Genomic DNA, 560,839 nt, shown 5'->3' with positions numbered 1-560,839 from the left:
CTTCACCTCTGTGTCTTCTATTGATATGGCCCCTGTCCTCACAGTATCTGAGCCCTTCCCAAACATTACTGGGTTTGTTCTCACACCATCCTCATTTTACAGAAAGGGAGCCGAGGCCACAAATAGATTAGGAGATTTACCCAAGGTCACACAGAGAGTCTGTGGCAGCTCAGAATTGAACCTCGGTGTCCCAAGGCATAAGCACAAGACCATCCTTCCTCCCGAGCCTTGGCTTCTCCATCTGTAAAATGGAGATGATATTTCCTTGCCTCACAGGAGAGTCCTTAAGATAAACCTATTAGTGTCTGCAAAGTGCTTTGAGATCCTCAGATGAAAGGTGTGAGAGAAAGGTAGAGTGTTAATATATTTATTAATGGGTTAGGAGTTTACTCAGTCAAGTGAGCCTATGGATTCTAATACTCCTCAGAAAATACATCCCCTTTGAAATTCTATGTGTTTTTCAGCAAAGAGAAAGAGGTGGGTGTGCATGCCTGTATGAAAAAAGAAAGACTTTTATTAAATTACAGGGATGTTGTTTCTCTGAATTAGTATAAATACCTCACTCCCTTACAAGGGGAGGACCTGGTTGGCACAATCCTTTTGGGAATGGCTTCATGGCAATGCCAATGCCAGGCCCTGCCAATGGATGTAGACACAAAAGCAATCTGTCCTTGGGTTCCAGGTTCATGCAGACAATTTAAAAATACTCTTTCTTGGAAAAGGACTGGAGAATAGTATTGCAAACATCCCCTGCAATTCAGCAATCAAGAGTAGTGTGGCATGGCCTGGAGCAGGAGCCCTGTCATGCACACACAGGTGTGTCTGTGTCGGGGATTCTTTGCATGTGGCATTCTGCAAATCAGGTCTATTTCGTTGCATGATCAGAAAGCTACAGCAAGAGGAGAAATGCAGAGGTGATTGAAAATATTGAAAGGGAAAGGTAGATGTGTAAAATAGTCTCTGAACTGTAATGCTGTTGGACAGCTGTCAGGTTCAGACCAGCAATTGCATTAGCAAAGCCCTCCAACTAATTTCTATAGCTGTCTACACAGGGGGATCACTGAGAAAATATTTAAGTCATTTAGTGGGTCTGAAATATGCTTTAGCTTTATAACAGCACTCCACCTGGAGCCTGAATGGCCCGCTCTGCCTGGACTGTTAGTCCCTGAGCTGCCATCGGCCCGTTCCTCATCACTCAGAGGTAATGAAAGAGGGAAGTGAGCTGTGCAGAACATGGAGTTACAGGGCTGCCATTATGGACTGCCGGAGCAGCAGGGGGATGCTATGATAAAAGACTTCAAAATAGGCCAAGGCCATTGCAACTTCCCAGTGCAAACAGCTCTCCTGCCATCTGCTATACACAGTGCATTTCAAGTCTGTTTTATCCCTAAAAGGCAGAGGGGAAAGATACACTTCCCAGGGGGCTATGCAGAGCCATCCTGCAGTGCAACTAAGGGCCTGCTGCTACTGAAGTCAATAGCAAAGCTTTCATTGACTTCAGTGGGAGCTGGACAGGGCCCCAAGTCCTGTAAATTCAGGGAGCCAGGCTCTCTTTGCCACCCACTTCCCCGACAAAGAACATCTGGCTGGATTCTGGGCACTGTTCCTGCTTCAAGGCAGCTCAGTGCTCTCAACATCCCCAGACACCTATAGTGCCCTTTAGCTATTCCTAAAAGCTTTTCTTAGTCTGCCCTCAGCTTCTCCCATGCAGCTCCACTGACTACAAGGGGGCAGAAGAGCTGCAACTGAGGGCAGGTGTGGATCTTGGTAACTGGCCCTGATCCTGTGAGGCGCTGCGCACTCTGAACTCCCGCTGAAACCAATGGGAGCCGAGGGCACTCAGCACCTTGCAGGGTCAGGCCCATTATCAGAACCTGAAGTGGGTCAGGCCCATTATCAGAACCTGAAGTGAGTAGTGCAAGGAGGAAAGCACTAGAAACCAGTTGGCAGTCTGACACGTCAGATTACAGATGGCAAAGCGACCCACCTGCGTCTGCCCCCATCTCACTGCTGCCTTGGCATTTCCTGGCCAGCTGATGGATTCCATAAGCACTCTATTGATTTCTACATTTGGCATGAATGAGATTTAATTGAAGAGCAGAGATTTCTAACCCCAGTGACAGCCTCTAAACAGGGAACATATTATCTGAAGCAGCCAAGGTTTTCATATGTTCCAAGCACCACCTCTTTCTGAGAACATACATGCGACAAATGGGGATTCATTCCACAGACAGACAGGCTCCGTTCACACCCATATGAACCCCTCTTCCTCACACACACACACACACACTCAGGATAATATTCACTGCTTGCGTAAGCAGCTTTCAGTGGAGTTGCACCCACTTCAGTGCTGAATTTGACCCAATACTTTTACTACTGGTTGTCAAGTAAAAACCTCCTACTTCATGAAGTACCTAGAAGCCAAATTAATGCCTGACACAAGAATAATTCAGTTAAAAGAATAAAGTTACTGAGAACTGAAGCATGCAAATTTTATATGCTTAGTGAAGCCCTGAGTGCCTGATAGAGGAATAAACCGGTTTCAGATCTATAAAGAAAAGATCCCTATCGTGCATCAGATACTGACATCAAGTGGCTGCAGAATAACCATTCATTACTCTATATAGGTACGAGGCGGGAGGGTCCCAGAGCTTGGGCTCCAGCTGAACCCCGAATGTCTACACCACAATTTTATAGCCCTGCAGCCCAAGTCCCGTGAGCCCAACTCATCCCACATGGACCAGCCATGGGGGTTTAATTGCAGTATAGGCATACTGTGTGGTCTTGGGCTAGTCATTTAATCTGCCTGTGTCTTTATTTCTCCACCTGTCAAACCACAATCGTAAGTCTTACCTACTTCCCAGGGCTGGTTAATGTTCGTACAAGTGACTGGAAAGCGGACTGTGCCATTTGCATAAGTGCTCAGTGTTGTTGTGATGGAACACTGAATTGTGATGTCATGAAAATATATAGAAAAATGCCAGTTGGTTACTTCTTAGCAAATCAAAGCTGAAAGAATACAATCTCCAGTCCCATTACTGAATAGAAGCCTAGGAGCTAGAGACAGAGAAATCCTATGACCGCCCCTCGCCCCAGTCCACAGCTTTGAGGATCAGGGCAGCAATGTTGCCTACAGTGCATCTTGTACAGGTTAGCTGTAAATTTTAGTTGATTAGGTTAGTTCACTTACAGTGATCTGGGAATTACTATTATTTATTTGTTTGTTTGTTATTTATTATTTGTATTGCAGTAGCACTTAGGAGCCCCAGTTCTGGGCCAGGGCCCCATTGTGCTGGCTGTTGGACAAACTCATCCATATAAGTACTGCATGTGATGTTAATTTTAGGGCAATTCTGCGTTCTCGGAACTACCACCAAAGTCAAGTTAGGGGTGCAAGGAACGCAGGATGGGTTCTTTACTGGGAATTATGCAGATGCTTTGAGAGAATATACCACAAACTGACGACTTGAACCCTGAGGCTGAGATTTTCAAAGCTGCCCAAGGAATCAGGATGCTCATTTCCCATTCAGATGAATGGGACCGGGTATCCAAATCTTCTAGGTATCTTTGAACATCTCAGCCTTGTAGTACAGAGGGACCGCTTCCATTCTTTGTTGTGCAGTAGCATTACAGAGCATTTGCTGCTCGCCAGGTGATTTCTATCTTAAGTGCTAAGATACAAATCTTCTGTCACAGGTATATTAACAAACAAACAAACCTAACTAGCTCTTATGGGGGGAAAAAAGTAGGTGAAAGAAGCAACTGTAGTAACATTAGCCAAACGCTACATTAGAGCACAAGCTTTCATGTTCCTCATGTAAGTCTTTGCCCTTCTATAGTGGATTTCAAATAACCCCCTTGGAAGGCAGGTGTATTAGCCCCATTTTACAGATGGGGAAACAGAAGCACAGAGAAGTTCACAGTCAGAATGTTCTGCAGGGCTCAGCACCCCCACAACTGGGGACACATTTTCAGAAGAGCTTAGCATATTGGGTGCTGCTCTCTTTGGAAAAACCTGGCCATAAATGTCCCAGTGGGGGCTGCTGGGGGCTCTACACTCTAAAAATCTGGTTTTTATTCAGGTGCCTAGAGGGGAGCAGATCTCTTTTGAAAACCTGGATGCAAACATGGGTGCTAAGCATGTGACACCCTAGTCCCATGTGGTTTGCCCAAGGACACCCCCACTTCAGAGGCAGGGCTAGAATAGAACCCAGATCCTTTTCCTCATGGACTTGTATTCTATCAGATAACTGTATTTGTACTAAGAACAGGAGGACTTGTGGCACCTTAGAGACTAACCAATTTATTTGAGCATGAGCTTTCGTGAGCTACAGCTCACTTCATCGGATGCATCCTGTGGAAAGTACAGAAGACGTTTTTATACACACAAACCATGAAAAAATGCGTGATTTTCTCTCCCCCCACCACACTCTCCTGCTGGTAATAGCTTATGTAAAGTGATGTAAGGAGAGTGATCACTTTAGATAAGCTATTACCAGCAGGAGAGTGGGGTGGGGGGAGAGAAAACCTTTTGTAGTGATAATCACCCATTTTTTCATGGTTTGTGTGTATAAAAACGTCTTCTGTACTTTCCACAGCATGCATCCGATGAAGTGAGCTGTAGCTCACGAAAGCTTATGCTCAAATAAATTGGTTAGTCTCTAAGGTGCCACAAGTCCTCCTTTTCTTTTTGCAAATACAGACTAACACGGCTGTTACTCTGAAACTTGTATTTGTACTGTATTAGGCAACACTTCCTGCCTATCAAATGCTCTTATTTTCAGCTGACAAATCGCCTGGATGCTGAGATTCCTCTGCAGTGGCAGCTGGTCAGGGAGTTTACACAGGAAGGCCAATGGTTTCTCTGAGCAGGGAATAAGAATGGATGGAGGGGTTTTTTCCTGGGTTAGAGAGGAGACAATTCTGATCCCATAAACCACTGCATGTGCTTTAGACTAGCACACATGTAGACTGCAAATTAACCGCTTTTGTCAAATAGCACTGTCCTCCTGGAACTGAGACTCTGAATCATTTAATTGGAAGAAAACACCCAATTTGATATGAAAATGGTTAACGTGGCTGGTACAGGTTTTCAGAGCCAATAACCTGCATCCACACCAAACAGAGAGAAATCATAGAATCGTAGAGTTAGAAGGGACAGAAAGGGTTGGGTCATCTAGTCTAATCCCCTGACAAGATGCAGGATTTGTTGTGTCTAAACCCTCCAAGACAGATGCTATCCAGACTCCTTTTGAAAACCTCCAGTGAAGGAGCTTCCACCATCTCCTGAGGCATCTGTTCCACTGTCCTATTGTTTTTACAGTTAGGAAGCTTTTCCTGAGATTTAATCTAAATCTGCTATGCCAGGGGTGGGCAAACTTTTTGGCCTGAGGACCACATCTGGGTACAGAAGTTGTATGGCGGGCCATGAATGCTCATGAAATTACCGAGGTGGGAGGAGGGGGACTTATGGGGTGTAGCATGGGGGGCAGGGCTCTACGGGGGCAGTACTCGTAGGGGCCCTCCCAGCAATGACACCAAGGCAGCCGTACCAGGCACCACCATGGGTGGAGGCACCCTAGCTGGGACAGGTGCAGCCCCTGGGCGGTTGAGAGTCTCGAGGGAGGGGGTCATAGGAGGCCGGGAGGGTCCGGGTGGCAGTGACTGGCTGATGAGGAATGAGGCGAATCTCTCAGAGGAGCGGTGCCTCAGGAATTGGTCGATGAAGGAGCTTGCGGGTCCTAATTGGACTTGATTAGGAGTTGTATCCTGCGATGTTGCTGGCCTTGATCATGGGATGGAGGTTGGCGCAAGGAGGCTGGCGCTTTGGGGATTGGGCACACTGCTGTGTAGGGGCGAGGTTCTGATCCCGGAAATAGCGCGGTGACGTATGGGTCAGCAGTGCCGGCCGTGCCTGCACAGTGTGGCTCTGCGTGTGGGAAGATGGTGCTCATCAAGGAATTGTGCATTGGGGGCCGGGGAGTGCTGGGCGGGTGGAGGGGAGCAAGCCCCCGACCTCACTCCCCAGCTAGAGAGCCGGAGTGGGGTAAGTCCCCGACCCCACTCCCTGGCAGGAGTGCTGGGAGGGCAGAGCGGGGCAAACCTCCGACCCTGCTCCCCGGCAGCAGCTCGAGGGCTGAATTAAAAGGTCTGACGGGCCAGACGTAGCTCACAGGCCGTAAATTGCCCACTCCTGTGCTATGCTGTAGTTTGAACCCACTGCCTCTTGTCCTGCCCTCTGTGGCAAGAGAGAACAACGTTTCTCCATCTTTCTTACAGCAGCCTTTCAAGTATTTGAAGACTGCTATCATGTCCCCCTTAATCTCTTTTCAAAACTAAACATACACAGTTCCTTCGGCCTTTGCTCATATGGTTTGTATTCCATCCCTCTGATCATCTTTGTCACTCGCCTCTGGATCCTTTCCAGTTTCTCTGCATCCTTTCTATACATTGGTGACCAAAATTGGACACAGTCCTCCAGCTGAGGCCTAGCCTAATCAAAGAGTGGTTGCTGCAGGTTGGAGTCTAGTGAATCCGGGGTTGGCATCCAACTGCTAAAATATGTGGGGGAAACTGACCCTGTGCATGTTATTAAAAAAGTGAGATATGGAGCTAATTAGAGACTCCCTTCCAACCATGTAAATATTAAAGGACAGTGGAGTCCCTTGTGTATCAGTAAGGGCTGGTAATTCTACCACTATAATCATTGTTCAGTGCTTGTTCTGTATCAGCGTCTTGGCTCTTGTGTGATTATTTGTCCCCTGGTCTCTAAATGTAAAAGAGCAAGTGGTTTATTACATTCTCCAGCTTGCTAAGAACATTTCTCTCATGTTACCTAGCAGCAGACAGAGAGGGGCCATAAACCAGAACTTTTTATCTGAAACACGCTGAATATGTGGGCTTTGGATTAAATTGGCCCCCGGATCTGGCCCTCGGATTGAAAAATTAAAACCCATACCATCCCCATTTCTTCCTGTCTCTAGGATTTAATCAGGTTGGGGGCTTATAAACAAATACTGGAGCATAATGATCTGAAACATTAGGCTAGGGCCCAATCCTTCAGTCATTATCAATGCTAACTTCAAAGAAGGATCTGCTTGATTACACTCTGCAAGCCAGATTCTGGGGAAGAGTGTCTCCTGCAACTGATAGCCACTCAGTTCAGGAGACTGGGGGGCATCAGGGACTGGTGGTGGTGTATGCCAGCCCTGCGGAGAGTTAACGCAGCTAAGGAGCTACTCTAACTTATACACCAGCTGAAGATCAGCTCCGCCAGTTCCTCCCACCAGTGCAATTCTCATCTGGCCAATTATGGCCAGAATCCAGCTCCTTTGTGCTGCCTGAATGGCACAAAATGACCTAGTCCAAACTGAGAATCTGGCTCAATGCCTTCACATATACACCCACAGCTCCCCATGAAGTTGGTGAGTGGGGGCTGTGGAGTTTGGACCATGACTGTAGCATTTTGTAAGGGGGTGGGTGGTCTGCAGGAAATAATTGACTCCTTTCTAGCACTAAATAATCATCAGTTGGGCTTTCTGTTTTATGAAACTGTCTGATTTCATTTCTCTCATGTGACTCAGCGCCTGAATGTCAGTGGTGGACAGGTCCATGCTCCCTCCCACTCCCCTGCAGACTTCCGTCATTAAAACACTCAAGAAAGCTGAAGATTGCTTCAGTCCTTGCTAAATACCGCATAAAGTTGACAAGCAATTATACCTGCTGAAGAAAATCCCACTGTGAGAGCAAAGAAAGGGCTCTGAGATGGAACTAAAGCAATTCCTTTCACACACATCTCTCTGCTTTGGAGAGAAAGGACCCCCACAGCCCTCAAAGGGAGAGCGGGTGTGCTTCAGTGCCTTGGAGAGAACATTATTCAGAAGATTTAACAACAGCTCCTTCCCCTGCAGGTCATGTTCTTATGCCACTTGCTTCTGCTGTAAAGGTCATGGCACAGGGAACAAAAAGCCATGGTGACTTAATCCTGACATTTACCGCTTCCCCTAGGAAAGGACATGCAGCTGGTAGGTCCTGCTTGGGCTCAAGGATGCAATGAAGGGACCAGCTAGTGATGGGAAAGACTGATCCATTTAAGAACCTTGGCTGTGGCTTAGGCTCCTGGCCCTCTTGCTGGAGGCTGTGAAGAATTTAAGTCTTTCACTGCAGTAAAGGAGCTGCCTGCAGAATAGGAATTAAGCAATTCAGAAATTACCCATGGTCCCAGTGCAAGCCATGTTAGAGTGGGAAGCGAGTTCACTATATTCCATCTGCTTTCAAGTACAGTCACAGACCTACTTGCAGCTTCTGAAGGAGCTGAGCTCAAAGCAAACAGATTGCTTGGGAGGTTTCTCACCTTTGCACCCCAAACCAGGGGAGACTAAACTTAGAAATGGGCTCCAATACCAGATCCACCTTCTGAATAGATGACTCAGCCAGTGGAAGTGACCTCAAATAATGTGATAGTACCACAGATCCTCACTTCCATTGTTTAATTACTTCTTCCTGCAGCCTGCATGGCAAGGGGACACAAAATTGGCTTGTACTCTCAACTGCACAGTAAAGGCTCACTGCTAAACAGGGCATTGCTAACAGAGTTGTTTCCAAAGAAAGATCTGCAACAGCAAGAGGTGTGGTTCAAGCAGGGGAGAGAGGAATTCCTGAGCTCAGTGAGCCCCTAGCACTGACTCTCTTTGTGACCTTGGGCACCTCATTTAATGTCTGCCTCAGTTTGTCCATAGGTGCAACGGGAATGAAATACCTACGTACTGTCCAAGGGACAGTAAGGGACTGATTAGTTTATTTCTGTTTAACTGTGTTGGGGCCTATTCCCTTCTCCAGGTGGATGGGAGCCTATAAACAGTTTGAGCCTGCCTTCCCTTAGAGAGGCTAGTACTGCACAGTGTGTGTGAACTTTTCTATTCACACATGCACACACCGCTTTTGTGACTCTTATAGGAAGGCTATGAATTCCCAAGAGCAGACATCCCTATTCCAAGAACCCCTGTTACAGAAAGCAAGAGTAAGCTTTTAGAAATGAACCCCTGTGTGTTCTGGCTAGACTGCAATTCTCGTTTTGTACATTTGTCACCCAGTATCTAAAGAGTCCAACATACCACATCTGATCTTTGGTCAAAAAGTGCCTGGTGTCGCCCTTGCGAGGAAGCTAGCGGAGGGAGACTTAGGGTCAGATTTTCAAAAGCAGCTTAGGAACGCAGGTTCCATTGACTTACAGTGAGACTTGTGCGTCTAAGTCACTTGGGAGCTGTCAGAAACCCCACTAAGACTTTAGCAGCCAGGGCTCAAGGAAAGTTAGCCAGCATTCAGGAAGGGTGACACTGCAGAAAACTGCTGATGCCTCACAGTGAATGGGTTGAGATGGGGTGGATACTAACCAAAGCTGAAGACAAAGGATCGGGCTCTGAGGGGGAAATCCTTCAGGAACTTGTGCTGAAGTAGGCAAAAGACATCTGACTTATGAGGAGAGGCTGAGGGAACTGGGATTGTTTAGTCTGCAGAAGAGAAGAATGAGGGGGGATTTGATAGCTGCTTTCAACTACCTGAAACGGGGTTCCAAAGAGGATGGATCTAGACTGTTCTCAGTGGTAGCAGATGACAGAACAAGGAGTAATGGTCTCAAGTTGCAGTGGGGGCGGTTTAGGTTGGATATTAGGAAAAACTTTTTCACTAGGACGGTGGTGAAACACTGGAATGCGTTACCTAGGGAGGTGGTGGAATCTCCTTCCTTAGAAGTTTTTAAGGTCAGGCTTGACAAAGCCCTGGCTGGGATGATTTAGTTGGGGATTGGTCCTGCTTTGAGCAGGGGGTTGGACTAGATGACCTCCTGAGGTCCCTTCCAACCTTGATATTCTATGATTCTATGATCTCCCCTCTTAGGGCCGAGAGAAGACAGAAGAGTGTCTGGGAGACCTGTAGCTGAGGCCAGGCCAGAAATGGATACCTGATTGAGCTCTCAGCTTACCTGGCTGGACAGCAGGCACAGGGCTTTGGGTGGGTCTGGTACCTTTCTTAAGCAACTGGGCAGGGGACCGAGAAAAATCAGTTTGATGGAGCAGAACTACCCTCACTGTATCCAAGACTAGTCTAGGCCAGACTCTTAAAGCAAGATGCTGGCTAGCAAGGATGGTCTCTTGTATTGGCTTCACTGTATCACTTATAAATAGGACATTAGGTACGGTTAAAGTATTAGAGATCCATAAGCTATTAAGTGCAGATTAAGTACAGTATACGTATTGTATAATATAGAGAGATGACATTAAATATAGAGCAGATATGAGGTAGGCATAGTCAATCAGGTATAGGTCAGGTACTATATTAGGTATGCTGGACATAGGGTATTGAATATAGATCCAATAGTGATGATATATAGGGTATTAGGTATAGATCAGATATTGGTCAGGCATAGAAGTACCTATAGGTACAAATCCATAGATAGATATGAGCTAGTAGGCATAGTCTGGGTACCACTCTAGCACTGGGTATGGATTGGCAGGGTACTCTACATACTATTCATGGTGTAGTTTTTAGTCAATCTCCCCAGCTAACAGATGTGCTGGGTGATTATTGGTTGACACCAGCAAGGGCTGTGATATCAACCCCTGTGCAACAGCAACCTAACAGGCAGGTAGGGAGCTTCCCATCCTACAGGTCTCCTGCTCCTGACTCCAGGAGCCACTGGTGATAAGATGAGAGGCCAGAGACAAGTCAGTCCAAAGCCATAAATGTTTTCTCTCTCTTTAAAGAAAAAAAGTTGCTTAATAATCAGCAGAGCATTTAATGAGAGGAAAAAAGGAGTTCTCAGCATTAAGAGCATATTCATGGTAATCTTCAATGCTTGTGCCTCCTTGCTGCATGGGGAATGCTATGCCCTGCTCTTTCCAAAAGGGCCCAGAGTATGCAGGTATGAGGCATGGCTGTGTCACACAGCACCTGGGGTATGCAGGGTAAGGGTCCACCTTGTGAAAGCTCCCTGCTGGAAGGAAACAAAAGAGTGATCATGGTTTGTTTCACAGCAGCCATTGCCCATGAGAAACTGGCATGATTTTATTTTAACTAAACAAATGGGGCCATGAGTACCCCTGGCACAAAAAGGAGAACATCTTTTCATGTGCATGCATGTCGCTAACTCAAACTCTGCCAAACAGATGCTCTTCCAGTTTTGAGAGAGGAATTTGCTCCAGTGGGGTTATGGCCTATGAGTTGGAATTAAGTTAAACAGCTAAATCACAAACCCTGGAACATATGGTCTATTATTGACTAAAAGGCTGATGCAGCCGTTCCTAGTGCATCAGGAATTAATGTGCCTGGGGAGGGCTGGGTGACTGTTGCATAGAATGTTCCCCAGATATCCTGCCTGCATGTTGAAATGAGTTCAGAGGAACATTACCCCCTCTGCCTCTGGGGTCACTTTCTGGTAACAGTTTGAGTTTTACCGACATAAGCATTCACAGAAAGCAAAATTCAGAGCTGCACGCACAGTATCAGGGAATTCAACATTTAGATTTGTTCACCTAAGCATTCATGCTGAAAATGCTCATACAGAACCAGTCAGAGAACAGAAACTGGATCTCATCTATCTAATCGCAACACAACTGGAATTCCAAAGAAAGTGTGATCGACCCAGAGAGTAAGAAAGTTCACGGAATAAATCCAAACAGCAAATAGATTTGAGGAAATCACAATCTCATCCTGGATCTTCCAGGACCTTCGCTGCAAATTATTCACTCAGCTCTGTCCGCGGAGAACTTACTTCCCTTGCTTCACATTTCTGGAAATGCTGAGTCTCACATCAATTTTCTACCGGATGAAGAAAAGGAGTACTTGTGGCACCTTAGAGACTAACCAATTTATTTGAGCATGAGCTTTCGTTAGTCTCTAAGGTGCCACAAGTACTCCTTTTCTTTTTGCGAATACAGACTAACACGGCTGTTACTCTGAAACCTACTGGATGAACTACATTGATTTCAATGAAGTGCGTCCTGATTTATAGTGGGGTAAAGGGAGAGCAGACTTAGGCCCATTGCGTTTGATTTTAATGCATCTCCCTTTACCATCCTTCAGTCTCTTGGGGTTTCTATTGTACAGATGGATGTAGTGAAGTATCCTTAATCCCCCTCCCCACCTGCTCTCTCTCCTGGTCTGTATTGTGACTCCTGCTTTATAGGCTCCCGTCTCTGTGGAAACGTTCAGGCTGCAACCTTGCAGTGCACTTCACTATCACGTCAGCGCCTCGCAGCCTTATTTAACCTACTCATGTTGAAGGTGTTTGCTCTCCTTCTCTGTCTCTGCTGGCTCTTCCCACCTCCCCCACATTTTATGTCATCAGAAAATTTAGGCATTTTTGATATTATCCTTTCCTCAAGGTCATTAATATCCCTGCTAAATAAAGGGGATTCAGATGCCAGTACTGGTGCCACCCACATAGTCCGTCTCCCCATCCTGAATGCTCTTTTACCCATACACTCTGTTTCCCGTTACTAAGACGGTAATTCACTTGTTTCAATAACCTTCCCTATCCCAGGCGGTATAAATCACCCCATGCTGTGGTATCCTCTCTCAACGACATCGGGAAAGCACAACATGCAGGGATTTAGCTGTCTGGCTGTACTTTAGAAGGGGGTAGACACCTAGCTCAAAGCACTGTTACTATGCTGCAATCAGAGCCTGTTTTGTTTGCTGCATCCCCACCCCACCTCTCAGCTCAGTCAGAGCCTCAATACATTCTAGCAAATTCATCCGGCATGACTCACGGACCTTCCCTATGTGAACCTCTGCAAACTGCCCCTTACTAAAATAAGACGCTACTCTGATTTGCAGTTGGGTTTTTAAAGGGGGGTTAAATAATAGTGGAAAGTGCTGGACTGACAACCGTCCTCGCTTTGTGCCTCGGCAGCTAGAGCAACCGTGCTGCCTCAGCTGAGTCCAGAAGGGACTGGGCTAGGGGTGAGAAAGGAGCACTGGCCCAGTGGCCCATCCTGTCCTTGGCCTCTCTAATGAGGCTGCCAGCCAGGGGCTCATTTACTGACCGTAATGAAAGGGAATTTTTTTGGCTGCTGGGATCACAAATGCGTTTCATGTGGACCACGGAACAGATGGCAACAATTTCTGATCGATGCCAACCTGATCAAATTAAGGATCTTCCCTCTCCAAACTCTTTGAGCCACCGATCATTAGTTACTGCTCCATTTCAAGCCACTGCCCAGCCTTTTGTGAGATTCCAACAATCTGGCCCAGGGACTTTCTTATTGCCCTTTTTGCTTCTGAAGGACTGTGGGCTGGAACCGATCTGAGCCTGATGCCTTGTCTAGACCCCCCGCTGCCTTTCTAATTGCCTCGTTACTGATTCCTGGAGCTTTTGAAGCATGATCACACCTGCTGGCAATGGAAGCTCCAAGGTCTTGACAGAGAATGTTGTTTGGAAGGGAGCATAGGGTCACTGCTCAGCACATTCTTTCCTGTTAGTTCTAAGCCAGGAGGGTTGGTTGGAAGTTCAGCAAGTCCTCACTTTGAAGAGCTCTGATCAGTCGGCCTGTCAGCAGTCCGCTCACTAGCCTCACAAATGTGGTCATTTAAAATAAATAAATCAAAGGAGACCTAACTTCTTCCTTCTTTGGCCTTGTGGCACCGCCAGGGAGCTTGTAAAGTATCAGCATTTCAAAGCAGCAGGGAAATAAAAATAAAATAAACACCCCCCTCTTCACTGCACATGGGTTAAATCCTCAAAGGCGTTAACTAGGGCACCAGCATGTCCATACTTCCAACTACAGGCCACCCTCTGCAACGTGCTGTTTGCCTTTCACTCTCACTGCAGTCAGGGCAAGATCTAAAGGAGAAAGCAGGGGTGTGTGTGACAGACTAGCTAGATGAAGAATACGTGATGGCGTTCAGTGGTGTAAAAGCTTTATCAGCATGAGTTTGGGATGCAAGGGTTAAATATTTTATATGCAGGTTTAATGCCACTCTAAATCATCCAAGGGGCCTGGAGAACTTAATGGCCACCAAAACATGGTGTGTCTATGTCTCAAAGTTCCACACACCTGGAGCCAGTACATAGGTGAAGGGCATCTGCAGCCCCCAAACTCCCCTAGCTAAGGGGCAGTGGCTGACCTGGATTAAATCCTGTTTCCTCTTATTGCAGGAAACCATGTCTGATGCCCAATATCTCTTGTATTGGCTTCACTGTATCACTTATAAATAGGGCATTAGGTACAGTTAAAGTATTAGAGATCCATAAGCTATTAAGTACAGATTATATACTGTACATAGCACTAAATATACGTATTGTATAATATATAGAGATGACATTAAATATAGAGCAGATATATTCGACTGCTCATCCTCTCTACCTCCTTCCCTGTCTCCTGCCTGCATCAGTGACTTTGCCATAGTAAAGCTTGTGTTTTGTCTCCTTGCAGACAGCCCGTCCGCTCCAGTCAATGTCACAGTCAAACATCTGAAGGCCAACTCGGCTGTTGTGACCTGGGATGTTCTGGAGGATGAAGTTGTTATTGGATTTGCAATCTCCCAGCAGGTATCCTCACCATATGGCCCCCCCTCCTCTCCACATGTGCTGGGTCTCCCTCAGTTCTATCCCACCTGCTTTGAGCCTTAGTAGCAGGGAAGCAAGGGCAAACTCTGGATTTATCATGGTGTAGCCCGTCCTGCCTGCAGCTCTCACAAGGCTCCTGCAGAGCACTGACACAGAGTCAGCCTCTGTCTTCACCTTAACACATTTCCATGGGTTTGGATTTAGAACATGCCCCAAACGTATAATCCTGCCGTCAGAGAAGAACTGCACACTGACAGGGGAGTAGACAAGTTAGCATCAACCAGGATGATTACTCCCAGGGATAGGGGTGACCGTGCAAAGCAATTCATGGTCTTCACAGCAAAGGGGCTGAGCGGGGTAATTGATCCATCAGTGAAATCACCCTAGAGGATTCAATGGTTCGGGAGACTGGAGGAGGACTAGGTTGGTGGACTGTCCAACCCATCTCCACCCCAAGCCCCACCCAGGACTCCCCTGCCCATCCTCCACCCCATCATGCACCAAGGACTCCCCTATCCATCTCCACTGCATGCCCCACCCAGCTCTTATTACTTCTCATGGCAGGGAAAGCAGTTATAGCTATGCACAAAACACTGCTCAGAGCATGAGGCTGCTCCCAGTCATGCCCCTGGGAGTTTTGCTGCTGACTTCAGTGAGAGCAGGGGCAGGCCAGAATGATTTAATGCCTTCACGCTTCCAGGGCCCAAAGGTGACTAGGCAGAAAATGCAACCTGCCAGAGCTAGCATCAGCCCCAAATCTCAGCAATAGCTCTGCCCAGTGGGTAAGTGCCAACAGGGATAGAACAATGAGAAGCTTCTGCATGGGGAAGATGAGAGCACATCCCTTTAAAGCCAGCACTGGGAGGTTGCCATTTCATTCATAGAGTATGAGATTCACCCATGTAGAGGTCAGCACAAAGCATCAGCACCATGACATCTCTGAGGAGCCAGGGACACTAGAGGTGCCGAGGCCTTGTGCTGGGCTCTGCACAGGGTGAATGTCACCCAGACGCTCCAGATGCTTTGAATGGAATTTGTGGCTTCTTCTCTGTTGTGACATTATAAAGCTGGAGCCAGTGAGTGAGCTCCTGGGAGATGGCGTGTGTTACCAGGTGATACAGGCATTGCACACCCTTGCCCTTAGGGTACGGATAAATACTAGAGAGATCCAGAGTCTGAACCATTCATCCAACTGGCTCTGAACCTCAGGGGAAATGGAACCAGCCCCTCTCCACCAAGCCTTTACCAGGTCACCTTCTCTACAAGTACTGGGCCTGATTTCCCTCCAGTATCAATCAGGAGTATCTCCCTTGAAGTCAATTGAGTTACACTTGTGTCGGTGATGTCAGTGGGAGGAGGGCTGGGCCCACTGTTTCTGGCAAGTTGGATGAGCGAGTGGCTGTCACCTGCACCCGCTTGCATAAAAGCAGCTGTAGCTGCTCTCACTGCTCGAGAAGCCTGTGATCAGATTAGAGCATGTCTTTCCTCCTACACCCGGTCTAGGGGGACTTTAAATGGCAGCACTAAGGTGCTGTCAGGGGCCCTGGGGAGCAATGGAAAGCATCTATGTAGCAAGGCGTCCGTCACGCAGAGAGAGAACCCTCCCTCTGAGCAACTGTGCTTTCCTGCCTTGGGCTTACAGAAGAAGGATGTGCGGATGCTGCGCTTCATCCAAGAGGTGAACACCACCACCCGCTCATGCGCCCTCTGGGACCTGGAGGAGGACACTGAGTACATTGTGCATGTCCAGTCCATCAGCATCCAGGGCCAGAGTCCAGCCAGTGAACCCGTCCTCTTCAAGACCCCCAGGGAAGCCGAGAAGCTGGCCTCAAAGAATAAAGGCAAGTGTGGGCAAGTTCTTATATGGTTCCATGGGCTGCCCCAGATGCAGGGCAGTGTTGCCCAGCAAAGTGGGAAATAGTGCCTGGTGCTTTCAAAAATAAGAACAGTTGAGCTAAGTGCAGGCAGGGCTAAATTCGCTTGTTGCAGTGCCATTGTAGTCAGTGGGATCAGTGGGTAACTACACACAGGAGTGGGCATGGGGGATGTGCAGACGTAACACATCGGCAAAGTGTGTAGTGTTCTGGGACTCTCTTAGCCTGCATGTTACGCGCAGGTTCTAGCATTTCTGTTTACATTCTCCATGGGTGTTTGTTACTGGCCCACAGAAATGTTTATGAGACCAAAGCTCAGGCTCAGGAGTTGGAGTTCTCGTATGGTGGAAATACTGTGACAAGACCAGATCTCTGGTAGGTTCAGCTCCCTGAGGCAAAAATAGCAAGTCAGTGAAAACCACCAATACAGAGATAAGATCTCGGCCTAATCCTCAGCTGGTGAAAGTTGGTGTGGCTCTGCTGACTTGGAGCTATGCCAGTTTTCACCAGCTGAGGACCTGGCCCTCATTGTTTATTCAGGCTCTGCACAAATGCTGGGAAACAAACAAAAAACCGAACAATTCACGGGCGCCCGTGTTAGTGAAAGTGCCTGAAGATTGTATGATGGGGTCAGACACAGGAGTGCTCCTGGCCTCACCTGCCCCCTGAAGTCACTGGCAGCTTCTGCTGATCTCTCACTCTCCCCATGACTGGGGTGGGAGGATGTAGAGGAAACTAACAAGGGTCAGATTGGAAACCGGGATGTAGAGGTAAAAGCCTCCTTCTTTCATCCCACTGCCCCAGGCTACTCAGTCCCCTATACCTGTAAGGCCAAATTCTGAGGTCAGCCTGAGCCTACAGGGAGTGATGGCAATTTGTAGCTTCAGATGGCTCCCTAAATGTGCCTGTTACACCAATTTATGCTCCTTCAGACTCAGCCCCTCCCACTGGTGTGTAATCCACACCCCCTTTACATCACCTCTGAGTCAATGCACTGGGTCTAGCTGAGTGTGAACGAGGCTAGGAGAGGCTAAGCTGGTGTAACTCATGTCAAGAAGCCAGAAGTGAGGTGTGCAGCATGGAAAGCAACTGACAGGACGGAATAAGGATGTGTAAATTGAAGGAGGCCGTTCCTACTTTCTTATTGCATCTTTCAGGTGCTGGGCAGGTAAGTTCCCCCAGCCTAGACTCCCTTAAACTCACACCAGTAAGTGGGATAAGCAGCACTAAGAGTTTAAATGAGTGTAGAGGAATCTAACGCATACCAGCTACACATTCCTTCCGACTGCAGCCCTTAGTCTGAGACTATAATAGTGTCAAGACTGGGGTACTCCCTAATGGTAAGGACACAAGAATCCTTGCTGGTAATGTGACTTTTGTATATCACATTAACCACAGCAAGACCAGCCTGTTTCAGTAAAATAATGCCTAGAACCCCAGGCACTAGTGCTGCCTGCACCTGAATCTCCATTGCTCTTTCCTCAGGGGGTAGCTTAGAGGCAGAGGAAATGAGGACTGGGCTCAGGACTAGTGTCTGGCAGGAGCATACCTAGCAAATTAAGAGTACCTGGGGAAATTCTTGGTCAGACTGTGCACACAGTTTGGGATAGAACCCCCGGGGATCCATGCCAGGGATGCTGCAGCAGCACTAAGATGAGACTCACTAAACCTCCCTGCACTTGGATTCTAAGAGACCAATGGATATCCTGCTTTTTTAAAATCTGAAATGTTTCTGCCAAATCAGTTACTGCCAGTCAGGGAAGTGCTTTTTAATTTGTCCCTTCTGAGCAGACATCCAGCCAAAATCAGATGGTGCCAAGGCAGGTCAAAGAGACGTTCTGCAGCAGCAAGGCACTCTAACGAACAGGGGATAGGGAGGAGCAGGAGTCCGGGTTATAAAGGGTTACCAGATGATTAGGTTAGGCCATATTATATTGCAGGGGTCTCATCCACGGTTCCTAGGATGCTGTGAGGTCTTGACTCTTTCTGCTGAAATGATTTGGAGCCTGTCAATAGTGAATTGCTGTTCAACTGAAAACACTGAGAAGAGCATTGTCTGCTTCCCAGGAGATCTGAACTACAATCTTTGTAGTCCTTTGAGGCCACAGCTGTACATTAGGACTTGTGAAGAGGTACTACTCATTCCTGCATCCTGCAGCTCTGCTGAAAAAGATTATGCCAACCCTGCATACTACAGGGCATAAATCCTGAGCTGGGCTGGCAGGAATTCTGCACAGAATAGTGATGCGATGGCTAGAATACGCCAGTGATGGGTGCTACGAAAACCCTAACACACAGAGAGAGGAATGATGATGCTAACAGCTGACTGAGGCATGATGACTCTGAACAATTCATGCTACTTTTGAACCTTGTACGCTCACTGTCCAAGGCTGGGGGCACATAGTTAAACTGGACACCAGACCAGTGAGAGATTTTAATGTGGTCAGCTGGGGTTTACATTTCCAAATCTTCCAAGGGGTTTTCAGATCTGCAGCCACCCAGCTTTGCCCACTAAATGTCTGTGAGTTAGTGAGATGGGGAAGGAGCATGTGAAAGGAGCAGGCAGAGTCTGACTGAACTCATTGCACAAATGGATCTCATTATCTCTCTCTCTCCCCTGTGCAGATGAGGTGACAATGAAGGAGATGGGGAAGAACCAGCAGCTGCGAGCTGGGGAAATTCTCATCATTGTCGTGGTGTTATTCATGTGGGCAGGTTGGTAGCAGGACCTATGACGAAGGCATGTAATGTCCCAGAGTCAGCTCATTCACTTTGTGTGTGTGTGAGTATACACCCATGCTGGCCAGGAAAAGATATGCAGAGAAATTCCTACTCCTGCCCCCTGTATACAGCATTGCACATTTGGATATAAGTGCATTTCACCTTCCTCTGTAGCATCAGGTATTGGCGACTGCTGGAGGCAGGATACTGGACTGGCTGAAGTTGTCTCATTTAGTACAGCAGGAGGTAGGATAATGGATTTAATGAACCAGTTGTCTGATCTGCAGTGGCAAATCCTATATTCTCAATCCTTCCAGAAAAAAATTGATGGTAATCTCCTTAATCCTGCAGCAGAATCCAACCCCTTTAGCACCTTCTGTTTCATTAACACAATGCAGCCCAAGTGAAGTGTGCCACGGTCACTATATCTGGCCCATTATTACATGCCTGCAGGTCACACACAAGCCAGTAATTCTTGTGAAGAGGTGTGGTGATATTCTAAAGATAAACATCACAAATCAAGAGTGAGTTACAACCTCCTGTCTCACTCTCAAGCATCCGTCATTCTATATTTACTAAAACCCACTTTCTAGATCTATTAAAATGATTGAACTGTTAAAAGAACAAATGATCAGGAGCATCCAAACCTAAAATATCAGGTGGTCAGCAATGAACCTGAATCCTCTTAAAATCTGGTAAAAGAATAAAAAGAATTGTTTAAAGAGCAAATTTCTCACACATCTGAGAGCAAACCTGGTCAACTCTGTACTATTATCGATGAGGCTATGGAAAGGATGAAGACTCTGTGAGCAAACAACCTGCACAGGTCTATGAGTGATATAGGAAATGCCCCAGTCTGAAGAATTGTGTGTGTGTGTGAGAGAGAGAGAAATTCCCACTACAGAGCTCCAGTGACATCAGCCTAAATTAGATGATTTAATGGTCCCTTCTGGCCTTAAAACATATGAACCTATGGGTTGGATGGGCCAAGGGCAGGGGAGGAAAAGGGGAAATTTGTAGCAACGACAAGCAAGCTAAACGCCAAAAGTAGCGGCTGAGTGCTCAGCACTTTTTAAAGTCCAGCCAGATGTTTTGCCTAAATGTGGCCTTAGGAACCTAAACCCATTTTTGAAAATCTTGGCTTGATCTTGCAGATCTCATGCAACCAAAAATCCCATTGATTCAATGGGAGCTTTGCTGTAGCAGGGCTACAGATTCGGGGCCCATATGATTTAAAAGTCAATACTGTAGGGTCAGACCCACAGCTGTGGCTGAAGAGTGCTTGGTGTGGTAGCAGGATGGAGCAAAGATCCCCTTTGCACTTTTTCGATCCTGGAGCCACTTTGCAGTGAGAGAGGGCCTAGAAGAGTGCCCAGAGGATTTCCTTAGACGACAGTGGCTTGGAAGGGGCCACGAACAGGTGGGTCAATAAATCATAGAATCACAGAAGATTAGAATTGGAAGAGACCTCAGGAGGTGATCTAGTCCAACCCGCTCCTCAAAGCATGACCAACCCCAACTAAATCATCCCAGCCAGGGCTTTGTCAAGAGGGGCCTTAAAAACCTCTAAGGCTGGAGATTCCATCACCTCCCTAGGTAACCCATTGCAGTGCTTCACCACCCTCCTTCTGAAATAGTTTTTCCTAATATCCAACCTAGACCTCCCCCACTGTAACTTGAGACCATTACTCCTTGTTCTGTCATCTGCCACCAGTGAGAACAGCCTAGCTCCATCTTCTTTGGAACCCCCCTTCAGGTAGTTGAAGGCTGCTATCAAATCCCCCCCCATACTCTTCTTTTTTGCAGACTAAATAAGCCCAGTTCCCTCATCCTCTCCTCATAAATCATTTGCCCCAGCCCCCTAATCATTTTCATTGCCCTCCGCTGGACTGTCTCCAATTTGTCCACACCCTTTCTGTAGTGGGGGGCCCAAAACTGGATGCAGTACTCTAGATGTGGCCTCACCAGTGCCAAATAGAGGGGAATAATCACTTCCCTCGATCTGCTGGCAATGCTCCTACTAACGCAGCCCACTGTGCCATTAGCCTTCTTGGCAACAAGGGCACACTGCTGACTCATATCCAGCTTCTTGTCCACTGTAATCCCCAGGTCCTTTTCTGCAGAACTGCTGCTTAGCCAGTTGGTCCCCATCCTGTAGCAATGCATGGGATTCTTCTGTCCTAAATGCAGGACTCTGAACTTGTCCTTGTTGAACCTCATCAGATTTATTTTGGCCCAGTCCTCCAATTTGTCTAGGTCACTCAGGACTCTATCCCTACCCTCCAGCATACCTACCTCTCCTCCCAGCTTAGTGTCATCTGCGAACTCCACCCGGGCATCAAAATCCTTCCATACAATTTTTAAAAAGAAATAAACCACCCCGGGAGCTCAGGAAAGCTAAGAATTCCCCATTATGAGTTTGAGATCAGATCTTCTGCTGGTATAAACTGGCATAACACCTCTGAGCTACATCGGTTTATACCAGAGGAGGACCAGGCCCATCTGTTTTAATCTAACAAATATATAAGTACAGTGCACCCTTACTCCTCTGATCAGCCTGGAGCTTTCAGCATTCTCAGCAGCCAGCACTATGCCTTGCCCAGGTTGGGATCAGGATGCCATGAGTTAATGGAAAGGGAAGTTTGTGTTTGTTTGTTTTCTGTATAGAGCGCCAGCTTCCTCTGGCCTCCATTCAGCAGCTGCCTCTGCTGCTGCTGCAGCATAAAACATTCATGAAACAGCACAATGTTTTACTCGTGAGCCGCATAGTTACATTGGTCGGGGGAAGATATTTCAGGTGAAACAAGGGAACTGGCATGCAAGGAAATTAACAGTACAGTAGATTATATAACCCATAAAGTACAGTCGGTATTTCCAGTTGCTATTTACTCCCATTGCCCTGATCACAGGAACATTCTATATATACTGTGAGTACAGAAAAACTGCTACTGTTGGAAAGAAGCCAACCAAAGCTAGAGATGTGTAGTTGAGGGGACAATCCCCACCTATCTTCCAAGAACATGCCAGGGGACTCACAGGAGATGGTAAAATGTTTCTCCCTTTTGTTTAGATGTTAGAGCAATGTGTGATCGTTCTGTCCCTTAATTGCTGGAGGCTGGAGACTTTCCCTATGAAATATGGATTCTGGACAATGGGTTCATTCTTCAGCTGTGACTGAGCTCCATTCAGTCAGGGATTGTGAGAGCTGAAGCCCCTTCCCCCTAGCCATGCCATCAACATGCTCCCTATGCCAGTAGCTGTAAAAGGGGATGGCATAGTCTGCTATGTCAGTTCTGTGCCACCCTTGGATTTCCTCATGCTGGGGGAATCCTCAGCTGACTTTACAGCCCCTTTGCATGACTTGAGCAGGATCTGGCTCGTTGCCTGGCTTTTGTAAGACTAACCACCTTAACATTCTTATAATTTTGTGTGTGTGTGTATTTACTTATTTATTAATAAAGCCCTGAAGATTGACAGGGTTTGAAGGGTTAAATCATGTCCTCAAGAGACAGTGGACTTAAATCTCTGTTGGTGTAAATTGCCGACTTCAGTGCAGCTGTGTCAAATTTACACCAGCACAGGATTTGGCCCATTTATGCTAAATTCAGCTGAGATAGGATTCCCCCCCCCCCCCGAGATATGTGGAGATGAAATAGGGTCACAAATCAGATCTGACAACAAATTTTGGTTAATAATAATTTAAATAAAAAGACAGGAGGCTTAATGGTGTCCTGTCTTGTTCCCCTGGGATTCTTTCCAACTGTAAGTGAATCCACAGGGACTAGCAGCAACCAGATAAGATTCATATATAATTTTTTTCACTGGAAAAATCTTGAGTTTACCATGCATTGGTACCTGCTTTCCACAGGGTTAGATTGGGTTCTAGTCACTGTCTCCAATCCCTGAGCCTTTAAAATAGTTAGATAAAGAAGAAAAGGAGTACTCCTTTTCTTTTTGCGAATACAAACTGACACGGCTGCTACTCTGAAACCTTAGATAAAGAAGTTACTGTCTCTGCTCATTAAGAGCTAAATCTCCTGCCCTGTAAAAATCATTTGGGGGTAAAATAATTAAATGAGATAGCTAAAAAGGTTTAATCTAGACAAGTAATTATGCTTCATCTTCCGAAACTGAGCTCATAATGTGAGCACAGAATTGTCCAATGCCCTGAAAGAGGCTTGTAAATTCCCCTTCTAGACAAAACAGCTGCCATTTACCAAACGTGGGCGGGTAAGGAAAATCTCACTGGAGCTGATGAGCTGTTTACAAAGTTTCATTCTGACCATGACTTTTCCCAGCCCTGTGGCTGAGCCGTCTGAGACTCAAGTGTGGAATTATTGATGAATGGAAACTACAATTAGTCTGAATGTATATACCCGTTCACTTTATACACTAAGCTTCTCTAATGGCCCAGTGCAGAGGGCATGACTTGGTGTCAAGACCTGGGTTCTAGTACTGTCTTTGCCTCACTTTGCCTACATTTCTCTTCTGAAAATGAGGATGATGATACTTTTATGCAACCGTCAGCATGTCTTCCCACGGCTGACAATTTGCTTGCATGCAAGAAAGAACATGTGTAAGCACTACCTGGCAAGAACTCCCATAACACCTATCACTGTTAAGTGCTTTGAGAGCGACAGGTGGGAAACTCTATATACATGCAGAGTATTATTCTTATGTGAGTTGGGTCCTTTTCCAGTAGGCAAGAAGCAATGGGCTTATCAGTTGCCCTTCCTGGCACCTCTGTTACTTTGTGTTTGAAACCAACAGGCAGAGAGGTGGTTATTTGGTCAGAACATAACACAAAAGCCGCTGTGAAAGACATTTTCACTCTCTTCATTTGTCATGGCTGCCTCTGCTTTGTTCTCCACATGCCTAAATGTGTGGGAGGACATTTCCGTTGGCACCTCATCCTGCTGTAGCTGTCATATATTTGCAGATGATGTCCTGCTGAGCAGGAGACCCTGGTTTGTTTCATCTTCAGGCAGGCACAGGTCATTCATCACATCCTCCAGCTCAACTGCACCTCTCTTTGCTTCAGAAAAAGAAAGCTTTGAGGGTGCATTTCCAACTAATGGATATTCCAATATGCCCCTGTGCTTGCAAAGCAAAGGTCACAGGGTCAGTGTAAACTGTTATTCAAATGGGAAGCTTAGAATATTTGTCCTGTTTAATGAAAGGGAAGTGGGAGTACAAGTAATCTCCTGATCTTGTCTGACTGGGTTAGAGTGGAATTTGACACTGTGAAGGAAGCAGCCAGAGCCCGACTAGTCATGTTAGAAAAGGATCTTTGGGACTTGGTGTCAATGCTGCTGAGGTCTCTGCCAGAAGGCACAGAGCAGCAGGCTAGTGGGCTCTGATCTTTGCACGTTCCAAAGGCCTGGCTCATGCATGTGACCTCTAACACTTTTTCCTGCTAGGAGTGATCGCCCTGTTTTGCAGGCAGTATGACATCATCAAAGATAATGAACCAAATAACAACAAGGAGAAAGCCAAGAGTGCGTCTGAGAGCAGCACTCCTGAGCACCAGAGCGGAGGGCTCCTGCGCAGCAAGGTAAGATGCTGTCGGCACACGGGGGGAATGAGGCTGCCAATTAATTTCCAGCAGGGCTTCTGGTGAATTAACCTGAAAACCAACCTTCTGTTAAGGATCCCAGCTATAACATTCTCTCCATGGGGCCAACGTGTAGAACCGAGTCTCCCATCTGACAAGGGAAACAGCATGGTCTATTGCCTTGAAAGCACAACTGCAAGTCAGGACTCCTGGGTTCCATTCCCAACTCTAGCACTCACTAGGTGGCCTTGGCCAAATCATTTAACCTCTGTGCCTCATTTTCCCCCTTAGCGAAATTAGGGTAATTCTCACCAGAATCAATTAAGTATGGCACAGGCAAAGCCTAGAGACTGAGGATAACTCAACAAGAACAGGTCAAGGCTCTGATCCTGCAACTGACTGTGCGGGGCTCACACAGAGCAATACTGAAATCAGTGGGGTTCTGTGTGGGCAGAGGAAAACCTGCTGGATCACTGCTTAACAAAACAATAGCAGGGCTCTCTCTGTGAGCTGCCAGTTCAAACATGTTTCAGAGTAGCAGCCGTGTTAGTATGTATTCGCAAAAAGAAAAGGAGTACTTGTGGCACCTTAGAGACTAACCAATTTAATAAATTGGTTAGTCTCTAAGGTGCCACAAGTACTCCTTTTCAGTTCAAACATGCCACTTTCCTTCCAGAAGCAAATGCTTCCCTCCACTTTAATTTCTATAGTCCTGGATATCCAGGACGATTGATGGTGATACCCATGGTTTGGAAAGTGAGCAGCAGCTCCACATTTGATTCCAGAGAGATAAGGAAAGTGCTAGGGATGCAACCAAGCTGCCTGACGGTTTCTGTTCCCTTGGCTCTATGAATTTTGATGACATTTTATTTCCCAGCTCTGGCAGACTGCCCTTCTTGGTGATGAACTGGTACGGTTTAGGAAAAGATGCTCAATATTTTGTTAACTCTGCCATTGTTGGCATTACTCCTGTCACGGTCCCTTCACCCTGCCCAGTGCAGGGACAATTTATGACAGAGTGACAGCCTTAGCTCTATGTTTCACGATCCTTCTGTATCTACCCACAATCCCTTGGGATCAAACATTTACACCAGCAACATTGAGCAAGCAGTAGACCCAGCTGGCCTGTGTGGATTTTACAGTTGTGAACCCTTTGCTTTCCCTGGGTGGGTTGTGCACCATAACTGGGCAGCAGGCTGCCCAAAGTAATAGGATAAAATTCTGGTCTCCATTATGCCAGTGTTACTCCAGCATAAACTCCATTGATACTAAGTCACACCATCACCATAACGTACCCCTGGATTACTAGGGGCCAGTTTGTCATTGTTCTAGCCCTTGTGTAGTCATTTACCTCTGTGCAAAGCAGGGGAAATGCTAATAAAGCAGAATTATAGCATTTTGAACTGGTGTAAACAGTTGCACAAGGTGCAGGCTGATAATAAATTGGGCCTCTAAAGTCCAGAGTCAGACTGTACAGACTGTTTCTTTGCCCAGCAGTTGTAGCCAGTGTTAACACCAACCAGCCCCATCACCGACCCCTTTTCATTATGCTGCAGGCAACAGGACCATTTACAAATTCACTACTGCACTGAACAAATCTCTGATGGCTTTTCCTTAACAATCTCTATATATTTCTCCCTCTTTTTCCCTTCTTCTAGTTTCCAAAAAACAAGCCTTCAGTGAATATCATCGAAGCATGACAGCCTGGCATCTGATAGATGGACTCCATTTCTCGTTCTCCCTCTCTGCTTCGGAGCCCTGATGACTGGGGAAGTGAAACACTGTTGGAGCAGTTCGGAGAGACCTACTGGTTGTCAATTTCTGGCATAAATCTTCTTCCCTTGCTCTGCAAAAGACAACTGGAGAGAGAGAGAAAATCCTGAAAACCACCCCACATAAGCCACTGTCTGAGAAGGAAAAGCTTCTGTGAAACTGATGCCTCAGGCAATTCTGTATTGGACTCACAACTCACCCAGGCTGTAACAAATCCCAACAGACTCAACTTCCACCCTCTGATCCCTCTTTCTCCTGGAGTGATTTGCCTCTCTTTGGAGATCACAAAATTTCATTGTATTTCTATTTTGCTTCACTGTCGCTGCGTGTTGACAGCATCAACATGGGCTCAGGCTGCATTTGTATTTCTCTTCAGAGAAATGAGAAAGAAACACTAGACAGTGGCAGAGAAAAGGATTTTGGCTGCTGTGTACTCTAATCTCACTCCGTAGCACTCATGTTTGGTGTGTAATACATTCTGCAGGTGGGATTTTTTTGTATGTTTGTTTTTAACAAAGGCACATTACAGTTTCCATCTGGATGGTCACTACTTTGCTGGCTGCTCTCCAGTTGAGATCTGCAGCACTTGTCTCTATTTTTGCCATCTCTTCTATTCTCCAATGCTGTAATCCACTTTAGATAAGCAGGGTGGAATTCAAAACACTGTGGGGCACAGACCAACAGAGACAAGAAGCCAACCCTTGGTTTGATTCCAGGAGAACTTGGGCCATTTCTTCATGATATTTAGGACTGGGCCTGACTAATTCCACCTAAAGTGTAACAAATGGTCCTTACAAAACACAGCCAGTTAGTGCAAAAAAACAAAAACAAAAAAACAACAAAGTCATGATGATAATGGTTGCTATGCAAGGATACCAGGTTTCCAGGTTTCCAAGGGATCCCTGCCTAATGATGGCCAAGGACACTCCTTAACTAGTTACTTCTTTTACTGAGGTTCCAGTGGATGGATCTGTTACTCCTTCCACTTTGTGTCTCCACTATTCATCATGACACTGTATTGCCAGGTGTTTGTTAAGAGTCCCTCCACAAATGTGGAGGGGGAAGGGAGGAGTCTCCTCTAGTTTACTAGTTGCTTTATGTTTATAAGCTGACATGTTCCCTATGACTGACAATGTTTTGAGGCTGGTAGGTGAGAGGTCATCAAATGGAAGAAATTTACTATCAGAGCTTTGCCAGCACGCTTTTATATGTATTTGTTTAATTACCTGACAAGGCCATTCCATACATGCTGGGGGGTAACATGGGATCCTAATTATTCCATCAAATACTAAGATAGGTTGGCCCAAATAGGATTTAAATCCTCCCACTGCAAACAAATTTGCATTCAGACAAGACAATGATTCAAAAGCCACTGCAAAGAAACAGGCTGGCAGTCACGGAGTTCAGACATCTTCCCCCTTTGATATTCATTAGCCTCTCTCAAGTAGTCAATCCAGGAGAAAGGCACTGAGAGGTTTGCATGCAGCGGCATTTTATAAAAAAGGGCTTCCCCAGTGCCAGTTTCAGGGAGGCAGTCAGCCCCACCCACAGTTTTCTAAATTGGATCCTGAGCCAAAAAAGCTACTCCCCCCCACCACCACGAGGGAGAGGTCAACACCTCTGATACAGTTGGAGCAATAACCACTTTTTAATGTACAATAAAAGATTAAAGGCACAACTTTCCTTGTAAATACCTGAGTTTAGCCATGTTTCCTCTTGGTCTACACTAGGGCAGAATGCATGAAATAGAAGTGGGGACCTTCTACCCAGATTTCTGAGGGATCATGAATTTGGCTGTTTTTTCCCTGTCCCTGGTTGCAGGCAGCAGTAAAGGTTCAGTAGGGGGTTAACTTTGGTTAGGCTGTGGACTAAGGTGAGAAAGAAGCTACAACATAAGTAAGCTACAAAGTAAGCAAGCCCTGCTTAGCCAGTAGATGTCTACAGGAATGTCTCAGGCTTAGTATGCAAGAAAGAAATGTCAGTCAGAATCCACAGCCTACCTATAAAGGAAGACTTAGAACAGATGGTATGGCATGTACAAAATGATAAAAGAGATGTTCTATCGTAATTTTGGTGCAGACAAGCAAACAAGAAGGCCCTAAACTCTAACCTAGCTGCTGCTGAGGAAATTCAGCCTGAGTAATTTATCAGGGTGATGTGTTTTTTATACAAAAAATGTTTCTGGAAATGCAGAGAACATTCCCCATCTTTGACAGTAATTGTTGTTGGTTCCTAGTGACAGGTTTTTAGCTATTTCTATTCCAACAGTGACGCGCTTGTTGTTCATTAGAGATGGAGAAATTAAAATGCGAGGCATAGATGCTTGTTCACAGTTAAGTATTCAACCCATGATATGGCAGCTGGCAAAAGGAGTGCATCATTATGCTCCATAACTGCAGGCTTCAAAGGTAAGGTAATAATGCTATTAGCGAGAAAAACAAACATAGGCTAGGAAGCAAATCTACTTGTACCAGAAAGGAATTCCAAGCTATCAAATGCAGCTGACTCTCTTAATGCAGAAGGGATTTAATAAGAATATACTTTATCTAAAGAGGTGCTACATAAGGAAGGGAGAAAGAGATAGAGACATATAGGCCCTTTTGAAAATTTTACCCATTTTCAAAAGCAACTTAGGTGCTTTGAAGCCCACGCAAGTCTCATTCAATGAAATTTAGGCTCGTAAGCACACGTCACTGTAGAAAATGGAACATAGGCACCTAAGCCACTCAGGCACTTTTGAAAATTTTACCCTTAATCAGGAAAAAGACATTGCATTAAGAAACAAACCAAGTAAGCATTTAAAAAAAAAAAAGTGTATGTTCTGCAATCACCTTAAAGGATGCTCAGATTTTCCAGTGTGATTTTGCTTGCAAAGTGTAGTTTTTGCTGTATACTAAGGACCAAGCAGGAGTGTAGTAGAGTGAAGGGATTCCAAAGAGCCCCGCAATAAGTGATTTTCCACTGAACATAAAAAACAAAAGAAAGCAAACATCAAAATGGCTCTGCTGATGGTGTGCAGTCGCTGGAGACTAATTCAACTGATTTCCAGGAACCAACTAAGCATAGTTGATGTGCACAATAAAGGAATAAGAGAAAACTACCTGCGGGCCAGCGTATGTCTAAAGTTAAGCACCACTTGCTTTATTTCTTAAAAGCAGAATAATCCTGTGCTCATTGGCACTAATTTAGTCAATATATTCCTCCCCCACATAAGGGTTTAGTGAAACTGTACCACAGAGGGCGATGTGGAGTAAACAATTCAATACAGGGCGTCCTTCCAATTCACAATCGTAACTGTCATCAACTTCTCAATCACTTTCCTCGTACGCTAAGAAACAGCACAAACTCGGTTTCCTCATTTCTTTGAGAAAAATTAGAACATTTACGCCTTTTAAACAGACAGTTCATTAGAGGAGAAAACACCTACATGCCTGAAAGTATTTGTAGAATCTCAGCTGGTAACAACTTACTGGAAGAGGTGTGAATGGGGAGAAACAGATTGTTAATTGTAGTATTTGACCAAGATATTAAAGGTTATGTCATTCAAAAGTGTATATCACAGCAGCACACCCATTTCAGAGATACAAGAGATCTAAGATGTGGGTACTCGTATGCATCGTCAGATTTCAGTTCCTAGCAGACAAAGAGGGAAATGAAGTTCATTCTGTGTGTTTTGCCATATGTAATTTCCTCCAGATTTGCAATAAGGCTTACTATCACAACATCCTAAACTATCATTGTTTTGCCTGTATAGAGACCACTAACAGACAGGCAAACTATCTACATGTGGTGAATCTTCCTTTTGTTAAAGGAACATTTGTTTGTTAAAGCAAGATTCTGATCAACAAAATCACTATGTTAAAAAGACATCTACTTTCTCTATGGATCTCCCCCTGCTCTGAATTCAGTCATATCCACTGACCATACAGACTAAAATAAGTATTTCCCTACTTTTTAGTCCTCTTAGCCCACCCACCTACGAGAAAGTGAGCTGGATTCTATTCTGGCTTATGCATCACCATCAGTTCTGTTTAACTAAGTTCCAACTGCAGAACCATTATAATTAGTGACAGAGCCAGGAAAGGCACAGCTTGAATTTCAGATCCCAGATGGAATCGTAGGGCTGGCAGCTAGAATAGCCATCTTTTTCCTTGCAAGCTGAATGAGTCTGATGTGGAGCCATAGAGAGAGATGATAATGATGGAACCTTGTGATGCCATTTTACACTTTTCAACATATCACTGTCCTTTTAAACTGATAAGGAGAAACTCACTTGAGGCAACCAATTGCTAAACATAACTTCTTTGTATCAACAATACCCCTTTCTCAACTGGTGTAACTGACATTACTGTACGTGCCCTTAAGTCAGATCAGATTCCCTTGACTTTTAAACTATACGGAAGAGAGCGGTTAAGGGAGGGAGTTTATCAACTTTTACACCAGGTTTTAGTGCACATTTTATTTCTGTCCTTTTAAAATTACACTGCAGCAAAAAGATTTGGCAGGAAGATCTGATCAACTGCTGAGAGAGGAGAACAGCTAGAACAGGTAGTTAGCTTTTGTCTTGCTGTTGCTATTAGAGTGCAACACAATGGTGAATGCTCTTACTAGATTTGAAGTTGTAAAACATTTTATCACAGGGCTCAGATCTTCCTTTGGGGGTGGGGATGTGTGCGCATGTGTGTGTCTAGCATGATGGACTACTCCAATCCTCATTGAGGCTACTGGGCACTATCACAGTGGAAATAATAGACACTAATAAGGCCCCTACCTATATTCTAGAAGTGAACATGTAATTTGTCCTGCCATGAGCATTACATATATGATCTCTCTCTTTCTCTGCCCTTGCAGCCCCTCTGAGGTACAGTATTAATCAGTTATGTTGAAGAATGAAATCTTTAGCGATAAGGCTGTCTGTGACCCTGGAGTCTGTAGAAAATGCAAAGCTGCCCTGCGGCAGCTCCAGTGCACGTGGGAGAAACATTAAGATCACAAAACACAGGTTCAGAAGGAAGTCCCCACTTCCGCCTACTCCTCTCCAGCACAGTGGAGCCAGCCCTAGACACAGCACATATTGTACAGAACACCACCATCATCTCAAGTGAAAGACCTTACAATGTGTTTCTTGGTCAGAGCCATTTCATGTTCTCAGCATTGGTAATTGGTAATAGAATAACTGCTTTAAGGAAAGGCTAATATAAATAGTCTCCTAACTGCTGTGTTTAGTTTAATAGCTGATTTATAAGAGAAACATAAAACCTAAGAGGGTTAGCATGAAAATTCTTTTTGGAAATCTTTAGGCATAAAGGAGTACAGCACCTAAGCATCCACTGTTTAACAGAACTGCTTGCTTGTGTCCTTCCCACCCCCTGCCCCAGCTCTGAAGTGCCAAGGCTGATTGATAGTGACTATCAATCTCTTGTTAAGATGGGGCTGCAGCATCCCAGCTGTGCCAATCTCAGCCTGACTCCAACAACATCCGCCAACCCAGTGCTACTTCTTGGCCTTCCGAGGGAAGCATTATTAGCTGACATGCCTTTGCAAGGGAATGTGCTCTGCAATTTAACTCATGCTACTACGTCTTGCTTTTTTTTTTTTTCAAACACCCTAGAAAAAGATTAATCCAGGAGCCCTTGCCCCTTCTTTATTATACAAGTATTAGGAACAGGTAGGCTTTAGAGACAAAATCCTCAGCACAGGGATCTGTGTTTTAGGACCACACACAAATAACTCCCTTTCAAGATGCACAGCCAAGTAAATACCTGGGACTCTTTGGCTTACAAGACAATGGCCACTGTAAGAATGGTGCTAACATTCTCGCCTCCCCAATCAGTAGCTGCCAAGTGATAGTACTTTCCCATTCTATTCAAGGCTCCCAACAAGAAAAGGAGTACTAGGGGCACCTTAGAGACAAACCAATTTATTTGAGCATAAGCTTTCGTGAGCTACAGCTCACTTCATCGGATGCATTCAGGGGACTGAATGCACCCGACGAAGTGAGCTGTAGCTCACGAAAGCTTATGCTTAAATAAATTGGTTAGTCTCTAAAGTGCCCCTAGTACTCCTTTTCTTTTTGCGAATACAGACTAACACGGCTGCTACTCTGACTTCTGATTGGAGAGGTTTTCTAAAAGATGCATGTTTCAGCTGTTGACATAGCCTTAAAAATTGGGCACAGTCCCACCTCAGCACTTACAGACTAGCGGCAAATTGACACACCCTTAATAATAGCCTTCTTGGGACTCCATGGTGGCAGGCAAAATGTTCTCTTTCATTAACAAATGCAGTATATAGAAGTTAGAGCAGGGGGCTAGGAGTCAGACAAACCTGGGTCCCATTCCTAGCTTCACTGCTGATGCACTGAGACACCGGGCAAGTTATTTAACCTCTCTGTGTCACAGTCACCACACTTATAAAGCGATCATTACGAAGGTGAGTAAACTGCTAAGCCCCTAGAGATCCAACATGGAAAGGTGCTAGACAAGGGCAAAATATAGTACATGAACACAGAAACACTGAAAAAGAAAACCTGGGCACTGTGCTATTTTTTTAAAATTACATTAGCCAAAGCTGCCATGAGAAAATCTGATAAAAGGGGAAACCTTGTGAGATTTGCCAAATGGTTCTGACTTGTTCAATGCTTTGCTCTTGTCATTTTTCCTGTCAGCTGCCAGAGAAAATCAGGGCGTGAAGTTGACTCCATGTTGCTAGTATTTCATGTACTATACACAAGAAATATTTTGTCACCCACTGTTGGACTGCTTTATCAATGCTTTACATAGAGCATTTAGGTGAAACAGTTATACAGCACATGCTTAATAGTCCTTTAACACACAAAGCTACCCTAGACTAAACTGATACTTTCTCACTTAAAATGTATTCATTAATTCTAGTTTTCATTCAGCACCTTCCATGTAACCAAAAGAAAGAAAACCTGCCTGAAGCAAACACTCATGGCTGGACAAAAATTGGTTAAGGGATGTGGAACAGAAGTGTACTCTTGCATATTTGAGATGGTCTCTCCCATTAGGAGTTCTTATAAAAGGATGGTCTCCCACCCACCTGCACAACAGTTGAGTTTTTGTTTAGAGGGGTAAGTAACTAACAAGAACAAGAGCAAACATAGGCAGAGGTTTAAAGGCTGTCCGAGTATGTGTTTGAGGCTACAGAGTCCATTGACAGGTTTCAGAGTAACAGCCGTGTTAGTCTGTATTCGCAAAAAGAAAAGGAGTACTTGTGGCACCTTAGAGACTAACCAATTTATTTGAGCATAAGCTTTCGTGAGCTACACTCCGATGAAGTGAGCTGTAGCTCACGAAAGCTCATGCTCAAATAAATTGGTTAGTCTCTAAGGTGCCACAAATACTCCTTTTCTTTTTTGAGAGTCCATTGAAAGAATCTAACATTGCAATGGTTGAGTTACTCCTTCTCAGGGAAGTTGATTTTAGCTACAAGAGAACTACTTTTCCTCCTCCTCCTGGAGGAGATCCAGTTAAGCTGTCAAAGCTACAGAGAACTATGGGATGTGCCTAGGAATGATGAGATTTCTATGTATGTACTTACTATCACACAACTGACAAATTATGGAATAAGTCCCATTCCTCAATCACATACTACACGACAGGTCTTCTGTGGAGGAATGGCGAGAAGTGATGCTGAGCTCAGCACGGTCCCCTCCTTACACCCAGTACACCAGACTGAGACAACAAATAAGGCAATATGAAGTTCCACTCGTGAGGCACAGAGAGCTGCTCTGCCAGCTGCTCCACATTTGTTTGTTAAGCTTTTTAAATTCCCTGAAGTAATTTGTCTGAGATGTGTCACTTTAAATTTCTATAAATAACTAGATGGAAATAATAAATGTATTAAGTTCAATAAATGATCTTCATTTTCACTTGTCGATTTTACAATGTGTTGTTGTTCTGCCTCATGGACTAGGTTAGAACTACACAATGCAAAGCAATAAGCATAACTGCTATTTACACTGAGACAGCTGATGAGCCAAGAGTAGGAAAGGAGGCCCTTGTTAATCATTCACTCCACCTCATCCTATAAGGAAGGGAAGCTCCAGTCCAGCAACCCTTTGTTCTGTGCACTTGCCAGATAGGGTGGACATGAAAGCTTCATTTTTCTTCACTGCAATGACCCAGGCTATCTTGGTTAACTTGCCCTTTAAAAAAAATAGAAAGCCTCCTTGAAGAATTTGTTTAGCATAAGGGGACATGAGATCAGAACACATCCACTTAACTGTTGATAGGGTCCAAGAAAGGCCTTGTGCAGCAGAAGAGCCAATATGGACTCACAAGAAAATAGGTAAGCAACTAAGGAAGCATTCACATCAAGGCTGCTATTAAACATATGGAGGAAGCTACAAGTTCTCTCCTTGCTGTTCGTTCAGATTTCTCGACTGTCTTCACTTCAGAGCATCAGACCAGCTCTCCAACTAGAGCAAGCTGGCTCCTTCAGTTACAGTGCTGTTATTCCTAAAACATGGGTAGGAAACCAGATTGCAAGAAAGGGCAGAGGACAGGAAAGGACTCACACACACACACACACAGGGTCGCATCAAAAACAAGAGACATTTAGAAGTGCAAATTATTTATAAACACTATCAACAAAGTGCAAATCTACATGTAACATTTCACAAAGAAAAGCTATAACCAAAGATGACAAACAAGGGAGGCAAGTAAATTTGAGGAATGGGGAAAATAGTCTCTTAATTGATGCCAACTTGATGTGTCAAGCCAGAAGACTGCCTTTGTCAACCTTCATAAAAAGGACATCGACCACACAGGTGATTCCAACATTAATGGTGTCCTAAGGGAACCTAGCAGTTGCTCTAAAAAACTTAAAGCTTCGTTGTGAGCCCAGGCTCTGGCAAAAAGATTTCCATTCTAAATTGCATCATCCAGCTCCTGTAGCTGAAGCATTATATCCGTTAGATTTCTCGTTCGGTGTGACTTCCTTTTGAACAGTGGGGACACCGCTGTTTGTCAGCAGCTCTCTGGAAAGCTTGCTTTTGTTTCAAAGAAAAATACTGATAAGAAATGCTACAAAGAGTTACCTGTACAGAACAGATCACATCTTTAATTTGTATTTAAAAAGGAGGTTCTGAAGGTCTCCAAAACAAAGACACACAAAATCCTCATACTGGCCTTATTAAAAAACAGAACAATCCATAGATCAAACAGCTAAGCTACAGGACAATTAAAAACGAACTTTAAATGTAGAAAAAACAGAGCACAGTCCCTCCGTAACAAGCAGCTCAGACATTGGAGGATGTTGTGACAGAGCTACGCTGGAAGTGGTCAGGAATGTGCTGGAAGCGACGGTGGTGGGCCAAGTTCCTGCTCACCCATTCCTTAAGGCTGCACTTTTGGGTGGGTTTCTTGGAGAACCTTGGGTATTTTCTGCAAGAACAGAAGGGGAATAAAGGTAACAGAATAATTAAGGCAAATATGGTGTGTAGGAGCATGCATACAAGAGCAGCAGGAACAGTGGCTAATTTGCAAATGCCTTCCCTCATCCCGTGGCACTTGCAGACACCTTTCTATTGCCAAAATTTTTAAAAGAAAATTATCTTGCCACGCTGCTATGTTAGGTACAGTAGAAGAGGAGTCCTTCTAGGAGCATTATCTAGTGCTTTCTGTTACCCTCCTTGCAGAGATCTGTCTCTCCATGGCCTGCCAGAGAAGTCTGAAGGTTGCTCAGTTCATGACAGTTAAATGAGAAGTAAATTCCCACAGAAGGAGCTGTTGTCATGCAAATATTGCCATTTCTTGGATCTAGCACATTCTGAAAAAGCTGCTGGCTTTGGTCAAACAAAAACCCTCAAAAATACTTCCTACAAGGACTTAAAATAAAACAAGCAAAAAAATTTCCACAACACAATTCCATTTTCATTAACTTGTTTATAACACACTTTCAGATGCAGGAAAACAAAGCTTTTCCATATTAGCTGTCAGATGCTGCCTTCCCCCTTCTGCACATAGAGTTGGCTCCTCTTGAGTCTTTTCATTTGGTCTGGGCAGATATATTAGCATGGCTAGGAAATAATATTTATTAACTGCAGAGCCATCTGGGGAACCATGAGACATTGGGTGGGGTCACGCTTACAAAAAAATTAACTATCAATATAGTTATTTAAGAGAAGGAAAATTCATACCAACAGCTTTTCAGTTCTACAGCAGTGGTTCAACACAAGTTATTGTGATTAAACAAGCCTAAAACAGCAAAGTGGCCTGGCAGTTTCAGTCCTGAAAGACTGGTGTCCATATTACAGGTCACCATCACAACTCATTCCTGTGTTGGGAGCCTCTCTGAAGAGTTGGAGATGGAGCCGGGGGGGAGGGGGGGGGGCAGGGAGCGGACAGAGAAGGGGGGACCTCCTCTAGGGAGGACAAAATTCAAAGTAAGTGTTACACTGGCAAGATAACACACAAACATTGTTACCAGATACTTGTGTTGTCACCTTGATTTGGCTTGAAATTTTGTTTCCAGCAGTGTCAGTCAGGTACTTCTGGTGAGCATTACATTCTGAATAGATATTTAGAATCCAGGACACCTTCCTTCTCAAGTTGTAACAATTTCAAACAAAGGTCAGTGTTCAGGCCTTAGCTACTTCATATTCTTAAAGTGAATTTTAAAAAAGTCAAAACAAAACGCCTCCAATGGAAATAAGCTCCTGAACAAGTTACTTTGTAAAGCCTATTTCATTTCCCATTGTGAGAGGGGCTTTCCTCTGCTCCCTCCCCTCCTTACAAACATTTGATGCCATACCTCATGGTGAGGTCTGATGGATGCTGCCATCTGCGGTCCTGGGTTTGGTACTCCCTGCTGGCAACCTTATCCATCAGTGCGTACAACTCATTTAAGGCATCTGCAATGCAGCAAAGTAAGGAGTGAATGGGAGACCGCGCAGGCCACATGAAGCTGGAAAAAAGACAGCAGCAGCATGGGAACTCTGGCCCCAGCTCGTAAGGTTGCTCCTGGTCTTACACCACGGGACAAACAGAGTCTGCCCGAAAGACAAGAGGTCTACACGTCCATTTTCAGGGACACTTGTGCAACATTTCCCTGGAAGCAGAGAAGAAGCAGACACCTGCTACTGACATGAGTAGGATACTACTTGCCCATGATGCTTGCCAAGTAGCGGACTCAGCTCCTCACTGCAGTGACGGTCCACTGCAAGGATCCATTCGCACATGTCTATAATCAGAGTGTAGCAAGAGACATCCCTGTCCACAATCACTTACATCTGAAAAGGATGTAACATTATTGCTCATGCAGCAGGGTTACCTACTGCACAGAACAAGCCCTTTCAGTAGATACAGTAGTTCTCCAAAGGCCTCACACCATGAATCCTTGGTAAGGGAATGCAACGGATGGTTTGGCAAGATACATGAGACTGTGTGTCCAGGTCACAAAATAGCTCAGACCATATCTGCAATGCTTGTACTCTTGCCCACTCCTCGCTTCAGTATCTGATAATGCAGGCTGAGACGACATACTGCACACTACTTGTGATGCACACTACAGCAGAAGTCTGTTGTTATGATGTTGCTACCAACAGAAAACAGTGCCCTTCCTCAACCAACATGAACGGAGGTATTTCTCCCATCTTGCTACTGTAGTCATGTTGCTAACACTAGGAGTGGTTCTACATGAGACTTCTTCATTCCACAGGAAGTGACTGCCTACTGAGTGCATCTGTGTAGAGTGGCCCCACCTCTCTTTCACCCACTGGAGCATCAGCTTCTGTTTGAAGTGACCAGTCCCAAGTCTGACAAGAGGCCATTCATTTTTAACTGCACACTTCCTAAAGATGGCTCTTTGAAAGTCCACAGTCTGTGTTCAGCCAGTATTGTTTACGGAGAAACGCAAAGTGACAAGAGGGCTAACAACATGCAGACACCCTCCATGCACACGTTGCAGAGCTGTTAAGCCCAGACAGCAACTCACCCTTTGAATCCATTTAGATTAGAGTAGAAGTCCCTGGAAGACTCGTGATTTCTTCCAGTTTATCTATCTTAAGCAACTTCCCTCCTCAAGTTCTTACTCTTTCTACACCAGGGCCCCTGACCGAGTTTCAGTCATGCCATCTTTGGGCCATCCCCCAAACTTTTTGCCAGTACGGCTGATGTAACTTGGATCTATTTGCTGTTCTCAGCTGCTGGGGACAGAGCGCAGAGGCACTCTGGCCAGATCTCCTTACCTGCTGAAAGCCCTAGTACACTGGCGCAGTAATAGAAGACTGGTGTAGAGCTGTTAAGTCTTCTGTACACCAGCCACAGATTAGGGGAATGCAATAGTCTGTTCAGCTGGCTTTCCTTCTGCTTTACCCCAATGTGAAGCCAGAAGAAAAGGTCAGAATCAGGACCATAGTTTTATTTATAAGACAGAAATTGGTGATTGATCTTTTCCATAAGGGTCTTCTGTCCATCCCTCACTCCCTCAGGGCCAGTGCAGGGTTTTTCCCTACAGCAGAGCATCTCAAAAGTGTCATAGCATGGAGCACATTTTAACATGTTTTATGGACATTTCTCCCACGCATTCACAAAAACATAAGCTACTTCCCTTTCCACTGGCAATCACAGCAATTGTTTCCATAGAAGAGTAACATTAAGCAGCCATTTAAGATTTGTAGCTTCTTTTAGCAGCTGAAAATGAGAGCCAACACCATGTAACTTGCCAATTCTCCAGACTACCAGTGGTTCTTGGATCACAGTGGAGAACCAATGCTGTACAATAGAAATAATCCCCTGCTTCTCTTTATCAGCATCTGATCTCCTTGGAATTTTTGGACTCTTCAAATACTTGGCGCTTCTTGCACTACTTAATCCAAAGATCTCAGAGTGCTTCGGCGAAAGCAATAAAAATTGTTATTGTTATTTACAGATGGAGAAAGGGGAATGGAGGCACAGAGACGAAGTGACTTGTTACGGTCAGTCTGCATGAGAGTCAAGAATAGAACTTGGATCTCATCTCCCAGGTCTGTTCCCTGACCACTGAGTTATTTTTCTGCGCTTACAGATATATTCCCATGCCCATCCTCCCAAAATAGCAAAACGGGGAGAAGCTATACATTTACATTCAGATTTTCATAAAAGCTGAGCCCTCATTTAGATACCAAGAATCTTCAACTGTTCTCAGTGGGAAGTTCTGGATGTTGAGCTCTTTTTGAAAGTCTGGTCACTAGTCTTAAACTTCCCTTAAAAAATAATCCAGCCCCCTTACTTGTTGCGTTTGGCTTCCCACTAGAGAAGCTTCTGCTTTAATGCTGGGCTTGGCTTAGGGGTGGGGGTTGGAAGGATGGAGGTAATGCTACCGTGGAACAGCTGAACGTCCAGAAGCTTCCCCTACCCCAAACACAATTTAAGTCTCATTGTGAGTAGGCACCTTTCCCAACCTGCTGTACAAACAGAGCCCATACACTCTGAAGTCCAAACTTATCCCCCTTCCCAGGATTTGAATTTATTATGGGTTTGGGTGGGGTTTTGTTTGAAAGAACCAATTCAAGCCTTCTTCCCAGACTTGATTGGGATTAGGATTTCTCCTTCAGGAAAGCTCAGCCCACACCATAGATCCTCTCCCTGGAAGAGCACTCCCCCATACTTTATATCCAAGAGCATCAGTGAAATCAGCAGAACCCACTTAACCTCTGCCCTTAGGTCCCTTGTATGACTTAATCCTCCTTGTCTGCAACACTTCCCAAAAATCTGCAACATGTATTTAATAAAGATAGTTAACCTTCATAAATTAAAGGTATTAAATAAAATCAGGTCCTAAAAATTCCCTGAGGCACTTCACAAGTTGTCTCCTCTCTCTCTGCCCCAGAGGGTCCAGCTTCATCATGTTTTTGCCCAGCTGCCAATGGCATGATCGAGTTGGGAAGCATTACAACGCAGATTGTGTGTTTCCAGAGAGGCGATAAACAGGTCACCTCCAAGTGGAGGCAGCCCTGTGTTCCTAATACGCTGTGTCAATCTGCCCTTGGATAGAACTCCTGGTACAGGTTTACTAGCAGAGGGGCTCTTAAGGAAAGAGGCTATTAGACGCCAGATTGGAAGAGCTAGTATTGCTTTCCAGGTACCACACAGCTTACAAGCCTGAAGAGAGTCCACGTGACGCCATGAACGTTGTCTGAGCAGCAGGTGGTGCAAGCACTATTCAATATGCATAATTATGTTGTCAATACCCTGCAAAGGCAAATTTACTGAACAATGCTGCAAAAATCAAGAGAGGGATATACAGAGGGAGAGGAAAAAAACCTCACCACTAAATTTGTTCTTCACCTGCTCTTTAAAAAAAAAAAGGGGGTTCTCAGCTGTTCTGTATTCTCTCTCTTATAGACCAAGACGAAGTAACAAAACTGGGTGAACATTCAATGCCAAGAGCCACAACAATAGTCACTTCCAGTTATGAAACTAGGGAGCCTCATCACGAGTGACAAATGATTCTGGACCAAACTGAATCCACAATGAGGATCTCGTCAAGAAGGATTTGATTCTATTTACGGTTGAATGAAGACCAATAATGAAGTTTGAATACTAAGCTAGTGGTCAGCTGGCAAAATTTCTTTGTGGTCAATTATGGACAGTTTCAGCCAGTCATTTGGAAACAGATGTTCAAATCACATCACAATTTTACATCCGCTAGGACACAGCCTCTGCAGCATTTAGATTCATGTGGAAAGCTGCAAACAAATCTATTTCATTGGAAATATTCTATTCCCTAGTTCCTGGAGGATATCCATAGACCCAAAGCCACAGGTTTATTCTGCACAGGGTCAGTTCACTTTGCCAAACAGGGAAAAGTTAGCTCAGAAAATGGACTCCTTCCAAACTATCCAATATCCATAAAGACTAAATGGTTGGCAGTTAGTGCAGCTGTTACTGTTACCTTTAAGTGGTTTAGCCCACAAAAGCCACCAACATGAGCACAGAAAAGTTTTATTTGTATAATATTGTGCTGGGTGCTATACAGACAGGTAAAAAGACAAGTCCCTGCCCCAGACTAGCTTACAATTGAAACAGGCAACATACAAATGATGGACAAGAGATGTGCTACAACAAAGAAGTGTGGGGGAGATTATGCTGAAGAGTGTGAACAATTAAGTTAAATGCCAAAGTACAAGTGACAGCCTACAATACAAAAAAAGACTAAAAGTGGTGGCATAACGAGGTATTACTTTCAGTCACCTGGTTGGTTACCCCTTCCCAGCAAAAGGCACAGATCTGGTGGGCTTTCTGGCCTAGATTCCAGGAGGAATTACTCACAGCTACAATACATGTGCTGTGGCTCCTTGACAGGGTTTGATTACAAATTCTCACTGGGTTTATGTGTGTATGGAGAAAGGATCTTATGTGACTCAACTGGAAAAACCCTCCCACCTGTCACGCTACATTCCAAGCCTAAAGTTATTTGGAACATTTCCACTAAGAAGCAAAAAGATTAGGTGCATCACACATAACATTCTTCCTCAGTGAAATGGAAGATCCTGCCAGCCTCGTTCATCAGGCTCCTTCCTGACTTGCTACGACTCAGAGATACACCTTGCATTTTTAATTTCAAAGGAGGAGAAAACGGGTCATAATTAGTTTTCCTCGCAGAGTCCCCTCTGCATTACGTATGCGATATTCATAGACTGGAAAGCAGCCCCATGGCTCTGCGGCTGTTTGCACTGCCCAGAGAAGTGGCGGCTCCATGTGAGCAGCGACACAACTGTCAGTTTCTTGAAACTCTCAAGAAGGGCCAGTTACCGCACCCATGAAAAGCCTGACGAACGAACACAGTTTGAGACCATCTTTGTAAGCCGCAAGGGCCATCTTTAACCTCTGGAGTTTCTCAATTCCACCCACAATTCCTTTAGGGGTAGCTCTTCATCTACTATTCATGTTTGCTCTTTATGTGTAGATTCTTCTTTAACCTCTGTCTGCAATAGCTTTTGTATGACTGATCTGAGAGATGCACAGCCTAAGAGTCCTGGAAGGTATTTGCAGGAATTTCAAGCCTTACTACTTGGCACTTAAGTTAAAGGTTTCACAGTTTTAAGTTCTATGCTGCCAGCTAGGAAGAATGGCCTCCCATCACTAATCACCATCAGAGACAAGCGCCCGTGTCTACCTCTCCCATTTTGCATTTTATGGCCAATTTATAAGTGCAATGCCCTCACTGCCCAAAGTGCCAATTTTTGACAGTGTACCTGCATTCACCGCACAACTTGAGCACGTGCATCAAACTCCTTGTCTATCGCAGCTCTTACAGGCAGAGAAGCTGCTTCTGAGCTTGTCCCAAAGTGGGGGTGGTTACATATTGGACCCTAAGTTCCCTCTAAGCTGCGCGGCCATGCAGCAGCCTATTAAGCACCGCGCAGGCGCTCAGGGGAGAGATGGCTCTCCCCCAGCCCCAACCCAGCCCCGGCAGGGGAAAGGCGCCCTTTCCCCAGCCTCGGCCTGGATCTGCCATGGTGGGGTGAGGATCTCCCCCCAGCCCAAGTGTTGCTGCGGGGAGAGAGGGCTGGGGGGCATCCTCTCTCCCCACCATAGCCCTGGGGCAGCCTGCACCCCAAACCCCTCATCCCCGGCTCCACCCCAGAGCCCACACCCCCAGCTGGAGCCCTCATCCCCCCGCACACACACCCCAACCCTCCGCCCCAGCCCTGAGCCCCCTCCCATACTCCAAATCCCTCGGCCCCACCCCCACCACATGAATTTTGTTATGTACACCAATATGGAGATGAGTTACACATGATCTCCATATTGGTGCGCATAAAATTAATTCTGCGCATCCGTGGGAAAAATTGGAGGGAACACGGATTGGACCCCACAGTTTCCATAAGTGGAGCAGGCAACATTATTCTTATTGCTACCTAAAAAATAATATCTGAACCAACTTTGCTGAATGCAAACTGACAAAATTTGGTCCTTTTGGTTTGGTCTGTGCCTTCCCCTCACCCCATCCCAATCCTTACTGCAGGTTACCTGGTGTAGGATCCATGGAATTCTTTACATGGGCACGCACACATTGGATATAAATACACTTCTTTTGCTCAAGTTCTGCTTCGGAAATGCATATCCGTTGTTTTGGTCTTTAAAAAAAAGAGAAAAGTTAATTTTTCTGAAGTACCTGTCAAGCAAGGCTCCATGTAACAAACAGCACCATGATTTCCTGTGTGGCGAATACAGATGGAAGGTCCTTATAGCACTATTCTTTTGGACACACTAGTTGTAAGAAGGAGATCTGGCAAGCCACTCCTAGGAGCAGGACAGCTGACAAGTCTGCTCTCAGCCTGTGGGAAGAGGGGATGCTTGTCTCCCATTAGCAGTGACCTACAGAAAGCTGAGGAGTGACAATGGCAGGAAGCACCAAAGTCTGATTGGAGTGAGACTCAGAGCTGAAGCAGGTGGAGGGAAGGGAGTAGCAAATCTAGGAGTAAGAAAAGATCATGTCAGCATCTTTCCCCATGTCACAGACTGCCTGCTTTAAAGAGGGTGGGTGAGGTAGTATCTTTTTATTGGACCAACTTCTGTTAAATACAAGATATTTCCTCACCCACCTTGTCTCTGATATCCTGGGACCGACAGGGCTACAACAGCACTGCATACTGCCTGCTTTGATAGTTAACATGCTTCCCTATCTTTGGTCCGCAGTATTGTTGCTGCCATCTGCTGGAAACCAAAGGGATAAAGGGGAACAGTGACCACAGCAGGTGTTCTCACACATTCATAATATGAACTACATCCTAATAGTATCTTAGACACTGCCTCTCAGACTCAGGACAGCTTGGATCACCTCCCCTCCCATTCACAAGTAACCCTTGTGACAACTACAGCAATCGCTTCCATGGAAAATATTACCTAACAGGGCATTAAATAAATTTACTTGCAATTTAGCAAAAGTGGAAATGAGAAGAGTTATTACCCTGTGAGCAGCCAACTCTCCAGACCCCTAGCGAGTGCTGCACAAACCAGCGTGAGAATTGCTGAGCTAAGGTATGTTTAACATGTTACCTTTCTTCCACCTGTGGCACAGGAATGACTTTGCCTAGCTTCTTCCCACAGGTAGTGTCTTCCCCACAGTTCTGGTCTAAGACTGCAGAGTTTGACTGGATAGAGGAGGAGAAAGAGGATTAGCCTGCAAGACACTCCTGTGTCCATTAAGATGTATTATTTTCCTATAGAAAAGCTTACTTATTGTGCAAGGCTGCAAACCCATGTATGCACCCTGATATTGCTACTGACAACTGACCTATAATGTTTAAATAAAAACGTGTGTGATCCATCCACCCTACTGCTTATTTGTTCTGCTTCACAAGCTTATGGCTTTGTTGAAAGACAAAAACATTTCACTTTAAAACATACTGATTAAAAAACATTTTCTATTAAAAATACTTAGGCAAGGCTGCTTTATAAGAGTAAAGAGACAGAGGTGTGTGCTGTTACTTTAAGATTCTCTGGTGATTCTTCAACAGACATGGATTCCTGGCTCAAATCTTCCTTTTGGGAGCCAAAGGTCCCTGATAATCCATTGTCTGTTCCTTTGGAAGGGTCCTGATTTAAGACGACATTAGAGGTTTTTGGATGCAGTAGCAGTACAGGTGCTGTATTCTCCACTTTGTCCTTACTTTGACTATAGGCAGGGTCAGGAGAGTATGTGGAAAATTTTGTGTGCGCATCACAGAAGGAAGAGGATTCTTTGATTTCTGATGGCAGCTTTTCCACATTATCCATGCCCCCCCTGTGCTGCTCTTTAGAAACCAGGGACTCAAGGGACTCTTCAACAACCAAGCTATTAGAACTGATTTCCTCATACTCTATACTTTGTTTGCTTGCATTTTGTAGATGGTCATCTCTTATTACTTGTGAAGCTTTTTTGCCAGTTTTCTCCAAGCCATCATCGCCTTTCGGCTGATCTACTGAATCTGCATCAGTTGGGGAAAGACTTAGAGGCCCCTGAAGATCACAGTCAAATAGCGTACAAACGACTTGATTTGATTTCAAGCAGTCCACATTCAAGCATCCTTCACCCTCAGAATTAGCTGTTTCATTCTCAAGAATTCGAAAATATCCAGTATTAACTGAAGAGCCGGTCTGAGATAGAGACTCGTTACTTACTAACTCATCTATGGTCCTGAATGTCGTCTCTGTGCCTTCAGGGGGGACTGATGCCCAACTACAATTACTACTCACTTCCTTCTCACTTTGCCCCCATACATCTAGAGTCACTAAAGCACTCTCTCCAGTGGAGTTCTGGTCATCTCCTAAGCAATCATCTGCTAACATTTCCCTACACTCTTCCTCGGTATAATTGAAGGGAGAGTTCCCTTGCTCATCATCTGAGGGTTCCAGCAAAGAGTCATCTGGCTCACTATCATCAAAACATCTAGTTGTATCCACAGAAAGGACTACCGCATTGTCTTCTGGAAGACAAACTCTGATGACAATGTTCTCCAGCTCAGTATCATCCAGACAGCCAGGGAAGCAGGCAGAATCTGGGGAGCATAGTGGTAGTTTCTTTGATGGACATGGAGTGCTACAATAATTACTCAAGTGGCACTGTTTCTTAGCAGCTGATTGCAGGGGCTGATCCTCCTCCAGCAAGTCTAAGGGCCTTTTAGTCCTGTGGATTGTATCATTAACAAGAGTCACTTTATGATTAGGATATACACCAAGCCCAGAGGAATGTGGAGAGCTGTCTTCCATGATGCCGTTGGTCTCTGTATTTAAGTGACCTCACTGCTTCTGCTTTGGCCACTAGAACCAAGGGCAGAATAGGTACCAGTGTTTACTGAGCCTCTAATCAGCCTATAATGTGCTTCACTCTTCCAGAAAGTTAGTCAGTCACAGGACGGATCCCACTTGCCTGCAAAGAAAAAACAACATAAGTGAACTAAAGGAGTGTTTCTCACCTGTTCGTATCTCAGCTAATCTTACTCCCTTTGCAGTCCCCTCTGTCCTCTGGAAAAACAGATGTACACCTCTCCACCTTGGGCAAGTTAAGTGTTGGATTTTCACTTGGCCCAGAACAGCTTACACTTATCCTGTGACTGATCCATGTTAGAAATACTAGTCACTTTGAAATCTAGGGCATTCTGCTGCCTAACTTTTAAGGAAAAAAAGTATTGCACATATTTTGCCTCTGTTGTTTCTCTTAAATTTAGTCCTTCCTGATGCAACAGCAAGGGAAGAGCCTATCAGCATCCACTCTTGGAGCAAGTAGCCCAATGTCTGAAGATACCTGGCCTCCATAGCCTTCACTCCTGGCTATTATAACCTTTAATAACTTTTATTTAAGTCATAACAGAGTGAGCTTGCTCACGCTATTCAAACATCAGCTAGAGAACTACAGCCTGTAAGCCAGACAAGCTAATGAGCAATCCCCCACATAGAGAGGGCTCACAAGTCAGAGGTCTAACTTCAACAGCTATATTAGCCAGCACTAATAGAGTCTAAATCATGAATACAGTGACCACTGCATGCGGTTTTCTTTTAAGCTGTTGATATAATCAGTGTAACATGCCTCAAAAAAGACTGTATAAAGAAATATTGTATGTTTTCATAGCACCTTTCATCCAAGGATCATAGAGCAGTTTGCATACTAAATGAAGCCTCAAACCTTTCCTCCCTCTCCAGTGAGATAGCATTATATCATTTTTAAATAAGAAAACTAACAAACAAAAGGGTTAAATAATATAATATTATAATGTTAATCCTTTTAATAGGTAATAATATTTCTTTGGATGTGCTCTTAGATTCGTATACTTACACCCTTCCTTGAGGACCTGGTGCTGAGAGACAAAGGACCAGCCCTGCCTCTGGCATGCCAAACGAATCTGATGGTCCAAGTTTCTCAATGCCCAAGATGGATGGTAGACAATGTTGCCTGATTTAAGGAGGTTAATATTATCATTTTAGATAATCTGGGTTATAGGCTCACCAGTTAATCTGATTAGAAGATAATAAGGTTCTTGTCCCAGAACCAGGCTACACAGAGTTTGCAAGGACACTTGGGATGTACGACAAGGATGCTCACACTGAGACAAATGTAGCCTTAAAGACTTTTATTGAGATAAATGGAATAGTAATCAAATAGTAAAATAATCAGAGTTACAAAGGAAATAATATTGTTCTAGAGATATATGTGATATTATGCACTATAAAGCTTTTGATTAATATACTCAGACCCTTCCTTGATAACCTGGTATGAGATAAAGGACCAGCCTTGCCTCTGGCATACCAAGAGAGTTCAGGTCCAGGTTCCTCAATTCAGGAGTGGGAGGTGCATTGCTTAGGAGAAGCTAAAGAGCTAAGAGCTATAGAAGACTAAAGAAGCTAACTTAGAGTTTTACTTAACTCACTGACGTAAAACTTACAATTAAGAACTAACGGACTAATAAACAAAAGGATAATAAACTAAGAATGAAGAAGCTTCCTTGGCACAGTTGGTCACTCCTCTTACAGAGCTTGAACACTTGAGCCCTCCTTCTATGTCCAAACTTAGTTTCCTCACCCACAAGATGCCAGGGTACACTTGCTCCAGAGGCAGGTATGTTCGTACATACTGATGACACACATACATGTTAATGACATTAGCTCATTCTCACATTTGTTATTTCCGTCCTAACCGGTCATTTCCAAGTTCTTTGTGGTGTACCTGTTAAGTTTAAAGAGGGTATGAACTTAGGTAGCTCTCCTATGCCAACCTGCTTCAATGCATCCTTTATCTACATTAAAGGTTGCAACCATATATAGACCTTATGGTTTAGCTCACCACCACCTATTTAGGTGAAAGGTCCCAAACATATGTACGCTAACTTTGCCTTAGCTCCGCATACAGGATGTGGCCTGTAGGTCCCTTGTGTTACAGCCAAAAATACTCTAATATAAATCTATAAACCTAGTATAATAAAACAAATAATCAAGCACACAAAAAAATAAGAAACCCATAAGAAAAGCTATATAGGCAAGCAAGCAGACTAGCCCTGTAGGCTACAATAACAATAGAGCTGAAGGATCATATGATGGAAAAATACACTAATTCAACATGCTGGTTTGCCCTAAGCTAATGCTCAGCCTTCCATGCCCAAGTCTAACTTCCTCACTCTCAAGATATTGGGGTGCACTTTTCCTATAGCTTAGGATATTAATACATATTAATGCCATTTAGCTAACTGTCATATCCGTCACTTCTTGCTCAAGCAGGTTGGCGGTTATCATTTCCATGTTCCTTTGGTTGCCATTTACCCTTAGGTTTCAATTCCTGCCACAAAGCAAGCTATTCCTAGTTCCCCAAAATCTAAGGATAACCATCAGGCCATTTATCTACGCCAAAGGTGGCAGACCTACTATACTTATGCTAACTTGTTTAAGCTAGTATCTTACAGCAGTGGTTCTCAACCAGGGGTACATATACCCCAGGTGGTATGCAGAGGTCTTTCAGGGGGGTAAGTCAGCTCTTCTAGATATTTGCTTAGTTTTACAACAGGCTACATAAAACACACTAGCAAAGTCAATACAAACTAAAATTTCATACAATGACTTGAAAATTTGAAAGCAAGCACTTTTTCAGTAATAGTGCACTGTGACACTTTTTGTCTTTTTATGTCTGATTTTGTAAGCTAGTAGTTTTTAAAGTGAGGTGAAGCCTGGCGTAGGCAAGACAAATCAGACTCCTGAAAGGCGTATAATAGTCTGGAAAGGTTGAGAGCCAGTCTTACAGGATACAGACCTGTACGTTCCTTGCCTTTATTACATTCAGCTATAATGCAAGCCAGCCCTATAGGCTACAACAACAAAGTAACGCCATCCTCTTCCTAGGCCTGCTATGCAGATGGCTAGCCCCATAGTATAGCTACTAGACCAGAATCTATCCCAAATATATATACTTATTAAAAAAGAAAAATAGATAGAAATACACTACATATAGGCCTCATTAGCCAAAAATACCCCACAAACAAAACCTGTAGTAGTTTTCCTGAGCAACTCTTGATTTCATATTTTCTTAAACTCTTACTCTGTAAGAATATCATAGTCTGGGAACCTAGTATTCATCTGACTCTCTTCAATCAGTTAGTCTCAATAGTGGGAGGTATTTTCTGTCCCCTTTGACCAACTGGGATAAAGAAACACCTTTTGTCCATACTCTTCACACTTTCTATTGGTTTGCCTGCTTACTGGGACTAATGAGGAGGGGTTTGTTAGGGAGCTACACTATATAGAAGAGAAAATCAGGCAGCCCTGCGGCTTAAAGGGCTTCTGGCTACCATCCCAGTCTAAACACAGGAAAGAAAGGAAATACAGAAGGGAGCAGCCACATATTTAGAAGAAAAAGGGGAAAGTAACTGATATGGTAGTCTGTACTTGCACAATGTTTTGCAATTCAGATACAAATATTTTAACAGAAGAAATAGAGCAAATAAAAAGAAAACTAAGAACTGGTTTGGGTCCTGCAGGGTACTGCTCTGTGGTGGACTACTCTATTACAACAATAAACACTTGAAGTAGTAGAACATATGGAAGCTATCCAAGATTTTACTAGAACTGTTTTAGCAAAACACGTTCAAACATATTTACCTGCTCCGTTCATAAAATAAAGATAATTTCTTTAACTGCCATCCCTGCTGACTCACCTTTCCATCTGAAAGCCAACCTGGGTACTGTACTTTCTGCCTCACACATCAACAGATTGTGCAATCAGAATTTAAGTAACAATGCTATTGTTGATACGTGAACCAGAACAGAGTCCAGCTCCTTGCCCCAGGGCTGCGTTGACTCTGCAGGACTAACTGAAGTAAAAAAAATAAACTTGTTAGTAAAGTAGACCTGACTGAATACCCACAGGGAGTGAGTCTGCTGAGTTAAGAAGTCCATTTTCAGAGTAGAACCATGCTTTAAGTTGTAGGGGACACCTGCCATTGGACAAAGTTTAAAAAAAATGTTTCAAGGCTCAATCTCTCTACGTCCTAGTAAAGAAAGAAATAGGTTAGAAGAGACATTGGCAGGATGTTAGCTGTAAGTAAACTCAGAGAGCAAAGATGAAATGTAAAAATATTAAATACCGATATGGACTGTAATATCGCATTTTAGTAGCTATGTAAAGTGAAATCCTACTCCTTTACATCAAAGCTATACGCAATTCAGACCCTTAGATCCCTTGCCTAGACTTCAGTTCTATTCACACCTTTTTACTGATCTATTTCCTCTGTAAATACCTATTACCTTTGTAACCTTGATTTTTAAATGTTCCCAATATTAAATTGTCAAAGATAAGGATACATTAAATCAAACTTAGTTTCCAGGTCCGAGGCTCTAGGTTGGGTACAGACAATTTAATTTAGCAGTGGACCCTGGAGGACACTTTGAACAATAGAACTTGAGAAAAATTATTAGTTAAGCAAACAGACATACAATTACTGTAGCATTTACACAGGTACTAAAATTATACTCACATTCAAAGATGGAATGGTGTATGAGCTGATCAGCCTACTGACAACAAAATGAAGTATAGCTTTTATAATCAGGTAACCTAGCTGTATGCTTTTGGTGTTAATTGGAGCTTCCTCCAAGTTAGCAAAGCTACTCCTTTTGTAACTTATTAAAATACTAATTAACATTAAATCTATTACCATATTCACATTCTGCCACTTCTTTATTGGCTCTTTACATTACAGATTATTTAAATTAACACCTGCACCAATTTCCTTTCCATGCTATCAGTATAGATAGCATTTTAATAAAACATTCCAAATTCTCAAAAACACCCATTAAAAATGGCTGCTAAAACCAGTTATAACCGCAACATAACTCGAGGTCATGTCCTTGCTACCTTCCATTTTCCCATCTTGCTATCTCCAACTTATCTCTAACTTTTATTTCCACTAACAAGCTCAATTTTTCATACTCCTCCATATTTAGCCTAATTTCTACTTATTTTTTAACCTAGCACATTTTATAGACTACATCTTCTCCCTTTGTAGTTTTCCTTTCACCTGAACAGCACCTACTTCAATTATCACTCATTTTTGTTGAGCCTTTCCTCTGACCTCTTCCAATTAAATACCTGGTTTTCCACCTTTCCTTCTGCCAGCTTTACCCTCATTTCTAAAGGCAGCCTCAAGGTATAAATATCACATCCATTTTTATTTTCTGTTTCTAGAGTCCACCCAAGGGAACAAGTCTCTCTTACATTACCTAATCCATTTCTTATGCAGAAATTCTCACACACACAGAAATTCTCTTTCTGGGGAGCAGAGGTCTCTAAAGGAATGGGCATTTAGTGCCCATAGATCTCATTCTATTTGGGGGCAATCAGGAAGAGGGAAGGAGTACCAGGAGGCAGTATCGCCCCAGTCAGAGCCCTTGAGAGGTGGGCTCTGACTGGGGAGTGGGCAGTGCCCCTTGTAGCCTTATTAATGGATTGGTGGTTAGCTAATTTATATTGATCAATCACTTAGACCACAATGGTCAATGAAGGTTTGGTCTCCTGAGGGCTACAGCATCAGGATGATGATCATCAGTATCATTAGAATAAAAGATGCTAGAAGCACATAAGAAACAACTGCAAGTCTCTTTATTAAAAAGTGCACTAAGCAGACGAACAATCCCACAAACACTAAAATACAACAGATAGAGAAAGAGTGTGAAGTTTAGCCCTATGATTAGCATCACTCACATCTCCTGCCGGGTAACCATAGAGAGTCAAAAAGAAAAGGAGTACTTGTGGCACCTTAGAGACTAACCAATTTATTTAATAAATTGGTTAGTCTCTAAGGTGCCACAAGTCCTCCTTTTCTTTTTGCGAATACAGACTAACACGGCTGTTACTCTGAAACCTGTCATAGAGAGTCAGTGATTATCGTCCTCCTCCTCATCAACACCACCAACACCAGTGGTTGCCATCCTAGCATCTCTCCTCTTCTTTGCCCCTCCCTCCCCCCCAGGCTGGCTCACCTTTTATTGAATCATGCTTACACACACTAAGACTCATACATATGCATATGCTTCCAATGCCTTTTTCCTCATCCATACTTCCACATCCCACTAATTTAGGGGCACCTCATTTCTCATTGGCTATCCCTTAGTTCCCCTTACTCTCATTATACTCTCTGTAAACTAGTTCCCATAGTAACCTGCAGAATTTCTCATGATGTTACAACTGGGTGCCTCGGGGTCTAGACAAGTACACTGTGGTCTATTTTCCCTAACATCACCCACTGGCACATTCTTTACAGAAACCTTGTAATTTCACTGGTACAGGGTTATTCCTGGGCCACCTTCTTATGCCAACGCTCCTTAGGCCTAATATGGCTAAGTGAAATCTTATAGGCCTCAACTTGTAGGCCCCATCACCCAACATTAATTTTTATGTTTCGCTCTATATCTTAAATATACTTAATATCTATTATTCTTGGCTGCACCCTCCTGTCCAGAGTTCACCTCAGCAGGGGGACAAGGGGTGAGGACTCCCCCTCCTCCCCATTACAGTCCATCTGGAGGGGGAAGTTGTGGTCAGGAACCCCCATTACATCCCACCTGGAGGGCAAGGGGGGTCAGCTGTGGTTGGGGTCAGGGCTCCCCCATCACATGCCACTCCTGCGGGAAACCAGAGGGCCCTGCACCCCAACTCCGCAGTCAGACTTGACTCTCAGTCAGCAGGTAACAGAAGGTTTATTAGTCGACAGGAACACAGTATAGAACAGAACATGTTAGCACGGAAATCAGTGACTTTCAGACAAGTCCATCTTGGGGAGAGGGGAGCCCAGAGCCAGGGCTCTGGCCCTCCCCCTGCGCCCCAAGCCAGCCGAGACAGACTCGCTTCCAGCTGCCTGGCCCCTCTCTGCACAGCCCTACAACGTCCTTCTTAAGGAGACGGCTACATGCCATCACCACGCTGTACCCAAGTGGTCAGGGACTCACAGGCCTGCGCTCTCTCAGCACACCACGGTCCATGGGAGGAACCCCTTCAGTGCCAAAGCCCAGCTGGGGGAGGGGGGGGAGCGGCAGTCAGGGTCACAGCCCAGCTGGGAGGGGGGGGAGCGGCAGCTGGGGTCAGGGCCTCCCCCCCTCCCAGCTGGATCACAGTCAGGGTCACAGCCCAGCTGGGAGGGGGGGGAGCGGCAGCTGGGGTCAGAGCCCCCCCCCCCGTCACAGCCCAGCTGGGAGGGGGGGAGCGGCAGCTGGGGTCAGAGCCCCCCCCCCGTCACAGCCCAGCTGGGAGGGGGGGAGCGGCAGCTGGGGTCAGAGCCCCCCCCCCGTCACAGCCCAGCTGGGAGGGGGGGAGCAGCAGCTGGGGTCAGGGCCCCCCCCCCCTCCGGTCCAGCCCAGCTGGGAGGGGGGGAGCGGCAGCTGGGGTCAGGGCCCCGCCCCCCTCCGGTCCAGCCCAGCTGGGAGGGGGGGAGCAGCAGCTGGGGTCAGGGCCCCCCCCCCTCCGGTCCAGCCCAGCTGGGAGGGGGGGAGCGGCAGCTGGGGTCAGGGCCCCGCCCCCCTCCGGTCCAGCCCAGCTGGGAGGGGGGCGAGCGGCAGCTGGGGTCAGGGCCCCCCCCCCCCTCCGGTCCAGCCCAGCTGGGAGGGGGGCGAGCGGCAGCTGGGGTCAGGGCCCCCCCCCCCCTCCGGTCCAGCCCAGCTGGGAGGGGGGCGAGCGGCAGCTGGGGTCAGGGCCCCCCCCCCCTCCGGTCCAGCCCAGCTGGGAGGGGGGCGAGCGGCAGCTGGGGTCAGGGCCCCCCCCCCCCTCCGGTCCAGCCCAGCTGGGAGGGGGGCGAGCGGCAGCTGGGGTCAGGGCCCCCCCCCCCGTCACAGCCCAGCTGGGAGGGGGGGGAGCGGCAGCTGGGGTCAGGGCCCCCCCCCCGTCACAGCCCAGCTGGGAGGGGGGGGGAGCGGCAGCTGGGGTCAGGGCCCCCCCCCGTCACAGCCCAGCTGGGAGGGGGGGGAGCGGCAGCTGGGGTCAGGGCCCCCCCCCCGTCACAGCCCAGCTGGGAGGGGGGGGAGCGGCAGCTGGGGTCAGGGCCCCCCCCCGTCACAGCCCAGCTGGGAGGGGGGGGAGCGGCAGCTGGGGTCAGGGCCCCCCCCCCGTCACAGCCCAGCTGGGAGGGGGGGAGCGGCAGCTGGGGTCAGGGCCCCCCCCCCCCGTCACAGCCCAGCTGGGAGGGGGGGAGCGGCAGCTGGGGTCAGGGCGGGAGCGGCAGCTGGGGTCAGGGCCCCCCCCCCGTCACAGCCCAGCTGGGAGGGGGGGAGCGGCAGCTGGGGTCAGGGCCCCCCCCCCCCGTCACAGCCCAGCTGGGAGGGGGGGAGCGGCAGCTGGGGTCAGGGCCCCCCCCCCCCGTCACAGCCCAGCTGGGAGGGGGGGAGCGGCAGCTGGGGTCAGGGCCCCCCCCCCCGTCACAGCCCAGCTGGGAGGGGGGGAGCGGCAGCTGGGGTCAGGGCCCCCCCCCCCGTCACAGCCCAGCTGGGAGGGGGGGGAGCGGCAGCTGGGGTCAGGGCCCCCCCCCGTCACAGCCCAGCTGGGAGGGGGGGGAGCGGCAGCTGGGGTCAGGGCCCCCCCCCCGTCACAGCCCAGCTGGGGGGGGCGGCAGTTGGGGTCAGGGCCCCCCCCCCCGTCACAGCCCAGCCGGGAGGGGGGGGCGGCAGTTGGGGTCAGGGCCCCCCCCCCGTCACAGCCCAGCTGGGAGGGGGGGGAGCGGCAGCTGGGGTCAGGGCCCCCCCCCCGTCACAGCCCAGCTGGGGGGGGCGGCAGTTGGGGTCAGGGCCCCCCCCCCGTCACAGCCCAGCTGGGGGGGGCGGCAGTTGGGGTCAGGGCCCCCCCGTCACAGCCCAGCTGGGGGGGGCGGCAGTTGGGGTCAGGGCCCCCCCCCCGTCACAGCCCAGCCGGGAGGGGGGGGCGGCAGTTGGGGTCAGGGCCCCCCCCCCGTCACAGCCCAGCCGGGAGGGGGGGGCGGCAGTTGGGGTCAGGGCCCCCCCCCCCCGTCACAGCCCAGCCGGGAGGGGGGGGCGGCAGTTGGGGTCAGGGCCCCCCCGGCCAGAAGTCGCGCGCTCCCTCCCTCGGGGGAGACTCACTCACCCGCCGCCATCTCAGACGCGACCCCCGGGCTCCAGTCGCGACTAACTAACGCGAGCTCCTTAGGGCTTTGGGGGGGCTCGCAGGCTCCGCCCCCGCCCGCTGCGAGGCCACGCCCCCCATCGATATGCTCTGGGCTTGACTCCTCCGCCCTGTCCGTGCGGCGGAAGCGCTGTCTGGGGCGGTTGAGTCGCGGCCCGGCGCCGCGCGACGCTGGTGTAACCCGGAGCCGGCGGCTGGAGACGGGCCGCGGGGGCGCCTCGCCGGGGAGCAGCGGGTCGGGTCACGGTAAGAAGGAAGGGGGGGGGGAGGGGTTACACCCAGGACCCACAACCCCCCTCTCACCTCCGGGCCCGAGGCCCCTGCCTGGCTGGGGGGGGTCTCCCGCTTCCCGCGCGTAGCGGCCTGTGGGGCCGGCTCTGCCCCGCTTCTGTGGGGGGAGTAGCGGGGGACAGGCGGGCGGGGGGGGTAGGAGCACCCCGCACAGCGTTGACATGGTGAGAACAAAAGTGATCCAGGAGCCCCAGGGCGTGAAGGGAAGAAATCACACCCCCCCCACACCCCCCCCCCCCGGCAGCCCGGGTGACAAACACCAGGCCTCGGCATCACTCTCCCCGGCGCGGGTCGGGGGTGCTGAGCATCTGGCGGGACGATTCGCGCTGCTGGCCGGCGGAGGATCCGTGGAGCTGGCCTGCTTCGGGAGGCTGGAAAGGGAGCGGGGCTCTGGGTCCAAAACGGCCCCCGCGGCTTCCGCGTCCCTGATAACGCCGGAGGGGAAGGGCCTGGCACGCTTCGGGATCGGTGTCCTTACAGGTAAAGGCCCACGCTGGGATATGAGACCACCGAACAGCCCGAGGGAGCCCATATCTGTAATGTGGGGGGAGGGCGGGGAAAGCTGCGTGATCATGGGGGACTTTCCGTCTGAGTGACCCGTGGGGAGGTCTCGCGCTACCAGAATTAAAGCATGGTTGGAATTTCTAAACCCTGTATGTGACAGTTTCATAACTCAAAAAGTGTTGCAGCCAACAGCAGAGGAATTCTTTGTCAGATCTTGCTTTACCGGGTGTAGTAGGAAGAGAGCCCTGAGACATGCGCCCTTGTATCAAAGGCCTGGTATAAGGCAGGACCTGCTCGCAGAATCTGGCAAGAACAGGGCTGGTATCGCGGAAATGCACATTCCGAACAAGTGCTAGTCACAGAGTACTCACACAAACACGTCCCGATATCAAGGATGGTATAAAAACATTAACAGGATAACAGGAACACACCGACCCCTCCTAAAAGATAAGGTCAGGATGACAGTACGTAACCTGTTTATACGTAACCCAGGGTATAAAGATGTATCTCAGAGGGAGTATCTTTGGCCAGCCAAGGGGGGAATGGATAGTCCTGCCACTAACTGAGCTGTGTCCATTGTCACGGGCACTCATATCTTAGTATCCTCGTAGAGTCTGCCAGGTGCTGTTACTGTGCTTTGTCAACAGTAAACCTGGCCTGGCGCCTTCGTAAACATTAACGGGTCTTGTGGTCATTGGGGGGTTGGTTCGAGGTCTGCTGTGCCGGCTGTCTGCGCAGAGTTGGGGCAGCACACAGAAAGAACACACACGCAGCCAGACATCTGACTACACCAGATAAAGTTGTGAACAGATTTAGTTCTGATCACAGAACTAAAAAGTAATGGTAGCTTAAGTAGAAGCAGTCTTGACTTGATCACATTTATAATGTGCAAGTAGAATAAAATCCAGACCAGTAATATATATACACTTGGTACTTTAATAGGACCAATATCACAAAGCTGAAAACAATTATGAGCCAAATCAACTGTAAGGAAGAATTTAATCAGAAAAAAGTGAACAATAATTGGGAATCATTTAAGAACACCTTACTAGATGTCCAAAAATCCATAATCTAGGAAGAAGGCCATGGTGGGTTAAAAAACAAAAACCTGGTTTAGAGGAGAAGTAAAGGCAGGTGTAAAAAAGATTAGAAGAAAGGGGAAGTTGATAGTAATGAATATAAATCAGAAGTTAGGAACTGTAGAAAATTGATTAGGAAAGTAAAGGGACACAAGGAGAAATCTATGACTAGCCGAGTTAAGGACAATAAGGAGGAGTTTTTAAAATATATTAGGAACAAAAATAATCCTGACAATGGTATTGGTCCATTACTGGATGGATATGGTAGAATTATCCATAAGAATGCAGAAAAGGCAAAAATGTTCAATAAATATTCCTGTTCTGTATTTGGAGAGAAAAACAGATGCTTATACTCTCATCATCTGGTGATGTTAACACTCTTTGCATTCCATTAGTTTCTGTGGAGGATAGACACTTTTAAATCTGCATGTCCAGATATCTTGCATCCAAGAGCTTCCTGAGGCTCTCCCTGGACTGTTCATGTTGATTTTTAATAAGTCGTGGGGCATTGGGGAAGTTCCAGAAGACTGGAAGAAATCTAATGTTGTGCCAGTTTTTAAAAAGGGTAAATAGGATGACCTGGGTAATTGTAGGTTTGTCAGCCTGACCTAGATCCTGAGCAAGGTAATGGAGTGACTGTGACTGACACATTACTCCCCTTTAATTCTTTATTAAGTGAGTCACGTAATTAATGTAAATCAATGATGGGTTTATGGAAAATAGAGCCTGTCAAAGTAACTTGATATCTTTTTTTTTTTTTAACCAGATTAGATGTTTGGTTGACAAAGGTAATAGTGTTGACATAGGATACTTAGACTTCTGTAAGGTGTTTGACTTGGCACCGTACGATATTTTGAATTTAAAAAACTAGAATGATATAAAGTTAGCGTGGCACACATTAAGTGGAATAAAAACTGTCTGACTGATAGGTTTCAAAGTGTAATTATAAATGGGGAATCATCATCAAGGGGGTGTGTTTCCAGTAGGGTTCCTCGGGGATTGGTTCTTGGCCTTATGCTATTTGACATTTTTATCAATGAGACGACACACAAATTGGGGGAGCGGTAAATAATGAAGAGAGCAGGTCACTGATTCAGATCAATCTGGATCACTTGGTAAACTGGACACAAGCAAACAATGTGCGTTTTAATACAGCTGAATGTAAACATATATATCTAAGAACAAAGAATGTAGGCCACGTTCCAGGATGGGAAACTCTATCCACCAAATCTCTTTCAGAGTCACTGCTTCCTGGGATAATCAGCTGGACATGAGCTCCCAGCGTGAAGCTGTGGCCAAAAGAGCTGATGCAATCCTGGGATGCATAAACAGGGGAATCTCAAGTAGGAGTGGAGAGGTTATTTTGCCTCTGTATTTGGCACTGGTGCGACTGCTGCTGGAATCCTGTGCCCAGGTCAGGTGTCCGCAATTCAGGAAGGATGTTGATAAATTGGAGAAGTTTCAGAAAAGAGCCACAAGAATGATTAAAGGATTAGAAAACCTGCCTTATAGTGATAGACTCAAGGAGCTCCATCTACTTAGCTTAACAAAGAGAAGGTTAAGGGAAGACTTGATCACAGTCTGTAATTATCTACATGGGGAACAAATGTTTAATAATGGGCTCTTCAGTCTAGTAGAGAAAGGTATAACATGATCCAATGGCTAGAGGTTGAAGCTAGACAAATCCAGACTGGAAATAGGGTGTAAATTGTTAAGTGAGAGTAATTAACCATTGGATCAATTCACCCACTGTCTTGATGGATTCTCCATCACTGACAAATTTTTAAATCAAGATTGGGTGTTTTTCTAAAAGCTCTGCTCTAGGTATGATTTTGGGGAAGTTCTGTGGCCTGTACAGTACACGGGGTCAGACTGGATGATTTTGGAATCTATGGTTTCAAACCAGTGGCTGGGGAGTGAAAGGCTCTGTGTCCCACTACCCAGCCCTACCTGCCCCCAGTCTGTGAGTGGTCGGGGGAGAGATGCCGCCCTGCCAGAGTCATAGGGTGGTTATAGATATTTAACAGAGTCTGAACTGCCCCAGGGCGCGTGCCTTGCCCATGCCCTCTATTGAGCTGTGCCAAGAGACCAGCAAGGGGGTGAATCCCACACAGCTTCCCCTCCCCCTACACAAGGCCAGCAGGGTGCGTGCCTTGGCTGAGTGGGCTTCTAAGCCTAATACAGCCCCTCCCTGTGTGCAGGGGCAGTGGGGTCTGTGCCCTGGTTGAGTTGGAAACCACACCAGGAGTCCTCCCTCTGTGACTATCAGGAGGGTTTCCCCTCCCTCCCTTTCCTCTTGTGACATGTCTTCTGTTTAATCACAGTTTGTAAAGGCTTGACTGGTCAAAGGCTGACGCGATGGGGGACGAGCTGACCGCAAGGGAGAAATGCCACCTGATCACCCGGAACCTACAGGTACCTCTGGGATGGGGGCCTTCTCTGCACGGTTACTGAGACGAGAAATACAAAGGGATACTTGCTTCGCTCTACTTATCTAATTATTACTACTTGTGTTGCGGTAGCGCCCCGGACCCCACTGCACCAGGGGCTGTACAGACCCAGAACACAAAGCCAGTCCCTGCCCCGGAAGGCTCCCGATCCAAGAGGTGTCCTGAGGATTGGGGTGCCCCTAGTGCACCCTTCCCTAGACCATTGTGGGGTTTCTATTGTAACCACACTTCTGGGCTTGGTTCCTGCCTCTGCTATACTGTGACCTTGGGAAGCCCCTTAACCTTTGTGCCTCCATTTCCCCAGCCACAGTATAGGGGGAATACTGAGTTGCCTTACGGAGGTTTTTCTTTAGCTCTTGGCTCTTCCATAATGCTCATCAAGTGCCTCACAGTTACTAATGGATTTATCAACTTAGCAGCTCAGTGAGGTCAATAAAGATCATTGTCCCTATTCTGAAGATGGGAAACTGAGGCACAGATAAACTAAACAACTGACCCAAGGATAGAGAGAGCCAGGTATAAAACCTAGATCCCTTGATCCAGAGTTCTAACCGGACAGCTATCCTTCCTCTCCTGGAGTTACGAGCCCAGTGTATCGCGTTCCTTCTCCCATGGCTGTCGTGGTCTCTGCTGGGTCTGTTGTGCTGTGTAACATGCAGCCTCTGGTTTCCTTGCAGGAGGTTCTCGGGGAGGATAAGCTGATGACCATCCTGAAAGAGCGTGATCTGAAGGTATACTGGGGGACAGCCACAACAGGAAAGCCTCACGTAGCCTACTTCGTACCGATGTCCAAGATTGCAGACTTCCTGAAGGCTGGATGTGAGGTACCTGCTCTAACCTAGATGCTGAGACCTTGGGGAGGCCGAAGGCGGAGAAGGGGGGCTTCAGACCCAAAGAGGTCAGGAGCAGGGGATACCTTCAGCTCCAGGCTGAGTGACGGAAAGGAACCTGTAACGCCTCTTATCTATGTGACACCCAGTGTGACGTGCCCAACTCCCCACCCCCCCAACCCCATTCTGTGCCAGGTGACGATCCTGTTCGCTGACCTCCACGCGTACCTAGACAACATGAAGGCGCCGTGGGAGCTGCTGGAGCTGCGCACACAATACTATGAGACCATGATCAAGGCCGTGCTGGAGAGCATCGGTGTGCCTCTCGACAAGCTGAAATTCATCCGGGGCACCGACTACCAGCTCAGCAAGTGAGTTTGCGGGAGCCTGCTCCTCTCTCAGGGAGTGTTCCTGACCATATATTGCCTGGGGGTGGGATTTGACGGCTACTACGAGGGAGAGGGGACAAGTGGCATGGAAGGAGTGAGCTTTGTGGAGCTGACAAGCTCCACAAAGGAACCCGGGGGTGGAAGAGACAAGTGGGATATTGAGCCAGTTGGGGAATCTGTCTGTTCTGAGCCAGTGTCATTCAGGAAAGGAAGGCGGGTCGGGGGTAAGATATCCACACGCCTGATTTCTCTGCGCTCCAGCCAGTGTCCTCCTTTGCGTGTGGTGGCTATAGAAGAGGAAGGTTTGAAGCTTCCATTTGGCTGGCTTCAGCAGCAGTATCGACCTGTTCTTTCCCTCCAGGGACTACACGTTGGACGTCTACAGGCTCTCTTCTCTAGTCACCCAGCACGATGCCAAGAAAGCTGGAGCAGAGGTGGTGAAGCAAGTAGAGCATCCCTTGCTGAGTGGTCTGCTCTACCCAGGACTGCAGGTACCTTTGGGGAGGGTGGCAGCCACCTGGATGGAATGCATCCCCTTCCCCATGAAGGCTGCAATGCATGCGCCAGGCTAATCACAGTCCCCCTCCCCCTACTGCTGAGTAGGGCAGATTTACTTTCTCACTAATCAGCATGAGTATCTGATGTGCAGCCCAAATCTCGAGGACATCACCTGGTGTCGGGGCAGTGCACGGATATAGTGGAGGTTTGGTTGGTTGTTTTTACAGGTGTTTGTACCAGTTGCACAATATCCCTATGTAGCCAGAATGGGTGTGGGATTCCGCTTTCATGTGAAGCTGGGATTCCTAGCCCTGACAGCTCGGTAGATTTCTAGGGTGTGAACCCTGAAAGTGTGATGTCAGCTGGGGTGTGGGAGTCCACGTGCTGCAGCGTAACGCTTGTGGGTGTGTTCTCCCCACAGGCCCTGGACGAGGAGTACTTGAAGGTTGATGCTCAGTTTGGAGGAGTGGATCAGAGGAAGATTTTCACCTTTGCAGAAAAGGTTAGAACTGGGGAGTGTTTTGAACTTCCAGAAATGTAAGAGGCTCCCCCAGGCGGCTGGTTCCAGGTCTCTGCGTTTGAACTCTGCCTGCAGCTGGATGGCCCGCGTGGTCTTATGCACAGTATCTGTGAGGTCACCCAGACCTCTCTTCAGGTTCCTGCTGCTGCCCATCGGTGCACAGTGGCTGCTGATGTAGCTGTTTACAGGGATTCGCTGCCAGGTCAATGTTTGATGCTGGGACCCTGCCTCATGCAGGGGTGACAGTGACACAGCTTTTCCTTCCCCTCTCAGCACCTGATGGTGGCTGTCGCTTGCTGCCCCCAGCAGGTTGCCCACTGCTGTGTGCTGGGAGTGGGTCTGGGCTGACTGGAGAATGGAGCCTCCTCCAAGCAGAGGGAATTGGGATTCAGCAACGTGTTTTGATCCCAGCTTTCTGCACTGGGGGAAGTCTTGAGCCCGGATGCTAGGGGGGAAGAATGCACTGGGGAGTGATGGTGAAAGCTGCTCCTCAGATGGGAGGATGCTTAAATACTTTTAATTCCTTTTCTTCACTTAGTACCTGCCTTCCTTGGGCTATGCCAAGCGCCTCCATTTGATGAACCCAATGGTTCCGGGGCTGACAGGCACCAAGATGAGCTCTTCGGAAGAGGTAGGTTGATGAACCGCATGTCTATGCAGCAATCCCGCAGGGCGAGGCGTTTAACCCTTTGGGGCTGGTAGGCTAAGTCCTGGAACTCCACTGGCTGAGAAAGGAGCCCTCCTCTCTGCTTACTGTTGGTGGTGGCTTGAGACAGGTGGTGCCAACTCCAGCACACCCTGCCTCTCCTAGGGCGGAGGTAGGGAAAGATGCTGAGAGCCCCAGAACAGAGACAGCTGACCTCGGAGTTTCATTGCAGGTAGCTTGGCTGTGGAGCACTGAACCCTACAACTGGGCTAAAGTAAAACTCCTCTGTGTCCAGAGTGATACTCAATTAGTGCAGGATTCCAAGTGGCTGCACTGCCTGCTTCTGGTTTCAGCTCACAGGTCTCCTCTTCTCCTCCCACGTCCTAGGAATCGAAGATCGACCTTCTGGATCAGAAGGAGGACGTGAAGAAGAAACTGAAGAAGGCATTTTGTGAGCCAGGAAACGTGGAGAACAACGGCATTCTGTCCTTCATCAAGCACGTCCTCTTCCCACTCAAGTCAGGTGACTGTCTCCATGCCCCAGAGAGGTTGGGGTGCAGTCTTTCAACAGGAGCCCTTGCTGGGCGACGTTTGCTTAAATGTAGGCAAGAGGCATGAAAGCGAGCACGTGTTTCTCTGCATCCTAATGCAAGGCACCCCCTCATGTGCTCCAAAACCTGGCGCTGCCTCCCCCTCTCCCAGAGCCAGAAAGGAGACACCAGCCGCTCACAGCAATGACATGACCTTTTCTGGTCCCTGCTGCAATACCCCTCATCAGTTGTTGAGGGGGGGGCATTGGGGGTTATTAGAGTTGCCAGTGGGGACAGTGCCTCAGGGATTTGCCTTCATATTGGTTAATCTGACCCTCTAAACCCTCCTTGTGTCACAGAGTTTGTGATATTGAGAGACACAAAATGGGGAGGAAACAAAACCTACACGACTTATGAAGAGCTGGAAAAGGACTTTGCGACTGAGGTAACTCGGGGCAGGGGGGTCGCTATCCACCTCCCTCATGCCCACACTGCTGTATGCTTGGAAAAAACCCTGGAGCATGCAGAGAGGCCCGTGTTGTTTCCTCTGCCACAGGCTTTGAGTAGTGGGACAAATGTTGATCTCTTGCACCACATGTAAGTCTGTAGGCTCGCCTGGGGCATCAGGAAGGGCAGATTCTGGCCCGGTGAGTGTGGTGGTGCAGGCACCATGATGGTGTGAGGCAGAGACGCCCAGGAGCAGCTAGACAATCAGTGGCTGGTGCAGTACCCGCTCTCTGTAGGTCTAGTCGTTAATGATCTTCCATTTCTGGCAGTGCCTTTCATCTCTAAGCACCCTACAAATTGAGCAGTACACAGATCACTCACGGGGAAATGCAGCCATCTCTGGGTGGGAAAACAGCTGTTCAACAGTGCAGAGCAACGCTGCCCAACAGTTTAGGATAACAAGTGGAGAAGAATCTGTTTCCCATTTAAGCCTCAGGGAAGTTTGAGGGACATGAAATGCCATTATCAAAGCTGGAATTTGACCAGCGCGATGGGGTAATGTCCCTGCTCTTTGCTGGCAGGGGAGGTGAAAATACCATGAGATCTCTAATTACAATGGTGAAGACTTCGGTTTTACATTTCCAGTGCCACAGCGCCTCCTAGCACCACAAAGGAGCGTTGGGTGCAGCACTGACTCACAGGAGAGCATGGCTGAGTCACCAGCCCCACATCCTGCAGCTTCCAGCTATTCCTCTGGGGGGCGGGTCTCCCATCCAGCTAGCGACCCAGCCCTGACCTTCTTAGGACGTGATCCTATTAACTCTCCCAGCATAAGTCACTGTGGCTGCCCCACCTTACAGCTTTCAGTGAGGTACTTGTCTAAATGGGCACAGCCATGCGAAACTGCTCCACCCTTCCAGCCCACTTCTCCCCATGCCCTGGAGAAAGTCTCCTCCACAAATCTCCTCCTTTTCTTTATTCACGTGGCAGGTCGTGCACCCGGGGGACCTGAAGAGCTCGGTGGAAGTGGCCCTGAACAAGCTGCTTGACCCCATCAGAGAGAAGTTCAACACCCCAGACCTGAAGAAATTGACTAGGGCAGCGTATCCTGACCCATCCAAAGCCAGTAAGTGCATGCCATGAGTTCCCATGGGAGGGGAAGGCCTGGGCTGGGGAGATGAGTCCTACAGGTGGGGCTAAGAGCAAACAGAAGAAATTCTGGAACTTGAATTCCACCAGCAATGACCATGGGTGGCTCAGAGTCTGGGTGATACTGGCTTTGACCTTGCTGTCTGATGCAGCTCTTCTTCCTGCCTCTCCTTAGCCAGCATCTGACTTGGATTGTCCCCAGCAGGGCTGATGAAAGAATGGCCTATGGGCCATGTGCCTACCCCAGAAACTACAGATCCCAGCATGCAGTGTTCCATTTCTATTGGAGCTGCAGTCAAGCTGGAACAGTGCATGATGGGACCTGTGGTCCCCACAGGCTGTATTAGAGATGTGGGTGGCTGCAGTCTGCTTGATTTATATATGAATTGGGTGCTGCTGGCAAACCAGAGACAGTGACCCTTGTCTGGACAGAATTCAGGTTCTCCTGGTCCCTGCACCCCTTCCACAAATGCACCTTCACTCGTGGCTGGGTACAACTCTTCTCAGGGCAGGCTGGTTTCACTCTTTTGCACATGCAGAGGCTTCAGTGAAAAACTCCACCAAGAATTCAAACCCTGAGGACGTGATCCCGTCCCGGCTGGACATCCGTGTTGGCAAAGTGATCAGTGTGGAAAAGGTACCAATGCTTTAGCAAGGATCCTGTGATGGGAGAACAGGCATGACAAAGAAAGGGGGGCAGACAGTGGTTTTCAAGGAAAGTAAATCCTTCCAAGCTAGGCAGAAAGTGTTAACACTCTCCATATGCTTAGCTCTAGGTTTGCTCTGCAGGAGCTGCACCTTGGAGCAGTTCTTCCCTCGGGTTTCTGAAAGCTCTGTGCCTGGGAATTCCCCATACAGGAGGCACTGGGCTTGGGAAGCAATGAGATTAGTAACTGAGCCCTGACCCCAAAATACCATCTCTTTGCTGCTTGGTACCAGAATAGGGTCCTTCCCAGACTGATATGGGGGCAGTGGTTTGGTAACATATTAGATGACAGTTTTTCTCCACAGAGCTGTTTAATTATCAAGGCTTAATGAGCTCACCAGGTGCTGGGAAATGGACCTTACCTTTCATTAGTGGTGGTCACTCTCTGGAGCGCAGCTGAGCAAGGCGGGTGGGGATCTAGAAATGATCACCTGCTGTGTCTAAACTGGCGGAGTGTTTGAGCAGAGATGGTGTTGCAGGGGAGACCTGCCACCAAATGGCACACTTTCCCTGAAACAGCTCTGTACTGTTAACACAGCAAGGTTGACCTATGGAACTCACTTCTGCAAGACTTTGAGGCGAATAACTTAGTTTAAACAAAAAGATCAGATGCTTTAACGAATGAAAACATCACTGCAGTCACACAGCACGGGACTAACTAAAGCAAATTACCAAGGCCAGTGATCATGATGCTTCAGTGCCTCGGGTGATCAGCTGCTGGGGTCAGGAAGAAATTCCCTGCTCCCTGAAACTCTTCATTAGCGGAATAGTATTGTAGAGAGGGGACATATCCCCAAAGGCAGCCAGCATCAGCCCCTGTTAAGGTCCTGGACTAGATGAGCCAGACAGTGGTTACATTCTCCTGTTCATCTCATTTGATGGCAAGCAGCTATCAAGGAAATTGCCCCATGGGAAATTCTCCCTCTTGGCACTGTCAGTTGCCTCCTCCTAGCCTGAGATGAGGAGGGAGGCAGCCAGTGAGGAGCAATGGGGACAAGGATTTGGATCATCCAGAAGTGGAGGCTGCTCTGGGGTCTTGTTTCCTCATGGAGTGACTCAAGCACTCACTTGGAGGGCGTATGTAAACCACATGGGCGCCTTCCTGCTTGTGTGTGCTCTCAGCCCCCCTTCCTGAGGGATGACCGCTCCCGGCTTCTCAGCTGTACCTGCATTGGCATTTGCATTGGCAGCACCCTGATGCCGACAGCCTTTACCTGGAGAAGATTGATGTGGGCGAGCCTGAGCCACGGACAGTGATCAGCGGCCTGGTGCAGTTGGTGCCGAAGGAGCAGCTGCAGGACAGGATGGTGGTGCTGCTGTGCAACCTGAAGCCCCAGAAGATGAGGGGAGTGGAGTCCCAGGGCATGCTGCTGTGTGCTTCCAGGTGAGGGCGTGCAGGGGGTAGGGATAGCAGGGGTGACGAGGCTGAATTTCAGTTTGTTTTCCATATAGGGCAGGAGGGGAGAATACAGCGTAGTCCCCCACAACATCCAGGCTGCCTGTTGACCCCTGGTTCTTTGCTGTCCTATCTCGGGGGAGGATTAGGACGGGCCCCTTCTTTGAGGTCCTAGCTGGTCACTCCCTCCCCCTTTCCCCGTGTGTTTCTCCGCAGCGTGGGGGAGCCCCATCGGGTGGAGCCCCTGGACCCGCCAGCGGGCTCCTGCCCAGGAGAGCGTGTCTACGTGGAAGGCTACGACAGCGGGCAGCCTGACGACGAGCTCAAACCCAAGAAGAGAGTCTTCGAGAAGTTGCAAGTAAGGGGGGGAAGAGAGTCGTCTTGCTCACAATGGGGCTGTTGGGGACGGGGCCCATCTCTGCAGTCAGAGCCCTATCTGCTCTGGCAGCTGAGCTCTCTAGTCACCCAGGCAGCCTACGCCAGTCCTGTCACAGCTTCATGGGAGGCTCTCAAAGCGCTTTACGGCCCCTGCATGAGACAGGGATGTCGTCCCTCTTTCCAGGTGAGGAGACTGAGGCACACTGCATGAAAGTGACTCACATGAGGTCCCACAGAGGGCAGAGCAGAGCCTAGAACAGGAGTCTCGAGTCCTGTGCTCTATCCCCCCTGCCTGGGGAGTAGACGAATACAGCTGGCACTATGCTGTCTAATCCTTGCTAGCCAGGCATCTGCCAGCTGTCAATTGACTGGCAGTGAGGCTGGGGTAGGCCAAGAAGGCAGCTATTGGCAGAGACCTGTTTAGACCCAGTCCATCTCAGGGGGTCTTGTTACCTAGCAGCTGGCAGGCTGTCGCCACTACAAAGGGGACATAAGGGCAGTGGTCAGAGAGGGCAAGTGGGAGTCAGGACTCCTGGGTTCTCTTTTCTGCTCTGCCACTTACTTGCTGCACGGCTTTGGGCAAGGCACATTCCTGCTCCATGCCTCGGTTTCCCCAATGTAAAATGAGGAGCGGGGTATCTTGTAGGGAGGTTAGGAGGCTACGCTCATTGCTTGGAAAGCACTTGGGGATCATCTGGTGAAAACAGTGACAGAGCGGAGTTACAGCAGGGGCTGCCTGTGCTGCCATTTTGCTTCACTATTGGTGCCTACAGTGAGGGTTACGGGCCCCCTTTGCCCTTAATGTGAGTTACATGGCGGCATTCCCTGGTAGACCTTTAGCTGGCATGCCCTCCTTGGGCCTGGCAGGAGCAGGGTGCCTGTCCCCAGGGATTTGAGAGGTGGTGAGGGCCCCAAACAGGGATTCCCAGCTGCATGTGCGATTGGCTAGCCAGTCCGACATATCACCCCCCTGCCTCTTCCCAGGCTGACTTCCGGATCTCTGAGGACTGTGTCGCCCAGTGGAAGCAGAAGAATTTCATGACTAAGCTGGGGAACATCTCGTGTAAAACACTGAAGGGCGGAAACATCAGTTAACAAGTGCCAGCCCGTCCCTCTTGTCCTCTCCTCACCTGTTGTCATCCACTGCTCCATTTTGGGTTCTCTTCCCCCAACTTCCACCACAATCGCTGCAGGGCCACGCTCCCCCCACTGCAGTATGCCTCTAAGTGAGGGAGCTTCGGCCCAAAGCACCTGGGGCTCAGAGGCTGAATGTGCGAAATGCAGTAGATGGTTCACACCTTGTAACTGAACTTAGGTAGGTTCAGTGGAGAACTTGCCTCCAGAAGCAGCCTGTTTCCCTTTGAGCTGCCATGGACCTGTTCCCACCCAGCTGATCTCTGGAGAAGGCCAAGCATGACTCAGGGGGACCATGTAGCTCCTGAGCCCCCAGCAGGAGCTAGGGCTGCAGCCAGTTGTCTGTTTCCCCTGTGAGTCCTCCTACGTGCGGCTCTCCTGACGTGCCTGAAACAGGGGTAACGCTGTGATTGTGTAAAAGCACGGGCTGTCATCTGACTTTCTGGGGGTGGATTCCAGCGGCTTTGAAGGTTGCACTGGCAGCCTGACCGGCAGCTGCTGCTGTTGGAAAGCTCTGGTAATTTTGGGAAGAATGGTCATTCAAACCTGTGTAGTTTGTAACAGGGGAAGAGGGACTGCGTGGCATCCTGTGTAATGACCGTCATCCTGCAGCTGCCTCAGCCCCACATGCGCTTGGTGCAGGGCTTGAACTGCGAAGACGATGGGGCTGGGCCTGTGGAGGGCATGCAGGGCTCTCTAGATGCTCACGGCTGCTCTAACAGGCAGCAGGGCTGCTCTGGCAAGCCTGTCCCTGGGCTTGCAGAACAGGGTTTTGGCACTCAGCCCATGGGGCTGCAGGTGGGGGTCCTCTCCCTTTAGTGTTGAATCTGAAATCATCCATCAATTGTTAAAAACCCCAATAAAGTGTGAAACTGACTGAGGCGTGTGTGGTGGGGGATGGGACTGTCTTGCTGGAGCCAACAGCCGGATCTTAGAACGTGCGGGCAGGATTAACTGCGCTGAGCCCCCTGCCAGCCTGGGAACTCTGAGTCCTCTCCCCGGAAAGGTCTGGTGCAGGCAGGGGCCTGCCTCTAGGGGCAGGAGGGGAGTTCTAGCCACTTCTTCCCTTCTGCTGAGCCATAGCCCAACTGCAGCGCAGAGTGCTGTGGACACCTGTCCTCCAGCACTCGCTGACTCCACCCAGGCTCCCCTCAGCTGGTTCCACCTTTCAGGCCTAGAGACTATTACTGAGTGGATTTGTTTGCCTGGGGAGACAATAGAGCCTTTGTCAGCAGCAGAGGCTACTCCTGCTCCTTCTTTCGCATGGCAACAGGGGACCTGTGAAAGCAACGGCATGACTGCAGTTGGACCTTACGGACTCTTATCCCGTGCAGAGCAGAGGGGGTAGCCACGTGAATGGCTGAAACACCTCCAGGAGGAGCATGGATCGGGCCATTGTCCATCTGTGAACAGGTTTCAGCGCTGAGGGGGTTAACCCCGTGGACAACTGGTAGGACAGTTGGTTGTCTCCTGCCAGTTGCTTGATCCCTGCTTCAGGTGAAGTTTTACACTGCCACCCTCCAGGGGGGTAGCTGGGCACCTTCCATGTAAAAGCAATAGCTGAGGCCCTCGTGGACTCCAGCAAGGTTCTGGAACTTCTCCCTCGTTAGGGTGAAAAACTAAACAGCTTGTGTGTCTGTCTGGGTGACTCATCTGTTCCAGGCTTTTGGGGAGGAGGGGTGAGTTATGCAAATAGGGGTCTCCCTGTTGTCACTCCAGGCATCCTGGAGGAGGGAAACCCCCGACTGTTAGCCAAGAAGCAAAGGAGACAGCCAATTTCAATCATCATCTTTAACCAAAGAGAGACAGAGCTTGTAACTTTTACTCTGCAGCTTCTCAAGGCAGATGGTTTTTACAATCAAGGAAATCAAAGCATGACCCCATGTTTAAAGAAACAGAAATCAAGGTGCCTGGTTCTAGAGACCAGGGATGAATGTAAAACTCAGGCTTTTGGTCTCATTTAATGCTGCATCCAGTGTCACTCCCTGCTACAGGGTATCTGAAAAGCTTCTCCCTCCCCCGGGGCTGTCTGTGTACACACAGGGCCTGGCTGGGGTGAGGGCACAACTCTGAAATTACAGAGCATGAGGGCAGTGGAATCTCTCAGGGTAGAGATTAGGGAGCTTGGAGAGGCCTCAGTGTCCAGATTCTCCTCCCTTGGACCCCGAAGGCTGGCAATGTGGGAGGAAGCCCTTCCTTCTGTCCCAGACAGGCCCTGGCTGGTTGCAGCTCAAGGGTAATCGCGCCCTGCAGTGACTGAGTCCTCCCCTGCACTTCCTGCCGAGCGCCCCAGACTCACAGGGCAGCAGCTTGGGGCTTGTGCTTTCGAACAGCCCAAAGAAAAGGGGGCTGAACGCTCCCCTAAGGGGCCACTTGTGGCTAACCGCAGCTTTGCAGGGCCCTGCCTGATTAACTGCTTGCTTGGCTATAAATCCCTTTCCAGCTCCTCAGCCAGCAAAGCTGTAGCTCAGAGGTAGGCAAACTATGGCCCACAGGACCCTCCTGCCTGGCCCCTGAGCTCCCGGCTGGGGAGGCTAGCCTCCGGCCCCTCCCCTGCTGTCCCCCCTCCCTCGCAGCCGTGCCACGCGGCCAGCGCAACACACTGGGCGGCTGGGCAGTGCCGCTGCAGAGCTGTGGCCTGACCCGGGGCTCTGGGTGGCATGGGTGTAGCGCTGCCAGCCACCGGTGCTCCAGGCAGCATGGGAAGGGGGGGGTTGGATAGAGGGCAGAGGTCCCGGGGGCAGTCAGAAAGGAGAAGGGGCATTGGATGGGGCAGCAGGGGACAGGGAGTGGTGGATGGGGCAGGAGTCCTGGGGGGGTCAGATAGGGGGTGGGGGCTGGGACACGCCTGGCTGTTTGGGGAGAGACAGCCTCCCCTAACCGGCCCTCCCTACAATTTTGGAAACACAACGTGGCCCTCAGGCCAAAAAGTTTGCCTGCCCCTGCTGTAGCTTGAGCCTCAGCAGCATGTAACATGAAGCAGCGTGAGCCTGGTTTGTTCAGCTCCCTCGGGACTGGCAGAGGGATCCTCCTAAGCCCTGCTTCTGCCTGCCCCCAAAAGAACTTCCCAAGGAGCCCTTGTGGGCCTGCCCCATCCCCACCTTCTCAGAGCACGGCACAGCCAAAGGGACAGTAGAGCCAGTCAGGCGGGGCCCCCCCACAACACACTAGGGTCCAAGCACTGCCTTGGGGTTGCTCCCTTGCCCAGCTGCGTGGGTGGGGAAGGCCTTGTGCCTACACACTACCACTGGCCCCAGGGAACTTACGCGTCTCCCCTGCCGGAGCAGCAGAGGTAGGGAGCCTGCACTCACGAGCACAGGAGGCCAGGCTCACACAGCACGTCCCCTCTGGCACCCTGGCCTTGCCTGCCCACTGTCCTGTAACAGCCCTAAAGAGCGAGGGAACAGCAGCCAGCCTGACACAGGAGGAAGCTGGGCCCTGGCCACCTGCGTTGTCTGCTGTAGGAGCTCGGAGGTCTTTAGCAGCCTGGGCCCCATTTCCCCTCCACTCTCAGCCAGGGCCTGTTCAGCACAGACTCACCCCCCTGCACATTCTCAGTGAAGTGGTCCTCGAGCCTGGGGAGGCCACCCAGCAAGACAGAGGCCTTTACCGCACCTCGGCCAAGCTGCTGCCAGCCTCCGCGCGCCTCAGGCCTGGTGCTGTACCTTTCCAAAGCTAGTCGGGGCATATCTAGCACCACACAGCACGTGTCCTGGAACACGAGGAGTCCCCTGCAGCAAAGCCGGCAAAGGAACTCCTTGGCCAGCCAGCCATGAAGTCCGAAGCATTGGGGACGCGCCTTCAGCTTCTTTTGAAGAGGTGCTTTGATTTCGTGCCGTCTCAGGTGCACAGAACAGAGCCGATCCTCTGCGCCGTGGAAAAACGAGTCCCCAGCCAGGCCGTCTTCTCCCCACCCAGGAGGCCATGCTTCAGGTGGTGCAGCGTGGTCTTATAAAAACACCCCCCCACACGCCTCACAGCGGCTTCTCTGCAGCCTTCCCTCCTGCACCAACAAAACCGGCAAATCCAGCGGGTGAAGGGCGAGGCACTGGACTCCAGGACAGGGTTTGGTTTAGTTTTTTGTTTTGTTTTTTTTTAAAAAAAGCACAATAAAGCTGTATTATTGAAGAAAGTGAAACCAACACCAGTTTTTGCATAAATATCAAGGCCATCAGAGGCTAAGGCTGTTTGCTTCCATTTAGTCAGTCATGCCAGCTCCACGCTCATCCTTTCACCTGCTCAGGTCCCTGAGAGAGATTTGTATTCCTGGAGGTCAGGGCACAAGCACAGCAGCGTCATCCTTCAGGCTGTCTCTTCCCGTTTGTCTGCAGGAAAAGGAGAGCAATTCCCGTCAGAGCCGGGCGGCGCTCAGGTGGGGTGACAGCTGCTTCACATCCACCCCAGCCTCCTGCCCGAGCTTTTTATACTGAGCCCAGCACACTGAGCAGCATGGGTTTCAGGCTCCCCTCTGTCTGAGCCACGGAACGGCGGTGCCCGTTACAGAGCTGGGGGCTCTAGCCACTGCTCTTAGCTCTGGAAGCCCCTGGTTCAGTCTTGGGGTCAGCCAAGAGGGTGGCCACCTCCTGACGCTGCTGGTTTCTAAAGCTGAAGAGCCTGGGCTTGTGCAACCCCCCTCAGCCACGGTTTTATTGCCCCAAGAGGCAGAGTTACCTCCTAGCACGTCAGCCTGTTTCCGAGCAGCTTTGAGCCAGGTTGTTTCTGGACTGACTGATGTTTAGATAGAGGGATGGGGTCAAACTGGGCCAAACAGCCAGCGCTAGTGGGGATCCTAACAGGGCTACGTTTGTTCCTCGTCTCCCTTTGATTCAGGCATTAGGAGATGGGTCAGAGAAAGTCACAATTCTCCCCACCATCCCTGCCTAGCACTAAGCTGTTCTCCAGAGGGTTCCATCATCATCCTCTGTCTTGTTTTCTAGCCCTGTTCCTGCTGGTAGAGAGACAGGGTGAGTGCAGGACAGCAGAAGAGTTATGCGGGAGGAGAGCTGCAGTGGAGGGGAGGAGGGGCTGCAGGTTGGGATTGGGGTGCATTAACAGCTGAGAGTGGAGTGCATTGACAGCTGCAAGTGGGGGGTTGCAAGTCAGACTTGGAGTGCATTGACAGCTGTGAAGGGGCTGCAGTTTGGGATTGGCGTACATGGACAGCTGTGAGTGAGGGGCTGCAGGTCAGGATCACTATTCCCTCTAAGCTGTGGGCATGTGCGTGCACACACAGATCCTAAACCCCGCACACACGGCGAAACACCGCACGCACAAAAATTTGCACAGAAGCTCAATTTGCACAGAAGAAATTTTTTGCACACAGGGCCTGTCAAAAATTAGAGGGAACATTGGTCAGGATTGGGGTGCACTGGCAGAAATGAGAAGCTGCCTGGCTCCTACACTACCCTGTTACACCCTGCATTTTCCAATCGGCACCTCCTCTCCCACACTCCCCAATCCCTCTGTACCTTGTGCAGGGGGATTCTGCGATGGCGTCTCTGGGCCTGCCAGGTGCCCGGCTCTGCTGCTCTTGGCTGCGGGGGCCGCATTCACAGACAGTTCGCTCTTAGTCCTGTTCTCTTCGGCCGAGGGAGCCTTTGCTTTACTGTCTGGTAGGGAACAGTTCAGCACTTCCTCCCCCTGCGGCTTTGGGCTCACAGGTGACTGACGCTGCCCCATGCCAAGCGAAGGCTTCCTGGCTATGGGAGGTGGAATCTTGCTGGACTTCCTCTGTGCTTGTGACTTGCCAGGGGGCACCTGGCCCTGCTGGGTCATTGCTGGGACTGTGGAACGCTGCCCGGAGAAATTCATCAGCTCAGCTACCAAGTTCCTCTTCAGGTCGGCCTGAGCCTCCGGGGAAGATGGGGTCTCTATGACCAGCTTCTTGGAGCTCTTGGCGAAGATGAAGCTGGCGGTGGAGGCAGGTGATTTGTGGATGGGGGACACCTGGCCGTCCTTGGCATCCCCAGCGGTGGGCTCCAAGCCAGAGGCCGCGTGACCTGGGAGAGTCAGCTTGTTGCCATTGGTCCTGTCCACCAGTCTGGAGGTCGGGGCGTCTCTGGAGGACAAGGTGGAAGTCTTCAGCCGTACGGCATTTTGCAGCTGGTTCAAAGGCACGGTGTCTTTGGAAGAAGGGGACTGCCGCAGGGACAGCGACTTGCGGATGGGTTTCTGGGGGACAGGCTGAGCCTGCTTCCCTAGGCCATTGGCGCCCGGTCCATTCTGGCCAGGCGTCTGCTTGCCCGGGCCGGCCGGCGCGTGAACGCTGACCGAACGCAGGCGCACCATCTGCAGCAGGGAGGGAGTGACGATGGGGAGGTTAGCGTCCTCCTTTGGCGTGGGGTTGCTCTTACTTCGAGAGACAGGCTCCTTCTTAGGATCCAGCCGGGAGCCATTCGTTGTCTTCTTCAGGCTTGCTTGAGGCTGCAGAACCATGGGCGGGGCTGGAGCCGCAGGTGCAGGGGGTGGGGCTGCAGCCACTGCAGGCTGGGGCTGGCTAGGCTGCAAGCTGGGTGTTGCTCCGGCTGATGTGGGCACGGTGATCAGCATGGGCAACTCCCCGGCGGGAGCTGGCAGTGTTGATCCAGCCAACAGGCCCTGGTGCTGCTGAATCCTCAAGGAGACTTTGGTGGAGAACGCGAGCGAGGCTGCCCCTGGACCATCCCCCGTGGGTGCTGCTTTCAGGCTGGCCGGCTGCTCGGAGCCCGTGAGCTCTGGCTGGGCTGCAACAGAGGAAGACACCGCGGTTCCAGTGACAGGGAGAGGCTCCGGCAGGGTGGAGAAGCTGGCCTCGTCTGGAGGAGGGAAGTCCGCCATGGACAGATCCTGCTCGTCCAGCGCTGGGGGGGGAGGTGGGGGCCACGAGGGGTCCTGAGGCACCTCCTGAGTAGTCTCTGAGTGGGGGGCCTCTGGGCTTGCCTCACCCTTTTTCACTGGTGGTGGTGGAGGATGGTAGGGAGGTGGAGGAGATGGAGGGGGTGACCTGCTAGTGGGCTTGGGAAGCACCGAGGGCTCCTGGATGGCCATGCTCGGGGCAGGGGAGGAGACAGCGGGGCTGGCAGAAGGCGCTGCCTGCCGGAGTTTGACAGGCGGGGGGGAGATAGGGGCCGGCACCTTGGGGTGAGGAGGAATAATGAACCTGTCCATTCTACTCTGCAAGGAAAGGGCCGGGCCAGCTGGGGGCGCCACGGTCTCTGCAGGGGCTGGGTCGGAGGTGGAGGAGGATAAGGATGCCAGGGAGGAGGAGATGGACAGCACAGGAGACTGCAGCGAGCAGACCCTCTCCGGTTTCTTTGGCTGGGGCCTCCTCTTTCCTGGAGACGAGGCGTGAGAGCCAAGGCCTTTTGTGGGGAGGGTAGGGGTGCCGCTCTGACTCGAATAGCCACTGGAGGGCGACATGGTGCGCTTGAATCCCTCAGGGGAGCTCTGCCTGGAGGGGGCCTGCTGCTCCCTGAGGATGACGGCCACCCCCTCCACCTCCCTCTGGAGCTTCTCCCCCGGCACCGGGCTGCACCGGGACACGTCGGGGGAGCTGGCGTCAGCCGAGTAGGCCAGGCTCTCGGAGCGGATGCTGCTGGTCTCGCTCAGCGAGCCGGGCGAGAAGACCTCGTCCTCGCCCAGGGGGCTCTGGCTCTCCAGGCACGGTGTCCACGGCTCACGCTGGTGTCGGGGATCTGGCTTAGGGGGCAGGCCCAGCACTTTCTGCCCCCCCTCGCCCACCGCTTGCTGCTGCTCAGCCCTTTGGTGCAGGGAGTGGGTCCTCCTAGGGGGCGCCGGCGGTTTCTTCATTTTCCTGAGGGACACGCTGCGCGTGGAAGAGCGGTCACTCCTCACGCTCACGGTGTCCGAGCTGCCCGCCATGCTGCCGGTGCTGTACGCGGGGGAGGTCCTGCCACTGCTGCCCCCCAGCCCCGCTGCCAGCAGGCCGTGGGCTGTGTAGGCGGGCCTGGCCTTGGCACAGGAGTTGGTGCAGCTCGCGGCACTGTAGACACTGAGCTGGTCCGTGTCGGACCGGCCTGCCGTATCCGCCTCGCTGGGCGGCCCAGCCCCCCCCTTCCTGCTGTCGGAGCCGCCCTGCGAGGAGATGGTGGAGCTGTCGGACACTATGGTCTCCGTGGACTGGGAGTGGCTCCAGTTGTCGCTGGAGGAGGAGTGCTCCCGGCTGCGGCCGCCGGGCTCCGAGAAGCGGGCGAGGGAGCGGACTGAGGCTGGGCTGGAGGAAACCAGGCTGCAGCGGCTCAGCGTCCGCACGCTGCTCCTGCTCAGCGCGATGACGTCCACCATGGGGGGCAGGACGGCGTTGGGAATGATCTTGGACATGTAGGTGGCCTGGGGGGAAATGGACATAACAGGGCCCAGCAGCTCCGGAGGAGGGCTGGCGTTGGTGGTCATGCCCGGCACAGCCAGTGACTTCGGCCTCAGCAAGGGAGACAGCTTGGCTGCCGTCCTCCTCCCTAGCAGCATGTCGTCGTAGTAGACGCGGTTGATGTGCCTCTGGATGGCTGCGTCTGACTCTGCCTCCTCCAGGGCTTGCAGGGATATGCGAGCGCCGCCCTTGGGGGCTGGTGGGGGCTGCAGGTTTCCATTGATGGTGGGGATGTGGATTGTGCCACCGTCTGCCTCATCACCATTCACCAAGGGCTGGGATGCCATGCTGGGGGGGCTCCCGCCCTGCCTGGGGCCGTCTCTGGGGGAATCACTGCCAGGGCGTTTCCTCAGCTCGTGACTGTTTCTCAGACCTGAGGGTGGATAGGAGCAAAACCCGTATCATTATAAACCGATCCTGGCGGGCAGGCAGCCCTTGCTGATTGCATACAGGGGTTACTATGGGCTGGCAGGGCTCACTTAATCAACGCTGGCCAAGCCGGGGCCTCAGTGCAGCTCAGTCCGCCTGTTCTCTCCCTGGGACACCCAGGAGTTCAGACTCCTGAGGGCTGTAATACCATGGTCTGCTTCTGCTTGTCGGGCAGGGTGTGACGCGGCTGGATGGGGTGAGGGCCTCTGCTACACAGGAGGTCAGATCGGGGGCTCTGGTGGTCCCTTTTGCCTTACACTCTGACTCCTCCCCGCCGCCCCTTGGACACTCCACTGCTAAAGGGGTGGCAGGGGGACCTCCAGGAATAAGCCAGCTCCTAGCCTGAGCCGGAGCTGAAGTCTCAGCAGGGAGAGAACTCTGGCTCACTTATGCACACGGAGCAGCCACCGTTCCTGAGCTCTCCCTCCAGCAAGGCCCATCTGCCCTCCTTACCCAGCTCTTTCTGGACATGCTGGGGGATGCCCAGCACCGTCGTCCTCCTCTCCTTCCTCCTCTTCCCTGCCTTCTCCGAGGATTTGGGGAAGGAGTCGTGAGGCCGGAAGGTGGAACCTGAAATGAAATTACGATGAAATAAAGTCCCAGACTGGTAAGCAGGGACCAGCCACTGTGACGTCGCCCGCCCACGGTCTGCGCCTCTGTAGGAACACAGGCCCACATCAGACCTAAGTAAACAATGGTTTTAAATTGAGGTTGGATTTTACCATGAGTGAGAGGCCCCAGGTCTGTGACCAAAAAGACTGAGACCATAAGAAAGGGGAACCGTTTGTGGTAAACTTGTAACAACCCTGGAAATACCAGGTATCTTATTTAAGGGTTGGGCCAAGCACTAGAAATAAAGAAAACATGGGTAATTGGGCACCAGGTGCAGCAAATAATTGGCAGGAAATGCTTAGTCCAGTAGCAGGGGAAAATATGGCAAAGTGAGATAAGAAGAAAACCTTGGAGAAAGCAGAGTGCAGCTCTCAGCTGCTATAGCCGAGTTTAGTGAAGGTCCAATAACCAGCAATGCCGTCACTTGTTTGTTACAGAGCACAAAATGCCCCGCGTTCTAGGGCTGCTTTGTCAAGGGCTGCTTTGTCAGAGCGTTCCTTACCCCTCTGGAGCCATGCCATGATGGGAAGGCGTCTCCCAGGTCTGAACCAGCTGTAAATATCTTGGCCAATGCTTGCAAATGGACTGTAGCTGGGTATCGAATATAAGGCTGTTTATGTTTATATTGGTACTTTGGATGTAATCAACACCGAGTAGCCATTGGGGCTAACGAAGGAATGCCTGCGTGGAAACTGAGTCCTGGAAAACCTTGACAAAGCTATCAGGGAAATGATCTCCCACCATTCCGGTGTCATTCTGCCAGGAGTTCTCCCTGCTACTGCCCTAGAGCACAGTCCAGCCCCAGTGCAGGGGAGCCAGGCTCAGGACGACCAGTGGAGCCCTGACAGCTGTGTGAGCATACAATGAACATCTGCACAATCTATTGGGAGTGGCAGCTACCCTGGGCAGAGCTTGGAAGAGTACTACTACTCCCTGCCAGCGGCCCTGCCCTAATCCCGGAACAGTCCCTCCCCCCATCTCAGCTGCAACCTCTGGCCCAAAGGACAGGCTTGATGTCCCTTGTGGAATCACCCAGCAGTCCTCAGGCCACCCAAACCCCAGCTCACACGTCTCGGCTGGATTTTGTGCTTAACTCTCGCCAGAGCAGACTGCTGAGATGGCTCACCCTTCCCAAAACTCCCACCCTGCCCGTGGCTAGTACCTTTCCTCTGGATCATCTCCGAGCGGATGGAGAGGGCATCCTCGGAGGCATTCTCCGTTGTGCACGACTGGGTCCTGCTTCGGAAGGAGATCTCATCCTCCTCTGTAGAGGTGTGGGAAGACTGCATGGGGAGGAGAACAGATTCAAATAAGTCCTGAGCCTTATAGGAACAGATGCCTCCCTCCTTGTGCAAGCCGCTCCCCAGCATCAGAGTCCCCCAACTGGGCCCCTTCTCAGCCAGAAAGTGACTCAGCAGCTACGCACTCTGAAGACATAAAACTTCTCGGAGGCCCAGTGTTATGAGTCAGCCCCATCTGCATGCAGGCAGAACCCTCCCAACTAGGAAATGGGGCCAGAGAGGGCAGGCGGGAAAGCCCTCTGCCCCAGGTTCCCTTGGGCCCCCTTGACAGAGAGGGCCCAGCAAGAGGGAATGAATGCCCAGCAGTGACCTGACCTGGCACCAGATGGCGCTGCCTACTTCACCTACCCGTGAAAATGAGCCCTTAGCAGCGAGTGGCCAGCTGCAGTTGTCTGACTGGGGATGCACTGATTGCAGTTGAATTTAACCTGGCTCCCAAGCGAAGTGCAGCCAAACTGGCATAACCCTGGTGTGAGCCAGAAGGAGAGTTCCACCCAGCCCTCGGCACCACTGCGTGCACCCTGAGCTTCCCGGATTTCATCTCTTTCTGCCCAAGGGAGGGGAGTGCCTCTCGAACATGCCAGATGGGAATGAGGGAGCAGCCTGGCTGTAGATGATTAGGAAGGGCATTGGGAGGGATGCAAACAATTGCACAGCGGTGGAGCTGCAATTTGCCGCAGCGGGACCCCAGAGCCCCCTCCCTGGGTGAAACAGCAGCACAAAATCCCAGCTGGCAAATGGGCAGCTGCATTTGCCAGCAACACCCTGCAGTTTATTTCTGCTGCCTCTCTCTGAAAACTACCACGCTGTCCATCTTCCCCTCCTCTTCTCTGTGCCTCCTCCCTCCCCCATCTACACACTCACGGGCATTAAGGCTGCTCGCTCGCAGCCCAGCGCTGCATTGCTCTGCTAGAGCTTTGTCCAGTCTCATTTCCAACATCGCCAGCTCTGGGGCTCCCCCAAATTCCCTTGGGAGACCGTTTCATAGCCCAGCAGACCCTATCTGTGGGAAATACATCCTGACATTCAACCTACATTTTCCTTGCTTGATAATATGGCAACCAAATCAATGGTCTGCAGTTGGGGTGTCTGCAGCCAATATGAATAGCCTTGTCGTTCAAGCTGGGAGTCACGAGATCTGGGCTCCATCTCCAGTGGCTTAATTGGCTGGCCTTGGCCAAGTCACTTACCTGCTTTCTGCCTCAGTTTCCCCATTTTGCAAAGCAAAGATGATAATCCCTCTCTCACAAGGCATAGCGAGCATTATGCTGCCGAAGACAAAGGTACCCTCCACTTAGCCTCTGCCCAGCTGGATACGTTTAGATGAACCATGCCAGCATATGAATCATATTTGCTGCTCTTCTCCAAATTCCCTCAAACATTTGATATGGAGGAGTTCAGAACCTGCCCCACAGGGCTCTATCTGAGGTACTGTGTAGGACAGAGGTCTCAGGTTTGCCTTCCCCAGTGGCTCTGTCTGCCCTACTGAGTTACAGTCTCACTTCTCAGCTTTCTGCCTCTCAATCTGCCACCAAAGGGGTTACGAAAGCAAAAAACCAGACAGTCAGCTGTTGGAGCAAATACACGCAGTGAGGCTCTAGGAGTGGGAAGGGCGTGGGCGGAGGAGGGTCAGAGGCCCAGAGACAGGCTGAAACCAAACTTTGGCCAAAGGGGCGGGCATTTTTTGGCTGTTAGAGACTGGGGAGGATCTGTGGACATGGGGCCAAGTGGGTCACAGTTGGGCAGGCCCTCCCCACCACTTGTTACTGCCAAGATAAACCTAAGGGAATAACTCCAGTGAACGGAAAAGCATGCATCAGGACTCAGCCCTATCAGCTCATACGTCCTGCTGCTTCTTAGTGCCACAGCATCTGATTGCATCTCTCAGCTCCTTGTGTCCCCCCTGAACCCCCAGGGTTTCCCTTCCTCGGCCATCGCCCCCTAAAAGCTGCTTGCCAGGATGCTCCCTCACTGCCAGGCTCTTTTAGACCCAGCGTGAGTGGGAAGGCACCCAAGAGACAATGTTTCGGGGATGCCCAGGCCTTCCCCATGATGGGGCGGGGGAGCACCCAGGAACATTCCCCGCCCAGCACTGTACCTGCCCCCACTGCAGGGGCAATGACTGCTTTGTGTATCAGCAGAGTACACTGCATGCCAACCAGCACCCTAGCCCAGAGAACCACGGGCAGGGGCGGGTGGGGTGAGGGCAGTCACCCACCTGGATGCTGTTGCTGTCTCCGTAGTCCCAGCCACTCCTGGTCTGTTTTTGTTTTTCTAGAAGAGGAAAGATGGAAAAAAATCCCTAAGGAAAATGTAAGATAGGAGGAGTCCCCTCAAACTGTGGGCTGGCGGAACGGCTGTGCCTGGAGGCCCCGGCCTTGGGGCGCAGGAACGGAGCAGCCCAGAGTAGGGCTGGGGGACAGCAGGTGACGCGGGCCCTGCGTGTCCTGCAGATCAATACGCCCCCATCCCCCCAGCTGCAACCACTCCACCTTCTCTGCCAGGCCCACAGTGACTGGACTCTGGTCAGAGACAAAAACAGCCCACCCACAGCCCCGCCTGTCCAACCAAGAAGCAGGCGCGGGGGGGTGTGGGTGGCAGCATGGGTGGGTGCAGGCTGCTGGAACATATATACTGGGCCTGTGTGAGAGAGTGAGATTTGGGGGGTGGGGGCCGGGGGGGGGTCAGATTTATGTGACCCCCTCCTGCTTTGACTCTTCCTCCCCTCAGTGTGTCGGCTACACCAGTGCTGCGTCCCTTGATGCTTGCCTCACACCAGGGCGTGCCATGCCTCGTTTGTATCCCCAGGGAGCACCTGGGCCTGCCCCACCCCCTGGGAGACCCTCTCCCCCTGGATGCATGCTCAGGTGAAAGCAGGAGCAGAGTACCTGGAGCGGACAAGCAGCCCCGTGGGGGACGGATCGTACCTTGGTGCTGCAGAGATTTGAGCCCTGCCTGAGCCTGGTTGTGCAGCTCTTCCAGGTGCGGCGGGCGGCTGCTGGGGAAGAAGACATTGTCGGGCTGCTCCGCTCCTGCCTTGTACTGGACATTCAGCCTCTTCTTGTTCTCAGCCTTGGCAGAGCCTGGGAAGGCAAAAGGAATCAGCCTTGTACCACCACATCCCAGCACCTGCAGCCAGGGCTCCTGGGACGGGGAGGAGACAGCAAGAGGCAGCTCCAGGCCCAGGCCCCCATCAGTGCTGAGCTGCCCTCACACTCACAGCTTCCCGGTGCGGTGACTTCATCGGGGACAACTATTTGTTCCCACCCTCGCTCCTGGTTGACTGACTCTGTCAGTAAGACGGAAGCAGAGCGGGGCAGCCACCCGGCCTGAAGGAATCCTGGTGCCCCAGTTGGGGGGCGGGGGGGTGCAGAGGGGAGAGTGCATTACAGAACGTGGGGGGGAGCCCAAATAGAAGCAGATGTGCAAATAGGGGGGCACTGGGGGACTTCTGGGGAAGCAGCAGGCGTGAGTCCCCTGGACTCATTGGAGGCCTAGGCTCTCTCGCTCCCACCTGGTCCTGCTCACACATACGCCTGGCCACACCAGTGGGATGCCGACGACTCCTGCTTCACCCCTAGGGCTCCACCCAATGCCCATCCAGCCATGCGAGCCCCTCACAGCCCGGCCGCAGGTAGGGAGGGGCCATCCCATCCTGTACAGACAGGATCTGAGGCCCAGGGTAGATTCAGTGCATTATACAGCAACTTGTGGCAGAACTGGGAACTGACCCCAGATCTCTCAAGTGCCTGCTCGGTGCATCCTTCCTAAGCATTAAGAGGATCTCCATCGCCCTTGCGGGGCACGGCCAGGGTTAACTCGCTCTCCCTGACAAAGCTAGGGGCAAAGCTAGATAGCTGAGGGCCTGGCCCTGCTGGGGAAGGTCAGTGCTCAGGGCAGGTCTACACTTAACAAGCTGCAGCTGCGCAGCTGTTGCACGTTAGTGAAGACACTACTATGCTGACGGGAGAAGCCCTCCCATCGCCCTCGTGCTGCCTACACCAGCAGCTAGGTCGGCCTAACTGCATTGCTTTGGGGGGTGGATTTTTCACACCCTTGAGTGACATAGTTCCACCGATGTACGTTTATAGCGTAGCCCTGGCCGCAGTCTCTGCTCCAGGAACCCCTCCTCCGGTCACACTCCCCTTGGCATCCCTCCTCTGCTGGAGTCTGTATCCCCATGGCCTGGCATTTCTGACTCTGCGATGCCAGCAGGAATCAGCAAGCCAGCTAGGCGAGTCCAGGGCTTTTGCATTTCCGGTATCCATTGCAGCAGATCCCTTCATTGGCAGCTCCTCTTACAGCCCTGTGCTGGCAGAGGTGACCTGATACCTTCCCCACCAGCCCCTGGCTTTGGCAGCGGGAGGCTGCAGGTCTGACTCTGCTCTTTTGGAAGTGGATCCTGTGCCTTTAAAATGAATGCACTGAATAAGTGAAAGCTCCCCGGGGTGTATCACATGACTGAGACCAGAAATATCTGTGCACCTTGCACACAAACCAAATGAGCCAGCAGCTCTGGGCAGCTTAAAGAGACAGGCCACATCAGCCCTCCACAGAGCCCCAAAGCCTGCAACTTCATCTCTGGGAGCTGCAGCCACCTCAGGGACTAAGGAGCCAATCCTAAACCAATGGGAGCAGAGGGTGCCCAATGCCTTGCAGGATGGGACCAGAGGGCTGTCTGGCATTATCTCGAGGGTAGAGGGTAATTGCCGGCTGATTTACTGCTGCCCTAGTGATCAAAATACCTTGAGAAACAGTCAGGCCCTTAAATACACCCCTAATAATAGTATTGATATGCTATTTATAGCGCAACTTTGAGCCAATAAATGACCAATAATCCGTTGTCCTTATTATACAACCCCTTTCATCTGAGGATCTCAAAGCACATTACAAACACTAAGTAAGCATCATAACTGCCTCTCTTCCCCACAAAGTTGCTATATATTGTAATAAACTAGATTTTGGGGGCATGATTGTCTTCCGCTAGGAGGAATCGAAATAGCTCAACTGAGTTATAGTCCCTATGTGGACAATAACTAAAAGAGAATCTCCTTACATCCAAGTGGCAGGGGCCTGTGGATTGGAAATGAAACAGGAGGACCAACTTTCTATCCCCATGGTCTCTGTGAAGTTCTGAGCAGCTGCAGGGGTTTAAGCACAGGATTCAAAGTTGTCACTAACTGGCTACAGTGGGATTTATTCCCAGATAAGAATCCCCATTTCACAGATGGGAAAACTGAGGCACAAATCACATGCCCAGAGTCATACAGTGAGTCAGTGGAAGAGCCAGGAACAGAGCCTAGGGGCTTTGAGACCCAACCCCCTGCTCCAGTTACTGGATATTACTTCCTTTGTCTTGTCTACACAGATTTTGTACCAGTATAACTGTCGGTTAGGGGTGTGATTTTCTATCAGTAGTTGTACCAGAGCAAGTCCTACTGTGGAGGCAATTTTACCAGTATAGCTATTCCCATACAGGAAGAGACCGGTACATGGTAAAACCACCTTTATACCACTAGATCTGCATCCACCCTAGAGGGTTGGTATTGCTGTAACTATCCCACTATGGCTACAGTGACACAACTTGCGTGCATAGACAAGGCCTTATTTATCCACACCAGAAATTTGCACTCATTTCTCCAACCCACAGCCCGGCTGGAAGGAGGAAGCACTGACTTCAGAGTATTCTCCCTGGGCTTCTCACAGCCAGCCGAGATGAAGGCGGGAAAGGGCTGATGACCAGGACAATAACTGGGACCTACCAAACTCTGTGTTTGAAGATCAGTTCCCACCCCAGCCACGCACCTTCCGAACTGGCTCTCTCCTTCCCATTCCCCAAGGCCTTCCTCCCACATTCTCCTTTCTGTCCATCATCTCACACTTTCCCTCAGCTTTGCACCTCTTCTCTCCAGGCAGGTAGCACTTACACCTTCGTACCCTACTTCACCCTCGGATGCTGTCAGAGGGAGGGGAGGATTATTATCCCAAGCCACAGAGAGGTGAAGGGACTTGCCCCGATGTCATCTTCAGAGCAAAACTCCCTTTTTGGAAGAGATGCTCTGGTCAAACACAGGTTATAGGGCCCAATGCAGGGGGAACTGGGGGGAAGTTCTCTGGCCTGTGCTCCGGAGGAGGTCAGACGACATGATCTCATGGTCCCTTCTGGCCTTGGAATCAATTAATCTCTGAATGAGGTGTCCCAGCCAATCACAGGCAGAGCTGGAAATAGAACCCAGGAGTCCAGGCTGGTTCTTAGCCCAGGTCATTGCCCTACTTCACCCCACTAATTACTAGTACACTGAAGCCTTCTACATGCTGACTCCAGGCTGCCCTTGAACACCTCACCCCCCACCTGCCTTTTCTCAGCTTAGCAACAAATCGATACAGTGGAGACAGGTTTCCCAAATGCTGCCAACGCTGGGGAGGTTTCATCCTCACTTGCCTGAGAAGGACAAAGCTGGGGGTGCAGACGCTGGGCCCAACCATCTACCAGCGTCCTTGTCAAGGGAAAGCGAGTTTGTACATTGGACGTGGGTTTGCCACCAGCAAAGGAGATAAGTGGCAGGGGAGGGGGTGGGAGTCTGAAGCGAAACAAGTAAATAAAGCAGAAGATTCTCCTCCCACCTCAGCATTTACACCCCTTACAGCACTTCAACCAGGCATCTCAAAGCCCCTCAAACACAGGAATTAATTGAGCCCACAATCCCCCTGTGAGGCAGGGAAGTATTTACCCAGTTTTTAAAAATGGGGAAACTGAGGCACAGAGGGAGGCTGCGACTGGCGCACGGTCACCCAGCCAGTCGAGCCAGAAGCAGAACCCAGATCTCCTAACTTCCAGTCCCCTCCTTTATCTATTAGGCCACACTTCCTACCCCATTCCAGTGAAATCATCCCCTTCCCTGTGGTAGCACGCTAGATTCTCATCTCAAAACAGCCTCCATGAACACAGCACTCAGTGGACTGAGGCATCAGCAGCTGGCTCTCACTAGCTGTCCCGGGCTCCAGAGTCTAAGTAACCTGCCCTGGAGGAGTTCTGTGGGGGGTCACGCTTCTCACTGTCTACCCTGGGAGATAGGCGGGTGCTGAGTCAGCTCAACAGGCTCTCCCCCTTCAGCCTACATTTCTTGCCCATTACGGCTCATCTCATTCTAGGTGCCCTGCAGCAGTGGAGAGAAAAACAACTTTGTGCTGAAAAAAGGACGGGAGAGGATGAGTAGCTGACCGAGGCCGTGGAATCACTACAGAGGCACCGACCGTCCCCCTGCACACACTTCCCAGTGTCTTCTTCACCAGTCACCCCGTCTTCAGGGCGCACACACACAGGGCCTCTAACCCAAATAGCTAGAGAACCACCCCTCCTCCACAGCATCTCTGCCACGGCTGCACACACCCGATGTATGCACTCAGATTAAAAGCCAGGCAGATGAAATACGGACTGCTGCAGCAGCTCCAGATCTGCACAATGGGGAAAGGACACAGGACAATAGAAAGGATTCCGCCCTGCTAAGCCGCACAGAAAAAGAGATTCTCTCCCAGCCAGGCAGCATCTGCAGCCAGCCAGCCAGCCGCAGGGTCGGACATGGGCAGAAACAGCAGGGCCAAAGCATCCTGGATAAGTTGGGACACAGACTACAAAGCACACGCAACCCAGTTTATGGGACCCAGGAGCCCTCTCACACACCCCGCCAGGGCCAATGCCTTCATCCAGGACCCCGGTCCACCCCCATAAGACCGTGCATACCCCAACCAAGCCCTTTACTGCTGTGATTTCAGCACAATCGCTCCCCCAGCCCGGGCACACCCTGCGAGTCATCTTCAGGCAGGAAGCAGCTCGCTGGTTTATTCCGTTAACTTCCTAACAAGAGCAGCCACTGCTGGGGTGACCTTTCCCTGCCTGATCCAGAGAAGCAGCCAGCTAGAACGGGATCCTTCTCGCACCATGCCGGGGAGCCAGCCCAGCCCCACAACACAAGGGGGGCAGGGAGGCTTCATGCTTGGAGATCGCCTATGGCCAGGGTTACATAAGGACAAGGGTTCGTCCCACCGAGGCTGTACTCACCTTTCTTCTTAAACAGAGCCAGGAGGGAGGGCAGGTTTCTGCTGAGGAAAACCACCATCCCGGCGACTGGCGGGCTCTGGCACCAAGGGACCCTCCAGAGATGGGGCTACGCAGCCAAGAACTCCTGCCACGCCAGGGGTCCCAGCTGAGGCTGCTGCCTTTATCCAGCTGCCCCCCAGCATTCAGCATCCCTGGCGCTTTCTGCTGCCTCTCTCCTTCACACTCATCTGTGCCTCGGGATCCGGCAGGAAGATGCACAAAACCAGCCGCACAGAGACGCTGCCAGTGCAGCAGCCTCCATACAGAGAGCGGGGCTGGAGAAGTGTGAACTCAAGGACAGGGAGAGGAGCGGGGCGAAGTGGGGGGAGGGATCTCATCTCCCTGGATCTCTGCATCTCCTTGGAGGCCAGCAGGGGAGTGAATACCGGCCCCCGCTGTTTCAACTGCACAGCTAATTCATTGAAAAAGAAAAGCAGCCCCTCCCCTGCACCCCCTCCTCCCCTCCAGGCCCAGTGTCTGTCCCCGAGCACAGATGCTGTATCCAGAGTGGGAAGAGTTCAGCAAACGCTTCGGCTTCCAGGAAACTAAATCCAGAGCAGCTGCCTGGAGCGATACAGCCCAGCAGGAACAAGCCTGTATGGGCTGCAGAGCAAAGGCAAGAGGGAGCCATGGGGCTTGATCCCAGCTCCCACCTAGAGGGGCCTGGGAAAGCCAGGGGAGCCGTCAGCCTGTGCCCATGGAAATTCCAGTGAGCCCTTTCACTGGGCCCTGCTGGAGGGAGCAGACCTGTTGCTCTCTTCCAAACCCAAGTTGCCAGCTGTCAGGAGCTAGCAGATTTTCAGCTGGAACTTCCACTCTGGCGTCCAGAGTAGCAGGGGCTTTTCCCCTGGACTAAGGGCAAGCCTTTGGCACAGACCAGTGTGATGAGGCAGACCCAGCTCAGGAGTAACTATCCCCAGGCTTGGATGGATAGAGACAGACAGACATGGGATGGGATGGGCAGGGGGTTGGACGGTTGTTCCCAGAGCACTAGGCAGTTTAACCCTGGTTGGCACAATCATTCCCCCCCGCCCCCTCCGAGCTCTCGGATAGCACTGGGGGATGGGACAATACGGAAAAACGACCCCAAAGCAGATCTAACCGACTAGCTCAGGAGGGATGAGATTGGCCCTAGTGCTGAGTCAGCGGGCACGCCCCAGCAGAGCAGCCTCCCTTCAGATACTGGGCCGACTTCTCTTTAACTGGGGAGAGGGGTGTGCAGGACACCTCGTCACCGAGCCGAGCAGGACATCCCTCCACCCCACTCCTGCATAGGGAGACATTCGCCCGGGGCCTGTCCCACCCAAGTGACCGGCGGTACTCCAGGGAGGGCATGACCCAAGAACACGCTGGCCTGGGGGCTGTCCCTGCCTGGACACATGTGGGGACAAGGAGTCTGGAAGGCTCTCGGGGAGAGGGAACTGGGGAATTATTAGCAACCCCACGGTCTGATAACCATCCCCCCGCCAAACCCCTGTGGGTCGCAGACCCTGTGGGTACTACAGAAACACCTATACAGTGGGGAGCCTGTTTAATGACTAGACTCCTGGATTCTATTCCTGGTTCTGCCACTGACTCCCTGTGATCCTGTGTGAGCCACAGCCCCACTTTTTGCCACGGTTTCCCCATCTGGAAAATGATGCTGACCTGTCTCCTCTCAGCACTAACGAAGGCTTGCAAAGTGGGAGGAACGCGCGAAGGGTAACTAACACAGACACGCATGGAGCTTTAGAGTAGCAGCCGGGTTAGTCTGTATCCGCAAAAAGAACAGGAGGACTTGTGGCACCATAGAGATTAACACATTTATTAGAGCATAAGCTTGGAGCACTTGACAAACACTGGCTAAGGCCAGGGCTACACTAGAAAGCTTTGCTGGCAGGGTTATCCTGCTAAGCCCCCCATGTGAAGACACAGTTTATACCGGCAAAAGAGTGCTTCTGCTGGTATAGCTTATACTGATTCTCTGAGCAACATAATCTGTGTCTGCAAAAGCATTTTTGGGCCAGTATAACTGCGCCTATCCGGGGGCCTTGGACAGTTTAGAAATGCCATACGAAACCCAACCACCACCCAGCTGCCACGGCTAGATCAGCAAACATTTCTTGTGTGGACCTGGCCTGAGCCTCATAGTCCCCTGAGAGGCAGATCAGAATTATCCTCATTTTCCAGAGGGGGAAACTGAGGCATAGCAAGGCGCTATGACTTGCCCAGGGGGTGACACAGAGTCTGGCAGAGCCAGGAATAGAACCCAGGGGTCTTGGCAACCAAACCAGACCACAAGCCCTCCCCACACCTCCCCGACCTGTTCCCTACAATGGTGCATGCCCCTCACTTGTCAGCATTCCCCAGCATTCCTCTCTGCCCCTCTCCAGCACTGGGGTCCCTTCCTCTCAAGCTCTGCTCCCCTCCCCTCGCATGGGCATCGCTGAGTTCATTCCCACTGGCTGGCATGGCCCTACCCCCACCCCTTCTGCTCTTCTAGGGAGCTGAACCTCTGTCTCACTGCTGAATATTCATCAGGACTATGGAGAGAGGATCCCCGGGAAGGACAGGCCAGCACCATCTGGCATGCGGGGAGGGCTGGGTCTGTTGCACAACCCAAGGAAAAGTGCAAGAGGCTGGCTGCAGCTGCAGTGTGGAGAGACAGAAGGGGAGTCTGCTAATTCTCCCTTGCAGTGTCCCTCATCCAGGGGGAAACAATGCCTGGCAGGGTGTGGGAAGGACACCAGGCAGCTGGGATCAGCGAGCACTGAGGAGGAGGGGGCCGGAGGGCCAAGCATTTGGGGGTGGGAGAGGAGCCCAGGGCAGGAAGGGAGCCGAGGGCTCTCTGTGCCCCTTCTCTTCCCCAGGGTACCCTACAGCCCCACCCTGCACAGGCTTCAGATCCAGTCCCTCTGGAGATTCATCTTCAGCCCCAGTTCTGAGGCTCATTTTTGTAAGTCCTGGTACGTAAGATGTCTCTGCCCCCTTGGGTGACCGCTCCCTGTTTCCCCCAGCCCTTAGACACAGGGCTCAGAGGGCCTTCCCTGCAGACCTTACAGACATGCTCCTGTGGGATTGCTCGGCACTGCCAGATGGGTCAGGCACATGTCCCAGACGGGGAGCACATGGGGCTGTTTGTACACGTATCACCGATGGCTCCGTCCTGTTCAGTGTTTGGAGAAAGGACAGAGGTTGACAGCATCAGACAAGCTGGATCCCTGCCAGGAGCATGTGTCCTTGAGGTCGCTATATTAACAGCGTGGCTGCTTCACTCTGCCTCGACCCAGCACTACATTCCAGCCAGAGCCTAGTCTGCGTGATGAGTCCATATGTCCAACATACAGCTCATGCTCCAGCAGGATCACACTGTAGGGAGTGAAGGACATGTCCCAAAATTGTCAGGAGCAGGGGACGGAACTGAAACTTCATCCAGAAGGCACTGGGCCAAGCTAGGAAGAGACAGCTGTTACCCAGGTGGTGGGGATTCCTATTTCCTTGGGAAAACGGGTATGGAAAGAAGCAGCGTTAACTAGTGGTTTGAGAATGGGGCAGGGAATCAGGGTCAGGTTCCCGAGTCCTACCCCTGGCTCTGCTGCCAACCTGCAGCACGACCTTGGGCAAGTCACCTAACCACTCTGTGCCTTGGTTTCCCATGTGTAAAATGGGAGGTGATGACAGTAATCAGTGACTCCCAGGCCAGTGGGATTGACTGATGTAAAGCTCTAAGTGCCAAGTATCAGCAAATTCACATTCCCTAGGAACGTGCTGTCAATATGCTACACACCATGGTCACTGGGAACCTCATGCCAGCGGAAACCAAGCCCCTACAATGAGCTAAAGAATCTCCAACAGCTGTTCACAGTACAGGGTCTATGACACGCAGCGGAGCAGTTCAGATTACATCCACTACTAGAAGACAATGGCATGCACAAATAAGCCAGTGCATCACACTACTATTACTACAAGGGCTCCACTCCTGTTTACTGGTTTAATTCCCTGTCCTTCACTTCAGAGGCCTAGTGGATAGAGCTGGGACCCAAGAGACCTGGGTTCTATTCTTGGCTCTGCCACTGGCCTGCTGGCTGTCCCTGGGCAAGTCACTTCCCCTCCCTGTGCCTTGGTTTCCCCATCAGGAAAGTGGGGATAACGACACTGACCTCCTCTGTAAAGCGCTTTGAGATCTGCTGATGAACAGAGCTATAAGAGCTGCTGATTATTGTTATTAACTGCACGTCCCCAGAAAATGGAACTCCCTGCGAGTCGATAGTTTTAACTGAAATGTCCATGCCAACACACTTTCCAGTCGTCGTCCGTTCCCTCGCCGCCCCCCCACACTCTAGTAAAGCTTGGTTATTTTAAAACATGCAGAAACGCCATTCTGTCTTGGGGACAGCACCTTCTGCTGCACAGCCCTTGCCTGATGCAGGTGGCGGGCAGACAGTGCCAGGGGAGGGGAGCGGGAGCCCCTAATCCCTTGGAAAGCATGTGGAATTCTTTTGATTTCCACCCTAGCTGTAATGGGATTGGGGACGGCCAATGAGAACAGAGCACTGGCATCTCCTCCAGAGCATCAGGGTACACTCAGCTCACTGTACTGGGGGTGGCTGGGTTCTCCCTTGGCCGTGTTCAAAGTGGGGTAGGAGGGATAGATTTCCCTGCCTTTGCTGGGGCTCACCCCTGGCCTCTTTGGATCTTCCTAAAGCGCCCCAGCCAGGAGGCCTCTGATCTCTGGTTCATGATGATGCTTTGCACTAAATGGCAGGCAGTTTCCAAATATTTTTTTTCTGCAGGAGGAGATTCCCAAAACTCTCGCCTCGCTTCCCCCTCCAGGGAGAAGACCCTCCCACACGTCCCATTTCCCCACCCCTGCCAGTTCCTGAGTCCAAACATGCTTTCTGGTGTGTGCCATTTAATTATCCGGTGAGACACAGCGGCAGATGGAAAGGAGTTCCCCAAAGCAGATGCACAGGAATCCATGTGCAGGTGGACAGCGTGAACAGGCAGCTCTTCCCCCCTCACCCCCTCACGCACCCCTTAGCTTTGCCGCTCTGCAGGGCAGGGACTGTGCTTCCCTCCCATATGGACAGCGCCTTGCACATTGTGCATGCCATCAGCCAACACACAGCCAGAGCTACCCACAGCCGTGGCATCTTGCATAGAACAACTTCCCTCTGAGCGGAACCCATGCGGATGCTGGTACACTGCATGGCCGGGGCGGTCGTTGCATCGCACTCTCCAACAAGTTTCCCTGTCTCTGAGCTCGCCATGCCCCCCGCCCCGCTCCTGTCAAAGCCAAAAGCCAGACACCCTCGAACATCAGCGTGTGATTGGGCCCTGCTAAATGAACACTTGCACAAAGGGCGGCGTTAGCTGCGGGTTGATGAAGCCCAGTTGTTTTCACAGCCTAAGTAGAATGCACTACAATTAAAAGGGCTGATAATGCACAAAGCGAGGAGCCACGTGCTGCGTTGAACGCTGCCCTACTCCTCTCCTTAGGCTGCTGTTGCAACACATCATGAGCCATGACATCAGCCATGGCAAACAGCGGGCATTGCTGCCAAAGGAGATGCTGCCCCTGGTACTATCCAGCACTGCAGGGAAGCAGAAGGGCATCCACAGCGGAAGAGTTCAGCTCTCCCTGCACCGACTGAACGGGAGAACCAAGCTCATCAGCTGGCTGCCACGCCGGGGAACAACTGTGACAGCCCATTGTGTCAGCGGCCCAGAAAACATGTTCCACTTTAGGGTCCAACCTACTCTCCCTTGCTACGGCAGAAAAGAGTTGCGTTAGTCACAAACCCATCCCAGCGTTTCCCACCTCAGCACTAAAGCCATTGGATAGTCTCTGGCTCTCCCAAATAGGCCCCCCGTCCAGCAAGGCACTTAAGCACATGCTCCCATGAGCAGTTCCCTCTGATTCAGGGGAATTCCCGGAAGTGCTATGTTGAATCGGGTCCGTAGCTCCTAGAAGGCTATTCCTCCATGCACATACACAGACCGTGGACATTGACCTTTAAGCTCAGGCAGCCCCATTCATGCACAGGGATCCACAGTGCTTTGCAAACGTTACTCGACACACGTTGTAGGAATCCCATCCCTGATCACGGGAACGCAGCCAGCTCTAGAGTGGAGCATGGCAGCTGCAGATGCAGCAACAGGAGTGAACAGCAGCAGCTTAGGGCATGAAGTGAAGGAGAGGTCTGCATCCACTTGAAATTGCACAGGCAGGATATAATTATCCCAACTGTAACGTGACCAGGACACCGGCGCCAACGCCCCTTCCCACATACGCAGAGCCACGAGATCTCTAATAACCGCAAAAGGTCAGGCCCTTGGGTTTACATGCTCAAAGCATGGGTTTCTGGTTCTCTCTCGGTACCTTACGTGGCTGCTAGAGTCTAATATGGCCACAGCTGCCCTTTCTACAACACCCAGTACTCCATTCCCAGACAAACAAGGGTTGTAGGTATGGCCCTGCCAGTGCACTGTATTTACGTACAGCACAGCTAGAAATACGGCAGGGTAGAATCCCAGCTCCGTAATACTCATACGGGCTCACCTAGGAAATGGACCAGCGAGACGCAGAAACTCAGCTGAAAGGGGAGACAGATAGACAGAAGTCTGAGCCTTTAGTGGAAGCTGCCGAGTTTCACGGCTGAGGAATTTAATCCAGCTGCAGCCTGTGCTGGTAGCAACATGTCCAGATGTAACTGGCATCTCACTCTCCATACGTCCTTGGTGAATTGCCCTGGATTTGCTCATCCCAGCCAGTACACACCGGCTGGATACACTAAGTAAGTAAGCTCCAGTTCAGAGAACCATGTGTCTGGTTCACATGAGCTCCCAGACTGGAGGCGAAGGAGCAAAAAGAGAAATCCTTCTGGATGAGGAAACCTTGGCCTCCCCATGCTGGAAGGTATCTCGGGCACAGTCTCCTTGGAGTGGATCCAGAGGCCATTAGCTCAAGCAAACGACGACTGACGAGAGAGCTTGGCTTGAGAAGGACTTTGGGATCTGGCCCCACCCCAAAGTAGAGAGATAGAAGCGCTCCTCTGGGGAGAACCACCGTGGGGAGGGTGCAAAGAGAGCACCAATAAGCAGGTTTTAAAAGCCAACTTTGCAACAACTCTGATAGACCCAACCACAAACCCCAATATTCCCTCCTAGCCTGGGACTTTGGCTCTCGCTTCTGAACCAATAGAAGTGCAGGCCCAAACGTAAAGATTCAAGAGATTCCAACATCTTGGATCTCAGCTGGCCATACAGGCCCCAAACATTGCCATTCACCCATCTACAGGTCACAGAGCCCATCGTGCTCATGCACCCACCCGAGCTGCACCTTTACTTCTCTAAGGCCTCTACTGTCTAGTGTGGGAGGCAGCCATTTTGTGTTCAGTTCAGTGCAGATTGTCACAAAGGTGCCCACACACACTGGGCTCTCTCCTGGAGGCTTTGCTTTTGTTCTTTCTTGTTTGTGGTTATGCTTCATCTGAAACAAAAGATATTCAGGCTGAACGTCTGTGTTTGGTCTTTGTGTTTGGAAAACACAATGCTCAGGTTAATACATTCTCCACCTGACCTTTGTGTTAACTAAGGCTTTGCCCAGGAGTACAGCATCAGAAAAACTGGGGAAATCTTAAGTATTGCTTTTAAGAAGAGGTTATTTAATAAAATAACTCAAAATATTAAAAGGAGGGAAATTTTGCCTAAATCCCCTCGACAGCTGGGAAGAGATCACACAGAAAAGATTGGTTTGGACCACTGACGGGAGAAGGAGAGGAGACTTCCATTCCTCTAGCTCTTCTCAGACAGAAGGCACTTTACAGACCGTACCAACAATCACCAACAGGAATAATTCCACCCACCCCTGAGATGCAGCTGCTTCTGGGGTGGAGCAGGGCACCTGGTCCACAGCTCACAGTTACACAACAATACAGTTGATTACAACAATACAGTTGTATTGTACAACAATACATAGAATGCACAACGACAGCAGCAGGACACTACCATGTGCCACACACAGGAATCCAAATGCCTGCCAGGAGCCCTGCACTGACTCTAAGCAATTCCTGAAAGCGAATTTAACTGAAAAATATAGAGGAAATTCTGCTTCCCAGCCATTTCTCCTTTGTGGCACAGGCTCAGCAGACGGAGGCAAAGGTCTAGACTACAATGCAGGGCTAAGAAAGCGCAGAGCAGAGAGGTTTGGGAGTTGGTTTGGGAGGCATCCAGCTGGTCCCACTGACGGGGGTGCCCAACACTCGTCAGTGCCTCCCTGGTTGTCACAATGAGACAGAGCCGGATCTGCAACCGAGGTGCTACTCGGTGCAAATCAATCTGGAGTCACTGCTGCGGACACAGAGCTTGCAAAAGCGGACAGCCACCAGCACCGTGGGGCCTGACCCAAACACAGCAACCTCAGCCTCGGCTCTAATCACTCCGACTGGGGCACAGGCAGCTCCAGTCTAGCTCTCTGCATGCCAGTACCACACAGGACACAGCAGCTACCCACCAGGCCTGGAGTAAAGCAAAAGGGTGCCATGGACTCTAGCCACTGCAGCCCCAGGCCAACAGCAGCGGGGTATGGGGGGGTGCACCCCACACAGCAGGATGAAGAGACCTCTCCGCTGGTCACCCCTGGGGACGGAGCATCACAGTGAGTTACAGCCCCAGCCTTTCACTTCCAGGAGCCTAAACTCACGAGAGAGAGAGCTGGGGCTTGGCAGGCTCTGCTGTAGAGAGACCCAGAGCCAGGACAGACAGGGCGCTGCAGGTCAGAACTGAAGCGCCCTGGCAGGGCACTGGGGGGAGCAGGACTGGAACTGGAGAAGATGCTGATCAGAACTGAGGGCCACTGGCAGAGCTGCGGCTGCAGGAGGGATCCAAGACTGAAGTAAAAGTGCAGGTTAGGATTGAGGAGCCTCTGCAGAGCTGTGGGATGCCAGGTCAGGAACAGGCACTGCTCAGGGAGGTGGGGAGGGGCTCCACCCAGTCCCACAGCTGCACGGTGGAAGCCGGCAGTTGCCTGACCGGAGTTTGCATGTCTTGGGACAGTGCTGCTAGCTCAGGAATAAGTAAACACAAGGGCTCGCTGGGTGTTTCTCTAGAGCGAGAGAAACTATGTTTCATGCCAGACCTAGGCCTGAACTCTCTGTGCTCTGCAGCTTTCAGTGGACTCAGCTTTTGGAGGAGCCTCCAAACATCCATCTCAATCATCTCCACCGCAATGCCTCAACTTGCCTGCTCCCTCTGCAAACGATCCTGCAGCAGGAGGCAGGGAAACACCCAGTTCGGGCAGCCCCCTTCCACCACCACTGACTTGCGGGAGAAAAACGAAAAGCAGGGGTTGTTGGGGAGGCTAGTCAAAGGGGGTGGAGATGGGGAGCAGCAAGGACCAGAGAGATTAAAGTAGAGGAAAAGCCGGTTTATCTTTCTCTGCAATGCTCAGTCCTGGGAGCCTCGGGGCTCGCCACACACAACCAGGTCTCTCCCTTCAATCTCAGCACCATCACTCACCCCCAGTCCAGGACAAGAGATGCTGCATGCAACCTGCAGGGCCTCCAGATAGGCTGTTGCTGACACACACCCTCATGGGCTTGTTTCTGCAGCATGCACCAGGATACTGACCAAGGGCATGCAGATGTGCTCAAATGTACAACCAGCCAGGGTGTGTGCATTTGTCTGTCTGTCTGTCTTCCTCCTGCAGCCTTCTTGCTGTAACTGAATTGGTGATCCCCTTGGGATCCTGCTGTAAATCTGAATAAAGCTAAAGAAATGGAAATTCTCTTGAGAAATGTGCTGTCCAACTGGCCTAGGGGCTACGCTGCAGGTGTTTGCTACAAGAGGAAAGGAATAGCTACAATAAAGAGCATCTTAGAGCAGGGCTTTCAGCAAAACTCGGCTCTATGCAATTTCATCTATTTCCAGCTCACGTACTGACTTGCCATGTGGTCTCGGAGAAGTCACCCTCTGTACCTCAGTTTCCCCTTCTGTAAAATGGGGAGATCATCATCTCCCTCCAGGCATACTGTAGCATCTAAGTTACAACAGAGGCAAGGTGAGCATGTCCCTGTTTAGGGGACTTGTGCTACCACCTGCTCCAGTTCTCAAAGCCGTTTCCTGGCAAAGGGCAAAGCTGGTGCTCCCATCACAACCCAGCTCTCTCTCTCTCTCTCTCTGTCTCTCAAAATGGTGACCATCACCATCTGGTCCCAAGCCATGTGCATTTACATAGGGCAGCTGGAAAGCTGATTAGCTACGGTTTGCAAGTGCTTCTCTGAAAATCCCCGTAGACGTGTATCTTACATTACAAGGGGGATCCCAAAGCCCTCAGCCTATATAGAACACCAAAATTTAGCCACTTCTTAGGTAGAGGAAGCAGCCAACTGGAGGGCTAGTGGAAAGCTTGCTGCACAGCAGTGGTGGAGGGGGCAGATTTTGGCCATGGATAAACACCATGGGATCTGACCTGAGTTGTTAAACGTCTCAGAGCCCAGCTCACAGCAAACGGTCTGGGACTCCACCTATTTCAAGACAGGAGAAGGGCGGAGACACCCCTACTGAGACTTGAAACCGTGCCACTGGGGCATCCGACCCCCAGTGTTTGTCCAAGACCCTGTTTCAAAGCAGCTCAAACCATTTTCTGTGAAATCCTCTCCTTCCTTCTGCACTGGGCGCAGCAGCAAGGGCAGGTCCCATTACCAGAAGTGGACCAAAGGCCAGAGGCTCCAAGGAGACTGAGGGGGGCTCTGTGAGCTTCATCCTCATGGCTCCTCGCATGGCATTTGCTGGCTAGGAAGGGCCCACACTGCACAGGAATTAAGATCCCAGCATTTTGCCTCTCATTAGAGCCAGTTAAATAACCAGTTAGGTGGCTTGGGCAGAGTTAGCTACCCTAACAAGCTCCTTCCACACTGGGAAGGACGCTGATTCTTTCAGGCAACACACATGCTGAGTCTGCTCACCTCTCACCTATACACATCTCCTCTAGGGGTGATCCATTCACCCACGATTCATACTCTGGGATAGCACAGGCCAGCCGCCCCCAAGGGCACCTCCATTTCCTCACCCATCACACCTTCGCTTCTCTACCTGCCCCTGCTCACAGCCACACCCAAACACACCCTCGCCTTTACAGCACACACCGTTCACTCTAAGGCCACTTTCAGGAGAACATCACTTACTTGAAGAGATTTTCATGTCCTTATCTCACAAGCTGGTCTAATGGCTGGAGCACAGGACAGGCCTGGCAGCCAGGACTCCTGGGTTCTATTTCCTGCCTCCTGACCCTTGGGTAAATCATTTAGGCCTAAATGTTCAAAAGCACCTGCAAATTTTGAGTGTCCACCGGAGACATCTAGGACCTAATATGCAGAGGCGCTGACCCCTCTCAGATCCCATTGGCTGCAATGGGCAGTGAAGGAGACTATTTGACAATGACCTGTGGCTAGGGTGGATAAAAATCAATGATTTTTTTTTGTTATTTAAATCGGATTTTTTGGATAGGTTTTTCCTCAAAAAGAATTTTATCTAAAGATAGTTTTAATTAAGATACGTTACAGGCGAGTCTCATCTTACGCACATTTAACATACGCAAATTCAGCTTTGCGCAGTCAGCCAAAAAAAAAAAGAGAGAGAGAGAGAGAGAGAGAGAGAGAGAGAGAGAGAGAGAGAAAAACCAGGTGCAGGTGATGCCGCCCGCCATTACACTGAAAGTAATTTTGACGATTCGTGATTTTCGCTTTACGCGCTGATTGCGGAACGTAACCCCAGCGTCAGCTGAGACTCGCCTCTATAGCTCAAAGATCTCTCGTCGTGGAACAGGGACTGTAAATTCTAATTCTATCCTATGAGACAATACATTCATGTCATGTTTAAGAAAAGTTTTGTACATGAGTTCCAATAGTTCATGGATTAGGGACTCGGTTTTATGGGGCTCCAGGGGCTTCTGTATAGATGATTTAGGTGAATCTTTCTATCGACCCAATGGGACTCGGTGCTCAGCCTAGGAGATGCCACCAGAGATGCTTAGTTTTGCGGTTCTCAAACTGTGGATTTGTGTCTCCAGAGGTAACATGCTTGTTAACAGAAAAAATGTTTTTAAATAAATAAATAAAGAGAGAGAGAGATGAGAAATAACAGATCTCAACCCTATTGTCCCTCTGCAAATTTGGGTACACAGAGTCAATCCCTTACCTCTTTCTAAAAGCGCAAAGTTTCAAAAAGTTCAATGAATGGAAGATTGTTAGGGGCAGAATAGACCTGAACAAGGAAAAGAAGTCTGGAGATAAATGTGAGACAGGAGGGACAGGCAGTAGAAACGGCTTGAGCAGCATATTCCAGAAGTCTTGAGGTCTTTCTGATTTGAGATCTAGCATACCATTCTCTCACTAGAAGGGAAAACCTATAATGGCAGCAGGCGTAAAAGAGACCCAGTTTGGGAATAAGAACCATTCAAGAAATATATGTTTACTGATGATGTTTTAAAGAAAGTCACACCAGTGAGCTGGTGGAAGTCACTTAAGCACTTGGATTCAGACTGTTGAAGTGATAATCTCACTTTTACCAGCAGTAGCTTCTTCTGCCTGTGTAGAAAGAATATTTTCTTCCTTTGGACTAATTCATTCCAAATTGAGAAATCGTTTGGGACCTGAAAAAGCAGGAAAGCTTGTTTTTCCTTTTCCAGATTATGAACAAACAGGAAAATGAAGGTGAAGACGACTGAGTTACCTGCAGAAGCCAATATTTTAAATTTCTCATATTGGCCTGGCTGACACAGTTAAATGGAATTTTTTTTTAAACCAAAAATTAAATCAACTATTTTAGTTAAAAACAATTTTAACAAAAACATACCTGATATAAAAAACTTGAATGTTTAACTAAATTCAAAAATTCATATGCTTGTTTTGTTAAAATATTAGATGTTTGCTGTTGAAGAAAAAAAATCCAGAATACATAATGTTGTTGTTTTAGTTAAATAAAACAACCTTAATGTCTGTCTGGTGATGTTCTCCTCCTAATACAGCATGGCAAGAAAATCCTCCAATTAATGATTAACCTGTTGAATTGGAGATAGTTCATCTCCCAGTGACTTCATAAATATCTGCTTCAATTACCTTTGTTAAATGAAATAACCAAACAATCATTCATATTCTGATATAGCTGTCAAACTAATCTGAAAAGTTTTCAAAACAAATCACTTTAAAAATTTATAGTGTGTACCTTCTAAAAATGAAATCTACGTCTGTCTCTGAGTTGTGAAGAATAGGTATTAAGGTGATAACAACCAACAAGAATGCACTTTTATGTAGAAATCCAGGATTAAATTGAGTCTCCCTGACTAGTGATTTAAATCAAATCCACCCTGCCTGTGGCCCAGTCCTATCACGCTTAGCCAGTTCCTACTTAGGCTTCAACAAGAGTAAAAACCAAGTCAGGAGCCCAGGTTCCTAGGTTAAGAGCACAAGGCTTAGCCCAATATCAGAATTAAGGTCGGGGGGACAAACACATTTCCCCCCCTTTTAAACATTCTCTTCTATTTGCTAAAGGAACTTGTCTGGAATCCACGCCCTTGTTGTTCTGAGAGTCTTGTATCCGGATTTGCATCCCCCTGGCACACAGCAGCAACAGGCTCTTTCAAGGCCAGAGGAAAAGTGCAACAATATGTCTGATGGCATAGCAGCAGTACCCCTTGCAGTTACAGAGACTACTGGCAGCCCCTTTCCAAAACCATTATTTTTCAAGGGTTGCAACCTGTGTTAAACGCCTCGCTGGGCTGAGAGGTTCAGAGCCCCACACCTCAGCCCAGGAAATCTTCTCACAAGGAATAAATAATCCAGGTTCCCATTTCTAACCCCAATTAGGATTCAACATGCAGAGGGAAATATAACGTTATTGCAACACATACACCTGCTCTGGATATGGCCGTAAGTGGAAAAACAACCTGGGTATTTTTTTTTCTCCAACCAGTTCCCCCTGCACACATGGAAAGCTACAGCCTTGGCACACTAGATTGTAACCAGGCAAGAACCACAAAAGAATAAGCCTTGATGCAATCCACTATAGGAATTACTATATTGGAAAAGACTGGTGGTCCATCCAGTCTAGCAACCTGCCTCCAGCAATTGCTTGTACCAGCTGCTTTAAAAGAACGGAACACACTTTTTTGTGCAATACTGGCTCATCAAATTCCTTCCTGACCCCAGTTAGTGAGCAACATGTGCCCTGAAGCCTGAGGATTGGTGGCCCCTTGGAATTTCATCCAGTTGCAGATGTCATTCTTATCACAATATTTAGCAATTCTCTGCTAGCCCCCCTGGAAGGCTCTAAAACCTTTACTAATATTTAGGGATAAATCCTCACAACGTAGCTGAGAAGTATGTAGTCACATTATCACCCCCAATTTACTGAACAAGATGGAGACAAGAACAGAGATGCTAAGTGACTTGCTCAAAGTCACACAAATGTCAGAACTCTGGTTTCCTGAAGTCCAGTTGCATGCTCTGGCCACTAGACAATGCTGCCCTCCCTGTGAGTATTTCTACATTATACAGCAAACTTCCACAAGTTAATTACATGCCATGACCATAGCACCAATAAGCAGTAATGGCTTCTACCAGCTCTACGGTCTCCACATTAGGCCTGGCATCGGCGCACATTAAAAGCAGGAAACGTTGAGGCACAGAAGTGTAACTGCAGGGCCTGATCCTACAATCCTCACTGAGGCAAAGTGGGAGTCAGGATCAGGCCCCAAGGGAAGACGAAGCACCCGCAGTAACTCAACGACTCAGCCTTTCAGATTTAGGGGCACACGTTCGACATCGCTCCAGCACTGGGTTTAGAAAAGCTGCAATATCTTGTGTCTCGGCTCCCCTTAATATAGCTGTTCCATTCCATCAGTGACCTCAGCCTCATTCCTCCTCTCAACGATCCCCACCCCTGTGCCTCTGCCTGCCCTCCTGAGAAAAGCCACCTAACAGGTTTTAAGGTAAATACAGATTTCCTCTGGAGCCGGAGCCGAGCAGGAGGAGCCCAGGCCCTGGAGAGCAGAGCGGTGCAGACAATAAGGAGACTGAAGGGGTGGCAATCAGCAATTTTGCGAATACAGACTAGCCCGGCCACTACTCTGAAACCAATCAGCAAGCAGACCACTTCAGACTGTGATCTTGTCAAAGAGCTGTACAGGGTCAGCTCCGGTCAGAGCACAGATGGGGCTGAGAGGGCCAAGGAAAACCCAGGGTGTTGCACAAAGGGCTGCCAGTGAGTGAGCATGCTGAGTCAGGATTGAACTAAGGCACCAGCATGGTGCCAGAGGACGGGGTGTTCCTAGAGGTGCTGACGAGGTCATGACCCCCGGAGACAGGAGAGATTCCATAATACTTTCTTCTACAGGTTTAGATACACGTGGCCCACACACCAAGGCTAATGCCCACTGCCTACCTATATACCGGGTTCGTTTTCAAATGGATGCATTGTTCTTCTTCACTTCCTGTCCTAAACTTCTGAAGTGTTGCAGAGCGCTGCTGTGCTCCACCCACAGCTGGCTGCATTTCAGCCCCAGGTGAAACAAGTCATATATTGCATGTGGAGGAATTAAAGCTGCTCTGTAAATATCAAATACTAACGTGAAAGGTCAGCGACTGGATTTCCTGATCCTGATTCACACAGGGAGGGAGGCAGATTACTGACATGAGCACGTGACCTTGCACACCCTTCCACGTGCAGGTACTTTACCACGCAGCCAACAGCAACCACATGTGCTCTCTGTGCACTGAGCCAACACGCAATCAGGACTCCATCACTCACATCCTTGCACACCCTGCTGCCCATCACACATGTGCCCGTGCCCACATGCTTATCACATGTGTCCTGCCACACAGAAAGGCCTTACTATAGGCACATCAACCCCCCCCCACATGTTCTCACACTGGATCGGATACTGCAGAGTTGGGGGGGGGGGTGGCGGATTCTTATTTGAGGTGGTGGCTCCTGCTCTCTCTTACCCAAGAGGAACAAGACCTATGATGCCAGCTTTACAGCCCTCCTCTGCAGCTTCATCCAGGCTCTAACCTTCTCCCAGTGGACAGCAAGAGCCTTCACCATTGCAGCAGCTTGCTGCTGTCCCTGCCAGCAAAAGAGAGAGAGGACAGAGACGGTGGAGAAGTGCAAGAACAGGCCTGTCTCTACTAGGGTTGCCAATTTTGGCGGACATATTCCTGGACGTTTCATCACATGACATAAGCTTTAATTAATCTTTAATTCCTGGAGACTGCAAGACAATCCTGGAGGGTTGGCAACCAGTTTCTCCTTATGGAACCTGCTGGTGGTAGGACAGGAAGTGGGAGCAAAGCAGAGGGAGGAAGTGAGGGAGGCTAGCAACGGGGAGCTGCTAGGCACAGCACACAGAGGCTGCTTCCACAACAGGCTTCCCACAGGAGAAGCTTTGTGAAGCTGTTAAATGGGGAGTCCCCTCCCACCCCTCTCGGGAAAGGAGGAGGAGGTGCCCCCTCGGCAGGACCCAGCCTGTCAGAGCTAAATCCTGGAGATGGCTCTCCTGCGAGAGGAGCCCCATTCATCATCACCACCTCTGCAGATCTATCCCAAGAGCATGAGTTAGCATGGGGGAGGAGAAGTGTTTTTTTAGCCAGTGTCAGCCAAGGTCCTGGCCAGCCAGCACAGCAGGCCAGGTGTCTCCCCACCACGAGCCCCAGGATTCTGGTGCCCAGAGGGAGCGCCTGTACTTATTGTGACAAACATGTTCCCCGGCTGCTGAGGGTTGAACCCCCTCTTATCAAGTTGCGGTTTATACACAGACCCAGCCCAGATTCTTTGATTGTCTCTCACTGGCTTAGTGCACCTGGCGGTGTTAACACAGCCGGCTAGGCTAGAAAGAATCACCGCATCTGTGCTGGCTTCCTCAATAAACCATTCAGAGGTGGGTACAGCAAGGGCCTGTAAGCATCTGGCCTTCTAGACCCAGACCATAGGGACGGTCCCCTCACAAACATCCGACCCAGGAAGCACCATGCCCTCCCTTCTCCAAGGCTGGGAAAGAATCTGGCCATAAGCATGGCACGGCTCCTCCTTAGTGTGGGCTACCAAAAGGCAACACTGAACAGCCCCATGGATAACGGAGAAGCTGCAGGTGTGGGTTACTGGGGTCATGGTAGCAGGGATCCACCTCATTTCTCCAAACCCTGCAGCTCAGGGGATTTTTGAAAGCAGTGTATCCCCCAGGGAACATGGACCCAGCCACTGGGCAGAGCCATTTCAAAGGAAATTACTTCTGTGCTGGTGAAAGGGGTTGGACCAGCAGCCCTACAGACTGGACTCCTCCAGCGACACAGTGGCTGCAGCTGCATTAGCTACCCAGGAGGCAAGGGAGGCAGAGGATGGTTCTGTCTTTGTGACCCATTCAGTCCTGGCCTTTCTATACAGACTGCAGTGCCCAACGTGATGTTGGTTCCCTATGGGAAATAAACTGAGCCCACAGAGCTGTGACGGTCAGTCTGTTCACTTGCTTTTACAGAGCAGAGTTACTAGCTACCTGCTTCACATGTTCAGCTGTCTCCACCCTGCAGGGTTCAGGACACTTCCCCAAATGTGTGGGGACGCGTCACAGACCTGGCAAACAAAACAATTAACCATCAAGCTGGATCGCTGAGGGGAACACTCCCCAGCACTGTCTGACCAAAGCTGCTACTCCCAGATAGGGTGACAAGACAGCAAGTGTGAAAAATCGGGACCGGATGGGGGTTAATAGGCACCTATATAAAACCAAGCCTCAAATATTGGGACTGTCCCTATAAAATCGGGACATCTGGCCACCCTACTCCCAGATGGCAATAGATGATCCAGTTCTTTCAGACTTCTTTAAGCACTGGGGGCCACAACAAGCATTGCGGAGCTGTCACCGGCAGCCCTCAGCATTGGGCCATTCCTCCCGAGTCTGTGTGCTGCGCGCCGGGGGGGGAGGCTCAGCTGCGGACGGTGCCAAGAAGGAAGCAGTGTGAACGCGGAACCCGGTGCTCGTGGCGACCCAGCAGCAGCTGGCTTCACTGGCCACCTTGTTTCCGTTGGGTGCAGTTTGGCCAGAAGCCACGTTCCGCTGCCATGACTCAGCGAGCGCCTGGTGTGCCCCTCCCAATAAGGAGATCAAGAACTCCCGTCTCCATGGAGTTCAAGGACTGCGAAGGCCCTTTCAGAGGGAGCAGGGGGATAAGGTGCTGCAAACCCTGTGGGGCAAGGAGTGGGATTCCTCCCAGTGCAGGGTGGGCAGAGTTTGATCCAACATGGGTGCGGGTGGGGGGTTGTTTCCATGGAGGCATAAGAGTTTGTAACTTTTTGGGTATGGCCAGCCCGGGGCAGGGCTGGGTTCTGAGAACACAGCGTCCAAGGACAAACAGAGTGCCAGGTGGGGGAGCGAAGGATCAGGTTACAGGTGACCGGCAGGGCAGGTACAGCCCCAGGAATCAACCCAAAGCGATGCCCTGCCTCCATCTCCTGGGAGGGAGAGGGAACATCCTGGGCTCCTCATTCAGCCTCACCTTGAGTGACCCCATCTCCGGCCCACCTTTTCCTGCGTTGCAGGAGTTCCCCTGCGGTTGCCCCTGCCCATGGGGATCAGAAGGAAATAGATGCCCTGCTAGGGCAGCATTCAAGCACCCTCTGCTGCTTCTGCCCCTGGCCTGAGCACTGGGCCTGAGCTGCCTCTGCCCGGAGCACTGGCCACAGCAAAGTGAAACTGACTAGGTTCTCCCAAAAGCTTCCTTCTGGCCCTGGCTTGGCATCACAAGTGCTGTGTCCAGGGGCAGGCAGAAGGGGAGGAGGGAGGAAGGGTAAGGAGCAGAGAGAGAGAGAAATCAGGAGAGGAAAGGTGAAGAGAGAAGAAAACCCATGGAAAGGAGGAGGGACGCACCGAAGTGCAAGAGGGGAGCGGGAGCTGCATTGCTTGGTGCAGCAGCTGCATGGATTGGGGACTGAATTTGGACCCTCTGTCCACAGACTCACAGGGGCTGTGAGCATGGGGGAGTGAGAAACACTCAGCATTTGCCAGCGCCCCCCTCTGCCCAGCGGAAATATCTGCAGCAGTAACCGTGGAGGGAGCAGTGTCCTGCAGTGCAGAAGCTATGGGGTGGGGAATGAGAAGGGGGGAAGATGGGAACATCCTGTCCCAAACACCCTCCCTGCCCAAAGAAAGGAGAAAATGCTGAGCCAAACAGGGAGTGATGCAGAACGTTGGGGGAGTGACAGAGACACAGGGTTAGTGGGATGGAAGGCGATTTAGAAGTTTAATGTTGAGGGGAAGATTCTCTCCAATTTATTCAGCTACTGGTCCAATCATCAGTAGTAATTAGCCAGCCTGGTAACTGAAACCCAGATCCATCTCCCTTCCCACATTTGAAAGACCAGGAATGAGGCCGATGGGGAATTACCTGACCACTCAGACAGAGAATGTGTTTAACCCCCTATCCAGGGAAGGGAAGAATCCACCCTCCGCACCCATGTAATCCCCCACACCGGTGTGTCCCCTGCTCCCCAAAAGGGCTGAATCCCTAGCCCCAGAGACCACACCCTCCCTCTGCAGATGGAGAGAGGGTGCCTCAGCAACCTGGCCTGCTCCCTCAGGATCTTCCTTGTGCTCGCCGAACACACCCTGCCCCCAGCCTAGTGATCCCAGCCACACGCACTGCAAAATGCTGAAGCAACACAATGCAAATTCTTTCACTTCATGGCCTCTGTTCCGTTCCCATGGAGCCAGGGCAGAGAACAAACAGAACTCATTCTATGTTTTCTCAGCACCTTCTGCCCGATGCCCTTCCCCCTCTCACTTCACCCAATTCTTCCTTCCTCCCTCCCTCCCCAACCCCATTCACTCTCCTTCTCCTCTCAGCCCCGCAGTTGTAATGTCCCCATCACTGTAACGGCTAGGTCCTTCTTTCTGGTGTCCCACGGGGATGCCAGCAGAAAAGTTCATGTTCAGGGCCCTGCTGCACCAGCTAAGTGAAAGCCTGTTCATGCGCACTTTCCCCACACCCAGCGGGATCAAAGCCAGGCATTCATGGAGTGCCCACTACCGTAACACCTAGGCACCAGAAGGGGAGCTGGCTCCCCTAAAGGCATCACACAGAGCCCCGCAGTGGGAGCATGTCTGATATTCTTGGCTAGGAAGGTAGCGAGGTGACACATCGCTCACCAACCTCATGTTCCAGGCCCAAGGATCCAGCTAGAAAGAATGTGAATCCAATGAGGGAACGGATCTGCCTGGAAATTGGTCAGCCTTCGTATCCCAGGGGAGTGAGGGGGCCAAGGTTGGTGGTGGACATTCCCATGTGGGTTGGTCTCTCCCCTCACTGCTCCCCCAAGACTATTCAGGTCCAGTGCCCCTCCAGTAACTGCTGCTCACTTGGAGAGGGGTTGGGTGCACATCACAGCCCTCTGCCCCACACAGTCACCAAGAAATAATGAAGGCCCAAAGCCAGGCAAGAGAGATCCAAGAGGAGCAGAAAGTTTTCTCCCAGGAAGGCCTAACCACCCACCCCATACAGCCAGGTCCAACCACCCTCCCCATACCCACCCCAGGCCCCAGACTGCAAGGCCCAGATACCCCTCTCCCTGCCTTCCCCAAGTCCCACACCAACTGGCCAGGCTCTTGCCTCCACTCCCCTAGACCTGTTTTACGCCTCGCAAATCTGATTTCCAGATCCTCCCATAGTAATGGGAAAACTGGAACGCACTCTCCACTCCTGGTACCCATAATCCCGTCCACACCAGTTGACCAGTCCAGCACCACTCAACTTCACTCTGCATTCACTATTCTGGATGAACCCAGCCAACTCCCCCAAGTCAAATGCCTACAGAGACCTGCTCGTGGGCTAACCCTCACTTCCAACACTGGACGAGGAGGGCAGCCCTGGCACAGAAAGAGTTTGCCACAATCCTTCCTCATTGCAAAGCTTTGTGGGATCATCCTACAGCCAGTCCCAGCCTCCCCGCTGCAACCTGCACTGAGAAGTTACAATGGCAAGTGGAAACCGAGATGTGGCTGATCCAGGCAAATTCAGACGGGGTGTGAGTGACCAACTGGCGAATGGGTCTTAGAGTCAGTGCTGGGGATGTGTTAGTTTGACCCCCCAAAGTCCCAGAATTCCAATGGATTCTGGTAGTATCCCACAATGCACTGTGACCCAGAATGCACAGAGCCTAGCGGAGGAACATTGCACCATAGGCTCTGACCAGAATGTTGTGCGGTTATTTCCAACAAGCTCAGGGCTGTGTGGATGCAACGATTCACAGGGGAAATGGCTTAAGCCAGCATAAACAAAGTGGTGTGGGTGCCCCCTCTTTTGGGAGAGTTACATCTGTAAAGTTACAGCAGAGAACCACATACAGAAAAAACCTTCTCAGGTAAACAAGCCCTTCCAACTTGCGGGGCCAGATGAGAGAGATGAAGTAGAGAAAGCAGCTCACAGGAGGGGCTAAGCTAAAGCACATGAGAAGGGCTGCATTTCAGTTGTTAAAAATTTTAATTGATCAATGAGGGTAATTGAACAACTTCCCAGGGGTCGTGGTGGATTCTCCATCACTGGGAATTTTTAAATCAAGATGGGATGCTCTATTTCAAACTGGAATTCATTCAGGGAAGTCCTGTGGCCCTTCTGGCTTTATAATCCATGACTTTACACCTACTTCTAGCCACTCAGAAAAGAAATCACCCCACCAGATATGTCCCCTTACCAACAGGTAACCCTCCACTTTTGCATGTTACTGCAAGATTTGGCTTGCAGCCTCTTGGAAGAGAAATACAGGACAATGGAAATACAGCCCAGCCAGGCTGAAATCAGACTGACGTAGAAGAGTATCCATACTGTTAGTCAGTGTAGTTTAGAGTGGTGCTTCTCAACCTATTCCATGGTGCAACCCTGTCTTACAACAGAAAATAGTTTTGGGGGTCCCCAAGCAGCCATAAAGAAGGGAAGCTATTTGAGAACCCACAATCTAGAGGACAAGGCACAACACCAGCACCAGCAACTCCTGGATTCCAATCCTGGCTCTGCCACTGACTCCCTGTATGACCTTGGGCCACTCACTTGATCTCTCTGGGCCTCGGTTTCCCCCTCTGCAAGATACCAACTTGTCTCCCCTGTGAGTTTGAAGGTTACTGAGTCACTGCTCTATGATGTGAGCAAGTGCTAAGAATTGTTATTCCTCCGGCCTGCCTTTGTTCTTCCAGGTGGCTCCTGGCCCCTCTCTGCTCTCCTTCAAGGTGAGCTCCAAAGGGAAACAACGCTGGGCTTGTGCTCTTTTTTTGCTTCTTTATGAATGACAGTCAAGGGGGAAGGAATTCCCAGACAGACTCTTTGGGGGTTGTTTGCTGTGGGTAATACCCATTTAACTTCAACAAATAATTAATGGTGTGGATAAAGGCAGCCTTTGTTACAAATTTGACAACCCTCCCCCTGCAATTAAGGAGTTAAGACTCCAGATCAATTTCGATTAGGCCTCCCAGAGGTGCCCCTGCTAAACCTGACTTGACCTTCCTGATATTTCTAAGGTACAAGCCAAAAACCTCACAAGTCTTCGTTCTCCCTCACAGAGCAGCAGGGAGGGGCACCACCTCATTCTTTCTGAGTCCTTTGCAGGTCACCTTTAAGCCATCCCCAGTGGGTAGTTTTGCTTTGTTTTGTCACTCCCTAACCCTGCGCTGAAGGTTTTGAATCTGGGCCCAGTGCATGTTTACCTTGAGGACAGTCTGGCTAGCCCGTTCCAGCCACACCTGTGCAACATGCTGACAGTAAAGACAGAATGAAGCAGGGGGATCAAGAGTTGTCAGACAGTGTGTGATATCAGCAGGAGCCCCCTTGCCATCCGTGTCTCCCGTAGGGGCAATTCCTCCAAAACACTCTGTCTGAACCAGCACAATGTTCAGGAGTGAGCAGGGTCGGGTAACACACCCAGGCACTGGCTGGAAAATTCACCCACATGGCCAATAGGAGACACACTCCCCTTCTGGAGACATCTTGGGGAGTGTTTATGTACATGGGGGAATCCAAACTCTCCCTTCAAAGACTTTGGCAAAAGATAGGTTGCAACTGGTGCTCTCTGAGCAACCAGAGCTGTGCATGGGAGAATCCGATCCTCAGAGAAGTGACAGGTGGAAAAGACAGATTAGATCCCATCTATGCCCTCTTCCCCCTCCTCAGCCATTATGGGACTGGTCCCAAGAATCACTGCTCTGATTTTTTAACAAATCTAGTTTTAAAATGCCCCAAGTAGAAGAAGGTTTCTAACCATCAGAAAAGGGAGGTTCTGGAACAACCTCCCAATGAGAGTTGTGGGGGGCAAACAACCTGGCTAGTTTTAAAGAGGAGCATGAACGGGATGACATGATGGAGTTGCTTGAGGTGGCAGGGGGCTGGGCTTGAAGGCGTGGGAGATCCCTGCCAGTCCTATGTTCCTGGGTTTGGCAAAAGCCCCCAGAAGTGGGGCACTCGTCTAATGGATCAGAGTGGGCAGAGAAGTGCACACGCTGAAATGGGGGACAGCTTTGCTCTCACAAAGCACAGAATCTGGGATTAGGGCAGCTCCCAGAGGGTCATTCCAAGCCAGGTCTCACTCACTGGCCTCCAGGAGGCTGGGGCTGCACTGGTATATTGCACGCATTGGATATTATTGCTCATTTGCTTGGGTCATACTTGGGTATGAAATGTAAAAAGCAGCAAATGGGAGAGCATCTCAGTTTGTCAGTGCCCACACACGTCTGTTCGGGCCAGCTGGTCTTCCCAGGGGGGAGTCTCCCCGTTTCAGTGATCATTAGAAGGGGGTTAAAGCCCAACTCTCAGACTTTGCACTTGCATGGAACTTCTCTATGCAGAGCACTCACAGCACTGTACCACGACGGGAAAGTCCAGCGCAAAGAGGAGGAGTGAGGTCTCTCCCAGCAAGGCAGTGTCAGAAGCAGCACAAGAAGCCAGGTTTCCTGGCTAAACCCACTCTGCTCTATTAGACAAGAGTGCCCCACTTCTGGGGGCTTTTGCCACACCCAGGAACATAGGACTGGCAGGGACCTCCCACGCCTTCAAGCTCAGTCCCCTGCCACCTCAAGCAACTCCATCATGTCATCCCGTTCATAACCTTATCATGCTCCCCTTTAAAACTAGCCAGGTTGTTTGCCCCCCACGACTCCCATTGGGAGGTTGTTCCAGAACCTCCCTTTTCTGATAGTTAGAAACCTTCTTCTGATTTCCAGCCTAGATTCCTACTCAAGTGCAGACTGACCCCCCCCCCATTCCTGTGTTACACACACACACACAAACACACACAGAGCTGAGGGAACAATTGCAAATGTAGCAAAATCTAAAGGATGGGCCAGTTTCAGTGTCTGAACCAGGACAAAACTATCACAAGAATAATTTCATAGATTTTCAGCTTGCTCCAGTTCAGCCACTGAACTGATGGGGGAATCTTAGTGGGGGAGGGATACCCTAGGGGGTCTGGTACCTCTGAAACACATGTTCAACTGCCAAGGAATCAAGTCCCCTGTCTCCCCTGATACCCAAATCCAGCGAGGAGGGACATGGCCCATTCACCACCCCTGCCCTCAGTTTCTGGAGTTCTTAAACTTTTCACACTCTGAATCCACGGAACCAGAGCAGAGAAAGCAGTAGAATTTGTACCCCACACAGTCAGCCAACAATAACAGGGTATTGTTAGGAGTTTTACTTTCTGCCTTTATACTGCAGCCTCCTGCAGTGGAGGTATCTTCCCAGCTTGGAACGAGGGGGAAAGCATAAGTCAAAGGAAAATCTACTCCTTGCCCTCCCCACTCCTCATGGTGTGGGTTGAACAGAGACATTGGGAGAACAAAAATGGAAATCAATATTGTGCTTAACCAGGGAGAATGAAAAGTCCAGGTAAGAACACTGTGCATGTACACAGCCCATTCACAGTAAGTCACTTTCATACAAGGATCTCAAGACACTTTGCGACAGTCATTAAACCTGGTGCGCTTTTACAAGATGGGGAAACTGAGGCACAGAGTGAGGAAAGCAACTTGCTCAAGACCACACAGCGAGGTAATGGCAAAGGTGGGAATACAACGCAGGAGTTTTGGCTCCCTTCTGCCTGCCCTAACCACTGGGGCCATCCACTAGCTGAGAAGAGAAAAACAAATCAGTAACTAACTCGATGGATGTTAATTGCACTGACAATGCTGAAAAGCACAGGTCTCAGAGAGAGCACAGTGAGAAGTTCACCAGTCCCAAAGCAGATTAGGATCTTTTCAGCTCCAGTGCTCCGAGCCCCAGCCCTGACTAACCGTGGCAGAGCCGGCAAGGTGTCCTTGCAGCAGATTGCAAAACTCCGGGAACCTCAGACCCACCGAGGCTCCTTCCAGCCTCGCTAAAAGAATCCTTGGGCACCTGCACGAAGCCCCCACATTGCGCAGCACCAGTACAGACAAGGCCTCCTACCCACGGCAGCCCCACCTTGCGTACGAGGGCGTGGGCACAGTTCCCCCTATGTGCTAAAGTGCCACCCCAGAGCCTGGGCACCCATCTGCCAGCAACAGGCTGTGGATCATGACTGCAGAATACCGTTGTACTGTGCATGAACCATACCAGCCCTGCTGGAGCTGCCATAAACAGAGTCCCGCCCCCACCCCACACGCGGACTGGGTTCCTGCCTCAGGCTCCTACCTGTCTTCAGCTTCCCTGTGCGGCCAAAATGCCAGGAGGACCTGGCCTTGGCATTCGGCGGGTTCCTCTTGTGGTGCGTGTTGCCCATGGTGCCTGTGTGTGCAGGAGGCACTTTCCCTCCCCCTCTCCTGGGTGGAGGAAGCGCGGGGTGCTACATGACTGCACCAAACAGGCTTCACCTTGGCCTGCTTCCAGCTCCAGAGAGCTGGCGCTCAGCTCCGGCTCCCATCCCTCCAGCCACGGTCAAGCCCTCAGATTTCCACAGGCTGCACTCTCCCTGAGCCCCGGAGCCAATCAGGGCGGACACAGAGGAGGGGCCTCCAGGAGAATAGCTGGGATGGGTTGTCCTCTCTCACCCTCCCTCTCTCTGCCCCTGCAGCTCTGCTCCCTTCCCGCGCTCGCTCTCTCTCTCTCCCCACACCCTGCCCCATCCCCGTCAGGTTGGTTGCAGCGTCCATGGTTCTGCCAGGGAGTGGGATACAAAGTGGGGGATGGCCAAGATTGGCTTTAGGATTCGGTGGGCCCACCGCGAGGTGGCTCCTGGGGATCCTGCCCCCACCAGCGTGCAGCACAGCCCCCAGGCTCACATTACATCTGGGACCGTTCCCCATGAACATCCCCTCACCCCCATCAGCCAGGGTGGGGTCACAGCTCCCAAAAGCCAGCTCTGGCCATCACACACCCATCCAGCCCACCCTCACCGCTCTAGTGGAAGTGGGAGCAGAGCCAGGCGAGGGCAATAGCGGAGAGGTCCTCGAAAGCAAGTCACTTAATCTTTCTGTGCCTCAGTTCCCCATCTGTACAATGGGCACACAGAGGGCTGAGATGATAAATACATTAAAGGCAGCGAGGCGCTCAGATACTACAGAGATGGGGGCCACATAAGTAGCCAAGACAGGCAAACAGGTCTTATATACAGACTCCCAGATAGGAGAGCACACATACAGCCCATTTGCCCTCTGCAGCCCACTCTTCACATGAAGCTACAGCAATACAATACAAGGGGGGATTGGATACCGATTAAATGGAGGTCACTTTGTGCATGGACACTTACATCGCCGTCTGCCTGGCTCGTGTCACCCAGTGGCGCAAATTAAACCAACGTGAACCAGGTTGATCGTTCAATAAGAGCGTCCACACACACAGCTGCACTGGTTTGAATGAGCTGATTCAAGAGTTAACCCAGTGCAACCTCTGTGCAGAGAAGCCCTGAGGCAGGAGACTGTGAAGGGCACTAATCCAGAAAAGCAGCATGTCAGATTCAAGGCCTGGCTGAAGTGTAGCTTTCGCCTCTTCTTTGAATTTGAAAATGAGATGGTGTGTCAGAGCAGGAGGGGTCAGCTGGTCAGAGTCACGGGCACACGGGACGCACTCCCTAAGGACAGTGTTTACGTGATTAATCGGACATTCTGCTAAGGAGGAAGGACGGCTTTGTGGCTAAGGCACAGGACTGGGAATCAGGAGCCGTAGGTTCAATTCCCGGCTCTGCCACGGACACGCTGTAAGACCCTGGGAAAGTCACCATCTCTGAGCCTCAGCTCCCGGCAGTTCAATGGAGATAGCTCCTCCTCCTTTCCTCCACACACAGGCTGACTTAGACTGAAAGTTCAATGGGGCAAGGACCTAACACCATGGGGCCCTGATCTTGGATGGGACCTCTAGGCATTGCTGCTTTTGTAATACAAATAACTAAGAGCAGCTGCACCCAAAATCTCAGTCTGTTTGGTGGCAGCTCTGCCTTGGAGGATGCTGGGGATGTGAAAGGATGGGTGAGCAACAGCTTAGCCTCTGTGATCCCATTGCTCGCTACACCCTACTTTACAACACAGGCTTCTCACCAGATTGCAAGATCACAGCAGCTGGGGAGGGAGTGCTCAGGCTGGAGTCACATGCCTGCACCACATTCTTGAGTCTCCATGACGAAATGATGGAAAGGGCTGCCCTGGCCTCTGCCTCTCCCCTGCAGGTTCGCAGGATCTGACCCCAGGAAAGGAGGTGTCCTAACGCAGTGGCTTCACTGTGGCAAAAGAAAGGAACCTCTCCACTCCAGACTCCCCCCTCTCCTCCGCATGACACAGTAGGGAACTCTACAGCAGAGTGCAAAAAGGACGATGCATGCAACAGATTTTCCACATGACACATTTGCTCCTCTCTTGCCACGAAAAGGACCTGCTTGTCTGGATATAGCCTGAACCTTCCCTTCCTACCCCCAACACAGAAACCCTTCAGTGCCCAGACCAGGAACATCTGCTCCCCCATGACCCTGAGCCCTTGGCTCAGACACTCTACACAGCACCCAGACTTCACTGCCTCTGATCACAGTGATCAGGGTGTGGGCATGTCCTCGAGGCTCGGGACCTGCGGGTAAAGCTCTGAGGCACAGAAGGCCCCACAGGGGTGCAGAGGCCTCAGAGTTGGACTGCACCTGTGTTTGGTGGGATTAAGAAGGACAGTGGGCCCCCTGGGCTGGCCTGGTTTATATGCCATGTAGAGACAACCTGCTGAGCCCAGGGAGCTGCTGACCTCACTAGTTTCAGATCTTGCGGCCTCTATGGCCCCTTCTATCACAAGTGCATGAGTGTCGCTCTTAGTTACAATCCAGATCAGCCAGGAGCCCCACCACCTACCCACTGAGAGCAGCTCATTACCCAACTGCTTACTGTTTGCACTGGAACAGACCCTGTCACAAGATCCATGGCAAAGCCCCCAGCACGGTCATGTCTGCACACTAGCTGCAGCTGGCCATGCACATCTCTGCCTTCTGGACTCAGATTTTACCACATTGCACTCCAGGGTCCTCTCAGAACACGCTCCAGCAGCCCGGAAGCATCACAGACTCTCCCAGCATGTCATTCACATCAAGGAGGCACACTCTTATTGGTACAAAACCAGGTGACAGCAAGGCCAGCAAGGGTGGAGACGTAGCGCAAGGGGCCTTTCTGCCTCTAGCATGTGCTGTGAAAGAAACCCTCAAGTTATTCATCAAGGGGACCGGGTGGTTCAGGGGGTTGGTGGTGAGATATGGAGCCTTTCACCACTCGGTGACCAGTTCAAACACAGCTTGGGTCCCTAGCGGCCAGTCATTCCCCTGCTGATGGCAGTTTAGTGGCCTATGGGAGGGGAGTTGACGGTCTCAGTCCAGTTCCTGTAAGCGTCCACATCACAGACCTGATACCAGCTGGGCACCCTGGGGGATGGCCAAAGGACTGAACGGCCCATGGAGATTGAGCAGCCCTCTTCACCCCCACAGCTGTTTCCTTCCAGTCAGAACTGAAGCCCACTGATGGAGCAACGAGTGGGAAAGCTCGCCCCACCAAGCCTAGGCCAGACCTGTTCTGTGGCTAAACAAACATCTTCAGTTCCCAGGGCTGCCAATCTGGCATCTTTCCAGTCCAAAACTCTGCATCAAAGCCCACAATTTGAGCTTTCAGTACTAGTCCCTCGACCTACGTCCCTCCTCTTTACTATGCTGAGAAAGGTTACTATCTCCACAGTCACTGTAGCCTAGCTTTTAACCCATTATACCAACGAGTCAAAGTCCTACAGTGATGGGACCCTTCTCCCTTAGCAGAAGGAGCAGAGAAGCCAGCCCTACGATTTTCTACCCTCGATATGCCAATGAACAGACACAGAGCATGATCTGGGCTACTAGGATGATCTCTTAAAGGGGAAATGGAACACTGAGGGAAAAAAAGGGTAACACAAAAAATGTTTAAGATCCCAAACCTTTAACAGAAAAAAAAAACAGAAGGGTTTCCACTCATGTCCTGCAAAGCCCGAGTCCAGGCCCCCAGGTCTTGCTATGATTGATGGCTGCGCTAACACCCACAGTGCTGGGTCCCCCCCTGCTCCAGCTGAGGTGTTCAGGTGCTCATCACCTGTAGCAGTAGACACAGAAAACCCAACGGCGTGAACTCCAGTGTGGCCGATAGACACTTTGCTCGGCTCTTCACCTTTCAGTGGTTTCTGTTTCTTTCGGTGCTGGAGTCATAGTCAATGATCATATTGTCTTATGAAATAAAACCGTCCTTATGAAGAGAAACCTGACTCCAGCAAAATAGTTTAATCGGATCTTATGGAACATTATTTGCAAGAGTAATTCTTCCAGTTGTCTCCAGGTGGAATAGCAGTGGCTGGCAGACACACCTCTCTTTGTTTAACAGAGAAGCTTACGATTTCCAGCTCAGACCAGCCAGTGGATTCCTGTTGTTCAGATTTTCTGAAATGTCACTCTTTACTCTCTGCAGATTAACAAGTTCATTACCAAATACATTGAAGCAATTCTCCTGAATGAGAGACTCAGCCCTAGTCTACCTTCTCATCACCCTGGAGCCAATACCCAATACTCCAGACCCTGAAGCTGGAGAAGGCAGCTCTGGGGAGTGCACATTTGTAATACAGTACAAGGTTTAAAAGCAATAGTGTTTAATGTTTTATTTGCCCTGAAGACTTGGGATGCATTCGCAGCCAGTACAGCTACTGGAAAAGTATTAACGTATCTGGGGATGGAGCGGGAATCCTCCAGGGACATCTCCATGAAGCTCTCCTGGAGGTACTCGGACAGCCTTTACAGAAGGTTTCTGGGGAGGGCTGCCTTATTTCGTCCTCCATGATAGGAAACTTCACCACGCCAAGCCAGTAGCAAGTAGTTTGAAATCATTGCAGCACAAAGCATGGCAGCAAATGGTCCTGGGTTCTGGTCGCATTCAAGCAACATTCGGTCTATATCTTTCTGTGTTAGCCTCAGGAGAGTGATATCATTCATGGTCGGTCACCTGGTTGAAATAGGGGATTTTTTTGTAAGGGAACAGTAAAAGGACCCTGTTCATGTTGGGTTGTTTGCGCTTGGCTAAAAGGGATCATCCCGGAGAATAGCCACGCGGCGGGGGGAAGGGTGAAGGGATCATCCCAGAGAATAGCCATGTAGTGGGATGGGGGGAGGTGTGTGCTCCACATCCACCTGAAAACCGCAGCCCCTCCTTTTAAATGTGAAACCCAACCGGCATTGCTTTCTATGGGAAAGGATGGCGCTGCAGTTTGAAACCATTCCTGCATGTTATGAAGGCGGAAGAAGCCAACCCCACGTACCAAAAGGCTTATCATGGCTGCCTGGAAACCGAATTCTGTTGCCCAGCCATTTGTGATGTGTCACCATACCGGCAGGCACTAAATATAAAAGGCAAAATGCGACCTTGCACCTAATGCACATGTGCTGTCTGCTGTGAATTCCTTGATTCACTGTGAAAGAGTCTCCCTTTTGTTCTCAGGGATGTATCATCTTAAATTTTACTCTCCCTTTTTATTTCCTCAGGTGCAAATATTTCTATGCTCCCCCATCTTCTCCGTCGCTGAGGTTATCGCACATTAGAAGGCAGAAAAAACGCACTCGCGATGACATGTTTTCCAAGCTCATGCAGTCCTCCTGCACTGATAGGGCACAGCTTGAGGCATTCAGTGGCAGAGGCCTGGAAAGCATTAAGTGAGCGCAAAGAGCAGAGGCAGGAGGCGATGGTGAGGCTAATGGGGGAGCAAACGGACATGATGAAGCGTCTGTTGCAACTGCAGGAAAGCCAGACCCCCGCTCCTCCCCAAGTTCCATATCCTCCTCACCCAGACGCCCAAGAATGCGGGGGGCGGGGGAGGCTCCAGGCATCCAGCCACTCCACTCCACTCCACTCCACAGGATGGCCCAAGCAACAGAAGGCTGTCATTCAAACAGTTTTGATTTGTAGTGTGGCTACAATAAGAAATGTGTCCTTCCCTCCTCCCGCACCCCACCCTTGTCTACCTTGTCAGTTATCTCACATTTTTTGTAATTACTAAAGAAAGAATGCATGGTTTCAAAACAATAGTTACTTTATTTCCTTTGCCAGCTGTGATTGAAGGGGGGAGGGTGGTTGGCTTACAGAAAATTAAAATCAACAAAGGGGGCGGGTTTGCAGCAAGGAGAAACACACATAACTGTCACACCGTAGCCTGGCCAGTCATGAAACTGGTTTTCAAAGCCTCTCTGATGTGCAGCGTGCCTAGCTGTGCTTTTCTAATTGCCCTGGTATCTGGCTGCTCAAAATCAGCTGCCAGGCAATTTGCCTCACCTCCCACCATGCCATAAATGTCTCCCCCTTACTCTCACAGCTATTATGGAGCACACAGCAAGCAGCAATAACAATGGGAACGTTGGTTGCACTGAAGTCTAACTTAGTCAGCAAACAGCACCAGTGAGCTTTTAAACGTCCAAAGGCATAATCTACCACCATTTTGCACTTGCTCAGCCTATAGCTGAACTGCTCCTTTCTACTGTCCAGGCTGCCTGTGTACGGCTTCATGAGCCATGGGAGCAAGGGGTAGGCTGGGTCCCCAAGGATAACTATTAGCATTTCAACATCCTCAAAGGTAATTTTCTGGTCTGGGAAGTAAGTCCCTTCTTGCAACAGCTCCAACAGCCCAGAGTTCCTAAAGATGCGAGCATCATGCACCTTTCCCGGCCATCCCACGCTGATGTCGGTGAAACGTCCCTTATGATCCACCAGTGCTTGCAGCACCATTGAGAAGTACCCCTTGCGGTTTATGTACTGGTTGGCAAGGTGGTCCGGTGCCAAGATAGGGATATGCGTTCCGTCTATTGTCCCATCACAGTTAGGGAACCCCATTGCAGCAAAGCCATCCAGTATGACCTGCACATTTCCCAGAGTCACTACCCTTGATAACAGAACGTCAGTGATTGCATTGGCTACTTGGATCACAGTAGTCCCCACAGTAGACTTGCCCACTCCAAATTGAATCCCAACTGACCGGTAGCAGTCAGGTGTTGCAAGCTTCCACAGGGTTATCGCCACTTGCTTCTCAACTGTCAGGGCAGCTCTCATCTTGGTATTCCCACGCTTCAGGGGGAAAGCAACTCACAAAGTTCAAGGAAAGTGGCCTTACACATGCAAAAGTTTCACAGCCACTGTGAATCATCCCATACCTGCAACACTATGTGGTCCCACCAGTCTGTGCTTGTTTGCCAGGCCCAGAATCAGCGTTCCACTGTATCAACCAGCCCCACTGCCACCATGATGTCCCAATTGCCACAGCCCGTGCTTTCAGGAACGTCCTGTGTCCATGTCCTCATCACAATCGTCCTTGTGCTGGCATCTCTTAGCCCGGTTCTGCACATACTCCAGGATAATGCGCGAGGTGTTTACAATGCTCACAACAGCAGTGGTGAGCTGAGCGGGGTCCATGCTTGCCGTGGTATGATGTCTGCATGGGTAACCCAGGAAAAAAGGCGTGAAATGATTGTCTGCCATTGCTTTCATGGAGGGAGAAAGGGAGGGAGGAGGGGCGACTGACGACGTGTATCCAAAACCACCCACGACAATGTTTTTGCCCCATCAGGCATTGGGAGCTTAACCCAGAATTCCAAGGGGCAGCAGAGACTGCGGGAACTGTGGGATAACTACCCACAGTGCACCACTCCATAAGTCAATGCTAGCCCTGTATTGAGGACGCACTCCGCCAACTTAATGCGCTTAGTGGGGACATACACAATCGACTGTATAAAATCAATTTCTAAAAATCGACTTTTATAAAATCGACCTAATTTCGTAGTGTAGACATACCCTCAGAGGCAGCATGCAGGAATGTCCATATGGCTGCAGTGCCTCGCTTATTACAGCAGAGCTCTGAACCCTTGGCACTAGGATACAACTGCTGCATCTGCAGAGAACTAGGAAGTCTCTATTATATTACAGCAATGGATCTACATTCAGATTCAATTTCACTATCTCAGCTATTATCACAGAGCTGCATCCATGGACTTTCAGTCCTGACATGGTGCTGTTAAAGCACAGCACCTAGGAACTTCCAGTACTACCCACAACTACATCTTCACTGATATATGGTAGTCTAGCACCCAGGAATCTCCAGCACAGGGATAACAGCATTACTTCCGCTATATCACAACCCTGCACCAGGGATCCTCCAATACAGATATACAATTAGGTTATATTGGCTCACCATGGCAAACAACAAACCAAATCATACAATTTCCAACTCTCTCTCATTGAGTGTATTTAGTATTTTATTTTTAACCACACAGTGAGGAGTCTATATGCTGCTGGACCAAATTAATACCAAAAAAAAATTATTAATTGAAAATGTTTGGAACATCAACTCATTCTTAAAACCCTTGAGAAATAATATTGTGAAACCTAGATTAACCCCCCAAAAGATGGGCCAAAATCACTAGGACATCATTCCTCAATGATGTTCTATTCAAATGGTCTTCCTAAAATGGGGTGGTGCTCCACATGCACTTTCACAGCAGGGCTAAGGGGACACCTTAACTATCGGGGTGGATTTGCGATCACAGTTTTTTTAATGCTTTTCTTCTTTCTTGTCCCCAAGTGAAAAACCCCACACACCCCCGGGAGAAACTGACTACACCCAAAGTACAGGCAAATGCACAAGGGTTCTGCGGTTAGGACACTACCGTGGCACTTGAGAGTAATTTCTTGCTTCATCATAGATTTCTTGTCCCTTAATTTCTCCATGCCTCAGCTCAAAACTGGGGATAACAGCACTGTCCTACCACACGGGGGTATTGCGAGGATAAACACATCAAAGACTGCGAACGGCTCAAATGCCACAGTAATGGAGGCCATATAGGTACCTAAAACAGATAGATTAGATGGGATCAACAAACTGAATAAACAGAGAAATATCATTGTTTCGTCTCATTTCCCATGATCTCAGGTGTTATTTGTAACAACAGTAGGTAAATTATTTTCAGACTGAAGCGTGGTGATGGAGTCCCTTTAACTAGATTGTATCCTCCTAATACTGTAGTAACCCTAACAGGTTAACTAGACTCACTGTACCCTTCCATACTCCAGGGTGCCAACAGAGATTACAGTGATAGGATTTATTTCTTTTAATAAACAGAAGAGAGGAAGTTGGCCAAGCAGCTGTATGGAAGATTTTGCTGTTTAAAAGTAACAGTAGGGGTAATAGTACTTTGTAGGGACAGGGAGGGGTTCCCACAGCACAAGGCCTCAGCTGGTAAAGCAATAAAACAGCAGCAACCAGAGGAGAATAGGGGAAGAAGGTACCTCAAGCCAGGGAGTTGCAAGTTTCAAACCAGCAGAAGGAAATACCTTTCCGTGCGCAGAGTTAGCTTGCGAGCTCCTCACAACAAGGTATCATTGCAGTCAAGAGCTTAGCAGGATTCTTTCTTCTTTTTTTGTTGTTGTTAAAGTTTGGACATTTTTATGGATAATTGGAACATCCAGAGATACAAAAGAGAGGATTTTTAAAAAACTTTTGGAAGGGATCTAATACCTTCCTGCTTCAAGGCACAAGGGGGAAGGAAGACTGTTTCCCCATGGGTAGGTGATCCCAGAACTGCCTATTGCAGGATTAATTTCACCTTTCTCTGATGCAGCTCAGCTAGTACTGGTCAGTCAGAGACAGACTATTTGACGAGACGGATCACCGAGTTCTTCCGTATGGGACTTCCTACATTGTTACATTTCCATTATTTCAGTGCTCAGCCACCCAGCCTTAGTTTACACCCAAATCATGAACAGAGAACCAAAGCTCAGGGGAATTGGATCTTGACCCAGCCCTGACCCATGCCTTCCTTGACTTCACTGGAATGAAGACCCTGTACCCTCCTGCCGTTTTCTAACATATGTCTGCACCCCCTCCCCAGGAGAGAAGGGCTCTTATCGCAGCATGGACACAGGAGGAAATGTTTCCACATGCATCCCAACCACCCCTTCCATAACCAAATCTAAGTCTTCAGAATGAGCAAGGGAGTGCGATGCAAAGGTGAAGAGATTCACAACCCTTGGTTACATCTCTGCTGGAGAACATGGTATTTCACAAGATTCCATGCTGGTCTTTGGAAGGGCCTGAAGTACCTCCCGAAACCAGAGAAGTATAAAAAGATCAGCAGACACCACCAGCAACCTGTACAATCAGAGCCCTGGAGGTCAACCCAGACCTGCCTAACTCCAGACTCCCTCCAACAGTCCTGGCCTGTCGCCTCCTGCTTGATAACTGGAAAATTCACAGGCTCTGTATTATTGGCAAAATGTATTATTGATAGGTCCGCCCCTGTCATCAGCTCAGGGTAGACCTAGCCTCCATCCCAGTCAGTATTTCAGGCAGTGGAAGCTGAGTGTTACCTGACTCCAGTGAACAGCACTGCACCCAGTGTACATAAGAAACTAATCAATAACTTAGCACTTTAATAGCGGTCACTCTTTTCATCTTCAAAGCGCTGCCCAAACATTAACTGAAGAATCTGCACAGCCCCTCAGTGACCTAGGGAAGTGTTTTCCCCCTCATTTTACAGAGGACGACGACATTGAAACACAGACCATGACTTGCCCAAGGTCACATAACAAGTCAGTAATGGAACCGGGCTTCCAAGCTTGCAGCCCAGTGCTTAGTCCCCTGGTCCATGCTGCCTTCATGGCCACATCATTAGAATACAAATGACAAAGCAGCTGGGATAGGAAGGGTGAAACAGGGTGTGGTCCCTTCATGTTTTGCATTTTGGAAGCGAGCATGTTATTAGAACAGACAGAGTGATTTAATCAGGCACACAAACTGCAATAATTTCATATGCATGTTGTTTCTACCAATCCACACCTCTCTCCCCGTCACACCAAGAAATGGCTGCACTACGGAAACATGGCAAGGAACTCTAAGTATGGTGTACATGCTCCATGGCACACACATACACATACACGGCCTGCAGCCTTCCACGCAAAAGGGAGATGGTTTCATACAACAGAGCAGAGTAAGGCATACAGCTAGTTTACGGGTCTCAGGAAGTGGGGCATTTAAAGCAGTTTGAGTGGGCATGGAGCGGATATCCAGTTTACACTTGTCAAAGGGCTGGCCAGCGATGCTGGAAGCATAATGCTGGAATCCTAGCCGGCATTCACAACACACGGCCAGTGTCCATAAGAGAGGTACACATGTTTAGCAGAATGAGAGCCAGGGTCTCTTGTGTTCTGATCCCGACTCTGGCAATGACTGGTTGTAAAGGCCCTGTTTTGAAGATTAGGTATGGAATTGATGCCAGTATTGGTGGGGCACCGCAGTGAGGAATATCACACTGGGTGGACCTATTATATTCAGATTCTTATGCTTTGCCCATCACCATGGTATCTGAGCACATAGCATCAGGGGAAAGCTGCAGCCAGACATGTCTGACAGGACGTGCTGGTATCATCTTATGAGACTTTAAGGTGAAAATTCAGCCACCTTTCAAAGATCTCTTTGAAAGAGCAACTTGCATTTCCACGGCTGTTCCCCTCTTATCACAGCTCTCAGTGTTCTCTTGAAAGCAATAAAAAACAGACCAGTAAAATAGCAACTGAGTATTGATAAAAACAGCAACTCCCCACATTATGGATACCTGCAAATTAAACTAACTAATGCCCAGCGAGGGAGCCAGGATGGTAATACCGGACAACGAATCATGGTGTGGGGCACTCCTCTGGATGGATTACCGCAGGAATCTGTATCCCCTTTTCCAAAACACCAGGCAGAAGAGACTTCATTTTGATGGACTAACAGGTGGGCGGAGACACTAGCATACATAGGGTCCCTAACACCACGTCCCAGCACTGGCAGAAGACCTCCAGGTGAGACAGGACAACACCTCAAGAAGTACTTCGCTCTTACAGCTTGTATACTGGGCCACATGCAAATGGAAAGAGGCCACGTTAAGAAGAACAACACCTCCGGCAACACAGCATCACTGAGCAGCGAGGGCTGGAAGCGGGTGTATAATCCGGGCATGAAGGGCTGAGCTCCTCGTAGCATGACACTACATAACATCACACACAGGAGCAGTGGAGGGCATGAGCATAGCCCGGGTTTAGTAGCTGTGCCCTCTCTGAGGGATCGTATCCTGCCCTGCAGAAGGATGGGAGTTGTCGCTCTAAAGGCCTTTGTCATTTTCAGCTACGCTCTTACATCCAGGCTTTGAAGGCCCTGCCTCCACAGCAGAGCAGCTCCTACCGCCACCCTGAAGTAGTGGGGAGGAATTACATCCAGGTTAGCAAGGCCAGCACCTTGGCCTGGCTGGTGATGTTGGCAGTAGGCCGTAGGCCGCCAGCAAGGGGCCACACCTGGAGCAGCGCAGCTCCTGCAAACACCGTGCTGAAGAAGAGGAGAAATCTGGATTTGCTCCAGGTTCCCTCCAGTCTCTGTGACCTTCTGACTCAGCAGAGAGAGAACATACCCAGTGAACCGGCAACATCCCTTAGGGGAGGAATGAGATTACGCAGGGCGCCCAGCATTCCCGATTACAGGGAACCGGAACAGGCCTGCTGCAATAGCCATAACACGAGCGAGGGCAATGAGCAGCTAGTCCCCTTGCAGGGCTCCTCAAGGCTGGGTGAAGGGGGCTGGCCACAAACCAGCGCAGGGGGCAGAGGGGAAAGTCTCGGTGGCCTGAAGGGGAGGGAGGAGAGACCCAGCCAGCAAACAGCCCCTGGCCCAGGCACCCACCCCTCCGGGGGCAGCCCCTGCCCTACCTTTGCCCTTCTTGGCTGGCTCCTCGTGCTTCTTTCCCTTAGAGGGCGCCTCCCCCTCCGCTGGGAGCGCCCCATGGTGGGCGCTGGAGCCGCTGCTGCTCTTCTTCTTCTTCCTCTTGCCCCGAAGCCAGCTGAAAGCCCAGCGCAGGCTGGAGGAGCCAGACTTGGGCTTCTTCTTCTTTGGGGCCCCCTGCGCGGAAGGCACGTCCCCTTTTTCCTGCCCACCAGCGGGGAGCCAGGTGCCCGCAGCCGCCGCAGGTGCCTCCTGCGAGCGCCTCCCGGACATCTCCGGGCAGGGGAGGATGGGTCGGAGAAAGCCCCGCTTCACCGGGAGAGCTCGCCTTGGCTATGCTCCGCCCGGGGGAGCCACCGACGGACGCGAGCTCCCCATCCGGGGTGGGGGGAAGCGCCTCCCCTCCCAGTCTCCCGTGCCCCACGCCGGAGCCCCCTCTCCCCTGCGCCCCGGCTCCCCCCTCTGGATTCCTGGCAGCCGGGCTCCCGCCTCTCCCCTGCGCCCAGAGCTCCGGGCCCCCCTCACCTGCCCCGGGACTCCCCCCGCGCCTTAGCTCCCCACGTCCCCCCGGGACTGTTCTCCTGCTCCGGGTCCGCTCTGCGCCCGGCTGCACCAGGCGCCGAGGAAGCAGCCGGGGAAAGTTTCTCCCGGGCGGGCGGGGCCAGCCGAGCGCGCTGGGGTGTGGAGAGGCTCTGCCCCCGGCCCCTCACTCCGCCTCCCCGGCTGCCCGGCCCGGGGCTCCGCGGACGCTCCGCGCAGGGCGCCCCGGAGCGGGGCCCGGGCTGGGCGGCCCATCCCGGCCCGCTGCCAGGGGGCGTGCGGCGGCAGGTAGGAGCCGGCGGCGGCCTGGGGCGAATCGGTTGGTGGGACTGGCGGGGGGCGGCCCGCGGGGAGCTGCCTCGGGGAGGGAGAGGGGCTGAGCCCAAGGGTAGGGGGTGTGGGGCTAGGCAGCTGAGGAAGGGGAGGTGCGTGGGCTGTATTGTGGGGGACAGCAGGGGGCAGGTTAAGATGCGGGGGGGGGGTCTTAATCTCCTTCTCCAGGCTGGGGAGGGGCACCGTGCTTCCGAGCCAACCACCCCCTGCTCTGCGGAGGCTCCGAGCCCGGGAGCAGGCTGGGGAGAGAAAGGCCCCATTGTGACTGAGTCTGATTAGAGGGGAGCGGAGGGGCAAGGATTACACCAGCGGGATGCAATGCCTGTCTCTGGGCAGGATGTAATCCCTCCCCCGCGCCCCCAACCCGGGTTTCTCCCTTCCCCTCTGCCTCCCCCACGCGCTTGCCCTGGTGTGTGTTTGGAGGAGGGGGTGTCTGCATTGAGATGGGTCTGTCTGATTACGGGGTCATCTTTAAACGTAATAATCACCGCATTTTATTGACCTTTTCCCTTTGCATTACATTAAAATTGGCTCCAGCCCCATCACATGGGAGCCTGGGGGCATGTTCAGCATCCTTTGTCAAAACCTCATCTCCCATTCTAGCCATGGTGGGTTTGGTCAGTTTTTTAAATCTAAAACCCCCGCAGTTATAGCATTACAATGGAAGTGAGTGTGGAGTCTGTTGGTTAGAGCTGGGCACTATGAGCTCACATCTGGAGGACTGGGAGTTAGGACTCCTGGGTTCTACTACTGAGGTCTTGGACAGGAGTATAGTCTAATGGTTAGAGCAAGAGATTTGGAGTTCGATCTGTCTAATCTGCTGCCAATCAGCGGGATACCGGAGCACCTCCTGAATTCTTGATCATGGGCAAGTCTGTACCTCAGTTTCACTATCTGAAAAATGGTAAGTAAAAACATTTTAAGTATCACAACTCACCTTGCAGGGCCCTACAGGATCTTCAGAAGAGGTGCAAGTTATATATAATAACATAAAGTCAGTGCAAGAAAATTAGGAGGGAGAGATTTCTTCCAATTTCATGACTGGTCTTTCCCCTTTTATTGCAGGCTGCCTGGTACCACACTGGTGCTTTAAACTGAAGTCCTGAAACTTGAGGTATCCTGGAAGCAAAGCACAGTCTTATTGTTTCATGAATGATGACAAAGCTAATAAAGGGGACACTTCCTGAGCATCGTTGGGGAACTGATAGCCTGGATGTGACCAGGGTCATTAACCCTCTGTTGGTCATTCATTCCTAGTAAATGCCTTGTGTCAAGCTGCTGGTTGTTGCTTATAAGTCTCAATTGGAAAATTAAAAAATATTGGGTCTTTAATTGTTTGATGCAGTTTTATTACTCTAGTTATAAAATAAGTAAATGTAAGATCTGCCTCTCGGGTGCAAAAAGCCCACACCTAGCAGAGCAGAGTTTACTTAAATTGTGTATGTCTGTCAGTATTATAAGTGGGTGGATAGGAAGCTGGTGGTCAGATACCGTGGTGATGAAAGCCCTATAAATATCCACTAGAGATAGTGTTTAATCCCAGACAAATTTAAAACTCTCATGCATCCACCTATGCATGAGAGAAACAAACATTCCCAGACAGACACAAAACATTTAGGGGAAGGGGAATGTCAAAGCAGGCTGCCAAAATAGCTGCAGTATGAGTGTTGTGTATGCAAGCCAGGAGGATTGCTTGAATCATCCTCTGCTCTCAAGATTCCATTCATCTCCTAATGATGCATCCTAAAGCCACTGAAGGAGCTGTTATGCATCTTGTCAGAGCTATTAGTTGGCAGATCTTTGACATGATACATCGTAATGGCTAACCATACATCCTGTCAGCCTGCAGCTTGCAATATTATTGTGGTAAAACAAAGGGATGGGCTACAAACCTTGCAAGAAAGCAGAAGCTAATTTTCTGTGTTACAAATGCTATGTGACGAACAAGTTACCCATGTTTACGTTATTGCGCAGATGTATTTTTTAACTGTGTAGGCTGCCTGATCGCTCTTTAAAATGCAGCCTTTCTTAGAGGCTCAAAATGGTCTGCCCAAATACTGATGACTTTTGCCAACTTGTAGAAATCGCTAGAAGGATTTTAAACCTCACCCTCTGGAAACTAGCCCCTGTCTCTGATGGGCTTCCCAGTGCGTGTTTGTAGAGCCCTGCAAATCAGCAGATATTCACAGACCATTTTTTGCAGATTGTGGCTCAGATGAGGATACAAATTTTGTATCTTCATATCTGTTTACTGTATCTACTTCATTCAGTTCTTAAGGTGTGTATTCTGTGATTTGTACAATGCTGAGTGTCTTGTTGCTGCTTAACAAAAAGGCTTCTGGACTGAAAATGTGGATACTGACTGTGTATCCTGGATTTCCCCATGAGCAGGGATCTGATTCCCCAAACTTCAGTTTTCTTCCACTCACACTGTCCCTCCTCTTAAACTTCTTCACATCTTTATTTAGATCTAAACTATGACTGAAGTAAACTATATTTTCTGATTGCTTCTAGTTTTGTCCCTTTCCTCGGCTTGCCTGTTTACTCCATGGCACGTTTAATGTTATTTAGTGGCTACGGTGTCTTTACCCTCACCCTTCAATAAGGTCTTAGGTAAAATACTGCACCCATCCCCTTTCATCTCTCCTCCCCTTACACCAAAAGGTCTGTGGCCTAGTTACTGACCCCTACAACAGGTGCAATTTGTTCCACCTTAACTACTGTGGTATGAGTGGCAACCTTGACATATTTCAGAGTAGCAGCCATGTTAGTCCGTATTCGCAAAAAGAAAAGGAGGACTTGTGGCACCTTAGAGACTAACAAATTTACTTGAGCATAAGCTTTCGTCAGCTGATGCATCCGATGAAGTGAGCTGTAGCTCACGAAAGCTTATGCTCAAATAAATTTGTTAACCTTGACATAGTCATCACTATACCCACAGGACTGCACCATGGCTCTACAATGATGGATTTCCTGGCTAACCTGGCCCCTCCAGCAGCCCAGCCCAGCCCAGCGGAAATAATGATTATATGTAAAAAGAAAAGGAGTACTTGTGGCACCTTAGAGACTAACCAATTTATTTGAGCATAAGCTTTCATGAGCTACAGCTCACTTCATCGGATGCTCATGAAAGCTCATGCTCAAATAAATTGGTTAGTCTCTAAGGTGCCACAAGTACTCCTTTTCTTTTTGCGAATACAGACTAACACGGCTGCTACTCTGAAACCAATGATTATATGTGAAATTCACATCTGAGAGAAGCAGCTGTGAGGGACTCTACCTGCAAAGCTTTTGCTGTGTGCCCATGGGAACAAGTCCATCCAACCCCACCTTGCACAGAACTGGGGTGTAAAAGCAGAACAAACGGGTTGTTTGTCATGAAAAGTGCATGTGACCAATTTAAAAATAACTGAACTTTGCAGGGGAAAAGCTAATCCCTAATTAGGGCTTTTTTTTCTTTTTTAATACTTTCTGCTGCCGGCTCAAACTGCTAATGACTCATGAGCCTTCTAAAAAGTGATTGTATATTTCACATCTTTCCCCTCCTCAAGTGGCAACTGAACCTGTCTGAAAATAGCTTTGCACTCAGTTATGGGGCGTTGTCCAAATAATTATGAAGAGAGAGGCAAGAGAATAACAATTAGCCTGCAGGGAAATCTATCCCATTGGACGTGCTAGGGAGGCAAATGAGGGATAAAAACACCCTTTCTCGGATGATTTCTAGAGGGTGACAAAAATGCCCATGTGGTAACTGCAGCCCTTACGTCAGTCTTATTTTATAGCTATGGCCTGAATCTCACATTATAATAATTGTACCCAGCCCTCTGATTAGTGCTGTTCATTGCTGTGCAAGAGACCAAGTGCTGTAAAGGTGCATTCACTTTGTTTAGGCATTTCCACAAGGGTCAGCTTGGCTCTCCCCCAAGCTAGTCTATTGTTAATGTCCTACTCGACATTCTCCTTTTATAGTCATGGCACTGGTTAGGGGAGTGAACTATAGGTACTGCTGACCTGTTTCTACTGCTGGAGTAGTCAGCACAACACTACAAGAGGACCCAGAGGGCATGGGGGGGGGGGGGCAACTGCAGTTCTTCCCCAAAAGCCCTGCCTTGCAGAGTCCCATGAGGATTATCCTGCCTAGTCATTTGCAGTATTTACAAGTGGCAGCTGGAGAGGTGGTGTGATGCTGTGGGTTCCACTGCCAGCAATGCACTCATGATACCCAGCTGTGTAATTCATTTTCTGCAGATGCAGCCAAGACCATTGCAAGGGTGTCAGAGTGCCTAGAGGAGATCAGTATCTGGATAAAAAGCAGCTGGCTCAAACTCAACCCAAGAAAGACCCAAGTGATGCCGGTTGGGAGAGGAAAATGTTTTCTGGCACAAGTCAGGACACTGGCCACCCCTCCCACTAAAGGCATCTGCCCCCTATTTATTACAGCAGTGCAAAGCCTTGAAGTTCTGCTGGACTCATCACTAGCCCTGGTTGACCAGGTAGTGACAATGTCAAGGAACACCTTCCAGCGGCAGCTTGCTAGGGGACATTGCCCTTCTTCTCAGAGGAGGATCTGGACCCCCAGTGATCCATGCATTTACTACCCTGACTGGATTTCTGTAACTTACTCTATCTGGGGCTGAAAGTGGAAGCAATGCATAGGCTCCAGTGTGTGCAGAATACAGCAGCCCAACCCCTCAGTGAGACCAGCCACTGACAGCACATCACCCCTGTGCACCAATTCCCCCTACTGGCTCCCAATCAATTTCTGCTGACAGTTCAAGGCGATGGGTCTAATTTACAAAATTGTCAGTGGGTCAGAACCCAGCTACATCAATGACCAAATCTCCATCCAAGACCAGACTACTTCGTCTGGGATAAAGCAGCTGACAAAACCCAGGACAATGTGTGTGAGGGAAAAAGCTAAGGCATTTTCGTTCCTGGGGGCTTGACCATGGATTGAGCTATCTGAGGACATCAGAACACACTGCAGGATCCTCCTTTGTGACAGAGGTTTCTCACAACAACAGGAAGTTTTCTTTCTTATTAAAACTCTAGACACACCCAAGCCAACTGTCCTTAAACTTGGGACAGGCAAAGAGCAGAATCCTCTGAAGTTTACTAGAGTCTTTGCAGTGCAGATCCAAAAGACCAATGCAGAATTTAAGAAGCTACAGTGACTGGGGAGAGGGGGGCAATAGAAAACTGTAAGACAGATGAAGTTCAGATGCTTTTTGCTGGGTTTTGTTTCCTCGTTGCCTCTAACGCTCCTTTCCCCCTATTTTCACCTATTTTATCTATCATATTTTACCTATGATTATTTCACCTATTTTAGGTACTACTTTGGCCCTCATTATCCCAGTGTCTGAGCCCCTCACAATCTTTAATGCGTTTATCTTCACAAAACCCACAGTATTATTATCCCCATTTTACAGATGAGGAACCAAGGCACAGAGAGACTGAGTGACCTTTCCAAGGTTATATAGAGTAAGGTCGAATAAACACTGAAGCTGGGACTCAACTCCCAGGCTAGATCCCCAACCACTGGATCCTATTTCCTCTCCTATCATAGAGCCAGTGCCCCAAAATTAACACTGATCTTGCCTGCCAATCACTAATCTCATGGCCCCAGAGATTAAGGTTGAGAGGAGATATTTGCTGAGTCAGAATTTCCATGAAACATTTGGACAAAGAGAGGTTTCATTTCTGGCTTGTACTTTGAGACTTATGGTCAATTTTTAAACAGAGAACATTGCTCTCTGACGTGCTGGCTGATCTGAGATGTTACGTCAGGAATAAGAGACAGGTCTGGTCGTTGCAGAAATTTGAATGTTCCTGTTATTTCCGCCCTCTGGTAAGGATCATCTTTAAATCAGGTAGAGCTTTGCTAGTGAAGAGGCAAAAATGAAATGACAGTGACAGGAATGGGAACAAATGGGGCAGAATTTTAATGTCTTCTTTCTATGCATGTGCAGCTGAATTTCATGCTGGTCTGACAGCTCTGGAGCCTCGAGGGGTAAGCTTTTTGAAGGTGTTTAGGCATCTAAAGGTGCAGGTGGGCGTCTGTTGGGATTTTAAAATGCACCTCGGTGTCTAACTCCCATTAGTTTGCCCAACCTGCTCAGGTGCTTTTGTAATTCTCAGTACCTGCCTTCAGGCACTTAGGTACCTTTAAAAATTTGGCCCAAGGCCTCTATTAACAGAATGTGTAGAGCACACACAGAGATAGTGCAGGCTCCCTTCACGTCCCAAACATTATTCAATCAGTGTACTTAGCCTGTGGGGCTTATTCAGTCCTGCCCCTGGCCTCACTGCTGAGACTCCTGGTGGGGGAGCCAACTGCAGTGGAACAGTTCCCCCCTCTCCCCCCATATTTCCCTGATTAATGCAAAAATACCAGGTTAAACCAGTGTCCAGGGTGGGGTGTGTGCCCTTGAGCCTTAGGTCCAGCTGAGCTGTGCTTGGCCAGGATGGGGGTGCAAAAGTGACTATGTTGCCTTTATACCCTTTCTCTGATGCTGGGGCCAGTTCATTCCCCAGTATGTGTTAAAGCAGCCTCAGGGCAGCTCTAACTTATGCCAGCTGTAATTGCCCCCAGTGGGCTGTTAGATCATGTGGGGATCATCAGAGAGCAGCAGTGTTCTGACCACTCCCCTCACTGTCCCCTGTCTCCACATTAGCCAGGCAGCTATGGATTTCTCCAGAGTGGCAAAAAGAGGCCATAGCATGAGCCAGATCTGGCCTTGTAGTCCCTCTCCTCCATCAGTCTAGATGTTCCCCCTTTAAATATGTGCTTTTAGAACAGCCCACCCTCAAATGAATCCCATTCAGATGCTGAACTCCCTGTGCCTCTGGTTTCCTCCCTCATGTGGACACCAGAGAGGCCATTCTCCCTGGGCCAGCTGTCTCTCCTCTGTTGATCTCGCCACATTAAGATTCAGTAACACGTTCTTTGTACCTGCACTGAGGCTGCACTATAAGGTTCAGATCAGGAGGCACAGTTGTTCTTGCCCTCTGACCTGGGCAGTCCCGCCTAACTAATCTGCTCAGGACACCTCAGCTTTTCATCTCCTAGGTCACTGCAAACACCTCGCAGCTATAACTCACGGAGTCCCAGGAGTTGGAAAGAATCCACCCCAAGGTTCCTGTTAATTTTTACCTGTATTTCTCTCTTCACCCAGCTGTGTGTGGAAAGTGTATCTTGATCTGTGTCCTGCCCAGACAGGCACTAGCTCTGGGCTCCCTCACAGTTGGGTGTGCCGGCTGGAACAAAAATGATATGGCAACTTCCAGGGCCTGAGAGGTGTTTCTGACACTTCTGTGCATGTTTTGAGTACAAACTTTTTGCCGAAGGGAACCTGGCAGTGATGGGAGTGGTCCAGTCTGTGCATCTGCTCTAACAGTTGCCCCAAGAGATGGAAAAACCTAGCTAAGAGCCTTTTACACAAGCACTCAGGCACCACAGTGGCTGTTAGCTGAGCTCAGACTATCCATGAATCATTGCAGTTGTTTGGGAGGGGAAATGTCTAATGGTTAGAGCAAGGGGGCCTGGCTGTCAGATCCCTGGATTCTCTTCTCAATTCTGTTCCTGAGTTGGACAAGCCACTTACTCGCTCTGTGCCTCAGTTTACCCATTTGTTAAATGGAAACAATACTACTTCACAGGAGCATGGAGGTTAAATAATTTAATGCTAACCAATTAATCATTAGTATAATTTATTGGGGCCTAAAACTCCATTTTCAGTCAGTCACAGATTATTTATTAAGTGTACTGCATTAGTGCCTGGGAACCCCACTCATAGACCAGAACCCCATTGTGATAGATGCGATACAGACACAAAACAAAAAGACGGACCCTCCCCCAAAGAACTGACAATCAAGCTAGGGGTAGTCAATAGGTAGGCGGGGAGCCAAATCTAGACTGCCAGATGCTTTTGAACAGACCACAAAATCTTTTTATTTACCTATTTATCATCTTTATTGTTATTATTTTCTTTGGAGTCTGGAACTTGACTATACCTTGACCAAGAAACTTGGACCTTGACAAAAAAGAATTGATTCCTTTACCCCGGAGTAAGCAATCACAGATGTGTCAGCTTAGTTCTTCAGAACCACTGTCACTTGGGGCAAGCTTTACAAACTCTGGTGATGATTCTCCGTGCTGCAAGGCATAGAGACACTGACGGGGGCAGGAATGGAATACTCCCTGTGAAAGGGACTCCACACCGCAGTCCGGCCAAACTAGTATCGGGGTTGGGGAGTGGGGACAGGGAGGGGGAGTGCTTAGACCACTGCTGCTCTCTGGTGAGCCCCATCTGATCTAGCAGCCCTTTGTGAGTCATTACCAGCTAAATTGGAGCTGTCCGCAGGCCATTCTAACTTCTGATCTGAATGGGTTTTTCCCAAGCATTCCAAAATCATGTGATTAACTTCAAATTCAGGAGGGTTTTTTGCGGGAGGAAAATAATACATTCTTGTCCTTTTGCCTTCTGGTGTTGGAGCCTTTAGGCTGAACTTGGGGTCACATTTTCAAGCTTTTCTCTGCAAACTACAGGGACTAGAAATTTACTGTTTATTTTTTAAATGGAGGCTGAGACTCATGTACTCACCTCACTCCAATAGCAGGGGCCTTAAGGCAAACCTCAAATAGCATGAGATTAATGGTGGCAACACTGCCACCAGCAAGGAACATCTGGAGCAGCTGTTTGCTAGCCCAACTCCCACCTGCAGGAGTGTCAGGAAGGGTTGGGGTAAGCAGAGCACACTGGACTACAGCTATTCTCAACTTCCCAAGGCCCATAAGACCCTAAATACAGAGGAAGCTGCATGGTCCCCAAGAGGCTCCACAACACAGGGAGTGTAAAAGAGAGTTAAAGCCCCCCTTTGCCTCACCCACCCCCACTTTTTATCCCTGTGCTCAGCTCAGGGACAGACTAAAGAAGAATCGTGGCCTTTCGTTCTTGTTTCAGGAATTTTGTACGTGGTCTATTCGGGACATTAGCCCCTTGTTGCAGGGACGTTGTCTTTCATTGGGTTCTGTACAGCACCAGGCACACTAGCCAAGATCCCTAAGTAATCACGCTAAGCGCTCAACAGGTTTTTCATTACAAAGCAAACACACTGTAACCCGTGATGAACATACAGGGAGGGGTTTGTCAGGGGTTTGGAATGATAGATAAAAGTTTGCAATTTAGAAAGGTGTTTTAGAAAAGAACATTTGAAAAACATCCCATTCAATTGCCATGTGCATTGTGTGTGCTCCTTTGTAAAACAGGGATAATGACTTGGCCCCTCTCTGGTAAGGTGCTTTGGGAGCTCTGGATGAGAAGCACCATATCAGTGCTAAATGTTATTTCCTTCCCCATCTCTAGTGATTGCACCAGGATGTAAGTGCGTAAACAGCAGCGTTTTCCTCTCTAATCAGACTGCTCCATTCAGTGATATGCAAGCCAGGGCTGCTGATGCCCCACTTTATAGCCGGGTAAGTGATTGTATTGTCACAAAAAGAAAAGGAGTACTTGTGGCACCTTAGAGACTAACCAATTTATTTGAGCATGAGCTTTCGTGCGCTACAGCTCACTGCTGTAGCTCACAAAAGCTCATGCTCAAATAAATTGGTTAGTCTCTAAGGTGCCACAAGTCCTCCTTTTCTTTTTGCGAATACAGACTAACATGGCTGTTACTCTGAAACCTGTATTGTCACAGTTGTTGAATAGCATCATCGCTACATGAATCATTCAGGCCAAGGGAGCAGATTATAGAGGACACAGCTTCTGTTTACACACAAATAGCTTGTCATTCAGTAAAGAGGGGGCAGGAAACACAGAAAAGTACATGACATTTTAGAAGGGCTGTCTGTCCGTCTAAGGCCATGGTTTCCAACCTTTTTTCATTTGCGGATCCCTTTGGAAATTTCAGACACGGTCTGCGGACCCCAGGTTGAAAACCACTGTATTATGGTAACGACAACCTTTCGCAGACCCCTTAAACATAGTCTGTGGACCCCCAGGAGTCTGCAGACCCGAGGTTGAAAACCACTAGTCTAAGGCATTTCCCATGTGCCCATCAGTATAGTATCTAGATGTTATAGGATCTGATGGGCATGGGATTTGATAACACGCTATTGTTGACACATCAAATGTCTACACTTTCTAAAGTTTGCTACAGCCTAATAGTGAGGGTTTGAATTAGGTTAAGGTGCAGCTCCCAAACAAGGGACAAAGCAGCAGGGCTGCCTAGCATCTGCCCCCAGCTTGCTGTCATTCAGCTACGTGGACATCTGTGCAGCCTGGCCCCGATCCAAGAACACATGCCTATTCAGGATAGCACCTAAGCATCTGACTAAGCCCCACTGTCTTCAATGGAACTTAAGTGAATGCTTGAAGTGAAAAAGTCAATTACGTGCCTTCCTGAATCAGGCCTGGGGTGTGTTGATGTGGCACCATTTTGTTTCAGCCAGGAGCTGGTTAGCCGCTGGGACATGGCTTACGCAAATGACCCTCCCATGAGCCCTTGGAATGAACGGTGAGTGTGGCCGAAACTCCTGCAAACCCACAAGTTGCAAGACAAAAGACAAGCAGCTGCAGTGAGGAGGAGGGCTCAGAAAGCTTTGGGAAATGTGTCTGTGAACATTATTAGTGAATGGCAATCAGGAGGACATTGTCAAAAGACAGCTCATAATTTTGGAATCAAGGCATTGTTGTTCCAAACTTTCCCTCAGCAGCATGACCCTGAAAGCTCTTTGCTAGCTCCATCCGTGCACACTTCTTATGAGCACAGTGGGTTGTCAATAATGTGGGGTTGTTACCAAGCGCTGGGCTCTGTCTTCAGCAGTTTGGTCATGTCGGGTTGCTCATGCGTGCTGAGCTGCACTCACACACGTTTATTAGTGTAGGGTTGTACGTGATTGCTGGGCTATACACACTCACATTTATTATTGTAGGGTTGGTCTTGGGGTTGTAGTACCAGAGATTGCATTGAGGTTTTGGCTGCTTTAGACAAAAGAGCACCGACAAACGTTTTGCAAAAGAATCTGAACATGACATACACTCTGCATGGAGAAATAAAGGGAAGAGAACATCATTTTGATTTTGGACCTACCACTGTCATCCACTGAATAGAAGTTCAACTCGTGTGCATGGCATTACCTGATTTTTGGATGTCCCAGCTTTGAAGCAAAACTGTAAGAATTAAGACAGGAGGTAAGTTTCTCTCCCATGTGTTTGGGGGTCAAACATTACCAATTCCCAGCCTCCTGCAGCCTCTTCTTTCTGCAGGACTGGGAGCATCCTCACAACACAGTTTGGCGCCTGAACCTGCTTCTGTGAAATGTGTGGAGCCATCGGGACAAGGAAGCAGTGGGAAGGCGAAGCCTCAGTACCACCAACATGAGCAAAGGGATTGTGTGGAGGATACTTCGTGGCACAAGGGAAAGGGATGGGGCTTGCTCTGCCCAGCCTCAGTGTGAGCAGACCCCCACCCAGAAGACACAGGAGTTCTGTGGTGTAGCGACTATGGCTATTACTGTTATTTGTATAACAGTAGCACTGAGAGGCCCCTAGCTGATATCAGCATCCCATTGTGTTAGGTGCTGTACAGACACAGAGGGAGAGACAGTCTATACCTCAAAGAGCTTACAGCACAAATAGACAAGACAGACAAAGGATGGGAGACGATACAGAGGAGAAGTGACTTGCCACAGGGTTACCCAGCAGGTCAATAGAAGAGTTAGGAACAGAACCCAGGTCTCCTGAGTCCCAGCCCACTGCCCTACCCATTGGGCCATTGGTCAGCCCCTCCCTGCTGCAGCTTTTTCGCTTTTCTTGGAGAAAAACGTGGCTCCAACCCTTCATGCCAGATTTCGCCCTTCCACTTTGCCAAGAGTTGAGGCTGAGCTAGAGCAGGCTAGAGGAGCTGCAAAGTGGGCTCCCACCTAGCCCTAGCCCCAGTGCTCTCAGGGTCCCCGTCCCCTCACTGAGTCTTCTCATAGCTCTCTCCCTCAGTCACTGTGGAAAGAGCTTCCCCATCCAGCCACATGGGTCGCTGAGAACAGTTCGCTGTGGGTGGGTGGGGATGGGAGGGGATTTGGCTGAAGGAAGCCTGGGCAAATGCAACAATGGGAAATGTTATTAACACCTCCACGGTGGAAGGGGGCTGTCTCTGCCCCTCTCAACCCCATATCCCCCTGCCTTACTCTGGGAGGGGGCTGATTCTCTGATTCTCATCCCCCAAGCCCTCCTGTCTCACCCAGGCAGGGGGCTGTCTCTGCCCCTGTAAACCCCAGAGCCCCCTTTCTCCTCCTCTGAAGCTCTCCCCCTACCCCTAACCTTGAGCCCCCACTCTCCCCAGGGGCTGCCTTTGCACTTGGCAAATGTTGTCATGAGAAAGCCCCTTTCTGCATCTCTCTTCCTTTTAAGCCAGTAGGGACGACAGAAAGGGCCTAGGCAACTGGGAGAAGCTAAAAAACGCCCGTGATTGTAACCTCCCTGCGGGCCCCAGCTCCGGGTGCCCCGTTCCTCACAGTCACTCTATTGTCTGCACACAGACAAGCTACAAGCTCCTTCAGGAACATGGGAAATAGTGGGTGGTTGGCAGCCTTGACCTCTTCCATTTCATCTTTCACCCCCCCTCCACCACGGCCAGATGAGTTTTTAGTCTATTTTCTCCTCTTTTCCTTCCCCCTCCTCCTCCTCCCCCTGTCTCCCGAGTGTCCTCCTGGGGTCTCCATCCGCTCGGTCTCCCAGTCCAGGCGCCTACCCGAGAGCTCTTGATCTGATTCCCACATACAGCGTTGGAAGTTTTGAACCGGGTTGCAAGTCTCTGTAGTGAAGGGTTGGATGCCAAACCCCCAGCACAGGAGAGGAAGCCTCCTGCAGACCAGCTACAAACAACTCGTCCAGCTAGTGGCAATAGGACTCCTCTGGATTTTTGGCATAATTCAGAACAGCTGCTGGAAATGAATTCCACGATTAAATGTGGAGAGCGAGCTCCTCTGGGGGTGGGGGGGTGGCAGCTCCAAGCTACTGGAGCAGGGAGCCAGAGCATGGTCCCTTAATATCCACATCAGGCTACGTTGCCTCAGGGGTGTGGAGATGCCCATCAATGAACGTGGACACAATTGTCCTCCCAGTCTGCTACAGAGTGTGCAGAGCAAAGGACCATTGGTGCAGCCCTCACCACAATTAATCCTATTTACCCCTTTCTGTTGGAGGATCCCAAAGTGTTTTACTGATTTAATCCCAAACAACTCCTCCAGTGAGGGAGGTAAGGATCACCCTCAGTCACAGATGGGGAAACTGAGGCGCGGAGCAGGGAAAGGGGCAGAGCTGGGAACAGAACCCCTGTTCCCACTTCCCAAGCCAAGGTTATAACCACAAGGCCCACTCCCCACAAAGGAGTCCTGGGATGAAGGAACATGGGAGCTGCGTAGACCTTCTCACTCTAGGACAAGGCGTTCCCCTCAGCCTGGGCTGCACTGACTGTACGGTGTGGAAACACCACACTCCCTTGTCTCCTAGAATTAACCACTGCCCTGCTCAGTGAATTAACCTCAGCTGGTTCTAAGCCTCCTGGGAAAGGGTTTGCTCTGCTCAGAGGTTCCCGAATACCTTCCTATCTTATCAGTCTGGTTAGCCCGCCCTGCCCCTTTCTAGAGCAATCAGGGAGGGCCTGCAGCTCCTGTGATTACCTCCCATCATCTCAACACTGCATTTACATTCCCTTCCTGCAAATCACATGAAATTAAAGCAAATCAACAACACGATTATGCCCATCACATGCAACCAAACGCACAGAGGGATGGGATGACGCCCATTGGATAAGGATGAGTCTGTGACATGAAGCAACAGATCTAGGCAAGGTGATGCTTCAGACAAACCCCCCATCCTCAGCAAGGGCCCCCCGATGATTCGCTTTGGTGCATTAGATAAGCACTGCCTCCTCACCGCACAGCCTTAATATATTGGACCACATTCATCCCTGATGTAACAAATGAAGGCAATGGAGTTACACCAGATATCAACATGGCCCATATTGCTTTGTACATGGATTGCCTGGGGGGGTTAAAGAGTTTAAACTAATTAACTAGTTATAGTACTTACGAGTTATACGGTTGCAAACTGTCCTCTTTCTAATTCTAATTTCTATCTGTCTGTGTTCGTTCACAGCGCACCCATCAGTGCCCTATCTCAGCATCAATGTGTACTCACATGTTGGAACATGTACAAAAGGTGTATTTAAAGATTCATGCACACCACAAGCTCACACAAGGTTGGCCACACCCTCTCACTAGAATCCCAAGGGAGAGGGTGATGGGAGTGGTGAACAAACTGTACTGATTTTCTAAAATAGAGACTTTTACGAAAACTTTCTCCTGAACCCTCGGACTTTCCTCTCCTGCAGATCAGTGAGAGGAAGAGTAGCCTCTCACAGACTCCACAGCTGAGATAGAGGAGATACTGAGAGGCATGGGTGAAGGGTGTCGCAGGCCAGGGGAGGCTGAGCCTTCCCAAACAGCCCCACCCACACTCCACCCCAAGGCCCCCTCCTGCTTCCCAGGGCACTCTTCCCCTGGGGCCAGGGGCTAGGTGAGGCTGGTCTGTAGCGTGCGACTCTGGGCAGCTGGAGCCATGCCACCCACCTGACCGATGCTCTGGGCCTGGGGGCACTCGGGTGGCTTGGGGCTGGGGTGGGGGCCTGGTGGCCATGTGGGGGCTCTGGTGTGAGGGGTGGGGCCTCAGGCAGAAGAGGCAGGGCCGGTGGTTCACACACCACCCATGCTGAGAGCTATAGCAATCACAAGGGTTTGTTTTAAACACAGGAGATAAGCTCTGGGCCAACCAGCAGAAGGCAATAATGGACAGGGGTCGGGGGTCATAGATTGCATAGGCCAATCTCTGCAAATCAGGATGATGCAGGCAACAGGAGAGAGGGTCATATGTGGGAATGGGAATGGGTCTGTAACAACAGACCCATGAAGACGGGTAGCAGACGAGTCTAGAACAGAATCGCAGTGAGCAGCTAAAGGCTTTGCTGGGACTGTTCCATTCCTCTTTGCTGCCTCGCCAGCAGAGCGGATGTTGCGATATTGTATTGCACTGGGAAAGCAAAGTCACTCGCATGCCAAGAGAAATACACACAGAATGAGAACAAAGGAGCCAATGAGGGCCACACCCTGGAATTAAGAACAAGGGCTGCACTATTTGAGTCACATCACTCAGCTACTCCCCCATGAGGTCTTGGGAGACCTCTGGTATCAGTGCAGGAAAGAGGCGGCCACACACACAGCCAGAGCTAGGGAAACACCCAGATGCACACACACAGTCAGAGACGCACAAACAGTCATGGAAACACAGGCTGAGTGTCATGGAAACGCACACACAGAGGCAGAGGGATGCAGAGGGTCACAGAGAAGCAGAAAGACACAATCAGGGAGGCAAACATACACAGTCAAGGAGATGCACAGAAGCACAGAATCAGTCAGGAAAGCACATGACGAACCAGGGAAACACACTGAACTGCATCCGATGCATCCGATGAAGTGAGCTGTAGCTCACAAAAGCTTATGCTCAAATAAATTGGTTAGTCTCTAAGGTGCCACAAGTCCTCCTTTTCTTTTTACACTGAACTAGAAGTAGGAAACAGACACTCATACAGAGTCAGGGAGGTGCACAGGGAAACACACAGAGATGACCAAGGAGATCCACAGCGACACACAAAGGCACACACAAGGCAAGTAGACACATAGACAGGGCCTCCCACCTACAGTATCAAGGTCACACACTATGTGCCAGACAAAAACACACAGAGTCAAGGAGACCCACAATCAAGGTACCCTATGCAGAGTCAGGGACGCGCTCTCTCTCTCTCTCTCACACACACACACAGAGTAATGGAGGTGCATGGGCTCACACATCCATACACACAAGTGTCCAGCACTGGAGCTGTCATGCACACAGGCATGCCGATACCAAGTGCCAAGTTGTTATGCCCACGGGAAGCCATCTAGCTGGCTGGTCTTTTCTCAGCGTTGAGTCAGGATTCGCAAAAGGATCTTTCTCACCTCTCAGTCAGTGTCAGAGCAAACCTCAGCAAAGCGAGAGCTGCTGCACAGGACAAACTCCAGGGGTGCCCCGTTCCTGAAATCTCTCTCCACTAAGCAGTCCGGTCCCCAAAACTGCCCTGACAGCAGTTTAGCTTTATGTGATGTCAATGGGCACCCAGAATAGAAGCTGCAGTGTGAGGATGATTTTAAGCTCCTTGGGGTAGTAATGTTCCCTTCTTATGCGTCACAAGATGCACCACAAATACTGCACAGACTATGCAGAACACTGGGGAGAGGATGAATCAGACCCCCAACATCCCTGTTCCCAGGTTGCCACAAGCCTTCCTGTAGTACCAGCTGCCTGGCGGCCAGTCATGGACAAGCCAGGGGCAGAAATGAGTTTCCTGCAAGCAAAGGACTCCACTCTGCTTCCTCAGCCTCCCCTCATCCCATGAGCATGGCTATGCAGTATCCCTTTAAAATTAAAACGACCCTGCCAAGGTGCTGGGATGTCCCAGGGGCAGGGGAAAGGCCTGTGTTTTCAGCTGCTGTCTGAGAGAAAGTATTTGGAAGCAGAGAGGTCACATGCAGACGTGTCAGAGCTGCGGCATGTGCCCCAAGCGGAGACTTCATTGAAGAGCCCTCAGGGGCACCTCATCCATTTTCTCTTCTGCACAGTAGAAGGAGAGGACACGCCCCCCCAGCTTTTCTTGGTCCTTGTTGGATGCTTCCCACTCCCACCGACTGCCATAGTGGAGCCCACCACACTCCGTGGAGCCCACCACACTCTGCCTGCACCATTTCTGAGAGGGATTCTGCTGCTGGGATGGGAGCCACTGCCAGCTCTCCAATAGCTAGAGCTCCTATACCATCCCCCTACAGTGCCTCCTGCTGGAAAATGATGGGACCGGTATAGCAGTGAGCACATCCCACCAGTATTCAAATACCATCCCTTGACAGCGCCACCTGCTAGAAGAGGTCTTTATTGTAGCAGCTCTAAACTCATCCTGCATGTTGAGTTACAGACAGCATCCAGCTCAATGGGAAATCCTGCAGAACACTATTCAGATAGCAAGAGCTCACTGGGGAAGAAGATGACCTGGTTAAAGGAGAGCTTCCCTGTAGAAGGAGGAGCAGACTGCCTCATTCCCTCTCTAAAGGCCCAGGCCTGCAAAGTAGGGTGCACCCCCATCTCCTATGGTCAGGGCCATAAAACACTCATAGGAGGACAAAATGAGGAGGTTATGATGGGGTTGAATGGGAAGGGAGGTGAGGGCCAGCTGATGGCAAATGGGAGTGGAGGTAGAAGCAGGCAATAATGAGGAGGTGAGATCCTGAACGGAGGGGGGTAGGCAAGAGAATTATGGCTCCCTGTTCCAGAATAAACTAGTCAACCTAGGTTGACGGTTTGAAGCCTCTGTATCCAGCTGCTGCCTCTCTGCCAGGTGGCTGAGCTCTGCCAGACTCCTCCCCAGACTGCTCCCAGCTCCCTGCCTGGTCGGTGCCAACATGCGCGCTCTCTGGCCTTGAAAGATTCCAAAGGAATAGCTATCACTTCATGCACTTCCCCCTCCAACCGATCGCTCATCCAGCTGCCGGAAACCTTCATTCCTACCAAGCTGCCTGCTTCTGGATGAATTTTAGGACAGGTTTGAAAGCGAGTGCAGGGAAGGTAGAATTCCAGCTGCCACACCCACCCCAAAAGGAACAGGGAATGTTCAGCCTGCCCATGTGGCAACACTTTGCCAGGTGTTTCTTAACTCTGAGCGTAATGTGCCCTGGATGGAGCCTGAAATGAACTGAAAATGCAAGAGCCGCTTGTCTAGTGAGGCTGATGTGACATGCCAGGCCAAGGAGTCAGGAGGGCAGAGCTTGGGATGCTTGTCTGTTATTCAAGAGTAGCAGAGCCTAAAGATTCATGCTGCTGTTAAAGTGAACCTGCTGTGCAGGGAGATGGCTGCCTCTAGCTGCTTATTTGAACTGGCTGGTTATGCTCCGGCACTGCCTGCTTTCTAAAAGTACCAGCCAGGACCCCAGCTTCCACCCAGCGGTGCCCTGTCCGTGCCGGGCAGGACTGGGCTGCGAGCTTCCTGGCAGTAGTGCCCTGTCAATGCCAGGCAGGAAGATATGAAAAGCAAATATCCCAGAGCAGTGGAAGCCTCATTCCTGCAGTGTCCGCAAGCAGCCACAGGGACTGTCTTTTGTTCTGTGTTTGTACAGCACAGTGGGGTCCTAGTCCAGGACTAAGGCTTCAGGAGCAACAGTAATACATAAAATAATAAAGGCTGAAATAAGGCTGAAAGTAATGTTTGGAAGCTGGTGAAATTGTAAGTTTCTCCTTCCTCTCCAGAGCCCCACCCCAGCTGTCTTCAAAGAGGAGAGTGTCTTTATCCTGATATGCTCTTAGAAAGCTTTTCCCCTTTGGACCTGGCCAGGCCCTGCCAGCAGCCACAGCCTATCCTCTCTGGGATGTTTGCTTTGCCTATCATATCAATCTTTCCCCAGCTTAACCCTTTCCTTGCTTTCTCACACATTATGTTCAAGCCTTATCTCTCTATTACTAACTATTTCATCAGGGCTTAGGCTGACATTTCAGTGGAGACAGATCAATGCTAATCAAGAGGGATAGAGCAGAGGCTGGGAATGTGTTCTCCCCATAGCCAGCACCTTTAACAATACTCCCTACATTAACTCCAGCAGGGAGAAGCTGAATCTGAGGTAGCTAGAGTGCCCCACAGCCTGCCTTCCTGAATAGATCCATACAGGGACAGCTGCCACAGAAGGCTGGGGTAGGATTAGCTGGGGGCACCTTTGCTCTTGCAGCTTCTTGCTGCAAGAAGCAACACCATTTTGAAGAGTGACTCCTCCAGGGGGAGCTGGGAACTCCCTACAGCAGGACTTTTGATGTAGAAGAATAGGATGGGAAGAGCCATGACTTCCCTTACGCTCTATCTGCGGTAAAAAATGGACTGCTTTAACTACACTGGTAGAGAAAGTGACAAACCCTACCTAGTGTGGATGCAGTTATACTGATATAGCTTATTCCAATTCTGGAGGCAGAATAAGTTATACCAGCATAACTTTTATACCAGTATAATTCTGTCTACACTAGGACTTTTACTGCTATAACTATATAGGTAAAAATCACCCCCCGACTGACAAAGTTATACCGGCATAAGTTACAAGTGTAGACATACCCTTAGAGCCAGTGCTCTGGCCCCTCCCTGTCATGCCTCTAACTAGCTAAAAAGTACTTTTCTGGCATCTGTCACCATAGTGTCTGAGCACCTCACAATCTTTCATGTATTTATCTTCCCCACACTCCTGCGAGGTAGGGCAGTTCTGTTATTGCCATTGTACAGATGGGAAAGGGAGACACAAAAAGACTAAGTGTGTCCACACTAGAAATGCTACAGTGGTGCAGCTTTAGGGCTGTAGTATAGACCCGTACTACATCCATCACTGGAATAAATCCAGCTTGAAAGAAGGTAGCTCGGTTGAGGGAACACTTCTTCTGTCGACCTAGTGGTATCTACACCAGGGATTAGGTCATCTTAATTACATCACAGAGGGCATGACATTGTTTGCAAACTTTGTAATGTAGACCAGCCTAGGGCACAGATCCTTAAAAGGTATTTAGGTGACTAAATTGGGAGGTAGAGGCCTAAATCCCTTTGAAGATCTGGCCCTAAGTGACTTGCCCAAGGTCTTGAGGGTCTTGAGTCCCAAACTAGTACCCTAACCACTGAGCCATCCTTCTTCTTTCCAGCTGAGAGAGGCCATTACTGGAGTGTACAGCCTTGAGTACAGTATACTCTTCCTCACAAGCTCTTTTACTCAGGGAATTGATGAGATGTGACTGCTTTCAATCTACTGTGTCCTCAGAAACCCTGCTTTGCCTGTGAACCTATAGAAATGTCCCTTTGCCCCATGTGACATTTTGGGGATCACCCAGACTAGCAAGGGGTTCTGCAACCACCTTCCTTGTAACTTTGGGTGCCTTAATGATATGCTGCTGTGGCTCAGAACCCAGACACCACTAGCCAACCCATAAGCCTAAGGGCTCATCCTGACTTCCACCAGCCTCGTTACTCCTAGCAGGGTGACCCTAACAGCCTTTCCACTCCAGAGTCTACCCCAAGTTCATAATCACAGTCTGTATACATCACTCATAATGATCAGATCCCCTCTTCTCCCTTGGGGTGTGTGGATCCTGATGGTTGCCCCTGCCATGCTGCTCCCATCCTCTCTCCCCTTCCAGCCAGGATGTGGGTGTCAATTTCTAAGCTGGAACTGTTGGTTTTCTGTGGCTAGCCCTCAAATTACACTAAGTCTGAGGGAAAGAACAAATAGAAAGCAGAAGGTGGAGGGGTGAAAAGAAAAAAAAAAAATCACCAAAGCAGGGTAAGAATGCCAGCCCTTCCAGATTCCTGATCAGAGCTCTCCAGACAGCACCACTGCACAGAAGTTGGATACCTCAGGCATGTGCTGCTGCAGCCCAACTGTTTGTTGTAATTTGGTTGTTTACAGACATCTGCTCTAATCAAATCTGAGCCAGATCCCCCCTCCCACAGTACCAGTTGTGTCACTGCAGGAGTCAGGGAAGAAGGAAGTTGGTGGGAGGAGAGTAGCTCTCTGATCCAAACCATGGCTGCTATAGGCAATTCAGCAGAGGGGGCATTCTCTCCGAGTAATAATGCTGCATTGCACATCGACAGCACCTTGCAGGGATACCAAGGCATACCAAAGCAGCTGCAGTTCAACCGTCTCTGTGTTATATACAGGGAAACTGAGGCACGGAGAGCAGCAGTAACTCACCCAAGGTCACACAGCAGTTCAGTGGCAGAGCTGGATGGATACTATGGCGATGAATGCTGTAGAAACCCATAAGGTAGATAGATAGAACCCAGTAGTCCTGATTCTAGAATATGCATTACGCCACACAGCATCCCCCAAGAATCCCACTTCGTACCTAGCAGAGCCTGTTTGTCCGAGGGGCGGGAAGTAGGGAATCTAGTTCTACAGTTCCTTACAAATATTTACTCCTGTAGATAGCCAGAGGGTGGGATAAGGCCCATTGGTTTGGAAAGTCCCTGCCACAACTGCTAGGTACTTGGAATGTAACACAGTCAGGACTGAAAGGGAGTCCGGATGATGTCTGGTAGCATTTAGGGATTTATGTCTGTTGAGCCCAGTGGTCTGGAACAGATGGGAGCAGTACAGTGCATGTCACTCAGCAGGAGCAGAGCTGGGGGGGAAACTGAAGTTAATCTATCAGTGATTAGCTCAAACCGATGTAATTTTTAACTGGAAAACAAGAAGGCTCAAGGCCCAGCACTGCCCCTCCCCCTTGGAACTCTGACTAATATTTAAACCTGCCTCCTGTCCAGGCAAATCACAAATGTAACTCGCATTCTTGGCGGCCTCTGGCGGCCAAAGGGACGAACTTACACGTCTGCAGAACATCCCCGTACAGTAAATCAGTTCACTCCTGTCACCCTGCATCGCTCATGACACACTACGTCAAGTGTTGCCAAGGCAGAAAGACCTACCTGTGGAGGGCCTTTTTGTTTAGGGACAAAGAAGGGGAAATCCCCATGGAGAAAGATGCAGGAGCCTGGACATCATGCAAAAAAGCCTTCCCATGGAGTGCTGCCTTCCGTGGAAATATACGCATGGCTGGATGAAAGAGTCACTTTTTCCCCACAAAAAGACAAGGAGTACTTGTGGCACCTTAGAGACTAACCAATTTATTAGAGCATAAGCTTTCGTGAGCTACAGCTCACTTCATCAGATGCACAGAATCAGATTCAAAATCCAAAGGGCTCATTTCCAGCCCAGCTCCGGCCCAGGTCTATGAGGAGTCAGCGACAGTCCACAGACCCAGGATTGCCAACCTCAAGAGATCACAAATCATGAGTCCCACCTCAAAAAACTCAATTAAAAAAAACAAAATTACTGTTTTTTCAGTCAGCCTTTTGATTTTTGAATCTCCCACCCCCGCACTTGGTGTCTATGTGTGACAATCAGTGTTGCCAACACTCCCAAATGTATTGGTTAAGATAATTTGGCCCCTGCTACAAGAACTCTCACCCCCATGTCTGCCTGTCCTGTGCCCAGCAATCAATCCTGTCCCCCAGACCCCACCCAGCAGATCAGCCGCTCCATCCCACTGTTTCAGGCCCCCCAAAGTCATCTCTACTCCTCCTGGATTCCTCTGCCCGCCCTCTGGCCTAGGAGGGTTGCAGTGGAGTGGGGCAGGTCTAGGGGCTCCTCACCTCCTGTGCTCAGCACTTCTCACTGGAGGGTTAGGGGAGGAAGGAACTAAGAGCTGTAGCACAAGGCCGGGGCAGAGGAAGGTAAAGACCCCCTAAAGCTGGCCTCCCTCCAGCCTAGAAGCGGGGAGGGGAAACGGAAAGTTTTAAAGGACAGAATTGCTACGTCCAAAGGATGGGGGGTCCCAGCTAGCAACGAAAGCGTCAAGAGATTTTAAAGAGTCTCTTTGTGAGATATAGAGGAGGATTGGACAGGGCAAGCAGAATGGAATTAAGGAAGTGGAAGGAAAATGCACAGAGTGACGAGTGAGTTTGACTTCAGCAGATGGCATGACAAGGAAAAGACTAATAGGATAAGAACAGTCCACATTAATTCAGAAAGTGAGATCAGAGAGTGAGGTCTGAAAAGGAAGGTGGAAGAGTTTGGAGGAGGAAGCTGTGGACATCTTTTTCCTGAATGTTTAGGCCATTTCTGGAGACAGCACCTTGCAAAAGACTAATCCATACAGTTAATTAGCATCTCTGCTTGAGAACATTAGGAACAGGTTTAGCTATCAAACACATACAGCTCAAGCACATGGAAGCAGTTGGGAAGGGAGGCAGCTAGCTAGTGCAGAGCCACAGAGATCAGTAAATAAGGATCAATTTTGTTTAACGACCTGGAAGAAGGAAAGTGCAGTTGGCTGGTGGAATTTGCTGATGTTAAGGCTGGGAGGGAGGAAGGGAGCTTTCAGTAAAATTCAGAATGATTTGGTCACTACAGATGATGTTATTCAATATAGAAACAGACACGGCAATGATGCTAGGGACATACAATGGAGGGAAGGGAATAAACAGATCCACAAGACGATATGCTATGAAACACTGAGGAGCAGAAGAATCAGGAGGAGTGGCACATAAGATCTTAAAACCTTTGACACAGGCTGCGAATGCAGTAAAAGAACAAAAGAACTGCTAGGTTACATACAGGGATGGGGAAATGATGCTACCCCTGCTGGAGGGATTACCCAAGCCTCTCAAGGAAAACTCTCTGCCCCCCTGGACACAGTGGGGAAAACAGAGCACAGAAATTGAGATAATTCAGAGAAAAGGGCAATGGCTGTAGTCCAGAGGGAAAGGGATCCTTAAAGCCCTGCATTCTTTGGGAAAAAGAAAAGGAGTACTTGTGGCACCTTAGAGACTAACCAATTTATTTGAGCATGAGCTTTCGTGAACTACAGCTCACTTCATCGGATATGAAGTGAGCTGTAGCTCACGAAAGCTCATGCTCAAATAAATTGGTTAGTCTCTAAAGTGCCACAAGTACTCCTTTTCTTTTTGCGAATACAGACTAACACGGCTGTTACTCTGAAACCTGTTCTTTGGGAAAGAAAGCCATCCTACTCCCATTTAAATCAATGGGGAAACTCCAGTGAGAAGCAGGATAGGCCATTAGAAGAGAACTCACTGAGGTGTATGAAATTCTGTGGGGACTAGACAAGACATGGGCTGCAAAATTGTTCAAGTCAGTGTCAGAGACAAGAAGCAGACAGAGGACATGAACTTAACCTAAGAAAGAAGGACAATGGAAAATAACTTAGGCAGAATGACTTTATATGGATAGTATTTACTGTATTTACCATGTGAGATAAATGGTCCCACCAGGGAGAAAAGAGGAGACACTGATTAAACCTCTTAACACTTCTGTGGGGTAAGTATTATCCCCTTTAGAGAGATGAGTAAAAACTGAGACATAAACAGTTAAATGCTTTCTTCAAAGATCTTTCAGTGAGTCAGTAGCAAAGCTGGGTCCGGAACCCAGGAGCCTAGAACCATGTCTCTCTAGTCTAACATTTATTAAACCTACTACCCAGATACTGGATTTGGAGAAGATGTGAAATTTTTGAAGAGGGAGAGGAGAAAAAAAGGCACAATTCAAAGGAAAAAATGTGTCCCCCTCCCACTTTGCTGGGGTTCAGACGGAGAGAGAGTGAACTAAGTATTATTTTTGTGCTCTGTGGTGCTTAGCTATTTTTAGTAGGTCATCAGGTTCAAAGCAGAGAAATCTGCAACCACAAGAGGGAAAATCAGGGACACTGCAGTTTTTTTAAAAAGCAGGAACATTTAGTCTTTGCAATATGCTCATGTGTTTTCTTTTCTCCTTCATGGTTTCAGTAGTGTTCCTGATAAGTCCTCACTGGTGCTGTTTACAGGAGCAAAGTACAGACTATTCTAGTTCACACACACACACACACACACACACGTTTTTCGGATTGCTCCATACAAACAGGAATCCACCCAACCTTCAGACCTGAATTAACTTCACAAACAACCAGGCCTAAAAGAAGCACATGTGGGGAGTCTTACTTAACCAAACCCAAAAAGAGATATCATTTCTCTGCAGCTATGAGGGGTCACAACGTTGCTGAGATCTCTTCTCTGGATTTGCTGTAACAAGCTGCATTGTATCAGTAGCCCTGGGCATATCAGATGTAATGCCCCTTCCTCTCCTGATGACACCCTAGCTGACTGTTGCCTAGCTATACTCACAAACAGATCCCCAACAGGAGAAGAGCTGCAAACGCACCCAGTCCAGAAGGAAAGCACAGCTGAACTTTTTCCACATTCCTCCCTCCCCTGAAATATTTAATGGATAAATCAGAAAGAGGTGTAAAGCAGGCATTTCAGAAGTAACCTTTTTTTAATTTAATCCCATACAAGGCTTTTTCTATGCAGTGCACATGACCCACGGGTTTTATCCCCCTGGCAGCTTTGGACAGTTATATATTTATACACACACACACACACACACACACAAACAACTTGTTCAAGTTAATAGCATTCCTGTGCTATTGAGTCAAAAGGAACTCCACAAACAGGGGAATTTTTTTGGGGGGGAGGAGGGGGAGTGTGGACTGTACTGAAAAAAGGATCTTTTTTAACAAAAATATTTGTCACTTAAAGCTGTGTTTCCTTCAGTGCTTATATTGGCAAGCCTGATTTAGCCCTGATTTCACTGGAACTTAGAAACCTGAAGGCAAACAAGGGATGGGTAACCTGATCCTTGCACTAGTGTTTGGCCCAGGGAGGATTAGCAAGACTGGGGAAGCTGACATTCGGGACTACGTTGACATTTATGAAAGTTTCAAGAGTGTGGTGGGTGTTGCTTGGCAATTCGTAGGTAGATAAGCAGAGCCAGCTAGCAACTGCTGGGGAGGGTGTCGAGGACTGGGCATGAACAGGGCTGTTACAGCAAAGGTAAGGTCTAGTTTAATTCCCACCATAGATTATTGCTTGATTTACAGATTTGTATTTTTTTAAAATGTAAAGGCACACAAATCACAAGGCCTATCAGTACAATAGGAACGCAAGGTTGTCAAGACCTGATAATCTCAAAGTGAAGGAGGTGTTGAGAAGTCATTAGTGAGGCTGTGAACATCTCACTGAAACACAACAAAGCCCTTAATTGCAAGAGGGAGAGTCTTTAAAAACGGTCTTAAAACTAATCCAAAAAGCAGAAACTCCAAGACTTGTCAGGTCTGCAAATGCAAAGGGTAAACTCTGGCTTCTTATAGACTTAACTGTATGATATATCTCTTTCCTGGGGCTAAGTATACCTTGTGACAATCTTTATACATCTATAGTTTTATGTCTTTCCACTCCTTTGCTGATGGTTTTATAGAGCAGTCCTTTATACTGGGAAGACTATCATCACAGGGTTATGCAATCACCATTAGAGAGTAGCTGGTACCTTCTTCCACTTCTGAGTTTGCTGCAGCTGATACAGTGAGCAAGGCCAAGACTGCCCTGAGAACTTGGAGGGGGAGAGAGACAGCTGCCAGGTCAGGGACTGAGGCTAAGATTTACCACCACTGGAAAGAAAAGGGCATCTGCAGCAGCAGAACCTGGTGGGCACCGCTTGGCTCATCCCTCCTCCCGCTCTCTGCATTACACTCAGAATAGCCACATTGCAGAGGAGACTAAGCATGAGGGGAGAACATTTGTATATATATATATTCAATGTTAGCAAATGGGAATATATTTGAAAGGGTGCAATCTTGAAACAACAAAGCCCCCTTGCATTCCAAAGGGCAGGGAGAATGTTACTGTCAGAGCAGCGCTACGGGGGTGGGCAGGTTTATTAGTGAACCACAGCTGAGCTCCCTCTTGCGCCAGCTGGGAGGGGAAGACCGAAGTGCAGTGACAAAGGAGGCAGAACTTAATTATTCCTAACAATAATAGCACCTGGCACTTATGTAGTCACTTTTCAACTGCAGGTCTCAACGTGCTTTACCGCAGTCATTATTCTAATCCCGTTTACACATGGGGACAGAGAGGCACAAAGGTAAAGGATAGAATTTTCAGAAGCATGTAAGTGACTTAGGAGCCTAAGGTTGTGTCTACTCCAGGAGCAGTTTACCAGCATAGGACTACAAGTACTATCCCAGCAAAGACCTAGTGTGGACACATCTGTACTGGCAAAGCTGTGCTTTATACCAGCATGGTAACTCCACTCGCCCATGAGCAAAACAAGCTAACCCAATCAAAGCGTCGTTTTCCTAGTACAGCTGTGTGCACACAGCAAACTTTTGCCAGCACAGCTCAGTCAGTCAGTCAGGGAATCTCAGACTCCTGATCAACAGAGCTATGCTGGCAGAAGGCTGTAGTATGGACATAGGCTATGTCTTCACTAGAAATGCTGCAGCTGCACCCCTTTGATGCAGACCCCACTACAGCAACAGGAGGGGATCTCCATTGTTGTAGTCAGTCTACCTGCCGGATGGAAGGTGGATGGAAGAATTCTTCTGTTGCCTTAGTGCTGTCTACACCTGGCATTAGATCAACTTAACTACATTGCTCAGAGGTATGAATTTTTCACATCCCTGAGTGACGTAACTGGGTCAACTTAACTTTTAAGTATAGACCTGGCCTAAGTCTAAGACCTGGTCTAGGCCTAAAACTTAGATCAACCTAGATCAACCTAAAACTTAGATCAAACTTAGATCAACAGGATTTAGGTGGGAAGGCTATGACAGATTCAGAGGTGGCAGTGGGAGTGACCCATGTAGCAGATGACACAATGAAGATGACTGGATGTGGAAGCTGTGGTATGTACATGATCCTGGAGGGGGCACCTGGTAAGAGTTTTGTCTGCATGAAATGCCGTCTGATAGAGCTGATGGAGGAAAAGATCAGAGGTTTGGAGATGCAGGTGGAAAGTCTGGTAGAGTTTAGGAAGGGGTTTGAGCAGATTATGGAGCAAAGACATGAGGTATCTGAAGGGAAAAGCTCAGACTTGCAGATGGAAGCAGGACTAGGGAATTCTGAGGGGAGACTGGGTGAGGAAAGCGGTCAGTGGAAGCATGTGACTAAAAGAACTAGGCAGAGGAAAAGACGGGCTAGTGAAGGAGAAATAGAGCTTCAGAATAGGTTTGCAGAGTTGGAAAATGAAGAAGGGGCTCAGCAGGTAGTCACTGAAGGTGACAGGGCAAGGAAGAAGAGAAGAGCGGTTAGTCCTATAGGAAAAGGGGAAGAGTTAATGGAGATTACACCAAATATGAGCCCCAGGAGGATACAGGATGGGTTAAAAAGGATTACAAGGGAGAATGGGAATGGAAAAAACTTGCAGCCAGAGGGAACAGGGGATAGACTGGAGAATAGCACCATCACTAGGAAAAGGCAGGTCTATGTGATTGGGGACTCTTTATTGAGAAGAATAGATAGGCCTGTAACCAGAGCTGATCCAGAAAATAGGAGGGTGTGCTGTCTTCCAGGTGCTAAGATACGGGATGTAGACCTGAGGTTAAAAAGGATTCTAAAGGGAGCGGGAAAGAATCCCCTAATTATCCTTCATGTGGGAACAAATGATACAGCTAGATTCTCACTGGAAAGTATTAAGGGAGACTATGTTAGGCTGGGGAGGACGCTTAAGGAAATTGAGGCTCAGGTGATCTTTAGTGGGATTCTGCCTGTTCCTAGAGAAGGGCAACAAAGGTGTGACAAGATTATGACTATCAATAGATGGCTTAGGCAGTGGTGCTATAAGGAGGGCTTTGGGATGTATGGCCATTGGGAGGCATTCATGGATAGAGGACAGTTCTCTCGGGATGGACTTCATCTGAGTAGGGAAGGAAATAGACTTCTAGGATGGAGGCTGGCACAACTGATTAAGAGAGCTTTAAACTAGGAATTTGGGGGAGATGGTTGGGAGATGTCCAGGTAATCTCCACGCCAGAATTTAGCATAGAGTGGAAAGAAAATGAAGTAAGAGTGGATACAGCTGTAGGTAGGAGGAAGGGCAGTGTAGATACAAGTCTAATAGGTTATACTGGTAGTAAAATAACCGTGCCTAATAGGGTACAGAATGTGAGTGAGGCCAAACAGCAAAAATTAAGATGTTTGTACACTAATGCAAGGAGCCTAGGTAACAAAATGGAGGAACTAGAGTTACTGGTGCAGGAAGTGAAACCAGATATTATAGGTATAACAGAGACCTGGTGGAATAGTAGTCATGACTGGGCTACAGGTATTGAAGGGTATGTGCTGTTTAGGAAAGACCGAAATAAAGGTAAAGGTGGTGGAGTAGCACTGTATATCAATGATGAGATAGAATGTAAAGAAATAAGAAGCGATGAAATGGATATGACTGAGTCTGTCTGGGCAACAATTAAATTGGGGAAGAAAACTATTAGAGCCTCCCCTGGGATAGTGCTTGGGGTGTGCTATAGACCGCCGGGATCTAATTTGGATATGGATAGAGCCCTTTTTAATGTTTTTAATAAAGTAAATACTAATGGAAACTGTGTGATCATGGGAGACTTTAACTTCCCAGATATAGACTGGAGGATGAGTGCTAGTAATAATAATAGGGCTCAGATTTTCCTAGATGCGATAGCTGATGGATTCCTTCAACAAGTAGTTGCTGAACCGACTAGAGGGGATGCCATTTTAGATTTGGTCTTGGCGAGTAATGAGGATCTCATAGAGGAAATGGTTGTAGGGGATAATCTTGGCTCAAGTGATCATGAGCTAATTCAGTTCAAACTGAATGGAAGGATTAACAAAAATAAATCTGCAACTAGGGTTTTTGATTTCAAAAGGGCTGACTTTCAAAAATTAAGGAAATTAGTTAGGGAAGTGGATTGGACTGAAGAATTTATGGGTTTAAAGGTAGAGGAGGCCTGGGATTATTTTAAATTAAAGCTGCAGAAGCTATCGGAAGCCTGCATCCCAAGAAAGGGGAAAAAATTCATAGGCAGGAGTTGTAGACCAAGCTGGATGAGCAAGCATCTTAGAGAGGTAATTAAGAAAAAGCAGAAAGCATATAGGGAGTGGAAGAAGGGAGGGATCAGTAAGGAAAGCTACCTTATTGAGGTCAGAATATGTAGGGATAAAGTGAGACAGGCTAAAAGTCAAGTAGAGTTGGACCTTGCAAAGGGAATTAAAACCAATAGTAAAAGGTTCTATAGTCATATAAATAGGAAGAAAACAAAGAAAGAAGAAGTGGGACCGCTAAAAACTGAGGATGGAGTGGAGGTCAAGGATAATCTAGGCATGGCCCAATATCTAAACAAATACTTTGCCTCAGTCTTTAATAAGACTAAAGAGGATCTTAGGGATAATGGTAGCATGATAAATGGGAATGAGGATATGGAGGTAGACATCACCATATCTGAGGTAGAAGCGAAACTCAAACAGCTTAATGGGGCTAAATCGGGGGGCCCAGATAATCTTCATCCAAGAATATTAAAAGAATTGGCACAAGAAATTGCAAGCCCATTAGCAAGAATTTTTAATGAATCTGTAAATTCAGGGGTTGTACCATATGATTGGAGAATTGCTAACATAGTTCCTATTTTTAAGAAAGGGAAAAAAAGTGATCCAAGTAATTATAGGCCTGTTAGTTTGACATCTGTAGTATGCAAGGTCTTGGAAAAAATTTTGAAGGAGAAGGTAGTTAAGGACATTGAAGTCAATGGTAAATGGGACAAAATACAACATGGTTTCACAAAAGGTAGATCGTGCCAAACCAACCTGATTTCCTTCTTTGAGAGAGTAACAGATTTTTTAGATAAAGGAAACGCAGTGGATCTAATTTATTTAGATTTTAGTAAGGCGTTTGATACTGTGCCACATGGGGAATTATTAGTTAAATTGGATAAGATGGGCATCAATAGGAAAATTGAAAGGTGGATAGGGAATTGGTTAAAGGGGAGACTACAACGGGTCCTACTGAAAGGTGAACTGTCAAGTTGGAGGGAGGTTACCAGTGGAGTTCCTCAAGGATCAGTTTTGGGACCAATCTTATTTAATCTTTTTATTACTGACCTGGGCACAAAAAGTGGGAGTGTGCTAATAAAGTTTGCAGATGATACAAAGCTGGGAGGTATTGCTAATTTAGAGAAGGACAGGGATACCCTACAGGAGGATCTGGATGACCTTGTAAACTGGAGTAATAGGAATAGGATGAAATTTAATAGTGAGAAGTGTAAGGTCATGCATTTAGGGATTAATAACAAGAATTTTAGTTATAAGCTAGGGACGCATCAACTAGAAGTAACGGAGGAGGAAAAGGACCTTGGAGTATTGGTTGATCATAGGTTGACTATGAGCTGCCAATGTGATATGGCTGTGAAAAAAGCTAATGTCGTCTTGGGATGCATCAGGAGAGGTATTTCCAGTAGGGATAAGGAGGTTTTAGTACCGTTATATAAGGCACTGGTGAGACCTCACCTGGAATACTGTGTGCAGTTCTGGTCTCCCATGTTTAAGAAGGATGAATTCAAACTGGAACAGGTACAGAGAAGGGCTACTAGGATGATCCGAGGAATGGAAAACTTGTCTTATGAAAGGAGACTCAGGGAGCTTGGCTTGTTTAGCCTAACTAAAAGAAGGTTGAGGGGAGATATGATTGCTCTCTATAAATATATCAGAGGGATAAATACCAGAGAGGGAGAGGAATTATTTAAACTCAGTACCAATGTGGACACAAGAACAAATGGATATAAACTGGCCACTAGGAAATTTAGATTAGAAATTAGACGAAGGTTTCTAACCATCAGAGGAGTGAAGTTTTGGAATAGCCTTCCGAGGGAAGTAGTGGGGGCAAAAGATCTATCTTGCTTTAAGATTAAACTCGATAAGTTTATGGAGGAGATGGTATGATGGGATAACATGGTTTTGGTAATTAAATATTCATGGTAAATAGGCCCAATGGCCTGTGATGGGTTTTTAGATGGGGTAAGATCCAAGTTACCCGGGAAAGAATTTTCTGTAGTATCTGGCTGATGAATCTTGCCCATATGCTCAGGGTTTAGCTGATCGCCATATTTGGGGTCGGGAAGGAATTTTCCTCCAGGGCAGATTGGAAGGCCCTGGAGGTTTTTCGCCTTCCTCTGTAGCATGGGGCATGGGTCACTTGCTGGAGGATTCTCTGCTCCTTGAGGTCTTCAAACTACAATTTGAGGACTTCAATAGCACAGATATAGGTGTGAGGTCTTTTTTAGGAGTGGTGGGTGAAGTTCTGTGGCCTGCATTGTGCAGGAGGTCAGACTAGATGATCATAATGGTCCCTTCTGACCTAAATATCTATGAATCTATGAATCTAGATACATCGCTCAGGGGTGTGAAAAATTCACAGTCAAGAGATGTAGTTAAGCCAACCTAAGCCCTGGTGTAAAAACCGCCTACCTATCCCCTCTCGAGGGGGTGGATTAAACTACAGTGACAGAGAAATTCCTCCAGCCCCTGTAAGAAACGTCTATACGACTGTGCCGCAGAGGCAGAGTTACAGGGTGGTAACTGTGCCTGAAGTGTAGACATAGCCTCATTGTCACGAGGAACTTAGGGGCCTAAATCTCACTGAACATCAGTGGGACTTAGGCTCCTAAATGATTTAGGTGCTTTTGAAAATTTTATCTAAAGTGACTAGTTCTGGATCAACTAGCGAGTCTGTGGCAGATGTGGGAGTAGAACCCGGGAGCCTGACTCACAGGTCAGTGCCTGTGGTGACCAGATGTCCTGATTTTTGGGTCTCTCTTATATAGGCTCCTATTACCCCCCTCCCCCACCCAACCCCTGTCCCGATTTTTCACATTTGCTGTCTGGTCACCCTAGCAGTGCCCCGTCCCTAAAGTCCATTTAATCTCAAAATATTTGATTTGCTGGGGTTTTTTAAAAAAAATTCTGTAGTATTTTCTATTCCAGTCAACTAAAACTGATCACAGGCCAAGAACTCAGAACGAATATCACAAACCCTTACGCCTCACCCTCCAACTGATCCCACCCACTCCACTGCATTTACTTTCTCATGTCCTGCTCACCAGACAGCTGCCTCTCTGTGCAAGCATCGCCATGGCTGGATTGGGATGGTAAGGGTATTGTGCCAGTCAGGGAAGAGGGCCCAATAAGGGCAGGGAAGGGGCGGGCTTAAGGCTGCACAACAAAAACCATCACTTCAAATCCTTCTAAAAATCAAAGGAGTACAGCAACCCAGAGCTTGTGCTCTGTCTCGAACAGGATAACTCCAGCCACCACCTTCCCTGGCAAATGCCTCCCAGGATGGGCATGCTTTAGATCCAGACTCCCGGCCCATAGCCTGCCTTGGACTTCTGGAAGGACCCAGCCTCATTTGCTGTTACTTGCCGCCTGCTAAAAATGATCTGGAGCAAGGAGCCAGCTTTCCCTTTCTCCGCCCTCCTCCTCCTCCTCCTCGTCCCTGACCACACTGGGAGGGATCCAGTGTCAGCCTGCAGCTGGCATTGCAGCTGGCGTCCAGGCAAAGAAAGGGAGATTGCTGCTTGGAGGCCAGAGGGCTCTGGTTTCCAACAGTTTATTAATAGCAAATACACACTCCCATGCTACACCCACATCCAGTCCAGAACACGAGGAACTGGGCTCCTGGAGAGAAAGGTGAGAGCTAACAATTGTAAATTGGGGCTGTGCTTTTCCCTTGTCTGGGACCAGATGGGGTAAATGGGGCAAAAGTGGAGGGGTGGGGACGGGTCTTCCCTGAGCAGAGCCACTTTCACCGTTCATGCTGGGATTAACCCAGAAAGTCCAGCAGCTCTGCTCAGGATGTAGGGCAGCAGGGCTCCTGCAGGCAGGAGCTTCATTCATTTGACAGGGTTAGAAGATCTGCCAGGATTTTGCCTTCTTCAATACATGCAGGTCAGACTACCAGCCATTCTGGTCTGTGCTGAAGAATGTGTGGTACTTCACCACAGGACGATAAGGAAGGGATGTTATGTGCCAGGTAAGAGACTCCTTGTGCGAACTGGAGGGAGGGAGAGGGAGTCCACACACACACACAAATGAGAAGAGGGGTGGCATGGTGCGTGGATGTGAATCTCTAAACCCAGATCTGGAAGGGTGGGACTGCAGTGTGTGGTCTTGGGCAGTTGATCAGTTTCAGGATTAAATCCTGCAACAGCAGGACAGGTGTGGCAGGGGTTATTTCCTGATTTTAGTCCCACACGTGCAGATGAGCACCAAGGGGTTCAATTAGCCAAAAAGTTGATAGTACCAGCTGAAAAAGGGCTCTGCTTTTGTCATCACCTTTTCATGATTTTTCCCCTTCTCCCTTAGGAAATAAGAGACACTCACCCTGCTTCTGAGGCTAGGGATGTGTCATGAATTCAGAAAACTGCCTTATTTGGAAAGAGGGAGCGTATCCATTAAAATAATCTGTTCTCTCATCTTAGAACTGTTTTAGTGAACAGTGGGGAGCGCTGTTATTGTGCCAGCCTACGCTAATTTATTTCTAGGTGACTAGACGTTAGCTCAGATCCATGCTGGCAGCGAGCATGCTTTCTTCCTCTCTGACTCTACTCCAAATTGGGTGTGGTTGTAGCTTCCCCACCGAACATATTCTAGGGTGTAATTTAAAAAAAACAACCCAACAATGTAACAGCCTTTTTGCAACAGATCATTCTCTCCTCACGACCCCAAAGCGCATACGTTTAGACTAGTTATGACTGAAGCATTTTGTAACAACGTGCACTGAGGACTTACACAGATTGTAGTGGATGAATGATCAGCTCACAGCTGCAGAGGCAAGTTAAGAATCCCTCCTGGGAAAGCTGAAGCTTCTCTACTCTGTGTTAAATGTTGTATTCCATCCTCAGCCATCTTGGAGAGCCTGGATGTAGTCTAACAGCACATTCCCTCCCTCGGAGGCTGTGTCAGCATGGCAAAAACCAGGCAGGTTTTACTGAAGAAAGAAAAAAAAAAATCTATAGCTTGGCAGTACTGTATAAACCGCTGTCTGCCTGACATTTTGTATACGAGCTCTTGATGCAACAGCATCTAGTAAAAGCCTCTCATTTGACTTTCTATCATTCTGAGGAGTAAATTCTCTCCTAAAAATAAAAGAGATACAGACTTAGCACGTATAGTCCAGTCACAGCATGTGGGAGAGGCAGGAATACACATCGATTATTATTATTTTGTATTACTGCAGCACCTCAGCATCCTAACCAAGGCTGGGAACTGTGCTAGGCCCTGTACAAACACAGAACAGAAGACAGTCCCTGCCTCAAAGAGCTTTAATTCCAAAGGGCTCGTCTACACTTACATTGTATCGCGCTCAAACTGGCTGCGCGCAGGGGGGTGAAAAACCGTGGAGGTGGATTACCAGGAGCGCTGGGAGAGCTCTCCCCCAGCGCTCGAGCGTGACCACGCTCACACTTCAAAGCGCTGCCGCATCAGCACTTTGAAGTTTCTGGTATAGACCTAGCCTGACAGAAATATAGTTTGACAAGCAATAATATGAATCTAGGCACGTCCACTGCACCCATCCCTACAGCATCTAGCCACCAGCTCACGTGTCAACTACGGAAGAAAAAGAGAGATGGGTTTCCACACCCAACCTCTATCAGTAAACACCTTCACTCATGTAAACAAAAAAAGTTTAGCTGAGTGTTGGTCTAGGGGTACATGTGGCCATAGTCAGACATCCAGTAGGATTCTCTGTACTTGTGGCGCAAGGCAGTGTGAAGAAACAGTGAGTAAATGGATCAGGATCATTTGGTCTAGTCCCTATGAAGCAACAAGGAGGGATCAGAAACAGTGTCTTACTACCGGCAACCAGGAAACAAAAAGGATATAGCTACCTCGGTATTTACAACGCAACAGTCACCGTAGTGTCTATGTGCCCCGGTCTCAGCCGTCACTCACTAGCCACATCCTGCCACGGGATAACGGTTTGCATCAGTAGTGAAGTTTTACTACCTGACCAGCTATCGCAGTGCAACTTTGCAATGTATTGTCCTGGGCTGTTTATTCTGTAACTCCCTGCAGGTCCACTGGATGAAGAAGTGGCTGTACAGTTCTGGGAGGCTGGAACTTCAGCTGGTTTTCAAATTACTGCTACAAATCTCTTCTTCCCGGTCCATCCGAGCCAATGTCACTTCTTATTTCTCAAACATCTTAGATTTTTTAAGGGCAAACTTCTTGTAAGACCATGCACAATGCATCAATACCAGCCAATACTGTCGCCTTCATGCTTGAAGCGGCTTGTGAATTTTAGAGCATGGTTTCTTGTAAAGGACAGGAAGGGTGTCTTACTTGTGCAAAGGCAGCTAAGAGCAGCAGAGATGGGGCTTTGCAGCAGAAGCAGGTGCTTAGGTTAACACACCATTAATGTTCCTGGTTCAGGGGAACCAGTTTGAGGAACCATTCCTTAACATTTCGGAGAGGGAAAGGGAAGGTTGAAACTCGCAGTGAATGTTGTTCTGATTCACACTTCATCTCTCATCTCCAGAGACCTGATGGCAGATTCAGAAGCCCCTTTGGAGCTGCATGTGGATGATACAGGTACATCCTTAGAGCTCGAGGGAGATGTTACAGATGCCCCGTTGGAGCCTGAAGTTGCACATGCCCCCTTGGAGCTACATATGGATGTCACAAACGCCCCCCTGGAGCTGAACAACACAGATGCACACTTGGAGCAGCATGTGGATGGCGCAGACGCTCCCTTGGACTTAGATGTTGCAGAGTCCCAGACTCTCAGCATTGAGGAGCTAGGAGAGCATTTCCAGGAATGCATTGAAGCAGTGGAGCAGCTGGAGAAGGAGAGAGATAGCCTCATCCAGGAACTCACGCTGCTCCGGGAACCTGCCCTTGAAGAAATCAGACAAGCTCATGAGGAGATACTGGCAGCCTACAGACTGCAGGCCAAGGGGGAGCTGGAGCGGGACAATCTGAGGAACGAGATCCGACAAGTCAAGCACAAGCTATTCAAGGTAACCAGAGAGTGCGTGGCTTGCCAGTACCAGCTGGAAACCAGACGGCATGACATGGCCCAATATGCAGTCTATCGGGCTGAACTGGAAACCAGGGTCAGCCAGCTTTCAGAAGAAATATCGCAGCTGAGAGAGACTTGTGAAAAACAGAAGGAACAGTTCAGGCAGCGCCTAGAAATGCCCCAATACCGGGGGGACAGCCATTACTTGCAGGAGAGCCGAAGGCTTTCCATGGAGTTCGAGAGCTTTGTGGCAGAGAGTCGCCAGGGCCTAGAGAAACACTATGAGCCACAGCTTGTGTGCCTTTTAGAAAGGAGAGAAGCCAGTGCTAAGGCTTTGCAACAAACACAGGGAGAGATTCAGGGGCTGAAGGAGACACTGCGACCACTGCAGGGAGAGGCCAGCAGGCTGCGGCTGCAGAACAGAAGTCTGGAAGAACAGATCATGCTCGTTAAGCAAAAACGGGACGAAGAAGTTCTCCAGTACAGGGTATGCTTTACGGGCCTATAAAATAGTTTAAACACCATTCTAGTATAGGCCTAGTCTGTGCTGCTTCCTTGTAGGTGGTCTGGGGCTCCTGGATTCAGCAACTGCATGCTACAGTGATTGGTGCTAGACAAGTACCTTACACATAAGAGTTGGGAACAGTCAGACACCCTCTACTTGCCGATACATTTAGTAGCCCAGAAAAGACAGATGTCCCCTCTCCTTTATGGAGGCAAGGCAAAGCAATGGCAGCTGCTAGGTAGGCAGAAAAGAGGTTAGAAATAAAGAGGACACCAGGCGATATTGCTATGGCTTCATCACCATGGGCAGCCAAAGGGAATATTCTTCTAGTTTAACCGGATCAGTTACTGATCTCCTCTTCAGACATGAGGCACCTAAATAACACCTCCAAATAAAGCCAGTCCCTACCTAGCACACTGTGTGAAACACAGTGGAGCAGAAATAACTTTAGCTGTGTTACTTTAAAAGCAAATATTAATTAAGGGCCTACAGCACACCATCATGAGTTTATCACATGCATGTTCATTGTCAAGGAGTTCGTTTAAAGCCTGCGAAGCAGTGTAGTGCCCAAGCTGTTGATTTTTGTACTTGCAGCAGTTGTCTTATGTATTTGTATTTAAATCAGATGTCCAATACAAGTCCTGCTAAAAGTTTTGGTTTTTTAAAAGCCTCCAAGCTTTGACTGACTTATTAGACACAATGAAACAGATCCTCTGTATAATTTAGTGAAACTCCATTGACTTCAATGAAGCGACACCGATTAACACCACCACAGGATCTGACCCTCTCTCTATTTAGATTTGTCCCAGGAGAACGTGTCTATGTATACTGGATACACAGGCATAAAGTGGGACCAACAGGACTACAACACTACTGCATATCCAATATACAGACACACACTAGCTTACAGGTATGTAACACACTCCTGCAGATTTATTTCTGCCTTAGAGACATGCATGTTCAAATACCACAGAGATAAGCACATCAAAACAAAAAGAGAGAGATGTATCTAAAGAGTCCAACTTGCAGCACATCACATTTCTGCCTGGGCTACTCGAGAAGCACCTATTAGCTTCACTTTGTGCTGAATACAGCAGCTCCTCTTATAATGAGCGAGGTTCTACGAAGACACTAGTGTTCAGAGTACCCTGGTCTGCTTCTGGGATTAGTTCCAGGTGCTGGTTAGTTTATAAAGCCTTAAATGGTTTAACGCCTGTTATTTATCTTGTCACCTTGTTGGCAGGACACTGGGCTGCTAACTTGGTGAGCTTCAGGCTGCTGTGTAAGACACATTGGAATTGCCCTCACTGGTCCATCATTGGCAAAGCCAGAGAGTGGATGTCAAATATCCTGAAAATGTAAGCCTTTGCTAGCAACTGGTTTGAGTAACACAAAGGACCAGTTGTGGAGATGTTTGGCACCATTATAAATGCCTAAGCCAAACACACTGTTAATACTAAACTACTGATGTTGATGGGAAGAGCTATAGACCACTCTCTATTGTTTCAAGTAGGGCCATTTTCCCCCCATAGAGAGAAAAATGATTTTCCTCCAAATTCCCATACTGGATTAGACCAATGTCCCATCCAGTCTGATATCCGGTATCCTCCAATGGCCAACATTAGAAGCTTTAAAGAAAGATATAAACCTTCATTATGGCTACTTATGCAACAACCTGCTCAGGGGAATGGAAAGGAGAGGGAATTTCTTTCTAAGCAAATGCAGCTAATAGTTGATTTATGCCCTGAAATGTGAAGGTTTATGCCTCTTAAACATTTTTTATCCCAGTTGGTGCAATAGCAGATATTACTCAGATAAGTGACTACTCCTTCTCTGAATCTTACTAAGTTATTTGCCACATTCTTTTAGCACTGTTCCACAGGTTCAGTGAGTTGTGTAAGTTTCCTTTTCCATTCTAAAATCTGCTGCATTTCCTTTATCTTGTTCTTGTATTAGGACAGAGGATAAACAGAAACCCCCTAGCTGACCCTGTTTCTATACCTTATCATATTTACCTCCTCTCTAAACATAATAGTCCAATTCTAATCTCTTCCTATACAAATACTTTCCCTGTCTTTAAACAAAACACTTCCCCTAGTTTTTTCTATTTCTAGAATATGCTTTTTGAGACCAAACCTAAACCCACAAAATTCAAAGGGGAGAATGTACTGTCAAGGTCTATAATGGCAGACTATTTTCAGTATTGTTCTCTCTGCTTTTCTTAACATCGCTGTTAATAGAGTCTATGCCATCTAGTAAATGAAGCTGGTGCTCCTTTACGAGTAAAAGCCTTTCTGAATGCCCAGATACAGCTGTTTACCTAACATGTTGGGTCCCAGTGAAAGCACTGCCTGGCTGACTTCCTCATGCATTAATAGTACAGTAACAGTTTCAAGTACTCTGCCACAGGGTTGGGCTGTCTCCCTTGCCACAGGTTATCTATAAAGACAAGAGAAATGTCCAATGTTAAGCATTTCTCCCCCATTTTGTAAGGAAAGGAAAAGCAATTAAATACCTGCAGAGTGCATTTAGATGAAGATGATCCACAACATTTACCCCCATTTCACTTTACAGCTTTTCAGCTCAATTAAAGCAAGCCAAGGCAGCCAGTGGCTTCTAAAACTGGACTTGGATTTCAATCCCTATAGCCTTTCTGAATGCTGCTGTTGAAAAGCTTTTGGCAAGTTCCCCATATCATGCATGAAGGTAACAGATGCTGCAGGCTCTGTATGAAGAGGACAAGCCATCTATGTCCAGATCAGCTTATGACTTTACATCAACTTTTCATTTTAGATTTTTCTCCCTATTCAGCGCTCTGAAAGGACAGGGCTTGCTGAAAATTGATTTGGATGATCTCCCCACTATTTCCACATCACACAAGAACTCAGGGCATACTTTCTCCATTAATTTCTTCTTCAGCTCCTGGAAATTTTACATGAAGATAAAAATACAGATTAGATCTCTCTGAAACACACAATTTTCCTGTTTGTATTACACCTCAGTTGTTGCTTCTTGAGGCACTATGAGCTGAGAAACATCCCATACATACAGATGAGCCTAGTGAACATGCATTAGCACATTCAGCCAAGAGCAGAACTTCCTCCCTAGGCAAACTAGGTTCCTTATCTATACCGGGGAAATCAATCAATGGGTGGCGCTAGCCATCAGTATAGCTGCAACTGTGCAAACCCATAATGTAACCAGGCAGACCTGCTATACTGATGGCTGTAAGCAGGGCAAAACCTCTCCCTTCCACCCCTCCCCATGAAAGCAACACTAAGAGCTGGTTAACCTTCATCTCCCAGGCACTGTGTTTCAGAGTTACACATCAGACATATTCTTTGTCCACAGGAACAGGTGGAAGAGATGGAAGAGAGGCTAAGGGAGCTGAAAAATGAGGTCCAACTTCAGCAACGTAAGAACCAAGAATTAGAAGAGCTGAGGACCAGCCTGCACCAGGAGCTATCTATTTACAAGTCAGTTTATTTTTTAATTTTAAGTCGTTCTCAAGGGCAGCCTTAGACTTTGGTTGAGTAGGAGCCTAAGGTTCCTAGTTCCTATACAAGCAGGGGGCCAAAGTAGTACTACTTCGATGGAAAGCACTTACTGTACAAACTAGGCACAATACCATTAGTGTCAGCCAGAAAGGGGAGGGACTGGAACTCAAGTATTTACCAGAGAGCAGGAGGAGATGGATAGAAAGTAAAATGGATAGACCTTTAACAACACAGAAGGCTTGTAGTGGGGGCACAGTTTTCCTGGAGGCAGCCCCAGTTTTGGAAAAGTTTGGGAAATGCACCAGTGGATAGTCTCCATCACCACAAGCAAGGGGAGGAAATTCCCCTTCTAGCCAAGATACCGCTACTGCTAATTTTTCCTCAGGACGCCTCATCTTGTTACGGGAATACTCCACAATGCCAAGAATTTCAAACAAAAATGCATTGATTTGCATCAGTACAATCATTGGTCTCGCTTCTCAAGGTTTTCACTTTGAGACATCTTACCCCTTCCTTGGGCTGTTCAGGCTCTGGAGGTGTTTAGTAATTTTCCTTTTTATTGTAGCATTCATTTCCCCCACACTTTTTCCTTTTGTACAGTTTCAGAAAATATTCCCTCACTCCAGAGAAATATCATGTTTTCCTCAGACTGCCAAAGAAGGAGTTAGTTGTATCCACCCTTTAATAGATTCATAGATATTTAGGTCAGAAGGGACCATTATGATCATCTAGTCTGACCTCCTGCACAACGCAGGCCACAGAATTTCACCCACCACTTCTGCAAAAAACCTCACACCTATATCTGTGATATTGAAGTCCTCGAATCGTAGTTTAAAGACTTCAAGGAACAGAGAATCCTCCAGCAAGTGACCAGTGCCCCATGCTACAGAGGAAGGCGAAAAATCTCCAGGACCTCTTCCAATCTGCCCTGGAGGAAAATTCATTCCCGACCCCAAATATGGCGATCAGCTAAACCCTGAGCATGTGGGCAAGATTCACAAGCCAGATATTACAGAAAATTCTTTCCTGGGTAATTCAGATCCCACCCCATCTAATATCCCATCACAGGCCATTGGGCCTATTTACCATGAATATTTAATTACCAAAACCATGTTATCCCATCATACCATCTCTTCCATAAACTTATCAAGTTTAATCTTAAAGCCAGATAGATCTTTTGCCCCCATTGCTTCCCTTGGAAGGCTATTCCAAAACTTCACTCCTCTGATGGTTAGAAATCTTCGTCTAATTTCTAGTCTAAATTTCCTGGTGGCCAGTTTATATCCATTTGTTCTTGTGTCCACATTGGTACTGAGCTTAAATAATTCCTCCCCCTCTCTGGTATTTATCCCTCTGATATATTTATAGAGGGCAATCATATCTTCCCTCAACCTTCTTTTAGTTAGGCTAAACAAGCCAAGCTCCTTGAGTCTCCTTTCATAAGACAAGTTTTCCATTCCTCAGATCATCCTAGTAGCCCTTCTCTGTACCTGTTCCAGATTGAATTCATCCTTCTTAAACATGGGAGACCAGAACTGCACACAGTATTCCAGGTGAGGTCTCACCAGTGCCTTGTATAACGGTACTAAAACCTCCTTATCCCTACTGGAAATACCTCTCCTGATGCATCCCAAGACCGCATTAGCTTTTTTCACGGCCATATCACATTGGCGGCTCATAGTCATCCTATGATCAACCAATACTCGAAGGTCCTTCTCCTCCTCCGTTACTTCTAATTGATGCGTCCCTAGCTTATAACTAAAATTCTTATTAATCCCTAAAAGCATGACCTTACACTTCTCATTATTAAATTTCATCCTATTACTATTACTCCAGTTTACAAGGTCATCTAGATCCTCCTGTAAGATATCCCTGTCCTTCTCTAAATTGGCAATACCTCCCAGCTTTGTATCATCCGCAAACTTTATTAGCACACTCCCACTTTTTGTGCCGAGGTCAGTAATAAAAAGATTAAATAAGATTGGTCCCAAAACCGATCCTTGAGGAACTCTACTGGTAACCTCCCTCCAGCCTGACAGTTCACCTTTCAGTAGGACCCGTTGTAGTCTCCCCTTTAACCAATTCCTTATCCACCTTTCAGTTTTCCTATTGATCCCCATCTTATCCAATTTAACTAATAATTCCCCATGTGGCACGGTATCAAATGCCTCACTGAAATCTAGGAAAATTAGATCCACTGTGTTTCCTTTGTCTAAAAAATCTGTTACTTTCTCAAAGGAGATCAGGTTGGTTTGGCACAATCTACCTTTTGTAAAATTATGTTGTATTTTGTCCCATTTACCATTGACTTCAATGTCCTTCTCCTTCAAAATTTTTTCCAAGACCTTGCATACTACAGATGTCAAACTAACAGGCCTATAATTACCTGGATCACTTTTTTTCCCCTTTCTTAAAAATAGGAACTATGTTAGCAATTCTCCAATCATATGGTGCAACCCCTGAGTTTACAGATTCATTAAAAATTCTTGTTAATGGGCTTGCAATTTCATGTGCCAATTCCTTTAATATTCTTGGATGAAGTTTATCTGGGCCCTTCTGAAGGGGTATCAGATAGCAAAGACTTTAGGACACTACAGATGTAGGCCAGATTATTCTGAATCACAGGTTTCAAAGGACAACATTTTCAAACGTGAATGATCAATCTTAGACTCTTAAGTCCATATCTGCACCTAAATAAAAGTTGCCTAATAGTCAGAATTCCTGGATACTTACACATGCTGCAGGTGTTCACCACTAAAAGTTAGGCCACTTAATATGGATTGAGATATCTAAATAAGAAACCTAAAATTGGGCACCCACATTTGAAAGTGTGGGTCATCTGCTCCTTTGCCTGTGGCCTACATGTCAACTCCATTCTTCTCTCTGCCATAGCAGTAATTCCTCGTTTGTCACACTCTGTGCTGAGGATAAGCTGATCTGCATTCTGGAGGCAAATCTCAGTTCTACATGCTTAGTTGGCGAACCTGGTTGCTATCCAGTGCTATTCCTGCACACCTTGCAGCACTAGAGTGTTCTCCATAAATAAAGTCTTCCTCCCATAACTCTCCAGATCATTATTTCATAGAATTGGTGGCCTAAATTTACTTTATTCCCTTGCAGGGGCTGCTTAGAAATCTATGGTCATCTTTGCAACTCAGAAGAAAAAGTAGACCAGGACTGACTCATGGACTTTCCTTATTTTATCAGAAAATAAATGCAGAAGAGCTCAATGTGAAGGACTGAGGTATCTGCAGTGGACACTTACTTTTCCCCTCTCCCTGCTCACCCCCTCCTAAATAATGCATAGCAACTATTTAAAGTCAGGACTACCAGACAATCATTTGCTTGTTTATATTTCTTGAGGTGCTGCTCTGTTGATCTTCTAGCACGGTAGAAAAGAATAAAGCTGCTGTCCTCCAGGAGGGCACAGAAAAGTACACTTGTACTAAACAATGAACATATAAAGAGGAATGATAGCTGTTTTGCTGTGTGTTTGGAAAGCATATCAATCTTGTTTTGTAGGTGGATCGTATAAGCTTGCACAGAAAGGGTCATATAGAAAGCCAATTTTTTTTTTGTTTCAAAGAAACACTTCAGAGAACTACTGTTGTTGCACCGTAAACAGGATTGTTTCTTTTGTAGCTCAAAAGAGGACTGCTGTATTGTGATATGTTCTAGTAGGGTCCATAAACTGAGTTCCCAAACAAATTGTTTCCACTTTATATAAAAATCTCACCTTGAAAATAAGGATTCAGGTTTTAAAGGCTGCTTGTATATCCCACATTCTGCCTCATGGAGACTGCAACATGCTCACATGATCAAATCAAAACAGCTGTAAATTTGTTCACACGTTAACAATCATCATAGGATGTAGACCTAACAGCCTATTAACAATTATTAGGGGGATTTAAGACCCAGGCCTGGTCTCTATCTAAAACTTAAGCGGACTTATGTTGTTCAGTGGTGTGGAACTTTCACTCCTGAGGGTGACTTAACGGACACCGCTAAGCCCCTGTGTACACACAGTAGGTCAACAGAAGAATTATTCCATCAACCTAGTTACTGCCTGTAGGAGGAGTGAATTAACTACAGCAAGAGAGAACCCCCTTCCATCATTGTAGCACCACAGCATCTGCAGTGTAGAGACAGCCCCACTCAAAGCACCCGGGGAGATTCAGACTCTGAGGTGTAATTCTGAAAGGGGTTACTACAGTCTGCTCATGCCTTCTTGAAGGCCAAGCTTTACCTTAATGTTGAATGAATCAGAACCACACAGCCTTATATAAAAAGGTAATCCATGCTACAAAACCTTGATTTTCTGACCTCATGAATATCAAGGTTTGGGACTCTTCCCCCACCCAAGGCTGCCACACCATTAGAACTTTGTCCTTGAGAGGGTGTGAACAGAAGAACTTTCTGAAGGCTAAAATTATGGATAGCTCTGTATATGTACTCTAGAAGGAATGGGCAAGAGAGCACCCTTCATTCCTCCCCTAATACGACAGCCATGTTTCGGCTGCAGGGGGCACAAAGAAGATGCTACATGATACTGCTGCCAATGCTAATAGCCCCAGAGGCTGATGGAGGAGTAGCCATACTCCTGCCTCCTACACACCAGCATTCTTCTGGCAGCATTTACAGGTCACATCTTTTAAAGAACCTCCTGGAAGGTATAAGGTCTCCATACACTGCTGCTCAGAAAGCACCTCTATTGTAAGAGGTACAATTTTGCCTTGAGAATGCACTTTTCCTGAAGATAAGCGTTAAAAAAATCAAAGCAGCACACCATTTATGTAGAAAAACAATTTATTCCATCTGAAGCACTTACACATAATTAGTCTTGGAGAGTAACAGCCTACTGGTGGAACAGGTCACCCTAGTGGGAGATGTGCAGAAGCTAGTGGTCAAGGACTAACTCCTAAAAAAAAAAAAGTTGCTCATCCACATTTAATATTTTGTTTTACATATACCAGCTACCAATGGTGTTTTCAGATTACTGGGCATGCCATCTGTGGTAAGTCAGGTAAAAACATACAACTTTACAACTTGGTGGTCCCAAGTTTTAAAAACCATTTCACAGAAAGGAAAGAAAATATAGTATGAAAACACAGCTCAAGAACACACAATAGAGCAAACTACATGGGTGGTGAACAATGATCTGCAGGAATAGCTACCGTATCCAAAATTCTGTGTTGCCCACCAGACGGGGAAGTGAAAATCCAGAATTAAGGAAAGAACTCTAGTTCTGGTTGAAGTTAGAATCTGCACTTGAAAATACTGGCACACAGACGAAAAGGATCCTGATATTCTGAGTTTTACCAAAAAGAGGACAAGAGACACCACTCTCCACTTATCAGCTGCTCACAGATTAAAACCCCTTGCAACATCTGAACTGCATCATCTCAGACACACTTAGGTGGCTCCACCCCTCAAACCTTGGTTAAAGTTAACCAGAAAGCCTGCAGCTGTAGCATATAAGCAGAAGAGAGGGAAAAAAAGTGAGTTTTTTTCCACTTCATGAAGGCATCTTAGGCCAGCTCGATACACAATCAACTTCTGTAGGAAATTTAAACAAGGAGCTACAGCACAGTACCAGCTCAGCTGGGCCAAGCCCTTAAGTTAGGGTCCTCATTGTTGGAGTTAAAAGCATTGTTGATGGTATCTACATAAGGAAGGCTGAACACAAAGTCTATGTGTGTTTCAAAACCAGTGTTAAATCAATATTAGGACTGGAAGGGAAGAGAGGGAAAGAGGACTAAAAACAGTAAAAGGTCAGTCATCTAGGACCCTTGACCTTCTGGATCCACACTTCCTTCAGGGTCTTCATCATTATATATGTTCTCAGCCTGCAAGACAGATACAGAGGATGGGGAATTGGAGAAGCACTTAATAGGACAACATTTATCCAGGTTAAAGGGATTCAACTGGAGCACTCCCAAGGACTGCAGTTCTAGCAGTTGCTCATCTCCACATACTGAGCTCTCACCCTAGATCCCTCAAGACCATTTAGCATTTACAGAAGTGTTACTATAAATATGACAACCTTCTCATAATGGTCATGTTTTCTACATTATTTCCTTAAACAAAGGCTCATTATATAGACTGTAGTTTGTACATAATACAATTAAGGAGGCAAGTCCCTAATTGTGTAAGTGAAGATCACTGAGAATCCCACTGTATTTTAAAAACAATAAAAAAGGATCTTTTCCATATATTTAACATGCACTACTCTCAGACAGTGCCTTTCAGAAGATCTCAAAGCACTTCAACACGATCATTCCAAAGCCCCTATCAAGTGGATATTCCATCCATTTCCAGGTTGATAAGCAGGAGGTAAAAAAGGGACTGTCAGGGTATAAGTCACTTAAAAACACTATTTTCTTTTCCTATGCTTCTAAGTGGAGTTATGTAAAATATAAAATTAATTTCCCCAGCCCCATTTATTCTATTTACCATTTGTAAGCATTTCACTCACTTTGGACAATGACTGATCAGTTTTCAACTTCTCCTTTGGCTCTCACACACAATATAATGTGTGGGTTCCAAATACTGGAAGGGAAGGTTTATATCGTCCCAAAAAACCCCCCACATTTTTGGAATTGAGAAACATGAAGTAGTTTCTTTAATGTTTGTAAAAAAACAAAACCTAAATCAACTTCAGTACTGCACAGCAAGTCTGAATCAGAGCAGGGAATTCTACTCTGCTCAATAGATCTGAGATAGTGTCATTTCCCCACACAGCCACCAAACAATGAAAACAAAAAACACCCCCCACACACCAGCCAACCACAAAGAAACTTACCATTTGCCAGACTTGCATAATATTGTCTTCTGATACAGAACAAATTACCCAGGGTTCATTGGGATTCCAGGAGAAATCAGATATCTTTGCAGTGTGACCACCATGAATAAACTAGTATTGGGGAAAACACAAAAGACAGAGCATTCAGGTCTACAGTGTAAAGCATGTCAGATCCAGTGTTATGGTCTGAGAAACTTACCAACAGCTCCGGTGGGCCATCCTCTGCATCTTCAGGGGACTGCTCTTCTCCAATTTTACTGTAGTAGAAACAAGAGCAAAATGTAAACAGAGTTTTCATAGGACACAAGGGAATTGATTCAGGAAAGACAATAGCAGGTAACACTGCCAGTTTAGGACTTACCTCAAGTCCCAGACATTTAGCCTGCGGTCAGTACCACTGGAAGCCAAAATAGTCTCATTATGAGGAGACCACTGAACCTGCACAAATAAGAGCATATCAGAAAGGAGATGAATCTTAAGAAGCGATGCATGAGACAGTGGAGCTACATCTGCTTTATCTCATGAATGCAGTTTTCCAGTTTCAAGTTGTAAACGCATCAATTCAAAATATGAATTTTCCATTGATAATGCTTCTACATAGAAGAGAGGCTTGTGAACACTCATGACGGCATGCCTAAAGCATGAATGAGGTGATGTACTCAGACTCCAGGGAGCTGCAACATCCAGTCTTCCTTCTCATGTGGGATGCTTACTGAAAAGCACTGCATCCTCCAAGGAGGCTGCTTTCCCTCCCATCTGCGATAATGAGGGTTACACTTACACAACAAACCATGCACTCATGTGAAATAGGATGCAAGATTACATGGAGCACAGAAAAAGCAGAACAGAAGGGAAAAAGGAAGAAGTCCCAAAATCCTGTTTATATCAGCCCAAATACTAGAGCTATTGCCTCCAACTGGAGGACAAACTATTCCTGGGAATGCTAAAATCCAGCCGCTGGGCCAGAGGTCAAGGGAAGAGTGTTGGGTTCTAAGCACATGTCTTTCAACAATGCATGTAAAAGCCATCAAGTGTTCTATTTAGAAACTGTTATAGTTCTCAATGATAGTAAGCATCTTACCCAACAAACCCCTGCATATTCTTTTCTTTCGAAAGAGTCTCCCATTTTGCTGCTCTCGAACAATTATCGTCACCTGCCATCTCTTCTGATGCTGAAGATGCTAACCTGTCTAAAAAAGGTGTCCTGCTTTCCCAATTGCTCACTGTCTCTAGCTGACCCTGAAGATCCCCATTATTGGTCACCAGTTTGTACTCTAAGATGGTGCAGCGTTCCTTGAGGGACGAATCCAGATGATGAACATGCTGCAGACATTTCAGCACACCACCTTGTTTCTGTCTACCACTATGAATAATTTAATTTTACTCTGTATTGCTAACATTTCTCTTTTTAGTGATAATGAGGAAAGGCCATTAAAGCTACCTCTCATCTAACCTGTTCCTTTCTCCCAATCATTTTAACTCCTGTAAAGGTTTGGTATTCTTCCACATTTAAAGGGCTCACTATCTGCTGCAGCTCCTCACTGCAACTAGTTACTGTGGAGAGAGTCACATAAAGCTGCCAAAAACCGCCACAAATTTTTAATGCAAATATCCTTAGTACTAAGGACAGTGGAAGGAAAGGAACGAAATGGACTAATTTTTAATCAATATATGTTAACACTGTGCAGGGTGTCAGTAGGTTGGAGGCCCCTCAACCGCAGGAAACAAAATCAAAGTAATTCCATAAAAATATACCATTTTACTGTACCTGAAATATTTCATCTTTATGAGATTCAAAGGAATGCAGCTTCAGTTTTAGGTTTCTCAGATCCCATAAAGCAACAGTCTATTCAGGAAGAAGAAAAAATAAAATTAAAGGCAAGAGATACTTTTACCAGAGTTAGCAATATATAGTTGTGTGAATACGAGCTTAAAGGATGTCATCTGTCCACATTCAAGACAGACCATACCTTATCAGCTGATCCTGTAGCCAGAATAAACTCACTATAGGGATTGAAAGAGAGGCAGTTCACTTCAGCTGTGTGAGCATCCACAGAGTGGCTGGGTTTGGAGGTGTTGTTTGACCGGGTGTCCCAACTACAAAGAGAGGGAACGTGATGGGATATAAACTTTTCCTGTCCAACATCAAAAGAAAGGTGGAATGTTCTCAACTTTACAAATAATGATACTACCCACTTACATCATGAGCTTCTGATCATCAGCAACAGATCCAAAAAGAGATTCGTGGAGCAGGTGCCAAGATACATCTTCCACTACTGCTGTATGCCCTGTAAAGATGGTCTTTGCATCCACCACTTTACCTTCCTTTGGAACAGCGCTAATATCCCACAAGCAGATGGTCTTAAAGAAAAAGTGTATCTTTAAGATAGAGGAACTCTCCTCACCTCCCCTCACCCACCCCCAAAAAAGCAATAGTTAATCAACTAAAGCACAGCATTCTACATATATTTACAATACTCACGTGATCATCAGAAGCACTAAGCAAATGCCCACTCAGATTTGGATTCCATGATAGTCCATAGCCTTCCTTTTGGTGTCCACGAAGACGCAGATCAGGGTTACACTCTCCAGAAGGGTCTGCAAAAGCAGTGTCAGAAAACTTCAGTTCCTAACAACTCCACTCATGCAAGCCCACCCCAGACCACCATGAAAAAAAGAGTTCTACATTGCTTCCCCAAGCTTTGCTTTCACATTTTAAACAGAATTTCCACTTTAGTCTCTTGAGTATTTTCTCCAGCAGTGGGACCATTTCATTTTTAAGAAAAGCTGTAGAATGCACCAAGACAATCTACAAGGCTAAAGAAAAATGTTAGAACTAATGTCTTCTTAAACTGCTAAAAGGAAGAATAATATTTCAAAACATTTATTACTGAGGAGCTAATTCTGGACCAGGGTTCCATTATGCTAAGGTGCTGTCAAAACAAAGACGGTCTTTGCTCCATGTCTACAATCTGTAAATCAAGAAGTAATTTGTCAGGCTGGATGGTGCAATGTAAACCACTCATTTTGTAATTTGCAATGATCTTCGTTGGCTTCCCCCAAAAGAGGCCAAATTAGTTTTTAAGGCTACCACCTCTCCCTACTTTCCCTAGGCTGTTTGCTGATGATTTTACATCCCTGTTAGCCAGGACAGCAGCTCAGCCACCTAGCAAACAAAACAGCTTCCAGCTGGTCACTGAGCATCCTCCATTACCACAACAGGTGAACTCCCAACACTGCCTTAGTGAGGAACTGCTAGCGTTGCCCCACTCAGACAATACATAAATATTTAAAAATTAGATTCTAAACAAGACATGACAGAGCATTCAGTGAGGCAGCCACTGAGAACACATATCAACTAGTTCCTTGGAGAAGTCTTCTACATAAGAAACAAAAATCAGGTTTTTAATTCTAAGAATTAAAAACAAGATATATCCCACACAAACCCTTAAGCTTCTATTGGCCTGTTTCACCCTTCCCACACACACAGATTCATACGGCCTATCCACTAGAGTTTGTGCTCAGCTCTGGACTATGGCAAAGGAGAGCTACAGACACCTGGTTTAGAGGGGTGTTTGGTGTAATCAAAGACCAGGACATCGCTGGATGGAGTTTTTGTGGCAATGATGCATGGATTTTGGGGCATGTAGCGTGCTCTGTTCACTTCTCCTTCATGGTTGATCTTGATTTCAATTTCAATTTTCCCACTAACAGAGCCAAAGCCTCCAAACTCTGGAAATAAGGAACAGATAGCTGTTAATAGTGAACTGAGCATGTCATTCAAAACAGAATATGAGAACTCAACAAGGCCAGAGAAGTATCCACATAGATTATAGGACAATTTATTGTTCTGAAGCAATATTCATAGAAAATAAGCCAGGAGAAGCTGATTTTCAAATACTTCATTTTAAAATGCATTTGTTGTTGTTACATCAACACAACAGGGCTCTAACTAGCTCCCAAACCCCCAAGTCAGTTTATTACTAGAAGCTTCTGCTAATTATTTCAGCTAAGAAACTCACAAATCTATTACTGGTGAAGGTTCAAGACTAATAGTTTTAAAAGAGCCTCTCTGTTCTACAAATAGGTGATGTATGTTGGGAGATCCATCAGAACACATCTGTTCCTAAACACAACACAGTTCGAGTCTTGCCCAGTTAGATGGTACCAAACTTTATTTAACAAAGCATCATACTGTCCTTTAAGGCTTGGAGCTACAGCACAATTTTGTTCAACAGTTCAGCCTGCCTCTGCAGACAGGACCAATTCAGCCTACCCCCAAGGCTCCCTGAGGAAGATGCAGGACCTTGTATGAAAAATATGGCAGGCAACCCCAAGTCTAGGAAAGAGAATAGGACCTACCACCATTGATCTGGCAGCAGGGGACCAGAGGTGAGAAAGGTGTCAGAGTGACAGAATCCCTGGACAGAGTTCCTGACCTCTCTTCCACAGTGTTGGCATCAATCTACCTACTCCTATGAGTGGATTCACAGTAGATTTCTCTTCCATTTCTGAATGATAATGAAACCACATTGGAATCTGGCCCATGAATGCAAGAAATGAGACTTTCAGAGAAATTTTAAAATTTTTAGATAGAAAACTATTAATTCACTAAATCTCATCAACTGAACTCACAGTAAAATGGCAAGGTTTTCTTTTGTGATGAATGTACTTTATAGTACTGGGACATTAAAAATAAGAAAGTTCATAGTCCTTGTTAATGTTCTTGTAATAAGTTAAACAAAGTTCTTGTTTATGCTCCTCTCATTTACAACTAATAAAATAGGCTTAAAATAGAAGCTAGATGAACAATAATAGCAAACAAATCTGTTTTACAGAGTGAAACTGAGGTAGAAAGGTTACATTAAGCAACGTGCCCAAGGCCACAATAGGAGGCCTTGCCATGGGTGTTTAGACAAGGCATTCATTAGTGCCACAGCTAGGATTAGGTCAAGTGTTCTTGGCTTCTAGTCTAGTGCTCAGTTCAATAGGCCATACTGCCTCATGTGGAAGAATGAGGAGTAGCAAATATATCAGGGTTATAGAAAGTCAGATGACTAAAAAAATCAGTTGATAACTTTTTGAAGCTGTTTAGCATCTGAATACAAAATTGAGAACAAGTATTGTGCGGTATATTCCTTGAGAGACACTAATGTGAAAGTCATTAAATTAAAACTAAAACCATTTTAGGACCATGATTAAAAGTTCTGGGGTGAAGAGATTCTCTACAGACTTCCTATCTCACTTAAAATTGCAAGTAGAATTCAAATATTGTGATTCAATACCCATCATGAAAAACAAAAAGGATTAAGATACGAAGGAGAAAAGAAGCAGCTTTACTGAGATTTGACATTTCTGGAAAATAAATACTAAAATGAAGTATTTTATTAGATAGACTCCTGTTCATGAGCAATACTGAGAAGTCCAAAGATCAAAATGTCAATTGCACAATCCTGGCTTCTAGCAAGACAGTGCACAGCAAACAACAGGATTGGAAATGATATATGTCATGCAGAACAATTGATTAAACTGACTAAAATAGCCATTCCTTATAACAAATAGGAACACTGGCAGCCAAACAAGGCTGCAGAAAACATGGGATCCAAACCCGAAGTATTTGACTATTTAACTGGACAAAAGTACAATCATTCTTTTTATTCTGAAGGGGCTGGCACAAATATTGTCAGCAGGATTCAAACTAAAGAGAACATTTGAAACATTACACCCCCTCTAGGGCAGAGGAAAAGGACACTTTCACCAGGTTAAGAAAACAGCCACTACAAAGGAATACTTTATGCAATGTAAAAGTCAACCTGTAGAATTCAGTCATCTCATAATGGATATACAGTTGTACCCCACCATTTTGCATTAAACCTTCCCCCTTTCTTTTCACCACAGTTACAAGAAAAAAAGGTTATATTTTACTAAGTGAAAATTAAATTTAATTCAGTGTAGCATATAGATTAGAGGTACTGTGTAGAAATCCATGAGAGAGAAGCTGAATCCTTTCCTGATGATTTAGTAGTGTGAGAGTTTTAATTTTTTTTATATCTGTACTTTATGAACCCAAAGCTAAGAAAAGGCCAAGAGCTAGTGAGAAAAAGGTTAAAACTCCACTTTGTTCATCTCCTTTATCTCTTACCTCCTTTCTCACTATCATAGTGTGAAGCATCAAACTGTGCATCATCATTGGGCAGCTGAACACTAGCTATCACAAGATGATTTTGTTCATCTGAAGTGTGGGTCCCCAGGACAAGTCGGTGAATACTGAAATCTTTGCCTTCGGGTCTACAACAAAAGGAAATTACATGAGTAATCAAGGGAGAGATATCCAGCTGTAACCAGCTCGTCAGAATGAGCCATTGCCTGGAACTTATCCCTTACAAAACAACCAACACAACCACCCACTCATTTTAGCATTGTCCCTGTGCGCCTACTCAGATAGGAAATCCCCTCACTTCAAACAAGGTTGCTTCCAGATCCCATACTGGAGTCCTCACAACACCAAAACCTACTTGTTTTCTTTGCCCCTCTAGAGTGTCCCCGATATACCGCCCAAGGAGCTTCTAGTGGAGTAAAACCTTGAGGCTCATTAGCACTTTCTGCAAGCAGCAGATGGAAAATAAATTGGCTCAGAAATTAAGGGGAGGACAGCGGTTGCGTGCAGACAAGGAAGCAGGCAATGGACATATGTAAACGGTTTACTTTTACTCTGAAGCTTTTGTCTGGTGTAGGGTGGTGGGGGAAGAGCAGAAAACAACTCGATATTTTGAATACAGGTAAAAAAAAAAAGATACCATCACACAGAAGCTTGTTTCTAAACCAAAAAGGAGGAGCACAGGTATTGGCTAACAGTCTGCGGGCCATCACAGTCCTCAACTCACTACTCATAAGGCAAGAGTACAAACAGCTGGGTCATGGAAGACAGCAATTATACAGTCTCACTGCAATATGAGATGTGATAGCAAATTTGTTCTTCCATCACCGTCTCCCTCCTCATTCAAAATAAGAGGCTCAATTTACCTTGTTACATCAGGAAGCCACTGAGCAGTCAAGCTGGGCCACTCCAGAGCATGGGTCATTACCAGATCATACAAGAAAGGAGTATTCTTTTTCCAAATTTTATATTCCTCATTGATCACACGCTCCTCCACCGCATCGTCAAAAGCTGCTAAAGTTTTTTTTAAAATGCACAAAATTAATATGGACAAGTACATTTATAAGCTAGCAACAATACAATGAGTGGGCATTTAACAACTAGCTATCTGTCTTACTAATAAATTGGTTAGTCTCTAAGGTGCCACAAGTCCTCCTTTTCTTTTTGTCTTACATTGTCACACTGCTGATACTGACACCATACATCTACCAAAAAGACAACTATTAGATTAAAAATCCCCTGCAGCACATGCGATCACCTCTCTCTCTTCAGATAAAGAAGACTAATCCAGAACCAACACTTAAAGATCCATTGTCACACAGATGTAGGAAGCAATAAAAATTAAATATGCCTGGAATACAAAGGAGCAGTGCCTAGCTGGGCTCAGTTCATACTAGAAATATCCCCAACAAGGCTATGTAGCCCTAAGTCAACCAATAGATCCCTCTGTATCTCCTTGTGTGACAGAGGAGTTGAATTTAAACCTACCAACTCACCCTTCACTAAAGATAATGCACAAAAGCTTTCCACAATTTAGAATGGCATTCTTTCCTCTAATGTTTTCACCGAACATGAAAAACAAAATCTTCCTCCTTTTATACTATCTAGGTTTGAGCAACCCAGGAATCCTATAAAAATGCAGTAGTAAAGATGGGGTCAGAACCCAGACAGAGCAAAGATACTTCCCTGTGTGTAGAAGGGGAGTTTCTGGGGCCCTTGAGAGTTAAATTGGTCGATAAGGGCGATTTGGGGAATCACAAGGAATGAACCCCTGTAAGCAGAGGGTAGGAAGTTCTTCACTGGACAAACGTGCCCCAGAGAACCACCTCACAGACGGGCAGAGGGAGCAGCAGCAGGCGGCTAGGGAAGAAATGGGAATCCCAGGGCAGCTGGGCTGGATGAGCAAAGCACAGCCCCGGACAGCCCCAGGGGCCGAGTGCAGCTCGCGGGGAGCCTGCCGAGGGTGCGGAAGGTCCTGACGCTCACAGGGGCGGGACTCAGCAGTGACCTTACGAGGGCGGAGGCGAACCCCAGAAGGGCCCCTCCGGGAGCCCCCCTCCCCATTTGACACCCCAGACTCGGGGGCCCTAGGGGAGCAGGCGCCCCCTGGGCCGGAGCGCGACCAGCCCCTGCCCGCCCGCCCTACGCGGCGCGGGGCCCGCGGCCTGACACCCCGGGGCCGGACCCCGCCCCCCCAGACCCAGGGGCCGCCTCCACAGCAGCCCGCCTGGGAGCGGGGCCCCACCCCCAGCCCTTCCGGGGAGGGCCGCCTCGCACCAGGGGGACCGGCTCCGGCGGGCGGGGAGGGGGACCCAGCGCCGGTCCCCGTTACCGGGAGCCGGGCCCGCCCCCCGGCGCAGGCTCTCCACAGGCCGGGGAAGGGGCCGAGCCGCCGCCCCCCCCGCCTCACAGAGAGGGGGGAGGGGCCCCAGGCCGGCCGGGGCCTGCGCGCGTCGGCTGCGCGCTCTCGCCTACCCTCCTTGTCCGCCATGGCGTCGGTGCAGGCGGTGCGGCCAGCCGGCTCCTCGCCTCCCTCCGTCCCCGCCAGCCGCCGCTCTATTGTTTCCTGCCCGCTGCGTGCGGCTCCAGCGCCGCGCGCCCTTCGCGCCATCAGCCGCCAATCACAGCCCGCGGCCGGGCCCCCGCTGCCAATCGTAGCGCCGAGGCGACCTCGGGTGGGCGGGCCCAGAGGGCGGCGAGCGGGCTCTCCGGTCACGTGGGTGGCGAAGGTGCCGCTGAAGTTCCCCTGGGAGCCGCCATTTTCCAGTGTTGGGCGGCCTGGGCCCTTTTCCTCGCCCAGGTCTCCTTAAAGGGCCAGTCACCAGGCAGTGGCCACTTGCATACAGGCACCGCAGACTGTCCGCTTGGAGCCCCACGTCCGTGCATTGGTTGGGGTCACCCTGGGTGGTGGGATCAGCGATTGCACCGCATGCCACAGGTGACGCTGTGGCGGCCTTCGAAACCGGCCCGGCCCTCAAAACCCTTTCCAGATGGGCCGCTCTCCAGCCCTATGGCCTGGCACTGCATGATGTACATTGGTCCCCTCGCGGATGGCAGTGGTTGGCCCATCTCATTGCACAGGTGTGCCCTATTTGCCAGCACTATTGGGGGTCATCTGAGTGAGTGACCGAAGGGTAAAGCCTGCGTGTAACTCCTGCCACTCAACAACCGGCCCTACCACCGCCATAGTGAGCAGCGTGACACTGGGGGAAATTTTTTGTAAATTTTTATGAATCCTCATTTTTACGCTCAGATAAATTGGTTAGTCTCTAAGGTGCCACACGTACTCGTTTTCTTTTTGCGAATACAGACTAACGCGGCTGCTACTCTGAAACCTACGAATCCTATGTACACCTCAGTTTCCCCTGTACTTTGCGTGGCTACCCAGTTGGGGGGAAAGGACTGTGTTTGCTCTCAGAGAGCTTACAGTGGCACAGCTGCACCAATGACACTCTTAGCCAACGGGAGAGAGCTCTCCCATCAACTTAATCCACCCCCAGTGAGCGGCAGTAGCTATGTTGGTTGGAGAAGCTCTTCTGCTGACATAGCCCTGTCTACACCGGCGCTTATGTCAGTGTAACTTATGTTGGTTGGGGGGTGGCTTCACACCCAGGAGCGATATAAATTATACCGACAGAAGTGGTCGTGTAGAAATAGCCTAAGACATAGCTGTGTCTGTGTCACTTGAGTGGACTAGATGAGTGTCATTAAAAAGGACTGGCAGAGAATGGAATGGAACCAATGGAAAGCCACTAACCAGGACACTGACACCTAGCAACCAATGACCCAGAGACAGGAGGATTTCCCTGCCTCAGCAGAGAAGCTGAGCAGAGACCCAAGCTGGAGAACAAAGGACTGGGAGGTGTGAGGTGGGGACATAAGAGATGGTTCCTGGAAGAAGCTTGGGGCTTTGTTACCTGGGAGCTGAGGAAGGAAGTCAGAGACAGAGAGTCTGAAAATGGGGTTCACTACTGCTTAGCTGGTGCTCTGGGCTGACCATAATGGACTATGCTTTAACCTTAATTTCTGTATGCTAACCTAAGGACTTCCTACTCCGTGTTCCAGCTGACTAATAAACCTCCTGTATTGAAAATGCAATGTTAGTGTCAGTGTAATTACTTGGTAAAGTGCACTAGTCCCTGAAGAGTGTACAAGTCTCTATCAGGACCCTGTTTCAGTTGGACTTGCTGAACAGAGCTCAGTATGAAGCAGAAGTGATGAAGCCCCAGAAGTTTAGTCTCAGGAGATGGTAAGGATGCATGGCCTACCCTGGGAGTCAAGTGAGACTCCTTGGGGTCTGGCAGATCAAAGTGATTCCTCCAAGACGCTGTTCCAAAACTGGGAGTGTAGCACTGATCCTGTGGATCCATGATAAGGAGTAATATTATATCATGTACTGGCTAAGGTGCACTAATGTTGCCGGCACCCAGTGCCGAGAGGCTGAACAACAGCTTGAGTGGTTCGTTACCCGGTGTGCTACACCCAATAATCACAACGGGGTGGAGAAGCAGAAAAGTTTATTTGCAGCTGCAAAAAGGTACAGGGAGAATAAAATCTCAAATCCTGCACAACAGAGCAGGAAGTTACACAGGCTTTTATACATCCGTTTTCTCAGCATACTTATCCAATAGCAAGCTGCCCCAAGTATCCATATAGCCAGCCAATCCAGTTCCCAGCTACTTTCCTGATTCTCTGTATCATTTGTTAAACTATACATAAAGCTGCTTTATTCAGCATTGTTCTTCCATATCTCCCCTGTTTGGCCTTGCTTAGTTTCAGGCAGTCTGACTCTGCAACATACTGTTGCAGATTCTCAGCATAACTGCTGTGTGTGCCTCCAGGCGGGGGGGGGGGGGGGGCAAGGACACTTGGGCCTAGTACGCAGAGCTGCTGCGAGTGCCTCCAGGCAGGAGGGGAGGCCAAGGACACCTGGGCCTAGTGCGAGGGGGCTTGTCGTCTTCCATCCCCTCGAGTTACCTAGTGGCCATGCCCCAGTGTCCCCAACACTAAGGAGGAATATGCAATGAACAACCACCCATCTATAATACAGGCAGATGGTCCCAGTATGGAATGCTGCATGTTGGTCCAAGCAGTTTTAAATAGTGCAGCACTACACCACAGAGACTAGAGGCCCCACCATGCAGTGCTCCAAGATGTTCTTTAATGAGGTGCTGCATCAGACATTTGCAGACATCTCCATGCTGCATCTAGGAGAGAGCAGAAAAACTGTTAGCTGCTCCACTTTATGCAAATTTAATTGCCCATAAACCTCTGTTTTTATAAAGTTTGTGTGTCCCTACATACTACATCTAAGGGAAGTAAATATACCTAGGAATAAAAGTTTTTGTCTACAAGTCACTGCAATCTATTATCAGATAATAGTATGGAACACCCTAAAATCCAGACAATTACGGAATTTGAGAAACAAGGTTCAAATTCAGCCTTTAATCTGCTTCCTAGATAGTTTGTTACCGCCCTTCCTCACCGAAGAGTTAAAACATTACAGACAAAATTAAGGTTTTTTTGATTATGTGCCCTGTATGTTTGGATGTTTCCTGTCTCCTGATTATTTTCTTAGTTCTCTCCATGGCAGCAAGACATAAATGGACTATATCCAACCCTAGTCAATACTTTCCCCTTTCCATATATACCACTTAGATGCAACAGAGATGGACATTATAGAAAACACTACATTGGATAGACACAGACTGTACTCTGTCCTTAATCCCAATTTTAAAAAGCAGACTAGCTGCTACTAAATGTGTGTGGTCTAGAGGTGTACACACTAGACTAGGACTCAGGAAATGCAGGCTCTATTTCTGACTCTACTAGGAGACTTTAGAGTCACTTGCACATCTCTGAGCCTCCATTTCCTCATTTTTAAAGTGGAGATAATGATACTGACCTCTTTTAAAATCTCCTGATAAAAAAAAACTATGAGAGCTTTTTATTTAGTCCTTCCAAAAAGTCCTTCCCTTCTACTGAAAGTAAAAAGGTATACCCTTATTTATTTATAGATTTCCTCTCTTACATTTTCATTCAGAACATTATTAGCCCTGCTTTGTCAACCCCAAACATTGAAAAATAATTAATTTGGCCCATAAAAATGGAGAGATTGTTTTAAAAATCATGAGGGTTTTTTAAAATATTAAATGTTCGGTACTTTTTCTTGCCTTTTGACTCTTTAGGGATCCCTTGCTTCACATTTTCAAGATTTTCTCTGCAACCACAAGGGCTAGAAATTTACTTTAAAAAATTAAAGTTGAAATTACACCTCTACCCCGATATAACCCGGTCCTCGGGAGCCAAAAAATCTTTCCGCATTATAGGTGAAACTGCGTTATATTGAACTTGCTTTGGCCTCAAACATTTCTGTTATTAATAGTCACTTCCCAACCCCTGACTGACCCCTCAGAACCGCCAACGCACCCAACCCCCCCTGCTCCCTGTCCCCTGACTGCCCCGCCCCCTATCCACACCCCTGCCCCTGACAGGCCCCCCAGGACTCCTATGCCCTATCCAACGCCCCCGTTCCCCATCCCCTGACTGCCCCACCCCCAGAACTCCAAACCATCCAACCCCCCCTGCTCCTTGTCCCCGACCGGCCCCCGAGACCCTCTGCCCCTTATCCAACCCCTAGGCCCCAGCCCGGCACCCTTAACACACCGCTCAGAGCAGCATGTCAGGGCAGACATGCTGATGCACTGATCCGCCAGAGAGCGCAGCCCCGCCCCTCAGAGCGCTGCTTTACTGCATTATATCCGAATTCGTGTTATATCAGGTCACGTTATATCGGGTAGAGGTGTATTATGCAATATCATGATTCCAGAACCTGGGCCTTTAAGAAGACGCTACACATTGTGAGACCCTCATGATAAAATCACAAGAGCTGACAATTTTGAACCAGTACAATTTCCATCAGCTGTTGAGGATGCTAATTGGATTTAGCTGCAGATAGCTCCTTCCACATGCAAGCAATTTAAGGAAAGAGCAAGGCTGGTCACTCTGTGGGGAAGTGGAAGATACAGTTGGGGGATAAATACTTGATTACAGAACCTGCAGTTGACACGTGTTTTCTGGTCCTGAAGTTTATTTCCATTTACCTTTCAAATTAAAACGGGGCTTGAAAGTCTGAAGAAACTGCAAACAGGCTGATTTTAGGAAACTTGTACTCCTCACTGGGCCCTGACAACCTTGTTCACTAGGGACCAGATCCTATTCAGAGCCCCATTGACTTAAGCATTTGCATGTGTTTTCAGGATTGGGGCCTAACAAACAGTTGCTGCCCTAAAGAACAGATTTCACTTTTATCTGCTGTAGTGACATGGTTGAGAGCTACTGAGAGTCTGCATTTGTGCCAGCTGCTGTGATTTTGGTGGGCTTTATAGGGGCTTGTTTTGTAACATGTCTATGTTTAGATTTCCATATGCACACTGGGCATAGTTCTGTAAAGTGCTGAATACCCTCAGATACCATTAACTTCAGGGGGAGTTGAAAGCATTTGACACTTGGAAGCTCAGGCAGTCCTCCTATACAACTGACTTGTTACTTTGGTTTTAATATCATTCTATTATTTATGGAGAATTGACAGCATGCTTGGGACTGTACAGAACATAAAGGAAGACATTATTCCTGCTCCAAGGAGTTAACAATTTGTGGCCCCAAACCTGCAAAGACTTATGCACATGCTTAACTTTACCCACTGTTCATGTTCACTATTCATAGCGCATAAAGTTAAAAGCACATGTAAAATCTTTGCAGAATCAAGGTCTAAATTTCCCCAATGAATGAAGGATTTGGTGGCATGGGAATTCAGAGAGGCACATTTGAAATATCACAGTTCCATAGCCTCCTACAGTTGTGGTGCTAGCTACATTTAGTTACAATAAAAGATCTCTTCCAAAATTGCTATTGATACTCCTCAGAGACTGGCCTGATAAAAAGAGAACTCTCTCTTTAAGCACCAGCATCACGTGTGGAAACTTCCCTGACAGCCTGGAAGGGGGTGGCCATTTTTATAAAGCAGGAAGTGAGTAGTGTACACTAAAGTGATCATGGCAGATAACTACAGGGACTATAATCTGACAGCGGACCAGCAGGCCATTAAAGCCAAGTACCCGCCCCTCAATAAGAAATATGAGTGTGAGTATTCCTAGCCTTGTCTAGACATAGTCTATGGGGTGCTGGGCATGGGGTGGGGGAGAGGGGGACTCTGGAAAGGTGAGTCTCCTTAATACATGGGTGCTGCATGCTGTTTTCACTTTCAGATTGTGGGTGTGTGCCTGTAGATTAACTGTAGGGGTTGTTTGTGATTCTTAATTTGTTGAATTACTTTGTTCCTTTCTGTGATGTAAATAACTATACAATGACTTATTCATCAAAAGCATCCAGGGAAACACTCCTTCTAAGCTGTTTCTTGTCTCTAAACAAATGCTTGAGATAATGTATTTTTTCCATCTTCTTCGCTACATGTTTTTCTGTTTTGTTTTTGCATTATGTGCTTTAATCTGCTGCTTTAAGACTTTTGCCTGGGCTTTTTTCCCCTTCCCTCCCCAGGAATTCCTTCCTGCCTTGATTTAATAGCTTTAGGTGCTTACAGGAAGCAGCCTGGGTCTAACTGTAGTTTTATTTAGGCTGTGCCTCTTTGAGAGAGTAGTTTGTGTAATTTATTAACATATGTTTCAGGACTTGTTCAGCTCTTAAGCCTAGTATAGGCTAATGACAGCAGCATGTTCCACCAGTCAAAAGGGAGCCAATCTTCCTTCTGTAATCAGAGAAGATTTTTATTCTCTGGCTGAAATGAATTAGACTCTATAGCTGTTGTTCGTTAGAGATAGTTGGTAGGGGAACTATTTACAAAGCAGGTAAGTGATTATGGAGCCAAGAGGGTGGCTTCAGCTGTAATGATCTGTTGTATGTTACTTATTTTAGACCTAAGTTTAAATCTGTCTCCAACAATTTCACACACCTTTTGTGTTACTGTGAGTTGACTTAAATTCTAGATCCCTAAATTGTGGATGTAGAAAATTTCATATGTGTTTAAAGAATTAATATTACATAATTTAAGATCAATTTTATATTGTGAGTTCCTCGTTTTGTAATCCTTCTTAATGGTTTAAAAGTCAATGCCACATATTAGGGTGTTGGCCGCTTAAAAGCTATAAATGAACAGAAAAGGCTTGTGCAGTAGGCCTGCAGAATACGGACACATGACACTTCTCAGCCTTGAGGGAAAAGAAGAAACTGTCACAGACATCTAGTCATCATCACTTGTTTGCTGTGTTGATGCAGTAAACACCTTTAATATCTCATAAGAGCTGTCAGAAATCTGTTTTAGCTAGAGATAGGAGGTATAGACTGTATTCATCTTTGCTTTGAAATTTGGTTCTCTAACTTATATGTTGTTTGACAATGCAACAACACTGATACACCAATTCTAGGTTTCCCCTATTGATTTTAATAACTAATGTTTTCACTCAAGCGCTAGCTCACTTACTTTTGTCCCTTAACTTTGCTCTCAATTAGATTTTTGTTACTTAGGGTCATCGTACTCTTTATTTGTTAAGTGCACTGTCCTCTCTTAAAACCGTTATTGACACACACATCCCAAAACCTAGCTGTAAAAAGCCTTTTAAGAAAGAGAGGTTTTGCTTAAAATTGTCTTTCATAATCTTAAGGGGGAATCAGGATTTGGAGCATACCGCACTAGCAATAATAAAATGGAGAAATTGTGCCATCTTGGGCGTGATCACGCTAACACTAGGCGTAAGTCAATAAGACTACTAAAGGTAGTAAGAATTATTGGTCAGATTTTCAAGAGTGCTCTTCACTCAGCAGCTGTCTGAGAGCTGACGGGCAGTATTTGTAGGATCGGGCCTAATGTCTGCATCTTGCACTGTAAGTGCGCAGAGCACGACTCGTTAGCCCTTTCACTGGACTACTCTGTACGTGACTCTGTACAAAGATCTGTCTGCAATGGATTGTACAGTCCATGTATACACTTTTTTGGATCAGTTAGTGGCTGATGACCAGTATTTTGACTGTTCATGTATCTGCTTTAACTGCACAGGTTTGGAAATTTATTTTTTAACGACACTTTTAAATGTAAACCTAATGCCTTACAAAGTGCAGCTATACTAGGGAGCCGCCATGTAATTGAAGGCATTTAGGCCTGGTCCTCTGAGTTACTGGTGTCAGTGGGAATCAAGTGCTCAAGTGTTGGGGAAGAGTCTGCATGGTTTTTTTTCTTTTTTTGTAAAGAGAAATCATGCCTCACCAATACACTAGAATTCTTGAAGGAGTCAACAAGCATGTGGACAAGGGGGATACAGTGTACTTAGATTTTTCAGAAAGCCTTTGACAAGGTGCCTCACCAAAGGCTCTTAAGCAAAGTAAGCTGTCATGGGATAAGAGGGAAGGTTCTCTCATGGATTGGTAACTGGTTAAAAGATAGGAAACAAAGAGTAGGAATAACTCATCAGTTTTCAGAATGGAGAGAGGTAAATAGTGGTGTTCCCCAGGAGCTGCTACTGGGACCAGTCGTATTCAACATATTCATAAATTATCTGGAAAAACGGGTAAACAGTGAGGTGGCAAAATTTGCAGATGATACAAAAATTACTCAAGATCGTTAAGTCCCAAGCAGACTGCGAAGAGCTACAAAAGGATCTCTCAAAATTAGGTGACTGAGCAACAAAATGGAAGATGAAATTCAATGTTGATAAATGCAAAGTAATGCACATTGGAAAACATAATCCCAACTATACATATAAAATATGGGGTCTAAATTAGCTGTTACCACTCAAGAAAGAGATCATGGAGTCATTGTGGATAGTTCTCTGAAAACATCCACTCAGTGCAGCGGCCGTTAAAAAAGCGAATAGAATGTTGGGCATCATTAAGAAAGGGATAGATAATAGGACAGAAAATATCATATTGCCTCTATATAAATCCATGGTACACCCGCATCTCGAATACTGCATGCAGATGTTGTTGGCCCATCTCAAAAAAGATATACTGGAATTGGAAAAGGTTCAGAGAAGGGCAACAAAAATGATTAGGGGGATGGAACAGCTTCCGTATGAGGAGAGATTAATAAGACTGGGACTTTTCAGCTTGGAAAAGAGACAACTAAGGGGGGATATGACTGAGGTCTATAAAATCATGACTGGTGTGGAGAAAGTAAATCAGGAAGTGTTATTTACTCCTTCTCATAAAACAAGAACTAGGAGTCGCCAAATGAAATTAATAAGCAGCAGGTTTAAAACAAACAAAAGGAAGTATTTCTTCACGCAAAGCACAGCCAACGTGTGGAACTCTTTGCTAGAAGATGTTGTGAAGGCCAAGATTATAACAGGGTTCAAAAGAGAACTAGATAAGTTCATGGAGGATAGGTCCATCAGTGGCCATTAGCCAGCATGGGCAGGGATGGTGTCCCTAGATTCTTGTTTGCCAGAAGCTGGGAATGAGCGACAGGGGATGGATCACTTGATGATTACCTATTCTGTTCATTCCCTCTGGGGCACCTGGCTTTGGCCACTGTCGGAAGACAGGATACTGGGCTAGATGGACCTTTGGTCAGACCCAGTATGGCCGTTCTTAAGTTCTCCCCAACTTCTTGTATCCAGTCCTGATCCATCAACATTATGCTTCAAAATTATGGTGTAGAATATTGTTATCAATTACAACACCACACCTTGTTGTATGCAAGCAGCAAAATACATTCTGTACCACCGGCTGCTTTTTTCTTATTCAGCTCAGTCCTCTCTGGGGTATTTTGCCTACAATGGAGGTGGGAGTACACTTTAATTGTAAAATTAACTTGGTTACGTTGTCTGTGCTTGACTTCTGCAAGTGGGAGTCAGAGCACAAGCACAGGGAGGGGCTGAATGTTGATGAGCTGACCCAAAGAATGGATTAATTGGAGGGGGATAAAAGGTGGAATGGCCTAGAATAGCATTTTAATAAAAAAACCTGATTTTAAAAAACGCTGGATACAGTTAGACAACCTGGCTGCATAAAGGAAAGACTGACCTATGCATGGATGTGCTTGTGCTGAGCTGAAGCTGTTAGGAACTTGTAACCACAAAACATTTTGGGGGGGTTTGAAGGACTAACTCCTACCAGAGCCTCTGCTGGAGTAGGGGTGGGAATGGTCTTTGGTAAACTTATTATTGCATGTGTAGAATTGTTTTAATTGTGTTTTTCTCTGTAATGCTTTCACCTTGAATAAAAGTGCTGACCTAGAGTTGTGTAAGAGCATAACTGTAGGCAGTTAAGCTGGCTATAGCTTCTGGAATAAGAGCAAATCACAGACCCTGGTCTATTTAGGCAGTCTGACTTGCTGGTAATAACACCGTGTAGGTAGGGAATTGTGCCACCTGGAAAAACCCCATTCAGGAGAGGGAGAGAGATGCGGGTCTCTCCCCAGGAGAGGTGATGGCTGGGAGCTGGAGGTTTAAGAGTGAGTGCCCTTGGTGGACCACAAAAGGGGAACACTGTTGCAGCTGCCCTGAATTGTACCATGTTATCGGTGGTTTCACTAGAAACAAGTTAGCTTTTTGTGGTTTTTCTTTTAAAAACCTGTTCTGTTGACATGTGTTGATGACACTGAATTAAATCTTTTCAAGTGTCATTGTTAATTAATCAGATTAACACACTAGCTGGAGCTTCGGTGTCAAAACAAGCACAAAAAATTATCTTGTTATTAACAGGACCTGACTTTTTCTTCCATATTATTGCTTATTTTTAAACCACCATGATGATCTCATAACTATTCTTCTTCTACTCCCTCAGATCTGGATCACACAGCTGACGTTCAGTGAGTATTTACAGCTGCAATTTCTACTCCTGGGGGAATTCTATGCCAAAATAAATTCTGTGCCCAATATTTTAAAATTCTGCAAAATTCTGCATATTTTATTTGTCAAAATATCACAGTATAATCACGCCAGTTTCAATTATTTTGGTAATTTATTTCAAAATATCTGTCAGCAAGTTTGTCTGTAACCAAAAAAAGATTCTGGTAAATTTTTTTGACAAACAGATTCCTTACTAAGCATATTAGCACAGAACTTTGAGTAATTAATTTAAATTACAATACAGAACTCAGAGTAGTGAGTAGAAGTAGAACTCGATGAAGTGAGCTGTAGCTCACGAAAGCTTATGCTCAAATAAATTTGTTAGTTTCTAAGGTGCCACAAGTACTCCTTTTCTTAATACAGAACTGTATTTCCTGCACCAGTCGGAAGCAGTGCAAAGGCTTGGGGGAGTCAGGGGTAATGGAGGAGCTGAGGGAGAGAGAAAGAGCCTGAAGTGAACCTGGAGGGTTGTTGGATGTGGCTGGAAGAAGTATGGAACAGTTTGTTTGTTTGTTTGTTTGGGGGGTGAGGGGCAGGCTGGATTGTAAGGGAGTTTGGACGCCTCCCTCATGCAGACCCTTGCTGACCCAAATCCTCTCTCATTCAGTCAGGCACATCTGCCCGTCTCCCCACACCTCCCATCCCCATGGGTCTCTGCAGCCTTCTTCCCCATCCTTATGTGTCCCTGCAGCCCTTCTCCCCCAATCCCCATGTGGCCTTGCATCCCAATTCCCATTCAGCTAGAGGGATTTGGCTGGTGCCTTTCCCTGCATGATTCATGAGTGGCTCTGGGAGCATTCATGCAATCTAGCTGGCTGCGGGGCTCCACATGAGGTTGTGCTGAGTGATCACAGCTCCTAGAGGGGTTTGCTGGTGGTCACTAGCAAGGCATTATGAGACACAGCTCAGGCTGGAGAGTTTAGGGGGCACAGCAGTCCCACGGTCCCAGGCTGCACCCCGGGAAACCCATTACAAACTTATCAAAAGAGAAATAGATAAATATATCCACCCCCCATGACCTCCAAAGAGAAACCATATTGTTGAAATGAAACAAAGAATATCTAGCATCCCAGCAGTGACGTTGGAATCACTTTTATAGTGAGGGTGCTGAAAGCCATTGAACAAAACTGTAAAACCTGTACATGATAGAAACTACTTCAAGCCAGAGGGTACTGCTGCACCCCCAGCACCCCTAGTTCCAGCACCCCTGCATCCCAGCATGCTTAGGTATGCATTCCATAAGCTCAAAGGGGATATATTTGGCCCAATTCTCCTCTCACATCAGTACATAGATGCAACCCTGCTGACTTCACAGTTATTCCTGATTTACATCAAATGTGATAGAAGAAGTAATCTTAGTGAGGTTACACCCAGAAATTTACTCCTGGGGGAATTCTGCGCCACTGTGCATACACAGAATTTCCCCCCCCACACACAGAGAAAATTCATTCTGCCCCAGAAGTGCTGCAGTTCCACCTTTTGCCCACCAGAGGCTGCTGTGGCGCTAGAACAGCCAACAGCACCTGAACACAGCTGGCTGTTCTGGCGCCACAGCAGCCTCTGGTGGGCAAAAGGTGGAACTGCAGCACTTCTAGGGCAGAATGTATTTTCTGTGCATGCACAGTGGAGCAGAATTCCCCCAGGAGTAGAAGTTCATCACTGCACCCTGCCTGCAGAGCCAGGTTAGGACAGAGTGGGGCACACAGGGCTGCTAGGGGTCACAGACTAGGGTTCAGAATAGCTAGCTGGGGGGACAGACTGGGGCCTGGGCTCAGGAGCTGGTGGGGTGACAGCATTGAGCCAGGAGCTCCCAGCATTGGACCTCAGGAATATACCGTCTTGCACTGCTCAAGATGGGCAGTGCAAATTTAGTAACTGGTTCACTTCTTCATTAATGGAAAGTGTACATACACCAGTCTTTGCAAAACCTGAGCAGATTTACCACACACGTCAGGCAAATTCACTGGTAAAGATAAACAGTAAAACAAATGTATTGACTACAAAAGATAGATTTTAAGTGATAGGCAAAAAGTCAATTAGTTACCAACAGAAATAAAATATAAACATGCAGTCTAAACTCTCAACCCTATTAGACTGGGCAACAACTAGATTAAGGAGTCTTTCTCACCCCACTGGATATTGCAGTTCAAAATACACAGATTTCACCCTTGACATCTGGACCAGTCCCCTCAGTTGGAGACTTCAGAGTGTCCTTGTTGCTTGCAGCATAGGTGGGTGAAGGAGTAAAAGGCCAAGCCTGGGCCCCCTGTGTTGTAGAACAAAAGTCCAGGCATGTCTCAGGGCACTGCTGAGTCTCCAGGCAAGGTTGAGCAATTCCTCTGGTGTGGCCTCATGCAAGTGAGTCATTGAATTGTAGCTCCCTTGCTGGACAAGGGTGGTTGATGGGTTGTTTGACATCCTGCCTGGGTGTTAGTTACTTTCCTTGCTGTTTCCTCTGGCGAGCTATCATCTGGCTAATTCCCCAATTTACAGCATGTTTTAGTGACAGCCATACAACACAATTCTCATAACTTCACATCCATATATGTATATCATTAATGCATAGAGAAATGACTTTCAGCAGATCATAACCTTCCCACTGATACCTTACAAGGCATGTTTATATGTAATATCACAATTATATACAGATGAGGAATATGGGGAGTTACAGGGTGCTCCTCCAAGGTACAGAATGTCACAAAGGTATGCCTAGAGTGCTCCTGAAATAAGTCTAAGCTACATGGAGGTGTTTTAATTCTTCAGCTCCTTGTCTCTTCTCTTCAACCTCAGATGTTCATGCTACCTCTTTATTTCCAAGTGATCTATTTCCATGCATGCCAACTGTCCATATTTAGGAAGGACATCACTTCTTTTAGTAAAATATTTTCTACTTTCCCACTCTGTCCCTCCAAAAGGAAGCTCCTTTCCTCTTGCTATATTTCAACAGTGCTTCCCTAATCTTCTTCCCAAATGCCCCTATTCATAGGTAATGGCAGGTCTGCACTTCTCTGCATTCACTTCCTTTCCCACTTATACTAGCACCCCAATCTTTCATCTGCATCCCCCCACTTTCTTTGTTACTATTGTATGATGGAGTAATGCTGCTGTCTGTAGGTTACATGCCTGGGGAGATACCTTGGAAGAGACATTTGAGCAGTGTGCTATGGCCATGTTTGGCTACATGACGGATACAGAGACGGTTGAACCCTTGGATACTATAGAAGTGGAGGCAGAAGGTAAGAAGGCAGTGAGCCTATTGTATGAACTCGTTGAAAGAGAAGTGCATTGAAATAAAAAGGTCAGTACTACATCTAAGGAGCCAATCTCAGTTGGCTGAATCTTCTAGTACTTTGTCATCAGGAAACTGCCCCTTTGATATGGACTGAAAGAATGTTTGGGAAGTTCTTGACCGAGCTCCCAGTTGAGTCGCTTTCTCTCTCTGCTTCTATCCTGTAGGACATGACCTGCTCTCTCTTCTCTATAACTTCTTAAATGAGTGGCTGTATAAATTCAGTGCTGACCAGTTCTTCGTACCCAGGGTAAGTCTCTTCCATCTTACAGGACAGGACTATTCCCTACCAACACCTGCCAAAGGTACAGCAGTATCTGGGGCAGTAAAGGTGGAACCAACAAAACACTTAGACCCGCCAACACATCAGGGGGATTGTAGACACAAGGATAGGGAGAGGCAGGGCACATATTCTTAGTTTTGCTGTTGTAAAAGCTAATGAATAGATGCCATTATACCATAATAACTGTTCTGTGTACATCTGAATTCTGAACACCAGTGTGTCTCTGAGGCTGCTCAAACGCTGGCTTTAGGTTCCGATGGTGATGTGAATATTGGCTTTGTATCGAGGCATGTTCACTGGGAGTCTTCATCCGGTGGTATAAATCAATATGAGAAGTCCTCTTAAAGGCAACTTTTCCCCTGTTTCTTTTTTCCTTGCAGGAGGTGAAAGTGCTTCACATTGACCGAATGAGGTACAAAATAAGGTCCATTGGGTGAGTAATCAACACCATCTCATTTAAGAGCGAAATTCTGAAAACCAGTGAATAAAGACTAGGAAGGAGTCGGGGGGCCCTTGGGCAAGTCCTTCTATCTGTGTCTGTCCTGTATATAAAATTTAAGTATCTATCATGCTCTCTCTCATGAGGATTAATCAGCTAATCTTTGTAAAACTGTATAATACTACTTATTATTCTGATGTGTTTCAGCCAGTTGCTATCAAAGACTTGGAAGCAGACCGGAAATAAAAATAATCTGAGCCCAGAACTTCAGGGATTTACTTAATACAATACAGGGACTGTAGGCAAATCAACGTCTCTCCGCTTCCTTCTCCCTATTTTGTAGGCCTTCTCTAGATTTAGGATTTAAAGCTCAATCTAACTAACCTCTTCTAAAAGTCTAATTGAGACAAAGCAGTTGTACTTCAGAACATGTTAACCTGATGGAGTTAAACCCTAGACTCCCCTTAAGTTTTATCTTGACCAGTTTAAAGTGTTTGAACTATAGCAGCCTTATTAAGATTAGGATGTTAGCACATGGTTAATTAATACATTTTCCTGGTGTGGGTGTAGCCCTAGTCTAGACAATGCCATAGATGCCCAGTTTCGCTCCCACTGGACGACAACTATAGCATTTACATACATGTTGATGATTCAGTGGATTTTTTTGGGGGGATTAGCTTTTCAGTGTTGTAGCTGATGGTACACTGTGTGTATTGTACTTGCATGAGGAGACTTGGAAGGACCAGAATAGCTTCAATCCTCCCAATTCTATAGGGGAACTGTTAAGAGTGAATCTCTAATGCATAAGTGAAAGGAAAATGGGCTTTGTTTCTTCTCCTCTCCCTTCTATCTATCTTAAGTCCTTCTCTTGGGCCCTTTATCTTAGTGCCTCACAGGCTATAACATATTTATCCTCACAAAACCCCTGTGAGGTGTAGAAGTGCTATCATCCCCATTTTACAGATCGGGGAACTGAGACCATGAGAGGCTAAGTGACTTGCCCAAGATCACAGAGGAATTCTGTAGAAGAGCCTCACCCCTATTCTTTTATGTCATGGGTTGCTGCCTAACCACTGGCTCATGCTTTCTCTCTTCCACCCACACCTCTCCTAGCAACCCTGGCTTATGGGAGTGACCTTTCCAGCAATTAGTTGGAAAAATTCCCCTCCATGGGGCACAAGGGATGGTGTGCCATTCTCTCCCCTACAGTGGGAGTTGCGCGTTTTAACTACTAGAGAGGGTGTAGTATGTTGTTCCCTGAATTACTTTTCTTTTTTTTTCTTCTGTTAATAGCTTGTAAAATTGCCCAAGAGGCTAGAGCCTGGAACAGGAGGCTTTTTATATATTTAAACAAGCAAGGTACAAATAACTAGTATCTTTGCTGGGATGGCTCAGCTCTCTGAGATAGTAACTATGCTCCACACCACCTCAGTAGTTACGCTATGAGAGAACTACTGAGGAGAGTTAATCTGACCTTTCCACAAAGTGGATTTCCTCTAAGTGACTCACTTGCACTGGTAATTCCAGCAATGATGGTTGTTGAATTAAACCAAAGTTTCAACAATTTCCTCACACTTATCTGTGGGTTTGTTTTTTGTTTGTTCCCTAAGGTGGGGGGAAGAGTTCTCTTTACCCAAACACCCTCAGGTATGTAACAATTGCTCTGTGTCTTATGGTTTCATGGGTATGACAAAGGCTTTTCTCCTAAGTTATTAAGAGAGCCAGTTACTAACTTTTCTGCGTAATTAGATGCCAGTATTGCCTCTGATACCAAAGCTCTTGCTCACTAACTGCCATTTGTGAATGCAGCAATTAGCACTCCTGAAACTGAGTGTCTGGGTGATTACTCATGAGCTAGCAGCAATGAGAAGTCTGTTGTCTAGTTGAGCCAATGAAATGCAAACCAATCCAAAGTCAGGGTGCTTACACTGGCATGATAGTTATTAGGTTGCTCTGTTGTAAATTCTCTAGAGATTCAGTAATAAACTAATCTAATCCTTCCTGATTTCCCTCCCACATCATCCAAACTGTGTTCTGTTGTGGCTAGTTGATGGGAGTTGGTGCTGTGCAGAAAGTAACTTTGTTCTGCTACTTTCCCATCACCTAGACCAGTTACTACATGTTGATGTCCCAACCTTTACACTCCTAACAAGTGCAGCACAGCTGTGCTTCTGGGGAAGGATTTTTTTTTTTTTTTAAACTAAGCGGTTTTCAAACTTTTTAGGCTCTTAGCAGCCGTGTTAGTCTGTATTCGCAAAAAGAAAAGGAGTACTTGTGGCACCTTAGCATCCGATGAATTGAACTGTAGCTCACGAAAGCTTATGCTCAAATAAATTGGTTAGTCTCTAAGGTGCCACAAGTACTCCTTTTCCTTTTTAGGCTCTGTACCCATTTCGAAATAATATAGTTTACTGCATGCCCCTATCTGACATAGGTGGGGGAGGATGTGTGGGATCATGTGCCCCTCCCCAATTTCTGCCTTCCATTTACATAGAGATCAGGCAGGGGGTGGAGGTGGCACTCCCTCCCTGAGCTGCCTGGCCTCGCTGGCCCAAGCCACCTTGTGTCCCCGCTCATCCCCAAATGTTCTTCCACACACCCCTAGGGGGCACCCCGCCACAGTTTGAAAATCTCTGTACTAAATAAAATGCGTTGTCTGCCACTACAGGATTTTTCTTATGTACCCCCTAACGAGAGCTCACATACACCTAGGGGTACATATACCCCAGTTTGAAAACTACTGTAAACTGAATAGCATTCCCAGGAAGCCAGTAAATATTCATGTATTGCTGTGATTCATACAGAGCCACTGCTGGGGCTCATGGTTTACAAACTCTAATTTCCTGTGCCCATTCCCTCTAGGGTACTGAGGTCAAGGCAATAACTTATTCAGCAATGCAGATCTATGAAGAAGAGACTCCAGAAGTGTTTGTGATCATCGATATCTAAAACAAGAAGAAAACTGCTGAAAGGAGTGAATACTTGTCATTGCTGGCAAAGGTCCCACACGAACTCTGTCATCCGTCTGGAAATAATGGAACAGTTGGCTATAAATGTATTGTAATACTTAGACCCAGTAAGATGCTCCATCAGCTGGGAGGAGGAATCACAGGGAATAGCCACCTATGATTTTACTCTGAGGATGGTGAACCAGGCTGGGAACTGCATATCCAGAAAGGAGAGCTAAGTTTCTCTGGTGAAAAGAAAGGGATTTGTAGGGAGTCTCTCAGTAGCACTGATACTTTTATATCGATTTTTAAAGGCCAGCATTGGTACTGGGTTCCTTTTGAATGTAGGTGGGGAAATCAAAAGGGGGTTATTTTTATTAGCCAAAAATATATGTTATTGAGTTAACAGGAGCAGGAGAAGACTAGAGTGTCATAGATCTGAACACTTTTTTGCCTTCTTTTAGAGAAACTACCTCTCCTCTGTTTTGCACTGTTTTGATATAGATTTTAATTTGCTCATTCCAAAGTGGCATCTCTGTTTCACTTTATTTAAAGCCTCCGAGGGCATGTCTACACAGCAAACTAAAACCCATGGCTGGGCCATGCCAACCGACTTGGGCTCAGGCTGTGGGGCTGTTCCATTGCTGTGTAGGCTTTCAGGCTGGGGCCCAGGCTCTGGGACCCTCCTACCTCACAGGGTCCCAGAGCCTGGGCCCCAGCCCAAGCTTGGAAGTCTACACAGCAGTGAAACGACCCCACACCCAGAGCCCTGCAAGCCTGAGTCGGCTGGCACGGGTAAGCCACAAGTCTCTAGTTGGTGTGTAGACATACCTTGAGATCTCTGCTGCTAGTCTGGCCTAATGAAAGGATTTACCATGGTAAAAGTCCATCTTGACCTGTCTGTGTTAAAGTGAAAAGATGCCACTAGGTGGTACTGGATCTCCTCCATAGAACACTGGTAAACTCCTACTGTAATGAAGCATGTGTCCATGTAAGTGTAGTACAGTACTAATGTTTCTTCTTGCCCTTCCCACAAGCAGAGGCTGCGTTCACCATTTCTGGGGTAGAAGGGAGTCTACCTGGATTTACATGTCCCAGAACAATTAGATCTTGGCATATGAAGGGCACTTCTCTCCTGTTCCCGTGATGGCAGTCAATAAACTGGCTACTTCTTTCTTAAGACCGTAGAAACGGTACAGAACATTCCTCCATTGTAGGACAATGCATTGTCATGCAGGAGGCAAACTCTGACTGAACACCTTTCCTACAGAGAAGTGTGTGTAAACTTCACCGTTCTTCATTGTGCTATACAGTTCTGAGACCTTGCATGTAAACAGTGCGGAAAGTTCCTATGTCTTTCTTTAAATGCTAACGTATATTTTGGGTTGGCCTTTACTAGCAAGGGATGGTTGTGGGTGTGTTAGTGGGGAGGAGAAAGAGAATAATTACAGCAAGTGGAGTTTTTTGGGGGGCAGGAGTGAGTAAATTATATTTTCAGCAGCTCTAAGGCACCTTCATGCTGCCAGGGGCAAACTAGAATTGGGACCCGTATCTTTCACAGTAGTGTACAAGTTAACTGTGCGAGTAACTGTTCTTTGCTGTTTGAACATTATTGCATATAGGATCCATGCAGGACAATTGTCATCTTTTTGAAATGACCACTTACTAGCTCTCCTTTTATTATCAGCATAGGAAGTGGGATGTTTGAAAGAGGGTAGGAGCAAATCACCAACAGGTATCAGTAACATCTTATCTGCAGTTGTCTGTTTGGCTCAGTATAGCATGTCAGAACTAGGGTGACCAGACAACAAGTGTGAAAAATTGGGATGGGGGTTGGGGGTAATAGTTGCCTATATAAGACAAAGCCCCAAATATCAGGACTGTCCCTATAAAACTGGGACATCATCACGCTAACGAACCCCACTGCCCACTACCTCAAAAAAGAAGAGTCTATTGTACTATAACTAGGAAAGGTTAATACTGTGTTTAGTACCCTTCCCTTCTTCCATTGTAATTATTTTCTCAAAATACAAAGTGTAGAAAGGGCTGCCCACTTCAAGCAGCTTTCTTTTTTAAAATGTTTCACTTAAGACCACCTTTAAAGGGAGGAACGGGTTTTCTTACAATCATGTTACTGTGCACATGGCCATTTAAAAATCTCTTCAATTTAGTTGCATGTATAGTGTGAAATAAAGTTGACTTAATTGTGCAGGTGTTTATAACCATCTATGGAGAGCAGCATCTCCTGGAGGTGAGAGAGAGTGGTGGGGTTAGTTTTGTAGGTGAAGCAGGGCAAATACCGTCACCACTTTCCTTCCCTCTCCTTCCAGTTGACCCTCTGCAACTCTGTTACACATGGGCAATGACATATTGGCTAAACTGCCCCTCCCTCAGGCTGTTGCAAGATGTACAGTTGTGTTGGCTGCCTGCTACTGCCCTGCACCCCAGAGCTGGCTGCATTGGGGTGATGTCCCGTTTGCCTGTTGGAGTGAGGATGTGTGTGTGTGCGAGCCTGAGAACTAGTTGAGCTGATGCGAGTGGGGTGGGTGTGTAATACGGTGTACAATATGAGGTGGGGGAACCAGCCCGGGCCATGAGGGAAGCCGGCCCCCAGCAGGACATGGCTGGGCCAACGCTGGCTAGTGGGGTGGAGCCAGAGAGCAGAGGGTTTATAGCATAAGAGTGGAACCAAAAGACATCACCTCTCTGAGGGCCGGGGGGTGAACGGGGACAATCTCCCACCCAGGCCAGCCCCTGTCCCTCACTCGAGGCAACTCCTCACCCCATTGGGCAAAAACGGTCTGCCGATTTGTTCAGCCAAGAGCAGCGTGGAGTTGATGCGGGGCTGGCGGGAAGCTCTGCAGAGCTTTTACTCCACAGAGCTGTTTGAGCACTGGGTCAGGTCCCACCCCCTCAAAGCAGCTAATCAGGAAGGAGTTCTATTGGACCATGTGGCTGTCAATCAGTCATCTTAATTGACCTATCACAGGGGAGGGGGAAGGAAGACAAGATAGTTAGCCCAACTTCCCAGGGGCTGTCAGGTGGCTGTATTCAGCCAATGGTGCGTCGAGTTGGAATTCTGTCACCAGAGCAACCTCGGGCGGGTCGGGTTCGGTTCCCGTTGGTGCCTGAAGGAGTTTCAGGTGGGGCTGGATGTGGCATGTCGGGTCGATTTTTGGCATGGGGCAGGGGGGGGTAGCACGGTCCCCAGTGTGAGGAAAGCTAAAGGGGCAGCAGCAGTGGAAGCGTGAGCGGAAGGCCCTGTAGGGGAGGTTGGGGCCCATCCTGAGGGGATAGAGGGGGCAGGGTGGCAAGGGCTAGCCCGTGATGGGGCTAGAGGTAAGAATGGGGGAGGTGGGGTGAGGCCAGTGGTGCTGGAGCAATTTTTAGAGTGGGTGGTGGGTGGGGGGGCGGGTGCTGAAAGCCATTGAACAAAACTAAACCCTTGTCTGATGGAAATCAAAGCCAGGGGGTGCAGCCTCACCTATAGGTGCTGGAATTAGAGGTACTATCTCTGTATGACCGTATTTGAGGAGGGGGCCTCCTGCCCCTGTAACTAGACGGTGGCCAGAGCCCCTGTGAAGGGTGGGGGGCTAAGCAGAGGGCAGGAGGGAGGGCTGTTGCTGTAAGAAGGGCAGGGTGTCCTAAGAGGAGGCTGGGGTGTTTCTCCTGCAATAAAAGGCACTACCTGTGAGAGGCAGGGAGTGGGTGGTGCTTGAGCCCAAATCATGGGGGGGGGGGGAAATAATGTTTTCTGTGGAGAAAATGTGAAATGTTAGATATTAATTTATTTTTCTAAACATGGAAAATGGTGGGCATTCAGTGGAACCATCTGAAAAAGTCAGGAGAGACTTGAAATTGGTGCCTCTTGGAATCATTCAGCTGGGCCCTGAATGAGCGAACTGGCACTCCCTGGCATCTGTATGGGCCCACCTCACTGCTAAAGTTGAAATGGATTTCCTGTGCAATGCTCTGCGTGCAAATATGAAAATGAGGGCTCTCTCTCACCACCATATGGGCACCCTCCGCAAAGGTCTTTTTCAGTGTATTTTGGTTCCTGAACAAAATCTCTGGAGAGTGAAAGCCTCAGTCTGTAAAAATAAATGCACCACAGCCAATAGCAGTACAAGCTTCTTCCACAAGCCGGGATGGTCGCTTAGGCCTATTCCACGGGGACCTTCTCAAGGAATGGGGAAGGTAGTTCAGCTTCTGTTCCCATGCAGTCTTTAGACTGCTGAAACTATCAACATGGTTGCCAATTCTGATGTTTTCCTATGACGTACACATTTTCACCAACAACTGGACTGAACTCCCTTCCTCAAACTCCGAAGATCTGTCGGATTTTTGATCATACTCAACCGGTTCTGGCTTTGAAAAAATCTATACTCTGAAAACATGTTATATTTTAAAATATTTAAATGCAATAACTTTTATTTTTTGGGAGGGGTGGAAAGTGCTGACCTCACAGGTGCATATGTAGCTCCCCTGCAGATGAAGAAGGGCTTGTGTTTGTGGGTGAAATTTGACATTTGTTATATCTTTAATATTAAAGGACAGTCTTTTTTCCACTTATATTTCACTCATGCCATACTTATTATAGTACATTTGAAAGGAATTCAAATATATATACAATATAGCAATAATTTAAATTTAAAAAAATCTTTTGTCAAAGTGTATTTATCTGTAAAGAATTGAAAACTATGAAAATTCACTATTTTAAAATAAAAGTAGTTGATTTTATTAATGACAAATGACGACACAAATGTAAATATGTATCTAACAAAATGAAACCTCTCCAGTCTGGTAGTTAAAAATAAATAGTTTTAAGATGCAAAAGGAATGCTCTATTTTTAAAAAATAAGTTTCCTGCTCAGATTAAACATAAATAGGTGTCTCACTTTTTTATTTTGGGGCATACTCTTAATTGTATTTCATATTTATTTTTAAATATATGCATTACCTTTTGGGAAGGCTGAATCTTTGAAAAGAGCATCGTTCATGCATTTACAGATAGTGTAGGTTTGTTAGATTTCAGCTTGTGCAGAATGCTTCTGTCTACTTTCTCACACATTAAAACAAGTGTAACCCCATACTCATCACAGATCCTATTAGATCCTCATCTGTTTCAGTGCATAGTGGAAAAAATGTCCTCTGTGGCCCAACTCATCCATGAAGTAACTCCATCTACTCACTTCAATAGAATTACCCCATTGACTAATTTGGATCCTGATTTCAAAGCCTTCTATTGATTTACTGTGAACAACCTCACATGCTTTCTCTCTCTCTCTCCCTCTCCCCTTTATTCACTTATCTTAGCACTGGTCTCCTCTGCCCCTCCATAAAATCTAGCCACTTTGGTATTTGATAATAGTTTTTTAAAAAGATGTATGCATGTGGTCTATATTGGTCTATGCACTGGAAGCACAGGAGCAGCTGAACAACGGATAAGAAATTTGCTATTGTAGGTAAGAACCACATTTGCAGCTCCTTGAGTTTAGAACAGCCTTATGTATCTTTTCACCTCAACTTCAGCTATTTTTAAGTCTCTGCTGGAAGTATATCTCCATAATTGATACCTGTTAAAATTAAAAGTTAATTTTTCCCCTTTTCTATGTAAATTTCATTTAACTGTAAAAGTGTTTAGAGAGTATGTAAAAGATACTATATGAAAATATTATTGTAATAATGCAAGAAAATGCTTTGCTTTTAGGAGGTGTGACACTTGCTGGGTAAAACTTTGGAAGGTAAGAAACCAATTTATATTTTAAATAGTCATTTAAAATATATAGGCCTTAATGAATGGAGAATGGACATGCCAAAAACGGGTTCAAATTCTACTTGCACTCCTTGTATTCTAAGGGCTTGTCTATACTACAGGTTATGTCGGTATAACTTACGTTGCTCAGGAGCATGAATAGGCCTCCTCACCCCGAGTGGTGTCAGTGGGGACAGCGCTATGTTGGTGGGAGCAGCTCTCTCCCGTTGGCATAGAGTGTCTTCACCAGAGGCACAGCTGCAGCACTTCTAGTGTGGACTAGCACTTGGACTGTCTGAAGGCCTGTTCAGCCCCTGTTGAAATTTAGCCATATCATGTCTACTTTCAGCCTCCAGCTGCAATAGATATGCCCCGTAGGGGCAATTCAGCACCTGATGATAACCACAGCACAAGCATGCTCTGGCCACACTCCATCTCTGTCCTGACATTTCCTACACTGGGGGCTATAAGGAAATAGTGGCATAGAACTGTCCCGGGGCCGGCAGGTTGTAATTCTCTAAAGGCCATTTCTGCCAGGTTTGCTGTCACTTTAGGTCACTGGAGCAGTGTGAAGGGGGCTGGGATACAGCTGAGAATCAGGCCCATTGTTGATACTTAGTCTATAGCCTCCTATTTCAAAGCTTGTTCAAGAACCTTTTGTTTACCTTTAACTCATGAAAGTCATTGTTCTCCTGCAAAAAGAAAAGGAGTACTTGTGGCACCTTAGACACTAACCAATTTATTTGAGCATAAGCTTTTGTGAGCTACAGCTCACTTCATCGGATGCAGTTATGTTGGGAGAAAAGAGAAAACTAGGAAGTGGGTATGGGAGACAGCTATGGCTTCTCTTCATATGGCTGACATTCCCCACTCATGAGCTCCCCCATTCTGTACTGCTAGTGTTTCTTTTTTGCATTTCCCTTTTGAAGTGTTGTAGCACTTAGCACTAAGAATTTAGTGTTTCTAGGATCTAAAGTTTTTGCTGAGTCCACATAATTGAGCATTCTACCAAGATGGTTCTTAAGGATTAAAAAGACATCCAGGAACAGGGAAAGTTGCCTTTCACATAGCTCAGCAATGTAGATTAGGGGCTCAATTCTCTACTGCCATTTGCCTTGTGTAGTCAAATAAAATTCTTGAAGTATGATCTGTATTTAAGTTTACAAAATTTTAAAATTTAAATTGTATTTTAAATTTTATGTTTTAGCCCTCAGAGTCTCACTTGTAACTTTACTTAATATACTATGGTTTTTGCTTTGAGTGCCCAATGGCCTTTGGACATCTTATAGACTGAAAACAAAGACTTCAAATATGCATGAAAGGATTTATGTCACAAGTCCAACTGAAAGTAGGACTTGTGTTCCTAAATTGTAGGTGCCTGAAAACCTCCCCTATAGTGCCTAACCAATCCCCTCTGGCAGTTTAATGCAAGTCCTGAACACTTTTTTTTGTTTAAAAACAAAAACAAAAAAAAACCTCTTTGTAAAGATTGCACTTCTAATATTCTTATTTAAAGCAACTCTGTTTATAGGTAATCTAAATTAAAAAGCTTCAGTAGTGTGAATCCTGTTCATTTGAGGATGCAACTCACTCCATCCAAATGTAGTTGTTCTATCCTGTAACCTACTCTATAGATATTCTTAAAAATGCTTTTTCTTGTAACCAGTAAGGGGTAGCATTTTTTTGAGAAAATGCTATTCTAGTAAGCAGACTAGTCAGATTCTAATTAGTTTTTAAAATTTTATTACAAGTATCAAATGTACATTTTTCATAAGTATACATAGATTAAATACAGTATTTACAGAAAATATGTATTTTAACTACTGGCTTTAGTAAGTTTTTCATAGTAACTAATTCAGTAGTTCTTGCTTTGATGCAGCTGGCAGAACATTAAACCTATGAAGAAATGCCTTTTAGAATATCTTAAACAACTTTGTTCTAACAAAGGCAATGGTTCACGCTTTCATTTAAATAGGAACTTTGAGGTGGTCTTTGGCTTACCGTAAAATAAGTCAATTTAATAGCTCTCCAGATGTTCAGTTTCTGGCCAACTTTCAGGGATCTTTACATTGTAGCAAAAAATGTAGTTGGAAAGAAGTTCCTATGGACACAAAGGAATGTCTGGAACTATGTGCACACTAGATTGTAGACCTTATTTTGCTCCCATGCAGTATTGTTAAAAAGGATCTATTAATGATTAAGTAGATCATAGTCTCTTAATTGGCAAGATGTAGTAAGTCCGTGATGAGATGAGCACTAACAGATTTCACTCCAAATACAACTATCTAAGATTTGATTTCACTTTTTCGTCTGTCTCATCTGTGTTATCATCATTAACTTGCTGGATGACAAATTTATCAGGTTCATCCTCCATCTCTACATCTGATCTGTGCTCTTCATCCAAGTGCCACCCAGAAATTTTGTCTCCTAGAGAGATAGTAAGAGGATGTTCTGCGTTTAAGTCATCACGAATGCTGTCAATATCTGCTTCAGCTAGACATTCATTACATAGTCTGTAGCGCCTTGTTCCTTGTTGAATCACATGTCCTGTTAAGTCGGTGACATGATTCTTACACTTTCTGCAGATTAGTTTGCCGGCTTGATGTATCTATAGAGATTTAAAATGGAAAATCAGCTTTCATCCAAAGAAGGGTTAATACAATGTTTTTTCTTTAAGAACATCTACAGTAATATTTTTATAAACTGAGAAATGCATTAGATCACCCTAAAAGTAAATAAGGGGATTATAAATGAGACTTCTAGAGCAAGAACCAACAGATCTGCACTCATTTATTAAAAGTCTATAGTACAAGTACACTGGATCATTAACTATCTTTGATTTTCATCTTGTTTCTTACACAACTAATGAAGTATGAGTATTCTATCTGCTTATCAAAAGGGGAAAGCTTTTTTCTTTCCAGATGTGTTTATGCAACAAAATGCACACCTAGGACAGGATGCACTGCTTCTGTGCTACAACCATCTTTTTATTTAAACTAGAAACCAAGTTATTAACTGGGTCCAAGTATTCACATAGGCATTGTGTATGTGTGCACCAAGACAAATAAAGATGGGATACTTAAAAAAAAGTAATGAAAATGCCACACTATTATTTCAGCACTTCAAACGTGATTTACACTCACATTTTCCAACTTTTAAGTAGATTAAAAGCTAGTTTTTGCTTTCTACTTTCAATTTGTGGCTACTTTGTTCTCCTCCACAACTCAATCTTAGTCATTTGAAGACAATTTTTCTAAACTGTACCCGTTGTGCTTATTATGGCCCTTTCTTTTAAATACTGCTTTAGTGGTTTTTTTAGAAAATGCTATGTTATCATACAGTTTGTTATTTCTAAATATTATCTTACATGTAAAAGGCACTTGTCTCCACTGAAGAATAAGTCCATAAGTTTTGAGAGTACAGTCCTATTTGTGCACATAACAGGTGCAGCACATGCAGCTACAGTACAAGTTTCTTTTCATTGTGCCAAAAGGCCTCATCCATCTTAACATTTAGGGGCAAGATAGAGTAGTTCAGTCTCTCTCTTTACCACAAAAGCCATGGTTATGCTACCACCAAAGATGTTAATTTTAATGGTAAATTTGATGGTTAGTGTTGTGATATAGATGCTTGTCCAGTTCCTAAACGGAGACAAGTGAGACGACTAAATTATTTTATACTGGCCACTGAAGAGCAGTAAGATGAGTGACTCTCTGGGGCTGGTTCTGGACAACAAACTGCTGTTGCGAACATAATTTCATTTTTCAAGAAAACCAGTCTTTAGTCAAATGACATACTGTTTGGAAATGGCTACGTAGATGCTCTAATCTTGTGAATTTTTTCCCACATGCCTCACACGGATAAGGTCGTTCCCCTGTGTGACATCGAAGATGCCTCTTCATGTCTGCTCTCCGTTTCACTGTATGGGTGCAGAAGGGGCACTTGAATTGCATCTTAGGTAGATCATCTGTTACAGAGAAAATCCTATTAGTTAGGTAAACAGCAATAGTCTCTTCCCTAGACAGATTTGTTGAAGCAAAGTTAGCTTTTCCTATAATCTGTAACTTGAGAGAAAAGAATCCAAAACACAACCACAACCCTCCTTCTCTGCTCTCTCACTGCATTATTTTTCCAACTTAATAAAAAGTCAAATACTTGGTGAACTGATTTAGATAGCGGATTCTGTCCTAGACAGACTGACCCTAAACTAGATTATTTACATACAGCGGTGCCTTAACATGCATAGGTTTTCAGATGCTTACAGATTGGATTTTTGCTTCAGATAATGTTTTAGAATCCAGATGAATATTTGTTTAATTTGAAATAAAGACGACATTCCAAGACTCAGTGTGCCTTAATATAATTTATACAAAAAATACAATTAGATCTCAGCAGCATTAAAATAAATTCCACAGAATTTTGCCAGCCACCTATTCCCTGTTCCTCAAGAAAGCATATTCTAAGCCTCTCCAAAAGTCCTCCTAAACAGAGGTCTTTTGCAGTATATCCAGAAAGTCATCAAATTCAGACAATTTTGGACCAAGGGTGCGGAAGCAAGTTAAGTCTGAGCCCTCACATTTCTTCTCTTTTATAATGGGGGGGGGGCGGGGAGGGGGTAGGAAGTGGGTCTAGCTAAAGCACTTTTGATGACCACAGCAGTTGCAGCAGGCATGGAGAGAGAGGCAATCCCTCAGGTAGTAAGTAGGCTGGTACCAGGTAGAGCTGACTGAATTTTTTTCAGATGAGTAGTTTGTCAAAAAATGTAGTTTCAGTCAACCTGAAATTATTCACATATTTGACATGAATTCACCAAATAGCTCCCATGTGGGAGGAAAGATAACTATCATAACTTTTACCCCAGTCGCAAGAGCACTCATGAGATGTAGGAGACCCACATTCAATTCCCTCTCTGCCTTATATGGAGAAGGGATCTGCCTGACATTCAAGATAGAAACAGCTAAATGGCTAATGTGGTGCTTCTCCCTTGGAGTAATGGCAATCCAGTGCCAATTCAGGAAAAGGCTAAACCCAAGAATCAAGTCTGGTTCTTACTTGTGATGGTGCACCATGCTACTACTAAACTATACTAAGCTGTTTTCTAAATTTCCTTTAGGCACAGTTGTGACTCAGATCTAAGCAGATTTAAACCTGTCAGCAATCATACTGCCACAGCAGTTAATATGGACTTTTGGTCATAAGGACCCCATTGTTGTTTTTTAAACCAACTTGTTTTGTTTCCCCTTAAAATTGTACACATGAATATAGAGAACTCTTCTCTTCCCTCTCCCATTTGGTACTCCTTATTTTACTAATGTTTAAGACATTTCCTGCAGCGTAACTCATTGAGGAACGCTTCTGAACCTTCAACGGTTTCAGTAGCTTTTGCTTTCAGAATTATTGACAAGCATAACTTACTGTGAATTGCAAAATTTCTTAAATATATGCAATATGAATGAATATAGACTTCAAATGTTTAATAGTAAATATTGCATTTTGCAAAGTGTGGATCATCAATAATGTGATTATAGCTTAGTGCAAATTGTTGTTAATTTTTTTGGTCACACTGATTGCTTTCTTCTTATACTGTACTTGTTATATTATCTCTACCGTTGATTGCATACGGTAAACCTCGAACCCCATCTTGCAAACACTTATGCATCTGAACAGTACCATTGAAGTCAATAAGATAACTCATGTGTACTTATATGAAGGATGTAGGTCTAATAATTTAAATGCACAAGCTATTACTGTAGCACTTAGTGGTACCAAGTTTGGGGTTCCATTGTGCAATAGGTACATTAGCATGAAAAGCTGCAAGCTCTTTGGGGCAGGAACTCTCTAAATAAACAAGACCGATAAAGCAAGGGGGAAGAGGGAAAGGACAAAGGGATGAAGTGACTTACCTGAGGTCACACAGCAGATCAGTGGTAGAACCAGGAATAGAAACTGGCTCAGTTTAGGGCTCAGATCCTCAGTCTGGTGTAAAACTGTCTCATAGCTCCACTGAGGTCACACCAGCTGAGGATCTATCTCAAGTCTTCTGGCTCAGAATTTAGATGCCTACCCACTAGACTATATTGCTTCTCTCTCCTTATTCCTTAGGTGTTATACTGAATTAAGGAAGTGTAATGAAGCTTAAAGTTTGGGCATATACACATGATTGTGTCTTTCCCAAGGTTTTGCAGACACCCAGAATCTTTTTCAAGAGAACCCTGAGAAAAGTCTCAAGACAAACACCGTATACAATTATATCTACTCTCACCTTCATTCCAACCACCCATTACACCTAGAATCGTGGGCATAGAGGTATACAGTTCATCTGCTTTTAAATCCATATACACAGGGGAAGTTCTTGAAAGTTCTTGTTCCAGGTGAGCAACAGACCATTTCTTTGGTATCACCTTTGATTCTTGATCACATCGGTACCCAGTATGAGCAGTGTCATTCTCTGTGTCAAACTGAATTTGCTCTTTGGATTGAGAAGTGCAGTTAGTCTCTGAAGCACTGCAACTTCCACTAGCCTCATCAGGTTTGTTTGATTTATATTTCAGAAAATCATGGGGCTGTGACAGTCCAAGACGCCTTTGGCGTTTTTTCACTGAGCCAAGCTTTTGGCCTCTTTTGGATAATTGTGTTTCTTGCTGTTGGACATTCATTTGTGAAGATGAGTGGTTGCTGCTATTGGTCCAGGAATTTTCATTCACCATGCCTGCCTTTTGATCTGGAATTAAGTGAGAACGGATGGGGTTGCTTTTAACTTTCCTTCTTGACTTATAAAAAGGTGGGCAGTCTAATCTACTGTTGACCCTTTTGGCTGAGAGGGTGAAGTAGTGATCCTTCTCTTTTTCATTAATCTCCAGTGAGGATTTAATGAATGTCTTACATACACTCAGAATATCTGTCATCTGCAGATAACTAGCAGCTGACATTACTTCAATCACATTTTGCCCAGTGAGAGACAGTTTGCCTGAATATACAAAGTCCAGAATAACTGTGAAGGTAGCAGGAGAGAAGACCTCAAAAGTAGCTGTGGTTGGCTGACTAGTCTCTTTTGAGCTCTGGGAAAGGAGCATTTTGAAATAACCACTACTGGCAAACAGCACATTTCGATGTGCTTTGAAGACCTTCCCCTCAACCAGAATACAGCAGTCACAGAATAAGTCTTGCTTGCGCTGCTCATTTAGTTGCTGAAGGAGATGAAACTGATGGGAAGAAATCTCCATTCCAAACAGAAGGTAAACAGGAAGCGTCTCTCTACAATAAAGAATAATTACAATCTTGACATGCTACATGTAAACCCAAAGTTACTGCACAATTTCAAGAACATTTTTCTTTAATAAAGGGATGCAGTGAGACCATGTAGCCCCCCCCCCCCCCCCGCAGGGTCGGCCCGCGTTAGCGTAAGGAAGAGAGAAGAGACACTATTTTGATAGAGCAGCTGAGATGCCTCAGTTGGAGGCTCCAGCTCTGTGCATTTTATATCCTAAAACCGAACAAAAAACTCACTGGAAAACTTTACAAGCCCCGTTGCGGATTCAGCAAGGGGAAAGAAGACCCATCCCTTTCACAGCTGTGAGGGTTACGGTTCAATAGGGTTCAGGCCCGAGAGAAGGCCACCGGGCTACGACTCCAGCCCCGGTCGCTCGCACGGTTGCGCCCTCTGCACCGCAGGACCAGGGCGCCAGCGCCACCGGCCAGAGAAACTACCGCCCCGGCGCCCGCACCACGGCATTGGCGGAGGACGCTGTCAATCACCCGCACGCCCCGTCCGAATGGGCCCTTAGAGCACAGGGAGCCCGGGCCGCCTGACGGCGCGAGACGCCCGCTCGGGGATCGGTGCGGGCGGGCTCCCGACGCAGGGAAACCACCCCCCCCGACCCGCCCTCTCTCGCCCGGCTGCCTGCCCGTGAGCCGGCCACGGGACGGGGCGCTCTAAGCCCCGCGGCCAGCAGCCTCCCTTCGTGCGGCTCCGCCCGGGACCTGCCGCCCCTGCCCGGTCTCCGTCCCGCTGCGCAGCCGCCACCCCTCGGCTGCCCTTCCCGGCCCCTCACAGCGGCGCCCGGGCTACAAATGGCGCCCGCCTCGGTCTCCCTGCGAGCGCGGCTCGGCTGCGGGGAGCGCCCGCCTCAGGGCCCCAGCCCGCCTCGGGTCCGCCGAGCCCGCCGCTGCCCCCGGCCGGTTCTGGGCCGGGCCGGGCCGGGGCCATGGCAGCGCCGCCGCCACTTACCGGCGGGGTTCGGCGGGCGGCAGCCGCCGGGCCGGGCCGGGGCGGGGTTGGGGGTGCTGCGGGCTCGGCTCCGTGTCACTGTACCGCAGTTTGCGGGTCCCGCACGCGCAGGGCCGAAGGGGAGAGAAACAAAAGGCACTTGCTGACGCGGGCGCTGGTCGGAGGCGCCCGAGGGCTGGGGACGCAATTAAAGGGGCAACGCTCCGCTCGCAGCGGGCACAAGCCCGGCCGCTTCCTGGCGCTTCGCTCGGGTTGCGCTGGCCTTGGCGCCCTCCCCCCGGGGAGCCCATGTCGCGGTTTCCCGCAACCGGTGGAGCGCGGTCATTGTTGAACAAGGTGAAAATGTCAAATATCCAGGGTTTCTTGGGTGGGGAGAGTGTACGTGTCAAATACAAACAGGAGGACTTGTGGCACCTTAGAGACCCACAAACTTATTTGAGCATGAGCTTTCGTGAGCTGCAGCTCGCTTCATCGGAAAGTGAGCTGTAGCTCACGAAAGTTTATCCGTCTTACTTTGTATTTCAGGTGTCACTATGTGCATAATAAAGGACAGTGCTAGTTTGATGTTGGGTATTTCTTTTCTTTGAAAAAAACAATACTGGAAACAGTTCTTGGACAAGTAACATGGTATAAAAACCTCTGCTCATTAGCATAACGATTAGTTCTGATTTTGCAGAAGTATGGACAATTGACATGCATGCACTGTATAAAATAATGACCCAAAAATTCTTAGTAACACACAGGGAGGGGAGAGATTGTATTGAAGCACAATTTAGTAGATGAGATTTGGAAGTTTCAGGTTCTCAGCTGTACACTTCTTGCTAGAATTATAAAAGGGTCATTTTCATTCTGTCCATAATTTTGGTTTAGCAAATGGGTATTCAGATCATGCAGCCCTTCTTTTATAGTGTTCCCGCAGTAGTAGTAGTGTTCTGCCCATCTTCCTTGATCATTCCTAAAATATTCTATATAAATTAAGAAATTGACAGCTGATTCCCTTTTTAATGCTTCATCTCAGCTGGAATCCCTATAATCTATGTTATAGTTAGTTTGAAAAGTATTTAAGTACTGTACTGACAACTGTTTTTTAGATTCAGTGTTTATAAATGCTGAAAGACACAAAATAAACTATTTGGGCACTCAGTGTATAATTTAAATTTATTTTTAAATGGTCAGAAATCACACATGTGCCTCCTACTGTATGTAGAACAAAATCATGCAATGTATTAGTGTTGTCTGACCCCCATAGTCCACTGAAGCCAAATGGTTTTACTTACCTTATTTTGTTGTACCCTAATTTAGTCTTCAAACCCCACCTCCCATCTTAATTTCTCTGATGCTTACTTGTGGCCTCGTCTGGATTAGGAGAAAAGGGTACTCCCCCCCCCGCCCCGAATTAAGTTAGCTTAATGGAGCTAGTTTAAATCAATTGAAAACCCCACTTAATACCAACATAGATACAGTCAAACACCTTTAGTTTGATTTTTGCAGGTCAAGTTATAGCCTAAATATTAAAACCTATATTCAAATTATGCTGAAAGGTGTTTATGGCTACCTGTGTTGGAGTCTTGAGTCTATAGACCATCTCAGGCCTCTTTGAAGCCAATGGGTGTGCCAAGCATTTTCAAGCTCAAAAGGAGGGGCAGTCAAGCCCCTTTATGTAGTAAAAATAGCTACAAGGTTTGCGGCTACTGCCCCAGCTACCACATCACATGGCAGGTCAAGGCTAACTTGTATAGAGTGTAAGCTTTCGTGACTTACAGCTCACTTCATCGGATGCATCCAGTGAAGTGAGCTGTAGCTCACGAAAGCTTATGCTCAAATAAATTGGTTAGTCTCCAAGGTGCCACAAGTCCTCCTTTTCTTTTTGTGAATACAGACTAACACTGCTGCTCTCTGAAACTTGTATAGAGTGCTAACCCTGGTTGGAAATGCAGGATCTAGGTGAGGATATGAGCTACAGGTAGTGTGTGTTGGAGACAAAAAGCCAGATGGGACAAGGAGTTGCAAATATGACCCTGAAAGGAAGCAGAGGGACGTGGTTTCTTGGGGATTGGAGTGGCAGACTTGGGGATTTCTGAGAAAAGAAACTGTTGTTTGTTACGGTGTTCAGGGAAACAAGATATTATGTATTTTTTTGCAAAACAATATCACCAATTTCTGATCCTAAAAACTCTGCAAATCCCTGAATTTTGGCTAACTGCTCAGTGCAAAGGGAAACGAGTTTTAAGTGGGGTTTTCAATAGAGTTAAGATAACTTGATTGAGAAAAAGGTGCTTTTTCTCCTAGTCTTGAAAAGGCCTCTCTTTCAGTGAACTTATACAGCAGGTATAATATAATACATTGTAAAAGAGAAGGAATAATAATGTGCAGCTTCAGGGCAACTGATGCATTCAAAATAACTTTGCTGAACACTCCTCTTATCCTTAGTATGTAAGGAATTCAGCATATCACTCTATTCAGTTAGTGTCCGGTTTTGTTTTGTTTTTTGCAACTCATCTTTAAAAGTCAATTTAAGTAAGTTACCCTTTGTGGAACTATTAATCTGATTGGAATTGAAGGATGTTAGTTACATAACAATTCCTGAAACACTTTAAAACACTCTGTTGAAAGGTTATATAAGTCCAAAGTATGTTCATTACTTAAAATGACGACAGTTTCTTGTTAAGAAAAATCAAGAACAAACATCTCTTCTGAGGCTAGGAAACAAAAATTATTATGAAGGCTATTCTCTGCATTTGCTTTCTAACATATTTTGTTAGAGGTGTCCTGGAAACAATGAAGCTGAGATCTGCATACTAAAAGATCTTCAGATGTTGAGACTGTTATAGATTTAACATCCAGCCTGCTTGTGAACCATAGCTACTGTACAGATGGTTCAAATAGCATGATCCTATTCTGCATACTGCAAGATGCTCCAAATTAGTACTCCTGTGTGACCATGGTTGCGATTATGCCAAGAAAGGAGAGAGAGAGAGATGTGGAGAAAGAGGGAGACAGAGGAAAATAGGAATTAACATACTGAATCTAACCAGTAGATAATCTGTCTAGTCACTCAAAGTGAGCAGCATCACCAAATGCTTCAGAGGATGGAGCAAGAAGCCCTGTAGTGAACAATTATGAAATAAATTGCTCAAAGCTGAAGCTTCTTCCCAACTAATCATTTAGCAATTGGGGCATGCCCTTAAACATGGTGTGTGTCTAGCCTTTATAAAAAGTGATGGGTATATAGAGGACAATGGGATATGTGTGAGAAAACAGTAGGTTTGTAGACTTACCAGTGGTATCTACCAATTTTTTCCACTGAGAATTAGGTGGACTATGTCCATTAACCCACTAAATCACCATTCATTGCATTGATTTCTATACTTCTCACTAAGTAGGATACACTTTTAAGAAGTCAGAGGGAGGCTCACTGTCTCTCGTTCCTCTTGTGGTTGGTGGTCATTTTCCCCAAACTTTTCTTCAAATTCTAGGGCATGGACAAGTGATCAGGCTGCTGAGATAGGAAAGACAGAATTTTAGTGACAGATTTGGCTATGGACCGTATGTGCAGGGAGACAGTGAAAAAAATATATTAAAGGTGACCTGGAGATTGCAGATTAGGTGACAGGAAGAATGGAGGTGTTGCTCAGGAATGGAGATGGGGGGTGGGGTGGGGTGGAGAAGAGGTTTAGAATTCAGTTTTGGCAGCGAAGTTTGAAAGGAGTGCAGGCCACCTACAATGAAATGCCAGTGAGTGATGAGAGATTGAATAGAGGAAGAGGAGTCTATTTTGCCACACTAGAACTGAGAGCAAATAGATGAGGTCTCCTAATGACAAAGTGTAGGTGAAAAAGAAGAGGGGGCTCAGGACAATGCCATGGGGGTCCTCCATAGAGGGCAGTAGTGGAAAGAAAGAATCTGCTGAAACAGATGCTGAAGGATTGGTCAAAAAAAGTAGGAAGAAAACCAGGGGAGGATAGAATGTCCATGAGAAGGGAGCGATTAACAGTATCAAAAGGGAGTGGAAAAGATCAAGTCAAAACAAGATGGAATACTGGCATGGAGAATTGCTCAGGAAGAGGTCAATGGAGACTTTGGTGAAAGCAGTTTGAGTGAAGAGGACAGAAACCCAATTGGGGTGGGTGTAGGAGTTAGTGGCAGTCTGCTAGTAACATACTAGACACAGCTGATCCCGACAGGGGCTGTCTGATAGCTAGAACTTCTTGACTGATGGAGGGGCAGACTTACCTATTGTTTAATTCGGTGACAGAGCTCACTGGCTGCTCAATGCATTCCCTGCCTGCAGCTGTGGTTGGTCATGCTTTCTGTGCCTGCTCCTGCCTCGCCTGCTCTTGTGCCCAGTTCAGCTCCTACCCTTCTTCATCCTGGACACCCGTGGTTCTGACCCCTGGCTTCGCTTCCTGACCAAGTCTCCAGCTCACCCATTGGCTCAGGCATTTGGCTTCTGATCCCTGGTTCTGACCCTCTGCGGTCAACTCTGCACCCACATGTCCCATGGCCCCAATTCTTGATTCCAGCTCAGCTTTGCTCTAAACTCCAGACTAGCTTCCCCCATGGCTCTGACTATTAGGCCTGACCACCCATGGCCCAGTTGTGTCCTTGACAGTTTGAGAAGCTCAAGAGAGAAAGACCAAAGACTGGGCTTGGCTGTGAGGCTGAAGTCCATTAGGGCTTCTCTCTTCCTGACAGAGGTAATGGACAGCTTGCAGAGGTTGCAGACCAAGATCATGTTTTCGATTACCTGAATTGTCCCTGCACTTCCGAGAGTGTACTTCAGAACCTATGCCTGGTGAATAGGCCAGTCACCAGGCTTGCTGTGGAATTCTGGCTCTTCCACACTTAATATGGACATTGAGTATTTAGATATGCCATTTGGGCTGTGTAACACTCTGGCCACATTTCAGCATTTTGTAAACAAATTTTTCTGGGACATGCTGGTTCTATTGTTCTCTATTTAGATGATATTCTTCTCTTCAAAGACCAGAAGCTTTGATCCTTACCTCCAAATACAGTCGATTTTTATATCCATTAGTTTTCACCCTTGTCTCAATCTAGTCACTCTTGCAGACTCTCAAGTTCCTGCTGCAACAGATCTCATTATCCACTTTCACCAAGTTCTCCAGGAACTTACAAAGCATCTGGAAGTTGCCAAAGAAACATACAAGCAACATGTTTTCCTTGTCCGACTTCACCAGAATGACTTCTATGCCAAACTGAAAAAATGTGAATTTGACAAGGACACTGACAAGTTCTTCAGTTACATAATTTCTCCAGGAGGCCTAACAATGGACCCATGGAAAGTGTCTGCCATCACTAGGTGGAATGCCCCAAAAGGAGGTCAAGGAAGTTTAGCAATTTTTGTTGGCACTTCATGAAAGGCTTCTCCCAGCTAGCGTCAATGATAACTGCACTCCTCCAAAAATGATTTTGTTTTGTCTGATTGGCAGAGATATGATTAGATATGATCAGCTAAATAAAGGTTTCACTTCAGCTCCTGTTCTTGTGCGTTCAGACTCTGCCAAACCTTTTACTGTGGAAGCAGATACCTCAAACTTCACAATCAGGGCAAAATGGGCAAAATGAAGGCCTCCATAACCAACTCCATCCTTGTGTATATTATTCCTACAAACTAACCACTGCTGAGAAAACTATGATATCTGGAACAAGGAGCTGCTCGCAATCAAAAGAGCATTCGAAGAATGGAGACATCTTTTGGAGGGGGGTTGGTACCCAGTCCAGGTCTTACTGATTCAAAGAACTTAGAATATCTTTTAGGCCCATAATCCTAATCAATGGCAGATCCATTAGCCACTTTTCTTTATCAGGTTTGATTTCATCATTACCTACCACCCTGGGTCACAAAATGGGAAAGCAGATGCCCTTTCCCACACGGACAAATATGCCGAACTGAACACTGCTTCCCGAGCCACTGTGCTACGATCAGCTAATTTTGTGGAACCACAGCCCAGGATTTGCTGTCCCTTATTCAGACGCTACTCCCAAAAGACCAGCAAGCGGCCAAAATCTGTCAGAGGCGGGATACCTCTGACACCCTGCTCAACTCGGATTTCCATTTGCTCAATGGTCTACTGTATCATGAGAAGTGCTTTTACATTCCAAAATGTCAACCCAGACTTGAAGTGTTGAGAATTTGCCAGGGTATGCCAGTGGCTGGCCATTTTGGCTTCCATAAAACTCAGAATTTGGTGGTATGAAGTTTCTGATGGCCAGGGGTGAGTAGTGATGTGGGGGAGGGGAAGAAGAAAAGAAAAAAAAAAAAGTCAGCTCCTGCAACCTGTGCTTTTGGATCAAGTGCCCACATGCTAAACTGCTTGTTCTACTCTTGCCTTTGCCCACCCCACCTCAGCCCTGCTGTGTGGTCTTGTTGGACTTCATTGTAGAACAACCTCGCTCCCAAGGTTACACTGTCATCCTGGTTGCAGTTGATCTCTTCATTAAGATGGCACACTATTTCTTTTCACTCCCTCCACCACTGAGGAAACAGCCTCCCTTTTCCAAAACCATGTTTTTCATCTCCACAGATTGCCAACTAGAATAGTATCTGATCAGGGCCCACAATTCACTTGCCAGTTCTGGGGCAAACTCTAAACTCCTGGAATTAAACTCTTCATCTGCTCAGCCTACCACCTGCAGGCCAACAGGCAGATAGAGCAGGTAAAATCAAATCCTCGAGCAATACTGTCGATACTTCCTTAACTACCGCCAAGAAGACTGGGTCACTTTCCTGACATATGCCAAATTTGCTTACAGTAACTCGATCCTTACCTCCAAATACAGTAGATTTTATACCCATTAGTTTTCACCCTTGTCTCAATCTAGTCACTCTTGCAGACTCTCAAGTTCCTGCTGCAACAGATCTCATTATCCACTTTCACCAAGTTCTCCAGGAACTTACAAAGCATCTGTAAGCTGCCAAGGAAACATACAAGCATCATGCTAACCAAAGCCACCAAGTTGCACCAACACTTACTGTGGGGGAATAAAGTCTGTCTGCTAAAAATCTCAAATCCTCCTGCCCATATGCCAAATTAGACTGTCAATACATGGGTCCATTCAAGATTACTGAACAAATCAGCTGGGTAGCATGCCAAAGCCAGCTGCCCAAATCCCTGAAAGTCCACCCAGTTTTTCGCATGACCCCCTGAAACCTTACACAGAAAATCCTTTCCCTGGCTGCTCCACTCCACTATCCTCCCATGAAGGTTCAGGGTCAGGCTGAATACAAAGTCTGAGAAATCCTGGAGTCTAAGCGAATCCGAGATTGACTTTACTACCTGGTGGAGGGGGAGAATTATGGCCACAAAGAACAACCTTGGGAACCAGAAGGGAATGTCCATGCTCTGGAGCTCATACTCATGATGAAAGGTAAGGAGCCAGAAAGACCACGCCCTTAGATGGGGGAAGTACTGTCAAGGAGCCAGTTGCAGCAGGGACAGTCTCCTACCACCACACTGGACACAGCTGATCTTAACAGGCTACCTAATTGATGGAGGGGTAGAGCTAATTACTGTTTAACCCAGCAATACCCAGACCTTGCTGACTGCTCAGCGCATTCCCTAACTGCAACTGCACTTGATCCTGCTTGCTGTACCTGCTTCTGTCCCTGCCCTTGAGAAGTCTGGGTCCGCTTCCTGACCAAGTCTCCGGCTCACCCATTGGATCTGACATTTGGCTTCTGACCCCTGGCTGTGCCCCTCAGCTCTGCTCTTGCCTCTGTCCCTACATGTCCTGTGGCCCTGAATCTTGACTCCAACTTGGCTCCATTCTAACCTCCAGGCCTGGCTACTCCCGTAGCTCTGACCATTAGGCATGACCGCTAACATCCCAGTCATGTCCTTGACAGGAGAGGAAGTCAATGTGACAATTGTGAACAGCTTCTCAAGATGTTTAGAAGTGCAGGAAGTCAGCTGACTTATCTGTAGTCTGGCAGAGTACCAAGAAGGGAGTATTACAATCAGTTGATTTTGCCAGATAGGTTACTTTTTCTATTGAACAGTCCTATGAAGCCAGCAGGGTATCAGCCCCATTTCCATTAAAATTTGCTCAGCCAGGCTATGGTTTTTTTTCTGGGCATAAAGAGAGGGGGCTTCTGGAGAAGAATTGTATGACATTACTACCTAACATGCAAAGAAAGTGATTAGAAGCAAAAGGTTTTCATGAGAGGAGATGTTTAAAAAATTAGGACCATTTACATTTAGAAAAGGAACAGAGGGAACATGATAAAGTATGTAAAATGATGAATGATAAAGAGTGTCAGGCACTTCTGTTTACCATGTTTTGCAGTACAAAAATATGTGAATAAATCAAATTAAAAAGGCAAGTATAAAACATACTTTAAAATACAAAACATGTTTACCTGTTGAAATCACTGCCTCAAGATAGTCTCATAGCTTAATAAAATTTTCAAAATGGACTAGACATGACAAATAAAAACATCTGGTTACATTATCTTGGATAAATGTATTTAAAACTGTAGAAACCCTTGTGCGTCAGGACACAGCCAGCCACTAACTGCCTAGTGTTGGGAAGAAATTTCCCTCATGTGAGCAGGTTGTTCCAGACCTGCCCATTACAGGGGTTTTGTACCTTCTTTTGAAGCATCTGCTATTGACCACTCCTGGAGATAGATAAATGTCCATCTAATCAAATATCCTGACTCAGACCAGCATGTCTATGCTCTAAAAAGAAAAACCCCACATACCCAATAGACCAGTGGTTTTCAAACCTTTTTTCTGGCGACCCAGTTGAAGAAAAGTGTTGATGGCCCGTGACCCAACTGAGCTGGGGAGGAGGGGCTCGGGGTGTGGGAGGGGCTCAGGGTGTTGGAGGGGGCTCTGGGCCAAGGTTGGCGTGCAGGAGGGGGTCAGGGCTCTGGGGTGGGGCCAGGGATTGAAGTGCAGGTGGGGGCTGAGTTTGGGGGGCTCAGGGTGGGGTGGGGGGGGTCAGGGGTGGGGGTGCAGACTCTGGGGATGAGGGGTTTGGGGTGCAGGAAGGGGCTCCAGGTTTGGGGGGGCTCAGGGCTGGGGATTGGGGTTACCTCAGGCGGCTCCAGGTCAGCGACAGCGTTAAGGCAGGCTTCCTGCCTGTCCTGGCACTGCGGACCACACTACGCCTCAGAAGCGGCCAGCAGCAGGCCCAGCTCCTAGGCAGAGGCACACAAGCAGCTGTGTGGCGCTCGCCCACAGGCACCCCCACCCCCCAGGTTCCATTGCCCAGGCAGGGGCAGCGCGCAGAGACCCGTGACCCCCCTGCCTATGAGCCGGACCTGCTGCTGGCTGCTTCTGTGGCACAGCGAAGCGTCAGAACAGGTAGGACTTTTAACGGCCCAGTCAGCAGTGCTGACCAGAGCCGCCGCATCCCAGTACTGGGTCACGACCTGCCGTTTGAAAACCATTGCAATAGGCTACACACTAGATGTCATCCTCAGCAGATGTAGCCCAGGTTATGTGCGTGGCCCTAAAGCCCTCTCCCCATCATTTCCTATGATTGCTCAATATTCTGGCACAGTGGAATTTATTACTAACTGGAATTTATTGTGGCTGACTACTGATTGAACAGGAGTTTTCCCTCTTACCTGTAAATCAGGTTTCTGTTAGCAAATTACTAAATTAACTGCTCTCTGAAGCCATTCAGTCTCTCTATTTTCATTCCTTTGTTAGGTCTGAAAGTTAGTTCAGGTTGGTCATGGAATATTTTACAAAGTTTTAATTGTAGTATATTAGGAGTTCTGGCAGAAATGGAAGAAGTCTGCTTGGATTTCTTGCCTCTGCCAGCCACTACAGGAATTTTGTGGAAAGTGGAAAACTTTAAGAGTTTTCTGTGCAGTTTCAGAGCAAACCCATTGTGCAAATTTCTGCGTGAAAAGGAACATAAAACAAATTTAAACAGGTGATAGCAGGAGAAAATCTGGAATAATTATAATTAAAATTAAAATCAGCTATAGGAGCCCATAAGCAATCTCCTTTCACTTCCCTGTTTTATCAGAGCCCACCTCTGGTCATCCCATTCTGCCATATGAAAAAGAACGGACAAGGCTTTCTCTTGAGGCAGTGAACACTGTTTCTGAGGCAGACAAAGGCGAAAGAGGGTATTCTTCTCCCTAGAAGATGAGCATACTACTTCTGGACTGCTCTCAGCCTCTGCCAGTATAGAAATTTAGGACCCAGTCTATGATCTCCAGGAAGGCATTGCCCAGGTTTTCATTTAACATTCCTGCTAGCTATCAACATCCCAAAAAGAAAATGCTGCTCTCTCAGGTAATGCAGATATTAAATTAAGATTACGCATCTTTAAAAAGCACTACTTGAAATCCACTTATGTAAAGATGTAAATGGGTAGAGAAGTTACAATAGTACACTTTTGTAATGTTGCTGTAGTTAATCTAGACGTCAGGCAAGCATGCTTATTGATATAGTGCAAAGAGATAAAACCTGCAATTTACTATCAGAGAAAAATTCAGACAAGCAAGGATTTATGGAAAATAGAAATTTAGGGCATAATCCTGCACCCATTGAAATAAATGATAACACCTGTAATTTCCATGAGGGCAGGATGAAGCTTTTAATAATTATGTCCAATTATCTTTAAATCATCCAACTACAGATTATTTCTGTTCAAAATGAGATTGTAGAAAAGCACACTAGTAGCATGCATGTGTTTGTTTCATGTTTGCAGTGCTGGTTAACTCACTATATCAGAGAGTAAAAGTGGCTTATTTTGTCTCAGCAGCATTCTCTGGTTGGCACTAATCACCTCTTGTATTCTAATTGTAGACAAAGTAACAAATTGTATGTATGTTTTCAGGGTATATTGTTCACTGAGAAAGCTTAGGAAAAGAAGATTACAAGGTCCTCTTGGTGACTGAATGACATTGGGAACATTACCTTTAACTTACCAGTTCAAATTGAGTACAGATCACTATGGACCAAAATATTCAGTGGCTTAGATTAAAATTAGTTTGCATTAGTTCAGTTTCTAATTACCAGGTGTACAGGTTAGTTAGCTGTGAGACCATTGTTGAAAATGTAATGAGGGGACAAGGAAGGAACTAGCATGAAGGCTAAAACAACCCTTTTCACCCCTGAAGGTGTTTACTTTACAGTAGTTTTGGGAAGCTTGAACTGCCATTGGTAGCGTTGTACCTGTTCTTATAACTAAGAAATCTCAGTAATGGTGGGTGAGACAATATATTTTATATTATAATAAATTTCTGTTGGTGAGAGCGACAAGTTTTTGAGCAACACAGAGCTCTTCTTCAGGTCAGAGCTCTGTGTCGCTCGAAAGCTTGTCTCTGTCACTAACGTAAGTTGGTCCAATAAAAGTATTACCTCACCCACCTTGTCTCTCTAAATATCTTGGGACTGACACAGCTACAACTACACTACATACAATTCTCAGTCATGTCAATTTGGCACTTTTGAGAAGTACAAAAATTCATTATTTTAAAAAATTGCTTTCCTTGGGTAGTTAACAAAAGACTGAGTGGATTTTGATGGAAAGAACGAGTATTCCCGATTTTCAAAGTGAATAAGACATTTAGCAGTATCAATGAATGATTTCTCTCAGACATCACTTGATCTGTGATGCATTGACTAGAAGTTATATCCATTTGTTTATTTTCTGGGAAAAAGTTTTCCTGAATGAATGGTCTGCTACTGTTTTTTTCTTATTAGAAGTTTTACAAAAAAGTGCTTTTCCAGATATGTGCTATCACATCTAAAACATTTTATATACAATATTTCTGAAAGTTTTTCCTGGCTTCTCTAAACTTGATATCAAGAAGTTATTAAATTCCATGGAAGGGCACCCTCATTTCTGGATTTTAAAGAAAATTTTGTTTATGTTCTGTACTGGGCTACCCTGTTATACTTAGCTGTCACCAGGTGATACTGGATATAAACTCCGCGCTCTCTTCCCCCCCGCCGCCTATAAAAGTTTTAAAATAGGGTAATTTACAGTGAAATGTGAAATTTTAAAGTGTTTTTTACCCCTCCCCACAACGAAAAAGGTTTGAGAAGGGACCCACTGTCTGCTATAAAGTTATCGTAGTAGTTCAGTTTCATTGTTCATCCATTATTCCATCGCAGGATGGATTGTTTCTAATGAAGCAAAATATTGATACTTTGAGTAACAAAATTCAAAATGGACTCAATGGCATGTCCATAAACGCATGCAAGTTTAGACAAGTTCATAAGAAGCCAATATAGTAGATCTTTGTATATTAAGAACAGGCTGGTTGGGGGCTAATGGTCAAGACACTGGAAGTCAATGTAAGAGGGGAGATTTACTAATTCTCAGTTCACTCACTACTACCTAATATTTGGCTTTACTTCCTGTTCTTCTGCTTCATCTTCACTATCATCAACCTGTTGGATGACCAAGTCAGTAGACCCATCCTCCACAATCTCCACATCCGATCTGTTGTCTTCACTGTAGTGCCACCTGGAATCTTTATCCCCTTCTTGTGGAAATTCAAGCTGTGGTTCAGCCTCCAAGTCAATGCGGATGCTGTCTATGCCGGCTTCAGCCAGACATTCATTACAGAGTCTGTAACGTCTTGTCCCCTCTTGGACCACTTGCCCTGTCAGCTCAGTCACATGGCGCTTACACTTTCTGCAGATTGGCTTACAGGCTTGATGAATCTGTGAAAATTGAAATGGATAAAAGCTGGTATTTTCCTCCATAAGAGTAGGATAGCCAAACAAGTTCTGTGTTCTTGTGTTGTGAAGAGGCAGTCAGATATCATTTGACAACTTTGTGCTTCACAAGTTTATAAAAAAAATTAATTTAGGCTGATTTAAACAAACCTACTGAGTAGCCCAAAAGGAGATTCACAGGGGAGCTGAAAACCCTGTGTTGTGATCTCAACACTACAGAGCACTTGCCTTTTTTGAAAAGTTCTGTCTCAGTTTAAAGTTTATAATTCTGTCCTCAAGGACAGGCCTGGTTGAGAAATTAAACTTTTAGTGTTAAGAATCCAGGCAGCATAGGAAAATTCTAACCACCCCCAGTGAACTGAGTTCTGGCTTTATTATTTCATAACTGGGAATTTAAAAAAATCTGCAACAAAAAATTGTGATTTGTTACTTAAGTAGTATGACAGAACTGTGCTCATTCAACAATTTCAGATTTCACTTTCAAATACAAAATTTACTAAATAAAAATACGAAGAGGGAGAGCATACAGGCTTGTGTGTATGTATACCAAAGATTTCTGTCACAGATCATCTGATTTCATCTTTCTGTAATCGTCCTACAGATCTATATGTTACTGACACACATAATTTTCAACCTGTCAGGGTCCAAAAACATGAACCTAATAAATAGGTGACACAAAATAATTATTCATTCATTAAGATGGATGTCGGATTAATTCCTTAAGGGTAAATAACAAGTTTCATTATTATTTTTCTGTTGTAACTTTTCAACAATATAAACGAGAAGGTGCCAAATGTGTGTGGAAAACAGTTAGCTTTGGGCCTGAAATGAGGTAAGTTGACAGTTAATGAAGTCCTCTGGTTTGAGTGGTAGTCTTTTTTGGGGGGAGGGCAGAGGAAGAAGGGGAAGGGCGCAGGGAAGTGGTTCCAGCTGCTTCCTGGAGTGGCGTGGCGTGAGGCCCCTGCCCTGGCCCGGGTGCACACTGCTGCCACCCTGGAGCTGCTTTAGGTAAGCGGTGCCAGGCCGGAGCCCGAACCCCTCCTGCATCCCCACCCCCCAACTCCCTGCCTTAAGTCCCCTGCCTGCACCTTGCACCCCTCCTGCTCCCCAACCCCCTGCCCTGAGCCCACTGCTGAACCCCGCACCCCAACCCCCTGCTCTGAGCCCCCGCCACACCCCAACCCCCTGTCCTGAGCCCCCTGCCGCACCCCTCCTGTACCCCAATCCACTGCCCTGAGCTCCCTCCTGCACCCCAACCGCCTTCCATGAGCCCCCTCATATACCCCACACCCCTCTTCTGCCCCAATCCCTTGCCCTGAGCCTCTTCCTGCACACCACACCCCCTCCCACACCCTGCACTCCCTCCTGCACCCCAACCCCCTGCCCTGCATACAATTTTCCCACCCAGATGTGGCCCTCAGCCCAAAAAGTATGCCCACCCCGCTCTAGGTTCTCCATCCACCCTGCCAGATCCCTTCTCAAATATTACAGCTTATTTCCCCCAGTACCACCAGTTTTACCTTATTCCTGAACTTATTTTTAAAAGACAATTAAATAGGGATTAAAGGAACAAAGCCAAAATTTAAAAGAGCTACACTTGTGTGCAAGTCTACCTATTACTGTACTAACACTTAAGAAAAATTCTGTATTTGCAGTTTTACTTTTTGTATAGTCAAATTGGTTAGTCAGTTTGTTTCCTCATTTATAGGAGTCTTTCACAGAGCAACAGGGAAGAGGGAGAAGTGATTTTTAAGACAAAGAAATGGAAAGGGGTAGGAGTAGTGCCAAATACTACTTTCAATTCCTTTTGAGCAACATTCACCCATCTCCAAAGGGCTCACACAAGGCCTATACCCTATTTGGAGGTCTTAAATTGTACGTAGCCCTTTTGCAGGCCCTCTAAACAAGGATGAAATTCATCCCTTTTCAAAAGGATTAAATTTCAAGTTGACATGTTTTTAAACCACTAGAGTGCCATTTTATATTAACCTTGCTTTAAAAAAAAATGGCATAATCATGCCAAGCAGATTGAGTAATGTAAAATAATATACATCCATACATTATACTCCAAGACATACACTTGTACATGCATTAAATGAAACCATGCAGTCTTTGTCTAAAATACATACTGTTCGAAAATGGCTACTTAGGTGGTCTAGCCTGCTAAATCTTTTTCCACATGCCTCACATGGATAAGGTCGTTCTCCTGTATGGCAACGAAGGTGGCGCTTTAGGTCTGCTTTTCGCTTCACCACATGGGTGCAGAATGGGCACTTGAATCTCATCCTGGGCAGATCATCTGTTACAAAACAATCCTATTAAAAACCTGAAAAATATCATAACAGGTCTAATATGACAAATTCTAAAATACTTTTTCTAATTTATAAGTTATGTTGACTATAAAAAGCAGTGAATTAACATCACAAATCTTTCAGAGTCAACCCTTCAGTTCCACAGGATGTCATCGTTTTTTCATGTTAAATATGTAGCAGTGGAATAAAAGAAAAGGACTCAACAACTGGCTATACTAGAATGGATAAGAATAAAAATAAAGGATAGTGACCAAACTTGCAGGATGAAACTAGGGAGCCACTGAAGGGTTAGTGTTTATAAGCCAGCCTGGACAAACACTTTGATTATAGTAACAATGGAGTTTGATAAGATAGCTATTTCAGCCATTCAAAATTAACTACCTTTGTAATGTTAGTGTCTGAAAGATTAGCATTTCTACTAGTTATACTGACAGGTTTCAGAGTAGCAGCCGTGTTAGTCTGTATTCGCAAAAAGAAAAGGAGTACTTGTGGCACCTTAGAGACTAACAAATTTATCGGACGCAAGTACTCCTTTTCTTTTTCCTAGTTATACTGTACAGCTCCACTGCCAGCAGATCAAGGCAGAAGAACTGAGGCGTAAATATACAAAGTTCATGCCTCAAAAATAAAATAGCTTGAAATGCCAAAGCAGTAATTAACAAAATATGTCAGGGAATTAATTCCCGCCCCCAATTTTTAGGTTAACAATGGCAAACAACTACATAGCACTTTCATAATGGTTTTCACCAGGGAATAAGCATTATTATCCCCATTTTACAGATAAACAGCTTTAGGCCCCAATCCTTTAATAAAAAAAAACAAAAAACACACAACCCTTTTTTTATACTTACAGTTAATTAAGCATGTGGATAGTCCTATTGACTTCAGTATTTACAGGACTGGGACCTAAATGGTTTGCCTAAGATCGTACAGCAAGTCAGCAGTACCGCTGGAAACAGAACACCGGTATCTTTTCTCCTATTGCTATGCCCTTCCACCACATTATAAAGTTGTCATCACCATGACCTTCCTCGCTTCCTCCACAGGCTCTTTTAAAAAAAAAGCATGATGGGGATAGGGGGAGTGTTCTTTGACTGGTGATTGCAATTAACAGTAAAGTGGTTTTGAGGAACAAGATTCCCTACTATTAGCATAGATTTTGCTTGGCATGAGTAAACTTGCATATAGCTTGATTTGAGTGCAAGGCTAAACTGTAAACAAGGGTGTGACAAGCTATGCTGGAGATGGTATTTTTGGGCTAGATGAGATAAGTGGGAACATGCTGAACTGATAAGCTTGAAATGTAAATCAGGTGGGGACATAAGTGATTGGTCTTTACACAATCTGCAACATGATTGGTCCTTACTCGATCCGTACAATGTGTAAACCGATTAGATTCAAAAAGCATAAATGTTAGTAGCTAGGAAACTGTGTACTGTGTGATATGATGTAGAATCATGGTATAATCCTGTACCTAAAACCCCTGTGTCTGGGCCTGGCTAGCGTGGGCATAGAGCTGTTACATCCTAAAAAAGTAACTTGAGTGACCAGCTAGAGTCAGACTGAGTTTTTGGATTCCAGAAAACTGGATGAAGTTTTCTTCTAGAATTGGATGAGTTGTTCTGGATAAGTCAAGTGGAAGAGGTCTTGGACGGAATCCCAACACCTACTTCTGCTCTGTTGCATGAATGTGAGGAGCAAAGAAGCCAGTGCCTTCCCAGAATGTGAAACAAGATAAAATAAACTGCATTCTGACACCCTTCACCTTCCACAGGAATCTTTGGTTGGTAAATCTTAAGAGATCATATATCTGATCTCTAGTGTTTGGTTGCCTGCCACTTAAAACTTCAATTTTGTAAAGTTACTTTGCCTGTATTGCCCAGTAGTTAGCAGAACATTACATTACAATTAGTAATGCACAATAATTATGACCAAAGGAAGAGGTGATAAAGCAAAAACTCACGAGAGAGTCCAATTATTAGAGTATAATTTCAAAAGATGTTTTGGGAACATGGACATATGAGAAGTTTTAATCAACAGAAATAAATTAAAAAAAATCACAAAGTTTGAGACCTGAAAAGGCTGGCCTGATTTAGCTGCCAGTCTCTGCCAAAATTCTAATACTTCTATAAGAACTTAAGACTTTGACCCTACATACCTTTCCTAGGAAAAAAACAACCCCACGTTGGTTCCAGCTTGAACTAGTAGTCTCTTGTGATATTCTCTCTACTAAAAAGAGAATTGTGGCTAAAATCAACTACTGAGAGTGTGCTTTCACAAACAGCTCATAGTTCATGAGTTGGAACGGTGTGTACACTGTACAGTGCTCCACATTAACTGTAAACCCTCAGGAAAGAAAGACCTGGATATCATGATGGACAGCTCAGCAATGCTGCATACTGAGCAGAAGTCAATGGTAAAGCAACAAGTATTAGAATGTAAAAGGACGGGACTGAAAAATAATGTAAAAAGATAATACTGTCGGATGGTACACCTGCACTAGGAAATAGTGTTCAGTTCTGGTCACCATATCTTTAAAAAGATATAGCAAAAATAAAGGGAATATAGGTCAATGGAGCTACAAATTTACTCCAGCTGAGAACCTATCCCAAGATCCCTAGTAGTTTGTTGCATACCTTTGCTACATGGCTTTTGTTTCTGTGTCTACCTAAGGGCATAGGGGTTAATGCAACAGAATTACAGTGGGAGAGGAAGAGAAGTGAGAGCTCTAATTTTGTGAAACTCACCCCATTTTGGAATCCTTCCAAAACTTGAGAACCAATTCAAAAGTTAGTGACTTAAAGTAGAAAGATACTGTAGGTAGCCGTAACAGAGTTGTACCACTTAGGGAATGTTACTTTCCAATCTTGCATTTCTAGGCAATGCAGCTGAATGTATTCCCTCCCCCTGCATTTTGGGTGCAGTCACACATACTTCCCCATTGATAGAGCTGGTGATATAATAGATTGTTATATAAATTTTCCATTGTAACTTTCATACAGTAAAGATTCAACAACATTTTTGAAAGAAACTGAGGGGAGAGGTACAAATGACCAACTCTTACCTTCAGCCCAGCTCCCCATTACACCTAAAATTGAGGGCATGTTGCCATATTGCTCATCTGCTTTTGAGGACTTTGACTTGCTAGAAGAATGGGGTGATTCATGCTCTTGCTGTGACACAGCCAAGCTCCTTGGCATCACATCGGACCCCTGACCATATTGGTACCCAGCATGGGCAGAGTCAATTTCTGTGTCAATTTGGACTTCCTCTTCAGATTGAGAAATGTGGCTAGTAGGGTCTGAGGATCGGTCTTCAAGCTTGCTTGATTTATAATGGGGAATGTCAGAGGATTGTTGCAATCCTAAATGTCTAGTTTTTTTAATGGAATCCTGCCTTTGGTCATGTTTGGCCAGCTGCTGCTGCGAATTTCTTTGAGAAGTTGGATAGTAGCTGAAATTGCTCCAAGCATTTCCACTCATCACACAAGTCCCTTGATCAGGATTTAAGTGAGAATGAGGGGGACTGTTTTCTGTTCTCCAGTCAGCACCATACAAGCATGAGCGTTCCACACCATTGGAATTTACATCTTTGTCTGACAGGCTGAAATATCTATCCTTCTCCTTCTCACTGATGTCCAGTGATGACTTAATGAAGGTCTTACAAACACTAATAACATCAGTCATCTGAAGATAGCTAGCAGCTGACATGACCTCAATGACATTCTGGCCAGTGAGAGAGAGTTTGCCAGAATACACAAAATCCAGAATAACTGTAAATGTGTCAGGAGAAAATGCCTGGAAGGTAGCAGTCGTTGGCTGACTTGTCTCCTTTGAGCCCTGGGAAAGGAGCATTTTGAAATAACCACTACTGGCAAACAGCACATTTCGATGTGCTTTGAAAACCTTCCCCTCAACCAGAATACAGCAGTCACAGAATAAATCTTGCTTGCGCTGCTCATTTAGTTGCTGCAGGAGATGAAACTGATGGGAAGAAATCTCCATCCCAAAAAAAAGGGTAACAGGAAGCGTTGCTCTACAATAAAGAATAATTACAATCTTGACATGCTACATGTAAACCAGAGTTGCGGAACCCAATTCTAAAAGCAGCGGTCTTTCGGAAATACAGTATGCACTGAGACCATTCCTTCTTTTTCCGAAGGAACAGCCCACATCAGCACAGGGAGGAGAGGAGCGAGACCAGCACCGCGACGGTCACATCCTCTGCACGGAGGGAGACCAAAACCGCGGCCAGCAGCCGCGGCAGCAAACTCGCCACGGGCACCGAAGCCGCCGGGCCGGGCTCCCGCGCCGTGACATTGGCGGAGGGCGCTGTCACTCACCCGCGCGGCCAGTCCGCATTGGTCCTTCAGCCATCGGGAGCCAGGGACGCCCGACGGCGCGAGACACGCCCGCCCAGCGACCAGGGGCAGCAGCGCCTAGCGACTGGAGCCCGCAGTGCCGGCCGCCCTCCCCAGCGGCCGGGGCGCCAGTGCCCGACAGGAGCTGGGGGCAGCCGGCGGCCGCCAGCGGGCCAGGCGCCGTGGGGCTCAAGCCCGGCAGGGCCCTGTGGGCTGCCCGGGCGGCTGCAGCGCCGACACCCGCTCGCCCCGGCGGGGGTTCTCCTCAGGCTCAAGCCTCCCGCTTTGTGCGGCTCCCGCCGGGCCCCCGCCCCCCCCCCGAGACCCGCCGCCCGCGCCCGGCGTTGCCCGCGCCGCCTCGCTCGGCCCCGATCCCGGTCTGGCTGCCTGCGTGCGAACCCGCCTCCCCCTCCGCCTGCTCTCGCCCCGCACCCGCTTCCCGCCAGCCCTTTGTTGCCGGCCCCGGCCCCTCACAGCCGCGCCCGGGGCTGCAAATGGCGCCCGCTTCGGTCTCTCGGCAAACGCGGCTCTCGCGGGGCTGAAGCTCGGCTCCGGAGAGCGCCTGGGCCCGGGAGCGTCCGCCGAAGGGCCCCGGCCCGCTTCGTGTCAGAGCCCGCGGGAGCGGCTCGCCGCCCCCGGCCTTCGGCTGGCTCCGGGGCCGTTTCAGCCCCCGCACCCCAACGCCCAGGCCGGTCTGCCGGCGGGCTGCGCCGCCGCCACTTACCGGCTGGGTTCCGCGGGCGGCAGCCGCCGGGCCGGAGAGAGCAGGAGGCGGGATCCCCGAACCCGCGGGCCGGGCTCTGTGTGGCTTCAGTGCGAGTGGCGGGTCCCGCCGCCCCAAAGCCTGGAAGCCCGAACGTGAGAGAAACAAAAGGTATTTGCTGACGTGGGCGTTGGACAGAGACGCCCGAGGGCTGGGGACACAATTAAAGGGGCAACGCTCCGATTGCAGGCACAACCCAGCAGCTTCCGCTGCCTGAGCTTCCCTTCCAGGGTGGCGCTTTCCTCTTCTCACACCCACAGAACCCACATGCTCCCCAGGAGGGAAACGTGATGCCCTAGGTTCTTCCTTCTCACACCTTTGTGTACTATAGGGGTTTTGGTGCCCAAGATCCATCTGCCACACACCCGCCTCTTCCCCTGAGGGAATGTACTGCCCTGTCCTGCCTCACGCCCACTTGCCCCTCAAGGCACCAGCATGCCTCAAATTGTTCTTAATCCCCTCACGCTTTATGACTTAGGCCCTGATATCCCATTTCTTTCTCTTCCTGACATGCTCTTCAGTAGAGTTTTGAGGGCCTGTCCTTTCTCACCCCCGGCTTGGTCTACTTCGCATCCTTCCCATACTCCAGACGCTTCAAGAGAATCTGTGATGCCCCACTCCTTACTTTTCGCTCTTAGCTGAGCCCCCAGGTTTGGTGGGATGCCCCAGTTCCTGCCATAATAAAAGTTTAATGTGATTTTGTACATGAGATGAAAGCACTAGCTGCCAGCAGAAGGGCCAGATTTTATATCATTTTGTTTGGCAAAGAAAAGATACAGAGACTGTACATATGTTAAATTTATTGGACATATCCGTGTAATCCTTGTATGCAAAATCATATATCTAGTTCTACAGAGCACATTCTTTCTGTATCTGTTTAAAAAAACACAACTTGCAGTTGCTAACTCAACCCTTAGGGGTACTGCTTTATGAGTTCCTGTATGTATGTGTAAATGATGGGCAGCTGGTGACAAAAGGAGAAATAATTCTTTGTTTGTGGTAAAGTAAATTAACACAAAGTACTTAAATTAGTATCATCTTCACAAATTCCTCAAACAAAACAACTCATATTTACTCAAATGGGGGGTTTTACGAGTGAAGACTGCAGAATATGGATATGCCCTGTAAGGTCAAAAATCATCTGCATAATCAATCTGCAAGTGCCAAAAAAATGATAGACCCAAGAAAACGTGCATCCGATGAAGTGAGCTGTAGCTCACGAAAGCTTATGCTCAAATAAATTGGTTAGTCTCTAAGGTGCCACAAGTACTCCTTTTCTTTTTGCAAATACAGACTAACACGGCTGTTACTCTGAAACTTGTCAAGAAAACAGTGGTACTGGAAGCTTTAACAGAACTACTGTTCTCCACAACTTCAGTTTCCTGGTTCTGTAGTGTGCCATCATAAATATTTGTATAATACAAATGAAGGAATACCAGATTAAATTAGGCTTGAATAAAGACTGGGATTGGATGGGTCATTATACAAAGTAAAACTATTTCCCCATGTTTATTTTTCCCCCCTACTGTTCCTCACACGTTCTTGTCAACTGCTGGAAATGGCCCACCTTGATTATCACTACAAAAGGTTTTTTTTTTTCTCTCCTGCTGGTAATAGCACTCTCGTTATAGTGTGTATGGTAACACCCATTGTTTCATGTTCTCTGTGTATATAAAATCGTCCTACTGTATTTTCCACTGCATGCATCCTATGCAGTGGGTGTAGCCCACGAAAGCTTATGCTCAAATACATTTGTTAGTCTCTAAGGTGCCACAAGTACTCCTGTTCTTTTTGCAGTTACAGACTAACACGGCTGCTACTCTGAAATCTGTATCCTGCAAGTTGTTCTGTGCATGTAGACCCCTTCCACCCATCAGGAGCCTCCTGATGTTTGTGGGGCTTTGTGCAGGCCTAGAGCAGTTTGCGGGATTGGGGCCTTGGACCATAAGTCTCAACTAAACTTGCAACAAAAGAACCATTGTATTATGCAGCAGAAACTAAGTAATGTCATAGAACAGGAAGAATAAGCTCTCTCTTTCCACAAAAACTGGGGCACCTTGTGATAGTGTTTAAAGGTTACTCAACATGTTAAAGGTAGTGTAATACTTGAGAATCTTTCATTCCTATCCATTCAAAATTTTAAACCGTTTTTATATGTGTCCTCAGATTTTTGTAGCATGTGAGTTCATTTTTCTACAGTTTAATTTAGTCTGTAAATTTAGGTAAGCAGTACTCATCTTTCTAAATGATATCTTGATATTTTTTAAGAACATACGAACAGCCACACTGGGACAGGCCAATGGTTCACCTGGCCCAGTATCCTGTCTTCCAGCAGTGGCCAATGCCAAGTGCTTCAGAGAGAACAAACAGAACAGGTAATCATCAAGTGATCCATCCTCTGTCACCCATTCCCAGCATCTGGCTAGCAGAGGCTAGGGACACTTCAGAGCATGGTTTTGCATCCCTGCCCATCCTGGCTAATAGCTATTGGTGGACCTAACCTCCATGAACTTACCTAGTTCTTTTTTAAAACTATGCTAAAAATCATCATCATGTAGGGAAAACTTCCCTCTGAAACCAATTGTTTGTACACTCAATACTTTTCTATATTAGGTTTAATCTAGGTTGGAAATTAACAGCTGAATTTTCAAAGCCCTAGTACTTGGGCCCAGATCTGGAAAGATGCTGAACACCCAGAATTCACATCAACATCAATGGAGGTGGGGGCTCATCACTTATCAGGAACTGAACAGGGTGCATCTAAACCAGTAGATAAGCACATAGATATCTACATGTTGTTTTGGTTAAAATTTTCAAGAGTCACATTGTGTCTAACTGTTCTGAAAATCCAATCACATAGTTGTGCACAGATAGCAAGGGTTGTGGGGATGAGGAACTAGTGCTTGTGTGCCTGACTGGAATATTCAGGAAGATTTTTGGGAATACTTTTGCTTTCTGCGCGCAAGGTTCCATTCTCCTTAAAGCATGACTACTTTTTCCATGGCACTAATCTGTCACACAGGACCCTGGTGATCAATCCACACTTTCACTCAACATTACAGAATAGATGTTAGCATCTGTACCCTTTGCATTCAGAGTCCTAGGGATTGTAGATTAAGACAACTTTCCTAGAGCTCTTATTTCAATCAGTAAACCTGCTAAGGGTTTCAGTAAACCTGCTAGGAATAGCCCACATTCTGAACTGTTGGGCTTCTTGCAGACAGGGAGATTTTTGTTCTTACTTTGTACATAAATTTTCTGCAAAGGAGACCACGTAGGTATTAGTTTGTATAGTTGTTTTATTTAGTGCTAGGTCTCATATTTCTCCGATTTTGAGTTAGTGTTTTAGGCTAAGAAAGTTTCTCCTGGAGTTGGGAGTCAGAGAGGATTGATTGGTAGGAAGAGCTCTGCTGGGGGTGGAACTCCTTGCAACAATATGAGGAGTAGTAGCTCAGAGGCCAGACAGATAGTCTTATCTTGTAAACTAGCTCTAGAAAAAGGAGATTAAAATCTCCTTCTCTTCAGTTAGCTGCTAATATAAAAAATATTAGCATACATTTTACAAGGTGTGTCTTTCTTGGTTTCACTTAGGTATCATAAAAGTAGAATTAACACCAGAAAAAGTTAAAAGAGCTCTGCCTTATGTAAAGTATATTTGTCCTGAAAATCCAAGAACTCAAATACGGTATATTTTTTCTTTAAATGTTATGTAATATTTGTTAAATAAAAGTTCTGCAGCTAATATACAAACACAAATTGCTGTAATAAGGAAGACTAACATAAACTCATTTATTTGAAAGATAAATTTGATGAATGAGTTGTAACAGATTTTTTCAAAATAAGAAAATAAAAGTACCATATGCTTATACTGAGATTCTTTCAAAATACAAAACATAAGAAAAGTTTAATGGATCCCTTGGCTACAGAGCAGTTTGAGTGACACAATTCCCTTGATCACTCTAGTTACAGTGTGTATGGTAACACCCATTGTTTCATGTTCTCTGTGTATATAAATCTCCCCACTGTATTTTCCACTGAATGCATCCGATGAAGTGAGCTGTAGCTCATTAAAGCTTATGCTCAAATAAATTTGTGAGTAAGGTGCCACAAGTACTCCTTTTCTTTTTGCGAATACAGACTAACACGGCTGCTACTCTGAAACCTCTAATTCCCTTCCTGCTTCACAGTGGCAGAGTATTTTAATTCTCATTCTGTTTTGCTGGATGAAAAATGCATCCAATGAAAAAATATGAACAAGAGTAACTACGCTTAGAACTTGTGCAAAAATGATTGCTTTTTAAATGGTGTAATGTTTCTTAAAGAGAGAGCAAGTATTGGTGAGAATTTAATCTTTTTTTCCTTCATTTAAAAGTCTTTAAGGAATATTTTAATAAAAAAGTTATTCATCCCTCTAGTAGTTGAAAGGTGAATTGTTCATTATTCTGTCTTGGAATTCTTTCCAATGTCACAGTTCTTGGTGTCTTGAAGAATACAAAGCATGCAAATAAGATCCTATCACAGTCATAATGACAGAACTTTGCTTGTTAACCAGAGTCTGGGGATATGGGGATTCCTGGACAAGACACAAAAAATTAATGTAATGGTGAGATTTACTAATTCTCAATTAATTCACAACTAACTAATATTTGGCTTTACTTCCTTTTTCTCAGTCTCATCTTCACTATCATCAACTTCCTGGATGACTAAGCCAACAGAGTCCTCCTCCACAACTTCCTTAGTTCTGTGTTCTTCACCAAAGTGCCACCTAGAATCCTTGTCCTCTTCTGGTGAAAACCCAAGTGATTGTTCAGCCTCCAAGTCAATAGGAATGCTTTCTATGCCAGCTTCAACCAGACATTCATTACACAGTCTGTAGCGCCTTGTTCCTTCTTGCACCACTTGCCCTGTCATGTCAGTCACGTGGCGCTTACACTTTCTGCATATTGGCTTACAAGCCTGATGAATCTGAAAATTTAAATTTATAAAAAATATTATCCAATAGCAGCACAAAAATACAAGTTATTTTTCAGATTCTATATCTTAAATTTAACAATTCTGTGATGTAATAGAACCAGTTTCCTTTCAAAGGAGAGACAAACTACATCATGTACTTTAATAAATATGTTACATATTCAGGGAAGAATCTTTGAGAAGAATATCAATTGCACAGTATGAGTACTGTATCCGCATCTAAGTTGAGAAAGATATCTGCTGAACGTTCTAAATAGGATGTAGAGCTTCTGAAAAAAATGCTGGATTGTCAGCACTATTGATATAAGTCCTCTATTAATCCAAAAACAGGAGTGGCACAAATTTCCCAGCACTACTCATCTTGCCAATAGCTTGGTCTACACTAAGTAAATTAGGGCTCATAATTAGAGTCCTGCGTGGATACAAATTTATCCTTCCATGGAAATAAATTTGTATCCGCGACAGGCTCTACTGATAATTTGCCACTGGTGAGTTACACCAGTTGTAGCAACAACAGAAGCTATGGTGTAGAAGTGGGGTTAGGCAGATAGGAATTTCTATTGCTACGTCATCTAACTCTTCTGTAAGGTTAGACAATCCAGTAATAAAAGCTCTTGAGTCTGGCCTGGAGAGACTAACTCAGTTTCCACACTTACTAAGTCCTCAGTCTCTATGCTGGGACTTCCAACAAGATTTTCAATTAGTACAAATGTTGGTTTTGATTTTTTTGAACAGTACTGAGAAAATCAGTTAATTTCATCATAGATCACCACACAGCTTTGGAACGGTATGTCTCTTGGTCACTATCAAAATGAGATAGATGTGAACTAATATTGTTGAGATGAAAGGCTGTTACTAGGACCACATGATTCGGGTGGGAAAGAATGCAAAAATTACTGGAAAGAGATGGGAGCTAGTCAACAACATTCAGTACTTTTTTTCCTCTGTGAAAACTAGGAATTAAATCTTGTTTTGGTTGGTAGTCTCATCATAATCCCTATAAAAAAAATAAAATGTCCACTTCACAAACAACTTCACAGTTGTGAATAATTAGTGGTCTTTCTTCAAAAGAGACAGAGAACTGTAATAACAGGATTTTGACACTGAGGTGTTTTGTCAGAATGATGCAGAGAAGCTTAAAAGGAGTTTGCCCACAAACGGGGTCATTTCAGGGACATAACATTTTGCAAGAGGGAGAAAGATAAACATTGGGAAACCTTTTAAAATACCAGACTGGAACAGGAAAACATTCTATCATTTAATTTGAGCATTAGTTATTCAATATATTCTTTTTCAGTATTTGAATAACGTACAATAATTGACCATGGTATGCTGAAGACACAAGCACTATGCTCATCTTAATAATCAGAGTTCTTCAAATCCAAGCAATAATCACAACACAATAGTTTATTTAGAAATGTTTAGAAGCAAATAGTCTAAAGTTCACCCTATTGATTATTTACAGAAGTGACTGGCAGGTTTATGCTACAAACATTTTTAAAAAATCTCTTATATGTTAAAAAATATACATACTGTTCGAAAATGGCTACGCAGATGCTCTAGCCTGGTGAATCTTTTCCCACATGCCTCACATGGATAGGGTCGCTCCCCTGTATGACAACGAAGGTGACGCTTTAGGTCTGCTTTCCGCTTCACCATATGGGTACAAAATGGGCACTTGAACCTCACATCATCTGTTACAAAACAGTCCTGTTAATTTCTAAAAGTTTCATGCTCTTTTTAGTAGTGGGAGAAAAGCAATAACTAAAGTTCCAAACCCAAATGAAGTGTATCAGACTTACCACATTTATCAGATTTTCTGATGTATAAATGATATTTTGACTATGAACAGCAGGAGGAAAACAACTTTTTTTAAAACTGAAATAATTGCAGATCTTTCCAATCAACACTGAATTTCTAACAATTACCCACAGCATGAAAGAATCACAGCCTTACTTGCATACCTTTAGATAATATATTTTATAAAAACCCTCATTAACTAGTCACATACCAATCTGGGATATTTTCCCACAGTGTTTTACCAGCATATTTGTACACAGAAAGTCTTTTTCTAGACAGCCTTACTCCCTGCTGTATTGTGTACAGTAGTGTTGACACAATCCAAGGTTTCTGACATTGGATTTTGTTACTATAGAAGCAATTGTCATATAATGAACACTAGATAGTGACAACAGTAAATGAATCAAGCAAACAGAATAAAATAGATAAAAAATAGCTTCTGTTCACACAGAAAAGTCTTGGAGATTGTAAGTGATAGAAAAAGAAATCCAGTAAGATGATGACAGTTTTTGTCTTCTCTGAAATACTTAAATCATGAAACTCTGTCTCTCAATCCTCAGTATAAGACTTCCCTGCTGCCATCCATCCCTTATTTCACCTCAAGATGTACCTAATGGCAACCTTCTGTAGCCAAGTGTAGCATCATGGTGGGCCACTAAGGGCAAGCTTCACCAGAACATTTGTTGCAGGGCTTCAGTTCCTTTGATAGTATGGAGACATGTGACTAGGAGGACAGCAAGGCCTTTTGACAGAAGAGTCTGAAAGAGATCTGGATGGGGGATCAGGGAGTTTCTTCACTGGCAGACTGGAAGAGGAATGGCTATTAAGCCTCAACTGCCAAGGGACTGGGGAGAGAGCCTGAGTGGGGCAGGGACTGCTTAGAAATACTGTGGACCCCCGCAGCCAAGAAAGACTGAAATAACTTTTAATAGACCCTGGCAGAAAGGCTGTCAAGAACCTGGTTAAAATGGAATAACTACTCACAGACCTCAGTGGGAGGGCTGTAGAAGTCAGAGGATGAGGTATGGATAGGAAAGACTTTCCAGTGCAAATACTGGAATTCAACTGGTATATTAATAAACCAGACCACAGAAGGGAGATTTTGTTTTGAAATTCTATTTGCGTGGTTATCCCGGAGGCACAGAAGAGAGGAAACTGAGGCACTGCCATGCATCTGATGCAGGTCTGACTAAGATGACCCTGTAACACTAACTAAGGCAGAAGGAATTTTCTGGAGTCAGACACTACTGTATCAATCATGAGGGTAACCCCGAGGCTGAACATGCTGCTTCTGCAATGCTGCCAGTCCCTACCAGCTCAAGGAGATGAAGTGACAAATCTTGCTTTAGTAGTCAGTCTGTATACCAAAGAAGGATGAGAGAATAAATGAACAGGAAAGGACTATTATTATCCTTTTGATTTTTTTTAAAAGAACTGTGGACTGTTCATGGAAAACTTTGAAAAATGTACTTACCTTCCTGCTAGCAGGTGAGACAGAGAAGGAACTGGTCAATTCCTGTCCTATTTGAGAAGTTCTATACAGCTTGTTCTCTGTCTTACCAGATGAGTAATTCAAACTACAGCATTGCCAGGCATATTCAATAACACATATATTTCCCTTTTTTTTTTCTTTTTTTTTTTGTGGGCAACAGTGAAATGGCTGCTAACATTGCATTACAAAAAAACATAAACCCATTTTATTCTGCAGCCAAGTTAGTTTTAGTTTTGTACCACTTTCCCGAGTTTGCCCGTCAAATCAGAGACAGTTTGCTAGTGTCATTCTCTCTGGAGCTCTGTCTACTGTGAAAGTTCAGTACACCGCACATATGCACAAATTGCATTACTGAGGAAGGGTGGCATGACATTGTCACCCTTATTTCTCTGCTGCTGCTGGCAGTGGTACTGCTTTCAGAGTTGGGCAGCAGCTTGCCACCCTTACTTCTGCGGTGCCGCTGGTGGTAGTGTTGCGTTCGGAGCTGGGTGCCCCACCAGCAGCTCCTGCTCTCTGGCCACCCAGCTCTGAAGGCAGAGCAACTTCTCATGCCCCTCCAGAATACCCTCCTTGTCCCCCCGCACCCGCAGGGGGGCACGCCCTGCAGTTTGAAAACTTTGGATTTAGAATATATCAGTCATAAGAATAGCCTGATGCATATTTGCAACAGAAGAGTATGACTGAACCCTTTCTCACTGCAAAGGGTTTGGTCAATTTCTAGGAGGCAGTGTCTAGTAAAAGAGGTCACATACACAGGGGAATGAAGTGCCAAAGAAGACATCGAGATCTTATTAAATATAGTGTTTTTTAAATTTTGGAAGTATATAGAAGGTCTACCTGGAGTTGTATGTCCACACCCTTAATTTCTTATCAAAGGAAAATTCAAGCTACATAATAGGAAAAAATCCTGAAAATATATAAAGACAAAGGAATGACTTATGCAAGGAGTCATCAAGACATCATTATATATAATCTTTTCAAATGTATTAATTACCTGACTAATGAACTCTATAAGATGGGCATAGGTTGTTGCAACTCCATGGTACTCCCTTTTTGAAAGCAGCAAAAGCTATAAAAACCTAGGACTAGACAAGTTTTAGCACCTGAAAGTTAGATATGGTATTACAAACTCTAACCAAAGGTACAGTAGTTTGATCTCCTTATTAAGACTGCCTTTCCTATAATGATGTGCTCAGTTAGTTGTAGAACAGAACTTTATGCCTTTAAAGTAGCAACCTATACAGGTTCTTATATCGCACACATCACTATGGTGTATGTGCCTTCTGGTAGCGCATTAAGTGATGTGACTAGCATCTATCACGTATGGTTCTTTCATTCTCCCTTTTTCTCCCTAAAGGGAAATTTGTGTGGATTTAAAATATATATATATATATAGAGAGAGAGAGAGAGAGTATACTTTATAATTTAAAAAAATTGATTACATTTATTTTTATTATTGAACCCAAGGTCAGTGAAGTGCACCAGTCATCCACTGAGATATGACAATGTAGATTGGAGGATCAGTCCACCCTTAATTGCTAAAACTGGATGATTTGTCAAAAACAAATTATTAATTTTCCTCAAATTCAAACAATTAGCAGGAAATCTTGTCTAATTAAGAAGTCAAAAAGAGCCTATAAAACTCTAAATAGTAAAGAATCACAACAGGGTTTTGCACTATCTGGTACAGTTGTTTTTCTGCTTGTAAAGGTCATATAATAACATATTTGTACATGCATTGATAACAATTGAAAGGTGCTTTTTCCCCATGGCAACTATACATTTGCAGAATCCTGTTAAGAAATTAAGGTCAACAACATGAAATATTCTTTCCTGAAGGAGTGCTATGTATGTTTTCAGCTATCTTTACAGCATACCTGAGAGAACCTACAAGTTTGAAGACTCTCTTTAAACTAATTAGTGGCCAGTTTACATTCTGCTCTAGTCAAAGACACATATCAGCTACATTTAACACAATGCACTCTTTCACTCATTGTTATCAACTAGATGTTTAGTCTTCTGATAGGATCATCTTTCTGTTAGAAGCTGTTCCATGTAGTAGTCCATCAATTTACAATTCCTCCGTAGACATTGGTATTAGCACTCAGTGGCATTGGAACAATTTTAGTAATAGGTGTGCTGAAAGCCATTGAACAAAATTGTAAACCCTATATATGTCTGAAACCACTTCAAGCGATGAGGGTGCTACTGCACCCCCAGCACCCCTAGTTCCAGCACCCCATTAGCACTGCTAACTAATCATGGCATTCAGTATTGGTAAAGGTCTGTTGCATCTGTCCTTAGAAGTAACAAATGCAGGACAATTGTTATTAAAATAATCCTTTCTATAGGGAACTTATTTTTAAAGTTTTCAGTGAGGCAACAGCACTTCCTTAAAAGGGAATCCAAGATAGAAAGTTAATAATGTCTTTCTAGAATGAGAAACTGACTGGCCGCTGCTACTGTAAGAATTATCACATGATGATTCATAGCAATTTTTAAAATGAGCCTGACACAATTTATAAATTAATATGGACAAATAAATAAAAATCTGTTCATAGCAACAATATAAAAGGCAACTTTAGTTATTTTATTGGGAGCCTCATTTATCAGGAATTCAAAGCCATTACAATGATTTATCAATATGGGAATGTCTGAATGATTTGCAATCTGAAAATATAACCATGGAGTTACTATCGGGCATTAGTTAAAAAGGTGATTCTAGATTTCACTGTAGTGCATAACTGTAACTAATTTTTCAGTTTCTAGAGCTGATCATTTTTATTGAGTTAAATGTTCAATCAATTTCTGGACCAAAAATTCAGCAGAAAAAAACATTTAAGAACCCCTAATAGTGAAGGAATAAATGTTTAGTTCACTCTTACCTTCAATCCAACTCCCCATAACACCTAAAATTGTGGGCATACTTGCATACAGCTCATCTGCTTTTGATGATTTAGACTTGTTGGCTGATCTAGATGATTCATACTCCTGCTGGGTCTCTAGCAAGCTCCTTGGCAACACCTCTGACCCCAGACCATGTTGATACCCAGCATCCGCAAAGTCAACTTCTGTATCAAGCTGAGTTTGCTCTTCAGATTGAGAAATGTGGTTAGTAGGCTCTGAAGCTCTGTCTCCAAGTTTCCTTGATTTACCAGGGGGGACGTCAGTGGACTGTGGCAATCCAAGCTGCCTCATACGTTTTTTTATGGAATGCCGTCTTTGAGTCTGTTTGATCAAGTTAGATCGTTGGGTGTTCCTTTGTGAAGCGGAGTAGTAGGTGCAATTACTCCAGGAATTTCCACCCACCATAGATACCCCTACGTCAGAGTCCATTTGAGAATGTGGGGGACTGCTTTCTACTCTCCATTCTGTGCTATATAAGCCTGGACTCTCAGTTCCATTACTGTTCAGATCTTTTTCTGAAAGACTGAAGTAGCGATCCTTCTCCTTCTCACTGATGTCTAGTGAAGATTTAATGAAAGTCTTACAAACACTAATGATATCTGTCATCTGTAGGTAGCTGGCAGCTGACATGACCTCAATCACATTTTGACCAGTAAGAGATAACTTGCCTGAATACACAAAGTCCAGAATGACCATAAAAGTATCAGGGGAGAACATATGAAAGGTGGCAGTTGTTGGCTGACTCATGTCTTTTGAGCTCTGAGAAAGGAGCATTTTGAAATAACCGCTACTGGCGAACAGCACATTTCGATGTGCTTTGAAGACCTTCCCCTCCACCAGGATACTGCAGTCACAGAATAAGTCCTGCCTGCGCTGCTCATTCAGTTGCTGTAGGAGGCGAGATGGACGAGAAGAAATCTCCATTCCAGAGAAGGGCAAACAAGCACTACTCTAAGAAAAATTGAAAATTATGTTTATAAAATGTGCAACGTAAAAGAAGTAATCTGATTGGCAGAGCAAAGATTTTACCTCTGTGGGTATTCCAGTGGCCATTCCACCTCACGATGTGATCTTGACAGATTTCACAAACTAAGCAGGATTGGGTTTTGTCAGTACTTGGTTAAGAAACTGGGGGAAATCCAGGTACTGCCACAAGTGATGTTGTCATTTCAGTAAGTGGTAATCTTTTTTCAAAACCAATAATGAAACAACGAACTAGCATGATGCTATGGGACTCTCGGTGGAAGGTGTTGCCTTTCAGAGGAGAACCTGACCATTTGTGATCACTAATATTCCTTTTTTTGTAGGAGTTAAATGGTCCTAGCCTGTAGAGTCATGTCACATTCCCACTGGGATATTTACATTCCGCCTTCCTAAAGTCACCCTCCATTTTCAGTGGATAATTTTATTGCTCAATTCCTATTCTAAATTCTCATGCATTATTGATGTGTTTTGTAAAAAGCTGCTGTGTAACACTTACCAGTGGGTTAAGTTATTCCTGAATATATAAATTGGAAAGGTCTTATTGATTCCTGTGGGATGAATGGCGCTACACAAATGTAACTTTTAATACACAAATAGTAATTTCTCAACGTTGTTGCCTAAGAAGTGACCAAAAAAAATCTAGTTGAGTAATGTTTTTTAGAAGTGTCCAAAGTGAAGAGTCTTTTATAAAGGGTGGGTGATGTTGGAACATAAAACTGTCAGCATTTAGCCACTGAAATAACACTGTTATTTTGAAATAGAATATTTTAAAAGCGCTATGCCATTTTTGGTATTCTAATATCAATTTATATTAAAAGAAAATATAAGCAGCAGTCTACTATGTCCTTACCACCAGAATTTTCTCTCCACTACCCAGTCCCTCAAGAGCTCATGTCAGAGCTACCTTCTTTGGCAAAAAGGGGCTGAATATAGGACTGGCTTTAGTATCTTTCAACGTTGCTCCTTACTCAGTTACACAAAGATCACTGCAGAGCAATGAAAGGTGCTCTCTCACCAGGAGCTGGCAAATTCTGCAGTCCTACCAGTTCATAAAGCAAGATATAGGTGCTGTAAATCCAACACATGTATTAAATGGTCAACTACAGGATTACTCTGATTGCCCCACACCAATATTTTTAGTGAACAGATATGAAATTATCCCTTAAAAATACAAAAGCCAGAAGAGACCCTATGATGGAATAGTACAGTTTGGGGGTACTATATATATTTGTAGGTTCCGCAGCATGCAGGGAATAAAATTTGAATGACTGGAAGTTTCATGAAGTAGTGTTTGAAAAAAATCTAGAATTTATTGCTCTTAAAAATAGAGTGAAATTCTATGAATGACAGTCATCACAAACTATCATCAAAACTAAGTGATACAAGACAGACTATGAACATGATCTTCACAGTTCAGAAATGCATTTTGAATATCACAATGCATGTTCGGAAGACATCAATGATCAGGAAATTAAATCAGTATGCCAGTGTTGGATCATATTAAAGAAGTTCTGTATTAAAATCACAAATGAGTTTGATTCCCCAGAGTTTAAATTCCAGGGTATTACTAATGAAGAGGTCTCTTGGTTTTTGGTGCTGTTTCTCTCCCTCTATGTATGAAACTTGCAAGCTGCTAATTGTGTTAGTACATTCTAAGACAGAGTCTGTTCTCAAAGCAATTCACAGAGAGAGAGACTCAAAGCAATACTCGAACAACAGAAACAGCACCCAGAGACTCCCCGCCCTTTTGTTGTATTAACAATTGTGATTAAAATAGAGATAGAGGATGGATGTGGATGGATGCTTGGTGTGGATAATAACTGAATGATCAGGGAGGTGCCAGCCTAAGAATCCAGTGTCCATCGGCTGAAGAAGGCGTCAAGTGGAAATAACCAGAGGACCCCCCGGAGGGCAGACTGGAATCCACCCAACAGCCTCAAGAATGGGAGAACCAAAGAACAAGATAACATCTTGGAGCCATCAGGAATGTGCTATCTGCTGATTGATTCAGCAACAGCATGATGAAGCAATTCCCATAGACTGGCATAGGAAGAAATTCCTATAAAAATAGACTCTAAAAAGTGAGAACTTTGGGGTCTGATTCTGCAAACCAACTTCCAGGAGCATCAGATGAGCATCTGACAAGGCCCTGCTCCCTCCTCATGTCCAGGCCACCTGGCCAGTGGCTTGGCATGAGCAACTCTAAGGCTGGTAACTATGATAACAACCTTGCAGAACCTGTGTGTGTATGTTTGTATGAATGAATGTGTGAATAAATATGAGATTGAATGGAATGTTATAACTATAACTAACTGCTTACTATGATTCTTTCTGTATTCACAATAAATGTGGTATTTTGCCTTTTTCCCTTTAATAAGATCCTGCTGGTTTTTATTTTATTGGTACAACACCAGATTAGTTTTAGTGTACATGCACTATCTCCTATTCCCCCCCCCTCCACCCCCCACTGGATAAAGTAGTGTGCTCTCCACATCTCTGACAGAGTCTAAATGGTCCTTTTTCTTTCCACAGTGCCCTTCTCTACTAATCCAGAGAGTCAGACCAGAAAAGATTAATCTGCATCTCCAGCATGGCAGTACAGAGAACTGGGATGATCATCTAGTGAGTGACTAGACTATATAGTACTATATATTATATGGGATGCTGGTGATGTGAATGGTTCTTCTTCAGCATCTACAGGTATTCTCCTGACTACTGTACTCTTCTCTCAATGAGGCATGCAAAAGAGAAAGTATAGATTTTTTACTTCCATGTAACTGTGTTAAACGGAAGCTAAGTTAAGAATACTCTCCATAACATTTCTATTTTAAATCTAAAGAGACATAAAAAGCAGATATTCGTGGTTAAAGTTTAAAATAATTTTATTTTTGAACAGTCATATTAAATCAAGAAAAATATTTTACTCTTACTATTATATAGAAGTGAACACAAACAAAAAAGAAAACCAATAAGAATATCTGGAAGACTTAAGAACCTAAGGTGACAATGATTTTTAATCAAGTCACAAAAGGAAAATAAGCAACCCCCTACTCACCCCCACACAACAGGAAGATGAACTACTGTTACAGCAGAATGAATATCAATGCATGGCAGGTGCAACATGGATTCCTTACCTGAAGATGGAGAAACATAATGCTAGCTTTTGCTAAACATGTGTGGTGATGTTCACTGGTGGCTGGAAACAGAAATCTTTGGCAAAAAAATGATGAGGTCTTTGTCCTGAAGTGGATATAATACTGCACTGATGATGCTATAACCTCTTTATCCTTAGGCTACTGCTTGAACTAAAACCTTGGATTTGTCCAGATGTCAGTAATATTTGTATCAGACGCCTTAAAAACGAATTTCAAATCAGAAGAGGCTAGATGGCATGCTTTATTGTGCCTGGAAAGCACCTTGCAAAGTCTGAAACACATACCTGTTATTACTGACTTTTTAAAAATCCCATTGCAGCCTTCTTGCCTTTCTACGTAAGAAATGAACAATACATTTATTAGAGAGAAGCTAGATGTATTACATTTACACGGGAGCAAAGAATACATTCCTGAGCAGACTCGAGTAGCTTGCTCGCAATTTGTCATGACATACAAGTACAGCCGAGTAAGTCAGAATCATCCGTAAGCCGATATCGAAGGGCTGTGGCGCTATCAGACTGACTAGAGTCCAGGTGCTCTCTTCCAGCTCCCTCGACCGCACGTGTAAGACCCCGACGAGGTGCGGAGGGGGCATAGTTCGGTCTATCCCCCATCACAGGGAAGCGGGGTGAGAGGAGGAGGGGAGGGGATGGAGACGTCTTCCGCATGGACACGCCGAGGAACCAGTAGCGCTGCAACCCACCGTCCCTCTCCCCGCCTCCTCTTGACCGCGGGGAGCAGCGCGGCACAAGGAGGCGGCCGCACTAACTCCCACTGGGCCCCCGAGCCCCCCGGCGCCGGGGACGGACCCCGCCCCTCACCCGCACGCCCAGGCGGAACGGGCTGCTCCGCCATCGGGCGCGAGGGGAGCGCGAGGGACGCCCGACGGCGCTAGACTCGCCGGCCCAGCGAGGCCGGCACCGTGGGACTTCGGAGCCCGCGGGCCGCCATCCGGGCGGGCAGAGCGTCCGTGCCCGAGGGGCGCTCGGGGGAGCCTGAGCGGCGGCTCGGGACGGGGCTGCCCCGCCCCCGGCCGCTCCAAGCCCCGCGGCCAGCCCGGGACCTGCCGCCCCTGCCCGGTCTCCGTCCCGCTGCGCAGCCGCCAGCCCCTCGGCTGCCCTTCGCGGCCCCTCACAGCGGCGCCCGGGCTACAAATGGCGCCCGCCTCGGTCTCCCTGCGAGCGCGGCTCGGCTGCGGGGAGCGCCCGCCTCGGGTCCGCCGAGCCCGGGCCCTGGCAGCCCCCAGCGCCCGGCTGCGCCGCCGCCACTTACCGGCTGGGTTCCGCGGGCGGCAGCCGCCGGGCCGGAGAGAGCAGGAGGCGGGATCCCCGAACCCGCGGGCCGGGCTCTGTGTGGCTTCAGTGCGAGTGGCGGGTCCCGCCGCCCCAAAGCCTGGAAGCCCGAGCGGAGAGAAACAAAAGGTATTTGCTGACGTGGGCGTTGGACAGAGACGCCCGAGGGCTGGGGACACAATTAAAGGGGCAACGCTCCGCTCGCAGCAGGCACAAGCCCGGCCGCTTCCCGGCAGCGTGGGCTGCGTTTTCCTCCTCTCCCACCCGCAACCCCACATGCTCCCCAGGAGGCAACGTGATGCCTTAAGGGCCATTTTACACCGCCCCATGCCCGATTTCTGCGCCTTCCCCTGGCAGGGTAGGAACGTCTAGAGTGCCCATCATGACACAGGGGAAGGGGCTGGTTGGTTCTTCATTTTCCCCTTCCAGGTGCCGAGAAGAGAGAGACTGTCCCGTGACAGTGAAGTGTTTCCTTTTCAACAGGCAATCCACGGGAGCGTTTTAGGACACCAGCGAAAGGCTCCTTTGCTGGATGTGAACCGGGAGGGTCCCTTCAACTTTCAAAATGAAATGACATCTCTTGTTCACAGTTGTAGAGACTGGATAGCTCTTCCCCCCCACCCACTATAGACTCTCCCTGCATGGCCTAAGATTGCAGAGTGGGAGATAAGTCAACTTGTCAATTCATTTTCTTTTAAGCTATTTATTAGAATGCTTGGGATACAGATTGTCATTGTTTCACTTTCCTTGAAATGGGAATTGCAAATAATTATATGGATAGAAATGTTTATCGTTTCACTGTGTCTTCCATTATAATTCCCGCTGAAACGTTATACCCCTCAAGAAAAGCACTGTGACAAATTACAGCACTGATTCAGAAAATCCCACAGGGCCACCAGCAAGCCATCTACTTAAATCATACACCTAACATATCTATGGGAAAAGGAACAATCATACTATGTTCTCATTGTTAGCATAATATTTATTTAATTTTTGTTTTATTCTTTAGCTATAAAAGAACTGGACTACATACAACAATATAAACATAGTACATATACAATTTAACATACAATAAAGACATTCAGTAATGCACCACTGTAGAAAAAAAGTTACAAAAAGCACTTAAAGATTTGTTCCCCATCCCTTAACAAGGGTAAATTGCTGCTGTGGTGGTGGTCAACATAAATTCTTAACTTTGGTTTCATTTATTTTTTACTCATCCACCTTGACACACACAAAAGTCTCAGATACTCTTGGAAACCTGGCAGCCAATGACAAAATGTCATAACCACTTTCCTATTAGTAACTCATGGAAAATGTCCAGTTATAAATCTCCAAAGTTCTGCCTGTCTAGCATTGCTTCATCTATTGCACACTGAATTTTCTAGATAGTGTGCTGGTATCTTTAGTCAGACACTGAAAAGACCCTAGCTTTAGACAGAACTATTGTCCCTCCATGCTTATGGAACCAGGAGATAAGATGTCAGTTCTCCCACTTCCAAGATAAAAGGTTGCCTTAGTGTTTTGTTTTTTTTTTAATTTTGCACCTTATTTGCTTTACATGGTGAAACAGAACTTTTTAAAACAAGAGTCAAATTTCTCCTGTATTCTTAATTTAACAGTTAATTTAAGAGAAAACAGAATTTAAACAGTGAAAAATATACCAAGAATCAGACTTGCAGAGAAAGTGGAGATAACTGAAGAATTTCAGGCACAAAGCAGATTCAGAATATAAACAAAATATTTTCTTTATAGCAATTAATACTATAATAAGGTTTACTTCTGGTTAAACCAGTTGATCAATTTCAAGATGATGCATTACCCAGTAACCTGCAGAAAATGTTTTCCACTTTCCAAGCCCAATATAGCTGCAAAGGTACAAAGCACCCTTTACTGGGTCAAAAAGTAATTTACAGTATAGGATGCAATGGACCTCTGCTCGAGTATGTTGACCCACCGAGGCTCTCATGTTCACCCAGAGGAATTTACAGGATTGGCACTTGAGTCAGAAGCTTTCAGGTCAAAAAAGTACCAACGTCAGGCTCAAAAGCTGATGGATTAATTATTTCTTGATTTAGTGAACATTCTAGGTTTTGGTTTAATACCTGCTGATAAGACCTTCTGAGCTACAAAAGCTAGGGTATTCTAAATATGTTGATCCACTAGATGTCACATTATCCACCTTACCCAGCAATAAAAGTTTAAAAACATCTTAGCTAGTCTAAGGCAAACTTTCTAAAGTTTGCATGTGAACAATACGTAGTGTGTTTTAGGGTTTTTTGTGGTTTTTGGTTCCCCACCACCCCATTAGCTGTTTGTGCTCAAACAAGAAAGTTGATCTGAATATCAGTGACAGTCAGTTACACTAAAATTAAGTTTTAGTGTTCACATGATAAACTTCTGTTTTCAGAGGTATTGAATAACTAAAAGTTCAATGCATACTCAGTCTCACCATTCAAGAGCTTGGAGAACTTTTCAATCTGATTTGGACCTTAATCCTTACATGCATGCATAGCTTTATGCATGTTACTAGTCTCAGTCAATAGAGCCACACATGTGCATAAAGTTAAACGTGTGTGTCAGTCTTTACAGGATCTGAGTCTTAGCAGTTAAGTTACAAGCATGAAAAAAGTATGGTTTCATGTACTTTGATGGTTTTCTTGTAAGTCAAAAAAAATTCTGCATCATGTTTTGCACGTCCTTAGTTTAAGATGTGGAATACTGCCTCTGGGTATTTTGGGATGAATATTTAAGTGGCAACGTACTGTATTTGTTGTTTTTATTCTGTTCCTGTGCATACACCATCTTAAAACAAAAATTTAAGAAGAAACAAAGTGTTAGTCATTGTCAAGAGCCCGTGGTTTTAAAGAGTGCTCGAGTTGACCCTGGCAGCAGAGAACACAGTAACTATGGCCCTGACCTTATAACAAATCCATTTAGACAGGCTTGTATGCCTGCATGGAGCCACTGGCAGGATTGGAACTATATTTCTCTACTTACCTACATTCATTTAAGAACAAGTTAAATCTTAGGCTCCAATACATGTTTTTAAACACCTCCACCTATTTAGAGTCTGTAACAGTCCAAAAACTGATTGAAACGGACAAAAATTGACTCAGTGAACTGATTATGGCATATTATGTTAACAGTACTTTACACTTTCTAGTAAGGCTTTAAGATAAAAAATAAACATAACATACATTTAAGTTTATAATGTACATCAAAGAGAAGAGGGACACCCGATTTAAATTTTGCTCCAAATTTTAGTTTGCAAAGAAACTTTTACAGTATGACCAACAAATGTTTTCTCACATTAAGAATTCCAATGATAAAAGTTAGTTTTAAACATTTGACCAATGTTCATGGATGATTGAGGTGCTAAAGGAGCACTCAGAGAAAATAAAGCCATTGTGGAGAAACTAAATGAATTCTTTGCATCAGTCTTCACTGCAGAGGATGTGAGGGCATTTCCCACACCTCAGCCATTCTTTTTAGGTGACAAATTTGAGGAACTGTCCCAGATTGAGGTGTCATTAGAAGAGGTTTTGGAACAAATTTATAAATTAAACAGTAATAAGTCACCACGACCAGATGGTATTCACCCAAGAGTTCTGAAGGAATTCAAATATGAAATTGCAGAACTACTACCTGTGGTATGTAACCTATCATTTAAATCAGCTTCTGTACCAGATGATTGGAGGATAGCGAATCTGACACCAATTTAAAAAAAATAATCCAGTGGCTATCCCGGCAATAACAGGATGGTAAGCCTAACTTCAGTACCAGGCAAATAGGTTGAAACTATAGTAAACAGAATTATCAGACACATAGATGAACACAATTTGTTGGGGGAAGAGTCAGCGTGGCTTTTGTAAAGGGAAATTATGTCTCACCAATCTATTAGAATGTGGACAAGGGTGAACCAGTGGATACAGTGTACTTAGATTTTCAGAAAGCCTTTGACAAGGTCCCTCACCAAAGGCTCTTGAGCAAAGTAAGGAGTCATGGGATAAGAGGGAAGGCTCTCTCATCGATCAGTAATGGTTAAAAGACAGGAAACAAAGGGTAGGAATAAATGGCCAGTTTTCAGAATGGAGAGAGGTAAATAGTGGTGTCCTCCAGGGCTCTGTACTGGGACTAGTGCTGTTCAACATATTCATAAATGATTTGGAAAAGGGTAAACTGAGGTGGCAAAATTTGCAGACAATATAAAATTACTCACGACAGTTAAGTCTAAAGCAGACTGCAAAGAATTACAAAGGAACCTCACAAAACTGGGTGATGGGGCAACAAAATGTCAGATGAAATTCAATGTTGATAAATGCAAAATAATGCACATTGGAAAACATAATCCCAAATATACATATAAAATGAGGGGTCTAAATTAGCTGTCACCACTCAAAAAAATCTTGGAGTCATTGTGGATAGTTCCCTGAAAACATCCACTCTGTGCAGTGGCAGTCAAAAATAACACGTTAGGAACCATTAGGAAAGGGATAGATAAGATGACAGAAAATACCATTCCTCTATATAAATCCATGGTACACCCACATCTTGAATACTGTATACGAATCTGGTCTCCCCATCTCAAAAAAAAATCCTACACATACATACATACATATACATATATATATATATATATATACATATACATATATATATATATATATATATATATATATATATATATATATATATATAGGAAGTGGAAAAGGTACAGAGAAGGGCAACAACAATTATTAGGGGTATGAAACAGCTTCTGTATGAGGAGAGATTAAAAAGACTGGGACTTTTTAGCTTGGAAAAGAGACAACTAAGAGGGGATATCATAGAGCTCTATAAAATCTTGACTCGTGTGGAGAAAGTGAATATGGAAACGTTATTTACTCCTTCACAAGAACTAGGGGTCATCCAACGAAATTAGTAGGCAGCAAGTTTAAAAGAAACAAAAGAACATACTTCTTCACACAATGCATAGACAACTTTGTCGCCGGGGATGTTGTGAAGGCCAAAAATATAACTGGGTTCGAAAGACAACTAAGTTCCTGGAGGATTGGTCCATCAATGACTATTAGCCAGGATGGGCAGGGATGCAATGCCATGCTCTGAGTGTCACTAGCCTCTGTCAGAAGCTGGGAGTGGACAATAGGGGATGTATCACTCAATGACCACCTGTTCTGTTCATTCTCTCTGAAGCCCCTGGCACTGGCCACTGTTGGAAGACAGGATATTGGGCTAGATGGAACTTTGGTCTGACCCAGAATGGCCATTCTTATGTTTTTAACAATTCCCGTGCACTGTTTGAAACCCAAACATTGCAGCTCTGAGGCCCCCGAATAAACAAGTTATCATCATCTGAACTGTGAGAAATGTAAAAAGTAAACTGGGTTTCTTAAATTTTCACTTAATTGAGGGGTTACAAAGCAACCAAATTCATTGATTTTTTAAAAAAACAAGTGTTTCATCTGGATTTTTTAAAACCTATTATTGTTACAAGTAACATCCAAGAGGTTACTATAACAGAAAGATTAGGAGGGAAATTATCTGTTTTTTGCAGTTTATTATGTGCATTTGACAACACAGTCAGTTTCACTGTTTCCCCAGAGGGTTGTGCAGGATCCCCCCACAGCAACAGGGGAAAGAAAAGTTATTTAAAAAAATAAAAATTAAAAATGAAACTATGATTGTAAAACCATAAAAGTAATTAGGAAGAATCAGTAGTACCTGAAAACACTTTAAAAAAATGACTAGATTTTAAAGTTGATAGCATCCTTTTAATCTTTCCTTGCCATTAATTTGATTTTTGCTTGCATAGTGCCCATAACCAGCAGTGGATGGATTGAATGTCAGAATTAAAAATTGAGTGTTGAGCCTTAACTTGGAGTTTCCTCAATTTAGTCAACTGGTGTATGTTTTATAAAGCATACCCCCCTTAACTAGGTTTACTTTCTACACAAGGCCAATAGGTTTCAGACTCCTCCAGGTATCCACTGATGTAGTTAAATCAGCTGTTCAAATAAGGCTCAGCTCGTAAGACTGTCTGTTAATTAGGTAGACTAAATTAAAGGACTCCAGCTATAAAGTTACTGTTCAAATTTCAGACAAATGAAATGACTCAGATTTGGAAGATTAATATTTACAAGTTCAATGCACCATTAATATCATTGCAGCATGTATTTCTTTGTGAAAAACAGTGCAATTATGTGCAAACAAATAAATTAAGTATACTCCTAAACAGTGTAAATTATGCAGAGCTAAGAATTTAAGATATGTAGTTTTCGTGGCCTTTTAAAAACTTCGAGAGAAAAGATCACATTAGAAACAAGTCTAAGGACATTTTCTTTGATTCTTCATTCAGCACCATATGAATATTCTTTTAGAACAGCAGTGTCACTTTCTCAAAGCTTGTAAAGGCTGGATTTACATGGAAGATTTCAGGGAAACAGCATGGAACTGGGTGGGAAGCACAGCAAACACAGATCTACATAAACATCTGTCACAAGAAACTGAATAAAGCGTAACCTTTTCTACTAAACACTGAGGCTGAATTAAGGACCCACTGAAAAACAAAGTGGCACGCTATGACAGATCAACAGAAATTGCAATTTTGCTGGTCACTTTCAAACTGCAATGTGATTGGAATCTCTCTCCCACCCCACCCCTTGCCCCAACGTTACACAAAACTTAACACAGTTCCATTCTCTATGCACAAGACACACAAGAAAAATTTCTAAAACCAAATGAAGCAGGCTGAATTCAAACAGCTGAAGGCCACTGCAGTGTTTCCCACAGCTCTTAAATCCACTGCATACATGCCTTCACAAGAGCACCGATTTTCCTCTTCTGAAGGTCTTCACAATTTCAGAGTTCACTAGTACATGCCTCAACATAGTTCTACAGTGTTTCTCTGATAAGCTAAATCACCAGAAAGATGCATTGTAACACATTATCCAGCACCATATCCAATGAATATTCCAAGTCTATTGGCCTCTAATATTTACACTGAAGTGGCACCTCTCTGCCAGAATGACCATAGAGATCAGGATGCCATGCTGATGAAAAGTTAGGATGACTATTTACATTCCTACCACACCTTCATTATGCAACTCAGTCCTCAATTGTCAAAAGTATGAGGACTCCTTTTAAAATGTTCTTACACAAAGTCCTTTGCTCAACTGATAAGCAGATAGAGAATACCATCGTGAACTTGGGTTGGCTGAGCAGTAACAGAGAAGTCATCGAAAAGACCACCCTCATGGGATTAAATATAGGATTTTCAAAAGCGCTTATGTGATTTAGAAGCCCACTCTATAGGCCAGATTTTCAAAAGTATTTAGTGCCCAAAATTGAAATTGGATGTTCAGGAGAGCTCAGTTCCCATTTAGGCTCCTAAATGAAGTGGCCAGGGCTCTTTTGTAGATCCAGACACTCATTCAGGTGCCTAAATGGGAGTTGCTGGTGGTTACTTAGTTCTTTTGAAAATCTGGCCCTCATACTAATTTGCTATGCTGATGAAACTATGACATTATCGTTCAGACACCAACTCCAATTTACAAACAATATGAAATAAGGACTATTGGAGAGGTTTTGTAACAAACTAAAAAACAAATACAAATAGCTTATTTTTAAAGGTGCGTTGCTCCTCTCAATTTAAGTTACAGAAAATAAATCCAGCAAGAAATGCAATATCTTCCAGAAAGATAGCACTTAAAGTAAGACTTCAAGTTTTGGGGAGACATTTCAAACAACTCTATTTACCTCTGATTTTTTGGGGGGGTTGGGGTTTTTTTTGCTACTTTGCTAGTAATTAAAGATAAACAGAGGCTTGTTTCATTTTTATTCATCCTATTTGATCTTGCAATGAAGTCATAATGCTGCATTTGTGATATCAGAATCACTTCTGTACAAGTAGATTGTGATATCACACCAGGATTATTGTCTTACTACAGGATGAAGCAAATAAAGAAGCTGAACTGTGGGGCAGAATGTTCTTATCCAATATGTAAAATAATTGCATGAGGTATACAGAAAATGACTGATTAAATCAGCTGCTTTTTATATAAAAATGTTCCATTTTATGTTTGCTCAGTGTAAAGTCTTCTGTAAAATATAAGAAAGGAAAACTGTCTTTTTAAGTGAGACGATCTTCTTGTGTCAGTGATGTCTGTCTGCAATCTTCTGTTCTAGCACTTGATCCAGAAAGTGAGGCCCAAGTACAATGCTTTTCATTAACATTTACAAAGTTAGAAAGTACTATCTACATACAGTAAGCACCTTCACTTCACAGAATCCTTCAGTATTGTATCTTCTTTAGTCTTAAGTTTAGCAGTAGCTTACCAAGAGCTCTTTACAGTTTCCCAGCTAATTTCATAGTTTACAGCAATTTGGTATTGGACAGGTAAATTAAGTAAAGTAATCTCACCTCCTTCAAAAACCAACTTGTATCTATTCAACAAGGAAAATGTAGGGTCCAAGTTGGAATTTAAACAAGAGACAGTACCTGGATGAATTCATAAGACAATGAAAGGGTACAAACCATCATAGGAATCACCAAAGACTATTTTTTGACTACATAAGAAGAAAAAACTCTCATTAGAAAAAGGGAAGTTTGCATACAGGGAGTCTCTAATTTTACAAGGGGTCTCACCTGACTTCTTGAAAAATACTTTGCAGGGATGGTGTTATATACGTAGCCCAGATTTTTCTTTGGAATTGTACTTCAACTAGATCAGCAGTAAATCTGACTATTGAATCTATTAAAGAAACCACTTTTCTAGATTGCTAGGTTATAACTTCTACTTTAAATGGTTGAAAAATACTTAGTCCTGGCTTGAGTGCAGGGGACTGGACTAGATGACCTCTCGAGGTCCCTTCCAGTTCTATGATTTTATGAAAAGAGGTGGGTAGTGCACTTACTCTTGCTTCAGTGACCGGTGCACTTTGGACACTATTTTACTAGATCATAGAATAAGTATTCTGTGTAGTTCTCAGGCCTGGACTATTGTCTAATGGGCATTAAAGATAGACCAGAAGAATCATAGCCCAAGCTCTGTTGTTCTCCAGGGATGGAAATGTAGTGAAAACTGCCCAAAAATAGAAGCTTGCTCTCTAAGTACATATATGAACAAACACGTGTGAAGATTCTCTACTGAATATGCTTCCCTCTGTAGCATATTTATTATCCTGGTAATTTACCATGGTTTCCAGGTCAAATCCTATTCTAAACTTCTAAAATTAAACAGTTAGGATTTACAGTTTCAGATAGGACTTTCCTAGCATAAGAGGGACGAGAATGTAAAATAGTTTAGAGAAGTCCAAGGCTAAGGATGAAAACTACATTTATTTTCTTCACATCTCTTCCTAGAAAGATGATGGTGCCCCCTTGAGACCAGGATTGAGGGACTATGGTAGCATTGTGGGAGGAAACTCAGTATCAAACGATCATGATGATCCTTCCCTCATAGCTAGGGTACAGAAGCACAACAGGTGATTGCAAGGAGACAGCCTCTGCTCACCCAGGACAGGAAATTCCCTCAGAATTCTAGTGCACAGCACTGAAAAGTTAAAAAATATTTCAAAATTCCAAAATCCAGTTCTTCCCACCAGTTCTATCAAAACTGGAATTTAGTAATAAAAAACACACAGTTCCACAAAACTGGTTAAATATGCAGTTTTCTGCTGTAGAATGACCAATCACAGGGGAGACACTTTAAATCTGCCCACCCTCCTTTTGTTACTACATAAGTGCCTCTCGGTCTGATAAGCTTCTATGGATCTCCTGCTTATCATCAGCATCATCGTCATCAGCTGGATCATTTTCCTCACCAGATTCGACATATATAGGCCAATCATTGTCTGTATCACCCTTTTCTTGACCTTCTGATGAAGGTTCCATCAGACTGAGGTTAATGGGCATTGAATCCTCATGCGTAGTCGTTACACAAGTGCAGCTGTCACACAAGCCAAAGCGACGTAATCCCTGCGATAGGCTACTTGTGAACGTTCTTCTGCAACCCTTGCAGATAATTGGCTTGTTTGATCGGTGCACCTGATCAATGAGAAATAAAACATCATTGTAAAAGTGGTTGGCCTATCTTGTTGCTTTAGCTCTTTTTGGGGATGCTGCTTCCATATATTCCAAGGCGAAACACACAGATGCATCTACCAAACTTGCAGGGCAAATGATCACATCACCTTTCTAAGAACAAAGGTTTTGGACTAATATAGTTGTATTGCATTAAATGTCAATTTCTTAGTCTTAACCATTGCCCAGTTAACCTTACCTATTGAGAGCAGAATCATTCTATCTTCTACTGTACTTTAGAACAGCCTTAAATCAAAATGTGATACATGTACATTCTTTACACACATCAGCAGAATGACTGAGAAACACTGAACACAGGAGCTTACTATTTATTTTTAAATCTGCTTCTGAGAGATATCTGCTTTCATCAAACTTACACTCAGAGCATGACTCCGAAGGTGCTCCTGCCGGGTGAAGCGTTTGCCGCATGTCTCACAAGGGTAGGGTCTCTCGCCTGTATGAGAGCGAATGTGCCGTTTTAGTATTCCCTTCTGCTTAGCGGTGTAGGGACAGAACGGGCATTTGTGGAGCTTGATTGGCACAACTAACACATCACCTTTTAAAAAGAAAACAATATATTTTAGACAATTCAAAAAAGTTAGCTAGGTTGCTCGTTACAATCCTTGCCTGCAAACTAGGGCCAGAATACTCACATATTTTTCCTCTTTGTATTTGACTCACTTGGATGATTTTTTTTTTTTTAAATTTTATGGTCTCTTTTTTAAAAGCTTATGGAGCTGCAGGTTCTTAGAACCCTTGAAAATCAGGCAATTTTAAAATAAATTTAATAAATTGGCAAAATTGGTTTCTGGTGTGATGTGTTTGCTCGACTATGCTCAATATGTGAGCCATTGAAAGCTTCTTGTTATTTCCAAATTCATTTTTGAAAACGGTGTCATATTAACAGCACTGGAAACTAAAGTCTTTAATTTAGCCACAGAAAAGTGCACAGGCACTAGCAAGTTTTCCAATATGCTATAATAATGGGCGTCAATTTAGACACAGAGGGACCATCCCTAGAAGTAATTTATGCCTCTGTCCCCATTCAAGTCTTAGTAGGCTTTCTACTGGGACTAATAGGAGTCTTTCATCTCTAATACATTTGCTGTTTTTTGTTTTCCAGTAAAATATGCCTAGATTCAGATATACACGTACAATTAAACACTGATAAAATTCATGTGAGAAGATGGAAAAATTGAGAATTGTATTTGAAGATTACATTTTTAAATAAAAATTGGTATTACTGAGCTTCTTGATGGTAGCCAATACATGACTGACTAGAGATGTCCTTTGTAACATGACTAGGATTGGGTGGTGATGTTAAGAGACTAAAAAGTGTGCGTTGCTTTCCTGAATCAGCGTGTAAAATACTTTAAACACATCCTTAACGTTAAAGCGCCCCCCTGAAGTCAGGCACCCCACTGAAGTCAATGGGACTTAAGTGCATGATTAAAGTTATGCATACACATAGTCCTTTGCTGTATTGACACCTCAAAGATTAAATAAAATCTTTTTCAATAAATATCAAAATCAGTAAGACCCTAATAATTCATGTGTAGACATCTACATATGTACATATACACACAAGCATACACACACACTTTCAAAAACAAGATATCTGAGACTCATTCCGCAACTTTAGCTACCAGGACCTGCGATCAGCGTTCTGTCTCTGCCTTGAAAGAGCTGAATACATCACAAGAACCTAAACCAGCATAAAGAATAGTTTCCTGTTCTACTTTAGGTGCTAGTGACGTCAATTTTTTTTTTTAAAAGAAACATAGAACCCTGAATGCATATTTAAAATACATATTTCTAGTGTTAAAGTTTCTAGCAAATTCTGTTAATTATTGATGATTTATCAGGTTTTATGTGTATTTCCACTTTTAATGCTAGATTAACAATTTGAAGAGTTTTACTTGAAAAAACCGCAATGGAACATACCCTATTAGATGTCTGCTATGCTACAGCATTTTGGAAGCAGTAGATGTTATTGTAACAGAATCCTGCCATTAAATATTTCAATTATGCTGACTGACTTAATGATTTTATCAGATGAACACTGATTCACTACACAGTGAGAGTTCCTTACGGAACCGCTGAACTCTAAGTGGTTTTAAGAACACACTTGTGTGCTTGAGCTAGTGATGGCATAAACGTAGCTTTACTTTCTACAGCAATACACTATCTTTGTGAATAACTCCTATTGCCTGCATCATTATTTTTTAACTTGGCGAATTATGAATGGCTATGAGAACTGAGGTGTACTTCAGACAAGGAGTAGAGCCCACCTTAAAGGACAGTTTTTGAAAGGTAAATAGAGACAGTATTCGGGAAAAGAAATAGTCCTCCAACTTTATTACAAGCAGATGAAGACCCAAAATCGTTAATGGCCATCTTAGGAAATGTGTATATTTTCATGAGCTTTTTCTCCTTCAGGTCCCTGAAGGTGCTGTCACATAGCCTTCCTGCTGGTGCTGAGAAATCCCAGCATGCATTTGGGCTAGTGAAAGCAGCAGCCCTGATGATCAGCAATGGAGAAGGAAGTCTGTCTCTAGAGGGAAAATATGCAGTGTAGTTAATATTCTGCCTCTCAGTGTTTATAGCATAACCAACATGGGACTATCAGTTTGTCTTTCTGAATCTATAACAACTCTTGTTCATAATGTGACGTTGCATTCCATATGTTTTATGGAAATATGTTTATAAGTGTGAATATGATGCAACTGGAATATGCTTTATGCAAAAGGTCTCTTGTAAGGTATCATAACAGATGTTTTAACTTATTGAATATATTCCTCCTATTTGTATGCCATGTATCATCCTTGTATCTGAAGCTAGAAATATGAAGTATAACTCTGAGGTCCTATTGTAATTATGCAAAGTGTGGGCCATTAACAGTGGTTTAGAATTTTGATGGCTCCCATTGACTAGGACAATTGGTTGTAAATGGCTGTTTACTTGAGAAATCCCTGTGTATTGTGTGCCAGCCCATGGGTAAAGAAGAATGAGGTCACATACGATATGTGACCAGGTCACAGGATAGTGGAATCCATCTTAAATCTGGTACTTTTCCATTTAGAAGGAAGGGTGGGGACCCAGAGAGACAAAAGATTCCCGCCTTCTGCCAAAACTATAAAAGGGAGTGGAGCAGGACAAAGAGGCTTCCAGTTATGAGAAAACCCCTAGTTTCCACCTAAGATGCCTGCTGGAACGAACAAGGACGGTACTAGGGGAAAGGATTAGGCCCAGACTAAGAAGGAGTCTAGTCTGCGAAAGAAGCTTATTGGAACATCTCTGAGGGCGAGATATTACCTGTAATCAGTTTCTTAATGTATTAGGCTTAGACTTTGCGTGTTTTGTTTTATTCTGCTTGGTGACTTACTTTGTTCTGTCTGTTATTACCTGGAACCACTTAAATCCTACTTTTTATACTTAATAAAATCATTTTTGTTTATTGATAAACCCAGAGTAAGTGATTAATACCTGGGGGAGCAAACAGCTGTGCATATCTCTCTATCAGTGTTATAGAGGGTGTATAAGCTTTATACAGAGTAAATGGATTTATTTGGGGTTTGGATCCCGTTGGGAACTGGGTGTGTGGGTGCTGGAGATAGGTGACCTGCTGAGCAGTTTTTGGTTAAAGTCTGCAGCTTTGTGGACCAGACCTGGGTCTGTGTTGCAGCAGGCTAGCATGTCTGGCTCAACAAGGCAGGGTTCTCGAGTCCCAAGCTGGCAGGGAAAACAAGCTCAGAGGCAAATCTCAGCACATCAGGTGAAAGTCCCAAGGGGGTCTCTGTGATCAAACCTGTCACACACAATACTAACAGTTATAAGAGGTAAAGCTTTTCTTACATTCATCTTTCATTCCAGTGTTGTCCCAAATTATGCTACCACCATTAGACTCCAAAATACCTATTTCAAATACAAGTTTTTAGATCAGAAATACTTACCTTCCAAATGCTGCACTGAACAAAATGAGTGCAGCTTTCTTTTGAAGTCCAGAACAATAGTTTATTTTGCTGTTGCATAAAATTCAGCAATATTTTCCTGTGAAGTATACTGAACAAGAATGAGAATAACCGTTCAATTAACATAGAAAGTGATACAAATAAACAGCTTCCTCATCTGTTATACAGACATTATCTACAGCCTCGGGAATTCTCATCTCACCTGTATCCTCACCATACCAGTCGCTGTGAATGTCCATCATGGAACTCATGGCCACCCCTGCATCTTCTGGCCTACCCTCAAAGCCCCGAACAAAGTGATGAACTACATCATCTTTTCTTTGAGCTGCACTGTTGCGTAGCAGGGCCTCCAGGAACTGTTTCATATGGTAGTTATTACAGGCCAAGTCCATTGCCTGGCCACTGTGCAGCCCCTCTTCCATCTGCTCAAGAGATAATGGAGTTGGATACTGCTGTAGTCGTTCACCCACTTCTACCTCCACTTCATCAGAGTCAAATTCTACTTTTGGTTCTACTACCCCTTTGGGCAGAGAAGAATTAATGTCATCTGGAGAATCACTGCTTACAGGGTCTCTCACCACAAGTTCCATTGGGTGGCAGCTGCTACATTCACCACAGGGAGGATCTCTCTGACAATCAGAAATCCTTTCCTTTTCTTGCAGAGAAGAGATGGAGGCAGAGCACTGGCTCTTTGTACCATAAGAAGTGCCCTCCCTGGCAGAACTGGAGCTTCCACTATCAGCCTGATAGAAAGCAGCTTCTCTCTCTATCTTTCTGCAAATATCTAGCGATGACCGGATGTAAGTTTTGCAAAAATTGACCACATCAGTCATCTGCAAGTAGCTAGCTGCTGACATGACTTCAATAACATTTTCCCCACAAAGATCCAGCTTCCCTGAATAAAGGAAATCTAGGATGATGGAGAAGGCCTCTGAAGTAACAATGTCCAAAGAAGCAGTGCTGTGTCGCCCACTGTCTTGAATGTAATGAATCAATAAGGCTCTGAAGTAGCCACTATTAGCAAACAGAATGTTCTTGTGAGCTTTGAAGATCCTGCCTTCCACAATAATACTGCAGTCACAAAAAAAGTCCCTCTTTCTTTGCTCATTGAGCTCTCCCAAGAGCTTCGTGTAATATGACTGCATCTCCATTTCTCCTATTGCTGCTTCTGATCACTGACAAGAAGAAACAAAGAAAGAACATTAGAGCAGAAATTCTTCTCCCTTTGTGGAATCAATCAAAACCGATCACTGTTTTCCCTCCCTCCAAAAAACAAACAAACCCCTCCCTCCCTCCCTCCAACAACCTGGCCTATAGTCATATTCAGACTCTGGAAAACTGGAATTTTTTTTTTAAACCTGAAGTCACTGTAACATTCCAACTACAACAGTCCACGTCCAATTATTATTAGCATTACCACAGCACCAAGGAGCCCTACTCATGGGCCAGAAGCCCATTGTACTAGGCACTGTGCAAACACAGAACAAAAAGATGGTCCCTGCTCTAAAGAGCTTACAATTTAAATAGAGTAGCCTCTGTCATTTCTTAGTTGGCAACACACTAGCTTGACAAATTTAGTATCCTATATCCCAACTCAGCCAACCTATCACAGATACATGGCAAAGACGCAGTGACTGCGTACAGTGCTCCAAAGCGTCAGAACAATTCTAAACTTCAGATAGTCTGAGATGGTATCTGCTTTTAATAACTCTTTCAGTAAAACTGATTCCAGGGTAAAATTACAACCTGCCCTGAGAACAGTTTTTGAAGATACCGTTACCAAAGTTCACCTTTTTTCTTATGTACTAGTTGTCTCATTGGATGAGATTACATGCACCGCCACTGACATTAATCCCTTACTCTTTATAAAGAAGCAGACACTATTATTTTTCTGATATTTGCAGTCAAGGGTGAAACTGGCATAGGCTGGTTGCTCAGGGGCACCTCTGGTGGAAAAGCTGATGAAAACTGGAAAGGCTTAAACATAACAATACATTTTACTTATTTAAGGCTTTCCGCTTGAGAATTTCAGAGAACTTTACAAGCATGAAGCCTCCCAGCGCTCCTGCGGGACTGGAAGCGCTATCCCCATTTTACAGGTAGGGGAATTGAAGAACTGAGCTTAAGCATCCCAACAGAAAGTCTGTGGCAGCGCTAGGAACCCAGCTCATTTTACTCCCGCTCCTGCCTTTCGGCCAGGCGCTCCTGTGGCAGTCTACGGGCATGATTTGGCACTGTAGGTTTTATGCTCTTTGGAGCCGAAGTCCCTCCCTTGGGTTAAAGCGGGAAATGCCAAGTCGGCTGGAGAGGAGCCAGCCCTGCCCACCCCAGCAGAACAAACACTCAGGGGGCATCTCAGCAGGGCCGAGTCCCTGCAGCCCCCCCCCCTTTCCCCGCGAGGGATGGGGAGCCCACCAGACTCCGCAGGGTCGGTGCTGTCTCGGGTCCGTCGCCTCCCCGCCCCTCAGGATACCCCCCCCCCTCACGGGACTGAGCCCTGCCGCCCCTCCCTGCGGGGAAAGGAGTGGGGCTGGGGCCCCCGGGCAGCCCCTCCCCCAGCTCTGTGCAGTGTGGGGGGGGGGATTCATGCCGCTCAGCCCCCCGCCCCCAGCCACACCCCGAACCCGGGCTCGGCAGAAGCTTCGCCCCGCACCGACCTGCCCCGTCCCGTCCCCTCCTGAATGAAAATGGGGAACCTCCCGTCTCCCTCTCACCTTTACCCGGCCCCTCGCGCAGCGCTACCGAACCTGACGCACGCGCCGGGCCGGGCCCGCCTCCTCGCCGCACCTCCCGAGCCCAACCCACCAACCCCGCGGCGGGACAGGCCAAGAGGCGGTGCCTCCTTCCCAGCAAGGTAGTGTGCGCCCTTCCCGGCCACCCGCCTGCAGCCCCGCGGAGCATGCGCCCTTCGCCTCGGCCGCCTCCGGGCTTGGAGTGCCCTGCTGTGATTGTCGTCGCGGGGCAGGAGCCAGGGAAAGGGACTACACATCCCAGCATGCACCGCGAGGGCCCGATCTCCTGGGCTGCTGGCTGGGGCTCCCGGGCGGTGCTGGCGGGGGGGTTCGCTGCAGAGGGATGGTGGTGTGAGCATTGGCCTCCTAAACCCAGGGTTGTGAGTTCAATCCTGGAGGGGGCCATTTAGGGATCGGGGGTGAAAATTGGGGATTGGTCCTGCTTTGAGCAGGGGGTCGGACTGGGTGACCTCCTGCAGTCCCTTCTGACCCTGATATTCTATGATTTCATGGAGGTGTTGCCGGAGGTGAGCTGGGCTCTCAGTGTGGGATGGGGTGAAGGCGTTTAAGATCAGTATCGTTTGGGGAGTGGCCTCAGCCTCCCTGGTGTGACTACCACCTCTCCTTTCATCCCCAGGGAGCCTAAAGCATGTCACACATTTAATAGGATACGCACAGACTGTGCGTCCCGACGATGCACCAAACCGGGCTAAATGTCACCGGCAAGAAAATGAAAGGAATAGTCGTATACACCGAGTCGGGGATTTGAGAGTCCCACTTCACGAAGCCACCAAATGTCAGTTGTTCCCTACACATACATCAATCCCCGTATAGGGCTGCCCCCTTTCTAATGGCACAAAACTGAATACCCTTGCCCCGCCCCTTCTCTGAGGGCCCGCCCCCACTCCCTCCATTTCCCCCGCCTCTTGCTTGCTCTCTCAGGTTCCACCTTGGGGTGCAGGCTCCTGGGTGGGGCCAGAAATGAGGGGTTCAGGCAGAGGTGGAAGTAGGCCGGTACAGCTACCGGCCTGTACTCAGCCAACGTTAAAGTGCTGCTGTGGCAGAGCTTTAACATCACTGCCCCTTTGCTCCCCCCATCCCCCATCTGTGGTGCAGCAGACCAAAGGCAGGCTCCCTGCCTGCCCTGACTCCTCGCTGCTCCTGGAAGCAGCCAGCATGTCCGGCCCCTAGGTGGAAGCGCGGCCAGGCAGCTTTGCGCAGTGTGTGCTGCCCACATCCTCAGGCACCGGTCCCACACTCCCACTGGCTGCGGTTCCCGGCCAGTGGGAGCTGTGGAGCCCGCACTCGGGGCGGGGGCAGCACACGGAGCTTTCCTGATCACACCTGTGCCTAGGGACTGCAGGGACATGCCGGCCACTTCCGGGAGCTGCGTGGAGCCCGGGCAGGCAAGGAGCCTGCCTTAGCCCCACTGCACCGCTGACCGGACTTTGAACAGCCCAGTCAGTGGTGCTGACTGGAGCCGCCAGAGTCCCTTTTTGACCGGGCGTTCCAGTCGAAAACCAGACGGCTGCCAACCCTACCCCCATATATAATCACTTTTCTCCTCACCATCAGTTTTCATACTTCCCTCAGTATATTATTTCTTTTTGTAGTCCACTCATTTTTTCTCCCTTTCGAATCTATACCTTCCTACAGTATTAGTCCTTTCCAAATTCCTCTTCCTACTCCCCACCCACTCCAGTAATCTTCCTTGCCAGACCTGATTTCTTGCTCCTGCCCCAGTCCCTTATTTCTCACACTTACCCCTCACATTTCCTCTCCACAGTCCCTCAGCTCTCTCTCTCTCTCCACCTTCCCTTTGCTATTTTACTTTATTTCCACCGTCCTGCATCTTCCTCTACCCTTCAATTAATAACCAAGAGTTTTCTACACTCCTCATTTCCACCAAGCAGATAAATGAATTTATGAATTTGCTATAAGATGAATTGTGAACTCCCTTCACTGATAAGCAATGCGTAAACAGCATACCCTTCACAGAATACACACTGATCACTCAGCGATGAAGAAAAGCTGTAGAATTCAGGGACTGTGCAAGAAAGAGGAGGAGAGCTAAGCCGGAGGGAAAAGGAAAATGAAGCAGGGTACAGATGCTCTTACATGGCATGTTTCCCAGTAAGAAATCACATCACTGTTTGCCACATAAGTTAATGTTGCTCAAATTCTCCTACGCGGCCTCCAAATCCCAGTGGAGAGAGCAGAAGCATGAAGCAGCAGGCAGGGAACCAATAGCAGAGCAGCAAGTGACCTAGCTCTGCTGCCATTTTCAGAGGGCAGTACAGGGAGACAAGGACATGCACATATTGTCTGAGATCACCAGGATTTCAGCAGTTATCTTCAAAAAGAACAGGCGTACTTGTGGCACCTTAGCGACTAACAAATTTATTTGAGCATTAAGCTTTAATGGGCTACAGCCCACTTCATCGGATGCATAGAATGGAATATATAGTAGGAAGATATATATATACATACAGGGAACATGAAAAGGTGGTGTAAGAGGCTAATTAATTAAGATGAGCTATTATCAGCAGGAGAAAAAAAAACTATTGTAGTGATAATCAAGATGGCCCATTTAGACAGTTGACAAGAAGGTGCAAGGATACTTAACAAAGGAAAATAGATTCAATATGGGTAATGACCCAGCCACTCCCAGTCTCTATTCAAACCCAAGTTAATGGTATCTAGTTTGCATATTAATTCAAGCTCAGCAGTTTCTCCTTGGAGTCTGTTTTTGAAGCTTTTCTGTTGCAAAATTGCCAGATTTTTTTTTCCTGCTGATAATAGCTCATCTTAATTAATTAGCCTCTTACTCCACCTTTTCATGTTCCCTGTATGTATGTATATATATCTTCTTACTATATGTTCCATTCTATGCATCCGATGAAGTCTTTCCAAATACAGCATCAGCATTCTTAACCCTTTCATTATTTACTTCTGCTACTTTTCAAATGTTTCCTTTACTACCAATCTGTTTGTTTATTTAGAAATACAATGGATTTTAATACAAAAAGTTTTATGAAAATAGAGCTTATAAAGGAGAAAGCTTTACTATTCACTGATCCTATCTTGGGAAGTGTAAAATGTGCCATCTCTTCATGTAGGCCAGATGAAAATTCATAAGATTGGTGGCAAAATAGTTGATCAGTGGAGCCAACTGAATCCACACAGCGTAAATCTTAGGTCTATAATATTACAACAAAGCTGGATCCCTATTAATCTTCACGCTAGGCTAGGTACAGAATACCCATTGGCTAAAAAGAAGTCTACCAGCTCTCCTGGCCAGCCACATTGCTGCAAAATGCAGCTGACTAGAATTGTGGTCTCTAAAGTTGTTAGACACCAGATTTTCAGAGTTTGAGAGCCTCCTTGGTTTTACTGTGCTGTTAATCTGAATTCCATAAAAGCACACTCACTGCCGTCAAACTAGTCGGCCTTTCTTCTGACCCAGGAGGCATTGTTTCTGAGTGTTCATTCAGGACAAATAGACTAGTTGTTTAAGAACTTCACATGGAAAATTCTTCTCTGAAAAATCATATAATTATCCTGGAAGTCTGATAATGGGATGGGAGATTGTTGTCCTAAAAGGTTTTGGAGCACTCACGAACCAATCTGAGGGCAAATGTTAATTTGTTTATATATGGAATAGCTTCTGTCATACTTAAATTCTTCCCTACTTACAGAATCATTCTAAGTCTAATACAAAATGTTTGGATTCTCTCCTCCCTCTTCTATATTAACTATCTTGCTAGTACCCACTGTGTCTATTCTAATGCTGATGTGCTCTGCCTGTCTCTAGTCTAGATGATTATTCTTGCTGGTGCTCTATGTGTTAGTTATTAACAGTCATTCTCTCCCAGCGTGGCAGAGTGGTACATTAACTAGCGTGGTTTAGAACTATAATGGAAAAGAACATCGAAACTTTCTCTCTTGTGAGAATCTACATGCTGCCCCCTGCAATTAGAATGAATCAGTCTGTGACCTTCTATGACCTCTTTATAACCTTTCAACTCCACCTGCTAATAAGTCATTATTGACTTAAATTTATTTTAATATTCCCAACAATATATGATCACGTATAACTGCTTTGGAGACTGTTATCATCTCCAAATTCTAAATATTTAGTAGTGTTTTGTAATATAAAATAAACATATTTTCTAACACTACAATATAAAAGCTTTAATTCCATCAAGGAGCTTTGATTCAAATATTTTTGTTATTTATTATGTCTTTAGGAATCCTCAGTGAAACTACAGCCTCTACACGCTTTACATTCCATTCTATTAAAAATACATTAATTGGTATATTTTGGTTTTGCAGTAAGAGTTACTAAGAGAGTCTGGAGGAAAAATAATAAGTGAGTTTATTAAGAGGGATACATATATTTGTACAAGCAGGCAGGAGATAATTTTCCTTGTTTCTAATAGCATAGAAACTCTACCCTTCCTCCCCCCAAGGCTCTCCACCAGGCTATCACATTACTAACATTACACCATCAGATTAAACTTTCACTGGCTGATTATACCTCTAGAGAACACAATTTCTATCAGCTTAACACTCTTGGTGTTGGTGCAATCACTGAAATATATTTTAACATTTCAAAAGCACCCCTGGATTTATGAAAGATGGGTTCACTCATGCAGTAGGAAACCTTTTTACACTTTACTAATTACAAGCCCAAGCAACATATACTATAGATCCATGCTAGCAACAAAGGTGAAAGATACTTGCACATGCTTTGAAGAAAGTATGCATCATTTTATTTTGATCTTGTCAGATCTCACAAGCAAAAGTATGTTTAGGGCTGGTCAGTATTTGGATGGGAGATTTACAAGGAAAACCCAGCCATGGTGTTCCAAGAAACAGACATAGTGTTTCAGTAAGTGGCACTCTTTGCACTTAAGGTTCAGTTCTACATTCTTTGTGCAACCTTAACTCCAGAGAGAGCAATGCAGGATCAAGCACTGAGTCAATACGGAATGAAACCTTTATCCTGGTGCTAGTGGGTACTACATTGTGGGAACTGCCTTATTTCAGATGAGAAGCAAAACTGAGTTCCTGACTGTGTATGGTTATGAAACTTATTATTATTAAAATTCCATTGCATTTTTGCAAGAGAAGAGGTGTTAAGCACAGTTGTCCTCATCAAATATAAGTTTGGGGGTCATATCCTCAGTTGGTGCCAATTTACATAACTCCATTGAAGCCAGTGGAGATGTGACAAGTTACATCAGTTGATGATCTTGTCCTGGATCTCTACTGCACAATTTTACTACTTAAATCTCCCTACAATATTATTTGGATAGTGTTCTTCACTTGCTGTCCTAAGTTGTCAGGTAGTAGTGCTCTGCGCTGTTAAACAGCTGCCAAGTTCCATTCCAAAAGTGACTGCATTCATTGATGGGTGAAGTGATCCCTATGTCATTTGATTTTTAAAAAGCTTTGGGATTCTTCAGGATGAAAAGCATTTTCTATACACCAGATATTATTTTATTCCTTTTCCTTTTCTGCAGTATATATTTTAAAAATAGTTGAAAATCATAAAACCATCATCAAGATTTTCAACAATCCACCACAGATGCTCTTTTCTATTCTTTTTAAACACTGCTTTGTGTTAGGCAAGGGCAAAAGTCTCTGATTCTCAGAATCAGTCATTGTTAACAACCAGTTTTGCCTAACTCATGCACTAACAAGCTCTTTATTAAATGCCATTCATGATCAATTTCTGGGGAGTCAGAGCTTAATTATATGGAGATTCATACTGCCTGTCTCCAGAAATTAGCTTCAGTATTTACAGGTCTGCTTCAGTCAGTAATTGGGGCTGTCTCTGCAGAAACATTCTCTGCTTGATACCAATTGCAGCCCATTATTTTCTGTCTTTTAATTGCATTTCTGGAGTCTTGCTTATCCAGGATGGATTCCACTTCGTCTGCAGTGTTTCGTCTGCCCAGCAGTGAACCTGCGCAGTTTAGTGATGGAGTTTCTAGGTTTTCTTTTTGCCAAATCATCATTAGTGCCCTTCCCTTCATTTTTAAAATTGTCTAAACTCGGTTAGGGACTTGATCCTGCTCCATTAAAATCAACAGGATTTTTTCTGTTGACTTGAAAGGGAACAGGATCATGCCCAGGGTAGCAAATTCTTTTAAATCAATGTAGCTCAGCTAGCAAGGGACACTATGGAAGAACTACTGCCCCTGATCTGTTTCTGCCACTCCCAAACTGCATCTTGGGATGCATCAGGAGAGGTATTTCCAGTAGGGATAAGGAGGTTTTAGTACCGTTATATAAGGCACTGGTGAGACCTCACCTGGAATACTGTGTGCAGTTCTGGTCTCCCATGTTTAAGAAGGATGAATTCAAACTGGAACAGGTACAGAGAAGGGCTACTAGGATGATCCGAGGAATGGAAAACTTGTCTTATGAAAGGAGACTCAGGGAGCTTGGCTTGTTTAGCCTAACTAAAAGAAGGTTGAGGGGAGATATGATTGCTCTCTATAAATATATCAGAGGGATAAATACCAGAGAGGGAGAGGAATTATTTAAACTCAGTACCAATGTGGACACAAGAACAAATGGATATAAACTGGCCACTAGGAAATTTAGATTAGAAATTAGACGAAGGTTTCTAACCATCAGAGGAGTGAAGTTTTGGAATAGCCTTCCGAGGGAAGTAGTGGGGGCAAAAGATCTATCTTGCTTTAAGATTAAACTCGATAAGTTTATGGAGGAGATGGTATGATGGGATAACATGGTTTTGGTAATTAAATATTCATGGTAAATAGGCCCAATGGCCTGTGATGGGTTTTTAGATGGGGTAAGATCCAAGTTACCCGGGAAAGAATTTTCTGTAGTATCTGGCTGATGAATCTTGCCCATATGCTCAGGGTTTAGCTGATTGCCATATTTGGGGTCGGGAAGGAATTTTCCTCCAGGGCAGATTGGAAGGCCCTGGAGGTTTTTCGCCTTCCTCTGTAGCATGGGGCACGGGTCACTTGCTGGAGGATTCTCTGCTCCTTGAGGTCTTCAGACTACAATTTGAGGACTTCAATAGCACAGATATAGGTGTGAGGTCTTTTTTAGGAGTGGTGGGTGAAATTCTGTGGCCTGCATTGTGCAGGAGGTCAGACTAGATGATCATAATGGTCCCTTCTGGCCTAAATATCTATGAATCTATGAATCTATGAATCTTTCTGTCCTGGAGCTTAGGGTATGTCTACACAGGAAATGGCGGTGTGATTGTAGCACAGTGAGTATACCTGCACTAGCTTTAATCTACCTAATGTGGGTAACAATAGTAGTGAAGCCCTGGTGGCCCTGGCTTCAGCATGGGCCAGCTGCCCCAATATAGGCCTGTGGGGGATGTTCTCAGGTTGCTAGTCTGCACTGAATTCTTTGCTGGGAGGTGGGTTACCTTCGCTAGTACTGTTACCTGTGCTAGCTAGATTATATGGTATGCTACCAGTGCTGCAATCACACCTTCATTTTCTGCAGAGAGGTATCTTCTAATGCTCAGTTGCATGGCAGTGGTGCCATGATAGGAGGACAGAATAATTTCTTGAATAACAGAATCGACCTGTAAATTAGCAAAATAAAGCAAACAATGAAGAATGATTATGCAGAATGAGGCAGTCATGGATGCCTGGGCCAGAGTATAAACAGAGTAATTTTTGCACGGGGTAGCGAAGGGATACATCCTTTATAAGGAGCGCTCTTGGTTTTGACCATATTACATGCATTTTAAATACGGGGGAGTCCAAAGGCAAAACATTGCTCTTCAGGAGTGCACTAAAGTCATCCGGCAGAATGATCATGAGATGATGTCAGACATTTTAAGGATGCCTCATTCATGGATATCAGAAGTTGATGTGTCTCCAAAATCAGTTAAAATATATCTTTCCTCATCAGATCCATTTATCTCAGGCTAACTTTTCCCTAGCTCTGAATCTGAGCCTCCCTTGGCTAAGTGCAGTAAAGTGTTACAAGGGAGAAGAAAGAAGAGGTTTGCAAAGTGAGAAACTGAGCCCCACAGAAATGCTGATTTTATAGGCAAGCCATGAGGCCACTTAAAATGGAAAGGCTATTTTATTGCAAAACAGTAATAAGGATGTATGACAATAAACGGGGGGTTCTTTTCCCCACAAAACAGGTAGGAATTGCCCTAACAAAAGATAATTGTGGTGGGCCAGTTGGTTAAAGAATTCTTAATCTATTTCTTGCCTCAGAGCCTCCCTGTGTTGGCAGGAAAAGTGACACCCGCCCCTTCTCCAGCCATTACATGCCTCTGGCTGGAGTTCCTTTGCGAGAGTTACCCTGTTCTCCTGGTTGTGTTTGATTTAAAAGAAAGGGTATATGCCAGAAGGGGACACACAGCAGGGAGTCGTATGTCTTCATTCAGCCATTCAGCTTTGACAGTAGCCAGCCAGTTTACAGCAGCAGCCATCTGGGAATACAAGGCCTTTGTTAGCCTGATACAGCCGTATAAGAGCTCATTAACTACTTCATCCACAGTTTGGCTAGTTTTAAGGAATTTCTCCTTTTTGTTTCCTTTTGTGAATTTCCCTCTTCAGTCCTCATTCCCAGTGAACTGGGAGCCACTGGAGTATCTGGTTCCATTTCCCCAAATGGGGAGGGCACTATGGTTGTCAGGTTGTTAATTAGAGAGGCCAGGTGAGTGACCGAGTGTCCTTTATTGGACTAACTTCTGTTGTTGAAAGAGACACGCTTTCCAGCTTCACAGCCCTCTTCTTTGGTTGTTAACTGGCAGCCTGTCTCAGAATACCCATGCAATGTTTAACCTCTTCCCTTGTCAGCAAAACTCGCATGTGAAGCCCAGTCTGTGAACAACTTGGAAATTTCAGTGTTTACTCCAGCATGTAACAGATTGGGTTAGGTCCCAGGCAGGATTTAGTGAAAAAAGAGATTATTTTGGAAGCATTTCATTTGGCTTGTTTTGTAGAAATGAAAGGGTTGTTCCTTCACACTGCTACAGAATACAAAGTGTGACAGGGTCGGGCCAGATGGCTATACGAGAGTAATAAAAGGCAGATATATTAGCCCCAGGCTAAGTAGGTCCCTTTTCCCTGGGTAAGGAACAGGGAAGTTTCCAGAACAATCAGGAACCTTCTGGAGACAATTAAGACAGGCTGATTAGAACACCTGCAGCCAATCAATTCAGGCAGGCTAATCAGGGCACCTGGGTTTTAAAAAGGAGCTCCCTTCAGTTTGTGGTGTGCGTGTGTGTGTGGGAGCTGGGAGCAAGAGGCACTAGGAGCTGAGAGTGAGAACGCATACTGTTGGAGGACTGAGGTGTACAAGCATTATCAGACACCAGGGGGAAGGTCCTATGGTGAGGATAAAGAAGGTGCTGGGAGGAGGCCATGGGGAAGCAGCCCAGGGAGTTGTAGTTGTCGCAGAGCTGTTCCAGGAGCCACTCTAGACAGCTGCATTCCACAGGGCCCTGGGCTGGAACCTGGAGTAGAGGGTGGGCCCGGGTTCCCCCCAAATCCTCCCAACTCCTGGTCAGACACAGGAGGAGTCGACCTGGACTGTGGGTTCAGACAAACGGCCAAGCTGAGGGCTGCCGTGAAGCTCCAAGGCGAGCAAATCCACCAATAAGTGCAAGACCCACCAAGGTAGAGCAGGAACTTTGTCACAATAGTCTCGGAGGAGGATCTTCTAGAGAACAGCAGAGATGCCAAGCCAGCAACATGGACAGCACAATTCTTTTGGCACATGTTCAGTAACATTCAGTTCAGTAACATTCTTCCCTCCTCAGAGATCCCAAAACAACCAGAAATGAGCTGGCATTCTGAGTCCTGTTCCTAGGGGAATCATGTCCACATCACAGAACCACCATCACAATTGCTCTCCGTAACCATTATTGTTAGGTTTGGCAGAGTGGCCAAGAACTGAATGGGGATGGAAACTAAACTAGTATCTTATTCAGACCCCAGAGTTGAGCTCTGCAGGTCAAAGTTGAGGGATATTGATGTGGCTACATGAGGAAGATTGCACGGCTGCTGCCCTTGCTGCGCCAGTTCTGTGGACAGAGAAATTAAGTCTCCTGAAGTCTCTGACACCTTTCACAGATACTAGACTTGCTCAAATGAACTCAAAGAAGGAAATTGGTACTGTTCTAAAAAAAGAAAAGGGAAGCAACTCTAATGGCCCAGTGCTCATTCCCTTATGTTTTGCCACTGTTCCTCTGGAAGCCAGAGTGAAACTTCCAGGCACTGAAAACAGAATAATTTGAGCTGTGGTTTCCTCAGCTGTGGAATTCATTGCCACAAGAGATCAGAATGAACCCTCACTTGACTCATTTCATAGCACAATGAAAAACCCACCTTTTCACACAAGTCTTCCTGTAATAATAAGGGCTGAAGAACAATCTGTTGTCACTTTTTTATGGATAGATGAAGATTTATACCAGCCATCTCTAAGCTACAGGGGCTGAATCAAGGGTGAATGTGTGGCAGACATTTATTGTAATTGTTAATTTTGTATTTACATCTCAATACCAGGGGGAAGGATCAACTGCAGGGCAGCAAGAGTAAAAGAATGAGGGTTGAAATAATATAATAGGTTAGTTTCTGCCTTTTAGTCCCTGACACTGCAACATCCACAGTCCACTCAAGTCTTGGTTAATTAGATTCTGAGATAGTTTGGAGAGTACAATCAAAAGTGCTCATCTACCTGACTTGAGTGGATGTTACAATTCGTTACCTCTCTGTTCAAAGGGAGTCAAGGGAAAATTCCAGATTCTGTCTGGAGTAAATTCACCTAATTTAATTCTAGCAGAGAACATAGTTCTTCTACACACAGTCCTCAAGGGTAATGCCAGCTCCAACTCTGTTGAGTACGTCTTAAGGCACAGGGTCTCAATGCTAACAGGCACTTGCAATTGGAAATACAACGGTTAGTATGTTAGGAATCAGAGAATCATAGGACTGGAAGGGACCTGGAGAGTTCTTCTAGTCCAGTCCCCTGCACTCAAGGCAGGACTAAGCTGAAATCATATAATAGGTTAGTTTCTGTCTTATAGTCACAGACCCTGCAACATCCAGAGTCCTCTCATTCTTGTTTCATTAGATTCTGAGATCTTTGAGGGTTGAAATCATATAATAGGTTAGCTTCTGCCTTTTAGAAAGCAGGGGTTTGGAGTGGTTCTGTTCTGTAGATGGGAGCTCTGAGGCTTCCCACCATCTTCCCATTTTTATGCCCTGTTCTTCCCAAAAGGTCCTAATATTGCTGTTGGACAATGAGAACAGGCCAATAATCCCTCAGATCCTATCAGAGGAGCTATGTTATAGAATTAGACAAGGCTTATTCTCCTACACTTGGAAAGTTCACTTTCAGCTAAATATAATATAATTAGACAAGTCTCCAGAATTGTTTTAATGTATTTTGGAGGGGATATTTTATCTCCTCTGTGGCTCCATTCCACTCTTCTCCAGAGCTGGGATTTCATATTGCCTGGAATCTCTTGTCTGAGTATTTCTGCAACACCAGGAGGATCTCTCAGAGCTGTAGGCTTAATGCAGCATACACTGACTGTTTCTGGACAACTTTGTGCACCCTACAGTTGCTAGAGTTAATTGTTTAACAAAAGTATGGTTGACCACCAACACACCATGTTTGTACAGGGATGACCTTAGGTCACTGATATGCAGAGGATGATGGGCATAGCATGACCAATGACAAAGGACAGATGTCAGAACCAAGATCCTTAACTCACAGATGTGTTGATTTCATTGTGCACAGGTTGCTAGGACAAGTGTGATCAAGTGATGCTAATGAGCTGAAAGGAAAGACGACTTCAAGCACAAGAACACTCATGAAAGAATGAGGCCAGAGAGGAAGGAGTTTGACAGCATATATCCAGGGCAGTTTGGAGAGCTTACTCTGGAGCAATAACTCAGCTCCCTTTGTCAAAGGCCACATGAAGCAAAACACTTTTCTCATTATGGGCCTGGTTCAGCAACTTCTAATTATGCAGAATGGTTCTTACTTAGGCAAGTATTTCAATTGCCTGTAAGACTAGTCAACATGAATAAGGAGTGCAGAATTAGACCCTCTATTCTGACTTTCTCCTTATATCAGCACCACAGAACTGACTTACATTCTTCATCTATGGAAGCTAAGGCCCCTCAATGGAATTAATTCATTAAAGATATAATTGGGGAAAAAGGCTTCACTTTAAATATTTTACAGACTAAATTTCCTTCTTTTCAATTATCTATTTTCAAAATGTAACAAATAGCTCCAATGATAAGTCCTGATTGTTTTATATTTATTGAAAAACAGCACTTAATAAATACAGGTATATCTAAGTTGGTTTTCTATAAGAAGTATAACTAGAAAGCATCCTCAAAGCTATGCATTAGAAGTCTAAAAGGTATCTAAGAACTGAATAGCTCTGGGTTTTAGAAGTGGTGTATAGAGCTTTGCATTCATTATGTCACTGGTTCACATATAGCCTGGGTCAGTAGTGATTTCAAGTTATCATTGAATTGCTATCCCGTGACCTGTATGAAACGAGTTAGTGGCTTCAGTCCAGTTACGAGTGGACAGCTGTCCACATCACAAAAATTACCACCACATGTATTCTGATTGGCCCTCTTGCTGGAAGTCTCATCTGAAAAGTAAGGATTTAATGGGCCATGGAGGGCTCATAAACTAATTAAAGGGATACTACCCAATTAATATACACTCCAATATCACATCAGCCAGTTCCCCTGCACTCATGAGCTTTCCTTTCATTTTGATCTGTTCTATCAGCTTTTCTTGGGATCCTTACCTGGGAGTGAAGGATGGATTTGAAATACATTTTGAATTACCAGTGTAGGCTTTTGGTACATCCAGCTTTCAGAATCTTTGCTTTATTTCTTTGTTACTTGTCTGACTTTGTTTTGTTTTTTATACCTTAATTAGGCTTGTATATCACTCCATATTACACATGCCCACAAAGCAGCTGTGTGAAATACAGCCTGGGCTTTCAGAATCCCCACCTGTAAACCAAGTTTAGTCATTACAAATCAAAATGGAAGGGGGAAATAAAACCTTTGGAAGGAGAGAAATTCAGCTTCTAAATAACCATGAAATTTGTCTTTATACATTAATGACTGCTTCCAAGAGGGCCAATAAAGTCTTTTGTCAGCAGCCCAAAAGTGCAAAGATCTTTGATGTGTATTTGTGTAGGTCATGTGTTTAAACGGGACACCCAGAAATTCTGTGCTGGCAAAATTCTTCCTCATGGACTTTGCAAGAATAAAATTAAAATCTGTGGTCCTGTTTTATCTTTGGGGTCACACAACTGAAGTGAATTGAATTACATCAGGGATGAATTTGGCCCATTTTGTTTTAGGTTTAGGAAGGATCTAAGCTTAGGGTGTTCAAAGTGAGACTCAGGAACAAGCTAATCTCTGGTTTATCATTGACAATCCTATGACTTTACTAGTCCTGACTTAACTCAGAAGAAAAGCTTGATATAAACAGAGCTATATAGGATTAAAAGTTTCTAGCTACCTTGCTCAGTCAAAGCTTCACGCAAGATGGGCCTCTAAATCTGTGTTGTTTTGTTTTTTAATGGACAATGTTTAGATAGTTTACTTTCTGTGTAATATGTCCTCTGCCAATAAACTAAAATCTTCCAAATGATTCCTAAAGGGGAGTTGTAAGAGCCTGGAAGTGCAGAGATGCTTAGGAAAGGGTAAAACTGTCCCCTGTCCCCTGTCTGTTATTCACGTCATATATGGGTCACACTTTGTAGTATGATCCCATTTATATATGGTTTACAAAGGGTTAATAAATTATTAATGGATGTTATAAGCACATTGCAAACATGAGTGGAATGTTTTATACATGGTTATAAGCACATCAATAAAGGTATTAGAGATTGTTTTAAACCATGGTTATTAGTAACTTATTGATGTGTTGAACACTCTAATAATTGATTAATGATCTATTAAATCAATAATAGATTTTATAAAATATAAAATATAAAATATATAAATATAAAATATGACCCAGATATGCTTACGGTACTAACAAGAAGATTTTATTGTCTTCAGCCCTCCAGAGCCAGTATCCTGTTGCTGCCAAAGAACAAGATGAATTCTGGTCTCCTTCCTGCGACATCAGCCAAAGTGGTAGGTGAATTCTTATTACAGAATCATTATTGCTGGTTCCACTTGAAGATGATGTTCGAAGCCAAAGGAGCCCGGACTGGTTTTCAGAGACCAGGAACACTTTGAGTTATGGCAACTAGTAAGATTTGTTGTTGACTTTTCAAGTAATTGAATTTAATCCAGTGGGTCCTTGACAGGAAATAAATAATGGGGCACAAAGTTGCCATTGCTTTTGCCATCACTTTTGTGGCCATAACTACATTTATTATTCATTCATCTGAATTAATTGATGTAGAGAAGGTGCTGCTTTGAAACCCTGGAGACTGAAGTCCTCTATTAATTCACAGAAGAGGTTTAACCCTGTGCAAACTTCCCCTCATGGCCCTGCTAATGGGCCACAACCTAGAAGGACCACTTAAAGGGGTAGAAGGGATTTCAGTCTCCATTGCCATTCATTCCTTGATTGTTCTACTGAGGTTGCCAACTAAGATATGGATTAGTGCCAGATACTGTGGACATTTTTGTGATGTGGACACACCGGTTCACTAAGAACTGAACTGACAACCTGAACTGAACCTCCTTTCACACAGGTCCCCAATTGCTTTCCAAACTCTGATGTTGACCTAAGAGTAAAAACAGGTTTTCTCTTGTAAAATGTTTGTAAGATTTTTTTTTTCTTCACAAAACTCAAAACCTATTGAACTTGACAAAGTGAACTGTTCAGCAGAGGAAAGGCAGCCAAATGGTCTAGTGGAAGGAACATGGGTTCTAGTCCTGGTTCTGCTGTCTGATCTTGGGTAAGCCTCTGTGCCTATTTCCCATCCTACTCTGTCTTGTAAGCATTTTGGGACTCTTTCTGTGAACGTACAGTGCCTAGCACAATGGGGCCTCTAGGTGATACTTTTCAGAGTAGCAGCCATGTTAGTTTGTACTCGCAAAAAGAACGGGAGGACTTGTGGCACCTTAGAGACTAACACATTTATTTGAGCATAAGCTTTCGTGAGCTACAGCTCACTTCATCAAGCTCACGAAAGCTTATGCTCAAATAAATTTGTTAGACTCTAAGGTGCCACAAGTCCTCCTGTTCTTTTTAAGTGATACTGTAATTTAAATAATAACGAGAAGGGGGTTGGGAGGGAAGAGGTGTCTGTTATAACACACATCTACTTCATGTGGGTGGTTTATTCTTTCCAAAGCGATACAAACGTTATGAGAGTCCCTTGCTTTTCCAGAAGAGATTGAGACCCATCTTTCCTGTCCCTTTTCTATATTGCATGGAGGGACTCCAACAAACCCACTGATGGGTGAATTATTTTCCCTTCACTGCAAGCTCAATAAGAAAATAGAATGTACCCCAGTGATGTATTCTTGTACATTTCAACAGCAGGACCGATACTGCTGCATTCTACCGCCTCAGCCAAGGGGAGTGAGAGTAGATAGCATGAATGTGAAACTGTCACAACAAACCAGTTTTTGCAGTGTTGGTCCCAGAGACAAGGTGGGTGAGGTAGTATCATTTATCAGACCAATTTCTGCTGGTAAAAGAGACCCGCTTTTGATCTACACAGAGCTTGTCTTTAGGTCTGGGAAAGGTAATCAGAGTGTCACAGGTAACTACAAGGTGGACCAGGCTGTTAAGAGATTGTTACCTTCCCATTGCATTTGGCCTGGTCTCTTGCAATATGTATTAACTTCATATGCTTAACAATCTGTTCCACCTTGTATTTAGTTGTGATGCTGCTTATCTTTCACAGGCCGGAAGCAGAGCTCTCTAGCTCTATGTAGCTTGAAAGCTTGTCTCTTTCGCCAACAGAAGTTGCTCCAATAAAAGATATCAGCTCACACACCTTGTCTCTTTTATAACAAATGAGGACACCATGGGGCAGTGTGACAGACCCAGTTGCAGGATGCCTTCTCTTTCCTGACCCTGGCACAGCCATCCTCTTCAGGAGCAGCCTTATCCTCTTTGGGGTGAAGAAATGTGCAGTTTAGAGGAAACCATGATGATCCCTAGCTTTGCTTTCCCAGCAAACAGTGGGCCAGGTCCCCAGCTGGGGCAAAGTGCCCTACCTCCCTGAAGTCAATGGGACTGCACCCACCCTCTGGCTCATGTTTCAGGACCAAGATACCCTCGTCCTATGCCCACCATGCCTTCCCCAGACACTTTGTGAGCTCTCAATCTGCCCCTTGCCCTATCCCTGCTCCCCTTGACACAAGCATTTTCTGGACCTTCCAGGCCCTGATGCAGAGACTCTGGGCCAAATCCCGCTGTGGCCCACTGTGTCCATGGGTGGAGGGGAACGTGTGTGTGAGCGAGCCAGGGGTTTCGCAGGGTCCATACAGTCGGAGGAGGACAACGGGCAGAGATCTCGCTGCAGCTGGTCGCCGTTCTGCCCGGCTGCATGCTCCGGGCTGATCAGACCCCTCCGCCGCAGAGAGTCGAGCAGCCACGGGTGGCGACTGGGGAAAGTGGCGGCCCGGTAGCCGCCTTAGGGGAAGAATCTCTTTGGTGATTGGGCGCCATTGTTCCCTTTGTGACGGGGGCTGTATAAATAACCGGCCCTGCGGGGAGCCCGCTACACTCGCCCAGCCAACAAGGGGGACGGGGGGCGGCGGGGAAGTTTGTCTCCGACCCAGTGCACCCGGGCCCCTTGTGACTGCGCCGGGCAGCAGCTGCCCCAGCAGCGGGGAGCCCCACCCCGGAGCCGCTGGCGGTGGGCGGGGGGGGGGGGAAGAAGGTGGCACGTCTGGCTGCTCCATGGATTCCGATGTGGCCTCCTCATCCAGCCGAGCATCGTCCCCAGAGCTGGAGGAAGCCGGCAGCCCCGAGCTCCCGCCCAGCCGAGTGTTCGAAGCCCTCTGCCGGGAGCCAGGGGCTCCCCAGCGGCGGCCCGGGGAGCCCAGCCCCAGCGGCCCGGCCGGGGGGAAGCCCCGGGCCAGCAGGCAGGAGCAGCGGCTCAAGGTGAACAGCCGCGAGCGCCGGCGGATGCACGACCTGAACCAGGCGCTGGACGGGCTGCGGGAGGTGATGCCCTACTCGCAGGGGCCGGCGGTGCGCAAGCTCTCCAAGATCGCCACCTTGCTGCTGGCCCGCAACTACATCCTCACGCTGAGCAGCTCCCTGCAGGAGATGAGGCGGCTGCTGAGCGAGCTCCACGCCGGGCCCCGCAGCCAGCCGCTCCCCCAGGCCCGCCCCATGCACCCCGCCGCCTGCTCCCTGGCAGCCGCAGCTGGGTACCCGGGCTGCCGACCGGCTCCGCAAGAGACTCACCGCACGGCAGCGGGGCCCCTGGGCCCCTTTTACAGACACTACTCCGGCTTGCCCTGCCTCTGCTCCGTGTGCCAGGCCGCACCCCAGGAGCTGCCAAGGACGGCCGCCGCCCCGTCCTGCCTCCGGGCAAGCAAGTAACGCCGGAGGCTTACCCTGGCCGCAGAGCCCCAACGCCAAGGCGTTAATAGGGTCAGCGCCGCAGAACGGGCACCGCTCTGACAAGGAGAGTCCTTGGGCTGGGGGTGGGGTGGGGGGGGATAGGGCTATCGGTGCCCTTCCATTTACAAACCTCGCCAGTCTCCTCCTGATCATGTAACTGACACTTATCCCCTCAAGACTCTGCGACACGCTCTGTATCCAAACCTGCAGGCAGCAGGAACCCTAGGACAGTTCCCAAGGCTGGTGAGAGAAGAGCTTGACTGAGGTGGCCATTCAGCTGTGACACGTAGCTTTGCCTTTCTTCAGTAAATGCAACGTACCAGTGATGCAACGTACCTGGAATTTTCATTTTTACTGATAATAAATATAGTCATCTTAGTCAATGGATCTGGCAAACTGGTCTCCTATTTTGAAAGTTCCTTAAGAGTTTCATTTGGGCTGGGAGAACTTAGAGAAAATGTTTCAGAGAGAGAGAGAGAGAAGAATGGGGGGGGGGGGGGATAGGCTAGGCTAGGAGAGAAAAAGAGCTGAAGGGTTTGGAAGAAAGTGAAACCAATTAGCCCAAGTTTCCCATATAGAAGCCTTGGGAATTTATATTAGATTTCATTTAAACAGTCCTGAAGGTTCTACTAAATACTTTAACTCCATGATTGCTTATAACAGCTGTTAAAATAAACCTAAGATCCAATACAGGGCAAATGAATCTGACAGATATCCAAGCACTTCCGCTCCCACTTTAGCTAATCTTGAAGAATTACAACTTGTTGATAATTTTTATTGTTTATATTTCATTGTAAATATGCCATGCAAAGAACAGATTCCCTGCCAAGAAGAGTTTCCATTCCAAGGTGCATTTTTTCAAGCACTCAGACAAACTCAAATTATTTCAGGTTTAGGGAACTTCACAAAAAACAGGGGAGCTACAGTTCGGTGGGTTTTGGCTCACAGTTACACTGTGAAAGGTAGACTGTTAAGGGATTTCCCACAGTCTTTCAAACTCTTCTTGTTTCCTGATGCTTATCTTTCAGGTCAAGTCCTTTGATGTGCTAGCACTATATACATCTGTGTCCCTTGCATGAAGAGTTCTGTTCTGTAACCCAGGGAGCAAGCAATTGCTGTGTCATAGGGCTACACAGTTAGGGCTGCGTCCAAGGGTACGGACCTGGGGCAATAGGTATTTTGGAGCTCAGACTTAGTATCTGAACTTTTATTGTGGCAGGACAGGTGGTCAGATGCCTCACTGATGGGGCCCATACAGTACCTAGATAGACAGAATCCATGATGTGATGATTTATACCTTCTGGCTACAAGCATTTAAATTTAAATTTAAATGGGCAGAAGTACTGATCTACTTTTACAATACACCTGACAAGTTCAGAAGAAGATTTCAGATCAGGTTTGCAGCTACCAGCCACGCTGGAAACACATTAGGGCTAGTCAACATGTAAGACTTATACCAGCATAGCCATAATGGTGAGGAGTGTGATTTTTTTTAACAGTAAAGCTATGACAGGATAGTGTAGATGCCGTTATACCAGCATAAAAGTCCTTTTGTCAGTATAGTTTATGTCTCTTGGGCAACTGGTATAAATTATGCCGGCAGAAGCATATGCCGGTATAAACAGTGTCTATACTATGTGGGTTTGCCAATATAGCTATACTGATATAGCTATCCCAGCAAACTTTTCTAGGATGCCTAAGGCCTCCAAATCCACAGCCCAAACTCAGGGCATTGTAACTATGGGAATTTTAGGAGTGGCATAAATCTGAAGCAGTGTCCATTAAACACGGATACTCAGCTACAGGTCTGGAGAGGTTTCCAGTTTCTCCGAGACGCTGTAGAATTACGGCTCTCCTATCAATCAAAGGGGTCAATATAAGATGCCTCCTGAAAATGCATTTAAGCTTCTTAGGAATTGGAGAAGAAAGGGTTAAGTTATTTTAAAAAAACCTGTCAACAAAATACCTTCCTTCACACGGTAACTATTTTATTGATAAAAATGGCTTTGCTGCTGGAAAGGCCCTTGGAATTACCTGACAGAGTATCTCATTGAGATCTGCTCAGCTTCACTTTGTGACCCTCTAATCATCTCCGGAAATGCTCACAATACACCCTGATGATTCAATGCTAACTACTATCCTTGCATCACATAATCATCTGTTATATTTCTATAGCACCTTTCATCCTGAAGACTCCCAAACCACTTTACAAAAATATATAAACTATACAGACATTGCACCCACCTCTGAAATTCAGCCATCTCTGGGGTAGAACAAGCAAGGTGTTTAACGCTGAACAGGGGCTCTACATGACAGATTCAAGCAGGAAGCGCAGGAGACAGCCATGTGAAGTTACAGGGGGATTCAGGGAAGCAGTCAGTAATTGCTTGATCTGGAATTTGACCAGGGTACTGGGATTAAACACTCCTACTCTTGCAGAAACGGGATTACAGGATGGCAGTTTTACATCCCATCTGAAAGACAGTCCCGCCAGCAGTGCCCTTGATGCTGTTCTGGGCCATTGGTTTAATACTAACTCAAAGGAAACAATGCTTCCCATTGAATCACCAGCACCAAATCCTGCAAACCTAGATAGTCCTCACTATTACATACTACTGTAATAAACATCATACTACTTACCTAGGCCAACCCTGCATAGCATGAGATCTGAACGTATCCTAACATAAGATGGCCATTAAGCCTTTTCTCACTTGCTGTCTCCCTTCATATATCACTGAAGAGATAGTGATTTTAAAATACTGCTGCATTCTACGCTAATGATCCAAATCACCACGCTTCACACTAGTGTTTTGGGTCACTACTGTACAATACTGCTGTACTGTTATTGCAGGAGGGGTCTCCATGGAGTACAGAGAAGGGAGAAGCCTGAAATTAAGACAGAATTTGAACACTGTCGGGACATTTCTGATTTAACACATTTTTGGAAATGCGCAGGTGTCTGGGTAGGAATGGGCTGGGAGGAAATATACTGGTGTTCAAATCACTCCCGGCAAATATATACAATACTATGTAAATCTTTATTTTCTTCTTGTTTTGCAGCCATTTCCAATGCCCTTAGAGTCCATGATAGTTTTCCCACTCAAATGCTAAGAGCCAAGAGGGTGTCTTAACATATGCTTTAGAACAGGGAACCCTCAGTTTGATGGGTTTTCCCTGACTTTCATTGTGGTGTGCAGCTATTCACCATTTTACTCTGGCTTCCCTACCCCACCGTTATCTCTGGTGCTTAGTTTGTCTGATCCATGAGGATATGAGTGTCTTCCTTAGAAGCCCAAACAGATGCCACACACTGCATCTGAGAAGGAGTAATGTCAGGGTGATCTCTGTAGCTAGCCTCCTTCTCCTCTAGATAGCACAATCCTATGATATTGTCACCAGATTCCAATTCATTGGGTGGAGCACAAGTTTCCCAAACCATCCCCAAGTTAGGGGAGAAGGTCAGATGCCAACATCTCATCTAGGCTTCTTGATGAGATTTTTCATATTGTATTTGCTCCTGCTGTGTCATGGAGAAAAATACACTAGTCAAAGGTAACTGGGGCAAAGGCTCCAAAAGTTTATTTCCTTATTTTTAATGTACTGAAGATGATCGGTGCTGAGCTGTCAGCTACAACATAAGCAGCAACTGAGCAGGCTTCCTTCATGCGGTTCTTCATACTGTCCAAATAATGTGCTTTGACTCTGCAATGGAAGGAGTACCAAGAGAGGCAAAATGGTATTTTTCTTCATGGCCCACTCAATTCTTGTCCCTGAGAATGACAACAAGGGCTCTTCATTTGGGGGCGTGGTAACTAATGAAGAGGACAGAGCAATCTGGATCAGTTGATAAACGGGGTGCAAGCAATGTATGTTTTAATTAGGTTAAATATAAAGGTATACATCTAGGAGCAAAGAATGTAGGTCACAGTTACACAGTGCAGGACTCTATCCTGGGAAGCAGTGATTCTGAAAATGATTTGCGGGGGAAGGGAAATCATGGTGAACAGGAGATCTCAGTGTGATGCAGTGGCCAAATGGGTTCACATTGTAAAGAGAGTGGTCACTTTGGATGGGCTATTACCAGCAGGAGAGTGAGTTTGTGTGGGGAGGGGCGGAGGGTGAGAAAACCTGGATTTGTGCTGGAAATGGCCCAACTTGATTATCATACACATTGTAAGGAGAGTGATCACTTTAGATAAGCTATTACCAGCAGGAGAGTGGGGAGGGAGGAGGTATTGTTTCATGGTCTCTGTGTATATAATGTCTTCTGCAGTTTCCACAGTATGCATCCGATGAAGTGAGCTGTAGCTCACGAAAGCTTATGCTCAAACAAATTGGTTAGTCTCTAAGGTACCACAAGTACTCCTTTTCTTTTTGCAAATGGGTTAATGACATCCTTAGATGCATAAACAGGAATCTCAAGTAGGAAGAGAGAGGTTACTTTACCTGTGTGTTTGGCACTGGTGCAACCATCGCAGAAATATTATGTCCAGCTGTTCTAGTGTCCACAAATCAAGAAGGATGATGATATTGGTTCAGAGAGGAGCCACAAGAATGATTAAAGGATTAGAAAACCTGTCTTCTAAAGATGAATACATTGAGCTCCTTGAGTTTATTTTAACAAAGAGAAGGTTAAGGAGTGACTTGATCACAGTCTATAAATACCTACAGGGGGAACAAGTATGTGATAATGGACTCTTCAATCTAGCAGAAAAAGGCATAATATGACCCAATAGCTGGAAGTTGAAGTTAGACAAATTCAGACTGGAAATAAGACATACATTTTTAACAGTGAGGGTAACTAACCATTGGAACAATTTATCAAGGGTTGTGATGGATTCTCCATCACTGGCAATTTTTAAAACAAGACTGGATGTTTTTTCTAAAAGACCTGATCTAGGAACTATTCTGGGACTGTTCTATGGTTGTGTTGTACAGGAGCTCACACTCAGTGATCAGAAAGGTCCCTTCTGGCCTTGGAATCTCTGAATCAATCTCTGTGGTGGTCGTGAGCACATGTCCACTAGCAATGGTTCTGAGACCCAATTCATTCCGGCACAGATCCACCGAACAGCCAACAGCTGATAATAACTCAGTAACTATTGACATATACTGTCTTCAGACAGCATCCTAGAAGAGGAAAGGCTTCCTAGCCAATTAGCTATCTCCTGAGCCAGCCAGCCACCCAAACCCAGAATTGGATTATTGGTTGTTTAAGTGCCAAATTGTTCAATGCTATACAGGACACAAGAATAAAAACAGTCCCAGCCCCAGAGAGCCTCTGGGGTTTCTTCTTCTACCTTGGCCAAGATATAGAAGTTATAGCAAAAAAGCATATCTTAATTACTATTAATTTTATCTTTACTTCAGATTCTTCAGGTCACTGCCATATTCCTGAGCTCAGGACCTGATTTGCATAAAAAAAATCTAGCTCATGCTGGAATAGCTGGTTTTGAGAACGGACCAAACTTCATGCATTGATTACAGAGACTTCAGCTTTAAATCAATGGTCGGGGGGTGGGAAGGAAAGAGAAAAACCTGCTAATGATGAACTGGGGACAATGGTTATTTGCAGGGCTCATGTATCATACAAGCAACAACTGTTTCCAAAAAGGCTTCATTTTTATTAACGAGCCCTAGGCCAGCCAAGGGACTGATGTCTCCAGAACAAAAGCTGTTAAAAGGGAAATTTATGGACTGGTTTTGATAGTGTGCACATGGACGCCTGCCTCCTTTTGTAAACCATGGCTCTTTAATAAATCACATGAGTGAGCCTGAAAAGCAAAAGCCAAGGGTGGCAGCTGGGAGGGATGGCCTAAAGGCCCCTTTGCGGACTCAGCAATTCAGATGTCACCTGGTTCCTTTGCATCTCCTAGTCACTTCTCCAGAATCATCTCATGAGAGAAGAAAAACAAGGAGACATGATCCCCAAGCATAGCAAGGTTCTGCAATAAACATGCTCAGTTTTTACAGTAAAATGAACCCTCAGTCCTCACCAACTTTGGGATCTGGATGGGGAGAGACTAAAGCAGGAATGACTTAATAACTTGCATGATAAAAGAGCATGGCCCCTGGGAATCTGCCAGCATCTAATAGCACCACATGGTCTTTGAAACACAAACATTGTGCAATTCAACATTTCCCCAAATGTCCAGTGAACTAGTCCCCATCCCCTCCTAAATTCACCCAGATGGGCAAAGGATGAAATCACTAGTTAATCAGCAGTGTAAAAATTAAGCACAATTCCTGACATGCAGGCACATGGCAGTCTCTTGTTGGGATAATGAGAGTCACTGACCCATGAGAAGCTGTCACTCAGCTAGTAATCTGAAGCAGATGGCGTGAATTCATTGGCCATTTAATAGCCAAGCATGTCTCCTTTTCTGCATGAGGCATTCCCTCTGGAGTGGGGTGTGTGTATATGGACAGAGAGGGAGCACAGAAACGTGAACATGTTCTCCTCTGTTACCAGCACAGGACAGCCTTGCTCCTTGTGCATCATCCCACTACTTGAAATCAGCTGGGACATATTACTAGCAGTCCCCAGGTCTGAATTCCTTGGCAGGGGCTGGAGGAAGGGCCTTATCAGTGGGGTGAGGGTAGCCTTGGCTCTGGAATCCAATTACTCCATTGGTTTGACAGAGCCAATTTGTTGACCTGGAGGGTGTGTTGCAAGATTTACCTGTTTGCTCAGGCTTACCCTGGCTCAGTTGAGTTCCTTTGCAAGTTGGGGGGAGGAAGGAATTCTTTCCTAAACTGACTTTGCTTAGTTTTGTTCTCTTATTTGTGGTGTTGCAAGGCAGTTGTAAATGCAGCCAGCAATTGTGACAGGCACACAGAACTGAGTTAGTAACCTTGCCTCTGTGTGTGTAAACTGGTGTCTATGAAGGAGCAGCTGGTGATGAGCGTATATGGTATGTAGGGGCATTTTGCAGTTTGCTCTGTAGATTCCTCCTCCCTCTTTGCTGCCTTTCTAGTGCCAGGACAGTGCGTGAAAAAGAGAACCCAGTGGAGATGCTCTATTTGAAGTATCCTTTTCTCTTCTTGAGAAAACCTGGGGTACTGTTTTACAACATCTGAGGGGAGGGTAAGATGCATCCTGTCTTCATATTTTGCAGAGGAGGGTTTTCTCCCCCCAGCAAAATATGACCATAATTTTTCCATTTTATGCTACCTCTGAGACTGTTCCATCTTGGGACACAAAGTTAAAAGACTTGCTACCAACCCATGCAGGCTACTGAGGCTGAACTCAACAAAGTACATATGAATGTGAGAATGCATTGGACAGGTGTGCCAAGGTGATGAGAGCACAGCAATGGGGCTTTCTGGACACAGTGACCACAGAGCCATTTCCACTGGGCACAATATCAACGCAACCAGAGAATAACCAGTAAGTCAGAGCAAAATTGGTAGGAGTCCAATCACCATTGCAATAGAAATGTTTATGAAGCATCATCTGGGTCTCTCTTTTCTCTCTCTCATTCCTAGCCGAAGATCAAAAAGTACAGGATGCAAAAAATTCACTCCTAAGCTGAAACCAAAAGCCAGATCCTGAGACCATGAAGACCGCAACTCCTGCGCTCAGCACTTCAGGATCAGACATCCGGCCCTTCATGAGGATGCACCAAATAGGAGTATTTAGTGAATCAAACATTTTGTGGGTGCTGGGAGGTTTGTCTTCATCACAGCCTTGCTGTCGGAGGGGGGGTGGTTTTTCTATGGCTTTCTTTTCGCTCATGGCTGCGCTTCTGAGCTAATTATGAGGACCACAGCTGTGCTCTTGCTGACACAGAAGCGCGGCCACTGAAGTTGTTCCCCTGAGGGAAGATGGGACATGAGGTTTGCCTGCAGCAAAGAAAGAGAGTAGAAAGCCGTACAGTGGAAACGGTGCACGCATCACCACCAACATCCTAACTACCTCTGGCAAGCCCGCTCCCGTGGGGAAGCTCTTGCTGCTGGATTCCTTGTTGATTTTGGCAGCTTGCCGCTGTAGCTGGGATCCTAGCGGTCACCGCTCTGAGGAAGCGCGCTCAGCTGCGGCACTAACTGCCCGGCACAGAGGAAGCTGCTGAAAGAAATCTCACGCACTGCCGGAGTCCCCGATGATGCGGTGACACATCAACTTCACTCTTCCAGGAATTATTTCCTATATAAAGTTATATTACCGTTAAGCAAACTAGAGAGATAAGGTGCGTGAGGGCTTGTCTTTTATTGGGCCAACTTCTGTTGGCGAGAGAGACCGGCTAACCAGCTTACGCGGCGGCCAAGAGCCCTGTGGCACCCTACAGACTAACAAACGCATCGGAGCAGGAGCTTTCCGGAGCGACTACCCGCTTCTTCAGCGGAGGCAGACTGTAGGAATACCTGAGCCCCTTCTGGCTAAGCGCAGAGGTAGGGGAGACAGGCTGGCACCGCCAGGTGGGGCAATTGACAGGCAGAAGCATGGTCCCGAGGTTAGGGGACGCAGCAGTCAGCCCCGGTGGGGGGGATATTAACTGGGAGAGCAGAGAGGGAAAGGGGACCCAGCAAGACGGGAACCCAAGGGGACGGGATGACCCCCGGGGACGGCTTGAGAAACCAGGGAGTGCCCAAGGCAGCAGGCAGGGGACCCCCCCTCCCCCGCCGGGTGGTGGGAACAAACCAGGCGACCCCCCCAGAAGCGGACCCGCGCGGGGTCCCGCAGCGGGGGGGGGGGGTTGCGCCAGGGGCTCCCAGCAGCGCTGTGCGGGGGGGACCGGCCCGGGGAGCCCCAGGGGGGTGGGGAGGGAGGACCCCGGAGTAGCGCCCGGCGGGGGGGGGGACCCCCCGCCCCGGCCATAGGCGGGCGCTGGGGAGCGGAGGCCCCGCCTCCCTGGGGCGGCCGGGCGGGGGTCGCCGGGCCCCGGGCTCTCGCTCCCGGGGGGCGGGGCGCTAATATTGAGCGCGCGTGCGGAGCTGCCCGGCCGACGCTCGATCGCCCTCGACCCTCCGCAGCCACCGTACCCGTTACCGGCCCGAGCCCCGCGTGAACGAGCACGTGACGTTGCCGCTGGGCGGCGGCCCCCACGTGACCCGCCCACGCTGGGCGGTGGCTAAAAATAGCCCGCCCAGGAGGCGGGGCGTCTGGCGTCAAAGGTCAGTAAATAGTGGTGACGTCAGGCGTCCAAAATGGCGGAAGGGTGAGAGTAACGCAGAGCGGGGGGGCGGTGCCTTGGCGGTGGGGGAAGGGATCTGAGGGGGGGGCGCCCTTGTGTGGGAGGGGTGGGGGGCAGAGCGGGGTGGGAAGGGGTTGGTCTGTGCGGGGAAGGGAGTAGTGGGGGTAGGAAGGAGTCTGGTTATGTGAGGTTGGGAGGCAAAGGGGCTGGGAAGGGAGCTGGCTGGGGGGGCAGAGGGGGTTGGGTGGGAAGGGAGCGGGCTGGGGGGGGCAGAGGGGGTTGGGTGGGAAGGGAGCGGGCTGGGGGGGGCAGAGGGGGTTGGGTGGGAAGGGAGCGGGCTGGGGGGGGCAGAGGGGGTTGGGTGGGAAGGGAGCGGGCTGGGGGGGGCAGAGGGGGTTGGGTGGGAAGGGAGCGGGCTGGGGGGGCAGAGGGGGTTGGGTGGGAAGGGAGCGGGCTGGGGGGGCAGAGGGGGTTGGGTGGGAAGGGAGCGGGCTGGGGGGGGCAGAGGGGGTTGGGTGGGAAGGGAGCGGGCTGGGGGGGGCAGAGGGGGTTGGGTGGGAAGGGAGCGGGCTGGGGGGGGCAGAGGGGGTTGGGTGGGAAGGGAGCGGGCTGGGGGGGGCAGAGGGGGTTGGGTGGGAAGGGAGCGGGCTGGGGGGGGCAGAGGGGGTTGGGTGGGAAGGGAGCGGGCTGGGGGGGGCAGAGGGGGTTGGGTGGGAAGGGAGCGGGCTGGGGGGGGCAGAGGGGGTTGGGTGGGAAGGGAGCGGGCTGGGGGGGGCAGAGGGGGTTGGGTGGGAAGGGAGCGGGCTGGGGGGGGCAGAGGGGGTTGGGTGGGAAGGGAGCGGGCTGGGGGGGGCAGAGGGGGTTGGGTGGGAAGGGAGCGGGCTGGGGGGGGCAGAGGGGGTTGGGTGGGAAGGGAGCGGGCTGGGGGGGGCAGAGGGGGTTGGGTGGGAAGGGAGCGGGCTGGGGGGGGCAGAGGGGGTTGGGTGGGAAGGGAGCGGGCTGGGGGGGGCAGAGGGGGTTGGGTGGGAAGGGAGCGGGCTGGGGGGGGCAGAGGGGGTTGGGTGGGAAGGGAGCGGGCTGGGGGGGGCAGAGGGGGTTGGGTGGGAAGGGAGCGGGCTGGGGGGGGCAGAGGGGGTTGGGTGGGAAGGGAGCGGGCTGGGGGGGGCAGAGGGGGTTGGGTGGGAAGGGAGCGGGCTGGGGGGGGCAGAGGGGGTTGGGTGGGAAGGGAGCGGGCTGGGGGGGGCAGAGGGGGTTGGGTGGGAAGGGAGCGGGCTGGGGGGGGCAGAGGGGGTTGGGTGGGAAGGGAGCGGGCTGGGGGGGCAGAGGGGGTTGGGTGGGAAGGGAGCGGGCTGGGGGGGGCAGAGGGGGTTGGGTGGGAAGGGAGCGGGCTGGGGGGGGCAGAGGGGGTTGGGTGGGAAGGGAGCGGGCTGGGGGGGGCAGAGGGGGTTGGGTGGGAAGGGAGCGGGCTGGGGGGGGTGAGGGTAGGAGGGAATTTGGCTGTATAGAGGAAAGAGTGTTCTGGTGTGGCAGAAACCATGGGAGAAATGGAGAGTATGTCTTGTGATGGGGGTTGTTTCTCTCGGTTGGGAGCAGGAGAGGCTTAGAAACATGGTCTGGTTAAAATCCAACCAGTTTAAAAACCAGCCAGGTCTGCCTTTCTCACTGTTACTGACTCTCCCTGAGATGATTAAACTAAGGGGGACTGACCCCTCTAATTTCCCTGCTTCCTTTTGGGGTTGAGTTTATTCTGCGGGGCCGCAGAGATGGCTTAGTTCATACTGTGGGTCTCGTGCCACAGCCTGGGGTGCAATGTGTGGGCTGGAAATGCTGCAGGGGTGGTTTGCATTTAATTGCAACCCTTATGGATCTTAAACCTTTGAAAGGAGAGTTGCTGGGTAGGAGGGGTAGATTCTTTGAAGGCCCAAAGGGTTTGAACAGAGCAAAGCAGTGGCTGTAGCTTTTACACATGCTGGGGTATGTATGTATGTATGGTTTAATGGACTCCTTGGTGTGAATTTATAATGTGAAATTCACAATTTCAGCTTCATATGTTTGTCCTGTAACAGGGAAGATGGAGGCTGGTGGAGAAGCTGGTTGCAGCAAAGCTACCAGACTGTCAAAGAGAAGGTAGGAGGTTGCTTGTATGGAACAGGACAAGCTATTGCTTGAGGAAAGCTTGCATCTTCCCATAGAAAAACACAATAGTTTATTTGGATTTCTCAGTCTTCTTGTGGGTTCTTCTGTAACCCGAGCAAATCAGGCCCAGTAAGGAGCCTCTTATAGGGGTTTTCTGTTTTGCTGTGTAATCCTCTTCCCTATGGAAATTCTTCCTGATTTCTACATTGTTTTTTAAAGTAACCTATGGGACTGAGTCACTCTGTGAATGTCCTTTTCTCCCGCTGGATTGTAGCCTGGTGTTTGACATACGCTGGGCATTAGCCATGATGTGGGTATTATCATCTTCAATCTGCCTACATGCTCTCTGTTGCCTTCTAAAAATGCACTTAAGCAACTATGCAGTTCAGGGGTAAGGCAGCCGTATTGCAGTGCAGAACTTTATTCCGTCACTTATGATTAGTATAAAGTAAGCTGTGAAATGTTGGGTTGAGCCCCTGATAGCAGAGAGCGTGGCTACTCTGCAAAGTTATGAATTATCTAGTGGCACTTAACCTAAAATTTCCCTTCTTAACAATGTCGTGTGAGATGCCCTGTACTAGCCAGTTGCTGCAGTTCCCCCCAGAGCTGGCTGTGTTTGTTATGAGAGGCTTTGGGATCCTTTGGCCTGGAGAGTCCTGTGTTAATGTAAAATGTTATTCTAATAATTGTTCAGTTCATTACTTCTATGTTACCATCTACTCTTGGGGAAAATCTGTTTACTGGAAAGTTTTAACTTAGTCTTATCCAAACAGAAACCCTGTCCTCAGATGTTGAGCTGCGAAGAGTCACTTGAAAGCTTGAACTAGATTGTAGTTATAGATCTGCACTTTGGAAAGGCCTCCTGTTCTGGAGGCAGTGGGGAGAAGAATGCCCAGAGCATACTGCCCCCCACAGCAACTTGCAAAGGCATGAGACTGAGAAGTTCAGCTACACTATGATTGAAACTAGGCAACATGTGACTCATCCATATATTTGCAGCTTTCATTCAAAGGCTATTGAAACAATAATAAAGGAGCCAAGAAAAAGTGTGGTTTAAAAAAAAATAAAAATCCGATCGCTTTGCTATGTCTAAAGTTATCCCTGTAGATCTGTGCACTAGCGACAGCTTTTGTTAAGGCCCTGTCAGCACTACGGCATCGATCACCTCTAAACAGTCTGGAAACGTGATTACAGCACTGCTGTTAGAATGTGCGCTGGCGTGTCCATGACAACGAAGGAGCCAGGCTTTAGCCTAATTGTCTGCCAGGGTTAAAATGTGATTTTTTTTTTTTTCTATCTGCACTGGTAAGGAAGGAACATGTTGTAACGTGGTCTGGGCATAGTTGTGTTTCTCAGATGTGTTGTAAACATGATTATTTCTATGGCGTTGGTAGGGCCTCACCTGCGAGAGCCCTGTCATCTCCACATACAGAATAGTCCCTCGGGTTAGAGGCCTCTGTTGTTCCAGGGTTTGTGCTGTCTCAGATATTCCTAGGGTGAAGATGGACTTGTGTGAGAATCTGGGGTTGATATACTCTGTGTCCCTCTGTCTTGTAGTCCACGGAAGCATTGGAGTTCATGAAGCGGGACCTGACTGAGTTCACCCAGGTGGTGCAGTATGATACAGCATGCACCATTGCTGCCACGGCCAGCGTGGTCAAGGAGAAGCTGGTTGTAAGTAACAGCAGGCAAGCCACGACTCTGCCTCCTGCTCTCATTAGAGAGTAGAGCTGGCTGTCAAACAGGATTCTGGCAGTACACAGACTAATCCTTTCAGGAAATGCCTTTATAGCATGACCTGAAATCACATCGCTCTTGGACTTTGAATTTGAACTCCCTTCCCTAATGCAAAGTGTCTGTGATGACCCTAAGTGATTCCCTTGTTATGGCTGCCAGGACTGTTTGATGTCAGTGCCCCATTGACAGTTGTCAAGATCAGACAGGGGAAGGTGCATGCTGTGGCTCCCCGAAGGGCCAGCTTCTTCCTTTCCATTTGTGACTCTCAGGGCGGGGGGCCTTTTGGAGCCACAGGCCAGGTTTCTGCACAGTAATGGCAGATGTTGCAAGGGGAATCCTAATTTCCATTTGCTTGAGGCTGGGGAAGCTCTTAGCTGAGAGTGGGACTGTGTGATTAGGGGTGGGAGGAAGATAAGATACCTAGTTGGATCTGCATTTCCTGCTTGGAGACTGGGTGGAACTAATTTCTCTCCTACCCTCTTTGGTTCCCCATTCTCTTTGCTGTTGTGAGGCTTGGAATCAGCTTCACCCTCTGCATACCTGTGCCACCAGGTGAGGCACAGAATGTTCTGCCTAGGTGTCAGGATAAGCCTGGAGATGGGTTCCCTTTTCCCAGACCCAAAGGAGACCTTTGCCCTGCACAGCTGTTACCATGACAGCACAGCTCCCTATCCTCTCCCCAAACCAGCCACTCTTACCTGCCCCCCACCCCACAGCTCAGGCTAGTTCCCTGCCTATCTGTTGCCATCACCCTGACTAACCACCTACCCCGTCCCCCTGCTCATCTCAGGTCAGCCTGGACTGCACAATCCCCCGCTACCACCCTTTAAGAAGAGAATTGTCCCTCTTTAAAGGGACACTGACACTGGAAAAGACCACATGGGACTGTCTGCAGTTCAGGCACCATTGTTTAGATCATTCCCTTGTCTTTCTCTTTGCAAAGACGGAAGGCTCCTCGGGCACGACTGAGAAGGTGAAGAAAGGACTCGCTGACTTCCTGGGTGTCATCTCAGACACGTTCGCTCCTTCGCCAGATAAGACCATCGACTGCGATGTTATAACGCTGATGGCAACACCCTCTGGTACTACAGAACCGTACGACAGCACCAAGGTATGTGCTGAGCAGTGTTCCCTTTGGTTTTTCCCCTGCGTGTGTGGAATGAATTTTGTTATGTGCACCAATATGGAGATGATGTGTGACATGTCACTTTCATATTGGTGCATATAACAAAATTCATGTGGCAGTGGCTCAGGGTTGGGGCAGAGGGTTTGGGGGTGAGGGCTCTGGCTGGGGGTGCGGGGTTTGGGGTGCAGGCTGCCCCAGGGCTACGACAGGGAGAGGTGCCTCCCCCCGTCCCAGCTCTCTGCCCCCACAGCAGCACCTGGGCTGTGGGGAAGAGGTGCCACTCCCCGCCGTGGCAGCTCCGGGGCTGTGGAGCTGCAGCCTGCGTGGCGTTTAATAGGCTGCTGCTCGGCCGTGCAGCTTAGAGGGAACTTAGGTGCCGAATGCCCCTCACTGCCTGCTGGGTGGGAAACGCCTTAGCTCCCACCAGGGATTTATGTGACAGACCCCCTTCGTCACTGGGCTCAGCTGCTGCCCCTCATGCTAATGGCTGTCCCTTCCCGTATGTGTTGTCTCTTGCAGGCTCGTCTCTACACCCTGCAGTCAGACCCAGCAACCTACTGCAACGAACCGGATGGTAAGCTGAGATGGGCGGGAGGGGGAGACATTGAGGTGTTTGCGTGTGTGCTGGTGGTTGGTGGGTCTCAGGGTTGGGTTCCCAGTAGACGAGTGCCCTCGTGACCGACCGCCACCACAGCTGGTTTCATGGGCTGCTTGTTGGCAAAGAGGCCATGTCAACTGAGTTAACTTCGCAGCCTGTGAGTTGACCCTGCCCAGGTGTGGCTGAGGCTCCATGCCCTGCGCTATGTGGGAACCTGCAGAGCTGCTGCCTGATTAACCTGTTCTGGGATTTTGGAGCTGGGAATCCAGCAACTGACAGTGTGCCAAAGAGTGAATGCTGACTCTCGGTTCCAGTAGACGCACATGGGAAGGGCAAGGCAGAGCAAGTGGTGTGTCTGAGATGGGGTGGGGAGTGGGTGGGCATGGATGCAACCCCTCCCCCCCCCCCACACCTACCCAATGTGCAGTTATAAAGGGATATTCTCAAGGACACTTCTAGCTCCTCTCAGTCCCCTGCTTCCTCATTGTGACCCTGCCTCTTGTGGGTGGGGGCTGGCTGTGGATCCCATCAGTGTTTCTCCATGAGTATGCACCTCGGGCTGCTTAGCCAGTGAAGTGTGCTTCCTGCTCACTTCCTTAGGACTCAGGTTGTTGCCCTTGTGATGCCCCTTGCTGTCTTACCCTGGCCCCTTCACTCCAGTGGCCTGATCGCACCAGATAGCATGTTTCCCCTTAACTCCCTGTGTTTCTGTCCCTGTCTCATTTGTTCCAAGGACCTCTCTCTGCTTCCCCCATGCAGGCCCCATTGAGCTCTTTGAGTCCTGGCTCTCGCAGTTTAACCTAGAGGAGAAGAAAGGGGAGATCTCGGAGCTGCTGGTGACCAGCCCCTCCATCCGGGCTCTCTACACCAAGATGGTGAGGTGCAGCCTGGCTCCTGCACTCTCTCATGGTTGGGCAGGCTCAGACCTTCCTGAAGCCTCCAGTGTGGGGGAGTCAGGGGAGATATGAGTAGGAAACTGTACTCCTTGGGCTCCAGGGCCTGGGATGGAGGGAAATGGCAGCATGCTTTAGCCAAGCAGGGTGGCCTGTGCAACTTCGCTGCCAAGTAGCTCATTGGGCTCTTCTTCTCTGCCTGTGGACTGCAGTATCGCAGGTCCGGAGCCAGTTGTCATATGCTGCTCTGGAGCTGTCTGGCCTCTGTCTGTCTGAGCATCTTGGTGAATCCTTGTGTAATGAGTCTCCAGCAGATGTTTGACAGCAAGTCATCTGCATTCTGAAAACGCAGGTTGCTTACGTAGGGCACAGTCTGTCCCAGGAGTGGTTGGAGCCAGGGGCGTATGGGCACTGTGGCCAAGTCATGAGGAGGTTGAATGAGCAGAGGGAAATCAGTGCTGTCTAGTGGTTAGGGCAGGCAATTGCGAGTTTGGATGCCTGGGTTCTATTCTCTGTAAACTGGTTAAGCTGCCCCACCTCTGAACAGAGTGATAGTCAGTCCAGGGAGATCAAACAGTTGCTGATGTTGGTAGATTGGCAGCTCTTGCCTGAAGTGACCTAGAGTGGTGCCCGGTGATCTAAAATAAGAGATTTTGGGTATTGTCTTATCAGGAAGATGGGATTGGGATATGCAGAGCAAGGACCTGTGGGTGGGAGCAGTGGCCTAGTGTGGGAGACCTGGGTTTCCCTGCTGTTCTCTCCCCAGGTCTGCAGGGCTGGGAGCGTTGAGGTGGTGCAGGTGGCCTGTCATAGGTGGAAGGGCTGCTCACTCGTGACCCCTTTACTGTGTCTGCTTTATCAGTCAGTGGGTTCCAGTGGGAGCCCCATGGAGTTGTTCTCTGCCAGAAGGATAAAGGGTTTGCAGCAAGAAGGCAGAGGAACCCCAAGGGGAGTGAGGTCAGAGACTGCAGCGTTCCCAGGCTCTCCTTACTGAATTCTTCCCTCTCTTCTTTCCTTCCAATGGTCCCAGGTCCCAGTGGCTGTTTCCCATTCCGAATTCTGGCAGCGCTACTTCTATAAAGTCCATCACCTGGAGCAGGTGAGTTCCAGCGGAGGGAGGTCTACCCTGCAAGGAAGCTAAAGTGGGGGGTGCAGTTTGGTGAGGAACTGTGCAAAGGGGCTGTTACTCAACATGCACCCTCCGATCAGAGGGAGGGTTGCTAGCCCCTGAACAGCAGCAGAGAACTGGGCTCCCTTCCCCAAGTCTCTGCCATTAGTGACAATGCTGTAGGGAACTTGCAGGGGTTGGAGCTCTGCACACCAGGGCCGGGATCTGGGAGGAGATGGTGTGCGCACAGCTCCTGACTGCAGCTGCGAATTCCCCACAGGAGGAGGTTCGGAGGGAAGCTCTGAAGCAGAGGGCGGAGCAAAGCGTGCATCACGAGGAGCCAGGCTGGGAAGAGGAAGAGGGTAAGTCAGATGGCCGGGAAGCCAAGAGAGAGCTTCTGAGACCCATGGTGGATCTGGGAAGAGAAAGGGTGCTGTAGAATGGTTCCTGCTAATTGTCATGAAACCAGTTCCCCAATCCAGCTGCACCACCCTCCCCCGCCCCGCCATGGGCTGTGTCTGTATTCGGCTTTGTGGCCCAAAATAGCCCACTGCCGCTATCGGCTGCACCATGCTAATGCCGGTGGGAGCCCTAGCACGGGCAAGGTGAATGCTCCTGGCACCAAAGTGCTGTTTAGACTTGCTCTGAACAGGTTTGGAGGGAAGGCTGGTTAAAACGCGGGGGCTGCCTACTTTATAGGACTGACTCCTGCCACAGTAGTTTGAGTGCTTCCCAAACCTGGATGGTTTGATCCTCTCAGGTCCCCTGTGGGATCATCCCCATGTTACAGTTAGGGAAGCCAAGGCACAGAGAGATGAAGTGACATGCCCAGGGTCACACTGGAAGTTTTGGGATGGAGCTGGGCATTGAGGACTATCTCCTGTGTGCGTTAGCTCCAAGCTGGGCCTGCTGCTCTGGGGTGCTGCCTGGACCAGAGCACCCACTGGCAGGAAATATGTGGCAGGGAGGCTTAGCGGGGCCTATTCCCAGAATGGGTAGGGGGAACGAGCAGACTGTGGTGCTGATGCTGCTCCCAGCAGTGGCTGTGTTTGGGAAGGGAGGTGCCCCTTATCAGCAGTTGTTCTCTGCTCATTTGTACTTCATACAGAGGTGCTGAAATCTTTTTCCATTCCCCCCCCCCCCCCACAGAGGAATTTTTGGGGATGTCGCCCCTACCTTGTGTGAATTTGAAATCTCCAGAAGAGGGAAAGCAAACAACATCTGTCCCTGCAGCAGCTGCTCCCCTGACCCTGGAGGGAAGTCTCATCCCCAGCATAAAGGAGCCAGCAGAGGAAAGCTGGTCTGGTCTTGCTGCAGTCCCAGCCCCGGCCCAGGTGACCCCGTCTGAGAGCAGCGAGAGTGTCTCCCTTGTGACTCAGATTGCAAACCCTGCCTCTGTGCCTGATGCACGGTTACAGACTGGAGCTCAGCTGTCTGGGGCCAGGGACCTCTCCCAAAGGTTACTGGAAGCTACTTCTGAAGAGCAGGGCTCCCAGCCAAAGCCAGCAGAGTCTGCACATCCTCCTACAACCACTCAGAAGCTGGCAGTATCTTCAGAGCAACTGGGCTCTGTGGGGCTCAAGGAACAGGCAGAGAGCAAGCCAACGGGCCAGATAGAGACTCTGAAAGAGGACGGGCTGACAGATTTACGAGTCTTTGAGCTGAACTCAGACAGCGGGAAATCCACTCCCTCCAACAATGGGAAGAAAGGTGGGTAACTGCTGTCAGCACTGAGCCATCACCGGGGACCCTGCCCTAGGGAGCGAAGTTCTCAGGGGAACGGTGCCTGATTTATAATGGACACGCTTTATTGCTCTGTGTCCTGGGTTCAGCCGAAATGAGCCTTGAACTGTGACTCGTGGGTGAATAGCTTGTGAGCTGGAGAGTGTGCTGAACTGGTGAGCTGTCTGATGATCCCACGTTGGGAGCCTTTGATTATTCGTGTTCCATGTGTTGCTGACATCGCCAACCCCCGAGCTACACCCATCTACCCATGTATGCCCACACAGGCAGATCTTGAAGTGGTGCAAGTTCTAGAGCAGCCAAGTAAATGATTTCTGCGTCAGTCCTGAACAAACCTTTCCCAGCTCGCTGCCCAAGGCATACCGAGGGGCGAATATGGATTCTCTGGCTTTTTAGGGACTGCAGGGAGCTCCGGGAGGGAGAAGGGTGTGCTGGATCTGACCCTTCAGTGTGATGAATGGTGGCGAGCTGGATTGCCTCGCTTCTCATTTAGAATCTGTAATATACAATTTTGCCACCTGGGGGCGTCAAACTTTGCAACTCAAGTTATTGACAATCTGTGGTCAGGGTGGCCTGGGATCGTGGTGTAGCTGTGGCTTGTTCATCTCGTTCTGAAAGCCTTAACTCTGCTTATCTCTTTGAGGCCCCTAAAAAGCCAGAGTGCAGGGTCTGGGGCGTCAACAGTTAATGATGGTGAGATTCCACCATCAAACCCTTAACTTGGGGAGAAAGGGAAGAGTCTTGGCAGCAAGCCAGACACAGGCATGGGGTATGAACACCGCCCTGAAGTGAGCTGCATGTCCCCTGACTGTGTTGGCCTGGCCCTAAAGGTACTGGTGCCGCTGGAAATACCTCTGAGCGACAGGCAGCAGGACCTGGGAAGGAGGCTTAGTATGTTAGATGTGGATTTATACTGGGGAAGGGAGTCCAATTAGAAGAAGAAATCTGAGTTTCCCGACAGGATACAGTAGGGCACCCTCTTCCCCTCCTTGCCACCCTTGGGGCTACAGAATGCCAGGATGGTGGCAGGTACTTGGTGATGTGAAATTCTTCCTTCCTGAGAGGCCCCATCAGTAACCTGGCCTCTGGTCAACTGGGAGCACCCCTCTCGGCCCAGAGTGTATGGGGGAGAGGGGATGTTAGCTGGGTCATGGTAATGCTGAATGCTGGTGTAGCTCTTGTCCCCTCTTACCTGCTGCATTTGCTCTGTGACTTGTCTGGGAGTAGGCCTGGGTAGAGCTCCCCTTCGCTCTCGCCCCCAGCAAACAGAAGTGACTCCGGACACAGCGGAAGTCCGGGTCCGGTTCAGCCCAGACCTACTCCCTACCCTCCTCCACCTGCCAGTAGTGAGCTCAGGACACATCGCGGGAGGGCATGGCAGATTTCCCCATCCTGCTCATCTGGCTTCTTGTCTGCCTCGTAACGTCCTTGTTGGCATCTCACTGATGGGTCAGAAATCCATGCACACAAATGCTCGTGGAGTGTGTCCTCAGCATGCACATACTTTGAAGAGGCTCCACCTGGAGACCCTGAGCACTGTCGGTATCATCTGGAAGTTTGCAAAGACTTGGTCGTGCTCTTTTATCTCAGGTCCCTGATAGTTAGCGGTTAGTCAAGCCTGGAGGTAGGTGGCCTTGGCATACCTCAATCTTGCTGATACTGTGGCTAGGTTGAGTTGGATTCTGTGTTACTTTGCACATGCCCTGTGGCATGAGCCAAGTCTTCAGCTCTCGGAACACCTAAGCCAGGAGACCTTGTCTGTTTAGTGGAGTCTGGGGTGAGCTGCTTCGGGGACCCTGCTTTGCTGTTACTAACAGCTCGCTGTGGAATAGCAAGGCCAGAGGAGGGGAGAGGCCTTTTCGCTAATCCCAAACCTTGGGCCCCCAAAGCTGGGGCGGTGAGCTGGCAGGAGCCAAGTGGGGTGATCTTGGGCTGATGAAATCTGTTTCACTCTAAAGAGCCAGGGACCCTGATGTAAAATATTTGAGAAACACAGTGCATCATCAGGTCCCACCAAAGCCTTTCACGTTCCCATTTGCTCTTTGCCTTCTAGAGGGCTTAACCTCAGTGTCCTGTAATTTCAGGCTCCAGCACCGATATCAGCGAGGACTGGGAGAAAGACTTTGATTTGGACATGACAGAAGAAGAAGTGCAGCTGGCACTCTCGAAGGTGGAGGTGTCCGGGGAGGTAAGAGACACGGCGAGCTGGGCATGGCAGCGCTAACTTAGCAGAAGGTCCCTCCCAGGACAGACTCCACCATGCACTGTTGTTTTCAGTGGCTTCTCATTGCACCTGTGCATGAGCACAACCACTGTTGGGAGCTTCCGGCCTGGGTCAGCCGCCAACTCCTGGCATGGAGCTGAGTGGAGAGTGATCCAGCGTGTTGGAACTAAGGGGAAATTCCTGGGCTCCAGAACAACCCCCATCCTCTCTGCAGACAGCAAGGCAGTGTAGCACAATGTGCTTTAGAGAGATACGGGGTTTGCTGCTTTCCTTGCCTCTCCTCACAAAGAGATGCTGGGCTGGGCAGCCAGCTAGCAGCTGAATAACCAGAATTCTTCGCTCTCCAGCAGTGGGGACCCAGGGCACAATAGAACAGCCTTGCAGGAGCCAGATGTGGATCTGGGCTCTTGCCTACAAAAGTCATGGAGGGACTAGCTAGAGAGAGGGAGGGGATTAACCCTTTAAACCAGGGCTTTGGAGCTCTGCACTGGCTCCGCTCCAGGCAAAAACCTGCAGCTTCACTGCTCCGGAGCTGCTCTGCACTCCAGCTCTGGGCTCCACTCCAAAGCCCTGCTTTAAACACTACTGGGACAGTTACTGAGAAAGGAACACTTGTTTCCCAGAAAGTGAAACTGGAGCAATCAGGGTGTGTTCTGTGTCTGCCAGGCTTTGCACTGACTTGGTTGCCTTGTCTGGCCACTAAGGGCTAGTCCTACGTTACCGTGCTACATCAGCGCAGCTGCAGCGCGTCTGGTGAAGATGCCCTTTGCCGACAGGAGAGCGCATTCACATCAGCATGATGACTCAGCTTCCGCCTCTTGCTGAGGTGATGTCGGCGGGAGAGCGTCTCCCACCAACATAGCACTGGTGTAGACAGCGCTTAGTTCACTGTAACTTGTGTTGCTCCGGGGGGTGGCTCTTTCACACCCGAGTGACATAAGTTACAATGACTTCAGTGGTAGTGTAGACAAACTCTAAGTGTCCAGTGCTACCGAAAGCACCTGGAGGCAGATGGCTGGTGTATTATCTAAACCGACTGATAGATGTCTCTCTCCTGTTTACAGCTGGAAGATGAAGAGTGGGAGGACTGGGAATAAGGCGATTGCTTCCTCTGTGTGTGTCACAGGCTCATTCCCACCATCCAATGTGAATTAAATCACAGATCGACTATTCCTTTCATGTGTAACTGTGCTGGGGTTTTTGGTTCCAGGCTGGAGGAGTTCCATCCCTGCTAAATCCTAGGGGTAGCTCAAACTCATGACCCATTCAGATGCCGGAAGAGGTGGTAGCGGGTGTTACACTAATACGCATAGGGGTACTAGGGAGGGGGGTGCATCTTCTCACTAGGTCCTAAAGACCAGCAGGGTTGAAACTGCCTGCCCAGATTGAGGCCTGGGGTGGGTGGCAGGTCAGGTGGGGCCCTGGGATCGAACCGGGCAGAACACCTGGCAGGACTGGTCTGCATTGGCAGGATGTCAGTTTGCTGACTCTACTTGTGTGTGAAGATAACCTACAATACAGCAGTTTAGAAGGCTCCTCAGTGCGAATTGTTCCTGTTCGCTCATTACTTCAGACTCCAGGCCAGACTAACTCTGAGAGCGACCCCCGAAGTGGGACTGACCAGAGGCTGGCGATGCAGCACTGGAAGCCCCTTCGTATTGCTACACTTACCACTGTGAGGAACGGCAGTTGACTGGAGGCTTTGATCTAGAGCCAGGCTTCTCTAGAGGGGAACTATATGTTGCCCTGCCTCTTCCTGAACCATAGCCTGGCCTGTTGTCTTAGAAGCTGCTACAGAAATCCCAGCACTTCCTTCTGTTTCCTTGGGATGCAGCTTTTCAGTTAGAAACCCAAACTCCCAGCTGCGGGAGCAACAGCCTGCCTCCGAAGGGAGTCGTGTCACCCTCCCCTGCTTTGCTATCTGCACTTCCTCTCTCTGCTCTGCTGGGCGATGAGCACTTTTAATTGTCGTCCTTAATTCCTCAGGCAATGTCCTGATGCTTGTAGTTTTCTCCTGAATGGGCTTTTCTGAGCAGGCAGTGGACCTGGGTCAGACCCAGGTCAGAACTGCCCCATCTCTGTGCACCAGCCACCCGGCTTGGTCACTTAAAAGACCCAATGTAGGTACGGTGGCCACCACTTAAACATTAGCCTTTGCCAGCAGGTCCCACCACTCTTTGCTGTTCTATGTAAAGCGGGAGGCAAAAGCATCTTGCACAACAGATGCTACCTGGTGGCAGGGGCTGGTCACTGTAGCCATTGACTTTGCTGCTTGAATCCCCCTCCTGAAATCCACCCCTCCCTTCCGCCTCCTTGGCAGGACCTGCCTGTCCCCCACGCACTCCAAACATTGCTAAATCATCTCTGCTTCTGTTCAGCTGAGCCCCCTGCAAGGCTCTGACTCTTTCTCCCACCCCTGTTGACTGCTGTAGACCCCCTTTTGGTCTGTCATCTCTGTCCATTGGGGGGGTGTTCCCTTCTCTCTTTGTCCTTCTGATCTGTCACAAAATGCTGCTCCCCAGTGGATGTCACCAGTACACAGTTATCTTAAAGGGACAGCATCTACCCCACTGTCTCTGGCCTTCAAACTATTGGTTTTATCCATGGTTTCTTTAGATCATTCTGCTTCTTTAAGGGCCAATTCACTGGGGCTGTGGGTTTCCCTATATTTTTAGACGGCACTAGCCTTCTGGGGTCTTGGAGTGTTAATTTTCTTATGGGGAGATTCTCCAGTGGCAGCAGCAGCCCATGTAGGTGTATCGAAGGTGGCTGTGTCATCCAGATCCCTGTCTGAGAGCCTGTCTGTGCCACAAAGCCCACCAGGTCCAGGGACCAACCTACAGCATGGCTCCAGCTTGTCATTGTAGAATTGATCAACAGGGTCTCTAAGCCATGCTACTGCCTAGCTCTGTCCTAGCAACGCAGGTAAAGTGCAGTTAGGTCCCCTCTATACTGAGATGGAGCTAAGTCAGGAGACATCCCTGTCGTAACTAGGTCCCCCAGTATGGCTGGGCCCTTTGCCAGGAGACTGGTGGCTCTCTGGAAGTATCTGAGACCATGTCATTTTCTTGGTGCTGCACCAAGCAAGGACCCCTTGTATATACTCCTGTCCCATTTAAGGGTGTGGTTCCTGGCTGGAAGCTCATGTCCCAAGGTTGAAGCTGGGAGAAAGCGCGGAGCTTGCCTTTCTCTTTGTAACTCTTTCGTTAGTTAATTAACCTCTTGGTTATTTGTGCAATATTCTCTATTTTAAATTATACTGCATCTCCTGGGAGCATTTTATAGCTGGGGCAAAAGAAAGATTCTAACAGCTGTTAGTTTTGTAATGACAACTTTCTCCTGAACCTTTTACAGACTTGCAGTTAACAGAAATTAAAGGAATTCTACAGAATCAGCTGCCTGCGTTGGGTTGTCTTTATTTCCACCACCTACAGGGCCATGTGTCGCCATCCTTCTGAAATGGGTCTGGGTGTGGTTTGCTGCCCAGTAGCAGCCCCTGCTTTGGGCATGAGTTTAGTTTCGGGGCAGGCTGGACAGTCCATTCAGAGCAATTTTCCAGTTTGTCAAGGTTGTTTTTAATTGTGAGTAGACGACATACACTTTCCTTCGTCCTTCTCTTGCTCCTAAAGTATTTAAAGAACCTCTTTTCTCATTGCCTGTTATGTCCCTTGCTTAGTGCAACTCATTCTGTGCCTTAGCCTTTCTGAATTTGTCCCTACATGCTTGTGCTATTGTTTTGGACTCCTCCTTAGCAATTTGTCTGTTTCCAATTTTTATAGGATTCCTTTTTGATTTTCAGGTCATGAGTTCCTTTGGGAGCCATATTGGCCTCTTACTATTCTTCCTATCTTTCCTTCGCATCAAGAGAGGTTGCAGTTGTGTCTTTAATATTGTCTCTGTGAGAAACTGCCAGCTCCCCTAAACTCCTTTTTCCCTTAGATTGTCTACCTACCAGTTCTCTGAGTTTGTTAATCAGATTTGTTACCAAGTCTTCCCTGTCAGTCAGAATCAAGTCTAAATTGGCTCTCCCCTTGGTTACTTCCTCCACTTTCTGAAAGTGTGTGGTCCGCCCAACCACATCCAAGAACTTACTGGAAATTTTGTTTTGCCATGTTACTTTTCCAACATATGCCTGGGTAGTTAGTTTCCTGTTACTGCCAGGTCTTGTGTTTTGGATATTTCTGTGACTTGACTTATCCACCCCCCTCCTCCTGTTTTGGTGGTCTATAGTAGACCCCTACCATGACATTCCTATTGTTTGCCCCTTTTATCTTTACCCAGAGACTCTCAACTGGTCTGCCTCTCACCTCCTCCTGGACCTTAGAACAAGTGTGTATATAATGCCATACTGCCTTTCTCCTGCCTGCCCTTTCGGAACAAGTTGTACCCCTCTATACCATTATTCCAGTCATGACACTTATCCCACCAAGTCTCTATGATGGCAATTAAGTGATAATTTAGCTTCCAGTTCCTCCTGTTGATTCCACTTACTCCTTTTGTTTGTATATAGATGACTACGATCAGCAGATTTTTTTTCCCACTGATTTCCCTCTTGTTGCTCCTAAGACCCTATGTAAATTTACATGTCTTCCCCCAGCATGGAGGAGCCAACTTCTCTGCTTACTCTCTCCTCTCAGTTCGGGTGTTCTCTGGAGGTGCCATCACTAGAGATAACTTGGGAAGGTGGCCAGACGCTATCCCATGTTTCCCCACTTCAGCAAGGTGCCCAGCTACAAAGGAAACAGCACAAACACTGTTAGGTTTCTTCAGACCATTCCGTTTGTTTGAATGAGTAAAATCCCTAATGAAGGTGTGAGATGGAACAACCTCCCAATCGTCCCCTGCAGACCAGCCATCCTCTGCATAAGGCACAGGGAGGAAGAGAGGTGGGGGGGTGTGTATTTAAGGATAGACTGGAAACCAAGCGTAACATTAAAATATATGTAAGCATTTTGGAAGCAATCTGTCCCTTTTATTTGGGGAGACCGTGACATGGTCTTTCTCAGGAGTTTGCCAGCCATGGGTGCCAACCGACTTCTTCAATGGAAGGCCTCAGGATCATGTCTGGCTCCAAGAGGCTTTTCAGGAGATCCTGGCATTCATCGGAGATCTCCAGGTGCCCCGGAACGGAGACCCCTTTCTGCTGGTGGCACAGCATCTTGGGGATGTCTGTGTCGTCAAAGGGGAGGCTAGCGCACAGCATAACGTAGAGAATGACGCCCATGCTCCAGATGTCCCCTTTCCGACTGTCATGGGGCACGCCCTGGAGCACCTCTGGCGCAGCGTAGGCAGTGCTGCCGCAGAACGTCTGGCTCAGCTCCTTCCGATTCTTTGGGAGCAACTTGGCAAATCCAAAGTCTGTCAGCTTCAAGTTAAAGCCTTGCAGCAAGGCATTCTCACACTTTAGGTCCCGGTGCGCCACGCCGCAACTGTGGCAGTAGCGGATCGCGTCTACCAGCTGGCGGAAGAGCACCTTGGCACGGCTCTCGGGCAAAGGACCTCCATGCAGAACGCAGTCAAAAACGTCCCCGTCTTCTGCCAGCTCCATCACCAAGTAGATCTTCCCGTCGGCGGACTCCAGCATCTCATACACCCGGATGATGTTCTTGTGATCCAGGCGTCTGACAATCTGGAGCTCTCGAGGCAGGAATCTCTGGATAAATTCTGGAGAGAGAGAAGACCAGATTCGTTCAAGGCCTGGGTAATCTCAAGGGGGCCGCTAGCTACCGAGAAGAGTGTGTATCATCTTTCATGGATGCAGTATCTCTGCAGTGCCTGGGACTGTTGGCCATTCAGCGGAGGCTGCGTTGTAAAGGGGGGCAGGGGCCCTGTTTGTCACAAACTGGGGCTGAAAGGAGGAGCTTTCCCATTCTAAACCCTGGGAACTTGGCTGGTTGTAAAGTGGTCACAGGGTCAGCACTGTAACTTATTTACTTTCAGTTGGCTTCATAGATCTTAGGGCTAGAAGGCATCATTCCGATCCTCTCGACCAACCTCCTGTATAGTGATTTCACACCTGATTCCTGCATCCAGCCTCATCTCTTGTAGCTGAACTACAGCAGATCTTTCAACTGATTAACGAATGACAACAACAAACCCGTAGAATTTACGCCCCCTTAGCAGCTTTCTGCTTTCCACAGAGAGAGCCCCATTTTAATGGTTTTACTCTGCTTTGCGAGGAGATGTAGTTGTTAGAATCTTATCTGATTGTGGCTTTAGTCTAGGACACAGATCTGGCCAAGTAAACACCATTATGTGCTATAGGAAGTGATCTGAAAGGCACTGCGGTTACCCCAACTTACGAGCCAGGTGATCTGGCTGCAGGAGGATCTGGGCTGAATTCTTGTACACGTGTTCTACAAGGAAAACTGAGCCATCTAAGTGAATCTGGCCCCCTTTGCATCCATTAAGCTACTGCACCACCCACCAGTTGGTGGGAAGATGAAGAGTGGGAAGTCTGTGAAACACTGGTAGCAGACCCTCCAAGTGAATTAGAGGCAGGAGGGAAAGTCCCCTCCCTTGGAGGAGTTCTGGAGAGACCAGCTTCCCCTTGGAACCCACTTCCTAGTCAACCTTTTATTTTAGTTTAATGCATCCAGTAGGGAAACCTGAAATGTGTGTTTTTAGGGTTGTGGGTTACAAATGAGAAGTTTGTGGCAAGTCGCTATTTCTCCACTGATGAGATAATGTGGAAGATGATGCGAGAAAATTCTCATGGTACTTCTCAGGTAAGTTTTCCCCTCCAGAGGGTTTTTCTGCATAAGGGGGAAAGAAGGCCCTAAGCCAGGGTGGGCAAACTTTTTGGCCTGAGGGCCACATCTGGGTATGGAAATTATGTGGTGAGCCATGAAGGCTCATAAAATTGGGGGTTGGGGTGTGGGAGGGGGTGAGGGCTCTGGGGTGGGGCCAGAAATGAGTTCAGGGTGCGGGAGGCAGCTCTGGGCTGGGGCAGGGGGTTGGGGTGTGGGGGTGCTGGCTCTGGCTGGGGGTGTGGGCTGGTGATGAGGGGTTAGGGGTGCAGAAGGGTGCTCCAGGCTGGGATCGTGGGGATCAGGGTTGGGGCACAGGAGGGGGACAGGGGTGCAGGCTCCAGATGGCGCTTACCTCAAGCAGCTCCTGGAAGCAGCGGCATGTCTGCTCTCTGACTCCTAGGCAGAGGCATGGCCAGGCAGCTCTGCGCTCTGCCCCATCCGCAGGCGCTGCCCCTGCAGCTCCCATTGGCCGTGGTTCCCCGCCAATGGGAACTGTGGAGGCAGCACTTGGGGCAGGGGCAGCGTGTGAAGCCCCCTGGCTACCTCTACATGAGAACTGGAGGGGGGGACATGCTGCTGCTTCTGGGAGTTCCACAGTCACAGCATGCACTCTCCGGCTGGAGCTCGAGGGCTGGATTAAAACATCTGCAGTACCAGATGTGGCCCCCGGGCTGTAGTTTGCCCACCTCTGCCCTAAGCAAAGCAGTGGAGATACTTGATACTATGTGCAGTTAAGTGCACTGATATCTTGATGCCTGGCAAACTGCAAGAAGACTAGCCCAAACCGGAATTAGTCTGGGAAGTTCTCTAGCCTGTGTTCCAGAGAAGGTCATAAATTCTAAGGCCAGAAGGGACCATTGTGATCATCTAGTCTGATATCGTGTATGGTACAGGCCAGAGAACTTCCTCAAAATAATTCCTAGAGCAGATCTTTCAGAAAACATCCAATCTTGATGTAAAAACGGTCAGTGATGGAGAATCCACCGTGACCCTGGGCAAGTTGTGCCATTGGTTAATTACTCTGTTAAACAAGTAAGCCTTATTTCCGATCTAAATTCGTCTAGCTTCAACTTCCAGCCCTTGGATCATGTTAGACCTTTCTCGGATAGACTGAAGGAGCCCGTTATTATTAAATATTTGCTCCCCATATAGGTACTTATAGATTGTTATCAAGTCACCCCTTAACCTTCTTTTTGTTAAACTAACTGGATTGAGCTTAGAGTCTATCACTAGGCCGGTTTTCTAATTATTTAATCATTCTTGTGGCTGTTCTCTGAACCCTCTCCAATTTATCAACATCCTTCTGGAACTGTGGGTGCCAGACCTGGCCACAGCATTCCAGCAGCGGTTGCACCAGTGCCAAATACAAAGGTAAAATAACTTCCCTACTCTTACTCGAGAGTCCCCTGTTTATGCATCCCAGGATCATATCAGCTCTTTCGGCAACAGCATCACACTGGGAGCTCATGTTCAGCGGATTATCCCCCGTGACTCCTAGGTCACACTGGATGATCAGGGTGGTCCCTTTTGGCCTTAGAATCTATGAATATTCCCCAACCATCTAACCCAGAACCCTCTCCCAGAGCTGCCTCTTACCTTCCGGGCCCCCCATCTTATCAATAATTTTAACTGCTACTTTCTGCTGGTGCTTTTTTGAGAAGGCCTCTTTCACTTTTGAGTACGTCCCCTCCCCAATGGTCTTGCCCAGCTGGTAGCCATTGGAGAATAAAAACTCCTCCATCTCCTCTCTGAATTTTGGACTGGTCATTCTCTCAGGTCATCATGTAGATCCTGGGAGATGACATCTCTGTGCTCTGCTTCTCTCCCTAACCAGGGCCTGCAAGGGTTGCAGCCCTGGACACTAGATCATTTTCCTGCCTAGACAAAGTCCCGTGATGACGGGGGCAGCTGGGGTGGGACATTTTAAAACTTTCAGCCCCTATTATGATGTAACCTTGTGTTGCATAGGTCAAAGGGGTTGGATTTGCACCAATCGGGGGGGGCAAGCACCCCAAATGGGCAGTTACTTAACCTGCCCACAACCTTGCACTGAGTCACTCCAGGCGCAGTGATGGGATAAATCTCCAGAGACCTCTTGGTGGGGATCGTGGGTAAGGGGCTCCTATAGCATAGAGTTACACAGGCTTTGGCATAATGAACAGACCCCAAATATTCCCCAGTCTGCTGCTGTATTTTGACTAAATGTGCAGATCTGACCAAGTTTTCAAGACTGGATCCAGGTGAATTTGAGGGTGGGAGAGGGAGGGTCCAGACCAGACCTCAAATGAATACAAGGGCTGGGATGTCTGTTTGTATTGCATAGTGCTTAACAATACTACCTAGCTCTCATCTAGCACTTTTCATCCATAGACCTCAAAGCGCTTTACAAAGGTCAGTATAATTAACGTCATTTTACAGATGGGGAAACTGAGGTGGAAAGAGGGAAGTGACTTGTCCAAGGTCACCCAGCAACCCAGTGGCAGAACCAAGAATTTAACTCGGGCCTTCTGAGACCCAGTCCAGTGTTCTAGCCAATAGGCAACACTGCTTCCTTTCTTTAGGGAGCCTTTGTCCTGGGCATTGCACAGACATGGAACAAGTGACAGTCCCTGTCTCAAAGAGCTCACAACCTGAGTCTCTGATCAGATGGACCTGGTTGGTCAAACAAATTGGCAGGATGGCTTTATTTGTTTAGTTTCAGTTTACAGGACAGGGTAGGAGTCCAGTGTGAGGGGCTACCCCAGATCTCCCTCGAAACCCCACGTTGTATCCCGATGGGGATCAGCTTCCAGGAGGAGCAAAGATCAACCCCAAATACATCTCTGATCTGGGCACGGTCGAGGAAGGGCCCTTCTCGTCATGAGACCCGGAGCCTTTTGGGGAAAACCTGGGGCCGGCAGAGGCAGTTCCTCTGTTCACCTTTACAGCATGGTGGTGCTTTGACCCGAGTCTAGCCCTAGATGAGAACTAGGTCAGTCTATTGCTCTGATACTGCTGCCCCTCATGCTGACCAGTATTGTCTCATGGTTTCCTTGTGCTCCCCCATCTGTCATTTCTCGTGTTATACTTAAATTGTAAGCTCGGTGAGGCAGGGCCTAGCTTTTTGTTCTGTAATTGTACAGCACCTCGCACACGGTCCAGGCCTGGGGCTCCTAGCTGCCACTGCAGTCCAAATAATAAATCATAAGTAAGAAGGCCTGGGCCTGAGTCTCGTGCCTGTGAGAAGGGAGAAGGTCGTACCCTGCCACTCACAAGTTGCATTGTGATGTCAGAGCAGCCCTTCCGTGTCACAGTGTAACAGCCTTCGTGCCTCCCACTGGCCCCCGTCACATCTTGCCCTTTGCACTAGGCACTGCAGGCTGCCAGGTTTATTCTTGGGAACCCTCTTGAGCTTTCAAGAGGTGAGCGTAGGCCAGAGAAGGGTGCAGCAGCTTGGGGCGGGGGTGGGCCTGAAATTGTGGGCTCACCGGGCCCAGTCACGCAGGTGCTGACCTTGGTCCTCCTTTTCCTTAGACAGGTCTGGGGCTAGGACATGAGCTCCCAGGAGACCCCACAAGCTCGGAGATTTCCCATAGAGGCAGGAGATTCTCCCAGCCTGGTAGCTGCTCCAGAGACCCAAGAGCCAGTTGCCACTGAGCACACTGCAGCAAGGTAAGGGCAGCTGCAGCAGCTGTCAGCAAATGAGTCAGCTGATGCCCAGTGCTTGGGGAGGAAGGCAGACATCTTCCAGAGTTATACAGTGGGGAGTGGGGAGCTTACTTCCTGACCCCAGTTAGCAATCATGTTATGCTCTGAAGCATGAGAACTGATGCACTTTCTAAATCTTCCTCTTGATGCTGTAATGGCAGCTGCTGTGCTTAGATGTTGCTATGAACAGCCCCCCTTTGGGATGGTCTGGCCCCCTGCTTCCATGTCCTACAGCAGAAAATTCCCCCAGGAAAGTGAAGCTTTCAAGCCTTAGAAATAGGTGTGTTGCCCCTCTAATCTTTCCAAGTCCCCCTTTGTGCCTGTTTTACAGGGCGGTGTGAATAGGAGCCGTGGTCCCTTTTCTCCCCCTTTCACTAATCTCTGCCCCTCCTCCAGGTCTCCCTGCCTCTTCTTGCCATGCTGCATCCCTGCCAGGGCTGGCTCACCAGGCTGTTCTGCCCAAAACACACTGGGCTTCTGTAAAGGGCCAGGGATGAGCCCAGAGGGCTGCAGCCTTGCAGGGCTGCGTTCAGGAGCCAGTGGAACTGCACCCCCTTTTACCAGGCCCACCCTGGCCTGTGAGCTCTACAAATCAGGCTTTGGGGGACAATGAAAGCCTCTGCTGTAGTCATCCCGCCCCAGTTCAGTGTCACAGCGAGTTCCTCGCTCTGTGCCCAAAGGAAAGTGAAGGAAACCTGCTTCGCACAACACCTACTCCCTGTGGTGGTTAGGATGGCTGCATTCTGGGGCTGCAGCACGGCCTGGCTTGGAACATGCAGCCAGTCGGAAGAGTTTGTTGCCATCTGATTTGGCCCCAGGGATGACTTTAGGCAACTGTGGGCTGAATCCTGTACAATGGGGCTGAGGCAGGGGCCCCAAGTAAAGTTAAAATGAGGAAACTGGTTTGCAGCCTCCATTCCATCAGAGAGCGAAGGCTGGGGGTCAGACTCACATCTGTTGAGGCCAAGGCAGCTCCCTGTAACTAACTCCAAGCCTGACCTCCCTGGGCTGTAACAAGGCTGTACCCTCTAGCTCTCCCTAGGGGTGCAAGCCTTGTACCTCAAGGCTTGCTTGCTGCTGCTCACTCCATTCTGATGCAATTTCTCGCCCTGACTCTCCCCTTGTTATAGCTGATCGGACAAGGGCAAAATCCAACCTACCCCCTGCTGTAACTGTCGAGTCTGAGGGAATCAGGGCTACAATACATTGGCCTCTATAGGCTACAGCAAGCGGAGAGATGCAAGGAGGAGCAGGCTGAAGATGCTCAGCTAGAGTGAGGAGCAGAGCGGGGAACAAATTGGGCAGGGGCTGCTGGGTTAGTGACGGGGGTACGTGGGCCAGAGGGTCCATTTATAAAGAGAGCTGGGTGCAGAACTGAGTTTCTGGTTTGCCAGTAATTCCACAAAGTAAAAAAAAAAAAAGTTTGGGGTCAAGCAAGATGTTTTGTTTTGATGTTGACCCTGTTTTACCAGTTGTGATCATTTAAAATTACAGAACATTTTGAAGTGAAAAGTGGGTTCAAACGGAAAAGTTTAAACATTGCATTTAGAAAATGTCAAAACAAAACACTGGGTTTGTCTGAATTTGTTTAGATTTCTTCCTACCCGGGCAACAGGGCGAAATCCACAGGGAGTCACAAAATGGTTCAGGGTCACAGGAGCAGCATTTAGCACCAAAAAAGGTTGTGCAATTTTTTGCCCGGCTCAGTCTATAAACCTAACAGACTGGTCATGAACGGACCCCTCGTCTCTCCTGGCCAGATCTTCAGTCACCAGACAACGACCAATACTGTAATTAGCATCCCATAGCTACGAAAACAGGCAGTTCCACCTGGACCCGTAACACAGCTGTGGCTGTACTGTGCACTTTGCCTCTTACTAGTTGTTTATATACTGAGTACGTGGGCCAAGTTGGGCAGTTCTGGGCTGAGACCATGCTCAGATCACCGCCTGGAAGAGGCACTCATGTTGCTGCCCAGCGCCGGCCTTCTCCTACTGATTGCCAACCGTCAGGGCTTGGCCGCAACCCCTTGGTCATTCTCTTCAGGCACATGGGACGTAGATCCTGCACAGAGACCATCTAGGGCTGACTTCGGCATTCAGGGCCCTTGTTAAGGGTAGTGTTGGGCGGGGGAGGGGGTTGGTTGGTCCTTTTTCTGCCAAAAGATTCCTAAGGCAGAAAATTCCAGAGTGGCCTTCAATTCCTGCTCCAGGCTGCTAGCAGCTGACAGAGAAGCTGAAGGGCAGGGGTGTGTGTGTGAAATGTGTCCCTAAATCTTCCCTCCCTGCATAAAGCTGGAGGAGGACGAGCACTGATGGACCCTTTGTGGAGTATGTTCAACTAGCCAGATGCCTTCTGATCCCTGGGCAGCTGGCCTAGGGCTCTTGAGATCTGCACCCTTCATGGTCGGTGAATAGGCCACTATTAGACCCTGCACCTGTGATGCTGAGGGGCTCAATCTGTGGCTTTGCACCGCGCTCCTGGGAAGCTGAACTAACCCCCCTCTCTCGTTGTGCAGGCAGCTGAGAAGATGCCCCGGATGCCACTGCTTGACCCTGCCCAACGTTCCCATTGACGTTTACATTGCCATGGGCGGGAACGGGAGGCCACGGACCACCTAACGGTTCCCCTGAGTTGGGCTCGAGTGCTGAGGCCGCCGAGCTGGTCACCCGAAACACCCTGACAGCTGGAGAACCACAAAGGACGCCGCCGCCACACAAAACAGTGACGCACATTTTAATAAAAGGACATCTTAGAATGTTCCTTTGCTCGCTGTGCTGCGCCCGGAGAGCAGGAGTTCTCCCATCTTCCTATGGGATCGCCTGGGCCCCCTCACTGGCAGAGGGGTCACAGCAAAACAAGCCATTCGGGCTGGGTTTGCAGAACGGGGTCACTGCATTACCCCTCAGCCCAGCAGGGGCTGCTGAGGTCCTAGCTCACTGGAGGGGGTCTTGAATGAAGTGGGGTCAGTGCTCTGCCTAGGTGTATTGCCCTCCCCTGGAGTGTGTCTCTCCCCTCCCAGCACCAGCGGTGGGGTGCAAGGGAGACCTGCCTACTCTGACTCTTAGCCTCGGGCTCCGGCTTTCCCCATCCCTGTCCAGCTGACGTGCTCTGGCTTGCCTGGCACGAGACTCCGCAGCCTGGGGGGAAAGCAGAGAGCATCAGCTCCTTGCCTCCCAGCTCCCGCCCCGCCCCTCCAGTCGCAAGGCCAGGTTTAGCTGGGTGGCAGCAGCAGCCGCCTCCTCCATCCCTGAGTCTGACCCAGCCCCTACCAGTTGGTGCGGGGAGGCTAACTTGGTTTTTGTTGGAGGGCCTGATTTGGAGATGACACCTTTTTGGAGGGGGTTGATTTAGGGGAGGGAAGGAGGCTGGATGTGGGAGGAGGTTAGGGTGGGGAACGAGTGATGGGGTGGGGTTGATTTTTGGAGAAGGGGAGCATGGATTGTGTAGGGGCCAAATAGTAGCTGGATTGCGTGGTGAGCTGTGCAGGGCGGGGACCCTCCCCAAATCATCTCCACAGGGGCACTGCCAAACTAGCTTCAGTATCCAGGGCGGGAAGAGCGAGGCAGAGGGGGCCCTGGTGCTAAGTGTATGTCCTATGCAAACTGCTTCTCTTAGGCTTTTTTGTGGGCCACAGCAGGCAGATCTGGCTGCTGGTAATAGGTGGAGGCGAGAGTGCGGGTAGGGAGGGGGCAGCAGCTGGGTCACACAGCCCAGCTTGTCCTGGGCAGGAGATGTGCTAGCATGGCCTTTCCTTTAAGGTGGCATGATCACATGCCTCCAAAGTCACATGACTTGGCTAAGAGGGTGCACTCTGGGTGCTGTGCCGTGCCTCCATCCTTGGAAAGTTTGAGGCCAAAGGGGAGAGCAGATCTGCCCCTCTGGGACCCAGCTGCTTCTCCTACAGCCCAGCAGGGTTCTCCCTCCCTGCTCTGGCCCTGGATGCATTTGAGTAACTCCAAAGAGTTGATTAAAGGGTACCTGTGAGTGGCTGGAGCAGAGAGGATCCCATTCCTCCACCCCAGGCTGGGCTTACTGAAACACCCAGGGTTGGAGCCAGCCCAGGTGCTGGCCAAGCTGACATGGGCTCTTTTTCCCCATGATCTTGGTTTGTATTTAATTTTGTAGAAAAAAACAATTGGGCACAAAGAGCAGAGCAAATCCAGCTGCCTCCACCCAGCGGCTTGCAGGCTTACTGCAGAAAGGGTCCCCTGCAATGGGCATTGCCCTCAGTCCTCGCCTTTCCCAGCTAAGAGTCACCACTGGGCCACTCTTGGGGAGGCCCCTTGCCTCTGTTCTCTAACCTCAGTTGCCTTTCCAGGCTGTGTGCACCTGAGCCAGCTGCGCAGGAAGTTGCTACCTCCGCTCCTGGAGCATTTGTAGCAGGTAACAGAACTTGCTCTGCATCGCTTTCACAGAGATGCTGGAAAGTGTGGGGTCACTGGATTTCCCCCGGCCCTACTAGCCTGGAACTAACACTGATCTTCTGTACTCGGCCACAATAAAACTTTGCTTTTAAGCCCTGTGTGTTAGTCCAATCAGCTGTGAGAGTTCACTGTGTTCTGGGCTCTCCTAAGAGACGACTGGCCACAGTCCCAGCTGGCTCTGTGTATGTGTGACAGGTTGGGTCACAGAAACCCCCTTGGGACTGCCACCTGATGTGCGGAGACTACCTCTGAGCCCGTTTTCCCTGCCAGCTTGGGACTTCAGCACCCTGCCTTGTTGAGCCAGACACACTAGCCTGCTGCAAACACAGACCCAGGTCTGAACCACGTCCCCCAAAAGCTACAGCCTTAACTGAAAACAGCTTAAGAAGTGCTCCTGTCTCCAGCACCCAGATACCCAGCTCCCAAATCTGTCTTACTCTGTATAAAGCTTACACAGAGTAAATTCATAAATTGTCCACTCTCTATAACACTGACAGAAAGATATGCATAGCTGTTTGCTGTCCCAGCTATTAATTACTTGCTCTGGGTTAATTAATAAGCAAAAAGTGATTTTATTAAGTATAAAAAGTAGGATTTAAGTGTTTCCAAGTAATAACAGACAGAACAAAGACAGGTTTCAGAGTAACAGCCGTGTTAGTCTGTATTCGCAAAAAGAAAAGGAGTACTTGTGGCACCTTAGAGACTAAAGCTCATGCTCAAATAAATTGGTTAGTCTCTAAGGTGCCACAAGTCCTCCTTTTCTTTAGACAGAACAAAGTAAATTACCAAGCAAAATAAAACAAAAACACACAAGTCTAAGACTAATACAGTAAGAAACTGATCACAGATGAAATCTCACCCTCAGAGATGTTCCAATAAGCTTCTTTCATAGACTAGACTCCTTTCTAGTCTGGGCCTAATCCTTTCCCCTGGTACAGTCCTTGTTCCAGCTCAGATGGTAGCTAGGGGATTTCTCATGCCTGCAGCCCTCTTTGTTCTGCTCCATCCCCTTATATACCTTTGGCACAAGGTGGGAATCTTTTGTCTCTTTGGGTCCCCACCCCTTCTTCTAAATGGAAAAGCACCAGGTTTAAGATGGACTTCAGTACCAGGTAACATGGTCACATGTCCTGTGAGACCCCAAGCCTTCACTCACATCTCATCAGAGGAAGGCTTGCAAGTAAACAGAGCCATCTACAGTCAATTGTCCTAGTTGATGGGAGCCATCAACATTCTAAACCGCCATTAATGGCCCACAATTTGCGTAACTATAATAGGACCTCAGAGTTATATTTTGTATTCCTAGTTTCAGACACAAGAATGATACATTCGTACAAATTGGATGACCGTGCTCAGTAGATTATAAGCTTTGTAATGATACCTTACAAGAGACCTTTTGCATGAAGCATATTCCAGTTACGTTATATTCACACTCATTAGCATATTTTTATAAAATCATATGGAGTGCAACGTCACAGTATATCTGTGGCATTTCTGCTCTGCTACCTTCTGGTAGAGCCATGCCCTGTGCCGGCTGCCCTTTGACACTTAGGAACTAAGGCATGGAACTTATCGCTTCCTGCCAAATGTGAAATCTTTATTTTTGTTCTTCGCTCCCCTGAACAAGCTGGTTTTGGAAAATGGTTGAAGCAAATGTGTACCTGGGACGTGTCTTTGCTTTAATCCAGGGCTAGCCAGTGTTTGGAATTTTAATGTTTGATCTTCCATACACAAGAGGGTTTGCTTCTCTCCTGCCTTGCGCGTGAGATAGACTCTTACAGCTGTGCAAAATGGGTGTAACTAGCATTCTGATTTGGAATCAGTTAAGTGACATATTGCAGGTGAAAGGCAGGGGGGAATCAGGACCTTGGACAACCCACTGTTCTTGACCTAAGAAACCTCCAGTGAAGATAATAAACAGCAGTGACAAAAGTAGACTGTACATATGGAACTACCAAACCATTCTTCTCAAGGAACAATCATAGTTTCTCAGTATTTCTGGCTGAGGCTTTGCTCCTGTTCCTCTAATTCCTTCACTGCCAATCCCACCTTTGTCCATTGATCAGCAGGTTATTTAACTGGGGACCTCTCTGTGTGTTTGCATTGTGATAAGAACAGGCTGCTTGGTCTCCACAATCTGAAGAAAGAGGTGAGTAAGAGAAGAGAGGCCAATCAGCCCCTAGCTCACAGACGATTGACCAGCCAGAGCTTCATGGGAGGGGATGTTGACTTGTGTTTGAGCAGTGTATTGGTAAAGTTTGCTGGTGCACATGCCAGCTTGCAAGCTGGGATGTGTAGCTGACCAGTTCTGCAGGGCCTGGTTGGCGTACAGTACAGCCAGACGATGCCACCAAGGTGGGGCTGGGGATGTCATGCTGCCCCAGAACCGTAAGCTCGTCCTCTGAGACAACCAGTCTGTCATTGATTAAGGATGTCTGGCCAGGGGAACTCTACATTGTTATCGCTGCATAGAGACCATGCTCCTCTCTTAGCAAAGGAGGATGCGAAAACCGGAGTGACTAGATGGCACTTGGGCCCCCAGCTCTTCTCCTTCCATGTCTAATAGAGCTGGAGGAAGGATCACCTTAATGCTGATTTCTTCTTCCAAGGGTTGGGAGGGGGAAGTGCCCCCAGCCACTCTATGAGTGGGAGGTACATGTGGGTTGTTTGTGACTTATCCTTGGCAGAGCCCTTCATTGGGAGTGGCCAAGCAGTCAGAGCTGGAGAGAGGGACTGATAGGCAGTGGAAGGGTGCAGGCATCAGCTGTGCCTCATCAACAGGGAAGCCATCAAAAAAATTTAAGGCTGCCCATGGGAAGGAAGAGGAGAGCTTCCTCCCATGCAAGAGGAGATCGCAAAACTGAAGCTGGATTGTCTCCTTTATGTCCTCCCCCCAACCTCCTCATCCCACACCCTTCTCCCTTTGAAGGTTAGAGGAACAAAACTGGAAAGGTGCTGCCACTGAAAGAATTTTATTCTGTACAGGGTCTGTACCATCGCCAGCAACTTCCTCTTCTCTTCACTCTATTAACAAGAGGAAAACAAACATCAGCCACTTCCCCGGGTTCTTTCTACAGGATGCCCCCTAAGGGCTCTATGAAATCACTCCCACCTCCCTCAGCAGAACCCACTTAATACTTTCCCAGCAGGCTTGATGCTGCTAGCATAACACACTGGTTTTTGGTGGGGAATAATGGCAGGCTCAGACCTGCACTGTCTCCAGCATGGAATCATAAACTTAACACTTCCTACTACAGACAGCAAGAAAATGTCATTCACCTGGATGTGTAAATCTCCCTTGCCCACAGAGACAAGTAAACTGGCTTCAAACACTTGCACCTTTCCGAGGGCTGGGTGGGTAGTGATGCTGGAGGAATGGTTACTGGGCGCAGTCAGAATTGGAACAGGATGGATCAGGGAATGAGTCATGGGCAGTGCTGGGTTTACAATGGCTCCATGGAGAGGGGCCCATGCTCAGAAGGGGCCCCAGCTTGCTCCATTTGCTCTACGCCCCAAGACCCCTGGCTCCCCACGCCCACCACTTGCTCCTCTCGACCTGCCTGCTGGCCAGCCAAGGGCTCCTCTCCACTCCCTGGTCCCACCCCCCCCACTCCTCTCAGCCTCCTGGCCGGACCCCAGTGCACCTCCGGCTCTGAGCAGTCTCTGCTTCCCACCACCTGTGGGGCTCCACCGGTCTCCCTGGAGCTGAGCTGCTTGGGAATCACAGAATCATAGAATATCAGGGTTGGAAGGGACCTCAGGAGGTCATCTAGTCCAACCCCCCGCTCAAAGCAGGACCCATCCCCAACTAAACCATCCCAGCCAGGGCTTTGTCAAGCCTGACCTTAAAAACTTCTAAGGAAGGAGATTCCACCACCTCCCTAGATAACGCATTCCAGTGTTTCACCACCCTCCTAGTGAAAAAGTTTTTCCTAATATCCAACCTAAACCTCCCCCACTGCAACCTGAGACCATTACTCCTTGTTCTGTCATCTTCTACCACTGAGAACAGTCTAGAACCATCCTCTTTGGAACCACCTCTCAGGTAGTTGAAAGCAGCTATCAAATCCCCCCTCATTCTTCTCTTCTGCAGACTAAACAATCCCAGTTCCCTCAGCTTCTCCTCATAAATCATGTGTTCCAGACCCCTAATCATTTTTGTTGCCCTTCGCTGGACTCTCTCCAATTTTTTCACATCCTTCTTGTAGTGTGGGGCCCAAAACTGGACACAGTACTCCAGATGAGGCCTCACCAATGTCAAATAGAGGGAAACGATCACGTCCCTCGATCTGCTGGCAATGCTCCTACTTATACATCCCAAAATGCCATTGGCCTTCTTGGCAACAAGGGCACACTGCTGACTCATATCCAGCTTCTCGTCCACTGTCACCCCTAGGTCCTTTTCCGCAGAACTGCTGCCTAGCCATTCGGTCCCTAGTCTGTAGCGGTGCATTGGGTTCTTCCGTCCTAAGTGCAGGACCCTGCACTTCTCCTTATTAAACCTCATCAGATTTCTTTTGGCCCAATCCTCCAATTTGTCTAGGTCCCTCTGTATCCTATCCCTGCCCTCCAGGTATCTACCACTCCTCCTAGTTTAGTATCATCCGCAGATTTGCTGAGGATGCAATCCACACCATCCTCCAGATCATTTATGAAGATATTGAACAAAACTGGCACCTCGTTCCCCTCCCGCGGGGTCTCTGCCCCTTTAAAGGGCGGGGCGCGTTGTGGCGAGGTTTGTCCATTCCCGGCCGCCGTTCTCCGCTCTCCCTCCCGCCCCTCCCCCGTCGCCGTCCGCCATATTGTGGCCGCCGCAGCTCGAGCCGGAGCCTGGTGACGAGCCGCCGGAGCCGGAGATGGGTGAGGAGGCCGCTGCGGTCCCTCTGCGCCCTGCGGGAGGCGGCGCCCACGGGGGGAGGCTCCAGCCGGGCGGGTCCGGCCGCCCCTGCCCGTCCCGGGGCCCGCTCGGCGGTCTCGGACACGGTGCCCATCACCCTGGTATCCGAGCGCCGGGTCCGCGCGCCGGGCCCCTGGGGTGGGGTCAGTTCCCCCCCCGTCCCCCCGAGTGTGTCTGGGGTCAGCCGGCCCCTTGGTGCCCTGCCCCCCCCCCCAGCCCCTGCGCGGGGGGATCTGGCTCGAGGGGGCGGGGTCTGACCCCCTGCGGCCGCGGGGCGCTTCCTGCCCGCCCCTGTGCCCCCTTCTGTCCCCCCGGGTTTAGGGGCGCGTCTGCCCCCCCCCGCGTTTCCTGGCTCCCGGCGGGGCCTGGCGTCGCGGGGCGGCGTGTCCGGGGGCCGGCCGTGGGGCCTGAGTCCCTGAGGGGCGGGGCGGCGCTGGCGATGCTGGAGGGGGAGCCCAGGGCCGCGCTGGAGGCGCGTCTGCTTATTCATTCCGCGCGCGGGTTGCTTGGCACTCCCCCGCCCCCCCCCCCGCTGCCCACCCCCCCGCACCCGCTTGTTCTGTCTCTGGGTGACAGGGGCACCCCCGCCATGGCGAAGCAGCGCCCCGCGTGCATGAATGCCCGGTGGGGGTGGGGTGGGTGGGGGGGGGGAGCCGGGGCCCTTGGCTTGGGTGCAGTTTAAGGGGGTGTCCGTTGCTGCAGCCTGCTCTGTGGGAGAGGCACAAAACCCCCTTGACCTTCCACATCATAGGGGTTTGTCCCAGTGTCCTAGCGAAAATTTCCCCACCCTTCACTTTTCTTTTAACTGGCCTGTTGGCTGACTTCTTCCACCCCAGAAGCGGTAGCATTTCAGAGGTACTGTCCTTTTCATCCAGAAAGGAAGGTGCTCTGTTACGCTTTGAATGTTGCATGGGAAAGAGTATTTTGTTGGGCTTCTTTATCAGCAATACTTGGAAGCGAGAAACAGACCACCACAGTCATTTTGCTGGTACCCAAAAATCATTGCAGCAATAGGATAGTTTGCAAATCATGGGCCTATTCACCTGGCTGTCAGGCTGGTATGCCAGCCATAAAAATGCACAGGGTGGGGAGGAATTGCTTTATCTCTTGACTTACAAAATGTGCTTACCTAACCAGCTTTTTGGAGCTGGGCATTGTCTGTTGGCATGTCTGGGAAGCACCTAGCATACTGTGGCCTCTGTCTAAATAATGGCTGGTGTATGTATGAAGATTAAAACATAAGCTACTCACTATCTGCTACTTTCTGCAAAATGCTGCTAACCATCCCTTCCCCTCTTTCATTGCATAGATAAGTCTTATACACTTCCTGAAGGTCAGTGAACCAATTCTTCCTAATACAAGGCACCCTAGCTGTGTGGTAAAAAACAAACACACACACCACACACAAAGTCCAGTTCTGAGGCAAAACTTTCACTGTGTATGTGGGATCAGTCTAGGACTGTTTCCTAGTGATTTAGTAGGGGAGATCCTGAGGAAGCCAGGAATGAGACTTAAAAATGCTTCTCTGTTCTGCAGATCTATTTAATCTTTTAGAGAGAAGCAGGCTGCTGAGCAGGGGCCTGTATAGCTTGCACATCTGCACAGACGTTGGGTTGGTTTGGTGCTCTGTCCTTGGTTTCAAGCTAACTAGCAACAGCTGTTGGAATGTGAGCGTTGCTTACAGGTTTCTAGCATTGTTCTCTGAGCAGTATGAAGAGGAATTACTTGTCTGAGAGCTTAACTATATAGCTGACCTCTCCTGCCTCTAAGTACTGGTTATATAGTACTGCTATATTATTCTTGGGTTGGGGCAGGGGAAGCCCTGTTCTGCCTTTAAGGAAACTATGCCAGAAACCTTCCAGTAGCAACAATGTTCAAATGTTGCTAGCAAATCTTCATTCACAGTGTAAATATGGTCTAGTGTCGGGTCTCTCATTAATCAGCGTGTATCTAGGGATCCTGGACTGCTTTACATTTTAAGCTTCATAGAAGGTGAAGATTAGATTAGCAGAGGATTGTACAGAATGGACTGCCGTGGTTGTGAACCTCCGGTAATGGAGATGCCACATAAGAAGGTGATTGGAGAAAACTGAGCTGTCCTTAGGGGCCTGTTTTCCTTGCCGTGTTAGGGAATTAAAGTTTTGCAGAATAGTGCCGCAGTCATGTTAAACATATCTGGGTCTTCCATGGGTAGCCGAGACCAAACTGTTGTAACACCACTCTATTAAAATGGTTAAGACTGTGTTTTAAACACCTGATTAGAGTGCTGCTCCGATCCTGACTTAGGTTAAAATAAAATCCTATTTAACTGTAACTACTCTTTTTTTAATGTTGTATGTAGTCCACAGTGGTGGTAGACGAGTACAGTGACTTTCTCAGATCTATAGGCAGCAGCAACAACACTTCCATATCTTTGCTTTAGGAAACTGCAGTCCTAGAGTTCAAGTGCTGGTCATGGACTTCACAAACTTTATTTGACTCTTCTGTCTACAGCAGACTAGGCTGCCTTCTGGTGTTGTGTAGAGAATGAGAGGAAACTCTCATAGCTGGGCTATTGTCTAGGCCTAAGCAGTGTAGTAAATATTATGGTTTATAGCTATAGCAAACACATCTACAAACAAATGACAACTGAACATTGCCTTTCAGAGGCTATTTCAGTAGCATCCTGAGAAGCTCTGATCTTCTCTCATTGGTCCTGAAATGAAGACTTCCTATCCAGAAAAATGCGAGACTCTGTTTTCTTAGGTTTTAACTAGCAGGGCATGGCTTGAATTGGAGGGGGGGGGGGGAGAAAGAAAGAAAACTATACGACAGACTGAGGATTCTTTTGTAAAAGCAAGGACTAGCTTCTTGTTGAAGTTGACTGATATTGTCTAGTAAGCCAGCTCTAGTTAAATGCCCTTCATGCTGTGATACAACCAGCACACCATGACCTTGCCACAAGCTTTTACTTCACCTCCAAATACCTCTTTTGTGGCACACCCCAAAAATCCTACTTAAGGTGGCCACAAGTCTGGGAAGGAGATGGTTAAAGATGTTCTAGACTGTGCAATTCTATAAGGACTCATGGTAGAGCTTGGAATGTAAAATCCTGACCAGAGAATTAGACATTTGATTTTATAAAAATCATAGTAGAAAAGTGTCCGATGGCCTGAACAATTAATTTTCAAAAAATATTTTCTCAATCTAAAATTAATGGTTTATTCCAAAGATCACTTTCCCTTCCCCTTAATGTCTGTCTCTTATTTTAAAGAGACGTACAGTTTTGTGACAATTATTTAATTCAAAAAAGACCCTTCATTAAAATCCCACACTGATAGAATGTTAAGGTAGCATGGCATGCTGAGACTGGACAATGGGGGATGGATCACTCGATAATTGCCCTGCCTTGTTTGTTCCCTCTGAAGCCTCTGGCACTGGCTGATCAGAAGATAAGATACTGGGTTGGATGGGCTGCTGGTCTGACCCAGTATGGCTGTTCGGAAGTTTCTGACTTTTGAGCCCTTAAGAATATACAAAGTTGAGGTGCAGATGGTGTTAACTCTCTCTTTATGTATCTATTAACAATAGGCCAATGGTTTGACCATATATGTTTGTCAAATTCAGTATTACTCTAATATGTGTAGTGTTAGAGAAGAGCTCCGAAGCAGGTGTCCATTCATTCACTGTGCAACTTGGGCATATAAATGATGATGTTGGACTGTTTATCTAGCATACCAAGTAGCACCAAGTGTTGGTACGAAGACAATACTGTTTGGGTCCCCAAGTTGGCAAGTTTAAGTAGTTAGGTGGCTACTTTAGCTTGATTGTGCATATTGGTCTGGATGCAGTGAGCATGTATTTAGTATTGGGATAATTGAATGTGCATTAAAATAGTTAGTATAATAAAGGTTGGGGAATTAATACCCCCATTACCTACAGTTAAAAAGTAGTGTTTTTTTTAATTTCTATACAAGTAAGCTTGACATGCACCTAAAAATCTCTTATTGGAAAAAAATATACAATACTATCTGACTCTTAACAAAGAGCACATGTTAGCAAAGATGGGAATGCCAGGATTTTATATACCTCATTGCCTTGAAACTCATCTTGCAAGAAGGCTATCTGGAATGGTGCAATTGTCATGAGTATTTCAAACACTGAGTTTAACTGTTTGACTTAGTCAAATGCCTAATCCTCTTGTTTAAGCACTTAGCTGTGGCAATATTACACATTGTAGATTTTCAACTCCGTCTATGCTGGGGAACTGCCCATAACATATAAGGAGAACTGCACTTACTCAGGTGAGAAGGCTGCTGAAAACTTTAGAATCTTGGTTGGGGATGGCTTGCAAGCAGAACTGAAGCTGGAAAGTGTTTTTGGCAGTCAGCTGAGGAATGGATGGATACCTTTACATGGAGATATGGGGAGAATAAATGCAGTCTTAACAGGATTGAATTTAGTGAAAAACCAATATAACAAGAGACTGCTGATTCCCCAGAAAAAAATCTTTACTTCCCCCCCTCTCTAAGCAGCCAGCTCCATGCGTAGACTGGCTGCATGTTCCAGTAATGATGTCAGATCACTAGCTCTTGGTAGCTAAAACGGAAGGGACTGAGCCAATGGTGACTGGGGCACCAGACAGCCAAAAGAAGTGCGTGGATAAGCGTTTTACTAGCACAGAATGTACTGTGTGCAAAGCACACAGCTATGTTAAGACAGTTCTCCGCATTCACTGTATTTGTTTTTATTTGTGTTGAACATTCAGGAATATGTTCAAATACCTACTTTGAGAAAATGTAAAGGTTGCACAGTCAAACGTTTAACACAGAAAATACCCTAGCTAAAAGAACATTCTTAAGTTGTACTCTTGGCAGAACCTTTTCCCTATAAGTGTTTACAAGTAACACTTAAAAATAGTGCAACTAAAATCAGAATGAATATTTTCAGTTTAATCTGTGCATTTGATAGTACTTTCCAGTAGTCGACTTCACTCCTTTGTGTCTTCCACTAGGGGACAAGGACAACTTGAAAAAGTCACAGTAAAACTGCACAAATTACCAAGGGGACTGAATGGCAGGTGCAATACAAGAAACCACTTTTAACTAGTTATTAACTAGACTTCAAGTTGTTGCTGTCCTTTTAAGGTTTATTGCAACACTGACTCAACCCCTTTGTGCACATGCATTATGACAACTAAAATACAACTTAGTTTTTTTCTAAAATTGTAAACATCCTGCAAATTCTCTTGGTTTCGTTATGAGCCTTTCAAGAAGGGAGTTCCTAAGACAAATGTTGACAGGTCCTTATCTGTAGCTGCTGCTGGTAAACCTGTTTGTGGAGGAATCTCTTTGCCAGCTTGTAAAGCAAGAGACTGTTCTGTAGAAGCTAAACTCCTTTTTAATTATTTTACGAAGGACACTATCCATTTGAATTCTTTAAAAGAATTGTTCAGAATCCACTTCGATAGTACACCCTTTAAAATAGTGTCCCGAATTTTACAAGGGTTATTGTTTCTGTTCCCCATTAAGATTAGTCTCCCTTCAACAAGGGAGAAACTGACTATAGAAGAAGCATTGAAAGGCCATATACAATGTGCTGTCAATTACACAAAGTAAGCTGAAAGAAACCATCTTTTTGCTAATTTATGTCAGTTACAGTAATATCTGGTAGATACAAAATTTTTCCACCTGTGGTTTTCAAATTGAATGTGTTTCTTTAAACTTTCTATCATAGTGGCTAGGTTGAAGGATGGAAGAAAGGGGAGGATTAAAATGAAATTCCAAAATACTTTAGGAATACCTGTTGCTGTTTCATTATCTCCATAACATTGAATGGTTTAGTTTTCTAATTGAATGTGACAATTTTTCTGCCACTTCCTAGCAGGAGGTTGGTAATATAGTTTGTGATGAAGGAAGTGCCAATTAGCAGATGAATGCAGAAGAGAGGCTGGAGACTTTCATTTATACTATGTTAGTTTATTTAGTAGAAAATTGTATTCAAAACTTTTGCACATTCATAACTCCTTCCATTCAAGGATCTCAAAGCACTTTATGAATATTAATGAGTTAATCCTAGCAACCTTGTAGGTGCTGTATAAATCCAAAGTAGTATCTGATGAAACAGCAGGGCATACTACTCACACTGAAGCAGGTTTCCATGATCTAACATGATACTTGCGCACACACATCAGTCACTTAAGATTTTCATGACTAGTCCAAACATTGTATGGTGGTGATCCACTTCATTGTTTTTTTTTTTTTCCTGTCTTGGTTTCCAGCATCATTAAATAGCCATTAATTCATCTTTCTAACCCATGAAATGCTCATCTCTTTGGGATGAAGGGGGTGTGTATTCTGTAGTAGGTTTGCTTGATTTTTAAACCTAAGCCATTCCTTCAGAGCACAGTCTGTGGAAGGGCAAGCGTTTCATTGGAAACAATCCCTTCAAAGAAAGGAACCTACTGAGTTTGTCACCCTAGTAATTATTAAAATTGATCTGTTTCCTGTTCAGTGTATGTGGGCCTGTTGACCTCCTTGAAGATAGTTGTGTAATTAGCTGAAAATATGTTGATTCCTTATCTGCTGCAGGCAGCTGTTCGGGATTCTGCAAAATGAAACTGGGCTTGGAAGACTAACTTCTCGACAGAAGTAAAAACTTCTGAGAAATGGGGAAGGAAACTTTTTTTCCATTGAAGCTTGCAGAGCTTGATAATTGGTCCTTGAGATGCACATGCAGTGCAGTCAATTTGTATGTGTCTGCGGGCAAATACGTGCCAAGCTGTATTGTAAAGTCTTGGCCACCCTATAATGAAACTCTGCTAGCCACACGCACAGTGTTTGTGTATATATAGCCATTATAAGACAGATCCTAAGTTTAGAGGTGAATGATATTGTAAATCAGGTGTCTAGTCCACTGACTTGCCTATTAGTGCTGTCCTTTGTACTATAGTTTCAATTCAGCAATACTTTATTGGCATGACAAATCAGGTAAATGTTGACAACATATAAAGGACCTTAGGTATCTGTCAGAGGTAGGTATGAATTGTGTTCTGTGCTTTATCTTGTGTGCCTTTGTTATTACTATTTCTGCTCCAGAGACAAGGTGAGAATCTAGCACTAGGCTATCTCTGCCATCTTTCTCCTTTCTTCCAGGCCTGGGTACAGGTTCCACACCCTGCTGCCCTCCCCCTTGCTGTTTGGTGGAAAGTTTTATTATTCTTGATAACTTGAGTATTGGTCTCCCTGATTGGGTTAGTAGGCAAGTCTGCTAGAGGTCAGGTTGGGGCTTTTGGTTGCTGTGAGATTGTCACATCCTAACATCTGATATTGTTGATAAAGTAAGAGGAGGAAACTGTGTTAATCGCACTTCATCTAGGTTTGAAGTGTTGGATTGAAATGCTCCAAAACCAGACACATGGATTCACCCAGGTTGTTTTCCATGCTGTGGTTTGGGGCCCCTCTGATTTCATAATATAGGAAGAGTTGTTCTCCCCCCCCCCCCCCTTGGGAATGTTCACTGTCCTGAGCTCCTAGAAGGCAGCTACTCGTGTCCTCCCAGATGGATAAACTGAGTTCAGTGCAGCTTACAGTACTAGGATCTCTTAGATGTCAGCCCCTGTCTGTTCTGGATGGCCATATAAAGATCAGACTTGTAAGGAGGCAGAGGGAAGGGACTGTCCCTTGTTCCACTGTTGTGTTCTGGGCAGCTTGACTAGTGCCTTGTTTCCCAGAGATGGCCATGTTTGTGGTGCTGTAGCCTTGTACTCTGAAGTGCCCTGGGATGGACAGAGCTATGGATGTGTACAGTATTGTTTGGGGGGAGAAGTATTTTGATGTTTAAGTGTGACTCTTTTTGAAAACCCCAAACATCTGACAACTTGCCTTCTCAAGGATGCTGTGTGTTCAGAGATGTGCAAAACATGAGCATAAAGTGTCTCCTGCTCACTTTCCCCACTGCTCACCCACTCCATCACTGTAAGTCACAGGTCTGTAGTGAGGGAAATCTGAGGGGAATTGATGCAAACTACAGGGTGGCTTTTGTTAGACCCCGGCAAGTTAGTCATCCCAACAAAACTGTTTCAATGTGTCAGGTCAATAAAATACCAGGAGACTGAGGTCAGCAGTGACCAGGCATTCCTTTCAGCTGTGGGTTTTATGAGAGTAAGGAAGGGCTACAATGCAGTAGGAGCACTTGTGTGCAAGCTCTGAGCTGAGAAACAGGGAGGTAGGTCAGAAATTGAGTGATTCCGTGTAACTTGCAGACAAATCTCAGAAAGGGAGGAACTCGCTCAACTAAGATGAGGAAGATATAACTAAAACAAAGAACATAGTAAGTGCCAAGTCCATTCAGCCAATCTCCGTTATTAGTCAATGAATTTTTCTGGTATTTGTCAAATAACTTATTTGGTGCCATTTCAGGGTAACTGACCAGCTTCACAGCTGGTCAGTACTGTTCAGCAAATATGTTAGATTTATACCAGTGAAATTCATCAAATGAATTTCTCTACTGCAGTTGTAGAAGTCGAATACATTTTTTAAAAAAATGGTATTAACTAAGCTGATGATGCTACAGTTGAATACAGCATATAATAAACTTGACACAACTGTTCTGTTCTTTCTAAATCTGAAGATGTAGCTTCTTGTGGTGGGTGTGTGGTGGCATGTGTCTATTTCACCCTGCATAATGACAGGTTTCAGAGGAACAGCGGTGTTAGTCTGTATTCGCAAAAAGAAAAGGAGGACTTGTGGCACCTTAGAGACTAACCAATTTATTTGAGCATGAGCTTTCGTGAGCTACAGCTCACTTCATCAGATGTTTACCGTGGAAACTGCAGCAGACTTTATATACACACAGAAATCATGAAACAATACCTCCTCCCACCCCACTGTCCTGCTGGTAATAGCTTATCTAAAGTGATCAACAGGTGGGCCATTTCCAGCACAAATCCAGGTTTTCTCACCCTCCACCCCCCCACACAAATTCACTCTCCTGCTGGTGCTAGCCCATCCAAAGTGACTGATTATGTTAAGAGTTGTCACTTTGGATGGGCTAGCACCAGCAGGAGAGTGAATTTGTGTGGGGGGGTGGAGGGTGAGAAAACCTGGATTTGTGCTGGAAATGGCCCACCTGTTGATCACTTTAGATAAGCTATTACCAGCAGGACAGTGGGGTGGGAGGAGGTATTGTTTCATGATTTCTGTGTGTATATAAAGTCTGCTGCAGTTTCCACGGTAAACATCTGATGAAGTGAGCTGTAGCTCACGAAAGCTCATGCTCAAATAAATTGGTTAGTCTCTAAGGTGCCACAAGTACTCCTTTTCTTATTTCACCCTGGTTATTAGGCTGTCTGAGACAGTAGGTGTCAGGTGTGGTTCCCCCTGTCCAGCAGCACAACTGCTCTCGTATTCCATTTTAGTTATAGAAACTTTTTTCCAAAGCTGCTTTTGTGAAAGGGTGTTTGGGCTAAAAAAAATCCATGTTAAATTTGCTAATGTAATTGTTTCCCCTTTCTGTCTGCTTTTGCCTCTGACTCAGCAGCCCAAGTCCTGATTTAGCCATGTGAGTCCCTGCAATGACTCAGCTAGGAGGCTTTTAACCAGCTGCCAAAAGGGAAACTATTTGAAGCAGGCATGTTCTGTAATGCAGGGGGTGAGAGAATAAAAGCCTGAAAATTCCTAGTTGGGTTTCTGGTCCAGCAGCCCTAGGCTGTCTCACAGGAGATTTGTAATGACTGCAGATGAGTCGAGCGGGAGAATAGAGATTGTAGCCATGTTGGTCTGCATCAAGATGCTTTTGAGGGGTCAGAATGAACAGTCATTAGACCAACGTTGCATAAAAATTTCAGGGATTCTCCTTTATTTTAGTTGTTAAAATTATTTACCCCTAGTATAGAATCATAGAATATCAGGGTTGGAAGGGACCCCAGAAGGTCATCTAGTCCAACCCCCTGCTCAAAGCAGGACCAATTCCCAGTTAAATCATCCCAGCCAGGGCTTTGTCAAGCCTGACCTTAAAAACCTCTAAGGAAGGAGATACTACCACCTCCCTAGGTAACGCATTCCAGTCTTTCACCACCCTCTTAGTGAAAAAGTTTTTCCTAATATCCAATCTAAACCTTCCCCACTGCAACTTGAGACCATTACTCCTCGTTCTGTCATCTGCTACCATTGAGAACAGTCTAGAGCCATCCTCTTTGGAACCCCCTTTCAGGTAGTTGAAAGCAGCTATCAAATCCCCCCTCATTCTTCTCTTCTGCAGGCTAAACAATCCCAGCTCCCTCAGCCTCTCCTCATAAGTCATGTGTTCTAGACCCTTAATCATTTTTGTTGCCCTTCGCTGGACTCTCTCCAATTTATCCACATCCTTCTTGTAGTGTGGGGCCCAAAACTGGACACAGTACTCCAGATGAGGCCTCACCAATGTCGAATAGAGGGGAACGATCACGTCCCTCGATCTGCTCGCTATGCCCCTACTTATACATCCCAAAATGCCATTGGCCTTCTTGGCAACAAGGGCACACTGCTGACTCATATCCAGCTTCTCGTCCACTGTCACCCCTAGGTCCTTTTCCGCAGAACTGCTGCCTAGCCATTCGGTCCCTAGTCTGTAGCTGTGCATTGGGTTCTTCCGTCCTAAGTGCAGGACCCTGCACTTGTCCTTATTGAACCTCATCAGATTTCTTTTGGCCCAATCCTCCAATTTGTCTAGGTCCTTCTGTATCCTATCCCTCCCCTCCAGTGTATCTACCACTCCTCCCAGTTTAGTATCATCCGCAAATTTGCTGAGAGTGCAATCCACACCATCCTCCAGATCATTTATGAAGATATTGAACAAAACCGGCCCCAGGACCGACCCCTGGGGCACTCCACTTGATACCGGTTGCCAACTAGATATGGAGCCATTGATCACTACCCGTTGAGCCCGACAATCTAGCCAGCTTTCTACCCACCTTGTAGTGCATTCATCCAGCCCATACTTCCTTAACTTGCTGACAAGAATACTGTGGGAGACCGTGTCAAAAGCTTTGCTAAAGTCAAGAAACAATACATCCACTGCTTTCCCTTCATCCACAGAACCAGTAATCTCATCATAAAAGGCGATTAGATTAGTCAGGCATGACCTTCCCTTGGTGAATCCATGCTGGCTGTTCCTGATCACTTTCCTCTCATGTAAGTGCTTCAGGATTGATTCTTTGAGGACCTGCTCCATGATTTTTCCAGTACTAGTACTTATACATACATACTAGTACTTATACTAGTACTAGTTTATGATTAGGGTTGGGGTGTTTGGGGGATGCGGAGAGAGATGAGCTGCTCTTCTAAAATTGCAACAGCACATTTTAAATTAGCTTTACAGAGCCTCAATGGGACCTAAATCAATGACTTTTTAAAAAGTAAAACAAATTATTTAAATCCTTCTTCCCTGTTCCCAGCTATGAGAAATAATCATTGGCTAACAGGGTATGGTTTTTGTCCTACATCACTGAAGCTGAGGCTATACTGTTAATTTTAGTGAGGTGGTTGGACACCATGATGTTGGGCATGGTATTAAAAACCTAGGTAGGATTTTAACAGATCTTTTGGTAATTCTTCATGGGTTTCCTGGCAGAAATTATCTTTATTTCATTTCCTTTTTAATCTCTCACCTGCCAATCTATTGCCTGCCTCTTACTGGGAAGAGGAAAACTAGTCCAACTGTAGAGGAATGATTTTAAAAAAAAAAGGTCGTTCTGGAAAAATTAACACCAATTATGTACCCTGCAAAATAGGACTTGTACTTTGAGTATTGAATAAATTATAACCAAATATCCAAGTACATTCACCTGCAAAAAAAGCAGACCTGTCCATTTCTTGTGTATTAACATTTGATAGACATGCGTGGTCTCTTAAATATGTATAATCAGAGGTCACTCAGTAAAATCACTAGAAACATGTCATAGGTGTCATAATGATGCTCACTCTGTCATATGGTAACACCCTGTTAAACAGAGATCTGACAACTTACAATATAATGTCTCTTTAAACAAAAGCTACACAGTTGTAATGATTGTTTTGTTGTTTACCTGGCAAGGATTTGTAAACCTGTTACTACTACTTAAATAGTAAAAACCCACACCCCGCCTCCAAAAAACCCTCAGATAGGATTTTAAAACCACTTCCATTCTGTCTCACTCTGTTGCCAGAATGGAAAGGTGGGTGACTGAAAAGAACTCGTTTACTTGTAATCCAGGCAACCACTAGTCCTGTGATTTGTGCCACAATTCTCTGAAAAGACATGACCTATTGTGTAGAAATAGCATGAACATCCAGTTAACTCTCATTAGCTGAATGCCTTACAATCCTGTAAAGTGAGTAACCTTTATTCACTGTTCAATTTCAATGCATATTCAGAATGGATTTGGAAAGGCTGCTTCTATATGTTTTGTACTTGCATTCATTCTTTGAAAGGTGTGCTAAACTTCTCCCTTAGTCTTCAGTGAACTGAGCTGCTAGTCTGCAGCAGATTTTTCTCCTCCTAGATGCAACCTCACTAATGTTAATCCAGCCTCGTCAATCTTTGAATCTGAATCCTTGTTTGGTTTCTCCATCTGTTCAGGTTTTTTAATGGATTCATCTGTTCCCACTGGAATTCAAATACAACTTGCCTTTGAGATGCTATACTGCAGCCACGACCCTCTTGGTCAAGAAATTAGTTTGGTTTCTCACTGGAGATTATAGCACTGCTCCCTCACTTAGCCTTGGGGTGGGGAGTAATCACTTCCTTCTTTCCTGTGTTGCCAAACTCAGACTGAACTCTACGTCTTCCCTAGACTGGGGATGACTATCCTTCTAGCCCACCAAAGGACTACATTCAGGACTAGTAATCTAATGTGAGTTTTTTTGCACATCTCTACTGATCCCTTCCACTGCCTGGTCTCCTTGATCAAATCTTCACACAGCCTTGCTCCATTGTACACACTGAACCATGTTACACAGTTTTTGGATTTCCTGAAATACCGGTCTGGCCTATTGAGCTAGGGCTACTAACTGTTATGCATTCAGGCTGTGGAAGAAAATTTACTGCTTGATATGCACAGTCTGTTTCTTAAATCTATTTAAGGTGTCATTTTAGCACAGTTTATTTGATACATTTGATTTGGCATCTTGGGGGCTAAAAGCGGATTTGATTTGGAGGTACAGAGCTCTGGGATTCTTGAGGAAAGAGGAGCTCTATATAAATGCAAATAGTAGCTCTTCTACTCAGTGGAGTTGTTGTGAATAAATTTTATTGCAGTAAGAAGCTTCTTAACTATGGAATGCATCAGCCTATGAAGGAGCATGATATCAAAGAGGAATACTTCCATCCAGGAAGAAGTGAAATCTGTCCCAGACTTGGCCAGAGTGATGTGATTAAACTGAGACTAATTAGACTAGCCACCTGCATGTTCCTCTTTTAAAGGAAGAGTGTGAGCTTTATTTTGCATGATGAATGAGGAGCAGCTTCTCAAATGGGAAAAAGAAAAGGAGTACTTGTGGCACCTTAGAGACTAACCATGAAAGCTTATGCTCAAATTGGTTAGTCTCTAAGGTGCCACAAGTCCTCCTTTTCTTTTTGCAAATACAGACTAACACAGCTGTTACTCTGAAACTTCTCAAATGGGCTTCATCCTCTGAAAGTGAAAGAGCCAGGAGTTCTTAAAGGTTAACTGATTTGTGTTGTGCATGCTCAGAGGTGCTGGAGTGACAGCCTTTCAGACTGATGTTCTTTAGCCACAGAACAAGCATTGTCTAGGCAGAAGCAGTGCAAGCTTCACCTATGCTGCCTTGCCAATGACTGTCATCCCTGCCTGGACACCTGCCACCTGGGAATTAGATATACAATAGTTCAAGCAGGAATTAAATCAAGGAAGTCCTGTGGGCTGTGCTGTCTAGAAGGTCAGACCAGGTGATCACAATGGTCCCTTATGGCTTTATAATTATTAATTGAGCTGAGACCTTCCCAACTCCATTTATACAGGTCAGTGGCCAGCCATCAAATGGCTTAGTGGTCTTCCAGTTATGAAACTAACAGGAACGTTAGTGCCTGTAAATTAGGATAAAATCACTTGTGGTGTGTTGGTGGTGGTGGACCTCGGATGGGGGGGTTTGTAGGTTACTGTGCTATTTTTTTTATAATGGGTATCCGGTTTAGGTGTGTTGATGAGGTACATCTCTCTGTACTTAATAGATATAATTAGGTTCGTAGCATATATAATTCTACCAGCACGAGGGAGAAAATGACTTAAGGCAGGTGAACGTGGCCCACAAGAGGGCAGCTAGGACACTGGTAATGTACACTCTTCATAGCCATTTATGAGGCAAGTGGTAATACTTAACCAGTCCATAACATCTGCTATCCAAGGATCTTGGATCTTCAAACACTGACTCCCTGCCTCACAGGGAATGTTGAGGCTTAATTTTCTCCTTTTTACTGATGGCAGGCAGAAAAGCAAAACTGAACTAGAGAGGCTGTGACATGCTGGGGTAATGCAGCATGATGGAAGAGGATTCCCAGACAACTAGAGTATTGCTGCCTTTGGCAACATGAGAGGAGAGTGAGGACCAAGGGCGACCTGGTGAAATGAAGTACACTAGGCTGGACGTGCTGCCTTGTTGTTTTGAGAAAAGGATGTTCATGGTCCCCTTTGCAGGAATCTTCTGTATTCAGGCTCTTATGTCCATGTTTTCACTTCCCTTTGAGTTGCCAAAGGAGGGCAGGACGTGGCTCTTGTCAGCCAGTGCTGCGACCAAGAGGGCCAGAGGGCTTGCTACCAAATGTAGAGGCCATTCCGCACTCTGGGGAGCAATCAGGCGAGCTGAGCATGTTGCTTGAGCAGCATTCCAGAGCAGAGACTTACTCTTCTGAAGTCTTCCATGAGGAGGATAGTTTGCTTTTAGATTAGCTCTGCATTTGCTGTCCTTGAAACAAGCACAGTAGTTAAGATGGGAATCCCAGACTCCTGACTAGTTCACTAGCCAATATATTTTTTTGGCATAGCATAGACATGACTTGATGATTTTGGGCAGTGATCTCATCAGATCTTGACTTAATGGGTAGGACTGAGTCAGTGCTTGCAGAGGGGAAACCCTCTCCTAAGGAGAACTCAAGGTGACTGGATAGGGAGAACCCTTGTAGTGAGTCAGAACAACTTAACTTGTGAAATGCTTTAGGATCCTCCAGTCAGAGCAGCCATATAAATGCAAAATTTCTAGATTTTCAACATCTAAAACTCTAGAGCAGTTTTTAAAAAAGTGCTGATATCCAGGTTTACCTTAAGCTACAGCCCTTCTGGTTGTGAGAAACATAGTAGCATTTTAAAGCACGACTCAGGACATTAAAATACCAAGTGGAAGTGTGGCTTGAGTGGCATTTAAACATCTGTCTTCAATATTTTAGGCCATCTTGGAGCTTTAACGGATGATAGCTCTTCCTAGCAGCTAAAGATTTTAAACTATGTGAATAGCATTACTCAGTGGGGCTATCCTGCAAGTACTGAAGTGAAGTTTGGGTTAATAGTTAACATTGACACTGCTTGACTTGCAGGAAGGCTGGGTTAATAGGGACTTTTCCTCTGGAACAAACTTAAAAAGAAGCAACTTGTGCACAAAGCATTTTTCCTTAGCAAGGTGCTCTCTATTCCATATATTTGCATTTGTTGAAGAGCTTGTACTTCACAGCCTAGCTTCTCCTGCTCCTTGAGTTTGTAGTGAAATCCTAATCCTGTATTTGTGACATCTCTGTTGCCATGGAAATGGGATGTAATGTCACAAATTCAGCATTACGACTTCACTAGAGGATCAAGCAGAAGACACCCTGGGAAAAGAGTTGGATGAAAGCACCTGACCTAGTGAACGTGTACAAGAGGTAATGGAAAATCAAGTGCCAGGTAAATTAATGCCTGAAGTCTGCTGTGCTGTGTTTTAGCCAGTATAAAAATCCCTCTTGAATGGCTTGCTGAATCTACAGGGCCTCTCAGTAGTAGCCCAGCATTTGTAGCACACTCAAATCCATAAGGCCTCTTGCGGGTGAGGTACACGGCAAATTTGGCATATTCTAAGAACTTGGATCCTGATGAAACTTCCATCTGGTGCTGGTCTCACTGCGCTGTTTCTTGGCACGCAGAACCTAAGAGAGCTGTCCAGAGCACCAAGGCGTGCCCAGCCAAGAACACAGATTGGGATTGTGCAAGTTTCCAGGCAGCTGAACTGTCATGTGTCATTTGGCTATTTATATGACTAATAGGCTAGTAATCCTGTATGTCATACTAAGCCACTTAACTATTTTCCTCTTCCCTTCTTGTTTTTATTTTGTCCTGTTCATTAAAACTGCCTTTTAACTTGAGCCATCACCTTTTGAAGGGGAAGTCTTGATCTGGAATTTTTTTGGATGCCTTTGTAATCTTTCAGAACACAACTAGTTGCAGTTACTGTTCACTGTATGCAGCTGTAATAGAGCCATTAATGTTAAGACAGCAGTACGGTCACTTACAGGAGTGGTACTAATGGTGTTGGATTGTTTCATCCCAACTAACGTTTGTGCTGACCACTTATCTTTGCATTTCTAATGTGCCTATTTTGACATCTTGGTACGAAATGCAAGGACCTAAATGGGTTTCAATCAACTCTACCCTCTGATTCAGCTGCTATTACTTAATTCTTGCCTCCTTTCTAAGCCTACCCTAATAATTGGGCTGGGGGGAGGCAGGTGGGAGAAGTTAGTTTCCACATGGTGTTCACTTTCATCTTTAGTGAGGAAAATCCATCTTCAATGGTTAGTCATGCATAACTGACATTTAGAATAAGGAAAATTGCTACATTTAAGTATATTCCTGGGAAATTGCCAGTTATTCCTCTGAACTTCAGATATGAGACAGACCCAAACCAAATCGGTGTCCAGATCCAGCCTTCAGTTCAGGCCCATTTATAGTCTTATGATGCTTTTTGCCAAAAACTACATTGATTTGAAGTGCAGAGCAAAAGCCCCATCCATAGAGCAACTATATGGTAGTTGAGGGATCTGTCTGTGACACAGAGTAGTAGAGTGGAACTATGACAGGCAGCCATGTTAGTCTGTATTTGCAAAAAGAAAAGGAGGACTTGTGGCACCTTAGAGACTAAAAAATTTATTTGAGCATAAGCTTTCATGAGCTACAGCTGTGTAGCTCATGAAAGCTTATGCTCAAATAAATTTTTTAGTCTCTAAGGTGCCACAAGTCCTCCTTTCTGAGAGTAGAACTATGTCACCTTAACTGGGTGAAACCTAGACAGTCCAAGTTTTTGTCTGAGTCATAGGGATTTGGTTACCTCTTCCCTGTATGAAGAGGTAACTGTTGTAGTTAGGCTCCCTGAGTAGTAGTCAATATATGGACTGTGGGCCAAGTCTGGACCACTAGATGCTTTTGAACACACTGTGAAATCTTTTTATTTACATATTTATCACTGTTGTTGCATTTTGTATTTTCTCTGGAGTCCAGACCTTGACTATACTTTGACCAAGAAATTTGGACCTTGACAAAAAAGAATTACCCCGGGTCCCTGACTTGTCTGTAGTATAGACGGGGACTTGGTAAGTGAAAATGCACTGCCATTTAGAAGCGAGACTAATGATCGTTCTTAAGGTTGTGTGATCTGCCAGGGCTAGAAACACTTGGAACTATTACAAATGTTTTGAGGCTGAAAACTTTTCCAAGCAGTGATCCAAGATCAATGCTCACTAAAAGACCTTTTAGTCCTTGACTTACTGTTTCTGAGAAGGTAAGCAGGGACCAAGGCAGAGCAAGCAATTTTTAAATTTTTTAAAGGGTTTTCATTCTTTGGTTTAAGTAGACTTGTATCAATGAGGAACTGCCTTTTTTCTGGGCTTTGAGATGTTAAGCAGAGTTAGAAGTAAATAGTTTGTACCATCTTGCAATCCATCCTGCCGCTCATTCCATCTCTTCATGCATCTTTTGTTCTTTGGCCCTCAGTTGTCTTGCTTGTCCATTTCACAACAAGGAACAGCATGGGGTTGAGGGGCTGGCTGCTTGCAACATACATATTTGGAGTGGTGCAGATATCCTGGGGACCTTGGCTTTTTTGCTTTATATGTGTTTGAAGAAGAGTCCCCCCCCTCAGTTTTTTTGCCTGAGGGAGAGAATGTCCTCTAAACAGTCGATACCGTTACAAGATTCTCTTTTTCTGTGATCATGTCCATGTTAGGGTTTCTTCCATTCTTGTGGCTTTATTCTCCCTGGTGTGTGGAATCCATAATTCACTTAAATCTTTACCTTTCCTGTTCACAGGTGAACTCTCCTGACTGTTTAACTTGCCTTGACATTAAGATGTTGGTCACTCGTACATCTCATTTATATAACCTGCTTGAATAGAAGCTGACCCTAAAACTGGGTCTTACACTAAGCTAGTAACTTGCAACTTAAGTTACACTATAGTCTGAAAACCTTTTCCCTTAATGTATCTTGACTAAGGCCATGTCTACACTACCAGCTATATCAGCACTGGTGAAATCCATGGAACAGTGTTGGTTTAGCAAAGTGAAGACACGCTAAATCGAAGGGAGTGTGCTCTTCAATCAATTTGTGTACTCCACCCTCCCAAGAAGAGTAAGGGAAGTCAGCAGGCACGAGCGTCTCCTGTCAACACAGTGTGGTGTAGACACCATGGTAAGTGGATCTAGCTACGTCAACTTCAGTTAAATTATTCACCTAACTGAAGTAGCGTAACTTAGATCGATTTACCGTGGTAGTGTAGACCAGGCCTAAGTCACTTTGAGTACCTACCTAATAAGCAGCAGAAACCTGAGAATGCATAGCTTGCCATGGTCTCAGATTGAGACACAAGCTTTCATACTTACCATTCTGATCTAGTGGGTGGTGGTTAAACAATAGCAAAATAAAATTTTGACAACTAATCTTGTGCTTTGTCTTTTGAGGAATACTTGGTGAATGAACAGGAAAACCACTTCACATTCAGTTTCACTTAAATCTAGGCTACTGTTCGCATTGGTGAGGCTGACCAAAGGTGGAAGGAGAGTGAGCTGTGCAGTAAGATGAGCTGAATGTTGTGGAGGAGAAACTAGAAGAGTTCTATTTATGATTCCTTTGTCCTGTCTATGATGCAACTGCTACTTTGGGGTACCTGGATAACAGTTCAGTCTCTTTGTGTAGATCATGGTTTGTGCTTCAGTGTAACACTTTCATGGTGTTTGCCTAAAGCATCCCTCCCTGATGCCCTCCTGCTGGGAATCCTTAAATGGGTTCTCCTGACTCACTGAAGCTTATGGCTTTAACTCTCCTGAATATAGAGGGAGAACCTTTAGAGAGGACTAGGGTGTGGGTGGAGTAGTCTTGAAAGAGGAATCCTTGGAGCAGCCAAGCTTTTGGGGGTGAGGAGACTTGTACAGAACTTTATTGTGTGTGGTGGTTCTCCTGGGAAGGGATGCGTGTTTTTACTCTACACTCTCTAAACTGTACCTTAGAATAGGGTTGGGAATGACACCTGCTCATGCATGATTTGAAACACACTAAACACATGGCTTGGCTGAATCCGTACTTGAATACCAAACTCTTTTAACCCTGTTGAGGCAGTAGTATGTTTGCATAAACTAGATACCACTGAGAAATTTACATAGTCTTACATCCAAGTTCCTCTGTCGCTAATGAGCAATAATTGCTGTCCCTGTGCCAAATGCAGGAATGTTTGTTTTGTGAATCTCTAGAGTGGAATGTGTAGGCACCAGAGTTTAAAATAATTATTATGAAACAAATGACAAAATAATTAGCAGTGCTTCTCAGAGCTGAACACCATCAAAATAGTCTAGCTCTCTGGACAAGCCTGGCCTACATGCCATTCCCACCTAAATGATTTATTGCATGCTTGTAATATTTTCTTTCTTTTTTTTTTTTTTTTAAGGGCCTGGAATTAGGCTGAAGTTTGTTTGAAGTGAATTTTGCTGGACTGTTTTATGCCTTGTCTAGACTTCATTGTCTTCAGACCTATTTATGTTCGCCTCTGAATGGTTGGAGTTGTGATTGTGCTGTTAAATTTATGGAAGTGTGAACTTCATAAATCGCAAAGTCTCCCTGCTTAACAACATAAAATGGGTCTAAATGGAATGTCTTTAGCTCCTAACTCAACGTAACACCTTCTGTGCAGACCAGGCTGTTCTGTAATGTCTGAGTACGTGTTGTGGTTACTGGTCATCAAATTCTTGACATGTTAGCCTGCTGTGGAGGACGTGGAGTGGGGAGGAGAGGAAGAATAATCTTCTTTCAAGGTGCTGTTTACACTTGTGATTGTAGTAAGGTGCAGGTACTCTTAGCACAATCTAAAGTATTGAAAATCCAGGTAGCTTCAGGCTTGCTGCCTCCTGAGGACAATGGTATAGTTCAGTGAGTACTAACCTCACACAGTGAGAAATGTGCCTCCTACAGTGAAGTACAGGTCCAGGGTGCTTTTCAGAGTGGTAGAGATGTCTGTGTCAAGCTTCTAGCTTAGAACATTCTTACTAATACAACACACCAGGTCAGCAATGCATTTTCTAAGTTGGATATCGAAACTGCATCATCTTCTTAAGAGATTGTGTGCCATCGCACTGAAAAGTTCAGTTTAACAATGTGTGTTCCCATTTTCCTTGGGGGAGAAGGGCAGTGTGACTGCAGTGAAATCTGATACTACTTTTCCGGTTTCTCCTTCCATAGAAACCATGGCAAGTCCCGCGAAGGATAAGGATAACTATCGAATGAAGAGTTACAAAAACAAAGCCCTAAACCCTGAGGAAATGCGTCGGCGAAGGGAAGAGGAGGGGATCCAACTACGCAAACAGAAACGAGAGCAACAGGTAACCTGCTCTTTGGTAACCTGCGTGGAGGGGGATGTTCAGGGGCTTAATTCAACCAGAAATGTTTTGTTACCCAACAGTTGCCCCTTCAAGGGGCCAGCTGATGAAGAGTTGATGGGTCATTTTTTTCCTCTTTTTTTTTTTTTTTCCCCTCTCTGGGCCTCTTCAGCATATGGATGTGGAATGTTTCTGGGGTTTTTTCCACACCCTTGTTCAGAATGTGGCTTGTCTGGAGAGCTCTCTGCTCCCTGTGGGATTCACAGGTATTGTACATGCTGCAAATGCAGCGCTCAGATACCACAGTGGAATTCTGTCTGGCTTTCTGTGATCATGGATAAGGGGAAGGCTTCTTAGATCTGCTCATCTATATATACATATATATTATTTTTTTGCGGGGTGGAATCTAAGGACTTTGTGGCCAGCTTAAAAAATGGCACTGCCTGCTGTTGAGGAGCAGGAATCATAGAATCATAGAATATCAGGGTTGGAAGGGACCCCAGAAGGTCATCTAGTCCAACCCCCTGCTCAAAGCAGGACCAATTCCCAGTTAAATCATCCCAGCCAGGGCTTTGTCAAGCCTGACCTTAAAAACCTCTAAGGAAGGAGATTCTACCACCTCCCTAGGTAACGCATTCCAGTGTTTCACCACCCTCTTAGTGAAAAAGTTTTTCCTAATATCCAATCTAAACCTCCCCCACTGCAACTTGAGACCATTACTCCTCGTTCTGTCATCTGCTACCATTGAGAACAGTCTAGAGCCATCCTCTTTGGAACCCCCTTTCAGGTAGTTGAAAGCAGCTATCAAATCCCCCCTCATTCTTCTCTTCTGCAGGCTAAACAATCCCAGCTCCCTCAGCCTCTCCTCATAACTCATGTGTTCCAGTCCCCTAATCATTTTTGTTGCCCTTCGCTGGACTCTCTCCAATTTATCCACATCCTTCTTGAAGTGTGGGGCCCAAAACTGGACACAGTACTCCAGATGAGGCCTCACCAATGTCGAATAGAGGGGAACGATCACGTCCCTCGATCTGCTCGCTATGCCCCTACTTATACATCCCAAAATGCCATTGGCCTTCTTGGCAACAAGGGCACACTGCTGACTCATATCCAGCTTCTCGTCCACTGTCACCCCTAGGTCCTTTTCTGCAGAACTGCTGCCTAGCCATTCGGTCCCTAGTCTGTAGCTGTGCATTGGGTTCTTCCGTCCTAAGTGCAGGACCCTGCACTTATCCTTATTGAACCTCATCAGATTCCTTTTGGCCCAATCCTCCAATTTGTCTAGGTCCTTCTGTATCCTATCCCTCCCCTCCAGCGTATCTACCACTCCTCCCAGTTTAGTATCATCCGCAAATTTGCTGAGAGTGCAATCCACACCATCCTCCAGATCATTTATGAAGATATTGAATAAAACCGGCCCCAGGACCGACCCCTGGGGCACTCCACTTGATACCGGCTGCCAACTAGACATGGAGCCATTGATCACTACCCGTTGAGCCCGACAATTTAGCCAGCTTTCTACCCACCTTATGGTGCATTCATCCAGCCCATACTTCCTTAACTTGCTGACAAGAATACTATGGGAGACCGTGTCAAAAGCTTTGCTAAAGTCAAGAAACAATACATCCACTGCTTTCCCTTCATCCACAGAACCAGTAATCTCATCATAAAAGGCGATTAGATTAGTCAGGCATGACCTTCCCTTGGTGAATCCATGCTGGCTGTTCCTGATCACTTTCCTCTCATGCAAGTGCTTCAGGATTGATTCCTTGAGGACCTGCTCCATGATTTTTCCAGGGACTGAGGTGAGGCTGACTGGCCTGTAGTTCCCAGGATCTTCCTTCTTCCCTTTTTTAAAGATTGGCACTACATTAGCCTTTTTCCAGTCATCCGGGACTTCCCCGGTTCGCCACGAGTTTTCAAAGATAATGGCCAGTGGCTCTGCAATCACAGCCGCCAATTCCTTCAGCACTCTCGGATGCAACTCGTCCGGCCCCATGGACTTGTGCACGTCCAGCTTTTCTAAATAGTCCCTAACCGCCTCTATCTCCACAGAGGGCTGGCCATCTCTTCCGCATTTTGTGATGCCCAGCGCAGCAGTCTGGGAGCTGACCTTGTTAGTGAAAACAGAGGCAAAAAAAGCATTGAGTACATTAGCTTTTTCCACATCCTCTGTCACTAGGTTGCCTCCCTCATTCAGTAAGGGGCCCACACATTCCTTGGCTTTCTTCTTGTTGCCAACATACCTGAAGAAACCCTTCTTGTTACTCTTGACATCTCTGGCTAGCTGCAGCTCCAGGTGCGATTTGGCCCTCCTGATAACATTCCTACATGCCCGAGCAATATTTTTATACTCTTCCCTGGTCATATGTCCAACCTTCCACTTCTTGTAAGCTTCTTTTTTATGTTTAAGATCCGCTAGGATTTCACCATTAAGCCAAGTTGGTCGCCTGCCATATTTACTATTCTTTCGACTCATCGGGATGGTTTGTCCCTGTAACCTCAACAGGGATTCCTTGAAATACAGCCAGCTCTCCTGGACTCCTTTCCCCTTCAAGTTAGTCCCCCAGGGGATCCTGGCCATCCGTTCCCTGAGGGAGTCGAAGTCTGCTTTCCTGAAGTCCAGGGTCCGTATCCTGCTGCTTACCTTTGTTCCCTGCGTCAGGATCCTGAACTCAACCAACTCATGGTCACTGCCTCCCAGATTCCCATCCACTTTTGCTTCCCCCATGGTAGACCAAGTAAAAAAAATAAACACATGAGCTACAGCTTTTCCTTGTCCTTGGTGTGTGGCTTTTTTTTAATTGGGGGTGTGTGTGTGTGTAAAAATGATACTGTAGCTAGAACCACATGTAGAACTGGCAAATGCTGCAAGCCTCCCACACTGCTCTTCCTATGCCTCAACCCTGGTCCACAACCTGGCTCTTCTTTTCTGAACTCATTGGGCCAAGTTCTGCACTTGCCTACACCATACAGTCCCAGTGAAATCCATGGATACAACTAAGGGTAGGACTTGGTCCGCTCTTACCAGGATTCATAGGTCAAACTATTCTGCAGAGGTGCTCAGCTAGTGTGTTAAGCTGCCACTCTCCTGTTAAGTTGCACTTGGTCTAGCAGATGGCATGTTGCGTTTGTGGAACAAGACTGCCCAGTTGTGATGGCTCTAAGTCCGGCATTGCCTCATGACAGATACCACTCACTCTGGTTATCTCTTTTCAGCTATTTAAAAGGAGAAATGTGGAACTTATTAATGAAGATGCTGCCATGTTTGATAGCCTCCTCATGGATTCCTATGTCAGCACTACCACAGCTGGGGTAAGGCTTCTTGACTAACTTAGTCCCTCCCTTACACAGACTTTTAATTCTGTGGATCACAAAATCAACAACAAACTTTAACCCTTTACAAATGCATAGGTATCATGCCTTAGTACTCCTTAATTCACTACCCTTTGTAACCCCTTGTACTCCTATCTTCTACAAATATTGCAGATGGGACTCTGGTAAGTTTTAAAAGCCTTCCAGGATTAGACTTTCAAGAGTAGTGTGGTCCTAACTTGGATTAGTCTTCAGATCAAAAGGATGAGCACAGGATTCTGGTGGTACTAAGCTCTGACTTTGAGGTTTGCAACCATAAGTTTGGAGTTATGGTTCTATCTGACGCTGCTTTTCTTGCCCTTCCTGCCCTCTTAGGAGGGAGTGATCACAAGAGAGATGGTGGAGATGCTTTTCTCGGAGGACCCTGATCTGCAGCTAGCAACCACCCAGAAATTCAGGAAACTGCTCTCCAAAGGTAAAAGCAGAGGTCCTTTTTTTTAGCAAGCTCTCACAGGTAACTCTCTTAGCTGTGTGAAGCACTTAGCACAGTCTTGGTGCTGTACAGAGAATTAATAACTTTGGGTTTGGGGGCAGAAGAATTCCATCTAATGTCACTTATGCCCTTTGGCACGTCTGTTCCTGATTAACACTGGGTGGGGAGGGAATACTAAACCTATATTGACCATTAGTATTGTCTTTTACTGGCTTTTCAGCATTTAGAAAATGCTCCAGTGACCCACAGCTGGGTGAAGTGTGGAAAAAGCCTTCTTCTGGCTAGATGCCTTGTCAGCTCAAGTACAAGTTAAAATCGTTGGAGTGGATGATTTAATGCAATGAACTAGGTCTCCTGTATTAAATTCAAATACCCCTACTGAGTTTTGAGCCTGCCTTCCTCTTTCTAGAGCCGAATCCTCCGATAGACGAAGTGATAAATACTCAGGGAGTGGTGGACAGGTTTGTTGAATTCCTGAAGAGAAGTGAAAATTGCACACTACAGGTAAAGGAGAGAACCATGAAGGATTCATATTGTGAATAAAAAGCACTTATTTAAGATGACACTTCAGAGCTGAGCAGTGTGAACCTTACAGCAACAAGCAGGGAAAGGTGGCATCTTAGAGCCCAGAAGTTGCAGAGTACAAGCCTCTCTTTGAGGAGACTGCGTTTTCTCACATCTGACTGAGGGTGTTAGGCAGATGGTCATCTACTTCCTTTTCCTCCAGGAGGTGTCATGTCATAGGAATCCATCTCCAAGGAGAATTGAATGGGAGCATAGCCATTAAAGTCACTCATAAAAGAGGGCAGCAAAGGGAGATAAAGAGCAAAATATGAAGCTCTACCTCACCTGGGGCTCAGAGCTACAAATGCCGCACCTGTGCTGGTATACGGGGAGTGGCATGGGATAGAGTTGGTTGTTTGAGTAGAACAATCTTTTCGCTTCACACCCAATACAAAGATCTGGTCAGAAACTCTTCTGGGCCATCTTGAGACTATGTTCCTCATAGTGGGAAATGGTCTGAGGCTTTGGGGTGTGGTATCATTGAGGTAGTGCTTCCTGGCCTGACCACTGAAAGTGGAAGTGAGCTTTGGCTTTGTTAATCCCATGCTGAGAACTGCAGTGTTGGCAGAGAGATGAGACAAATGTGTGCAACTGCTTCAGTTTTTCAGTGTCAAAGACCTGTAAAATGATATTCCTTTTGCTTCAGGTGGGTGTGGGCAGGATCTACCCTGGGTAACCAAAATCCACCCCACTCCTAAAAAAGCTGTAGGTTTCCCTCGAACTACCATTGTTGTGCCAGAAACTAGTACGCTCAGTGAGCAATCATCCAGCTAGATTGTGGAGGAAAACTTTTTGCCTTGTAAAACAATCCCCCCCGTAGACATGAGAGCACAAGATGAAGAGGATAGACTAAAATCAATAGCAAATGTTTTGCTCTGGTTAGGGTTGTTGAGCTTATGCCATTGTGCAGCTGCTCTGTAACCTGTTACTGATCTGCTTGTTTCAGTTTGAAGCGGCATGGGCTTTGACGAATATTGCATCAGGAACCTCCCAACAAACAAAAATAGTCATTGAGGCTGGGGCAGTTCCTATCTTCATAGAGCTGTTAAACTCTGACTTTGAGGATGTCCAAGAACAGGTATGGTTCATTAGTTTTCTGGGGATAGGCTGAGTGTTATAGACACTGGATTTCAACTAAGTGTTTAACATGCATGAAGGTGTTTAGCAAGTAGCTCCAGAGCTGGAGCTTCTATCAGTCTGGCCTAGTTATTTGGAGTCTTAGAAACACTTTCCTAGGACAGTGCTCCCTTCATCCTCTATTCAGAGACTGTGTGCGCTAAAACTGCTGCTCTTTCCTTCCAGGCTGTCTGGGCGTTGGGGAACATCGCTGGAGACAGCTCTGTGTGTAGAGATTATGTCCTTAACTGCTCTATTCTTCCTCCCTTGTTACTGTGAGTAGCCATGAACACTTGGCAATACAGTTCTTAAAGCCCCTGTGTACTAAAGCAGAGTATCCTCTTGGTGTCCAGGTTGAGTGAACAGAACTACTGAAGAGTGTGTGTGGGGGTTGGGAGTCATCTTAGCCTGCAAATAGGCATCAGATGAATTAGCAGTAGTTCAGACTGGTGTCTGATACAACTTGCTAGACAACTCACCTCACACATCCTTGCGTTTGCTGTGCATGGCATGAGCTCTTGCTGCAGAGTATGCCAGACAGCCCTTTCTGAAGTCACAGGGGCTATTTAGAAGTGCATATACAGTAAGTGCAGAGAACCCAAAGAGATACAGCTACACTATAAACTTCAGGAACCTGTTAGTCTGAGGTCTTCCCAGGGTTGAGGAGAAGAAGGTCTTTGCACTCTGCTCTCTGCCTCTGTTTAACACACAAGTCCTGACAACTGCTTCAGCACACTAGAAATGGAGATGGGAAGATTCACCTAGACTGAGGGCTTTCAAGTACTAGCCATATTAATTACTCTCAAAACAGTCTAAATTACCCCATCCTGTTCTGGGTGAACTGATGCTGCTTCTAGTAGCAAGATAAGTGCTTTGCCATGGATGGTGCAAGTAAATCAACAGCCTCTTCTTACAGTAGCTGCTGACTTCAGGCTCCTTGAGGCTAAGCTGGTGACTTTTTTTTTTTCCTGTCCAAGAACTAAGGGATTGGTTTTATTTGTGGTGGTGATTGTGACAGGTGCACAGAGCTGGTCATGGTCCAAGAGGAAAGCACCACGTTGCCCCATCTTATTTCATGCAGAGTCCAAAAAGCTGGGTGGGAACTTCTCGCTCTTTATGAACCATGAAGTGTTAGAGAACAAAGCTTCTAATTTCAACTGGACCCTCTAAGAAGGTCAATGATTTAGATCTTTAAAAGCTGGTTTTCTCCTGAAATGCACTTTACCACAAGATAAATCTTCCATACTGTCAGCACTGGCAATGAGGTTGCTACCAGCAGAAATCCCGGTTTGTTGAAAGCATTTTGAAATCTTTCACCATAATTTCTATACAGTTGTGTAGTCTTGAGTGGTTTCCTTGGCAAGAAGTGGCATTGATTGTATTGCAAATAGCGTTGTTCCTGGGTCAGTACTGAACTAGTATTCTGGGGTCCTAAAGCTGCTGATCTTTTCAGATGAGATCTAAAAATGAGGTCCTGATTACTTGTGGTCACTGAAGATCCCATGGACCTCTTCATCAGTGTGGGCGCTTATCTGGATGTCTTAGCCAAATTTCAGTCTTGAGAAATCGCATTCTGCCAACCTAAATTCCCCCTAGCAATTTTAGTTGAAGACAGTATATGCTTCCTGATCAGAGTTGTGCTGTTAAACAGCTATTGTTTCTGCCCTAGGGGTACCCACAGTTCATCTTTCCTCACGGTCTGTGCATGATGCTCATGAAATATACAACAATAGCATGATCTGAATTTTTCAGACCTGGGCTTAGCAAGTGGGTGCAGCTGTCTCGAACCTCTTGGACTCTTATTGTGTTCCTTCATATTGAATCATGTGCTGGTTTAAAGACAACTCAACTGACTTAACCTGGGAGTGTAATAGCTGTTGTTTCTCTTTTTAGGCTCCTCACCAAGTCCACCAGGTTGACAATGACTCGAAATGCTGTCTGGGCCTTGTCAAACTTGTGCAGAGGGAAGAACCCACCACCTGAATTTGACAAGGTGAGGAATGAATCCTTTCCTGTTAATGGGAACAGAAGCTGTTGTGGAGAGGGAACCCCAGAAAGACCCTGAGGTCTGCTACCTCTAGAGGTCATAAGAAACATTCAGACTAACATATTTTGGAGTTTGCTGATCTCCGTCTAAACATTTGATGGAGATGGTTCAATTTTGATGAATTTCTATTGGTAATAAGGCGGGGGCCTGATGGGACAAGGGCTGCTAGGTAGCTTTTGAAACCTGCCTGTTTCCTGCTAGCTTTCCATCCCTAGGCTCCTTGGTAGTCCACCTGGTGGACTGTCTGAGTCAGGGACCCCAGAGTCTAGGCCAGGAGTGGGCAAACTTTTGGGACTGAGGGCCACATCTTGTTATAGAAATTATATGGCAGGCCATGAATGCTCACAAAATTGGAGTTGGGGTGTGTGGGGGGTGGATCTGGGTGGCACTTACGTCAAGTGGCTCCTGGAAGCAGCAACATGTCCATGTCCCCTCCCCCACCCTGGCTCCTATGTCACGGCATGGCTTGGTGGCTCTGCTATGCACTGCCCCATCCACAGGCACCACCCCTGCAGCTCCCATTGGCCATAGTTCCCAGGCAATGGGAGCTGCGGGGGCAGTGTGTGGAGCAGAGCCTCTTGGCTGCCCCTAAGCATAGGAGCCAGAGAGGAGCTATGCTACTGCTTCTGGGGGCTGCATGGAGCGGCCCCTGACCCCACTCCTTGGCTGGAGCACAGCAAGCCCCAGACTCCGCTCCCCAAGCGGAGCTTGAAGGCTGAATTAAAACCGCTCGGGGGCCAGATCCAGCCCCCAGGCTGTAGTTTGCCAACCCCTGATCTAGGCCATGCAGGCTGCCCCAGAGCTGGGGCTCCATTCTCTTTAGTGGAGAACGCAGAACTTTGGAGTTTGTTCCAATTTGGAACAAACCAAACTTCAAAATATAGAAATCCTTCACAGCAGACTTACTTATTACCCAATGGAAGGCCTTCTCTTCTCTATACCCCTTCTGTTTGGTGCCCTGTCATCTAAAAAAGATGGTCAGTAACAGCATGAACATTAAGCAGGACTGGAGGATCTTTGCTCCCTATTTTGCTTAACACTGTGGTTAAGGTCTGTTACTTGACAACTCCCTTGATAAGGCTGAAGAAGCTGCAGTGATGGATAGTTAGAAGTATGTGTAAGGCTGTGCACCGTTACATAGGTTACCAAGTATGGTGGTGACTGTTGGGGGTCCCTGTCAACAGTACTGGCTGTTGAAGATTATCAAAGAGGCAGGAAATGAGGTGGTTTTCTTACATGAGAAGAGTGCTTGTCATCCAAGCTGCAAACAGTCCAGCTGTTGCTCATTTTATAAAGAATGGTAAAAAGCTTATAACTGGATATTAGTTTTGGAGAGGGATGACCCCTATATGCTGGATTAGTGAGCGTTGGAGAGGCCCTGTTGTAACTTGAATCTCTTTTGCTACAAGGTTATGTGAACTATGTAGGAATCTGTGTATCCAAAACTATCCGTATTACATCAACGACTCTAACACTTTGTCAGACAACTGGCCCCTGAACAATATATGTAAGGTCCTAGGTATCAAATGTATGAATGGAAACTTTGGTTTCTGATGTTAGTTGAACCAGTTCTTTGGTACTGTTAATTGTGGTAGGTTTAGAAATCTAGGTGAGAACCCCACCCATAGGATGGCATCCAGTTAATTAGTCACACACACTGACATTTGGCATGCTTGCACACACAGCTGCCTTGCCGCTTCTCAACGAACCTTTTCTAAACTCTCTCTCCGGGGTGGGGGTTGTTGGTTATTCTTTTAGGTGTCTCCTTGCTTGCCGGTATTGTCCCGATTATTATTCAGCAGTGACTCCGACTTGCTGGCAGATGCCTGCTGGGCACTCTCCTACCTATCAGATGGCCCCAATGAGAAAATCCAAGCAGTAATAGACTCTGGGGTGTGTCGGCGACTGGTAGAGCTGTTAATGTAAGTGTGTTGCCCTGCATAAGAGGCAAAGACCTTGGACTGAACAGCCCATGTGAATATGGGTTTGTCTCGTTAACCCTTTGCTTATCAAGGTGAAGCGGAAAAATAAGGCTGCTTGTGTCAGAGGGATTATCTAGTATCGATGGGTATGTGGGAATATGTGACATGGGTTGTGCTGGCCTATCGGACAGGGGGAAAAGTCTCTGTATAGTGCTGGAAGTGTAGCTGTAGTGCCCTATGCTAGGAAGAGCATGATACAGAAAGACAATGCTGGTCCTGAGAGCTAGTCTAACCCATGAATGTGCAAAGGCTATGGTGTTGATGCCAGACTAAGACCGTACGCTCTGTGCTGCTCTAATGCTTTAAAACTCATCTGTGGAAGCTTAAAGTAATCTTTTGTTGGCTCTATTATAATGTTAGAAGAAAAGGATCAATAACCGAATAAATACAGCACATTCCAAATAAACTTGTCTTTTGTTGACACTCCTGTAATCCATCGAACTATCTGTAGAGTCATTGCTCTATTTTAGATTTGTTGATTTTGTGTTGTCTAATGCAAATGGCTTTCATTTGCATTGCATCTTGAGGGTTTGCAGAATAAATGCATTTTCAGGAGTGTTCTAATTACTGTTAATTGGATGCCACAATAGTGAGGAGGGGCATGAAAGACTAAAGTTTAGGAGTGATTTGAAGGTGACAAGAAGTGGTCCATGATGAAGCTTATGGTTGTAAGAGGATAAAGAATGTTCTTATGGTGACACAATCCTTGCTCTTTCAATGACAGTCTTTGGTTTGGACACGTTTTGCTGTATGCTTCTGATGGTGGGATTTTAACCAAATGGGGGTGATGCTGGGGGGTGAGGAGGGTGGAGGGATTCTGTTGCAAAGGGCTTGGACTGATGTTTCTTTCCCTTCCTCTTTCTTTTAGGCACAATGATTATAAAGTAGCTTCCCCAGCTTTGCGAGCTGTAGGCAACATTGTGACAGGTGATGACATCCAGACCCAGGTGAGTGGGATGTTACTAGGTCTTCTCAAATTCAGTGTTTGAGCAGGAGGGAGCATTTAAAACGTCTCAGATAAAAACCCAGATTATTACTAAGACGATGGGGTAAAGATCTCATGACAGATCTGCGCTCAGATTTCTAGACTTGCCACTAGAAGATGAAATCTAGGTTAGAAAACCCACCCCTTAATCAAAACAGGAATGGCTCAACCTGCAGGGTTGCCCATAAGATGAACTGAGCCATGATGGAATGGTTCAAGATTTAGCTGCAACAAAAGTCCCTTCTATGTATTGGTGCTTATGAAAAATATACTGTATACGAGCATCTCATTGTAGCCAATGTGTGTGTAGGGAAACAAATCTCAGGACTCCAGTCATTGAAATTCCTAATTTCCAGCATCCAAGAACTCTAGGGATGACTCATTCTGCTGCTGCCTCCTCCTTGAGCTCTGCTACAACAGGAGATGAGGAGCAGGATGCAGCGGAGGGAGGCTTGTCTTCTGTCTACCTCCTGAACCACATACAGCGCATTCCTGGTAGAACACTTTGCAATTGGGATGTCTGATCCTACACATGCCTCTTTGGGATAGGAAAAGCATTCTCTTCCTGCTGCTGCTGAATGGAACACCTCATTCAGTGGCAGGAGTTTCTGGAAAATGTTGGAAGAAAATATTCTTCCCCATAAGAATTCAGTGAAGATGTGCTGAAAGTATCCACTATATGGAAGCGGAGGAAGGCGAACGGTGTCATCCTATCCTGTACTCTTCTCTTAAGGTGATCTTGAACTGCTCAGCTCTGCCTTGCCTGCTTCATTTATTAAGCAGCCCCAAAGAGTCTATCCGGAAGGAAGCTTGCTGGACCATTTCTAACATCACAGCTGGAAACAGGGCTCAGATACAGGTACAGTTTCTAGAATCCTCGGCAGGTCCACCTGCAGCACTCTTGGATCCACGGAGCACCATTAAAACAAAGCTTATGTGATTCTTAGTTGGTGTTTTAAGGGCCACATTTTACACCCTGGGCTTCCCTTTTTCTCTAGTTATTTGCAGGCACAATTAGTGTCCTACTTGACTGCACCCACAATGATATTTAGACATCTAAGTGACGCTAATTGTGCCCACAAATGGAGCCTGGTCTGAAACATGCTCTAAATGTCTAATCACTGAGTGAGCTTGGGGAGATGAGGATTAATCTGCCTCTTCATTGTGGTTCCAAAGTTCAGACGTACACTTAGAATAGTGCTTTTCAATGGGTGTACAGCATTTGATTATTATCCTTTCTAAGGGCTTATATCCAAACAGATGCACACAGTGACCAAAGACTTCCTGTGGTATTGGTGCAATAATAGGAGATTTAAGTTCTTGGACTGTAAACTTAATCTTACACTTACAGGACATGGTAGGGAAAGCAGATGGGGATACTGAAAAGGTTATAGGTTTCTGTTCCTGGAGCCTGCTACCTTTTTAGGAGTCACTTGGCCTGTTCTAAATGCTGCTTCTCTCTTCCTTCAGGCAGTCATAGATGCAAACATTTTCCCAGTGCTGATAGAAATCTTACAGAAAGCAGAATTCCGCACAAGGAAAGAGGCAGCCTGGGCCATCACGAATGCAACATCAGGAGGAACCCCAGAGCAGATCAGGTAAATTGAGAGGCTGTTTTATCTGTAGTTTGTCTCTGACTCCATGAAGCTATAGCAACTTCGTACAATCAGTTTGCCATCCGCATTTGTGGCCATCCGTCCATCGACTCCTCTGGTTACCTTGGCCTTGAAAGAAGCTCCAAGATGTATTCAGAGATCCAGCATGTATCTAGCTTTCCCTGGGCTCTAATTCTTTCAATGAAGAGAATACATTTTTGCTGTAAAGCCATTCAAGTAGGGATAACTTACTGATGCTGCTTCTGCAGTCACCATTGAGACTGTAGCTGTTGAGAACCAGAAGAGTCATTGTTCATATTCAAAGTCTGAGCTATAGCTTAGTGTAACTTGGTTTTATATAACTAAAACACACCTCAAATGTAGCATAAACAGTATTGATTTAAAAATCTTGTGCCACGCAAAGGATGTACTTACAAGTCTTCAGCATGTTGGCCATGCAGTATAATTCTGGAAGTATCTAGTTTGCATCATGTGTATATGCTGACACTCTGGCTTGGGTACAATTCAAAACCCAATGAAGTACTTTAATTTCCTAATCCATTAGTACTTGCTCTTGGGTTTTAAACCCTTTCTGTTCTGCTTCATTCAAAATACATTTCTGTGTCCTTAAAATTTATTAAGTGTGCATCTAATAGCAGCAGCAGCATTACAAGGTGCTCCTATCACTTTTTGTCAGTATTGTGTGCTTTACACAGGAAAAATGTAATATGGACTCTATGCAGGTGAGTTAGTGGTGGTAACTTTGTTTTTTCTGCAGCTTGTGTAGGAAATGCACAAATAATTTTGCAAGTCTAAATTTAAACAGATGTTGGGTATAAATCTTTCACAGTATCAGAGTATAAATACCTGGCTAACTATAGGCTAAATTTAAAGATATGCTGCAAAATTTAAGACCCATGGGAATCTTTTTTTTTTTTAATTCCAGTGAAGTTTTTTGTTGGGATTTAAAAAGTGCATCTGACTGTAAACAAGTGATACAGATGACTCCAGTTTCATAGTTTACTTTGTCATTCAAAGTAAATGTCAAAGCTTGGACAAACCAGAGTAGAATGTCAAACTTGCCTGCATATAAAATCAGGCACCTTTAATACATCTGGATTCTGACTTCAATGGGAGTTAAGTGCTAACACATTGTAAATAAGGGCCCTGGTTGTTAGCTCTTGAGAGAGAGGTTAAAGTGCCTAATTTAAACACCCAGCTTCCATAGCTAATGGTGAAAAGGGTATTACCTGTTAGGCAATATTTAAAATACAAATTTCCTTAAACCTGACAGTGGCCCTTTAAACCTAAATGCATGCCACACTGTTACTTAACCTTCCTTCCTGATAAACTGAATGTTTGTCTTCCCTGTGCCTTCTCTTCAGGTACTTGGTAAACCTAGGCTGTATCAAACCTCTGTGTGACCTGCTGACTGTCATGGACTCCAAGATTGTTCAAGTGGCCCTGAATGGCCTGGAGAATATCCTGCGGCTCGGTGAGCAGGAGGCCAAGCAAAGTGGCACAGGCATCAACCCCTACTGCAGCCTCATTGAGGAAGCCTATGGTAAGTGGCTCTCACTGGCCTTGCTATCGTGACTCCTTCCCAGGAGGAAGTAATGCAGGATATGTGTTAGAGCAAACGTTCTCAAACTGGTCCATGGACCACCAGTGGTCCATAAGCTCCATTCAGGTGGTCCATGGATAGTTCCCTCTAAGGTGCACTCCTGGGCAGCCACACACGAGAGAATGAAGGGACACCCACCTTATTATGGAGTCACACAAGCATGGCTCGACTAATTAGGTGCCTGGAGAAGACGCACATGTAAGGTGAGGTGGTGGCCTTGGGGGGTAAAAGGAATAGGGGGGTAGGTGGGAAGGGGGCATGGCCTTGCGGGGGGAGAAGGGGTAGGTGGGCAAAATGCAAGCTGAACAAATGGTGGTCTTGTGGCCCCAAACAGTTGAAAGGGTGAAGGATGGATGGGGGCAGGGAATAATATGGATGTTCTGATCAGTCTTGCCACATTCCATTTTTCTCTTTCCTAAGGCTTGGATAAGATAGAGTTCCTGCAGAGTCATGAGAACCAGGAAATCTACCAGAAGGCCTTTGATTTGATTGAGCACTACTTTGGAGTAGAGGATGACGACTCCAACCTGGCTCCCCAGGTAGATGAGAACCAGCAGCAATTCATCTTCCAGCAGCCTGAGGCCCCTATGGAAGGCTTCCAGCTATAATGTGTTCAGATGGGGAAGAACACCATGAACTTGCCAGAAATCAACTGGGAGCAGCCAGAGTTATAGTCCCATTTCCCCCTCCTTACAAACAGAAGGCGCAAACACCCACGCCACCCATTAGGAAACAGTTCCTCCTTCAAGAACAGCTAGAAGCAATGCTTTGCTCTCATGGAAAGAAGGGGATTTTATTTTTTACACTTTTTTTGCTGCTGCATACATGTCTTTAAAGCAGGCACCAAGGTGGAGGAAGGACACGGAGGTAACAAATTGCACCTCTTGTTTTAATTTGTGGTGATCTTTCACAAATATTGTCACTTGTTACCTCGGGTACTTAAATGAAATTTCAGTAGGGGTGGGGGGGGGGGGGAAACACAAATCAAAAGTTAAGCATTCTCTTCTCTGACAATATTAATCCTGGAAGCTAGGGTTGATCTATTTAATTTTTTTTGCACATCTTACTCTTTGTTAAAGACTCTAATCTGCCAAGAGCAAAGTTTAGCCCCTCACGTTTTCACAGCTCTCCTTCAGTGGACCGCGCCATTGGACATGGGCCAAGTTCCCCTTGAAACATACTGTAAATGGACAAAGGAGAAGTGGGGAGACTTTTCCTGGGGAAGGATTTTTTCCCTTTGTTTAAAAATATTAATTTTTTTTTTTAAAAGAACTGTTATTGGTATTTAAAAAAAAGCAACAAAACCCCAAAGATGGTAATTGTGAACAGGTGGGGGAGATGTTTTGGTGGTCTTTGAAAAGAGGAAGCACAGCTGTCATTGCACGGGCTTCGCTTGCATTGCTACTGATTGAAGTCACAGAACTGTTGAAATGGTGAAACCCATCTTCATCTTTACTTGAAAATTTGTTTCATGAAAACATGTATTAAGATTTGGATTTTTTTCTGAATGGATGGGGTGGGGGTGGATTATTTGTTATGGGGTGGGGAGGAAGGAGGGCATAGCTACACTTGACAGGAGCATTGTGTGCGGTGTTAACTCCAGTAGCAAAGGGCCTGAGTTTTCAGGATTACTTTCTGCTCACAGTTGGATCATGTACATTTTACTTCAAAAGGAAGAGTCAAAGCTCTGTATTTTTTATATATTATATATAGGTAGATATTTGTCTAATTGGGCTTCAGAGAAAAATATATATGAAATTTCTGTAATTTATGTAAATAGAATACTGTGAGGCAGGTACACCTGGAAATGATGGTCTATGAACTCACTCACTGGTTGTCCTGCTTCTTTTTCCTCTGTTTACTCACGTACTGTACAAGCAAACATAGATTTGTCTTAAACTCCTTTTCCAGATTGAGTTTAGTTAGCCAAGAGTGATATAAAACACAATAGGCTATGGAGAACCCAAACAATTTTGGGATTTGAGGGAAGGGGATGGGGAAACATGGTTCACCGAGGTGTCTAATAAACTTGCTGAGTGCATCCCCTCCCTGTTCTTGCTGTCCTAAGCAAGTGCAAGTTTTGATGCCTTTGGGACTGAGAATTTCAAGAGGGTAAGAAACAAAGCATGGTGCCAGTTGTATGAAATCAAGAAATCTAATTTCACAAGTCCTTCACATTTAAAAAAAAAAAATCGGTGCATTTGACTGGTAGCTGGCTATGGCTAGAGTGATCTCTAAATGCATAAAGTTCCTTTATCACTTGCTGCAGTTCAAGTTTGGGGTGAATTATTTAATATTAGAGAGCCTTGTGGAGCACGTGTGAAAGCTTAGTTGGTGTACTGGAGTGCTGTGCCATTGCAGGATCTTTAGAAACCTACCAGGGAACTTGGACTCCTAGCGAACACATTAAAATTGGAACCTTCATTTATCTGTGAAGAATGAAACTGAATATTGCATTTTAAAAAAATGTATTAAGGTTTGTGAGGTTACTTGACAAGCCACTTACATTAGCCCAGTGGCTCACTCACATGCCTATGGCTAGTGTGCATCCCCTCCCTCTTCTCTTTAAACAGAGGGGGGAGAAATCCTTTTGTCCATCTTCTAAAGCTTGGGTTAGCTGCTGAGAAGTCTTTTGTATTGAGACTTTTATGAAAGAAAGATTCATTGTGTAGTTCAATGTAATATGTATTGGGGTAGTTTGTTAAAGAAGAGCATGCAAATTAAAATCTCTTCTAATGAATCCTTATGCAGTTGATGGAAGATGAAGAAATAAGCAATCTGGCTTTATATTCAAATTCAAGCCTAGCCTTCTGCTTAAGGTCTCAAATACCATCAGTATGATTGCAGAGTATATTCCTGGATGCTGGGGTTAGCCTACCTACAATCTAATTGGTCCAGTCTTATTCAAGAATCTTGCTTGCCTCAAGAGATTTTATTTCCCCATTAAAAATATCCGTGAGCAACTGTGGGTTAAGTGAAGCTTCTACACATGGGTGTTCTTTCTCCTGTCTCTTTTGTGAGGCAGGCGGGGGGGTGGGGTTGCTGCTATTTTTCCTTCCACTTGTAGGCCTTTCAGCACTAGCATCAATGATGTTTCCCATGGCCATGCATACGGTACTTTAGGTTCTAGGATGTACCCTAAAGCTCAGTTGTTGCACTGACACCTTTCTCTCACCTCTTTCTGTATCTGCAAATAATCCAGCAGTGGATCTGGAAGAGAAATGGATGCTGTAGCAAACTGCTTTGCAGGGATCATTGAAATTAAAAAATGCTGTCCTGAATTGATGTATAAGCAGACACCCACTTTGTGGAGAGTAAGAAGAGAATGTGGATGGGTAAAAAGGACTGTTCTCCTGCATGGCTGTTTGGGAGACCTTCAGGGGCTGGATGTGACCACAGAATGTGGTAGCCAGGCTACCTGAAAGCCTGCAGGTGGGTTGGGCTAAATCTGCAGAATCAAGCTGTTTATCAGTAGGAAATAAGTTGTTGAATAGGAACTGTTATCAAGTGAAGGGCTTCAGAGGAACAAAATTCATATGATCAGTTTCATGGAGATGGTAAAATTCACTGTGGGATTGAACCGTTCTACAATCAATAAAACCTTATTTTAAGCTTAGGGTAAACCTATTCAGTGTCTAATTTTTTTTACCAACTAGACTCTGGATATTCATATTGTATTTGAAATTGAATCTACAGCCAAGGGAAGTTAACAACTTTGAAACCCAGAACTGGAGAAGACGTGTGTGGGACTCTGTTTCCTTCCTCCTCAGCTCTCTCTCCCATGAGGCTGTGTCTTTCTGTGATATCTGGTCAATACTGAGCCCCATCTTGCTTTTACTCTTCCAAAAAGGCTCCCTCTTTGGCAAATGAAAAGCAGTAATGTATCCCTTCCATAGACAGGTTCTATGTGGAAGGCCTTATGAGAAATGTTCCAAAGCCACCTGTGACCCAGTGGTCCCTTCACTGATGAGGGAGACATTCTTGGAGCTGCTATTCCACCAGTCAGCTATCTGAGGTGTTACATGAACCAGAGTACTATATTAGGACTGTGGTGAAGAGAAAATATCCTTCTAGGATAGAGCCTGATACCTCCATGGCTTTAGGATGGCATCTCAATAGCAAAAAGGTAACCAAAAGATCTTGATTCATCCACAATTGTAGTCTTCTGATGTAAATCACTTAAAACCCAAGGTTTTATTTGTTCTGTGCATTACCTCAGGACCATATAAAAGAAATGGAGCTCCTCACTCCATCGGAGCTTCTTCCATTCATTGCAGCATGAAGAGGCATTGGGATCGGCTTTGCAAGATCGCTTTTTTAAAATGAGACTTTTGGTCCCTGAAATGATGTGGAACTACCTAACAAACTTGTAGCAAAAGCTGCAGAGGTAGTAAGGATGGCTTTTTGTTCAGAGTGGCCCTACTATCTTCCTGCTGTGAGGAAGCTTGCTTCTTGTCCTTGATAGCAAGAGCCATTCCTACACAAAGCAGTAAACTACTGTCTAAATTACAACTCAAACCTTCCCTTAGCAACCAGAGAAACTAATACTTAAGCCCAAGCCACCTATTGAGGTATTGTTCCTTCTTGTAATTAGCTTGACATCTTTTTATAGAAAATGGGGGAATATTTGGTTTACCAAAAAAATCTTGCACCCTGCCCTTCCCTCCCCCACCCCCCAAAAAAACAAAACAAAACCAAAAAAACAAATCTTGTGAAAAGGGCATCACTTCCTGCTGTCTTCTGAATTGGAACTTTACAACTGATATTAGGGAACAAGTTTGGCTTTTGGAAAGCTGCTCTTGCAGAGTGCAGGAGAATCCATGCTGATGTCAACCTTGTTGAATTTATGCTAAGTGTCTGTAGATAAGCTCTCTCCAGAACCTCCACAAATGCTGTCCTGGGGTGTGCCACTTAGTTTTTAACAAACATTCATCCCCCCCCACCCCCGCATGTAAGCTGCTTCTATTTTTCTCAGCTCTCACAAGTGCCGTGTAGACCTACAAGAGATGTTGAAATTCAAGCATTCATCTTATGGGTCTACTTTTTATTTTGAATATTACTGTTTTGTTAAACAATCTATGGCCTTTTTTCCTATCAATATTGCACTGCATGCAGTGGTTGCACTACAGACTATGCCAACCCGTTCAGTTAACCTCAGTGCTAAGTTTGTGCTGTCAGCAACTTGGGTATCGTAAATCCCCTAGGTCTGGGGTCTATTTTGTACACTTATCTTCTCGGACCACCATCTCTTAGGTGCTCCTAAAACACTTTAGAGGCTAGTTTACTTCCTGCATACTATATTGCTCAGTAATTGTGCGCATCTAGCATACCTCCAAGTATGGCATACCCAGTGGATGCTAGCTATAAAAACTAGTTTTACCATTCTTGTCGTTTAGGGACTCCTGACTGTTGGCAGTACCTCCTCTGTATTGGTTACCTAGAGCAATAGCACTTCAACCCAGAGTGAAAGCAATATCAACTCAGAACATGTCAGGGATAATTGGAGGAAGGATCCTCAAGCAAGCATGCAATTACAGTTAACTGCTAGTGTTTGGCTTTCTCTAGTCTCTAGTACATGACCAGGGCAGATAACTGGTACAATGAAATCTCTCAAAGTATTTAGAAGAAGTTTAATCTGTGCCATTATACTGGATCCCTTCCCTCATTCTCAGATCTCTGCATGTATCATAACTTGAAGCACTCTTGGGTGTGTGTGTGTGTGGGGGGGTGTTATTCCTAGACCAGCCTCTTCAACACTACTGCATTAAACAGCACAGCCTCTTCTCTCATAAGCTGTCTTGGCATGTTCTCACAACCCAGCAGTCCAGTTAGAACTCATGAATGTTCTGACCTTTTTAAAGGGTGCAGTAAAGCTTCAACTATGACAGTGTCAAACCAAGGTGTCCCAAAGGGGCTTATAACATTGCAGTAGCAAAAAATGGAAGATCCATTGATGCAGAGGCCTTGTATAGTACTAAAAACTGATCCAAATTCTAGTGTTAAACTGGTCTAAATCCAGATGGACTTCAGCTTGGTTCTGTATTTAGCCAGGTTAGATACTTGCTAATATGTTGCAAATTACCAGTGATGTCTAAGCAAAGTACTACTTTCTCTTGACTATCAGAAAACAGAAGATTCTTAAGGCTGCCCACAGTAGGTACCATTCTGTCCTGTCATAAAAAATGTGAGGACCTTACCTCAGTGAAGTTTTGGATCTTAGCCAAACGTACAGACTAAAATCTCCATTGTCACATTTCCTAATCCATAAGCGTTGGGGCCTGTATGCCATGCTGTAAAACAGCACTAGTGCTGAGCTTGCATTCCTGACAGTCTCCTTCTGAAAACTGAATTGCATGAGACTGGTGTGGCAGACATCTCCAGATTAAGGTGATGATGGGGCTAGGAGGCTGCTAACTCATATCAGAGTGATCCCTTTGGAATTACTCATTTTAGTGCAAAGCATCCCAGGCTTCTAGTATCTCCATCAGTTAGAACATTAGAATTAGCTAGTCTAAATTTCTAGTTTTCTCCTTTGGCCCTGCGTTAATGTCATCTTTAATACCTTATCACTTCAGTTTGGGGCTAAGATTTCATCCTTTTACTGTGTGGAGCTTGAGCTACTTCAGTTGACCTAAAGCAAATAAGCTCTCTGTATTGTCTGAATTTGTTGATCAAGGGATGTATATATCCTCCTTCCATTTAAGACTTGACCTGTGCTTGGTGTCTTATAGACAGGCAGCTGTAGTCAGAACACGCAGTAGCTGCCTGCATAACAGAACTGTTGCAGTGACTTCAAAAGAGCCCTAAAGGAGGTGGAGCTCTTCATCTGAATCCTACTTTCCTTTCCTTCACTGGAGGTGCAGATCTAGTTTCTCTAGTAAACCTGAACTCCTGCTTGCCACTTACCCTTCCATATTACAGATATGGTAAACTCCTGAGTGAATAAGCCTTTTATCAGCACAGGTCTATGCAAACTCCAAAATAATCCAACTGAATATTTTTATGTTAAGAAATGACCTACAACCAGTGTCACAACTGATCAGGATTTTAAAATTAATTCTGGGGAGCACAAGAGGAGAAGAGATGGGTACAACTGTCAGACCCGGGTACAATACTGGGCTGGAGAAAAGGCTACTGGAGAGTGAATAGTGTTTTGGAAACTTTCCTCATCTGTTCTGGATCCCTCTTTGGAAACTGAAGATGTCTACCATTTTTTAGAAGCAAACTGTTAAAGGCCCTAGGAATGGCATTTAAAAGGCTTATTCTGCTGCAGTAACAGTGCTCAAAGCATTAACCCCTATGAAGCCAAACCCCCGGGGTGGAGCTGGTGCTGTGTTCTGATTTTTTTTTTTTTTTTTTTTTTTAAATCCGCTCATGTGTGGGTTGTGTTATGAAACCACTAGTGAGCATGGCACAAAGGGGAGGAATAGTATGTGACTGTTTACCCAAATCAAAAGTCTGGGAACGGGACTTCAGGATGTAGCCACATCAACAGCCAACAGTGATTCAACTTTTTTTTTTAACTTTTCGTTTATAAAAGTCAAACAACTCTGGCTATTTTTCCAATGTGTGGCCCTTTAGAGGTACATTATAGCTGTACCACGGTTGGTTGATAGGCCTTGTGAGGATATACACCTGACTCTAGTGTGGACTAGTATGATGTGTACAGATTAAAGATATTTATACACATTCAGAGTTAAAAATGTATCTAAGTTTCCAACACTGTAATAGATACAATGCAAAATAAAGAGTCTGTTCCAAAGCTGCTCTTGGTGCTCAGTCTGTCTGGATTATTTTGTGTCAAAATTTAGGGATCCTGGCAGCTGGGCTAAAGTGTACCAACAGGGTGCCCACATATGAACAGAACATCCCACTACCAAAGAGCTCACATGCCAATATACTGGTAAAATCATAGTGACTTATTTATTGGCAAACTGCAAGGAAAACTCTCCAAAAGCTTGGATGGAGGATTGCTTATAAATGTTCAATGTGTAAAAAGCTGACATGGGCAAAGGACCACTTTGCAGGGCAAGCACATCTTCTGTCTGCCAATAAATTTGAACTGTACCAGCCCAGTCCTTGCCTATTACTATATTAGGATCAGCCTGTCATGCTTATTTCACTCTTTAACCACATAGCTGGAGGAGGAAAAAGTACTAATCAAAGCAGTCTTCAAACTCTGCATTCTGTCCTTTCCACTCAGCTGGGACTGAGCATTCCTAGCTGTAGGAGACTATTTGTAGTAAGACTAAGCCCAAACTATAAAAGGTAGTACACACTACTTTAACCATCCTATATCCCAATTTTGGATGGCATGTAGGCAGCACTGTGGAAATGGAGACAGGTCCCTGCCTCAACATGCTTGCATTTTAAATTACCCAACTAATTCATTCACAGGGGCAAGGTTTAATTAAACAGCATGATGCATATATTGTAGATCATATTGGAGACTTTCATACAGGTTACCTGATCCAGCAGTAATTAATCCATGAGTGTGCTGTTACTACATGTTAACTACTGGGGCTGCAATTTTCTTCCAACCTTAGTACAGTAGAACCTCAGTTATGAACTGACCAGTCAACAACACACTATTTGGAATCAGAAGTACACAATCAGGCAGCAGCAAAAAACACATACAGCACAAGTACTGTGTTGAATGTGAACTACAAAATCTAAAAAGGAAAGTTTTTTTAAAAATTGCCAAAGTAAGGAAACTTTCTGTGCTTGTTTCACTTCTTCTGCATAGTAGTTTCAAAGCTGTATTAAGTTAGTGTTCAGTTGTAAACATTTGAAAATAACCATAATTTGTTCAGAGTTACAAACAACCTCCATTCCCAAGGTGTTCGTAACTGAGATTCTACTTTCTGTCCAGACTGATTTCTTCTTTAGACAAAATGTGGCCCTCTAAAGAAGACATCAGTGTCAGAGGGTGTTGTGAAGGCCAATACTATAACAGGGTTCAAAAGAGAGCTAGATAGATTCATGGAAGAAAGGTCCATCAATGGTTATTGTCCAGGATGGAGAGGAATGGTGGCCCTAGCCTCTGTTTGTCAGAAGCTGAGATTGGGTGACAAGCAATGTATCACTTGATAACCTGCCCGTTCTCTTTGGGGCACTTGCCATCAGCCACTGTCAGAGGACAGGATACAGGGCTTGATAAACCTTTGGTCTGACCGAGTATGGCTGTTATGTTCTCTTGGTTACCTTTGCTGAGTAAGCAGTATGTTGCAGCCCAGACCTGTTCCTGGGGATCAAGCGTACAACTCAGCCTGCCACAGTTGCAGAACCAACATGTAAAGGATGAGGAACGCAATTTCCATCTTAGCTAACATCTGTTCCATGTTTGTATGGAACAGTGCAGCTGTTCCCCAAACAGCTTAACAGCCACTCATAGAACTCAAACTTCCTTTGTATAGTAGCTAGGGCTACATGGCCTAGCCTATGTCTGTTTCCATTCAGTCATTTTCTTGACTTTATCAGTGGCACACATTTGCTCCAGACCAAGGCTACCCTTCTACCTGCAGTGCAGCTTAGGGCATTTTAATCTGCGCTGGGGTGCAGGTAAACTCTTAACATTAAGGTGGCAAAGTAGCTTCTGCCTGTCCTTTAGGATTGCCACCTTTTAAATTGCACAAAATTGAATACCTTTGCCCCAGCACCTGTCCCACCCCTTCTCTAAAGCCCAACCCCATCACTCATGCTCTCCCCCTCCCCTCACTTTTACTGGGCTTGGGTTGGGGTGTGGGAGGGGGTGCAGGCTCTGGGGTGGAGCAGGGGATGAAGGGTTTGGAGTGTAGGAGGGGGCTCAGGGCTGGGGCTTGGGGTGCAGGAGGGAGTTCCAACCTGGGGCAGGGGGTTTAGGCTCCAGCCAGGCAGCACTTACCTCAGGTGGCTCCCAATCAGTGGTGCAGCGAGACTAAGGCAGGCTGCCTGTCTGCCCTAGCTCCATGCTGCTCAAGGAAGTGGCCAGCATGTCTGGCCCCAAGGCACAGGCAGATGGCAGTGCACACTGCTCACACCACCCCTGCAGCTCCCATTGGCCGGGATTCCCGGCAACTGGGAGCTGCAGAGCCAGCGCTCAGGGCAGGGGCAGCACACAGCAAGAAGCCTGCCTGAGCCCCACTGACTTAACAGCACTGCCAAGGTCCCTTTTCGATCAGGTGTTCCAGTTGAAAACCAGATGCCTGGCACCCCTTCCTGTGCTCCACCTGTAACGCTTGTCAAACACAATCAACAAAAAAGATGCTTTTGTCACTTCCTAAAGCAAGGGGGAAAGGTTGCAGGGGAGAGGAGAACTAAACCTGCTGCTGAATTTATGGTTGAGATATTGCAGCAGCCAGGCTAGTGCATGAGGCCTCCCCTTTCCTCATAGCTCCCCACCCCAGCGTGTGTGTCTCCCTAGCCCTTCTCCTCACAGCTTCCCCCCACCCCCAGGTTAGTGCCTCCCTGTCCCCTCCTCATGGCGTCCCCTCTCCTGACGGCTCCCCGCCCCTCAGGCTAGTGCCTCCCTGCCCCCTCTCCTCACGGCTCCCCCCCCTCGGGCTAGTGCCTCCCTGCCCCCTCTCCTCACGGCTCCCCCCCCGGGCTAGTGCCTCCCTGCCCCCTCTCCTCACGGCTCCCCCCCCTCGGGCTAGTGCCTCCCTGCCCCCTCTCCTCACGGCTCCCCCCCCTCGGGCTAGTGCCTCCCTGCCCCCTCTCCTCACGGCTTCCCCCCCCGTCGGGCTAGTGCCTCCCTGCCCCCTCTCCTCATGGCTCCCCCCCCCTCGGGCTAGTGCCTCCCTGCCCCCTCTCCTCACGGCTCCCCCCCCCCCTCGGGCTAGTGCCTCCCTGCCCCCTCTCCTCACGGCTCCCCCCCCGGGCTAGTGCCTCCCTGCCCCCTCTCCTCACGGCTCCCCCCCCTCGGGCTAGTGCCTCCCTGCCCCCTCTCCTCACGGCTCCCCCCCCTCGGGCTAGTGCCTCCCTGCCCCCTCTCCTCACGGCTTCCCCCCCCGTCGGGCTAGTGCCTCCCTGCCCCCTCTCCTCACGGCTCCCCCCCCCTCGGGCTAGTGCCTCCCTGCCCCCTCTCCTCACGGCTCCCCCCCCCTCGGGCTAGTGCCTCCCTGCCCCCTCTCCTCACGGCTCCCCCCCCCCCAGGCTAGTGCCTCCCTGCCCCCTCTCCTCACGGCTCCCCCCCCTCGGGCTAGTGCCTCCCTGCCCCCTCTCCTCACGGCTTCCCCCCCCGTCGGGCTAGTGCCTCCCTGCCCCCTCTCCTCACGGCTCCCCCCCCCCCCGTCGGGCTAGTGCCTCCCTGCCCCCTCTCCTCACGGCTCCCCCCCCCCGGGCTAGTGCCTCCCTGCCCCCTCTCCTCACGGCTCCCCCCCCCGGGCTAGTGCCTCCCTGCCCCCTCTCCTCACGGCTCCCCCCCCCTCGGGCTAGTGCCTCCCTGCCCCCTCTCCTCACGGCTCCCCCCCCCCCCGGGCTAGTGCCTCCCTGCCCCCTCTCCTCACGGCTCCCCCCCCTCGGGCTAGTGCCTCCCTGCCCCCTCTCCTCACAGTTCTCTCCCCCGCCACTTAGGGCGCGAGGAGAGGGCTTCTCCTCCCGCTGCCCGCACCACTCCCCCCATACCCTTACTGGCGCGAGGCACGCCGGGAGACATACTAGCGCCCCCTGGCGCGAGGCACGCCGGGAGATGTAGTCGCACCGGCTGCCCGCCTCGAATGCCGCCGCTTCGCTGTATTTCCCGGCAGGCCCCGCGCCGCCCCGCTCGCGGATTGGCTGGCGGGCACGGCGGGTGACGACGCATGCGCTCTCTGTACCCGCTCAGAGGCCCGGGCTGGAGGCTGCAAAACCGCTTGCCCGGTCGTAGAGCTCCGCCGCGGGGACGAGGGGACGCTGAGCGCCGTGGGGACCCGTATGTAGGGGGCTCTCCAATCTGCCGGAGTGCGGCCGGCGGCCGCTACTGATTGGCTGAGGGTAGGGAGCCACGTCAGGGTACTCGGCGGTGACGTCACGCGGTACGTCGGTGATGTCATTGCAGGGTAGGGGTGACGTCCCTGCCCGCAGCCTTGGGGGCAGAGGGCGGGGCCTGGTGAGGGTGTGGGGAGCAGGGGGGCGGCATGTGTGTGTGAATGGGGCAGGGTGGGAGTGGGGCTGGGATCGCGGGGTATCTAGGGCAGCTTGGGGGGCACAGTGCAGGGGGGGCTGGCGTAGGGCGCTGGCAGGGGAAGCTGAGGCAGTGGAGCCTGTGGGCCCTGCAGAGCTGGGTGGGGCACACTGGGTAACGTAGCGATGTGTGCAGCGCGTGGGGTGCCACAGGGAGAGGGGGCATTCGTGACACGGGGGCTGTGTGCAGTGTGGGAAACCGGTGCTGCTGGGCCTGCCTGTGAGAGACGGGCCCATCGTGGGGCCGGTGCACGACTAGATGCCGCGCTTGCCTGGCCCCCATTACTTTTTAACTGCCTCCCCTGGCTTCACGTGGCTGGTTGTGCCCTGCGTTGCCCTCTGAGAAGACTTACCCGTGGGGCGCTATGCCCAAATTTGGGACAACGCTTTCCTCTCATCAGAGGTGGGATCCGAATTGTCCTGGGACAGATAAGCTGCCTGTGCTTCATCATTAGAAGTGTCTCTGAAATGGGAGACTGCAGAGTGGCTGCAGCAATTGCTTTCCCTGTCATCTGCATGGTGAATGAGAGATTGAGGGTGAGAGAGAGAGAGAGTGTATCCCTGGAGGGGCATGGAAATGGAAAGAAGGTTGAATTTGGCCTGTGTCTGTCTGTTGTGTTTCATGGAGCTGTTGATAGATCTCTTTGTTGCTGACCACCAGCTCTTCTTGGAAATTGCATGCTTTCCCTCCAGCCAAATGCACCCGTTGTTTTAATAGACGCTGGTCCCTCTTCTGCCTTGAGGATCCTGATTCAAGATTTTGGCCTCTGTCCATTGCTCCTGAGCTAGGAGGGCCTGTGTGCTTAGTAAAGGCAATGCATTCAATCCTAGAGAGAGAGGTTCTCATGTCAGCCTGCATGGGCCCCTCTAGGCTAATGCTGTGATCCATGGAACTTATTTCCTGGTGGCTTGTGGAATGAAATGTTCTGAGAGCAAAGCATGAAGTGAGGGATGGGAACTTGGGTCCATCAGAAGGCTGCAGTCTGCAGAATACAGAAGTGAGAGAACCATTTACTCCAGGGGTTTGGAGGAGCAGTTTACTCAACTGGAGGAACAGTTATCCAGACATGGAACTCTTTATGGCAAGCGGGATAGCTTGGAGATATGGGAGAAAGGATGCGTGCGCTTTCCAATAGCAGAATGGGGTTCACAAAGCTGCTGTTGAGTGAGAGGCAGCAAATGCGTCTTACAACTAGCAGTGGATGGGGAGGGTCAGTGAAGAACCTTGCTCTCCCAGTTCTGAGTGTGTCGATTCCTGTTGATTTCACCTCATAGTCAGTCTGTTGCAGGGTGGTGATTTCTGCTAAAATCTCATGAATCCTCATTTCTTACAACTAAACTCAGGTGACCTTTCTCTTTCACCAGGGTTTATTGAGACTGAGTGGGGAGAAGAGCATTGATGAAGAACCAAGGTGAGGAGAACAAAGCTGCTTTGCTGCCTGCTAGTCCTCCCAAAATGAACAGCAATCTGGTGCTACAGGAAGGAGTCTTAGCCGAGGCTGCAGCTCCCCCTGAAGCTGGGGACTCCCCAAGCCAGTCCAGGACATGCAACTCTGAGCCTTCTGCTGATGGCAATGCTGAGAGCCTGACCAGTGAGGAGCAGGATAAGAATGAGGGTGTGTTTCCATTTTGAACTGAGTGGCCATGTCTAGCTGTGGCTTTCTCTCTGGGGTGGCTGTTGTAACAAATTTCCATTCACTCACATGCAGGAAGCTTGTGGCTTTAGAAGCAGAGTCCTGGGTTTCATTTCAGGTGTGTGTAATGTCTGTATATGTGCAGTTCCAAAGTAGTAACCGTGTGTATGGGATGGTGGATACAAAGGTGTGAAGATGCATCCACCACTGGTTCTGAGCTGGCTGTATTGAATTATTTACTGTTCACCCATTGCTGTGACCTCTTGGACTTTAGAGTCAAAAAATCAAACAGACCTGCTTTACTGGGCATTATTATTAGTTGTCCCCTCACCACCACCACCCATGAGCCTATACATTTGCTCTCCTATTGGTGCTATAGAAATAACAAAAATAACCCTCCAGCTGGGGAAAGCTCTCTAGTCAAGTAAGTAGTTGGTTGAAATGAACCCTGCCATCCACACTGATGACCAGTAAATTTGGGGTCTGGTGAATGCCCAGTGGCTGCGATGACTTCATCAACTGCTGCCAATCTTCAAGAGATCAAATTGGGATTCTCAGCAGGAGGACCTTACTGACCTTAGCTGTCAGGGTGGTGCATAAGGAGAAAGGTTCTAAACCATATACTTCACTCCAGGAATGGATATTAGTAGGCTGTTCTTATGAAGGAAAACGCACGTTGAGCCTGCTCCCAATAAACGTAGTGGGAGTTTTGCCACCGACAGATGTTGGGAGCCTGGTCATGCTCCCTAGATTGGAAGGGAACTTAGCTAGAAGTGCAGCTCCACTGTCAGAGCAGCTAGTTAGAGATGCAATACCCCAGGAGAATGTATGTTGCTGAAAGTTTGCTGGCCCTGGTAGGAAGCCTTTCCACTGCTCTCTGGTTATTACACAGGGCTACAATAGAGAGGAGCTAGCAGGATAGAAATTGTTAGAGAAAGTGTCATGTGTTTGTCCTCACCTATCTCCCATAGCTTCTCATGTGGAGGAGGAGACAAAATCCTCCCAGCCTGCCACGTGTGATGTCTCTGAAGAGCTGAGCAGGCAGCTGGAGGACATCTTGAACACGTACTGTGTGGATGCCAGCCAAGAAGGTCCAGGAGATGATGGTGGGCAGAGCGAGCCCGTGGAGCCAGACGAAGCAGACAAGTGCCGGAGCGAATCCCCCAGGAACGGCGAGCAGGAGCCAGGCTGCCCTGAGATGAATGGAGAGAAGGAGGGCTCCAAGGGGACCGAAGAGTTCCGAGCCAACGACGAGTGTGGGGAGCGTGATCAGAAACGGGCCCAGGAGAAAAAGAAAGCCAAGGGTCTCGGTAGGGGTTCCTAGCTTTGGTCTGTGGCCACTCTGGGGTGGGGAACTTTCCTCCTGGGGCCTTCCATTTTCATAGTGATTTAACTGCCCTCTGCTAAAGCCACTGAAATAAGCATCCTAGCCATGCACTGCACAGCAATGTTGAAAAACGATATGGCTCCATGTGCCATAGGGATGTGAAGACATATGCCCTGTGCTGCTCAGGCACAGACCAGCCCTGAGCACTGACGAAGTCTCTGAATTCCAGGTGCACACAGTTTTGGGCAGGGCATGTACATACAGCTTTGCGCTTTGGGCCAGGCTGAGTGCACGGCTTCTAAGAACTGTCTTCCCCCACACACACTCTCGATAAAAGAAAAGGATGTAGGTGAGATCCTACAGAGACCATCAGTTATTCCTGCATTTGGGTGAGAAAGTAAATTGCCCTGTTTGATCTGCATAAGCTAGCAACAGAGGATTTCTAAATAGGGTAAGCGTGCAAAACGAGTGTGCAATTGCCTGTCTAATTTGCATCTACGTTTATTGTAATTGCATTTACAAATTAGGCATGAAATTGCACACACAGCTATGCACTAAACTTCTTTCTTCTGCTGCATTTACCGGGGGTTGGGGTGATTTAGCGGTTAAACCTGGACGTGCAAGTCCAAGACTCCCAAGTTCTATTCCCTGCTGAGCCACATGCTGACTGTGCAGCCTAGGTCAAGTTGCTTATCCAGCCATCTATATTAGTATTGATAGGACCCCCCCTGCACTGTAATATCTGAGCATCTCATTGATTTAATATACTTATTCTCATGGGATCTGTGTGCAGATGGGGAACTAAGACTGAGGCTCAGATCTTCAAAGGTATTTAGCTATAAAGCCCTGCAGCCTGACCTGAACCCTGTGGGATTTGACTGCAGGTGTCGGGTCTGGGTCAGGTGGGAAAACAACCAGACCGGCTCTGGTCGGCACTCCTCCTGCCTGGGGGTCAGCACTTGGGTGGCTGCCTGCCCTGCTCATACTGAGCACCACCATCTCGCTGCACCGTGTGCGCTGCAGACTGGTTGTGCTGAGGAGGCACAATGCACACAGGCACTTGCAGCTGCCTCCGCACTGATCCCATGGGCCTGGGGAGAAGATCCAACCCCCCAGCAGGAGACGACAGTGGTGCTGATGCAGTTTCGGGGGTGGGGAAGTGTTGGGGTCAGATTGGGAAACAACTTGACCTTCTTGGGCTTATGTCAGGTGGGCTTGGGTCTGAGTCAGGCTTAAAAATTAGGCCTGGGAAGATTTCTGTTTAGGCACCTAACTCTCATTGAAATCAGTGAGGTGCCTAAATACCTTCTGAGGACCTGGACTTAAGTAACTTTCTCAAGGTCTCACAAGAAGTCAGTGACGGAGCAGGGAATTGAACCTAGGTCTCTGGAGTCCATCCTCCCAAGGAAACAGCCCCAAATTAAATTACACACTGATGGCTTAAATTCTTGTGGAGAATCTGAGAAGTGCATCAGGGATCCTAGCTGTGGTTTTGTGTGTATTTGGAGCAGGGAATGTAGCAGCTTCTGGTTTCCACCTGGGTGTTTCCCCTTTGCCTTGTGATCCAGAGCTCTGGGTGAAAGAGCTGTTTCTGCTTTCTGTCTTGCCTTCCAGGCAAGGAGATCACTTTGCTGATGCAGACGCTGAACACACTGAGCACCCCAGAGGAGAAGCTGGCGGCACTGTGCAAGAAATACGCTGAGCTGGTCAGTTCCTAGCACTACACTTCAGGCTCTAGGGCAGGAGACGTCTCTCACGGCCGAGGGATCGAGATTGTTTGGCGACACAGGAGACAGACGTCCCTAGATTGAGGGGGACAGCCCATGCATACGCTGCAGTTATTTTCACATGAAACATGGCTTCCTAGGCTCTCTGGACACCTGGGTTCAAAAATGCAGCTAGGCCTCAGGTGGAGAGAGTTTGTTAGGCTCAGTCTGTTTTCTAGTGATCATTTAGCCGTCTCTGCACAGCAGAAGTATAAGCGAGTATAGAAGTGCCTTGGGCAGATTGGTATTGTGGGGTTTCCAAGCTCCACCCTGCTATCGATGTCAGGAGTGCTATATATGGCCATTTTAAAGACCGTCTTTCTCTGGCCTGCTAACTTGGACCGTACTCTGCACAGAGAGAGCAAAACAAGCCGGGGTAGGGCCAAAGAGCTCAAATGCAATGAACCAGCTGTGGTGTGCTCCTGAGATAGAACCGGCCCGGTATTCAGTGTCACCCTTGTGCCGTTATATCTGCTGGCAGGTCCCATTTTCCCAACACACTGCACTGAGAGGACAAAACAGTACACAGCCCAGGAAACATAGTGCTTGGGACAGAGATAAGGAGGCTCAAGGGAAGTGCATGCCAAAGGGGAGACTGACTATTCAGAAAGGCAGTACTGTCTAGTGGATGGAGTTTGGGGGGCTAAGAGCTCCTGAATTTTACTCCCAGATCTGATACTGACTCGCTGTGTGGCCTTGGGCAAGACCCTTCTTCTCTCTGTACTTCAGCTTCCCCAACTCTAGAACTGGAACAATTTACCAAGGGTCGGGGTGAATTCTACATCACTGACAATTTTTAAAACAAGATTGGGTATTCTTCTAAAAGATCTGCTCTAGGAATTATTTGGGGGAAGTTTTATGGCCTGTGCCATACAGGAGATCAGACTAGATGATCACAATGGTCCCTTCTGACCTTGGAATCTGTGAATCTAGAGCAGGGGATAATGCTACCGACCCATCTCTCATGGAGTTTGTGAGGGTTGATTAATACTTAGCATGTCCACAGCACCTTGCATGCAAGAAACCTCACAATCCCTCTACCAGGCGGGTAGCCTCATCACCATTTCACAGGTGTGGAAACTGATGCACAAAGAGGGGAAATCACTGCCCCAGAATCACTGACACAGCCACAAATGGGATCCAGAAGTCCTGACTCCCAGTTTCCCCCGCACCAAACACTAGACATCACTCCCTCTCCACAATATAAGAGCTATTGTAACACCTGAAATAAGCACATGGATATGGATTAGCTGTACAGGGAACGGCCTGACTCAGAGCCTTCCTCACAGAAATAAGTTCCAGCGGAATCCAGAGTAGCAAATGGTGCCCAAAGTGGTTCCTCTAGAGTGATGAGTCCAGGGATAGAGGTGCCCATGCCACTGAGAAAACACTGCACTCCACACCCCACCTTCATCTAACTCAAGGACAGTATTTAATGCTAGAGCCAACCCCTGGCTGTAGGAAAGGAGCTGTGCCCAGTGAGAGCCCTTGCTGGAATGGGGGCCTGTATAAGCCATGGATTTCTCCAGGCCTCATTACTGCAGTGGCTGTTTGCACTGGGATGCTATCGTTATTCTCTTGGGGGCTAGAACATTCTCACCCAGAACCCTCTCCCTGGGGTGTAGCTGGAGTCTGCTTTGCTGCATCTTTCCCTCTCTGCTTCTCCCTCCCTCCAGCTGGAAGAGCACAGGAACTCCCAGAAGCAGATGAAAATCCTTCAGAAGAAGCAGACGCAGCTAGTACAGGAGAAGGATCATCTGAGGAGTGAACATAGCAAGGCCATCCTGGCCCGCAGCAAGCTGGAGAGCTTGTGCCGCGAGCTCCAGAGACACAACCGCACCCTCAAGGCAAGAGCCTCTTCGCTTCCCACCTTGGGGGCTCTGAACATGAGAGAAAGGCACCAACGGAACGGAACTGCTTTCTCTCTCTTCCCCAGATCAGTGGTTCCCAACCTGCTAGGGTGATTGTTCCCATTTACCAGAGTAAGGGCTTGGCTGTACTAGCCATTGCCTACTGCCTGCCATTCGTTAGTGTGCTAATCTTGCACTGCTTCTTCGCTTGCATAGACAGTGAAGACTGGGGATTTGGCATGCCTAGCGAGACTGTCAGGCAGTTTAGAGCAACTGGTGCTTTGTGATGGGCTAGAGCATCTTAGATGAAGGAGTTGTGCAATGGCAGTGCCCTGGCATCCAGCACAGAGGCTCTTTGGTAAGGTGGGAAGCTGGGAGCCTGGAGTACCAGTTGCACTCTTGAGTTTTCGTAACTGGGAACCCCTGGGTAGAAAGCAGTGTCTGGCATTCAGCTGTACCCCACATGGGAGGTCAGTCTGGTCTGTGTGAGACTGTCTGAGGCCAGCCCACTTTCTGCATAGCCCTGCGTTAGATTTCACTCCATGATACTGCCCATCTCTTCCCCATCGCCAAACCTACCCAGCAGAGGACAGGACAGCTGAAATGGGCAGATCTGACTCATCTATCTTGCCTGCCTTTTGTCTCAGGTGGATGGATAGTTGGAGGGGGGGGGTTGGGGGGGCGGAAAGAGCACCAAGATGGGCTAGGGACGGGAGGGTGCAGGGCAGGGGCCACTCAAACCTCTTTCCTCTTTGGCCTAAACAATAGCACCTGTGCCCTGAAGGGCAGGGTGATCTGGGTAAGTTGCTCTGTGGGTCAACTGGTCCAAATGTTCCCTGTGCATTACGCGGGGGATTGACCTGGGTCTCTCTGTTCCTTTTCGTCTTCTCCCATAGGAGGAAGGTGTCCAGCGTGCACGGGAGGAGGAGGAGAAGCGGAAGGAAGTGACGTCCCATTTCCAGGTGACGCTGAATGACATCCAGCTGCAGATGGAGCAGCACAATGAGCGGAACTCCAAGCTGCGCCAGGAGAACATGGAGCTGGCAGAGAGGCTGAAAAAACTCATTGAGCAGTATGAGCTGCGGGAGGAGGTGGGGCACCCATCGGAGGAGAAATCCTGGGGCCTAGGAGGGATAGGGTGGGGGCTCTGCAGAGCAGATGGAATCCTGGGCTGGCTGGGAGGGGGATGTTTCCTCTTCTTTTCCTTCACATACACCCCCCACCTGCACCCGCAAGGTGATGTGGATTCCTGGAGACTGGGATGATATTAATTTATGTCATGATAACACTGAACTGCAGTGCTGTTGGCTGCACAGAGCTATTCACCCCAGACCTGCCTGATACTCCTTATCGCCATTTTACAAATGGGAAACTGAGGCATAGAGAGGTGAAGCGAGCCAGTGGCAGAGAGAGGATTAGAACCCAGGAGCCTTGTGCTCTAAGCGCCAGACTGGTGCCTCTCCCTTGCAGTCACGTGGGTTATTGGAACTGAAACCATTGAGGTCCCTCCTTCGGTAAGCCAGGTACTATGAACTAGTGGGCATGCCCCACATAGAACTCACAGGGCTCCTGGGTGGCCTGTGGACATGTCCTCCTGGGTCATATGCCCCTCTGCTCCTGTGGAATTGCTGACGCGTTATGTGGGGAGCAGAGCCTAGGTGACCATGTTAGTAACAGCCCCTGTATTTCCCCTGGCAGCATATCGATAAGGTGTTCAAACACAAGGACTTGCAGCAGCAGCTGGTGGATGCCAAGCTCCAGCAGGCCCAGGAGATGCTGAAGGAGGCAGAGGAGAGACACCAGCGGGAGAAGGACTTTGTAAGTCTCCAGCTTTGGCAACTATCTTAGCGAAACCTGTTGAACCTTTTAGTTCTCGCCTCCCTGCTAACGCTTTCCTAAGAGCAGCTGGCCTGTTGGGAGGTAAGGAATTGCCCAGCCAGATCAGGCTGTCCCAGTCCAGTATCCTCTGCAGTGGCCGTCCCCAGCAATAGAAGCCCTGGTCTGTTCTTCAGCACTGGTTGTGCTTCACTATTGGATCAGTGCCAAGCCCCTGCCTTGCAGGTGTGTCTGATTCTGACCCAGCTGGCCCTTCCCGAGCTAGGATGGACTCAAGCTCTTCCCTGGAGTCCAGTTAGCTAACTGCATTCCCATCTCCCTCCTTCTCCTCTAGCTGCTGAAAGAGGCCGTGGAGTCTCAGAGAATGTGTGAGCTGATGAAGCAGCAGGAGACCCATCTCAAGCAGCAGGTGACGTAGCACAGCCCGGGCTGTCTGGCTCTTATGGTTCCCTTCCACCTGCAAAGAGGTGGAAGGAAACCCGTTTCCCTGGGGGAGGAAGGGGGTGGTCTTCACTGGTGTGTTGGCTCCTGGTACAGCGCAGGAGGTACAATGCAGGGTGGGACCTCCCTATGCCTTGGGACCTCCTCCTTCCTCCAAGGAAGCACAGAGGTTAAAATGTTACCAGCATCTTTCTCAGTGCTGAGGTAGGTTGTTCTTTCACATGGGACAGAAAGCCTGATCCTGCGAGATGCTGAAGTCAGTGGAAGTTGAGGGCATGCACCACCTTGCAGGACTGGGCCTAAGCAAGACGGGAGGATTGTTCCCCTCTGTCTAGTCCAGGACTCTGAGCATAGCAGCTTGGTGCTACGAGTTACACCATAGAGCCCTGAACTCTACTGAATCATAGAATCATAGAATAACAGAGTTGGAAGGGACCTCTGGAGGCCATCTAGTCCAACCCCCTGCCCAGAGCAGGACCAACTGAACCACAAGGGCTTGAATCCTAAGAGTCAGCCCAGTTCTTCACAGAAATCCAGCCTCTCCCATGCTGGACGCTGAACTGGGGAGGAATGGTGAAGGGAGGCTGGAACAAGATGCTTGCTGTGCAGTGTCAAGGTACTTGGCACTGAGCTGTAATTCCCTCTCTCCCTAGCTGGCCCTCTACACAGAGAAGTTTGAGGAGTTTCAGAACACGCTTTCCAAAAGCAGTGAGGTGTTCACTACATTCAAACAGGAGATGGAAAAGGTACTGTGGCTGCCACCCCTATTGGCCAGAGAGCTGGCATGGTCCTCTCTGATGTGTTAGAGCCACTGTCTGCCACCATCCCCACTGGGTTTCCAAGCTGGTAAAGTGGCAACTCCTTGATTACGTGGAGGCCAGCTTTCACCATCCTCAGAAATTTTCCAGGAGCTGTGTACTCCTGGGAAGTAAACCAGTTGGATTCAGCAATCATTAGCAGAAGGAGCTTTCCTGTGCAATGGGGTGGGTGGAGTTGGTCTGGGGTGGGGTGGGAGAGGTTGGTCGAGGGTTAGCCGTGATTGGCAGAGCCTGCACCTGAGCCTTCCCAAAGGTTAGGGGAGTTTAGAGCTGGGTGTGGGGGTGGCTTAGTCCCAGCTCTTGTTCAGGTTTGTTGTGCCCTGGTCAGTGGGTGGTGGGTATCAGAGGCTTGGGGAGGCCTGGTCAATATTCCCTCTCAGTGAAACTGACTCCAGTGGGTGAGATGAGGCAAGGCGGAAGGGCTGCTGCACTTTCCTGGGCCGGCTGGCATCTGACCCCTTGCTCTGGGAATGTCCATGCCCCCTCGAGGGTGCTGTAGAAACTGTCCAATTGCGACGCTCTGTATCACTGTTTCTCTTTTCCTTTTATTGCTGTATTTCTGTAGATGACAAAAAAGATCAAGAAGCTGGAGAAAGAGACCACTGTGTATCGGTCTCGCTGGGAGAGCAGCAACAAGGCTCTGCTGGAGATGGCCGAGGAGGTAAGCCCCATCTGTGGTACCATGCTGCGGCAACTTGTCAGGCGTCTGGTTCAGCTTTGCATTTTGTTGGGTACACTGAGACGGGCAAATAGCCAATGGCGAATGCATCAGAGAGCAATCTAGTGGTTAGAACAGGCAACTGGGAGTAAGTACCAAGAGTCTGGTTCCTGGCTTTGCCTCTGACTCATTGTGTGATCTTGGGCAAGTCCCTTCCCCTCAGTGTACAGAGGATAACGAGACTCACCAAACTAGTGGTGAGGAAGCAAGGGTTAATGATGGTGTTTGAAAGGAAGGTGCTACCGAGATGGACAGTCACTCCCTGTCCCGCAAGGGAACAGGTAGATTGAAGAGGGTGGTGACAGCATATGAATGTTGGGTCCTTTGCTGACTGCTGATATGTTTGCCTGTGAACTTGGACTGTTTCTTCCAGGAGTTTCCCTTTCCCTCTCTTCCCCAGCCTCAGACTCTAGGTTTCTGTCTTAGCGGTAAGACTCTCAATTTCTCACCTTCACTGCTTAGGGACCGTTGACTCTTTTTGCAGAAAACCCTTCGGGATAAGGAGCTGGAAGGGCTTCAGGTGAAAATCCAGCGCCTGGAGAAGCTTTGCCGAGCCCTTCAGACCGAGCGCAATGACCTGAACAAGAAGGTGCAGGACCTGTGTGCCCATACACCCCAGGCCGAAGCAGACACGCTGGAACCCCTAAAGGACCCATCTCAAGACAGCTCTGGTGAGCCAGCACTAGGGGGTGCTGTAGCGCAGCAGTGCCCCAGGGAGGATTGTCTTCGCTCAGCAAAGCCAATGCACTGCACAGAACCTGCGGAGAACCCCGGAGAACTGAGCATAGGAGCTTTGGGTTAGGTTGGGACTGAGGAATGCTCTCGCTGTGCTGACTAAGCAGGTGGAGACAGGGGAAGGGATAGTAACATATGAATGGTTCCACAGACTGATCTAATGTCCTTTCCTTAGTCCCAAGACTGGGGACTTTGAGATTTTCCAGTTTAGGCTTTTGGAGATTTTTTTTTTTTTAATATATACATATATATATATGATATATAAAACAATGTGCAGGGCAACATACACTTTTATATATGGATATATATAAACTAGATTGACCCACTTTCCTGCGTGTGCGTGGATATCTAATACACGAATTTTCAACTGATTGGCCCTTTTGCTAAAAGACCTTGTTAGTGGTGGGCTGTGATGCCCTTTTAAAAGCTAGTGCAGCACAGGGGGCCAGATGGGTGAACCGTCTCCAGTCTCTCCCGCCAGCTCATAGCATCCAAACAACTGGAAATGTCACGAGCGCGGTCTGCAGCCGTCCTGCTTTCAACGTGACTTTAAAGCAGAGAGTGGAAATGGGGAGAATTTGAAGCATTTCCCAGCCTTGGATGCTCCTTTTTCTCTTCCTGGTTTAAAACCGACCTGCCTGAAGGCAGGCTGCTGGGGTGTGCTGGCTTATTTTTTCCTGGTTAGCACTTTCTCTTTCCCTTAGAAGAAGGAGGGAAGAGGCTGTTTTACTTTGTCATACAGTCCATGTACTGTATGGGAGCAAAAGGAAATGGAGAAACAGTGTGGGGTCTTGGACACATCAGAAAGCCCCCTAGCAGCCGTCCCTCTGGGCTCTTGATATTTCCAGAACCTGCTGATGTCTCAATAGCCTTATAATTCACAGTTGCCTCTACGCTATACGCACACATGTACAAGTGTATTAAAGAGTTAATCCAAAGGTCTTCTTCCTACTTGTTTTGCACATGAATACCGTGAGGGGGTGAGGAGGTCCTCCAGGTTATTGTCTAGATCCCTTTCCTGTGGAAGGGCCTCTGTGCTGCCCCACGGTAGGTGTTTACAAAGCAGTGGTTCCAGAAAGACAAAACCTCAGCTTTGTCCTTGGCTGAATAGTTGGGACCATGAGCAACGTGCTCTAGGCTCAGCCCCTGAGAAGGGAGCCATGTCCACATGGATAGTCTACTGGCTGTGATGTGCCGCTGCTCCAGTGCTCTGGCAGGCTCCTTTTGACTTTGTCGTAACAGCACCTCATTCACAAGTACCCTTCCCCAGTAACGTACCCATCTGACCGTCTTCCTGGCTGACAGCTGCTCTGCAGGGAAAGATTGCTGAGAGAAATGGATGCATGCAATCTCTCCCTTCAGCAGAGTGTGAGAGCAGCGCACCATTTCTCCATCCTGTCAGTCCCATGAGATGGGGAATCTGCTGCTTTAACCGGTCCTTATGGGGGCAAAATCCCACCGACTTCAGTTTGGGAGTCTTGCCTGAGCAAAGACTTCTGGGATTGGCCCTCAGATAACCATTTCTCTAAACTCCTCCACTCATGTAAATCTCCCCAATCCTCTGCTAGTTTTGAAGCAGGCCTCACTAAAACTTTAGTTCACAATATACTTTTATTTTCAGTACCATCCCCCTTTGATTAAAACCAAACATGATCAGCTCAAGTAAATTTCAGTCACTCTCCACTCTTTTATCTTTCTTAGACTGGAGCCGTTTGGTGGGGAACTTTAATTTTTCTTCCCACTGTTTCTCTTCTGGCAACACTGCTAAGCAGCTTATCTCTAGGCAGCTGCACAGGGCCCTTGTAAACCATCTACAGTGCTGTTTTTGGGATCAGCCAGCAGAAGGTGCTACTGTACACTCATCCTGTCTCCACTTGAAGTTCAAACGGTATTGAACCAGTAAGACTTTTCTGGTTAATGAATTAAGTCTCTAGTGGAGACAGGACCTAACAAGCTGGAATCTTTCTGGTCATCACAGAGCAGGAGGTCTTAGCCTGCTGATTAGCCTGGGTCTCTCTTTAAAGTCAGTGGAACGTACTCAATGGAGCTTGGCTTTGGTTTTGTCTTCTGGCCCCATTGCCTGAAGTATCACTACTGTCAGCTCAGGGAAGTCTCTCTCTGCCTCTCAATGCAAACTGGGACTTACTGAGCAAGAGAATGTATTTACGACCTGATGGGACCACGCCTCGCTTTTGGAAGGTTAGTTAAGGTGAAGGGCTGCAGCCTGTATCCGGACTTTCCTCAGCTCCTGCTGTTTAGAAATCCACAAACTCTTTTTGCGATGGTGCAGATAACCTGTGTGTAGGATCTGTTGTATGTATCTTCATATCCAATAGAAATGCACATAAACTACTTGCTGGTGTGTCTGTATTCTTTCCCCCTACACCATACACAGCGAGCCAAGTTTTCTGTATCTTTCTCGAGAGAATGATGTTCTTTTCCTATATCCTAATTACAGCCTTCATCCACCATGGAGCATACGTAAAATATTTGCAAGTAACCAGGGAGAGCAGGAAATGCTTGGCATGGAGAGGGTCAGGGCTCTGATACCGGTGCGTCACTAGATCCGAGAGCTGTTTGTGGGGTTCCTCCATAGCAGGGCCCTCCTTTGGGTGTTAGGAGGAAGTATTGATGAGCTGGAAGCCAGTTCAGCATTTTCGCAGGAGCTGGGGTCAAGGTGCAGTACATTGTACCCTTTCCGCGGTGTCTACGTTACAGACGTTTTCCTGCTAGCAGAGCTTTGTCGGTCCGGGATGCGAAGAGCTGTGATCGCTGACTGACTGAGCTGTGCCAACCGAAGCCACTAGTGTAGAGACAGCTATACCACCAAAATGGAACTTTAGCTTGTCTTGGTCAGGGTGGCTGGAACAAGCCATATCAGCAGAAGCAAGGGTTGTTGGTTTTAAGCTGCGTCCACACCAGGAGTATTTTGCCAGTATAGTGCTGTTACAGTTATGATGTAGACATGCCCTGAGCTTACCGTCCTCAAACAGCATTCAAGGAATCAGTTGCTTTACCCCAGGCCTGGGCCTTTGTTCATCACTTGCCAAACATTGGCACCGGGTCTTGTCCCCTGTTCGTCCTCCCCATGCTCTTCTCCTCAATGCCATGCAAACTCTGTGGCACTGAGCTGCAGTTTTGATTTTGCCCTCATGGGGATGTGTCACTCCAGATGAGCCCAGTTTTACACAGGTCTTGTGGCTGTCGTGAGATGGGCTTGCATTGTATCCTGTCCCAGGGCAGAACAACCGCTCCTGCCTCCTGGTGGAGCTGGGGGTGGCAAAGAACCAGCCTACCCAAGTCGGGATTGTCTTTGAGCATCCCTTCAGGCTGTAAGTGGTGCCTACACTTAAGGAGAACTAGAAGCAGGGATTTCCATTAAAGAGATGTAAAGGGATGAGATCTCAATGGAAACACAGCTTCTCACTGGGCTGTTAGGCAAAGAATTTAGTAATGCACCAGCCCATGGAGCTGGAGGCCTTTGGGGGCTGAAAACTCCCAGGCTTGGCTTTAAATTTAAGGTGTCAGAGGGAAATGGACTCCTCTTGATGCCATCCCAACAGCCTTCCCCTGGTGAGGGCTTCTTTCCTCAGCTTGCTGTGTGACCCTTTGTCCTAAGCACTCCTATGGCTGACCCTGCTCTGAACTGCAGCTACCCTGACGATCTCCCCAAATGGTACCTCTGAAGCGCCAGTCCTCCCATGGCTGTTAATGATCAGCCCGGAAGGGGCTGAGGAGTGGAGGGCAAAAAGCAGGCGGTGCCTTTTGAAAGAGGGAGGGCTTGGCAGGAAGCACTACCTATCAGGAGATGCTGCCCAACCTCCACAGATGTCATGGAAATGGATCCTGCTGCTGGAGCCTGTCAGCACTGTGAGGCTGGGAAGCAGCATCCGTACGGCTTGGATTGCACCTGTGGTGAACCTCTCCTGTCCCCTGCAGGAGACGCACCACTGTGTCCTTGCCAACCAGCTGGGCTGTTGTAGGCTCTGGCATGTGGTGTTCCGAGAGGGGGACTGAGGGTTCCGTTCACCCAGCTGGACCCAAGCCCTCCTTTACAGCTAGCTTTTAACATTTCCTTACCGAATAAAATGTGGTTCTTTAACTGGACAGTGCACTGTTACTGCAGCAGGCCTCAGTCCCAGCGCACGTGAGCTGTGGTAATTAAAGATAAAATATCACTCCTGTAAATAGCTTGGCGGGACACCTGCCCCGGGAGCACCTATGCAGTTTGCTACCGTTTCTTTCTTGATAACCATAATTCAGGCCATCTGGAAGCAGAACATGCTGAAGAGGTAGCTCCTTCTGTTTGATGTGCTGTGTGTTATAAGTCATGTGTAGGGAGGAAAGGGGATGTGATCTTCACAGAAATGTAAGGGTGGAAAGGACCTCAAGAATTCACCCAAGTTCAGCCCCAGGTGCTGTGACAGGACCACTGCTCACTACAGTCTCACACTCAGACCGAGGTTCCCCCCCCCCCCAAAAGGCAGCAGGACCCTTTCCTTGCTTCTTTCATCTCCCTGCACGTGTTCCCTTTTCTGAAAGCCTCATCTAAAGCATTGACACCATAAAGGATCAGTCTCTTCTCTGGACTCCTATTAGAGAAGGATTTGTTACAGGCTGAATCATTGCGGGCTCAAAATCAAAAACATATTTGGTGAGAATTAAATGGCCAGGCAACCTCCAGATACCTGCTGGTTTATAGTCCCCTTTGTTGAGGAATGGAAGGGATGACTGGGTGCTGTAAGCATGAGGTTTGAAATCATCTAGGACCCACAGGCTTTTATTCAGTTCTTTATACATCTAAGACAGATACAATATGTTCTGGGCAATTAATACAGGGGAATCTTTCCAAAAACACCATAAAAGCCCAGATCCCATCTGTTCTGCATGGATTTAAGGACATTAGACCAGCTAAAGCTTCTAGAGCATTTTCTGTGAGGGAATGGGTCAAATTAGGAAAATGGTGGTGCTTTTCCAAACTCTGGACACAAGACCAGCTTTGCCTGTGTGCATCACCAGGCAACACCACTCAGGGTATGTCTATGCTGCAGTTTGGAGCAAGCCTCCCAGCCCGGGTAGACAGACTTGTGCTAGCTCACCTCAGGTTGGCGTGCTAAAAATAGCCATCTACTTCAGTCTTTTACAGTACGTGTTAACCCCGTAAGAACGGCCATACTGGGTCAGACCAAAGGTCCATCTAGCCCAGTATCCTGTCTTCCAACAGTGGCCAATGCCAGATGCTTCAGAGGGAATGAACAGAACAGGTCATCATCAAGTGACCCATCTGCTGTCGCCCATTCCCTTAGGCTTAACAATCTGTTCCACCTTGTGTTTAACTGTAACACTGAGTACCTTTCCTAGACCTGAAGAAGAGCTCTGTAAATTGGAAATCTTGCCTCTTTCACCAACAGAAGTTGGTCCAATAAAAGATATTACCTCACCCATCCTGTCTCTCTTAGTTGAATGAGGCAGTTCACACCTCTCTGAGCTATTGTTCCAGGCTCTCTGCAGATTTATCTCTGCTGCAGTCTTGCTTGGTTCACATTTTTGAGATTTCACAACCATAACAGAGACTTATTTAATATCATTATTTTATGTATGCAAGCTGAGATTTTGGAGAACAAGATGACAGATTGAGACAGGTGCAACACCACTGTCCTGCTGCATACTAGCCCATTCTGGGCCCTGTCAAGAGCAATATTTCCCTTCTCTATATCATTATGTGCACCTACCGTACTCACTACCCCGCTAGGGCCCACAGGCAGTGGGAGCAGGATCCAGATCCATGACGGTGGAAGGTTCAAGAGGAAATGGCAGAATCAATTTTAGCATGGTCAATATTTAATAATTTTTTCAATATTAAAAGTCTGTTTAAAAACATGATATACTTATAAAGAGATATTAACGCTACAGCATGTGTTAGTAAAAGTATTAATAGCTTTCTAGAATAATTTTACCAATACTATATATAATATGGATACTATATATTTTAATATATAATTTATTATGGTCATACATTAGTTCAGGGCAACTGCACCTACATTCCTCCTCTATGGTCTGGCAAGGGCACCCACTCTAGGCTGCTGGCTCCCCAGCTGTGGCCTCTCTTGGGTGGAGACCCACGGTTCTCTCCTTCTGATCAGGGTATTTCCAGGCTGAATGGTTGCAAGCGCGTTTTAGTCCCAAGGTAAAAGCAATACAGACAAAACATATTAAAAATAATAAAAGAACCTACACACGTGCTAATAAGCTTCCAAGAGGTCACTCCAACTCCAGCATGGGCTCTGGCTGGTGAGCAGGCCTTCAAATCCCCACACAGGGGTTTTCTGGTGGTTTCAATTTTGTTAACACCCTTTGCTCAGAACATGATCCCTCATGGATCAGTAAGTGAGTCCTTTATCCACAAAGGGGGTCTTCAAAGAGACCATGAAAAGGTAATCAGCCAGACAATGGGTCCTCTCCTGGAGGCAAAACTTCCAAAAGTCAAGTTCTTGACTAATCAGATTAATTATATTAGCATACTCCTGCCTCCTAGGGATTTCCTGGGAAACCCACTTAATTTTAAAAGTTCATATTGTTTCAAAAAGTTGCTTGAAGTTCCTACCATTTTCCAAGATTTACATTAGTCGTGCGTCCTAGGAAAATTACATACAATCCCGTAATGACATGTCAACAACTGTATTTTAATATCATCAACACCAAAGGCATTGAACTTAATTCAATAAGGTTTAACTGAATTCAGTAAGGTCCATCCAGGAGATTGCCCTGTTTGCCACAGTGAACCTTAAATGTATGTCTACACAGTATTTTGGACCAAGCCTCCCAGCCTGGGTCCACAGACATATGACCCCCCTCCCTATGCTTCAAAGCCTAAACTCCAGCTCAAACTGCAACTTCAAAGCACTGTCAACACCGGTATTTTTAGAATTCTAGCACAAGTCCCCCCGGCCCATGTCTTTCGACCCCAGGCTGGGAAGCTCACTCCGAAATGCTATATAGACATTCCTTGAGAGTTAAACAAATCATGAGGCAGGCCCCAAAAATCAAGAGAATGGCTTAATTTTTTAAAATAGTAAATGTGAAATTTTGTTCTTTTAGGGGGGGGGTCACATTTTCAAGCTTTTCTCTGCAGCCAGGAGGGCTAGTATCATAGAATATCAGGGTTGGAAGGGACCCCAGGACATCATCTAGTTCAACCCCCTGCTCAAAGCAGGACCCATCCCCAACTAAATCATCCCAGCCAGGGCTTTGTCAAGCCTGACCTTAAAAACCTCAAAGAAAGGAGATTCCACCACCTCCCTAGGTAACCCATTCCAGTGCTTCACCACCGTCCTAGTGAAAAAGTTTTTCCTAATGTCCAACCTAAACCTCCCCCACTGTAACTTGAGACCATTACTCCTTGTCCTGTCATCTGCTACCACTGAGAACAGTCTAGATCCATCCTCTTTGGAACCCCCTTTCAGGAAGTTGAAAGCAGCTATCAAATCCCCCCACCCCCCTTCTCTTCTGCAGACTAAACAATCCCAATTCCCTCAAAAAGAAAAGGAGGACTTGTGGCACTTTACAGACTAACAAATTTATTTGAGCATAAGCTTTTGTGAGCTACAGCTCACTTCATCGGATGCACTCAGTGGAAAATATAGTGGGGAGATTTTATATACACAGAGAACATGAAATAATGGATGTTACCATACAGACTGTAACAAGAGCGATCAGGTAAGGTGAGGTTTCAGAGTAACAGCCGTGTAGGTCTGTATTCGCAAAAAGAAAAGGAGTACTTGTGGCACCTTAGAGACTAACCAATTTATTTGAGCATAAGCTTTCGTGAGCTACAGCGGGGGTGGGGGGGCGACGACACCTTTTGTTGTGATAATCAAGGTGGACCATTTCCAGCAGTTGAAAAGAACAGTGTGTGTGTGGGGGAAATAAACAAGGGAAAATAGTTTTACTTTGTGTGGTGGGCCATTTCTAGCAGTTGACAAGAACAGTGGGGGGGAAATAAGGGGAAATAGTTTTACTTTGTGTGGTGGGCCATTTCTAGCAGTTGACAAGAACAGTGGGGGGGAAATAAGGGGAAATAGTTTTACAAAAAGTACATTACAAAAAGTAAAACTATTTCCCCTTGTTTATTCCCCCCCCACTACTGTTCTTGTCAACTGCTGGAAATGGCCCACCTTGATTATCACTACAAAAGGTTCCCCCCCCCCCGCTCCCCCGCTCTCCTGCTGGTCATAGCTCACCTTACCCGATCACTCTTGTTACAGTCTGCATGGTAACACCCATTGTTTCATGTTCTCTATGTATACAAAATCTCCCACTATATTTTCCACTGTATGCATCCGATGAAGTGAGCTGTAGCTCACGAAAGCTTGTGCGCTAATAAATTTGTTAGTCTCTAAGGTGCCACAAGTCCTCTTTTTCTTTTTGCGGATACGGACTAACACGGCTGCTACTCTGAAACCAATTCCCTCAGCCTCTCCTCATAAGTCATGTGTTCCAGTCCCCTAATCATTTTTGTTGCCCTCCGCTGGACGTTTTCCAATATTTTCACACCCTTCTTGTAGTGTGTGGCCCAAAACTGGACACAGTACTCCAGATGAGGCCTCCCCAATGTCGAATAGAGGAGAACGATCACGTCCCTCGATCTGCTGGCAATACCCCTACTTATACATCCCAAAATGCCATTGGCCTTCTTGGCAACAAGGGCACACTGCTGACTCATATCCAGCTTCTCGTCCACTGTAACCCCTAGGTCCTTTTCTGCAGAACTGCTGCCGAGCCATTGGGTCCCTAGTCTGTAGCGGTGCATTGGATTCTTCCGTCCTAAGTGCAGGACCCTGCACTTGTCCTTATTGAACCTCATCAGATTTCTTTTGGCCCAATCCTCCAATTTGTCTAGGTCCCTCTGTATCCTATCCCTACTTAGAAGCTTATTTTTCTTTTAAGCTGAGATAATCACATGACTCCATGAGCTGGGGCTTTAGGAAGAAAAGACCCTATGTTCTGAGACTCAAGATAAAATTGTGAATGCTGGCAACACCCTCTCCTCTGGATGAGTCTAGCGGTTTCAATACACATTTCTGCTGAAAGGAACATTGGAATATATTCTGAATAGGAAAGGAAAGATAGAGACTCTGAGCCAGATCCTCAGCGGCAGTAAAGGAACACTCTGGCGGCGCCCCGTGCCTGTGACAGAGAGGCAGACAGTGACCCTGCAGTTTCACACCACTGGAGCTGTTCTGTGTTTGGTCACTGACCATGAAAACAGGCCGGGGAACCCAGGGACATACATGCAGACCCCGGGCTTGAACTCCGCTCTTCTCACGAAGCGGGCGGCCGCCAAGCCATGGCCCCCACTGAAGTCAGGGCAGGGGAGGCGTTACGCGGGAATGAAGGCAAAATCTGCCCTGGGGCGCGAGTGACCTGATCCCCGGCCATCGGCCTGCGCGTCTGAAGAGCCTCGCCTGGACGCGAGGGGAGCTGGAGGAAAGCCCCTTCCCCTTTAAATGCAAATTGGCGCCGGGGCCCTGTGGACACCGAGCCTTGCAGGGCGCCTTGCCGCTGGGAGCAGAGCGGGGTCAGGCCGCTGCAGCCTTGGCGCGGGGGGCTCCTCTCAGGTCAGTGTCACCTCGGAGGGTGCTCGGCGCGGCACGGCACGGCACGGCACGGGCGGTGGAACGGAGACAGGGCGAACGTTCCCTTTTGGAACGCGGCCCGGCTACAGCGGCGCTCTGCGGGTTCTGCTCAGCGCGCTGGGGCTTGCGCAGCCCTAATCTGCGGCGGCTTCTGCTGCGGGGTTTTTGAGGGGTGGGGAGCAGGGAGGTTAGAGACCATCGTGCGGGGCAGCCCGGCAGTTTGCTGGGGAGGGGCGGCTGCTGTCCTCCGGATCTTGGCCTTTCTCTTCTCTGGAAATCGGCTTCCCGGGTGGAGCTCGCTCCCCAGGCGTGCAATGCTAGGGTGGGAATGAAGATCGGTTCTGAATCTGCTCATGGCTGTCCAGTGTCTGGGGGGTGGAGGGTGGATATGCTGCTAGTTAAAAAACCAAAACCAAACCGCGATATTCTGAAGTAACTGTCTGGGTAACTTCTTAGGAATCACAGCCATTTTCATACTGAACAAAGAGGGATCTGTTTCCACCACCTACGACAGGGCTTTGATCAGACCCAGCAGCGACCAGTTTCAGCGGAGGTGCCATTGTACAGAACAATGGGAATGGCGTATGGAGGAAGACTAGCAAGAGCCCTGCTGTGTTTTATTAAAGCTTGATCAATGGGGCCGGTATAAAGTCGGAAGGAGCCCCAGTTCCGCTGAGATAGCGCCATGCCAAGGGCTGGGTTTGGGCTTGGGCTTGTTGGTTCGACCTGCCAAAGTGTTTCCAGGCTAAATTTCCAGTGTAATTAGGAATCCTAGACTGCAGTAGGGCGTAGAGGCCTTGATTGGGATCTGGGCTCCATTGTTCAAGGAGGCATTGTACAAACACACAGGAGCCCCGTACTGAAATGTACAGTCTCTAAAGAATATAGACAGAGTTCTGCACAGCTTAGGGTGGTGGGATAGAGCCCTTCATATCTTTGTCACAGGTTCAAATCCCATGTCAGCAGTACTTTAAAGCTGTCTTCATTCAGTGACCTCCTATCAGGTGTATGTTTAAAACAAAACAAACCCTCTCAGTGGGAACTGATAGTCTCTGCTGAGGCTGGAGATCCAAATCATCTTTCCCTGCCTGACGTGATTTCCCCTTTACCCCCTCAGACTTGAAGAACATTAGGGTGGGTGAATCTTGCCCTGCCCCATCTCTGGGAGGTGCACAATTTGCTCCCTAGGGCCCCTTTTGCCTAATTCTTAACAAAACAACAGAGAAAATGACCAAACAGCCTTTTGATTGTTCATTTAAATATAAAATGTTATTTATAAATAATACTAGATTGTGCAGGTCAAAAATCACTGCAGGTAATTAATTAAATAGAAATAAACCCAGAGCAAGTGTTATCAACACCTTCATTGAATTCCTCTTACTTTAAAAAAAAAACACCCAGAATGTCATTGACCCTCTCTTCTTGACCTGGGCTCTTACTCTGAGCTTTAGTCTGCTTTTCCAGCCTGGCCTTTTCTGTTTGAATGTAATGGGCCAGATCCTCAGCTGGTGTAAATCAATCTAGGTCCATGGAGGTCAATGGGCTGTGTCCCCAGCTGGTGTAAATTGGCAAACTCCTGACTTCAGTGGAGCTATGCTGATTTAGGCCAGCTGAGGATCTGTAGTAGGAAGATATCATCTGCTGGTTGAGATTATGACTGATCAGTGTTAAATGCTTGCTTGGGAGTGTCACTTTAAAAACCAGGATTTTGATTCTTCTTAAATGCTAAAATTTTTATACAGCACTTGGAGAACAATTGAATAGCTGCTTTATTTCCTTGCCCCCACCTCCCTGTCTTGTTAGATACAAAGAGAGCCTTGACACTTACAAATATACTCACACATAGAGTGCATTTTAATATTTTAGAGGACAGATGTAGAAAGAAGAGAAAGTAAAACTTTGGGAAAGGCACCAGGGCGGGGGGAGACACAGGGTATGTGCTTGTTTGGACATGTGAGTATTTAAATATTTCTTCTCATGCCTTGAGAACCAAATACATCCCTCAGGCTATGATCTCATCTGATCTTGTTAAGCAGGGTCAAGCTGGGTAAGGGCAATGGGCCCCGCTCAACATAGTGACTGGTTTGAAAAGGATACTGTGGTTACTGCATCTTCCTGGGGCAGTGAGTAGTCAGTGTTCTGTGGCATGCACTGTACTGATAGGAAACCTCCACTGGCAACACAAGTGCCTGTGAATGAAAGTAATGCTGGCCCCAGCATGGTGCTAAGGGTCCTGTGCTACCAGGGTGCTGTCCTCTTCTGGATGAGATGCAAAACCATGCAAGTGACCTTCAGCATGGACAGAACTGGGGACCTCCAGAGCTAAGAGCATGAGCCACTATAGGCCTGAGTCCTCCAGCTGGGACCTGCATCAGAGGTCTGCCGTCAATGTAATGGGCATAAAGGGGGATATGTAATACATGCTGAACAGGGGGTTACATGCATTCCTGTATCTAGCTCCCACTTATCCCAGAGGTGGCCACATTTCAGCAGCAGATGGTGTGGCTCCTGGTCTGGCAGGCACTTGAGGATCCTCCTGGCTGAAAAGAGAAGTTTCAGTGGAACTCATTGTCACAGATGCATCCAGTTCACATTAGCACTCATGACCCAAAGGGAGAGACGGGGAGTGAGGCAGGACTAGAGGCTGGGCAAAGCAGGTTGTCTGGACCCTGTTCTATTGGTCATTTGGTTGTGTAATTTTTCCTGACTCATCTCCTGGCTCCTGTTTGCAGACACCCCTTGCTGCAGGGGCCGTTTCTGGAGAGGCTCTGGGTGTTGTTCCCACCCTTCAGAAAAATGCTTCCTGGTGAAAAGGAAAAGAAGCCCCATGGTTAAAGTGCTAACCTGGGGGTCAGGAGAACCAGGTTCAAAACCTGCTCTGTCGTACTACTTGTGTGACCTTGCATGAGTCCCCTCTGTGACTCAGTTCCCCATCTATTAAGTGGGGATAACGCTTCCCTGCCTCGCTTCCCTGCCTCAGACGAGTGTTGTGAGGATAAATACCCTCAAGACTGTGAAGTGCTCAGATAAATATCTCAGGCGGATCTCCTGATCTGGGGCAGAGGGAAATCTGAGCAGTACTGAGCATTCTTTTTCTTAGCCCCCAGGTCAGGGGTAATCCATTATTTTTTGTCAAGGTCCAAATTTCTCAGCCTAGATATAGGGAAGGTCCAGATTCCAGAGACAATAATAAAAAATAAGTCAATTAAAAATATGCTGGGGAGGGTCTGTTCAAAAGCGTCTGGCAGTCTGGCTTGGGCCTGCGGTCCGCTGATTGATTACCCCTGTTGTAAGTTATCCACACGGGAGCAACTTCTGTCTGCACTTGAATAGCCTACGCTGGAGAAAGGGGCTGAAAGATAGGGGCTTTGTCTCCCTTGTGAACAGTGTCTCCTTCTTTCAGTGCCCAGAGGTTCCTTGCTGCAGTGTGTTACTGAGCCTGCGACTGGCCCCCGCCTGGGGATCGGGTTCTCAAGATGGAAGACAAGAAGAAGAAGAGGAGTCCGAAGCCTGGCTTAGCTCAGCCTGCGTCATCCAGTGCTCTGCGCAAGCTGCCCGTCCCCACCAGCAAAAGCACCACCTTCTCTCTGGGACTGCCTCACCTGCCCTCACCAAAGCAACGGGCCAAGTTCAAAAGGTCAGTGCTGGGGGCTGGGATGATGGGGAGCCTGGGTTACAAATGCTGCCTGTCCCCAGGTATTACACCTGAGACCGCGAGCACCAAAACCCCACAGGCCACTCCTGCGTGAGCTACCCAGGGCTCGAGTTGTGCCGGAACGCTCTGCGGTGCCAGCCCGGCACTTTGTACTGGAACGCTGCTTCACCTTCCAGCAAATCACTTACTGCAAATGCTGGGAACACACTCCAGAAATGATGATTTTTTATTTTTTAGGACTGGAGCTACAGCAATAGCCCCCTTTAGCTGTAAGGAGCAGGCTGCTATACCTGTCTCCCTCCAGTGGTTGGGTGCAACATGGTCACACAGGCTAGACCAGCGCACTGCATCATGCAGAACTGCTGGACTGGTGGTAGCGTCTCTTGGGTCCCCTATCTCTGTTGTGTGGGGGGCTCAGCACGGTGAGCTCCTTGGAGGAAAGACAAGGCGAACGAGTTAGGAGGCCGCATCTCTTGGCATGGAAAGGCCTCCCGGCAACATTCATGTGGGTTTGTGTTTTCTATCTAGGGTGAACAAAGAGAAATCTCGTTTGCCTCAGCCTGGGGGCAGTGGGGGCGCGGCACTGGGGGCCCCTCTGCAGCACTCCTTCCTGACTGACGTCTCAGATGTTTATGAGATGGAGGGGGGGCTGCTGAACCTGCTCAACGACTTCCACTCGGGCAAACTGCAGGCCTTTGGTAAGCAGGGGGCAACTCCTCTATCGGGGGGGGGGGTTCATCAGCCTGAATGAGGTCCCCAACGTATCAATGCCTGGCCCTGGGGTGCTGGGAGCTAGGGCCACCCAAAGCCACCATGGCTGGCGCTGGAAGATCTGGCTAATCGGGGAGGCTCCTGCTACGCATCCTGTTGTGTGATGTCCGGGGCAGGCCCAGTCCATCCGCAATGGGAAACCCTGGGACAGCGGGTTAGGCATCTCTACTGCAAGAGGATGTGTCGTGGTGGCTGAGTGTAACCAGGTCCCTGTCCTGGGTGGCACAGGGAAGGAGTGCTCCTTCGAGCAGCTGGAGCACGTCCGGGAGATGCAGGAGAAGCTGGCGCGCCTGCATTTCAGCCTGGATGTCTACGTGGAGGAGCTCTCTGAGGACCAGAAGAAGACGGTGGCAGATAGGAACCTAGATCAGTTGCTGACGAATGTGAGTACCAGAGAGTTCCCCCTTCATGGGCTGACCCCGGAGCCCACCCTCGACCACATCCCTGCTCCCTTCGAGCCCCGCACTTACACCGTGCTGCTCTGAGTGCCTAGTGCAATGGGGCCCCGACCCCCTCTGGGGGCTACCACAATACAGATAATGCCCCCTAATGATCTTCAAAGGCAAGGCGGAGCCCTGTTCCCTTTTTTGTCATAGCTGCTTGTGTCACCTTGTTCTAATGGTGGTTCTGTTTCCCTTTTCAGTTGGAAGAGCTCAGCAACTCCATGTATCCTTCTGCCGGGGCCTATGGGGGCTGTGGGATTCTTCAGGGGGCCTGTTTTGTATGTGCACAGCTGGGTGACCCCTCGGGCAGGGCAGGGAAGAGGGAATCAGCTTTGAGACACTTGAGCCCCACTCTCCAATATCTCCCGAGACCATGGCATTGGATATGAGGTGCCATTAATAGATGCTGGTCATCTTCTACCAGAGACTCTAGGCAGGGAGTCCGGTAGAGCTTGGAGGCTCCTTGGGAATTGCCAGGGGCTTCAAAGAAGTCAGGACTCTGCTGGCGCCAAAGGTTTCCAGGCGAGCCTATCATGGAGACATCTGTAGGACACCATTTTAGAGGGAAGGTTGGGTTGGAAGGAGGCACCTGAGGGTGGAATCTGGAGGTGTGAGTAACCTCTCTGAGCAGCATGTGCCATCCTTTGCCCATCAGTGGACAAGAGGTTAGAGGGAGCCCTAATGTACTGAGCCAGAGCGGTGAAGGATGCTGGCTGGAATCCACTGCTAAGGGTAACCAGGTGCCATGAATGGAGTGAGTTATTTGGCTGAGTCTATGAAGGAGCTGGATAACTGTGGGACCAGTTTGAATTAGCATGTAGTACTGGCCACTTTTGGAGACAGAATCCCAGCCGGGGTGATCCAGTATGGGAAATCCTGCGTCATTGGCTGTGCAAGATAAGAAGGAGTAAAATCTCCTGCTTCAGGCTGCTCTCCCTAGAGGTCAGGAAGGAACCCTTCCCCCATCTCTGCCATGCACAGTTCCCCAGGAGTATTTTTCTGTTGTCTGCACAGTTTCATGTACAGACCATGGCTGGAGGGAGGAGACCAGACTTTTTATTGACCATTGGCCTGTCCCATTGGGGCAGGGAGATGCTATATTCTATGGATCATTGGTTTGATGAGGCAGGATACTGCATGGTACAAACCATTGACAAATCCTATGTTCCTGTGCTGCACAGGCTACCAGCCAGGGCGCCAGAACCTTTGTACGGGGGCGGGAGGGCACTGGTGCTGGAACCGGAGGGGCCACGGAGCCATGCCCACCACTTTCTAACATGGATGTCGTTTGGGCAGCGGGGGGCGGCGTTGCCCCTCCAAACTGCAAGCCTTGGGCAGGCACGGAACGGCCCAGCCCCTGCTGGCTCCACTCCGTGCCTGCCCAAGGCTTGCAGTTTAGGGGGGGCAACACTGCCTCCGGCCTCCCGAAACTACGCCCATGTTAAAAAGTGGAGGGGCCATGGCCCGCAGTTCTCCCGGTTCCAGTGCCGTTGCTACTGGGTAGAGAGACTGGCTCAGTTGGAAGGTTTGTGTTAGGAACTCCAGCCTCTCCCCTCACGGATCTTGTCAGTGATGGGGTGGCAGCTTGATCGATGATTCTTCTTCCTTAACGTAAAACTCAGCCAAAAGCTACATCTAGCGGAGAATCCAGACCTGGAGGATGCTGCCACTGCCTAGCTGAAAAGGCTGCCTGGTCCCTCCATAGACAGAGGGCAGCATTGAGAATTCTGGAGCTAAGGGAAAGCTCCACCAGCTTGAATCCATCATGTCCATCTCTGAACTGTACAGAAATGTAGGGGTATAAAAGGAAGGACACCCCTAAGAGAAAGTGTTTTGGGGGTGGGCTGGGCTGGGGGAGGGGCATGTTGTCCAATAATTTTCTATCAAAATCCAGGATTTCTAGAGCATCTGAAAAGGCCAAACATTGTCAAGATAACTTTAAAAGTAAACAAGAAAATCGTAGAGGAAAGACTGGGAATCAGCCATACTGGGTTCTCTCTCCTGATCTGTTCCCAGCTCATCGTGTGACCTTGGGCAAGTCGCTGCACCTCTCTGTGCCTGAGTTCCCTGCCCCCCCTCCCTTTTTTAAAAATGGGGTTAATGATACTTAAGCAACCTTGTATAAAGTTCTTTGAGATTCCTGGATAAAAGGTGCCATATCCAAACAAAGCATTGTTAAGGGGAGATAGAGCCTTTCGTTTTCAGGCTGTTGCTTCCACCCTGATTCAGTTTGGACCATTCGAGGGGCTGTGTGTGAAATGAGTTTGGTGGGTTTCAGTCAAGTTCCTAGTGGACAAACAGCTGTAACTGGCTTCCTTGTTGACAGTCCTCCCAGCAGAATGATCCAGGCCTGACAGGCCATGAAGACTGAACTCCCCTCTTTCCTCGCTCCCAGACTTTGTCCCTCCAAGGCAGGATGGTGAAACAGTGGAAAAGTACAGCCACTAGCTATGCAGGACATTTAAAATCTCTCTGGCTCCAGCCCTGTGTATCTGGCAGTTGTCACCAGCCTGAAACTACCTGAAATGTAAACATAGAAGCAGCAGCCAAGAAAAGCTCAGTAAAGGCTTTTGCTGGTTTAGCTTCTGCCTGTTCCACAATGCAGCGGTCAACATGGAACTGAGACCACGTAGGAGAAGTATGATCACTTGAAATGAAACAGGTTTTGGAGCTCGCAGAAAAGTTTCTGCTAATAGTGTAACAAGTCATTCACCGATGCTGCTGTCTGATCCTTTTCCTCCAACATTTTTTAATGGTTGAATTTTTGCAACAATACAATTTTTTGTATTGAGGCCTATAACTACCCCTCTTGCAAAATACCCCAGGCCTTTTATGGAAATTCTTTCTATGGGAGCTGGGTAATATTTCCATTCCAACAAGGATAGGAGTGATGGCTTTGCTAGACCAGACACCACAAGTAAGAAGAGAGGAGTTTAAACAACTAACATTTCTACACTTGCACACACATCCAGTCTTAAACAGCTAAGCTGCTTCACTTTGACACTGAAAGTGAATAGGTGAGTGTATGTTTGTGTCAAAATGTTTTTCTAGTAGTAGAATGTAGCACTAAATAATGAAATTGTAATGTAAATAAACTAGTTGTGGTATTTTGCTGTTTTCTCCACCACTTTAATTAAGGTGTAAAGAAGGAAAAATGGATGGAAGTTTAAAACAAAGGAGGGGGTAGCCAGGACTCCTGGGTTCAATTCCTGCATCTGCCCTAGGCTTGTGATTTTTTCAGAAGTGACTAATGGAAGTGGGTGTCCAATGTCAGACACCTGAATGGAGCCTGATTTTCAAAAAATGCTGAGCGTGTTCCAGCTCCTTTGACAATGTCCTGGGTTAGGCTCCTAAATCCTGAGGCTTGTTATTGTCTTGCAAATCTTGCCTAATCGCTCTCTGCCTCAGTTAGCCCATCTGTAAAATGGGGCTGAGGCTGAATGGAGGAGGCATGGGGGTAAAGCACTGGGAGCTACTCTACCCCAGACAAAGAGGCAAAGATTCCCTTGGAAAGCAGGTGGTTCAGGGCAGGGGTGCCCCCAGAATTTTGCTGAGGAGGAGGCCAGGGTAGTGGCCCAGCTACCCCAAACCTGAGGGGCAGAGTGATACCCTGTGCTTGGTCATAATGTCACTCACTTGTATTTGGCCCAGCCACCCCTCCATCCTGCCAACAGGAATGGGGCTCTGCTGTGAGATCACCCAGCTGGTCAGGAGGCAAAGAGGGGGACCCCCTTATACCCCTCCAGAGGGTCACTACCTTTGACTGGCTAGGGGTTCAGAGCGGGGAGCCCCCAGCCTGTGTGGCACTTGGACATGGGGCCGCTCACTGCCCTTCCCCCTGCTGGCCCCAGGCTGGCGCCTGGACTGAGGTGGGACCGACAGTAATGGGTCTCCTCCCCGCACCTGCCGCAAGAGGGCAGTATCTAGGGGCCACTGCAGGGCGGGGGGCGGAAGAGCCAAGCCCCTGCCTGCTGTCGCCACTCGATGACGCCATTGGCCGGAGCCCGGTTACCAGGCAGCGGCAGCGGCGGTTCGGGGGAAGATGGCGGCGGAGCAGCAACGGCTGGTGATGACGCTGCAGGTGAGGCGCGCGCGCAGGTATTGGGGATAAGGTGGGGCAGGCCGTGAGGGTGGGGGGGAAGGCTGTATATCTGAGGAGTGGGGGGGGGTGCATCTGGGGCAGGCCGTGAGGGTGGGGGCTGTATATCTGAGGAGTGGGGGGGGTGCATCTGGGGCAGGCCGTGGGGGGGAGGGCTGCATATCTGAGGAGTGGGGGGGGGTGTATCTGGGGCAGGCCGTGGGGGGGAGGGCTGTATATCTGAGGAGTGGGGGAGGTGTATCTGGGGCAGGCCGTGGGGGGGAGGGCTGTATATCTGAGGAGTGTGGGGGGGTGTATCTGGGGCAGGCCGTGAGGGTGGGGGCTGTATATCTGAGGAGTGGGGGGGTGCATCTGGGGCAGGCCGTGGGGGGAGGGCTGTATATCTGAGGAGTGTGTGTGGGGGTGTATCTGGGGCAGGCCGTGGGGGGGAGGGCTGTATATCTGAGGAGTGGGGGAGGTGTATCTGGGGCAGGCCGTGGGGGGGAGGGCTGTATATCTGAGGAGTGGGGGGGGGTGTATCTGGGGCAGGCCGTGAGGGTGGGGGCTGTATATCTGAGGAGTGGGGGGGAGGGCTGTATATCTGAGGAGTGGGGGGGTGCATCTGGGGCAGGCCGTGGGGGGAGGGCTGTATATCTGAGGAGTGGGGGAGGTGTATCTGGGGCAGGCCGTGGGGGGGAGAGCTGTATATCTGAGGAGTGGGGGGGGTGTATCTGGGGCAGGCCGTGGGGGGGAGGGCTGTATATCTGAGGAGTGTGGGGGGGGTGTATCTGGGGCAGGCCGTGGGGGGGAGGGCTGTATATCTGAGGAGTGTGGGGGGGGTGTATCTGGGGCAGGCCGTGGGGGGGAGGGCTGTATATCTGAGGAGTGTGGGGGGGTGTATCTGGGGCAGGCCGTGGGGGGGAGGGCTGTATATCTGAGGAGTGGGGGGGTGCATCTGGGGCAGGCCGTGAGGGTGGGGGCTGTATATCTGAGGAGTGCGTGGGGGGGTGTATCTGGGGCAGGCCGTGGGGGGGAGAGCTGCATATCTGAGGAGTGGGGGGGTGCATCTGGGGCAGGCCGTGGGGGGGGAGGGCTGTATATCTGAGGAGTGGGGGAGGTGTATCTGGGGCAGGCCGTGGGGGGGAGAGCTGTATATCTGAGGAGTGGGGGGGGTGTATCTGGGGCAGGCCGTGGGGGGGAGGGCTGTATATCTGAGGAGTGGGGGGGGTGCATCTGGGGCAGGCCGTGGGGGGGAGGGCTGTATATCTGAGGAGTGTGTGTGGGGGTGTATCTGGGGCAGGCCGTGGGGGGGAGGGCTGCATATCTGAGGAGTGTGGGGGGGGTGTATCTGGGGCAGGCCCCAGGCGGGATGACTGTATATCGGAAGGGTGGGGTGGTGCATCTGGGGCTGGGATTGGGGCAGGCCCTGGGGGGGATGACTGTATATCGGAGGGGGGGGTGCATCTTGGTGTTGGCACATCTTGGGAGACAAGGGGCAAAGTTCTCTTAATCTGTTTCTGATGCCCCAGCTCCTGCTGTCTCTTGCACTTAACGCTTAGTGTGGAGTCTCTGGGTCAAACACCTCCCTGCCATAAGCTGGTGCAGCACCACTGAAGGCGGTGGTGGGTTGTTCTCTTACTCCAGGCCTGAGTTTTCCCCTCACTGAAACCGGAGCAATCACAGCTCCTTGGTGCGCCTGTCTTTAGTTTTTTCCTGTGTGTTTCATAGAAACAGGCACAATATACAAATAACATTAGGGGCCTTGATGCTGCACTACTGATGTCAGTGGCAAAATTCCCATTGACTTCAAATTTGGTGCATTTTTATCTGTATTCAGAGTTTGTTTGCATTTGAAAGTTAATTTGGATTAAGGTAGGGTGTGAATTTAAGGCACAGTAGCCATTCCTGAGTAGCTCCATGGTATGAGACATGGTAGACAAGCCATAATATGGTATAAGTAAGCCACATGTTCCTTAAAGGGTGGATGCCTTTCTCGGAAACTTTCATCATTGGTGCTTTGCTGCGGGGGCGGGGATGTGTTCCTTCTAAAAGAACCTAACCACTGGTCTGGGGCAATAGCCCAATAGGCGAGAAATGTATCTCCTCAATGAAAGAGGTTTCCCAAGACCTGGAATCTTACCCTCTAAGGAAGTGACTTGAAAAGCACACTTGGAACTGTGTTCTTCATTCTATTCTAAGAAACTTTTTAAAAAGACTAAGTGAGAGAATTTAGGCTTTGTAAAAATAAGTTTTACAAAACTGAAAATTAGGAGAAAACAAAATCCAGTGGAAACAGTTTTAAAACACACACAAACATCTCCCTGTAGTGTTTGAAACCTGTTTATTTCAGATCAATCGCTTTCATCTAGACAGGTTTCAGAGTAGTAGCCCTGTTAGTCTGTATTCTCAAAAAGAAAAGGAGTACTTGTGGCACCTTAGAGACTCACAAATTTATTTGAGCATAAGCTTTCATGAGCTACAGCTCACTTCATCGGATGCTTTCAGTGGAAAATACAGTGGGGAGATTTATATACATAGAGAACATCTAGACATATAGAAAGTGACGCTGACTAGAAACACAGTGAAATTGATGGGCTGTTTTCTCTGTCTTAGCCAGAAGAAATACAAAAATAAACCAACAAATTGCCTAGGCAGTAACAATAAGTTAGGGCCTGATCCTGCAAATATTCACTACTCATGGCCAGAAGCATTATATCTGATAGTCTATTTGACTCAAGTGGGACTATCAGGGTAGTTAGCATCGTGCCTTATATGGCATTTGCAGTATTGGGCTCTAAGATTTTATTAATGATTGTTTCCGTTTTAATAATCTAAGGTATTGTGAAGTAATAGTAATGTTAGGAACCATTAGGAAAGGGATAGATAGAACAGAAAATATCATAATGCCACTACATAAACCATTGGTATGCCCACACCTTGAATGGTGCATATAGTTCTGATCACCTCATCTGAAAAAGGATATATTAGAATTGGAAAAGGCGCAGAGAAGGGCAACAAGAATGATTGGAACAGCTTCCCTACAAGGAGAGAATAAAAAGATTAGGACTGTTTGGCTTTGAAAAGAGATGAGTAGAGGGGAGGATATGATACAGGTTTATAAAATCACGAATGGTGTGGAGAAAGTGAACAGGGAGGTGTTTTATTTACCTGTGACATAACACAATAACTAGGGGGTCACTCAATGAAATGAATAGGCAGCAGGTTTACAACAAATATGAGGAAGTACTTCTTCACACAACACACAGTCAACCTGTGGAACTCGTTGCCATGGGATGGTGTGAAGGCCAAAAGTATAACTGGGGTCAAAAAAGAATTAATGGAGAATAGGCCCATCAATGGCTATTAGCCAAGATGGTCAGGGTCGCAATCCAATGCTCTGGGTAGCCCTACCTCTAATGCCAGAAGCTGGTTGTGAACGACAGGGGATGTATCACTCAAAATTGCCCTGTGCTGTTCGTTCCCTCTGAAGCATCTGCAAATCGTCTCTGTATTGGGAAACTTCGTCAACCATCTCTATGACTATTTAAGGATCTCTGTCTTATACTTCATAGGCCTATGTCAGGGGTTATCTTGTGAGGAAGAGGTTCCATAGCTTACAGGAGGACTATGAGAACACGGTAAAGGAGATTGAAGGGGATTTGGGTCAGTTGCAGTGGAAAGGACGCTTCATACCAACGCCTTTCTTTCCTCAAAAGGTATGGTCCATTCAGTTCATGGTACGCTGTCGCTCCTGGCAAAGGCTGGCATTGCTGATATGATTGGCATATTCTCTGTGAATAGGGATTTCTTACAAAAAATTGTGTAGCTAAAACGGTATTCAGCACTTCTACATATAGCAGGTAGTTTCTGGACTTCATTATCACATGATTTGTGTTTGGATTCAAACTATGGTCTGGCTAAACGCTATAACTGCAGCCATATTGGGGAAACCTGCTTGTCCTCTGACAAGTTAAAGCTTCCATCTCACACTATAGACTGAACCTAGCCATGTGTTAACCACCCGAATCGTGATGCTGAAGCCTGGAAGAACCAACTCTCTCTTCTCCATGACAGACCCTATCTGTCCATAATACAACCAGGCACTATCTGAGACTTGCTCTCTTGCAGTGTTTGTAGTGTAATAAAAAAATCCAACGAGGTTAGTTTCTTTCTGGCCAAGATGATCTCGCTTAGTAGATGTTTGTAACCAGCTCTGGTAACTTTCCTCACTGCTTTCCAGAAATTCATTCTGCCCACAAATGAGGAAAGTTACCAGAGCTGGTTACAAACATCTACTAAGCGAGATCATCTTGGCCAGGAAGAATCTAACCTTGTTGGATGGTTTTATTACTTCCCTCTATTCGTTAACTCTCCTTCATGTTTAACTTCTCAAACATTGTTTCTCCAGAAGCAGATGAAAGTAAAGCGATTAATTGATCAGGAGTCTGGATCCAAAGACCAGAACAACACTGATAAAGGGCAGCAAAAGCTTTGTCCTCTTGAGACACTAGAACCAGAAAAGGACTGTGACTGTAGGAGTTACTTGAAACCTCCAGCCCAGCTTCAAGGTGAGGAGATGGTTTCAAGAGGTGAAAGCAACAGAGTGAAGCAAAATCCAGAGCGTGCTGCAGATAAATCCACTGGACAGGACTGCAGCTTGTCAGGGGAGAATATGGAATGGAAGAACTATAGCAATGCATCATCTGTATGGAGCAGCACTGTTCCGGAGACAGGGTCTACTGCAGTCAGCCAGGGTAAGAAACAGGAATAGGGATACACATTATAGCCAGCACCTCTGAACCCTTCCAGCATGGCATGTGTAACCTGGCAACATACTCACCCACCTGAGCTAGATTGTTGGAGAGACAAAAGCCTCAGGAATACAACAGAGAGACTAGAGCAATGAATCTTATCCAAGAGGTAGCATAGAATAGAGTCTGGGGCCTCTCGCGTGAGTCTCCTGTTTAAATCATATCTCCTCCCCCAGGTCTTGTCTACACTACGAAATTACCTATTGCAGATATACATTATTTAACTGCAAGGACAAACTAAACTTGGTTCCACACCAGTTCAGAAACCTTGATCAGCCCCTGTTTGGGGCAGGGTTCCAGGTTTCTCACCTAAAAATCCCTCTTATTCAAATCTTCCCATTTTCCAAATGTAGGTTCTGCCTCCCAGTGAGCATCAATTGTAGGGGAAAATACACCCTCTTATCCAAACCTTTGTTAGCCTAAATACATTCCATGTCACCTCTTCCATTAGCATAGGGGAAGGGGGAGGTCCTTGCTGTACTTGAGATCAGATTAAAGATTTTTCTGCAAAGCCTTTGATCACAAGCAAGCTAGATTTTTCTGTTCCAAGCAGCTTTATGCATACTCTTCAAGCTCATAGTCTTGCTTGGGCTGCTTAAGTTAGGAACTTCCTTTCTTTGTAGGTCCTAGAGACTAACTGCAGATCCTCAAAGCAGGCAATATCTCAGTGTTATAACCTCTCTACGTAGGCACCATGATCAAGTATAGAGCAGAGTCTAGGGAACACTGTGTTGGAAAGACTCTAGGCTCTAGCTCTAGAAAACTCTGATAGTCCATCAGGATGGATTTTGTTCAAGAGTGTAGGGATTTTACCCAGAAAAGTGTTTGATTTTTATCCTGTTTGTGGACATGCGTGCATGTGTTTGTTTTGACACAGTTGGAAGTAGGTTAGTATCCAAGGTATCTCTCTCTTGATGTACAAGACACAAGAAAATAAACAGCCTCTTATGGAGCCAGAAAGTGAATAATACAGACTGATTGGCCCAGTTTTGCCAGCAGTAACCACACAGGAAAATTAGCTAGCTTCTGTACCCACTAGCTTCTGTATAGTATGACTCTGCAAACCAAGGAAGGTGATGTGCATCTTTCATAAGACGTGAGGAATGCAAAGAGGTTAATTTTCTAAATAGCTTGCTCCAAGTCTGTGTGCACTGGCTTGGTTTAACAGTCGTGTGTTCTTGGATACTACAGTGATGATGGCAATATGAGAAGCGAGAATAGTACAAAATAGAATTCTGGTTCCAAATGGGGTGACCTGCCTCTCTTTGTTGCAATGGGTTGTTGACTTTGAAACCTGTTGACAGCAGTTTGCATGTTAAGGTGGTTAACTGTTTCACTGCTGATTCTTCTATCAAAACATTCAGTTCCCCTGGGATTGTGGGTGGAATTTGGGAAGAGTACCTCCTGCCCCTGTCTGGCCTCTGAACACAAGAGGGGATCTAAAGAGGATCTAGGCTATAAAACCAAATAACCCCTTAAATGGCATTAATCTCTGTTTTCCATTTCTGTGCAGAGCTCCCATCCAAGAGCATAAAACAGGAGCTGCCTCAAACTCTTCCTGACCTCCAGTGCTATCGAAATCACTTGGCCATGGAGCTGCTGTGGCTGCAACAAGCTATCGTGAGCCGTAAGAATGTAAGAGCCTGTCCTTGCCTCTTGGTATGTTCAGAGGTTGGCTTGTCCAGACAAACGTTTGCAAGAGGAATCTGCAGTTAATCACTGTGGTGGGGATTGGATTTCCAGGATGAATATTTAGTTACATAGGAGTTTAATCAGATGATGGAGGTGCATTTCTCTTCTCTGCAGGAGATGATAATATTTAACACTTGTACAGCACTTTCCATGTGTAAACATCAGCTAATTAGATGAAGATATGGCTGAGGTTAGCTATAGGTGTGTTACAAAGACTTCACTGCTCTTCTAGAATGTACTACAGTCCATATTCTAATCTAAACCACACTTGTTTATCTAGTTTATCCAAATATGTTTTGTGAGGTAGGGTCTGTTATTTCTTTATTGTTGTGTTCTCTCACTTACATGCTAATCTGCCTTCAGTGCTAATCTCCAGGCATGAGTGTGAATTAGCAATGATCAGTTGGTAAAGAAATAAGGATAGAATAATGCTTATATTGTACCTTCCATCTCAAGGTCTCAAAGTGCTTTATGGATATGGGTCAGTGGTATCACATCCATTTTATAAATAGGGAAATGAGGCATGGTGAGGTTTGGTGACTTGCCTGAGGTCAGACAGTTAAGTCAGTGGCAGAGCAGGGGTAGAATGCAGGAATACTGACTCTCCTGGAAGTCCCTGGCTTCAACTGCTAGATCTCTACCTTGGTTTCTCTTACTTTCCTACCGAGATGTGGGTACGGAATTCTGTGTTTTCCCCGCAACAGTGGATGGGATTAGTAATGTAGTCATCGGGGGCTGTGTGTGTGTGTTAGTAAGAGTTCCTGCTGCTGAAGGACACTGAGGGTTGACAATCTTAACCATAACCTACTCTAAAAACAATTAAACATGGAGGATGTTGTCTAAAATGCCAGGTACTCTGCTAGGCAACCCAACACTGGTAAACCTGGCATGCTGGGGCTTATTTCTAACTGTAGGCACAAAGGGAGAAAGATTTCTATATGCCTAAGCCTAGGACTAAGGTAAGGTGTTGCTGACTTGCTGTGGGACCTTGCAATTTGTGCCTCAGGTTCCCTGTCTATAACATCGGGATAAGGTTATTCACCTATAGTGTGCGTGCGCGTGCACACCTGGTTATTCACCTATAGTGTGCGTGCGCATGCACACCTGGCTGGGTGGGCGTGCATGCATGCACTGCTTAATTAAGTTTGTAAAGTGCTTCGTTGCATGTGATTATTGCTGTGTGTATACTTAGCAACGTCCCTCTGCTCTGTCCACTTGCTCCTCTTGTGAATAGGCAACATCCATAGGACAGATCCTTGGCATATTAGAGCACTCTGCCTGGCCATGAGCAAGTAGCCAGCAGAGGGAGGAAGACACCTAAATCTAGCCCTACAAGCCTCAGTTACGTTCCTTTCAATGTTTAAGGATTTCTCCCCACATATGAGGACTCCAGTGGTAGCTGGGTAACAGGCAGACAGATGCTTCTCTGGTTTCAAGTCTAGCAAGATTTAAGCAATCATTTGATTTCCTTTTTGTCTTGTAGTATTTGATCCTGAGGCAAAGGCTGGGGACTCCCGAGCGATAGGAAACTGTTTCAGAGGGATGCAGAGTATGCTCACCTTGTAATGGAGGAGCAGCGTTCTCTGGGACTAGCTGGACTGTGTCCCATCCACTGCAGGAGGGGAATCCTCGCGTGAGCAGCATGAACTGCAGCTGCCTGGGAAAGCACTAGCTCCACTGTGGCATAGATGTTCTTCATGGTTAACTTGTGACTTCCACTGGGACTCTGTCACATTCATCAGAATAAGAATTAGTTACGATGAAGATGTTTATTTTTAAACTTGAAAACTCTTGGTGAAGACACGTGTTAAATATCTGCCCCACGCTAAGGAGGACATTATATGTACTGAAGGGGTTATTACTCAGCCCTCACCCGGAAGAACCCCATTTCTGCTGACTGAGCCTGAGAGGGAAATCTCAGCCAGACTGATTTGTTTATGTACTTTTCTTTAAATGATTAGTTGATGATTTGTGGTTGAACTGATCTGCAGGGAAGCAGCCTGGTGCTTTTAACACGAGGAATGGGCTCCCCTCCACAGAGTAGGAATGGCTTTTTGTAGTCAGCTTGCTGAGCCATGTATTTGGAAAGAGTCTGCCTCCCATATACCATGACTCTGTTCTCAAGACTTGGAGATCCCAAAATACTCCATGCCAAACCCTGCAGACTTCACTCCAGCAGAATGCTAACCACAAGATTTGGCCCTGGGTGTACAGAATGTATTCTCTAACCAGATGCTTTTCGCAGTGGGCTTTGTTGCCTGTTCTAATGGTCAACCCATGAACAACAGAAAGGGGATTTTTCTGTATGGCATGGTTGATCCCTATCCCAGACCCTTAACACTTTGTGAGTGCAGATGCTCTGGGTTCTATCTCTTTCCACGTGCAATCATACACATATTTAATGTAGAGTCTGGAACTATTCCAATGAAAACTGTGTCAGTTCCTGAACATACTCATTTGTTCTCCATTTTTGTTTCTGAATAAAATATGATCTCTCCCCAGATTTGTCTCTGCCATTGGCTGGGCTAGATGGTGTCTTGATCCCTCCACCTAGCATGGACACTATCCAGTGAAAAGCAAAGCAAGCCTAACCTCAGCTATAATGTCAAATGCTAGGGATGGGCAGAGGCTGTTGCTTCAGATGACAGAGTATATGTTGAAGGAAAGCTCTCCAGGTTGTAACCTGTTCACGATGTAAATAAAGCTGTTGGATGCATCCTTTAATGCATATGTCTTTGACTTGACTCCATTTAGTACAGACTAGCCCTGTAAACGTATGGAGGGGTACTTCAGAATTTGATGGTTCCAGCCAATGTAAACTTTCTGGCCCTATTGAAGACTAATGAGCTACTAACTTAAGCAGGATGAAAATTTGGCCCTCTGTGTTCAAGAGAAGAGAGGAGCTGTTGTAGGCTTCACTTCACCCCTCTGCAGAGATGGGGGAATCAGGCTGATGTCTTGAATCTATGCTCTCAGCAGTGGAATAGAAAGGGGGAGAAGACGGGGCAAGTATAGCTTTGTTTGCATTGAAATATTTTTTGAGTGGTTGTCATATAAATGAGAGGTGTTTGGCTTGAATTCCTCTGCCAGCTGACCAGACTTGTCTGCAGCAGTTCAAGCTCCGCCCCCCAACTATCTTTCTGTTGTAGGTACTTTTCTGTCCCCCCCAGCAGAGCAGGGAATTGAACCTGGGTCTCCCCGGTTGTGAGCTAATACCCTAGCCACTGGACTATTCTTCCTCTCCTGCAGGCCAGCAGAGTAGTTCAGTTTCCATAGTCCATTTTGATGATGGTAACTAGGGAGCTAATTAATGCACGGGGATGGGGGGGGGGTTGCTTTGTGATGCAGATACTTGTCAACTAGGTGCTGCATTGGCACCTGCCAAACTCATGTCCCACAGTTATCAGAGAGTGACAACTTTCAGACACCTCCACTCTGGGCTGTGGAGGTAATCAGCCCTGTCTGCTCTCCTGAGCCATCCGATCTCCTGATTTTGGAGCTGGGCTGGGCTGTGAGGGAGCTTTTGGTGCTGTTTGTGTGTAGTAGAGGAGAGGTACTGAGGAGCTGTTTGGTTCTCCGTTTGAGTGACTCAGCCTCCAGGCCGGCCTACAAAACTCCCTCCTCTTGCTGGGGCTGCAGCCATGGAAACGTCAAGAGTCCCTTTCAGAACACAGCTCTGAGAAGGGAGAGGGAGCACAAAGGGAGACAGCCAGCAAGGGCTTGTGCTTAGCACAAGGGTTGCTGGGGTTTTCCTCTTCCAGCCTTTGCCCTGCGCTGATCGGCTTGTCTCTCTATGATCAGTGGGGTGGACGCAGCTCAAGAGGAATGAGCTCTAACACAATTGCTCTGGCCCCTGTGGCCAAGAATGTGATGGTATATCGCAATGGGGACTCCTTCTTCCGTGGAAGGAAGTTTGTGGTGAACCAGCGCCAGTTCCTGACCTTTGAAGCGTTTCTGAATGAGGTGACCAGCACCATTCATGCCTCTGTAGCTGTGAGGAACATCTACACCCCCAGGCAGGGCCACCGGGTCACTGAGCTAGAGGAGCTGCAGAATGGATGCCCGTATGTGGCAGCTGGCTTTGAGCGGTTCAAAAAGTTAGAGTGAGTAGATCAAACTGTTCAGTCTCGGGACTTGATAAGTGACCTTAGATACCTATCCCTGTGTGGCTACTGGGGAAGGAAGAGGTAACTGTGCAGCTGAAAACAGACAGCACTTCTGCGTGTGTTATGTTCTGTCGAGAGTTTAAGAGGCAGAGTGTGGAAAGAAATTGGAGACTGAGCGGGTAATGGGGGGTGCATGAGAAATTCATGCAGTGTGTTTGGTTTGTCATAAATATGGCTGACAGCGCTGAGCTTAGAGTCTCACCTTGTTTTGATTGACAGAGCCAGCTCATTCCTGCTCTCGTGCATGCCTCATTCATCATGCATAAGAACCAGTCTTTATCGAAGGAAAATCTTAGTGTAGCCGGTTGTGTGGCACAAAAGAATATAACAACTTGTCAGTAATCTTGGTTTTCACTTCCCATCAGATTATCTACGCTTAAAATTAATAGTTGGGGAAGTTAAAGGGACTTTAAATAAGTTTAATATTCGGGATTTTAAAGGGCATGCAACAATCAGCTGTGTGTTAGCCTGAAACTGGGAACGAAGAGATCTGTCCTTTTAATTGCTTCACTCAGGAATCAGCTGTGAATATTCCTAGATGTGCTGGATGAGACTGGAAATGTAAATCAAGGTGATCTTTCACATTATAAGAATAAGAAAATATCTGCAGAAAAATGTATGTTCTGGCAGGATGTTGGTATGTGCTGTGCAGCATTACGTTGCATTACACGCAGCTCTGTGTCTTAAGGAGCTCAGTGGGAGTTAGCTGGGGCTATCTGCTGTGGGCTTCCATCACAAGTGTCCGTCCCTAGAAATGTCAGCCACTGATGCATCATCTCCATTCTACCAGGTTTCTTATGTTCTGCATGGAGCAGGCATTTCCAAATGTGTATTTATTTTTCAAATGCAGCCTAAAATATAGTGGGCTGGATTCATTCCTGGCATAACTCCTTTGGAGTCAGTGAAGTTTCATGAGGGATGAACTGGACTGAGTAAGTAAATATTGTGGAAGAAACTGTCAACCTGTGTTTATTGAGCAACACTGGCCAGTGCTTGGAGTCTTGGTCAATGTCTCGCTCAAGGGATAAAACATGTTGTTCACCAAAATGTGAAGTTGGCATATGTGGTATCTGGAACTCGGCCTGTTTGGCTGAGAATTGTTTCATTATAACAGTTGTTGGTTAGTCTAGCATTCTGGAGGGCAGATGGGGAGAGACAACCAGAAGAAATGATAATTTCCTGCTGATAAGCACTTGGGAAGCAGAGAGTTTTATATACAATGTGAATGGCTGCAGCGTGAATGTAGGCAACACTGGCATACAGATATTTGCAGAAGCCAAGAACTATCAGCTGAGAAGTGACCTAACCAGTTAACATTGGTCCAGTTCTTGCTGGTATTGACCTCTAAAGAAGTAAACACTAGACATAACCATCTTGTGATCGTAATCAGTTAAAAACCAGCTAGAATTTTGTTCTTGTAGCCTGATTAGTCCACAGTTTCACTTCTATTCATGCTGATGAGACTTAGAATAAGGTATTAAGTTTAATACATACAAATGAAATTCTCCCCAGGTTAGGATGCTGGGGGTTAGAAGAGGTGTGTATTGATAATTTTCTTGCCTGTGTTTTTACAGCTATTTAAACCCTGGAATGAAGCAGCTCAGTGGGAGCAGGAAAAAAAATGGCATGCAGGTGAGTCCGTGTGGGAGACAGGTGGTTGCCTTGTTCAAACAGCGAGCAGAATGTAAGGCTCGGTCAGGGATTAGGACACCACCTGCTACTAGCAGAGGACGGGAGAATTTTGTCAGGGGAATTACTTTCTACAAGGCTGGTTGCATGTGTTTCTCTTCCTCTAACCACTCCCTAAATGAGGGCCTGGTGGTGAAGGATGTGGGGGGAGGAGGGCAGTGTGAGATCTACCTGGGTATGTGACATTCTTCCCACCATGACAAATGCTGTAGAGAAAGCAGTATGGGGTGCTCTCCTGCCAATCTCTTCAAAATATCCACAGCTCATAAATAAGCTTGTCAGAACCAGCAGCTGGCTGCACCCCGACCCCACCCCCATTTAAACATCAATGGAACTGAGAATGTCAATCCTAAACCGAGCAGGGGAGGCAGTTGTGCACAATGCACAGGAGTCAGGAAGAAGTGGGTGTGGGTGACAGGAATAAATGTGGGTGCCTAAGAATGAAGGCCCTGAAAGCGCTTTGGGAGTCAATGGGACATCCCCTGGGTGACTGCCAGCAGATCTGAGCCCTTTGTTTACATTCCATCACCATCATTGACACTTAGACCTATACACAGATGTAACCCTGGCAACCCTATGCACCTGGCCTTGCCAACCCATTCGCTGATTGTGTGTGAGTGAGTGATTGAAGAGGCTCTCCAGGACTTGCCTGCCAACAAGCCCCACCTAGCAGCAATGAGACCATACAGCAAGTTAGGAAGTCCAACCTGGCAGGCAGCTCCTAAGCTCTGCGTTTGAGTGACATTTGTGTGCGCTGAATCTGGCCTGTAGATCCGCCCCGTTGCTCCCCAGAAGCTGAACATGGCAGCGCGATGGCAGAAGAATGTCCACCTGCCCTGCATTATACAGTGAGTGCCTTTTGACTTTTCTCTAAAGATTCCCTTTCTGGGAAGATCTGGGGAGGCTGGAGGCAGAGTCCCAGAGCTCAGGAATTGGGGAAAACTGACTTTGGAGGGGTATATTCCTGCCCTGGTCCCTCCCAGAGCTAGTTGCTATTTCTACCTATGCCTCCTTCATTGAGATCAAGTTCCTCCCTATCAGGACTAAGTCATTCTTTAGATGACCCCTCCTCTTCAATGACCAGCCCTCTGTAGCTGGATATATTCTGGGCCCTGCTCCTCTAGCCCTGGGTTAAATGAATCTTGCAGCCTTATGTGCGGAATAGTTTTCTATGAGCACAATCGTTTCATCTTCTGAAACAGAACAAGCATGGAAAGCCCCATTAGTACCAGAATTTCCTGGGCTTTTAACTGATTGGATCAGATACCAGTTTAGTGTAAATCCAGTGTAACCACATTGGCTTCAACTGGGTTAACTCTGGATTTACAACAGTGTAAACTGAGAGCACAGTTTGGTCCAATATATGAAGCACAGGCTGTGCATATGGATTATTACAGGCTGACACCTCACTGTTAAATTCTTCTGAATCCAGCATGCTGTGCCTTGGGATGATCTGTCTTGACGGGGAGGAAATTTGTGACACGCTAACTGGAGATCACACTATCTGTATGTCTGACCTCGAGAGTCTGGCATTATAGGCTATCTCCAGTCCATTCAACAAGTTCCTGCTGAGATCATAGTCTTTTCCTCATCTTTGAGGCTCTTTGCAACTCTACTTATCCACTCTTATCTCTTCTGCTTCTTCTGCCAACAGTGCCAGTCTTTTTTATTGCTCCCCCCACAACCATCTCTGTGCTTCCTCTCATGCTGCCCCTTGAGCTTGGCATGCTCTCCCCAAGCTGATCCATAAAGCCACCACTCTCCAATCCCTCCTCAAGGCCCACTTCTTCCATGGTGTCTCCAATTAAATGCCCAGCTGACAATGGACAGGAGGGGGGGCTGTTGGCTATAGTTGATATATATCTTTTAAAAGAAAATTTTAACATGTGCCTGGGTAAACATTGTCCACATTTTGATGGCCTCCCTTTCCTCCGCCCTTCATATATTGTCTGTTCCTAGGGGTAAAGGCGAGATAAGTACATTTGTTGTTTTCCTCTATCATTGCCTTGTTCACTCTGCTCCTACGTTGTATTCTGTTCCTGCCTCTTCATCTGTTGTTGTTTTAGATGATAAACTCTTTGGTGAAGGAACCGTCTCATATGTTTGTACAACACCTAGATCCAATCCTGGTTGGGACCCTTTGGCTCAACCACTGTGTACCCAATAATAAAGAGCTGGTTAATTGTGTGGCTATTGGAGAGCTACTGGCTTGGAAAGTTCTAGAGGAGTTGGCTATTTGTTCATGGGGGTTGGGTGTACAGATACAGGGGGCTGGAAACACAGGTTCATCACATATATTTTCTTGGCCCTTTTATTGAAGTGTTTTCCGGAATGGGGATTTGCTGAGCCCCCCTTTCCGACTGCTGCTCTCCAAGAGCACCCTGCAGGAGTGGGATGCCATCCTGGGCCTGCTGACTGAGAGAGCCAATCTGCGCAGTGGAGCTGTTCGAAAGTGGGTATCCGTAAGAGGCACTACTGGCTTTTCCTTACCTCATGTCCATCTGGTCTATACTGTGTCCCCTTACACTGTTTAGTGGTTAGCACAAGAGGACCGGGAGTCAGGACACCTGGGTTCTAATCCTGTTTCTGCCACTGATGTGCTGTTTGGCCCTGGTACTCAAGTTTTACATTCTGTAAAATGGGGATAATACTTACCTCTTGGGGGCTTGGTGAGAGTTAATGTTCATTATGCTCAGGTGAAAAGAACTATAAGCAAATCATTATCCTCATATTATGCCTTATGTGTATGGGGGGGAGGGGAATCTTACTGAACAAATACAGTTTGAACAGTAAATAACTTAGCTGAAACACACTGGGCCACATTCACAGTGGTGTAATAACTCCACTGACTTCAGCAGACCTCCACCAACCGTGAGATTGGCCCATACTCTGGCCTGTGTTCTATGTTCTGATCACAAGGTGTACTTCCACCCAAGCAGGATCATTTGCTGCTGCTCCCTCACCCGCCCCACTCCCATGCTTTTTTAAACCCCTTGCTATCTTCTCCCATAGGCTCTGCCGGCTGGATGGAGTCCCAGTCTCCAGTGGCAAGGAGTTGGTGAACGGTGAATACTATGTGGCGATAGGGGTGGAGAAGTACAAAAATCTGCCCTACTTTGAGCTGCTGGTGCCTGAGAATTCTAAGCACCGGGCATTACGGTAGGTAGGCAGGTACCTGTGGCCTAGAGATTGTGCGTTATGCTGGTCCTACACTTAAAAATAATCTTCATATTTATGCATGGGAGTGAGGAGAGGGGAAATAAGGGAACAAATGACTAGTTCTTCCTGTAACTTAATAATCACTCAAGCCCCAGTTTTCAAAACTCTGACTTTTTGGGTGCCCAGTTTGGGACCTGTAGGGGCCTGATTTTCAGAGATGCTGAGCCACCTGTAACTCCAAAGCCTTAGGTGTCTCAAATTGGGCACCTAAAACTGGAAATGCTCAAAATCTGTGGCCGCCTTCTATGGCTGGAACTAACCCAAAATCACTTCAAAAAAAATGCCGCAATGTTGAGCCGACGTTCAGCGATGCTCTCCTGGTGTGATTGGAACCTGGGAGCCCTTCCCCCCATCCCCTGGCAAAAGTGTGTGTTGTCTGAATCTTGGAAACAACTTTAACAGCTTTTATTGAGTTTGCATATCAAATTTCCCAACTTGAAATGGGAAATGTGAACACTTAAATCAATTTCCTTATTATTAGGATTCTGTTGTGAGAGTGTCTGAGGCCTTGGATTAAAATAATCTGAATTATGATAGAAGTCAGGGTACAAGTATGATACAAGTACAAAATTTTGGGGTTTTTTTATGCATGTTAGTGTCAGGGGCTGTTTTTAACATGTACAAACCACCCTATGAAATCCCCGTGCCCAGCACCAGAAAAAGATTGGTTGGCTCAGTTTCCTAGTAGTCCTGTAGCAAGGGCCAAAAAGCAGTTGTCAGTTGAGAATAGCAGCAGATTTTGCTGATCTGGGATTGGCAGTGGGATCCTTCCACCTCTAGGATGGTGCTTCAAATCTGGCCTAGGTCAGCAGTGACTAAGAGCTTTTTTCTTTTAATCACCTGCTGGCTGTTTAGTGGCCCGTGTGAAATGAGTGGTGGGTGTTGATTCAGTTTAGAGTCAAACAGCTCTTCACAAGCATCATGAATTCTCCTTCCTGCGGGTCGTCTCAGCAGAGCAGTCCAGTCATGGAGTCGGCGCCCTGCTCAGATTAGGGCTGAGCACACTGGTGGGGGAGCCTGCACTGATGCTACCTGTGGTCTGCCTGCTCTGAGAATAGAGACCTCCAGGGCTGTCAATCCAGCACCTTTCACCAGCGCTGCACTTGCTTGTGAATGTGGAAAAGGAAAAAAATGCCAGGGTGAATATTTGTGCATGCACATCCCATGGACGCACACCCTGTCGCTGAATATGTTGGATCTCAACATGCTGAGATTCGGTTTTCTGTGTTTCAGGAACCATCCAAATAACAGACGCAGGATCCACAATCACGGGGTAGGTAGCTCAGCCTGCGTGGGCTGCTACATTTACGCTACAGACCAGCTGTCAAGCTGGTTTAGACATAAATCTGTACATAGTGGATACATGTAAATGGATGCAACAGAAAAGCTTCCCCCAACACTGATTCTGATACAATATCCTCTGGTTATGAGCAATGGGTCTTGGCTGGAAATGCCCATCTTTGCTTCATTTCTCTCTGTTTTAAGCAATAGCGGCGTTCTCCTCAGCTGCCCTATGAAGGCACCCTACTTGCCCGCTCTTTATAGTATAATCATAACTGGCTGAGCTTGTGAGGCCTTTACATCAACTCGATGGCATTTTTCTGTTTGGACATTCCAGCCTAATAATACCACTTATTTTAGCTCTGTCTCGATCTCCGCTGAGTTTAAAATGTTGACCATCCTGAACAGGGGAGAAAAGATGAAAGAGAAAGAGAGAATAAGAATGGCTGGGGGAATGGGTAGCCCTGGCACGGGGTAGAATGGGGTCACACACAGGGGGCAAGGGGAGATGAAGGGGTCTGATATGGGGGAGAAGTGGAGGGGGCTGCAGGGAGTCCCTGACATAGAGGAGAGTGGCACACGGGGAGAATGGAGGGATGCAAGGAGCACCTGGTGTGTGCAGTAAACGCAGCCTACAGAAGCAATGAAGCATGCAGCCCCCTAGTAAGATCATTAGTAGATCTTAGTGTTTTGCCATGGCATATTATCTTCATCCAACAGAAGCTTCCAGAGCAGGCCTTAAACACCTCCTTCTTCCTTAATTTTGGGACCTTGATGTTGACTACTTCAGATCTTATTTTCGGATGGTCCTGGTTGTGGTGTCCTTTTCTCTGGCATGCCCGTGACCAGCAGGAGACATTTGTGTAGCCAGTGGCCATCTGGTTCTCCTTTCTGTTGTACAGTGCTCCATAGAGCTGGCTTGCAAATTTGGGCTTGTGCCCTTCTTTTTGTCACTTCATGATCAATAAAGGCAGCTGTTCTGAGAATCCATCTTGGAATGGACAGGAGAGAGTTCTTGTGTGAGTAGGAAGTGGTCATACAGGGATCTCAGCTACAGGAGCTGGGGTCAGCTGGGCACTCCACTGAAAACGAACTGTCCCAACAAGTCCTGGCTGCTATGCCCTTTTGGAGGAGTGTCTGTCTTGTTACATTTGTTGAAACATTTCCTGTTCTTGTTCTCAGTTTGGTAAAAGCTATGCCACTTCCCAGGATGGAGCTAGTGATTCTGCCCTCATTGATCCACCTCAGCAGGTAATGAATTTAGCAAGCACTGGGTGTGACCCACTATAGTTAAACTGCATAGCAGTTTGCATTAAAACCTTGTTTTCAGGACTGGTATCATATTGGATCCTGCCAGTCAGCTTTGAGGTGTACTGGTGGGACCATATTGGGCAGATGGCGTAGTGTCTCTATAACTAGAGCTGTAGAACTAGTCTCTCATTCTCACAAGCCCTAGGTTAAGAAACAAACTAAGGATGTTATTGTGAATGTTAATTTCAGCCAGACTATCGCAGGGTGCAGTCCACAGGAAATGAAGAGAAAGACAAGACCCCTGTTCCTTCTCCAGCAGTGCACAGACAAGCCGGGAAATATCCATGCAAAGAGGAAGAGTCTGTTTTCCATGCTAAGCCTGTCCGTGCAGGACAAAACAGGAAGAATAGCAGGAACATGCAACACTGGCCTGACCAAGGTAAAGAACATTACTATGGATGTTTAGGAATGACAGGGAATGGCTTTAATTTGATGCTAAGGGAGTAATCTGTCTAACTCGGAGGTGCTACAGGGAAACAGTGGCTAGTGTATCTCCTAAGTGCTGTTGTAATTCCATTCCTCTCCTCAACAAACACCCCATGAACGAGACTTTCTTGAGACATGAGTCGTTGTGAAGCTGAGATACTGAACTCTGTCTGGAGTTGCCTTGAGTTGCACCCCCGCGGTATCTGCTGGTGCAATAGCTAAAGAGCATAAAAGGTAAAAAGCAAATGTGTCTGAACGCCTACCAGCAAGGCAGGGAAGGAACTGTGGTGGACGTGGAGCTGCTCTGCAATAACTTACGAATCCTTTATGTTGACCTGGTTATTTGGATGTTTACTGTATGACTATATTGGTTAAGTTTAATAGGGAGCTGCAAGGAAAACAAGCAGGAAGGAAACACATTGGTTCAAGATAAGACCCCCCCATCCCCTTAGTAAATACCTAAGGTTTGTTAAGAGATAATGCCAGGATGGGGAAAAGGCTGTGAATTAGAGATCAAAAGCACTATAGGAGTTTAAAAAGGAACTCTTTCTCTCTCGGGAGGGGGAGGAGTTTTTGGAGCTGTTTGGGGAAACCAGATTGACATAGGCTCCTCTGGGGTGTCAGGGGTAGTTAGGCGTACCTCAGTTACCGTCCAGGGATGGTAAGTGTGTAGGTAAGATAGACTGATGTCTTAAAATCATTTTTCTCTAAGTGCTTTGTTCCTACTGTTAAACAATACTTTGGTTTAAGAAGGCTGTATGATCACTCTATTCACCACTGGTCATAGATTCCCGAAAGGAAGAACGGCAGGTACCAAACCCAGTTGGACCTGCTGGGTAAGCATGGTCAGTGCTCAGACCTGATCTAAGAGTGGGAAAAATGCATGATTCCACCCCAGAGAGATGAAGGCATGAGATCTAACAGGGTGTGGGGGGAAGTCTGGGAGACCTAGAAAGGGGACAGAGGTGCAGCTCACCCTGTAACTGTGTCAGGAACATTTTTTAAATGAGATTTATGAACCGACCCAATGTTTTCTTAATCTGATTTGCTATATAAAATCAAACTCTAAACATGGTTAACAGCTTATTAATGCTATTTCCTCAGTGCTAGCAACATGGCAGGCAGTGATGAAAGACCCCCAGAAACACTAGAATGGACCTAGCCATTCCTATAGCTTAAGCTGCACTAAGACACAGCTAGTGTCTGTGATACCCTCTTAAGATCTTTCTTCTCCTCACAGAAGAGGGAAGTGTCTATAAAGTGAAAGACCCGAGGAAGGAGATGCGAGGTGCCCAGGAAGTTGTGGAGGACGAATACACAAAGATGGAGCTACCTGTTGATCAGGTATGAGGTATAACTTTCTCTGGTAAATTACTAAAAGGCTTTTTCTCTCCTGCATTACTGTCTGGGAGCTCAGGCTGCTACTGTGAGATCAGATGAGGATACAAATTTTGTATCTGCGCAGGGCTCTAAATATAGGATCTCAAAGGGAGGGAATCTGCTGTCTGCAGCTCATAGCCTATGAGGCTGCTTCCCCACCTTCCAGATCCTATATCCACCCCCCCCCCCCCGGCCATATACAGAGAGTTGATTCTTGTGGATGTGAATCAGATGTGGATCCACACTTTTGCATTTGCACAGGACTCTAGAGATGGCCTTTCTACAGAGCTGTAAGAGTCATACAGTTCTCCAACAGAGCAGAGACTTAAAGATAAAATTGGTTGCCCCTGATTTTTGTCGTTATTTTCTCTCTTCTCCAGAGAGCTGCCGAGACTGTGGAAGAAGTTATACCAAAAAGCAAAATGACTCCTCACAGCAAGGTACTGCTAAACAGTCCAGTATACTTGTAATGTGTGTGTGTGTAAGACAGAGAGTGTGAAAGTAAGCAAGTTAAGATTAGATACCTAAGATGCAACTGGTTTTAATTTAACAGGAGGGTAACTCAGTACAAATTCTTAAACTGACACAAATTTGCTATCCCCTAATTGTGACTTATAAAGCAACTGATACAATAAACTCTTAAAACCAAAATAACTGCACACAGTATCAGGGGAATGCTATGCCACTTACTGTGTGCTATTGTCTCACCTTGTGGAACTGTAGTTGTGGTTACAAACCTTCACTGTAAAAACCTCTTTATCAGAGGCTTAGATTTTGAATGTGTAAAAGATTGACAGCTGAATCTTGGCGTCCTCCAAGGGTGGCGGAAGTTTGGCCTCTGCAGCTGAATGTCTCAGCCTGCAGCTGCCCTAATCTTTAATACTATAATGCAGCCTGTTAAGACTACTGGGGTCCTGATGGTGCAGTGCATGCTGGGACCAAGTTTCTGCAGGTTGCACTTCTATTAAATATGGAGGCAGGAGTATTTTATTTCATATAAATTAGGCATTGCAAGTGGTGCTTTTAGACATGCAAAGTATGGATGCTTGTGGCACACACACAATCAGCTGCTCAACACATTTGTAACAAATCTCTTCAGTCACTTAGCAGCAATAGTCTGAAACTTTTTTCTTTTGCAATGAATAAAATCCCAGTTTTGTGGAGTTTTTATAAAGGTGCCTGCTCTTTGGGGGGATCCCAATTTTTCTTATACTAGTTTTCATAAGAATTTCTAGAGTTAATGCATTTTGTCCCATTGCATATGTTATGGGACTGCTCCTGTTCCTTTTTAAGATCAAAGGTAAAATTCAGACTTAAATCGGAGCCGTTCCTAGTTAACATCAGAATAACCTAATGAAGCACTTTGGCCTCTGGGGTGAATTTGGATCCTTGTATTCTGTATTTACTTCACAGGCTGGGGCAGCGTTTCTTTGTCTGCAAAGAGTACCCTGCTGCCTCCTGCAAATGCTGATGTTGTTGTAAAAAGGAAAGGAGTACTTGTGGCACCTTAGAGACTAACCAATTTATTAGAGCATAAGCTTTCGTGAGCTACAGCTCACTTCATCAGATGCATATCGTGGAAACTACAATGTTGTTGTAGTTGGCCTTTCATCCACAGACCTCAAAGTGCTATACAAACACTTATTTGAGCCTCATAGCCTTCCTGTGCTGTAGGCAAGAATCCCTAAGCCTATTTTAAAGGTGTTTAGACTGAAGCACGCAGAAGTCTGCGGTCATATAGCAAGTCTATGGCATAGCTGGGAACAGTACCCAGAAATTCTTAATGCCAGACCCTGACTGTAACCACTATACAACACCACGTTAGTTACATTAAAAGTCACTTGTATTGTTTTGTCTTTAAATGGGGAAAGGTTGGGAGCACTGACAGATGGCGGAAGGCCTTGACAATGCGAAATTACGGCAGTGACTCGGAGGAGGAAGAGAACTGAAAGAGCCATTTCTCCGACCGTGTGAAGCTCCAAAGAGTTAATGAAGTGACTGTGATGAAATGGAGATCAAGTTAGCTTTACTCTCTGTGCTGTGGTGGATAACAACATAAGCACCTTGATCACATCCAAGGATTTTAAAAAATGCTTGTTTTAAACAATAAGAATGCCTTCATTTCCTGGGCTTTGTAAAGCAGGCTTCAGCTGAACAATGAGTCAGACACATTCATAATATATTTTTAAAAATATAAATTTTAATATAAACACTTTTCTTCCTTTCTTGGGGAAGGTGCTTGGGGAGGAAGATGGGAAATGCCTGGGCCTACGTTTTTTAATTTCCACAGTCAAGGAGCTGGTTTGTATCTGAAATGGGGGGGAAGGAATTAATTTTTACTGTACAGAATAACTTTTACTCGCCCATGAAAGGGGAGTCCTTCCAAACACCTCTGCAGCGGAGAGACTAGCTGGGTTCTCAGTTAAGTTGTAAGTCTCAATCCGGGAGGGATGTTGACTCAGAGCATTTGGTAATAATTTATTATCCAGTAAGTGCTGAACAAGACAAGTTAAGGATAGTCCCAGCTCTAAAGAGCTTACAGTCTAAGAGGCACACACGGAAGAAAAGACATTCTGGAAAAACTGAGGACGGGATGAGTATGAACCTATCTACTTTGTTCAGCCTTTGGGTTCTAGAAATACGGTGATGTAGCAATTAGAGTACAGTGTGGAGTCTGAGTGCAGTAGCTACCTCCGGAAATAAGCTTGGCGAACCATTTTCTGCTGTCCCGTGTCAAATATTCCCCTGATGGATATAAAGGGTTTTTTTTTTTTTCTTCAGATTTTAAAATGTACTATCTAGTGATGAGATGACCCTTCAACTCTGCAACCCAGTTGTTTACATTTTTTTTTTTTTTTTTTACAGAGTAAACTCTGGTTCCAAATCCCTCACTGTGTGGGTGGGAATGTCAACATGTCCATCACGGGAATGTACAATAAATGGAGATTACACCATGGACTCCAGCAGTGTGGAACTTTGGGAGACTTAGAAGGGAGGTTGGAGGAAGATCGGGACACTAATTTTTTGCATAGGATTCTGCACGTAAATTAAGTATTGGGGGCTCAAACCCCAAATAATCAAGGCTTAGTGCCCCCAAAAGAACAAGACCTCAACCTTGAAAAGGCAAAGAGACAACTGTTTTCAGAAATCTTCTTCTTTAGGTATCAAAATTCACCCTTCCACGTTGCCTTGGTTCTAGACCACACCACTGGCAGCTGATCTGGGTCCAGAGAGGCAGGGGTACCTATCCCAAACAATGGCATTACCTTCTGAGCATTCTTTCTTCTTCCACTGTCACAGTCTCTCACTCGTTCACAGAACCAGCTATACATAGACCAACTCCCAAGATAGTAAGCAGCATTCCTACCACTGCTCCTAAGGACATACAAAAATGGGAGGAATCATGAACACTCACCACTAATCAGTTAGGCCTTGTCCTCCGTTCACATGCTACAGTGATGATGTGGTTTGACTCTCTAGATAGAGAGGATCAGAAACATGCTAGTTCTGGATGAATTTCAGTAGCGTTGTTAATAGCAGGTTCTAGACACTCTTCCTCACAGCGGTGCAGAAGTTTGTTTTTGTTTTTTTTTAATCTGTTAACTATATTATAAAACTACGGACAGCATAGTGTGTGTGTATAGGAGGCTGGAGCACAGTTCTTAGGAAAAAAGTCCTTGTTTGCTCTAGTCAGGGAAACCTTGTTAACGCTGTGCTAACAATAGCTGTGTTTAAAGACAAATGTAGCTATTAGCATAGGCCTATGGAGCTGGACCTCATCCCAGTCAGTTACAAACAACCTCAAATGTGCAGCCATTTAATGAAGTTATCTAGTGTCACACACTGAACTGAGGGAGGGGATGAGGAAGAAGAATCTTCATTGGTAATTTAGGTTTTTATAGAACATCTTTCTTGGCCCAGAGGGGTGTTCACCAGTTCTGTTCTGCTCACGTGTCTTTATTTTGTAAAGGCCTGAACCTGAGGTACGGTTACCCTTAACTCCCATTGACTTGAACTGTACAGGACGCCTCTAAATCTACAAATTTCACCTTCTCTCAACGATAATCCTAGAAAGCTGAATAAGCTGCTATTGGAACAAAATGTCATCACACTTTCAATTTGCTTGGTTTCTTCCCTCCCCTAAAGCACTCACAGGATAACATTCTTACCACCTGCAGCTTACCCCCAGTGTAGCTCCTTAATGTAAAAATATTAAGTTACTACTAGCAGAGTAGAGTTGTCTAAAACCTAGTTTCAAATCCCTCAGTGAGACAACAGCAACTGATGATCACACACAGACTAGTGTTATCTTATATCCATCCATGAGAAGGTAGGATTAACCAGATCATCACTCTGTACATATCTAAGGGAGGGGTCCTCAGTAAATCCATCCCCAATTATGATAAGAACTATTTAACTAACCATACATCTTGCCCCTAGCATTACATGATCTAGCTAGAGATCACACCAAACAATGGTAATCTAGATGTTCAAGGTATGGTGCTGAATGCTAAGCTGTGTGCAGAGCACATATATAAAAGCACTGCACTGAAGTATGACTTACTTTTACCACCAATGTCTTCCCCAAGAGTCTTCCCAGTTACTACTGTGACTATCAAAGCCAGAGAGTTACAGAGAGGCACCGCCAGGGACAGGTCTGAAATTGAACAGGGAATGTTGACATGATCAGTTAATCACAGTTTAAAAACTAAATCTTGTAAAAATCACTTTCTCATCGCCAATGCAAAACTGCTGCTATCCTGTTATGTGTAGGCTTGGAAAGCTTAGGTTTTTGTTGGTAAACACTGGTTTCACCTTACACACAAACCAATGAAAAATATTTACAGATAGGCAAAGTGAGAAAAATGCTGCTTGAGAACTTACTATATTTTAAGGAAATTTACTTTATATATTTTAACATGTGATGTGACAATTTGTTTTAATGATTATAAATATTTAATTTTTTTGCATCTCAAAGGCTGTCATTAAATAATTGCCTGTCACATCCCCCATAATTTTCTGCAATTGTGAAAATTTAAATTGATAAAAATACAAAAAATGTTTAATAATAAATGTCAATGTTATGTCAAAATTAAAAAATAATACATTCTGCCAAGCCTAGATATGTGTAATTGATTTCTTGGCTGGGCCACAGAACTTCTCAAGGATGAAATTGTCTATCCAGCCCCAGCTATCCCACTACACTGAAACATAATGGGAAGGACTAACCTGTGGATGCCAATGTGAGGTAGTAGATTATTGATCCACACTGGTTAAACAGAAATGGCACCATGTACTACAAGGAAAACATAACATATTCAGTCACTGCACATGAAATGACCATATACACAGCATGAATGTTATATGAGGAAGTGAAGCTAGTTGTTAGAGTGGGGAATTAGGAACCAGGACTCATTTGTCCTATTCCTCACTCTAGAAGGAAGTGTGGTCTAGCAGTTAAATCACAGGGCTCTGTTTATGGTTGTGCCACTGACTCCTCGTGTGAATTTGGGTCAGTCTCATAACTTCTCAGTTTCCTAGTCAGTAAAAGAGAGAGAACACTTATTTCACAGGAATGATATGAGGCTTAATTAACTAATGTGTGTAAAGTGCTTTGAAACCCTCATGGGAAAAGTGGTATCATATGCAAGCTAAATGGAATATCACAAAGGATAAAAATTAAATTTCCAATAAAAACCATCAAGCCCAGAGCAGATATAATTAAATGGTCAAGAAAATTAATGTTAAAGCCAGATTAAGCCACAGACATTCAAAACAATCTCCATCCAGGAGGCCCCCTTGGCACTATCTGAAATGGTTTGGAGGGGGTTCTAATACCTTATAATTGAGGCACAGGAATTTCATCTCTGCAAGCAGCTGCAGCACCCGGTTCCTTTGCTTCACCTTCTCCAGTCCCTCTGTCCCCGTCTTCAAAAATGGGTTTGTCCCTCCCCACAGAATAGCCACTAGGACCAGTGCAGACACTTCCCCTGCAACACAATCACAAACCACCACAGTTCAGGGATTATTTGTGTCCTGTAATATGAGTTTCTCACTTTCATTATCCCAACTCCGTGGCTGCATGTAGTGCAGGGTGGAACTTGCCATTTGCTCTGCGACTAAACTTGTGTTCTGAACATCAGTCCTGCATCTGCCACTGTGACCATCACAAATTCCTTCACTTTCCCCCTCTCTCCTGTGTTAAAAGCCCAATTGTGGAAAGCACCCAGAACTCCCATTCTACCCTCTCTCTCATCCTTACTGCTCTCTCTAACTCAATGCACTCCCACCTGTTTGGAAGTCTCTCATTCCATGTGAGTCAAACTATCAAATCCTTCTTTAAACCTCATTTCTTCCATAAAGCCTCCTATGGAATGATCCTACCAACCAACTCTCACAAAAGAACTATAGTCTAAACTAAACTAAAGAACTAAAGTCCCCAGCATAGTATTTGTCTGAGGTCAACTATAAGCTCCTAGGCGTAGGGGTCTTTTCTTACGATGTCTTCTGTAATGTAGCAAGTACATTTAGTGCATCTGTGTCATTAACATAGTGTTATTTACTAAATAACAATCAACCTTAACAATGTTGTGACCAGCTCTCCTACAATAAATGCAACCCAATCATCACATCTGCAAGCACTAAAGAATGAGAGATGTTAAAAAGCTCTGCGCTTTTATGGTGCATTATGTATTTTAGAATAGTGCAAAACACTGAACAGTCCTGTTTGAATGCTGCTGACGGTGCAGTATTTTGCAATAAACGTTACTATGTGATGTTCACGCAGGTTTATTACACATTTATTTGTGCTTCAGTTCTTTTTCTGTCCAGTTACTATTGCAGATTATTCCAGTCCATGAAAGTAGGTTAAATAAACTATCAGTGAGAAAGTTTGGCTCTATATTACTTTAGAGGTCTTGTTAGCAGTGTGTTGTGGCCCAGTCAGTGCTGGCTTGAGATGTGTTGGCACCAAACACAAATCAGTTTACATTTGTGGCACTCCCCCCATGCCACCAGCCTGGAACCATGCGGCATTTGTGCAACCTGCAGTGTGTGCTAAGCAAAAGGAGTTGAGCAGCTTTAAAAACCTGGCTACATCCTGATGCCCTTTAAAGGTGATGTCCTGGGAAGCAGTTGGCACCCGCTCAACGAACAACTGGGCATGTTTGCGTATACAACAGAGGTGGGCAAACTATGGCCCGCGGGACTGTCCTACCCGGCCCCTGAGCTCCTGGGAGGTTTCAGAGTAGCAGCCGTGTTAGTCTGTATTTGCGGCACCTTAGAGACTAACCAATTTATTTGAGCATAAGCTCAAATACAGAGGCTAGCCCCTGGCACGGGCCGCGCTCTGGGCGGCGGGGCTGCGTGCTCATGCAGGGCAGCGCGTGTGGCTCTGGCCGGGAGGTGCGGCTGCCAGACATGCTGCTCTGAGTGGCATGGTAAGGGGCCCGGGGGGTTGGATAAGGGGCAGGGAGTCCCGGGGGGCAGTCTAGGGATAGGGAGCAGGGGGCGGTTGGATAGGGCAGAGGTTTTGGGTGCGTGTGTGTGTGTCAGGGGATGGGGAACAGGGAGGGTTGGATAGGTGTGGGAGTCCCGGAGGTGGGGGGGGGCTGTCAGGGGGCGGGGGTGTAAATGGGGTCAGGGCAGTCAGGGGACAAGGAGTGTGTGTCTGTGGGGGGGGGGGGTTGGATGGGTCAGGGGTTCTGAGGGAGGCAGGAAGTGGGAGGGGGCACAAAGGGGGCGGGGGCCAGGCTGTTTGGGGAGGCACAGCCTTCCCTAGCCGGCCCTCCATTCAGTTCTGAAACCCCGAATGTGGCCCTCGGGACAAAAAGTTTGCCCGCCCCGGTCTACAGGGTCAGTGACGCCACTGTCTTGGGCCCTTCGGTGGCCCCATTACAGACGGGAAGGCTTGTCAATCCCCCGTGGTGCAGGGGGAACTGCCTGCTCTTCCCTTCCTCCGTGGAGGCCCCCCCCACCCTTGGGGACCCCCCCCCACCATCCTCTTCCCCTGCACCCCTAACACTGAGGACCCCCCTGAACCGCACCTTCCCCAGTGGGGAGCCCCCAGCACTGGAAATCCCCTTCGCCTGGGCCCCACACCACGGGGCCCTTCTCGCCCAGGAAGCCCCCCCGGGGGACCCTCTCCCTTCTCCCTGCACAAGAAGCCCCTGTGCCCCCCCCCCTCGCCCCGCCCTGGGGGGCCCTTCCCCTCGGGCCCCGCCCCTCCCTCTGGACCACCCTGGGGGGCCCCCTCCCCGGGCCGAGCCCTGTCGTGGGGGATTGGGGGGGGGGAGGTGGCCCCCGGAAGCACGAAACTCACCCGCAGAGGCCATGGCGGCTCCCGTTCACTTCCGGCCCGGCCGCGCCCCCTGACCCGGAAGTGGTTCCCCCCTTCCCTTCACGCGGAGCGCTGCGCAGGCTGTTGCCGGGGCTGAGCCGCCGCCATGGTGAGTGCGGGGCCTCCTGGGCTGGGCCCAGCGGGAATTGGGGGGTCGGTCTCTGTGGGGAGAGAGGATTCTACTCCCCTCCCCCCGCGCCTTGCCCGGAGCCCGTCCCCGCGGTGCCGTGCCTCTCCCACCCGGCCTGGAGCCCGTCCCCGCGGTGCCGTGCCTCTCCCACCCCCACCCGGCCTGGAGCCCGTCCCCGCGGTGCCGTGCCTCTCCCACCCGGCCTGGAGCCCGTCCCCGCGGTGCCGTGCCTCTCCCACCCCCACCCGGCCCGGAGCCCATCCCCGCGGTGCCGTGCCTCTCCCACCCCCACCCGGCCCGGAGCCCATCCCCGCGGTGCCGTGCCTCTCCCACCCGGCCCGGAGCCCGTCCCCGCGGTGCCGTGCCTCTCCCACCCGGCCTGGAGCCCGTCCCCGCGGTGCCGTGCCTCTCCCACCCCCACCCGGCCCGGAGCCCGTCCCCGCGGTGCCGTGCCTCTCCCACCCCCACCCGGCCCGGAGCCCATCCCCGCGGTGCCGTGCCTCTCCCACCCGGCCCGGAGCCCATCCCCGCGGTGCCGTGCCTCTCCCACCCCCACCCGGCCCGGAGCCCATCCCCGCGGTGCCGTGCCTCTCCCACCCGGCCCGGAGCCCATCCCCGCGGTGCCGTGCCTCTCCCACCCCCACCCGGCCTGGAGCCCGTCCCCGCGGTGCCGTGCCTCTCCCACCCGGCCTGGAGCCCGTCCCCGCGGTGCCGTGCCTCTCCCACCCGGCCTGGAGCCCATCCCCGCGGTGCCGTGCCTCTCCCACCCGGCCTGGAGCCCATCCCCGCGGTGCCGTGCCTCTCCCACCCGGCCTGGAGCCCGTCCCCGCGGTGCCGTGCCTCTCCCACCCCCACCCGGCCTGGAGCCCGTCCCCGCGGTGCCGTGCCTCTCCCACCCCCACCCGGCCCGGAGCCCATCCCCGCGGTGCCGTGCCTCTCCCACCCCCACCCGGCCCGGAGCCCGTCCCCGCGGTGCCGTGCCTCTCCCACCCGGCCTGGAGCCCGTCCCCGCGGTGCCGTGCCTCTCCCACCCCCACCCGGCCTGGAGCCCGTCCCCGCGGTGCCGTGCCTCTCCCACCCCCACCCGGCCCGGAGCCCATCCCCGCGGTGCCGTGCCTCTCCCACCCCCACCCGGCCCGGAGCCCGTCCCCGCGGTGCCGTGCCTCTCCCACCCCCACCCGGCCTGGAGCCCGTCCCCGCGGTGCCGTGCCTCTCCCACCCCCACCCGGCCCGGAGCCCATCCCCGCGGTGCCGTGCCTCTCCCACCCCCACCCGCGCCTTGCCCGGAGCCCGTCCCCGCGGTGCCGTGCCTCTCCCACCCCCACCCGGCCTGGAGCCCATCCCCGCGGTGCCGTGCCTCTCCCACCCCCACCCGGCCTGGAGCCCGTCCCCGCGGTGCCGTGCCTCTCCCACCCCCACCCGGCCTGGAGCCCGTCCCCGCGGTGCCGTGCCTCTCCCACCCCCACCCGGCCTGGAGCCCGTCCCCGCGGTGCCGTGCCTCTCCCACCCCCACCCGGCCTGGAGCCCGTCCCCGCGGTGCCGTGCCTCTCCCACCCCCACCCGGCCTGGAGCCCGTCCCCGCGGTGCCGTGCCTCTCCCACCCCCACCCGGCCTGGAGCCCGTCCCCGCGGTGCCGTGCCTCTCCCACCCCCACCCGGCCTGGAGCCCGTCCCCGCGGTGCCGTGCCTCTCCCACCCCCACCCGGCCTGGAGCCCGTCCCCGCGGTGCCGTGCCTCTCCCACCCCCACCCGGCCTTGCCCGGAGCCCGTCCCCGCGGTGCCGTGCCTCTCCCACCCCCACCCGCGCCTTGCCCGGAGCCCGTCCCCGCGGTGCCGTGCCTCTCCCACCCCCACCCGCGCCTTGCCCGGAGCCCGTCCCCGCGGTGCCGTGCCTCTCCCACCCCCACCCGCGCCTTGCCCGGAGCCCGTCCCCGCGGTGCCGTGCCTCTCCCACCCCCACCCGCGCCTTGCCCGGAGCCCGTCCCCGCGGTGCCGTGCCTCTCCCACCCCCACCCGGCCTGGAGCCCATCCCCGCGGTGCCGTGCCTCTCCCACCCGGCCTGGAGCCCGTCCCCGCGGTGCCGTGCCTCTCCCACCCCCACCCGGCCTGGAGCCCATCCCCGCGGTGCCGTGCCCTCCCTTTTCTTCCCCCTCCCCCCTTCTTTCTGGCCCCTCGTGTCTGTGCATCGAATTCAATCCACAGTCTTTATTGTTTCAGCCTGCTGGGCTCAGAAGTGTCCGGGCTTGTGAGGTGACAGATCCCCTTCCAGGGCTTCCCCGCGAGACCTGGCAGCCTGGGAAAATAAACAGCCAGTAATGCTGTGTGGTTTGGGGGCTCTGGACTCTGCTAACGTTGACTAACGGGCTCACACCAGGGATGAATTTAGCTCCGTCTCTTTGGAGAGATGAGGTTTTCTTATGCAGGTTTCATGGTATAAAACGTGGAAACAGGAGCAAATGGTCTAGCTGTAGTTGTGTTTGATGGAAGCTCTGTACTTGTGTATTTGCATAAACTGTAAAGCTCGGAGGTTTGTAATTTTGTTTTAAAATACTGGATTTTTTAAAAAAAACGATCTATCTCCCTTTAGAAACCTATACTGTTGCAAGGGCATGAGAGGTCCATTACTCAAATAAAGTATAACCGTGAAGGAGACCTACTCTTTACAGTAGCCAAAGATCCTGTAAGTATTCCAGAGCCTTTGAGTTAAGTGTTTCGTGTCTCTCGAACTTTTTTTTGTGGGGGAGAACTTAAACAGGATTCTAAAAACATGAAAGTTCTTGCAGCCTGTTTAATAGTATGGTGAGGGTGGCACAAAACCATAGCTGAGGTGGTGGGGTCAGTTTTTCGTTCAGCAAGTTATTATGATGACTCCCTTTTGCAAGAGGCTGGGACTTGGGCATTGCCATGAGTTTCTATTTTTCTAACCTATCCCACGGAGAGTTCTCAGTCCTGCATGGTAGCACTATACAGGGTTTGGCTTTTACAGAGACTGTATACAAATTGGTAATTAAGCTGTATTAGATCGTCTGTGTAGTCTGAAAATCCATTTTGTCTAATTTGACCTCTCCACCCTTTAACGTTCCTATCCTACTACCTTTAGTGATGTTGCCCATTAGCTATATTATACCGCATGTGCTCCTGTTTGTATGTGCAGTGATGTAGACTTGAGATACTCAAAGATGAGACCATATGGAAATAAATTGCATTCACTTATGTCGCAACTTGATCTAAAGTGGATGCTTGACTAATTGTTTTGCTTTCCCAGATTGTCAATGTTTGGTATTCAATCAATGGAGAGAGGCTTGGCACTTACAGTGGCCACACTGGAGCTGTCTGGTGTGTGGATGCAGATTGTATCCTTTGGTGACTGAAACCTGTCTGTCTGCTTGTTTATGATGATTCTTCTCACGTATGAAGTGGGGTGTTTTTATTGTGGACACTAGGTGGCAGGCACTACAATAAGTGATTTTTATTGCTGGTATCCTGGTCTTTCAATTACTCTCTGCTGGCTTCTCCCTCTCCTTCTCCCCCCACCCATTTAAATAGTAAATGAACTGCAGGCTGTTGTGTTCTACCCTCACTTATTCAGACATCACTTTTGACTGACTTACTGTGCTCAAAAAGAAAAGGAGTACTTATGGCACCTTAGGGACTAACAAATTTATTTGAGCATAAGCTTTTGTGAGCTACAGCATAAGCTTTTGTGAGCTACAGCTCACTTCATCGGATGCATTTAGTGGAAAATACAGTGGGGAGATTTATATACACAGAGAACGTGAAACAATGGGTGTTACCATACACATGGTAAGGAGAGGGATCAGGTAAGGTGAGCTATTACCAGCAGGAGAGCAGGGGGGGAAGGGGGAAACCTTTTGAAGTGGGGCCATTTCCAGCAGTTGACAAGAATGTCTGACGGGGGGGAATAAACATGGGGAAATAATTTTACTTTGTGTAATGACCCATCCACTCCCAGTCTTTATTCAAGCCTTAATTGTATCCAGTTTGCAAATTAATTCCAATTCAGCAGTTTCTCATTGGAGTCTGTTTTTGAAATTTTTTTGTTGAAGAATTGCAACTTTTAGGTCTGTAATCGAGTGACCAAAGAGATTGAGGTGTTCTCCGACTGGTTTTTGAATGTTATAATTCTTGACGTCTGATTTGTGTCCATTTAGTCTTTTATGTAGAGACTGTCCAGTTTGGCCAATGTACGTGGCAGAGGGGCATTGCTGGCACATGATGGCATTTCTCACATTGGTAGATGTGCAGGTGAACGAGCCTCTGATAGTGGGACTGATGTGATTAGGCGCTATGATGGTGTCCCCTGAATAGATACATGGACACAGTTGGAAACGGGCTTTGTTGCAAGGATAGGTTCCTGGGTTAGTGGTTGTTGTGTGGTGTGTGGTTGCAGGTGAGTATTCACTTCAGGTTGTGGGGCTGTCTGTAAGCAAGGACTGGCCTGTCTCCTAAGATCTGTGAGAGTGATGGGTCGTCTTTCAGGATAGGTTGTAGATCCTTGATGATGCGTTGGAGAGGTTTTAGTTGGGGGCTGAAGGTGGTGGCTAGTGGCGTTCTGTTATTTTCTTTGTTGGGCCTGTCCTGTAGTAGGTAACTTCTGGGTACTCTTCTGGCTTTGTCAGTCTGTTTCTTCACTTCAGCAGGTGGGTACTGTAGCTGTAAGAATGCTTGATAGAGATCTTGTAGGTGTTTCTCTGTCTGAGGGGTTGGACCAAATGCGGTTGTATCGTAGAGCTTGGCTGTAGACAATGGATCATGTGGTGTGGTCTGGGTGAAAGCTGGAGGCATGTAGGTAGGAATAGCGGTCAGCTGGTTTCCGGTATAGGGTGGTGTTTATGTGACCCTGGACACTACAGTGCTAATAAGCGATGAAGTGGATCTCTTGTGTGGACTGGTCCAGGCTGAGGTTGATGGTGGGACGGAAATTGTTGAAATCGTGGTGGTTCACAGTGCTCTGGAGTTCTTAGAAGATGCCTGAATTTCAAAGTGACCATCTGTCACCAATGCAGATAGGTGATAAAAGTTACATTAGGGCAGGTTTCTTGCATTTAAGAGTTGAGCTCCTTAATGCCCCAGAGCAGGAAATTCAAAGTTATGGTTCCCTCAGCAGTGTAAGTGCCTGGACATAGTATGTTGGAATGGAAGTTATTTCATCTGCATGATTTTTTTTCTGATGCTAGATAAATACTGTAGCTACTGCATAGCTTGTGTCCTTATGCATCCTAAGGCAAAATGTGGCTATTGGCCTTTTGGGGTGATGGGGTGTGAGAATTTCTTGGCATTCCCTAACTGTTGATGCAGGGGACACAAGACACGTGCTTACTGGCTCTGCAGACAACTCCTGCCGGCTCTGGGACTGTGAAACAGGTAAGACAAGAATATTGGGGTCAGGGGGAGTGTTAAACTCTCTCATTAGAGCATAGTTATATCTATGAAATCTATTTGCCTTGAGCTGAGTGGCAGGGGAATAAGCTAGGATTCTAATTTTACTTTAGGACCACTGGTGAAGATGGGTTTGGTCTCACTCTTACCCTTACCCACTAATAAATATTCTTTCGTAACTCCCTCACCATCCAAACTGGCAGGAAGTAACAGTGTCTGCCCCGAAAAGGCCAGGGACTGCTGGTGCAGATTAGGATTCAGGTGCATTGGGAGATTAGCGTATGGGTAGCTTGTCCAGACTGATTTGCTTTATCTCTGGCCAGTATCCTAAGTTTCATGAGTGCCTAATTCATCCAGAATTTTAAAGAAAACCATGTATGTGCACCTATGGGTTTCCTGGTCTTGTAAATCATATTTCAGTGGATGAATTGGTGTCATCCTGTGAGTAGGAAAGGTGTCCAGCAGGAGGTCCACAGAAAGACAGAATGCTTCTGTGACCTATAGAGGAACATCGAGACTCGTTACCAATTAAAGAGATGATGGTGGGGCACTTGTCACAGCTCAGAACAGAACTTGCTGGCCTAGCTAAATACTCAGTGGAAAAAGGAGCAATGAGAATAGACAGTTATGTGCGTTAAGTGTTTGACTGATTGATCATAGTTGATGGCAAGACCCAGGCCAAGTTTCCTGTCTTTGCTTAGTGAAATTTTTGTGATTAAATGGATAGTGTTCGCTAATCTTATGACTTGTAAAGATTGGTCCAAGGGAGGATTTTTCACTAGCACTTCGGAAAATTAAGAAGTGCTTCGTACAGACTCTAGCCTGCTCTTGATCTGAGCATTGCATACTGGCCAGCTCAGCACTATGATTCACACTGCAGAAGGGAGGGGCGATGGTAAGGGGTGAGGATATCCTGTGCAATCTAACCGGTTTTGTCCTGTGTCTAGGAAAGCAGCTTGCGTTGGTGAAGACCAACTCAGCTGTGCGAACCTGCGGCTTTGACTTTGGAGGAAACATCATCATGTTCTCCACAGATAAGCAGATGGGGTATCAGTGTTTTGTTAGCTTCTTTGACCTTCGTGACCCCAGCCAGATTGGTAAGGAATTCAAGCAAAAACCTGCATGGAAAACAGGGACTATGGGAAAACTTGGATCATCTGCAAATGAGTCATTTGTCTAACTCTTCCCTTCCTCTCCGCAGAAAGCGACGAGCCTTACATGAAAATCCCATGCAATGAGTCTAAAATCACTAGCGCTGTGTGGGGCCCTCTTGGTGAATTCATCATCGCGGGGCACGAAAATGGAGAGCTGAACCAGTTCAGTGCCAAGGTTATTGTCATGAGGAGCCGTGCTCTCCTCCTCTTTAATTGAGGGCAGAGGGGGTGGGTGCCACAAGATACCTGTAGTGGCCACAGGGAGGAGTGTTGAGCCAGAAGTCAAACCAGCAGCTGCTTGGTGTAGCCAGAAGGCCGCCACACGGCTATGGAGGGCTGGTCTAAACTACTGCTTAAATTGATGTAACTCACATTGCTCAGGGGTGTGAAAAAGATGTAGCTTTCTAGTGTAGACTTACCCTGAATGTCCGTTTGGGCTGCAGTCCAGACATGGATGAGGAGACCATTGCAGAGTGGTGGTTTAGAGCCATAGAGTTTAAGGCCAGAAAGGACCACCATATAATGCACTGAGGATGCTAGGTGTAACATGTGCATGAGGGCTGGTCTGCACCTCTCTCAGCAATGGCTCGGTAGCATTAACTCTGTCTTGCGTTTATGCCCCAGTCAGGGGAGGTCCTTGTGAATGTCAAGGAGCACACCAAGCAGATCAATGACATCCAGACCTCCAGGGACATGACCATGTTTATCACTGCCTCCAAGGACAACTCGGCCAAGGTGAGACCTCCCTTCCCTACCTCAGTGGACCCCACTGATCGATGGGCCTGAGAGCAAACGCAAAAGATATTCCTGCCTTGAATGTCTATTTCCCTCTCCCTAGAAACTTACGGGTAACTATGGAGCCAAATTTTCTCTGTCTCCAAGTAGACATCTGCTTAGTGGGACAAACCCAGTAACGAGGCTGGGGGGGATGACGTACCTTGGCCAGATGAACAGGCACAGATGATACAGTGATTTCAAGTGTGCTGTCTCAGGCACAAGGTGCAGAGGGGGCACCATGTGCTGGTATTTCCCAGTTGTGTGCTCAGATGTGTTTGGGCCTTGGCACCCTTTTGCAAGAGTTGGGAACCTGTCGCTAACTGCTTCAGAGGTGATGGAGTTGCCTGGCACCTGTGGAGGCAAGGCAGAGCTCCAGGGCTTTAGGAGGGGGCTGGCTTTCCACTCCATGCTCCCAGCATTGGGAGCTTGTAAGCGGCTGTTCCCCCCATTCAGCATCAGAATAATCAGCTTTGCCTCTTGCCTTCTAGCTGTTTGACTCCACGACACTTGAGCATCAGAAATCGTTCCGGACCGAGCGGCCTGTCAACTCTGCAGCTCTTTCCCCCATCTTTGATCACGTAAGCTAACTGATATGAATCATTTAGTTTCACTGTGGTCATGTCATAGATGACTTTCTTTCTTTCCCCTGGCCCCCAAGTTGTTCCAGGGGGCTGGGATTCTAGAACAGTATCAAAGTTTGGGTGACAGGATAGGATTTTAGAGTGTAGTTTGTGGGGAGGGAATTGGTGTGGATGCAAGGCATAGATGGGTTTTGGGTGGCTTTCAAGTGGGGCCGTGGGGGCATGTGTTCAAATCGTAGGAATCTTGTAATTAGCTCCTATGATTGGGCCATCTCCATCCTTCAGGGATTAATGCAGGACTGTTCTCCACAGTGCACTCTTCATTGTTTTTCTATGCATCACTCGTGAAGTGTGGGAGGGTTTATGGCTCATTTGTTCATCATCTTCGCTCTGTATGCACCCCTGGTTTGGGTTTAATGGCGTCTTAGTATTGCATCCCAAAGCCTCTTCCCTGTCACCCCTCTAAATCCTGGTATTACATTCCCTTTATGTCGCCTCTGAGATGTTAGGTGAGATCAGGAAGTGCTGACCACATATTTGTGGCAGACTGCTCCATTATCCACCACCCTATACCAGGGAGGGGGAGGTGTAAACTGAAAGAAGACACTTCTCAATTAAAATAATTCCCTCCGGTGTTGCTTCTGACACAGGCAACGTGGAGGGCGGGAGGGAGATTATTTCGGCTTCCTGAGTGCTGAAATTTGCAGCAGCAACCAGGCAGCTGGGAACCACTCCCCATCTCAGCCTGTCAGGGGAGCAGAGACACTGATGAGCCTGTCCTGTGTTGTTTATGCTGGCAATAGCTTAAAAACATCTCCGATATCACAGCACTGGCAGGCAGTACTAGCTAGAGGTCAGTTGTAACATTTCTGTAATATCCCTCCCCTGCTACCAACCCATCCATCTGCAGCAGGTGGGAATGCTAAGGGGAGAGAAGCATTGTAGGACTGGACTGTGCAGTGTGAGAATGGAGACTGGGAGTTTTGAAGAAGCCTACAGGATTTGAGCACCCAGCACTCACTGAATTCCAATGGGAGCTGTGCGCTAAATTCCCTTAGGCGCCTTTGAAAATCCCAACTGAGCAGGGTTCCCATGCCTCTGGCTGGATTGGGAAGTGTGTGTATAAAACAGGTAACATGAAAACACACAGAACTGAGACACTGAACGTTGGACAGGTGACAACCTCACTTCTAGTGCACAAAGAGCCCAGAAACTGACACCATCTCTTGCATTGTGCTGCTGAGTGCTAAGCCTCCTGTTCACGGCTTATTAAATGATCCCCTTTTAACAAATGTGTCTGGGAGGCAAGAAATCCCATGGGAGCTCTTTAATAGTACTGCTCCAGCCACAGATACCAGCTGGGATAGGAGCAAATTTCCCACTAGTCTTTGCTCTGGCTGCTATACGGAGTTTCTAGATCCTGGCTTCCACCAGGTGAGAGTGACTGGAGCAGCATCTGAGAGTGTTTGGCTTCTTCCTATTTGCAGGTAGTATTGGGTGGTGGACAAGAAGCCATGGATGTGACCACAACCTCTACCAGGATTGGCAAATTCGAGGCAAGGTTGGTCTGTCTTGTTCCTTTCAGGCAGAAGGAGATTTGGGTGTGTTTGTAGCAACCTGAAGACACCTCTTCTGGTACAGTTGGAGTAGTGTCACTTGAATGGAAGAGTTACTCTTTGGGTGAAATGCAGGCCAAACTCTGTTCTGACCTAACCGGAGCTCTGAGCCTCTTGAAATAACCAAAACCCTCTTCTTTGTGCCTAGGTTCTTCCACCTGGGTGTTGAAGAAGAGTTTGGGAGAATCAAGGGTCATTTTGGTCCAATAAACAGTGTTGCTTTCCATCCTGACGGAAAGAGGTAGGGATCTCGCTGGGGTTCCCCAGGCTTTTGAAAACCAATGGTGGTGCTGACTGAAATGCTGGCTAGGGTCAGGCATGTGCTAGATGCATTTTCCCTCTACAGTACAGTTAGACCTCACCTGCTTCCCTGTAGCACCCAGCTAAACTCTGCGAATAGACCTCAGTTCTGACCTGCAGCACCCTCGGTTTGGTCGCATTGTGGACTCCGCGTGCAGATGCACACCATCCCTGCTGTTCCAATACCAGTCCCCCTCCTCTTGGCCTTAGGGTTCTCTACATCTCAACTAGTACACCCTACCTGCCCTGAAGGGGGAGGGCCAGCCTCTCTGGAAGTATTGGCCCTTGGTTAAGATCTAATATAGTAATCTTAGTATGGGAGCCAGCCTGTCCTAGCAGAGGGGACAGATGATTCCAATAGGTCTCTTCTCTCTCTACCTGCTGATCCTATATAGCCAGTAATAGCTTTCTGCGAATATCCATCCTAGGCATAGACTCACTAGCTCTTGGCTCCCGCATCCTCATACAAGTGAGACCCTCTGAGGTCTGCTAACCCAAAATCTTTACTGGGTTACTTCCGCTGATTATACCGTTGTCCCATATCAAAATCCTTTACTAGATGAAGTGGGGGTTACTAGACTGTGTTTTATAAAGGGGTGTCAATGACTTCAAACTTTTGAGATTCCAGTGCGGGGCAGTGGGTTCATCTGGCTTTCTCTCCCCATGCAGTTACAGCAGTGGAGGTGAAGATGGTTACGTTCGCATCCATTACTTCGACCCACAGTACTTTGAGTTTGAATTTGAAGCTTGAAGCAGCTCCTGTTTCTTCCCCCACCCTCTTTATTTTATTTTTTCCCCCCTTCCACGTGTTTTTTTCCAACCCCCCATTGGCTCCTCTCCTGGAGTTTTGTCCAGTCTTAAAGTTAGTCTGTTCCAATGGGTGGCAGCATGGAGCTCTTGGGAGTGAATGCTGAGGGTGTGAGCCTAAAAGAGAAACCAGCCCAGAATGGTAGGTAGGATCAGCTGCTTTGTCTGAGGTAGTCTGAGTGGTGAGAGACCGGAGGGAAGAACGAGCCAGCTTGCACCCTGCTGCTGTGGACATTAACTTCCTGCCCTGCTGGAGATATTTATAAGGCTGTGGGAAAATAAACGCAAGAGGAAATGATAAATATAAATCTTTTATAACCAGATGAGTACAAGTGTATCAGTCCTTGCAGTGGCTGTGGGTAAACTCAGCTTGGTTCTCTCTGTTTCCCTGGATAAATCTTTTACCCACCCATCACTGTCCAATCGCATCTCCCCTTCACTAATATCCGGAATCACTGAATCTATAAACAAGTCAGAAAACAATTACTGGTTGCTATGTGTCCAGATGACAAATGCACATGACCCCATTGCTTTGTGCAGGAAGTGAGACTGAGCTGACTTTCTTCATGGAACAGTTACTTCTTGCACTAGGAAGGTTTTGATGCTAAATATCTTTTTTTAGCTCTGCTACCCCTAGTAAGCTGACCCAGGCTCTGAGCCTAAGTGGTGTGGGGTTTTTATTGCAGTGTAGACATGCCCTGAATGTTTCCCCCCTCGAAAGGAGGAGATGTCATGAGTAGAGACCATTTTACTGTAACAAACCCAGTCTGTACTTTGTAACCACTCAAAGCGTTGTGCCACGAGGTTGGGTCCATGTCCACTCCATGTGTCCTCTGATCCCCGTGCGCCTGGCATGTTCGGCTCAGAGCCTGGCCTGCTGTCCAGATTTGTATGTGGCATCAACAGGGCCTGTGTGACCAGCACAAAGCCCCACTCCCTAAGAGGCAGCGTCTCTCCTTGCTGCCTCTGGAGCAGTCTGAGTGGTAGATGGGAGATGTGGCTGAGCCTGAGCCATCAGCTGTTCTGTTGCAGCCACTGATGTTCTGGTTCATCCTTCATTGGCGGTCCCTGCGATTGTCAGTGGGTACGCAGCGTCCAGTTGTGAGTGGCACAGTGTGCACCCTGAGCTCTCCTCTGGGGCATCTTCACAGCTTGTCACTAGTCGCTGGATTTCTGCCCAGGCCTCGTCTAAGTATTGAGAGGATCGGATCCACCGGAGGAACAAACCTGCCAGACACGTTCCGTTTGTGTTACTATGTGTAGCCCCCAGCTCCTACCCTCAGCCCTGCAGGAAGACGCTGGAACTGCAGCAGCTGTCCCCAGCCTGTGCTCGATGCTCTTCCCTGCAGTGACTGAGGGGAGCAGTCAAGGTTTCTGCTGATCGAATGCAGGGTTCTTGCAGTGTGGTTTAGGTTGGAGACCCCTGTATTTCAAGAGTGGCTAGCTAAAGGCCAATGCCTGAGCAGCACTTACCCTGCCAGAGCTGCAGGCTCTGAGGCTCCACGGACGGCCAGATGACCAGGGCGTTGTATGCGTACAGGGGATTCAGGTGTTTCTTCCGCTCACTGGGTTGGTTCAGCCAGGCCCAGAGGGAGTGAGTTTTCTCCTTCACTTTACACAAGCGCCTGCATGAGCATCCAGCAGCATTTTAGTCCTTTCCCTGGGGTTCTACAGTGTACTGGCAGCCTGCAGGGATGACCTCTCCCGGAGCTAGGGCCGTGCTATGGCCATGGGCCTGGATTGATGCTCCTGCTCCTTGGCGAAGCAGAAGCTGCCAGGGCATTGTGAATTTAGCTCTAAAGCCCTTTTGTGGGAGTAGCAGAAACCCAGCGCTGGGGCTGAGCTGTAGACTGGGTGAGGAGCCACCTCGGCTGGTGCTGGGCTTTGCTCCAGCTGGGGCCACATGTGGCTGTCCAGCCAGCGGTGGAAGCAAGGAGGGAATATGCTCATACCATCCCTTCACGGGTACGGAGACACCAAAGCACGCACGGGGGAGGGGGATGGGCTGTCAGTGGGAATTTGGTTTGGATGTGCTTGGCCCCAGCCAACTCAGGTAAGGTGGGAGCTGCTCCATCTCTGGGGGCTGCAGCAGGCCCTGGGCCTGCTCTGGATCTCTGCAGATCATGCCACTCCTAGTCAACCACCTAATGCGTGGCTGACGTGCCTAGCTGCTGGCAGCAAGGTGTGGAAGTTTTGGCCTATCCCCTTGCATAATGGTTCTCCACCTTTCCAGAATACGGTGCCCCTTTCAAGAGTCTGATCTGTCTTGGGTAGCGCATGGTTCAGCTCACTGAAAAATTCCTTCCTTGCCAAATCTGACACCAAAATACAGAAGTACTAGCACCCTATTGCTGACTCTCATTTTTACCATTTCATTATAAAAGAAATCAACGGGAATATAAATATTGTACTTGTGCCTGTTTTCCACTTGTGAGCCTTGGCTAAAGCCTGAGCTCTACTGCCTGGGGCTGAGGCATGTAGCTTAGCTTTGTGGGGCTCCCTGGGGCCTGAGGTTCTGGGCAGTTGCCCTGAAGGCCACCCACTGCTGGCCCTGCGCTTGATCCCCCTAAACTTGTCCCATGACCCCCCTGGAAGTTGCACTCCCCCAACTGAGAAACACTGATCTAGATGAGCAGAGTACCCCCTAGAAGACCTTTGTCTACCCACAGGGGTATGCGTACCCCTGGCTGAGAATCACTGCACTAAGAGGTGTGTCGTCTCCTAAGGCCGGTCTGAGCAGAATATGCAAGGAAGTGATAAGTGCTCGCTCAAGAGGAAGGCACACACCGTTTGCTTCACGCTCGTGCCTTGCAAAGCCGGACAAATGATCCTTCTGCCAGCTCATCTCAGCCCTGGCACATGCAGGACAACTTAGTAGTAATTGGTGAGGTGGAAGAGGGCAGGGGGGATAATCTTCCCCCACCTTACCCAGTGAAAACACTAATGCACCAATGTGAGATCACTTATCAGTTGGGTGGGGGCTGCCCCCATGAGCCCCAGGGGATTGTAAACTAGATTTTGGGGGGGGGGCAGGCACAGTCCTGCTAGCTTATCTCCCAGGCCCAGATCCTTGGATCAGTACTGTCCCTGCTCTCCGGATAGCCGTCCCTTCACCGATCTCTGGGCACTCACCTTTCCTTCTCGCTGTTGCACAGAAAGGTCCCATAGCAAGATGCGTACGTGTGTTCGAACAGCACCAGCAGCAGGCGCTCGCTAAACTGCAGGGAGAAGGGGAACTGGCGCCCCAGCTGCCAGACACAGTCGAGGAAGAGGAGGAAGATGGGAGCCTCCTGCTTGAGTCGGGCGTGGGAGTAGGCGGAGTGGGCGTAGCGGAAGTGAAACGGGTGTCCTGCCTGCAAAGCCAAGGGCCGAAGGACTCCATCAGTGACAGGGCAGGGGAGGCAGGAATGAGTGGACACAAGCCCCAGGGGGGGTGACCTACACAAAGGAGCTGCCTGTTCCCTGAACAATGGGGCCCTTGGGTGAGGACCAGGGATGAGGGGGAGCTGGTGTGGGTCTGGTGTAATGAGCCAGAGCATCATTCCTTCACTCCAACTGCAAGCCGGTGTTGCTATGAGATTTGGGCTGGCTGCTCTACCCTCTATTGTGGGCTAGAGCTGCTATGGCCAGGCTGCTTTGGGTTGGTAGCCCCCTTCCAGGAAGTGCTCCTCGGCCCGGGGGTGGGTTCGTGAGGGAGTTACCTCTATCCACTCCCGCTCCAGCAGCCCCTGGAACCCAGCCAGCGTCCTGCAGTCAGGGTCAAGGATCACCTGGGCCAGAGCCGTCACCAGCAGGGTGGTATCTGTCCCCTCGGCTCCGTGCACCAGGACGCAGGCCTCTTCCCTGAAGGCAAACACAGCGTGGCAGTCACCAGAAGGAAAGTGCCCTGGGCCCCTGCAGGCCAGCGAGTGGTGGGGTCCCAACTTGCTATCAGTGAGAGAGTGACAGGGCACCAGGGCTGAAGAGAGCCTGCTGGGGCTGCCTGAGGGAGGAGGGGACCGGACCGGTGTTTGAATCACAGCTCGGATGCCTCAGGCTGTCGCTGTGCGCGGATCAAGGCTACCAGGATGCTGACAGCTGTGGTTATTCTGCAGTCAGCTGGGGAGCTTTAACTAACGCTCAGTACCTTCCATCATTAATCCTCCTGCACATTTTTTTAAACACAGATGGGGAAACAGGCCCAGAAGGTGGATGTGACTGGGCTGAGGCCTAGGGAGTCAGGGACAAGACTGGGTGTCCCTTGGTCCCAGTTGGGCTCCAGGGGCTAGGCCAGGTACCTCCCAGGAACCCCAGCTCACATGCAGCCTGTTTCTCTGCTTTACAAAGACCTTTTCCAGGGGGAAAGAACTGGCCACAGTCTGCAGGGGCAGCAGGTGATGCAATGCAACGCAACGCACTGTCCCAAAAGCAGCTGAGTGCCTGGCCCTTCCACCCCCTCCTCTCACCTCTCCATGCACTGGGCGGTCAGGCAGGCAGCGCTCAGGGCCCCCTTGACGTGGGCCAGCCATTTGGAGCTCTCCAGCTTGCTCAGCCAGCGGTCCATGCTGAGGGAAGTGTCGTTGCAGGCTTCTACCAGCTTAATGAAACTCTCCTGGAGCGGGCGGCCCCTGAGAGGAGGAGGAGGAAGCCGTCAGGAGGGGTGGGTGTGTGATGGTTTCTAGGCTCCTTCAATAAGTCTGCAACATCTGAGAAGGAGGGGAGGTTGGAGCCTCTGTCCCAATGTTCCTGGGGTTGGTGGGGCATTGCAGAACTTGCATAGCTGGGTCAGTAACCACCAGTGTAATGAGTGGGCCAGGCCTTGGCATAGCACGGCCTCAAATACTACGGTGCCAATGGAGACACAAGGGCAGGGGGGTTAATGTCTAATGTCAATGTAGGACGCTCCCTGGAAGAGCCCGGCCACAGATCCCCATGCACTGCAGGTGAAGCCACCAGCCTCCATGCCGGGGGCTTAGTGAGACGGCAGGCGGGAGAGCTGCTGCCCTTACCTCTCCAGTGGCCTGTGCAGCCTCTTCCAGCGGGGATAGGAGGATGTGGGCTCCGTGCCGCCCCCCATCATCCGGGCCTGCTTGGCTGCCTGAGCTGAGCGGGTATCGATTATGAAGCCGCGCCCCCCTCCATCCAGGGCGGCACTGAGCAGCACCTCGTCCTCTTGGCAGCGCTTCCTGTTGGGCCCTATCAGCGGCTGGCTGCTACGGAGCATCACCTGCAGGACAGAGGAGTGAGGACGTCTTTCCTCCCCTTGTGCACCGTTGCCAGCAGGCCTTCAGCTAAGCAGGCTTTGGCTTGTTTGGTACTTGGCTCGGAGACCTCGGAGGGCAAACCCAGCTGCTGTCAGAATCCTAGCTCAGTTCCAGCTTGGATTCAATGGGTCTCTTCTGGCTCTTTCATTTCCCCTTGCAGTTTGTGTTCTTTGTTACTTCCTGTACTGAACAGCTGGGCGGTGTTGCTGTGAACTGTTCAACAGCTGCAGTGCCTCGCCCCAGAAGTGGCTCAATTTGTTGGTGACGTGCTTTGGGATCCTCAGAGAGGTCACGTCTGATTATAGTGCTATTGGTGGCAGATAGACAGGGGAAGCGCTGATCTGCAGAAGCTTTCCCACTCTCATTATTCACCCTCTGAGAGGAAGAGCTGGGAGGGGAGCAAGAAATTGAAAGGGAAACAGACTCACCGTCCCGTTCTTCTTGTGATAGTAGCTGAGGACAGGGAATCGTCCCCCCTGGCGGAACCGGGCGGCCTTCTTCAAGATGTTATCGTCCACTGTGGCTGGTACAATTACAGCCGGTGGGTAACTGGAGCAGATGGTGAAATCCCCGTTAGCACAGCTCAGCCTCCAAGCACCTGTCTGGGAAGTACAGAAGTGTCAGGCTCTGCTTCCTACAGCTTTCACCCCACGGGGACAGGGTGGGGTTGGGGGCTTCTATCCCAGATGGATATTCGACTCTACCCTGGAGGGCCCACCTCTACAGCAGATATCTCCAAGGCCCAGCTAGTCCTTGGCCTCTCTGCTAAGACTGTCAGCGAGGGGACCAGTTGTGGAGGGTGGGTTCTGTGATGTGGACCTCTGTCCCATTTGGGGCTGGAGTGACACCCACCAATTCATCTCCCGTAGGCAGGGGTGAAAGTAACTGAAATGACTTACTGGTACGCAGGGCAGCTGGGGTCCTGGGCAAGGTGGGGGGCGGCTCTGGGCCCTTGGAAGGGGTGGGGCCTTGGGCCAAAATCCCTCAACCAACCCTTCAGTGCTGCCCGCCGTGCACCGCCCAGGGCTCCGGCCGCTGGCAGGGTAGGCAACAGCAGCCAGAGCCACTGGCCCTTTAAATCACTGCTGGAGCCCTTCCCCCCCGCATCAGCGGCCCAGACTGTACAGTCTGCACTTTTTTACCGGTACGCCGTACTGGACCGTACTGGCTTACTTTCACCTCTGCCCATAGGTCACCATAGCACGAGCCGATAACTTTCAGTTCCTACAGATCCAGGCTGCTTTGGCCTAGCAACCTGGAGGGAAAGATGCCATGTCACATCTCCACTTCCCAGCCCATCCTCCGTGTTCAGATACTTTATGTGCCATCTGCATCCTGACCAAAGCCGTTTCCTGCTAAGAACCTCTCCCTTTACCAATGTTCCTGCCATTACCCACCCCATGAGCCATCACATCCACATGGATCTGACACGTTCTCTGCCCTGCGTGTGGGGTGATGCCCCATGTGTGAAATGATCCACTCCCTCCTTGCCCTATGTGTTGTGTATGGAGTGGCTCAATCCCCCAGCCCATCTTGAAGGACATTTCTGGAATGATCTCTTCCCCCCCCCCCCATTGATCTCTCATCGAAAAGGTTTCTGCCCCTCCATACCCACCTCTGAGGCAATTTGTTCGTAGAAATATTGGAGGGGGTAAAGCTGCCATCCATCCTTGAGCTTCATGCTTTGGGGTCTGTAGAAGAATGGGTACATCATCATCACTGAATCCACAGAAGAGAGGGCCTGGAAGAAAGAACAAGGATGACCACACACATGGAATTGGTCTCTATTCATAGTATATGGACCAGCATCCACAGAATACTGACTACGTGCTAGGGAAGGGCTAGAGCAGCCCACAAGAGGCATCCTGCATCCAGAATGCAGCTAATGCAAAGACAGCAGCTATTAGAGAGGATAACACCACCCTCACCGGGCCTCAGGGCTTCTTTGCACCCAAATCCAATCTTAAGTCTTAATGGCAGGCAAAATAAGTAGCTGAGAGGGGCTGTGAGCCAGCCACAGAGATAGTGCAGGCCACAGATGTCTTCATCTTTCATACATAGATTCTAAGGCCCAAAGGGACCATTGTGATAATCTAGTCTAACACAGACCAGAGAACTCCCCACTCCAAATTCCTAGAGCTTTTAGAAAAACATACAGTCTTGATTTTAAAATGGTCAGTTGAGGAATTGACCACAACCTTGGGTAAATTACCCCAAGCTCCATTACCCCCACTTATTTCCAGTCTGTTTGTCTAGCTTCAATTTCCAGCCATTGGATACTGTTAGACTGTTCTCTGCTACATTGAAGAGCCTATGCTTAATTATGTGTAGATCTTTATAGACAGTGATCAAGTCACCCCTTAACCTTTGCTTTGTTAAGTTAAATAGATTGAGCTCCTACCACTGTAAGGCAGGTTTCTAATTCTTTTATCATTCTTGTGGCCCTTCTCTGAACCCCCTCAAATTTATCAATATCCTTCTTGAAGTGTGGGCATCAGAACTGGACACAGTATTCCAGCAGCGGCTGTACCGGTGCCAAACATAGAGGTAAAATAACTTCTCCGCTCCTACTTGAGATTCCCCTGTTTATGGCTCCCAGGATCGCATTAGCTGTTTTGGCCAGAGTGTCATCCTGGGAGCTCATGTTCAGCTGATTATCCACCACAGCCCCCACACCGACTTGCTGACGATTCCCCATTTACAATTACATTTGAGGCCTATTAGTTAGCCAAGTTTTATTCCATTTAATGTGCCATGTAAATTTTACATCGTTCCAGTATTTTAATCAAAATGTCTTTGTGGTACCAAGCCAAACGCGTTAGAGAAGTCTAAATATAGTATGTCAATCCTATTATCTTTATCAGCCAAACTGGCAATCTCATTAAAAAAAAACAAATCAAGTTCGTTTGAAAGGATTTATTTTCCATAAACCCATGTTAATTTGCATTAATTACGTTACCATATAATTAATTCTTGGTAATTCTTTATTAATCGACTCCCCATATCAGCTGCTCTATTATCTTGCTAAGGATCCATGTCAGGCTGACAGGCCTATAATTACCCAGGTCATCCCATTTACTCTTTTTAAAAACTGGCATTACTTTAGCTTTCTTCCAGTTTTCTGGAACTTCCCCAATGCCCCAAGACTTATTGAAAATCAACATTAATGGTCCAATGAGCTCCTCAGTCTGCTCTTTTAAAACTCTTGGATGCAAGTTATCTAGACACGCTGATTTTAAAATATCTTTTAGTAGCTTCTGTTTAATATCCTCCTGCGATACTAGTGGAATGGAAAGAGTGTTAGCATCACCATTTGATGAGACTATTTTCCCCTCGAATACAGAACAGAAATATTTATTTAACGCTTCTATCTTTTCGGCATTCTGATTGATAATTCTACCATTTCCATTTAATAACGAACCAATACCATTGTCAGGATGCTTTTTGTTCCTAATATATTAAAAAACCTCCTCCTTATTGTCTTTAACTGTGCTGGCCATAGATTTCTCCTTATGTCCCTTTGATTCCCCTTATCACTTTTCTACAATTCCTAACTTCTGATTTATATTCATTACTATCAACTTTCTCTTTCTTCCATATGGAAGTGCATCCCCTGGAAACTACAGGTTCCAGCATGCAATGCAGTCAGGCCACCTGAATCAAAATGGCACATTGCATGCTGGGAACTGTATTCTCTTTGGGCCAAGATGAGGCCCGTTAAAGATGGGGGTGTCTTGACCCCGCCTCCATTCAGGTCAATGGCAAAACTTCCACTGAGCTGGCTGCGAGCAGGACTGGGGTTGCAAGCCAAGGCCTTTGAGATCCTGGTCAAGTTTTCAGTGTAGCCCTCAGCTGGGCTACAGTAGGGTGTCCCAGGTCATCACCATGTGCTAGTGAGATGGACCCAGCAGGTGAGTCTGAAAGCCCCCAAGGAGATCTGAATTAGGGTTACCATATCTGAACATTCAGAAAAGAGGACACTCCACATTGGGGTGGTGTCGGACCCGCCCACAGTCCACCCATGCTCCGCCCCCACTCTGCCCCAGGCCCCGCCCGCACGGCCCCGCTGCCGCACCCCTCCTCACCCTGGCCCGCTACTGGCTCGCCGCTTGCCTCCTCACCCCTGCCTGCCCACCTGCCGCTGGCTCGCTTGCCACTCGCCTCTTCAACCCCCCCGCCTGCCGCTGGCTTGCCGCCCGCCTCCTCGCCCTCCTCACGCCTGCCTGTCCACCCACCCGCAGCTGGCTCCCTCGCCACCCGCCTCCTCACCCCGCCTACCCACCCACCCACTGCTGGCCCACTCGCCTCTTCAACCCCCCCCCGCCTGCTGCTGGCTCGCCGCCCACCTCCTCGCCCTCCTCATGCCCGCCTGTCCACCCACCCGCAGCTGGCTCCCTCGCCACCCGCCTCCTCACCCCGCCTACCCACCCACCCACCCACCCACTGCTGGCCCACTCGCCTCTTCAACCCCTGCTGCCCGCCTCTGGCCCGCCTCCTCGCCCGCCAGCCTCCTCACCCTCCCTCTCGCCCCCTGACCCGACCCTACCCTCCCTAGGAGCCAGAGGGACCTGCTGGATGCTTCCCGGGAGCCGCCCCAGGTAAGCACCGCTGGGACTCCTCACCTCGCCCCCCGGCAGGTCCCTCTGGCTCTTAGGGTTGGGTCAGGTCAGGTTGGGGGGGGCGGAGGGCTCTCTGTGCACTGCAAGCCCCACTTTGCAGCTCTGGCAGCTCCCATCTAGGGTTACCAAACGTCCCTATTTTCCCGGGCATTTTTAGATATTTAAAAATTCCTCCCGGACGTGATTTAAGAACTAAAAAGCCGGGGACATGTCCAGGAAAATGGACATACAGTAACTCTATCTGAATGCAAACGAAGGCCAGAGAGAAGTCAATATTTACCCACGTTAATGATGAACTCAAAGCAAACACCACAGGGGCATTGCGCTTCCTCTTGCCAAATGTCAAACCTTCCACGCTGGGGAGAGGATCTTTCCAGGAGCTGCACTTGGCTGCCTTCCCGTCCCAGCCCAGACCCCAGCTACACTCTGGGAGGCCAAAAGGCCACTCCCTTCCTTTCACCAGAGAACGAATGTTGACCCACCAGTTGGCACTGACTGACCTCAGTGGAACTGGCGATGTTGAGACATTCCTCCATACCCGGGATCTCCAGCTGCAGCACCTTCAGGTCTTTGCACTTGAGTGTGATTGTGCCCAAGGAACTTGCAACCCTGTGGGGAGATGCCAGACAGGAGCTGGGAGTCAGACCCTGTGTCCTTGTCTCTTTGATCAACCACAATCCAAACTCCCAAGGTGAACTCCAGCTGCTGCATGTGTAAGCGTGGGTGCATGCGAGCATGGGTGCATGTAAGTAAGAGACGTGACAGAGAGAGGCAGGTGAGAACTTGAGTGTGCATGGGAACATCTGTGTGTAAGAATGTGTCGAATGGCTTCATTGCCCAGGCTGCTGCTCAGGAAGCTCAGTCCAGCCCGAGAGGTGCACGTCTGCTGGGCAGTGGCTTGCATGGTTTGCCCTCACGGCTGCCCTGGAGGGTGGGTAAACGTGTGATCGTGGAAGCGTGGCTGGGGCTGTGCACGTGTAGGTGCAAATGTGGGAGCATGTGCTTGGGAGGGTCTGAACGGGATAACTGTGAGGAGCGTGTGTTATTCCACCTGTCCCCAGGGTGTAAAGGACGGGGGTTTCCAGTCCTTCTGGAGGAGCTCAGGCGCGTTGTTGTCAAGCTGCCCCATCCCTGAATGCTACGATGGAGGCATTGTTCACTCTGACTGCCAGGCCCCACCTTCTCCCCTGTCTTTCTCCGACTCCTGACAGAAGCAGTGAGGCCAGGGTCCTCCCCACCTCTCTGGGGAGAGGATACTAAAGCATGCGTTGCAGACACAGGTGCCTGGTGCCCCAGCCCAGCGCAGCCGTCTGAGCGGGAAGCTGCTCTCTGGTTAATGCAAAGCCAGGCGTTTTAGGTGGGTTAGAGCCAATACAGGGGTAAAAGCCAAACCTGGTGTCTTGGTGGGAGCTGTTAGTCCTGGAGGTTTGGTACCAGCTTAGGTTCTGAACACTGAGTCACAGAAAAGAAGAGAGGTTATTGCACAGGGGTTGAGCTGCACCATCTGACTAGCCCCGAGGGCAGAGGAGAGAATGGAAAAAGAGGCGAAAGCCTGTTCTGTCCCCTAACCAGCTGCTCTCCCCGTGCTGGATGCAGCGCTCAACTGGGACACTCAGCAATGGCAGCTGAAGGCAGAGTTTAGTGTCTCGTCCCAGCCCCCGCTCTATGCTGGGTGCAGAGTTGGTGAGATCCACTCTGTCGTTCTCTGGGTCACCATGGCGGATGGGCACCAAGGGAGGATAAGTGAATGGTGAACAGTGTGGGTGGTGCCTGTAAACAAAAGACAGACCCCTGGTTCAACACACACACACACACACACACACCCCAGATCTGGGGGCGTGAGCCATGTGACTCCCACTGACGCCAATGGGCCCATCCCAGCTCTGACCACCCACAGGCTCTCTCTCTCACTCAGAGGGTGAGACGGTGTCGGACACACGCCTCCCCAGTGGGACATCATGAAGGCGGCAGGAGAGACTCACCTTTTCTCAACAGCGTCCACGTTCCGGATGAGAAGCCAAAGCTCCACCGTGCCCTGCTCCCCGTTGCCCCCGGGCTGGGACGACAGCAGCAGGTGATGGCTGGTGATGCACAGCGTCCCCTTGATCGGCGGGAGCCCAGAGTATGAGAGCTGCACGTTCTCCACCTTCGCTGTCTTGATCAGCTCTGCAAACTCCATGGCGATGGCAGCGGTGCCGAGCTGAACCCTGGCAAGGAGCGCGGGGCGCCTGGCACAGAGAGCCCCAAAGAATTGTCACGTGTCCTTCCTGAAGGGCTGATGGGCAACCGCGACCAGACAAAGTCCTCTGCCAGCACCTAAAATGGCCAGAAAAGGAGATGGAGACTCAGTGTGAGATGGGGGACAGGCCGTGGGAGGCGCCTCACCGACTCTCTTTGCCATCTCCTTCCACCCCCTCCTACAGGTTCATGCTTCCCTCTTTCCACAGTACTCTCTTAGGCCAATATAGGGTCACCCCCTGCAGGCTAGTCTCCATTGCTTTATTCGATCCTTTTTAAACGACCCACATGAATCACGGCTTAGGGCACATGGAACTTTCCATCTGCAAAGCATGGGCGGAGCACTACCTAATTCAGCCCTGGATCCTGTCCTGGGAGTGGGTCAGTGTCATTAGCTCCACTTTACAGATGGAGGCACCGAGAGGCAATGTGACTTAGTCAAGGGCTCAGAGGGAGGCAGTGGCAGAACCAGGGTTAGCACTTGGGGAGGAGTTCCCAGCACCTAGGCTTGTGGTCAGGCTGCCGAACCATCCCTCTGTCTCTCCTTGCGTATATGTGTACATAGATGATGGAACAGCCATATCGGTCATCAAAGGTTATTCTTGAAATCTGATTATGTTTAGCTGCAAGTGAAAATCCATTGCAAGAAGCTATTGTTATTATTTAGGATTTGTAATGTGGAAGCATGGAGGAGCCTCAACCAGGGATCAGGGCCGTAATGCACTAGGAGCTGTACAAACCCAGCCCTGCTCCAAAGAGCTTCCAATCCATAATTCATCCTTGGAGGCTGAGGAGTTAACCCCCTTCCTCTATTTCCAGGCACGCTGGGCTCCAGAATAGACAGACCCCTTTCTAAAACCAGAAACCACTTCAGAGCTGCTCCGCTTGGCCAGGCTTGGTATAGGGATGCTAGACAGAACCTGCTCAAACCCCCTTTGCCCCTAAGGAATGGGGGGAGGCAGGGATGCCTGCCCCATCTTGGGGAACAGGCTTCTCTTTTGGAATAAGCAGCAGCAGGAAGCAAGTGATTAATACCCCCCAACATCTGCCCCCAGCAACGGCCACTGCCCTTACCTGTTTCTGGAATGGCAACCCTCAGGCTGCCTTCGGAGAGCTGGGTCAGCAGAGGGGGCAGGTCCTGCTCAAGGGGAACTTGAGCCCAAACCTCTAGCGCTGGGATCAGGACCGCAAAGGAATTCTTTGGCTGGAAAAGCCATGCCCCAGCGAACAGGGGAGCCCCAATGCTGGCAGCAGAGACTGCGCCACAGAGATGGGCACAGCGGCTGCTGCAGCAGGCATGCAATACCTAGCGGCAGCTGCTGCTTCTGAGAAGCTGGTGATAAGCATGTTCTGATGCAGGGGTTGTGAAACACAGCAACAGGAACTGAGCAGGCTGCCGTGTGGGTGAGGCCGAGAAGCAGAGACGGAGGATGTCGGGTTTAAGGTGGCCTGGCTCCAGTTTTTGATTTAGTTTCTCCCTGGTGGGAGGCTTGTGCAGATGAAATGAGCCCAGGCTTGGCCCTGCAGGGACCCAAGAGCTTTGCCTTTGAGTCACTGCAGGGGGCTTTTCGCAGGCTCAGGGTCGTGATGGGCGGGTAGGGGGGAAAGAATCCCACCTGGAGATGATGGGGTCCCTCCTGGGGAGGATGGGGCAGCGGAGGAAGTAAAGTTCTGGGGATACCAGGGTGACAGAGGGCCTCAATTTTTTGGGGGCGGGGGAGAGAAGGGGAACCTGCCCGTTGGAGGCACAGGGCTCCTAGCTTCAGGCACCTTGGGAGGGCTGAAGAATTGAATCTGTGGAAAGGGGACAGAGTCTCTCTTCTTCAAAGCAGGATCCCTGAGCTGGGGAGGGAGCTGGGGAGATTGAGGGCATTCCGGTCAGAGAGTGCTAGAGACAGGCCTAGAGGGAGTGGGGTGGGGGGACAGCTGGCTGATAGAAATATGCACAGTGAGTTGTGACTAGTAAACGATTCCCCTCCAGACACTGTAGACTCCTTTACCTGTCCTCAGTGCCACCGTCTCTGTTACCCAGGGCACGTGCCAAGATCCAGCTCTGCAGTCTCTGTTACCCAGAATCCCCCAGGCCCACTGCCAGCAACCAGCGCCACAATCTCTATTACTCAGAAGCCTCGAGGGCCCCTGCCCAGACCCAGCACCACATTCCCTGTTCCCCATCTACCCCATGTTTCCTTCTCTGCCACGGGCTGGGCATTTTTTACCTGTCACCCTGTGCTGAATGGTCCTTGTTTTTCTGTATGGGGTGTGCATAGGGGTGAGAAATGCTGCATTCTGCCTCTGCACTGCAATCTCCTTAGGTTGTCCATTCTCTCCAGGGCCCCCGGGTTCCACCTTAAATGCAGCACAGCTGTGGAGAAGCAAATAGACTACTGGTTAAAGTGACCTGGCTAGAAGCCTTGAGCAGGGCTGGGAGACGGGTGACCAATGAGAGTCCTCAAATGGTGGGGTTTATTAGCAGAATTGTAGGTCCAGGAGACCCTATAGCTGGGATCCTGGGGAGAGACCCCCCAGGGCACAGAGCAAACCCACACACCCTAGCTTGGCCTTCCCTCTGAAGGTATCACAAAGGGTGTGTGGCCTACTCAGCATGGCCCAAACGGTGACGGCAGGGGAGATACTGTGAGATGCCACATGCCCATTCAGATCTCACATGGGATATCAGCCATGTGGCTAAGGGTGCAGAACAGCATCCTGCTGTCTGCAGGGGTCCTTTGCTGCTCTTCCCTGAGGTGGCCGAGGGGTTTCTCAGGGACTCTGAACAGAAACCCCCTCTGTAGTGAACTCTAGTGTTTCTTGGGGACTCTACACCAGCCCCTCCATGCCAGGCCTCTCCTTCCTCTAACCTCTCCTGCCTGATCTGCCCAGCACTGTATGATCCACCCTTGGCGCTGTATAAGTGCCTGGGGGTGGGGCAGGAAAAACCCTGAACAGAGCTGAGCTTTTTTATTTTTCTTTTTTCTGTTTTTTCTTTTTTTTTTATGGCTCTGTAGCAGCCTTGAATCTCAAGTGACCTTTCAGCCTCCCTTGATCTCAGAGCTGGGTGGAGAAGCAGTTTCATTTCTGTCCTGATAATAAATTGGGAAGGGAAGGCATGTCTGTGGGATAAATTACTTTTCGCTCCCACAGTCCTTTATGTCCCCAGTGAAACTTCCTTTCAAAGAACAGGGTGTCTCCTCCCAGCTGGAGACAATAATATTTAAAAAAAAAAAACCACCTCCCCAGGCCTCCAGGCAATTAAAGTTCCTGCTCATTTATAATCATCATCGAGTTCCAAGGCTTTATTGTTCATTCCAGAAATAAATAGTTCTCCTGCTCACACGCGCACACACAGAGCGAGCCAGCTCTGCCACAGGCAAACGCTCCTCTCTCTTGCACCTTGCAAGCATAGCCATGTCCTACAGCCACCTGAAGTTCAAGGAGCTAGGAGAAGAGGAGTCGAACTTGGACAAGGAGAACCTGGACAGTGTGAAGGCCCTGACGGCCAAGCTGAAGCTGCAGACTAGGAGGCCTTCCTACTCGGAGTGGAAGGCCCGAGTGCAGAGCCAGTCCTGGAGGAATGGGGTCAAGGAGGGAGCCATCAGCTCGCTGAAGGAAGAGCAGGGAGGAGAGGTGTTTCTGGAGGGGACTCAAGCCAAAGTGCCGTCCGGGAGCATCTGTGGGTTTGCCACCATGGATGATGCCCTGGAGTGGCTCAGGGAGGAGCTGGTGAGTACCCCCTGGTAGTTCTGTTGGGAGCACGGCCTCTGTGGGTGAAGAGCAAGGGACAGAGACGGCAAGAGATCTTAAACCATTATCCCAGGCCCCGCAGCAGTCGGTCTCCTGGGCTGTGGAGCTCGGCTTGACATCCCCAGGGCTAAAGGGAAATGGGACAGAGAACGCCTGGGAAAAGGGGAGGGAGTATGAGGATGCTGCGGAGGAGGAGAGAGCCCCTGCCGTGGGCTGGGTGCTCAGCAATTCAATTTGTACCTGGCTTGGATGTCACATCCACGGCCCGGGGGGGGGGGGGGGGTGTCGATTTTAAAGGTGGCACTAGGCTGGTTTGTTCTCCATCACCCTGCTTACTTCAGCACTCTGCACCTCCAGCAGGGCTCATTCCCCAGGTTAGTGCCCCAGGAATCCCGGCTGGTGCTTGGCATTGTCTTGTCCATGTACAAATGAGCCATTTTGATGCCAACGTGCCCATTTCGGTGCCTACCTATCTCCCTAACTCTGGTGTTTATAGGCCTCGATTGACGTTGTCTTCGAGCATTTGTGTGTGGGTGTGAGCTGTGTCTCTCTGCAGGTGCGCTGCAGGGGGACCCCCCTGCCTGGAAGGGCTGGTTGCTTTACCCTTGCAGCGGGTCGGTGCGGATACATGGCAACATGGTTCCTCCCTGAATCATTCCGGTGTGCAAAGCATCACCTCTCACAGCTGTGGCTGGCCCAGTGCATTCTGGGACTCCTGGAGCACCTGTTCCCTAGTGCCCTGTTGTAGGAGTGAGGGCATCACGGGTTTCCAAGCGTGCGGCACTGCTGTGTGGGCGGGAGTTTGGGGGGGCCAGCTGACCTCGGGCAGCTGCAAGGGTCATGGCTTCCTCTCCATGCTCGGGGGAAACCGTTGTAGCCAACACCGGCTCGGCTAGACCCAAAGGAAACACCTCACTCCTGGGGTTGCAACCAACCATTACAGTCAATGCTTGTGAAAGGTCTGGGCAGCTCGGATGTGTGGGCGTGGGGGGCGGCACATGTTCTGCCAGCTCAAAGTGTTCCAGGCCCCATTTGTTGCAACGCTTCTTTGCTTAGTGTAGACACGGCCTGTGTGTGTGTGTGTGTGTGTGTGTCTCTGCATGTTTGTGTGTCTGCATCAGAGCAACTGTGTATTCGTACGTTTGTCCCCAGCTTGGTCCACAAGTCTGTAAGTGCTCGCACACGTCTGTCTTTCTGGTTGTCTGCACGTTTCAGTATGTTTGTGCCTCTGCGTTTGTGTGTCTGTGTGTGTACATCTGTGTGTGTCTCTATCTCTGTGGGTGTCTGTCTATGCATCTCTGTATATTTGTGTGTCCATCTGCATGTCTCTCTCTGTCCACGAGCGTCTCTGTATCTCTGTCTCTGTCTTTCACTCCATACATCTGAAGAAGTGGGGTTTTTACCCACGAAAGCTTATGCTCAAATAAATCAGTTAGTCTTTAAGGTGCCACCGGACTCCTTGTTGTCTCTGTCTGTGTGTCTTTCTGTCCATCTCTTGCTGGGTGTCTGCGTGTCTCTGTGTGTTTGTCTCTGCAGTGTGTCTCCACCGTGTGGCTTCATGTCTCTGTCTGGGTGTCTCTGTGTGTTCGCATGTCTCGGGGTTGCCTCTGGCGCTGTGTATCTCTGTCTGTCTGTGTGTCTCTGTGTGTCGGCATGTCTCGGGGTTGTCTCTGTTTGTCTGTGTGTCTCTGTGTGTCGTATGTCCCAGGGTTGTCTCTGGCAGTGTCTCTCCATGCGTCTGCGTGTCTCCATAGGAATGTCTACACGGCAAACGTCAGCCTGCAGCAGCGACTCTCAGAGCCCCAGTCACACAGCTCAGGCTACCGCGCTAAAACCAGCCGTGCAGCTATTGCAGCTTGGGCTGGAGCTTGGGCTCTTCAGCCCACCCCCTCCCTAGGCTTCAAAGCCTGAGCTCCAGCCCATGTCACAACATCTACACAGCTAATTTTAGCATGGCGGCTCGATCCTTGCAAGCCTGGCGGCGTTGACCCGGACTCTGAGACTCGTTGCCGCAGGCCGCCACTTGACATGCCTCATGCGTCTGTACCTCTGTCTTTGTGTCTCTGCACGTCTGTGGCTCTGTCCGTGCGGCTCTGCATTAGGGCTGCTCTCTGACTCAGTGACAGGGGTGACCTGTGCTCCAGCTGGCCCCCTAAAGGTTCCCCTTTCCCTCCTCTGCACAGCAGGAGATGCAGGCTGTGGATCACCAGCTGGCACGGCAGCTGATGCGGCTGCGGGGGCAGATTCACCAGCTGAAGGTGGAGCAGGTGTGCCACCAGCACAAGGAGATGCTGGACAATGCCACCTTTGGCCTGGAGGGCTGTGAGGAGGACACAGACCTGCTCTGCAACATTCCTCCCAAGGCCGCCTTCTTGCTCTCCACGCCACTCAAGCACATTGGCGTCACACGCATGAACATCAACTCCCGGCGCTTCTCCCTCTGCTGAGGGCCCTGGCCTCCTGCCCAGAGCTGTTTGGGCAGGGCACCTCTTCACAGCCCATCCACATCAGGGGGAGCATTAGCAGGGACTGCTCTCCGGGCCCCAAACCTGGCCAATGGGCGTGCGCATACCTAGAAACTCAGGCTGAAGGCTCGGGTCCTGAGCTGCTGGGTCGGGTTATATACAGGCCAGCGTAGTGGTCAGCCCAGTTATGGAAGCTGAGGCAAGTGGTGAGTGTACAGCGCATTTCCCCCCTTCCTGATGACTGGTGTTGCAGGTCTGTGGGCAAGCAGGGCTGCTGCCTCCTGTCAGATGCCACAGCCTGCCGCCCGACCCTTCCCTGCCATTCACAGCCGCCTCTGGTCAGTCCCTGCAGCGTCCTACGCTGGATACAGCAGCCAGCTAGAAACCAAACCTGACCGAACTGAGGCCGGGCTAACGCGCTGCATGGAGAGGTGCAGAGACCTGCCAAGTCAATGCAGTGCTGAGCCCTGCAGGCCCAGGAGGAGCTCAGCACTGCCCCTTGAGGAACTGGAGCCTGTGGCTGGTTTCAGTCCCTGCAGCAGCCCTGGGGACACTTCTGGGCCTGCCTTGCAAAGACAGGTAGGTGTGCTCTGTGGAACCAGTGCTGCCCACACAGAGGGAAAGCTAAGGGGCTGAGCTCCCACCCTGCCCACCAGATAAGGTTCTTATGCCCTGCAGTAGCCGCATCCCCACCCTTCAGTGCCATAGCTCTGGCCAGGGGCCAGTCCCTCCTCAGCCAGCTCTGTCCTAGCTTAGGAAGCAGCTGTAACTACGTGTCTGTGCTATGCATTTACATTAACCCCCGAGTCACACCTCCCTGAGCTGAAATGCTCGAGCTGCGGGGCCAGAGATGCACAGGCTGCGGTGGCAGGTACTTGCAGAGAGGGGGCAGGGTTTGGTGAGCAGCTGGGTGAATTCTCCCCAGCATGTGAGCCTCATGGCTCAGCTGGGCGGGGACGGGGGAGGGGAAGGTTATTGCTCTAAGGCATCTGTGATGCATATTACGCTGCTGGGTCCCATTCACTACTGCAGAAAACTCAAGAAAAAAGTTTCTGTGCAGAAATAAAAGACGGCGTCTGCAAGTGTGTGTATGGGGGTGGGGGGGATGTGAGAAAACCTGGATTTGTGCAGGAAATAGCCCAACTTGATTGTCATGCACATTGTGTAAAGAGTTGTCACTTTGGATGGGCTATCACCAGCAGGAGAGTGAATTTGTGTGGGGGGGTGGAGGGTGAGAAAACCTGGATTTGTGCTGGAAATGGCCCACCTGATGATCACTTTAGATAAGCTATTACCAGCAGGACAGTGGGGTGGGAGGAGGTATTGTTTCATATTCTCTGTGTATATATAAAGCCTGCTGCAGTTTCCACGATATGCATCTGAGGAAGTGAGCTGTAGCTCACGAAAGCTTATGCTCTAATAAATTGGTTAGTCTCTAAGGTGCCACAAGTACTCCTTTTCTTTTTGCGAATACAGACTAACACGGCTGTTACTCTGAAACTTGTTTCCTTCTGTCTCTCACACACAGTCAGCCTGGCTCCATCCCCAGATCAGGGTCAGGGACACACACACAGTCAGCTCCCCTCGACCTGCAGACATATATGATCTGGGACACTGACAAACGGGGCCTCCTTGCTCGGACCCACCCACCCACAGACAGAAAAACACAGGTCAGGTGGAAACACGCAATGAGGGAGAACTGTCTTGACTCTCAGCCTCTGACCGGCCGTCTCTTCCAATGCGGGCTGCTCAGTCTATCCATCCTTGACCGTGCTGGCAAGTGGTTTTGTGCCCTCGCCCGCGCCCCTTCCACGTCGCTCTTTTGGGTAGCCTAACAAGCGCTGAGAACGTTGGGTTTGTCGCTCTCACTTCCGCTGTGTGTTGTTGTTTCCACTCGGTTTAACTGAGGCCTCAGATGAGGCAGGCGCCCACTGCACAGTGAACCTATGAGCAGCCCTGCCTAGCCAGGTGCCTTTCTCGTTTATGTGCAAATAGGCATGTTGGTTGTCCTCCACGTTTCACCTTCTCGCTGTCTCCTCGTGCGATCATCCCTGAAGATACTTGCAGTTTTCCCCTGGAACTTTTTACGGGCGTGTCTAGAATCTCCTCGGGGAGGGTCATTTTCAGGGGAACATTAGTTTTTACAAACATTACAGTTTTTACTTCATCTGATGAAGTGAGCTGTAGCTCATGAAAGCTTATGCTCAAATAAATTTGTTAGTCTCTAAGGTGCCACAAGTCCTCCTTTTCTTTTTGCGAATACAGACTAACACGGCTGCTACTCTGAAACTTGTCATTAGTTTTTATGATCACAATGGATAATAAATTAATTTGCACTCATCCAAGGATCTCAGAGCACTTTACAAATTCTATTCAAACCAGCTGAGATTGGTCAGTATCATTCTGCCTATTTTAGATATGGGGAAAATGAGGTATAGAGATAGGGCATGACTTGCTCTAAAGATATGCAGCAAACCAGTAACAGAGCTGGGAAGAGAATCTAGGAGCTGGTCTTCTTCTCAAACCATTAAACTACCCTCTCTTCCCAGAGCCAGGAATTGAAACCAGGAGTCCCGACTCCAAGCTCCCAGCTCAAAACATAACCGCACATTACCTCTGTTAGAACCAAGAGCTCCGAGTTGCACTAAAGGATCCCATTAAATGATCATCATACTCACAAAATTCAACAGAAATAAAGGAAGATTTCCTGGACTGAATAATTATTAGAGCCAGTTGAAATTTTTAATACAATAAGGTTGTTTTTTTTAATTAAAATATTGGGTTTTTTTTTTAAATCTTTTGCCAAAAAAATTGTCAATGTTAGCGACGTTTTTAGTTTTCTGTGAAAGCCAAGTTGTGACAGGTTTTCTCAAAATTGTTATCAGTAAATAAAAAATGTTGATCACCATTTTGCTGGCATTTTCCATAATGGTTTCCACTTTAAAAAAAGCAGGACAAGTTCTGAAAAAGTGGATCCATTTCAAACCCTTCCAAAAACAAAACAGAAAAACATATGGAAAACTTGAAATTTTTGCAAAACTGCTGTTTCATTTTTTGACCAGCAATAAATAATAATAATGATGAATTGGTATCAGCTGTTTTTACAGCACCTTTCATTCTGAAAGCGCCAAAAGCCCTTTGTAAACCATATCCAAGAGAGGGGCACTCCGACCACCACGGAAATGCAGCCATCTTTGGGGTGGGGCCAGGACTTCAGGCAGTGGTTTGAAAAACCATAGCAACATTACACAATACTTTAGGACAGGAAGTCAAGACCTTGTCACACCTGCAGGGGAAATTAGGGCTGCAGAATGTATTTATATTGGCTGGAATCTGGCCAGAGCTCCAGGTTAGCACCTCTGCTGGGTAAGAGAGCTGAATTGAAGAGGTTTAACCATTTGCTCTTGTCCTGTCTCTTCTGAGCGTCTTAGATTTCCCCCCATCGCTTTGCACTATGCTCTCCTAGAGGGGTTCTCTCCAGGGACAGAGTCCCAGCCCAGGATATCCTGAGATCCTCATGCACAGTGCAGTCAATTCCGACATGCTGCAGTTGCATTACCAGCATGAGGAATGCAAGCTGCCAGAGCTTGCGCTGTGATGAGGCTGGAGATGGCTCATTAGCGCTGTTACAAGTGTAGTTGGAAATGGCTCTGTGCTGCGCTCGGGCTAACTGCCCTGCACCCAGGCAACAACCCCCTCTTCAGACTCCTCTGCCACAGATTCAGCTTCCTGTCTTCCCCTCCCCCTGCCCAGCACAGCCTGTTCATACCTGTGGCTTCACATTTGATGTAACAAGCCAAGACAATAGCTTTGCGGTTCCTCTGCTGTCTTCAGCAACTGAACGTGCAGGTCTGGTGGAGAGGGGCTGAAAGTGAAGCTTCATGACTTCGCTCCCCTTTGTCTGGATGGGAGAGAAAGAGTCAAAGCCCTGGTTATCTTCCAGAGACTCTCTCACTCTAGCTTGGTTAATGGCCTTGCTGGATGCTGGGGCTTTCGTCGCTGTGTCTTGCGGCAAGGCAGTGTGGTCCAGTGGCTGGGGCACTGGACTGTGGCTTTGCCGAGCCGTGTTCGCGTCATGCCTGGGACCCTGTGCAGGTCACTTTCCCCTCTGTTTCCACCCTCAGCTCTTTGTCTATTTAGCGTGTAAGCGCTTCAGGGCAGGGACTGTCTCTTGCTAGGTGTATGTACAGCACCAAGCACAGTGGGGCCATTGGCACTACTGTGAAAAAAGGGATCATTTGTGAGGAATAGTCACGGGGCTGAAATAAGAGGAACCAAAGGCTTCACCTAAGGTTTAACTCCACCAGCTTAGCAAGTGTTAAAGGCTGCCCAGCCTTAGCTACTCTGGCCTTTCAGAAGGCATTAGCAAACACAACACTCCTTTAAATAGACAAACCCTTTCAGCTCTCTCTCTCCCTGGGCTAGTATCCAGGGCTTAAATTCACCTGGAGTATTTCCCAGAGCCCTCAGGGCTTCAGCCCTGCGTGAGGTGCCAGGGCTCAGGTCAGATACGATGGGGATGGGGACCATGTAGAACCCAGGGGCAGCGAGTTGTATGGGCCCATGGTGCCCAGGCTCCAGCAAATTCAGGGCCCAGGGGATCCAGCTCCACCAATGTTCAGGGCTTGGTCTCTCCCATGGCCCTGCCTGCCGCCCCCGTGCGCCCCCTCCGCCAAGCATCCCTGCCTGCCCTGGGCCATGGGTGGCTGCCCCTTGCAGCTCCACGCTGCGCTCCCTCACTGGCCGCTGCCAGCTACAAGGGATCGGTGCCAGGGGCAGGCTGAAGCAGCTGCTGCACCTGCAGAGGGAGGAGGCTTATGGCAAGCCCCCCTCCCCCCCCGGCAGATGACTCCAAGTTGACTGCAAGGGGGGACTGGGGGGCCTATCCTGGCTGGACCTCCTGAGCAGCAGCCTGGGAGGGCTTGGGTGAGTGTTATGCCCTTCCCTGGAGCTCGCTGCTGCTGGTGGGGAGAGGGATGGGGGCAGTCTTCCTCTGTGGCCCCCAACCCCGGAGCAGCCTGCTTGCTGCACCCCAAACTCCTCATCCGTGGCCCAGCCCCATGCCCCACACCCCCTCCCACACCCCAACCCTCTGTCCCAGCCAGAGCCTGCACCCAGCACCCAAACCCCCTCCCACACCCAGCACCCCAAACTGCCTTCCATACCCCCTCCTGCACCGCAAACCCCTGTCCAGCCCAGAGCCCGCACTCAGCACCCAAACTCCGTCCCAGAGCCTGCACCTCTCCCGCACCCAAACTTCCTCCCAGAACCTGCACCCCAAACCCCCTCCCGCACCCAAGCTCCCTCCCAGAGCCCGCAACCTGCACCCCCTCCTGCACCACAAACCCCTGCCCCAGCCCAGAGCCTGCACCCAGCACCCAAACTCCGTCCCAGAGCCAGTACCCAGCACCTAAACCCCCCGTACCCCCACCTGCATCCTAACCCCCTCCCAGCACCTGCACCCAGAACCCAAACCACCTCCCAGAGCCCGCACCCAGCACCCAAACCCCTACCCCACCCAGAACCCCAAACCCCCTCCTGCACCCCCTTCTCACCCCAAACCCCTGTCCCAGCCCAGAGCCCACACCGAGCACCCAAACTCCCTCACAGAGCTCGCATCCAAACTCTCTCCCAGAGCCTGCACCCAGCACCCAAACTCCATCCCAGAGCCTGCACCCCAAACCCCATTCCGCACCCAGACTACCTCCCAGATCCTTAGGCAGGGAGGGCAGGGGTCAGGACTTGGACCTGTTCTGGGCACCACCAAAAATTATACAAACCTGCTGCCCCGGGACCATCGATGGATTGCCAGTTGCTGCACAGATTGACCAGCAGCTAGTCATCCTGGTGACCAGGACCTGGTTTTCGGGGAGAGGGGCGGGAGGGTCTAAAAGGGGTTTTTTTCTTTCTCCTCAGTTTGCCCTGCTGCGATGTGCAACATTTGAGCTTGTCACCCAATGAGAACATAAGTCAAAGTCCTTCCCCCCCCCCCCCCGGCACATTTTCTTAACACCCTCTCCCCAGAAGACCAGTGTAGAACAGCTGCAGGGCCCCGGAGCTGCTTGCCCTTCTCAGGGCTTCCCTGGGGTCCCTGGAGACACCTGTGCAAATGTCAGGCATGTGACATCCAAGCAATGTGGGTTACGGTGCCACGCTGTACCAGCCGCTTTCATCTCTGGAGCTACTAGTCCAGGGCTGGCAGGAAACCCCTGAGTTTCTCATTAGCTCTGTTCATTTTGTGGTTATAGCAAGTGCTGAGAACAGACTTCTCAAGTTTGCTCATGATACATCAGAAGGCAGGAAATCAGGAAAAACAGACACCAAGCGAGAACAAGCACTCTTGCAATTCCCTGATGTGAAGGACCATTTGGCTGCCCTCTGGGAGGTGAGAGCCTAGCTCTGGATGAGACGGATGGAAATGATAATGTGACTGGGAAGGGAGTTATTGCTCTCTGGCCATGGAAATCTAAGAGCAGCTGGTGTCCACCTCACTGCAAACAGGTAAGGGAAGGGCAGGGGCTGTGAGCAGCCCTGGAATGGTGTCCTGGAGTGGGAATCAGGGATTGCCATGGTGTGGGGTGGCATGACGGGTGTGCGCTGGCTCTTTCAGAGCCCCAGTTGTGGAGTAATGGTTTCTTTGGGGGAAGGATGACCCCCAAATGATACCCACTTACCTCCTTGGAGGGAGTGAAGTGAGCATTGCAGTGAGTCCGTCAAGGATCTATCACCATAGCATCTGGGCGATACATTTGGGGATGGAGCGAGGAAGATTTAATCTCCTCAGCCTCTCCTGTTGGTTTCTCTCGGGGCACACTGTGTTGGTTTGGGGATGTTTGGACAGACAGACCCACATTTTAGGCTCCTGAGTTGCTCCCTCCAAAACAAAACTTCTCCAAAGTGCCCCGTCTGCCCACATACTAGGAATGGCTAATTCAGAGGGGTTCCCTTCAGAGAGCATATCAGGCATCTGGTGAGCCCGTTGCTCCAAAAACCTTGACTTCCAGGGCAAAGCTAGAAGATATGTCCTGAGCCAGCAGCCTTGAAACTGGACTGAAAACATGCTGAAGGGTCTGTTTGCTGCTGCGTTGTTTTGTCCCTCAGAGCAGCTCTCTGAGGTACCATAAGTCTCAAGAAGCAGGGAAAATCCATCTCTGCAGTGAAGAGTCACTGAAATACTTCTGAATGGTGTTGTTCAACTTCAGTGGCTCTGATATGAACTTCTTCAGTGCAGACGCCATGGCAGGGCTGGCTCCTTGCCTCGTGTGGCTGCAGAAAGAGCTCTGGGTCCCATTCCCCTCTAAGACGCATCCTTCAATACCTAATTAGAGCTATGACTCTTTGCTCTGCTAAAGCCACCCCAGGAGCCACAAGTAACCAGAGAGGGGCCCAAGATGCAAAGGGCAGGGTTTTTGTTCCCTCTCTGCAAGAAATGGGAAGGATCAGACATGGGTAGTTTGGCTGCTCTGAGCGTAAGGCTATTTGGGCCACTGTCCTCCCTCCTTCCATCTTGCATTCTTCCCCTTGAACCAGAGCGGCTGGGATATGTGTATGCTGGCGCTAGCCTGGCTGGCCGCATGAAACACAAGGGTCTCGCATGTGGGCTGGTCAGCGGTGACCGGGGTGGGACTTCGCTTTTGTGGTGAGTGGTGACATTGTAGGGCAGCGCGTGTTCTGTCTAAACTTAGCCCCTGTGGACCTTGTTAAAACAAGACTCTATTGCAGCCTGCTCCAGCCAGGCGTGTGGGGTCAGTGCTGTAAACTGAGCCTTAGTGACGAACCCTGGAATATTTTCAGAGATGAGGGTTCCACTGTCCTTTTCACAATAGGTATCCGCAACACAGCCACCCACCCACACGCCTCCCAAACTGCGTGGCACAAAACCACGAGAGGAAAATAGGCGTGCACACACACGAACACGCACAAACACGTGCACAAAGCCAGACAGAGATAAACAGACACACAAACAGAAGCACCCAAGCATGCAGTCACCCAGACACAAACACACACACACAGAGAGCCTGGACATATACACGCAGACACCAGTGCACAGAGAGACAAACTGACAAACAGGTACCAACATACATAGGCAGACCGACACATTCAGTCACACAGACAACCACCCAGAGACACAGACATACACTCACCGACAAACCCATCGAGAGACACGCTGACACAAACTCACACAAGCACACCGAGGCAAGTAAGTGCAGACACACGCATGCAGACCAACGCAAATGTTCACTCACATAGGCAAACACAGTCACCAAAGAGAGACAAAAACAACTTCAGAGCCAAAATCCTCTTTAGTCTCAGATGTTGCTTAGATGACACTGATTTGGGGTGGAAATTGTTTTGTGGCTTGAGCATGAACACCTCCTACCGCACCCAGGATTCTTGTAGGAAGGGAAAAAACACAACCCTGGTATCTTTTGCCTTTTGCTAAAGCATCATATTTTAAATGTTTGATGTTCTCTCCAGGCAATGGTATCTGGGACAGTTTGAAGTTTTTCTTCCACGAGGGTGGACATTTTGTTTTAATTTATTTGTTTCCTTCTTGTTAACGGGAGACAAACAATGCTCAACTCCCCCGTCACGTCAGCAGGCCATAGGATGCCATTTAAAATATAATGAGGCAGCACCTCGTGCATTTCACTGTACCCCCCTTTGGAAGTGGCCTTGCCCAAAGCAATCAGGCTCCGGCCTTTTGGCTTCTTTAGGAAGCAAAGGCCTGAAACCAGTTTTCCTTGGGCAGGGCTACACTACAATCCCTGCATCGGTGCAGCTGCACTGTAGCGCTTTGTTGAAGACGCCCTAAGCCGACGGGAGAGAGAGAGAGAGAGCTTCTCCCGTCTGCTTAGTCACTCCACCTCCCGATGTAGTGCTGTCTACACAAGGGTTACGATCTGTAACTAGGTCACTCAAGGATCTGGATTTTTCACACCCATGAGACTTTGTTATACTGAAGTAAGTGTGTAGTGAAGACCTGGCCTTTTTAACCTTGAAAATATGGGTAGTTTCTTCCTGGTCTTGATGGAGAATGTGTTGTGGGTGTCGGAGATGCAGATTCAGATTTGTCTGCCTTCGCTGAAAGGATTGGAGGGGCCGACACTACCAAAGAGAGGGTTTATCCCCAGTGTTAAATAGATGATAATGAAAAAGAGAGAGTTTTAAACACCTGGGGAGTCAGGCCCTGCGTAGACTCAAGCTTTCTCTAGAGCAGGGGTTCTCAACCTCTTTCTTTCTGGGTCCCCCACCCAACATGGCCCACCCGTGCCACAACAGCTGTTTTAGTAGGTTAAAAGTCAGGACTGGCGGTAGTGGGTAGCAAGCAGGGCAATTGCCGGGAGCCCCACACCACAGGGGACCCGCAAAGCTGAGTTGCTCATGCTTTGGCCTCAGCCCGGGGAGGAGGGGCCTGGGCTTCTGCTTGCTGCCCTGGGCCCCAGCGAGTCTAACGCTGGCCCTGCTCTCAGGTTTATTTTGGCAAACCCCCTGAAACCTGCTCACTGTCTCCCAGGGGGCCCCGGACCCCTGGTTGAGAACCACTGATCTAGAGCTCGAGGTGGATTGTTCCCTCTAGCTCCCCCACCCCATCCAAACCCAGAACTCCCCCAGCCCTGTGCTGCCAGTGACAGAAGTCAGGGCAGTCACCCTCGGCTGTGACCTACTCTCAGCCTGGGTTGAGCTGAGCATTTGTAGTTCATTTGGGGTCATGCCAGCAAGGCAGACCCATGACACAACGGCTGATGCAAACTCGTCCTCCGGTGCTGGCCCACAGTTATCTAGAAACGCCTCCATGGCGTTCCGTTTTCACTTCTTTGGAATTTGTGATATCACACCTGGGAGTCCCCCAGCCATTGCTGGAGACTTGCAGGGTAGAGAAGACCTGAAACTCCAATATTATAATCCCCCGAGCCAAATAAAAACTATTTGGAAGGGGAGAGTGGGGAAGCTTTCAGGCCTTTCTCTCTGAAGCAAAGAACGGCAACAACGATCCCCCATATTTTTCCATGTCTCCATTAAGAAAGATCCCTTCTAAGTGCTGTTAGCACCTCTGAAACTTCCAAGCCAAGCGACAAATATTTTGCCAGCCCATCTTTGCTCTAACTGCTCTCCACCTCATTTGGACAAGAGCATCTGCGTAGTTTCTGATAACACGGGTTTCTGTTTTAACCATACCTAGTTAATGTATAGACTTCAGTGAGTAGCCAGCTCACCAGCCAACAAGATCAAATGTAACGTTTAAAATCGATACAATAGGGGCCATTGACAATACACTTCTCTGTTCATGAACAAGGGTGTGTGTGCACATACGTTTACATAACCCTGCATAGACCTACACGCACACACACATCTTGCAATACGAGCCACGTGGGCGACCGCTGTGCCTCCTAAGAGTCGTGTGACTTCCATGGGGTGCTGCACAGGTACAAAGTTTCTGTTGTGTGGATGCCGTTGAAGGATCAGGACCGTGGACACAATCACACAAAGTCATACTTACACACACACACACACATATTCAATCACCCAGATGTATAGGCTACATCCTCACAAAAAAACCTATATTGTGGTTGTGTTAAGGATACAACAGAAAGCAACGAACCCCTGGAAATTCACAGTTAGCTGAGCAATGCATTCTATGCTTCCCAACACAAGCACACACGGGACCCGGTCCAATACCCACTGAAGACACTGACAAATCTCCCATTGATTCCAACACAGCAGAATCCAGCCCAGGGTGAAGGTTCACAGGCCAGAATTGATACAGTAAGAAGACTGGCTAACACAGGCCCTAGGTGTGGGCACTAAATGGAATCTATGCTGATTTATTCTAATGCCGCACAGGGATATAGTCAGAAGCATTTGCAGAAGTACCTGTGGAGACCTCACTCTCATGACCATGAGCGGGGCTGGGGTGGCTCAGTGAGAGACACCGTTTCACTGATGCTTCCCAGCCCTCCGATGCATCCTCGTTCAATTGCATTCATCGGCTACTTGCCTTTATGGGAAGAAAATCTGAGGGAAAAGGAGTTCAGGGGAGCTGAAGACAATATTTTCTTAAGGAGACAATATTAAACGTATAACTGCAAACTATCCCGATGCAAAGGAAAGAGCAGAAGAAAAGTACAAGGCCAATATGGTTCCATCGGGAGCTCTTTAATGACCTGAAAATCAAAAAGGAATCCTACAAAAATTGGAAACACGGACAAATTGCCAGGGAGTTACAAAAGAATAGCACGAGCATGCAGGGACAAAATCAGAACAGCTAAGGCACAAAATGACTTATACCTAGCAAGGGACATAAAAGGCGATAGGAAGACATTTTATAAATACATTGGGAGCAAGAGAAAGATGAAGAAAAGCGTAGGTCCTTTACTTAACGGGGAAGGAGATCTAATAACTGGGCTGAGGTTTTCAATGCCTCTTTCGCTTTGGTCTTCACTAAAAAGTGTAACGGTGACTCAACACAATTAATATTAACAACCAGGGGGAAGGAGCACAAGCCAAAATAGGAAACAAACAGGTTAAAGAATCTTTAGATAAGTTAGATGTATTCAAGCCGGCAGGGCCTGATGAAACTCCTCCTATGGTACTTAACAAACTAGCTGAAGTGATCTTGGAACCATTTGCCATTATCTTTGTGAACTCCTGGAGGAGGGGTGAAGTCCCAGAGGACTGGAGAAGGGAAAACATAGAACCTAGATTTTTAAAGGAGAACATAGAGGACCTGGGAATTATAGATCAGTCAGTCAAACTTTGATACATGGAAAGGTACTGGAACAAATTATTAAAACAATCAATTCACAAGTGCTCAGAGTTATAACAGAGTAATAAGGAATAGCCAGCATGGATTTGTCCAGAACAAATCAGGCCAAACCATCCTAAGTTCCTTCTTTGACAGGCTTACTGGCCTAGTGGATAGGGGTGGAGCAATAGACATGATCCCTCTTGATTTTAGTAAGGCTTTTGACACAGTCCCACATGACAGTCTCATAAGCAAACTAGATAAAATAAACATAAGGTGGCTGCACAACTGATTGAAAGACATACTCAAAGAATAGTTATCAATGGTCCATAGTCAAACTGGGAGGACATATCTATGGGGTCCCACATGGGTCAGTCCTAGGTTCAGTACTAATCAATATTTTTATTAATGATTTGGGTAATGGAGTAAGGAGTATGATTATTAAAGCTGCATATGACACCAAGCTGGGAGGAGTTGCAAGCACTTTGGAGGACAGGATTAGCATTCAAAATGACCCTGACAAATTGGAGAACTGGCCTGAAATCAACAAGATGAAATTCAATAGTAACAAGTGCAAAGAGCTTCAGTTAGGAAGGGAAAATCAGGGACAAAATGGGGAATAACAGGCTAGGTGGTAGTATGGCTGAAAAGGCTCTGGGAGTTATAGTGAATCACAAACTGAATATAAATCAACCATGTGATGTGGTTGTGGAAAAGGCTAATATCATTCTGGGTGTGAATTAATGGTAGAGTTGTATGTAAGACATGGGAGGTAATTGTCCCACTACGTTCAGCAGTGGGGAGGCCTCATCTGGAGTATTGTGTCAAATTCTCAGTGCCACACCATTAGAAAGATGGGGACAAATTGGAGAGAGTCCGGAAGAGAGCAACAAAAATGGCAAAAGGTTAAGAAAATCTGACTTAGAAGGAAAGGTCAAAAAAAGGCATGTTTCGTCTTGAGAAAAGAAGACTGAGGGTGGATCTGCTAACAGTCTTCAGATATATTTTACAAAGAGGACTGTGATCAATTGTTCTGAAGGTAGGACAAGAAAGTAGGACAAGAAGTTATGGGCTTAATTGGCAGCAAGGGAGATTTAGGTTAGATATTAGGAAAAAACTTTCTAACTGTAGGGGTAGTTAAGCTCTGGAATAGGCTTCCAAGAGCGATTGTGGAAACTCCATCATTGGAGGTTTTTAAGAACTGGTGTCCAAAACACTTGTCAGGGATGGTCTAGGCCAGGGATCGGCAACCTTTGGCATGCGGCCCATCAGGGAAATCCGCTGGCGGGCCGGGATGGTTTGTTTACCTGCAGTGTCCACAGGTTTGGCCTATCGCAGCTCCCACTGGCTGCGGTTCACCGTTCTAGGCCAATGGGGGCTGTGGGAAGTGGTGGACAGCGCATCCCTCAGCCCACGCCGCTTCCCACAGCCCCCATTGGCCTGGGACAAACCGCGGCCAGTGGGACCTGCGATCGGCCGAACCTGCGGACGCTGCAGGTAAACAAACCGGCCTGGCCTGCCAGCGGCTTTCCCTGATGGGCCGCATGCCAAAGGTTGCCAATCCCTGGTCTAGGTTTACTAGGTCCTGTCTCAGCACAGGGGGGCTGGGTAAGATGATTTCTCGAGGTCCCTTCCAGCCCGACATTTCTATGATTTTGTGATTTATTCAAAAGCAGGAGGCTTTGCTCAGTGGCAAGTTTGATCATTTCTCCCCACAAAGCAAACGTGGAGCATTTAAAATGGACCAAACCCTTTGAAAAGAACCAAAAGAGAGAAAAAATATATTTATTTCTGCCTCCATTATTGATTTAGTAGAACTTAGCTGACAGCTTGGAAAATCTCTTGCTTTCCCATGGATTCAGATGGGCGTTAAACATTCCCCATCATCTGTGGTCTGATCTCCAATGAAGTCAATGGAAAGACTCCAGTTAATTTCAATAGGCCTTGGGTAGGGCCCCCGGCCGACAAGACAGGAGCTTCCTAGTTTTATTAATTATTCTTTTCCGTTCTAATTAACCCTTTATACCTTGTTACCCTTCTCTGCAGCACAATTACACTGGGGCTGTAAAACTGGAGTTTCCATAGTCAGAGAGTTTCAGGCCGGGAGGCACTAGTAGACTGTCTTCTCTCTATTCCTGTATATCATGGGCCTTTAAACACCAGATAGCCACTCCGCCGCCAGAATCCCACCCAAGGTATTACAGCCCTCAGGAGACCAAGCTGCTGGGTGCCACAGGCAGAGAACAGGAGGGACCAAGGTGAACCAATCCCCAAGGCTTCCGCCACGGCAGGAAATTGATTAAGTGAGATATACCCAGGTAATCCTGGCAAGCACCCCACACCCCATGCTGTAGAGGAAGATGAAAAACCCCCAAGGTCCCTGCCAATCTGACCTCGGGGGAAATTCCTTCTTGACCTTGAATATGATGATCAATTAGGCCCTGAGCATGTGAGCAAGACCCTCCAGCTAAGCGCCCGAGATACAGAATTCTTCGTACCAGCTCAGCCCATTTCAGCCAGTTTCCCATCTTTTCACCTACATATGTTGGGGGGAGATTTTTGAGAACACAAAAGACAAGTAGGCGTCTGGGTCCCATTGAAAGTTGCTGAGCATTGGGTGCTTAACTGTTGTTTGTGCCTTTGAAAAGCCACCTCCTTGTGCCTGTCTGCTGCCTGCTTAAACAGACATTAGCACGGGACTGCACGGAGGCGGGGGGGGGGAACAATTACAGATGAGCTACGCACACCAGCTGCACCACTTTGTTTTAGAACAGACGCACTCGCTGATAACAGATCAAGGTTAGCATTTTCAAAAGCAGCCTCTGATTGTGAGTACCCCAGCCGGAGACACCTGGGTCCTGGTGTTGAGTACACTCAGCTCCCATTGACGTCATTCCAGTTGTGGGTGCTAAATATCTGGCCCCAGGTGTCTCCAGTTGGGTTCCCAAGAAAGGAAGCTTCCAACGTAAGTGACCACTTTTGACAAATTGATCCGAACACACAGGGACCCAGAGCATAGCCTGAGAAAAACCAGTTCACAGGTCAGAGCCTCAGCTGGTGTCAATTGCAATGTGGCCAACCCCTACAATTTTATCTCGACTCACGTGATATTTAGTGTTCTTAAAGTCCCAGGTTGGGAAATCCTGATATGACATGAGGATCTCAGGTTTCATTAAAAACAAACAAACAAAAATGGTAAGTTTCTAGTTCTCACGGTTGCAGAAAAAAATCCCGAAAGGCTCAGAAACCCAAAAGGCAAAGAGAAAAACCACATGATTTGAAGCAAATCTCATGCTATTTAGCAGCCCGATTCATGATTTTGGAACGCTCGCGACTGACAATATTGAAATTGGCTGATAGTGGCGCTACTCCGGCTGAAGTGCCTGCCCGGCTGCTCCAGCCCTAAATACTTTGCCAACTTAAATAATGCCAGCGTGAAGTTAAAGGGAAACTCTCAATGTCAAAAGCCACATTTCAGTCTAAACACTTTCCCCCCACTGCTGTTACAAGCAAAGTCTAAGCTTAGTAGAGATGAAACATGCTCGAGAGAAAATAATTCTTTGGGCCTGGTTTTTCACCCCGGATGATGCAAATAGAAGGAACTATAGAATCATAGAATCATAGAATATCAGGGTTGGAAGGGACCTCAGGAGGTCATCTAGTCAGAACCCCCTGCTCAAAGCAGGACCAATCCCCAACTATGCTGGTGTGAAACCAGTTTGACTGAAAAAACAATGAGGAGTCCTTGTGGCACCTTAGAGACTAACACATTTATTTCAGCAGAAGCTTTTGTGGGCTAAAACTCACTTCATCAGATGCCTGGAGTGAAAAATACAGTAAGCAGTATATATATATATACAGCACATGAAAAGATGGGAGTTGCCTTACCAGTTGGGGGGTCAGTGCTAAACGAGGCCAATTCAATTAAGGTGGAAGTGGCCTATTCGCAACAGTTGACAAAAAGGGGCGAATATCAAGAGTGGGAAAATTACTTTTGTAGTGCTAACGAGGCCAGTGCAATCAAGGTGGACGTCGGCCATTTCCAACAGTTGACAAGAAGGTGTGAATATTAGCAGAGGGAAAATTACTTTTTGTAGTGACCCATCCACTCCCAGTCTTTATTCAGGCCTAATTTGATGGTGTCCAGTTTGCAAATTAATTCCAGTTCTGCAGTTTCTCATTGGAGCCTGTTTCTGAAATTTTTTTGTTGAAGACAGGCCATTTTTAAGTCTGTTATTGAGTGTCCAGGGAGATTGAAGTGCTCTCCTACTGGTTTTTGAATGTTTCCATTCTTGACGTCTGATTTGTGTCCATTTATTCTTTTGCGTAGAGACTGTCCGGTTTGGCCAATGTACATGGCAGAGGGGGATTGCTGGTACGTGATGGCATATATCACATTGGTAGATGTTGAGAATCAAGCTTCTCAGCTTGTTCCCTTTGTGCGTTTCACACTATACCAAATGTCGGGGGGGCTCAGGGGCTGGTGCCTTACCTGCTACTGCTGTGAACTCGTTCTTACAAACTATGGCTGTGTCTACACTGCCACTTTCAGCGCTAAAACTTTTGTCATTCAGGGGCGTGGAAAAAACACCCCCCTGAGCGACAGAAGTTTTAGGGCACGTCTTCACTGGCAACATTAAACCACTGCCGCTTTACCATGGCTTGTGTAGTCGCAGCACCAGCGCTGGGAGATAAAAAAACCACCTCCAGGAGGGGAATAGCTCCCAGCGCCGGGGCACGGTCCACACTGGCGCTTTACAGCGCTGAAACTTGCAGCGCTCGGGGGGGGTGTTTTTTCACACCCCTTAGCAAGAAAGTCGTCACGCTGTAAAGAGCCAGCGTGGCCAAGCCCTTAGCGCTGAAAAGCACTGGTAGAGACAGCGCTGTATCGCTGGGAGATGCACTCCCGGTGGTAAAGCTGCCCCCGCTCGTCCGGGGTGGGGGGGTTTTATCGCTGGGAGAGCTCTCCCCCCGGCGATAAAGCGCGTCGAGCCTGCCCACGCCACGGCGCTGCGGTCATGCTGTAATGTGGGCAGTGTAGACATACCCTGACTAGCTTTAAGAGGACTTTGTCCTTTTCAAATTAAAGCAGAGGGAGAAGGAAATCAAGGCGCAGGAGCCAGGGCTAAACGACATGTGTTCAGAGGAGGAATGGAAAACATATGGTGAGTTGATGAGATGGTGAGATACAAGCAGGCTGTTCCAGGGGGCAAGAGGAGAGGTTCTCATATCACTAGAGACAAGGTTATATGCAAGGTGCAAATGGTCCCACAAGGTGCAAGCACTGAGAGAGAAAGGCGGCTCTCATGGTTAGGGCACTAACTTAGGACTAGGGAGACACAGATTTGATTCCCTGCTCTGCCACAGATGCCCTGTGTGACCTCTGGCAAGTCACTTAGTTTCTCTGGGCCATCGTTCCCTATCCCCAGAGAACATTACCAGGCCGTTGCAGGCATGGCAGAGCTGTATGCCTCGGGGCTCTCCCCCTGCAGCGCCCATTACACGATCACCTGAAATGAATGAAGCCGACAGTCGCTATTAAAAGAGCCACCTCTCATCTTAGCTTCTGCGTTTCTCCAGGACCTGACACCGTCACAATTAAAGGTAAAGCCTCAGAGACAGGCAAGGCCCCTCAGCACCAAATCACTCAGGCCCAGCGCCTGTGAGTTCGGGACTCTCTCACCCTTCACAGATTTCAAAGGGAGTTGGGGCTGCTCGGTGCTGTGAGGGGCAGACCGATGGCGAGGGAGGCAGAGGAGGGAGATGCCCTAAGCCAGGCTTTTCCGTGGCTGTGGGCTAACCTTTCCAGACTGACTCACTGGGTGGCATTCCCCACCCTGATTTATGCTGTGCTCAGCGTTTGTGGGAGGGCTATGCTTTCCAGGTGGTTTGTGCGGCTAATGCGAAAAGGGGGCTTTCCGCTGGCAAGGCCCACGTTTGCCAGCCCGTCCCTGACACCCCCGCCTGCTGTTTTGCGCATACCACATGTTTGTATGTATGTGCCACCCACACTCCTGGGCATGTCAGTACAGGAGCACTTCAGTGTTTGTGATCTCAAACGCCGGGCCCAGGTTAGTCTGTTTGCTGGGGCGATTCTGCCCGTTTGGCTGATTCTTTATTACGGGGAACCGGTCATGCGAGTTGAAACCGTTGAGAGTGGTGGGTGCTCTGCACCTCTGAAAATCACGCCTCTGGGGTCTCAAGTTGGGCTCCTGAAAAAAAGGAGCCATCCAAAAGTCGTGGCCTTGGCTGAAAACTTGTCCCAAAGGGCAGAAGGACTTGGAGTACAGCCTGGGAACAAACAACACCCCCGCTAGTAACTCTCGTCCGTCCTTAGCAGATGGGGAAGCTGGAAACGGGAGCGAATGAAGCAGCGGGGTCACCCCAGCAGAGAGAATGTGAAGCTCACACCGGGCCTGTGTATTGTCCGTGCTCTGCAGGGACGCCGATGAGAGTAGCATGCAAGGATCAGGCCTCTGAGAGAGGGGATGAAGATGCAAATTCCCAAGGTTGGGCACTTTAGCTGGTTCTGCTGGCTGGGGCAGCTTGTCTTGCTCTGTCTTCCCAGGTCTTCTTCCTCTATGGGGAATGGGCTTCTCAAGGGCTGAATGGCTGGAGTTCATAAACTGCTCTCTGTATCAGCATCGATCCTTTGAATGGCAGACAGTTACTGGGGGCTAATCTGCAGCTGCGCCCCTTGGGGGTGTGATTTCTGTGCGATCTCCACGGCTATGCAGGGTTAAGCTAGATCAGCACCTGGAGGGGGACCGAAAATGACCCTGGTGCTTTAGGAGGCTGAGTCTGTTCACCTTTGAGCCAATGGCTTGGCGTAGCGTTAAGGGCCCTGTTGTGCTATATTTAGGCATAACACCAATGACCTGCTTGCTTAGGGTAATTAAAGAGTCGATCGTGTTGATTGCATGATCAGGGGTGTTTCTCCCAGCGTCCTGGCCAGATTCTAGCGTGGATCATTACGTTCGGCCTCTCTCAATTCCCTTTGCAATCCCAGCTCCATCACTCCTGTCCCAAACTCTTGTGCAATGTTGCTGTGGTCTGATAAATGGCGGCTGCGTTCCATCCCAGAGATGGCTGCGTTTCTGCGGTGGCAGGTGAAGAAGTGAATAAGCAGTTAATATCTCAAGCTGTGAAGTCTGTAAAGCACTTTGCCTTGCTTGGGATGGGATGTGCGGTTGAAATGTAAGAGGATATTACCATTGATTAACTCCCCTCCACTCCTCAGATAGATGGAGCTAATTACTGTGTGTGAGAGTATGGGGCGTGCATGTAACCCACCTGTCAATGCTGTCCCCCTCTGTGCTCGATGCACAGAGGCTGAGAGTCCATGCAGCCACCTGCTGTAGAGGTTGTCTCTTTAGCTCAAGCTGTAAAGACTCATGCTTTTAGCTTTGGAGGTCCTGGGTTTAATTCCCCAGCCATGATGGGAGCTGTCTCTCACGTACAGACTCTCCCAGCCCTTTGCACATCCTGCAGGAGGGCTGGTCACAGTCATGCTCTGGAGAGCTTGAGAGACTGCTCCTCACAGTGGGGGGGTGACATATTGTGGTGTCGGAAGTGGCCTGTGCCTTTAAGGGCTGAACGTCCCAGAAAGAGAGGCTGGGTGGGGCACTGGGAAGCTTTTGTTGTTATGCATAGGAAAGCTATTGCAAGTACCTTAAGCACTGAGTGACAACTGAAGACCACACATCAACCTAGAAAGGGGTGGGAGCCCCAGAGGCATATTTCCTCCTTAAATGCCCCCTGGTCGGGGATGGCCCCATGCTATGCCTCAGCCCCACAACTGAGCCCTGTGCCTATGGAGGAGCCAACACCTAGTTCTTCCCTGCCCTCTGGGGTCTGATGCGATTGAGGCCTCCTTTAGAACCAGGGAGGAGACTGGATTCCAACCCGACCTGTTACTTGTGGGGAGACTTGCCTGCATTCCAGGGATGGGCCCGTTTGCATTTGGTTTGTGCCTGGATGTTCAGGTCCCTCTGGGTGAGGAATGAAGACCTGGACCCTCCCTTTTCACAGCCTCTGGCTCTTGTCCCCCTCTTCCTGCAGGGACCATGGGCTGTTGTTGCAGTTCTGATTATGACGAAGACTGGATCGAGAACATTGACATCTGTGAGCGTTGCAATTACCCCATAGACCCGGCTAGTAAATCCCAGGTGAGGGAGATGGGGGAGAGCTCGCCTCTCATCACAGCATCGGGGTGGGGAAGGGGGCCTTTCATAGGGATCATGCTCTTTTGGACTGGCATTGCTGGAGGAAATGGCCATACTTGAGGCCATATTTGAGACTTGCAGCAGCTCCGCAGTGCCGAGCATTTGGGGTCTTGTATAGCTAAGGAGGACCCTGTGAACCCAAAGCACAGAGAAACTCCTCACTCAGGAAGATGGAAGGGGAAGCCCTTGGTAACGCCTTGCTGGGGAGGAAGTGAATCTGAGAGGACAGTGTGAGGGGGAGACTGGAAGAAACTGGGTGCGGGGGTGGGAGTTCCTTCTAGAAGAGAAAATCAGAGAAATCCCCTTCACTCTGGTCTCTTTTCTTCCCTCCAGAGGCTGACACACAATGGCTCCGAGGTGCGTGATCCTTTGGTGTCCTATGAAATTCCTTCTCCGCCCTGCTCTCCTATGCAAGGTTGGTACCCGCAGACCAGAACGCTAGGGGAAAAGGGGTCTCCGGTCCTGGGGAAGCTGCCCAGACTCTGAGTCATTAGCGGGTTCTGTGCAAATGAGTTAGTCCCAGAAAGTGCATGGTTGCAACGTGGCTCCCAAAGGTGAAGTCTTTCCAATAAGTCACCTTTAGCCATTCATAGAGACACGTTGGGCCGGACCCTCTCTTGCCCTGCACCTTGTGCCATCACTCACTTCCGTGCAAAAGGAGGGTAGAATTTTTACTCCCACTTTGTGCGGGTGTAATAGACAATGTAAGGCGCAGTGCATGGGAGAGTTGAGCCCGTCCTCTTCCTCTTCTTCTCATTCTCTTTGCTTTTCTTCCCCTCTCAGTGCTCCCTCTAGCTTGTGTGGATCTAAACTGAGTGCTCTTGGACAGTGCCTGATCAACGGCCCATGGAGCATGGAGTCCTCTCTTGTGCACACAGCCCCAGTGCAAATTTTACCCCCTCCTGGGGCAGGTTGAAAATGTTCCAGCAGATGTGTTTGCCGTTGGCAAACGCTGATTGTACAAAATCAAACCCTTTTGTGGGAACGGGTCCATTTCATCGACGTTTTTTTGTGGGAAATGATCACATTCATAATAGAATAAAACTAACAGTAAAAAGGATCAATGCTAAAATGGAATGCTTCCCTAGGGCTGAAATGAAAGATTTGTGGAATATATTGTTTGAGGAAAAATCCTGGGCATTTCAACTTTTCCTCCTGGTTCAGGGCAGAACCCGATTTTGAATTCTCGGCATTTCCCACAGGACAGAAATTCTGAATTCCCCCCAGTTCTGCCCCCAACCACAGGCTTCTTCCACTCTGACCCAGAGGGGCCACCTCTCGGGCTCCAGCCTTTACAACTGTTCTGCAGAGACTTCCAATTAGCGCTCATTGGACGCTGGGTTGAGCCCTGTCAAACTCATTTCATGTAAGCCCCGAAACAGCCATCAGGTGGCAATAGTTAATTGACAGGGGCTGGGGCCAAACTAGCATCCTGGTGGTGAAAGGCTCCACAGGTCACTGTCAGGCCCCTGATACACCTGGCCTCTGTCCAGCCTCCTCTAAAGAGATCTCTTGCTTTTCTTTCCAGATAAACTAGTGGTAGTTTTGTATGACTATGAACCAACTCACGATGGCGACCTGGGGCTCCAGAAGGGGGAGACGCTCCGACTTCTGGAGGAGTAAGTCTGTTGCCTTTTCCCCACTCACACTAAGCCATGCATTGGAGAGCCACTTGGAGCATGCTCTCTCCAGCCAGCCTTGCAGGCTTATGGGTCGGTCAGTGCTGCTGGACGAGCACCTGCCTGGGAGGGGTCCTGCGGCCAGGGGATTGCCTGCAGTTTCCTGGTGAGACCCCAGATCTGGAGGCAGGCAGGGCCCTCAGCACCCTGCACTCCTGCCTCAGGGAGGGAGAAGGGGATGTGGCTGCATCTAGCAATAAGCTACAAGTGAGAGGGAAGCGCCCATTGGACAATAAGGTAAGAAGTGGGGGCGGGACGACCCTCAAATGAGCCAGCATCACCAGGCAATCTGCCACCTTCCCAGCCAGCTGGGAGCATCTTCCCCATGCCAGTCTGAGGCCCCACTGGCCTCTTTCTACCAAGACCGCTGTGCCAGCGGAAACGTCCCTCCCTAGCAGGACTGGGGGGCTGACGCTGGCCTGTCTTCTGGTCTCGTTTCAGGAGTGGGGAGTGGTGGAAGGCCCAATCGCTCACCACTGGCCAGGAAGGGTACATTCCTTATAACTTCGTCGCCAGGGTGAACAGCCTGGAGCCGGAACCGTGAGTGGATGTGTCGTCTGAGTTCAATATTCTCCCCCCAGCCCATGCCCCCAGAGGGAAGTCTCAGCCCTGGCCATATTTGCTCTGAGCCTGGCTGCAGCGCTAGGAAACATGCCCCCGGTCTTAGGGGGGGAGGGGACTGGGCAACGTGAGCCCCAATGGATCCCGGATTCCTGTCCTCCTCGGGAGCACAGCGAGGCATCTTTGGTCGGGTCTCTGCTGGCGTGGGGGCTGGCAATGGGGTAGGGGAGCACGAGCCTGCGTGACACTAACTCTGTCTTGGTCCATGCAGCTGGTTCTTCAAAAACCTCAGCAGGAAGGACGCTGAGCGACAGCTCCTGGCCTCCGGGAACACGCATGGCTCTTTCCTGATTCGGGAGAGCGAATCCACCAAAGGTAACCTGTGTCCGTGTCTGGCACCTCTGAGCCTGCCTGGTGCTCTGAATGCACCGTGTTAACTCCATCTGCTACTCTACGGGCAATCCAATTCTTTAATAGCCTGATTGTACCACTAAGGCTACTGTCAGCGTGAGCTTCCCCATAGCAGTGCCCTGACAGTGCCAGCTGGGCCTCTGGCAGTGGGCTTCCTCCCAGCAAACCCACAACTGTACCACACTTTTTCCTATATGGGTGTGTGTGCGTTTTTGCACACCTGGGCTGTGTGTGGGGATGCTCCCCTCCTCCTGGCATTCAGCTGCTCAGGTTATAAAGCAGAGGAGCAGATACTTGCCATTCTGCACTGTCTTACCCTGGCTATGGGGATGGTACAAACAGCCCAGAGCTCAAGACTGTTGTGGTGCTGTGGTGACGGCCGTGGGAGAAGGATTTGGCCTTTTATTGGCCAACATTCCCTGGCATCTCTCCGATGGACTCAGCATTGGCCTGAAGAGAAGCCGCCTCTTACAGCATGTTGGCGCACCTCTGCCGGTGCCTGGCACGGTCCAGGTTTGCTCCGGGAGTCCCCTACGGGAGGGTGGGCAGGGGAGCAGGAACTGTGGGGCAGGAGTCTTCAAGGGGAGAAAAGGAGACCAAGCCCGCAGCGGCCTCATTCCTTGTTTCATGTCGGCCTCGCTAGGTTCCTTCTCCCTATCAGTGAGGGACTTCGACCAAAGCCAAGGCGAGACGGTGAAGCACTACAAGATCCGGAACATGGACAATGGGGGGTACTACATCTCCCCTCGCATCACCTTCAGCAGCCTGCATGAGCTGGTGGAGTATTACACACGTAAGGCCCCGGGCGCTGCGAGGAGAGGGGGGTGGGCACTGAAACTTCCACTTATCACTGCGGGAACCACTGCGGTTCCACCTCCCATGGACACACCCAACAGCTCTCGGCCCCCGCGCCCCACAGCGCCGCCTGCAGGGAGAGGCTGGGGTGCCAGGAGCTGTGGACTGCCCCAGAGTCAGGGCCTAAACCCTATACCCCACAGCGCCTCCTGCAGGGAGAGGCTGGGGTGCCAGGAGCTGTGGACTGCCCCAGAGTCAGGGCCTAAACCCTATACCCCACAGCGCCTCCTGCAGGGAGAGGCTGGGGTGCCAGGAGCTGTGGACTGCCCCAGAGTCAGGGCCTAAACCCTATACCCCACAGCGCCTCCTGCAGGGAGAGGCTGGGGTGCCAGGAGCTGTGGACTGCCCCAGAGTCAGGGCCTAAACCCTATACCCCACAGCGCCTCCTGCAGGGAGAGGCTGGGGTGCCAGGAGCTGTGGACTGCCCCAGAGTCAGGGCCTAAACCCTATACCCCACAGCGCCTCCTGCAGGGAGAGGCTGGGGTGCCAGGAGCTGTGGACTGCCCCAGAGTCAGGGCCTAAACCCTATACCCCACAGCGCCTCCTGCAGGGAGAGGCTGGGGTGCCAGGAGCTGTGGACTGCCCCAGAGTCAGGGCCTAAACCCTATACCCCACAGCGCCTCCTGCAGGGAGAGGCTGGGGTGCCAGGAGCTGTGGACTGCCCCAGAGTCAGGGCCTAAACCCTATACCCCACAGCGCCTCCTGCAGGGAGAGGCTGGGGTGCCAGGAGCTGTGGACTGCCCCAGAGTCAGGGCCTAAACCCTATACCCCACAGCGCCTCCTGCAGGGAGAGGCTGGGGTGCCAGGAGCTGTGGACTGCCCCAGAGTCAGGGCCTAAACCCTATACCCAACAGCGCCTCCTGCAGGGAGAGGCTGGGACGGGGAACTGTGCAGTCTGTCTCTGAGGCCGAGTTGTGTTTCGTCTCCTCTCGTGAAGGCGAATGAGCTTTCGCTCTGGACAAATCGATCCGCAAAAGCTGGTCACGAGTCACTGACAGGACGAGCAGCACGTGTAGTGCCTGGCCATGGCTGCACTCCCTCGCCCCATCCTGCGTGCGCCCCCTTTGCTCTTCCATGCGGGCTCATGTTTACCCCTTGATTTGCCTCCCCTGGTCCCCGCCCTGCAGGCAATACAGATGGACTATGCACCCGCCTGGGCAAGCCCTGCCAGAACCAGAAGCCGCAGAAGCCCTGGTGGCAGGACGAATGGGAGGTGCCTCGGGAAACTCTCAAGCTGGTGGAAAAGCTGGGAGCGGGGCAGTTCGGAGAGGTCTGGATGGGTGAGTAAAGCAGCAGCCATGACACGGGCCAAGAGGTGGGTGACGCTGACAGGCAGGCCAGTCACTGGGTGTGGAGTGGCACTGGTGGGCTCAGCTCCCTGGCATGGCCAGGGGAATGTCTGCTTATGTGCAGAATCCCTCTCCAGCTGGCTTTTAGGAATGGCCCTGACAGGCTCCCAAACGCTGCCTGCAGGCATCTTCAGCCAAGGGCTGGAGGAGGGGTCACGGGGTGCGGCGAGAGGACAGCAGGACCCCCAGCCTCCAAACAATGAGGTCACATTGTGCATAAACATGGATCTCAGCTACATTTAAGGGTTGGGTTTAATACTGTAACTGACTAGTGTGCATAAGCACCGCTGCCCTTTGCCGGATGGAAACAAAACTCATTGATTGTGAGTCATAGGCCCTATACTGCCAGTAGGGAATGGAGAGTCTCCTGCAGCTCGAGCAGGCCTGTGCTTTTGGTGCAGGGGGATCAGGGTTCCATCCTTGCTGGTGTCCAGGGGGTGCAGAATAGTGACAGCTGAGGCATTCCTTAGTGGCCCTGGGTTTATTACAGTATATTTAGCAATATCGAGGAGAGGCCCGGAAGGGAGGCCCCCTGCTTGGCTCTCTGCCCCCTTGCCTTCCGCTGTCACTCTTGCCTGTATCCGACTGGCACTGTGGTTGCGGTTCCTCGGGGCACCTGATTGCTGACTCAGCTTCTCTCCTTGTATCTGCATCCTGGAAGGAAGTTCTCCCCAGGGCTGTGGCCAGCGGAAGAAGGGAGAGGAGGTGATGGGGTAGGACTTGTTCCAGGACCGTCTTCGGGCACTTTGTCTTCTGGGGGGGTGCAAGAACCAAGACCCTGGGGAGAGGCAGGCTTGCGACCCCACCCAGGGCAGTGATGATGGGTGCTGGACGGTTAGCCAGACTCTGCCAGGCAGGGCCAGGGCTGTGGTTGGAAGGAGTGTGTAGGTGTAATGGACGTGAGGACTCCTGCCCTACACAGCATAGGATGGTGTGGGGAAGGGAGGCTCAGGGGCCTGGTAAGAGGATTCTCCAAGGTTGGATACATACTCCAGCCCGGCTGTGTAGGGATCCAACATCATTCCCAGCAGATGGCTCTTTGCCCCTGGCTAATTGCCCGGTTTGGCGTGGCTCACCAGTGCCTCATGCTGTCATTTGCACCTGGGCATGGTGCAGCGGGATTGGAACAGTGGGGCTGGACCCCCCGCACTGAACTGGCCTGTGGGATAGGTTGAGGCCCATGGGCAGGGGACCAGGATGAGGGGGAAGCCGTCCCTTCCCCCAGCCCGGGGCTGTGCCTGTCCTGTGGGTAAATAGGGGCTGCCAGTCCCTCCCAGGGACAAAGCCAGCCCTGATTCACGAGCCCAGCTCCCAAGCTCAGTGCAGCTTCTTCCCGCTCCCGCCAGGGCGACGGGCTGGCCCAGGGTGAAAAGAGGCAGAAACAGACCTTGGGGCTCAGCAGTACAAGGGAGCAGAGACTTGCCCAGAGACTGGCTCCCAGGCCCAGCCAAGGTGTCTGTTCCCCTTTCCTTTGGCTTCTCACTCACAGACGAGGCTGCACTGGACAGAGGCCCAGCTGCGTCCCAAGTGGGATGCAAAGGGAGGGGGGGACAGGGCCTGCTGAGGGACGTGTCTCACCCGGCCCTGCCCATCACCAGGCCTTTGGTGCCAGGGAGGGAGGTGGCCACAGTTCCCTCCATGTGGCTGGGTTCCCCCCACACTCTCTACTTGTCCTGCCTGCTGCTTTACTTTTGGCTCACCCCTAACCCCGGCCCCACTGGCTGCCAAGAAGAGGAAGGGAGGGGTGGTGCCATTATCACTGGCCAGCAAGGCAGGCCAGGCCTGCATCCTTCTTCTCTCGCCCCGGGTGCTCTGGCCCAGTGCCTGCAACCCCCGCCCCAGTGCACAGCTGCAAAGCTCGGCTCTCGCGAGGCTGCACTAGCAAACAGGGCCCGTCGGCCTCGGTGCTCCTGTGGTGTGCAGGGTGGCTGGCACTCCAGGGGGTATATGCCGGGGGCATGACCCCAGGGGTCAGTCTGGCTAACACTCCCAGGGCGTCACTCCCCACTACGATTGCTGCAGCCCCCAGTGGAAAGCCACGGCAGTCGTGCTCCAGGGACTTCAGCTTTCAAGGGAAATTCAGCGTGGCCCAGGGATTTCTAGGTATACAGCAGCCAGCACTACCCAGACAGTGGAGCTTCCTGTCTGGGGGCATTTCTCATCCAGCGTCCAAAGGCTGCCAGGCAAATAATCCAGGACAGCACACGGCAGCACAGAGCCACGTGGGAGCTGGACCTCAAAGCACCTGAGTTCTGGCTTCAGTCTCTGAGTGGGCCCTGGATCTGCTCAGCACTCCCTAGCTTCTCTCCCCTCCTCTTCACAGACCTTCCCCTGAGGCCTTTTGTACTGCCCTGGTGAAAAGGGGGTGGAAATAGCCCTCGGCTGGCATAGAGATGGATAAGGGTCCTAACCTAGCCCCTGGTAGAGGGAGTGGATCAGGGCGTGGCTGGAGTACACTGCACGGCAGCTATTACCTGCTTCCCAGGGACCAAAGGGAAGGAAAACGTAAGCTAGAGCAGTCCAGAGGCTGCTCTATCTTACACCAGGAGCCAGGTAGACCCCTGCACTGCCCAGAATATGCGGAGCGCAAAGATATCTTAATGCCACTTCTATCCCACCTTCCACTCCTGCCCCAACCAAGTAACTGACAATCAGGCTCAATGTCTCCCCAGCCTCTTCCCACTCCACTCCCGCCCTGGCCTCATGCCAGGCGCTAGTGGAGACAGGCCTGGGTCTCAGTGCTCAGACAGAGAACCCAACTTCCTTTGGGTTTGGGCTGCCCGGTCCCAGGCGGGGTGTGGAGAGTGCGTGCATCCAGGGCCTGGCTCTGTGTTCTGGGCATGAGGAGCGCCGCCTGGCATAGGAGCTGTTGGCAGTTTTGTACCGCACTGATAAGAATCGTGCGCATCAGAAAAGCCCTTGTTGTGGCTGTCGCTCTGGTATCCGGGACCAGCTGCTGCTCCGAGGGCTTGTGTCTCTGAGCTGCGCTGTGACAAAAAGAGCAAATCGTGAAACCGCCCGGTGCTGTGGCAGCTGGAGGGAGAGCAGGAGGGCACAGTCTCCTGTCTCACCCTGGCACCTTGTGGTGGGGGCTTCCTTCAGACACCTAGAGCGGGCCTGGTGCCTGAGCTCGTCTGTCCCTCCCCATGCCAGCGAGGAACACCCTGCAAGGCTCTTCAGCCCCCGCTGTGGCTGGCGTCCTCTCCCCTGGCCGGAAGGGAGGGGCTGCCATGGTGCAGGGTGGCAGGGGGTCCTGTTGCAGCACCATAACGCATAGATTGAACCTGCCATTGCAATGGGCACAAGCTCCTCTCTCTCTCGGGCCCTCCCCACTCTGCGTCCCCTTGACTGTTGGGTCAGACAGTGGCATGGGTCCTGCTGGGCTGCCCTGCCCCTGTGTGCTCCGTTTCTGCAGCCTAGCCCAGGAGGGGTTTGCAGGGTGGGGGCGAGGACTGAGGGCCCCGCCGGAGATGGCTGTTGGGAACAGGGGTGCGGGGGAGAGGTAGGGTTAACACCCCACTAGCTACCCCGGTCCAGGAGCTTTTGGCTCTGAAGGGCAGGGTGTCAAAGGTCAGACCCCCGCGGCTTCGTCTCTCTTGTTGACCAAGAACCATGAGTAACCCCCCTGCCCCCGGGTTGAAGTGTGACTACAGATTCCCCCCAGGGGAGTAAGTGCTGATCACGAAGCTGCGTAACTCCCACGCACGGTGCCCTATGGACGCCGTCTGCAACAGTCGCTTTGTACCTGCTGTTTCCTCTCTCTGGGCACAGATTGGAGGGGCTGAGTGGTCTTTGTGTCTCCAACGCCCCCCCCACTCACTGCTGTATAGGACCCCTGCTGTGTGAGCTCCCTTGGGGGAAGGCAAGTCAATGGAGTCACACCAGGGATGGATTGGACCCAAGTCTCCGCTGTTGTGAGCTCCCTCCCAGCAGTGCCGGCTGGGCCCCAGGCTGACAGTGTAGTGGCAGGAGGATTGTGCTAGCCACTCACTGCGGTAACACGGGCCTCCTCTCCCTCCTTGCCCCCTGCCCCATCTCTCTGCAGGTTACTATAACGGTCACACCAAGGTGGCCATTAAGAATCTGAAGCAGGGCAGCATGTCCCCCAGCGCCTTCCTGGCAGAAGCCAACCTCATGAAGAGCCTGCAGCACCGCAAGCTGGTGCGGCTCTACGCCGTGGTGACCCAGGAGCCCATCTACATCATCACGGAGTACATGGAGAAAGGTGAACCCGCCGGGAGCTGCCCTGCCATCCCTAGCCGTGCACTCCCCAGGAGCCTTGTAGGGTGGGGAGCCAGGCCCAGCCCGGCCTGATGAGGGGCTGCCGTCAGTTTGGGGAGATCCACCAGCCGGTACCCCTGCAGCTCCTGCTACCCTCCTGCTTTGTGCAGAGAGCTTCAGCTGAGGAGCATCTGCAGCAAGAACTGGCAGGGAGCCCAGAGCAGAGAACTAGGCCTGGGGGAGGCCGGTAAAGCCCTATGGGCTCATCCAGAGGCTTCCGTCCCTTCCTCCAGGCTTGTGCTCAGCTTGGAGGTGCCTACGGCTCTTGCTCGATTCCCAGTGACCCCCCCACCCACCAAAGGCTACTCCAATGAGAGACTGAATAGGGCAGAAGTGTGGTCCAGCTGTTAGAGCAGACTCAGGAGCCAGGACGCCTGGGTTCTGTTCCCAGCCCTGCCACTTACTCACTGTGTGACCTTGGGTGAGTCACTCCAACACCCCGTGCCTCAGTTTCCCCAGCCTTAGTATGGGGATGATGGCAGTCAGCTAGTGATGACAGGGTTTGGCGCTTAACTGCTAGTTGTTTGCAGAGCGCTGCGTGGTGGAAGCGGCCCCAAGAGGGGCACTGTTACTGCAAAGCCTCTTAATTGCCCTGTCCTGCTTTTTCCCCTAGAACTGGGCTCCATCTGAACTCCCCATTCCCTTGGAGAGCTGACCCTGAGCCTGGCGTTCCCCTGTCTCATTACTAATGAGACAGGAAACCACCCTGGGCTCGTGGCGCTAGGGCTATTCTAGTCCTGCCGGCAGGCGCTGCATATTGTCTCACGCAGCCTTTCATTTCCTTTGCCTGCTCTGAGAGCCAAGAGCAGTGGGTTTGGGTCACGACCTCCATTATCCAGAGGGTGTGACAGTGAACCTGGACAAACTAATCCTGGCAGAGGAGGAGGGAGGCCGGCTGGATGGGATAGGGAGAGACAGAGACCTACAGACAGCTCTCCCTTTCCTGCTTGCCTCCACTCCGTGCCAACTTCAGCAGAGCTGTGAGCTTCCTGGCAAGAGTGTCATAGAAGGCAGGAGTCCAGTTCAGAGGGCTGCTAAGCAAGAGTCACAAGGGACACATCCAGGGGGTTCAGCATGGCCCTTCTCTGTCTCGCCGGCTCCATAGCAGAGTCACGCTCCCTTCCTCTGAGAGCTGGCGGCTCTGCCAGAGGAAACGCGCCTGTCTGTTATGTTTGGCTATTGAGCAGAAAGGCTGATGGGACCCAGGCCACCCAGCCAACTCCAGGGTTGTTCAGGTCTATTTCTAGACTTGGGTCATGTTGCTCAAGAAGTTTGCAAGGAGTTGATTTCTCAGTATGATCCTCCCATGGGACGATGGGGGCTTATAGGGGTCCTTGGGGAATGTTTCTCAGAGGGTCCCAGGTCTGTCGTTATGGGGGTGCTTCACACTGCATGGTGCCTGTGTGCAGTGATGAGCTGCCAAAATCTTAACAACCGGTTCCCTCCTCACCCCACGAGGGGGTTGTTGCCCACCTCCGTCCCCCGGGACTCCTGCCACATCCACCCCCCTGTGTTCCTTGATGCCCCCTGCCTCAGGACCCCTGCCCCATCCACCCCCCTCCCCTGTCCCCTGACTGCCCCCAGAACCGGGCAGGAGGGTCTTGTGGGCCACTGTAGTGGGTGCCCACCCCACCCCTAAGAGCTAGAGGCACCTGCCGGGGGGTGAGGTGGGGAGTCCTGGCAGTGCTTACCTGGGGCAGCTCCCAGGAAGCATCCAGCAGGTCCCTCTGGCTCCTAGGGGCAGGGGAGCATAGCTATGGGGGGAACAGGGGGAGTGGCCGCTCCCCCCACTGATCACATCAAAAGTGGTGCCTTAGGCGCCGACTCTGGGGGTGCTCCGGGGGTGGAGCCCCCATGGGGAAAATTTGGTGGGTGCAGAAACCCCACTGGCAGCTCCCCGTCCTGCGCCCGGCCCCAGCTCACCTCCGCTCCGCCTCCTCCCCTGAACCCACCGCCCCACTCTGCTTCTCCACTTCCCCCCCCCCCGTCCCCCGGCTTCCCGCGAATCACCCGCGGCAGGAAGCTGGGGAGGGCTGAGAAGCAGGCGGCAGCTTTGCGCTCAGGCCGAGGGAGGCAGAGGTGAGCTGGGGTGGGGAGCGGTTCCCCTGCACGCCCCCCCCGGGTTACCTGCTGTGCCCCCCCTTCCCCCCCGGGTTACCTGCTGCAGCGCGGGCAGCCCTCCTTGTGTCCTCCCCAGCTCACCTCTGCTCCCTGGGCCTGAGCGGGAAGCCACCGCCTGCTTCTCAGCCCCCCCAGCTTCCCGCGCGAACAGCTGATTTGTGGGAAGCCTGGCGGGGCAGAGAAACAGAGCGGGGCGTGGAGGTGGGCTGGGCGCGGGGCGGGGAGCTGCCGGTGGGTGCTCTGCACCCACCAAATTTTCCCCTTGGGTGCTCCAAGGCTGGAGCACCCATGGAGTCGGCGCCTAAGGCGCCACTTTGGGCCAGTTGAATTTAGAAGCCCTTTTAGAACCGGTTCCCCCTCGCGGAACAACCGGTTCTCAAAGGGAACAACCGGTTCTCAAAGGGCTTCTAAATTTAACAACTGGTTTTAGCGAACCAGTGCGAACCGGCTCCAGCTCACCGCTGCCTGTGTGTGTGAATTGATTGTGGAGCAATGGGGGGGGAGGGGTTTATAGGGGGCAAGCTCATGGGTTCACAGGGAAATCACATGATGACAAACCAGCAAAGGGAGCAATAACCTCCTTCCCCACCCCGTGAACCCAACCCAGTCTGGTCCTGCACTGGCTCATTGTTCATCCAGCTGGGCCAGGTTGTGTTTTAGCAAATCAGTCCCTGCCCCTGTCTGAACAACCCAGGCCAAATAGAGGCCTCGCACCTTTGAGAAGCCCTGCCCTGATGGACGGAGACTGTCTGGTGCTGGGTCTGAGGGTGGCCGAGCTGGTTCCCAAGAGGGCTGCCCTCCGGGCAGGGCTAGCATTGACTGGGGCTGGTCCTGTTGCAGGGAGCCTGGTGGATTTTCTCAAGACCCCCGAAGGAATCGGACTCACCATTAACAAATTGCTGGATATGGCAGCACAGGTGAGGAGGGGGAGCGCCAGGAGGTGGGAACCGGGTAGGGATGGTGCCGGGCTGGGGACAAGCTGGCAGAGTCTGTCTCCAGGGGCACAGGGGGTTAATGTTCCCTAGGGCTTTGTGCTCAGGTGATGAGAGAGAGTCTCAGCCTGATACCCTGGGAATGGATGGGCCCATCCATGGAGAACCCTACATTCTGACATACTTCATCATGACTGAGAGGCTGGACAGTGACGGGGGCTGCGTGTCGGGATTGAGGGGCATCGGCAGAGCTGTGGGGTGGGGCAGGACAGGAAGAGCAAGGGCCTGCTGGTTAGAACCGAGAGGGATGGGCAGCATTGGGGCGGAAGGAGTTTGTCCAGCACCTGTCTGCCCTGCACCCAGTGCTAGCCCCAGCAGCCATCACTCCCTCAGGTTTACTGTCAGTAAGCCCCCCACCCCCCATATCCAGCGGAGAAGGAATTTTCCCTCTGTGTCTTTCCTTCTCCTCTGCCCCCCACACCTGCCACCACATGGCCCCCGGCCCTGAGATCTGCAGGAGATGCTTGACTAGCTGAGGCCCGAGCAACGAGGTGGGGCTGGAACTGAGATTGCAGGAGCAGAGCCTCAGTCTCCCCTGCCATGTGTAACGGCCCCTCTGTGCCCCACCTCCCCAGATCGCAGAGGGAATGGCCTTCATTGAGGAGAAGAATTACATCCACCGCGACCTGCGAGCTGCCAACATCCTGGTGTCAGAGACCCTCTGCTGTAAGATCGCTGACTTCGGGCTGGCTCGGCTCATCGAGGACAATGAGTACACAGCCCGGGAGGGTGCGTCCGCCACCTCCCCCGCTCCACCCTGCCAGCTGGGGTGCCCCTCTCTGGGAAGCAGGGTGGTGGGGTTTCCTGGGCAGGTGTGGGCCGTGACAGCAGGGGGGCAGAGCTCCCAAGGCTGGAATGGGCCCTTGCAGCAGGGCAGCGGTGTTGTGTTTGATGTGCCCACTGAAAGGTTGCAGGGACAATTGCCCCAGCTTCTCTCTCAATCTGATCCTCCAGTTCCAGTTTAGGGGGGTCTCCTGCCCCCATGGAGCCCCTCGCTGCTGCTGTCTTCCCCCTCCTGCAGCACCGCTCCTCTGCTGGGTGATCAGAGGAGCGGGGTGGATTTCACACCTCCCTGATCGCCCTGGTTCTGCCCTGGGGGAGCAGGATTGGGAGGAGGATCTGGAGGAGCTGGAGGGATGAGGGAATCCCCCCAGCTCCTCCTAAACAGGAGCATTCACTGGTGGCCAGGTTTGAAACAGGCTTCTGCAGCCGTGAGTTCAAACCCCTCTAGAGCTGACTAATATCTACCATTGACAGCAATAGGATTTCATGCCGTTTACCCTGGGTGGGTCATCGGAGAGGGGGGAATCTAGAAATCCTCTTCTCTGCCTGGATATTAAAGACCCCAGGGCACTTCTTGCGAGTCAGGGTTTTGCTCCACGTGACTACCCTCCACCTTCTGGGCGGCTGCATTTCAGTGAGACTGTGCGGCTCTAGGTTGGGCTCCTCTGCTGTGGAAAGTGTTTGAGGGATGCACGAGGTTACCGGCTAAGGCACTGATCACTGCTCGTGAATGCCTTGCACAGAGGGTGAGCTGCAGTGAACCTCTTCCCCCGCCACCCGCCCATGTAGCATTGGAAACTCTAGCTCGTGGCAGGATGCCGGCCTGACACATCTCTCGGTGTCTCTCCTCCTGCAGGGGGGAGACCAGCAGCAGGCTGAATATAGACACCCACAGCCTCGCAGTAACATCCCAGCCCAGCGAGGAAGTGGGAGCCCACCACAAGTAACCTGTCGCCCCTGTGTATCTGAGCTCTTTGCAGCTCTTGGTGAGCCCGAGCCGCACAGGATGCTGCAGCCTGAGCTGGGCCTGGGGGGTGGGTCCTGCAGAGGTGAGCTGGGACCTGGAGCTGCTTCAGCTGGAGCATTGTGCGCCAGAGAACATCTCTGGTAGAAACAGGCTGGCGTCTCCCAGATCCGGGAACAGGGCTGAGACCTCGCACTGGCCAGGATGGGCAGGAGGCTCTGCTCAAATGTTCTGGTATAACTGAAGTGCGAGGGAAAGGGATTCAGGGGTGCAGAGACAACCCCCCACTCATGGTAGGCTGTGGGGGGAGCTCAGCAGGGAGCAGAGGGGGTTTGAGGTCTGGACTCAGCCCCTCCTCATGTGGGATGGGGTGCGAGGAGCTCTGTGGGGCATGGGGGAGAAGGGCTAGAGGCAGCCCCTCCCAGTGTGAGAGCAGGATCTTTACAGGTTATGGGGTCACGACTGTTTTCTTCAGTAAGGGACCTACACACACATGGAGAGAACAGCCTGGTTGCCCCCTGCTCTCCAAAGCCAGCGAGAGCAGCAGGGGAAAACATTTATAACCTCTCTAGAGCGGAGGGGCTGCTCCTCCAGACATTGATTGCCCTGTAACTCACATCAGTCCTGTAGGATTAGAGCCCTCTCTGGTGGCTCATGCAGGAACAGCCAGCACTAAAAGGCCAGAGTTGGCATCTGTTCTAGGGTTGGGCAGGCTGGCTCCATCGCTCAGGTCAGTTTCAGTAACTCTGGGGCCGTGATGAGATGTGCAGATGACGCCCAAGTCTGCACATCAGCAGTCTGTGAGATGTGTCTAGGCATCTTTCTCAGTGCCAAAGCAGGTTTTTATACCCTGGGTCCTTGTGTGATTCATTGGCTCAGGCATGACCCTCTTTCCACCTCCTCCTTCCTTTCTCCGAGGATAGGCACAGCATTCGCGCTGGCTCGGGGCCACACCTTTACACTTTGTGCAGAGAAGAAGAGCGTGTCTTTCAGTTTGTTTCACTTGGTTACAAAGTCAGTCTCCATGGGTTTCCTGTGGCCTTTAGGCCTCTCAGTTTCTCCTTCCAGCTTGGGACCATCGCTGGTTCTGGATTGGCTCTGACAGTAGTGAGTGTGTGGGTCACAAACCCTGGCACGAGCCCAGTGTAGAAAGCTGGGAGCATGGAATGAGTCAGCCAGCCTGATGGAACAGTGCAGGGATCTATAGCTAGTTAGCTTGTAGTTAGTTGTCTGCAAGCTAAAATCCCGGCATAACACCTTGACAAGGGCACTGCTCAGGCATCCCCTGGATTAAAGCTTTTCTTTACTGATGGCTGGAATGGTGGCTTCTGTAGAAATGGATAAAACTGCCCATAACCTTGCATTCTGGACAAATGAGAATGGTGCTTCCAAATAATAAAACCTTGGACAGTGCCAGTGTAGAATCCAGTTAGGGGCCTTTTGCGGCGGGTCTTTGATTCCTGTGAATATTGTCAGAGATTTTCCAGGGGTGGCTGTGGGTGTTGGATCTGGGGATTCTGTGTTTCCTGCCCCAGCAGGCTGAGTGGGGATGGGAATTGAAACAACAACCAACCACTCTCCCAATTGCTGCCCCGAGCATGGGCTGCCCAAGGCATCGGGAGGCTCCCAAAAGACATTGAGTGTGCTGATACATCTCTGAGATGGGCAGTGATGGGGAAGGAAGGGGATGAGTCTAAGCAACGGGAGAAGGTGTAAGTGATGAGGGCAGGTAGGGAAGGTCCCAGGTCAGCCTTAACCTTTTATTTTTTAAATCCCCTTTCGTATTTCAGGAGCCAAGTTCCCCATTAAGTGGACAGCACCAGAAGCCATTAATTATGGGACATTCACCATCAAGTCTGATGTTTGGTCATTTGGAATCCTCCTGACTGAGATTGTCACCTACGGCCGGATCCCTTATCCAGGTCAGGACTTCACAGCGTGTGTGTGTGTACCTGTACGTACACTGTGCATAAAGTTGGAAAAATAGTAAGTCCCTCACTATCTCGGGGACACGCCCAGCTACTCCAGTCCCAGATTGGATCAGTCAGAGGTGCAGCAGGGAAGAGTGCAGGATCACAGGCTGTGGGGAAGGGCTCCCAGCCCTGTGGTATGTAAATTGCACCCTGACTTGGCTGGTTCCTAATTCAGGGCTGTGTGTTGTGACCACAGGGATGACTAATCCAGAAGTGATACAGAACTTGGAGCGCGGTTACCGAATGCCTCAGCCCGACAACTGCCCAGAGGAGCTGTATGGACTGATGATGCACTGCTGGAAGGAGAGCCCAGAGGAGCGCCCCACCTTTGAGTACATGAAGAGCGTTCTTGAGGACTTTTTCACTGCCACAGAGGGCCAGTACCAGCAGCAGCCGTGACGAGACCCTGAGCCAGGGTTGGCGGCGTCCTCACTTTGGGATGTGCAGGGGGGAATGGTCCCTGTACATTCGCTCCTCAGAGACTCAGGCCCGGGCCTTTGGATCACAGCCTAACCCTGGCAGAAACTCGTCTCTCCCCCTCACGACAGTGAAGGTGTTTACGTGTTTCTGGAGCTCACGCTCATGCAGCTGATTCTTCTTGATTCTCAGAGCACAGGTGATGTGTGTTTTGTGAGTGCTGACAAAAGAGCTGCGTGACCCAGAGGGCTGCGAGTTTTCTACCTGAGCTGCGTGTGCAGGTACACACATGCTAGAGCACCCACACAAACGCCGTGGGCACACATGTATGCCCACCGCACCGCATATGGGCTCACTCAATGCACACGTACCCGATATGTGTGTGCATCTCTGTGTGCACCCGGGCCATAAACACACAAATATTCAGCTGTGCAGATGCACACAAAGGCTTAGGCGTGTAGACACACCCACACGGTACAGACACACACGGACATGCAGTGCACACACACACAGAGCTGCACTGTAAACATTCAGACCCATATCTCTGGCAACTAAAATCCTCGTTTTGGCCCAGTACGATGCAGAAGCCAAGTTCTCTTGCAGCCCCAGGCTACGGGTAACGCTCAGAACCCACCACAAATTGCACTGGACCCAAAGAATCCCTTATCAGCACTGATCTTCCAGCATGAGAGGCTCGGAGAGCTGCAATGTGGAGCACCTCATGTCCCTGCCATCCCTACCCATGGGTTCCCAATGCAGGATTTCCCTGGTGCGTTTTCTTTCCCCAGTGAAGATGGATGGTGTATCCGTGCCAAGGGGTTCTGCCAGCCTTGTGACAGAACAGTTCACGCACAGGGCTGTGATCAAGGCACACAAATCGCTGCATTCGCCACAGCTGCTCCAAGGGGACGCAGGGCCCCCTTGTGCAATGTATCAGAGGCAAAAACCTCTTCACACCAGAGCCAGGCTGTCTCTGGGACACCACTGCCCAGGTCTATTTGTCCCAGTACCCGTGAAGCAGCCACTCTCTGCCCTGCTCGCTTGCTCATTTTCACTCTGAAACCACACGGCTGGTCTCTGACCAGTGCCTGTCGCACACAATGGGTCCCAGAACCGTTTAGAAAGTTTGGTAATGCAGTCACCCAGTTCAAACATTTTAGCCAAGGGAGAGAGGAATGACCACACAGGAGGAAAAGGAGAGGATTTCAGCCCAGACTGCAAGGGATCTGGTGAGTCACAGAGGTGTGGAGAGATGCAGAAGGCTGTTTCAACCGGCAGGAGTTGCAGAGGCAAAAGCTCTTCTGGTTTCTCTGCACTGTTGAATGTGACATTAGTGTTCTGGAAAGTCGATAGCGACAGGTTCAAACCACAACATTTAGATCCAAAAGTGGGCTCAGAATTTGACCTGGCAGGTGTTGGCTCTAGTCTGGACCCATCCCTACCATCAGGGGTTCTGCATAGTCTCACAAAAGGCTTATTTGAGAGCAACCCTCCCAAATCCCTGTTTTAGGAACGAGCCACCCTGAATAACCAGCCTGTGCAGGACTCTTTTATTTCCCATGGTACTTTAAAGCCCTGTCTTATGTTGCTCTTTGATTTTCAGTAAATAAACACCTTTGAAATGGAGCCTGCTTCCTCTACTCTGGCGGGGGTGGGGAGGGGAGCCGCTCATCCTAACTTGGCATTGTGTGTATACAGAGCTGAGGGTGGGCTACTGGCTCTCCTTCTCAGAACCTCACAGGGGAAGCCCAACAGGGAACTTGCAGGATTGGGCCCTAAGCCAGGCCCAATAGGAGGTCAGGGCACTTGGTGAGGAGGGGGATCTGAGGCAGCATTTCTCAGGGGGCAAGGGGTGCACTTGGCTTAGCTCCTGGCAGGGTGAGTACCCAGTAAGGGGGCGCTGGTATCCAGTTTCAGGATAGCTGCACCAGTAGTCCCCATTCATGGTCCACGTTAGGCTTCCAGCTCCCAGTTGTCGTGTCTCTTGGGCGGAGAGCCGTGCCTCACTCCTTCCTAACCAGGGATTTTAATGCTACACGGTCCCCTGGTTTACCATGTCAAATTCCCAGCAAGCCGGTCTGCCTAGAAAGACAGCGCCTGTGCTTTGCTTTCTCTTTAGAGGCTATGCCCAGTGTATTGCCCAGAGGTGTAAGTTACCACCCAGTTCCAGCTAAGCAAGCACATTTATTCTTAAGGTAAAAGCATTCCAGCGAAAGCACATTAAAGCAATAAAAGAACCTGCATGCATGCTAGAAAGCTTACCAGAGGTCACCCCCCAACTCCTACCTAGGACTCTGGTAGGCGTCAGTCCTTCAAAATCCACAACTGGTTTTTTCCTGTGGTTACAAGTTCATATCCAACAAAGATCCAGAACCAGAACCCAGGCTGGGCAGATCAGCTGTTTCTGTATACCACTCATGTCTTTGATCTTGGCCTTCTGCAACAGGTAATCAGCAGACACTCTCCCTCTCCTTAGGGCGTAAAAGGCTGGGGTTTTGCATAACCAGAGTTGGGGAATTTGCATTAACCTTTCCCTAGGTATTCCCAGGAAATGTATTGTCCCAACTGTCCACACTTGTCCAGCCCATTTTCAATATAGTCTTCTGAACTCCCCGGTTTCACACGTCACATTCCCCCTAGAGAGTTTACATACAGTTCTAGCCCACGATAAAACATAAACTTAATAGAACTAAGTCTTGCAAGGATATAGCAGGAACTTGTCACAACTGGCATGCGGGGGAGCAAGGGTGACACCTGTCAGGGAGTCCCTAGGTGAGGGATCTGGGTCTGTGATGTGACTAGGGCCCTATCAAATTCACGGCCATGAAAAACGTGTCAAGGACGGGGAAATCTGGTGTTTTGTGGACTTTTACCCTATATACTGTACTATAGGGGAAAAGTATACAAAAGTATACAGCGTTTCTCAAACTGGGGTCTTGACCCAAAAGGAACTACAAGGCTGTTGTGGGTGGGGCATTGCGATACTGCCAGCCTTATTTCTGCACTGCCTTCAGAGCTGGGCACCCGGACAGATGCTCTCTAGCCACCCAGCTCTGAAGGCAGCACAGATGCAAAGATGGCAGTACGGTGACTCTCCTCCCCGCAATAGCCTTGCAACCCCGCCCTTGGGTTGAGACCCCCAGTTTGAGGAAAGCTGACACAAGGGCTTTACACGTTTATACTTTGCTGTTTTAAAGTATATATTCATGCTTTGTTACAACACCGGGAAATTTAAGATTTAAATGTCTGGAACCATGCCATTCAAGATTTTTAAAATGCCATGACTGTGAAATTTACAAAAATGGATGTGGTAGGAATGGACCATGAAGGGTGAAAAATCAGGACACTCTTTTTCGGGAGCGGGGAAGGAGAGGTACAGTCGCTCTATGTAAGACAAAAAGCCCCAGTCTGGGGCAGACACATCGTGCCCCCCCACCCAGCCAGTTCCCCTGTAGGCATGGTGGCCCCAGTGCATTCTGGGACTACTGCTACCCCCCCCCCCCCCATCCCATGGTAGCCCTGCCCCACCGGGCTCCAGCCAGGCCCGCGGGCGCGTCCACACTCTGGGCAGCGCACTGCGGGCCGGCACTAGCGAGGGATCCAATGGCACTGTGGGGACAGCCATGTGGCACGTGATGTCGTGGCAGCAAGTGTCAAGTGGTTTAGCCCTAAGCTGCCCAGATCACCTCTTCTGTGAGAATGGTTCAGCCCCGTCAGCCCCGAGTCCTCTCCTGGGAATAGCACATGCCTGTGTGATTTCCCCCCCATTCTCTGAGGAATGGTACTTTCCCCTTACCTCCCCCCCCCCCCCGGAATGGTAAACTCCTGTCTGAACATAGCCCCATTCTTCGGAAGTGGTACAGTCCTGCCAACCCGTTCCTCCTTTTTTCTCCCTTCTCTGGGAATGGTACAGTCCAGGAACACTTGCGCTCTACCTACCCTGCTAATCCTACCGCCCCGCCCTATCTGACTTCTCATTGGCTTCTCCGAGGGAAGTGGGTCCAAGCCACTCCCCGATAGGTCTGCTGCCCCGCGGGGGCGGGAGGACCTGCTCGCGGGGTGCTTGGCCCTCGGGGCGCGTTCGGTTGCGCTGCGGGAGGGTTTGGTGCGGTCGGGAGGCAGGAAAATGGCGCTGACACAGGGGACCAAGCGGAAAGTCTGTTACTACTATGACGGTGAGAGCCCCGGGCCGGTCCTCGCTGGGGGGCGGTGAAGCGAAAGCAGGAGACTTTGGGCGGGGGGGAGACAGGGGGCGCTGGGGAAGGGCCTGTGGGGGGAGGGAAGAGGAGGGGGCCCGCGGAGGGGGGTGAGGAAGAGGAGGAGGACGGGGGGCTGGAGGGGAGCCGGCGGAGGGGGGGGTGAGGAGGGGAGGGGAGCTGGAGGAGGGGAGAGGGGGCGGGAGGGGAGCCGAGCTGGAGGGGGGGTGTGGGGGGGAGCCGAGCCGGGGGGGGGCTGGAAGGGAGCCAGCGGAGGGGGGTGAGGAGGAGAGGGGGTGGGGGGTGAGGAGGAGGACGGGGGGCTGGAGGGGGGGGTGAGGAGGAGGAGGTGGGGAGCCGGCGGAGGGGGGGTGAGGAGGAGGAGGAGGAGAGGGGGTGAGGAGGGGAGGGGGCTGGAGGGGGGTTGAGGAGGAGGAGGAGGGGAGCCGGCGGAGGGGGGGGTGAGGAGGAGGAGGAGGAGGAGGGGAGCCGGCGGAGGGGGGGGTGAGGAGGAGGAGGAGGAGGAGGGGAGCCGGCGGAGGGGGGGGTGAGGAGGAGGAGGAGGAGGGGAGCCGGCGGAGGGGGGGGTGAGGAGGAGGAGGAGGAGGAGGAGGGGAGCCGGCGGAGGGGGGGGTGAGGAGGAGGAGGAGGAGGGGAGCCGGCGGAGGGGGGGGTGAGGAGGAGGAGGAGGAGGGGAGCCGGCGGAGGGGGGGGTGAGGAGGAGGAGGAGGAGGGGAGCCGGCGGAGGGGGGGGTGAGGAGGAGGAGGAGGAGGAGGAGGGGAGCCGGCGGAGGGGGGGGTGAGGAGGAGGAGGAGGAGGAGGAGGGGAGCCGGCGGAGGGGGGGGTGAGGAGGAGGAGGAGGAGGAGGAGGAGGGGAGCCGGCGGAGGGGGGGGTGAGGAGGAGGAGGAGGAGGAGGAGGGGAGCCGGCGGAGGGGGGGGTGAGGAGGAGGAGGAGGAGGAGGAGGGGAGCCGGCGGAGGGGGGGGTGAGGAGGAGGAGGAGGAGGAGGAGGGGAGCCGGCGGAGGGGGGGGTGAGGAGGAGGAGGAGGAGGAGGAGGGGAGCCGGCGGAGGGGGGGGTGAGGAGGAGGAGGAGGAGGAGGAGGGGAGCCGGCGGAGGGGGGGGTGAGGAGGAGGAGGAGGAGGAGGAGGGGAGCCGGCGGAGGGGGGGGTGAGGAGGAGGAGGAGGAGGAGGAGGGGAGCCGGCGGAGGGGGGGGTGAGGAGGAGGGGAGCCGGCGGAGGGGGGGGTGAGGAGGAGGGGAGCCGGCGGAGGGGGGGGTGAGGAGGAGGGGAGCCGGCGGAGGGGGGGGTGAGGAGGAGGGGAGCCGGCGGAGGGGGGGGTGAGGAGGAGGGGAGCCGGCGGAGGGGGGGGTGAGGAGGAGGGGAGCCGGCGGAGGAGGAGGAGGAGGGGAGCCGGCGGAGGAGGAGGAGGAGGAGGAGGGGAGCCGGCGGAGGAGGAGGAGGAGGAGGAGGGGAGCCGGCGGAGGAGGAGGAGGAGGAGGAGGGGAGCCGGCGGAGGAGGAGGAGGAGGAGGAGGGGAGCCGGCGGAGGAGGAGGAGGAGGAGGAGGGGAGCCGGCGGAGGAGGAGGAGGAGGAGGAGGGGAGCCGGCGGAGGGGGGGGGAGGAGGAGGAGGAGGAGGAGGGGAGCCGGCGGAGGGGGGGGGAGGAGGAGGAGGAGGAGGAGGGGAGCCGGCGGAGGAGGAGGCGGAGGGGGGGGGAGGAGGAGGAGGAGGGGGAGGGGAGCCGGCGGAGGGGGGGGAGGAGGAGGGGGAGGGGAGCCGGCGGAGGGGGGGGGAGGAGGAGGAGGGGAGCCGGCGGAGGGGGGGGAGGGGAGGAGGAGGAGGAGGAGGGGAGCCGGCGGAGGGGGGGGAGAGGAGGAGGAGGAGGAGGAGGGGAGCCGGCGGGGGGGGGGGGAGGAGGAGGAGGAGGGGAGCCGGCGGAGGGGGGGGGAGGAGGAGGAGGAGGAGGGGAGCCGGCGGGGGGGGGGGAGGAGGAGGAGGGGGGGCTGGAGGGGAGGGGCCGGCGGGGGGGTGAGGAGGGGAGGGGCCGGAAGAGGGGTGAGGAGGAAGAGGAGGAGTACGGGGGGGCTGGAGGGGAGCCGGCGGAGCGGGGGTGAGGAGGAGGGGGGGCTGGGAAAGGGCCTGCCGGGAAGGGAGGGTTGAGGAAGAGGTGGGGAAGGGCCTGTGGGGGGGGGGAAGAGGTGGGGGTGTGAGGATGAGGATGGCTGGGCACTGGGGAAGGACCTGCGGGGGAGGAAGTCCAGATGGGGTGCTGGGGAAGGGCCTGTGGGGGAGGCGGCGCTAGCGAAGGGGGCTGTTCCTTGATGCTTTTGAAAACTTTTTCGGATCTATAGTGGTAATATCAATCAGACCTTTTTCTTTCTGTCTCTCTTCAGAACAGCTGCTTGGTTTTAGTTGGGGAGGCTCTGTAGCCAGGGGTATTGCTTAACACCAGGCATATGCTTGGCTGGATTGTGAGTGTAGGTACTGGGTATGGGGGGGTGATGCTTTGTGTTTATTGAATTATTCCATGACACTTCCCCAAATGTTGGGTGTTAGCCCCTGGTGCCCTGCCCAAATTGCAACCTGGGTAATTCTGCTCTGCCTCCCTTTCTTCCCCTGTAGTTCAGTGGGGGAAATTACAGTCACATAACTGCTGTTTGCCGTTCCACACTTGCTGCTGTGTTCCTTGCCAGCAGGGTGTGTGTTTCAGTGATGGATGAAATGATCTCTTGCAGGTTGTGATCTTCCTTCATGAAAGATGTTGTGTAATCATAATGTTTATCATAATATTTTTAATCCTTGTGGCAAAATAACTATTAGACGTTTTATTGTGGGGTTAGAAGGTGCTTTTAGTGATCATTTAGGCATTTTAGTATGGTTTATTTAAGTGCTCTGCTCCATCAGCTATATATCAGGGACTTTTATCTCTTCAGTACAGTAACTTGCAACATTAGGCCCTTGTTCCAATATGAGATCTACCCCTGCATGCGCACAGTGCTAGATGTGGGTTGACCCCTGCAAAACTTGTTGCTGGATTGGGACCTTAGATTAGGCCAGTTGCCGTGATATTGCAAGTCTGACTTTCATCCTTCTAATATCCACAGCTGATCTGTGCACATTAGACGTAAAATCAAAGTATTTGTGACCTGTTAGTGCCACATTAATGCCCTGAGGTTTTGGATGCATCCTTCAGAGTTCCGGGAAATACTGGTCTCTGGTGGTGATAGTTGTGGGAATGCCGTACCTACGTCCGTGACTGTCAGATGGCGAATGAAAGCTCTGTCTGAGGGTCCACAGTGCCCCTTGGGTCTGGAGATGCACAATTTTCACACTTGTACTCATGCATGGGTCATCAGTGATAAACTAGGGCTTTGTAGTCATGGACAGAAAGGTGGTGTTTGTTTTGGTTTTGTTTTTTTTTACAGCGGATAACTAACATGCGTTAGTTTTATTGCTGTAAAATCTGAAGTGGGGAAAGGCACTTGTAGTTTTTATCACAAGGTAGCTGCAAGGTCAGAACTCTCGCTCCCCCACCGCCTGCCTATGCTTGATCTAACAGTAAAACTATAGTGCTTTGTCTCCCAATGTGTTCTTACAGCGGGATAGGTGATGCCTGTTAGTGATGATAAAACTTTTTTTTAATCGGTATATACATAGACTAGGATGCTGGTAGAGTCCAGCTTGTAATAGCATCTTTGGGTATGTCTACACAGCGCCAAAAAAAAAAAAAAAGTGGGGGTGCTCTTAATTTAGTTTAATCTGAGTTAGGTAGTTTGGGTTAAAAGAACAGTGAATGTACGGCAACTCAGGTTAGCTCAAATTCAGCCCCAGGCTCCCCGTAGGCTTTAACTTGAGCCCTTAACCCAACTTAAAAGCACAGATGCCATGTCTTCACTGCTATTTTAACCTAATTTAGCTAACCCAAATTAAGAACATGCCTTTTTTGCCGTGTAGACATACCCTAGAGGCTGCAAAGATATCCCCACTGCTTATAAAAAGAGAGCCGGTAAATAACTTTGTTTAGCAAAATAAACCTCCATATAGACTGCTCAGTTCAAATCACTTGTGAGTTGCCCACTGCATTTCATTGGAGGGTAGAAGACAAGTGACCATTCTCTCCTGGGCTGTTGTTAGTTCGGTATTCAGAAGGTGCTGGCTGCCAGATGATTACCTAGCTAGGCTCTTCGGCTTCCTCTGTGGTTCTTTCAGGCCTTGTTAATGCTTGGAATTAACCTAATTTTCAGCATTGGTATTGCTGCACCAGTACAGAGTTCTGTTGTAGACCAGGAAAGCTGCAGGCTACCCCACTTTCAAGCAGAGTTAAATTCCACCAGTGGAAACTGTGGTTTTAGAAAAGGTTTCAGTCTCTGCTGGCTGCGGGAGCAGTGCAAATTACTCGTGAATGTTGAGATCTCTGACAAAACATTATGTACTCTCAACTGAGTCACCTGCCAGGCGAGGTTGGCGCTCTCACCTCCTAGGATGGTTTGAGGTTGTGAAACTAGTTAACTTTTTTTTGTGTGTGTGTGTCAATGTTGAGTGTGAGTTACCGATAGGATAGGCCTGGATGCACAGGCTGGTAAGGACGGATGAATTAAAATAATTGGGGCCATAAGATACTAGGATTTCGTTTATCTTCAAAGTGCATTGCAAGCCTTAACTGTCTTAGCATCACAACACACACACACAGCTGCCCCTGCGAGTTAGGAAACATTATTGCCATTTTACAGATGAGGAAGCCAAGGCAGAGAGTCCAAGTGATTTGTCTGAGGCTATTAGACAAGACATTGTCTGAGCTGGCGTTAGAACTTGAGAGTTCCTGGCTCCAGACCAAAACTTAGGCTATACAGTAGTTTCTCAAGGAAACGTGTACCTTCATTAAATACAGCAGTGAAAATTGACCCTAACCATATGGAGGTGACTCTAGAAGGTTTCTAATTTTGGGAGATGATGGCACTAAGGGACAGTTATGTGTAATGCCTGTCAGTGCTGTTCTTGTCCCACAGAAGCTGCAGCCTTTTCATTTTAGCTTTTGTACATGGTGGGATCTTTCCATGTATGGTACAAACTTGATTAACCAAACCTCAATGATTTGCAACAGTGTCATGTTCCTCAACATCTGTTAACTGCACTGAAAACTTCCTCGGTTTTCCAAGACCTCAATTATCCAGTCTTCCATGAGACTCTGATAGAGTTGGTATAAATCTGGGGGGGGGGGGGGGGAACATGACAAGCATACATATTGCTGTAGAAAAGAGAAAATGACAAAATAAAGGTCAGATGGGACTTAACTAGAGGTGACTCCTGTCATCTTCCTCTGCAGTGATGTTGCTCAGAGGAGAAAATGTTCTTTTCCACTATAACCAAATGCTTATCACTCTCAGGGGATGTTGGAAACTACTATTATGGCCAGGGCCATCCAATGAAACCCCACAGGATCCGAATGACCCACAACCTACTGCTGAACTACGGCCTTTACAGAAAAATGGAGATCTATGTAAGTATAGGCCCGGACATGGAGAGAGAAGTAGGAAGCTTGTATGGAGGGGGCTTGACCCGCTTCCCATGCTGTCACTATTGCAATGGAACAGGGTCTTGCAGACTCTCATGTGTTTTATTGGGAACTTCTGGAGAAGCAAGATGGAGGAAAAACAGTTGGAAAATATTCCTGGGGAATGACCAACGTCCAGGTGAAGTTAATTTAAAGAGATTGTTGAATTTAAGACTTCCACCGCTCCTGTGTTTAGCGGGGTGTTCCTTGTTTTGTTCCAAAGATCAGGTAATCTATATATAAAAATGGGAAATGTTTTTCTCCCTGTACCTTGACTGTTTCCTATGCCTAGGCATATAGTAAAAAGCTCCAGTCTCCTATCATAACATTCCTCTTCCCCTTCGAAAGTAGATTTATTTTTGCTTTAATAGCACTGGCTTTAGCTGCTGCTATTCTTGAGAGTAAATTTGGGATTGGAGGCAGGCATTAGAGAGGGAGAAGGAATATATGTCAAATAAACCTTGTTTTGTTCTCTCCTTGCAGCGCCCCCACAAAGCAAATGCGGAAGAAATGACCAAGTATCATAGTGATGACTATATTAAATTTCTGAGATCTATTCGCCCTGATAACATGTCTGAGTACAGCAAGCAGATGCAGAGATGTAAGCTATGCGTATGGTGTTGCAGCTTCTAACCTGAATTGCTTTAGTCCTGAGAACCCTGGTTAGCTCTTTGAGCTCATTGTCAAAAGAGGAGGGAGAATCTTATGAAACTTTTTTTTTTCTTTTTTTTTTCCATGTTCACCTAACCAATTAGATTATTATTTTTTGTCAGACTTCTACACTGTTTTCCTCCATTGTGGTTCTGTCCCTAACACCTTTGATCTTGAGGTTGGTGGAAGCTTTCATCTTCTTTTCTAGCTTATAAATGGAACAGCGTGGACATACCTGTACAATAGGTATTCTGCATAAGCAACTTGTAACATAAGATTCTGGAGTTGTTAATAATGGGGACGTTCTGGGGACCACCTTTCCCAGATATTGGGAGGATGGGTTGTTTTTTTGAAGCAGGAGTACTGTTGTATGGTAGATATGCAGAGATCTGTGTAATATTTTCATGATCTGGGAACACCAGTGTCACTATTTCCTATTGCAATAGGGGATATGTTGTTGGTAACTGTGTTCCTTTTGGGGCTATTTCTAGAGATCTGAGAATTCATTCCTTACGAGTATAAAATATTCTGTGATATTTATCAGTCAGCATCAAGAAATCTGGCTGCTTAAATTCCAGCTTCACAATCTGTTCTGTTCTGACCAAGATTTAGATCCTGCAAGCCCTGAATTCAAATGGACTTCAGCTGAAGTTCTGTGCACTGAGAGCTTTCAGGACCAGGCCCTCTGTGCTGAAAGTGGTGTTAGTTTCCATTCTGATGTCGTACCTGACAGGCAACTTCATCTGTATTATGCAGGATGTTGGACTAAATGACTAAAGTTCTTTCTGGCCTTAGAATATCCTCAGATGCATAGATTTCCCACCACCCTCCATGTGGAAAAAATCTTTTGCAGCTTTCATGTTATAGAAATCTTAAATACCTTTTCAGACTTTCTGCAGCTCTGTGCTAACATTTTTCAACAATTAATAGATAATGAACTATAGTTTCTGGCTGATTTGGACAAATACAATTGCTAGGAGTTCCCTAAAACACTATATTGGTTGTGTGCACTCTCTTCATTCCTGAAATCTGTAGAATTGTTGGCCCATGGGGCTTATTTTTATGAAGTGTGTATGTAATCCCCTGTTGAAAGATTTATGGTCTAGAGGGTGAATTATATGCAGTTTTAAACTATTGTGAGCCAAAATGCACACAGTATTTAGGCACATGAGTGCAACGACTAAAGGAATGAGTAATATGTGTAATGTGTACCAAAGTACTTCCTGGGGTAAATAATATGCCTTAACATACTAAAGTACATATTTACACAAACCTAACTGCTTACCGCTGAGACTGGAATGGTTCATAAACCCCCACACTGGTCTCCCTCTGGTCAGCTTGGCATTTTCTGTACTGTACTTCCAAGGAAGGGTTTTACTTTAAGGAAATTAAATGTGAAAATTTTTCAGTACATATGGAGGTGAGACAAAAGCCAATTCACAATTCAGTCCAATGTCCCCTCCTTAACAGGGCTTGCAAAATATGTCCACCACCACCTAGTCAGAGGACTAATCCTATGAGCCAGAAATAGAGATTAAAGATGGAGGTGATGGGGCCCCACCACCCAAGTGCAAGGCCAGTCCCTGGTGAAGAGCCTAGTCTCCTTTCTGTTCTTAGCTGTTGAGAAAGGAGTGGGTGCTGGGATTTCCATAGGGGTGCTATCCTGGGGACTCCCATCTTTGATAAGAGTGGCAGAATGGCCTAATGGGTAGGGCACTGGACTGGGACACCTGTGTTCTATTCCTGGCTCTGCCACTGGTTTGCTGGGTGACCTCGGGCAAGTCACTTTGCCACTCTGTGCCTCAGTTTTCCCATCTATACAATGGAGATAATGATACTGACCCCCTTTGTAAAGTGTTCTGAGGTCTTTTGAGGAAAAGTGCCATATAAGAGCTAGGTAGTATTATATTGGGCTCTGACTAGTGGGCTTATCATACATATGAAGCTCTTGACCTTGCTCTAGCTGTTGGAAATGAGAGAGAACTTTTTCTATTCCCCGTCCAGAGCCACATATTGCTGTAAAAGGCTTGATCTCCTGGCTGCTTTGAAGGGCTTTGCGAGAAAAGGTCTCCATATGAATGAATAACTCCACCATTTGCTTCTGCTTATACAGAGGGTCATATCTTTGCCAAGCAGAAGCAGAGTCACACTGTCAAATATTGTCCTTTTTGCTGCAGCCCACAAGGTTCTGAATGGTAGCAATGATGCTAAACGGTCTCTCTAATCTCAGTCCATCGATACACTCTGTCTGAAGACTCAAGAAGATTATACTGCAGCCATAAGGGCTAGAAATTTAATTTGTTGCAATGGGAAGCTTACATTCTGCAGCAACTGATAACAGACCTCCCCACTTGCTGGGAATAGATTCCCACACATCTCTGATGAGGGAACTATTCAACCACTGCTACTTACCATACCCCACTGGAACAGTTGTACAAATTGGAACACTTAATTTGGACTTTCCTGATTTGTACAGTCCATAAGAAATTAGTTCCATTTAAATCTGGAAACTACTTAAACTTTCTCATTCATCTGTTCGGTCTCCAAACATGATTTTTCGCTAGCCTTTTTGGAGGCGAGGAATTGAATGAAGGCAGCATTTCTCATGCTGGGAAGATTCAGGCTTGACTGGTCCTGCCTCTAAGTACAAAGGGAAAAGTTCTGCTCAATTTTGTTACACCATACAGATTTTTGTAAAAACAGGTTTTGCAAAACATAGGCCCAATGAAACTTTTAAAAAATCATGTAAACATTTCTAATAGAAAAAATTATATGGAAATAAATGATTTCCCTGCAGTGTTTCCAACCCAAACATGCTTCAGGTTTGAGAACCTAGAAGACAAATTGGTGTTTTTTTTTTTTAATCCAAGATATGAAATGCGCAAAGTAAATGAACAGCTTACCTCATGAGAATCAAACTGAACTTTTGAAATGTTCAGTCTTGATAATCTAAGGTGATGTTAGTAACACTGAAGGAGACCTGTTTGCAACATGTGATTTTTAAATTAATAGTGTCACGACTCACTTTCTAACACAATTGACTGACAATTGGGTTTTATTATAGTTTATTCCACTAGGTGGTGCAACTCTTGTGTAGATCCACAGTGCATGTGAAATGCTGGTTTCATTCTTTAGTGTCTCTCAAAGAGCAGCGGTGGACTTGTACTTATAGCATCTCTCTGTACCAACAGAGAGCTTTTACAACCTTAAGTGCAGGTTCTGTCATTTCCTGCAAGCTGTCACAGTGATGGCAGTGGGCTGAGCAAAGACTGAAGGGAAGGTTGCAACAACTGATGACTGATACAATGACGTCTTTAGTGAAGGGATGAGTGTCTACTTCTCACTGAACATTTTATTTATTATATACATGTAAATTACATAAACAAGGCTAAGATATTTGATGCTCTATTGAGTCTGTTTATGACCTTAAGTTAGATTTACATCATAAACTTTGCCTCTTGTATGCAGGCTTGTCATGCAAACATTTTCTTTCTTTTTCAAGTCAATGTTGGGGAAGATTGCCCGGTGTTTGATGGGTTGTTTGAATTTTGTCAGCTGTCTGCAGGAGGCTCTGTTGGTAAGCACAAGAATCCTAGATGCTTTCTCTTTTTAGGAGAATGTCCATAATGTCGCTCTGTCAGAAAAGAAATGTGATGTTAGAGACGTTTCTAGATTCCTTAAAATAACTGGGCTGACATGTTGTGATCATTCTCAAGTCCCGATGCATTGGAATGAGATTGGTCGGTGGTTGAGAATGCTTTATGACTATATGTAAGGTCTGGCTCTTCAATATGAGCCATATTCTCTCATCCAAAGATCACTTAAGTGGTCATGTTGAGGAATTTCTGCGTATGGAATAAGAAAAGGAGTACTTGTGGCACCTTAGAGACTAACCAATTTATTTGAGCATAAGCTTTCGTGAGCTACAGCTCACTTCATCGGATGCTCACGAAAGCTTATGCTCAAATAAATTGGTTAGTCTCTAAGGTGCCACAAGTACTCCTTTTCTTTTTGCGAATACAGACTAACACGGCTGCTACTCTGAAACCTGTGTATGGAATGAAAGCCTCGTGAATGACTTTGTTTCAATAAAGCTAGCTATCTTTGTTGTTGAAACCTTGGTTTATTTAAAGATATCTTGCTTTTTATAAAAACTTGTTCCAGGGCTGTGTAACCTCAGCCTCAGAGCAGGTGTTTTGTTTTACAAAATGAAATCCACTGGTCTCTTTTTTTGATAAGAAGGAAAAACAAAAGCAGGAAGATTTCAATAAACTCTCTAAAATCTGTATCATTTAAAATAAAATGGCATCCTTATTAGTGAGTTTTTGCCATAGAGTAATGCAGCATTGAGAGACTTTTACTGTGCACATGCTTAAAAGCTTTGAGGCTTACTACAGACTGATAGATATCCTTATTTTCTGAAATATAAAGTCTGACTACACTCAAAAACTAAAAAGATAAACATATGCTTGTCCAGCTGACAGATACATCTGAAGTAGCTATTCCAGTCTCTTATCACTAAGGCTCTGACCCTACAAAAGGATTCATCTGTGTTGACCCTTAGACCCATGCAAAGTTGCACTGAAGTCTGTGAACATAAGAACGGCCATACTGGGTCAGACCAAAGGTCCACCTAGCCCAGTATCCTGTCTTTGTATAGTGGTCAATGCCAGGTGCCCCTGAAGGAATGAACAGAACAGGTAATCACCAAGTGATCCATCCTCTGTTGCCCATTCCCAGCTTCTGGCAAAAAATTCTAGATTCCACTGAGATTTGAACTCAGATTACTGGATTCAGAGTCCAGAGTGCTAACCATTACACCATGGAACCATCTGAACCAAACGGAACCACATAGTGGAATTGTGTGCAAGCTGTAAGGTTTGTGGGGGATCCCTTTGCCTAGTTATCTATACAAAGGACTAAACAAAGCTAACTGTGTGTGTGAGATAAAGCTATCCATGAAAGGTTTATCTTTAGGAAACTGATAAATAAAACTAAACTGTACTTTAACTGTGACTCAAGCTAGCAAGAGCTAGCGGGCTGTGGACCTGTTTTCAAACCAGGCTCCCCATTTATGTTCTGAACTACTGGTGTGAAACGGGACCAAGACTGTACTGCAAAAATAGATGCTTAATTGGTTTACATTACTGTAGTATCTCTGTAGAAGAGAGATCAGTGTAGTGTCCCCCCTTAGCTGAGAGTCTTCTGCCTTACCGGTTTGTATGAGAAATCCAGTGTTTAAATCTTTGATATTTGTATTGTTATACACACACACAGGCATATGGAATGACACACGTGACCCCACAGGGCAGGCGGCCTCTGTGTGTTAGGGCTCCATTCTGTCTTTCATGCTAACGTTCTGCAATTCTTCTCCCTGCAGCCAGCGCTGTGAAGCTGAACAAGCAACAGACAGATATTGCTGTGAATTGGGCAGGAGGCCTTCACCACGCCAAGAAATCGGAGGCTTCTGGCTTCTGTTATGTCAACGACATTGTGTTAGCCATCTTGGAGCTATTAAAGTATGTGCAGTACTTCTTATCCATTTTGTTTGTCTGTTCTGATGCATTTTGAGTCCTTACCACTTTCTTCCCAATTTGCTCTTTTTTGTTACCTTGTTAGCTGTGTCTTTTCTTGGGAGGGCTTAATCAGACATCTTTTTTGGATACAGTGCCCTCTCTTCAGCAGGGGTTGCTGTACTTATGGTATGATGCAGTAGATGAAAGGCCTGGAGGCATTGCATGATCACTCTTTGGTGCTTCTTCCTTGGCGCACAAAAGTGGCACTCCTGTAACGTGTCGTGATTGTTACCATCCTGGCAGCTTTTGTCATGAGGCAGCTCCAAGTAGGAGGCTTGGAGGTAAAATGTGCAAGTCACGGGTTGAGTTTGTGTAAACTGAATTGATCAGCGATCAGGTGCTGCAGCAAGAGCCACTTCGGTTTCCTTGGTGATTCTGTTCCGCTGCCGACCAGTTCAAGGCAAATGTCCGTGCTCTGCATCGGTTTTGCTTAGAGACTCCAAGAGAGAGAGACAGCAAGTTGGTAACCATACAGCATAGGGGTTAGCACCACAGTCTTTGCTCTCCTCTCATTTACTCTGCTGGTGAAGACCGTTTCCATTCTGAAGAAATGCAGCATTTTGACTCCCTTCTGATTCTAGGTACCACCAGAGGGTGCTGTATATTGACATTGATATTCACCATGGAGATGGCGTGGAGGAAGCCTTTTACACCACAGACCGTGTCATGACTGCATCCTTTCATAAGTACGGAGAATACTTCCCAGGAACAGGGGATCTGCGGGTGAGAATGGAGGCTTAGTAGAAACTTCCCCTAGAATTTGATTTGTTCCATCTATTCACTGTCCAACTAATTTCACTAAAACGCTGTTTCTGTGTTCACTGGTTTAGATGGACTCTCTCAAAATAGCAGCCTTTGTTTAATGGGAAATGTGTGTGACAGTTAACTTTTGTTCTTTGAGCGGGTGCTTAGTCTTATATAGTAACAATGCCCAGACATCAGATGTCAGTTACTCTACAGCTTCATAGTGTGGGACTCTGAACATCTTGGTGGGCCATATTTATTGGCAGACTGACTTCCATGTTCCCCTGGTGGCCCTATTGCTTTGATCTCACAAGTTATACATGGTCTGGTCATGCCAGTACTTGAATGGGAGACCGACAAAGGAGCACCTTGTGCTGCGGAAGTGATACTGATGGTGGCATTCCTCCCTCTGAGTTGGTGCTGAGCCTAATGGCCCGTGCTGGGAAATGGTTATCTGGAGGTGCTGTGTCTCAAATGAGAGACAACTGGGGTCCTGCCTGCTTATGGTCATTGACAATGCCGTGCTCTTCTCAAGAGGTAGGGATGTTAACCCTAGGGTCATGGTCTGATGCCAGTTAGGGTAATGGCGTTCTGACCTAAATTCCCCCTTGAGTTTTAGGTGGGTGTAGTGTTGTCACTGCCTGTCCTAAGTTATGCGGTGATATGTACTTGTAGCTAGCTGCCACATTTGATCCTACAAGCGGCCACGCTGCAGCAGTGAGTGAAATGATTTTTTTTTCTCAAATGCTTTGGTGTGGTGGTGTGCTCTGTAGATAGAAGATATTTAATTGTTTTTAAAAAGCAAAACTAGACTCTTCCAAGATTCCTCTGTCAATACTGCAGGCTCAGGCTGGTATCGGACCGTGGCCTGATTCACATTTGGCTCTGTACGTCATTGCCAACAGTGTGGAGTCTGGAACAGGAATCTTGATGGCCAGTTTTCCCCTGTCCTTGATGCAGGAAAGAATAAAATCTGGCTTTTCTGCAGCGCTACTGGATCTGCACGATGCACAGTTTTTACTAGCAGAATGTGCAACTGAGAACTCACAGGCCCAGAGTGAGACAGTAGATGTCACTAGGGATTGTTCCTTCCCATGTATCATATCACAGCAAGATGCTCTTCATGTCTGTTCCTGGGATTGAACTTTCTCGGGCAAGCAGTAAAGTATTCTCAGTAGAGCATCCTTGCTTGTGGAACCTGTTTCCTTTAAATCTGCTATTGGCTTGTAACTGGGGGCAATACAAAGCCCACCTGTTTGGACTTTTTAATGACCTTCTCAATGAGGCCCAAGTTACATAGACCTTGTGACTCCAGTTTGACTCAGTTGAATGTTTGACTAGATGCTGAGGCAAGGGCTGTTGTTTCAGTAGAATTCCAAGGTGCTGTTTTACCCCCTATCTTGACTCTAACCTCGCATTACTCTCCGTTAGCTACGTTATGTCTAGATTGATTAGTTGAATGCAAAGGCCAAATGTACCCACTTACTCCACAGCTAATCCTCTGTTGAAGTCACTGGAATCGTTCTCATTTATGCCAAGACTGAATTTGTCCCCAAGTGCCTTGGCTTGGATTCTGATAAACCTGGTGGAATCCCAGACTTTCCTTTTCTGCGTTGGCACGTGTATGTTGGTGTTTGTTCTCTGGTGACCCTGTGGTCTTTCCTGTCTCACTCTAATAGGATATTGGTGCAGGCAAAGGCAAGTATTATGCTGTCAACTATCCTCTCCGGGATGGAATTGACGATGAATCCTATGAGGCGATATTTAAGCCGGTAAGCTTTTTTCTGAGTGAGTCTGGTATGCTGCTTTGTCTTTTTCTAGTGACGCTCTGATGAGGGGAGCTGCAATCCTGTGCTGTAAGATTCCCTAGTGTTTATTTCTACTTGACAATTACAGCCAGTCACTTGCAGATTCTTACCTGTGAGAGCTTCAATGTCACCAATACGGGAGGGAGGCAACAGCCATTGAGGCATCAGGGAATATCTCCATGTCAGCTGCTGACATGGATTTCATTGTGTTGCTATGGCATCGTCCCACGGGAGTGTGTAACAACGGATTTCTTGTCCAGGTGATATCTAAAGTGATGGAGACGTTCCAGCCTAGTGCAGTTGCCTTACAGTGTGGATCGGATTCTCTGTCAGGGGACAGATTGGGCTGTTTTAATCTGACCATCAAAGGTAAGAGCACACTGCTTCTAGCAAAGCAGTCAAACCAGGGGGGTGGCCTTGAGGAAAGCTCAGACATGTAAAATACAGTATCTGTGGTGGCACCTGTGTGGTTGATGTAATCACTGTGTTGAAAAGCTTACTGTCCAGTTACCTAGTGAGGCTGTGAACTTTCTCCTGTTCCCTGTGCTGCAGGTCATGCCAAGTGTGTGGAGTTCGTAAAGAGTTTTAACTTGCCTATGCTGATGCTAGGAGGGGGTGGCTACACAATCCGCAACGTGGCTAGATGCTGGACTTATGAGACTGCTGTGGCTTTGGACACGGAAATTCCAAATGGTAAGGCTATCGTGTGTTGTATTGAGAGGATGGGTGTCTAGTAATAGAGCTTGGGGGAAATTAAATTGCTCTGAGTAGGTGTAGGAGACCTGTGAAGTACCCTGAACACTTCACTAGCTGCTGACTTTTATTGCGTTTGAGTTCTCTGAGCTGCCGCTGCATATGTGGGGTGTTCTAGTCCTCTAGTACCTCCTGAGAAACCGTTTTTCCCCTACACCACACAATGGTTGGGGTGTCCTGCCATCTCATTGAAACTAAAAGGCCTGTTGTGGGCACCATGGGGTTAAAGCAGCGAATAGTCTTTGGCCCCACTGTCACAAAGTTATGTTTTTCTGAGCATCCCAGGAGAGCTCCAGTCACCCCCAAAAGGAAATGTTCCATTTATTCTCATAGCACATTGAAGCTCATGTGATATTTGCTATTTCGATACCAGACCTGTAACCAATCAAGGTTATTCTGTGTTCTAATCTTTGTGCAGAGCTTCCATATAATGACTATTTTGAATACTTTGGACCAGACTTTAAGCTCCACATCAGTCCTTCGAACATGACCAACCAGAACACCAATGAGTATCTTGAGAAGATTAAGTAAGTGTTGTCTGTTACTCCTAGTGAGATTGGTCCCTTACACTGGGGGCTTGTTTCTGATGATGCTTTTTAGATCACCAGCGTGTGGGGTTTTTGGTTTGTTTGTTTTTTTGCTGGTTGTAGGCAGCGGCTATTTGAGAATCTACGCATGCTCCCTCATGCCCCTGGTGTCCAGATGCAGCCAATTCCTGAGGATGCTGTGCAGGAGGACAGCGGAGATGAAGATGAAGAGGATCCTGACAAACGCATTTCAAGTAGGTGCCCAGCTGTGGGCATAGGTTGCCTTGCGTGATCACGGAGCTGCTGAACCTTCCGTTGGTGACGCAGTGCTATTGCTAGATAACTTCCTTAACAAAAGAATCTACATTTTAATATTAGAGCTCGAACGATTGCCAAAGCCTCCTGGGGGGAAATGACTGACAAAACACTGGAAGTTGTAACATCCGTTTATGCTGCCAGAAGACAGGCTCCCGCTGTTCTAGCAAAAGTCGCCCATTAGTTGTGAAAACACTAGCTTATATCCAGACTGTCTTATGCCCTTTGGGTCTGGAGTCAGGTTTTCCCAGTGTGAAGTTAGTTAACCTGTTTGTGCTGGCAGCTCTAGACATCCTGCTGTAAACTTAATCCAAGGCGCATATACGTGTTACACTGAGAGATCTCCGAAACTGACCTTGGCTGCTGCAGGTAGTTGGCTAAGCTGTGACTCCAGTAGGATTGTTGTATTTCTGCACAGTAGTAAAGTTTCTTGGCACTGTAGAGCATTCCATGTGTGCACATGTACCTTCCTAAATATGTTTACTGCCTTACGGACCCCTGGGAAAAAGACTCCAGTGTGACTGAGGTAGCTTCTCCCTCTTTGCTCTCAGTGCGCTCTGCTGACAAGAGAATAGCCTGTGATGAAGAATTCTCAGACTCTGAAGATGAAGGGGAAGGTGGTCGCAAAAATGTTGCCAATTTTAAGAAGTCAAAGCGTGTAAAAGCAGAAGATGATAAGGAGGAGGAGGAGAAGAAAGGTAGGTGTAAAACTGGAACTAGCAGTATGTCGGACTGCTCCCAAGAGCCGGTCCTATATGCAGGACTCTGTAATGTGAGGGATGAATAAAGCTGTGTCTGTTGCAGAAGTTAACGTTTCTGCGGTTCATCTTCTAGATTGCTGACAATTGATATGTGGGAGTGAGAGAGATGACGTTTGAACCACTCCACTATCAATGGGAACCTTGAAGGAGCTGCCAAATTTTAAACCCGGGTTGCATGGCAGGCTAATAGAGAACAGGAGTTTAGTAGAAACACCCCAGTGACACATGGGACTGACCACAGTGCTTAACGCATCTGGAAAGAGCGTGTTGGTGTGGGGGGTCTCATAATCTGGGGCAGCTGCTTTGATAAGACAGTGCTTCAAGTGCAACCTGGCTTAATTAAAACAAACGACAACAAATGTTGCCAGGTTTGTGACCTCTTCTAACCGTCCCCACCCTCGCATTTTAAGCACTGACTGACTTGTGTACTCTCCATGAGTGCTCTAATTTCACCCAGGCTGGGGAATTTTCTTCTTTTCCAAGGCGAAAAAGACTCTACTCTCAGATTCTGGTTTTAGGTGGGTTTACCAAGGTCAGCTCTGGTCTGACAACTGTTAAATTCTGTCCTTGTGTCACCATCCCAACAATTACCACTAAGATGGAAAACCAAAGTATTCCTTGGGCTTTGAGACAATGTCTGATACTTCTGTGCTATTGCCCTCATCGTTCTGCTCCAACTGGCCTAATAATGATCATCCCTCTGCTAAAGCTTCAGTGTGAGGCTTTAGGTATTTTGGGAAGGGGAGGAATAAACATCTGAGTTGTCTGGTTCCTTGGGGTTATGGGCTTCGTAACCCCAAACTCCTTCAGAATACCATAGTGTCTAGCCACTTGCCTAATTACCTTTGCACTGGCTTGCCGCAGTGGGGCCCTCCGAGTGTCTCTATTTCATCAACAAGGCATTGGCGACAGTTCTCTTCATTGGTAGAGTGAGTGTAGAGCTGTGAATCAGTGGCTAATCTATCTTTAACAAACCACAGGCCACATGTCAGCAAATGCAGCCTGAGCCACTGACCGTTCTAACCTGTTCCAAAGATAAATACGCATGTAACACGCTTAGAATGATGTGACTGTTAGGGGACTCCTCAGAACAACTACATAAAGGCTACAACCTGAGCTGTATCATTGCGGGCTCCCTGAGATCTGGTATAATCCAGCCTGTTGCCAGATTTGCAAAAATCTTTTGTCACTGCCACCCAAAAACATTCTGCAGCTTAGTTGACCTCAAACACAAGCTGTCTGAGTCTCTGCTGGTCTGGTCTGTTGTTGTTGCTGGGACAACTGCTGTACTTACTGTGAAGATTTATGACTCTGATTGGAGGACAATAGAAAACAGAGCTTCAGGGTGCCACAAGTGGCTCAAAACAGGTTGCTGCACCAGACTATGGCTTCAAATGTGGATACCTGAAGGGTTCCCCGGTTTCCAAACTCTGCCCCACACATACAGAGTAGCTGGCATTATCTGTTCGCTTTTCTAAGGTAACTTTGAAAATGACTGCCTCACCAGTGATTTCTAATGTAATCGGACCTCCCTGACCGGTGTCTGATTCTGCCAGGTGGGGCTGGTGAGTGTTTGCTATTTCTCTGCCTCTTTGCTATTTGGGGTTTTTCTTTTCTAGATGAGAAAGAAGAGGAAAAAGCCAAAGAGGAGAAAGCAGAACCCAAAGGGTGAGACCTACTTCTGCCTTATGGATGTTCCCCTCCCCACTTTAGGATGCAATGTGACTTAGGTGCCTGCGAGTTGAGCAGGATGGTTTTCTAGGTGCTCCCTGTAGGTGCCTGTATCTGAGTTTCTCCATCTGTAAATTATAGATAATACCCAAGGCCCTCTTTTGGTAAAGCACTTTGAGGTCCTTGGATGAAAGGTGCTAGAGAAGTGCTTAAAAATATGTTGCATTGTGTGGAAGATAAGGGCAGATGTTAGTGCATTTGTTAGGACAGGACCTAAGGGTAAAGTCTTTAACATGCTACTCCACTATTTTGCTACACTTGATCACAATTTAATTCTTCCTTGTCAGTTGCTTAACCCACGCTCTCCACTCTTGGCTCTACAGGGTAAAGGAAGAGACTAAATCGGCCTAGGATGACTGCAGCTGGACAATACCTTTCATTACATAGTTATAAGTTTGCTTCTCTGGTAGCCTCCCATTCCACAGGATTTATATTTTATATGTTTCTGTATATATTTCTATATAAATATATAAATGACTTAAGAACTGTAAATTATTCCTTGCTGCATTCCGTGGAGAGCAGATGGGGAGGATTCTGAGTAGACAGACCTGCACTACTCAGAATTAGTGACAGGGAAGTTTCACTCTTGCCTTCCACTGCCTCTTTGGTGTGTTTTTTTTTTTTTTAAATCATTTTCCTCCCCTCTACCTTCTCTTTGAAATAACCCCTTGGAGAATATGGATTTTTTTAATTTTGTTTTTAAAGTAGAAATAGTGTCTGACTTTCAGGTCAGGTGGAAATATGGCCATGAAACTTTGTGGGAGAACTTTGAGTTCCCACCTTATGCCTGTGAGAGAAACTGCTCCTATGGTCTTTGGTCCAATTACACCATAGTAAGTAACTGCAAGCTGATGCCAGTTCTCAGGGTCAAATAGTGCAGTTCTTGAATACAGTTGGCTATATGCAGTGGATTTGTGGAAGGAGTTGAGGCAGTTTGAAAGTAAATATGTAAAGTTCCCTGGTGTATCAGCCCAAGGTGCCCTGCTCTAAGGTATAGATCTGTATAGCACAAAATGAAAACTACCAGGTAGCTGGTGTTTTTAAATAAAACTTTCTAAAGTGGATCCTTTTAAGTGAAGTTAGTGTGGCAGCATTATACATCTCATACAAGAGAGAAGGGCTCAAAGGAATATTTTTCTTCATATACCAAAATCCCTATGTGGGGGGGGAAATGCATTACTGCCCATTGTCCTCCTGCTTTTTCCCCATTCAGCTACCCGTGATCACATAATATGCATTCTGAGTGCTGATCTAGGTCCTAGACTGAAACCACTACAGAAATCCCAAGTCAGCTAAAGACCAGACTGCAAAGAGCCTGGCTGAAACCGCTTGTCAATTTGGCACTTGCTGAAAATTCTCATCTGATGTGAAGCACAAATGTTTTTGGATAGGACCTTTCTCCTTGTTGTCCAGGCCAGTAACTGTGGGGAACCCTTTGAACCTGCAACTTAAGCTGCTGTCTTCGTAATGGAACAGCAGCACTCCCTAACTGTCGCTTGAGATCAGAACTGGCCTTTACCTTGCATCTCACTTCTCATGACTAATCATTGGATGAGCTTTCTGTGAAATACTTCACTGAGCTCCAGCCTCCCAGAAGTTCTGCAGGCAGCTTTCACTTGCTGTTTTCTCAGGGGGATACCTCTGTCCACTAGCATATCTGTACCTCCCACTGAGCGCTGCTGATGGGTTCAACTCCAGTAATGCTGCTAACTTAGGTTTATTTTTAAATGTTTTATTTTTTTAAGTACTCTTCTTTTCCACCATGTCTAGTCTCTTGAAGCTGACTGCGGCTCCTCCTGCTTTTTTACATTTTTGTGAAGTGAGAGAGATCACTGTATCTGTGTGTCTGGGGGGGGGAAATATATTGTGGTTTTTTAAAAGATGCTTTTTATTTTGAATTTTGAAAATCTTTGTAATAAAAATGACATTTCTAAGGTGGTGTGAATTGTTACTCTTTGTGGTCAAGGGAGGGAGGGGGTCTACTTGTTTTGTTGATCACAAAATAGCGTAGATCACCGTTGAAAAACGTAGCCATTGAAATTAGAGGCTTTGGGTGATTGCTTAGTGTGTCCTCTACTCCTATTGGTAAGAAAACTGACCTGTATTCATCTTTTGAAGCCAATGTATTTATAGCAGGACTGAATTTACTGATGCTTACTTTTGCTCATTTCATTTACAGGCCTCTGTAAGGGCCTTACCTTCCTTTCAACTTTAAAAAAAAAATGTTTAAGGTATCTTAATTCTCCAGATGCCCCTTTGATGAATGGCTTGGTCTGTTTGCCATGGTATCCCCGTGCCTTACATTTTACGCTGAGCACTAGAGAGGCATTTCTTTTTGCTGTTCTCATGCTGCACTATCCTCATTGCAACCGGGGTGTGCACCTTGGTTTGGAATTCCACTGGAGAACTTAGTAGGTCAAGTCTCTCTCATTGCTTAGAAAGTTGTTTGTCCTTCCTGAAGTTGATTATCTTCAATCTGCTACTTAATTAGGAGGCAGTTGACTCCTGCTATAATTGGAAGAGGAAAAAATGGTGTCAGGTCTAGGAATGTTTTGCTGTAGTTCAACTGAACACTAGAAACAAATGAGATGAGTGGGTTATTGTGCTTGATTCAATTCCAGGACTCCTACTTGCTATTTTGTCAGATTTTTCTGCACCTTACACAGGTTCATAAACTAGCATTTCCCTGCATGGGGAGCAACCTCTTCCACTGGCAAGCCTACTAGTGATAATGGGTCATAATTAATCTTCTTACCTTTCTTTCATTTATCCCAGTGGTTCTTGAACTTTTGTACTGGTGACCCCTTTCACTCAGCAAGCCTCTGAGTGGACCCCCTTATAAATTTTTAAAATATCTTTAACACCATTATAAATGGTGGAGGCTGACAGCTCATAACCTCCCATGTAATAACCTATGACCCCTGGAGGGATCTCAAGCCCTAGTTTGAGAATGCCTGATTTACCCCTTTGTCAATTAATTTGAAGCAGGATGTGGGCATCTCTCCATTTCCAAGGGATGCAAGTGACTACAACCCATAATGTATGGTGAGCTTGTGAACATTAGCCTGGAAGTCTCCCTGTAGGTCTGCAGTACTCAAAATGACAGGTTTCAGAGTAACAGCCATGTTAGTCTGTATTAGCAAAAAGAAAAGGAGTACTTGTGGCACCTTAGAGACTAACCAATTTATTTGAGCATGAGCTTTTGTGAGCTACAGCTCACTTCATGGGATGCATACCGTGGAAACTGCAGCAGACTTTATATACACACAGAGAATATGAAACAATACCTCCTCCCACCCCACTGTCCTGCTGGTAATAGCTTATCTAAAGTGATCATCAGGTTGGGCCATTTCCAGCACAAATCCAGGTTTTCTCACCCTCCACCCCCCCGCCCCCCACAAATTCACTCTCTTGCTGCTGGATTTGTGCTGGAAATGGCCCACCTTGATTATCATGCACATTGTAGGGAGAATGGTCACTTTGGATGAGCTATTACCAGCAGGATAGTGAGTTTGTGTGTGGTTTTTGGGAGGGGGGTGAGAGAACCTGGATTTGTGCAGGAAATGGCCCAACTTGGTTATCATGCACATTGTGTAAAGAGTTGTCACTTTGGATGGGCTATCACCAGCAGGAGAGTGAATTTGTGTGGGGGGGTGGAAGGTGAGAAAACCTGGATTTGTGCTGGAAATGGCCCAACCTGATGATCACTTTAGATAAGCTATTACCAGCAGGACAGTGGGGTGGGAGGAGGTATTGTTTCATATTCTCTGTGTGTATATAAAGTCTGCTGCAGTTTCCACGGTATGCATCTGATGAAGTGAGCTGTAGCTCATGAAAGCTCATGCTGAAAGAAATTGGTTAGGCTCTAAGGTGCCCCAAGTACTCCTTTTCTTTTTACAAGTACTCAAAATGGCTGCCACACAGCTATTCAGTACTGGGGCAGTTAACCCTAGAGCAATTCATACTGTTGCATGTGTAAGAGCATATGTTGTAGAATGATCCCTACTAGATAAGTGCAGCTGTGCCCATTTCCATGGACCTGCAGTATGTGACAGCTTTAATTCTGCCAGACAGTGTAGACAACAGCTGTGCTGAAGGTACCAGTTTCATAACCTGATCTCATGCAGTGGAGATGAGCCTCAATTTGGGAGCATCCCCCTTGGCATACTGTGACTTGAGCTAGAACCTAGTTACAAGATTGGTCACATTTAGCCTCATAGCACTGATGGTGAATGCTCTACCATAGAATAGTTAATGGTGTAAAGTACTTTGCCATACATCAATGCTATAGTAGAATCAAGTTATTACAGGCAAGAATCCCCCTTTAGCAGGAGAGGCCTATGAGTACACATTTCCCCAGTGCATTGTCATTGACTGGGAGACCTCAGACAAGACATATCTCAAAGTTTATTTAAAAGGACCCCAGAATGAGGATAGGTACAGACTACAGCCCCAGTATAATCCTGTAAAGTGAGCCTTTAAAAGGTGTAACCATGTCATGTCATTATTGCTCCTGTCCACTGGTGTCTTACAGAAGAAGCCTGGCCCCTTGTTAAGGGAATGGAGAAGACTTCACTTATTCAGTTTCCAGCTGAACTACAGGCTCCTAGGTGAGTTTGGACAAGCCACCTAATCTGTGCTTGAATTCTGACTAAAATATTTACTCCCTACCTCAATGGCTCTAGATTAAATTACCAAGCACTCCCCCTCTCCCAGGTGATCAGCCATGCATGTCACATCCCCAGTGAAGTCATTACAGGCTGTCTATCAAGCCAGGTGGTCTGTTAGAATTAGCTTATTACCTGAAGCTAACTCTAATGTGGTGTGCACCTCAGACTGGAGTTTAAAGATGATCAATAAGGTGTAGAGGCCATCCAAGTAAAGGATTCCATGTAGGGAGCAGAGTCAGGCTCACACAACATGCAAGAAAGTTAAACGCAAAATGGGACAGACCCTGCAGAACAGGGTGTAGCTTGTCCAGCTTTTGATGTGCTGAAGTCAACTGAGTGCTACTACAGTTAGCAATAAAGTGATTAAGTGCACCCATTAGGCTAAATAAGCAACCGCCAGCATCCATATCCCAGACAAAGAGTCAACAAGTATACCCAGAAAGGGGTTACCATTTATTCCTTTCAAATGTTACAAGGAAACCCAGAAATTTTTTTTTTTTTTAGAGTTAGAAAATTGCAAATCAAATGTTTTGGCCATTAAAAATTATTTACAGAAGAAAAAACTTCACATTATACAGCTTGTACTCTCCCTCCCCCACCCCAGAAAAGTTACCCCTTAGAAGTAAAATTAAGCACAGCGGACTTACAAGCTTTATGGTTTTAAGCCAATAGTAAGACATTATAAAAAAACTAACCAGATTAGCTTTTAAACTGTTGGTTTCTATAAAAAGCCCCAAATACTTTAAATGAAGTCAGAACGAGGAATTTAAACCAAGAAAAAGAATCCATTGAACAGTCAGTGGCTTATTGGACTTTGAAAGCTGCATGGAGGATTAGTGGAAAAGAGACAGTAGGTCAGCAGGGAGCCCAGAGTTTGGTGTAATAGATGGAGCCTGACTAGATTCCAGTTATGTCCAGGATCGTCTTCCTCCAGTTTTAAAGGATTCAGGCAAACTAGTCCCAAGTTGTGGTGGTGGGAATCCAGACCAGTTTTCTAAAGGTGAGCTGCATGGAGGGGGAGGGACAAATAATTCAGGCATTTTAATTTTAGGTATCAGTTCTACTTTGACCATACAGGTGTGTGGGCAAGGCAGCAAGTCAGTGTTATGGGATGAAGAGGATGGCACAAAAAGTCTTTAATTTATGACAATGTCAGGTGGGCTCTACTCTTCCTTCTGTAGAGTTGCTGCAGGTGTTGTACTGGCCTCAGACTCCACAGGTTTTGAGGACTCCTCTGGCTGAGCTGTAGCCTCCTGGCTTTCTCCCAGCTGCTGCTCCTGCTCCTCTTTCTCCTTGGCTTCCCCTGCTTCTGCATCTTCCCTTTTAGGCTCTGCTTCCTGCTGCCCCTCAGCAGCAGGAGCAGAGGGGCTGCTGTCCACTGCAGCAGCTTTCTCCTCAGCTTTCCCTTCTTGTGTTGTACTGGTCTGCTCAGTTTCATTAGTGGAGCAGGTAGGGTTCTCCTCTCCTTTGGCTTCTGCTTTGGCCTGGTCATCTGTGGGAGAGGACACAGCAGAATCCCCAGCCTCTTTCTTGTTCTTCCTGAAGGAGATCCCACTCAGCTTGAAGGACTTCTTGAAAGAGAACTTCTTCTTCTTCTTGGGGGTCTCCTTGCAGGCTGCAGCGCCATCAGGCTTGGCCTCCCCACCTTCAGCAGCTGGGGCTGGCTCAATGGCATCACCACTGCCAGACTCTGCCTTGGCCTCATCTTGGACTGGCTCAGCAGATCCATTGCCATTCAGTGGTGGGGCTTCTCCATCAGCCTTGGGTGAGACATCCCCATTTATCTTCACATGGCCGTTCTCCTAACGGAAGAGAGAACCATAACATATTAGATAGACCCTGGAGATCCAGAATACCACCACTTCCCCCAGCGACTTTAGCTAGTAGGATTAAAATGGGTTTTCACCTCCCAGAGATGAGTTCGTGTTGGCTGTAAAACCCAATTCTTGCTTCCTGATCAGGTCAGGTCAGGAGCATGCCCCATGATATGCTGACTAGCCAGCTCATCAGTCTCCCCTGCCAGAGAGCAGGGAGAGGAGTGGAAGTATTTCCCAGTGGCTAATGCATAAGGCTGGAGCTAAGTTCTTTTCCCACAGAGTTCAGGCAAACGAGCCTGGGCTCCTGCTGCAGTCCAGGGGGGTCTATTGCTGACCAGGCATGGTGTGGGGGGAAGGAGGCACAACTGGCAGACAGGGAGGCCTGTGCTGTGGGGAGTGCAGTCACAACCCTCTAACTGGAAAACCCCATAGCCTGATGGAGCGGCCGTGGCCGGCCATTAGCAGCGCTGGAGAGCCCGGCAGAAGCTCGGTCCCAGCTGGTGCGTTGCCAGCGCAGGTGAGCCATGCCCCCAATACGCGCGGCGGGGGCTTCGCCTAAGAGGAGCCGCTCCTCCGCCGCCAGCAGCCGGCGCCGGCGCTCCACCGCCAGAGCCCGGGCAGGGGCGGGGAGCCGGCTGCTGCTGGAGGCATTGTTGCACGGTGCAAGCAAGGGGGGGGGGCCTGAGCCGTGATTTACACCACCACCCTTGCCCCATGGCGGCTTTCCATTCCACAGTCACCCTGCCCCGCCCTGGGGGGAGCCAGCCCCGCCTCCCCCCCCCCCGATAAGGCGACACGGGGGTGGAGGGGGGGGTCTCAGCGCCCAGGGAAGAAAAACCCGCAGTGATTCGAATTGCAAAGGTCCCTCCCCGCGGCTTCTGCCCCCTTGCCCGCCTCCAGAATGCGCCCTAGTGAACGCCCCCCTGGGACCCGTGTGACCCCCTGGGGCTTCGGCCACGGATTTATTTGGGGGTAGGGGCAGAGGAACGCAGCCGCCGGGCCCCCCCCCCCCCCACTCCCTTTAACCGGAGACGCTGAGAAAAGGCACGAGGAGGTCTCGCCCCTCCAAACCCGACACCCCGAGCCGCCCGCGGGAGCTCGCCGGGGCTCGCCCTGGAATGCGGCCATCGCCCTGCCCCGCCCCCGCGCGCTGGACCCGGATCCTTCCTTTGTTTTTCCTCCACGCACTCGGGGCTGCCCAGGGGTTTGCCGGGGCTTGAGCGCCAAACAAAGGCAGCCCACGCCGCGGTCTCCAGCCGGACCCCGGGCAGGCGGCGGGGAGATTATGGCAGTAAAATGCCATGGGGGGGTGGGGTTAAATGGAGATTTGCAGGGGGGGTCCGCACCCCGCCTTCCCCCATGTTTGGGGCACGACCCCCCCAGAAAGGCGGGTTTCGAGGGGGGGCTCAGTCGCAGGGGCAGACCAGGAGCCCTGCTTTCCAAGCAGAGAAAGGGGGGGGGGACATCGCCTGATCTGCCTCCGCAGAGCGGGAGGGGCCCCTCCCCAAATCCGGGGCGGGGGGGGGAGAAGGGGCGAAGACTTTCCAGTAGCCCATCCCTAGCGATTCCAGGGGGCTTAAACCTCCCCCACGGGGAGCCCCCCCCCCGACTTATACCGTGGGGGGGGGAGGGAACAAAGCAAAGATCCTTTTAACTCCCCCTTCCCCGAGCCGGACAGAGACACCCACCTGGCCGTTTGATTTGGAGGGAGACACCGCCGCACGCTCGGCCGGTTTCTGAGCCATCACGTCTCCTTTGGCGGCCTTGGAGCCCTGGCTTCCCATGGCGGCTGGAGGGCAACTGAGGCAGGCAATCAGAGAAGACCGTTTAAGCGCCTCAAATCCTGAGACGGGGCGAGTGGGGGCGGGCGGGCAGAGCCACTCCCCGCTTGCCCCAAACTTCTGGGCAAAAAGTCCTGGCTGGACAAAAAGCAAAGCGACAAATCCGAGGAGCGAGGGAGACGCGCCCCCAAAGCCGGGAGATCAGCTCGGCGTCCTCCCCCAGCCGCCCAGCGGCGTCCCAGCCGGGGCTCGGCAGCCAGCTCCGCGCCCTGCAGCCGGACAGACTCAGTCTCACTAGACGCCTCCCCGCCCCCAGCGCCGGCTAATAAGCGCGCAAAAGCCAGGGGCGTGTCGGGCCTTTAAACCCCCGCCCAATGGCCGGCGCGGGGTGGGGACAGGCGGGAGCTGCGCTTCCTCCCCCCCCCCCCCCGTGCAATGGGGAGCACGCTGGGGCTGGGGGAGGCAAAAGGGGGCAGATCCGCCATTTACACACACGCCCCGCAGCGTTTGCAAAGGGGGGGGAGGTTTACAGGGGTGGCTTGCATGGGGGGATGACTTAGAGGGAGTGCTAGGTGCGTGTCTGGGGTGGGGAAGGCAAGAGGGGCCGCTGCATCTTTCCAGCCCTGCTCAGCTCTTACTGGGAGGCTATCTTCTATTGGCTTCCCGGCTGGCTTGGCTGGAGGGAGCAGTGAAGGGTCTGGCAAGACTTCGGAGCGTCAAGGGAGGCTCTCGTGGCGGGGGGAGGGAAGAGATTGGCGTGGCAATCAGACTGTTGCCCCCCCCCCCTTTCCCCACCTGCAGTGTGAAAGTAAAATTGGCTGGAAACAGAAGTGGAACCGACCAGTCTGTTTTCACTCTACCAGGTGAGTCAAAGCCAGAAATAAACACATACAGGGTGGGAAATGAACTGGATGGTTGCCCTGGTTTTGGTTTTCCAGTTAGTCCAGCTGCTTAAAAATCACCCTTCTGTCTGAAGTTTGTAGGGTGTGGTCTTACAAATCAATCCCCCCCCCACACACACACACACTTAAAATGTCTAAAGCTCCAAGAAGTAATTTTCTCCATTTCCCCCTCACTTTGTCTGTGTTGCCTTAGAGACTAACCAATTTATCTGAGCATAAGCTTATTTATGTAGCTCACCCGAAAGCTCATGCTCAAATAAATTGGTTAGTCTCTAAGGTGCCACAAGTCCTCCTTTTGTTTTTGCGAATACAGACCCACACGGCTGCTACTCTGAAATTTGTCTGTGTTGTGCATTTGACAGCACTTTGTGTCAAGTCAGTTCCCCTGTTCCTTGGGTTTCCCCTTGCTGTTGGTGTGGGACTTTCATGCATTAACAGGGGAGAGAAAGATCTTTAGGAAAAAAGAAAAGGAGGACTTGTGGCACCTTAGAGACTAACCAATTTATCTGAGCATGAGCTTTCGTGAGCTACAGCTCACTTCATCGGATGCATACCGATGAAGTGAGCTGTAGCTCACGAAAGCTCATGCTCAGATAAATTGGTTAGTCTCTAAGGCGCCACAAGTCCTCCTTTTCTTTTTGCGAATACAGACTAACACGGCTGCTACTCTGAAACCTATCTTTAGGAAAATGTCATTGTAAAACCACAACAATTTCAAGGCAGATGTGGCACCTGAAACGGCCTCAAGCTCCTTTTTTAACATGTGACTAGATTTCAAGCGGACGGTGTCCCTATAATAGGGAGAGGGGGGTGGCTCTCACGCAGAGGAGAATTTGCTTTCAGAACCTATCCATGGGCTCCATTTCCGTAAGGGCCATGCACATACAGCTCCCGTTAATGGCAGCTGGAGTTGTTTGCGCTCAGCGTTGCTGAAACTCAGGCCCGGATGATGTTTAACCTGGCGGTGTCCATTCTGATACATCAATAATTTCATACGTAGGCCTTGGTCCTGCTCGTCCTTGTCCATGGCACAGTAGGGACGCCAAAAATTTCATGACCCTGAGAAGCTAGCACGTGGGCACACGTAAGGGCATTGTGGTCCATATGCATCTGCTGCTGTAGCAAAGGGATGGGGTACAGCTGGAGAATGGGTATGTCTAAGGAGACATGATTTGAACTGTGGTCTTCATCATTTGAATAAGGTCCTTGGCTACTGGCTCTCCACGTTGCCCTCATTCATGCTATGATGTGGGTTGCACAGCAGTGTTTCCTTCCTGCAGGACTGGGGTCCCCTTTGCTCCCATCCTGTTCATCACCTCTTACCTTGGGCTTATAGGTGCATCGCTCCTCCCCAGCCCCTGGTTACCCTGCCGTCTTGGGAGTCAGTGGGCTTGAGGTTCAATGCAAACCGTGAATGCTTGGCTTTAACTGCCCATATGTAGCTTCCCAGGAGCGCAACCGCCTAGCGCACCCAGCTGCGGCCTGCACAAAGCAGTGTAGGATCAAGGCCAGCAGCATCTAGGATGGAAAACAATGGGTTGTTGTGTTTGTTTTACCAACAAGGTCATGTTTTGTCTTTCCCCTGCTGGAGCAATATTTCTGTGTTAATTATATTGGGCCACATTGTCCTTATTGACTCTTGGTTTATAGTTGATAAAGCCTTTGAATGGCTGCCATGTGGCTTCTTATTTGTCTTCCTGATCTTTAATCCATATCTCAAATCTGGAGTTGCCCAATTGGCCACAAGGGTTGCAAAGGAGCCATTGAGGATTTACAGGAGTTAAAAAATTTTATTAAGATAATATTAAAGTAACAAGAGAACGGTACAGAGTTTAAGCATAGAAGTTTCTGGTTATCAGGGAATAAGGTACAGATTATCAAGGGGTGCAAAATTCGGTTTAGGAATTGGTGTCATAAGGAATACATAATCTGCAATCTCCCCGATTGGGGGTAAAAGTTTAACGGGCCAAAGTACATGCATGCTTTCAGAATTAGCACATGTAGCCAGGCCCCTGTTTGCTGGAAAGAGGTGAGTGGGTCTAGTGAATCCATACACTGTGTTGAGTAAACACACTGTAATGTTCGAGTTCAGCATGAAAGATTTGGTTCTTAAACAAAGAACTTGAGAGCAAACCCCCTCCCTCCCCTTTATCTGCTGGGACACAAAGAGAAAACAGCCCGGGAGTTGGATGTTACAGTTGTTGCTCTTTTCTGCAAAAGCAGGCATCAGTCTTGTTTGATGTTTTCTGGCTTTGGTCAGTTTTAGTGCAATCCATAATGTTATTAAACCATAGCTAATTAATTTTCTTTTTGAGCGGTTGGAGTGACTTTGCAGTCGTGCTCATGAAAGGGGACCATCTTGACAGCCGTGGAGACTAATTGTCTTCTGTTTATCTACAAAACAGGTACAGCATGGGGAACTGCACAGCCGGCTTCCCCCATAGCACATCACCAATATGTCTCTCCCCATAACTGGAGTAGAGATAGGAGAATCCCGACTTTGGAGTCCATTCGTTCCTTGGCCTCTCTCCTGACGCTGCCAACGTGGAGACCAACGGCAGTGCCAGGTTCTGTGGAATCGACTGAGAAACCACCGAATAATCGTTTGACGGTCCTATCTTCGCTATACCTAGAACCTCGGTAAGCATGAGTAATCTTTGACATGCACAATCATGCAGGGCTACAACTGATCCCATTCAGAATGCCCCACCTCAAGTGCGTCCAGTCTTTGGGCCTCTCCAGACCAGCAGCCTCACCTTGTTGGTACTGGTGCATTCTGGGAAAATGAGGACATTATGGCTATCCCATGCTTCAGCTACCCGTGCAAAGGGTAGAGTGCTGTAGGGTGTTTTTCACCAGGTGTAATACGCTTTCCAATGTCCCCCTTGTCCAGAGATCTGAGAGACAGGAGAACTGGCCAACCCAGTTCCACAGACAGGGGTGTATGGGGCTGGATACCCAGCAGAAGAACTGTGTCCGATCCCAAATACAGCCTGTTTGTTATGTTAATGAAAGCCCAGTTCCAGGGCATGGTCCAAATGCATTCTCCACATGGTTAGGATCTACGTATATGAGCTATGTTGTTTGAAGACCCAGACTGGGTGCAAGTTATAACATCACTTACAGTTCATAGTCCACCTTTCTGGGTCACCACTAAACTCAGCTGGGTTTGAAACTGGCATAGAATTAATGGCTCCAATCTCCTGAGCAGTCTAGCCTCCCCTACCCGTGTGGGGTGGTTCTTGTAGGAGATTGTTACTTCCGCACCTAGCATGACTGTCTGTCTGTCATGCAAAACCTATACAAACCTGTGCATATCTCTCTAGCGATAGCAAGTTCGTGGCAGAGGGTCTGGGGATTCTGAAAATGCAACTACAGTCATAGACCGAAAAGCCAAAGCCAGGGCTGGAAACAGGCATGGGAAGAAAATGTCCATCAAACTAGCTGGATTTCCCTATGCTGGCCAATGCTCGGCTTTTCCAGTGTTTGCGGAGATAAAGTGGTGTCCTGTCCTATGTGTGCGGTTTAGTTTAGTCTGCATTAGGTTATCATTTTGCTGGGGGGGACGGGACACAAAAACCTTCATCTTCCTACGAGCATGCCCCGTAGCAGCAAGCTCCGTGGAGTGGTTGTTGTCTCCCTGACACCACGCTCTCTGGAACGGCTCCGTGTAGGATATTATGTCTCATCTACTCCAGTGAAAGTCTTGGGCTGTCTTTGCCAGTCTGTCAGAGCCGGGTTTTGCTGCCGAATGCATTAATGTATGGGAGCAGTGGAGCGGGAGCGCTGGCTGTGTGTTATCAAACACAATCTATGCACCCTTCTCCCCTGTGGCTGTTTGCTAGGCAGGGATTTTCCTCCGTGAAGGAACAGGCTGATATTATATGGATGACGGGGCTTGTTTATTGGAAAGAGGGGATTTTGGTGGGGGGATAAGAGGGAAACCTGCTCCACCAAAGCTGCCCTGGGCACATTGTGCAGCTGCATTGATGCTACCCAGCCTGTCCCGCCAGATCTTTGATAGCCGAGTTTTCCGTCTGTGATTCCCCCATGCAGAACCTATCTCTCTTTCATTTTGCTTGAGGGGGGAAAGCGCTTGATACCCCGCTGCTCTCCTGCCACAGCAATCATGGGCCAGAGCTGAAGTGATGGGAGGCAGACGTGATGTTTCTAAAGGGCGAACCGTAGCATGATGAGACAGGTCAAGATGCAGACCTGCAGGGGAGAGGGAAAAAAGGCCCTTTTTTTCATCATAAGAAATATGATAAATCTTGCTGGTGTTTCTGTAGCTTTCATCCCAAAAGATCCCCAGTCACCTACTCTTTCTTGATCCCTGTCCTCTAAACCCCAGGTCTTCTGTGAGGACACCAAGGAATGTGTTTGTAAATAGAGGAAGTCCCCTCTAGGTTTCCATGTGTGCCTGGTTTTCTAAGGCTTTGTGAACACTACTGAATGTCTATCCTTTATCCAGAACTAGTCCTAGCAATGGTGGACATGCTGGATTAGAACAGGAGCAGGCCTGTTTACCTCTGTGTCAGGAAACCCCGCTGTGGTGTAGATGTTCTGATCCTCAACCCAGATGTGCATGGGATTCTGGGGGCAATAGTCCATCTGTGCAGATCTGGGACCTAGTCTTCTGACCTTTCAACTGTACACTTTTTTGGCGGGGGATGGACTGTCTGGGTTTCTGTTTTGTACCTTGCTGGTACAAGGCAAATGATAAGTGACAAATCTCTTTGCGCGTGTAAACACAATACCACTGAAGTGCAGCTACTTCTGGGGTGGAGGTCAGCAGCAGCACAGCACCCTGAACAACAGTGGGGTTTACATTGTAAATTGAAAAAAATCCTCTTATCTAAAAAGTGTGATTCTATACAATTACTGTAATAAATGAAGCAGGAGAGAAGATGGATGAGCACAAAAGGCCTCCATGGAAAACTCACTGAAGTCAATAGAGTCTTTCCATTGACTTCAGCAAGCTTTGGATAAGCTCCCAGTTGCAAAACTCCTCGGGATTTCTATGGTGCAGGAAAAGCAGAGACTCGCAGTCTATCTGCTTTTCTACCAGACCGGCAGATGAGTCTGGCTGCTTTTCTGAGTACTGTCTGCAGTGTTGTTGTAGCTGTATTGGTCTCGGGATATGAGAGAGACAAGATGGGTGAGGTAATATCTTTTACGGAACCAACTACTCCTGTTGGTGAAAGCAACAAGCTTTCAGGTTCCGCAGAGTTGAAGAACCCGAAGAAGAGCTCTGTGTAAGCTGGTTAGCTTGTCTCTTTCACCAGCAGAAGTTGGTCCAGTAAAAGATTACCTCACCTACCTTGTCATTCCTCATACTGATCATTCCTAAAAGACCTCATGGAAGCCTGCATGGCTCTGTTGATTTCCACTTTCAGAGCCTAGTTAAGAAGATGAGGATGATGAATTTATGTTTCAGAGTAGCAGCCCTGTTGGTCTGTGTCCGCAAAAAGAAAGGGATGACTTGTGGCACCTTAGAGACTAACAAATTTATTATGTGTTAAGTGCCAACAGCCTGCAAGACACAGAAGCAAACATTGTCCCTGCCTGGAGGAGCTTAGAATCTAAGCTAATAAGCAACACACCCTGACCCTCCCACCTTTGTTATTCCTTCAGTTTGCATGTAAGAATTAGTTTGGTTAGTTATTCATTTATATAGAGCTATTCACAAGTGTCTTATCATGGCTAGTGGATCTTAACCAAGTTAGCAGCTCCCCCTCCCCACCTCCCAGCACAAACAGTGACACTCAGAATAAAAGAGTGAGCCTTTCATGTAGCTTTAAAAATAGCAATGGTATTAACTAACAGCAGGGAGAGACTGGCCAAAGCTGCGCTACTTTGAATAGGCCATTGGGAAAGGATGGATTGTAACAGCTTCTGACACCGGCATAGCAAGAACGTGGAGAACAGCTCCTTCAAACACCCCTTGGCCCTTTCAGAGTCTTTGCCCAGCTACTAAATCCATATTTAGGCCTTGCCTGCGCTCCAAAGCTGTACCATTTTCAATATAGTTAAAGGATAGTTAACTCCGTCCACACTGTACCGCTTTAGCTCAGCGGAAAGTTGTTTATACTGGTATAGTTCCAAGGAGGAAGAATACGCTATATGGGTATAAGGCACCCTAGCCCTATATGAGAGCTAGGTACTATTATTATACTGGTGTAACTGCATCCACACTAGGGGTTGTATATCTGTAAAAAAAAAATCACAATCCTACCGACATAGCTATTCCAGTGCAAAAACTATGTGTGGACCAGAATACCTAGATAATAGACCTGATGTTCAGACATCTTAAGCACTCAGCAGCTCTCACTGACTGTGACAGGTCTGGTTGTCATCATGCCCACTGCTTGTGTGAATGACCGAATGGCCTGGTAATAGCATGAGAGTAATGAGGGCAGTGTAGATTGGAAGGTAAAGAGTGGACGGAGTAAATGGGAGAGCAGCCAGGAGGCGACTGCAGCAATTAGTGAATTACACCCATGCAACCCCCTAGACTTCAAAGCGCTGTTGGTATTTGTAGAAGAGGCATAGGAACAGAAAGTGACTTACCAAGAGTCCGTGGTGGATCTGGGTCTAGAACGCAGTGTCCTGATTCTTGGTCCCACGCCTGACCCACTGGAACAGGTGCCATGCTGTATAAGGTACTGTAGTGACTGGGATAGGGGTGGTGAAATTAAGAGCAGACTGTTGCCCATTCAACACTAGCGTGAGTGGGAACTGTCACCTCAATGAATGATGAGTTACTGAGCGGTGTCTGCATGGTGCTGCTCGGGAAAGTTAAGCCAAATTAACTTAAGGTGTGAATTTAAAATGCATTAGTTAAACCCCTGTGTGGATGCTCAGAAGCAAAGCGGTTTAGTTTGCTTTAGCTCAATTCACTTCCAAAGTGGAAGAGAATGTCCACACAGGGGTGTAATGTGTGTTAACTAATGCACTTTAAATACACACCATTAGCTAATTCAGTTTAACTTTCCTGAATGCTGAGCATCTCTGTGTAGACATGCCCAGATTGGCCATACAGCAGGGTGGGTGTAGGTGCCACCTAGAGAGAGGGAGTGAGCGAATCAAACTAGTAGAAAAGCTTCCATTTCCAGCACCTGGTTGTGAAGTCATTGTCTGCTGGAGTCACTAAAATGCTCAGCCTGGCACTAGCCGCGGACCAAACCCTGCTGAAGCCTCGCACCTTGCAGGCCTGTGACATGGCTCAGGAATGTGGTTAAAACGTAATTCTATCCTCTACCCTGCAGGTCTGAACTGTGCTTTAACCATATTGTACCTGGCTCCTGCCACACCATTTGTACAGCGTAGGCTTCTACAAGGATGCATTTGTAGAGATGTGCTTTCTTTGATGGGATCGCTCCGTTTCTTCCCAGTCAGGGTGGCTGGATATTGCTTGGAATGAGCTAGTCGGGTATAATGAAGCAGGGCCAAAAATCACCATAAGTGCCGAGGTGAGGAGCCTGAGATGCGTGTGGGTTCACATGAGAAAGATCTATTGATTATATAGTGGAGATGGGCCTGAGCAATTGTCTGACACCCACACGGATAGAATGGGCCCTGGGTCCAAGCCAACCCTAATTTTGGCTGAATAATAAGATTTTGCTCAGCCAGCCCCAGCTTTGTCCCTCTCCCCTATACAGTGTTGGGTTACTCAGTGCAGCTGCAGCATTTGACTAGAGACTCAAGAGTCCATCCAACTTTGGCTCATGGTGTCTGGTACAGAGCATCCTCAGTGACCTTTCTGTTCTGTGCAACGTCCAAGGGATTGAAAAGATTAAGTGGGGAGAAAGAATCAACCCTGTGGGTTGTGCAATCCAAACACACTCTCTCTTCTGTGTTATATGCAAGGAAAGAGATTACAGCCAAGTCAACAATGGCCAGATTGTGAGTCCTTGAAACACACCTGGATGAGGGGCAGGTTTGATTTCCATCGAATACGAGTGGTTTTGGTGGCGGAGGGGAGGCAGGGGGGAGAGGAGGGGTTTGAAGATTGGAGGCTTTCAGGAGCAGAGGCAGCTTCGAAGATGATGTTTCCTAATTTCATCAGCTGATGATACCAGTGGGGTTTGTGCAGAGGAAGGTTGCTGGGAGCTTGCTAGCAGCATGGCAAATGGCTGCTACTCCATGGTGGGGGGGAAAGTGACTCTTGATTGGACAGCAGCTTGTTGGGTGCTTTGGGATCTATGGGTGAAAAAAACCCCTGTTGCTATTATCTATTTTTAATTGGGATCCTTATGTTGTTACTGCAACTTGACTGGATAAGGAATGACTGGCCTTGAACTGGGTGATCTTGTATCTAGCGATGGCATTTGTAAAGCACCTATCACTGGAAGCACTTTTGAAGAGAACTCAGTGTCTTGTATTACAGAACCTGCTGTTTACACAGGTGTTTGGTTCTGTAACATGCTTATGACATGGGTTGGTCCTGTCTATGCAGGCATGACCAAGTCATGAGCAAATCCCATCAGGGCACCACCACCTTTGGGGCAGCGTGTTATAGCATGATGAGTGTTGTCACGCAGGCCACTCGTACGAGAAAGAGACTGAGGGCCTGATCTCCCCGGTCACTTGTGCCCATGCAGCTCCACTGAGTTGACTGGAGTTACTCCTGATTTACAGCAGCGTGAGAAGAGAGCTGAGGCTAGAGAAACTAGCAGTTGTGAGTCAAGAGGGGAGAAAGAGAGAGACGCTTTGATTCTGACCTCTGAGGCCATTTACCGCCTTCTAGGACAAGTGTTTGAACACGACCCAACCCCAATCAAATAGCCACCGCGTACCAAGCGGGCCAAGGCTGCAGCCGGTGTCTTTTCTGCAGCCCCTTCTCTTCCTTCTGTGCCCACGAATGGTGCCGAGCTGGCATCTCAGGAGCTCAGAGTCTTCTACTTCTCTACAGAATGGGCACAACGGCATCACACCAGCTCGCCCTGCGCACAGCCCACCTCCTGCCAGTGAGCCTCAGCCTTCACCTGCAGGAATCCCTGCTCGATGGGAGAGGGGAATTCAGTCTCCAGGACCCATTCAGGCCCTGATCCCTCTGCTGAGGCTGCCCACCCAGGGACCAACTGCGGTGATATTTGTGCTACAGAGAACTGACTACTGGGAATTATACTGAGGCCTACTTGGTGCCTTTCCCACAGGCCACCAACAGCTGCCAGCCGGTAACAACGGTCCGTTGCGTTTCATCTGGGCCACATTTGACCCAACATGCTGGAGGGGAAAGACTCCATATCCCATGACCCATCCAGTCTGTGCCTCTCTGTTCAACCCAGGTTTCAGAGTAGCAGCCGTGTTAGTCTGTATCCGCAAAAAGAACAGGAGTACTTGTGGCACCTTAGAGACTAACAAATTTATTAGAGCATAAGCTGTCGTGGGCTACAGTTCAACCCAAGAAAACAAGCTTGTTGCATGGGGACACTCACCCCACACACCTTATCTCCCTCGTAGGCTGCCCTTGAGCTCTGATAACGGGCTTCCTGACCCTGACCAGCCAGTATGTTGCTGGTTCGGTCACATTACGACAGCAGGCCGGCTGCCAATGCGTCTCCGGGGAGAAACCGAGGCATGACTTCCAGCTGGCAGCGAGGGTTGGGAAGGCAGCATGAGAGGGCGTCAGGGTGCTCTGGAGCATTGGGCAGAGCTCTCTGCCCGGCACAGTCAAGGCTGCTGCTCAGTCAGCTTTTGGCAGGAACATCACAGCCGGGGGCTGAGGAGGGAGCTCGTTTTCAGAATCCTCTCATTGAAAAGGAAGTTTATAGTGGAAACAAAAGTGACTTTCAGTCCCAATGGAGCTCGTCCCACTCGATTTCCTTTAGAGCCTCAACAGAGGTGCAGGGAAGGTCTTCCCGTACTCCACAAACTATCACGTGGTGGGGGGTGGGCTGGGTTAGAATGGGGGTTGGACTGGCCCCCCCAAAACCATGGGAGAACCATGCAATGAAGCGCATTAGAGTCCTGCGGCCTACCTGCAACTCCATTGCTTTGGAGCTGCAAGCCCTGCAAGAGATGCCCATCCCCTCTCTGGCTTCAGCCCCAGGATTTCAGATGTGGTTATACCGTGCGGTGGTGGATTAGCCACTGGGCCACCAGGGCCCGTGCCCAGGGGCCCTGGCCAATTGGGACACCCCGTGCCCCACTCCACCCGGTGCTCCTGTTGGGGAGCAGGGAAAGGCCCCGCACCGCAACTCCACTCCTTGGCAGGAGTGCCAGGCTGGGAAGTCCCCACGCCCCGACCCCATTTCCCTGGCAGAAGTGCCATGGGGGGCGCCTGGGAGGGATTGCAGGTGGAAGGGGTGAGGAGGAGCCCCCAGTTGCTCTGGCCCAGGGCCCCACAAACCCTTAATCCACCTCCAATACCATGTTTTTTTCCCACCTGCGCAGGCAAGGCCAAAAACAGATAGGTTTGGAGCTCCTGCTCCCATTGGAGTTGGAGGCAAAGCTCCTACAAAAAGCCCAAGCAAAAGCAGTCCTGCCTGGTAATGACCTGTCTGGAGCTGCTGATGTGGACGCCGCTCTCTCCTAGCGAGAACACCCAGAGAAATCCCTTCCCTGCAGGGCCTGCCTGGCGAACGCCCTAGGAAAGCCCTGGATCAATACAGCAACGAAGTCCCCGGTGTGAGATGATGCATCTGAGACTGAAGCAGATGGCCCATGGGGAATGTCATGCTGGCCAGTCCCACAGGATGTTTTCCGGTTTTTTTTCCTGCTCTGTCCAGGACATGATGCTACAGGCGATGGGGCTGGAATGCGTGTGGGAGCAGCTGGGGCGCCGGGGAAAAGATCTCATGTTCCGTTTAGGTTGGAATAGATTGCGGGGTCTTCTGCTTGTGTCGTGTTTACGCCGGCGGAGCCTCTATTGAACTTGGTGGGAGTTTTGCCTGAGTAAGGCCCTGGGGCTTGGCAGTGCTGCCATGTGCCAGCCAGCAATCGGTCCCTTTCTGTTGGGTCTCTGCTCCAGGCCCATGACTGACTGGCCTCCAAGGCTACGTCTGTGCTACGCTCTTTGGGAAAATCTTTCATCCCTGCACTACCCGAGCTCCACGGGTGGTAGCCAGAGGGCAGACCAGGGCACTAATGTTACTATTGCCCTGCTCGGAGCAAGGCAAGAGGACACAGGGATAAAAATGATAGTGCCCTGTCGGCACAAGTGCCCCCATCATCCCCCTCACTAGGGGAGCTGCACTGATGCTAGTGTAATGGCGGGAGATTCCCTAAGACAGTCCAGTGCACCCAAGGCCTGCGTGGTTGGAGCAGACACGCTGCATCTCCTGACCAGCAAATTCACCCTGCTTCCCGCTGGTCTCCACTCGGCTCCTGCTGCCCAAGAGCAAAACCATCTTTTTGCCTCCAGCCCCAGTGGAAATAATCATGAAACTAAGCGGCGGAGCCCTAGAGCAGAGAGTCACAGACTCTGGGGCAACCACAGACCCGAGCCTCCTTTGAGATCACATTACACCCTGGCTCCGGGGAACCGGAGCCCCCCAGAAATGGGCTCGAGAACTACAGACTTGCAGCCATTGGACAAAGGCCCCTTCCCGGACGAGGTGGCATCTGTCCCGGGAGTGTAGTTCTACTGATCGGGGTACGGGAAAATCACTCTCTGATGTTCCCTTTGGCACGCTGGGACCTCCCCCGCCCCGAAAGGCAGCTCTGCAATGTATGGGCCTCTTTCTCCAGGCCAGTCAATGTGTCTTTTTGTTGTGCTGCTGGGGTTTGATGCCTGTGAGCAGAGAGGGACAATACGTGGTATTGTTCCCTTTCAGCAACATCTGATGATCCCGGAGAGAGTGAGAGAGAGCGCGCCAGAGGGTGGAGATGGGGGGAAGGGTTTTGGCCAGGGCAGGGATGGGGGAAGAGCTAGCCAGTGGCGTGGGCTGCACTAGAATCTGCCAGGGAGAGGACAGGGAATTACAGCTCCAGAAAATCTTGCAGGGGAGAGGGGCGTGTGGCAAAACATCAGTTGACCTCAAGTAGGAGCAAGATGGGGTTGGAAACAGGCCATGCAGAACATAGCATTTTGTGTCTGGCTGTGGGGAGCTCTGCGCTTTGCACGCTAATAGCCTGGGCACTCTGGGGGTGTTTTGGGGGGGGGCATTGGGGCAGGTCTTCTCTGCCGTTTCCCCTTCTGGGAACAGGGCAACATTCCTGTGGAAGAACCTGCTGGGTCTTTTCTGTGCTTGCTCCTTCCTGTGAAATGGCGCTAGCTGATCTAAGCTCCGCCAGGGCAGGAAGGTTCTGTCCATACTCTGGCCTTTACCGTGAGCGAGCAAGTGGAGCTGCTCCAGTTTATTCTTTGCTGCCAGCTCAGCAGTCTTTGGAGAGCAGCTAGAAGTGACTCTTCTGGGGCTTCTGCAGAATGATGAGTAAAGGTCAGGTAGAAGAAAGAGGAAACCCAGGGCAGAACTGCAGGAATCTCTTGAAGTTTCCACCAAAGGGGCTTTTCCTGGTCTCTGCAGTTTGCTGCAGCTATTGGGTGAGTCTGAGAGGAGGGGAACAAAACCCTGCCTCCAAAGATCTGGATTGGAGGTTTGTGGCTTCGGCCCTCCAGCAATGAGAGGCTGATGCTGATGTGTATGAGGAGGTGGGTAGCAGTCTGTCCGGAGAAGAGGGAGGTTGTCCTCAATGTAGCCTCTTCCAGTAAGATGAGGAGATGATGAGGTGAAGACTGGGCCCGAATAGAAAATAAATACCAGGGAGGAGAGAACAAGCCTGGGGCAGAGGATAGGTGCCAACTAAAGCCGCTCAGATGTGATGGTGATGAGCATGGTGTGAGAACCTAGCTGGATGAGGACAGGCGGAGCGGCGAGCATCACATCCCCCCACACCCATGGCTCTCTGGACCTTGTTCCATCTCGGTCACTTTGTTTCTGTTCTCCCTGATACCAAGGCTCTTGGTGCAGTGCAGCCAGCGTCCACTTCACAGGACCACTAACACCAGCAGCACCGGTTGGCCCATTGGTCAGCAGCCTCAGCAAAGAGGTGTGGGGTCTGGACTCCCTTCCGTCTCCAAGGGGTGGCTTCTCCGTGGAAGCACATTGGTGGGGCATCATGGAGGGGCCTGTGTTGCCCCATTGCATGTGGCATCTGTAGATCTCTGTAGGTCTGGGGATGTCTGTCTGGCAGCCTCCACTGGCATGGCATTGACTTTAAAACAGCCCTAAGCTTGAAAGAGAAAAAACATTTAAAGAAGTTGATGTTACTGTTGACTTTTAACTGGCTGGTTGTTTACAGGCGGGGTACTGATTCTCTTTGGTCAGCTCGGTGGGCACAGAACTCCAGGGGCTCAGCCCTGACTTTGCTGGTGTCAGTCGGGCCAGACTGTCCCCCTGTGTCTGCAGATCCCAGCCCAGGGAGGAGGGGGAACTGAGGTCTCTCTGGAATGGATTGTTTTCTCTGGAGTGGCAGTGACACAATGGATGGCCACAAATGGCACCGAGAGGTGCAAACTCCCCCATTCACGGTAATGGGCTGTTAACTTTAAAGCCTAATTAGGAGCCCTGAAGTGTCAACACCATTAACCTTGTCACTGCGGCTCCCTCTACCAGAAAATCCCAGCGAATTCGCAGGGTTAATTCACTTGGGGCCTCATGCACAGGACAGGGGACTGGAAATCAGGATCTGCCCTTGCTGGCTGATCTTCACCTTGAGCAAGTCACTTCATCTTTCTGTGCCTTGCTTTCCTCGCCTGTAGAACGGGAGGGATGATCCAGACCCGCCTTTGTGACGTGATCAAAGGTTGGCGGATGAGAAGTGCAATATAAATGCAGAAGATTATTTGATTGCTGGGAAAGGACAACTCCAGACGAATAACCGTGTGTCCTAGAGCTTAGAAACAGAAAAGTCCCTCCCCACTATGTCCCATCCAATGTGTTTCCTGACTAGGGAAGAATCCCCTAAATTCTCAATGCAGCATGTTTTGAATACATTGGCAATGTTATTTCAGCTCTTTGGGCAACAGAGTTGTTTGCTACCAGCCTTTAAAAGATGAGGGGAAAGTTTATAGTATGTTTTTAGGCAGGGCTGGCCAAGAAATAAGGCAGGAGTTAATCAATTATTTTTTGTCACAGTCCAAATTTCTTGGTCAAGGTCCAGACTTGAGAGAAACGTTTTTCACACCGCAATAACAATAGTGATAATAAGGAAATAAAAAGATTTTTGCAGTCCATTCAAAAGCATCAGGGGTGGTCCGGATTTGGCCCATCATCTGCCTATTGACTTCAACTGAAATAAGGTTTCTGTTTGTTTTGCAAAAACCAAACCAAACCGATAATAACAAAATAAAAATTGAGGTTTTGAGCTTTGGTTTTGTCCCAATGCGGAAGAAAATCCAGACCTTTAGAAATCTTCTGCAAAAAAGCAGAGAGGGGAAAACAAGGAAGAGTCTTTGTGGCACCTTAAAAAGAAAAGGAGTACTTGTGGCACCTTAGAGACTAACCTTAGAGACTAACTAATTGGTTAGTCTCTAAGGTGCCACAAGTACTCCTTTTCTTTTTGCGAATACAGACTAACACGGCTGTTACTCTGAAACGTGGCACCTTAGAGACTCCAGAATAGCCCAAGGGCATTTACATGGGATGTGGAGATCCAGTTTCAAATCCCTGCTCTGCTTGATGAGGAGTGGGGACTTGAACCTGCATCTCCCGTATCCCACATCGTAGACCAGAAGGGACCACCAGAGCATCTAGTCTGACCCCCCTGTAGATCCCAACACCAGCCAGCACCCACACCCTTACACCCAAAATTAGACCAAAGTATTACAGCCCCCGGGAAACTAGACTGTGCCCCGGCCACGGGGCTGTTGGCTAGTCTGGGCTCTTTCACTCACTCACCAGAAATGCCATCCTGGACGTGAGAAACCTACATTGCACCCAGTCCATGTTTTCCAATGAAAAAACGCTCATAGGAGAATTCTCGACCGCCCTATATGTATAGTGTCAGCCGTGAGATGGCCGCTGTCGGCCCCAGGCTGCTGCTTGCGGGGCTTGGTGGATTTCTGTCAAGCTTGATTCAGCAGCACTGGAGACTGTTGACTTTTAAGATGCTGTTCAGTCTGCCACGCTGAGGCTCTGATGTTCACCTTGTAAATCCCAGCTTGTGGCAGGGCTGCTGCCCTCAAGCCCACCTGGGCCAAAAAGGCCAGAATTTTGCTCTGTTTGTTAGGTGTAGCATGGGCTGGCTTTGGCAGAGCAAACCTCCCAACAGTCCTGGCTTTTGTGGGACCGTACCACTTTGGCCCCCTAGCCCAATTGAAGCGAAACATTTCCTGCATTCAGGTCCTCCGGGGGTGGCAGGGAAGGGAGCAATGTTTAATTTGTGCCAGGGCTGCCCTCTGGCCGTGGCAGTTCATAGCCCTGGCACCTCTGGCGCTTGCTGCATCAGTGATGAATGTAAACAAATTGCTTGAGCCCGAGCACCTCTTTCATTACAAATTAAGCCCTGGGGGGGGAGGGGGGCCGGCGGCCACCTCCAGGGTGGTGCCCTCTCCTGCTTTAGCCACTAGCAATGCTGGGATGCGTGGCTCCAGGGGGAGGAGTAGAGGCTGCAGGTGGGCCCTGTGCAAAGGACGCTCTCTGCCTGTCCTCCCCTCGTGCTGGGGAATAACACACCAGCCTGACCAGGTGGGTGGATTGTTTACAACTTTCCACCAGAAATCCCCCCCCCGCCCCCTTCCCCAGCCCCCTATCAGCAATTGCTTATTTACCAGGAACAAAATTCCCCTCTCTAAAAACCAAACTGAAAGTGCTGTCACCATGACAGCAGCGTGCAGGCTGGAGCCCACGCAGGGCTCTGTGCTCATTGCATGAAAGGGCAGGTTCGGCTCCTGCCCTTGCGGGGCAGATCCCTGATAAAGAGCAGGGCCTAGATGCCATGGTGATGGGCATGTCTGAAAACTCTTTGCATGGACATCTCATTCTCACCTCCCATTCTTGCCTGTGCTCAGAATCGCTGGCCCCCACCTCTCTTTCTGGGCAGCCAGGAGTGCCTGAAGCTCTTGGGGTGATGCGTGTGTCTTGGAGCCCCGGCTAAGCTCTCTGCTTGGCGTATGTCAGTCCAGCCACGTTTCTGCAGTCCCAGCCTAGCGACCCTGCTCTGTGTCTCGTTTATCTGAGCTGACCCCTGAGAGCAAAACCCTGCGGCTCCCTGCGCCTGACAGGTCACGGGGAAGGTGATCTGTGGCCCGCGGAGGGTATTACTGACGGCGGAGAATAGGGAAGATGACAGCAGCTTAGCACTAGCTGAATTTCAAGCTGTTCCTCTGTCTTTCCTGTATCCAGAGGGGCATACTGTGGGTCAGTGAATCGTGGCGCTGGCAAGGCATGACAGGGGACAGCGGTTGTAACCTGCCTCTGCTGAAGATCAGGGTCAGAATTTGCTAAAGAAGCAAGAGCAGGGGCGGCTAACCTGTGGCTCCAGCTCTTCGGAAATTAATATGCAGCTTCTTGCATAGGTGCCAACTCTGGGGCTGGAGCTACACGTGCCAACTTTTCAATGTGCCGGGGGGTGCTCACTGCTCAACCCCCTGGCTCTGCCCCAGGTCCTGACCCCGCTCCACCCCTTCCCCCAAGGCTCCTGCCCCTTCCCCCAGGCCTGCCGGTGCCCTCACTCCTCCTCCTTCCCCCCCAGAGCCTCCTGCACACCCGTGAAACAGCTGGTCGTGGTGGGCAGAAGGCACCGGGAGGGAGGGGGAGGTGCTGATCGGCGGGGCTGCCCCTGGGGGGGGAGGCACTGGGGGGAGCTGATACGGGGCGGCTGACATATTACGGTGGCTCTTTGGCAAGGCACATTGGTAAATTCGGGCTCGGGTTGGCCACCCCTGACCAAGAGGAATCTTGGGGGTTGGGGGTTTCAGTCTACGCCATTGTGGAGGTTAGTCCATAGCCCAAACCCAGACCAGTATTTAATTAGTAGCGGACTCAGTCCAGGGCTGGACGAGCAGGGGGGCTGCCGGTCAGGATTGCGGGGCGTCAGCAGAGCTGTGTGCGGGAGCCAGGACAGGAACAGCAAGGCGGTGTTGCAAATTGGGATTGAGAGACAGAGCAGAGCTCTCCTGGGGAGATGGATCAGGACAGGCAATCCTGCAGATTGAGAGTTGGGTGCTTTGTCAGGCCTGTGTTGTGTGGGTGACCCCAGGAGTGGAATAGCGGGGGCTGCAGTACGGACGACGGAGGATCATTACAGTAGGGTTATGAGTGATCTTGCTTCAACCAGAGGAGGAGCGGGGACATATCCAGTCCCTGTCCTCAGCACCAGCCTTGCTAACTTAACAGCATGGAGCTCGAATACCCTGACTGGGACCTGCGCCGCCATTTTAGGCACAGACTTAGAGCATGACCAGGGGCTTGTCCACACTGGAAACGCTGCAGCAGCACTGCTGTGTCACTTCAGCGTAGACTCGCCCGGCGCCGGCGGGAGGGGTTCTCCGGGTGCTGGCGTTAACTCACCGCCCCGAGAATGTGCTGTCGGCCCTGGGGGGGTTAGGTCGGCTTAACGACATCGCTCGGGTGGGGGGGTGAATTTTTTTTCATCCCTCTGAGAGACGTAGCTGGGTCGACCTCGCTTTTTAGTGTGGACCCGGCCCGGGAGTTTGCTGGCTGCGCTCAGCGGGTGCCGCAGGTCGTGAGAGCAGAAACCTCCAGTCAAAGGAGACTGAACGTAGCCGCTGTCACACCGAGCCTCTGTCCCCTACCACCACAGGGACACTCTGGTGATGGCTAGCTGGGCTCTGCCAGGGGAGACGGGGTGAAGTGAAAGCAGCATTTGCTCCAGATCAGGAACCAGCTCCCTTGGGTTGTTTCTTAGCCACAAGCGTTTGGACTTGGACCGGAACCATTTCCATATGCGACAGAGCATAGCTACATACAGACAGAGCTGCCCCTCCCCACCTCAGACACGCACAGGGACACGGCACAGTAACATGCATGGGCACACATCTACATACACGTGCACGCACGCACACAGACATGCACAAGACACACATAACACAGGCCCATACAATACATGCATGCTGGGCTCCTTAAACGCATAGGCATGTGCAAAGGTATTGTACGCACAGACACAGAGACTAACATGCATACACTGGTGCACATAAATACACAAACCTTGAACAAACATTCTCACACAGACACGCATACAGACAATTTATGTGCATGTGTACAATCTAACCCATCATTCAGAATACACAGACGTATACACTGTACCCCCCACAAGCGAATACATGGGACATGATGGGCACCTCGCACCCCCACGCCCCTTCAGGGCATTGGTAACTAGGCATTACCTTCGGGTATTTAGATCACCTGCACACACACACGTGCAGCAAACACACGCTGTGTACACCACGCACACTCACCCCCCCCTCCCAGCCACACCACGTGCATACGACACAGGGCGGCAGCCCTTTTGTTACCATCATCAACCCCTTTCGCCCCCAAAGAGCCAAGAAGCAGCCTGTGATTCGGGACAAATCGGGGCTACAAAAGCACTTCCTTTTTAAAACGAATCTGAGCCTAATGTGACCGTTGTGCGGGTCTCCATGGAAACGAGGCCTGAGCACACACGTCCTTAGCTTGTACCATGGGGGACCCATCTCTCTCTCCCACCCCCCAATCCGGGCCTTAAGTCCTCCCTCCCTCTCTGCCTGCCTGCTGCAGACTGAGGCTGCGTGGAGAAGCCCCCGGGGACCCTGTGACCTGTGCGCTGCCCTCCTTGTGTGCCTCCGCGGGGTGTTGGAAAGGGAAAGGGCAGCTCAAGGTTTCCAGACTCCGCCACCTGGCTCCTGACCTTCAGGAGCACAGAGGCCATGGGGTGGGGTGTGGGGGGGTCATTGGGTCTCTGCTCACCAGGGAGCTGTCTCTTAGCAGGGAATTTTCCCCTAGGTTCACTTGGCACAGTAGAGCTTCCAGCACCCCCGAGTGAAATGCAGGGCTGGAAGGGAACCGGTGAGCGTCCTATGCTGCTAAGGCTGGCCGTGCTTGGTGCCTCTAGCCCTGGCTCTATGGGGTACCCCCAGTTCATGTAGGGGATGGACAGGCCCCCTTTTGGAGGGGACACTGGGCTCTGAAAGACATGCCTGCAGAGGGGGAGGCCCCTGGGCTCGGACCCTGCGCCCTGCCAAACCTATCTTGTTTGGGCTGGGACAGCTTTGGATAAACTGGTTTGAAATGTCAATGCTGAACTTGTCCTGGGCAGGAGCCCAGTGGGGGATGCAGGGGTCCTTTGGCTCAGGCAAGGGCAAGATAGCGCTCCCCTGACACGACACTTGGGCCCAGATCCTGGCTGCTTCCTCAGGGATGTGCCAAGAGAGCCCCGTGGCCAGGCAGTCACAATCCCAGTGCTTGTGTGCCTTGAACAAGAGATAGGTGGGTGGGTGGGGGTTCGGTGTCATGGTCAGAGGTGATACACTTAAAGGGGGGGCAGAGTTGTGACCAGTGCCACCTCCCTGGCATGCTGGCTGATGGCTAGGACGTACCTCCCTATAGCAGGTGCAAGACCTGCTTCTGAGTGTGCTTTTCCAGAGACATCTCTCCTGCCTCAGCACTGCACATGGCCCCAGCCACACCTAGCGCCTTCCACGTTTTAAGTATCAATCTGTCTGGCTCTAGATCTTAGTCAGGAGGACATGGGGAGCCTTGCCAACACTACCTTTTCTTCTCTCCCTCTTCCTCGTCGCAGTAGTGAAGGGGCTAGTTTAAAGAAGGCACCAGTGGCCACCAGTGGTGTGGTGCTGCCCTGCTCTGAGCAGGATTAGGCAACAGTGTTCAAACACCAATGCTCCCAGCATCATGAACATTTGCTGGAGCTGTCCCAGGGCTAGCAACACTGGGAAACTTTAACTAGGGACAGTATAGATCTGCAGATGCAGAAAACCCACAGCTTGGAGGCGTCTGGGCCCTCTCTTGTAGATTTTCAGTTGCTGTTACAGACCTCACTTATGCTGGGAAAGCAGCTCCAGATTAACTAAATCAGTTTTTTTCGTTGATCCGGTTAAACCAATGTAGACGCACCTAAACCAGTTTAACCTTGGCTTTAAATAGTGTTAGCTTAATTCGATCTAACCCAATTTAAGGGAGAGTTAAAATGGTTTTTCCATTGGGGAGGTACGATGATTTAACTGGTTTCAGAGTAACAGCCGTGTTAGTCTGTATTCGCAAAAAGAACAGGAGGACTTGTGGCACCTTAGAGACTAACCAATTTATTTGAGCATGAGCTTTCGTGAGCTACAGCTCACTTCATCGGATCACTTAACTAGATCACTTAAAAACTGATTTAAACTGGTGCGACTTTTCTCCTCCAGTCAGGACCTAAGATTTCATTTTAAAGACAATACAGCCCTTGAGGCTGTCTCCCCAGTGCAATTGATTCCCCCCCCCCCCACAGGGCGCTAAGTGTACCATCTAATTATTGCCATTAAAATGCTAATGTCATTATCCATTTCATTCCCCATTCTCCAAAAAGCCTTGTCCAGGGTTTGAAAGGACCTTGGCTAGGAGGAGGTTCTGTGCTTTGAATCTGCAAAGAGCTGGCTATTACATCAGCCTCTTTTGATTATTCAAATGATTGGGATGGCTGATGCTTCCCTTCCGTAGGAGGGTCCTATTTGTTTTTACACTGTGTGGATCTCAGGATTCTGTGGGATTTCAATGGGCCCCACTGCAGGACAGTAACAATTGACCCGGTTACAACATGGTTCCAGCCTGTAGCGTAGATGAGACTTCATTGTTCCCTAACCAGGCTGAGCCATCTGTGAATGCAGCCTGGTCACAGACTCAGCAAAGGATTCAGTTTTGGTCTAGAAGCAGTGAAAGGCGTTCCCTTACAACCTAAAGTATTTGGGCATGGCTTCCCTGGGTTTATAAGAAGATCTGGTATGTGTGTCTGGTAACACCCATTGTTTCATGTTCTCTACGTATATAAATCTCCCCACTGTATTTTCCACTGAATGCATCCGATGAAGTGAGCTGTAGCTCACGAAAGCTCATGCTCAAATAAATTTGTTAGTCTCTAAGGTGCCACAAGTCCTCCTGTTCTTTTTGGTATGGGGAGAACGTATCTGAACAGGACAGAAATCAAACATTCCCAGCTCAGAAATTCTACCAATTTAAGAGGGAAAATCATTGGAGATCTTGCCGCAGTTCCCATAGGTTCCTGCTTTCCCAACCCTGCGGGAAAGAAGAGACTTTGGATACATCTACACAGGGATAAAAGACCCGTGGCACAGTCACGACTGACCCGTGTCAGCTGACTTGGGCTCGTGGGGCTCAGGCTATGGGGTGAAAAATGTCTGTGTAGACATTTGCACCCTCCATCCTCACAAGGTCCCTCCCAGCGCTCAGGCGCGAGCCTGAGCCCGAAGGTCAAAACAGCAGTTTTTCAGCCCTGGAGTCCAAGTCCCGTGAGCCCGTCAGCTGAGCCAGGCCAGCCACGGTTTTTGTGTCCCCATGTAGATGTCCAGGAAGAGACCAGTCAGGAAGGACTGAGGGTAGCTGTGGCACTGTATGCTGATTAACGGGTCCAGAGTGCATCTTGGCTCTTGTGCGATGTTCACACTGAAGGGCCAGTCCAAGGCCTTGTATCCTCCAGGGAATTTTTACTAAACTTTGGCCATTCAGCTCCACTGGTGGAAGCCTCAGGTTCAAGGTGGCTGCCCTCCATTTAGTCACCATGTCATGTGTCCTGCTCAGAGCAGAGTTAGACGGACATGGTGCTTCCCGCGCTAGCCTCTGCCCAGAGACTTGTCTATACTAGAACTGCTCCTGCCAGTGGAACTAACCAGGCAGTAGCTACGGTGAGAAATTCTAGGGGTAAACACAATCCATGGGGCTGACAGTATCAAGGGCATCCATGTCCTCATGACTTGGTAAGATCTGTTCTCTAGTTCCCTGGTGGGGACATGCTGACTTTACCTGTCCCCTGTTTCCTGTCCTAGCCACTAAGGAAGCCTCGGGCTAGCTTCTGTCTATGAACCAAAACCACGGCAGCTTTATAGTTTGCCAATTTCTCCCCCCCTCCACTCCCTCCCGCCCATCCACTGTGCAAACTTCAGTGACAGATGCATCTTCGCCAAGACTTGCATGTCCGTAACCATGGAAACAGCTGTTCAGACTCCAGGATGCCAAAAGGAGAGGGGGGGCAGAGAAAGAGAGAGAGTGAATGGTGAGTTAGCCCGTCTATTCCTGTGCCTATCAGCTGGCTCATCTGTTTGCCAGCAGGACAATAGCACCTCCCTCCCCTTCACCACCAGGCCTAGATGGGAGCTCAGGGATATGCCTGGGAATGTGAGTGGGGATTTACAGCAGGAAATACAGTAGAAGCAGGGCAGGGTGGTGTTGAGAGTACAAGCCATGCTGATTGGGCTAGGCACTGGCTAGACGCTTGCAGATTTAGCCTTAAGGTTTAGCCTGAACGTTTAGTATCCAGTTATTTTCCCATATTTCAGCCATGAGAGAGAAGCCATTGACAAACCTACAGCACGCACTGCCCACGCATGCATCCATGCAGCAACCCTTGCAAATCACACGCACATGCTATGCTCATGGATGCATACACATATATCGACAGAGTTGGGTGCACACATACTATCCACATATGCCTGTATATATGTGCCCAGACCCAGGGGTAGGCCCAAATGCATATGCATACACCAGCATGTGCGCGCACACAGGCCTAGACGTGACCACCTCTACTTCCACACATGCATCTGCACAGAGGCATCTGCGCTCCCTTTGCACATGTACTGTCCCCTGCACGTACTGTGCCCACGGACAAACACACACAAAAGGCAGGCGGCACATGCTGGTTGTGAGAAGGGTGAAAGAATGCAGGGGAAAGAGGCAGAGAAGAAATCGGGGAAGGGGCAGTGTCGGGGTGGCGAGGTTCCCAATCTTCCCTGCTCTAAAGGGAGCAGAATAGGAGTTGCTCTGCAGGGTGGGAGCTGGGGATGGAGGAGGAGGGGAGGGCGATATGCTCCGGGGCCAATTGACTTCATGTTCATACTGTTTGTTCCCTTTCACCTGGGTTGGGCCGGGCTGTAAAACTGTGGCCTGTCTGCTCATGTGTTCCTGCACATGGATTGCCATCCCAACGCCCCATTGTCTGCTAGTTAACTTGTAACCAGCGGCTCCCTTTCATCTGTTCCATTGGCCTCCACCCCACCTGGGGCTGCCAAGGCTGCCTGGGCATGCATTGCCCTGGGACAGCAGCTCCCTGATGGCTCTGGGGCGGGAGCACTTGCTAAGGACTAAGCTCAGGGAGAGCCCATTCCCTGTGTAGCGCTGAGCACCCTCCGCCCTGCTGACTTCAATGGGAGCTGATGGCTCTCCATGGCTGGCGGTATCTAGCTTGGGCGGGGACCTCTCCGGGTGTAGCTGGCTATTTGCAAAGTGCCCACAAACTGGGTGCCTTCTGGCTGTCTCTCCCCTTCATCTCCTGAGGCAGAGCTTCCACTCCTCCCAGCCATTCTCTCTGTCAGCCCCCAGGTGCTTTCCCGGCCTTGGTCTGTCTGGGCAGCTTCTAGCCATTTTGAATGGTTCCTAGAGCCCGAGCTCCCACTTCTGAGCCCTCTGTAAGTTGCTGCTGGAGACTGGTCCAGCTGGGCCCCAGCCCTGCTGCTGGCTTCTCTCTCCGCTTCATCCTCCAGTCTCTAAGGCACGTGCCTTGCTTCCTCTTGATCATTCTTCTGCTGGAAGAAGGGCTCACCGTGGCTGGAGTGGGGGGGAAGTCAGTCCATTTCAGTGGCAGACTACTTTGTATGAGAGTCACGTTCCTTAGAAGAGGGAGAACCTGCCTCCAAAGCATTACACAGAGCACAGCAAACTGTGAGGAGAAGAATGGAAGGACAGTCTCCAGCCAGGGAAACATGGACATTGGCTGCCAGGGCGCGAGGGATGGGACCGGCTCAGGTCAGACTGGCTGTTTGCTTAGAGCCCTGTGTAGCTCTGCCGTGCTGGGTCCAGGTGTTACGGCCTTTCAGTCTCTGCTGGGCCGGCCCCCCTGGGTCCTGTGCTGGGTGCGCTGCCCACCCCCTTCCCTCATCCCTGCTCCAGTCTAGTGTGCGCTTGCTCCTGCCGAGGGAGCTGTCAGCGCTGATGGGTTTGGCAGCGAAGCAGCTCAGCTGGTGAAAAAGCCTCCGGCGCTCAAGTGACCCACTAACCTTGTTCTTCTTAAAAATGCACAAAATGCAGTCTCCAGCCTATGGGGACTCCTCTCACTCACGCACACGTGTGCACACACACACACACACACACACACACGGGATCATGTTCTCCCTCTCCTCTCTCTCTCTCTCACTCACTCACAGCCACATGCTCCAGTCATGTTCTCTCTAACACACACACACACTGTTCTCCCTAACACCCCCCACACACAACCACACGTTCAAAGTAGCATTCTCCTTCACACACACACACACACCCCCCCCACCCCTCTGCACTGACTCTCAGACTCCTTCAGATCCACAGACCCACTCTAACACATGGGGCCTGATTCTGGGCACTGCTGCTGTTCCCCAAAGCCCTGGTTAACAGCCTCGGGGAAACCCCCAGTGCAGGGGTGGTACAGGGCCACCCTACCTATGCTGCCTCTGTGGAAGGCTGTGCCATGGGTGTGGCCATGGGCCAGGTTAGGGTGGAAGGGGGAGTAACTGAAGTGCTTTGTGCTCCAGCTGGTCTGGAGCAGGCCTCCATCGCGGCCCAGAATCCCAGACAGTACCAGGGACAGGCCCCTTGCCAACTGCTGGCCCCATGCCGACGCTCCTGGGGTTCCCAGCACAGAGCCTGGCTCATGGATCCTGAAACACACTCCCGCGCTCCAGAGAGGAAGCTGAAGTTTTGTAGCGAAAGGAGCCAGCTGCAGAGGGCGGCTGTGGCGTTCCCAAAGCCCAGGAGGTGTCTGTACCCAGGATTTCGTTCGCTTTGGGCTTGTGTCTGGTTTTCAAAGGTATCCACAAATGAAGCACGTAAGGGTAGCCTATGCTGGTAGCCAGCACCGCACGGGTCACCCAGAGACCCGGGGGAAGGGGTCTGCAGGAGGGCAAAGCAGGGAGGCAGCAGGTCCATGCAGTGAACATGCTGCTGTCTCTGCAGTATGGTTATTCTGCTCCCCTCTCCTCCCCTCTCCCCATGGCCAGCGTGGCGTGGCTGCCCTCGCAGACAGCCAGCCTGCGGCTGCCAAGCTTGCAGCGCTGACCTTATTTCTCTCTCCGCTTCCCAGCACTCCTATGCTGGACCCGGCGGTCACCATTCCCAGCACTCTCTTCCCCAAACTGCTACGGAAAAATCCCTGCAGCGGGGCCGGGGGGAATCAGCTCGTCATCTGGGCTGACTTGGGGGGCTGCGGGATCAGGTCGACGGGGGAGGCTGGTTTTGGGGAAGATGTGAGCTTGGCAGCTAAACACCATTGCACTGGGTCAGGCCAGCACAGACTGACAGTGCCCAGAGGCCTGATCGCTGTGATGGATCCTGTCTAATTAAGCTCCGGCACTGTGCCATTGCACCGCACTCCAGAGGGAGAGGCTTCCCCTGCCCCCATCAGGGCTCTGAATGCCAGCCGTGCAGGCCTTGTCTGCTCCACTCTCCCCCCACCTCCCCACTTGTGCTCCCTCCTTGCCTTTAATCTTTCTCAAGCTCTTGTCACAGGCACTGTCTCCCCATCCCGGTCGTAGCTGCCCGTGGGGCACAAAGGAAGCTGTGCCAGCCGGGCAGAGCCATGCTAAGGGTCCCCTCCTCAGCCCCTCTCTTCAGGAGCATTTAGAACCTGGAAAGGTCAGATGCACTGTCAGGGGGTTGGTTTCCCTCCAGCTGATGTCTCTTTAATTCACCAGCACAGCCAGGAACGTGCTGTCCAAAGAGGTTCCATTGGCTACAGTGTGGTAAGAGCTAATGGGGGCCCAAGTGCTTCCCCCCTGGGTTTTGAGACACCCCCCCCCCCGCCATGCACTCTTCCTCCCAACTCCTTGAGCCCGGCCTTAGCTGGCAACAATCAGTTGGGCCCTTCACCTCTGCTCTGATCCTGATTTCACCCTCACTGGCTGGCTCCCCAACCCCCCAGGGCGCACCCTGCCTAGGTAGATGGCTGAGGCTGGGATAACACTCTGCTGTGTTTTCGCGCCTGGTGGTAATTCACGCAGCTTTTCCTTCTTGCTCCATCTCTCTGTGCCCTGCTGCGGGGCTCTTGGGAAGCTGGTGTGCAGCCTCCCTGATCCTGCAGAGGCCTGGTCTACACACAACAGTTTGACTGGCATAGAGCTAAGTTGGCCAGGAATGTGAAGAGCTGCAACTGGCATCGCTTTGCTGGCAAAAGCCCTAGCGCAGATGCAAAAAAGGACTTACTCTGTTGGAGGAGCTGGTATAAGCGACACCAGCTCACGAGCTCCTCTGCTAGTAGAAGCTGCGTCTCCACCCGGTGGGTTTGCCAGCAGATCTCTATTGATCTAGCTCCATTGGCAAACCCTTTTAGGGTAGACAAAGCCTGAGCAATGGCAGGGCCAGGCTCTCTTGTGCTGCTTTCCCCCATCCTCCCTGGGGTGCTTGGCAGGGGTGCTGAGAGCAGTGGGTAGCTGGGAAATGTCAGGCCGCACCTGCTGAGAACAACAGGGACACGTCCAGAGTGGCTGCTGGAGCTGATCAGGTTCTTGTGGTGTCACTGGGGGAAAATGCATGGCCAGAAGCTGTAGATTTGGGGGGCCGTCAGCTGACTGGCCAAAGGAAGGTGACGGATTTGCAGGAGGTTCTGGATCCCAGACCAGGGGTCCGGGGGAACCCATCATTTGTAGGGTTAAATCCTGTGCCCAGCTCACACCCTGGGGAAAAGGGAGCAGTGGGTTCTCTTTGGGTGGCAGGGGAGGCCAGAGTCCCTCCCCATGCTGTGGAACATCATCTCCCCCATCTAAGAGGGGTGGCCTGGCTGGGGAGACTTAGTAGGGGTCTCATCCCCCCAGCCACCCCTCCAGACTCGGGTGCAGGGAGCTGTACAGAGGTTTGGTTCTCCTGTGTTGGTTGCTCTGTACCCCTGCAGAGCAGAACCATAGTGGGAAGGATGATGGGGGGGATTTTCCCTGTGCTGTATGTCACTGACTGGTGGGCTAACACTCCATGACACATGCCTGCCCACTGACTCTCGCCCTCGGGGTGGGCAGCACCTCTAGGCAGCACAGGCCCCAGCCACTAAGGAGTTAACGCATTTTTCTCTCTCTCTCTCTTCCTGCTGGTTTAATTTCAGTTTTATTTGCATTTCTGACTGAGTCCAAAGAAGTCGATGTAACACCTCATCTGGAGTGTTAAAGAGATAGGCACTATATTTAGATGCTTGTGCTTGCTGGAGCAGTGCCTGATGCTTGCCGCTGTCACTCAGCCAGGTTAGCTTTGTTCCTCCACCGGAGCTCTTCAAATGATAGCCAAAGTTTAGAGTGAGATGAGTTTTGGCTTCTCAAAGTCTCCAGGATTTTGGGGTCAGGATGGCAGCCGGAGGCGAGCCTTCCTCCCGTGAGCTGCCAGGCATCCAGGGGCTCAGCTGGCATGCAGTGGGCATGTGGGTCAACGGAAGCTTCACGATGACAGATTATGGCGTGGGCAACAGTGAGCTGGTGCAAGATTGCCTTGAGGTGGGCGTGGCACCGTGCCGTGCTTCTCTGCCCCATTGCATTGTGAGGTCGTGGTGCTGTGGCATTGCCCCGTTGTGACATGGCGTGGGGGTGCTTCTGTTCCCTGGGGTGGCGACGGAAACGGTTCTTTTCCACAGAGGATTTTGAGCGGGGCCTCTCACCGTGGTGCCTGACATGGTCTCGGCAGGAGGACGTCTCCTTGTAACAATGGGTGTGACACGCTGAGGTTGTGAGCATGGCAGCTCCATACAGATCCCAATTAGCTCCCATCCTAAAGAGAGATTTCCGTCTCCCCATTCGGGGGTGGGGTGGGGGAGGAGAATAACCCTCCCCCCACACGAATCATCTGCAGCGGGGTAAAACAAACCCCTCCCTTCAGTTTCGCCCTAGGTGTGGAGACAGGATGAAAGGCCAATGCTCCAACTGTCTCCCCTGTTTAGCTGCCCTGCAGGGATTGCCGAGTGTTTCAGTGTCTGAAGTGTCTCTTCTGTTAACATGTGTGTCACAGGGCATGTGACGGTCCACACAGCAAGGCTGCCAGGCTCAGCACCTGGCTCAGTGGATTCGGGCTTGGGCGGCGGGGCTAAAGATAACAGTGTAAACGTTCAGGCTGGGGCTGGAACTGGGGCTTGGAGATCCCACGAGGGGGTAGGTCTCATGCCTAAGGGACAAGGGTAGGTTTACAGTGCGGGCACCGGGTGTGTTTGCAGCTCACACGGACAATCACAAGCAAATTTACGTCTCCAGTAGCCGTGAAGCTGCAGCAGAGCGGGCTGTACCATCCCACCCGGACCCCTGGGTAATTATTTGGGTGGCTAGCCCCTGCCGAATCCTCTGTGGGGGCAGCTTCGTGGCTATTCATACCTGAGCTAGCTAGAGCAGTGTCGACGTACCTTATCTTGTGTGTGTGATAAGTGCATACCGGTGAGAAACTGTGTACAAGTGTGTGAGTACGTGATCCATGTGTGCGTGCAAGTCTATGGGCCTGTGCTTTTCCATGTGTGTTCAAGCCTGTGGTGTGGATTTCAATGCCACTATCGTGACTAAGCTCTTCCCCTATGAAATGAGTTGGCTGGATCTTGGTCCAGTTCTGCGTGACAAATAAACCCGCTCCCTTCAGTCAGCGCTGATCAGATCCCTTGTTGCCAGGCTCTTAAGAGAAGCCAAAGACAGAAAGGGCCATGGGGACTGGATCAAGATGGGGTGTCTTTCCAAAAGACAGTCTCTAGTTCACACAGGGATTATTTCGGGAAGTCCCGTGACCTGTGTTATGCAGGAGGTCAGCCGAGATGGTCACTCCCTTCTGGCTTTAGGAGCTGTGAATCCACTCTCCTGGGTTGGTTCCTCCAGGCCAGGGTTGAGCCACCGGTGGGGGAAGCTTGTATTGCGGTTGCCCTTTGCTGTACCTATACACCGGCTCCAGGGCTGCCCTGGTTCTCCGCATCACCCTTCTCCTGGCACGGGCCCGGGGCGGCCTTCCATCCGTCCGGGAGGAGGAGGCTGGATGAGGTGGGAATTCTCTGTGGCTGCAGCACCTTTCTTCAGTCCCTCGTCCATGGACGTAGCCGAGCAGAATTGCTCTGGGCACCATCCACTGACTTCTTGGACTCCTCCTCAGGGCAGTGGGTGTAGTCCAAGGTTCTCTGCTCGATGGCCCCCTCTTGGACCGGACCTGCTTCCCCATCCGTGTTTACATTCTGTGTCCCCAGTAATCAGTTAAGACCTGGGCTCTGGGCCTCTCTCACGTGGGGTAGGGTGGGCTCTGCCTGCCATCCCAGGATTTCTATCAGCTTCTGGCTGAACTAATAATATACAGCAAACCGAAAAAAGAGGGACGGGCCTTCAACTGGAGCCAAAGAGAGTCTGGAAAAGCTGCAGGATGTCAAAGGCTACGTGGATGTTTTATTAAAAAAAAACCCCATGTGATACAAACTGAGCCTCGAATGGTTAGTCACAAGTCCCCCTGCGGCCCACAGTACTCTCCGCCTTAGGGTTTATTCTCTTACAACAATGTTGTCTAAATCTTTTCACAGGGAGCAGATTGTTTTGTTGGTGACACACTGTGGGGGGGAGGAGGAGGGGAAATAGATTTGTTAGTTAAAACAATCGAAGCCTTTATTTAAAAGAACAGAAAGCAACGCGGTGTGTGTCTGAATTAAATAAAAAAAGAGTGCGGGTCAGTTTGAAAATGTGGCTCTCCGGTGGTGGGCGGTGGCGCGTGACTCCTGTCGATTGTGTTTGCAGCAGGACTTGAGCACCTAACATCTTTAAAGTGCTGAGCGGACACTGAGAGTAATGTAAACCTCCCCCACAACCCAACTCCTCCTCTCCCCACACTTCCCCCCCCCGCATGCACACCCCTCCCTGCAGGAGCTGCCACCCCTGTTTACACGTGGGACAAGTGAAATCACTCAGCCAGCTCTCAAGTCCAAGGCCTGGCGCTATGCTTTCACTTTGAGGCTTCACGGCTTTCGCAAGGGCTCTGACTGTATTTTGATGGTTTCCCTGCTTTCATCCTCGGATTGCTGAGCAGTTTTGCTCTGAGCTGTTAAAACAGCTGCTGAGGTGGATCCCCGGAAGTGCTGCATTTCAGCAGTGCGTGAAGTAAGCCTTGTAAACAGTAAATAGTTATAAAGCGACACCGTCAACTTAAACAGCACACTCCTGCCCATTCTTACTGGCAAAAACTGGTTCTTTCCTCCCCTGTACTCTGTTTCCTTTGTAGATTTAATAGCACCATAGGTACAGTCAGAAATGTTCTGTGAGTTTGCACACAGCAAAAGGGGAGAGAGAGAAACAATTAGAAAAAACAGGAACATCTGAGTGTGAAACCACAAACATTGGCAGGGTGAGGTGGTAACTAATGCTGTTTTGCACTAGCTATTAGAAATGGCCTAGCTTTTGCATTCACATTGCCCGTTTTAAGGGCTGAAATCTTTGGCTGCTAGGTGCTACAGTCTATAAATAGCAGCCATTAATTATGGTTATTGGCATTATTTATTGCTCTGTTGAGTTGTATTAAATCAAGCTCTATCTCATTTTTATGATTGTAAGTGCTGGGATTAAAAAAAAACAACCACCACCAACCCAGCCAGAAGCGGATGTTTTAAAGTACCATTTTCAGTACTCTGCATGGCATGACTGCAGATGTGAGCCACAGTCCATCAGAAAACATGAGCCACTATGCACCCAAGTGTCATCTTCTGCATGCATCCCCCCCGCCCCCCAGCCCTGGGCGGGGAGAGAAAATGCAGCTCTCCCTTTAAAGAGAGGCTTCCAACCTCTGAGCCCATAGCCGCTGATCTTAGCCGGAGAGAATGCAGAGCACAGGGGCCTTGGTGTGTGGGTGTGAAATGGGGAGGTAAACAAAAGAGGGGGGTTGAGGGGGTGATTCTTCCTGGCCCTTGTGGAAATCCCTGTGGTTTCCGGTCTAGTTTTTAACACTCATCCCCACTAAAGCAGCAGGCTCAGATTAGACCAAGTGAGTCATCCAAAGCAAATGTTTGTGTCTCCTTCCCTTTATCTTGTGCCCTGCCCTGGGAGGGGACCGACTCTGCCCCTCCTACCCCATTGAACCAGGTATCCCCTCTATTGCTCCACACAACACCCGCCATACGCTTATTTCTGGGGGACGGTGCCTAGCGTCGCAGTACCACTGTTGCCAAGTCTCGTGATGTTATCACAACCCGCCGTGATATTTGATGGCTTTCCTCAAAGCTCGTGGATTCAGGTGTGTGTGGGGGAGGGAGAATTTCCATTTCATGAATAATCATTTTTAAAACAAAGTAAGTTTCTAGCCTTTGCAGTTGCAGAGAAAAGCTTAACAACGTACCCAGGTGAATAGGCTGAGAACATGAGCCCAAAAGTTGTTATTTACAAAAATAATAATAATAAAAAAAACAAACCCCAAACCTCTCATGAGTGTTAAGCCAATCTGATGATTATTTGAAGCCTGACTCATGATTCCGGCATGTATGGGGCTGGTGCCACTGAGCATCTGTCCATCTCTCTGCATTTATAGTGTGCCCATCCCCCTGGTATCTGCCCAGGAGCAGAGCTGCCCTGCTGCTTGGTGTCCTGCTGATGCGGCCGGGCACCCTGCTGGCCCGTCTCCCTGCACAGGGCTCCCTGTACCTTGCTCCTCCCTCTGCATACCTTGCTGCCTTTCCTGATGCCAGCCAGGTGGTGGAGGACATGGAATTGGAGCCTCTCAACTCCTCGGGCTAATTAACATAAATTGACACTGACTAATTAACTGCTCCAGCCTTGGTGCTATGTCTCTGGGAACAGCAGGCGGCCAGGCCATTGTCTTCAGTCTCCCACAGAGGCGCATTGAACTGGCCCTTCAGACGCTTCCCAGCTCTGGCTGCCCCACAGGGGCACCTGCCCCACTTCAAAGCCCTGCTCAGCTGTGTGTGCAGCCTCCCGCTCACCCCCTTCTGGCTGCCCCTCCGCCCGGTCAGGCTGGCCAGGGTGAGGCTGTAAAGAGAGATAACAAGATTGGGGCTTAATCCACTTATTCCTGACTGGCGGGGCGCCTGGTGACAGCCGGTTTGGAAAGTCCCAAGGCCCAGTTAACACACAGGAAGCCTCTGGCCTGGCCCCACCAGGGAGTGCTGGCGGTTCCAACATTGGAGGTGGCAAAAATGAAGCCGGGGGGGCCGGAGGGCCATGATCGGAGTAAGAATGACTGACAAGGCTCCAGAGGGAAGCAAGCCCCAGTTTAATTTGAATGATGATCCATTCTCGATCCTGCTCACAGAAGTCAAGTGGGAAAGAGGCAGCCAGGAGGTCTCGTCCCAGCTCTGAAGGGCAAATCACTTAACTTGCTATGCCCCAGCTGTATAGGAGAGGTAGGATTGCCCAGTGGGTAGGGTACTGGCCTACGATGTGGGAGTCTTGGAGGACCTTGGGCAAGTCACTTCTGGCCAGATATTAAAGGCATTGAGGTGTCTAATGGTGCAGACCATCTTTAATGTGAGAGGTTCAGTTGCCATGTTGATGGGGGCCAGATAAATACCTTTGATAGATCTACTGGGGATAATGATACTGAGCTGCCTCGCAGGCGGGTTGAAATGGACACCAAGGTGAGAGGCCTCGTCTGAGCTACTGTGACTGCGGCTGGTTTAAGCATAGACAATTCCGTGCCCTCACACTACCCTTGCTGAATCGGTTTCAGTTTTGCCTCACGTCCACACCAGCTCTTTCTTAAACCATTTCAGTGGTGATCCTCTCTGGGTGCCTCTCCCACAATTCCCAGCTCAGCTCCTAGAATCCTGAGAGATTTTGCAAGGCGCTGTTGGTGCAGTATGAGGAGGGCTGGCTGAGTGATTTCAGTATGTCTGTGCCTGGTCTACAGCTCAGACTGAACCCCAATTAAGTGTTAACCGGTTAATAAACCTTCTGAAAGATAATCTGTTCTGACCGGTTATTGGGCTGTTCATCTGCAGCTCTCCACCTGCCATGCTTTTGTGTGTGAACAAAGCATTCTAGTCACATTGCGTGGGCTCTGAGCAATTGAATTTCTCTGGTGTAGGCCTGGCTTATGAGAGATGTTTGTAAAGTGTCCACTAAGAATAGGCTCAAACTAAACCCCTTCAATCTGAACACCTGAATTTTGGGGCTTGGGGCCATCTCCAGTTGTCTCCTCATTGTAATTTCTAAACGGATTGATTCCCTTCCCCTCTTCATCCAGGGGGAGCGTCCCCATTGCTGTGAGCCCTGAGGTTTCCCCGGTGTGTCTGCTTTATACTCCTCAATGCCCGTCCTCCGTCATGGCTGCCACCAGGGTTCATGAGAGCCACCTGCAACTCCCTTCCCAACCCATCTGTTTCTTAACTGGCCAAATTAGGAGTTATGGAACAGCTTCTATATAAGGAGAGATTAATAAATCTAGCACTGTTCGGCTTAGAAAAGAGATGACTAAAGCCAGATATGGCAGAGGCCTATAAAATAGTAAAGGGTGTGGAGAAATTTTTCAGAGGAGTGTTGTGTTATTCACCCCTTCACATAACACAAGCACT

The 560,839-nt window shown here is 48.2% G+C and overlaps 27 protein-coding genes, 1 long non-coding RNA gene and 1 other non-coding gene across 69 annotated transcripts in view; 17 read left to right on the top strand and 12 right to left on the bottom strand.

Moving 5' to 3' along the window:
- Positions 1-29,588, top strand: part of FNDC5 (fibronectin type III domain containing 5) — a 32,596-nt gene extending 3,008 nt beyond the window's left edge. For 2 of the 3 annotated variants that reach the window (XM_073318079.1, XM_073318077.1), the window contains 5 exons: positions 14,433-14,548; positions 16,209-16,407; positions 19,066-19,155; positions 24,582-24,715; positions 26,374-29,588. In XM_073318079.1, the coding sequence (XP_073174180.1) occupies positions 14,433-14,548; positions 16,209-16,407; positions 19,066-19,155; positions 24,582-24,715; positions 26,374-26,415 (581 nt within the window). In that variant the 3' untranslated portion in view covers positions 26,416-29,588. The remainder of the gene's footprint in view (positions 1-14,432; positions 14,549-16,208; positions 16,408-19,065; positions 19,156-24,581; positions 24,716-26,373) is intronic. The other variant, XM_073318078.1, reaches the window with a different exon arrangement.
- A 5,481-nt stretch (positions 29,589-35,069) lies between these two features.
- Positions 35,070-55,630, bottom strand: S100PBP (S100P binding protein). 11 transcript variants are annotated; one of them, XM_073317742.1, is made up of 7 exons: positions 55,541-55,625; positions 50,937-50,973; positions 44,932-48,142; positions 44,500-44,594; positions 43,471-43,577; positions 37,268-37,367; positions 35,070-35,898 (listed from the first exon to the last, which is right to left on the bottom strand). In XM_073317742.1, the coding sequence occupies exons 3-7, from the start codon at positions 46,189-46,191 to the stop codon at positions 35,754-35,756; spliced, it is 1,707 nt and encodes a 568-aa protein (XP_073173843.1). In that variant the 5' UTR covers positions 46,192-48,142; positions 50,937-50,973; positions 55,541-55,625; the 3' UTR covers positions 35,070-35,753. The 11 variants fall into 11 exon arrangements, with proteins under 11 accessions (XP_073173843.1, XP_073173845.1, XP_073173850.1 ...); XM_073317744.1 differs by having other exon boundaries at positions 44,932-47,371; XM_073317749.1 differs by having other exon boundaries at positions 44,932-46,351.
- A 69-nt stretch (positions 55,631-55,699) lies between these two features.
- On the top strand, positions 55,700-69,402 carry YARS1 (tyrosyl-tRNA synthetase 1). Its single transcript, XM_073317752.1, has 14 exons — positions 55,700-55,825; positions 59,778-59,868; positions 60,581-60,727; positions 60,929-61,104; positions 61,484-61,613; positions 62,042-62,122; positions 62,679-62,771; positions 63,174-63,309; positions 63,676-63,761; positions 64,754-64,889; positions 65,452-65,549; positions 66,809-67,002; positions 67,231-67,372; positions 68,377-69,402. Exons 2-14 carry the CDS (start codon positions 59,812-59,814, stop codon positions 68,485-68,487), a joined length of 1,587 nt encoding a protein of 528 aa, XP_073173853.1. The 5' UTR covers positions 55,700-55,825; positions 59,778-59,811; the 3' UTR covers positions 68,488-69,402.
- A 900-nt stretch (positions 69,403-70,302) lies between these two features.
- On the bottom strand, positions 70,303-126,003 carry NHSL3 (NHS like 3). 4 transcript variants are annotated; one of them, XM_073317735.1, is made up of 7 exons: positions 125,553-126,003; positions 82,161-82,316; positions 81,452-81,507; positions 79,095-79,215; positions 77,774-77,890; positions 73,995-77,264; positions 70,303-72,851 (listed from the first exon to the last, which is right to left on the bottom strand). In XM_073317735.1, exons 1-7 carry the CDS (start codon positions 125,836-125,838, stop codon positions 72,829-72,831), a joined length of 4,029 nt encoding a protein of 1,342 aa, XP_073173836.1. In that variant the 5' UTR covers positions 125,839-126,003; the 3' UTR covers positions 70,303-72,828. The 4 variants fall into 4 exon arrangements, with proteins under 4 accessions (XP_073173836.1, XP_073173837.1, XP_073173838.1 ...); XM_073317736.1 differs by lacking the exon at positions 125,553-126,003 and adding an exon at positions 113,008-113,233; XM_073317737.1 differs by lacking the exon at positions 125,553-126,003 and adding an exon at positions 87,293-87,621.
- On the top strand, positions 125,404-127,770 carry LOC140900449 (uncharacterized). The gene is made up of 2 exons (XR_012155638.1): positions 125,404-126,393; positions 127,504-127,770. It is a non-coding gene; the product is annotated as an uncharacterized lncRNA (long non-coding RNA).
- Positions 127,771-159,188: 31,418 nt separating this feature from the next.
- On the top strand, positions 159,189-170,686 carry SYNC (syncoilin, intermediate filament protein). The gene is made up of 5 exons (XM_073317753.1): positions 159,189-159,639; positions 159,898-159,982; positions 162,491-163,460; positions 166,830-166,954; positions 170,096-170,686. Exons 2-5 carry the CDS (start codon positions 159,933-159,935, stop codon positions 170,154-170,156), a joined length of 1,206 nt encoding a protein of 401 aa, XP_073173854.1. The 5' UTR covers positions 159,189-159,639; positions 159,898-159,932; the 3' UTR covers positions 170,157-170,686.
- A 1,077-nt stretch (positions 170,687-171,763) lies between these two features.
- On the bottom strand, positions 171,764-182,597 carry RBBP4 (RB binding protein 4, chromatin remodeling factor). Of its 4 annotated transcripts, none has more exons than XM_073318073.1 (12): positions 182,410-182,597; positions 180,801-180,945; positions 179,920-180,065; positions 177,336-177,509; positions 176,260-176,375; positions 175,978-176,156; positions 175,748-175,874; positions 175,546-175,623; positions 174,139-174,215; positions 173,977-174,034; positions 173,778-173,888; positions 171,764-172,821 (listed from the first exon to the last, which is right to left on the bottom strand). In XM_073318073.1, the coding sequence occupies exons 1-12, from the start codon at positions 182,543-182,545 to the stop codon at positions 172,756-172,758; spliced, it is 1,413 nt and encodes a 470-aa protein (XP_073174174.1). In that variant the 5' UTR covers positions 182,546-182,597; the 3' UTR covers positions 171,764-172,755. The 4 variants fall into 4 exon arrangements, with proteins under 4 accessions (XP_073174174.1, XP_073174173.1, XP_073174176.1 ...); XM_073318072.1 differs by having other exon boundaries at positions 180,801-180,948; positions 182,410-182,596; XM_073318075.1 differs by having other exon boundaries at positions 175,978-176,138; positions 182,410-182,596.
- Positions 182,598-187,961: 5,364 nt separating this feature from the next.
- Positions 187,962-201,674, top strand: ZBTB8OS (zinc finger and BTB domain containing 8 opposite strand). Of its 2 annotated transcripts, XM_073318016.1 has the most exons (7): positions 187,962-188,076; positions 192,730-192,754; positions 195,909-196,030; positions 196,251-196,333; positions 196,747-196,799; positions 198,416-198,452; positions 199,668-201,674. In XM_073318016.1, the coding sequence occupies exons 1-7, from the start codon at positions 187,989-187,991 to the stop codon at positions 199,752-199,754; spliced, it is 495 nt and encodes a 164-aa protein (XP_073174117.1). In that variant the 5' UTR covers positions 187,962-187,988; the 3' UTR covers positions 199,755-201,674. The 2 variants fall into 2 exon arrangements, with proteins under 2 accessions (XP_073174117.1, XP_073174118.1); XM_073318017.1 differs by lacking the exons at positions 187,962-188,076; positions 192,730-192,754 and adding an exon at positions 193,199-193,284.
- Positions 201,675-207,234: 5,560 nt separating this feature from the next.
- LOC140900557 (zinc finger and BTB domain-containing protein 8A-like) lies at positions 207,235-213,920 on the bottom strand. 4 transcript variants are annotated; one of them, XM_073318015.1, is made up of 4 exons: positions 213,736-213,920; positions 211,771-212,762; positions 209,360-209,475; positions 207,235-208,116 (listed from the first exon to the last, which is right to left on the bottom strand). In XM_073318015.1, the coding sequence occupies exons 2-4, from the start codon at positions 212,729-212,731 to the stop codon at positions 207,790-207,792; spliced, it is 1,404 nt and encodes a 467-aa protein (XP_073174116.1). In that variant the 5' UTR covers positions 212,732-212,762; positions 213,736-213,920; the 3' UTR covers positions 207,235-207,789. The 4 variants fall into 4 exon arrangements, with proteins under 4 accessions (XP_073174116.1, XP_073174115.1, XP_073174113.1 ...); XM_073318014.1 differs by having other exon boundaries at positions 209,306-209,475; positions 213,820-213,919; XM_073318012.1 differs by having other exon boundaries at positions 209,306-209,475; positions 213,736-213,917.
- Positions 213,921-221,932: 8,012 nt separating this feature from the next.
- LOC140900405 (zinc finger and BTB domain-containing protein 8A-like) lies at positions 221,933-233,897 on the bottom strand. The gene is made up of 4 exons (XM_073317654.1): positions 233,815-233,897; positions 231,795-232,765; positions 228,548-228,717; positions 221,933-226,403 (listed from the first exon to the last, which is right to left on the bottom strand). Exons 2-4 carry the CDS (start codon positions 232,732-232,734, stop codon positions 226,071-226,073), a joined length of 1,443 nt encoding a protein of 480 aa, XP_073173755.1. The 5' UTR covers positions 232,735-232,765; positions 233,815-233,897; the 3' UTR covers positions 221,933-226,070.
- Positions 233,898-237,635: 3,738 nt separating this feature from the next.
- Positions 237,636-250,510, bottom strand: LOC140900424 (zinc finger and BTB domain-containing protein 8A-like). 7 transcript variants are annotated; one of them, XM_073317691.1, is made up of 4 exons: positions 249,142-249,434; positions 245,002-245,974; positions 240,358-240,434; positions 237,636-238,818 (listed from the first exon to the last, which is right to left on the bottom strand). In XM_073317691.1, exons 1-4 carry the CDS (start codon positions 249,157-249,159, stop codon positions 238,489-238,491), a joined length of 1,398 nt encoding a protein of 465 aa, XP_073173792.1. In that variant the 5' UTR covers positions 249,160-249,434; the 3' UTR covers positions 237,636-238,488. The 7 variants fall into 7 exon arrangements, with proteins under 7 accessions (XP_073173792.1, XP_073173786.1, XP_073173787.1 ...); XM_073317685.1 differs by having other exon boundaries at positions 237,637-238,818; positions 240,358-240,518; XM_073317686.1 differs by lacking the exon at positions 249,142-249,434 and adding an exon at positions 250,435-250,510 and having other exon boundaries at positions 237,638-238,818; positions 240,358-240,518.
- Positions 250,511-257,111: 6,601 nt separating this feature from the next.
- Positions 257,112-267,287, bottom strand: ZBTB8B (zinc finger and BTB domain containing 8B). Of its 2 annotated transcripts, none has more exons than XM_073317755.1 (4): positions 267,224-267,287; positions 264,712-265,684; positions 260,916-261,094; positions 257,112-260,502 (listed from the first exon to the last, which is right to left on the bottom strand). In XM_073317755.1, the coding sequence occupies exons 2-4, from the start codon at positions 265,658-265,660 to the stop codon at positions 260,191-260,193; spliced, it is 1,440 nt and encodes a 479-aa protein (XP_073173856.1). In that variant the 5' UTR covers positions 265,661-265,684; positions 267,224-267,287; the 3' UTR covers positions 257,112-260,190. The 2 variants fall into 2 exon arrangements, with proteins under 2 accessions (XP_073173856.1, XP_073173857.1); XM_073317756.1 differs by lacking the exon at positions 267,224-267,287 and adding an exon at positions 267,167-267,223.
- Positions 267,288-284,133: 16,846 nt separating this feature from the next.
- LOC140900473 (oligodendrocyte transcription factor 3-like) lies at positions 284,134-284,872 on the top strand. The gene has a single exon (XM_073317801.1). It carries the CDS (start codon positions 284,141-284,143, stop codon positions 284,789-284,791), a length of 651 nt encoding a protein of 216 aa, XP_073173902.1. The 5' UTR covers positions 284,134-284,140; the 3' UTR covers positions 284,792-284,872.
- A 9,057-nt stretch (positions 284,873-293,929) lies between these two features.
- On the top strand, positions 293,930-308,902 carry BSDC1 (BSD domain containing 1). 2 transcript variants are annotated; one of them, XM_073317985.1, is made up of 11 exons: positions 293,930-293,970; positions 296,013-296,073; positions 297,640-297,756; positions 298,763-298,930; positions 299,465-299,519; positions 300,303-300,418; positions 301,467-301,535; positions 301,825-301,906; positions 302,694-303,254; positions 305,372-305,475; positions 306,576-308,902. In XM_073317985.1, the coding sequence occupies exons 1-11, from the start codon at positions 293,960-293,962 to the stop codon at positions 306,606-306,608; spliced, it is 1,377 nt and encodes a 458-aa protein (XP_073174086.1). In that variant the 5' UTR covers positions 293,930-293,959; the 3' UTR covers positions 306,609-308,902. The 2 variants fall into 2 exon arrangements, with proteins under 2 accessions (XP_073174086.1, XP_073174085.1); XM_073317984.1 differs by having other exon boundaries at positions 295,989-296,073.
- A 1,611-nt stretch (positions 308,903-310,513) lies between these two features.
- Positions 310,514-314,260, bottom strand: TSSK3 (testis specific serine kinase 3). The gene is made up of 2 exons (XM_073317988.1): positions 313,860-314,260; positions 310,514-311,175 (listed from the first exon to the last, which is right to left on the bottom strand). The coding sequence occupies exons 1-2, from the start codon at positions 314,029-314,031 to the stop codon at positions 310,514-310,516; spliced, it is 834 nt and encodes a 277-aa protein (XP_073174089.1). The 5' UTR covers positions 314,032-314,260.
- On the top strand, positions 312,593-318,708 carry FAM229A (family with sequence similarity 229 member A). Of its 2 annotated transcripts, none has more exons than XM_073317987.1 (3): positions 312,593-313,634; positions 315,777-315,914; positions 318,469-318,708. In XM_073317987.1, exons 2-3 carry the CDS (start codon positions 315,796-315,798, stop codon positions 318,569-318,571), a joined length of 222 nt encoding a protein of 73 aa, XP_073174088.1. In that variant the 5' UTR covers positions 312,593-313,634; positions 315,777-315,795; the 3' UTR covers positions 318,572-318,708. The 2 variants fall into 2 exon arrangements, with proteins under 2 accessions (XP_073174088.1, XP_073174087.1); XM_073317986.1 differs by having other exon boundaries at positions 312,594-314,654.
- Positions 318,709-325,131: 6,423 nt separating this feature from the next.
- On the top strand, positions 325,132-367,593 carry KPNA6 (karyopherin subunit alpha 6). Of its 2 annotated transcripts, none has more exons than XM_073317865.1 (14): positions 325,132-325,237; positions 345,970-346,109; positions 349,326-349,421; positions 349,797-349,896; positions 350,324-350,418; positions 351,425-351,556; positions 351,781-351,869; positions 353,488-353,587; positions 355,400-355,563; positions 356,492-356,570; positions 357,342-357,467; positions 358,079-358,206; positions 359,589-359,767; positions 360,248-367,593. In XM_073317865.1, exons 1-14 carry the CDS (start codon positions 325,234-325,236, stop codon positions 360,433-360,435), a joined length of 1,620 nt encoding a protein of 539 aa, XP_073173966.1. In that variant the 5' UTR covers positions 325,132-325,233; the 3' UTR covers positions 360,436-367,593. The 2 variants fall into 2 exon arrangements, with proteins under 2 accessions (XP_073173966.1, XP_073173967.1); XM_073317866.1 differs by lacking the exon at positions 325,132-325,237 and adding an exon at positions 325,273-325,375.
- A 4,003-nt stretch (positions 367,594-371,596) lies between these two features.
- On the top strand, positions 371,597-385,445 carry TXLNA (taxilin alpha). The gene is made up of 11 exons (XM_073317462.1): positions 371,597-371,820; positions 373,334-373,584; positions 374,574-374,912; positions 376,544-376,635; positions 378,372-378,542; positions 379,442-379,636; positions 380,244-380,363; positions 380,716-380,790; positions 381,476-381,568; positions 382,206-382,301; positions 382,843-385,445. The coding sequence occupies exons 2-11, from the start codon at positions 373,368-373,370 to the stop codon at positions 383,158-383,160; spliced, it is 1,716 nt and encodes a 571-aa protein (XP_073173563.1). The 5' UTR covers positions 371,597-371,820; positions 373,334-373,367; the 3' UTR covers positions 383,161-385,445.
- Positions 385,446-392,246: 6,801 nt separating this feature from the next.
- CCDC28B (coiled-coil domain containing 28B) lies at positions 392,247-400,698 on the top strand. The gene is made up of 6 exons (XM_073317726.1): positions 392,247-392,710; positions 396,132-396,365; positions 396,912-397,081; positions 397,383-397,537; positions 397,798-397,820; positions 399,220-400,698. Exons 2-6 carry the CDS (start codon positions 396,205-396,207, stop codon positions 399,272-399,274), a joined length of 564 nt encoding a protein of 187 aa, XP_073173827.1. The 5' UTR covers positions 392,247-392,710; positions 396,132-396,204; the 3' UTR covers positions 399,275-400,698.
- Positions 400,699-401,618: 920 nt separating this feature from the next.
- IQCC (IQ motif containing C) lies at positions 401,619-410,902 on the top strand. The gene is made up of 5 exons (XM_073317724.1): positions 401,619-401,678; positions 405,248-405,391; positions 406,084-406,429; positions 408,000-408,121; positions 409,662-410,902. Exons 1-5 carry the CDS (start codon positions 401,640-401,642, stop codon positions 409,701-409,703), a joined length of 693 nt encoding a protein of 230 aa, XP_073173825.1. The 5' UTR covers positions 401,619-401,639; the 3' UTR covers positions 409,704-410,902.
- Positions 410,903-410,972: 70 nt separating this feature from the next.
- DCDC2B (doublecortin domain containing 2B) lies at positions 410,973-428,574 on the top strand. 4 transcript variants are annotated; one of them, XM_073317719.1, is made up of 11 exons: positions 410,973-412,281; positions 413,919-413,976; positions 414,805-414,881; positions 416,354-416,485; positions 417,046-417,192; positions 418,486-418,525; positions 419,716-419,784; positions 420,034-420,223; positions 421,511-421,614; positions 422,031-422,090; positions 424,516-428,573. In XM_073317719.1, the coding sequence occupies exons 1-11, from the start codon at positions 412,004-412,006 to the stop codon at positions 424,699-424,701; spliced, it is 1,341 nt and encodes a 446-aa protein (XP_073173820.1). In that variant the 5' UTR covers positions 410,973-412,003; the 3' UTR covers positions 424,702-428,573. The 4 variants fall into 4 exon arrangements, with proteins under 4 accessions (XP_073173820.1, XP_073173822.1, XP_073173823.1 ...); XM_073317721.1 differs by having other exon boundaries at positions 423,522-424,601; XM_073317722.1 differs by lacking the exon at positions 416,354-416,485 and having other exon boundaries at positions 424,516-428,574.
- TMEM234 (transmembrane protein 234) lies at positions 423,831-430,045 on the bottom strand. 3 transcript variants are annotated; one of them, XM_073317729.1, is made up of 6 exons: positions 429,971-430,045; positions 427,489-427,640; positions 426,880-426,946; positions 426,215-426,307; positions 424,917-425,025; positions 423,831-423,959 (listed from the first exon to the last, which is right to left on the bottom strand). In XM_073317729.1, exons 1-5 carry the CDS (start codon positions 429,981-429,983, stop codon positions 424,955-424,957), a joined length of 396 nt encoding a protein of 131 aa, XP_073173830.1. In that variant the 5' UTR covers positions 429,984-430,045; the 3' UTR covers positions 423,831-423,959; positions 424,917-424,954. The 3 variants fall into 3 exon arrangements, with proteins under 3 accessions (XP_073173830.1, XP_073173829.1, XP_073173828.1); XM_073317728.1 differs by having other exon boundaries at positions 423,831-425,025; XM_073317727.1 differs by having other exon boundaries at positions 423,831-426,307.
- Positions 429,996-441,073, top strand: EIF3I (eukaryotic translation initiation factor 3 subunit I). Its single transcript, XM_073317723.1, has 11 exons — positions 429,996-430,097; positions 432,705-432,797; positions 433,383-433,470; positions 435,437-435,502; positions 436,465-436,614; positions 436,719-436,846; positions 437,296-437,406; positions 437,937-438,026; positions 439,517-439,590; positions 439,794-439,886; positions 440,615-441,073. The coding sequence occupies exons 1-11, from the start codon at positions 430,095-430,097 to the stop codon at positions 440,694-440,696; spliced, it is 978 nt and encodes a 325-aa protein (XP_073173824.1). The 5' UTR covers positions 429,996-430,094; the 3' UTR covers positions 440,697-441,073.
- On the bottom strand, positions 440,617-454,212 carry LOC140900432 (myotubularin-related protein 9-like). Of its 2 annotated transcripts, XM_073317714.1 has the most exons (11): positions 453,927-454,212; positions 452,597-452,930; positions 451,115-451,223; positions 447,611-447,736; positions 446,424-446,597; positions 445,741-445,958; positions 445,198-445,359; positions 444,454-444,595; positions 443,885-444,105; positions 442,226-442,377; positions 440,617-441,979 (listed from the first exon to the last, which is right to left on the bottom strand). In XM_073317714.1, exons 2-11 carry the CDS (start codon positions 452,791-452,793, stop codon positions 441,801-441,803), a joined length of 1,680 nt encoding a protein of 559 aa, XP_073173815.1. In that variant the 5' UTR covers positions 452,794-452,930; positions 453,927-454,212; the 3' UTR covers positions 440,617-441,800. The 2 variants fall into 2 exon arrangements, with proteins under 2 accessions (XP_073173815.1, XP_073173816.1); XM_073317715.1 differs by lacking the exon at positions 442,226-442,377 and having other exon boundaries at positions 441,798-441,979.
- Positions 454,213-455,811: 1,599 nt separating this feature from the next.
- Positions 455,812-460,261, top strand: FAM167B (family with sequence similarity 167 member B). The gene is made up of 2 exons (XM_073317725.1): positions 455,812-456,575; positions 458,780-460,261. Exons 1-2 carry the CDS (start codon positions 456,261-456,263, stop codon positions 459,041-459,043), a joined length of 579 nt encoding a protein of 192 aa, XP_073173826.1. The 5' UTR covers positions 455,812-456,260; the 3' UTR covers positions 459,044-460,261.
- LCK (LCK proto-oncogene, Src family tyrosine kinase) lies at positions 456,497-497,037 on the top strand. Of its 3 annotated transcripts, none has more exons than XM_073317718.1 (13): positions 456,497-456,575; positions 478,869-478,975; positions 479,366-479,447; positions 480,561-480,651; positions 481,153-481,251; positions 481,544-481,647; positions 482,327-482,476; positions 483,666-483,818; positions 487,933-488,112; positions 491,130-491,206; positions 491,857-492,010; positions 494,819-494,950; positions 495,198-497,037. In XM_073317718.1, exons 2-13 carry the CDS (start codon positions 478,874-478,876, stop codon positions 495,398-495,400), a joined length of 1,527 nt encoding a protein of 508 aa, XP_073173819.1. In that variant the 5' UTR covers positions 456,497-456,575; positions 478,869-478,873; the 3' UTR covers positions 495,401-497,037. The 3 variants fall into 3 exon arrangements, with proteins under 3 accessions (XP_073173819.1, XP_073173818.1, XP_073173817.1); XM_073317717.1 differs by lacking the exon at positions 456,497-456,575 and adding an exon at positions 465,275-465,562; XM_073317716.1 differs by lacking the exon at positions 456,497-456,575 and adding an exon at positions 475,875-475,972.
- A 2,427-nt stretch (positions 497,038-499,464) lies between these two features.
- On the top strand, positions 499,465-519,967 carry HDAC1 (histone deacetylase 1). Its single transcript, XM_073317247.1, has 14 exons — positions 499,465-499,593; positions 505,001-505,113; positions 505,651-505,768; positions 509,321-509,395; positions 511,199-511,337; positions 511,976-512,117; positions 513,818-513,910; positions 514,207-514,315; positions 514,499-514,639; positions 515,118-515,226; positions 515,350-515,480; positions 516,093-516,239; positions 517,922-517,970; positions 518,357-519,967. Exons 1-14 carry the CDS (start codon positions 499,545-499,547, stop codon positions 518,382-518,384), a joined length of 1,443 nt encoding a protein of 480 aa, XP_073173348.1. The 5' UTR covers positions 499,465-499,544; the 3' UTR covers positions 518,385-519,967.
- Positions 510,577-510,648, bottom strand: TRNAQ-CUG (transfer RNA glutamine (anticodon CUG)). The gene has a single exon. It is a non-coding gene; the product is annotated as a tRNA-Gln (tRNA).
- Positions 519,968-523,135: 3,168 nt separating the features above from the next.
- Positions 523,136-526,619, bottom strand: MARCKSL1 (MARCKS like 1). The gene is made up of 2 exons (XM_073317713.1): positions 526,209-526,619; positions 523,136-524,505 (listed from the first exon to the last, which is right to left on the bottom strand). Exons 1-2 carry the CDS (start codon positions 526,302-526,304, stop codon positions 523,867-523,869), a joined length of 735 nt encoding a protein of 244 aa, XP_073173814.1. The 5' UTR covers positions 526,305-526,619; the 3' UTR covers positions 523,136-523,866.
- Between the last annotated feature and the right edge of the window lie 34,220 nt (positions 526,620-560,839).

Source organism: Lepidochelys kempii, chromosome 19 (genome assembly GCF_965140265.1).
Source record: "Lepidochelys kempii isolate rLepKem1 chromosome 19, rLepKem1.hap2, whole genome shotgun sequence".
In the NCBI taxonomy this organism is placed as follows: Eukaryota; Metazoa; Chordata; order Testudines; family Cheloniidae; genus Lepidochelys; species Lepidochelys kempii.
The sequence above is the reverse complement of the archived record's forward strand: the minus strand, read 5'-3'. Positions and strand labels throughout refer to the sequence as shown.

Excerpts from the sequence above, each read along its gene's own strand:
- FAM229A (XM_073317987.1), top strand. The coding sequence starts at position 315,796 with ATGAGCTCCCAGGAGACCCCACAAGCTCGGAGATTTCCCATAGAGGCA. Across the intron at positions 315,915-318,468 it reads ACTGAGCACACTGCAGCAAG|GCAGCTGAGAAGATGCCCCG; the intron begins GTAAGGGCAGCT and ends CTCGTTGTGCAG.
- YARS1 (XM_073317752.1), top strand. The coding sequence starts at position 59,812 with ATGGGGGACGAGCTGACCGCAAGGGAGAAATGCCACCTGATCACCCGG. Across the intron at positions 63,310-63,675 it reads CCTCTTCCCACTCAAGTCAG|AGTTTGTGATATTGAGAGAC; the intron begins GTGACTGTCTCC and ends CTTGTGTCACAG. Across the intron at positions 64,890-65,451 it reads TCCTGACCCATCCAAAGCCA|AGGCTTCAGTGAAAAACTCC; the intron begins GTAAGTGCATGC and ends TTGCACATGCAG.
- MARCKSL1 (XM_073317713.1), bottom strand. The coding sequence starts at position 526,304 with ATGGGAAGCCAGGGCTCCAAGGCCGCCAAAGGAGACGTGATGGCTCAG. Across the intron at positions 524,506-526,208 it reads CCTCCAAATCAAACGGCCAG|GAGAACGGCCATGTGAAGAT; the intron begins GTGGGTGTCTCT and ends CTCTTCCGTTAG.
- ZBTB8B (XM_073317755.1), bottom strand. The coding sequence starts at position 265,660 with ATGGAGATGCAGTCATATTACACGAAGCTCTTGGGAGAGCTCAATGAG. Across the intron at positions 261,095-264,711 it reads CTGGTATGGTGAGGATACAG|GTGATGTGTTAGTTGTGCCA; the intron begins GTGAGATGAGAA and ends TCTTTTTAAAAG. Across the intron at positions 260,503-260,915 it reads TTCGGAGTCATGCTCTGAGT|GTGCACCGATCAAACAAGCC; the intron begins GTAAGTTTGATG and ends CTCATTGATCAG.
- LOC140900557 (XM_073318014.1), bottom strand. The coding sequence starts at position 212,731 with ATGGAGATTTCTTCCCATCAGTTTCATCTCCTTCAGCAACTAAATGAG. Across the intron at positions 209,476-211,770 it reads AATGGGTGGTTGGAATGAAG|ATGATCTACCTAAGATGCAA; the intron begins GTGAGAGTAGAT and ends TCTCTGTAACAG. Across the intron at positions 208,117-209,305 it reads TACGTAGCCATTTCCAAACA|ATACATCAAGCCGGCAAACT; the intron begins GTATGTCATTTG and ends AAATCTCTATAG.
- HDAC1 (XM_073317247.1), top strand. The coding sequence starts at position 499,545 with ATGGCGCTGACACAGGGGACCAAGCGGAAAGTCTGTTACTACTATGAC. Across the intron at positions 512,118-513,817 it reads CAGGAACAGGGGATCTGCGG|GATATTGGTGCAGGCAAAGG; the intron begins GTGAGAATGGAG and ends TCACTCTAATAG. Across the intron at positions 513,911-514,206 it reads ATGAGGCGATATTTAAGCCG|GTGATATCTAAAGTGATGGA; the intron begins GTAAGCTTTTTT and ends TTTCTTGTCCAG.
- TXLNA (XM_073317462.1), top strand. The coding sequence starts at position 373,368 with ATGAAGAACCAAGGTGAGGAGAACAAAGCTGCTTTGCTGCCTGCTAGT. Across the intron at positions 378,543-379,441 it reads GACACAACCGCACCCTCAAG|GAGGAAGGTGTCCAGCGTGC; the intron begins GCAAGAGCCTCT and ends CTTCTCCCATAG. Across the intron at positions 380,791-381,475 it reads AGACCCATCTCAAGCAGCAG|CTGGCCCTCTACACAGAGAA; the intron begins GTGACGTAGCAC and ends CTCTCTCCCTAG.
- S100PBP (XM_073317746.1), bottom strand. The coding sequence starts at position 46,191 with ATGGAAGACAGCTCTCCACATTCCTCTGGGCTTGGTGTATATCCTAAT. Across the intron at positions 43,578-44,499 it reads GTGCCACAGGTGGAAGAAAG|ACCAAAACAACGGATATGCA; the intron begins GTAACATGTTAA and ends TTTTTTTTAAAG. Across the intron at positions 35,899-37,267 it reads CCATCAGACCTCACCATGAG|AAAATACCCAAGGTTCTCCA; the intron begins GTATGGCATCAA and ends CTGTTCTTGCAG.
- LOC140900473 (XM_073317801.1), top strand. The coding sequence starts at position 284,141 with ATGGATTCCGATGTGGCCTCCTCATCCAGCCGAGCATCGTCCCCAGAG.
- ZBTB8OS (XM_073318016.1), top strand. The coding sequence starts at position 187,989 with ATGGCAGATAACTACAGGGACTATAATCTGACAGCGGACCAGCAGGCC. Across the intron at positions 188,077-192,729 it reads CCTCAATAAGAAATATGAGT|ATCTGGATCACACAGCTGAC; the intron begins GTGAGTATTCCT and ends CTACTCCCTCAG. Across the intron at positions 196,031-196,250 it reads TATAGAAGTGGAGGCAGAAG|GACATGACCTGCTCTCTCTT; the intron begins GTAAGAAGGCAG and ends TCTATCCTGTAG.
- IQCC (XM_073317724.1), top strand. The coding sequence starts at position 401,640 with ATGGCGGCGGAGCAGCAACGGCTGGTGATGACGCTGCAG. Across the intron at positions 405,392-406,083 it reads CGCCTTTCTTTCCTCAAAAG|AAGCAGATGAAAGTAAAGCG; the intron begins GTATGGTCCATT and ends TTGTTTCTCCAG. Across the intron at positions 406,430-407,999 it reads GTCTACTGCAGTCAGCCAGG|AGCTCCCATCCAAGAGCATA; the intron begins GTAAGAAACAGG and ends ATTTCTGTGCAG.
- LOC140900405 (XM_073317654.1), bottom strand. The coding sequence starts at position 232,734 with ATGGAGATTTCTTCCCATCAGTTTCATCTCCTGCAGCAACTAAATGAG. Across the intron at positions 228,718-231,794 it reads AATGGGGAGCTGGGCTGAAG|ATGATCTGCCCAGGATGAGA; the intron begins GTAAGAGTTGGT and ends GTTTTGTAACAG. Across the intron at positions 226,404-228,547 it reads TAAGTAGCCATTTTCGAACA|ATTCATCAAGCCTGTAAGCC; the intron begins GTATGTATTTTA and ends CAATTTTCACAG.
- TSSK3 (XM_073317988.1), bottom strand. The coding sequence starts at position 314,031 with ATGACCAGTCCAAAATTCAGAGAGGAGATGGAGGAGTTTTTATTCTCC. Across the intron at positions 311,176-313,859 it reads TAAGATGGGGGGCCCGGAAG|AATTTATCCAGAGATTCCTG; the intron begins GTAAGAGGCAGC and ends CTCTCTCTCCAG.
- BSDC1 (XM_073317984.1), top strand. Across the intron at positions 297,757-298,762 it reads TGGTCAAGGAGAAGCTGGTT|ACGGAAGGCTCCTCGGGCAC; the intron begins GTAAGTAACAGC and ends CTCTTTGCAAAG. Across the intron at positions 300,419-301,466 it reads GGGCTCTCTACACCAAGATG|GTCCCAGTGGCTGTTTCCCA; the intron begins GTGAGGTGCAGC and ends CAATGGTCCCAG.
- DCDC2B (XM_073317719.1), top strand. The coding sequence starts at position 412,004 with ATGAGCTCTAACACAATTGCTCTGGCCCCTGTGGCCAAGAATGTGATG. Across the intron at positions 412,282-413,918 it reads GAGCGGTTCAAAAAGTTAGA|CTATTTAAACCCTGGAATGA; the intron begins GTGAGTAGATCA and ends GTGTTTTTACAG. Across the intron at positions 422,091-424,515 it reads AAATGACTCCTCACAGCAAG|AGTAAACTCTGGTTCCAAAT; the intron begins GTACTGCTAAAC and ends TTTTTTTTACAG.
- TMEM234 (XM_073317727.1), bottom strand. Across the intron at positions 426,947-427,488 it reads TCCTGTGCCTCAATTATAAG|TACATGGTGCCATTTCTGTT; the intron begins GTATTAGAACCC and ends TTTTCCTTGTAG. Across the intron at positions 426,308-426,879 it reads CCTCACATTGGCATCCACAG|ACCTGTCCCTGGCGGTGCCT; the intron begins GTTAGTCCTTCC and ends GTTCAATTTCAG.
- LOC140900424 (XM_073317685.1), bottom strand. Across the intron at positions 240,519-245,001 it reads TATGGGGAGTTGGATTGAAG|ATGATGTGAGGTTCAAGTGC; the intron begins GTAAGAGTGAAC and ends GTTTTGTAACAG. Across the intron at positions 238,819-240,357 it reads TGCGTAGCCATTTTCGAACA|ATTCATCAGGCTTGTAAGCC; the intron begins GTATGTATATTT and ends TTAAATTTTCAG.
- CCDC28B (XM_073317726.1), top strand. The coding sequence starts at position 396,205 with ATGGAAGACAAGAAGAAGAAGAGGAGTCCGAAGCCTGGCTTAGCTCAG. Across the intron at positions 396,366-396,911 it reads CAACGGGCCAAGTTCAAAAG|GGTGAACAAAGAGAAATCTC; the intron begins GTCAGTGCTGGG and ends TTTTCTATCTAG. Across the intron at positions 397,538-397,797 it reads TAGATCAGTTGCTGACGAAT|TTGGAAGAGCTCAGCAACTC; the intron begins GTGAGTACCAGA and ends TTCCCTTTTCAG.
- KPNA6 (XM_073317865.1), top strand. Across the intron at positions 357,468-358,078 it reads GAAACAGGGCTCAGATACAG|GCAGTCATAGATGCAAACAT; the intron begins GTACAGTTTCTA and ends CTCTTCCTTCAG. Across the intron at positions 359,768-360,247 it reads CCTCATTGAGGAAGCCTATG|GCTTGGATAAGATAGAGTTC; the intron begins GTAAGTGGCTCT and ends CTCTTTCCTAAG.
- RBBP4 (XM_073318072.1), bottom strand. The coding sequence starts at position 182,545 with ATGGCGCGAAGGGCGCGCGGCGCTGGAGCCGCACGCAGCGGGCAGGAA. Across the intron at positions 176,376-177,335 it reads CAAACACCCCTCTAAACCAG|ACCCTTCTGGAGAGTGTAAC; the intron begins GTGTCTGTAGCT and ends CTGCTTTTGCAG. Across the intron at positions 172,822-173,777 it reads TTATGCAAGTCTGGCAAATG|GCTGAGAACATATATAATGA; the intron begins GTAAGTTTCTTT and ends TCTGTCTTGCAG.
- NHSL3 (XM_073317735.1), bottom strand. The coding sequence starts at position 125,838 with ATGTCCGGGAGGCGCTCGCAGGAGGCACCTGCGGCGGCTGCGGGCACC. Across the intron at positions 82,317-125,552 it reads GCCAGCCAAGAAGGGCAAAG|GCTCTGCCAAGGCTGAGAAC; the intron begins GTAGGGCAGGGG and ends TTGCCTTCCCAG. Across the intron at positions 81,508-82,160 it reads CAAATCTCTGCAGCACCAAG|AAAAACAAAAACAGACCAGG; the intron begins GTACGATCCGTC and ends TTCCTCTTCTAG.
- LOC140900432 (XM_073317714.1), bottom strand. The coding sequence starts at position 452,793 with ATGGAGTTTGCAGAGCTGATCAAGACAGCGAAGGTGGAGAACGTGCAG. Across the intron at positions 445,360-445,740 it reads CTGCACAGGCCACTGGAGAG|GGGCCGCCCGCTCCAGGAGA; the intron begins GTAAGGGCAGCA and ends TCCTCCTCTCAG. Across the intron at positions 444,596-445,197 it reads ACCGCCCAGTGCATGGAGAG|GGAAGAGGCCTGCGTCCTGG; the intron begins GTGAGAGGAGGG and ends GTTTGCCTTCAG.
- EIF3I (XM_073317723.1), top strand. Across the intron at positions 435,503-436,464 it reads GCTCTGGGACTGTGAAACAG|GAAAGCAGCTTGCGTTGGTG; the intron begins GTAAGACAAGAA and ends TCCTGTGTCTAG. Across the intron at positions 438,027-439,516 it reads TTTCCCCCATCTTTGATCAC|GTAGTATTGGGTGGTGGACA; the intron begins GTAAGCTAACTG and ends TCCTATTTGCAG.
- FAM167B (XM_073317725.1), top strand. The coding sequence starts at position 456,261 with ATGTCCTACAGCCACCTGAAGTTCAAGGAGCTAGGAGAAGAGGAGTCG. Across the intron at positions 456,576-458,779 it reads AGTGGCTCAGGGAGGAGCTG|CAGGAGATGCAGGCTGTGGA; the intron begins GTGAGTACCCCC and ends TCCTCTGCACAG.
- SYNC (XM_073317753.1), top strand. The coding sequence starts at position 159,933 with ATGTGTGGTACTTCACCACAGGACGATAAGGAAGGGATGTTATGTGCC. Across the intron at positions 163,461-166,829 it reads AAGAAGTTCTCCAGTACAGG|GAACAGGTGGAAGAGATGGA; the intron begins GTATGCTTTACG and ends CTTTGTCCACAG. Across the intron at positions 166,955-170,095 it reads CAGGAGCTATCTATTTACAA|GGGCTGCTTAGAAATCTATG; the intron begins GTCAGTTTATTT and ends ATTCCCTTGCAG.
- LCK (XM_073317716.1), top strand. The coding sequence starts at position 475,942 with ATGTGTTCAGAGGAGGAATGGAAAACATATG. Across the intron at positions 479,448-480,560 it reads GCCCTGCTCTCCTATGCAAG|ATAAACTAGTGGTAGTTTTG; the intron begins GTTGGTACCCGC and ends TTTTCTTTCCAG. Across the intron at positions 483,819-487,932 it reads GTTCGGAGAGGTCTGGATGG|GTTACTATAACGGTCACACC; the intron begins GTGAGTAAAGCA and ends ATCTCTCTGCAG.